At 46.3% G+C, this 576,716-nt stretch overlaps 4 protein-coding genes and 1 pseudogene across 11 annotated transcripts in view; 2 read left to right on the top strand and 3 right to left on the bottom strand.

Annotated features, from left to right (window-relative positions):
- cntn2 (contactin 2) overlaps positions 1–161,103 on the top strand; it is a 234,604-nt gene extending 73,501 nt beyond the window's left edge. For both annotated transcript variants that reach the window (XM_043716479.2, XM_087973467.1), the window contains exons 2-23: positions 15,069–15,219; positions 36,950–37,094; positions 40,990–41,165; positions 46,507–46,602; positions 51,052–51,261; positions 72,657–72,759; positions 88,900–89,081; positions 94,924–95,060; positions 98,042–98,171; positions 98,811–98,961; positions 110,818–110,945; positions 111,111–111,286; positions 114,399–114,519; positions 122,833–122,991; positions 131,523–131,672; positions 134,309–134,379; positions 136,679–136,913; positions 139,523–139,638; positions 142,786–142,972; positions 146,882–146,994; positions 149,479–149,644; positions 155,284–161,103. In XM_043716479.2, coding sequence (XP_043572414.2) covers positions 15,153–15,219; positions 36,950–37,094; positions 40,990–41,165; positions 46,507–46,602; positions 51,052–51,261; positions 72,657–72,759; positions 88,900–89,081; positions 94,924–95,060; positions 98,042–98,171; positions 98,811–98,961; positions 110,818–110,945; positions 111,111–111,286; positions 114,399–114,519; positions 122,833–122,991; positions 131,523–131,672; positions 134,309–134,379; positions 136,679–136,913; positions 139,523–139,638; positions 142,786–142,972; positions 146,882–146,994; positions 149,479–149,644; positions 155,284–155,384 — 3,120 coding nt within the window. In that variant the 5' untranslated portion in view covers positions 15,069–15,152 and the 3' untranslated portion in view covers positions 155,385–161,103. The remainder of the gene's footprint in view (positions 1–15,068; positions 15,220–36,949; positions 37,095–40,989; positions 41,166–46,506; positions 46,603–51,051; positions 51,262–72,656; positions 72,760–88,899; positions 89,082–94,923; positions 95,061–98,041; positions 98,172–98,810; positions 98,962–110,817; positions 110,946–111,110; positions 111,287–114,398; positions 114,520–122,832; positions 122,992–131,522; positions 131,673–134,308; positions 134,380–136,678; positions 136,914–139,522; positions 139,639–142,785; positions 142,973–146,881; positions 146,995–149,478; positions 149,645–155,283) is intronic.
- Positions 161,104–218,458: 57,355 nt separating this feature from the next.
- Positions 218,459–221,487, bottom strand: tmem81 (transmembrane protein 81). Its single transcript, XM_043716226.2, has 2 exons — positions 221,029–221,487; positions 218,459–218,822 (listed from the first exon to the last, which is right to left on the bottom strand). The coding sequence occupies exons 1-2, from the start codon at positions 221,485–221,487 to the stop codon at positions 218,487–218,489; spliced, it is 795 nt and encodes a 264-aa protein (XP_043572161.2). The 3' UTR covers positions 218,459–218,486.
- Positions 221,488–224,619: 3,132 nt separating this feature from the next.
- rbbp5 (retinoblastoma binding protein 5) lies at positions 224,620–281,888 on the bottom strand. 2 transcript variants are annotated; one of them, XM_087973465.1, is made up of 15 exons: positions 281,764–281,888; positions 250,928–250,953; positions 249,680–249,852; positions 246,396–246,536; positions 244,529–244,691; positions 243,525–243,634; positions 240,802–240,921; positions 239,679–239,832; positions 239,347–239,418; positions 238,205–238,322; positions 233,541–233,610; positions 232,101–232,206; positions 230,604–230,727; positions 229,404–229,592; positions 224,620–228,059 (listed from the first exon to the last, which is right to left on the bottom strand). In XM_087973465.1, the coding sequence occupies exons 1-15, from the start codon at positions 281,780–281,782 to the stop codon at positions 228,031–228,033; spliced, it is 1,614 nt and encodes a 537-aa protein (XP_087829591.1). In that variant the 5' UTR covers positions 281,783–281,888; the 3' UTR covers positions 224,620–228,030. The 2 variants fall into 2 exon arrangements, with proteins under 2 accessions (XP_087829591.1, XP_087829592.1); XM_087973466.1 differs by having other exon boundaries at positions 229,515–229,592.
- An 8,021-nt stretch (positions 281,889–289,909) lies between these two features.
- On the top strand, positions 289,910–422,510 carry LOC148145077 (uncharacterized; annotated as a pseudogene). The gene is made up of 15 exons (XR_015750890.1): positions 289,910–290,430; positions 299,732–299,756; positions 303,565–303,690; positions 379,713–379,831; positions 381,605–381,716; positions 392,422–392,469; positions 397,805–397,944; positions 399,362–399,439; positions 400,339–400,393; positions 405,156–405,319; positions 406,884–406,952; positions 411,034–411,088; positions 412,816–412,902; positions 418,110–418,181; positions 419,662–422,510. The product of XR_015750890.1 is annotated as an uncharacterized LOC148145077 (transcript).
- dstyk (dual serine/threonine and tyrosine protein kinase) lies at positions 409,790–545,961 on the bottom strand. 5 transcript variants are annotated; one of them, XM_043716404.2, is made up of 13 exons: positions 545,648–545,961; positions 505,062–505,450; positions 473,930–474,620; positions 459,376–459,614; positions 457,495–457,578; positions 452,816–452,992; positions 450,597–450,726; positions 450,052–450,208; positions 447,273–447,405; positions 445,448–445,561; positions 441,468–441,582; positions 439,613–439,747; positions 409,794–416,828 (listed from the first exon to the last, which is right to left on the bottom strand). In XM_043716404.2, the coding sequence occupies exons 1-13, from the start codon at positions 545,886–545,888 to the stop codon at positions 416,653–416,655; spliced, it is 2,781 nt and encodes a 926-aa protein (XP_043572339.1). In that variant the 5' UTR covers positions 545,889–545,961; the 3' UTR covers positions 409,794–416,652. The 5 variants fall into 5 exon arrangements, with proteins under 5 accessions (XP_087829589.1, XP_043572339.1, XP_043572338.1 ...); XM_043716403.2 differs by lacking the exon at positions 409,794–416,828 and adding an exon at positions 428,244–434,761; XM_043716405.2 differs by lacking the exon at positions 409,794–416,828 and adding an exon at positions 428,244–434,761 and having other exon boundaries at positions 545,717–545,961.
- Positions 545,962–576,716: the final 30,755 nt, after the last annotated feature.

Genomic DNA, 576,716 nt, shown 5'->3' with positions numbered 1-576,716 from the left:
CCCCCTTTACTAACAAATGTGAAGGCTCTAATCATAGAATGGTTACAGTTTAGAAAGGGGCCATTTGGTCTATCGAGTATGTACTGGCTACTTCCCTTTCCCATAGCCTTACACATGTTTTCCTTTCAGAAATCACTTGAGGACCCCCTTCAGCCAATTGGGCAGCAGGAGTGGGGGCAAGAACCAGGTCAGCTCTGCTGACAATGTCCAGCGATGACCGAACCCAACCAGCAGCAGAAAGATGGACAGTGACGTTTTTAAGGTTCATAATGTCAGAAATTTTCATAAAACATGCAAATGCCATGACGGCTGCACACTGACCACCAAATGTCCACCTCCCTCTGGAATTTAAATAGTGTTTTAAAGGGCCAAAAAGAGAAGGAGAGGTCTACAGAAGGAATTGTAGAGCTTGGGGTCCAGGTAGCATCAGTGGGTGGAGTAAACAAGATGGCAGCCGCACAGACAAACAAACAAGGGGGTGACTACAGGTTTACTTGAGTGTTAGAGGAGATGACAGGAATAGTGACAGACACAGCAATAGAAGGACAGAAAGGTGAGAATTTTAAATTGGAGGCATTGCTGGATTGGGAATCAATCTAGATCAGCAAACACAAGTGTGATAGCTAAATGGGACTTATTTCGGGTTTGAATATGGGTAGCTTTGGAATTGATGTTGATTAAGACACAAAAGCCCCAGCGAAAATTTCAGCTGCAGCTTGGAAAAGCATTTTACTATAATTATGCTAACTAACAATTTCACCCAACCTATCTGTCGACTGATCCTGTTCTGTTAGAACTTTGCAATTTTTTTTAGGTGTGGTATAGTGAGGGGGCCTCAGGGACTGAGCTCTCTACCTGCTGTAGAAGGAGACAAAGCCTGGAGCATGGAGCAACATTGCACTGTGTTGACCTTATTACTGTCCCTAGGGTACACGATGCTGACTCACATCTTACCTGCTGAGGAACAATTGTACTTAATCAGGCAGCAAGGGAGCTGTAATCACCTGGCCTCAGCTTTCTATAAGAATTACGCAATGATTCTGAAAACAATACTTCAAGAGCAGATGGTTGGCATATGGAAACAGGGTTTTCTTTAAACTTTTAACAAACGGATTCAGATTCATTTTGAATAAGCAACCCTCTTACTGAATTATGGATCAGCATATGAGTCAAGTCCAGACTTGAGGGGTGGACAATGGCCATCAGCAGACTTTAAATAAGTTTGAGCAGTGTGAAGTCAGTTCCTAACGAGCATAACATCACTTCAAACTCAGTGCTAACTCAGTTCCGAAGAAGCATCATTGGATTCAAAATATCAACTCGGCTTTCCCTCCACAGATGCTGCCAGACCTGGTGAGTTTCTCCAGTAATTTCTGTTTTTGGTTCAAATTTCTGTCATTCACAGTTCTTTGTTTTATACTAACTCAGTGCTACATTGACGCATCTGGAATGAGGCCATAGCTTGCGAGTTGGTATCTGGCTGCTTTAGTTGACATTCTTTGAAGTTAGTGCTGAACATAACACTTAGCCAACGCACAGAGGTCTTCATTGAGTGGAATTTTCTGGTGGAACACATCAGGTGTCCCTCTTTCCCAGAAGGTTGTGGGATTAAATCACACCCCATGTCATTGAGCATTAAATTCCAGGCTGAGGTTTCAGCCGGTAAAAGCTTAGTGCAGGCTGGAAGAACAACACCTCAGTTTTCCCTTGGGAACTCTGCAACCTTCTAGTTCAATAACTTTAGAGCCTATGCACTTTCTCCCATGATCTTATCCGAATGTCCACACACCAGGCCCTGTCATCACAGCTACCACAAACAGCCCATTGTCAGTCATAAACGGCCCCCCCATGAGCACCTATTGGTTCACCCAGGCAGACTTTTGCCCTTCTTTATCTGCCCCATTGTTTTTTTCATCCTCTGCTCTCCATCTCCCCCTGTTGTTTACTCTTTCCCCCACCTGCTCCACCTTTTCTCTCACTTATCTACAAACCATTTCCTAGCTACTATCAATTCTGAAGAAGGATCACTGGACCCAAAATGCTAACGTTGCATTCTCTCCACAGATGCTGCCAGACCTGCTGAGTTCATCCAGCAATTTCTGATTTTATTCGATACAATTCCCTCCGTAATGACATTGTGGGTCTACCTACAGCACATGGACTGCAGTGGTTCAAGAGAGCAGCTCACGCCACCTTCTCAAGGGCAACTAGGGATGGGCAATTAATACCAGCCCAGCCAGCGACACCCACATCCCATAAGTGAATAAAACGAAAATTACCTGGTCATTGTCACATTAGTATTTTCGTAGCTTCCTCTCTGTGTTTTCTAGATGACACATTTGACTACATATCAGAAGGCACCTCATTGGTTAGAAAATACTTCAGGCTGTCCTGAGGTCATGAAATGTGTTAAAAATACAAGTCTTTACTTTACTTGCAAGAGCAAACTACTACAGATGCTGGAATCTGTACTGAAAACACAAATGCTGGAGATCACAGCGGGTCAGACAGCATCCATGGAGAGAGAGCAAGCTAATGTTTCAAAGTCTGGAAGACCCTTTCTCTGACCCGCTGTGATCTCCAGCATTTGCTGTTTTCCTTTGCTTGCATCTGTTTAACCTTTGGGGCCCCAAGTCTTCATTAGTAGCCATGATATTGAGTGAAAGAGTCTGAAACACACAATGGGACTGTTTTACCTTTGACAATCTCCAGTGATATCAGTAATGGGGGTCTATAGCAACACGATGACCAGACAAAGTACTTTCACTGAAGGGGGAGGGCGAGTCAGCTGTGAACTGCTACTGATGTACTAATGACTCTGTTCTACAGAAATAGCCCTGGGCTAGGGGAGTATAAAGCATGGATTTCCCTGTGCTGGCAAACACTCTTTCAATATCCCTTTATTAATGTCTCCATTGAACGCAAGGATACATAGCACCTTTGTCATTTGGAGTTCTCTAATGATGCAATTTATTTCTCAATTGAAAGGGGCATTTAACTTCAATCAAAGTCTACAATGACTTGCTTTTTAAATAATTCCTTTTCCCCCTAGGTTATTACCTCTCAGGATCTGACTTGTTCATTTAACCCATAGATTGTCTCATGTACATCACAGGATTGTTAGAGTACAGAAGGAGGTCACTTGTTTGCAGTGGTTCTCAGAACATTTTGACTTAGTGCCAAACTCCCTCCTGCCTCTTCCCTAGAACTCTTTAAATAATCATCCAATGCTCCCTCGAATGTTTCAGTCGAACCTGCCTCCACCACATTTCCAAAAAAGACAATCCAAACCCAGACTACTTGCTCTGTCAAAATGACTTTTCTCGCCTCATATTTGCTTCTTTTGTAAAACACTTTGAAAATCGTCCCTCTCTGGTTCTCAATCCTTTTATGAGCAGGAACAGTTTCTCCCTGTCCCTCTGCAATACATCCAGGAATGATATCATCCACTTGTAGTTCATGTTCATGACATATGCATCAAAGGAAGGGAATTGTTTGGGGAATGTAATTTGTTTTGAATTGCAGCACTTTTCTGTAATTATATAGAAGCTAATAACGCAGACAGAAGGATTTTCTCTGAGCAATTTTTCTGAAAATGGGGATTTTAGTTTGGGTGGGTGAGAGACCGACTGGGGAGACTGGGCAAGTGAGTGACACTGAGCCAGACAGATACCCATCCATTCCTTCCATTTCCTTCCTCTTCTCATGTACCTTCTCCCCTGCCTCCCACCTCCTCCTGCCAAATCTTACCCAGTCAGCAGGCTGAGGGGAGGGAAAAACCCGGGGAAAAGGTATTTGACTTTAAACCTCCACTTTCACGTGAAGTCTACAAAGACCAGCTCAGAGTACCTCCAAAAGCGGCAAACCAAGATGAGGGCTTTCTAAATCAAGCTCTTTAGTTCAGCCCCAGTCCTGACACCCTTCCCTGGTAACCAGGACTTGTCCTCTATTCTGTCTGTCTGCAGATCTGCTGCTTCACTGAAAAGGTAGAAAATAGTTTTTATTAGTTGGATCAGATGCCTTGCAGTTTTTTAATGTTCACTTTATATTAATTTCTCCTTTTAAAGGATCAAGTTTTGCTTTGGAATTGCTTGATTTTCTGAAATTCTTGTGTACTATTGTGGGGGGGATGTCTCGTGAAAATTTCTCACCAGCCCTTCAAGTGAGAGAAAAATTGACGTGTAACCCACCACTTTGCCAAGTTATATCAGTTAGCAACCCTGGATTGGTGGGATACAAGTACAAGGGATATAATGTTAAAAGCAAGTTACTGATGGATTTGGAATCAATGGAGGTTAGTCAGCACAGAAACGGTGCTCAGAAGAAGACATTGTGGAACAGAACTTTACTTTATGTTTTCTCCCCCTTACTGTTATTGTTCCATTGCCCCTGGAATGTTGCTTAATGTTCCAACTCTGAAAGGTTTTTATAAATTTATACTTAGACATGGACGTTGCTGGCTGGGCCAGTATTTCTTGGCAGTCCCAGTTGCCCTTGAGAAGGTGGGGGTGAGCTGCCTTCTTGAACTGCTGCAGTCCATGTGCTGTAGGTAGACCCACAATGCCATTCGGGAGGGAATTCCAGGATTTTGACCCAGTGACACTGAAGGAATGGTGATATAATTCCAAGTCAGGATGTTAAATGCCTTGGGGGGATGGGGGGGGAACTTGCAGGTGTCCCCATGTATCTGCTGCCCTTATGCTTCTAGATGGAAGTGGTTGTGAGTTTAGAAGGTGATGTCTAAGGATCTTTCTGAATTTCTGCAGTGCACCTTGTACATATAGGTACACATGCTGCTGCTGAGTGTCGGCGTTGGAGGGAGTGGATGTTTGTAGTTGTGGTGCCAACCAAGTGAGCTGCTTTGCTGTCAAGCCTCTTGAGTGTCTACATACTTTTTTAGATTAGATAACAGTGTGGAAACAGGCCCTTCGGCCCAACAAGTCCACACCGACTCGCCGAAGCGCAACCCACCCATACCCTACAGTTACCCCTTACGTAACACTATGGGCAATTTAGCATGGCCAATTCACCTGACCTGCACATCTTTGGACTGTGGGAGGAAACCGGAGCACCCGGAGGAAACCCACGCAGACACGGGGAGAACGTGCAAACTCCACAGAGTCAGTCGCCTGAGGCGGGAATTGAACCCGGGTCTCTGGCGCTGTGAGGCAGCAGTGCTAACCACTGTGCCCACGGTGTTGTTGGAGCTGCCCCCATCCAGGCTCGAACTTGCCCACTTTGAGGTTGAAGTTGATCCAGATTCACTCTGACAAGTTCTGATCCTCCCAACTGGAAAGATTCAACTCGTGAGTTTTAAGTGTCTTCACTCTGATGACCAAGACTCTTTTGCCCGATGCTCCATTCAGTTTTGCAACGTTGGAAGACAGAAAAATGAAGTACAGAGGTCCAAAGCATGCAGGCAAATCCCTAAAAAAAAAGTCTTCTTCCAAACTGCTGGAGCCAGGAATCTCTATTCTCTTTGCACTTGCATTGAAAAGTAAGTCATGTGAAGTTCAATTCAGTGTGGATAACTGAAAAGTATGAGTTCCCAGTGAATTTCATTGTGTCATTATATTACATATTTGTTGCAATTCAGTGTTAAAATTCACATCCTCATCAATGTTCCTCTGGTGAAATCATGATTACATTGAGAAGAATTGAGAAAAACGGAAAGTTTCAAACTAATCTCTCACACACACGCACACACACACACATGCACGCGCGCATATGCACACACACACGCATGTGCACACACACACGCTTGTGTGCACACATACATGCACAATTAAATCCAGCATTGGTTCCCCTCTCAGTGCTTTTTCATTTAAGATAAGAAGTGAAAGACTCAGTAGCTATTCCGATATCACAAATTGCATAAATGACTTCAGGAACAATGGTCTAAATTGCTTGTTAATTGGATTCAAATAGGATTTACTTGTTAATTTAATGAAGTGAGTCTTCAGCATTAACAAAGCCCACACCAAATGTTCTGTTATGAAGGAGCTTGAATAAGGATAATTGCATCATCATATGGACACCCACTGCAGCCTTTCACCGCACTGCAATCATACCCACTGTGCCTACGCACAGGCAACAGCCCCCTGCTGTTAACGGGTACAATATAGCACACAATGCATGGCCTCAAGACTCATGTTGATCAAGAGACACAATCCTGCCACACAGCAATGGAACTGGCTGGCACACATGTTAGCATCATGTGACAGTGCCTGACGCTGTGTGTGAATTCATTGTACATTGAGCAGAAACTCCAAGTGTTTCAGGGTTGGGAGATCCCACTGTGTGGAATATTATGGGGCCCGTCCCGCCAGCTCCCCACTTCCCAGTAGTAATGGCGTTGAGGAAGCACTCCCAGGATCAAGGTCCAGTGGAACCCCAGAGGGAGAGAAGTCAGTTGGGGTACTGGTTGGGGAAGGTTTGGGAGGCGTGATGGAGTGAAGGGGTGGGCTTTAAAGTCCAGGCAGGAAAAAAGACTACAATTTTTAAGGTGGGGGGAGGTGGCACCAGACAAAGGGCACTCTGCAATGACATTAATCCCTCTCCATCCTCTCTTTTTAAAAACTTTAGAAAAGAATTAGGCTGCCTGCTCACACCTGCCCAATCATGCCAAACACATCACGCTGTGGGTAGGAAAAGGGGCAGCACAGTGGCTCAGTGGTTGGCCACTGCAGCACCAGGGACAGGGTTTGATTCCAACCTTGTGGAGTCTGCATATTCTCTCTCTATCTGTGTGGGTTTCCTCCCAAAATCCAAAGATGTGCAGTTCAGGTGAGTTGGTCGTGCTAAATTGCCCATAGTGTTAGGTGCATTAATCAGAAGGAAATGGATTTGGGTGGGTTACTCTTTGGGGGGTCAGTGTGGATTCGTTGGGCCAAATGGCCTGTTTCCATACTATGGGGAATCTAATCTAAAAATAGTGGAGTCAACTGCACTTTTAAAAAGCTCAGTCAACCTGTGTTCATTCTTTGAAAATGACTGGTTCATCAATGGATCCTGTGCAGAGAATCAGAGCATCGTGGAAGCTCCCACAGTGTGGAAGCAGACCATTCATCCCATTGAGTTCACACTGACCCTCTGAAGAACATCCCACCCAGACCCACCCCCTACCCTATCCCTGTAACCTTGCATTTCCTTCTGATTTCCACCAAGCCTGCACATCCCTGGACACCAAAGGAAATTTAGCGTTGCAAATCCACCTAATCTGCACATCTATGGACTGTGGAAGGAAACTGGAGCACCTGGAAGCAACCCATACAGACAAGGGGAGATTGTGCAAACTCAACATTGACAGTCACCCAAAGATGGAATCAAACCTGGGTCCTAGGAACAGTGAGCTGCTATGCAGTTCATTCTTAATTAGATGGGCAATAGATTGTGTCTTTGACAATGATGACCACATCCCATAAAATAATATCAATAAAACTTCCCTCCCAGTCCCTGTTAAAAAAAACTATAGTGTGTTCTACAGAGTTTAAAGGACAAAGGGAGAAAGCAGGAACAGGATATCAAGTTAAATGATCAACTTGTTTCATATTAAATGGTGGAACAGGTTTGAAGGGTCGAATGGCTCTCACTCCTACTCCTATTTTCTGCGTTTCAAAAAAACACAAGAGAAGTCAATAATGTGAGAAGGATAATTCATTCACTCAGCATCCTCATTATTAACCCACCAAGGCATTTAATACTCTTGAAGATTTAATGTGGGAATATAACACCATCTATCTATAAGCAACCTCTTCAGTTCCATTTGAGGGGAGATGTTGGCCGAGTGATATTATAGTTAGATATTAATCCAGAGATCCAGGTAATGCTTCAGGCACTCATGTTCAAATTCTATCATGACAGATGGTGCAATTTGAATTCAAAACAAATCTGGTTCACTTAACGGATGGAAATTTGCCATCCTTACCTGGTCCGGCCTTCATGTGACTCCAGACCCACAACACAGTCGAATCTAAACTGGCCAATTGGTGATGGCCAATAAATGCTGCCTTTACCAGTGACACCCATGTCCTAAGAATGATTTTTTTTAAAAAACTTGCCCATCATTAACAGTATTCCTGCACACTGGAAGACAACAGCAACATTTTCCCACAGTGGCTGAATTTGTGGAAAAGCTGAATCCTCAGAAAATATAGTTGTTTTGTCAAGATACTTTATGCTGGGATGAAGGGCTTTTTTTTGAACTGCAGAGGAACAAATTGCTGCTGCACCAAACAGCATTCACTTAGCAGTTCAGCTTTGACCGAACAAACTGCAAAACACTGAAAGATTGCATCCCGCAAATTGCTACATTTGATTATTTTTACCTGAAAATAATGACCGTTCCAATATATATCATTATCCAGGAGTGTAAATTGCTGGTGATGAAATTTAATGTACACAGCATTGCAAAACAATTCCCAACGGATGTCTCTGGATGAAAGATTCTGCACAGTTGGACACCTCATTTGTGATTTAAATTGACAGCAATAATAAAATAAAAATGATGTGCAGACAAAACATAATAGTGGTCCAATTCAGGGATGTCCAATTTGGGGTCCAAATAATTTCAGACCAGGTATAAAATGACAAAACAAAATCTAAAATAACTCAAATTTTTATTCTCAGAATTCACTTCTTTTTCAAAGGAGCAAAGTGTTTGCTCCAAGGGCAGGTTACAACAAATTAAGCACAGATTCATTGGTGTGGCTATGCAACTCTGCATCATTGATATCTCAAAGGGAAAGATCATATTTCTAAATTTCATTTTACAACACAAATGTATCCATTTGTCTTGTGTGGGGAAAATTTCAGGGGAGTGGGGTTAAAACGGAGAGAACTAGATTCTGTTACCTCTAATATTTTCACAAAGATCAGGTGAGATGGATGTCATAAAACCCCGACCCAGCCCCTGAACGGAGGTCTGCCAGGATGGAAGTTGTAGTGCAGAGACTGGCCGTTCACTCCAGCTGGTCCATGCTGGTCCACCCAAGCATGCACCCCCACTTACTTCACCGAAGGGCAGTATGATGGGCTCAGTGGTTAGTACTGCTGCCTCACAGTGCCAGGGGCCTGGGTTCGATTCCAGCCTCAGGCAACTATATGTGGAGTTTGCACATTCACTCCGTGGCTGTGTGTGTTTGCTCCAATTTCCTCCCACAATCCAAAGATGTGCAGATTAGGTGAATTGGCCGTGCTAAATTGCCCATAGTGTCCAGGGATGTGTAGGTCAGGGATAAATGTAGGGGAATGAGTCTGGGTAGGATACTCTTCAGATGGTAGGTGTGGACTTGTTGGGCCAAAGGGTCTGTTTCCACACTGTAGGGATTCTAAGATTCCAACCCTACATTAAAAGTACAATCTCTCGGTGGAGATGCAAACCAGCCCCAGGGATGTAATTTCTTGAGCTGAGGTGCAGGATGAAGAACGCTAGCCAATGCTTTTCTGGGCTGGAGGCAGTAAAGTTGGCACCAAAAATCAGCTTGTCCCATTTCCTCCTTGTTCAAACGAATACTCACTGCAAGGGAAGAGAGCTGTGAAGACAGATCGGCTCCTGTCTCATTATGAGTGCTGAACGCTGTGTGAACACTTGGCTTTGAAAATTAGGAGGAACGTGGCACTTAAAATTAAGAGGAAAAATGATGGGAATCAGTCAGTTGCCTCTAGAGGATGAGTCAGTGTGAGTGAGTAATGTAAAAACTTTGGTCAGACAAAGAAAAATGTAATATTTATCAACCATGTATAGGCAGTATTGATCTCTTTATATCTATTACTGAAGCAAAGCGCGACTAAATAATATCTCAAATCACATGGGACTAATGTTTAAAAAAGTACAGAGTTTGTAGAATATTAATGTTGCCATAGTGGCTGCCAGTCCTGACCAAGAGTATTCTTAACAGTTAGCTATTGTGTCAGTACACTAACAACTGTGAATTGTATTCTTTGCTCTGTTCTATTACTCTCGTAGTTACCATGTGTTTTGTATGGTACGATCTGCCTGTACCGCATGTAAAACAAAACTTCTCACTGTACCTAGGTACGTGTCATAATAATAAATCGCGTATGGAATGAGATGTCAGCGGAAGTGGTTGAGGAAGTGGTTAACAACATTTAAAAAGCATTTGGACAAATACATGGATAGGAAAGGTTTAGAAGGATATGGGCCAAATGCAGGGAAATGGGGTTAGCACAGATGGACATTTTGGTCGGCATGGACCAGTTTGGGCCAAAGGGCCTCTCTCTCTGTTGTAAGACTCTATGATGCTAATTTTAAAAAAAGGCACATTGATTTAATGCAGCCATTTATCAAAGTTGGATGTGTCTCAGCACCTCAGTGCCCAGGTGCAATGGAAACTGTTTTGTTGACATTGGCTGGTTTCAGCACTGCTCCAGCACAGCAGAAAACCACCTGAGATTGCTCACCTGCCTAGGTGGGATTTTGTCACAAAGTTAACCCTCTCCTGTCTCCAAAGGTAACAGGTTCCCAATGATAATGCCACGTGGAAGCTGCCACATCTGGTGGATCACAGTCAGGCAACATCAACTTGCTGTTATAAATCTGGGGGGTGGGGGGGGGGAGATGGGGAGGCGAACAACATGACACAACCACAAATCTAAAGTAAACGCGCAGGAGGCTGGAAGAGCACAGCAAGCCAGGCAGCATCAGAAGGTGGAGAAGTCAACGTTTCAGATGTAAAGGCAGACTATTCAGGGCTGGTCGTCTGATGAAGGAACAGCACTCCAAAAGCTGGTGATTTCAAATATTCCTATTGGACTATAACCTGGTGTCATGTGACTTGTGACTTTGCCTAAAGTAGTTAAGGCTACAAGTCGTACAAGGAAGAGATACCTTTAGTTTGTTAGGATAGAGTCAAACTCCAATGTTTGCTTGTTTCCTCAATATGCTTCTGTACTGAACCGAACTGTATTTGAGACTATGTATATAGATGCTTTTATGAATAAAATATCTTTTTAAAATAAAGTTAAGGCTGCAAGTCAATTTAAAATATCAGGGATTTATAAGCTGTTAAGAGAGAAGAAGAGCTTCATTCTGAAGAAGGGTCTCTGGAGCTGAAACATTAACTCTTCTTTCTCTCCGCAGATGGTTTTCCAGATAATTTTGTGAATAAGCTGTTATTAGGTAATGGCACAAAGGATTGTAGAGATACAGATAAGATAAGGAACAGTCATGTTCTAACTGAGTGGGCCTGAGGAACTAAATAGCCTTCTCCTTTTCCCATTATGCCTTAATGAAATAAAATAGAATCCAACTACTTCATTGGCGATCAAAATTAATATCAGCCTTAGGAACAATTACGAGGGATGACCCAAAGCTTGATGAAAGAATAGGTTTTGAGGAGTGTCTTAAAGATGAAAAGAAATAAAGTTGGCAGTGTTTAGGGGGGAAATCGTAGAGCTTCGGGTAAGACAAGTGAGTGTTGGGTAAGAGAATTGGTAAGACAAAGCAAGTGGGGGTGCAAAGCAGGGAGAATCAGAGGAAAGCAGAGATTTTCAAGTATTGTGGGGCAAGAGGAGACTACATGGTCACTTTAGAATCAAAAATTCTGAATGGCTAATCCGTGCTACATTTCATTTTTATTAATATATTCTTTCATAGAATGTGGGCATTGCTTGTCCATTTATTGCCCTTTCTTAATTGCTATCATGAAGGTGGTAGTGCTTGTACTTCTGGTTAGCGAGCACTGGTGGATGTTTGCTTCAGCCATGCTTTCTATAGTGAGTCTAAGGGACTGTCTGTTATCAGTAGGATAGACCCCTGGAGAGTCTTAACATGAACATTTGTCATATATGATAAGATGTAGCTTGTTGCATGATCACAAAAACTACAATTAACATTAGACATAGTAATAACTATCAGGAGCCAGTATGTCACACCTATCTCCAACTGGACCTCGTGCAAGGCTATCTGTTTCTCCAACCAAAGGCTGTGTGACATCAGTAGGTGAGTAGCAATAATGGTATTTAAACATTAACTCTTTCAGAACATATCTTATACTGAGGTGGGCAACCTTCATGAACTACAGTGGCGTGTGGTATAGGAACACTTATAGTGCTATTCGGAAGGGAGTTATGAGATTTTGACCCAGCAGCAGTGATGTAACAGTGACATAGCTCCAAGCCAGGATGGTGAGTGGCCTAGAGTGTTCCCGTGTGCCTGATGCTGTTGTCAGTCTTGAAGACAGAGGTTGCGGGTTTTGAAGGTGCTGTCAAGAAGGCTTAGTAAGACGCAGATTCTTTCCTTCATCGTTAGAGTCAAGTGTTGGTTACACAGAGAATATAGGGCAAAGTACATGGACAGTGTGCTTCTGGTGAAAGCACTCGTCCAGCCTCTCACCTATACTTTGCAGGAACATGTTCAATCAGCAGCATGGCAGCATTACAAACTATTACTTGTACAAAGCTTTTTCTAAAGGGTAGGTCTGTTTTTATAATCAAGTTATGCTACCAAAAGAGGAATGAAAGCATTCGGCAGCACTCCAGTAATCTAATATATCCTGTAAGTGCTCTTTCTTTGGATAGCAAGTTAGGCTGGCTCCTTTCCCTACACTTCTACAGGTTTTTCCTCTTGTACACACGGATTGTACACACTCACATACGTATTATCGCAATGATAAATACATCACCTATTGAGACAATTCAGGAATCATCGCCAAATTCTTTCTAATGCACCACACCATTGCTCCATTACAGATTCACTGTCCATGGGAATATGCTTCATTAAGGAAAACCACTGTTCACCCTTCCTAATATTTCAAAATTAGAAGCAGGACAGAATTCACAGACACTGGCAGAACTGATTCAGCAGAACATTAGCAGCTGAAAATCCTAGAAAGAGGTAGACTGCAGTTAATGATTGTTTGAATTGATTTTGGATAACTTGCCCTGATGATATGATGCAAAAGGACAGAATATCTGCTGTGTGTCAGCACAATGCTAGACACAGCAGAAATATTTCCATCATTTGGCACTTCTTACGCAAGAATGTGGCTACCAATTTGATTAGAAATAGCAATCAGACATCAGCAAACCCCAGGAAAATCCAGTGTAACAAAACTTTGTAGATTAGTTCCTCTATAATGCTGTGGTTGCATCCTTGTGTGACCCTGCGCTATATAAAATCACGCAATAAAAACAACATTTGAAGTGTTGGCAATGCAATGCATTATAGCTAACACACTTTTTAAAAGTTCGCACTTTAGAAACAGTTTCCCTTATTCATCAATCACCTTATAGCCAATTCGTCCTGAAGAAATGCATGTCATAGCAGAATGACCTGTATCAAATCAGGACATCAAAATGTTTGGGAACTGCTAAGCAAAAGGTCAAGAATGCACAGTAATAAATCATCCCAGGTCATCGACCGAGGCAAATCCCAACCAGCAATTTGCACTTCGCAATTTCCCACAATATTTGTGTGTCTGGGACTAGAGACGGTTATATTATATTGGTTCAATCTAATGTCAGTTCCACTTTGCTGTAGTAATTATCAGCCTGTTAGTGTTTGCAATTATTACTTCTCTGGAACTGACAGCAGCACGGTGACTCAGTGGTTAACACTGCTGCCTCACAGTGCCAGGGATCCAGGTCAGATTCCAGCCTTGGGTGACTGTTTGTGGGGAATTTGCATGTTCTCTTAGAATCCCTAAGATTCTCTCCGTGTCTGTGTGGGTTTCTCCAGTTCCTACAGTCCAAACTTGTGCAGGCTAGGTGGATTGGCCAAGCTAAATTGCCCCTTAGGGTCAAGGGTTGTGAAAGCTAGGTGGATTAGCAATGGGAAATGCATGGTAACGGGGATGGGGTGAGTCTGGGTAGGTTGCACTTCGGAGGGTCAATGATGGGCTGAATGGCCTACACCTGCACTGTCGGGACTCTATGATTCTATAACCTCTGCAGCCCACATGTACACTTAAATAAGGGAATCCAGAAGTTGCTACCAGTGATTCTCCATTGAACCACAGTTGAAGTCCCACTCTCATAGCCTGTAATTGAGTAGAAATCACTGCACTGATGAAAATTTGTCCTTATAATATTAACCTATTTGCATTGCGGGGCTTGATTAGCTTAGTTGGCTGGACAGCTGCAATGCAGTGTACTGCCGCTGACATGCGTTCAATTCCCATACCAGCTGAGGTTACTCTGAAGGTCTCACCTCACCTGAGACAGGTGACTATCAGGTTAAACTCACCAACAATCATCTTTAATGGAAGTTTGGCACCTTTAGGTAATATTCATTGGAATACCCTTGTAACATATCATCCATTGCTGAATGGGCTGTATCTGTGTCTTTATCAGTACATAATACTCTAATTATTCAAGTGACAACTCACTGGCACGGGAAAAAAATAGATTTATGTTTATGAAATTTCTTCATGATAATAAAAAAGTTTCTAATACATTTTTTCAATGACCTCTGTACAGAATATTTCTGCTTCTACCTTCTTTCCATTGTGCATATCCCAATCATTTGTTTTGTTGTTTGTAAAATTTATTTGAAAGTGAAGAACGATTTGTGAAATTTCCCTCCTGATTTGCTGTCTGTGAGAATTATTAAAAGTGATTGGCTGCTTATCTTGCTTGATGACGTCAATGCTGCTGGATGCCTCGAGATCACAGCTTGCTGCCAAATTTAAGCTGATGTTGGAAAATTGGAATCTTTGTGGGCAGCCTTTTGATAAGGTCAGTGACAAGTATTATCACTTGCTGACCGCAAAACCTCTGGGAATATATTGTATTTTCCCAGCCACCTCCACATGACGTAGTGCTCTCTACACTAAGAAGAGCTTTTTCAAAATTACAAGGGAAAGTATAAAGTTTCATTAGGTTGACCTTTTGTCAGTGGAACAGCTGACAGGTTATGTCTCTGAAACTTTCTTCTTTCTTCACAGATCCTACCAGACTTGCTGAGTATTTCCAGTATTCTGATGTTTTGAATTCAAATTTCCAGCATACGCAGTAATCTTGTTTATGAATGGAAAAGGAGTTGCCTTGACTTTGAAATCTGCAGAGCATAATCTTCTCCATGTGAATTGCTGGGATCTGTTTTGCAGGTGAGAACCAACATTCGAAGGAAATTAGCAGCACGTGCGGAGTAAGGGACTCTCTCACGGTTCTTTCCCACTGGCTCATTGTGCATGGTCTTCAGGATGAGATTATCAGTCAGTGCCGTCTTTGTGCTCTCAGTCATAAGCTGGCTAACAGGTAAGCTCCACTGTCCGTTACTTAAGATCAGGGTCTCCCTTGTGGGCAGTTCATGACAAATGCTGCTGAGAATGGGAATGTTTTTGAGTTCTTGCATGACCTGGAACACAGGAACACGGCACTGGAAGGCCATTCAGTCCCTCAAGCCTATCCCACCATTCAGTTTGATAATATGAACTAGAAGCAGGAATAGGCAATTCAGCCCCTCGAGCCTGCTCTGCACTCAATATGATGTTATCTCAGCCTCAATTTAACTTTCTTCCCACTCTCCATAACCCTTTAACCCATTGCCAATTAAAAATCTGTCTATCTCCTTTTTAAATTTACTGAGTCCCAGTGTACACCGCACTTTGCAGTAGTGAATTCCACAGACTCACAAGCCTTAGAGAGAAGTAATTCCTCCTCATCTGTTTTAAATCTGCCAAGTCTTAGCCTAAAACTATGACCTCTTGTTCTGGATTGCCTGATGTGAGGAAACATCCTTTCTACTTTGTCAATCCCCTTTAGCAGCTTGTATACCTCAATCCTCTCATTCATGTAGACTTCAGAGAATATCTGCTTAAACTGATCAAGCTCACCTCATAAGACAAACCTCTCACCTCTGGAATCAATCTGGTGAATCTCCTCTGAACTGTCTCCAATGCCACTGCATTCCTCAAGTAAGGAAGTGCACACAATACTCCAGGTTTGGTCACGCTAATGTTTTGTACATTTATAGCAACACTTCACTACTTTTATATTCTGTTCCTTTAGCAATAAATGTCAACATTTTATTTGCCTTCATTATAACCTGCTGTTCCTGCATACTAGTTTCCTGTGATTGATGCACAAGGACACAGAATCATGGCTAATATGTACCTCAGCTCCATTTACAACATTTCCCTTACCTTGCAATCCAATCTCTCTGGGCTTTGCTCACTTGGCCCAAGTGTTTTGCTGCAAATTAAGTACTCTAAATGTTGCAATTTTTCACAATAAAACTATTAGTATATTTAAGCAGTTTACATTCTGTAAGTTGCAAGTTAAAATTTTGACAAGACTTGGTGCTGGAAAAAGCACAGCAGGTCGGGTGGTATCAGAGGAGCAGGAGAGTCAATGTTTCAGGCACATACCTTCTTCAGGACTAGTTTTGGCTCCAACTGGTTTGTTGTTGGAACGGTATTTCCAAACACATTCATTTCGCTAATCTATTAAAGAACACAACTTGCACCTGTCCAGCACCTTTTATGATGTAAGAATGTCTGAAGTGCTTTGGAACCAAGGGAGCACTTTCATAGCATGGTCACTCTGTAATGCGAGAAACTTAACAAACAATGCATGCACAGCAAGATTCCACATACATAATGTGATGATGACTGTCTGTTTCAGTGATGTTGGTTGAGGGATGAATACTGCTCGGAACACCAGAGGGAACCCCCCTGCTCTACAGTGAAATACAGCCACTGAACCTTTTGTATGCACTTGAGAGAGAAGTTGGGGCGTTGTTTTCAAACTTACCTTATAAAGCGGTTGCACCGTCCTTCTGCAAAAGCTCTGGGTCACCAGCCTGGATTTTGTGCTCAACTTTCAACAGAAACTCCCCATCTCTTTCTGAGTCAGGTCAAAAGGACAACAACTTACCTGGATTTATTCTAAGCCATTTCCACACTTCAACATTTAACATTTAACTGCACATTTTTAAAAAAAATTGTGGTTGCTACTTCAGCTACCTTCATTATTCTTGCATCATTGCCTTTGTTTCTAAAAAAAAATTAAGTAATTTAAGTTCAATTTAAAATTTGCTAAATCAACTGACTACAAATTCCAATTTGGAAGTGCTGAACTCAGTATTATTCTTTACTTTCATACAAAACTTACTGTCTTCTACTTCTTTATCTTTTAACTGCAGAGTGTTTGGATTTTGCATTCAACAATTATTGTCTAAATGCTCTTTCATCATTGTAGAATTTCCCAACAATTACTTTTGTTTAATTCACTAATATGTTTTTCAAGGTTAAAGTTCGAGGCTTTGCTGTTTTTATTAACTGACTGTGCAACATTACAAATGTCAACTTGTTCCCAAACAACTCTCTCTTGTGTTTTTTTAAACCATTGATGAGATATAGGTCTACGCATACTGCCCATCCTTAATTGCTCTGGAGAAAGTAATGATGGGCTTCCTTCCTGAACTACTGCATTCCACAATGGAGGGACATGCACAATGCTGTTAAGGAGGGAGTTCTAGGATTTTGACCCAGTGGCTCAAAAGGAACGGAGATATATTTACAACTCCGGATATTGAGTTACTTGGAGGAGAAGTTGGAGCTGGTGGTCATAGTGATTGTAACAAGGTCAGCCAGGTGGTCCTCTGTAGTGATTGGAACCAGGTGGATCTTACTGACTGTGAGATCCTTGATTGAGGCTGTTAACCCAAGGCAATCAGGGAGCCCTGGCTGACAGCTAAAACATGTAAGTAAAGGGTGACTGGATGATGGGATACAGGCCTCCGTGAATATTCCAACATCGTAGAATATGTGTTTCCTGACTGGGGCTGTTAATCTGGTCCAGTCAGGGAGTACTGACTGACAGATATAAACAAAAATGTCAGGGATTCAGTTCACTCTGAAAGCTGGTTCTGAGGGAGCTGGATCAGTGTCAAGAACTCTCTGCTTGTTAATAAAGGGTGACTTGGTGACAGGATACTGGCCTCCATGAAATTATTTCAGTGATATTCCCATGTCTTTACTGCTCTTGGCCTTGTAGATGATAGGGGTCATGGGGTTGGAAGGTGTTGTCTAAGGATCCTTATACAGCACCATTCAGATCATAATAGCTTGTTCTGTTCATTACATTCTCCTTATCTCACCTCTGACGCTTTTGCTAAGGATTTTTGTTTTGAGATTGCACTAATGGCTGAGGAAGGCCATTCTGCCCAATGAAATTCATCCAGCCAGAATGACCATCGTAGAATCTCACCTATTCTAATGTCCACCTGATCACTTCATCTAGAAATGGAAGAAGGATAAAAAGACTTAGATTTCTTGAGCAACTTTAATGATTTCAAGATGCCCTCAAGCACTCTGCAACCATGGAAGTGCTTACTTCTAGAATGAAGGATACGTCATATGTGGATCATAAATTCCTGAAAGCAATTGCAACAACAATGGGCGGCACGGTGGCACAGTGGTTAGCACTGCTGCCTCATAGCGCCAGAGACCCGGGTTCAATTCCAGCCTCAGGCGACTGACTGTGTGGAGTTTGCACGTTCTCCCTGTGTCTGCGTGGGTTTCCTCCGGGTGCTCCGGTTTCCTCCCACAATCCAAAGCTGTGCAGGTCAGGTGAATTGGCCATGCTAAATTGCCCGTAGTGTTAGGTAATGGGTAAAATGTAGGGGTATGGGTGGGTTGCGCTTCGGCGGGTCGGTGTGGACTTGTTGGGCTGAAGGGCCTGTTTCCACACTGTAATGTAATCTAATCTAAAAAAAACAATTTACATAGCACCTTAAATGCAAGGAAATGCCCAGAGGCACTTCCACCAGCAGGTTATAAATGAAATATGACACCAAGTCACAGAACAAAATATTAGATCAGCTGACCAAGAGCATGGTAAAAGAGTTAAGTCATAAAAGGTGTACTAAAATAGGAACAGGAGATCGAGAGGGGGAGGATTTTAGGGAGAGAGTGGCAATCGAGAAGTAGTCATCAACAGTGGAATAATTAACATTGAGATTGTACAAGGGGCCAGAATTAGAGAAGTGCAGGTTTCTCAAGGGGGTGTGGGGCTGGAGGAGTTACAGGGATAGGGAGGAGATTAGAAAACAAGGATTAGAATTTTAGAATAAAAATCTTGCTTGACTGGGTGCCAGTATAGGTCAATGAGTACAGGAGTGTAAGGGGAATGAGAATTGCTCCAAGTTAAGAGGTGGGCAGCAGGATTTCGGATGATCACAAGCTTACCCATGGGTCAGCTGAAAGTGCGCTTGGTGACGTAGGCCCAGACATTGCTACATTGGCCCTGATTTCTGAGTTTGACACAGGGTGTGTTCATTACTGAGTCCTCTGCCTATCCATATTAAAGACGATAAGAGGACACTCCAAATCTAAAAGGTCCTTGGTCTAGGTGTGAAGATGTGCTTAGTCTGGCCAAGACTTTGCTTAGCTGAGCAAGGTCCAGCCAGCCTGTGCTACTGTTAACCTCCTTTATAAAGGGACCAAAAGGCACCAAAACATCAAGTTATTTTCTGCTGGCACTTGCTTCTCCCATAATGGCCTGAGTTCATTGTATTCACACGCTGCACCAACAAGAATAGGTACCTATGGAGATACTGAAGTAGTTGATGGCTGGTGGTAATATTGTTGGATTGTTAATCCAGAGCCACAGGTAATGTTAGAATCATGGAGATGTACAGCACGGAAGCAAACTCTTCAGTCCAATCTGTCTGTGCCGACCTGATATTCTACATTGATCTAGTCCCATTTGCCAGAATTTGGCCCATATCCCTCTAAACCCTTCCTATTCATATTCCAACCCAGATGGCTTTTAAATGTTGTAATTCTGGGACCTCAGTTTCGAATCCCACCATCACAGGTGGTGGATTTTGAATTCAATGTATATTAAAAGTCTAATGGTGACCATTGTTGATTGTTAGAAATGCCCACCTGGTTCACTAATGTCTTCTAGGGAACGAATCTGCCATCCTTGTCTGGTCTGGTCTACATGTAACTCCAGACCCACAGCAATGTGGTTGACTCTCAGTTACATTCTGGGAAATTAGAGATAGGTGATAAATGATGGCCATCTTATGCATGAATGTTAGAAAATAGGGAGATTTCACCTGACCCAGATATGACGCAGAAGTGGGAGGAAAGGTCAGGAAGAAGGTTCCCAGGTAACTGATCCCAGCAGTGGTTAAGGTAATGTGACGGATGTCTGAGCAAATCAGCTGTTAACCAAACTAAACCAAACTAACCAAGCTTACCCTCTGGAATGGTACTGCTCTCCAGAATTGTTTCACTATTCTGTTGTTTTCCCAGTCAGTGTTTCGATGATGGCTTCTCCCCATGATTAACACTCTAGCCTTTTCATGGCATCTTAATCTTTTTAAAAATCAGCTTCTGAAGCATTCTGTACACTCTCCAGCAGATGTTTATTGCCAACAACCCTTAATTATCATCTTTACTCTCCTTGACCTCAATCTACATTGTCATAATTACATCAGCCAAGACATTTATATTTATTTTTAGTTACTCACTTGTTTTGTGTTTCTGTAATTTCTGTAAACTCAATGGCCAGTTATTTTAATCTCTTAATCCTTGACCTAGTTTAACCAGGGCTCTTTAATTACAATTGTACCTAAACGCCATGTTCCAAATCCACATTAATGTTCCATATATTAAGGACATTACTCGCCTCTTCTCTCACATTCCATTATTATTCATTTTCTCTCTATGGCATCTTGATCTTCTCTCCCTGCGCAAATGAATTTTTTCTTGAATTCTCTCTTAACATCATAGACCACCTTCCACACCCACTGAATCAAGGATAAAATTTGGAACTGGTTAGGCCACATTCTTGCGGTAGATTAGTCTAGCTGTTCCTGGTCAGTTTGTTCTCCTCCAGCAACTGGCTTTAGCTCTGAAACAACAAGATTTACCTTTAACCCAGAACCTTTTCACAGAATCTCCTGTCTAACCATGATGTCTTTAGCAAAGACACATAAACTTCTACTCAACCACAAAACCTTTTATGTCTTCTCAAGCAAGATTCTGAGAACGACTTCCAGGCATTTGTGCCACTTCAGTCTGAACTCTAAATCTCTTCATGACTTCACCATCTCGGGATCTGTGTCATCTCCTCCAGTGTTTCAACCTGCTAAGCTCTCTGACCTCATTAACCTTTAGCCTCTTGCACATCTTCAGTTTTCATCACTCATCACACCACCATTAGTTTTTGTGCCTTCAGCTGCCTAGGGAAAAAGCTGTGTAATTCTCTCCTTAAACCTCTCTATCTCTCTGCCTCTTTTAAGATACTTATGGAGTCATAGAGTCATACAACACAGAAACACGGCCTTTGGTCCACCTAATCCATGCTGACCATAATCCCAAATTAAACTAGTCCCATCTCCCTGCTCCTGGCCCATATCCCTCCAACTCTTTCCTATGTACTTATCCAAATATCTTTTAAATGATACAATTGTACCCACATCCATCACTTCCTCAGTAAGTTCATTCCACAGACAAACCACGATATATGTAAAAAAATTGCCTCATATCTTTTTAAAATCTTTCTCCTCTCACCTTAAAAGTATGCACCCTAATTTAGAAATCCCACAGACAAACCACGATATATGTAAAAAAATTGCCTCATATCTTTTTAAAATCTTTCTCCTCTCACCTTAAAAGTATGCACCCTAATTTAGAAATCCCCCACCAAAGGAAAAGGACACCTTATCTATACCCCTCATGATTTTCTAAACATCTATGTAACTTTCTACACTCCAGTGAAAAAACTCCCAGCCTATCCAGCCTCTCCTTATAACTCAAACTCTCCATTCCTGGCAACATCCTGTTAAATTTCTTCTGAACCGTCTCCAGCTTAATAATATCCTTCCTATAACAGGGAGACCTCACCAATGTCCTGTTCAACCTCAACATGACAACGCAATTCCTGCATTCACAGGTCTGAGCAATGAAATGAAGTGTGCTAATTGCCTTCTAGACTAACCACCTGGTCTACATGTGACGCAAACATCAAAGAATTATGTACCAGAACCCCTAAGTGCTCACTTCACATGTGAGAGGTATTGGGAAGGGGTGGCACGGTGGCCCAGTGGTTAGCACTGCTGCATCACAGCGCCAGGGACCTGGGTTCAATTCGAGCCTGGGGTGACTGTCTGTGTGGATGTTGCACATTCTCCCTGTGTCTGTGTGGGTTTCCTCCGGGTGCTCCAGTTTCATCCCATAATCCAAAGATGTACAGGTTAGGATGGATTGGCCATGCTAAATTGTCTATAGTGTCCAGGGATATGTAGGTTAGGTGGATTAGCCATGCCAAATGCAGGGTTACAGGGTACGGTGGTAAGTCTGGATGGGTTACCCTTCAGATAGTCGGTGTGGACTTGTTGGGCCAAATGGCCTGTTTCCACACTGTAGGGATTCCATTCTGTCCTAAACTCCTTCTGCCTTCCTTCAGCTCATTGACCCTCCTGATCAAGATCTTTTTGTCATCTTAGATAACCTTCTTTACTGTCCACAACACCACTGCCCCCTATTTTGGTGTCATCAGCAAACTTACTAACCAAGCTTTCTTTATTCTCATCTAAATAGTTTATATAAGTCACAAACAAAAGTTCTTACTTTTTAAAGCCTATCACATTAACACCCTTTTTATATGTTCTTACTTGACTCTGTGCCATTTTTTTTGTCTGATTACAATCCTGTGTAGCACCTTGGGTTGCTCATCTCCAGCAGAGGCGCTATATAACTGGCTGTCATCCAGTAGCCAAGCCATCGATGCTGCTATCGGCTCCCCCATGGTTGTGAAATTATCTGTTTCTGTGGGCAGAACAGAAAAGCAACGTTTTTTAAAGGTGACAGACTGGTAAATATTGCTATTCAGAAAGATGTCGGGGGTTCACCAACAGTGAATCATAAAATGTATTGTGCAACTAAAGCAAGTAATTAGGAAGATTTACTGCGAGGGGCCTGGAGTATCTGAATGGGGAAATCCAGCTGCAAATTTAAAGGCGTTGCATGAAACACATCGTCATCAGAACGCCATAAAAGCACAGCAGGTCAGGCAGCATCCAAGGAGCAGGAGAGTCGACATTTCAGGCATAAGCCCTTCATCAGGAATGTGGGAGGGCCCAAGGGGACTGAGAGATAAATGGGAGGGGAGTGGAACTGCGGGAAAGGGAGCTGGGAAGGCGATAGGTAGAAATTGTCCATCTTCAATAGTACGTCCACTTCTGGTTCGGTTGATGAAGAATATTCCTGACTTGGACGTGATGCATCAAGGACTCACCAGATCGATCCCTAAGGTTAGAAAATTGTTCTATGAGAAGTGATTGAGTAGAAAAGGCTGATATTTTCTGGAGTTTAGAAGAATGAAATGAAATTTCTTTGAAACAATCACCTTTCTTAGAGGGATTGACAGGTTGGATGCTATGAGGCTTTTTCTCCTGCCTGGAGACTATAACTGGGAGGGTGGGAATAGGCCTATGATCAACAGCAAGCCCTGTTGAACTGAACTAAGGATAAAAGTCTCCTCTCAGCGATTTCAGAATCTTTGATATTCTTCACATCAATAAGCTATGAATGGATATTTACATACTTAGGAAAATCAAAGATATACATATTTTCTCAACAACCTGTTCATGGATGTTATGACACACCTCTGAGCAGGTAAGACCTGAACCTAGAACCCTTGGCTCAGAGATAGGGACACTTCCCTTGTACCACAAGAGTGCTAAATCAAGGTTATATGGATAAGTTTGGAAAGGGGAATTGAGGTGCTGATGCAGCAACTGCACAGTCAATTGTAGTTGTGATTAAGAGCAGTTAATATGAATTGAGAAATGGTCAGGGAACAAGCCTCCATGTCACCCTGCCCTGGGTGGGTAGTGTTTGTTCATTTCACGACTTGGTTTACTTTTAACAAAAAATAAAATTTCAGCTGGGATGAGGGCTCCTGTGGGGATAGTGTCCCTGCTCTGATCCAGGAGGCCTGAGTTCAAGTCCCACCTGCTCCAGAGGTGTGTCATAATATCCCTGAACAGGATGATTTGAAAAAATAGAAACCAAAAGAGACAAAAATAGAAATTGCTGGAAGAACTCAGCAGGTCTGGCAGTATCTGTGGAGAGAAATCAGAGTTAACGTTTCGGGTTGAGTAAGTCTTCCTCGGAACCCAACCTGAAATGTTAACTCTGATTTCTCTCCATGGATGCTGCCAGGAAAAAAGGCTAATTGAAGGAAAATGTCACCATTGTAGTGCCCTCTTGTGGTGCAATAGAAGTATCCATACCCCTTGACTAGGAGGCCTGGACTCAATTCCCATCTGTTCTAGAGGTGTACCATAGGATCTCTGAGGAATGAATTAGATTAAGATATCTGGTCAGCATGGACGAGTTGGGTTAGAGTGGTGCTGGAAAAGTACAGCAGGTCAGGCAGCATTCGAGGAGCATGAAAATTGGGATGAAGGACTTTTGCCCGAAACGTTGATTTACCTGCTCCTCGGATGCTGCCTGACATGATGTGCTTTTCCAGCACCACTGTAATCTAGACTCTGATCTCCAGCATCTGCAGTCCTCACTTTCGCCTATGGACGAGTTGGATCGAAGGGTCTGCTTCCATGCTGTAATTCTATATGTCTCTATAACAGGTTGATAAGAAAATACCTCGAGTTGGGATAGGGAAGGGGAAGAGTATCCTCATACTGGGATTGTGAAAAGCCTGTGTGGAAGACAGAATAGTTTGTGTTCCTTCCTTGTTCAGATGGACATTTACCAGATTAACAAAGGTAGAAGATCAGCCTTGATCTTGCAGAATGGTGGAGCAGTTTCTGGGAGCTGTGTGAATCCTCCTATTTCTCATGTTCTTCTGCCAGGAAGGCTGGCAGATACATTTCCTACAAGTGGTGTCTAAGGCGTGCTGCATTTAATCGCCACCATGTTCAGGTGATATCCAATTTGTAGGCCATTACCTCCAATTGTCAGACTCGTACCCATTGCATTTCCCATTACAAGATAGGATTACATCGCACAGGCTACCCAATTTCATCTCAGTGCCTCTACGGTGCCTTCTTCTCTACATTTAGGTTCCCCTTTAAACACATCTCAGCCATTCACCTCATCTACTGTCTAGTGGTGAATTGCACATTCAAAACACTAAGTTTCTCTCAAATTCCCTGCTGGATTAATTAGTGACTGGTTATATTTATCCTGTTAGTATTGAACTCCCCACAAGGGAAACATCTTCTCCACATTTACACCATTAAACTCTTCCATGATTTTAAAATCCTTTCTCACCCTCTCTGTCTTCTCTCTGTTCTAGAGAACCAATCTCTAGCTGTCCTGTCTTTTCTGACAGTACAACAGCACTGCCGTTATGTTACTGCACTAATAATAGCAACATGGACTAATGATTTAGAGAGATGAAATCAAATCACACAATGTCGGCCGGGGAATTTAAATACAATTAATTAAATAACTATGCAGTATAAAGCCAGTCTCTGTAATGGTGACCACGAAACTAGTGGCTCATTGTAAAAATTATTGAGCTTAATTCCTTCGGAAAGAAAATCGGCCATCTTTACCCAGTGATATGTGTCTCCAGACCCACAGCAACATGTTTGGCTCTGAGCTGCCCTCTGAAATGGTCTATTTCCAGAAGACAGCACACCATCACCTTCCTAAGGGCAACGAGCCTTGGAGCACGGACAAAGACTCTCTGGTTCAACCAGTCCAGGCCGACCATGTTCCCAAACTAAACTAGCGCTTGGCCCATATCCCTCCAAACTTTTCTTATTCATGAACTTATCCAAATATCTTTTAAACGTTGTAACTGTACCTACATCTACCATCTTCTCTCGCAGTTCATTCCACACACAAACCGCTCTGTGTAAAAAAGTAGCTCCTCGTGTCCTTTTTAAATCTTTCTCCTCTCACCATACTGCCCCCTACTTGTGAAATCCTCCACCCTGGGGAAAAGGCACTCATCATTCACATTGTCTATGTCCCTCATGATGGTATAAATCTTAGTAAGGTCACCCTTCAACCTCCTAATGGTTTGTCTGACATTTTGGAAAGTCCCAGTCTTTCCAGTCTATTTTTATATCTCAAACCCTTCTTTCCCAGCAACATGCTGGTAAACCTTTTCTGAAACCTCTCCAGTTTAATAATGTCCTTTCTATAACATGGTGACCAGAACTGTACACAATCATCCAGAAGAAGAGGCCTCACCAGTGTCCTGTACAGCCTCAACATGATGTCCTGACTCCCTTACTCAAAGAGTCTGAGCAATGAAGACCAATGTGCTAAACACCTTAACCACCCTGTCTACCTGTAACGCAAATTTCAGAGAATTATGTACCTGATCCCTTCCGTCTCTCTGTTCTACAACAGAAAGATGAGCAATTAGTGCTGGTGTAGCCAGTATTACACAAAATACACAAAGGAAGCATTTACTACCGAAGCTTAGATTTAGTTAGGAGAGGTGGTGGTGACGCTGATGGGATAGTAGCAATGTCACAGAGCTAGTCATGAAATAGGCCCAGACTAATGCTCACGTACCACAAGTTCAAATCCCGTCGCGATATCTACTGGGTCTGGCAGCATGTATGGAGAGAAAATAGAGCTGAAAATATGTTGCTGGAAAAGCGCAGCAGGTCAGGCAGCATCCAAGGAGCAGGAGAATCGATGTTTCGGGCATGAGCCCTTCTTCAGGAATGAGGAGAGTGTGCCAAGCAGGCTAAGCTAAAAGGTAGGGACGAGGGACTTGGGGGAGTGGCGTTGGAAATGCGATAGGTGGAAGGAGGTTAAGGTGAGGGTGATAGGCCGGAGTGGGAGTGGGGGCGGAGAGGTCAGGAAACCGGAGAGAAAATAGAGTTAACATTTCAAATCCATTGACCCTTCTTCTCTCTGGATCATTCGCCCAGGTTTCTATTATTCGTGCATTTCAGAAGAAGAGTCACTGGACTCAGAATGTTAACTCTGCTTTTTCTCCACAGATGCTGCCAGACCTGCTGCGTTTCTCCAGCAATTTCTGTTTTGTTTCTGTTTCAGATCTTCTGCATCTGCAGTTCTGTTTTATTTTATGATATCTAGTGGAATTAAAATACAATTGATGGTAAATCTGGAATATATAGCTAGTATGAGTAATGCTGCCATGAAACTATTATCAATTGGAGTTAAAGTCCATCCGACTCACTGATGTCCTGAAGGGAAAGGAACTTTCAGTCACTACTTGCTCCAGACCCAGTGCCCTCAGAAATGGCCTATTCCTGCTCCTAATCTATATATTTAGATTGGATTAGATTACTTACAGTGTGGAAACAGGCCCTTCGGCCCAACAAGTCCACACCGACCCTCCAAAGAGCAACCCACCCAGACCCATTCCCCTACATTTACCCCTTCACCTAACACTACGGGAAATTTAGCCAGGCAAATTCACCTAACCTGCACATTTTTGGACTGTGGGAGGAAACCAGAGCATCCGGGGGAAACCCACGCAGACACTGGGAGAATATGCAAACTCCACACAGTCAGTCGCCTGAGGCAGGAATTGAACCCGGGTCTCTGGCACTGTGTCTATCTGCAATTATTTTTACTCATAGAGTCATAGAGATGTACAGCATGGAAACAGACTCTTCTAGATTAGAGTGGTGCTGGAAAAGCACAGCAGTTCAGGCAATATTCGAGGAGCAGAAAAATCGACGTTTCAGGCAAAAGCCCTTCTATTCCTGCTGTGCTTTTCCAGCACCACTCTAATCTAGAATCTGGTTTCCAGCATCTGCAGTCCTTGTTTTTACCAAACAGACCCTTCTGTCCAACTTGTCCATTGCCAACCAGATATCCGAAATTAATCTAGTCCCATTTATCAGCATTTGATCCATATCCCTATAAACCTTTGTGCAGTGTTTGGAACCAGGTTGATCACACTGACTATAAGTTTGTTGAGTGGAGTTATTAACCCTGGACTACCATTGATGGAGTACTACATTTCCTTGTTTGAGTAAGTTAACTTCCGCAGTTTTGACTTTGGCTGAAGCAATCAGATCTGCAATACAGGGGAAGCTTGATTATCCGAATACCAATTATCTGAAAATCGGATTATCCAAAGGAGATCTCGAGGTCCCGACAGAAACATTACATCAAAGACGTGTGCCCAACACTGATCGTGTCTTTTGTTTACAGTGATTAAAAGTGCTGCCGAGAATAGTCCTGGACTGACCAACCGACTCCCACAGCTACCTGGACTACACCTCCTCCCATCCTGCCCCCTGTAAAAACGCCATCCCATTCTCCCAATTCCTTCGTCTCCGCCGCATCTGCTCCCAGGAGGACCAGTTCAAAATACGTACAACACAGATGGCCTCCTTCTTCAAGGACCGCAATTTTCCCCCCGACGTGGTCGACGGTGCCCTCCACCGCATCTCCTCCACTTCCCGCTCCTCCGCCCTTGAGCCCCGCCCCTCCAACCGCCACCAGGACAGAACCCCACTGGTCCTCACCTACCACCCCACCAATCTCCATGTACAGCGCATCATCCGCCGTCACTTCCGCCACCTCCAAACAGACCCCAGCACCAAGGATATATTTCCCTCCCCTCCCCTATCAGCTTTCCGTAGAGACCACTCCCTCCGCGACTCCCTTGTCAGATCCACACCCCCCACCGACCCAACCTCCACTCCCGGCACCTTCCCTTGCAACCGCAGGAGGTGCAACACTTGCGCCCACACCTCCCCCCTCACTTCTCTCCAAGGCCCCAAGGGAAACTTCCATATCCGCCACAGATTCACCTGCACCTCCACCCACATCATCTACTGCATCCGCTGCAGCCGGTGTGGCCTCCTCTATATTGGGGAGACAGGCCGCCTACTTGCGGAGCGATTCAGAGAGCACCTCTGGGCCACCCGGACGAACCAACCCAACCACCCTGTAGCACAGCATTTCAACTCCCCCTCCCACTCCACCGAGGATATGCAGGTCATTGGACTCATCCACCGCCAAACCACAACAACGCGACGGTCGGAGGAGGAGCGTCTTATCTTCCGACTGGGAACCCTCCAACCACAGGGGATGAACTTGGACTTCACCAGTTTCTTCATCCCCCCTCCCCCCACCTTGTCTCAGCCGAATCCCTCCAGCCCGGCACCGCCTTCCTGACCTGCAGTCTTCTTCTTGACCTCTCCGCCTCCATCCTACTCCGACCTATCACCCTCACCTTGACCTCTTTCCACCTATCACATTTCCAACGCCCCTCCTCCAAGTCCCTCCTCCCTACCTTTTATCTTCTCCTGCTGAACACTCTCTGCTCATTCCTGAAGAAGGGCCTGTGCCCGAAACGTCGAATCTCCTGTTCCCTGGATGCTGCCTGACCTGCTGTGCTGTTCCAGCAATAAAGTTTCAACTTTGATCTCCAGCATCTGCAGACCTCACTTTCTCCTGGACTGACTGACCTCCTGCCCGCGCTCTCTCTCTTCCCACACTTTCCCTGGAGTTCTACACAGGCGTGAACCCAAAACCCCCCTTCCCCAGATAATCTCTCGAATATTGTCCTGTACAAGGCAGAGGTGGAACAAAAGTTACAGTAAAAGGTTTTGTGTGTGTGTGTGTGTGCGCGCTATTTGGAGACTCACCCCACAAAAGGCAGTAGCAGCAGCAGCAGTCTTGTTGTTAGTGTCCAGTCCGGCTGCCCCGGAGAGGGGCTCGAAGGGGATGGGGGTGGCGTTGGACGGGGTTTGGGGGCAGACGGGGGAGCGGGCGGAACTGCGGTGTTGGGGGCGGGTGGGGTGGTGTTGGACTGGCTTTGGGGGTGGGCAGTGGCGGGCGGTGTTGAACGGGTTTGGGGGCGGACGGGGGAGCAGGCGGAGGGTCGGTGTTGGGGGCTGGTGAGGGGTGGTGTTAGGGACGGGCGAGAGTTCACGCGCGCTGTGCTGCTGCTAGTCTCCTGAACAGGGAGCAGACTTAATAGAAACCTCCAAGCCCTGAAGGAAAGGACTGAATTGATTAACCAAATAATCAATTATCTGAACGAAATAGTGCCCACCCATCTCGTCCAGATAATCGAGGTTCCTCTGTAATTGGCGCACAGCCAGATTAGATAATATTGAATCAGGGTCTTTAGTGTTGAAGATTTCAGTCAGCACCTTAAGTAAAAACAGGGAACACTGAAGAAACTCAGCAAGTCTGGCAGCATCTGTAGAGAAAAACAGACTTAACATTTTAAGTCTGGTATGATTGTTTTTCAGAACTGGGTAAGTTATTTTTGCCTCAAGATTTTGACTCAGTTCTTTCTTCACTAATGCTGGGGAATTCCAGCATTTTCCATTTTCTTTCAGGTTTTTATTTCAATTTCCAGCATCCACTGTATTTTCATTTTTAACACAATCACCCACTGCTTCCTCACTGAGGAACTCTATTTAAAACACTCCTCACAAATGGCAAATGATCATTTAAAAGTGAATCAAAAATGTTTTCAACATGCATGAAGGTTGTAAACTCAGTTGATAATCATTGAGTTTGACCTCACTTGACACCCCGATAGACAGGATTCATGATCACAATGACCTGGAATGCATCGATGTCTTGTTGAACAAGAACATGACTCAGAGATCGTAATGGAAAGATCTATCGTTGGAATTTCTGAAAGCATGATCTTGTACAGACAGAAATGACAGTTGCCATTATCCCAGAGGAACATGGGCTGATTTCTCATTACAGAGAGAGACACAGAGAAACAACTGGTGTTGAATTTAATCTGAGGGTCATCGTCCCTCAGGTGAAGGGTGAGTTTGAAAGGGTCGGGCGTTCATGGTGCCGTCAGCCAGAAAGGGTAGCAATCCCACGTTATTGGCATCCCTGTAGACCGTAAACCAACCTGCCAGACAACTAAGCTAACGAACCCCCTAGTACATACTTCCTTCTGTCTTGTCAAAGGGGGAACTGTAGCAAGATAAAGTTCATAAGCTAACAAATTAGTCTTTTGTAAAATGTAGGACATGAATATACTGAACACAGTTTGAGACGCAATCAATTCCCTGCTGTTAGTGCCATAAAACATAATGAGATACACAGATCTGCCTCTCTTAAGAGTTGATCTCATTTACAAATGAGTTTCTCTCCCTATCACACTCTCCTCCATCTTTCTTTCTTTCTCTCTGTCTCTTTTTATCCCACTGCCTTTCTTTCTCCCATTGCTCCAACTCCGTTGTGTTCTTGCTCCTTCTCTCTTTTTTGCTGTGTCTCATTCATGTCTGAAACCTTAAAGAGTAGGGAAGAAGGAAAACAACTCCTCTTTCCATTCTAACTTTTCCTGACGGTTTTATCAGTTCTCACAGTGCGATTTAATTGAAACTTTTTGGATTTTGATAAGAATTTTTAAAATTTATGGGTTTGTTCTGAGTATCAGAACAAAAGCAGCATTTCATCCCTCCCCTCATTTCAAGGTACACGTTGTTTGATAATAAGAACAATCTTCTTAAATGAAAATCTCTTTGTCTTGGTACAGGAGCTACAACAATGACATTAGTGTTTAGTTAAACCCCCTGCTGTGTATACTGAATGGAAACAAGTCTTGCATTAAAGGTGTACAGTAACATTGAATGAGGTTGATAACTCTCATTGTTTTAAATCTGAGTTCAATGTCCAACATTTTGCTGCTGTTTTAGCTGAACACTCCAGTGAAGTTAACTCTCTGTAGTAACAATGTAGTAACATAAAATGTTGAAGGCACCTTATCTCAATTGACAGAAATCACATTTCCGGGTCTTCAAGTTGCAGATTTGAGTTCTCTCTCACCATTATGTGGTTTGGAGATTCAGGTAGTGCTACACTGTTCTTGTTCTGTTTTAATTCTCAATCTTCATTCATAGGATGCAGGTGCTGTCAGAAGTGTGGTCCCTTAAAATTAAACATTAAACCAAGACCTATTCTGATATTCCAAGTAAATGTTAAGAATTCCTCTGGCATTACTTAACAAAGATATCCCAGTTTAAATTCCACTTTCAACAATTAGCAGTGAAAAATACATTAGCTGGCTATTCATCCTGTTGCCTGGTTTGGGATATAAATGTTGCATAATGGTACACTTATTAATATGTTATTAGTCACTGTTTGTTGACAATGCTTGATTGTACCTGAAGCACTTTGAGGCAGTCCAATGTGATGAATCTCTACAAAAGTACAAATTATATTATTCGATATCAGCTTGCTTTCTTGGCTTGGCTTCGAGCTCATCTGTTAGGTTTTATGCAATGAATAGCAGAGTTCTTAAATCATGGAAATTGCACACAGGGGAAAGCTATTGTCCTTCTCTAACGGTGGCTCTTCAAAAGGAGCTATTTATTCCAAATCACTCTTTTCCACACAGTTTTCCTTTGATACATCACAGGCTGAAGTACTCATGTGGCAATACACAAAAGCATGATTCTCAGCTGTTTGTTTGAGGATTGTCTTAAAAGAAAACAGAGTATGGGAGAAGCAATTGTCGAGCTCAGGTCCAAGGCAACTATCAGCACAGCTACGTATGATGGAGTGATGGAAATCAGGGATGTGCAAGACACCAGAATTGAGGACAGGTTTACAATGAGGTTGAAGTATAGGAAAGTGTAAAGCTACGAGAACATAGAAAATAAGATAGAATTGTGCTGATGATGCATCATACAAGCTATTTGTGACAGAGCTTGGAATAAGATGTCTCCTTTTTCTGGTGATTTGCAGGATGGACCTTTATGTCAAGCAAAAGCCTATAATTACTTCTCCAGCCTATAATATCCAATACCTGGAAGGGCAAGGGAAGTAGCAAAATGGAAACACCATCGCCTCCAAATTCATCTCTAGGTCAAATACCCTTCCCAAATTTGACACATATTATCATTCTTTTATTGTCACCGGGTCAAAATCCTGGAACACCTACCACTAAGGACTACCAAAAGGTGACCTTCTCAAAGACTCGTTACTTCTCACATTGGTAAATCTTGCTAGTGATGCTGACATCCCCAGAATGATTTTTTTAAAAATATGACAACTTATCTTGCAGTTGTGAGTCTAAAGCTGTAAGTTCAAATCCTGCACCTGAACTTAACCTCCGAATCCAGGATGACATTACAGTGCACTACTGAGGGAGTGCTACACTGCCAGAGGTTCTATCTTTCAGTGCGATATTAAACTGAGGCTCCATCTGCCCTCTCAGATAAATGTAACACCATGACACTAACTTCCAATGAGAGAAGGAATTTTCATGGTGTCGTGGACTATATGTGTCCCTTCATTAACATCAGTAACACACATTATCTGGTCAATATCACATTGCTATCTGTGGGAGCTTGCTTTGATTACTGTGGTTACTCCACTATGATAGTGATTGCACCTCATAAAACAAGTACTTAACTGGCGATAAAACACATTGGAAACCCGGTGATTATGAATAACACTATAATTTCAAATCTTTCTTTCTTTATGGTGGATTTCATTCCTGGTAGTTACATGGTCTCCTCTACATCGGGGAGACCAAGCGCCAACTCGCCGAGTGGTTCAGGGAACATCTCTGGTTTGCACGGATCAACCATCCCTACTACCCTGTGACCAACCACATCAACTCCCCCTCCCACTCCCACAAGGACTTGCAAATCCTGGCCTCCTCCACCACCAATTCAAAGCCACCCATTGAATAGAGGAAGAAAGCCTCATCTTCCACCTCAGGACCCTTCAACCAATACTAACCTCAACAGTTTCCAAATCTACCCATCCCTCATTTCATCCCAGATCCAACCCCCCCAACTTGGCACCGCCCTCTTGACCTGTCCTACATGTCCATCTTCTTTCCTATCTCTCCGCTTCCCCACTCCCCACCAACCTATCACAATCACCTCCCACCTGCATCCACCTATTGCCATCCCATCTACTTTTTCCCCCAGCCCTATCCCCATGTCCCTAGTTATTTCTCACCCCCTTTTCTCTCTCCCTCATTCCTGATGATGGGCTGATGCCCGAAACGTCGACTCTCCTACTCCTCGGATGCTGCCTGACCTGCTGTGCTTTATCAGGGCCATGCTTTCCAACTCTGACTCTCCAGCATCTGCAGTCCTCACTTTATCCCAATTAGGTAGAAAAGTCCACTTAATGTTTAATTGGGCAAAGTGTGCTCCCTGTGTGTTTGTAACCCCTCATGTTTTGTCTGCTGTTTGTATTATCTCTGCATGTTCTACAGCATGCTTGTCTCAATAAGACAGTACAATTAATATGACTTTCAGATGTCCTGACATCTTTGGAGCTCAACTAAATAGATTTGCTATGAATATTTCATTGTGGGTAATGTGCCGTGATCAGTTCCTTTAGGCTGTGGCTTGCTCAAGACATTCACCCTATATTTGCTTCCAGTACATCAAACAAACCTAATTTATCTCCCCTACAGATTCAACATTATACGGCAATGGAAGAATCGGTTTATCTTGGATTGTAACTCTTTTCTTGTCCCACTGCAGTCATCAGTCAGGAATCTCAAAAACCTATCGTTTGGGATCTGTGTCATCTTTGATTGCACATAATAATTTGCAGCAGGGGCTCACCTATGCTCGGAGACCATTGGCTTAAGTTCGTATTGGATTCTACTCCTCAAGTGCCAGTGCGTAACCATACTTGTGTAAAGAATATCTATACTATATCTGTACCTCTTATGGGACAGCACGGTGGCTCAGTGGTTAACACTGCTGCCTCACAGTACCAAGGACCTGGGTTCAATTCCAGCCTCGGGTGACTGTGTGCAGTTCACGCGTTCTCTCTGTGTCTGCGTGGGTTGGCTCTGGGTTCCTCCCCGAGATGTGCAGGATAGATGTATTGGCCATGCTAAGTTGTCCATACTTTCCAGGGCTGTGCAGGCTAGGCGGATTGTCAAGGGAAATGCAGGGTTACGAGGAGAGTGGCGTTGGGGACGGATCTGAGTGGGATGCTCCTCAGACGATCTGCACAGACACAATGGGATGAATGGCCTCTATCTGCACTGCAGGGATTCTATTACTCTCTTTCCTATAGCCTGCCCAGGGACACCCTCACGCTCTTCACTTCATTCCTGACAGGAGAAACTCAGCAGGTCTGGCAGCATCTGTGGAGAGAAAACAGAGTCAACATTCTGAGTCTAGTATGGTTCTCCGTTCAAACTCAACTGCAAACTTTGGAATCCCTACAATGTGGAAACAGGCCATTTGGGCCATGGACTGGCAGCATCCGAGGAGCAGGAAAATCAACGTTTTGGGCAAAAGCCCTTCATCAGGAATACAGGCAGGGGGCTTGCAGAGTGGAGAGATAAATGAGAGGAGGGTGGGGGTGGGGGTGGGGGTGGAGAGAAAGTAGCATCGAGTACAATAGGTGAATGGGGTGGGGATGGAGGTGATAGGTCAGAGAGGAGGGTGGGGGAAGGTAGCAAAGTGTACAGTGAGTGAATGGAGGTGGGGATGAAGGTGATAGGTCAGAGAGGAGGGTGGAGTAGATAGGTGGAAAGGAAGATAGGCAGGTAGGACAGGTCATGGGGATGGTGCTGAGCTGGAAGGTTGGAGCTGGGGTGAAGTGGGGGAAGGGGAAATGAGGAAACTGGTAAGAGCTTCAGGGCAGCAGAGATGACCTGGGGGTTGCAGTGAGAGAGAGACTCACTGAGATTCTTGTCGAGAAAGGAGGAGAAATTCAAGGCAGGCATCCTTGCAAGAGAATTCGCAGTAAGGTTAAAATCAACTCGGTAAAAACAAGGACTGCAGATGCTGGAAACCAGAGTGTAGATTAGAGTGGTGCTGGAAAAGCACAGCAGGTCAGGCAGCATCCGAGGAGCAGGAAAATCGATGTTTCAGGCAAAAGCCCTTCATCAGGAATAGAGGCAGGGTGCCTGCAGAGTGGAGAGATAAATGAGAGGGAGGTGGGGGGGGGGGGGAGGGGGGGGGGGGAAATAGCATAGAGTACAGTAGGTGAATGGGGGTGGGGATGAAGGTGATAGGTCAGAGAGGAGGGTGGAGTAGATAGGTGGAAAGGAAGATAGGCAGGTAGGACAGGTCATGGGGACGGTGCTGAGCTGGAAGGTTGCTGCCTTTCCTGCTGTGCTTTTCCAGCACCACTCTAATCTACACTCTGGTTTCCAGCATCTGCAGTCCTTGTTTTTACCGAGTTGATTTTAACCTTACTGCGAATCCTCTTGCAAGGATGCCTGCCTTGAAGTTCTCCTCCTCTCTCGACAAGAATCTCAGTGAGTCTCTCTCTCTCTCACTGCAACCCCCAGGTCATCTCCGCTGCCCTGAAGCTCTTACCAGTTTCCTCATTTCCCCTTCCCCCACCTCACCCCAGCTCCAACCTTCGGAGGAGCAGGAGAATCGATGTTTCGGCCAAAAGCCTATCATCAGGAATGAAGGGCTCTCCCCTTCAGTGTTCCCCCCTAAATTCCATTAAACCTTTGATACCAGATCAGCACAAACCTTGGAGAAATGCATCTGTGATTTCTGTAGTTTTCCCTCGATTCCTGGTCATTCTGTAGACGGAAAATCAATCCATCCTCCATAAATATTTTAGCCTTGTGTTAAATTTCAGAGATGTCAAACTACAGCCTAGTGTTTGCTACAAATGCCAAATAACCAGCATCACCTGGAGACACATTAGCATCAGATAATACAGAGGAAGCCTTTCAGCTCCTTGTGCCTGTGTCAGCTGTTTGACTGATTTGCCTATTCAATCCGACCATCCTAGCTCCCTCCCCAGAGTCCTGCAGGTTTTCCCCTTCCCATATGCGTACAACTGTCTTTCCATGTTTACTATTAGAATCTGTTTCCACGAGCTTCCCAACAGTATATCCCAAATCATAACAATTTGCTGCCTTCACAAAAGCTTCCACTACGCCATGGTCCATTTTCAAGCCACTGTTTTGATGCGGAGATTCATCAAAAGGTTTACCAAAACGTTCCTGCTCCTGGGACAGCAGTGAGCTGTGTCAAAGGAGCTGGAAAGCTACAAACACAATGCCGACAGATTGAGAATTGATGTGTTTTGTTTCCCTGTTACAGACTGGGTTGCTGCTCAAAGCGTGAAAGGGGATTTTGGACCAGTATTTGAAGAGCAGCCAAAAAACACCCTGTACCCTGAAGGTTCAACAGAAGGGAAGGTGACATTGAACTGCCACGTCCGAGCCAACCCACATCCGAAATACAGGTAGTACTCACTCAAGGAGTCGTAGCCCTGAACCAGGGCTGTTTGAGCAGAGCTGTTAGTTTGCAAATAATGTTCTTACCTGTTGAGATTGCTTACATGGGAAATAATTTCATTTATAAGATAGTGTGGTTCCATATTATAGGAACTGGCAGAAGCCATTCAGCCCCTCAAGCCTGTCCCATCAGTGAATGAGTGTTGGCTGATTTACACCTTCAACCCATTGATTTGCCTTGGCTCCATTTCTTTTATACCCTTATCAAGCAAAACAAGTTTTTTATTTAGTTACTCGTGGGGACATGGGCATCATTGGCTTGGCCTGTATTTACTGCCCGTCCCTAACTGCGCTTTGAAATGATCGTGGTGAGCTGCCTTCTTAAACCGCTGCAGTCCACCTGCTGTAGGTAGATCCACAATGATGTTAGGGAAGGAGTTCCATCATTTTGACCCAGTGACAGTGAAAGATCAGTGATTATATTTCCAAGTCATTATGCTGAGTGGCTTGGAAGGGGACTTGCAAGGGATGGTGTTCCTGTGTATCTACTGCCCTTGTCCTTCTGGATGGAAGTGGTCATGGATTTGGAAGATGCAGTCTAAGGATCATTGGTGCATCTATCTTGTAGCTAGTAGCAGCTTGTAGATAGTACACGCTGCTGCTACTGAGCATCAGTGGTGGAGGGATTGAATACAGCAGACATGGTTCCTCTCAAATGGGGGCTGCTTTGTCCTGGATGGTATTGAGCTTCTTGAGTGTTCTTGGAGCTGCACCCATCCAGGCAAGTGGGGAGTATTCCATCACACTCCTGACTTGTACCTTGTAGAGGGTGGAGAGGCTTTGAGGAGTCAGGAGATGAGTTACTTGACGCAGTATTAATTTCCCTACAGTATGGAAACAGGTCCTTCGGCTCAACAAGTCCACACCAACCCTCTGAAGTGTTACCCACCCAGACCATTCCCCTACCCTATGTTTACCCCTAATTAATGCACTTAACACTATGGGCTATTTCGCATGGCCAATTCACCTGACCTGCACATCTTTTGGAATGTGGGAGGAAACTCACGCAGACATGGGAAGAATGTGCAAAGCAAGTTTTGAGAAGATTTGTAACTCTGGTTGAGGTTCTGGATGTAGGTTTGCTCGCTGGGCTGGAAGGTCAGGCATTCCAGACATTCCGTCACCCTACTAGGTAACATCTTCAGTGGGCCTCCAGACAAAGCACTGCTGATAATTCCTGCTTTCTATTTAAATGTTTGGACTTCTTTGGGTTGGTGATGTCATTTTCTGTGGTGGAGTCATTTACTGTACTTTTTCTCAGGGAGTGGTAGATGGGGTCTAACTTGATGTGTTTGTTGATAGAGTTCCGGTTGGAATGCCATGCTTCTAGGAATTCTCGTGTGTCTCTGTTTGGCTTGTCCTAGGATGGATGTGTTGTCCCAGTCGAAGTGGTGTCCTTCGTTATCTATGCAAGAGGGTCATGACCCTCTCCTCCTCTGTCTTATGAACATTTTGCAAGATGTCACCATCTATTTCCCTACAGTCTATACCTTCCATATCCTTTTCCACAGTAAATACTGATGCAAAATATTCATTTAGTGTCTCCCCCATTTTCTGTGGCTCCACACAAAGGCCACCTTGCTGATCTTTGAGCGGCCCTATTCTATCCCTAGTTACCCTTTTGTCCTTAATATATTTGTAAAATCTCTTTGGATTCTCCTCAATTCTATTTGCCAAAGCTATCTCATGTCCCCTTTTTGTCCTCCTGATTTCCCTCTAAAGTATACTCCTACTTCCTTTATACTCTTCTAAGGATTCACTCAATCTATCCTCCAACCTGATTTTGTAAACATTGTGTTTATATAGTGAATCTGGTTGAGTTTCTGGTCATTGTTAATACTGTAGGTTCCAATGATGGTAACGCCATTGAAATGTCAAGGGGTGGTGATTAGGTAGTTTCATTTTAATTGTCATAGTTTAAATTATTACATAATTGTTAACACAACATTTTAGTTCGATGGTACCATAATCTATGAAACTTCCCAAAGTCTTTATAGACTCACAGTTGAGCAAAATTAGACACTCAGCCACAGTGTCAGGGTGTCCAAGTTTAATATCCCCAGTGTGAATGCATATTGCACTCCCATTCGCTCACCTTCATTCTTGGAGCCTGCACTCCCACGTACTGATCATTGCCATTTTACACTCACGTTCACTGATCCTCTGCAAAAACTCTCGGGTTGACTCCTCCAGGCCGACCCTTGCCGGGTAACCAAGCGGTGAATCTGTGGGTGTGGGCACGGTACCATCTGTACCTCACACGGCACTCGCTTCATGACGGTTCAGCGGAAGTGTAGGCGGGCCAAGCGCATATTGACCCAATACAAGTGAACAATTAGTGCCATCACTCAGAATCAGCAGAATGAGGGAGATGTCTGTGGCGTGACGGATTAATCTTGTTATGGGGAAGTCCGTAATGATAGTGGAAAGCAATCCGAACCCCAGGGTCATACTTTGAGGGCACGGTTTTGATTCCCATCATGGCAAATGGTAAAATTCAATTTAATAAAATTTGGAGGTAAAAGCTAGCCGAAAGGCTACATTGTGATCATCTATAAATTGTCAGAAACAACTGTGCCAGGCTATGGTAGGCTGTGAACCAGGTGCAGGATTAGTGTAGTTTGGTGTTTATTGGTTGGTATAGACATGATGGGCCAAAGGGCCTCTCTCAATGCTGTATGACTCTATAAACTGTGTCTGGTTCACTATGCACTTCAAAAAATCTGCCATCCCCACCCAATCTGGCCTACAAGTAACTCCACAGCAATGTGAGTGACTCTGAATTGCCCACTGGGCAATTAAGGGCGGGCAATAAATTCTGGCGGAACCAGCAATGCCAACATCCTGCTTTCGGGATCTCCCTGCAACCATTGGAAGTCCTCCTCCAACACTTTACCTCTCAGTCATGTCCAACATGCCTCCCTGCACGCATCCCGCCCCCACCCGAACTGTCTCACAAACTGTCAACCCTGCCTCCAGCGGAACCTCAGATCCCTGAGTTTGGGACAATCTATTGTCCCTCACTGCGCCCCCCTCCCCACCCATTTCTTCACTGAAGATGGCTCTTTCCTGTGAACTGATGGGAACTCTTCTGTCTAACGAGAGAGCTGTCATCCGACAAGTTAAAGAGGTTGAGTGGAACCATTCTCCCAGCTGAAATTCACCCTGCCGTGCGGGAAGCCCATCCTCCACATAACTCCTAATCCCTTACTCGTCTCCTTCCCATTGTACCTGAGTTCTATGTCCAATCATTCCCTTTCTATAGATTCACTGTCCATTACAACTAGAGAGAATCTTATTGTAACCTCTGCTTGTCTCCATTACAATGGATGTGCACCAACCCAGACCCACCCAAGTACTGGAACATGCTTGATGGGATCTGTGGCTGTATTTACAAAGAGCTTTGCTGGCTTTGCCTGGCCAGCAATACTCTCGCTGCTGCAAAGCTACTGAATGGGCATGAAATGTTTTGGCACCTTTCTGCAGTCAGACGCTATCCATCTGCATTTGTGTCTCTACTTTGCAGAATCTTTGTAAACCGAGATCAATTCCTGACTTACTTTTCTCTGTAAATGTGTTTTATCTCCATCGAGAGCTTTCTGAAATGGAAAGTAATTTCATCCACTAGAATCCTACATAATGGGATGAATTGGAATGCATTTAACCAATTCATATGTGAAATACCACCGTTACATTGGAATAGGTTTAGCTTCATGAAACTCCATGGATAGAGTTCTTTGTAATTTTGTAATAATTGAATAAAATGTATAAGATTTTTTGTAGACTATCTCTTATTCATTGTAACAATAATTCCAGTGATTAAGTTTGATTGTGTCCTGGCAGCTGGAAGGTAAACGGCACCAATATTAACATTGAAAGAGACAGCCGTTACAGTCTGATTGGAGGGAATCTGGTGATCAGTAACCCAACGCGGTCCAAAGACCCTGGATCCTATCAATGTCTGGCAACAAACTCAATTGGGACCGTCATAAGCAGAGAGGCTTTCCTTCGCTTTGGCTGTGAGTTTTTTGGTGTTCGGAAACTTATCACAGGAAGCTCTGTGCCTTCAAGTGTGCGTGCAGGTGTGGGTGTGGGTGTACGTATTGAGGCTGTGTGTGTGTCTGCATGGATGTGTGGGTGTGTATGGCTGTGTGTGTGTCTGCATGGATGTGTGGGTGTGTATGGCTGTGTGTGTGGGGGTGTGTCTTTATGGGACTGTGTATGTGTGTGGGGTGTGTGTATGTGTATGGTGGTTTGTGTATATGTGTGTGGGGGTGTGTCTGTATGTGACTATGTATCTGTGTGTGTATATGTGTGGCTGTGTGTGTCTGCATGGATGTGTATGTGTGTGGGGTGTGTGTGTATGTGACTGTGTATGTGTGTGGGAGGGTTTCTGTATGTGACAGTGCATGTGTGTGAGGTTTGTGTGTATGTGTGTGGGGGTGTGTCTGTATGTGACTGTATATCTATGTGTGTATGTGTGTGGGGGGAGTGTCTGTATGTGACTGTGTATATGTGTGTGGGTGTGTGTATATGTGTGTGTGGGCGTGTGTGTATATGTGTGGGGGCATGTGTGTGTATGTGTGTGGGGGTGTGTATGTATGTGTGGGTGCTATGTGTGTGTCTGCATGGATGTGTGGGTGTGTATGTGTATGTGTGTGTGTCTTTATGTGATTGTGTAAGTGTGTGGGTGTGCGTGTATATGTGACTGAGTATGTCTGTGGGTGGGTGTGTATGTGTGAGGGGAGGCGGCATGTGTGTGTGTGGGAGTGTGTTAATGTGTGCGGGGATGTATGTATGTGTGTGTGTATGTGTGTGTGTGGGGTGTGTATGTGACTGTGTGGGGGGGTTGTGTGTATGTGTGTGGGTGCGTATGTGACTCTGTGTGTGTGTGTGTGGGGGTGTATGTATGTGTGTGTGGGGTGTGTGTGTGACTGCGTGTGTGGGAGTGTGTGTGTATGTGACTGTGTGTAGGAGGTTGTATGTGTGTGGGTGCGTATGTGACTCTGTGTGTGTGTGGGGGGGTGTGTGTGTGGGGGGTGTATGTATGTGTATGTGTGGGGTGGTGTATGTATGTATGTGTGTGTGTGGGGGGTGTATGTATGTGTGTGTGTGGGGGGGGAGTGTATGTATGTATGTGAGTGTGTGTATGTGTGTGTGTGGGGGGGTGTATGTATGTATGTATGTGTGTGTGTGTGGGGGGTATGTATGTGTGTGTGTATATGTGTGTGTGTGTGTGTGGGGGGGTATGTATGTGTGTGTGTATATGTGTGTGTGTGTGTGGGGGGGGTGTATGTATGTATGTATGCATTAACTCCTCAGACAGAAGATGATTCTTCTTCATGTTTTGGATCCACATGACGAGTCGGTTTAACATGGGGGAGCCTGTTGTCCTGTAGCTAACTGACCCCACTGCCTCCCCCCCACCCCATCCCAGTTCCAGTAAACTCTCCTGCTCTGAGTGTCTGCTGTTAGAATACTAGAAAGAATTACAGCGTGATAATCGACCTGGCTAGTCAGGTTATGACAATTTCATGGCCATCAAGTCCTGAGGTGGAATCCAAACTCGAGTTTCTGGCCCAGAGACAGAGAATTGCCACTGGACCACAAAAGCTCCCCGCCTCCTAGTTATAACATATGTGGGTGTAAGAAGCAATAACGAAGACTGCTCTCTGATTAAAACCAAGTGAGCAGCAGGTGAAAATAAGAATCCATACCCTTATGTGGCCCCTGATGATTCCTGGGTTGGACTGTGCTGTTGGCTCAGTTACCATGGTCAAAGTGATAGACAACAGCTTCACAGTCTGTGATTGACTGGCTGGGACACGCTGCTCTCATCTGGATTGTGTGGGATTAGGACAATTCTGCTCAGGGAGTCACACACCCACCCTGGGCCTACAAACCCTTGTAGTTGTTACATGAGTCTGGCAGCCAATAGAAACATAATGGAAGGTTAGATGGTTTATTTTGTCAAAGTGCTTATTTAGTGCTTGTTAAGTATTGGGTTTGCAGTTATAATGATAAGCATACGTTTTTCTCAATTCAGACTACTATGAATGCTGGCTATTCTGGTGGGTCAAAATCCCATTTTCTGCTGAGTCAGAAAGCACTGCTATCAATTGAGACAGTGCTCTCTCAGGGCCAGGTCCTGAGCTAAGACTTCAATTTCTTCTCCATTAACTTCCACAATTTTCCCCATTAACTGATCCTTCAAATATCTACAAGATCCAAATAGGTTCTTAGTAATGATCATAGATAGAAATATTTACTAAATAGCAATATACTTTTTGGAAGCAATTACACAACTCTCCTTGCAAATAGAAAACTAAAATGATTGTAGAATAGGAGACAGGATCTTCGTGCTCTGCCTCATGCTACCCATAACAGTCAGCTGGTGTTCAAGCTGACTTGTGTTTCTGCCATAGAGCTTACAATCTGCTCTCTTGTTCTCTGTTCAACCCCCAACTCACACACACCCCACACCTACACACCCTCACCTGCACACCCTCACATACACCCTCGCACAGACACTCTCACCTACACACTCTCACTTATATACCCTCACACACACACCCTGACACAGACACCCTCACACACACGCTCTCACCTATGCACCCTCACACACACCCTCACACACACACCCTCACACAGACACACTCACACACACACTCTCACCTACACATCCTCACACACACCCTCACACACACACACCCTCACACAGACACCCTCACACACACACCCTCACCTACACACCCTCACACACCCTCACACACACCCTCGCCTACACACCCTCACACACACTCTCACCTACACACCCTCACACACACACACCCTCATCTACACACCCTCATCTACACACCCTCACACACACCCTCACCTACACACCCTCACACACACCCTCACACACACCCTCACACACACCCTCACACACACAGCCTCATGCACACACCCTCACCTAGACACCCTCACCTACACACCCTCACACAGACACCCTCACACGCACATCTTCACCTACACACTCTCACCTACACACCCTCACCTACACACCCTCACACAGACACCCTCACACACACATCTTCACCTACACACTCTCACCTACACACCCTCACACAGACACCCACACACACACATACCCTCACACACACCCTCACAAACACACACTCACAAACACACCCTCACCAACACACCCTCACCTACACACCCGCACACACCCTCACCTACACACCCTCACACACACTCACCCTCACACACACACACTCTTACCTACACATCCTCACCTACACACCCTCACCTACACACTCTCACTTACACACACCCTCACCTACTCCCTCTCTCAGACACACACCCCCTCACCTACACACCCTCACACACACTCACACACACACCTTCACCTACACATCCTCACTTACTCCCTCTCTCAGACACTCACACCCTCAACTACGCACCCTCAGACAAACATACCTTCACCTACACACCCTCATCTATATACCCTCACACACCCTCGTCTACACACACACTCACACACACACACCCTTACCTACACACTCTCACCTACACACCCTCACCTACACAGCTTCACACACACACGCCCTCACCAACACACCCTCACCTACTCCCTCTCTCAGACACACACCCCCTCACCTACACACCCTCACCTACACACCCTCTCTCAGGCAAACACACCCTCACTTACTCCCTCCCTCAGACACTCACACCTTCAACTACGCACCCTCAGACAAACACACCTTCACCTACACACCCTCACACACATACCCTCACCTACAAACCCTTACACACCCTCACCTACACACCCTCACACACATACCCTAACCTACACACCCTTACACACCCTCACCTACACGCCCTCACACACATACCCTAGCCTAAACACCCTTACACGCCCTCACCTACACACCCTCACACACACACCCTCACCTACACTTAGACACACATACCCTCATTTACTTACTCTCAGACAAACACACCCTCACACATACACCCTTACCTTCACACCCTCACCTACTCCCTTGCTCAGATGTGCACACTCTCACCTACTCACCCTCAAGCACACACCTACACCTTTTCCCTCTCTTAGACACACAAGCGTTCACCTACACATCCTCAGACACACACACTCTCACCTACACATCCTCGCACACACCCACACCTACTCCCTCTCTCAGACACACAAGCCCTCACCTACACATCCTCACACACACCCACACCTACTCCCTCTCTCAGACACACAAGCCCTCACCTACACATCCTCACACACACCCACACCTACTCCCTCTCTCAGACACACAAGCGTTCACCTACACATCCTCACACACACCCACACCTACTCCCTCTCTCAGACACACAAGCGTTCACCTACACATCCTCACACACACCCACACCTACTCCCTCTCTCAGACACACAAGCCCTCACCTACACATCCTCACACACACCCACACCTACTCCCTCTCTCAGACACACAAGCGTTCACCTACACATCCTCACACACACCCACACCTACTCCCTCTCTCAGACACACAAGCGTTCACCTACACATCCTCACACACACCCACACCTACTCCCTCTCGTGGGGATGGTATGACCAGGAATCTGAAGTCACTAGGTAAAAACAATGGCTGCAGATGCTGGAAACCAGATTCTGGATTAGAGTGGTGCTGGAAAAGCGCAGCAGGTCAAGCAGCATCCGAGGAGCAGGAAAATCGACGTTTCGGGCAAAAGCCCTTCATCAGGAATAGAGGCAGGGTGCCTGCAGAGTGGAGAGATAAATGATTGGGGGGGGAGTGGGGGTGGGGGAAGGTAGCAAAGAGTACAATGGGTGAATGGGGGTGGGGATGGAGGTGATAGGTCAGAGAGGAGGGTGGAGTGGATAGGTGGAAAGGAAGATAGGCAGATAGACAGGTCATGGGGACAGTGCTGAGCTGGAAGTTTGGAACTGGGGTGAGGTGGGGGAAGGGGAAATGAGGAAACTGTTGAAGTCCACAGTGATTCCCTGGGGTTGGAGTGTTCCGAGGCGGAAGATGAGGCATTCTTCCTCCAGGCGTCGGGTGGGAGAGCAGCAGTGGAGGAGGCCCAGCACCTGCATATCCTTGGCAGAGTGGGAGAGGGAGTCTGAAGTCATTGCCCAGTGACAGACATTTCCATTGGCTTTGGGTGTCCACCCAAGTGGCCGTCAACCAGGAGGGACATGGAGAGCAGGATGAACCATCAAGCTTCATATTGGTCACAGTTGCGTGATAAGATACTGCTGCTGTGATGGCAGTGACATGGTTGAGTTACTTTCTTATCCTCAGCAATCCCTCAGTAAACTATTCCATTAACCCAGATACTTCTCTGATTAACAGATCTTTCACAGTTTTCAACAGAAGAGAGGGAACAGGTGAAGGTGAATGAAGGGACGGGATTGATGCTTCCTTGCAACGCACCCCCCCATTATCCAGGTAAGCACTTTGTTCCTTTGCATTTTCATCGAATGTTCAGCAGATGTGTGTAAGTTAATCAAAACTGGGGAACGTAGGAATACAGCAGTAGGTCGGTCAATCAATCAATCTGTTACACCATTCAATATAATAATGACATCTTCTTCAATGCCCTTCTACCACATTAACACTAAATAGCTTGAAATCTCTGGGATTTCAAAATTTATTAATCACTACTTTAAACATTTTCAGTGACTGAGATCCTTCTGTGGTAGTGAACTCTAAAGGTTACACAACTGCACTGAGTGAAGCTACTTTTCCTCAACTTAGTCCTAAATGATTTTCCCCTTATTTTGAAATTGTGTGCCCTGATTCTGAACATGTGGGTTTGTCGAGGATTTGAACATGCTAATACACCGAATTCCCATAAGTAAGAGATGTGCCTCTAGGTAGTGAAATCCTTACCTCCTCAATGTTCCCTCCGTTCTTCAATCGACAGCCTCTAAGAGAAAGGGCAAGGTTAACTTTGGAGCATCATTCATTACCAGAGGACTACGGCCAACCAAGTATTTTTGAAGTTACTGTGATAATGAAGGAAACACGAGTTGAAGTGTGGTGCTGGAAAAGCACAGCTGGTGAAGCAGCATCAGGAACAGGAAATATGGCAAGCAATTTTTTTATCCAATTGGCCCCTCAATGAACGATAAAATCATTTCCTTAACGATGGCAGGAGAGGAATAAATACCGACAAGGAAACTGAATAGACCTCTCCATTTCTTCATCAAGATAACGTCATAGAATTGTTTACACCTGCTCATGAGGAGAGATTGAGTACGTTGGGCCATATTCATCAGAGTTTAGAAGAATGAAAGGCAACATTATTGAACATATAAGATTCTCAGGGGATCTTAACAGGGTAGATGGAGAAAGATGGTTTCCCCTTGCGGGACAATCTAGAATCAGAGGGCATAATCTCAGAGTAAGGAGTCACCTATGTAAGACAGAAATGAGGAGACTCTTCTTCCAGAGGGTTCTAAGTCTGTAAGGCTGTCAGGGTTGAGTCATTAAGTATAATCAGGTCTGAAAAAGGGTTTTAATCAGTAAGGGATTCAATGGTTATGGGGAAAAGGCAGGAAAGTAGACCGGAGGATGAGCTTACCCTCAAAATGTTGACTCTCCTGCTCCTCGGATGCTGTCTGACTGGCTGTGCTTTTCCAGCACCACCCTCTTCGACTCTGGAGGGTTATCAAAGTCAGAAAGTGTGGCATTGGAAAAGCACAGCAGGTCAGGCAGCATCCAAGGAGCAGGAGAGTCAACATTTCGGCATTCTTGATGAAGGGCTTATGCCTGAAAGGTTGATTCTCCTCCCCTCTCACTTAAATAATGTGCCCCCATCCTAACAAAAAGGCATCTCCCACTAGCCCTATCTATACCTCTCATGATTTTATAAAACTCCTAAGCTCCAGTGAAACAGTCCCAGCCTATCCAGCCTTTAGATTAGATTAGATTAGATTACTTTACAGTGTGGAAACAGGCCCTTCGGCCCAACAAGTCCACACCGCCCCGCCGAAGCGCAAACCACCCATACCCCTACATTTACCCCTTACCTAACACTATGGGCAATTTAGCATGGCCAGTTCACCTGACCCTGCACATCTTTGGATTGTGGGAGGAAACCGGAGCACCCGGAGGAAACCCACGCAGACACGGGGAGAATGTGCAAACTCCACACAGTCAGTCGCCTGAGGCGGGAATTGAACCCGGATCTCTGGCGCTGCGAGGCAGCAGTGCTAACCACTGTGCCACCGTGCCGCCTTTCTTTATCTTCAGGGCTAAAGGGATAAAAGGGGAAGGGGGAAAAGCGGGAACAGGGTACTGGGTTGATTGATCAGCCATGATCGCATTAAATGGTGTAACAGGCTTGAAGGGCCAAAGGGCCTACTCTGGCACCTAATTTCTATGTAAGAAAGGAGAGCCAGCTCATTATGACCTCTCACTTCATTGTCCTTGTAAATTGTTTCCAACACCTCTTTTGCCACTCAGTGGTTCCAGTATATTTCAGTGATCATAGTCTCATCCCTTCCAGTAGCAATTTCATGGTTTCCTTAGTACTAATAGGATTTATTTGTCAGAGACATTTTATATTTTTAACTATTGAATATCCTGCCTTTGTTCTTCCTCATGGAGAATTAAAGGGAGATTTCATTGAGCGGTGTAAAATTAGGAAGGATTTTGAGAGTGGGTTTGAGAAACCGTTTCCATTATTAGGAATGTCACAGAGCCAGACTGGAGAACCATTTTTACACCACCAGTGGCTAGGACCGAGAGAGCACTGCCTGACAGCTGATCGAATAGGAACTTACAACAAAAAGTGAATTAGATAAATATTTGATAAGGATGAGGAATCTAATTGGAGAGCTATGGGAGAAAGATCAGTGCGGTATTTACTTGATACTATTATTGTTGTGTCACCTTTACTGGTAAGGGTAAGGGGAAAGGGAAGGGGAAGGGGAAGGGGAAGGGGAAGGGTAAGGGTAAGGGGAAGGGTAAGGGGAAGGGGAAAGGGAAGGGGAAGGGTAAGGGTAAGGGTAAGGGGAAGGGTAAGGGGAAGGGGAAAGGGAAGGGGAAGGGGAAGGGGAAAGGGAAGGGGAAGGGGAAGGAGAAGAGAAGGGGAAAGGAAGGGGAAGGGGAAGGGGAAATGGAAAGGGAAGGGGAAGGAAAGGGGAAGGGAAGGGAAGGGGAAAGGGAAGGAGAAGGGGGAAGGGGAAAGGGTAAGGGAAGGAGAATGGAAGGGAAAGGGAAGGGGGAAGGGGAAAGGAAAGGGAAGGGGGAAGGGGAAGGGGAAAGGGATGGGGAATGGGAAGGAAAGGGTAAGGGAAAGGGGAAGGTGAAGGGGCAGGGTAAGGGAAGGGGAAGGGGAAGGGGAAAGGGAAAGGGAAGGGAAGGGGAAAGGGAGGGGAAGGGGAAAGGGATGGGAAGAGTAAGGAAAGGGGAAGGGGAAGGGGCAGGGTAAGGGTAAGGGAAAGAGGAAGGGGCAGGGTAAGGGTAAGGGAAAGGGACAGGGTAAAGATAAGGGAAGTGGAAGGGGCAGGGGAAGAGGAAAGGGTAGGGGAAGGGGCAGGGTAAGGGAAGGGGAAGGGTAAGGGAAGGGGAAGGGTAGGGGAAGGGGAAGGGGAAGGGTATTGGGAAGGGAAAGGGGAAGGGGCAGGGTAGGGGAAGGGGAAGGGTATGGGGAAGGGGAAGGATATGGGGAAGGGTAAAGGGAAGGGGAAAGGGAAGGGGAAGGGGAATGGAAGGGGAAGGGGAATGGAAGGGGAATGGAAGGGGAAGGGGAATGGAGGGGGAAGGGGCAGGGTAAGGGAAAGGGGAAGGGGAAGGGGAAGGGGCAGGGTAAGGGAAGGGGAAGGGGCAGGGTAAGGGTAAGGGAAGGGTATGGGGAAGAGCAGGGTAAGGGGAAGGGAAGGGGAAGGGGAAGGGAATGGAAGGATAAGGAAAGGGGAAGGGAAGGGGAAAGGATGGGAAGAATGGGGAAAGTGGAGAGTAAGGAAAGGGGAAGGGGAGGGGGAAAGGGAATGGAAGGGTAAGGGAAAGGGGAAGGGAAGGGGAAAGGGTAGGGGAAGGGAAAGGGTAGGGGAAAGGGAAAGGGTAGAGGAAGGGGAATGGAAGGGTAAGGGGAAGGGGAAAGGGAAGGGAAGGGTGAAGGGAAGGGTAAGGAAAGGGGAAAGGGAAAGGAAGGGTGAAGGAAAGGTGAAGGGAAGGGGAAGCGAAAGAGATGGGAAGGGGAAGTGTATGGGTTATTTGAGATAGCTCATGGCCACCAATTCTCCTTTGCTTTTGCTTTGTCTTAGGAGTAAAAGTGATAAAGATCGAGGATACATTAACGCAGAGTATCTACAGAAGATGCACTGTTCTTAGATAGCACAGAATTGTTATAGTCCAGAAGTTCGCCATTCAGCCCATCATACTGCACTGGTTCTATTGACTCTTGTCAATCTCCTGCTTTTCCCCATATCTCTGCACACCATTTCTATTCAAGTAATCATCAAATCCGGTACTGAGTGCCTCAATTGAAATTGCTTCCACCAAGATAGCTCATCGCATGATAGCAATCAGGACAACTATTTTGGGGTCAGCCATAATTACTCAGACTTTAAGGAGCTGGTACAGATCCATCCACTCCCTCCAAAAGCAAGAATAAATGTCCTTGTCTCCACCCACAGAGCATGTATGGCATTAGTAAAACGGGTGGAGCCAATGTAACATGAAGATCAACCCCTTCAGAGCCATTAGCAGCAGAGAAGGTACCAGTTGGCCATTTCACGCAGCGGTGATTCTCAGGAATTTAACATTTTACTCCAACTCATTTTGATTCAGTGGTTCCTATTCAAATGATTACTCTCTGGTCATCTGCCCAAAATGCTGACAGATGGATTGATTTATCTTTTCTCTTCGTATTTGTTTGCATCACAGCTCCAACATATCGCTGGTTTATCGACGAAATCCCGAACTTCATAACGCCAGATGATCGTCACTTCATCTCGCAAGTGACAGGGAATCTCTACATCGCCAAAGCGAAGACTTCCGATACTGGGATCTACTCCTGCTATCTCACCAGTCACATTGACTATGCCACAACAAGTGTCTTCAGCAAGGCTATTCCCCTGACTGTGCTGTTTGTTGGTCAGTCCCTTTTTATCTTCATTAAAGTTCCCTTATGGAACAGTGGGCACAGGCTGAGGTTCAGATAAGCTGAGTTAAATGTAGAAATACAACCAGGATCATTAGGTAAGGGTAATGAAATAACACCACCATTGGTAACTTGTCACCAATTCCTACAGTGTGGAAGTGGCCACTCAACCCATCGAGTTACACCGTCCCTCCAAAGAGCATTCCACCCAGACCCACCCCCCTACCCATTCTTTGTAACCCTGCATTTCCCATGGCTAGCATACACATCCCTGGGCACTATAGGAAATTAGCATGGCCAATCCACCTAACCTGTACATCTTTGGAGGAAACCAGCACACCCAGAGGAAACCCATGCAGAAAGGGGGGAGAACGTGCAAACTCCACACATTCGCCCGAGGCTGGAATCGAACCCGGGTCACTGACACTGTGAGGCAATACTGCTAACCACTGAGCCACTCTTATTTATGTAATTATCTGCATCCCTTCCAAACATTGTAACTGTGCCCGCATCACCACTTACACAAGAAGTTCATTTCACATGCGAACTACTCCCTGGGTGAAACGTTTGTCCCCCATATCTCTTTTAAATCTCTCTCCTCACACAGACAGTCACCCAAGGCTGGAATCGAACCTGGGACCCTGGTGTGTAGGGAATCTAATCTAATCTAATCTAAACCTGAACATGGGCTTTTTAGTCTTGAAATCCCTCATCCTAGCTCAACCTAGTCTCTGGTATATTTCTGATTTTGGTCACCTCTGCCATTGGTGTCCATGACTCCAACTTCTGATAGGCTCTGGAATTCCTGCTTCACCTCTGTATTTTCCATTCTTCCTTGAGGGCATACCTACAAACCTGCCTCTGTGACCTCTAGTGGGGCAGATTTTGTAGCTTCTCCTGCAGTACTGTGTGCAGTTCTGTTTGGCACATTACAGGAAGGACGGAGTTGCTCTGGAGAGAGTGCAGAGAAGGTTTACTGGAATATTGCCAGGGCTGGAGAACTGTAGCTACGAAGAGAGATTAGAGAGTTTGAGGTCATTTTCCTTGGAATGGAGAAGGCTGAGGGATGAAATGACGGAAGTGTATAACATTGTGAGGGGTGGGGATAGAGTAACCAGGAGGAACCTGTTTCCTTTGGCAGGGAGTTCAAAAACCAGGGGTCATGGGTTCAAGCTAAGAGGCTGAAGAACAAGAGGGGATGTGAGGAAAAACCTTTCTTACACAGTGGGGGGGTGGGGGGGGGGGGCTTAAATTCACTGCCTGAGTTGCTGGTAGAGGCAGGGACCCTAAACTCTTCCAAAAAGTACATGGAACTGCACCTGATGTGCTGAAAGCTGCAGGGCAATGAGGCGTGTGTAGGAAGATGGGATTAGAAAGGGCAGCTGGATCAGCATGGACAATATGGGCCAAATGGCCTCCTTCTGTGCTGTAACATTTCTATGGTTCTATAGATTCAACCTTTGGGTTACAACACCCTGTGGGACAATTCATTACGTTAAAGGTGCTGTATAAATGTGAGTTGTTGTTGTTGGCCATTATGTGCAGTTCTTAAAAGGGATTCAGCAAAACCATCAGCAGAAAGGAACGTGCAAAGCAGTCACTGACTCCAGCGTTGATCAGTGATGTTGCCCAATGAAACAGATGGGAATTCTCAAAAAGAAATCGGACGGTGCACCAATAATACACTCCATCTGTTTCGTTTCTTTGGCCATTTCATTCAAAAACTAAGAGATGGAAGTTCTTTATTTGCAAAGAGCGTTGCGAGATGTATGGGAACAGGGTGGCTTTTACCTCGGGGAGTTTATGACTTGAACACCCCAGTGAAAATCCTAATCTTTGTTAATTATAATCATGGGCTGCAGGACGTGGCTATTCATAAGAAAATCTTCACAACCTGTTCACAAACAAGTGTTCGTCAATGCCCAGCGACAGTTACCACGGTTACAACTGTGGCAGATTCTTTATTCCTCCGCATGCCAGATAGCGATCACAATTACAATAAATTGAAATTTTAAGCAGCATCTGCTCAAACGAAATTAATTATTCACTCATTTTAAAATCAAATATTTTCCAAAGCTGACATGTGCATTTGGTAACATCTGCATTTCTGAATATATTTTAATAGATCATTATCTAAATCTCCCAGATCATTAATTTGTATAATTAAGCAACAAATCTAAATATGTAGCAATGTTTGGTTCTGCAAATGTTATTTGATAGACTGCAAGTGAGATATCAAAATATCTACACAGTTTAGTATTTTCTGAACCTGCAGGCTTTGATGTATTTGACACAGAAATATTGATAAAATCCATGCACCTGCAAATGATTATTACATTTTAAGCACAATTCTACACCTCTTCTGCAATTCTCTCAAACTGCCCATTCTGTGCAGTACAGAGCACTGTGGACTCCAGAGTTGCTCCATGAGAGGGAGGTTTCTTAGTGAGAACGCCAAATCACATAACTGCCCGTGTTTAGCTATTACACACCTCAAATAATGCATGCTACTCAAAAGCAACCAGCAAAGTAATATGATGTATAGCAGTGCACAAATTAAATCAAGAACAAAGACACAGGTAGATGTGACACACTCACTCGGTTCTTTTCATTGAGGCATAGACTATTCTCTAAATGGGGAAAGGCGTCAGAAATCTAAAACAGGACTTGGGAATCCGAGCTCAGGATTCTCTCAGGCTTAACAAGCACTTTTAGTTGGCAGTTAGGAAGGCAAATGCAATGTCAGCATTCATTTCAAGAATACAGGAGCGGGGATGTCCTGCTGAGGCTGTATAAGGCTCAGGTAGATGACGTTTAGAATATTGTGAGCAGTTTTGGGTCCCATATCTAAGGAAGGATGTGTAGGCATTGGTGGGGATCCAGAACAGGTTTACAAGAGTAACCCTGAGGATGAAGGGCTTGTCATATGAGGAGCGCTTGAGGACTCTGGGTCTGTACTCAATCGAGTTTAGAAGGATGAGGGGGGGATCTGATTGAAACTACCAGAATACTGAGAGGCCTGGATAGAGTGGATGTGGAGGAGAGATGAGGAGTGAAGGGATGACTCTTTAGAACTAAGATGAGGAGGGATTTCTTCAGCCAGAAGGAGGTTAATCTGCAGAACTCATTGCCAGAGAGGGCTCTGGAGGCCAAGTCATTCAATGTATTTAAGACACAGATAGATAGGGTTCTTGATTAATGAGGGGATCACGGGTTAAGGGGAGAAGGCAAGAGAATAGGGATTGAACGGTGGAGCAAACCTGGTGGGACGAATGGCCTAGTTCTACCCCTATACCATATGGTCTTGTGGAGTGAGAGTCAGCAGTGAGTTCACCATTGATCCTGGTGAGGTGTCCTCCAACACTCAAGAAGCTCAAAACTATCCAGTCCAAAGCCTGTGTATCTTCAACTCCCAGCTCTGCTGGCATTTGATCTATTGTGGTCATGTCCATTAGTCCTATCTGAGATACTTTGGGTGGAAAATTAGTTTAATTACTGCTACTAAGTGGCATGGTGATTCAGTGGTTAACACTGCTACCTCATAGCATCAGGGACCCAGGTTCAATTCCAGCCTTGAGTGACCGTCTGTGTGGAGTTTGCACGTTCTCCCTGTGTCCGCCAAGGTTTCCTCCCACAGTCCAACAATGTGGGGGCAGATTGGCCACGCTAAGTTGTCCCAAAATGGGGTGGGAGGCCTAATGGAATGCCCTTTAGACAGTCAGTGCAGACATGATGGGCTGAATGGCCTCTTTCAACACTGCAGGGATTTGATGACAGTATGGATGACATTTTCACATGGTTAGAACATGTAAGTCCTTTAACACAGGAAGGCTGACACATTACAGCTGCCACCAGGAAACTCTCCTGCTCTTGTCACCTGCCATTGAATGGAATTATAGACTAATAATCAACTGCTTGGCCTAGCTGGGCCAATATTCTCTTGGGTTTAGAAGAAGGAGAAGAGAATCTAATTGAGGTGGGACTTTGTTCATTGGGGCATGGGGAATTGAGAGATGACTTTATGGAGGTTTATAAAATCCTGAGGGGTATTGATAAGGTGAAAGGCAAGTATCTTTATGCTAGGCTGGGGGATTCAAGCCTTGGGGGCATATTTTTAAGGTGAGAGGAGAAAGATTTAAAAGACATGAGGGGCAACTTTTTTTACACTGAGAGTGGTTCGTGTGTGGAATCAACTTCCAGAGGAAGTGGTGGATGCTGGTAGTTACAACACTTAAAAGACATTTGATAAGGACATGAATAGGAAAGGTTTGGAAGGATATGGGCCAAGTGCAGGCAGGTGGAACTAGTTTAGTTTGGGATTATAGTTGGTGTGGACTGGTTGGAACAAGGGACTTGTTTCCATGCTGTAAGACTCTGTAACTCTATGACTATGACTTTATGAAGTATATAAGATGCTAAAGGGGACTGACATAGAGCAGATATTATCACTTGTGAGGCAATCTAGAACAAGAGGTTATAGTTTTAGGATAAAGGGTGTCAAATTTAAAATAGAATTGAGGAGAAATTACATGAATCTGTGGAATTAGCTGGCCCAGAGTGCAGTGGATGAAGGGTAAATTTAAGGCGGAGATAGACAGATTTTTTAAAATAAATAATGGCTTGAAGGAGAGAGGGCAGGAAATTGATTTTGATTTTATTAAATGGCGGGGCAGGCTCGAAGGGTTGAATAGCCTCTTCCTGCTCCTAGTTATTACGATGTGACACATTTTTCACATCCCTCAGGTCCCTGAGGTGGAACTTGAACCTGGGGCCTCCAGCCTAGCGGAAGGGACATTACAAACCACACATGAGACATCCATACTCTATTGTGGACACCCACATTCAAATGAATTCAATTCAACACAGGAAATTTACAGCAAGGAAGGAGGCACATATAGCCTATTGTGTTTGTGATAGAAACTTTTGTTAGAGTATTTCAAATTAATCCCAGTGCCTCTAACCTCCTCCAAAGTCCCGAAGCATCTTGTGCTCCATATTTACCCAAATGGCTCTTCGAGTATGCAATGCTTCAACCATGCCCTCTAGGTATTCATTTCATGCTTTAACAGTCCTCTGTTAGCTTAGCAAAAGATAGTCACAAGTCCAGTCAGTTTTTAAGATCTAAATAATCCATAAAATCCGCTGTCTGTAACCTACCTTCCCTTACACAAAGCCCTGGGACGTATTTTCAATTATATTTTTAAATCCCTAGCTGGGTTGGATTCTCTTGTAAACCTTTAAGTTGAATGCCAGTCAACACTTCAGAGTGCCTTCTCTTGCAGTCAATGCTTTCACAACATATGAGAAATAATAGAGCTGAAGCATTTTGAAATTCTGGCATACCCGTGGATGACTATCAATTGTAGAGTCAAGCACTGCACATTATCATTAGTGAGACACCATGCTGGAGTTTATGTTCCACATGGGCCTTCAATCCTCCTTCAACATTACACCCGATCTTTTATACTCTGGCCAGAGAAATGGTTGCTGAAGATTCCCTTTAAATAACTAGATAAAATATAATGACAGAAAGACCTCCTATCTTAGGCTATAACTTTCTTTTTAAACATGACTTGGAGGTGCCGGTGTTGGACTGGGGTGGAAAAAGTTAAAAATCACACAGCACCAGGTTATAGTCCAATAGTGTTTATTTGGAAACACTAGCTTTCGAAGTGCTGCTCCTTCATTAGGTGGTTGATGAAGGAGCAGTGCTATAAAAGCTAGTGTTTCCAAATAAAGCTGTTGGAATATAACCTGGTGTTGTGTGATTTTTAACTTTTTCCTTTTAAAAACAGTCATTAAATCACTTCCACACCGTACCCTTTACACTGTGCCCCATCAAGCACTCCATGGCAGAGACAGCAAGGGGTTAGATACCGAGTAAAGCTTTCTCTACATAGTCCCCATCATATAATTCTGGGACAGGGATCGCAAACAGTTAGATACAGTGTAAAGCTTTCTCTACACTGTCCCCATCATACACTTCCAGGACAGCATGGGGTTAAATACAGAGTAAATCTTACCCATCAAACACTTCCAGGATGGGAACTGGACAGGATGAGATACAGAGTAAAGCTTGTTTGGAAGTGCACTTTCTCTTTTCAAAAAAAAAGTTAGAAAAGCTTGCATTTATTTAGCACCTTTCACAGCCATCATTCAGCGCGAAACACTTGCAGCCAGTGACACTTGGAAGGGTAGTCCTGTTAGAAATTGGGAAACACAGCACACAATGTGACCTCGCATCAAGTGATAACGATCAGATAATCTGTGGCTTATCTGCTGCTGATTGAGGGATCAATATAGGCCACAACACCAGAGATAACCCCACTGCTTTTCTTCAAAATAGTGCCTTTGGCTGTTTTACACATGTGCAAACAGCCCCTCAGTTAAATGTCACATCTGAAATACAGCCCCCCGGTGTCTCCTCAGAACTGCAACGGAATGTCAATGTTAACACGGATCTTGAACTGTGTTAAGATTTTCAATTGCCCTCTTCGGCTGTCTCAATTCGAATAATTAAGAAACAAGATGAGTTCTCTTTCCTGCTTCTGCAAATTGGGATTATCCCTTTTGTACTGTGGCTCTCCTCACAGAACTGGTCATAATCCAGTAAGCAGGAATTTAATGAACATCAATTGAATTCTGTAAGTCTTGCTGAGCTGCTTTGCATGGACAATCAAAGTAAAGCTGCTTAATAATACATTAAACTGTTCTCGCTTTTAATCATTAATAATAAATTGAAGTCACCGGTCTCTGGAATGGATATGCTTTTCCCACAGAGATTTTTCCTCAATTTAGTTCTCATATTTTTATTTGTAAATCTGCTATTAGGAGAGGGGGTATGATTGAACTGGGTGTTTAAGCTTAATGTAATTTCCTGTATCTCCTTGTTTACTACATGTATTTGGAAAGGAAAGGTCTGATTAGTCACCATGGCTTTGTGCAATGGCAATCATGGCTCACAAACGTGGTTGAATTTTTTGTAGAAGTAACGAAGAGAACAGGTGAGGGCAGAGTGGTGGACATGATTAGGTTAGATTAGATTAGATTCCCTACAGCGTGGAAATAGGTCCTTCGGCCCAATAAGTTCACACCGACCCTCCGAAGAGTAACCCACCCAGACCCATTTCCCTCTGACTAACGCACCTAACCTATGGGCAATTTAGCATGGCCAATTCACCTGACCTGCACATCTTTGGACTGTGGGAGGAAACCGGAGCACCCGGAGGAAACCCACGCAGACACAGGTAGAATGTGCAAACTCCACACAGACAGTCGCCCAAGGCTGGAATTGAACCTGGACCCTGGTGCTGTGAGCTAACCATTGAGCCACCGTGCCGCCCCATAATCTATACAGACTTCAGTAAGGCGTTCGACAAGGTTCCTCATGGTAGAATGGTTAGCAAATATTATGGATCAGCCAGACCCCCTCGCAACATTTCAGGAAGATAGCCCAGACCCTAACTTTGCTAGTTGTTTTGAGCACGTGTAAGGTGGATTTTCCAGGAGAGAATCAGCTGGTCAAACCACTTAGTTTTAAACAAAATAGAATTTATTTATAAGATGACTGAATTAAACACAAACAACAGAAAACAGAATACCGAATAACTTAACCCATCCGAAAATCCAACAGATCATCCCAACTTTATGATGCTGTTCCGAATGCTAGCAACAATCCCCATAAATGTCCCTTAGCACAAAAGGGAAAATCACACACAGGGTCTTCTAGGTAGAAGTTAGAGAGAGAGAGTACTAGCTACAACTTGCTTCTGGGTCCAGCAGTTTTTCCTCTACTGAAAAAACAGACCAGAGAGAAGCTGAGCTGAGAGAACTGGCCACATCCCTTTCATTGTACAAATGTTTTTAGAGTCACAGAGATATACAGCATGGAAACAGACCCTTCGATCCAACCTGTCCATGCCGACCAGATATCCCAACCCAATCTAGTCCCATCTGCGAGCACCCGGCCCAAATCCCTCCAAACCCTTCCTGTTCATATACCCATCCAAATGCCTCTTAAATGTTGCAATTGTACCAGCCTCCACCACTTCCTCTGGCAGCTCATTCCATACACGTACCACCCTCTGTGTGAAAAAGTTGCCCCTTAGGTCTCTTTTATATCTTTCCCCTCTCACCCTAAACCTATGACCTCTAGTTCTGCACTCCCCGAGCCCAGACTTTGCCTATTTATCCAATCCATGCCCCTTATAATTTTGTAAACCTCTATAAGGTCACCCCTCAGCCTCCGACGCTCCAGGGAAAACAGCCCCAGCCTGTTCAGCCTCTCCCTACAACTCAATTCCTCCAACCCTGGCAACATCCTTGTAAATCTTTTCTGATCCCTTTCAAGTTTCACAACATCTTTCCAATAGGAAGGAGACCAGAATTGCACTCAATATTGTGAGTGGGCGGCACGGTGGCACAGTGGTTAGCACTGCTGCCTCACAGCGCCAGAGACCCGGGTTCAATTCCCACCTCAGGCGACTGACTGTGTGGAGTTTGCACGTTCTCCCCGTGTTTGCGTGAGTTTCCTCCGGGTGCTCCGGTTTCCTCCCACAGTCCAAAGGTGTGCAGGTCAGGTGAATTGGCCATACTAAATTGCCTGTAGTGTTAGGTAAGGGGTAAATGTAGGGGTATGGGTGGGTTGCGCTTCGGCGGTTCGGTGTGGACTTGTTGGGCCAAAGGGCCTGTTTCCACACTGTAATGTAATCTAATGTAATCTAATCTAATTCCAACAGTGGCCTAACTAATGTCCTGTACAGCCGCAACATGACCTCCTAACTCCTGTACTCAATGCTCTGACCAATAAAAGAAAGCATACCAAACACCTTCTTCACTATCTTAACTACCTGCGACTCCACTTTCAAGGAGCTATGAACCTGCACTCCAAGGTCACTTTGTTCAGCAACACTCCCTAAGACCTTACCATTAAGTGTATAAGTCCTGCTAAGATTTGCTTTCCCAAAATGCAGCACCTTGCATTTATCTGAATTAAACTCCATCTGCCCCTTCTCAGCCCATTGGCCCATCTGGTCCAGATCCTGTTGTAATCTGAGGTAACCCTCTTCACTGTCTACTACAACTCCAATTTTGGTGGCATCTACAAATTTACTAACTGTACCTCTTATGTTCGCATCCAAATCATTTATGTAAATGACAAAAAGTAGAGGGCCCAGCACTGATCCTTGTGGCACTCCACTGGTCACAGGCCTCCAGTCTGAAAAACAACCCTCCACCAACACCCTCTGTCTTCTACCTTTGAGCCAGTTCTGTATCCAAATGGCTAGTTCTCCCTGTATTCTCTGAGATCTAACCTTGCTAATCAGTCTCCCATGGGGAACCTTGTTGAGCGCCTTACTGAAGTCCATATAGATCACACCTACTGCTCTGCCTTCATCAATCTTCTTTGTTACTTCTGCAAAAAACTCAATCTAAGGGACATCCTGAATCAGTCCTTGCCTTTCCAAATACATGTACATCCTGTCCCTCAGGATTCCCTCCAACAACTTGCCCACCACCGAGGTCAGGCTCACTGGTCTATAATTCCTTGGCTTGTCTTTACCACCCTTCTTATACAGTGGCACCACGTTTACCAACCTCCAGTCTTCCGGCACCTCACCTGTGACCATCGATGATACAAATATCTCAGCAAGAGGCCCAGCAATCACTTCTCTAGTTTCCCACAGAGTTCTCGGGTGCACCTGATCGGATCCTGGGGATTTATCCACTTTTAGCCATTTCAAGACATCCAGCACTTCCTCCTCTATAATCTGGACATTTTGCAAGATGTCACCATCTATTTCCCTACAGTCTATATCTTCCATATCCTTTTCCACAGTAAATACTGATGCAAAATATTAATTTAGTATCTCCCCCATTTTCTGTGGCTCAACACAAAAGCCACCTTGCTGATCTTTGAGGGGCCCTATTCTCTCCCTAGTTACCCTTTTGTCCTTGATATATTTGTAAAAACCCTTTGGTTCCTCCTTTCTTCTATTTGCCAAAGCTATCTCATGTCTCCGTTTTGCCCTCCTGATTTCCCTCTAAAGTATACTCCTACTTTCTTTATAGTCTTCTAAGGATTCACTCGATCTATCCTGTCTATACCTGACATATGCTTCCTTCTTTTTCTTAACCAAAACCTCAATTTCTTCTGTCACCCAGCATTCCCTATACCTACCAGCCTTCCCTTTCACCCTGACAGGAATGTACTTTCTCTGGATTCTTGTTATCTCATTTCTGATGGCTTCCCATTTTCCAGCCGTCCCTTTACCTGCGAACATCTGCCTCCAATCAGCTTTTGAAAGTTCTTGCCTAATACCGTCAAAATTGGCCTTTCTCCAATTTAGAACTTCAACTTTTAGATCTGGTCTATCCTTTTCCATCACTATTTTAAAACGAATAGAATTATGGTCACTGGTCCCAAAGTGCTTCCCCACTGACACCTCAGTCACCTGCCCTGCCTTATTTCCCAAGAGTAGGTCAAGTTTTGCACCTTCTCTAGTAGGTACATCTACATACTGTTCTTGTACACACTTAAGAAATTCCTCTCCATCTAAACCTTTAACACTATGGCAGTCCCAGTCGATGTTTGGAAAGTTAAAATCCCCTACTATAACTACCCTATTATTCTTACAGATAGCTGAGATCTCCTTACAAGTTTGTTTCCCAATTTCCCTCTGACTATTGGGGGGTCTATAATACAATCCCAATAAGGTGATCATCCCTTTCTTATTTCTTAGTTCCACCCAAATAACTTCCCTGGATGTTTTTCCAGGAATATCCTCCCTCAGCACAGCTGTAATGCTATCCCTTATCAGAAATGCCACTCCTCCTCCTCCCTTGCCTCCCTTTCTATCCTTCCTGTAGCATTTGTATCCTGGAACATTAAGCTGCCAGTCCTGCCCATCCCTGAGCCATGTTTCCGTAATTGCTATGATATCTCAGTCCCGTGTTCCTAACCATGCCCTGAGTTCATCTGCCTTCCCTGTTAGGCCCCTTGCATTGAAATGAATGCAGTTTAATTTATTCAAAGTTTGTGAGAAGATTTGTAGCTCGGGTGCTCGTTGTCGTGGTTCTGTTCGCCGAGCTGGGAATTTGTGTTGCAGACGTTTCGTCCCCTGTCTAGGTGACATCCTCAGTGATTGGGAGCCTCCTGTGAAGCGCTTCTGTGCTGTTTCCTCCGGCATTTATAGTGATTTGTATCTGCCGCTTCCGGTTGTCAGTTCCAGCTGTCCGTTGCAGCGGCACTGTTCACCTCTATCGACAAAACCCTAGCCAGAGAAACAATAGCCAACCTGCTGGACATACAGAACAGACAACAGGACATTGAACCTATCAACAAAGACGGCATACTCAAACTACTGGACCTGTGCCTCACAACACACTTCACATTCAACAACCAAATATATGAATAAATCAATGGCACACTCATGGGCTCACCCATCTCTGGACTCATAGCAGAAGCAGTAATGCAATGATTAGAGCAAACAGTCTTACCGCAAATTCAACCCAAACTCTGGGTCAGATATGTGGATGACACCTTTGTAATCATTAAAAACACAGAAATAGAGAACACACACCTGATCATCAACTCCACACTCATAGGAATCCGATTCACTCGAGAGGAAGAAAAGGATAGCCAACTCCCATTCCTAGACGTGATGGTACAGAGAACACCAAACGGAGAATTCACCACAAAGGTATACAGGAAAGCCACACACACAGACCAAGTCCTGAACTATGAAAGCAATCACCCCAACACACACAAAAGAAGTTGCATCAAGACACTATTCAAAAGGACCACAACACACTGCAGTACACCAGAACTGCAAAAAGAGGAAGAGGAACACCTATACAATGTATCCGCCAAAAACGGATACCCGCGCAATTTCTTCAACAGATGCCTAAGGGAAAGACAACGGAATGAGGACATGCCGCAACCCAAAGGACTAGCCACACTACCATACATCAAGAGTACTTCCAAACTGACAGCCAGACGACTGCGACCACTAGGATTCAAAACAGCACACAAACCAACAGCCACTCTCAGACAACAACTCACCAGAACGAAGGACCCGATACCCAGCATAAGCAAAACCAATGTAGTGTACAAAATCCCATGCAAGGACTGCACAAAACACTACATAGGACAAACAGGAAGACAGCTAACGATCCGCATCCATGAACACCAACTAGCCACGAAACGACACGACCAGCTATCCTTCAGAGTCTCAACCTTTCCCCTTCCAATGTCATTGGTTCCAATGTGAATAATGACCTCCTGCTGGCCCCTCTCCCCTGTGAGAACATTCTGCACCCTCTCTGAGACATCCTTGATCCTGGCACCAGGGAAATAACACACCATTCTACTTTTTCTCTGCTGGCCACAGAAATGTCTGTCTGTATCTCTGACTACAGAATCCCCTAACACAATTGATCTCTTTGAAGCCGACGTACCCCTCGTTGCATTAGAGCCAGTCTCAATACCAGAAACTTGGCTGTTCGTGCTACATTCCACTGAGAATCCATTACCCCGTACATTTTCCAAAACAGCATACCTGTTTGAAATGGGTATATCCACAAAAGACTTCTGCCATTGGTGTCTACCTCTCTTACCTTTCCTGGAGTTAACCCATCTATGTGACTGCATCTGAGACTTTCCCCCTTCCTATAACTGCCATCCATCACATACTGTTGTTGTTGCAAATCTCTTTAACTTGAAAGCCTCTGTCTGAGGCAGTATCTGTCAGCTATTATCAAATTGTCACTAAAAACCTTCAACCTCCAGACTTTTCGGAGGCGCTATCATTTGCAACCTCCCTGAAAAAACAAGGACTGCATAACCTTGTTAAAGGAGCAGCTCCATCCCACAAGGTTAGATCACACGGAATACAGGGAGAACTAGCTATTTGGATACAGAATTGGCTCGAAGGTAGAAGGCAAAGGGTGTTGGTGAAGGGTTGTTTTTCACACTGGAAGTCTGTGACCAGCGGTGTGCCACAAGGATCTGTGCTTGGTCCACCACTTTTCATCATTTCTATAAATAATTTAGATGTTAACAGAAGAATTATGTTTAGTAAGTTTGCAGATGACACCAATATTGAAGGTGTAGTAGACAGCAAAGAAGGTTACCTCAGATTACAACAGGATCTTGAGCAGATGGGCCAGTGGGCCGATGAGTGACAGATGGAGTTTAATTCAGATAAATGTGAGGTACTGCATTTTGGAAAGGCAAATCAGGACAGGACGTATACACTTAATGCAAAGGTCCTGGAAAGTGTTGCTGAACAAAGAGACTTTGGAGTGCAGGTTCATAGTTCCTTGAAAGCGGAGTCATAGGTAGTTAGGATAGTGAAGGTGGCATTTGGTATTCTCTCCTTTATTGGTCAGAGTATTGAGTACAGGAGTTGGGAGTCATGTTGCGGCTGTATAGGACGTTCGTTAGGCCACTATTGGAATACTGCGTGCAATTCCGGTCTCCCTGCTATAGGAAAGATATTGTGAAACTTGAAAGGGTTCAGAAAAGATTTACAAGGATGTTGCCAGGATTAGTGGGTTTGAGCTATAGGGAGAGATTGAATAGGCTGAGGCTGTTTTCCCTGGAGTGTTGGAAGCTGAGGGGTGACCTTATAGAGGTTGATAACATCATGAGGGGCATGGATAGGATAAATAGACAAAGTCTTTTCCCTGGGGTGGGGCGTCCAAAACTAGAGGGCGTAGGTTTAGAGTGAGAGGAGAAAGATATAAAATGGGCTTAAGGGGCAGCTTTTTCACGCAGAGGGTGGTGCATGTATGGAACGAGCTGACAGAGGAAGTGGTGGAGGCTGGTACAATTACAACATTTAAAGATGGGTAAATGGACAGGAAGGCTTTAGATGAATATGGGCCAAATGCTGGCAAATGGGACTAGATTTATTTCGGATATCTGATTGGCAAAGATGAGTTGGATCGAAGGGTCTGTTTCTGTGCTGTACATCTCTATGACTCTATCTCTGTAAGGTAGTTTTCATTCTGTTCCAAAGCTGACACTGCTTCCACCAGCCACAGTACAAGCCAAGAGTGCTATTAAACTCTGTGGAGTTAAGTCTCAGTCATCAAAGACATCCATGCACTGGTGGACACACTAAAACTCAATTCCTGCTCTCAGTCCAGCTCCTCATCACTGCTGTTGAAGTTAGGTGCTTTGAGGTGACCCACAGTCCATTGATTAGGAAAATGGATAAAAACCAGGTTTTCTCAAATCCATCTGCATGTTCTCAATCTACCTACACATTGAGGGTGAAGGAAGTAGCTCACTGCCATATTGTGAAAAGGCAACAATCGAAAATTCTTAAAACACTGGTCTTACCTAAAATTCTACGTCCTAAGAACAAATAAGCATTGAAAAAATATGTTCGTCCTGTAATAATGTTAGTTCCACATTCAGCACTAATTAACATTAAGTTATCAAGTCAGAAAATCATACAACACGGAAACAGACCCTTAGATCCAACCAGTCTATATCAACCATAATCCCAAACTAATCTTGGGAATGGGTCTTGGTGGGTTACTCTTCGAAGGGTCGGTGTGGATTTGTTGGGTCAAATGGCCTGTTTCCATACTGTAGGGGATCTAATCTAAAACAATCTAAACTAATCTAGTTCCACCTGCATGCAATTGGCCCATATCCCTCCAAATATTTCTTCCTCATGTGTTATTCTAAATGTTGTCTAGATGTTGTAACTGTACCTGGAAGTTTATTCCACATTTGAACCACTCTCTGTGTAAAAAAAGTTGCCCCTTATGTCTATTTTAAATCTCTCTCCTCTCAACTTAAAAATATGCCCCCAGTCTTGAAATCCCCCACCCTAGGGAAAAGACACCTGCCATTCATCCTAGCTATACTCCTCATGATTTTATAAACCTCTATAAGCTCACCCCTCAACCTCCCACAGTCCAGTGGAACAAGTCCTTATAACTCAAACCCTCCAGTCCCAACAGCATGCTGGTTAATCTCTTCTGAACCCATTCCAACTTAATAATGTCCTTGCTGTAAAGGGTGACCAGAACTGGACACATTACTCTCGAAGAGGCCAATTGTCTTCAAGGTTACCTAGGCATGCAAAAGTGTCACACTTATGGCTTTTAACCTGAAGCACATTGTTAAAAAAGATAAAAAGATCTGCTCTGTCTTGCAATTAACTGCACTCTAGATGACCCACAAGTTTATGACACTGTTACCCATGTCTAGTGTGGAAAATGTTCCCATTCCAACTTCAACAGGGCAGTATAGTGGCTCAATGGTTTGCACTGCTGCCTCGCAATACCAAGGACCCAGGTTCAATTCCAGGCTTGGTCCACTGTCTGTGTGGAGTTTGCACATTCTCTGGTTTCCTCCCATAGTCCTGAGATGTACAGGTTACAGTGTGCCCATAGTGTCCAGGATGTGCAGGCTAATTGGATTAACCATGGGAAATATGGAGATAGGGTGGGGTTGAGTGGGATGTTCCTTGGAGGATCGGTGCAGACTCAATGGGCCAAATGGCCTCTTTCTGGAGGGGTTCAATGAATTGTCCTCAAATTCCAGAACACCTAGAGTAAAAAAAAAGCTGACAGGTTGCCCCAGTGACTCAACTGGGCTAATGAGAAGGGCAATCCAGCAATCAAGCTGTGATTGCTAATATCAGAATCGTTCTTATCCAGTGTCAGGATTAATCCCCCTCTATTATTTTCATCATTTAATCGATGCCAACGTCAATGGCAAGGACAGCATTCACTAGCCATCCCTCACTGCCTTTTAACTGAGTGGCTTGCTTGGTCTTTTCAGAGGAGGGTTATGAGGCAACGATATTGTTATGGGTCTGGAGTCACGTGTAGGCCAGGTCTGATAATGATGACAGATGTCCTTTTCCAACAGGAATGAAAACCAAATGGATTTTACGGCAAGCAATGGTCACCTCAACTGGAAGTGACTTTTAATTCCAAAGTTTAAAAATTACACAACACCAGGTTATAGTCCAACAGGTTTATTTGGAAGCACTAGCTTTCGGAGCGTCGCTCCTTCATCAGGTGGTTGTGGAGAAAACAATTGTAAGGCACAGAATTTATAGCAAACGTTTACAGTATGATGTAATTGAAATTATACATTGAAAAATACCTTGATTGTTTGTTGAGTCTTTCATCTGTTTGAATACCATGACAGTTACACTACTTTCAGATGTAAATCACAAAACTTTTTTTAAAAGTTACATTCTCAGGTTAACTGTAACAATTGGTGTCAGCCAGATAATATGTTGAAGGTGTTAGCCGCCTGTGTTCCCTGTCTGTGCCATAATGTTTAAACTGATTCTAATCTAAAAAGTGAGTTAACAGAGTCCTACATGGATTCATGCAGTTTGTGAGCAAAGTACAATGTAACTCTGCAAGTACAAATTCATCCCACAAACGTACATGTATATGTGTGCATGTCGGTTTGTGTATGTGTGTGTCTGTCTGTCGGGGGTGGGGGGTTGTGAGTGTGAGAGAGAATGTAAATGTGTGTGTATGTGAGTGTAGAGTGTCTAAGTCTGTGAAAGGGTGCATGTGTGAGTGTGGGAGTGTATGTGTCTGTAGGAGTGTGTGCCTAGATTAGAGTGGTGCTGGAAAAGCACAGCAGTTCAGGCAGCATCTGAGGAGCAGGAAAATTGACGTTTCGGGCAAAAGCCCTTCATCAGGAATACAGGCAGAGTGCCTGAAGGGTGGAGGAATAAATGAGAGGAGGGTGGGGGTGGGGAGAAAGTAGCATAGAGTACAATAGGTGAGTGGGGGAGGGGATGAAGGTGATAGGTCAGGGAGGAGGGTGGAGTGGATAGGTGGAAAAGAAGATAGGCAGGTAGGACAAGTCATGGGGACAGTGCTGAGCTGGAAGTTTGGAACTAGGGTGAGATGGGGGAAGGGGAAATGAGGAAACTGTTGAAGTCCACACTGATGCCCTGGGGTTGAAGTGTTCCGAGGCGGAAGATGAGGCATTCTTCCTCCAGGCGTCTGGTAGTGAGGGAGCGGCGGTGAAGGAGACCCAGGACCTCCATATCCTCGGCAGAGTGGGAGGGGGAGTTGAAATGTTGGGCCACAGGACAGTGTGGTTGATTGGTGCGGGTGTCCCAGAGATGTTCCCTAAAGCGCTCTGCTAGGAGGTGTCCAGCCTCCCCAATGTAGAGGAGACCGCATCGGGAGCAACGGATACAATAAATGATATTGGTGGATGTGCAGGTAAAATTTTGATGGATGTGGAAGGCTCCTTTAGGGCCTTGGATGGAGGTGGTGGAGGAGGTGTGGGCACAGGTTTTACAGTACGGTGGCAGGGGAAGGTGCCAAGACGGGAAGGTGGGTTGTAGGGGGCGTGGACCTGACCAGGTAATCACGGAGGGAACGGTCTTTGCGGAAGGCGGAAAGGGGTGGGGTCCATTTGGAGGTGGCAGAAATGTCGGCGGATGATTTGGTTTATGCGAAGGTTGGTAGGGTGGAAGGTGAGCACCAGGGGTGTTCTGTCCTTGTTACGGTTGGAGGGATGGGGTCTGAGGGCGGAGGTGCGGGATGTGGACGAGATGCGTTGGAGGGCATCTTTAACCATATGGGAAGGGAAATTGCGGTCTCTAAAGAAGGAGGCCATCTGGTGTGTTCTATGGTGGAACTGGTCCTCCTGGGAGCAGATACCGCGGAAGCGGAGGAATTGGGAATACAAGATGGCATTTTTGAAGGAGGTAGGGTGGGAAGAGGTGTAATCCAGGTAGCTGTGGGAGTTGGTGGGTTTGTAAAAAATGTTGGTGTCAAGTCGGTTGTCATTAATGGAGATGGAGAGGTGCAGGAAGGGGAGGGAGATTTCAGAGATGGTCCAGGTAAATTTAAGGTCAGGGTGGAATGTGTGTGTGTGTCTGGGGTGGGGGATTGTGAGTGTCTGTGAGAGAGAGTGTATATGTGTGTTTGAGTGTAAAGTGGTCTAAGTCTGTGAGAGGATGCATGTGTGAGTGTGGGAGTGTGTGTGTGTCTGTAGGAGTGTGTGTGAGTGTCTGTGTGCGTCTGTGTATATGTGTGTCTGAATATATGTGTGTGTGTAGGAGTGCCTGTGTGGGTGTGTGTATAGGAGTGCGTGTGTGTGTGTGTGTAGGGGTATCTGTGTATGTGTATAGGAGTGCCTGTGTGTGTGCGTGTGTGTGTAGGAGTATCTGTGTGTGTGTGTATAGGAGTGCCTGTGTGTGTGTATAGGAGTGCCTGTGTGTGTGTATAGGAGTGCTTGTCTATGTGTGTGTGTGTGTGTGTACGAGTGCCTGTGTGTGTGTGTGTGTGTGTGTAGGAGTATCTGTCTGTGTGTATAGGAGTGCCTGTGTGTGTGTATAGGAGTGCCTGTGTGTGTGTGTGTCTGTATAGGAGTGCCTGTCTTTGTGTGTGTGTAGGAGTGTCCCTGTCTCTGTGTGTGTGTGTATAGGAGTGCCTGTGTGTGTCTGTGTGTGTGTGTGTGTGTGTAGGAGTGCCCCTGTCTGTGTGTGTGTGTGCGTGTATAGGAGTGCCTGTGTGTGTGTGTGTATAGGAGTGCCTGTCTGTGTGTGTGTGTGTGTAGGAGTGCCCCTGTCTGTGTGTGTGTGTGTGTGTGTATAGGAGTGCCTGTGTGTGTGTAGGAGTATCTGTGTGTGTGTGTGTGTGTGTGTATAGGAGTGCCTGTCTGTGTGTGTAGGAGTGCCCCTGTCTGTGTGTGTGTGTGTGTATAGGAGTGCCTGTCTGTGTGTGTGTGTGTGTATAGGAGTGCCTGTCTGTGTGTGCGTATAGGAGTGCCTGTCTGTGTGTGTGTGTGTGTAGGAGTGCCCCTGTCTGTGTGTGTGTGTGTGTGTGTATAGGAGTGCCTGTGTGTGTGTAGGAGTATCTGTGTGTGTGTGTGTGTGTGTGTATAGGAGTGCCTGTCTGTGTGTGTAGGAGTGCCCCTGTCTGTGTGTGTGTGTGTGTGTATAGGAGTGCCTGTGTGTGTGTAGGAGTATCTGTGTGTGTGTGTGTATAGGAGTGCCTGTGTGTGTGTAGGAGTATCTGTGTGTGTGTGTGTATAGGAGTGCCTGTCTGTGTGTGTGTGTGTGTGTGTATAGGAGTGCCTGTCTGTGTGTGTGTATAGGAGTGCCTGTCTGTGTGTGTGTGTGTATAGGAGTGCCTGTGTGTGTGTATAGGAGTGCCTGTGTGTGTGTGTATAGGAGTATCTATGTGTGTGTATAGTGCAATGGTGGTCACCTGTAATGTGACATGAACCAAGGTCCCGGTTGAGGCCCTCCCTATGGGTACCGAACTTAGCTATCGGCCTCTCTCGGCAGACAGGGAACACAGGCGGCTAACACCTTCAACATATTATCTGGCTGACACCAATTGTTACAATTAACCTGAGAATGTAACTTTTAAAAAAAAGTTTTGTGATTTACATCTGAAAGTAGTGAAACTATCATGGTGATTCTAACAGATGAAAGTGTCAACAAACAATCAAGGTGTTTGTCAATGTATAATTTCAGTTACATCACACTGTAAACTTTTGCTATAAATTCTGTGCCTTACAATTGTGTCCTCCACAACCACCTGATGAAGGAGCGTCGCTCCGAAAGCTAGTGCTTCCAATTAAACCTGTTGGACTATAACCTGGTGTTGTGTGATTTTTAACTTTGTACACCACAGTCCAACACCGGCATCTTCAAATCATGACTTTTAATTCCAGATTTGTTAGACATTGAAGCAGAGAAAAAGGAGCAGGAGTAGGCCACTCAGCCCTTCAAGCCTGCTCCAACATTCAATAATAGGGTTTGAAGGATTTGGAGGGATATGGGCCTGGTGCTGGCAGGTGGGACTAGATTGGGTTGGGATATCTGGTCAGCATGGAGGGGTTGGACCGAAGGGTCGGTTTCCATGCTGTACAACTCTATGACTCTATGATCATGGCTGATCAAATCCCATCAGTTGCTGTGGTAGGGTTTGATCCTTTGGTCTATGACCAATTGCTTGGACTTTCTAGATTATCCATACAGTGGATGACCACTGTGTCTCTGTCTCCCTATGTAGAGTCAAAGAGTGATACAACTTCAAAGGAGGCTATTCAGCCCATCATGCCCATGCTACCACTTATAAAGAGCCATCCAGTTAGTTCCACTACCCTCTCGTATCCCCATAATTGTGTAAGTCTCTCCCAATGAACAGTTTGTATTGAAATGCATCAAGCACATGGAGATGAAAGGGTGGACCTTTTCCTGTGACGTCAGGTCTGTCGAAAGGCTAAACAGAGTTTTCAACCTTAGTGCCCGAACCTCCAGGATAGGACTGGCTTACAATGTTTAATTTAAGACTCTCTCACCAGCAATGTCCACACGCATGTGGCTGTGGATGGCACACGGGGCCAACGTAGCAGTGAGGGGGAGACATGCACAAAGACGAGGGGAATTGGAGGTTCAACACTGGGGCAACGGGAAGGAGACTTAAAGGGGTGGCATGAAGTTCATTTCTGTTAATCCTCATTTGTCATTCCATAACAACTTGCATTTATATATTTAATGTAATAAAACGTCCCAAAGCAGTTGACAGGCCTGTTATCGGACCAGTGGTATCACCACATGGAACTTATTCCGGCAGGCAGCCTGAAGATTGGCCAAATAAGGTCATTGATTTGATCATAAATGTGAAGAAGAAGGAAGAGATTTGGGGTAGGAATTTTAGAGTTTGGAATCTCAGGGACCTGACGGCTAGAATGCAGATTTGTGAACAATTTACTAAGGATAAGATACTTGATAAATTGGAGAAGTTGGGGCTGTTCTCCATCATAAGGTAGAGGGGACGTTTGATGGAGGTGTATAATGTCATGACATCACTGGGCAGAGTGAACAGGGAGAAACTGTAGTCTCTGGGGGATGTCTTGGGAATCAGTGACACCTATTCACGATTGACAAAGGAAACAGCAAAGACTGTGTGGAAAGGCATTTTCACAAGCTGCCAATTGACTCGGAGTGTGATCGAGGCAGATTCAATCCTGGGTTTCAAAAGGGAAAGTGATCATTTCTAAGGGGAAAGAAGGGATAGACAGGAGAGTGGGAATAGCTGTTATGGTGAGTTGGCTGAATAACTCCCTTTTGTGCTGTGACTATTCTATGAGGCTACAAATTGCCCAGAGAGACCAGCTCTGATTTTCAGCATGGATGCATAATCCAGCGATTGTAGTTATCTGAATAAGCTTCAGCTTCAGGAGCTAGTCTAAAAGTTTCAGTCAGATGATGGCTTGTAACAGCACTGGATGATGTTGAACTGAGTCAAAAAAACACCACAAGGTTAAAAGGCCTTTGTTCCTTCAATCTCCATCACCGTGTGACAGATCTTCTCCTTCGAGAATCTCTCTAATGTGTTTTTTTGTCTTGTTCTCCAGGTGAAACCAGGATGCATTCTCCTCACATTCGGGTGAAATTCCCCTCTGAAACCTATGCATTGGCTGGACAGTCACTGAACCTGGAGTGCTTTGCCTTTGGAAAGTGAGTGAATCAAATTCCAATGTGTTTCACTCTCAAAATTGAGATTGACTTAGAAGGGGAATTGGGCAATCAGCAGTAAGAACTAGAGTAAGTTATTCATTCTTTCAACTATGTTCTGTCATTCATTAAGGTCATAATTCAACTCCACACACCCATATACAACAACACCCACTTCCCCCACCTCATTGTCTTTGATTATTTCAGGGTGCAAAAATCTACCAAACTCTGAAATTCTGAGTTAAAAATCACACAACACCAGGTTATAGTCCAACAGGTTTAATTGGAAGCACACTAGCTTTCGGAGCGACGCTCCTTCATCAGGTGATAGTGGAGGGCTCGACCGTAACATAGAATTTATAGCAAAAATTTGCAGTGTGATGTAACTGAAATTATACATTGAAAAATTGATTGTCTGTTAAGCCTTTCATCTGTTAGAATACAGTATTAGTTTCACTTCTTTCATGTGTAAATAACAAAACCCTTTTTTTAAAAGTTGCATTCTCAGGTTAGCTGTTAACAATGGTGATAGCTAAACAATATGTTGAAGGTGTTGGCCCCCTGTGTTCTCTGTCTATGACCTGACGTTTAGATTGATTCTAATCTAAAAAGTGAGATAACAGGGTTTTACATAAATGCATGCAGTTTTTGAGCTCAGAGTTCTACATGAATGTATGCAGTTTTTGAGCAAAGTGCAATGTAACTCTGCAAGTACAAATTCACCACACAAAATATATGTGTGCATGTGGGTCTTTGTCTGTCTGTGTGTGTGTGTGTGTGTGTGTGTCTGTCTGGGGTGGGGGTTGTGAGTGTGAGAAAGTGTGTGTGTGTGTGTGTGTAGTGAGTGCAGAGTGTCTTAAGTCTGTGAGGGGGTGCATGTGTGAGTGTGGGAATGTGTGTGTCTATAAGGGTGTGTGTGGGTGTCTGTGTGCGCGTCTGTGTGTACCTGTGTCCGTGTGTATGTGAGAGTGTGTGTGTGTAGGAATATCTGTGTGTGTGTGTAGTGCAATGGTGATCACCTGTAATGTGACATGAACCCAAGGTCCCAGTTGAGGCCCTCCCTATGGGTACCGAACTTAGCTATCAGCCACTGCTCGGCCACTTTCCTCTGCTGCCTGTCCCGAAGTCCACCTTGGAGGATGGTCACCCGAAGATCCGAGGCTGAATGTCCTGGACCACTGAAGTGTTCCCCAACTGGGAGGGAACCCTCCTGTCTGTTGATTGTTGTGCGGTGCCCATTCATCCGTTGCCGTAGCCTTTGCTCGGTCTCTCCAATGTACCATGCCTCCGGGCATCCTTGCCTGCAACGTATAAGATAGACAGTGTTGGCTGAGTCACATGAGTACCTGCCATGTACAAGGTGGGAGGTGTCCCTACACGTAATGGTGGTATCTATGTCCACACTCTGACATGTCTTGCAGCGCCTACCGTGACAGGGTTGTATGGAGTTGTCCTGAGAGCTGGGCAGCTTGCTATGAACAATGATCTGTTTGAGGTTTGGCGGTTGTTTAAAGGCAAGTAGTGGCGGTTTGGGGAAGGTCTTGGTGAGGTGCTCATCCTCATTGATAATGTGTTGCAGGTCATGAAGAACATGGCGTAATTTTTCAGCCCCTGGAAAGTACTGAACAACGAAGGGTACCCTGTCAGTTGCAGCCTGTGTCTGTCTCCTGAGGAGGTCATTAAGGTTCCTTGCTGTGATATGTCGGAACTGGCGGTCGATGAGTTGAGCATCGTACCCCGTTCTTGTGAGGGTATCCCTGAGTACTTCCAGGTGTCTGTCACATTCCTCGTCATCTGAGCAGATCCGGTGTATGCGTAGGGCTTGTCCATAGGGGATGGCTGTTTTAATATGTTTTGGGTGAAAGCTGGAGAAGTGTAGCATTGTGAGGTTGTCTGTGGGTTTGCGGTAGAGTGTGGTGCTGAGGTATCCATCCTTGATGGAGACGCATGTGTCCAAGAATGAGACAGACAATCGAGAGTAGTCCATGGTGAGTTTGATGGTGGGATGAAACTTGTTGATGTCACTGTGTAATTTTATCAGTGATTCCTCGCCATGGGTCCAGAGGAAGAAAATGTCGTCAATGTACCTGGTGTACAATGTTGGTTGGAGATCCTGCATAGAGAAGAAATCTTGTTCGAACATGTGCATAAAAATGTTGGCATATTGGGGAGCAAATTTGGTCTCCATGGCTGTTCTGTGTGTCTGGATGAAGAATTAGTTGTCAAAGGTGAGGACGTTATGATCGAGGATAAAGCGGATGAGTTGTAGGATGGTGTTTGGAGACTGGCAGTTGTTGGTGTTGAGTACTGAGGCTGTTGCCACGATGCCATCCTTGTGGGGGATGCTGGTGTAGAGTGCGGAAACGTCCATTGTGACGAGGAATGTTCCCGGTTCGACTGGTCCGTGGGTGCTGAATTTCTGTAAGAAATCCATAGTGTCGCAACAGAAGCTGGAGATCCCCTGTACAATAGGTTTCACGATGCCTTCCACATGGCCGGAGAGATTCTCACATAGGGTCCCATTGCCCAACACGATGGGACGTCCTGGTGTATTGGCTTTGTGTACCTTTGGAAGGCGGTAGAAGTCGCCTACACGAGAAGTATGTGGGATGAGGGCGCGTAGGGAGCTCTGAAGGATTGGATCCAAAGTTCTGATCAATGTGTTTAATTCTCAGGTGTGTTCTTTGGTCGGATCAGCTGGTAGTTGCCTGTAGTGTTCCTGGTTGTTCAGTTGTCGGTACACTTCCTTGCAGAAATCTGTTCTATTCTGAATGACAATGGCTCCTCCTTTATCTGCTGGTTTGATGACCATGTTGTCATTGGTTTTGAGAGCCTGGATGGCACTGTGTTGTGAATGGGTGATGTTTTGCTCTACCTTGTGGGTATGGCTGATGAATCTGGCATTTATATATTTCCTGACAGTTTGAGCATAGCATCTCCAAATCCTGAAAATACTGAGAATCCATAACTCTTTTGGTAGAGAATCCCAAACATTTCACCATCCTTTAAGTGAGATATTTCTCATTATTTGAGCCCACAATGGCTAGTCTTTTGTCTTCAGACTACAGCCTTGTCTTCTAGATTCCCCAGTCTAGGCAAATTACCCTTCAACAATTTTATATGTTTCAGTGAGTCTTGTTCCTTAACTCTAGGGCAGAAAGGTTTGTTCTAGTCAACCTTAGAGGACAATCCCCTCATCCCAAAAATCAGTCAAGTGAACCTTCTTTGCAATACCTCTGAAGCAAGGTTGCCCTTCGTCAGGCAGGAGACCGGGGCATGTTCAGAATGATTCAACCTTCAGGGCTGTGGATAGAGATTAAGTGGGTTGGGATTTCAAAGAGTTGACCCAGGATAAGGAACTAAATGGCCTCATTCTTTGTTGTAGGTTCCTAGTGGCCTTGATTTTCCAATCAGGATTAGAATCCCTATTTCTGTTCCTCGGCAAACCAATTAATAGATACTTACCTTTAAATGAATTCTCCATCACTGGCCAAGAGTCTTCTGTTCTGAAGCATCCGGGATGGATCCGGGAATCCAGGAATGGAGACCACCAGGAAACCACATAGCCCCTTTTCAGGAATAAGTTCTATACTCTATGATCTGTTCTGTAGCCACTTTGAAATCCACTGAGGAAGGTACACATTTACAATAAGAAAAGGTGGGAAAGGTGAGTAGGGTGGACAGGGAAGTGAAGTGATGATAAAAGTGAGTTAGTTATATTTCAGTTATACAGGGTCATAGTGAAAGCACATCTCGCATACTGCGTGCAGTTTTGGTCTCTTTGTTTAAGGAAGGATGTAAGTGCACTGGAAGAGGAGGTTTCATAGTTCGGTATCTGGAATGAGAGACCGTCTTAAAATAAGAATTTGGGCTGACTTGTTTCCAATCTAAGTTTAGAAGAATGAAGGGTGACTTGATTGAAGTGTACAAGATCCTGAACAGTCTTGGCAAAGTGGTCGTGAAAAGGATGGTTTCTGTTGAGGGTGAGTCTAGAACTGTGGGGCTGTTTAGAAATTAGGGATCACCCTTCCAGGAGAGAAATGAGGAGAATTTCTTCTCTCAGGGGGTTTTTCAACTCTGATGAAGGGCTTTTGCATGAAGCGTTGATTCTCCTGCTCCTTGGTTGCTGCCTGACCTGCTGTGCTTTTCCAGCACCACTCTAATCTTAACTCTGTCTCAGAGGTCAGTGATGGAGGGGTCATGGAATATTTTTAAGACAAAGACTCTGGTTCTAATAAAGAGTCATTGGATTCGAAACATTAACTCTGCTTTCTTCTCACAGAAGCCACCAGACCTGCTGAGTTTCTCAAACAATTTCTGTTTCAGTCAGATAGAATCTTGTTAGGCAGAGGAATCAAGGGTTGTCAGGGTAGATTGTAATGTGGAAACTGACGCACAGACAAATCAGCTATGACCTTATTGAATGGTGGGGCTGAATCGTCCACTTTTTCTGCTAATTCATACATTTATATGTTGACTAATACCCACCATTTACAGAACACAGTGATCAATACATTGACACTTGTTCCATAGCTGGCATTTTCCCAATGGTTTTGCTTTAGATTTTCTTTTCCAAATTTGAATCTTCCTTTACCCCTTGTTGTGAAGTTTGTTGCACTGCAGCCCAGCTTTGGGTGCCACATTTTAGTAAGGATGTGAAGGCTTTGGAGAGAGTATTTTCTTGAATTTGTTCAGCTGTTGCTGGACAGACCAGCACTAATTTCCACTGTCTAATTGTCCAGGAGAAGGTCATGGTGAGATTCCAGCTCAACACAGTGCACACTGTGGGATGGTGAGACACCAGCAAGCCAGGAAGGGATTCTAGTATTTTGACCCAGCGACAGTGAAGAAACAGCAATATAGTTCTAAGTCAGGACAATGTGTAGCCTAGAGGGGAACTTGAAGATTATTTTGTTCCTGTGTATCTACTCTCCTTCCTTTACTAGGTGGCAAAGAGCACGAGTTTCGAAGGTGCTAGATTAGATTAGATTAGATTACCGACAGTATGGAAACACGCACTTCGACCCAACAAGTCCACACTGACCCTCTGAAGAGCAACCCACCCTCACTGACTAATGCACTTGATAATATGGGCAATTTAGCAAGGCCAATTCACCCTGACCTGCACATCTATGGATTGTGGGAGGAAACCGGAGCACCCGAAGGAAACCCACGCAGACACGGGGAGAATGTGCAAACTCCACACAGACAGTCACCTGAGGCTGGAATCAAATCTGGGTCCCTGGTGCTGTGAGGCAGCAGTGCTAACCACTGAGTCCCCGTGCCGCCAAACATCTTATAAATGATGCATGCTTGCTCCACTATGCGCCAATTGTGGAAGGAGTGAATGTGGACTGTGATCAATGGGGTACCACTCCAATGACCTGCCTTATCCTGGGTGGTATCAAGCTTCTTGATCATTATAGAACATAGAACATAGAAGAACACAGCGCAGTACAGGCCCTTTGGCCCTCGATGTTGCACCGATCCAAGCCCACCTAACCTACACTAGCCCACTATCCTCCATATACCTATCCAATGCCTGCTTAAATGCCCATAAAGAGGGAGAGTCCACCACTGCTACTGGCAGGGCATTCCATGAACTCACGACTCGCTGAGTAAAGAACCTATCCCTAACATCTGTCCTATACCTACCACCCCTTAATTTAAAGCTATGCCCCCTCATAATAGCTGACTCCATACGTGGAAAAAGGTTCTCACGGTCAACTCTATCTAAACCCCTAATCATCTTGTGCACCTCTATCAAGTCACCCCTAAACCTTCTTTTCTCCAATGAAAACAACCCCAAGTGCCTCAGCCTTTCCTCATACGATCTTCCTACCATACCAGGCAACATCCTGGTAAACCTCCTCTGCACCCGTTCCAGTGCCTCCACATCCTTCCTATAGTATGGCGACCAAAACTGCACACAATACTCCAGATGCGGCCACACCACAGTCTTATACAACTGCAACATGATTTCAGGGCTCCGGAACTCAATTCCTTTACCAATAAAAGCCAGTACGCCATATGCCTTCTTCACCACACTATTTACCTGGGTGGCAACTTTCAGAGATCTGTGTACATGGACACCAAGATCCCTCTGCTCATCCACACTACCAAGTATCCGACCATTAGCCCAGTACCCCATCTTTTTGTTACTCTTACCAAAGTGAATCACCTCACACTTAGCTACATTGAACTCCATTTGCCACCTTTCTGCCCAGTTCTGCAGCTTATCTATATCCCGCTGTAACCTTCCACATCCTTCCTCACTGTCAACAACTCCTCCGACTTTCGTATCATCCGCAAACTTGCTCACCTAACCTTCTAGCCCCTCCTCCAGGCCATTTATAAAACTGACAAACAGCAATGGTCCCAAAACAGATCCTTGCGGAACACCGCTAGTAACGCCACTCCAAGATGAACCTTTACCATCAACTACTACCCTCTGTCTTCTTCCAGCCAGCCAATTCCTAATCCAAACCTCCAACTCACCCTCAATGCCATACCTCCGTATTTTTTAAAGTAGCCTACCATGGGGAACCTTATCAAACGCCTTACTAAAATCCATATACACCACATCGACCGCTTTCCCCTCGTCCACCTTCTTAGTCACCTTCTCAAAGAATTCAATAAGGTTTGTGAGGCACGACCTGCCCTTCACAAAACCATGCTGACTATCCTTGATCACATTATTCCTATCCAGATGTTCATAAATCCTAACCCTTACAATTCTCTCTCAGACTTTGCCCACAACAGAAGTGAGACTCACCGGCCTATAGTTACTAGGGTTATGCCTACTCCCCTTCTTGAACAAGGGAACCACATTTGCTATCCTCCAGTCTACAGGCACTATTCCTGTAGACAACGAGGACATAAAAATCAAGGTCAATGGCTCTGCAATCTCCTCCCTTGCTTCCCAGAGAATCCTAGGATAAATGCCATCAGGCCCAGGGGACTTATCTATTTTCACCCTTTCCAGAATTTCCAACACCTCTTCCCTACTTACCTCAAAACCATTTATTCTATTTAATTGTGACTCAGTATTCACATCGGCAACAATGTCCTGTTCCTGAGTGAATACTGACGAAAAGTATTCATTCAGTGTCTCCCTGATCTCTTCAGCCTCCACACGCAACTTCCCACTACTATCCTTGGCTGGACCTATTCCTACCCTAGTCATTCTTTTATTCCTGACATACCTATAGGGTTAGGGTTTTAGCCTTAGGGTTTTCCCTGATCCTACCAACTAAGGACCTTTCATGTCCCCTCCTTGCTGCTCTTAGCTCTCTCTTCAGGTCCTTCCTGGCTACCTTATAACTCTCAATCGCCCCAATTGAACCTTCACGCCTCATCTTTACATAGGCCGCCCTCTTCCATTTAACAAGGGATTCCAATTCCTTATTAAACCACGGCTCCCTCACAAGACCCTTTCCATAGAATCATAGAATCCCTACAGTGTGAAAGCAGGCAGTTCAGCCCATCATGTCCACACCGATCCTCCGAAGGCCATCCCACCCATACCCACATTCCTACCCTGTCTTTGTAGCCCTGCATTTCCCATGGTTAACCCACCTAGCCTGCACATCCCTGGACACTATGGGCAATTTAGCATGGCCAATCCACCCTAACCTGTACATCTTGAGACTGTGGGAGAAAACCGGAAACCCCAGTGGAAATGTACATGGACACGGGGACAACATGCAAAGTCCACACAGACAGTCACCCGAGGGTGGAATCCAACCCAGGTCCCTGGTGCTGTAAGGCAGCAGTAAGTCACCGTGCCTTCCTGGAGCTATTTTTGGAGCAGCACTGATCCAGGTAAGTGCGAAATATTCCACCATGCTCCTGAATTTGCCTTGCAGATGGAGGACAGCTTTGGGGGGGTCAGCAGGCAGCTTGCAGAATTCTTAGCCTCTGACCTGCATTTGTAGTCACTGTGTTTGTATGGCTAACCCAGTTCAGTTTCTGGGTCAGAGGTAACCTCAGGATACAGACAAGGTGTATGAGAACTGCTCTAGGAATGTGGAATTGCAATAATAAAGATAGCAAGGTCAAGCCGGAATTAAGAGGAAGTCTGATTGAAAATTCAAAACCATGAGCGATCAGGACAGAATAGAGGTGGTAAAAATGTCCCTACCTGTGAAGGATTGAGAATAAGAGGGCAGAGATTTAAAGGTTTAAAGAAGCAAATGCGACATAAGGAAATACCATTGTCACACAGCAACTGGTTTGGATTTGGAATGTCTTGCTTGAGAGGCAGGCTCAGTTGAGGTATTTAACAGTGGGCCCTGTAATTATTTTGGACAAAACAATGAACAGGGTTACAGGGAGAAGGCAGGCAAATGGCAATTGGTGAGATACTTATTCAGAGAGCATATGCACGATGGGCCAAATAGTCTGCTGCTCAGTAACAATTCTCCAATACGGATAAAACAATTATAAAACATCAGTCAAATGGCTGAACACTATCGTGTTGGGGTAAAGTCTGTGTGTAATGTCAAAGCTTTCTTGATGAAATGGAGTTGAGCTATATACTTTGTTCTAGTGTAGTGGGTGTATTAATATTCATCTGGTTCCAGTCCTGCTTGCTTTGGGAACGATTGACATTCAACACAGTTACTGGAAGAATATTCTGTTCCTCGCTGATAAAAACAAGAAACCTTCTTCAAATCGCCCCTGTCTTTATTGTTCTACTTCTCCCAGTTTCAAATTTAATTTCATTCATTGAATGCCAGCCAGCTGTGAAATGGCATTAGATGTACTAAGAACATCATGCTGAAATCTAGATATAAGGTTCAGATACCTTGGGGGAATACTGTCGAACGTAGTAATTCCAGCATCTAATACAAGCCGTGGGTGAGCTTATATTAACTTTACAGGGTGTCTTAGCTGGAGTGCACTGTTGCCACGGTGATAGTTGTTTGATTTTTTTTAAGAAAAGCTATTGTAATAAATAAAGGCTGTTTGTTTATGGGCATTGGTATGTTTTGAGGAAACACATTGATAAATGTGTTTGTGTAAAATGTCCTGGCGTGTTACTTTTAATGTAATCGGCGTCCATTTAAAATAATCAAGTTAATGGGCAGGGTGACAATAGCATACAAACAACCCTTAATGGGACACATAAAACAATGCATCTCCAGACGCAATTAAGGTCCTGACAGAGTGTAACCATTGGGATCTCTGCTGATCATTTCATAAAGTATGTATGTAAAATTCCTTTGCTGCAGCAAAGGTTAAATAGTAGCTCAGTGGATAGTATGATTACCCCATCAGACACTGACAATTGTCCTCCAGAGATCGAAGTGGAAAACCTAAACCGACATTTTCCTTGCAGTACTGAGAGACTGCAGCCCAGTTGGAGGTGCTGTCCTTCTCAATAAAATCTCAGATAACATTAACAATCCCAAAGTGCTGTTTCGAGCAGAAGCAAGGGACATCTCGCTGGTGTTTCGGGCTGTGTTCGTGCCTCAATCAGTATCAATAAAGTAGAATATCTGGTCATTTGTTGTCTGTGGGAGATTGCTATGCAGTAACATTTCCTATATTAGAGCAGTTTGACAAGTTCTTGTTTAGCTGTAAAGCACTTTGGAACACCCTAAGATTATGAATTGAATTGAATTGAATTTATTGTCATGTGTATCGAGGCACAGTGAAAAGCTTTGTTTTGTGAGCGATGCAGACAGATCACAGAGTTAAATAGCGTAGATAAGTAAATAATAGGTAAACAGCGGCAAAAACAAAAGCACAGGTACAGGTGAACGCTAAGAGTTTTGAGTTAATTCAGTATTCTAACAACAGTGGGGTAGAAACTGTTTCAAAACCAGCTGGTGCATGTGTTCAGGCCTCTGTACCTTCTCCTCGATGGTAGAGGTTGTAGAAAAACATTACTAGGGTGGGATGGATCTTTGAGAATGCTGGCGGCCTTTCCTTGACAGCGGGCCTGGTAGATGGATTCTATAGAAGGGAGGTTGGCATTTGTGATTGTCTGGGCTGAATTCACCACTCTCTGTAAACATCTCAGATCTTGAATGGTACAGTTGCCATACCAGGTAGTGATACAACCAGACAGAATGTTCTCGTTGGCACACCTATAAAAGTTGGCAAGGGTATTCGCCGTCATGCCAAATTTTCTCAGCTGACTGGGGAAGAAAAGATATTGTTAGGCCTTTGTAACCAGTGCATCCACATGAAGAGTCCAAGAAAGCTTGTTGTTGATGACCACTCCCAGGAGCTTGACACTCTCCACTCTCTCTGTGCTGTTAATGTGTAGAGGGACATGAGTAACATTCCGCCAAAAGTCAATAATGAGTTCCTTGGTTTTGCTGGCATTGAGAGCAAGGTTGTTCTCAGTGCACCATTTTCCAGGTCTTCCACCTCCTGTCTGTAGTCAGTTTCATCACCATTTGTGATTTGACTGACTATGGTGGTGTTATCAGCGAACTTGTAAATGGCATTAGTCTGGTATTTGGTGATGCAGTCATGGGTATACAGTGAGTACAGCAGGGGGCTGAATACACACCCCTGGGCGGCTCCAGAGTTGAGTGTTAGTGAGGATGAAATATTGTCCCCAATCTTCACTGATTGTGGCCTTTGGGTCAGGAAACTGAGGATCCAGTTGCAGAGAGTAAGACTTAGTCCAAGATCAGTCTCTTTAGTAATCAGTCTCGAGGGGATAACAGTGTTGAAGGCTGAACTGTAGTCAATGAGTAGGATTCTTACGTAGCTGTTCTTGGTGTCAAGATGTTCTGGGAAGGAGTGAAGGAAGAGGCACAATAGAAATATTGTAAATCTGTGAGATGTGGTGACATAGTGATACTGTCACTGGACTAGTAATCCATAAACCCTGGTTAATGTTCTGGGCACATAGGTTCACATCCTTCCAATAACAGATGATGAAATTTGAATCAATAAAAAGCTAGCCTTATGGTGACCATGTGACAATTGTTGGAACCCATCTGGGTCACTATTGCCCCTTCAGGGAAGGCAATCTGCCATCCTTCCCTGGTCTGGCCTACTTGTGACTCCAGACCCACAGCAATATGTTGACTCTGAAATGCAATTAGGAATGGGATAATAAATGCTGACCCAGCCAGTGACACCCATGTTCTACAAGCAAACTTTTAAAACAGTCTTTCATTTTTGGGCTGGATTCCACAATTTGATTAGGCTGGCATGGAGGAGATGAAAGGTCAGTGAGGCAATCTATAAAGAGGTCTTTCTAATGACATAGAACACAGGGGAACATTTCCTTACTTAACTCCTCCAGAAACCTCCAGCAGATGCGTGGATGTAAATGTTTAAATTTATCACTTTGATCCCATCAACATAGTCCCAATTTGTGACAGGTGCAGTCTGATCACCCCAAAGTAGAGGAAGCTGTTCTACTCTCTCATTAGAAAGAAAGACAACTGAGGGTGGTTTAACCTGAGGGTCACTCCACCTCAGGTGAGGGGAGAGGTTGAGAAGGAGAGTCCTTCATGGTAACCTCAGCTGGTATAAGAATTGAACCCACGCCCTGTAACACAACATAGCCATCCAGTCAAGTGAGCTAACTAACAACCTGCATGAAGCAAGTCTGACCTGCAAGTTGTGTTGGTTTTGAAGATTGAAATATGATTACAGTGAATGCCAAGGATATAGCAACCCCTGGTCTGTAACTGGGGAATGAGGAGAGTTTCTCTGGGTCTTTGCTCCATTTTGAAACTTCTGTCCCTGCAGCCCCAGGTGCAAAGGAATAATGTTTGAACATTCCCATCATGCTTTCTGCATTCCTACCTCCTCATGTCTGGATCTTTCTCTCCCTTACTGTTTATCTCCCCCACCACCACAATCAACTGAACCAAGGGACTCTCAAAATAATCCTGTTTTTCCTCGTTATGCTTGACTCCCACAACCTTCTCTCCCCTACTCAATCAATGTCACTCATCTTATTGGGAGCGGGAATTCCAGAATTACGGTGGGGCCTGCTCAAGGAGGCCTGGCCTCCCCATTGCAAATTCTCCAAGACTGTCCTGGAGACTCTTGACATTTGAGATTAATCTCCAGGACACACCATGAACAATGACCATAAAGACATCATTGGAATATTTAAAGAACGTTTCCATATTTTTTGTTTCTGGTTGTCAGTTGGAAACATGCTAAAGAAGAAAGTTCCAATTTGTTTTTAGTTAATAGGATATGGGCCTCATTGACAAGACCAGCATTTATTGCCCATGCATAATTGCCCAGAACATAGAACATAGAACATAAGAAGTTAAGAGTTAACCCATTATTGTGTGTCTGGAGTTACATGTACAGTCAGTTCTTCAATAACGTGATTATTGCAATCTTGTGCAACTCCGCATTATAGAAAAATCGCGCGTTAGAAACAGCATTTAAAGTGTTGGCGATGTAACCATGTTACACCTACACACATTCCAAAAGTTTGCGCTTAACAGTTGGCATCCCCAATTTGTCAATCACATTACAGTGAATTCGCATTGACAAAACATGCATTATAGAAGAACAACCTATAGACCAGACCAGAGCTGAAAATGTGTTGCTGGAAAAGCGCAGCAGGTCAGGCAGCATCCAGGGAACAGGAGAATCGACGTTTCGGGCATAAGCCCTTCTTCAGGAATCCTGAAGAAGGGCTTATGCCTGAAACGTCGATTCTCCTATTCCCTGGATGCTGCCTGACCTGCTGCGCTTTTCCAGCAACACATTTTCAGCTCTGATCTCCAGCATCTGCAGACCTGACTTTCTCCTATAGACCAGACCAGTTAATTATGGCAGATTTCCTTCCCTAAAGGATGTCAGTGAACCAGATGGGCTTTTGCAACAAGCGACATGGTCACCATTAGGCTAGTTTTTTGTCCCAAGATTTAAGAATTCAAATCTTAACCATCTGCCATTGGGGGATTCAAACCCACCTCACTTTCTGGATTATTAGTCAAGTGACACGACCACTACTTCACCAGCTTGCTCGAAATCAAGTCATGAAGAGTCTTTTCACTTTTTAATTGGTTGTGAATGATGAAATAATCAGACCATTGATATATGGGACAACCAATGACGAGAGTGCAGGCCAGGGCATCAATTCATGAAACCTCAAGGAATCAAGATTTATGGAATTAGGGCATAGAATTGGAGTTGATGTAAAACATCAAATCTGATCTTGTTTGCTGGGAAAGCAGACCAAAGGACTGAATGCTCCCATTTCTTAGGATCTTCCCTTATTACATTGAGCAGAGTTGGCAATCTAATCTGTGTTTTGATGTATGAAGAAAGACTAAATCAGTTGGGACAATACTCACTTGAGTTTAGAAGAATTAGGGAGAATCTCTTAGAAACCTTTAAAATTCTGACAGGACTACGCAGGGTAAACACAGGACGGATGGTTTCAATGACAAGGGAATCCTGCACCAGGGATCACAGTCTAGGGATAGACCATACGGGCTGAGATAAGGAGAAATTTCTTCACCCAGAGAGTGGAATTCTCTGCCACAGGGCATAGTTGAGGCCAAAACATTGAATGCTTTCAAGATAGAATTAGATATAATTCTGAAGACGCAAAGGATCAAAGGAGAGAGGGAGAAAAAAGACAAAGGACACAGAGTTGCATGATCAGCCATGATCATATTGAATGGTAGAACAATGATATTGAAGGGCCGAATGGCCTACTCCTGCTCCTATTTTCTATGTTTCTGCCACACTCCTACCAGAGTCAGAGCAGGACTCTAGCCCTGGGGCAATTCATATCCACTTTGTCTGTAAAAATAATTAGTTTTGATTTTGAAGGTTAGGTGGTGCAGTTCATTGATCAAAGAGATAACAAAATGACTTTACCATCACATTACATCCATTCGCTTGTGAGGCGTATGTAGCTGGAGAGTTTCCCCAGCCCAAAAGTATTCCACTCTCCTACTGCACCCAGGGTTGCATGGGATTTCCACCAGAAACTGACCTAAGGACAGGGGCAGAGAGGGTAGCAATAGGGAGAGGCATTCCCACCCTCCATACCACCACTCCCCCCCAGCCTAAGCACCGATACCTCCAAAATCTGGAATATGTTAGAGAGAGGCGCAGAATGGCTAACACATTTCAAGTATCAGTGAAGATACCAGTACCTGAGTACCAGTCTCAGCAAGTGTGGGAGCCTGCCCAGATTGAACCCACCCACCCCGATTTGGAGTGACACACATCATTGGATTTTGACTTCTAACCAAAGGAACTTGATTGGATCACTATGAATAGGTGCCTGGAAGTTGCCTTCAGAAAGGGTCCAGCATATTACCCATGTCTGGTGAGTGCCATGATGACATTCTTGTCTCCATCTGTCATTTGAACTACAACCAACAACATTACCAGGTATCTCTGTGATGTACTGTACAGTGCTTCTCAGACAGCTGCTCTCACTGCATCCTGAGATCCACACTGAGTGCCACGCATTGCCATATATAGGTACACACTCTCGATCTCTCCATCTGCACTGCCTCATATTGGCTCAGAGATGCCCTGCACCCAGGGCACCTCCAGCTCATTCAATGTTCCAGCAAGAAACCTTTTCTTTTCCTTCAGGCATTCAGGAACATAAATGCAACAACTGTAGAGATACTCACGCCCCTCTGGAACTCCATCCCCTTCCCTCTGAGTCTATCCTCTCTCGTAACCCCACCTCCTGTCATGGATTTACTATCCATTCTGATCTTCCACTCTTGATGCTGAACGTTATGCACTCAACAAAAGGTTCAGTTTTACCCCTTTGTGTCCCTACCTTAATGAATTTCTGGCATGACATGACGTTGAATTTTTCTTCCATCACCTCCAAATCTGTGCCCATTTCTTGAACAAAGAGTCCTCTCCCCATCCCACAGATGCCTTCATCTGCCTCCAACACTCTCTTTCCATCTGGACCCCTCCTTCCGGCCTTTCACCTGTACGCGATCTGTTCTTTGAGAAATATTAACATAACATTGGTTGTCGTAATTTCTCTGCCCCTCCCCCTTGCCCATTCAAACTTATCTCCCTCTGAACTGACTGCACTCTGAACTGCAGATCCAACCCTGGCTCTGTCATCAAGCCTGCGATAAGGATGGTGCTGTTGTTGCCTGAAGGATTGACCTCTACAACACAAAGGTCAAGCTACTGGCTCTCAGACACCTCCTCCCACCTCCCCTCTCAGACCGTGAACCCCATGAGGGTCACTGGACCCCAAACATTAACTCTGCTCTCTCTCCACAGATGATGCCAGACCTGCTGTGTTTCCCCAGCAATTTCTGCTTTTGTTTCACCATCCGGTTGCTTATTTATTTGCCGCTGGTGGGATATTGCTGTGCACAGGTGGGCTGATGTGTTGCCGGCATCACAACGTTGATGACACTTGCGGCTGATTGTGGACACCTGCCTTTGACATCGTTTAACAAGGTCAAAGGTGAAGTCCATCACCACACATACACATACTGCGCAGCTGTTGATTCCGTGACTGCAGTGACCAAGGGTTTTTTTTTCCCCGAAGCTCACGACAAACAAGTTTGCGTAAAAAGAAAGAAAACAAATCCTGGTAATTAGAATCCAATACGAGACCTTGGAAATACATGGAGCAGGCTGAGGGCAAGGCTGAGAAGTGTTGCATTGTCAGGGATGTCATCTTTCAGAATGAGGCATTAAACCAAGGCTCCATCTCCCCTCTCAGCTGCTTATAAAAGGTCCCATGGCACAATTCTGAAAAGGAATGGAAAGTTCTCCCTGGTGCCCTGATTATAAAAGTATCCTCCATTCACCACCAGCGCTGATAATGTGTTGCTGGAAAAGCGCAGCAGGTCAGGCAGCATCCAAGGAGCAGGAGAATCGACGTTTCGAGCATGAGCTCCTGCTCCTTGGATGCTGCCTGACCTGCTGCGCTTTTCCAGCAACACATTATCAGCTCTGATCTACAGCACCTGCAGTCCTCACTTTCCCCTTCATTCACTACCACTCAAGCAGTTGTTCGGTCACTCAGCACATTGTTGGTTGCAGAACTGCTGATAAATTGGTTTCCTTAACAATAACTACTTAATTGATAAAAGTGCTTTGGAACCTTGTCCTGAGGTGGTGGTGCTATATAAGTCAAAGTCCTTCTTTCCTTGAATAATCCCAGCATTTTATATCTTCCAGTCCTGTGCCCACCATCAAATGGAGGAAGCTTGATGGGTCCCTGCCTTCCAAGATCTTGGAATCCATCAACAAGCCCATCCTACATATTCCCGATGTACAGTTTGAAGATGAAGGCGTGTATGAGTGTGAGGCAGAAAATTCAAGAGGAAAAGACTCAACTCAGGGCCGGATCATCATTCACGGTGAGAAGAGAAATCCAGAGTCTCACGTTGCGTTATACAAGAGAATCTCATTTAAGGCACAATTTTAACCCTGTGCTAGTGGAGGGATTTTGAGTGTCCGGGAGACATTCCCATCAGAACATTATCCTACAGTGTCAGAAATGCAACACACTTCAGGATAAAGGTGAATATTTAGAATAAGACATTTTTACTGTGGGCAAGAGTATAATGGGTTGTAGAAACAAAGGGAGATTTAGAGTTGACCGTCATGCTTGCATTGGATGATAGAACAGGCTGAAGGGGCTGAATGTCCTCTTTCTAAGACTAAGCTGTTGTTTTGTGGACTGGTTACAAATATACAATCACACAGCAGCAGAATAAGGCCCCTTATTCAAAACGGTCATGACCAATTTTATTCTGGCCTGAACTCTTCATTCTTGTTGACCTCTGATAACTTTTGTCTCCCTGTATGAAAGTCAGCAAATTGGCAATCTCTTCTTGCCCCATGAATATCAAATCAACCACAGAGGGCCCAACTTTAACTCCCATGCAAAAGCATTGTTTGGTATGGGCTATTAATCATGCAGAGTTATAGTGGGAAGGCTTGGCCAATTTTAAAAGTATATCTTTTGGCTGAATCTTCCCCCTGCCAAATTGATCATTGTTTTGACACATTTTCTCAGTAAAGCGGCTGTTTTCTTTAACCAAGTGTTGTCCATTGCCCTCCTGGATTAACACCAATGAACATGAACGACCTGAACTGAAGGAAATTTATATTTGCCAGGAATTGGTGTTGGAGAGACTGTTAGGTCTGAAGGTTGATAAGTCCCCAGGGCCTGATGGTCTACATCCCAGGGTACTGAAGGAGGTGGCTCGAGAAATCGTGGATGCGTTGGTGATTATTTTCCAGAGTTCGATAGATTCGGGATCAGTTCCTGCGGATTGGAGGGTGGCTAATGTTGTACCACTTTTTAAGAAAGGTGGGAGAGAGAAAGCAGGAAATTATAGACCAGTTAGTCTGACCTCAGTGGTGGGAAAGATGCTGGAGTCTATTATAAAGGATGAAATTATGACACATCTGGATAGTAGTAACAGGATAGGTCAGAGTCAGCATGGATTTATGAAGGGGAAATCATGCTTGACTAATCTTCTGGAATTTTTTGAGGATGTAACTCTGAAGATGGACGAGGGAGATCCAGTAGATGTAGTGTACCTGGACTTTCAGAAAGCTTTTGATAAAGTCCCACATAGGAGGTTAGTGAGCAGAATTAGGGCTGAAACTTTATTGCTGGAACAGCACAGCAGGTCAGGCAGCATCCAGGGAACAGGAGATTCGACATTTCGGGCACAGGCCCTGAAGAAGGCGCATGACATTGGGGGCAAAGTACTAACTTGGATTGAAAGTTGGTTGGCTGATAGGAAACAAAGAGTAGTGATAAACGGCTCCATTTCGGAATGGCAGACAGTGACCAGTGGGGTTCTGCAGGGATCAGTGCTGGGACCACAGCTTTTTACAATATATGTTAATGATATAGAAGATGGTATTAGCAATAACATTAGTAAATTTGCTGATGATACTAAGCTGGGTGGCAGGGTGAAATGTGATGAGGATGTTAGGAGATTACAGGGTGACCTGGACAAGTTAGGTGAGTGGGCAGATGCATGGCAGATGCAGTTTAATGTGGATAAATGTATGGTTATCCACTTTGGTGGCAAGAACAGGAAGGCAGATTACTACCTAAATGGAATCAATTTAGGTAAAGGGGCAGTACAGAGAGATCTGGGTGTTCTTGTACACCAATCAATGAAGGTAAGCATGCAGGTACAGCAGGTAGTGAAGAAGGCTAATAGCATGCTGGCCTTCATAACAAGAGGGATTGAGTATAGAAGCAAAGAGGTTCTTCTGCAGCTGTACAGGGCCCTGGTGAGACCACACCTGGAGTACTGTGTGCAGTTCTGGTCTCCAAATTTGAGGAAAGACATTCTGGCTATTGAGGGAGTGCAGCGTAGGTTCATGAGGTCAATCCTGGAATGGCGGGATTACCTTACACTGAAAGACTGGAGTGACTGGACTTGTATACCCTTGAGTTTAGAAGACTGAGAGGGGATCTGATTGAGACATATAAGATTATTAAAGGATTGGACACTCTGGCAGCAGGAAACATGTTTCCGCTGATGGGTGAATGCCGAACCAGAGGACACAGCTTAAAAATACGGGGTAGACCACTTAGGACAGAGATGAGGAGAAACCTCCTCACCCAGAGAGTGGTGGCTGTGTGGAATGCTCTGCCCCAGAGGGCAGTGGAGGCCCAGTCTCTGAATTCATTTAAGAAAGAGTTGGATAGAGCTCTCAAGGATTGTGGAATCAAGGGTTATGGAGATAAGGCAGGAACAGGATACTGATTAAGGATGATCAGCCATGATCATATTGAATGGTGGTGCAGGCTCGAAGGGCAGAACGGCCTATTCCTATTGTCTATCTATCTATCTATTGTCTATCCTGACACTGCAATCAATTTCTTTATTTACCACTCAGTCAGTTTAACACTGTAGCATCAAGTTGCATCAGGTTACAAACAAAGCTCCCGCAGACTCACTGCTGAGACTTAGGTATGGCCCATACTGGAGAGGTGGCCGGGCTCAGCTGGGTCTGTCCTCCCTCTCTGAGTTCACACTCCTGTTTCTGTGATGGTTGTTCCTGGGTTACACTCCCAATGTCTTCACAGCACTATTTTTGTGTTTTTTCTTGAAAGCTCCAGGAAGTTCAATTCCTGCCCAGGACTTTTGTGACTCTCACATCATCCACTCAAGGGTCAGATAGACAAGACATTGTTTCACTGCTCCCCGTCTTCTGTCTTTAATTCAGTAACTTTGATAAGCACGAAGATGGAGAAGCTATAGAGCAGCCATTATCAACAGATTCCTATTTCATCAGCAGTGTCTAGCTCTACCTTACACAGGAAGCTACAGTCTCTATGAAGTTGACCACTTTTCCCATCATCCCTAGCTGTTAACCATTCTGGCACAGTGTCGGAATTAAGATGCAGCCAAACAGCTACACAAACTTGGCATGTTTTATTTGAGCTGGTGCTGCACTGCTAACATGTTCAGTTAACATGTCTCTGTGTTAAAATAACAACTGGGTTAAGATGGTGCACAGGGGAATGTTAAGCCAAAAGTTGGGAAAGATTAGCTTCTGAAGTCCTAAGTGAGTGTAGCCATGGGGACCCTTTTTGACAATTAAACCGTTGCTAACTTTAATATTATTTCTGTGGGCCTCATATTTAAAGATTACTTCCTACCAGTGACAATGAGAAAATATTGAGCTCAACGATGTTTATTGGGAAGGTGGAATTACAGCAAAATATAATCAGACCAGAGGTTAGTCCCAGTTGGCATTCATTCATGCTCTTAGCTGAAAAGAAATGTATTGCTGAAGATTTTTTTGGGCTCATCAGAACAAATGTAAGAATGCCAAATCACAACAATTAATCCTACAAGAGAAAAACATGCTAATTGGCTAGGAAATCAACTCTGGCAGAAATGTTACCATGGAACCAACAACAGCAAACTATAGGTCCCCTGAACCTCTGAGTAATTCAATGAAGCTCCAAGGTTTAAACATATTCATTCTGAAGAAGGATCACTGAACCCAAAATATTAACTCTACTTTTTCTCCACAGATGCTGCTAGATCTGCTGAGTTTTTCCAAAAAATTTCAGTTTTTGTTTCTGCTTTCTCGCATTTCTTTTTAAATGGTTTGTCCTGTTTGCCGAGAAGCAGGTTCCTACTCATGGATGTACATCGTTTAACAAGTTATTTAGTTCTCTTTTATGTATATTAAGGTAACTCCACTGTTGCCCTGAGTAGACCATTCAGTTCATCAAATTTACTTCCAGTTCATTCAATATGATCATGTTGATTAAAGTCTTCAATGCCTTTTACCCACCTCGTCCCTTGAGGTATGTTTGGCTGTGAGCAGGCAGTAAATAGAGGTCACTCACCTGTCGCAAGAGATCAAGGTGGAACTCAAAAGGAGTCCATTGCTGTATAGTGCTTAGCTAAGATCTGACAGCCTGGGACTTCCTGGCTACAAATGGTTTATGTTTCAAGTAAAACAAAAAAAGGATCTGGATTGGACAGGCTGTAGTGGCACATGTGCCAGTGCTGTCATTTTCTGGCACCTCAACCAGAAAAGAACCACATTCAGCTTCAGTACCCTGTGTACTGTCAGGACCAGCTCTTCTACATGGTCTGAATTATCGATCCCAAAGTTGGCAGCTCTCTGCTTCTGAGGCCTGAAATAAAGCAGGAAATCAATAACGTTGCTGAATTCTGTCAGTCCATATAGTTAACTCCACAATATTGATCACCTCTTAGACATCCAGACAGCCAATCACTTTAACTTAAACTGATCACTGATGCCAATCCACTTTGAGCACTTTTCTCCCTTTTGGCAGTTTCCATCCCAGCTCACTCCCTGTAACTCCTTCCTTCTGTATCTTCCAGTGTACAGTTGTACCATCTCTCTGTTAATCTCCAATCAGTTACCTATGCAATAATGAGGGGGAGATAGTGGTGTTCAGGCAATCACACTGAATTAGTAATCCAGAGGTCAAAGGTTACTGCCTTTGGGACATGCCAGCAGGTAGACACTAAGTATCTGAAATACAAAGTTAGTCTCATTATATGGTGATTATGATGGTGATTGTTGTAAAAATAAAATCTGGCTCACTCATACCCTCAAAAGAAGGAGATATCTCATCCTCACCTGGCCTGTCCTTTCTGTAACTCCAGAAGCACAGCAATGTGGCTGACTCTGAGCTGACCTCTGAAATGGCTCAAACCTGCTCCACCATTGCATAAACACGCATAAGGCCAGATAATGTAGGAGCAGAAGTAGGCCATTCTGCCCATCAAGTGTGCCCTGTCTGGCTGACCTGTTAAGTCTTAACTCCACTTCTCCCCATAACCCTTGATTGTTATACCCCATAAAAAACCCTCCCTCAGCCTTGAATATATCTGATGACCCAGCTTCTGTGGTAAAGACTCCACTGGTTCACAATTCTCAGAGAGAAGAAATTCCTCCTCACCTCTGTCTTAAATGTGTGACCTTTTACTCTGAGATGATGCCTTCTGGTCCTAGACTCTCGAATCTGCATCTACATGAACTCCATCTACATAGTCTCCATCTACATGGACTCCATCTATATTGAGGTAAAAACAATGACTGCAGATGATGGAAACCAGATTCTGGATTAGTGGTGCTGGAAGAGCACAGCAGTTCAGGCAGCATCCAAGGAGCTTCAAAATCGACGATTCTGGCTAAAGCCCTTCATCATCTATATTGACTCCATCGACATGGACTCCATCTACACCTCTCAGAAAGGCAGCCAACATCATCAAAGACCCCTCCCACCCCAGTTACAATCTCTTCCCTCAGGTAGAAGATAAACACACATACCAAAATGTTCAAGAACAGCTTCTTGCTCGCTGTTATTAGACTGCTGAATGAACCTCTCAAACTTCAAACCTAATGTTGTTCTTACTGTTTGTGCACCTTCTTTGTAGCCATAACTTTGTATCCCTTGCTCTGTTTAATCACCCAATGATCTTTGTATGGTATGAGCTGCCTGTACTGGGCGCAAAACAAAACTTTTCACTGTATCTTCTACATGCGACAATAATAAATCAAATCAAAGACAACCTCTCTGCACCTAACCTGTCAAGCCCCTAAGAATCTGATATGTTTCAATAAGGTTGTGGGTGGCTGAGTGATTGGTCGGTGTCTGTGCTCTGCAGTCCTATGGTCGTTTATGTCCCTTCACCCTGTAACTTCCTTTATTTTTGGTCGTTTCTCCAGCACAACCAGAGTGGCTTCAGATTATCAGTGACACAGAGGCTGACGTCGGCGCTGATCTGGATTGGAAATGTGCAGCAGCTGGGAAACCTCGGCCAACGTGCAGGTGGCTGAGAAACGGTCAACTGCTAACCTCGAAGGTGTGAATGAAATACAAGGCAGCATTTTCTTGTGCATGCAAACACTGAGTCTGGAGAATGGCAAATGTGCTGAAAGTTCATGGGAGATAGGGAAGTGAGCTTTGATAGACTGTTTATTCCACTGACTGTTGGGTTTCTTGACAAAATGGTATTTAAATATCTCTTCCTCTGATTCTCATCCCTCCTCACCCTGGAGGGGCTCATCTGGTTGGCAAGGTGGATCAGTGGTCAGTGTTGCTGCCTCACAGCACCAGGGACCTGGGTTAAATTCCAGCCTCGGGCGACTGTCTTTATCAAGGTTGTACCGTCTCCCTGTATCTGCGTGGGTTTCCTCCAGGTGCTCTGGTTTCCTCCCACAGTAAAAAGATGTGCAGATTAGGTGAATTGGCCATACTGAATGATGGGTTACAGGGATGGGATGGGATGGATCTGGGTGGGATGCCCTTCAGACAGTCGGTGCAGACTTGATGGGCTGAATGACCTCTACCTGCACAGCAGGGGCTCTTGACATTTATTAATTCTCAGGATGTGGGATGTAGGTACCACTGGCAAGATTGTTATGTATCGATTATCTGTAGTTGCCCTTGAGAAGGGAATGATGGGGTTTCACATAGGACTGCTACTACCAAGGGGGTGAAGGTGTTAAGTAGGAAATCCACATACCGGGAGCACATAGACAGGGGACTGTAGCCTGTAATGCGATGCTGAACTAATCCACACACCGCCAAGACTTAATATGATTCAGCACACAGCCTGCATCCTGGCTCCCTTGCACGGATTAGATTTGAACCTTTGATCTCATCACACTGTTATAATTCAGCTGATGTTAATAGTAGACCGATCCCAGAGGGAAACTTGGCCTGTTAGATCCCAATACTGCCTTTATTTTAGATCGTGGAGGCCAGTTACTGAACACATTCACAAGAGGTTGCCAATGTACTTTTAACATAAAAGAACAAAGTGTTTATTGAATATGGGAAAAATAGCATGAATGATATTACACTAGACAAAATGGTTGGAAAGACTTCATTACAAATTTCAAATTCTTAATATTCCTTTTATTCCAGTATTATCCTTAGAACAACCTAAATGAAAGATTCACTATTATCTCCAAAATAAAACCTCTCATTCAGGCTGGCACAGTAGCAACCAGTTCCCTTTGGACAAATTTTTGTGCAATCACAAGATGCCATTTTCTTCAGCTGTTATTTATAGTGATTGTAATGAGGTCAGCCAGATGGACCTCATAGAATATGAATTCCATGACTGGGGCGGTTAAGCTGGTCCAATAAGGGAGCCCTGGCTGACAGCTTTCAACAGGGGTGTCAGACGTGTCAGGAACCTGTCCTGAGAGCAGGCTCTGAGGGAGCCAGACCAGTGTAAATAAAGGGTGATGGGATACTGGTCTCTGTAGAGTTATTTCAGTATCTCTCCCTCTGCTACAAACTGAAAAACAAACTCACTATCACTTTAACCTCAAAACAGACATATTCCTAAACTCAATTTCCAGCAATTTTCTCCAGAATTCTTACTCAAGAGTGCAACACTTCAGCCTGTGATTTGGGCCACACACCCATATACAGACTGACTGGCTTTCTGGATTGTTTTGCCTCTCGGTATTACCGGACCCCTGTCATCATACTGCAACGTGATTGTTTTTATCATCTGCCTTCTTTTCAATGCACTGAACTGTTAAACCCCATCTTCACTTCACGGGTGTTAAAACCTCATCAAAATGCACTTAAACAAACTCCAGAGTCCTTGTCACCAAGACCCCAGCTCTCAAATGATACTTTAACACCCCTAACCATGTCTCCCTCTTCTTAACACAAAACAAACATGATGAAATTGAAATTAAAGTTGGCCTCAATGACATAACCTTCCAGGAAGGGTGGCTTCAACAATCGACCTCATATTATCAGTTGGGGGGGACAAAAACTGGGTTGGGCAGTTGTCGGCTGTTCAACCTGGTGACCTTTCTTTGTCTCTGAGCCTTGACCATAATGAATCACCTGCTATTTGACAAGTGTGGGCATCACAGTAGCATTGCAGGTTATCCAATGATTACAAGGATCACTGGGAAATAATGACAGGCAATGAGGGAAAAATGGTGTTGGATGTGAGGAAAGTCATGGAGGATGATGGGTATTATTTCACAGGTCTTTCAAATGGTCATGTTCCCTGCTGTCTGATTCTAAGAGAGACTGATTAAGGAGGCTAGAAGACATGATACAGTATAGAATCATTGAATCCTTACAATGTGGAAACTGGCCATTCAGCACATTGAGCCCCATACTGACCCTCCAAAGGACATCACATCCAAATCCACTTTTACCCTATCCCTGTAACCCTGCACTGCCCATGGCCAATCCACCTTAACCTGTATATATCTGGACTGTGGGAGGAAACCAGAGGAAACTCACACAGAGATGGGGAGAATGTGCAAACTCCACACAGATAGTCACTCATGGGGGGCATCAAACCCAGGTGCCTGGTGCTGTGAGGTAGCAATGCTAACCACTGAGCTACCGTGTTACCCCCTCCAAACTTTCAGACACAACATTGAACCATAATGATCTCTTCCTGTCTAACGGCATGTTTCATGAGTTACTTAAAAGCTATTTTTAAATACTGGATCATAATATTTTATATTGAGTGGTCACTGGGCAATGGTTAATTTGAAGCACGTGTTTGAATTTGGTAGCGGTACCTACACAGATTGGGTATGGGTTGCCTAACTGCCAAGTTGGCACGTTCTAACCTATTCCATGCCAAAGCACTCAGGTAACCCCTAAGGCCTTTCCAAACAAAGTTACCCAGACAGTCATTGGAATTGGGAAACCTGAATTAATTCTCATCTTCTGAAGCTAATGTGGTCAATTGCAAAAGCCCCATTGAGTTGGAAAGAGGAATACTCTTCCTGAATCCATTGTGTTCCCCATTACCTTTGACTCTTAAGGGATTAACTTTGACTCTTTCAGAACCGCATTGTAGTCAACAATTGCGCGTTGCGAATTTTGAAACTCGTTAAGGATGACTCAGGAATGTACCAGTGTGTTGCCGAGAACAAACACGGGACCATTTATGCAAACGCAGAATTGAAGGTTCAAGGTTAGTTGAATATTGCTGGTAATAAAAACCTCTTCATCCCAGGCACTCTGAGCTGAGCTGAGAACTCAACATCATTGCACATGCTCATTGAGTAGAGAGTAGTCATGTTGCAGTCAAGAAAACACTAAAGTCATAGAGTCATACAGCATGGAAACAGACCCTTCGGACAAACGCCAGCCGTGTTTCCAAACTAAACTAGTCCTACCTGCCTGCGCTTGGCCCATATCCCTCCACACATTTCCTATTCATGTACTTGTCCAATGTCTTTTAAATGGTGTAACTGTACCTCCATCCACCAATTTCTCTGGCAGTTTATTCCACACATGAACCACTCCCAAACTCATTACTCCCACTGAATGCACTTCCTAACATTTAACCACCTTTGCATGGGGCATTGCACCTTCGCTTTTACAAGCTTTGCCTCTTACTTGATGCCTGTAAAAGTGCACCCCTTACGTGAGACCTGACCTGATTCCCATTGAGTCCACTGATGCGGCAGTTCCTGGACGGCAGAGTAGAAGCTGTACAATGTGAGAGTGAGCAGCCAGCAGAGTGTGGGAATGATATCTACACTGTTGCTACTGGCTCTGATCTGCTTTGAATTATTCCTTTCAGTAACGTCCCGTCTTACATTCTCAGAATTGGCTCCAGATTTTCAATCGAAGCCAGTGAAGCGGCTAATTCCAGCAGCGAGAGGAGGGGAGGTCCTGATTGAGTGCAAACCCCGTGCAGCACCACAACCGAACATCTTCTGGACAAAAGGGACCGAGATACTTTCCAACAGCACAAGGTCAGTGACGAAAACAATCTCATCAACAAGACATGCTGCAAGGCCACAGGAGTTGGGAAAGATTTCCATTGAGTTGAATTGAAGAGTCGAGATCATGTGCAGACCTTACTAATAGGGCAGAACATAGACACTGTGCAGAACATAGACCCTGTGTAGAACAAAGACCCTGTGCAGAACATCGACACCGTATAGAACATAGACCCTGTTGGACTTTGGCTCAATCTATCAGCTTACTTTCCTCTATGTGTGAGCGAGTCCTGCGTGTTCTTTCAATGAAGCAATAGGAGAAGATATTCGGTCTCAAACTCTTAGTTTATTTTAGCAGTGAGTGGATAAATTATACAGAGCTCTGGGTCTAGGACTTCCCATTCCTAACAAACAGCAAAGTGTGTCAGTTCACGAAGCCCGACCCCTATCCTGCCCCTGAGCCAGTCTTTTATACAGTACAAAACGTCATGCAATCACTGAGGTGGGATTGTCTTCTGATTGGCTGTTGATCTGACTCCATTCTCCGCCTTCTCGCATTCCCGGATGTCTGACCCCATGTGACCTCCTTCTGCCCACAAAACAGTCTCCACGTGACCTCCTCTTGCGCGTGAAACAGTCTCCACACATCCCGTATCTGTACGCACAGGGCGGTAAAACCCTTGCTGTTTATCTCGTTCCCCCGACCGCAACCGTGGCCGCTCCCACCAAGCTATATACCTACAACCCTGTGCAGAACATAGACCCTGTGCAGAACATAGACCCTGTGCAGAACATAGACCCTGTGTAGAACGTCGACCCTGTGCGAAACATAGATTCCGTGTAGAACGTAGACCCCATGCAGAACGTAGACCCCGTGCAGAACGTAGACCATGTGCAGAACGTAGACTATGTGCAGAACGTAGACCCCATGCAGATCATAGACCCAGTGCAGAACGTAGACCATGTGCAGAATGTAGACCCCATGCAGAATGTAGACCCCGTGCAGAATGTAGACCCCGTACAGAACGTAGACCCTGTGCAGAATGTAGACCCCATGCAGAATGTAGACCATGTGCAGAATGTAGACCCCGTGCAGAACGTAGACCATGTGCAGAACGTAGACCCCGTGCAGAACGTAGACCATGTGCAGAATGTAGACCCCATGCAGAATGTAGACCCCGTGCAGAATGTAGACTATGTGCAGAACGTAGACCATGTGCAGAACATAGACCCCGTGCAGAACGTAGACCATGTGCAGAATGTAGACCCCATGCAGAATGTAGACCCCGTGCAGAATGTAGACTATGTGCAGAACGTAGACCATGTGCAGAACATAGACCCCGTGCAGAACGTAGACTATGTGCAGAACGTAGACTATGTGCAGAACGTAGACCCCGTGCAGAATGTAGACCATGTGCAGAACGTAGACCATGTGCAGAAATAGATCCCGTGCAGAACGTAGACCCCATGCAGATCATAGACCCTGTGCAGAACGTAGACTATGTGCAGAACATAGACCATGTGCAGAACGTAGACCATGTGCAGAACATAGACCCTGTGCAGAACGTAGACCCTGTGCAGAGTGTAGACCCCGTGCAGAATGTAGACCTTGTGCAGAATATACACCCTGTGCAGAACGTAGACCCTGTGCAGAGTGTAGACCCTGTGCAGAGTGTAGACCCTGTGCAGAATGTAGACCCTGTGCAGAATGTGGACCCTGTGCAGAGTGTATACCCTGTGCAGAATGTAGACCCTGTGCAGAGTGTGGACCCTGTGCAGAGTGTATACCCTGTGCAGAATGTAGACCCTGTGTAGAATGTAGACCCTGTGCAGAATGTAGACCCTGTGCAGAATGTAGACCCTGTGTAGAATGTAGACCCTGTGCAGAGTGTAGACCCTGTGCAGAATGTAGACCCTGTGCAGAGTGTAGACCCTGTGCAGAATGTAGACCCTGTGCAGAGTGTAGACCCTGTGCAGAATGTAGACCCTGTGCAGAATGTAGACCCTGTGTAGAATGTAGACCCTGTGCAGAGTGTAGACCCTGTGCAGAGTGTGGACCCTGTGCAGAGTGTATACCCTGTGCAGAATGTAGACCCTGTGTAGAATGTAGACCCTGTGCAGAGTGTAGACCCTGTGCAGAGTGTGGACCCTGTGCAGAATGTAGACCCTGTGCAGAATGTAGACCCTGTGTAGAATGTAGACCCTGTGCAGAGTGTAGACCCTGTGCAGAATGTGGACCCTGTGCAGAGTGTATACCCTGTGCAGAATGTAGACCCTGTGCAGAGTGTGGACCCTGTGCAGAGTGTATACCCTGTGCAGAATGTAGACCCTGTGTAGAATGTAGACCCTGTGCAGAGTGTAGACCCTGTGCAGAATGTAGACCCTGTGCAGAATGTAGACCCTGTGTAGAATGTAGACCCTGTGCAGAGTGTAGACCCTGTGCAGAATGTAGACCCTGTGCAGAATGTAGACCCTGTGTAGAATGTAGACCCTGTGCAGAGTGTAGACCCTGTGCAGAGTGTGGACCCTGTGCAGAGTGTGGACCCTGTGCAGAGTGTAGACCCTGTGCAGAATGTAGACCCTGTGCAGAGTGTAGACCCTGTGCAGAGTGTGGACCCTGTGCAGAGTGTGGACCCTGTGCAGAGTGTAGACCCTGTGCAGAATGTAGACCCTGTGCAGAGTGTAGACCCTGTGCAGAGTGTGGACCCTGTGCAGAGTGTAGACCCTGTGCAGAGTGTGGACCCTGTGCAGAGTGTGGACCCTGTGCAGAGTGTAGACCCTGTGCAGAATGTAGACCCTGTGCAGAGTGTAGACCCTGTGCAGAGTGTGGACCCTGTGCAGAGTGTAGACCCTGTGCAGAGTGTAGACCCTGTGCAGAATGTAGACCCTGTGCAGAGTGTAGACCCTGTGCAGAGTGTGGACCCTGTGCAGAATGTAGACCCTGTGCAGAGTGTGGACCCTGTGCAGAGTGTATACCCTGTGCAGAATGTAGACCCTGTGCAGAATGTAGACCCTGTGTAGAATGTAGACCCTGTGCAGAGTGTAGACCCTGTGCAGAATGTAGACCCTGTGCAGAATGTAGACCCTGTGTAGAATGTAGACCCTGTGCAGAGTGTAGACCCTGTGCAGAGTGTGGACCCTGTGCAGAGTGTATACCCTGTGCAGAATGTAGACCCTGTGCAGAGTGTGGACCCCGTGCAGAATGTAGACCCTGTGCAGAATGTAGACCTTGTGCAGAACATAGACCCTGTGCAGAGTGTAGACCCTGTGCAGAGTGTAGACCCTGTGCAGAGTGTGGACCCTGTGCAGAGTGTGGACCCTGTGCAGAGTGTAGACCCTGTGCAGAATGTAGACCCTGTGCAGAGTGTAGACCCTGTGCAGAGTGTGGACCCTGTGCAGAGTGTAGACCCTGTGCAGAGTGTGGACCCTGTGCAGAGTGTAGACCCTGTGCAGAATGTAGACCCTGTGCAGAGTGTAGACCCTGTGCAGAGTGTGGACCCCGTGCAGAATGTAGACCCTGTGCAGAGTGTAGACCCCGTGCAGAGTGTAGACCCTGTGCAGAGTGTAGACCCTGTGCAGAGTGTAGACCCTGTGCAGAGTGTGGACCCCGTGCAGAATGTAGACCCTGTGCAGAGTGTATACCCTGTGCAGAGTGTATACCCTGTGCAGAATGTAGACCCTGTGCAGAGTGTATACCCTGTGCAGAGTGTAGACCCTGTGCAGAGTGTGGACCCTGTGCAGAATGTAGACCCTGTGCAGAGTGTGGACCCTGTGCAGAATGTAGACCCTGTGCAGAGTGTATACCCTGTGCAGAGTGTAGACCCCGTGCAGAGTGTAGACCCTGTGCAGAGTGTAGACCCTGTGCAGAGTGTAGACCCTGTGCAGAGTGTAGACCCTGTGCAGAGTGTGGACCCCGTGCAGAATGTAGACCCTGTGCAGAGTGTATACCCTGTGCAGAGTGTAGACCCTGTGCAGAGTGTAGACCCTGTGCAGAATGTAGACCCTGTGCAGAGTGTAGACCCCGTGCAGAGTGTAGACCCTGTGCAGAGTGTAGACCCTGTGCAGAGTGTAGACCCTGTGCAGAGTGTGGACCCCGTGCAGAATGTAGACCCTGTGCAGAATGTAGACCCTGTGCAGAGTGTGGACCCTGTGCAGAATGTAGACCCTGTGCAGAGTGTGGACCCTGTGCAGAATGTAGACCCTGTGCAGAGTGTATACCCTGTGCAGAGTGTATACCCTGTGCAGAATGTAGACCCTGTGCAGAGTGTGGACCCTGTGCAGAATGTAGACCCTGTGCAGAGTGTGGACCCTGTGCAGAGTGTATACCCTGTGCAGAGTGTAGACCCTGTGCAGAGTGTAGACCCTGTGCAGAATGTAGACCCTGTGCAGAGTGTGGACCCTGTGCAGAGTGTGGACCCTGTGCAGAGTGTGGACCCCGTGCAGAGTGTATACCCTGTGCAGAGTGTGGACCCTGTGGAGAATGTAGACCCTGTGCAGAGTGTAGACCCTGTGCAGAGTGTAGACCCTGTGCAGAGTGTAGACCCTGTGCAGAATGTAGACCCTGTGCAGAGTGTGGACCCTGTGCAGAGTGTAGACCCTGTGCAGAATGTAGACCCTGTGCAGAATGTAGACCCTGTGCAGAATGTAGACCCTGTGCAGAGTGTGGACCCTGTGCAGAGTGTAGACCCTGTGCAGAGTGTAGACCCTGTGCAGAGTGTGGACCCTGTGCAGAATGTAGACCCTGTGCAGAGTGTAGACCCTGTGCAGAGTGTAGACCCTGTGCAGAGTGTGGACCCTGTGCAGAATGTAGACCCTGTGCAGAGTGTAGACCCTGTGCAGAGTGTGGACCCTGTGCAGAATGTAGACCCTGTGCAGAGTGTATACCCTGTGCAGAGTGTAGACCCTGTGCAGAGTGTAGACCCTGTGCAGAATGTAGACCCTGTGCAGAGTGTGGACCCTGTGCAGAGTGTGGACCCTGTGCAGAGTGTGGACCCCGTGCAGAGTGTATACCCTGTGCAGAGTGTGGACCCTGTGGAGAATGTAGACCCTGTGCAGAGTGTAGACCCTGTGCAGAGTGTAGACCCTGTGCAGAGTGTAGACCCTGTGCAGAATGTAGACCCTGTGCAGAGTGTGGACCCTGTGCAGAGTGTAGACCCTGTGCAGAATGTAGACCCTGTGCAGAGTGTGGACCCTGTGCAGAATGTAGACCCTGTGCAGAGTGTGGACCCTGTGCAGAGTGTAGACCCTGTGCAGAGTGTAGACCCTGTGCAGAGTGTAGACCCTGTGCAGAGTGTGGACCCTTTGCAGAGTGTAGACCCTGTGCAGAGTGTAGACCCTGTGCAGAGTGTGGACCCTGTGCAGAGTGTAGACCCTGTGCAGAGTGTGGACCCTGTGCAGAATGTAGACCCTGTGCAGAGTGTGGACCCTGTGCAGAGTGTAGACCCTGTGCAGAGTGTAGACCCTGTGCAGAATGTAGACCCTGTGCAGAATGTAGACCCTGTGCAGAGTGTGGACCCTGTGCAGAGTGTGGACCCTGTGCAGAGTGTAGACCCTGTGCAGAGTGTAGACCCTGTGCAGAGTGTAGACCCTGTGCAGAGTGTGGACCCTGTGCAGAATGTAGACCCTGTGCAGAGTGTGGACCCTGTGCAGAGTGTGGACCCTGTGCAGAATGTAGACCCTGTGCAGAGTGTAGACCCTGTGCAGAGTGTAGACCCTGTGCAGAGTGTGGACCCTGTGCAGAATGTAGACCCTGTGCAGAGTGTGGACCCTGTGCAGAGTGTAGACCCTGTGCAGAGTGTAGACCCTGTGCAGAATGTAGACCCTGTGCAGAGTGTAGACCCTGTGCAGAGTGTAGACCCTGTGCAGAGTGTAGACCCTGTGCAGAGTGTGGACCCTGTGCAGAGTGTGGACCCTGTGCAGAGTGTAGACCCTGTGCAGAGTGTAGACCCTGTGCAGAGTGTGGACCCTGTGCAGAGTGTGGACCCTGTGCAGAATGTAGACCCTGTGCAGAGTGTAGACCCTGTGCAGAGTGTGGACCCTGTGCAGAGTGTGGACCCTGTGCAGAGTGTGGACCCTGTGCAGAGTGTAGACCCTGTGCAGAATGTAGACCCTGTGCAGAGTGTAGACCCTGTGCAGAGTGTAGACCCTGTGCAGAGTGTAGACCCTGTGCAGAGTGTGGACCCTGTGCAGAGTGTGGACCCTGTGCAGAGTGTAGACCCTGTGCAGAGTGTAGACCCTGTGCAGAGTGTAGACCCTGTGCAGAATGTAGACCCTGTGCAGAGTGTAGACCCTGTGCAGAATGTAGACCCTGTGCAGAGTGTAGACCCTGTGCAGAGTGTAGACCCTGTGCAGAGTGTGGACCCTGTGCAGAGTGTGGACCCTGTGGAGAGTGTAGACCCTGTGCAGAGTGTGGACCCTGTGCAGAGTGTGGACCCTGTGGAGAGTGTAGACCCTGTGCAGAGTGTAGACCCTGTGCAGAGTGTATACCCTGTGCAGAGTGTGGACCCTGTGCAGAGTGTGGACCCTGTGCAGAGTGTGGACCCTGTGCAGAGTGTAGACCCTGTGCAGAGTGTGGACCCTGTGCAGAGTGTAGACCCTGTGGAGAACATGGACTCCGTACAAAATCCCATCACAGTTAGAAAGCATTAGAAGAAACCTTTATTTGGCGCGATTGGTCATATAGGGGAGGTGGGGAATGATCTTAGTCTCGTGGAATGCGATAACTAATATTCTCCATGATCTTGACCTCTGTCCTCAGCTTTCACTGGGTATGTCACTGGTTTAAATAAAATTGAGTTTATATTGAAGATTGCAGGTGTTACCAAGTCTGAGCCACAGTGGGTAGTAACCAGTTACATACAGAAAGGCAGAGGCAGATTAAACAAATGGGGGAAAAGTTATGCCAGAGCAATCCATGCTATCCCAGTAGGAGACCATTCAGCCCACCAGGTCTGTGCTGTTCATTTAAACAAGTTACTCACTTAGCTCCCATCCTTTCTCCCTATTGCCTCACAATCTTTCTTTTCCTTTTCTGATTTATTTTTCTGCACATCACGGTTGTTAACAATCTGAAATGCACTGTGCAAGAGCGGTGAAAGCAGATTCAGTGATAACTTTGAATAGTGAACTGGAATTTTGTACCCATGAACTGGAAACATTTGCAGGATTATGGAGAGAGAGCAAGAGGAATACCTTCAAGGAGATGGCACAGTTTTGATGGACCAAATGGCCTTTCTGGTTGTACACTGAGAGGCTTTGAGAAATATTTTCTATTCAAACTGTTGTTAGTGAATGCTGAAGTGGATATAAGATCAAGATGCATGGCACTATGGGTAAAGTATTAGCATGGATAGAGGATTGGTTGACTAACAGGAAGCTAAGAGTGCAGATAAATGAATGCTATTCTGGTTGGCAATCAGTAACTAGTGGTGTGCCTCAGGGATCAGTGTAGGGACCGCAATTATTCACAATTTACACAGATGATTTGGAGTTTGGGACCAAGGGTCCTGTGTGAAAGTTTGCAGATGACACTAAGATGAGTAGCAGAGCAAAGTGTGCAGAGGACTGTGAAACTTTGCAGGGGAACATAGATACTTTTAATGAGTGAGCAAAGGTCTGGCAGATGGAATACAATGTTAATAAATATAAAGTCATTCATTTTGGTCGGAGTAATAGTAAATAAGATTATTATTTGAATGGTAAAAAGTTACAGCAGGCTGCTATGCAGAGGGACCTGGGTATCCTTGTGCATGAATCACAGAGGGTTGGTCTGCAGGTACAACAAATAATTCAGAAGGCAAATGGAATTTTGTCTTTCATTGCTAAAGGGATTGAGTGTAAAAGCATGGAGGTTATATTGCAGCTGCATAGGGTGCTGGTGAGGCCACACCTGGAGTACTGTGGGCAGTAAGGGGGGAGGTGTGGGCGCAAGTTTTGCATTTCTTGCGGTTGCAGGGGAAGGTGCCGGGAGTGGAGGTTGAGTTGGTGGGGGGTGTGGACCTGACGAGGGAGTCACGGAGGGAGTGGTCTTTTCGGAATGCTGATAGAGGAGGGGAGGGAAATATATCCCTGGTGGTGGGGTCCGTTTGGAGGTGGCGGAAATGACGGCGGATGATACGCTGTATATAGAGATTGGTGGGGTGGTAGGTGAGGACTAGTGGGGATCTGTCCTGGTGGCGGTTGGAGGGGCGGAGCTCAAGGGCGGAGGAGTGGGAAGTGGAGGAGATTCGGTGGAGGGCATCGTCGACCATGTCTGGGGGGAAATTGCCGTCTTTGAAGAAGGAGGCCATCTGGGTTGTACGGTATTGGAACTGGTCCTCCTGGGAGCAGATGCGGCGGAGACGAAGGAATTGGGAATATGGGATGGTGTTTTTACAGGGGGCAGGGTGGGAGGAGGTGTAGTCTAGGTAGCTGTGATGCAAAACTTGCGCCCATACCTCCCCCCTTACTTCCCTCCAAGGCCCCAAGGGATACTTCCATATCCGCCACAAATTCACCTGCACCTCCACACACATCATCTATTGCATCCGCTGCACCCGATGTTGCCTCCTCTATATTGGGGAGATAGGCCGGCTACTTGCGGAACGTTTCAGAGAACACCTCTGGGAAACCCAGACCAACCAATCCAACCACCCCGTGGCTCAACACTTCAACTCCCCCTCCCACTTCACCAAGGACATGCAGGTCCTTGGACTCCTCCATCGCGAGACCATGGCAACACGATGGTTGGAGGAAGAGCGCCTCATCTTCAGCCTAGGAACCCTCCAACCATAAGGGATGAACTTTGATTTCTCCAGTTTCCTCATTTCCCCTCCCCCCACCTTGTCTCAGTCAAATCCCTCGAACTCAGCACCGCCTTCCTAACCTGCAATCTTCTTCCTGACCTCTCTGCCCCCACCCCACTCCGGCCTATCACCCTCACCTTGACCTCCTTCCACCTATTGCATTTCCAACGCCCCTCCCCCAAGTCCCTCCTCCCGACCTTTTATCTTAGCCTGCTGGACACACTTTCTTCATTCCTGAAGAAGGGCTTATGCCCGAAACGTCGATTCTCCTGCTCCTTGGATGCTGCCTGACCTGCTGCGCTTTTCCAGCAACACATTTTCAGTACAGAGGAGGTTCACTAGATTGATTCTGGAGTTGAGGCTGCTGGTTTATGAGGAGAGACTGAGTAGATTGGGATTATATTCATTGAAATTTAGAAGAATGAGGGGGGAAGTCTTACAGAAACGTATAAAATTATGAAGGGAATAGATAAGATAGAAGTAGAGAGGATGTTTCCACTGGCAGGTAAAACTAGGACAAGAGGGCATAGCCTCAAAATTAGGGGGAGCAGATTTAGGACTAAATTGAGAAGGAACTTCTTCACCCAGAGGGTTGTGGATCTATGGAATTCCCTGCCCAGTGAAGTAGTTGACACTCCTTCAGTAAACATTTTTAAAGCTAAGATAGTTTTTTTTGAACAATAAAGGAATTAAGGAATTTGGTGAGAGGGCGGGTAAGTGGAGCTGAGTTTACGAAAAGATCAGCCATGATCTTATTGAATGGTGGAGCAGGCTCAGTGGGCTTCGGATGCTGCCTGAATTGCTGTGCTCTTCCAGCACCACTGATCCAGAATCGATGGGCCAGATGGCCTACTCCTGCTCCTAGTACTTCGTTCTTAGTTAGACATGGTCATTGAATCTATGAAAGGGTGTCACTTATTGGGCCTGCTGCTTGGATGCCCTTGATGAGCTGGTGATGAGTCCCTTCCTTGAACTGCAGTGGTCTACATGAATAAATACTTTGGTTCTGTTCCAATGGCGTGTTAGAAGTTTCAGGGACACCATGTCACTATGGGCCTGAAACTGGATAAGGAAAGCCGTGATCTTTCCCCAGAGAGAAGGTCAGGCAGGATTTCATGACAATCTAGTCATTACACAGTCACCATTACCAACACTAGCTTTTAATTGAACATTTGATTGATTGGTTGTGTTTAAATTAACCAACTGAAATGGGAAACGAGCTGACATCAGCAGCTCAGAACACTGGATTACTAATTCAGTAACTGAATCATACTGTGCTGAGGTCGTGGTGCACAGATTTACCGGAGATTAAATCTTCCTAATCTCAAAGAGTTTAAACAATGTTGTGGAACAATTCCATCAAACAAGAAGCCAGAAGGTACACATTCAAGGTCAGAGAGGTTCAAATGTACTTTTTAAATAAACTTAGTGTGAGCTGACAAATTGAAGTGATTTGTCAGAGGGATTGTAGCAGAAAATAGAATGATCAGTCTCCAATGAAGCAGAGGCAGTGAAAAGCAAACAGTGACATGTCTGTCTTTGCAGGGAATGGGAGGGGGATGAGGTTGGGGAAGGTTGTCCTCAGCAGGAATATCTGACTGGCAAGCTTCCCTTTAATGAGTGAGAACTGAGCTGTGGGGGGGTGGAGGGGGGGGTGGGGGTTGGCATGTAAACATGAATCCTAATCTCAAATACACGCCACTGAGGTACAACAACCGAGTCCATGTGGCTAAGGTTGTGTTGGCATTATGGGTTTTCTACAGGAGAGAGGGTGCACTCTGAGAGATTCTGAGTGTGTTACAAGTTGGCGTTGAGTAAAGTAATGGTTCTGAGAGAGTTAATGTTGAAGTTACATTAAGATCCGACCAGTCTGACTATGTCACTTAGCCTAGAGTTGGAAAAGAATCATAGAACCCCTCCAGTGCAGGAAGAGACTATTTGGCCCATCTAGTCTGCACTGATCCTCTGAAGAACATCCCACCCTATACCTGTAACTCCACATTTCCCAAATCCACCTAACCTGCACATCTTTGGAATGTGGGAGGAAACCAGAGCACCGGCAGAAACACACGTAGACATGGGGAGAATGTGCAAACTCCACACAGATAGTTACCTGAAGGTGGGATCAAATCCAGGTTCCTGGCACTGTGAGGTAGCAGTACTAACCACTGAGCCAGCGTGCCACCCAGTCCCTATGGACACTGACATATCATCTCTGACACTTATTAGTCTTCATGATTATACCTCGCCAGTCAACGTGACTTGTGGCTGTTGCTACTGTGCAATAAACCAAGTATCAGATAAGTTGAGAAGTTAAGAAGAACAATGAGGGATCTTATAGAAACTGCTAAAATTCCAACAGACTCGACAGGATGAATGCAGAAACAATGTTCCCAATGACCAGAGAGTCCAGAAGCAGGGGGTCACAGTATAAGGAGTACAGGGTAGGCCATTTATGGGAGAAATGTCTTCACCCAGACTGCAGTGAGCCTGTGGAATTCTCTATCTTCAACTTGTTACACCAACTTGTAGAACATCTCAGACCACATTCTGACAAAATGAAAGCCGTTGAGGACAAAACGTTAAAAGTTTTCAGGAAGAAGTTAGATCCATTTCTTAGACAGAAATTGACCAACGGGTATGGGGAGAAAGCAGGAACAGGGGATTGAGCTGGATAATCAGTCACAATCATGCTGAAAAGCAGAGTAGGTTCAAAGAACTGAATATCTACTCTTGCTTTTACTTTGTATGTTGCAAATGTCTTGGCTTATTAAGACTCAATCGTGGTTTACACAGCTGATTAGATAGACTCCTGAACCCAGCATAGATTTCTACTCACTGCTTGCTTTTTGTTCCTGTTATATTGTCCCACCAGGGGTGATCTAGTTTGTTTATGGATTTAGTTTAAAGAATATAAAGGAAGATTGGTATCAGCTTTCTAGCCTAAACAGAAGTCAGAAGTTGCTCCCGCAACTAGAAAGCTCTATCTTTGGGGTCTCCTTAGCCCATGAGCCACCCAATGATAACTTGACCGAATATCTGGTCCTGAGAGCATTTCTGATTGATAGTTATGCTACTCCCATAAATCTCTATTTTGTTCGAGCAGAACAACAGTATTTGCAAATGGCACCTTGAGAATTCGGAACATAAGCCGAATGGATGAAGGAAAATACACCTGTTTTGCAGAGAATTCCAAGGGAAAAGCAAACAGCACAGGCATCGTGTCAGTCAGAGGTCAGTCGATTTTTTCCAGTCACTAAATGAAACTCCAGAAAACCTCATTTCTCTTTCCGAATGTTTACACACATTCTGGCAATCTCTTCCCTCTCAATCTCCGTTACATCCTTTTTGCATCCTCCTTTCTTGACTCATTTTTCTGTTCCTCCTATATTTTTACAGACGCCACAAAGATTACTCTTGCTCCATCCAACGCTGATATCAACCTTGGTGAAGATGTTGTGTTGCAGTGCCATGCAAGTCACGATCCCACCATGGACCTCACGTTCACCTGGTCAGTCAATGACTCTCCTATAGACTTTGACCTAATGGGGGAGCACTTCCATCGTGTTTCAATGGTGAGTACGCTTTCAAATTCTTTCCTGGCTTCACTCGTCATTGTTAGTACAACTTCCTCCAACTCTGCAGCTGTCCTGGAAGTTTGCTTTCATCTGATTCTGGCATCTTGTCCAAGCCCCATTTTAATCAGCCCCCCAAATGCAGCTTACCTTTAGCTGCCCTGAGGCCCTAAACTCTGGAATTCCCTCCTTAACTCTTTCCATCTCTAGCTCCGCTTCCTGCTTCTTTAAGTCAGAGACAAAAAAAGGAGGCTGGAAGAACACAGCAATCCAGGCAGCATCAGGAGGTGGGGAGATCGACGTTTTGGGTATAACTCTTCTTCTGGACTGGGCTGAATTATAGGAAGGATGTTGAAGCATTGGAAAGGGTGCAGAGTAGATTTACCAGGATGTTGCCTAGTATGGAGGGAAACTCTTATGAGGAAAGGCTGCGGGGCTGGCTGTTTTTGTTAGAGAAAAGAAGGTTAAGAGGTGACTTAATTGACGCATATGGGCGGCATGTGGGCAGCATGTTGGCACAGTGGTTAGCACTGCTGCCTCACAGTGCCAGAGACTCGGGTTCAATTCCCGCCTGTGTGGAGTTTGCACATTCTCCCTGTGACTGCGTGGGTTTCCTCTGGGTGCTCTGGTTTCTTCCCACAGTCCAAAAATGTGCAGGTTAGGTGAACTGGCCATGCTAAATTGCCCATAGTGTTAGGTGAAGGGGTAAATGTAGGTCTGGGTGGGTTGCTAATCCGAGGGTCAGAGTGGACTTGTTGGGCTGAAGGGCCTGTTTCCACACTGTAAGTAATCTAATTATACAAGATGATCAGAGAATTAAATAGGGTGGACAGTGAGAGCCTTTTTCCTCAGATAGTCATGGCTAGCACAAGGGGTCATAGCTTTGAATTGAAGGGTGATACTCGCTAACTTTAAGGGCATTTAATGGTCATTGGATAAACTTATGGATGATAGTAGAATAGTCTAGGATAGATGGGCTTTAGATTGGTTTCACAGGCCGGCGCAACATCGAGGGCATTTTATGTTCTAAGTCAGCCTTTAAAATCTACCTCTGACTGAGCTTTTGATTACTTACTCTAATATCTCTTCATGTTCTTCAATGTCAAGTGATAATTGGCAATGCTCATGTGAAACAACTTGGGATGGTTGCTGCATTAAGAAAGCTACAGGAATCCAGGTTGTTGTTGGTTGCCTGGAAATGAAAGAAATATAATTTCAGCAAAAATATTGTCGCTTTGTGGAAAGCTGGATCCCTAAATATGAATATTTAATGAACATCAGCATTAATGTACATAATGCACAACAGAACAATAAGTAAAATATTTAGAACTTTGCCAATCAATCATTTATTCAGCAACAGAATAATCTAGGTTAGTGCAATGCTTTTCTGTAAAAACACACTTAACATTAATAAGATAGATTTTCAAATATCTAATTGGACTATAGCACTAGATAGCATTATACCTTCAAAAAATGACTCCTGGGGTAGAATTAAAAGTCATATAGAGTCATAGACTTATAGCGATGTACAGCATGGAAACAGACCCTACGGTCCAACCCAGCCATGCCGACCAGATATCCCAACCCAGTCTAGTCCCACCTTCCAGCACCGAGCCCATATCCCTCCAAACCCTTCCTATTCATATACCCATCCAGATGCCTTTTAAATGCTGTAATTGTACCAGCCTCCACCACATCCTCTGGCAGCTCATTCCACACACACACCACCCTCTGTGTGAAAAAGTTGAACCTTAGGTCTCTTTTATATCTTTCCCCTCCCACCGTAAACCTATGCCCTCTAGTTCTGGGCTCCCTGACCCCAGGGAAAAGACTTTGTCTATTTATCCTATCCATGCCTCTCATAATTTTATAAACCTCTATAAGGTCACCTCTTAGCCTCTGACACTTCAGGGAAAACAGCCCCAGCCTGTTCAGTCTCTCCCTATAGCTCAAATCCTCCAACCCTGGCAACATCCTTGTAAATCTTTTCTGAACCCTTTCAAGTTTCATAACATCTTTCGATAGGAAGGAGACCAGAATTGCACACAATATTCCAACCTAACCAATGTCCTGTACAGCCGCAACATGACCTCCCAACTCCTGTACTCAATACTCTGACCAATAAAGGATAGCATACCAAACGCCTTCTTCACTATTCTGTCTACCTGCGACTCCACTTATGGAGAAAGACAAATTGATTTGGAACAGTCAGCATGGATTTGTGAAGGAAATGTCACACAGACTTGCTGGAGTTTTTTTAAGAGATCGCAGTGTAAAGGTAAGAGTGTTGATTTGGTGTACATGGATTTCCAAAAGGCACTTGACACAATGCCAAACAGCAGGCCTGTGAGGAAAGTTATAGCTCATGAGGTAAACTGGACAAAGCAACATACTGAGGGATAGAAAGCAATATTAGATGTGCAAGGGTAAATGGATATTTTCTTGGGCAAGATAAGGGTTTGTAGTGCAGTTCCCTGGGGGCTAGTGCTGGGACCCTTGATCATCCTGATATATGTAAATGATCCAATTCATGGTGTGAGGAGGCCAATTTCAAACCTTGCGGACAAAACTAGACTTGTGGGAATTGCAAACTGCAAGGAGAACAGTGTGAAAGTTCGGAAGTTGAGAAGTTGGTGAATGGCAGATGAAGTTCAATGCAGAGAAGTGTGAGGTGATGCATTTTGGTAGGAAGGACATGCAGAGATAGTATGAAATAAAGGGTATGATTCTAAAGGGTGTGTAGGAGTAGAGAGATCGCGGATATATATGTAAGTGATTAAAGGTGCATGATATTAGGAAGAACTGTTATTAAAATATGCAGTTTTCTAGGCTTCACAAATAGGGGCACAGAGTACAAGAGCAGGGATATATGATGTGGTCACTTTACTGATCAAAGCAATTTGTCGTCTAGACAAGTGCAATGGGAAAGCAGAACCTGGGAGGAACTGGTAACACTAGCTAGAAGGGGCTGTCTTACAATTGTGTGTCTGTCCTTGTCACCTCCAATTGGAGTGACTAGAGGAAACTGGTGTCACTCTTTGAATGATACGGGAGGAGTCACTTGTGCCACTGTCTTATGGATATTGAGGTGTTTCTATCTTTCTACACACAGCGGGAAACAATTGGAGATCTCAAGATAACCAATGTACAGCTGAAACATTCTGGAATATATACATGCACTGCCCAGACAGTGGTGGACAGTGCCTCTGCGTCTGCAATGCTGGTTGTGAGAGGTGAGCTCCCTTACACTGAATTACTACAGTATTTGCAATATACTAACCGGGCTATTCAGCTCCAATTGGTTTATCGAGATTTACATGTTCTCCAAAAGCCTCCTTCCATCTTTTGTCATTTAACCCAATCAGCACACTTCAATTTCTTACTCCCTCGTTCCTTTACTTTGCTTCCTCTGTTTACCTCAACTACTGCCTGGAGTGAAAATGGGAAAATTAGTGCAGATGCTTAAAATTATGAAGGGCTTTGCTAGAGTAATTAACCTGAAACTGTTTCCATTGTAATCAGATTTAACGTCGTTGGCAAGAAGTCCTTTAGGCTGTGCACTGTTGCAGTCAGGAGTGCACTGCCTCAAAGGATGGTGAAGGAGGATTCAAGTTACTAAATGGAATTTGATTGGGACAGAGCTTTGCATGATCCATTGGAAAGAGCAGGGATGTAGACACTTTTTCCAAGAGTCATCGCAGGCATGATGGACCAACTGGCCTCCTGCTGAGGTTAAAAGATTGGGTGATTTATAAAAAAGGAGGGAAAAATGAAGTGTCATAGAGTTATACACCACGGAAACAGATCTTTCAGTCCAACTTATCCGTACTGACCAGATATCCTAAGCTGATCTAATTCTATTTGCCAGCATTTGGTCCATATCCCTCTAAACCCTTCCTATTCATATACCCATCCAGGTGCCTTTTAAATGTTGTAATTGTACCTGCTCCATCAATTCCTCTGACAGCTCATTTCGTATACACACACACCACCTTTTCTGTGAAAGAGTTACCCCTCAGGTCCTTTCCCCTCTCACCTTAAAGGTATTCCCTCTAGTTGTGGATTCCCCTACCCTGGGAAAAAGACCTTGGCTATTCGCTCTCTCCATGCCCTTCATGATTTATAAACCTCTATAAGGTCACCCCTCAGCCTCCGATGCTCCAGGGAAAACAGCCCCAGCCAATTCGGCCTCTCCCTATAGCTCAAACCCTCCAACCCTGGCAACGTCCTTGTAAATCCTTTCTGAACCCTTTCAAGTTTCACAATATTGTTCCCTCAGCAGGGAGACCAGACTTGTACACAGTATTCCAAAAGTGGCCTGACCAATGTCCTGTACAGCTGCAACATGACCTCCCAACTCCTATACTCTGACCAATACAGGCAAGCGCGCCATATGCTTTCTTTACTATCCTGCCTACCTGCAACTCCATTTTCAAAGAACTATGCACCTGCACCCCTAAGTCTTTTTGTTTGACAACACCTTTAATGCCCTACCATTAACTGCAAATCCTACCCTAGTTTGCCTTACCAAAATGCACCGCCTCACGTTTATCTAAATTAAACTCCATCTGCCACTCTTCGGCCCATTGCTGCATCTGATCAAGGGAGTGCAGGGATTAGAAACTGAGCACAGATCAAACCAGTGGGGTGAGTGGATGGTTGTCTGTGACATGAATGGACAGGCTGGCTCTCAGTCTGCTGCTTATTAAAACAGCTCGACATTTAAATCACCGGGGACCTGGGACTTGATTTTCGTTTTTTTTAATTGATATTGGACTGATGTACATGAATCTTTCCAGCCTCCCTTGTTAATTACAGCTCTTTTTGATGCAAAAAATGTCACAGAGTTGTGACATATAATCAGCCGCATGCAGATAAAGGGCTGGTTACTTCCGTGAGAGCTAAACCCTCAAGGTCCAACCAACAGCTGGTGTGACAGATGTTTCCATAAGCTTTCAGGGTCACAAAGGCCCCTTTCATCAAATAATTAAAGGGGAAAGGGAAACCTTGGGAATTGCTTTTCATTCCAATCATTCTCTGAAGCTTTGTTTTATTGAAGAGAACAAGACAAAAACAAGATTTGATTGGGGTCTTTTTTTCTGCAAATGTCAACTGTCTTGCCAGCCTACAGGACTTCACAATGGGTGGGCGGGTTCATTGCCATGGTTACTTTGAGAAGACATGTTCCAATGTTTGTACTGAGGTTACCCTCAGCTCTGCACATGCTCCTGACACTGGGCTGCCAACTCCGCAGGATCATCTGGGAGTCAACAGGATTGAAAGAATAATGTCTTGTGGCACGTACAGTTCAGGAAGGAATCCCAGAATAAATAATCCCAGTATTAATTAAGGAGAGCCGTTACAGATTTGTTAAAGGCACGGTGGCTCAATGGTTAAGGCTGCTGCCTCACAGTGTCAGGGACCCAGTTCACATTCCAGCCTTGGGCCACTGTCTGTGTGGAGTTTGCACATTCTCCCTGTGTCTGCATGGGTTTTCTCTCACAGTCCAAAAATGTACAAGTTAGGTGGATTGGCCATGCTAAATTACCCATTATGTTCGGGATGGGTAGGTTAGGTGCATGGGGAATGCATGTTAAGATTAGAGTGGTGCTGGAAAAGCACAGCAGGTCAGGCAGCATCCGAGGAGCAGGAAAATCAATGTTTCGGGCAAAAGTCCTTCATCAGAAGCTTGGGGAATGTATGGTAATGGTAGGGTGTTAAAAGGAGTGTTATCAAACAAAGAGACTTTGGGGTGCAGATGCGCGGTTCCTTGAAAGTGGATTTGCAGGTAGACAGGGTGGTAAAGAAGGCATTTGGCGCACTTACCTTTATTGGTCACAACATTGAGTATAGGAGTTGGCATAACATGATGCACCTGTACAGAACATTGGTCAGGGTTACAGGGAATATGGTAGGTGTCTGAGTGGGATGTTCTTCAGAGGGTCAGTTTGGACTTATTCGGCTGAATGGCCTGTTTCCACACTTTATAGATTTGGTTTTTTGTTTGCTTAAAGCACGTGGAATGAAAGGGAGCTTGGGTATGGAGTTGGCTGAAGAACAGAAAGTGGAGAGTCGCAGAGACGGTTCTGGACAAGGTTATAATAATATGTTCCCCTGGGGGCGACTGCTTTTCTTGGCTGACATTAATAAACTAAGTAGGCGTGCAGGATACAATTTCACATTCGCTGAGCACACAAAACATGGAAATATTGTGAACTATGAGCAGGGTGATGATAAAATGAAAGAAGACATAAGCAGGCTGGTGAGACACTCTTGCATTATGGTGAGAGGTTAATTTAATGCAGAGAAGTCTGGAGTGTTGCAATTTGTTAGCAAGAATGAGGAGAGGCAATGTAAAGGGTACAATTTTAAAGGTTGCAGGAGCACAGAGAGCTGGGGGTATACCTATTAATGAACCAATGATGTGTCCCATGAGAAAGGGGGTTTAAAAAGCCACTGTCGCCTAAACAAAAGCTTTAAAAGAAATTTAAGTTAAAATGTGATTTTGTAGAAGCCCTATAGTGTGAAAGCAAGCCATTTGGCCCATCAAGTCAACACTGACCCTCTGAAGAGTATTCTACCCAGATACCACCATCCCCCTCGTTTACCCTCCCCCCCCCTCCAATTTCTGTAATCCTGCATTTCCCATGAGGGGGGGGGCAAGTTGGGTAAAGCTTTCAAAAGCAAGGATTTTATAGTGAACCTTTAAAACTCATTGGTTCAGCATCAACTGGAAGATTGTGTCTAACTTTATATACCAAGAACGTTTTAAGACATTAGAGAGGGTGCAGAGGTGATTCACAAGGATGGTTTCAGGGATGAGAAATTTCACTCATGTGGATAGATTGCTAAGACTGATGATGTTCATCTTCGATGATAGAGCAGATTTGATGAGAGATGTTCAAAATCATGAGGGTTTTGGACTGTGTGTATAGGGAAAAAATGTTCCCATAAAATACAGGAGCAGAAATTAGACCATTCAGCCCATCAAGTCTGCTCTGTCATTCCATCATGACTGACGAGTTTCTCAACCCCAATCTCCCGCTTTCTCCCCATAACCCTTGATCCCTTGGTATTCAAGACCCTGTCTCTCTCAGTCTAAAATATACTCAATGACCTGACCTCAACAGCATTCTGTGGCAAAATAAACAAGAGTCAGAGAACAAGCGTTTAAGGTGATTAGCAAAAGAAACAAAAGCGACAAGGAAGAATTTTATTTTTGCAGTGAGTGTTCGGGATCTGGAATATCTGAGAATGTGGTGGGGGTAACTTCAGTCAAGTCCTTCAAATGACCATTGTCTATTGTGAAAGGATTTACAGGGGTTTACAGTAGAAGTTTGGGAATAGACGAGGTGCTGTGGCAGAGAGCCACAATGGATACAATGACCCGAATGAACTTTATGTGCTGTAGCCATTCCAGGAAAAGTTTTAAAAGAATCAATTTAAAAAATTAAATTTTGCTTACATTTTTGAGCTCCTCCGTTTATGAGTGTTAAAACTCTTGGAGCGTAGTTAGAGAGAAAGGCTATTTGACGGATATTCAATCAATCTTCCAATTATGTAGTGGAGAGTGCTTCTGCTCTCCCATTGGCTTATGGGAGGGGGCTGGCTGTGGTGATGCACCTATTGCATGTCCAATGAGCTGGGGCAGTTGGTAACACAGTCAAATCTCCAAACAGATCTAGGAAATCTTGATGCCAATCCAGACCATGCAACTACCCATTGGTAACACAAGAGCATAAGACATCGAAGCAGAAGGAGGCCACTCAGTCCATTGCGTCTGCTCTGCCACTCAGTGAGATCTAATAGTCCTCAACTGTACTTTCCTGCCTTTTCCCCATAACCCATGATTCCCTTACTGATTAAAAATCTACTTCTCTCAGCCTTGAAGAAACTTAATGACCCAGCCTCAACAGCCCTCTGTGGTAAAGAATTCCACAGATTCACTGAGAGAAGAAATTCCTCATCATCTCTATCTTAAGTGGGTCACTCCTCACTCTGAGATTATGCCTTCAGGTCTCCCACGAGGAGAAATAACCTTTCTGCACCTGCTCTGTCAACCCCCTAAAGAATGTTATCTATTTGAATAAGGTCTCCTGTTATTTTCCGAAACTCCAATAAGTACAGTCCCAATTACTCTACCCCTCCTCAGAACAAAATCCCTTTTTACCTGGAGTCAACCAAGTGAACCTTCTCTGGACTGTCTCCAGTGGATAAGGACCCCAAAACTGTTCACAGTGTTCCCACTGTGGTCTGACTTGTATTTTGAATAATATCAGCAAAACTTCTCAACTTTAATAATCCATTTCCTTTGAAATAAAGGTCAACATTCAATGAACCTTCCCTGTTACCCACTTAATGTTATGATTCATGCATGAGGATATCCCCAAATCCCTCTACCAACAGATTTCTGCAGTTGTTCCCCATTTAAATAATATTCAGCTCTTCTGTTCTTCCTGTCAGAATGCGTATCTCCCCATTTCCCCACTTGGACATGGTTCAAGAACAACTAGGGAAGTTTGTTTTTAATGGGATTCAATTAATAATTCTGGAATTGACAGCTAGTCTCAGTGATGGTGACCATTATAACTACTACTAATTGTAAAAATCTGTCACTATTGTCTGTTATAAAAGAAAATCTGCTGTCCTTACCTGGTCTGGCCTACATATAATCCAGACCCACAGGAATGCTGTTAACTCTAAATGCCCTCTGAAATGGCCCTGGCAAGCTATTTGGTTCAAGGGTAAATAAGGATGGGTAACAAATTGGAACATGACATAGAGACATATGAATAAGCAATTCAGCTCTTCAAACTCACACCATAGAACATAGAACAATACAGCGCAGAACACGGCCCTTGGCCCTCGATGTTGCACCGACCTGTGAACTATTAGATTAGATTCCCTACAGTGTGGAAACAGGCCTTTCAGCCCAACAAGTCCACACTGACCCTCCGAAGAGTAACCCACCCAGACCCATTTCCCTCTGACTAATGTACCTAACACTATAGACAATTTAACATGGCCAATTCACCTGAACTGCACATCTTTAGACTGTGGGAGGTAACCGGAGGAAACCCACGCAGACACGGGGAGAATGTGCAAACTCCACACAGTCAGTCACCCGAGGCTGGAATTGAACCTGGGACCCTGGTGCTGTGAGGCAGCAGTGCTAACCACTGAGCCACCATGCCGCCCAACTATTCTCAGCTCGTCCCCCTACACTACCCCAAAATCATCCATGTGCTTATCTAAGAATTGTTTAAATCTCCCTAATGTGGCTGAGTTGACTACATTAGCAGGTAAAGCATTCCACACCACCATTTAACATGCTCCTGGCTGACCTTATCCTGGTCTCAGCTCCACTCTCTTGCCTGCTCTCCATAGCCCTTTATCCTGCTTTTCATTAGAAACATATTTATTTATTTATTGAACCTGTTGATTGATTCTATCTCCACTGCGCTCTGAGTTCCACAGACTCAAAACCCTCTGAGAGAAATAGTTTCTCCTCATCTTAGTTTGGAACCTACCTCCTCTGACTCTACAGATGTAGTTTTTTGAATGCATTCCGAGAATATCGGCATCACTGGCTGGGCCAGCATTTTCTGCCCTTCGCCAATTGCTTGTGGAGCAGTTAAGTGTCCATTATGTTGCAGTGGGTCTGGAGTTGCATGTAGGATGGCAGATTTTCAGCTGGGTTTTCCCAACAATTATTGTAACCATTGGACGCTAACTTCCAGATTTTAATTAAGTCAATTTCCACCAGCTACCATGGTGGAATTTGAACCTGGGAATTACCTGGATCTCTGGATTAATAGACTAGCACTAATATAAATAACTCTATCTCCTCCCCTTAAGTTAGGTTTTTAGAATAAAGAGTTGGTGTTGGTTCCAGACCAGATACAACTCCAGATTTGGTTGTTTCAGCAAAATGCAGTGAAGCTCATGTGTATCCGAGCCCCAGGAAGAAACTATTGCAGTTCCAGTTTGAAGTCCTGAGTGACATAACCCTATAGAGGTGTTAGACTCAGGAGGACTGCTATGAGCACGATATGAGAGGTACTTTGGACAATTTGAGAGGTACGAGGTTTGTTTTATGTGCTATATAAAAATCGTTTGTTTCTTATCGATTTGTAAAGGAGTATTTTGGGATTAATTGGACTTTACTTTCACAGTGTGTTTAAAACCTTTGAACTTGTACTAAACACAGAGGGTTTGGATTGTTCTATTTTATCTTTGTTTATTTTGTAAAAAAAATCTTCAGTTTTGATATTGAAGCAAAATCTATTGCATTGTGTGCTTTTGTTTCAGCAAGAGACCACTTCATTAAAACCAAATGAAGGAAAGTCATGATCTACCAAGCTAGGGCACTGTCTGGGATCTGACTTTTCCATTGATAACGGGTCAGTTGGGGCCAGTTTATAATGATGATGCAATTAAAACAAGCTATCAGAATTCGCAACCTAGTTATACACAAGCATTAAGATAAAAAATAAAGGCTAAAGTAATAACATGATTGCATAATTATGAATATTTCAGTATGCAAATAAATACAGCAGGCTGGAAAATGTGGGTTTCCAAAATTTACAGCATAAAAAGGAAAGGTCTACTTAATGTTGAATTTCGTTTGAAAGCACATAAATCACGTTTCATGAGGGTGAGTTCAAAATAATTGGCAAAAGAATTAGTGGGAAGGTGCAGCAAAATTTTCTGTTAATTTTTCAAGCAAACTAAAAATGTGATGTACTATTCCATTGCATCTTTCATGAAACAAAGAGATTTCAAAAGGGACTAATTTGCACAGTTATGGTACATAAATAGGGATTTGGGACCAAATTAAACAGCTATTTTAACAGATCAACAAACACATTATAAGCCTAATGGCCCATTTTTGTGCTGTAAGATTCTACAAACCTAAGGCTGACAAAAAAAAGAACATTGTAAATGCCAGATACCAAATATTTCACAGAGAAATGATAGGCTCATTGTTTCAGCCTGTTCCTGTGCAATTATACTTATTTCTTCCAACCCCAAAGTTAAATCTTCATTCCCCAACCACATTCTAGAAGATTATATTTTGTCTCTTGCTTGCATCCCAGTGCAGTTGTTCCAAGATATCTAATATCTTTTCCAATTCTAGATATGCTTGCATCAATGATTGTAAATTCTCATGCCTAAGCTCTGAAATGCCCCCCCCCTAAAATTCTCATTTTCATTTCCAAGTCCCTTATCATTCTCTATCCCTATATCCCCCTCCAGCATCACAACCCACCAAGCTCTCTGTGTTCCTCCAAGTTTGGCTTCTTGAGCACCTCCGATTGTAGTCATTCCCACCATTGGCTGCCAATGCATCTAGAAGTCTCCACTCTAAAACTTTCTGCCTATGAGAAATTCCTTAAAACCCACCTCTTTGTCCATATTTTTGGTCACCTAGCTTGATATATGCTGTTGTATCTCAGTGTCAAATTTTGTCTAGTAATTCTCTTGTCAAGAGGCTTTTGGACATTAAAGGCACTATATAAATGCAAGATATTGTTGTTTTCCAGGTCCACCCGGTCCTCCAGGAGGTGTTGTGGTGAAAGAAATTAACGATAGTTCGGTGCTGCTGAGTTGGAGCAGAGGCTATGATAACCACAGTCCAATTGGCAAGTACATAATACAAGCCAGGACATCACTCTCTGATGAATGGAAGACTGTCAGAACAGGTACAGCCAGCACTGTACTAGATATATTTTCCCTGTTTAAAGGCTTTGGGGGTGACGATACTATTTGTATTCATTTTTCAGAGACAAAGGCAAACGCGTTAATGTTTTATTAGTCACATTGTTAAGTTTGTTAATGTCTTTACTTAAGATTAGGAGAGACAGATGATGGTTATTAATTACATCCATAGAGGCAGGGCTGTTGTGGTGCTGTGATAATGTCTCTACCTCTGAACCTGAAGGTCTATCTCTGAAAAGGTTGATTAAAAGGAATCCACATGTAGGGGACAGCAGGGACAGTGGGTATGGGATGAAAGGTGTGAGGTTGAGGAAATCAATATGTTCTAAAAGAAAAGATACATCTCCTGTTTTCAGTCTTGTCCATTGGCTTGAAATCTATTAACCTTGGTTATAGAGGCAAATTCTCAGAAGAAATAAAATGTTACTGAATTTTAATTTTAATTTTAATTCAGGGAAAGGTGCACCCACACTTCCAGCTTTGGCAATCCAAAAAATATGAAGTTAATCATTTTTAGCAATGTTTCACACATGAGACTTTTAAATAGGTATTCGTCATATTATTTAAGGGAACGAAAAATAAAAGTTGTCCATTGACTTGGGAAACCAAGAAAATAAAAAAAAAGTATAGTTAAAAGCACTTTAGCAGCTGCAACACTGTCACTCATAGAAACCATGATGTAGAGGTGCCGTGTTGGACTGGGGTGGACAAAGTCAGAAGTCACATGACACCAGGTTATAGTCCAACAGGTTTATTTGAAACCACAAGCTTTCGGACCGCTGCTCCTTCGTCACTTCACCTCATGAAGGAGCAGTGCTCCAAAAAATTGTGACTTCAAATAAACCTGGTATCGTGTAACTTCTTACCAGTAGAAAAGGATGTCATGGAGAAAAATGTTATGGACTGACCTTGCCATTGTGAAGGAATTGTTGGAAAGAAAAGAGATTGCTAAATAAAACAGATTGAGACAAGCTATCAATTGTCAGATTATTTCACCTAGAAAAGTTCTAACCCGAAGAAATGATTAGATATCTTCAAAGTGGAGCAACTTGGGTTAAAATTAAAAAATGGGATAGTGTGTTATCAGAATACAGATGGTAATTTTGTCTTTAATCACTTTTGTATTATTTTTGCATGTGGAAAAAATTACTTGAAAAGAATTGGGAATACAGGATCTATTAATGATTGGTTGTGTTATACTGTGCAATGTGAAGGATGCATAAAACACATTTTGTTTTAAGTACTCATGAGAAGTCTGAAATTAAAAGTTGGAATTGAAACAAAAGAGGAGAATCTGATCCTTTTGCCTAATCTCTTAGGAGAATCATCTTTTTCAAGTTCTTCAATAACTGCAAAAAGATTACTACAGTTGCTGGAAAAGTATTGAAAACAAAAAATGCTGGAAATCGCAGCAGATCAGGCAGCATCTATGGATTTTATTTTTGTTTTCAGAAGATTAAGTTAGTCTCTTTTTTGTTTTTGATTGTACTTGTGGTGGTTTCATTTCTCATAAAGGGACTGCCAAGTCCACCCTCCACACTGTTGAGACTTCAAGTGCAAATGTGTTATGAATTTTCCCAGTGACTGCACCGTACTGCCAACAACCAGCATGGTTGTGGAGGTGGGGTGGAGAGAGATTACTGAAATCAATCATTTTAAATTCACCACAGCAAGATTTCTAGCTGATCCACACAAAAGACCAAAGCAAAATTTACCAGGAGCAGCTTGTTGGGAAAGTAGACCTTTCTTTTATCTGGAATAATTGGCTGTGGGTGGCAGTGCGGAGGAGGAGAATGCTGTTTGTTTTTTTTTTGTTCTGCTGGTGTTGCATCTCATGAAGATATTGAACTTTCAGATGCAGGAGAATGTTCAAGGATTCCCAGACCTCGGGCGAATGTGTGGGCTGAGGCAGCAAACCCAGCCTACACAGCACTCCCAGATTGCCTTACAGATTCCACACACTGAAGGTTAATCACCAGGCAACTGCTACAACCAAGAACCCAGAGAAAAATTAAAGGGCTTGCAGAATTAAGGGCAGTGAAAGACCCATTTATGTTCTAATTTTGTTTCAACACGTCATTTGATTTGAAAGCTATGGCTCAGTTTGTGCCCACTGAAGCCCCTCTCCAGATACATAATCCAAGGCTGGTTAGAGATAACGTGTAAAGGTATGGGGACAAAGCAAGAAATGAGCACTGGATAATGATGCTCAGTTGAAGCACTGGTGTAGATAGGATGACCTCCTTCTGTACAGTAACACTTCTGCAATAACCTTTTTTTTGTAATGTGTCAATGAGATTGTGGGTGTCATTGGCTGGGCCAGTGTTTATTGTCCACTCATATTTGCCCAAAGAGGCAACCACATTGCTGTGGGTCTGAAGTCAAAAGTAGACCAGACTTCCTTCCACAGAAGAAGTTAATGAATTGATTGGGTTGTACAACAATGGTTATGCATCCATGTTGAATTTGGGCAGCGTTGCAGAGCAGAAAGACCGAGAGATTCAGGTACATAATTCTTTGAAGTTTGCGTCACTGTAGACAGTGTGGTTAAGTAGTCATTTAGCATGCTTGCCTTCTTTGCTCAGACCTTTGAGTAAAGGAGTTGGGATGTCATATTGAGGTTGTACAGGACTTTGGTGAGGCCTCTTCCAGTGGGGATCACTGGTCCAGTGATGTTAGCACTACACCACCACCACCCCAGCAATGAGAGCAGGCCGCAATGTTGGAGTTGTGATTTTTCAGATGACACGTTAAACCAAGACCCCATCTGCCTGCTCAGATATAAAAGATCCCACTGATGCCAGACGAACAGGGGAGTTATCCCCAGTGTCCATTCCAATATTTATCCAGAATTATAAAAATAAATATCCGACCATCCTGAGGGATTTCGGCAGGGTAGATGTTTCCACTAGTCGGACTCTCTTGAACTCTCTTGGGATGTAGTTACAGAATAAGGGATGTTATTTTCAAAGTGAGATGTGAAGGAATTTCATCTCCCAGAGAGTAATGAATATCTGGGACTCTGTACCCTGGAGAGCTGTGGAGGTTAGATCACTGGTAGTATTTAAAAAGGAGGGCGTTAGATTTTTGAACTATCGAGGAGTTGAAGGCTATGAGGAGCTTTCATAGTAGAGGAGTCGAAGCCTGGGACAGATCAGCCATGATCTTATGGAATGGTGGGGTAGGGTGGGCTTGAGGGGATGAAGGACCTAACTTGCTACTATTTCTTATAGTCATCGAATTATAGAGTCAGACAGCATCGAAAGAGACCCTTTGGTCCAATCAGTCCATACCGACCATGTTCCGAAACTAAACCATTCCCCACTGCCTGAACTTGGCCTATATCCCTCCAAACATTTCCTATTTATGAACTTATCCAAATGTCTTTTAAACATTGTAACTGTATCTGCATCCACCTCTTCCTCTGAAAATTCATTGCACACACAAACTACAGTGTCTGCAAAATAGTTGCCTCTCATGTTTTTTTACACCTGTCTCCTCTCACCTTAAAAATATAATGCCCCGTCTTGAAATACCCCACCCTCGGGAAAATACACCTGCCACTCTCTTTATTTATACCCCTCATGATTTTATAAACCTCAATCTCCTATGCTCCAGTGAAAAAAATCCCAGCCTGTTCAACCTCTCCTTATAACTCAATCCCTTCATTCCCAGCAACATCCTAGTAAATATTTTCTCCAGCTTAATAATATTCTTCCTATAACAGGGCGACCAGAACTGGACACAGTACTCTAGAAGAGGTCTCACCAAAGTCCTGTACAACCTCAATATGACATCCCAACTCCTTTACTCAAAAGTCTGAGCAATGAAGGCAAGCATGCTAAATGCCTACTTAACCACACTGTCTATGTGTTCTTATGTTATCATATTGCTGTCTGTGGATTCTTAGTTAGAAACAGATGCTGGAATCCAAAGTAAACAAGCAGGAAGCTGGAAAAACACGGCAAGCCAGGCAGCATCAGGAGGTAGAGAAGTCAATGTTTCGGGCATAACCCTTCCTCAGGACTGGGGGGGTAGGTGTAAGGTCAGCTGCAGATAAAGGGGCGGGTGTGTTGGGGAGGGTTTTGGGTGGGGAGACGGATGAATGGGCGGGATGAACACAGGTAGAGAGTGTAGCCCGGTTGGTCAATGGGAGGAATTAACCTGGTTGGTGGCTGGAAGGAAGGGGTGGTCAGAGGAATGGTACGAGGAGGAGGGGCTGGAAAGGAAATCGGGGGATGGGTTGGAAGGTTAATTGAAATTTGAGAATTCAATCAAGAGTCTTCCGGGCTGCAGGCTGTCCAGGCGGAAGATATGGTGTTGTTCCACCAATTTGCGGTCTGATTCGCTGTGGCAATGGAGGAGGCCAGGGATGGTCAGATCAGAGAGGGAGTGGGAAGGGGAATTGACGTGGGCGGTGACTGGAAGGTCAGGTCAGCCCCTGAGGGCCCAGCTGAGATGCTCAGCGAAATATGCCCATAGTTTACGTTTGGTCTCACCGATATCGAGAAGACCACATTGGGATCACCGGATGCAGTAAGCTAGGTCGGAGGAGTGGCAGCTGAACAGTGGATTCTTGGCTGAGCACAAATTGACTGCAGTGTTTCCCAAATTACAACAGTGATTACTCTTCAAATGTGCTTAATTGGTTGTAAAGCTCTTAGAGACATTCGATGGTTACGAAGAAACATGATATAAATCCCTTTCTTTTATTGATGCAGACATAGGGAAAGGAAAAAGCGTTGTTGGACTCGAAACATTAACTTTGCTTTCTCTCCATTGTTGCTGCCAAACTTGAGTTTCTCCAACAATTCCTGAGAGGGAAGGGAAGTTGTTTTGAGGGCATGTGATGAAACCTCCAGGAATGCACCTACTGAGGTTTGTCAATGCCTCCTGCCCATCAAGTAGTTGAAACACCACACATGTGCCTCCCCATCTTTCCCTGCATTACATTCCTGGCAACTAGAGGCATGGAACTATTAGAAGCGATATGGTTAGGGTTAGGTGGTCATTTGGCCCAACTGGTTTATGCTAACACAAAGACATCCCAATAACCTTTCTAATCCCATCTTCCTGCACACGGCCCATAGCCCTGCAGTGTAAAGCACTTAAGGTGCAGATCCAGGTACTATTTGAAAGAGTTTAGGGTCTCAGCAACTCAGGCAGCAAATTCCAGACACCCACCACCCTCTGTGTAAGAAAGTTTTTCCTCAAGTCTCTCTAATCCTTCTGCCATTCAGTGTGAATCTCTGACCCTTGGTTTTTGAACTCTCTGCCAAGGGAAACAGGTTGCTCTTGTCTACTCTTCTGGAGTAGTGTGTGCAGTTTTGGACACCCTGTTATAGGAAGGATATTAATAAACCAGATTTATTAGGACGTTGCTGGAAATGGAAATTTTAAAAATATATGAGGGACATCTTTTTACACAGACAGTGATTTGTGTGTGGAATGAATTTCCAAAGGAAGTGGTGGATGCAGGTACAGTTACAACATTTAAAAGACATTTAGACAAGTATGTGAATAGGAAATATTTGGAGGAATATGGGCAAAGTGCAGGCAGGTGGGACTAGTTTAGTTTGGGAACATTGTCAGCATGGACTGGTTGGACCAAAAGGTCTATTTTCATCCTGTATGAATCCAAGACCTCAATCGTTTCAACCCTCAGCCTTCTCTGTTCCAAGGAAAATGACCCTGACCTCTCCAATCACTCCTCCTACATACAATTCTCCAGCTCTGGCAACATTCTGGTAAATCATTTCTGCACTCTCTCCAGAGCAGTTCTGACCTTCCTGTGATGTGCTGACCAGAACTGCACACAATACTCCAATTGTGGCCTCACCTTTCTGAACTGACACTTTTTGAGTCGCTGGTTTTTGGCAAATAAGGCCCCCATTTTATTTTTGAAAATCGGAGCCTAACATCAGAATGCGGAACCCTGAATCAATTGGAACTGTCTCTCACTGCAGGCACACAAGGTGTCTCAATGGAACTGGGGCAGGTAGTTAGCAATGTCCAGTAAAATCATTGCCAGCATTCTCAAAGATCCATCCCACCCTGGCATTGCTTTTCTACAACCTCTACTATCAGGGAGAAGGTACAGACGCCTGAGCACACGCACCAGCCGGTTTAAAACAGTTTCTACCTTACTGTTGTTAAAATACTGAATGGACTCACAAACTCTTAACACTCACCTCTACCTGTGTTTTTGTTTTTGCTGCTGTTTACCTAATATTTACTTACCTATGCTACTTAACTCTGATCTGCCTGTATTGCTCGCAAAACAAAGCTTTTCACTGTGTCTCAGTATACACGTGACAATAAATTCAATTCAATTCAAAATACTGCCAATGCTAGAAATGGGAACTTAACACAGAGAATGGCTATCATGAGGGGACATAATTTTAAGGTGATTGGAGGAAGGTTTAGGGGAGATGTCAGAGGTCAGGTCTTTACACAGAGAGTGGTGGGTGCATGGAATTCACTGCCAGCGGTGGTAGTGGAGTCAGAGACATTAGGGACATTTAAGTGACTCTTGGAGAGGCACATGGATGATAGTAAGATGAAGGGTATGTAGGTTATTTTGATTTGAGGGTAGGATAGAAGGTTGGCACAACATCAAGGGCTGAAGGGCCTATACTGTGCTGTACTGTTCTATGTTCTATGTTGTGGAATGCTGAAAGAATGCTGCACGTCTGAAGAAGACCTAGAAAAATTAATTCCATTTCTCAGTCCACAGATGCAGCCAGACCTGCTGGGTTTCTCTAGTGTTCTCTGAGTTTGTTGAAGTAAAATTGAATTGAATTAGCTTTATTCTTACATGTACTCACAGAAGTATAATGAAAAGTTTGCAAGTTGTCACTACAACACCATTTCGGGCACAAAGGTACTGAGTTACAGAAAAATAAGGAAAACAAAGTTAAGAAGTTAAATGTTGCAGTTCACTTTCACACTTTTGCAAATTTGATTATCCACATGATAAATATTGTGCATCTTTCCGCCCACTGCAACTCCAATACTCGTTCAGCTGAAAAAAATGTGCAGTGTGTCTGTGCGGCACAGTACGCAGTCACATATTGTTCGTGGCACAGTTAGCTGTTTTCACCGTTTGTGAAAATCACTGACTGTGATATTCCTAGGGAACACACATCTGCTCACCTCCCCTCTCAACTCCCACCTCCACCTCCCCCCCCCAATCCCCCCACCCACCTCCCCACTCCATTCAAGTTGACATTTCCCTGGCCCCTAGTGCCAAAGACATCCTGGGGTTTTAGCCCCATGAACAAATTGCCCCAAGGAGATAAAATTTGGATGTAAGCGCTGAGAACTGATCACCAAGTGTAGGCATTGCAGCTAAACCCAACCCCACCTCTCTGCTGTCCTGGCCTTCCCACCTACATGCTCTTCAGGAGCATTTGGCCATGAAGGGGAAGGGGGTTCCTGGCAGATGTAGCCCATAGTGGTAGCAGCTTTGACAGGCAACAGAGTGGCTTGCATTTGTGTAGCGCCGTTCACAGCCTCAGAGTATCCCGCAGCCCTTGTCAGTCATTTAAGTGCCTTCTGAAGTGCAGTCAATGTGAAATGCAATGTAGGAAAATGAGCAGTCAAATTGCACACAACAAGGTCCAACAACTAGCAATGCCATGTTTTTTTTTGGTTGGAGGCCGGGGACCCCAGAGAGAATTCCCTTGCTTATCCTCACAATTTTGCAGTAGGATCTCTTACATCCACGTAAGTGGAGAACTGGAGTGTCGATTCAATCAATCATTTGGAAGGTGGCATCTGCAATAGTGTGGTACTCACCCCACGACTGGGTGTGCCAGTCTGGATGCAATGCTCAGCTTTCTGGAGGGGGAGCACATGGCATTCTCGCTCCAAAGCGAGGGGGCTACCCACTGAGCCACAGATGATCCGAACTAGAAGCAGTAACTGGGATCTTGCTCTTCATTAATGGCTCAGAAGACATTTGTTCACCAGTAGATGCAGGTTTTCAGTAAAAACTGAAAGTAACGTGGATGTTGTAAATCAGAAGCAAAAACAGAAATTGCTGGAAAAGCTCAGAAGGTTGGCAACATCTGCGGAGAGAAATCAGAGTTAACATTTCAGATCCCGTGACCCTTCCTCAGAACTGATGGTAGCTAGGAAAGTGTCATTTTTATTGCAGAAGATAGGGTGGGGGGAGGGGGTTAGGGAGTAAATGATAGGTGATTGGGGATAGAGCCCAGAGAGAGAGAATAGTTGGAGAGAGTGGGCAGTGATCTAGCTCGGAGGGTGAACAGGTGTTAATGGGGACTGTTAGTGGCTAACAGTGGGTGGTGTGTAACAGCAGACAATGTGATAACAAGGCTTGGTGTGTGGGGATTGGGGTAAGGATACGGGAGAGCTTGAGCCCTAAAGTTATTGAACTCGATTTTGAGTCCAGAAGGTTGCTGTGTCCCCAAGCTGGAAATGCAGGTTTTGTTCCAATTTGTGCAGTGGCCAATGTCTAACTCTTCCCTTTTGAACTGCACCTGACAAGTTCCGCAACACATCGAGGGCAATGCGGAGACAGCCTGGGTAATCAACCTCACGCCATGGATGGATTATGAATTCCGAGTCATCGCGAAGAACATCCTGGGGACCGGTGACCCCAGCCTGCCCTCACAAACGATACGCACCAGAGAAGCTGGTAAGTAGCCTCGCTTTTGGCACCACCAGCCTCCAGTTGTGACCCCATAATGGCTTTTTACAGAAACTTGATACAAACGCGGAGGACCCCAGCCACCGTTGGCACTCTGCAACAAAGGGTAAAAAAAAAGCTGTAGGTGCTGGGAATTGGAAACTCAGCAGATCAGGTAGCATCAGTGGAGAGAAAGAGAAAGAGAGAGTGCTCTCAGGTGGATTTTCATCTCCGAGGTGGTAGAGGGAGTCAGTAAAGTTCCTGGAGCTTGACGCAGTCACTTTGAGGCAAAGTGTGCTCAAGAATAGAAATGGCAGTGGGCTGCAGTCAGGGCAGCTGAACTGGGAAATCTTTCAGAGACAGGCTCTGGGGTTCACACACACCAGCGTGGGCTGTTTTAAAGGCTTGGTTTGAAGCTGTGGGGCTTCACTTCAATGATAATAATGAAATGAATGTCCCCTAATCCTACCCCTTGAACACACTCACACCCCACCACAAAACCCCACTCTGACCCCGCCATACACATTTGCCCTGTACCAGTCATCTGTGCTCCAGGACATCTCTGTATGAGTTCCTCAGGGTAATGTCCTAAGTCCAGTCATCTTCAGTTGCTTCATCAATGACCCCTCCATCATTACGGTCAGAAGTGGAGATGTTCGCTGATGATTGCACTATGTTCAGCATCATTCCTGAATCCTCAGACATTGAAGCAGTCCATATTCAAATGCAGCAAGATCTGGACAATATCCAGGCTTGGTCTGACAAGTGACAAGTAATATTCATACTACACAAATGCCAGGCTATGACCATCACCACCAAGAGACAATCTAACCACCGCCCCTTGACATTCAGTGGTGTTACCATCACTGAATCCCCCTCTATCAACATCCTGGGAGTTATCATTGATCAGAAACTCAACTGGACTCACCACATAAATGCAGTGGCTGCGAAACTGGTCAGAAGCTGGGAATACTGTGACAAGAAACTCTTCTCCTGACTCCCCACAGCCTGTTCAGCATCTACAAGGCACAAGTCAGCTGCAACCCCAACAACACTCAAGAACTTTGACACCACCCAGGACAAAGCAGCCCTCTTGGTGGTGTTACATCCACAAGCATCCACTCCCTCCACCACCAATGCTAAGTAGCAGCAGAGTATGTACTATCTACAAGATATATGCAGAATTCACCAAAGAATGCTGTCCTTCCATTAGATTAGATTAGATTACTTACAGTGTGGAAACAGGCCCTTCGGCCCAACAAGTCCACACCGCCCCGCCGAAGCGCAACCCACCCATACCCCTACATTTACCCCTTACCTAACACTACGGGCAATTTAGCATGGCCAATTCACCTGACATGCACATCTTTGGACTGTGGGAGGAAACCGGAGCACCCGGAGGAAACCCACGCAGATACGGGGAGAACGTGCAAACTCCACACAGTCAGTCGCCTGAGGCGGGAATTGAACCCAGGTCTCTAGCTCTGTGAGGCAGCAGTGCTAACCACTGTGCCACCGTGCTGCCCACCAAGCCCATGACCACTTCTATCTAGAAGGACAAGGGAGGCAGGTACATGGGAGCACCACCCCCTGCAAGTTCCCCTCCAAGCCACTCACCATCCTGACTTGCAAATATATTGCTGTTCCTTCACTCTTGCTGGGTCAGAATCCTGGGATTCCCTCCCTAAGGGCATTGTGGATCAACCCACTGCAGGTGGACTGCAGCGGTTCAAAGAGGCAGCTCACCCCCACCTTCTTAAGGGGCAACTAGGGATGGACAGTAAATGTTGGCCCAATCAGCAACTCCCACATCCCAAAAATGAATAAATAAAAAAATAATTCATGCCACTTATGCCTCTCTACTCACCTCTTTCATGGCTCTTTTGTCCCCCATACCCAATTATTGCATTTCCATGCCCACTGACTCACTGTACTCTGTATATAACCACTGAATTCTATAGTGAAATAGCTTCAGTAAAAAAATGCCTTAAAAAAGTCATTCATGGTTTCTTGCTATGTTTTAAAAACAGGTCCTTTAACTACAGGGCATTGGAAAGCCAATTATCAAGGACCTTCAAATATCACAGCAGATGCTGCAGGCACTCGAAACTTCAATTTTGTGTAAATAAATGCAGCAGATTTTTTTTGTTAACTGGCATCATTGGGACCAGGCATGTGCTGGTTTATCAAATATTCCAGATAATCAGGAGGTACACATAACCAGAGTAAACCCTGACTAAGACATCAGCATCTTTTAAAACATCTATGTAAGATCATCAACACACCTTCTAACATCAATGAAAAACCACACAGCAAGCAATAAAAATATAGTGCAGCATAAATACTCATAGATCACAGTATTTGAGGTAAACAATATTTGCCAGTAAATCAAGAGTGCCAGTTGTTAAGATGCTGGTTAAAACCAAGTTTGCTGAATTGTGTTAATGGCAGCAGAGAACTAGATCTGTCAAACTAGTAATGTTTTCCTTGGGGCTCAGATGTGCCATTAGTCTAATGGATACCCAACCTCTCAGCCAAGAATACATCATGAGCCAAATGAAGCTGTTGTTTATCTTGATGCTGGATATGGTCTCTTAGACAGCTCCTTGCTTACAGTTAAGTGTATTCCAATTTGTGTTTCCTAGCTCCAACAGTTGCTCCATCAAACATTAGTGGAGGAGGTGGAGATCAGCACGAGGTGACCATGTTGTGGATGGTATGTATTAAAAGGGGTTCACATCTGGAACTGGGAGGATCCCAGGCTCACAGTGGGAAGGCGCTCCAACTGAAAACCACAAGATATAGATTAGAAGCAGAGATTCTAGACAAAAGTAATTCCTTTGTTTTCAACAGTGAAAGGCAAGGCCTTTAATGACTCTTCCTTCTTGCCAACACATCAGGGACAAATATACAAATACAAAAAAAAATCACAAATGAGGCTAAAGGTTGCCTGAATACTTTGCCCCATAGAGCAATGACTTTGTGGTCTTTTTCCTTATTTTATCTCACCTTATCAGCTCGTGATCAGCTTCCACTCCTTTCTATCCATGTACTTATCAACTTCCCGTTATATTAATTATACTCTCATCTCTGCCATTCTCTACGGTAGCAAGTTCCACATTCTAACCTTTGTGTTTATAAAATCATGTTGGATATAGGTAAGGTGAATGACAAGGGTCTTTTCCCTAGGGTAGGGGATTTCAAGACCAGGGGGCATGTCTTTAAGGTGCGAGGGGAAAGATTTTAAAAAGACATAAGGGACAATTTTTCTTTTAAGTGGAGGGTGGTTCATGTGTGGAATAAATTTCTAGGGGAAGTGATGGATGCAAGTACAGTTACAACAGTTAAATGCCATTTAGATAAGTACATGAATAAGAAATGTTTGGAGGGATATGGGCCAAATGCAGGCAGGTGGGAGTAATTCGGTTTGGGATTATGGTCGGCATGGACTGGTTGGACCAAAGGAAATATATCGCTCCAGACTCAATGGGCTGAATGGCCTAATTTCTGCTCCTATGTTGTATGGTCTTATGGAGACAGCGATATATCACAGTGTAACAGTGACATCAGCTATCATGTGCAAGAGATTGTGATGAAAGGATGGAATAGTCTGCACTAGTGGGGGAATGAGAGAGAATAGGATTTTGTCCAATTGTATAAAGAAAAGTGTTTGCAGAAACCTATTGGGGCCAGAGACAAGCCATTATTAGGTAAGGAGAAACTGTTACAGGTCACAAACTATCAGCAATGTCAAGGATAGACAACTCTCCAATGTGCAGAGCTGAACTCAAGCCATGGAATTACCTGAAATGAAAAAAAAGGATTGTGGGAAGGAAAAGGGAATGGGATGAGCTGAACTGCTCTTTGAGAGAACTGGCATGGATTTAGTGGGCTGAAGGACCTAACTGTGCCAATACCATTCTGTGAATCGATTCGGTCACCTCTTCATCTTCTCCTTTCAAAGTTAAAGAGACCCATCTGGTCAGACTCACCTGATCATTATGAAATGCTGAACCTCTAGATTTGGTTTCAGCATTTATGGGATCTGGAAAAGAAAGCTTCAGGCAGTTCCTGGACGCCAGGCCCTTTGGCTGAGAGATGCCTGTAAGTTTGGATATTGGAGGATGCCACGTTCATCCAAAATAAAACAAAGACGTTGGGAATCTGGAACAAAGCAGAAATTTCTGGCCTGGACTGGATCTGAAATGTTAACTCTGTTTCTCTCTCCACAGATGCCGCCAGACCTGCTGAGTTTCTCCAGCAATTTCTGCTCTTGCTTCACCTTCACTTGTGATGTGCCTGTGATTCAAGCACACACTGAAATGCCTATTTGAAAGTCACTGATGGATCACAGACAAATGTTAGAGATGAGGCTAGAATCACTGGCACAAGTAAAGAACAGCTCCTCTGGGCGAAGCAGGGGCCCCATAGAATCATAGAAACCCCCCTCCCCCCAGTATGGTAGCAGGCCATTTAATCCACACCAACCCTCGAAAAAGCACCCCCACTCCATCTCTGCATTTCCCATGGTTAACCCACCTACCCTGCACATAATAGACAATTTAGTTTGGCCAATCCCCCTAACCTGCACACCTTTGAACTGTGCGAGGAAACCCACGCAGATACGGGAAGACTGTGTAAACTCCACACAGACAGTCACCCAAGGCTGGAATTGAACCTGGGTCCCCAGTGCTGTGAGGCAGCAGAGCTAACCATTGAGCCACAGGGCTTCCTCTGGGTGGGGATGAGGGTTTGAAATGCCTCTCTAAACGTTAAAAATCACACAACACCAGGTTATAGTCCAACAGATTTATTTGGTAGTACAAGCTTTCAGAGCGTTGCTCCTTCATAAGGTACAAGGAACAGTGCTCCGAAAGCAAGTATTTCCAAATACACCTGTTGGACTATAATCTGATGTTGTCTGATTTTTAACTTTGTCCACCACAGTCCAACACTGGCATCTAGACATCACTTCTAAATGTTGACTTCCCTATTTAATAATGGATTCATTTCAGCCCGTGCCACGTGAGTACCAGAACGGTGATGGTTTTGGTTACATCATCACATTCCGAAAAGAAGGGACAAAGGACTGGAAAAATGCAAAGGTTCTGGGAGCTGATTCCTCACGATACGTTTACCGGAATGATACAATTGCATCATACAGCCGATTCGAAGTGAAGGTGAAGGCCTTTAACAATAAAGGGCAGGGGCCGTACAGTCAGAGTGCGATTGTCTACTCTGCAGAGGAAGGTAAGCCTGATGATCCCATCCCTCTGAAGTTACCAGCGCTCAAGTCCTGAATTTCAAAACATCATTTACATTTAGACAGGTCAAACACTGGAAGGATGTTCCCAGTGACCAAGGAGTCCACAGTCTCAAGCATACGGGTCGGACTAAGACGAGGAAAAAAGTCTTCACCCAGAGAGTGGGGAGCCTGTAGAATTGTCTGCCACAGAAAGCAGTCACGGCCATAACATTGAGTGTTTTCAAGAAGGCATTAGATATAGTTCTCAGGGCTAAAGGGGTCAAAGGATGTGAGGCAAAAGCAGAAACAGGGGACTGAGTTGGATGATCAGCCATGATCCGACTGAATGGTAGAGAAGGCTTGAGGGGCGGAATGGTCTACTCCTGTTCCTATGTTTTTATCTTTCTTCCCATACAGTTGGACAATTTATTCAGAGAATTACAGCATGTTAGGAGGCAGTTCAGCCCATTATTTCTGGACTGGCTCTTGAAGTGAGCTATCCAATCGGTCCAATTGCATGCTCTTCATTGAGATAGAGATTTCAAAGGCATGGATGAGTTGGAGAGGCTGGAGTTGTTCTCCATTGAGAACAGAATGGTAAAGGAAAATTTGACAGCGAGGGGTCTGAGCACAGTAGGTAAGGAGACTGTATTCCCATTGACAGAGGGGTCAAGACCTATAAGACACTGAATTAAGGTGATTAGCAAAGGTGAAATTGGGTAAAGTATTTTTATTCAGCAAGAGGTTGCAATCTGGAATTCACTGCCTGGGAATATGGTAGAAGCAGATTCCATTTTTTTTCTTTCCAAATTGAATTGAATAAAGTGCAAGAAATGATTACAGGGCTGTGGAGTGAGGGCAAGGGAGCGAGACTAATGGAATTGCTCTTACAGACAGCCAGAATTGTAAGATAGACTGAATGGCCTCCTATTTTGTAATCTTTCAATGATCCTCTCACCATCATTCAACAATTTTCTCCCAATCAGATATTAATCCGATTTCCATTTCAATGAGGCAATTGAGTCTGCTTCCACCAGCCTATCAGGAGTGCAATCCAGGTTATGTGCACCAAATATCAAAATTCTCCACATTTTCCACCTGGACATGATTTAGATTAAACCTGTGGTCCACGGCTTACTGACCTTTCTCTCAGGGGACACCGGTTCTCCTTACTTACTCTGTCAAAACCCTGCAAAGTTTTGAGCATCTTTACAAACTGCCCACTCCTTCTCCCAGCACCACCTTCCCAGCATCTCCAGTCTCTCCAGGTAACTTCCTCGACACCCAGCTTACCTCTACAGGTAACGTCCTACTATCCCCAGGTTACCTCTCCGGGTAACGTCCTACTATCCCCTGGTTACCTCTTCAGGTAACATCCTGCTATCCCCAGGTTATCTCTCCAGGTAACGTCCTACTATCCCCAGCTTACCTCTCCAGGTAACGTCTTACTATCCCCAGGTTATCTCTCCAGGTAACGTCCTACTATCCCCTGGTTACCTCTTCAGGTAACGTCCTACTATCCCCTGGTTACCTCTCCAGGTAACGTCCTACTATCCCCTGGTTACCTCTCCAGGTAACGTCCTGCTATCCCCAGGTTACCTCTCCAGGTAACATCCTGCTATCCCCAGGCTACTTCTCCAGATAACATCGTGCTATCCCCAGGTTATCTCTCCGAGTAACGTCCTGCTATCCCCAGCTTACCTCTCCAGGTAACGTCCTGCTATCCCCAGGTTATCTCTCCGGGTAACGTCCTGCTATCCCCAGGTTACCTCTCCAGGTAACTTCCTGCTATCCCCAGGTTATCTCTCCAAGTAACTTCCTGCTATCCCCAGGCTACTTCTCCAGATAACATCGTGCTATCCCCAGGTTATCTCTCCGAGTAACGTCCTGCTATCCCCAGGTTACCTCTCCAGGTAACGTCTGCTATTCCCAGGTCACCTCTCCAGGTATTGTCCTGCTATCCCCAGGTTACCTCTCCAGGTAATCCCTGATTGTGGGGTCTAGAATTAGGGAACATTGTGTTAGAGTAAAAGAGAGGGAATTTAGGACTGAGATGAGGAAGAACCTCTTTACTAGAAGATGACCAGTCTTCGGAGGAACTGTGGATGTTCAATCATTGAGTAAGTTTAGTGGGAGATTGATAGATTTCTAGTTACTAATTACATCAAGAGATATGGGGATAATGCAGGAATATGGCGTTGAGGTACATGATCAATAATGATTTAGAATGGCAGTGCAAGCTCAAGGGGCTGAATGGCCTACTTTTCTGCTCCCAAATTCCTGATTGTGGTCATCCATTTCTAGCAAATCCCTTGTGCATCCTCTCCAAAGCCTTGTCATTCTTCCTAAAGAGTGGCTTCAAGAATTGGACATGATGGACAATGAATGCTGCTTCAGCATGAGGAATCATAACAGAAGGCAGTAAGACCAAATGGACATCCATTGCCTCACACCACCCTGAACTGTTCGCCAAGAGGGTGAATGCTGGAAATGTAAATCACATAATGCGTCCTGTCCACAGCACGGAGGCCACTCATTGTACAGTCTAATGGTCCACTACTCTTCACATTCATCTCTCAACAAACTACTCACCAATCTTTCTCGCTCCCCTCAGAACCAAGCGTTGCCCCCTCTGAGGTATCAGCCCAAAGCCTGACCTCTTCTGAAATCGAGGTGAGCTGGCGTGCTGTCGAACAGGTCACCATGAATGGTATTCTTCTGGGCTACGAGGTGAGTTGCTGATTGGTCAATCCCTTTTCCCATTGAACTGGGTGTTCTGTATGTGGTCAAATGCGCTTTGTGAAACATGAAGATGTAACTGATCACATGACTCTGTCATAAGGCTCGGGGGGGGATCTGATTGACAGGTATGGGGTTGGGGTGTGGGGGTGGAGGGTGTGGGTGTTGTTGGGGGCAGGGACAGAATTCAAAGTTTGGGAGAAGATTTGTAGCTCGGCTGCTCGTTGTTGTGGTTCTGTTCACCGAGCTGGGAATTTGTGTTGCAGACATTTCGTCCCCTGTCTAGGTGACATCCTCAGTGATTGGGAGCCTTCTGTGAAGCGCTTCTGTGATGTTTCCTCCGGCATTTACAGTGGTTTGAATCTGCCGCTTCCAGTTGTCAGTTCCAGCTGTCCGCTGCAGTGGTCGGTATATTGGGTCCAGGTCGATGTGCTTATTGATTGAATCTGTGGATGAGTGCCATGCCTCTAGGAAGTCCCTGGCTGTTCTCTGTTTGGCTTGTCCTACAATAGTAGGACACTAAACACTACATAGGACAAACAGGAAGACAGCTAACGGTCCGCATCCATGAACACCAACTAGCCACGAAACGACATGACCAGCTATCCTTAGTAGCCACACACTCAGATGACAAGCAACATGAGTTCGACTGGGACAACACTACTATTATAGGACAAGCCAAACAGAGAACAATCAGGGAATTCCTAGAGGCATGGCACTCATCCACAGATTCAATCAATAAGCACATCGACCTGGACCCAATGTACCGACCACTGCAACGGACAGCTGGAACAGACAACCGGAAGCGGCAGATTCAAACCACTATAAATGCCGGAGGAAACATCACAGAAGCGCTTCACAGGAGGCTCCCAAGCACTGAGGATAACTTTTTGAGTTATCTTTTTGATTGATAACTTTTTGAGTATTGATGTAAATAAAGGAGTGTTGTAGTACAAAAGAAGTTGAAGTGTCTCATTTAGTGATTGGAGCCTCAGGGACAACATGTCTGCAGTGACATGCTGCTGCCTGAGATACCCCAGAGTAATATCTCAATGTGCAGGAGGCAGTGTTAGCTGGAAGCAAAAGAAACAGCATTGTACAGGGATGTGGACAAAAAATCCTCCCAGTCACTCTTGACAGTTTCTCACCATGCTTCGGATAAATTCACGTCGCAGGAGCTCAGAGGAATTTCCAAAGCCCGTGATAACGCACTAAATGACAATGCAGTGTGTGATCCCCATGCAAGCTGCCATTCAGGACAGCGACTACAGTCATCTACACACAGGTAAACAAGAGCACGGTGATTCAACAGGAATCCAGGTAGTGCTAATGTGCCTCTGCACACAGATAGGTGACATCACTTTGTTCCTGTTGATAGTATTGTGTTATGCTGTAAAACTCACAGCCAGGCCAAAACAAATCCAGCACCAAGGCAAAGACTGGATCCAACATCAACAGAAACCAATGACTCAGACAGAGCAATTCCCCAGAGAATATAACCGATGACATCAGTCACTATGGCTGTCGGTAGGGTTATTTACATTTTGTAAACAGAGAACTAAGGAATATTGAAAAGCAAGTTTGAAATGCAATTTTTTTCATTATTGTGAAAGAACAACTCCAAATCTGGAAATCAGATGGCCTACTCCTTGGAGAAGGTGGTGGTGAGCTGCCTTCTTGAACTGCTGCAGTCTTTGGGATATAGGGATGCCAAGTGTGCCATTAGAAAGGAATTCCCAGAGGATCACCCAGGTACACTGAAGGAAGGGTAATATATTTCCAAGGTCAGAAGTCGCATGATACCAGATTATAGTCCAACAGGTTTATTTGAAGTCACCCAGCTTTCGAAGCGCTGTCCCTGAGGTCAGGTTCTGTGAAAGCTGGTGATTTCAAATAAACCTATTGGACTATAACCTGGTGTCATGTGACTTCTGACCTTGTCCAACACTGGCACCACCACATCATGATATATTTCCAAGTCAGTGGGTGGCTTGGAGGGAAACTTGCAGTTGATACCATTCCCATTCATCTTGTCTTTCTAGATGGTAGTGGTTGTGGGTTTAGGAAGTGCTTTTGAGTAAGCTATTACAATGCACCTTGTAGCTGGTACAGACTGCCTCCTCTGTGTGACTGTGGTGAAGTAAGTGAATATTGAAGGTTGTGGATGGAATGCCAATCAAGTGGACTGTCTTAATGACACAATTGGAAAGTAGCTCTTATAGTGCAAGGGTAACATCCCTTCCTCTGCTCTAGAATGTCTGGGTTCAAGTCCCATCTCCCCCAGACATATGTCATAACGTTTGAACAGATTGATTAAAAATCAGACCAAAGTTCATTTCCAGCATCTTTGTTTTTTTTAATTCACTCGTGAGTTGTAGGTGTCGCTGGCTGAGCTAGCATTTTCTGGTCATCCCTAATTGACCTTGGTCACAACTGAGTGTCTTTCTCAGTCATTTTAGTGTCAACCACATTTCCGTGGATCTGGAGTCAACTTTGGGCCAGGTCAGGTAAGGGCAGTAGATTCCACCCCTCAATGACATGAGTAAACTGCATTGGTCTTTTTTTTAATGACAATTGATTTTTAATTCCAGGTTTGTTACTGAGTTCAAATTCCACCATCTGCCATGAATCCCAAAATATTCTCAGAATTAAGGGGAGCCCATTTAAGATGCGATGAGGAGGAATTTCTTCTCTCAGAGAGTTGAGTGTCTTTGGAACCCCTTGCCACAGAGAGCTGTGGGGCAGAATCCTTGGGTATATCCAAGGCTGAGATGGACTCAATCAGTTGGGGAATCAAGGGTTTCAGGGAAAGGCAGGAATCTCAGATCAGCCATAATCCAATTGAATGACAGAACAGGCTCAAAGGCTGAATGGTTTACTCCTGTTTCCATTACTTACAGTCTCAAGGTTACCCAGGTCCCTGGGTTACTAGGCTCGTGCCAATACCACTAGACCATTGCCTCCCTTCACTGACCCATTTTACACCATGACGCATAGTCAGAATGACCCTCTGAGACATTAATTCGAAACAATCTGACGCAGTTTACCTAACATTTGTTTTTCACTAAATTACTTTCTTCTAATCTTTGTCAATTTCTTTCTCCCCTGTGGTTTTTTCCATCTTTCTCACATCCAAAGATCAGGTATTGGAGAGACAACGATAAAAAGGCATCGGCTGACCGCAAGAGAACGCCAGGGCTGGAGTTGTCAGCTCGTGTCACGGGTCTGAGGCCCAGCACTCTATACCACGTGGAAGTCAGAGCCTACAATAGCGCTGGGAGTGGTCCTCCCAGTCTCTCTACAACTGTCACCACAAAGAAAGCACGTGAGTACTGACCTGGTGTCCTCATGTTATAACCTGCGGCAGAACAAACCGAACTGAAGGCCAAATCTTGCACTAAACTACTCCTGGATATGAAATAGTCACTAGCAATGGGGAGGACATTCCTTGTGCAGAGGGTGGTTCGAATATGGGAGAAAATATATTGAATTGATTTTTTTATTTGATTTGATTGACTATTGTCACATGCACCTAGGTACAGTGAAAACTTTGTTTTGTGTGCAGTACAGGCAAGTCATACCATACAAAGACCATAGTGTGATAGAACAGAGCGAGGAATTTGAAGTTACAGCTGCAAAGAAGATGCACAACAAACAAGATCAACATTAGACATCCAGAAGTCTATTAACAGCAGGGAAAGAAGCTGGTCTTGAACCAGTTGGTACATGTGTTTAAGCTTCTGTAACTTCTGCCTGTCAGGAGAGGTTGTAAGAAATTATGAGATATTGCTTGACAAAGGACTCAAGCACTGACAAGCAGAAAAGACCACAATCAAATGAACCATGATCTGATTGAATGGCTGAGCAGGCTAGATGGGCCGAATGTCCTGCTGTTCTTATTTATTCAGATCTTATGAAAGTGAAAGGGAGACATAATTCAAGCCTTTGAAAAGTTTTGAAGGTGCAGCTCAAGAATCATAATTCTGAAAACCTCAGCACCAACTAGTTTTTGAATAAAGGATATTTTTGGTTTTCGGATGAACTCACCCCTGTAGGTTTGTTCATGTCCCCTCAGGTCCATTGGTAAAAAGTTTCTGTTGGTCTAAACAAATCTGAAAGTTCAAAGTTTGGGTGAAGATTTGTAGCTCGGGTGCTCATTGTTGTGGTTCTGTTCGCCGAGCTGGAAATTTTTGTTGCAAACGTTTCGTCCCCTGTCTAGGTGACATCCTCAGTGCTTGGGAGCCTCCTGTGAAGCGCTTCTGTTGTGTTTCCTCCGGCATTTATAGTGGCCTGTCCCTGCCGCTTCCGGTTGTCAGTTTCAGCTGTCCGCTGTAGTGGCCGGTATATTGGGTCCAGGTCGATGTGTTTGTTGATGGAGTTTGTGGATGAGTGCCATGCTTCTAGGAGTTCCCTGGCTGTTCTTTGTTTGGCTTGACCTATAATGGTAGTGTTGTCCCAGTCGAATTCATGTTGCTTGTCGTCTGCGTGTGTGGCGACTAAGGAAAGTTCTTTTTCCCAAAGGCCCCAAGTGAACCTGTTGACACACTGAGTCAAAAAATCTTTCCAATTTGGGCCAAGCAAAGTTTATTCCAAAGGGCTCGGTGGCTCAGTGGTTAGCACTGCTGCCTCATAGCACCAGGGTCCCAGGTTTGATTCCAGCCTTGGGTGACTGTCTGTGTGGCATTTGTACATTCTCCCTGTGTCTGCATCGGTTTCCTCGAGCAGGTCAGGTGAATTGGCCATGCAAAATTGCCCACTAGTGTTAGTGTTTGGAGGGAAATGGCTCTTCGGAGGGTTGGTGTGGACTGATTGGGCCGAAGGGCCTGTTTCCACACTGTAAGTAATCTAAACTTGGAGTACCTATAGACTTTTTCTGGTCCGCTTTCAAAAACACCTTTGGTTTTTCAGTTCAGGGGCATGTGGATAAAGGATACACGTATAAATGTGTGATTGGTGAACACAACCTAAACATGACTGAATGCCAAATAAATCTACTACAATGAATATTCATTCAGGGGATGTGGACATCACTGACAACCTGGAGAAGGTAGTGGTGAGCTGCTTTCTTGAACCACAGTGCTCATAGAATCAATCACAATATGGATAAGGGCCATTCAGTCCAACAAGCCCAGACTGACTGTCTGAACAGCATCCCATCCAGACCCACCTTCCTACCCTATTCCTGCATCTCCCATGGCTAATCCACCTAACCGTACACATCCCTGGATAACTCTGGGCAATTTGGCATGACCAATCCACCTAACCTGCACATTTTTGCACTGAGAGAGGAAACTGGAGCACCCAAAGGGGAGAATGTGCAAACTCCAAACAGTCGCCCGAGGTTGGAATTGAACCATGTCCCTGGCGCTGTGAGGCAGCATTGCTAACCACTGAGCCATCATGCTGCCCCAAGCTGTTAGAAAGGGATTTCCAGAATTTTGACCTGGTGATAGTGAAAGAACAGAGATACAATTCCAAGTCAGGATGGTGAGTGGCTCAGAGGGGAACCAACAGGAAATAAGGTTTCCATGTACCTGCTGCCCTTATCATTTTAGATGGCAGAGATCACATGAATGGATGCCGTCTGAGGAGCCTTGGGAAGTTATTGCAGTGCATCTTGTGTCCTGTAGATGCAGTTTGTACTGTGCATAGGTGGTGAAGGGAGTGAAAGTTGAAGGTGGAGGATGGAGTGCGAATTAAATAGCTGTCTTGCCCTGAATGATGTTAAAATTCTGGAGTGTTGTTGGAGCTGCACTCATTCAGGTAAGTGGGGAGCATTCCATTGTAGCAATAAAGTGGATGTTAGAACACGGAAACATGCACTGCCTGCACGCATTCCCCACTCACATACAGGCAGCACCCACATGCATAAAGCTAATAACCTTCAGAAGCAGAGCACTCAAAGCCCCCTAGATAACTTGCATTCTTATAATAGAAGAAAGTCATTCTCAATAACATAAACAGCACAATATACCGTGAAGATTAAACCTCTCAATCCAGAAAGGCATTTTCTTAACAAAAACAAAAATTGCTCAAAAAGCTCAGCAGGTCTGGCAGCATCTGCGGAGAGAAATCAGAGTTAACATTTCGAGTCTGGTGACCCTTCCTCAGGACCAGTACCTTCTCCATGTTTTCAGTCACTGCCAGACCTGCTGTACTTTTCCAGCAATTTCTGTTTTTATTTCTGATTTACAGCATCCATAAATCTTTTTGTTTTAATTAAGCACGTTCTAAAGTCTGACTCTTGCATTTTCACTGTCTTATTTTGTTTTTCACTTCCCAAAACTTTTTCCGCTGACTGTGACTTTGCCAGTTTTCTGGGTAACCACTCATCCCTGTTAAACATAAAAGTTAATGGTTCCCAAGCACCCTCCAGTTGGCCTTCACAAGATCAGCACGTGTGTCCCCCGTGCCTAGATTTGAGGAGGACAGTGCAATTTCTGAGGAGGACAAGGAAGCATTGGATACAAAATGAGTAAAAGGCAGCAATTGACATTTCCCAGTGAAACTCTACACTCGAGGAAAACCCATTTGTTGTCAGCACAGGAAAAGGTTTATTTTCCCCCATGGCTTTGGCCAGCATGTGACCATAGTCCCCACACTTAATGACTAACCTCGTGGTATTCTCTGGATAATAAATCCGACTGTGCCAACACAACCCAAGGACAAAAATATATGTGTATTTATCAAACAACACAAATAGCCAATACATTGGTGTCATGTGACTTCTGACCTTTTTCATCCCAGTCCAACACCGGCACCTCCTCATCAAAATAAAATCCCATCAGAAATCTCCCCCTGTCCCTATGAACGTCATTCACAAATGACTGAGTATTATTAATGGGCTTCATATATAGTGAAACATTTTAACCTCGCCCTGGTATATCTGTGTAATGTTATCATCTATTATCCTGGCTATGGAGATCTGTTCACATGCTGAAGGATGGGGTAGTGTCTATTCTATTTTGCCCTTAGTGTTAGGAATTACTACCTGCAAACAAATACCGAGAGGTTTATGCATAACTTGAGACTCTGGGTATCTCTATATGCAACTCACCTGCTTTTTAAATAAAGTATTAATTGTAGATCATGGCAATGATTTTTAGTCCCCAAAATGTTCACTTCATCTAGTTTGATTATGTGGAATTTCCAAAAGTGGATCTTTTGTGTAAATCTGGTCCAGTTTTACTTTGAAGTCATGAGTTTAATTTTTCGCTCTTCTTGTGTTCCCCAGCTCCAAACCGCCCACCAGGTAAAATCTCCTGGCGATCAGCTGGCTCCTGGGTCAAGATCAAATGGGATCACGTCAAGGCCTTTGAAAATGAATCTGCTGTGGATGGATACAAGGTAGGATTTGGAAAATTCGACGTCAGCTTAGCAGTTCTGTTACTTCTTTTTAATTCTCGGCCGAAGAGCATCTCTGACCCACAGGACCATGGTCTCTATCCATGGTAGGATATTACGCCTGAATCCACCCCATCCAGAATAGATCAGATGAACACTGTGCAGTTAGTGCCTGTTTGATCCACACTGCTCACCCAGCTGACTGAACCAATTGTCCCCCCTCCCAGAGAGTCTGAGTTGCTGTGACAATGTACATTTTACAAACATGTTATAAAACATGTTTGTAAAAATGTTCTTTCTGGCTGACCAGGAATCTCTTCAACTATTAACTGTTTGCTGAAAGAAAACAGAGGGTTGTAGTTGATGGAACATGTTCATCTTGGTATCCAGTTACTAGTGGCATACCACAAGGGTCGGTGTTGGGTCCACTGCTGTTCATCATTTTTATAAATGACCTGGATGAGGGCTTAGAAGGATGGGTTAGTAAATTTGTGGACGACACTAAGGTCGGTGGAGTTGTGGATAGTGACGAAGGATGTAGTAGGTTGCAGAGAGACATAGATAGGATGCAGAGCTGGGCTGAGAGGTGGCAAATGGAGTTTAATGTGGACAAGTGTGAGGTGATACACTTTGGACGGAGTAATCGGAATGCAAAGTACTGGGCTAATGGTCAGATTCTTGGGAGTGCAGATGAGCAGAGAGATCTCGGTGTCCATGTACACAGATCCCTGAAAGTTGCCACCCAGATTGACAGGGTTGTTAAGAAGGCATACAGTGTTTTGGCCTTTATTAATAGAGGGGTTGAGTTCCGGAACCAGGAGGTTATGCTGCAGCTGTACAAAGCTCTGGGACGGCCACACTTGGAGTATTGTGTACAGTTCTGGTCACCGCATTATAAGAAGGATGTGGAAGCTTTGGAAAGGGTGCAGAGGAGATTCACTAGGATGTTGCCTGGTATGGAAGGAATGTCTTACGAGGAAAGGTTGACGGCCTTGAGGCTGTTCTCATTAGAGAGAAGAAGGTTGAGAGCTGACTTAATAGAGACATACAAGATAATCAGAGGATTAGATAGGGTGGACAGGGAGAGCCTTTTTCCAGGTATGGGAACAGCAAACACAAGGGGACCCAACTTTAAAGTGAGGAGAGATAGGTATAAGACAGATGTCAGAGGTAGTTTCTTTACTCAGAGAGTAGTTAGGGTATGGAATGCTTTGCCTGCAACGGTAGTAGATTCGCCAACTTTAAGTGCATTTAAGTCGTCATTGGACAGGCATATGGACGTACATGGAATAGTGTAGGTGGGATGAGCTTCAGATTAGTATGACAGGGCAGCGCAATATCGAGGGCCGAAGGACCTGTACTGCGCTGTAATGTTATATGTTCTATATTACTCCCTCTCTTGGCATAGGGTTGGAAGGCTTTACAAGTTGATACTCAACTTGTTGAGCTACATTGTGAACATATCTTGGTTGGCTATCAGGCCCTGGACTGAGATTTAAAGTGGGGAATACCTGGTTCAAAGGCAGGACCCCTACCCACTGCCACAACAGCACCCCTCTCAGGCCAAAGATTCTGCCCTGTCATAGAGTCATAGAGATGTACAGCACGGAAACAGACCCTTCGGTCCAACTTGTCCATGCCAACCATATGCTAAACTAATCTCATCCCATTCGCCAGCACTTGGCCCATATCCCTCTAAAGTCTTCATATCCACATACCCATCCAGATGCCTTTTAAATGATGTAATTGTACCAGCCTCCACCATTTCCTCTGGCAGCTCATTCCATGCACATACAACCCTCTGTGTGAAAAAGTTGCCCCTTAGGTCTCTTTTATATCTTTCCCCTCTTACCCTAAACCTATGGCCTCTAGTTCTGGGTACTTCCCCCCAACCCCAGGGAAAAACCTTTGTTTATTTATTTATCTATGCCCTTCATGATCTTATAAACTTCTGTAAGGTCACCCTCAGCCTCCATTGCTCCAGGGAAAACAGCCCCAGCCTATTCAGCCTCTTCCTATAGCCGAAACCCTCCAACCCTAGCAACATCATTTTAAATCTTTTCTGAACCCTTTCAAGTTTCACAACATCCTTCTGATAGGAAGGAGACCAAAATTACACATAATTTTCCAAAACTGGCTATGACAGTCTCTCGCAGCGATTCTGGTGGATAAGAAAGATGTCATCACACTATTTGAAGAAAAAGATATTTTTCTCTCTCCTAGTCAATGTGTGTTCTTTGAAAAACACAGACAGACACACACATATATATATATATATATATTATATATGCACACTCACAACACACACAGACAGACAGACACACACACACATATATATACACACACACACACACACCTTAAGAAACAGTTGATCACGTGTAAAATTCTGGAGACAATATTGTGCGATGTGTTCAGAAGGGGTGATGCATACAAGCCTTTCTGTGCAATTTAACAACTATCCTAATAAGAAACTGCTTGTTATTTTAGGTACTGTACAAGGCTGAAGATCAATCAGAAATCAAAATGATAGAAACCAGAAAGAACTCGGTACAAATCCCGTTTACCAATGACATGAGCTACCTGGTGATGATCCGTGCCTCTGGAGAAGGAGGAGATGGTGCAGCTGCAAAGATCCGAATATCGAAGAGCTCAGGTCAGCACGAGTCAGTAACCTCTCTGAGCTTTGACAGAGACTTGAACTGAAAGATGAGGAGATGGTAGCAGAGCCAGTTGGAACAATACAATTTGGAAGCCAGACAGTGAAGCTCTTCCCTCACGGCTATTATTTGTGCTCTTAAAGCCACTTTTTAAAAATTGATGCTTGGAATGTGAGAATCACTGACAGCATTTAATACCCTTCTCTAATTACCCTTGAGCAGGTGCTCGTGAACCACCTATAACTTGATGAGTTCTTAGGTCATTTCAGAGTCAACCACATTGGTGGTAGGCCAGACTGGGTAACCATAGCAGATTTCCTCCCCTGAAGGACAGAAATGGGTTAGACATCTTTTTTTTAAAAATAATAATGCAGTTTTTCATGGTCACCATTACCATGGCAAACACCTTCCCCAAGATTCATGGAGTAGTTGAATTTAAACTCCTCCAACTACCAAGGTGGGATTTGAACCCATGCCCCCACTGCATTCATCCAGGCATCTGATTTACAAATCCAGGACATCACCATTGTCCTACCATCCCCTCTGATTAGAATTACTTTGGTTGTTGTTCAATGATACTAAATCTTCTTCTCTCAGAGGGTAGTGAATCTGTAGACTTCTTTACTGCAGAGAGCTATCAAGGCTGGGTGATTCAGTATATTCAAGGCTGAGAGAGACAGATTTTTAATCATGAAGGGGACAATGGATTAATTGGAAAAGTCTGGAAAGTCGAGTTGAGGATTATCAGATCAGCCATGACCTCATTGATGAGCAGAATGGACTCAATGGGCTGAATGGCCTACTCAGCTCCAACATCTTAGGATCAGCAATTGACCTGAGAAAGCCCAAAGAGATGGGGCTGATCTGGTTCTGGTCCAGTGCTGAGATTCTGCACTAACTGAGATTTCCTCATGAACTAAACCTCCAGCTATGACTGATATCCCTTACAGGCACACGCAGGCTGACCCACTGTCAAGTTGGAACCTTCCCTGTGACCATTTCAGGGAAGGATAAAACCAAGGGAGGGCTTCAATGCATTCTCAAGGGTCACTTCAAAACGCTTTGTCAGAAATCAAGGTCCTCTTTGTCATCAAGAGATTAAAGGCAAAGTTGTCACAGCCCATCAGATCACTCTCCCATTAGAGAGAGACAACTGGTAGTGGTTTAATCTGAGGGCCACAGAAGACAGTCCTTGATGACACCCTCAGCTGGTGCAGAGATTGAAACCATGCTGTTGGCATCACTGGACATTGCAAACCAATGAATAGTGGTCTAGCTAGTTGAACTAAACCAAGCAGCGCCCTCACCACCACCATACACACACACAAACACTCAAGGTATAGATCCACAGACGAAAAACGAGAATGCATTTACAAAACAGTGAGGGTTGTGGATAAGGTAGTTAGGAAGAAACTGTTGTTCCCACCAGGGAACAACAATGTAAGGGATTGACAAAAATAAAGCAATGACAACACAAAGAAAAACATTTTCATGCACTGTGGAGTTAGATTTTGGAGTGCACTGACTGACATTGGGGTGGAAGCAGATTCACTTGTGGGTTTTGAAAAGAGAATTGGAAGATCATCTGAAGACAATGTGCAGGTTTACGAGAAAAAAGGCAAGGAAGTGAGATGAACTGAGATTCTCACAAAGAACTAGCATAGACTCGATGGGCCAATTGGCACCAACCTACGCTATGACCATTCTGAGATTTTGTGGAACTGAGATATTATGATACTGAGCCATGGAAATGCTATGGAGATTTCTCTGGAATTTTGGTAAACTAATGATGAGAGTATTTCTGTAGAGTCTGGTCAAGTTGTTTGTTCTTTGAGTAATTTTTCAGCCTGGGGTTACAGGCATCTGTCAGGTTCCCTCATCCTTTCCCCCCGGGTCTTGCTGATGTGTTTGTCTCTCTGTCTGTCTCATTGATGGACCCCCCGGGAGCACATTACTCTTTGAGGAAATGTGTAATAAGCCCCAGACACGTTGGATCAACATTTCCACGCAACTCTTTGCCAACATGTAGTGCCTGCTGGGGGCCACACATAGCAGCATTATAAACATGGGGGAGCTGATTGCACCCTTGACTCAATTGCTTAGTTTAACCCACTGATGTCAGATAGTTGCAAGAAGCAGGCTAGTTTACAAACTGAGCTGTAGCTGACTTGTGTCAGCAGTTTGTTTGAGCCCTAGTTGTAATCCTCCTGGCTGAGCAGAAACAAAGAGTTCCAAGATGGCGTGGGAGTTCAACCCCTGTCATTCCACTTGCCTTTGCACCAGGTCCTGAGGTTAAATAGATGGGTGGCATGGTGGCTCAATGGTTAGCACTGCTGCCTCACAGCACCAGGGACCTGGGTTCAATTCCATCCTCAGGTGACTGTCTGTGTGGAGTTTGCTCATTCTCCCCATGCCTGCGTAGGTTTCCTCCGGGTGCTCCGGTTTCCTCCCACAATCCAGAGATGTGCAGGTCAGGTGAACTGGCCATCCTAAATTGCCCATGGTTTCAGGGATATGTAAGTTAGGTGCATCATTCAGGGGAAATGTAAGTAATAGGAGAATGGGCTGGGTGGGTTACTGTTTGGCAGCCCAGTGTGGACACCCTGGGCCGAATGGCCTGTTTCCACGCTGTAGGGATTCTATGAGATGGAGGTCACTCACAGGTAGGTAGCAAAGAGTTTTGTTAGATGTGCAGAAAAGGTCCTGATAATGTCAAGAGAGAGCAAGGCGAGAAATGTTTGTTTAGTTGTTGTGGTTCTGTTCGCCGAGCTGGAAATTTTTGTTGCAAACGTTTCGTCCTCTGTCTAGGTGACATCCTCAGTGCTTGGGAGCCTCCTGTGAAGCTTTTGTTTGTGGGCTGTTATAAGTCCTAGTGGTCGCAGAAGTCTGGCTGTCAGTTCTGAAATGCTCCTTATGTATGGTAGTGTGGCTAGTCCTTTGGGTTGCGGCATGTCCTCGTTCCGTTGTCTTTCTCTTAGGCATCTGTTGATGAAATTGCGCGGGTATCCGTTTTTGGCGAATACCTTGTATAGGTGTTCCTCTTCCTCTTTTTGCAGTTCTGGTGTGCTGCAGTGTGTTGTGGCCCTTTTGAATAGTGTCTTGATGCAACTTCGTTTGTGTGTGTTGGGGTGGTTGCTTTCATAGTTCAGGACTTGGTCTGTGTGTGTGGCTTTCCTGTATACCTGACAGCCAGACTACTGCGACCACTAGGACTTATAACAGCACACAAACCAACAGCCACCCTCAGACAACAACTTACCAGAACGAAGGACCCGATACCCAGCATGAGCAAAACTAATGTAGTGTACAAAATCCCATGCAAGGACTGCACAAAACACTATATAGGACAAACAGGAAGACAGCTAACGATCCGCATCCATGAACATCAACTAGCCACGAAACGACACGACCAGCTATCCTTAGTAGCCACACACGCAGACGACAAGCAACATGAATTTGACTGGGACAACACTACCATTATAGGGCAAGCCAAACAAAGAACAGCCAGGGAATTCCTAGAAGCATGGCACTCATCCACAAACTCCATCAACAAACACATCGACCTGGACCCAATATACCGGCCACTACAGCGGACAGCTGAAACTGACAACCGGAAGCGGCAGGGACAGGCCACTATAAATGCCAGAGGAAACACCACAGAAGCGCTTCACAGGAGGCTCCCAAGCACTGAGGATGTCACCTAGACAGGGGACGAAACGTTTGCAACAAAAATTTCCAGCTCGGCGAACAGAACCCCAACAACGAGCACCCGAGCTACAAATCTTCTCCCAAACTTTGAATGTTTGTTTAGTTCAAGACCTGAATGGGACAAGGAGAGGGCGGGAAGAGTGTTGGATTTGTGGGGAATTGGAGAAAAAGGGGTGGGTGACAAGGAGCGATGGTCTCCCCATCAGGCTAGACTCGCCAAGCAGAAAGATTGTATTCGAGGAGGACTGTGTATCATTTAAAGGAAAAATACTGTGATTCTGAAAATCTGAACTAACATAGAGAATGCTGGAGAAACTCAGCAAGTCTGTGGAGAGAGGATCAGGATGAATGCCTTGAGTCTAGTTTACTGTCTTCACTTTTTCCCAGTCCCAGTTTTCCTTACAGGCCAGCAGCTGAGAGTAATTTTTCCCTTGTTTCTCACAAGGAAGTCACCATAACCTGGGATTTCCACTTACCCAATCATTATCTCCCATCCTCTCCCCCCATAGTGCCATTCATCTGGCCTGATCCCTGGCTGCAGTCTCCATTCTATAACATTCCACTCTATCCCACTGGTAAAGAGACTGTATCTGACCAGGTTCAGGTAACCCTTAGTCAAATGTTTCTAGCATTCAGTTTGTTATAGTCACCATCAGTTCAAGATCACAGTTTATCTCTGTGTCAAAGGGATAAGGGCAAAGTCACCACAGTCATACCAGACTATAGGCTGCTGTCTCATTACAAAAAGATGATTGGTAGTGGTTTTACCTGAGGGTCATCATCCCTCGGGCAAGGAGAGAGGTTGAGAAGGAAGTGTCCTTCATGGTAACATTGGCCAAAGCAGGAATTGAGCCCACACTGTGGGTGTCACCGCATTACAAACCAGACTTCCAGCCAACTGAGCTAGAGATAGGGTTGATGGAGCCAAACAAGCTACAGGTTTGACCATCCAATATAAGATCAGATAAGTCTGTAAATTGTCCTTTGCAGGCCGAAAGTTGATACGAAACCTGACATGGGTTAGCAATTTTCACCAATAGCCCCTGTGCACTATTGTAATGATGTCCATAACGCATCGAAAACGAAGGTCAACCACTGGCAGAATGGAGCACACAGCATCTTAACAACATGCCTGGGAACACAGATTGGGAGTAGTCCAAATGAGGGCTTGCATTTCCTGTGTCTCCGTTGTGTGATAACCGAGACTGATTCCCTCAGTACAGATTCATAGAGATCTACAGCACAGAAAGGTACAATTCAGCCCATTGAGTCCATGCTGGTCAAAGGCAATCACTTAACTATTCTCATCCTGTTTTCCAGCAGAGTTTGTATTGAGTTGACTGTTGCAGTGTAGCTGGGACTGATATGGAATGACTGATAGGTTTTGAGTCACAGGGAAATCAATACGTCAGGATGGAACATGGGTGTCTCCTAAAGTAGACATATACACTCTTGCCATGCGCACCTGTATGCCTGCTGTACCATAAGGAATCACCAACAATTATCCAGCACACAACGTAAATTTACCAATCTCTCATCTCCCAACGGGGAACCAAAGAAGCATGATCCAAAAATGGAACTGCAATGCTACAGCATCAAGTCCCTGGTACATATGTGCTTGGAACATACAAAGCCTGAAATTATCCACCACACACCACCACCCCTTTTAGTTGCATAGAAGTTAAGAAGGATAGCCCCAGAACCTGCTACATAACCCCAGTGGTGGTAAGTAAAGAGTTAGCATTGATATGGCCAGTGCTATGGGACAGGGACTGATGTGAACTACCCAAGGTTAACTCTGAGTAAATAGATTTTAATTCAGCAACAAGCAAGCCCTGTGTAATCAATTTCACACCCTGCATGCGAGGTGTGGCAAAGTCTTGCTGGGGCAAGTCTTTTGAATAATAATGTCATTCTTGATCTGCAGGCACCAGCATGATGGTGAACAATTCAGGGGCACAAGTCCTCCACAACATCCTCTTCACTGCCATACTAACACTTACTACCATTGGCTGCCTGGAGCTCTGAATGCGACCATTCACCTGCATCGTTGCTGCACGCCATTTCCCAACGAAGGATGAGTCATCCGACACCAAACTGTTTATAGTATTAAAATGTGACATTTGTCTGACAATTTTAGGTAGAAAATTTCATACATTTGGTGACTGGGGAAAAGTCTTACTAAAGAAATGTGAAAAAAAACTTTTTTTTTGTAAAAAAAAAACAAATGTTTGGAAAGCATCAACGCAATGTTTTCATAATCGAATTGATTTGAAGGTAGTAACCTGGAAGTTAAATTGGACAACAATAGATTGGGCTGTATAGAACAATCTTTCTTTATACTATGCACAGCACTGTACATTTGTATATACAGTACAATGCACAATCCAAGCAAGAGTTCTTGGTTACAGGGTTTCCATGGTCCAAGGAGACTCCATGAGGTACAAGCTACTTCACAGAATGTATTACATTCGTGAAGTTGCAAGTCTCATTTCTTTTTTGGCCATTAAGTCTTCTCGGTTCCTGGCCCCCTACTCCCATTTACTTAGCCAGTGAACCTACTTGATTAATATTTTCTCCACACCCGACCCCATCCAAAATGTTAAATTACAAGGAGAGATTCCAAAAATGAGGGTTGTATCACCTGGAGTTTAAACGATTCGGGTGTGATCTGATCAAGGCTGTCATATTATTAAGGAGAGCCTGTAGGGTAGGTAGAGAAACTGTTTCTGGTAGTTGGGAAAGCCTAGGCCTAGGGGTGGTGGGTGTAGCCTCTAAATTAGAAGCAGATTTTCAGGAATGTAATTAGAAAATGCTTCTTCATGCAAAGGGTGGTAGAGCTTTGGAACTATCGCAAACAGCGGATCAACTGTTAATTTTACAACTGAGGTTGACAAAGTTTTGACATCTAAAGAGTAAGGGGGCAAAAGTGGGTATAGGAAGTTAGGTTGCAGATCTGCCAACATCCTAGCATAGGCCTGAGAGGCTGAATGGCTCCTCAGGTTCCTGTGTCCTATGATCTGAGCCCCAACACAGTTTTCCATTTGAACCTATCGAGTTAGCACTTTTTATTGACATAGTGAATCAGCACCAATGGAAGACTGGTTTGGATGAACTGTGTTTATTGACCTTGATCTTTGAGAAAATGCTGGATATTTCCGTGGGGTAGTCCACACTTTCCTGCTGAGCCCAGAGCCGAGGGCTGTCTGTGGGTCCCAATTGGATGTGGGCAAACCTAATGTTTGTTAGGCAGGGGAGTGTTAACAGCGATGGGAAAAAGACTGTACAGAGAGTTAAAAATCAGCTAGTTGAATGGTGGAGGGACCTTCAGATTCTGTGTCCTTTTCTTACTGTGTGCAGGGATGGTACAGCCAGCTCTGATACTCAAGTTTTGGGAAAATGCAATTGAACAATCACAGAATTGGCAATGTCAATACATCTAACACCTTCAACTCTTCCAGACAGAATCAGAGTCATTCATTCATCAGATTTATTGACTTCAGATTATCTCTTGTCTTTGGACAAGTAGCAACGGGGGAATATTCTGATTGTCAAAGTGGTGTAGAGAAAGTGAGGATGTGTTAGTTTCTAACTGAATACTGGTGGCCTAAATGAAGGGACAAACCCAGCCAGTTTGGATTTTCAGCTCTTGTGGCAAAATAGTAGTGTCCCTACCTCTGACCCAAGAGGTTTTGGTTCAAGTCTCACCAGCTCCAGAGGCATGGTGTAACATCTCAGAACTGGTTAAATAGAAAATATCACTCAGTTTAGGTTTGCCTACATTCAGCTACAAACTAAAGGAAACATAATTTTAGACTAACATCATGATGACAGCATTTTGTACATTTTCAGATCACATTAGACCACTACCTTGACAGCATCTGATGTCCTTTAAAACATCTCAACAGCCCTCAAAATGGAAGGCAGCTTAGCAACCAATCAGGCATTGACCTTCAAGATGTGATGTTTGGCACACAGCCAATCAAATGATGCTGCCAATACTGCAATGAAACAGTGACTGGACTGTGGCCAGCACTGTAGTTTACAGACTGTTGGTGTCTGTCTAGTTCCACGTGTGCAAATGGTTGTCAATTACCACTGGGGAAGGGAGGGAAAGCATTGGAAAGGAAAAGGTTAGGTTATATTGAGATTAGGGGCAAATAGGGTAAGGTGAGATATGATGTAGGAAGGAGAAGAGTGGGATCATGGAACGGGAGGGCAGTGTATTGTTGAGTAGGGAAGAGATTGGTGATTGATCTGTGTGAATGGAAGAACATCATAGTTATGGTAGGTTTAACCTGTAGCAGATGGGAATGGGAGTAGCTCATAGGGGAGATTTGTAGCATCTAGATGGGATTGATTATAGATTTGTACAGGATGAGGTCTTAATTCAAAAGTTTTCCTAATGGAATATGTTTAATTTATTTAATTTAATTATACATTAAATTTGTTTTGGAGGTGCAGGAGCCAAGTGTTTGGGACGATGGCTCAACATTTGAAGGACTTGTGAGTATCAGAATATAGTGCTTCTGTTGTCCTGCTTTGGTAATTGGACTCAGTGCAATACGACCAGAGTCCCCAAGCACCGGGAGTTCAGTGGGTGATGGAGGTGACCCTCAGCAGTTACTGAATGGTCAGTTTTATATGGCTAATTATAATGGAGGAAAGACTGTTTAGTGTGTGATGTTCACAATGACACTGTGTCAGCCTTGTGAATATAAACAGAACTCTCACCATTTAATTGACCTGGATTCAAACGAGCAGCTTTTTTTTTGTTGGGAGGGTGGTGGAATATTCAGGTTGTTAAAGTGAGAGGCATTTCCAGATCACTGGGACTTCCGAGAGAGCCTCAAGTGGCTCCAATCATACCACATCTGTGCATGCAAAGGTTGATGAATTCATAGAAAAACTTGGAGAATTGAAAGGGTTACTCTTCCAGTTTCACTCATTGAGAGCAACAGGGGAAGTTAATGAGGAGTTTTTTGGGAACTATCCTTCAAGTCTCAAACTCCAAGCTTCCTTCAAGTGAAACTGCACACTGGGAGCAGGGTCTCCCACACATTGATCCTTCAGGTTCCTTTGTAACCATCCGGCAACTGGAGGTGCTCCTGCTCCCTAGCCAAGATTTCCTTGACCGTTTAGGGAAGGGTCCTTACTTACCCATTCTGGCCTCTGATTGTCTCAAGGCCCAAATGCGGTTGACACATTGTGGGATGTGAAACAGTCCTACCAAGTCACTCTGTTCGAGGGCAGTTACAGGATGGGCAACAAAGGCTGACATTGTCAGTGATGCACACATCCCAAGACAGAATTTTTAAAAAGCAATCTCTCAATGATAAAACGTGAGCAAGAGAGAGAGACTGACAAGTTTTCAACAACTAAAACAAGGTTAGGATTAAAGGAAAGCGGCTGACCTTTGTGTTCAGAAGAGAGAGAACAGTCGGCACTGAGCTACAGACTGAGAAAGGAAACTGAAAATAGTGGTGGTCTTTTCATTGTTGGATCAGACATGCGAATTGAAGAAACACTCAAAATGCCTCTTTGAGCCAGAAACTGCATGCTATTATCAGACTAGAAATTTAATTCCTGATTCTGTGTTGAGTTGGCCATTCTCGACTGTAGGGTCAGGAAAGGGTGCAACATCAAACTCTAAAGATAGAGATGGAAAAATCAAGATTCACCATTTGGATCAACAGGCATTAATTGTTGGAAATAGAAGGAGCACAGGTTTGAGCTTAGCCTTAATACACTGTGCATTTATGCATCACCACAGGAAGTCTAAACAGACAGAGGGACTCTGCAATGGGGGAGGGTCATGAACACAGGGTAGGAACGTGGACAAAGAGTTTAATCATTCCTCGTGTCCATTAGTAACCACTCTCCACCCACATGCACTTACAATCAGGGCTAAACTTAAAAAATGTGATTGCGCTTTTGTTCGTGGTACTTTGCCAGTGATATTCATGTGTTGGTGTTCGGGGCTAATTCAGTCCTTATAACTGTGCCTCCCAATCACATTGACCAGGAGAGCAAAATGTAAATAATCTACCAGGCACACAATGTACACATTAATTCTATTCCCTGAAGAAATACAAGGGTAGAAATGATGATGCTATTATATGAACACCGAACACATGGAGGGAGGAATTTGATTTGAAATGTTTGTGGTAAGCTGTGACCATTCTTCTTAAAAAGTAAACCTTTGAAGAGCTCTGAAAATCCTGTAGCATCGTTAGGCTTGTCACTTTGAGTAATATCATTGTGATAGTCCACCCGATTAACGAGAAGTCGTCGACGTCTTTCTTGTCAATTGAGTGTTAATATAAAATCAAAGAAACAAAAGAATGTACACATCAGAGTATTTGGTGACTATGCCAATTCATTTTGTAAAAACTACACTTTATGGAGTGCCATATCCTCCTCCAAAACACTGATGCACACATTTCATCCTCTCAACATGTATCCCTACTCAACAAGTCTCTCATTCCTGCCTTATCCCCCAAGAAAACAGTTATGTTCTATGTTGGAATTGGTATAGAAACAACTTCACTGCTTTGGAAGCCTTTAGAGTAAGGGGGCCCTACTCATCATTAAAGTGTTGGGACATCAATTTACTCTATTAATGGTTTTGCTGTGAGAGCAGTGAGGACAGAATCGCTGGAGCTTCTTCAGAGAACAGATAAGGTGAGGTGAAGTCTGCCAAGCCAATCGTAGAATCCTGTGGCAGAGCAAACCTGATGGGCTGAATGGCCTATGTTTGCTGCTCCGTATGCATAGAAAGGAAGTGAAGTTCAGGCAGGTAAATGGAGTCGGGATCCAGGTCAGCAAAGGAATAATTGAATGGGATAAAAGACTCAAGGGAGTCGAATGACCTTTTTGTAACTTATGACCCTTTTCTGCAGCTCTGGCAAACTGGCAGACTAGAGCTGGAGGCTGACTTAATGAGATGAAAGCCAATCACAAAAACTTGAGCTGCCACCATTCACACTCACAAAGAAGATACGCAGTTAATTACCGTTCCAATACCTTTGGGAGTGAGGAACGGGAACTGATGGTAATGTGTAAATAAATTCACTAATCTCAATGAATAAAATTTACTTTCTCTAATTAACGCCTCATGTTAAATGGAAAAACAATTGTACCCACATCTGTGATGCTCACAGGGAGTCCAACACTTCCATAAGAAAACAGAATGTTTCTGTTGAGTTTGAATGAATCATCTTCATATGCTCAGAGTATCAGACACATTAATGTACTATATTGTATTTGATTTATAAATAAAAGCCTGGCCTCCACAACCTCTTCCTAATAAAGTATTACAAAGACTACCAAATGGACTTGAGTGAAATTTAATCTGAAATCAACTCCAAAATTGGGGCTCTATCATCCAACATGCTTGAAACTTTTTCACCTTTGCCCTCAGTTTAATTCCAATACTGACAACACCATATATCTTGTCTGCCAACAACTGTCATATCTATTACACATGCGTCCAGCTACTGCAGTCTTCGGCAGCTCAATTCCTCACTATCCAACTGATCTCCTGCCCCATGATATTACTGCAAGAATGTTCTTCCCACCAAACTCCTTCAAATCCATTGCTCAGTTCAATCTTTTTTCTGTTTTCAGTTAGAGTCACCATTGTCCCATCAGGCTATAAGGATGCTTTCCTATGAGAGAGAGAGAGAGAGATGATCGGCAGTAGTTTAACCTGAGGGTCACTGTGCCTCAAGCGAGGAGAGAGATTGAGAAAAGTCATTCATGGTAACCCGAAGCAATGTGAGAATGGAACCCTAACTGTGGGCGGCACGGTGGCACAGTGGTTAGCACTGCTGCCTCACGGCGCCAGAGACCCGGGTTCAATTCCCGCCTCAGGCGACTGACTGTGTGGAGTTTGCACGTTCTCCCCGTGTCTGCGTGGGTTTCCTCCAGGTGCTCTGGTTTCCTCCCACAGTCCAAAGATGTGCAGGTCAGGTGAATTGGCCATGCTAAATTGCCCCTAGTGTTAGGTAAGGGGTAAATGTAGAGATATGGGTGGGTGGACTTGTTGGGCCGAAGGGCCTGTTTCCACACTGTAAGTAATCTAATCTAATCTAATCTAACTGGTTGGTATCGCTCTACAACAGAACCTGGCTGCCCAGCCAATCGAGCCCCATAGGGTCAGCTTCTCACCAGAGAGCGACGACTGGTGGCGGTTTAACCTGAAGGTCACCACACCCTGGGAGAGGAGAGATGTTGAGAAATAGCATCCTTCACAGTAACCTCAGCCAATATGTCAATTGGACATTAGTTTCTAACCTCCCCGAGGTCCAGGAATATATCCTTGATGTCCAGATCCATGCACTATTTGTCCAAATCTCCTTGTTGGAAACCTTTTGGTCAGGATTCTATTCTGCCATTAGAACATTTTCATCAGTTGTCAAAGCAAAGAACTCTGAATGGCATGTTACTTAACCCTAACCCTTGCCAGACCCCCTCAATGTCTCTGCACCTTTCTGTACAGTTAACCAATTGCCTGTTTCTTCTCCCAGTAGCATGCAAAAGCTTCACTGGTCTGGAGTTACTTGTGTCAGCATAACCAGCATATTTCCTTGGTTGACTTGGCTACTCTCTTCATCCAATCACCCCGGCATCCATCATAATTTCAAGTTGGTGTCCCTTGCAATCATTGTCTGCTGCCATCCCATGGTTTAATGAGCTTCCATACAGAGATCAAGTGGTTATCTGACTTATTACTGGAAAAATGAAAGCTATCTCCAGCAGGATGTCTGCAAATGGACATGATGGTGTCATGACAATGTCACTAATAATGCAGAGACTCAGACCAATGAAAATACACAGGGTATTTGGTGGGTGGGGTGAGTCAATGGGAAGAGTTTGGGGGACAGGCAAATCCACCTCTAAAAGTCTCCAAAACTAGAAAATCCATTTACAGTTGGGCAACCAATCAGAGGAAAGTCTACCTGATAATTAGACCTGAAGGAAATGGTGGTGAGTTGCTCCTCCAATCATGGGCAGGTGCTTTCCCCTGCCTGCTGCTGATAGGTTCATTGCTGTGTCAAATGTCACATGTAAATCTGTGATGTGGAAATGCTGGTGTTGTACTGGGGTGGACATCGTCAGAAGTCACACAACATCAGATTTTATTTATCAGGTGAAAGAGCAGCACTCCAAAAGCTTGTGATTTCAAATAAATCTGTTGGACTATAACCTGGTGTCGTGTGACTTCTGACATTTAAATCTGTAATTGAGATTTGGGATCATAACTGCCTGGTTAATCTGTGGCAGCTTTACCCAGTAGTAAATCTTTTGCTGAGACCTCACTAGTTACAATAACTTGCCGGTGTATTATCTATTCTGAAAAAAAAATATTGCGAGCTTCTGCTTGTTGTTCTGTATCAATATAAATCCCATGGTGTCTGGGGGATTTGATACAGAAGGTTTTCCTTTTGTGACTCAACAGCAAGCTTTAATGAATGGCTGTTAATTATTGAGGATATTGATGAATTAACCTCATTCTGCTTCGCGTGAGTCCAAAGCCCCCATATGTCACAAATAAAAAGCATTGTAAATATGTCGCTGCATCACTTAATAAATGAGTTAGTGTGAAAAGAAGAACAGTCCTTGAAAAAATCTCAAGAAAAAACTCTTCAGATGAAGAACCATTTCAAATGCTCTGTGGACACAGGTTTTTATTGGCTGGTGAAATTTAAAATCAATTAATAAATCTGAAACATGAAGCTGGTCCCAACAATGATATGGTGCCATCACTGATTGTCAAATAAGCTGATTTGGTTCACCAATGCCTTTTAGGGAAGGAAATCTTCTGACTTTGCCTGGTCTGGCCTACATGTGACTCCAGACCCACAAAAACGAGGTTGTGCTTAGTTGTGCTTGGCAATAGTCTGGCAAGCTAATCAGGTTCAAGAGATGACCAACAAATAGTAGCCTATCCAGTGATACCCAGATCTCTTGAAAGAATAAATCAAAATCAGAATCCCTACACTGCAGAAAGAGGCCATTTGACCCACTGAGTCGGCACCAAACCTCCAAAGAGCATCCCAGGCCTGGTCCCCATAACCCATCATTTCCCATGGCTATCCCACCTAGCCTACACATCCCTGGACACTATGGCATGGCCAATCCACCTAACCTGCACATCTTTGGGATGTGGGAGAATACCAGAGCACCCAGGGGAAACCCACACAGACACAGGGAGAACATGCAAATTCCACAGTCACCAAAAGGTGAAATCGAACCTGGGTCCCTAGCACTGTGAGGCAGCAGTGCTAACCACTGAGCTACCATGTACCACATTTAACTACATGGTAGCTCATCTTTCCTTGGGGCAGGTTAGTGATGTGTCATAAATGCTGGTCCTAAACAGCAGCATCCACATCCCACAGGTGAATTTAAAACAACTTGTACTTATATAGCATCAGGAAACTCTCAGTGATGGGAGAGAGGAATAATAAGCTTCGTTCAAAGTGGCAAAGTGGATGCTAAGGCGACAATCAATAATCTTCAGTGGCAATGGGGAAGGTGCAGTTTCAGTGACAAGGGAACTGGGTCCATGGCAATGACTACAGACCACAGCTCTGCCCACCCAATAGGAGAGGTCGGACATTCACAGAAGGTCGTGCAGAAAGTCAGCAGCAGATCAAAAAGCAAAGTACATTTCCTTCTAAAGTGATGCATTACCTTGCATCACAAACTGTAAAAGCAGCAAAATCCAAACCCACTCGGCTTTTAAACATTAGGAAGATCTTCTGACTGATCTGGAGTTTCCATACCTTCAGCTTATCACAGCAACAGATCAGGGATCAAACTTCAGTGGATCAAACAACACAACAAAGGAAGGTTTTCATTTATATATAGGCTTTCACAACCTCATGACATCCAACAGTGGTGCATAGCCAATACTTTGAAGCTTAATCACTAATTTAGGAAGCATGGCAACTAATCTGTGTACAACAGCCTCCCACGTGTGATAATGACCAGCCAATTCATCTTTTTAGTAATGTTGATCGAGAAATAAATATTGATCCCATGTTGCAGGGGAGAAATTCCCCACTCTTCAAAGGACCATCCATGGAACCTTTGAACATGGACCTGAAAGGGTATAAGGGAACTGGGCTTAATGTATGCAAATAGTCAAGGTCATTTCCTCAGGTTAGGGGAGTCCAAAGCTAGAGAGGACAGGTTTAAGGTGAGAGGGGAAAGATTCAAAAGGGACCCAAGGAGCAACTTTTCAAGCAGAGGGTGGTGCGTGTATGGAATGAGCTGCCAGAGGAAGTGGTGGAGGCTGGTACAATTATAGCATCGAAAAGGCATCTGGGTGGGTATATGAATAGGAAGGTTTTAGAGGGATAGAAACCAAATGCTGGCAAATGGGACTAGATTAATTTAGGATATCTGGTTGGCATGGAGAAGTTGGTCTGTTTCTGTGCGGTACATCTCTGTAACTCTATGTAGATTGGATGTTGATTCTAAGAGTGCAGCTTCCTTCAGTACTGTCATTGCTGGAGCATGGTCCGCGACTCTGTCCATCGGTATTCCCACTGTCAGAATTGAGACTCCGTCCGCTCAAAATTCTCCTCATTGACACACATTGCTATGAGAAAGTGAGGACTGCAGAAGCTGGGGATCAGAGCTTAAAAATGTGGTGCTGGAAAAGCGCAGCAGGTCAGGCAGCATCAAAGGAGAAAACAATCGACGTTTCTGAAGAAGGGCTTATGCCCGAAACATCGATTCTCCTTCTCCTTTGATGCTGCCTGACCTGCTGCGCTTTTCCAGCAACACATTTTTACACATTGCTATGGCTCTGCTCAGGATTTAATTTTATTCTGCTCTGGCTGCCCTTGTTTGTTATTTTACCAGCACCCCGGCCACAGCAGAGTCCTCTCCACAAACACACAGGGACACTGCTGAGGTCAGCTCACTGCCATGAAGCAATCCCAAGGAGCAACATCATTTGTTTGTGCCCCAGGCCACCCAATTCACTGAGCTTGAGTGTGGACACACAGACACACTTACAGATCGTAATTCATTCATCCGCAGGTAATTCTTCTCATCACTGTCACTTAGGGAGACTGCAGTCTCTTGTAAATACACCCACTCCCACATGCCACTATCTTCCAGCAGCTTTTTCTGACAGCTAGCTCTTCATCTCTCTCTCTGTTAAATTGGGTATTCATTAGTCAATTGAGCAAATATCAAAGCTAAAGGATAAAATAAAGAGTGGAACAATGCAATAAAAACTGATCACTGGACACGCACTTCAACTCCAATGAAGAAACATAATTTAGAAATGCTTTAGAGTGAAGAATATAGATCTTGCTTTTTGTGCATCTTTTCTGCTGCTGTAATTTTATGTACCTCGCTCTGTTCTGTCACTGTACGTTATGACCTGCCTGTATTGCACACAAAGCCAAACTTTTCACTGTATGTGACAATAATAAATCAAATCAAAATTGAAAACAGAATCAAACAAAATGATTTAAAAAGGAGACTAGACACAAGAACAGGCCATTTGGCCCAACCATACTATTCCATTCTTTATGCTCGACTGGAATCTGTTCCCTCCTCATCTGAATTGATCTATTGCCCTGTCCTGGGTAAACATTCCACTTAAATGCGTTGATGCTATTTGCTTCAACTCCCTGTGGTAGTGCATTCCACATTTTCACCACTCGTCCAGTAAAGGCATTTCTTCTGACTTTCCCATTGGATTTGTTGATGACTGTCTTTTATCGGCAGCCTTTAGTCCCGTTCTTCCCCACCAGAGGGAACATTCTCTCTGTTTCCACTCCATCAAAATCTTTCATCATTTCAGAAGCGTCTATGAGCTCACCCCAGAGCCTTTATTGTTCAAGAGAAAAGAGAAGCATCCTATCAATCCTTTTCTGAAACTTTGACCTAGATATTTGTAGAGTCACAGAGTCATGCAACACAGAAACAAGACCCTTTGGTCCAGCCAGTCCATGCCGATCATAATCACAAACTAAACTAGTTCCACCTGCCTGCTCCTGGCCCATATCCCTCCAAACCTTTCCTACTCATGTACTTATCAAAATGACTTTTAAACGTTCTAACTGCACCTGTATCCACCACTTCCTCTGGAAGTTCAGTCCACACACAAACCTGTGTAAAAATGTTGCCCCTCATGTCTTTTTTAAATCTTTCTCCTCTCACTTCTAAAATATATCCCCGTGTCTTGAAACCTCCCACTTCAGGGAAAAGAGATCTGTCATCACCTTACATCCTACATACGACTAAAGCTTTCAGCCTTAAATAGAATCTTAAGCTTCAGTTGTTCATTGTAACTGATAGCTCTCTTAATCTCTGTCATGTGAACAGTTTTACACTTGTACAATTTCTGAGAAATGCTTGTAACCACAGGAGTTAAAGCCTCAAAAGTTTATACAACTTCACATTGTCAAAGACAATAAAATGCTGATCTTGCCAGTAATCCATTCATTCCACAAGCAAATTTACAAAAAATATTGGGTGAATTGACCTTGCTAAATAGCCCATTGTATTCAGGAGTGTGCTGACTAGGTGGGTTAGTTATGGGAAATGGGTAGGGTGGCATGGTGGTTCAGTGGTTAGCACTGCTGCCTCACAGCACGCGGGTCCCAGGTTCAACTCCAGCCTCGGGTGACTGTCTGTGTTGAGTTTGCACGTTGTGGTTTCCTCCCACAGTCCAAAGATGTGCAGGGCAGGTGAATTGGTCATGCTAAATTGCCCATAGTGTTAAGTGCATTAGTCAGAGGGAAATGGGTCTGGGTGGGTTACTCTCCGGAGGGTCAGTGTGGACGTGTTGGGCCGAATGGCCTGTTTCCACACTGCAGGTAATCTAATCAGAAAAAGGGATTACAGGGATTGGATGGGATTCTCTTCGAGAGTAGATGTGGACTCAATGGGCCAAATGGCCTGCTTCCACACTGTAGGGATCCTATGATGCACTGACTGTAGTACACATGTATATGGGAAGAGCTTCCCAAAACTGTCTGCTTGAGCAGCCAAGACATTTCTCAGACTGCGAATTTTGAAGGAAAATTGAGCAAATGAAGGACTTTAAACATCTATCAAATTTCCTGCAGAGGACTGTATCTGTTTCCTGATAACTGTGAGCTAAATGGGAGCCAGACGAAACACAATGGGGATAGCCTGCTGGGCATAATAAGATTATTGGATTGACAAAGGGCAGAGGAGAGGATTTCCTGAATCACTTCTTTCTACAATCAGCGACAGCTTTGCAATTTACTTTGCAGAGTGCTAAAGCCCACTAGCCCTCAGCGTGGAATAATTTATTCACCAATTGCCTTGAGAAAGCATTAGGCAAAGCAGTCAGCCATGCCAGACCCTACATTTACTCCAGTAAAAGCACTTTAAGAGAAAGCTCAGCTGGGACCAGCCAGCAGGGAGGCTTTCAAACACTCTCAACCTCAACTTTCCCCTCCCCAATCATCCCCTTCAAAATAAATAAACAATGTGCTTCATTAAATAAGCTCAGCAGCTGTCCATTTCAGTCACACCATCCAAGTGACAAGAGGGGCAGAGCAAGCGACATTGCAAATGAGGGCCCAGTTCCCCTCACATCTCTCACTCCAGCTTCAAGGTCTGCTTGAAACCTTCAGTTCTCCAGCCACAGAGCCCCTCACGATGTTGCTGATCTTGCCCTCTTGTGACCAAGTTAAGGTAAGGCCACTTCTCAACTCAAGTAAAACTCTGAGAGGAACGAGAGGAGTTGCCTTCTCATAGCAATTTTTAATCACCTCAGGATGCCCTGAAGATTCCCATTGCTACTGTGGCTTTTGTAGCACTGTCATGACCCAGGAATTGTTGCTGCGAACTTGTGCACAGCAGGATCCCATAAGCAGCAATGTGGCAATGACCAGGTCATTGACCACTTTTCTAGTGATCTTAGTCAAGAGATAATGATTGGCAACAATAGTATACTCGTCAACTTTAAGGGCATTTAAATGGTCATTGGATAGGCATATGGATGATAATGGAATAGTGTAGGTTAGGTGGGCTTTAGATTGGTTTCACAGGTCGGTGCAACATCGAGGGCTGAAGGGCCTATACTGCACTGCAAGGTTCAATGGCCAGAATACCAGGACTTTTACTTATTCATTCACTAGCTCGGCCAGCATTTATTGCCCAGAGGACATTTAAGACTCAACCACATTGCTGTGGGTCTGGAGTCACATGTAGGCCAGACCTGATAAGGATGGCAGTTTCCTTCCCTGAAGGGGATTAATGAACCGGATGGAGTTTTCCTGACAATTGGCAATGGATTCACAGTCATCATTGGACTCGTTATTCCAGATTTTTATTGGATTCATATTCCACCATCTGCCAAAGTAGGATTTGAACCCATAATATTCCTTGGGTCTCTTGATTTACAGTCAAATGGTAATACCATTAGGTCATCACCTCCATCCGTCCTTTGAGTAAACTGTCGTAGAATCTTTTAAGTCCACTCAAGGGGAAAGACAGGGCCTTTGTTTAAGGTCTCATATACCCAAAAGAGGATATTTCTTTTAGTGCTGCTCTTACTAGAATTCTGAGCTCAAGATGGTAGAGTCAGATTTGAACTCACAATCTTCTGATGGTTCAGGCATATAGTTCTTTGAAAGTTTCATCACAGGTAGACAGGGTGGTAAAGAAGGCATTTAGTACACTAGGTTTGGAGGGATAAGGGCCAAGCGCAGGCAGGTTAGTTTGGGAACATGGTTGGCATGGACTGGTTGGACCGAACGGTCTGTTTCCATGCTGTATGACTCTGTAACTCTCTATAACTCAGATGCAGTGTGGGACCCCTGACCACGATTAGCAGAAGAACACTGTGGAAATAGTAGCAGCCATGCCTGATAGTGCCACTTGTACCTCTGCATCAGGACATTTGTCAGGGAAGACTCCTTGGATTTTGTTGGATTTGGGGTTTTAGCTTCAATCTCTACACCGACAGCCCTAAAGCCTGTTCACGCAGAGGGTGGTACGTGTATGGAATGAGCTGCCAGAGGAAGTGGTGGAGGCTGGTACAATTGCATCATTTAAGAGGCATTTGGATGGGTATATGAATAGGAAGGGTTTGGAGGGATATGGGCCAGGTGCTGGCAGGTGGGACTAGATTGGGTTGGGATATCTGGTCGGCATGGACAGGTTGGACTGAAGGGTCTGTTTCCACGCAGTACATCTCTATGACTCTATGACTCCTCATCTTGACCCAATCTGCAAAGAGGAGAAAGTGAGGACTGCAGATGCTGGAGTACCAGAGTTGAAAAATGTGGTGCTGGAAAAACACAGCAGGCCAGGCCACATCCAAGGAGCAGGAGAATCGACGTTTCAGGCATAAGCCCTTCTTCCTGAAGAAGGGCTTATGCCCGAAACGTCGATTCTCCTACTCCTTGGATGCTGCCTGACCTGCTGTGTTTTTCCAGCACCACATTTTTCAACTCCAATCTGCAAAGAGCCATGATTTTCACCCTTTGATGATGAGAAGGTTAACTGGGACAGGGAAGGAGAAAATGACCCTTCCAGAGAACAGGGTATGTAATTCAAGGTGACAGTGTAGGATACTAGGGAGGTGTTGTGGCTCAGTGGTTAGCATTGCTGCCTCACAGCACCAGGGACCTGGGTTAGAGTATGTGTGTGTGTTTTTTTTAGATTTGATTCCTTACAGTGTGGAACAGGCTCTTCGGCCCAACCAGTCCACACCAAACCTCTGAAGAATAACCCACCCAGACCCATTTCCCTCTGACTAATGCACCTATCACTGTGGGCAATTCAGCATGGCCAATTCACCTGACCGGCACATCTTTGGACTGTGGGAGGAAACCAGAGCATCCGGAGGGAATCCACGCAGACACGGGGAGAATGTGCAAACTCCACACGGACCCAAGGCTGGAATTGAACCTGGGACCCTGGTGCTGTATTGAGCCACCGTGGTGTGTGTGTGTGTCTGTTTAATTGGGACAAAGCACTAATTAAATTTAGGATTTACTCATACAGAAGTGATAATGGTAAAATTAAGGGTGGGAGTTCTATTTTGCAAGATTTTTATTCTACTTGCTGTAGAGGTGAGTGCCACATCCTTACACAAGGTACATGGTCTGAAAGCTAGAATCTGTTTCCAAACTGAAGGCTTATTACCTTCTGCCTCCATCCCCTTTGATGGGGTGTTAATCTAATTCGATGAGCTCCTGTTCAGAACACCTCCACCTGCCAGTGTCAATTCCCTGCCCACTCCCATCCCATTCAAAAGATAAGAATAAATGAGGATAAACAATTTCTACTGACAGGACAGTCAGCAGTCAGAGGACACAGATTTAAAGTAATTGGCAAAATCAAGCTGTGAAGTAGGAGAGGAAAGTGTTTAATACTCATCTCCTTACCGTGATCCAAACCGCACTGCCTGAAAATGCAGTGGGAGCAGATTCAATAATAACAGCCAAAGGGAACTGGATGAATACTGAGCGAGGAGAAGACTTTCTTGTTAAGGGGATAGTACAGGGGAGTAGGATGAATTGGAGAGTACAACAAACTAGTTTAAAGATGATGGACTGAATGGCCTCCTGCCATGAATATGGTTTCCTGATTTCATGTCAAATAATTGCCTTCCAGGAGCTGGTGCTCAGTAACCTTTGTCCCAGTAGTTATGGCCTTTTGCAAATCTTAAACATTACTCTCTGGGAGAAAATAAAGTTGAGCAGCTAAGGCAAATCTGAATCATTACTTCAAATTAAGGCAAGGAGACAGGACCAGAGGGATATTAATGGCAATGAATGAGATGTAAATTTAGAACAGATATTTGGAAGATCTATTTAGCTAATTAAAATTGTGATAGATGGTTTAGAAGATCCACCAAGAGGATTGTAGGGAGATTGGTAGTTGGTCTGTCACAAAGCTGCACTCTCTTGGGTTTGTGCAGATTGTTATACCAAAGAGAGATTCTCCAGCAATCCCACCACCTAATCCGACTTCTTTATCCCAATAACATTCTGATAAAACCCAATTTCGTTTTAATGTTGCTCTTGGGATTTAGTAAAAGGAAATAGATTTAAGGTAATTGGCAAATGAGAAACCCAGCAGGGAGATTCACAGTACACTGCACTGATCTGTAATGCACTGTCTGAAAGACCAGTAGAAGCAGAGCCAATACTAATGTTCAAAGGGGAATTAGGTATACATTTGAAAAGGAAATGTTTGTAGGACGATGGAGGGGGATCTCTGGGGACTTGAACAAACATGTAAATTAGAAGTAAGAGCAGTTCACTCAGTCACCTCGATACTGCTGTGCCATTCAATCAGACCAGAGAATCGTGGGCGGCATGGTGGCACAGTGGTTAGCACTGCTGCCTCACAGCGCCAGAGACCTGGGTTCAATTCCCGTCTCAGGCGACTCTCTGTGTAGAGTTTGCACGTTCTCCCTGTGTCTGCGTGGGTTTCCTCCCACAGTCCAAAAATGTGCAGGTTAGGTGAATTGGCCAAGTTAAATTACCCGTAATGTTAGGTGAAGGGGTAAATGTAGGGGAATGGGTCTTGGTGGGTTTCGCTTCGGCGGATCGGTGTGGACTTGTTGGGCCGAAGGGCCTGTTTCAACACTGTAAGTAATCTGATCTAATTGCGCCGTATTCCCGCCTACCCCAATAACCTTTTACCCACCCAAGAATCAAGACGAAAACTTAAGTAGTTTCTGGTGGTGTTGATGATGGCCGGGTTACCAGGACAGAAGTCCCCTTACAACACTTTTGCAAAGAAACATAGTAACTAGGATCAGGAGTAGGTCATTCGGCCCCTATAGCATGCTCCGTCATTCAATAGGATCATGGCTGATCATCGAACTCACTTCCCTGTTCCTGTTTTCTCCCCATACTCTTTGATCCCTTTTGCCCTAAAAACAATATCTACCTAACTAATGTAAGGGCGGCATAGTGGCTCAGTGGTTAGCACTGCTGCCTCACAGCACCAGGGACCGGGTTTGATTCCCACCTCGGGTGTCTGTCTATGTGGAGTCTGCACATTCTCCCCGTGTCTGTATGGGTTTCCACTGGGAGCTCCAGTTTCCTCCCACAATCTAAAGATGTGCAGGCTAGGTGAATTGGCCATGCTAAATTGCCCCATAGTGTTAGGTGTATTAGTTAGAGGTAAATATAAGGTAGGGAATGGGTCTGGGTGAGTTACTCTTTGGAGTGTTGGTGTGGGCTTGGTGGGCTGAAGGGCCTATTTCCATACTGTGGGGAATGCAACTAAATCTAACTCCTTCTTGAAAACATCCAATGTTTTGGTCTCAACTGTTTTCTGTGGCAGAGAATTCCACAAGCTCCCCATTGTCTGGATGAAAACATCTCTCCTCATCTTAGTCCTAACTATCCCCTTCTCTATCCTTAGACTCAGCACTGGGATCCACTGAGTGTGTCTGCGAGGGTAGAAGGGCCACAGTTTAACATTGGTGTGAAAGCATCACTTTCCCTACTACCATAATTTCCAATGGGACTTTGTGCCCACCTGTCTACATTTGGATTAGAGCCCACAACCTTCAGACTCAGAGGTGAAAATAATACAAATTGACAAGTAACAAGAAATATAGGGCTTGAGAGTTGTATTTGGCATCCGAAAGGCAATGCACAAAGGCATTCAACATACTAATTGGTTTGATTAAGAAGGAAAATGCTGTGTTTTCCCTCCTGGTTGTCCTCTCAGCCTAATAAGATTTGGACATTTATGGGTCTGCTCTACATTAGTGAAGTTCAGGCTGATAAATAGCTTCAACCAACCAAACCATTTGTCCAGATCCTGGTTTCAAGTAACAGCAGGGTCTGGCTGTGGCTAATGTCTCCAGGGACTGTGTCAAAATTACATTACCCAACGGCTAATACTCGAAGGACAAAAGCAGCAGGTGGTCTGAGATACTGATCTATTTTCAGCTTCTCGATTGAGACCTTTATTGTTGGCACTGTTTTCTTGGAGTTCATGCATTGTCACAAAACTGTTCTGATGCTGGACGATTGAAACTGAATTTCTAATGTTCATGGGGAACCTCGGTGTATATTAATAGTTTCGGAGGATACTGCAGCGCATATTAATAGTTTTTGAGGGTATCCCTGTGTATGTTAATAGTTTTTGAGGGTAGCCCGGTGTATGTTAATAGTAACAGAGGGTAACCTGGTGTATGTTAATAGTTACAGAGTGTATCCTGGTGTGTGTTAATAGTTACAGAGTGTATCCTGGTGTATGTTAATAGTTACAGAGGGTAACCTGGTGTATGTTAATAGTTACAGAGTGTATCCTGGTGTATGTTAATAGTTACAGAGGATCTCTGGATTCATGTAAATAGTTACAGAGAGTTCCCAGTGTATATTAATATTTGCAGAGGGTCTCTGGGTGGAAGTTAACATTTACAGGCAGTATCCATGTGTGTGGGAATACTGACAGAGAGTTCCTGGTTGTGCATTATCAGATCCCTCGGTGTGTATAAATATATACAGAGGGTTCCTAGGTGCAGAGGGTTTCTGGGTGTATGTTAATATTTGAAAGATCCCCTTCCTCTTCTGACATTTCTTCACTATTAGCCAGCAGCTGGGAGAGACTGCATTTCCCTTGTTCCATTCTTACCTTCCTAATTGTAGCCAAAGAATTACAGCAATCATTTCTCTCCCAATCCCATGGATTTACCCTTGCCTTGCTCTTGTTTCACATCTCATGTGACCTTGTGACATATTTTGAATATGCCTCCGTCTTCATGGATGCACTGACAATGCCTAACTCCTATTGCAGTGGCTCTCTCTCTCTTTTTGTCTCTCTCTCTCGAGCCTGCACTGTTGTTGAATGATCAGTCTGCTTACCCGACATCCAGCACTAGATGAGCTGAAATACTGGAATTTCTCAGTAATTGCCACAAAAGCATTCCCTAGTCTCTGACTCCATCCTGTTCCCTGAGAATGAAGTTTGAACCAGGCTGTTCATCATATTGGTGTCGTATTTGGCATATCTGTATTAATGTAGCACCTTTCATAACTTTGGGGCTTTATGGCTCGAGGTGTAGTGACTGATGTAATCGGGAAAACATGCAACAAGTGCAGAGCTACATCCCCCAAAGGTTTTGGCCCCAGTGACCAGGAAAACCTTTTAGAGAACTGATCTTCTCAGAAATGGTGCCTTGGGATGTTAACAACCACTGGAGAGTGTACACAGGCTCTCAAATAACAGTCTTGACCAAGAGGACAGTGCCTCTGACCGGGCAGTACTGGGGCAATACTAGCACTGAAGTGACAGCCTGCAATATTAGCCCCATGCTGTGGCTTTGGACAATGAACTTACAGCATTCTAACTGAGAGATTGAGTCAGATTGACTGAAGCAAGAAAAGTTAAGGTCTGTCAAGGTCCGTTTCAGTGTTTAAGCACAGATCTGTTATGGTGCAGAAGAAAGCCATTTAGCCCATCTTGTCTGTGCCAGACCTTTGAGCATTTTGACTGAGTGACAAACTGCTGCCTTTGCCCTATAGTCCCACCCCCCAATGTGTTCCAGTGAAGTCTGGATTCCCACAGTCAAATGACCAAAACGTGACTCATTTGGGGTGATCACTGCAGAGTCCAGGAATACTATGCAACAGAGCAGTGCTGACGGAGAAGGCAGTAGGTGTGGGTTTTGAGTGAGATTAAACCTGCTCTGCTTACTGATCACCGTGGAAACAGGGCCTACTGGCCAGAGCAAGCCTCAGTAACCCAAAGCAGGAGCAGAAGGAGGAGCAGGGGCAAGATCAAGTCAGATCACAAAATCGCAGAGTGGTTACGGTGCACAGGGAGGCCATTCAGCCCATTATACCAGCTCGATTACCTAGTACCAATCTCCTACCTTGTCCCCATATCCCTCCACATCACCTCTACCCAAATAATCATAATGATGCGGTCCTAGTGCCTACTCATGGCTGCTGCAGTGGAGGCGAATTTAGGTTCCCGACGGCATCTACGTCCAGCACAGATACATTGAGGTGTCTGCCTTGGCAAGTTCCAGCGAGGACTTATAGTAGCGAGGGTGTGGGTAGAGGTGAGATAGAGCCAAAGAGTGGGAACTTTCATTCCATCAGTAATAAGCTGAAGGTGATTTGTGCCTGGCCACCAGGCCCATGGCCCATAGTGGAGCATTTAATAAGGAGGACTAAGAAGATGAACACTTTTTCTTCACTTCTTTATTCTTCTCCCTTTATATTCTATGTTTTGGTTTACCCTTCTGTTTTTGTAAGTTCAAAATCACACAACATCAGTTTATCATCCAACAGGTTTATTTGGAAGTACAAGATTTTGGAGCGCTGCTCCTTAGAGTCATAGAGATGTACAGCATGGAAACAGACCTTTCAGTACAACCCGTCCATGCCGACCAGATATCCCATCTCAATCTAGTCCCACCTGCCAGCACCCGGCCATATCCCTCCAAACCTTTCCTATTCGTATACTCATCCAAATGCCTCTTAAATGTTGCAATTGTACCAGCCTCCATCACAACCTCTGGCAGCTCATTCCATACACGTACCACCCTCTGTGTGAAAATGTTGCCCTGTAGGTCTCTTTTATATCTTTCCCCTCTCACCCTAAACCTATGCCCTCTAGTTCTGGACTCCCTGACCCCAGGGAAAAGACTTTGCCTATTTATCCTATCCATGCCCCTCATAATTTTGTAAACACCTTTATAAGGTCACCCCTCAGCCTCCGACACTCCAGGGAAAACAGCCCCAGCCTGTTCAGCCTCTCCCTGTTGCTCAAATCCTCCAACCCTGGGCAACATCCTTGTAAATCTTTTCCGAACCCTTTCAAGTTTCACAACATCTTTCCGATAGGAAGGAGACTAGAACTGCACGACATATTCCAACAGTGGCCTAACCAAATGTCGTCAGGTAACTAGCCCTGAGAAGCTAGTGCTTCCAAATAAACCTGTTGGACTATAACCTGATGGTGTGTGGTTTTTTTAACTTTGTCCACCCCAGTTGAACACCTGCACCTCTACATACTGTTTTTTTCAAGATGGCACCGTTGAGTGGAAATACTAGGCAACACTTTTCACTGTATTTTGTAACAAAATACATGTGACAATAAAAAAGCAAATCAAATCAATGCCCCTCTTGAAAGCTTCAGTTGAACCAGCCCCCACCATACTGCCAGGCAGGGCATTTTACTTTAACAACTCAGAGTTTGAAAAAGCCTTTCTCTCACTTCAGCCTTGCTTCTTCTACCCATCAATTTAAATCTGTGCTCTCTCATTCTTGTTCCTTTTATGAGCAGTTTCTCCCTCTCTATGCTACTCAGCTGCTCGGGATTTTGAGAATCTCTATCAAATCACCTTCTTAGCCTTCTTCTCTCCAAGATGAATATTTCCAAATTCTTCAATCTATCCTCATCACTGACGTTTCTCCTGCCTCCCGACCAGATATCCCAACCCAATCTGGTCCCACCTGCCAGCACCCGGCCCATATCCCTCCAAACCCTTCCTGTTCGTATACTCATTCAAATGCCTCTTAAATGTCAATGAGGTCCTATTACCAGGGTAGCTAACAACTACACACTTTCATCTGTCTACATTACACTGGATTGATCAAGAATCTATCCATCTCAGTCTTAACGAAAGTCAGAGGTCGCACGACACCAGGTTATTGTCCAACTGGTTTATCTGAAATCAGTGCTGCTCTGAAAGCTTGTTATTTCAAATACAACTGTCGGACTATAACCTGGTGTCGTGTGACTTCTGACTTTGTCCACCCCAGTCCAACACTGGCGCCTCTACATCAGTCTTAAATATACACAGCTCCCTCTGGTAAGATGCTCTAAAGACTCTCAACCCTCTGAGAGAAGAAATTCCTCCTCATCACAGTGTTAAATTGTCCCAGTCATGGTCAGCAAAATGATTAAGCAGCTTCTATATAATCCATTGAAGAAAGGGAAGAGAAAAACATGATCTACGATTGAAGTGGAAAGCAAAACAGGCTGAAAACCTTACTCAGTGTGCAGGAAGTGAGCTGAATATTAGAAGGTTTAATAACAGAGCTTGCCAGCTATCTACTTGTGCACTGCAGAAGCCTGGTGCATCAGTCAAGGAGAGGTTGTGGAGTTTACTAGAGGACAGTAAGCCAAATTGTTGAACTGGACTCTATAAATCAGTGTGACGCCTTTCTGTAATTGGGATGCACTTTGAGTGGATGGTGCTGATAAGAGGAATGCTATGAAAAGCTGCTAGCTCTGTCACAGCTAGATCCAAGCACATTGAGGGGTCCTGCTGTGGCTGTACGCCGGTGAAGCAATAACAGCTTAGATTGTTCATGCTTATTGCTGAAATACAGATTGGCTAAGGAGGAAAAATTCCTCCCACTCATGGTCTGTTCGCTTATATAATTTTAAAAATGTGCACGAGATCACGGTTCTACCCACTGTTGTATTTGATAAGACACTCAGAGCAAAGTACAGGCAGTAACTGGAATGGAAGATTTGAAGGAGTCGGTGATTATTCACAATGTGATCACAGTGCACCTGTCACACTACCACAGAACCACACAAGGATATGTTCTTGGGTCTCTCCTCTTTGTAGTTTTTATAAATGACTTGGATGAAGAAATCGAAGGGGTGGGTTAGTAAGTTTGCCAATGCCACAATGATCGGTGATGTCGTAGATAGTGTCGAGGACTGTTGTAGGCTACAACAAGACATTGACAGGATGCAGAGCTGGGCTGAGAAGTGGCAGATGGAGTTCAACCTGGATAAATGTGAAGTGATTCATTTTGGAAGGTCAACTTTAAATGCTGAATACAGGGTTAAAGACAGGATTATTAGCGGTGTGGAGGAACAGCGGGATCTTGGGGTCCATGTACATAGATCCCTCAAAGTTGATACCCAAGTTGATGGGGTTATTAACAAGATATACGGTGTTTTAGCTTTCATTGACACAGGTATTGAGTTTAAGAGCCGCAAGGTTTTGCTGCAGCTCTATTAAATCCTGGTTAGACCACATGTGGAATATTGTGTCCAGTTCTTGTTGCCTCATTAGAGGAATGATATAGATACTTTAGAGAGGGTGCAGCTGAGATTTACCAGGATGCTGCTTGGATTGGGGGGCTTGTCTTATAAAGAGAGGTTGAGTGAGCTTGGGCTTTTCACACTGGAGAGAAGAAGGAAGACAGGTGACTTGATAGAGTAGATAGCCAGAGATTTATCCCCAGGGCAGAACAAGGGGTCATAATTTTAAGGTGATTGAAGGAAGGTTTTGAGGAGATGTCAGAAGTAGGTCCTTTATGCAGAGAGTGGTGGGTGAGTGGAATGCACTGCCAGCAGTGGTAGTAGAGACAGCAACATGAGGGAGATTTAAGCGAGTGCTGGACAAATACATGGAAGGCAGTAAGTTGAGGGGTGTCTAGGTTAGGTTGATCTTAGATTAAGATAAATGCTTGGCACAGCATCACGGACCAAAGGGCCTGTACTATGCTGTACTGTTCTATGTTCCATGTTCTAATTGTTCTGGTGCAGAAGGAGGCCATTTGGCCCATCGTGTCTGCAAGGGCTCTCTGAGATAGCATTGTGACTAAGTGTCTTTCCTCTATAACCCCGACTCAAGTAATCATCTCACTGAACCTGCTTCCATCAGGCAGGGCATTCCCATAGCCTAACCACTCACTGGGTGAGACAGCTTTCTGTTACGTCACATTTACTTCTTTTGCAAATTGCTTTCAGTCTGAGCTCTCTTCATTCTCGATCTGCTATGGGGAGGAACAGTTTCTCCCCGGTCTACTCTCTGCAGACCCCTCATGATTTTGAAATCTCCAAACAAATCTCCTCCTAGCTATCTCCTCTCTAAGATAAACAGTCTCAGTGGTTCCAAATGTCCATCATAACTGAGGTGTCATCTTTGGGAATCTCTTCTGCATTCTCTTGAACGTGTCCAAATCTTTCGTTTTTCCACATCTCCCTCTCTCTCACCATTGCTAGCAGCTGGTGCTGGGCTGTGAAGAAGACAGGCAGGAGGCTGGGAGAACACAGCAAGCCAAGCAGCATCAGGAGGTGGAGAGTTCGACATTTCGGGTGTAACCCTTCTTCCTGAGCCTGAGTCAGACCTATTGTACTCTCAGTATCCCATTTGGCCCAGTGCTGAGTCTCCTACCTGATATCCTCTTGCTCACTAGAACCACTTATTTCTTCTTCCTGAATATTACGAGTGTCTCTCAGCACCTCTACTGCCACTACCTCCTGCAGCCTACCCACCTCCCCCCGCCCCACCCCGTCCTGGTGCATTTGTTACTGAAACCCTCAGGGGTATTTTTGGTGCTTGCTGGACAACTCCAGCATTCAGTTGCCAGGCCTTTCACCTTCCATCTCACAGGCGCTGCAGCCCGGTCTGAACTCTCCCTAAGTCCCGCTCACCCATCACTCCTGGAGGTGGCACGGTGTCTCAGTGGTTAGCACTGCTGCCTCGCAGCGCCAGGGACTCGGGTTCGATTCCCACCTCGGGTGACTGTCTGTCTGGAGTTTGCACATTCTCGCTGGATCTGTGTGGGTTTCCTCTGGGTGTCCCGGTTTCCTCCCACAATCTGAAGATGTGTGGGTTAGGTGAATTGGCCATGCTAAATTACCCACAGTGTTTGGCTCATTGGTCAGTGGTAAATATAGGGTAGGGGAATGGGTCTGGATGGGTTACTTTTTGTAGGGTCAGTGTGGACTTGGCGGGCCGAAGGGCCTGTTTCCACACTGTAGGGGATCTAATCTCATCTAATTCTGTGTTGACTGACCCACATTGGTTCCTGTTCCTCTTCAGCCTCAACTTTAAAATTTTCAGACACTAAAACAGAAATTGATGGACAGGTTCAGCAATCAGGGTTAACATCTCGGGTCCAGTGACCCTTTCCCAGAACTGATGATAGCTGGGAAAAGGTTGGTTTTTATGCAGAAGATAAGGTCTGGATAGGGAGGTAAGAAGTAAACAGTGGGTGGGGATAGAGCACAAGGAGAGAGAAGACTTGAAGTATTAGCTTGCTCTCTCTCCACGGATGCTGCCTGACCCATTGGATTTCCAGCATTTTTTGGTTTCGGTCAGTGACGAATACTTGGACAGACAAAGGAGTGAATATAGTGATCAGCCTGCAAGAATGATTAGCTAGGAATGAGGATGATTAGTGGCTAACAATGGGTTGAGTGTAATAGCAGACCATGTGATAACAAGGCTTGGTGTGTGGGATTGGGTTAAGAACACAGGAGAAGCTGCCTCATGCCCTGAAATTGTTGACCTCGATATTGAGTGCAGAGCACTGTCGGGTCCCCAAATGGAAAATGAGGTGCTATTCTTCCAGTTTGTGCTGATCTTCGCTGGAGCACTGCAGCAAGCCTGAGACAGAGATGTTGGCCAGGGAATAGGGTGATGTGTTAAAGTAGCAGGCAATGGGAAGCTTAGGGTCTTTTTTGTGGACAGAGCATAGATGTTCTGCGAAGTGATCACATGATCTATGCTTTGTTTCCTTCAAAGTAGAGGAGACCACATTGTGAGCAGTGAATGCCACAGACTAGATTGAGTGAAGTGCAGGTAAAGTGCAGCTTCAGCTGGAAGGTATGGTTGGGCCCTTGAATACTGAGGAGGGAAGAGGGAAATGGGAAGGTGTTACACCTTTGGTGGTTGGTTTACCCGAAACACTACTTAGACAATGTCTCCCACCCATCCTCTTCCTGTAACCAAAAAAAAAGTTCTGTGTGCCAATTTGATAAGGTTACTCGTTTCTTTTTCAATAGTCTCTTTGGGAATTCAAAACACTGGGACTGGATGTTAGGACAGTTGAATGTTCCTCCTGTAGACTGTGGGAGGCAATGGTCACCAGTAGTGTCCCTGCTGACTGCTTCTATGGGAAATGCACCCAACTCCAGCTCCTCGGATACAGTGTTACAGAACTGGAGCTGGAGCTGACTGAGATTCGGATCATTTGGGAGGCTGAGGGGGTAATTGAGAGGAGTTGCAGGGAGATAGTCACCGCTCAGGTACAGGAAGCAGGTAGATAGGTTACTGTCAGGGGACGGAAAGGGAACAGGCAGACAGTGCAGAGATTCCCTACGGCCATTCTCCTCAATAGCAAGTATACCGTTTTGGATACTGTTGGGGGAGATGACTTACCAGAGGTAAGCAATGGGGTACAGGTCTCTGGCGCAAGGTCTGTCCTTGTTGCTCAGAAGGGAAGGGGGGGAGAAGAGCAGAGCATTAGCCATTGGGGACTCCATAGTTGGGGGGACAGATAGGAGGCTCTGTGGGGACAAGAGAGACTCACGATTGGTGTGTCACGATGAGTCAGATCATGTTTTTGGGATCCTTGAGGTAGAGGGGGACAGCCCCAAGTCGTGTTCCACATAGGCACCAACGACATAGGTAGGAAGAGAAATGGGGATTTAAAGCAGAAATTCAGGGAGCTAGGGTGGAAGCTTAGAGCAAGAACAAACCGAGTTGTTATCTCTGGTTTGTTCCCTGTACCACGTGCTAGTGAGGCGAGGAATAGGGAGAAAGAGCAATTGAACACGTGGCTACAGGATTGGTGCAGGAAGGAGGAATTTGGATACCTGGATAATTGGGGCTCTTTCTGGGGTAGGTGGGGCCTCTACAAACAGGATGGTCTATACCTGAACCAGACAGGTACCAATATTCTGGGGGGGGGGGGGGGGGGGGGGAGGTGAAGATTTGCTAATGTTCTTCGGGAGGGTTTAAACTAATTCAGCAGGGGGATGGGTACCAGAATTGTAGCTCCAGTGTACAGGAGGTTGAGAGTAGTGAGGTCATGAAGAAGGTTTCAAGGTCACAGAATATACCAGCAAGCAGAAAGATGGTTTGCAGTGTGTCTAATTCAATACCAGAAGCATCCAGAATAATGTGGGTGAACTTGCAGCATGGGTTAGTACCTGGGACTTCAACATTGTGGCCATTTTGGAGACATGGATAGAACAGAGACAGGGATGGCTGTTGCAGGTTCTGGGATTTAGATGTTTCAGTAAGAACAGAGAAGATGGTAAAAGAGGGGAATGTGTGGCATTGTTAGTCAAGGACAGTATTAGGACATTTGATGAGGACTCGTCTACTGAGGTGGTATGGGTTGAGGTTAGAAACAGGAGAGGAGAGGTCACCCTGTTGGGAGCGTTTTATAGGCCACTGAATTGTTCCAGAGATGTAGAGAAAATGATTGCAAAGATAATTCTGGATAGGAGCCAGATTAACAGGATAGTTGTTATGGGAGACTTTAAATTTCCTATATTGACTGGAAACACTATAGTTCAGTACTTTAGATGGGTCAGTTTTTGTCCAATGTGTGCAGGAGGGTTTCCTGATACACTATGTAGATAAGCCAACAAGGCGTGAGGTCACATTAGATTTGGTACTGGGCAACGAACCTGGCCAGGTGTTAGATTTGGGGATAGGTGAGCGCTTTGGTGATAGTGACCAAAATTCAGTTATGTTTACTTTAGCGATGGAAAGGGAGAGGTATATACCACAGGGCAAGATTTATAGCTGGGGGAAAGGCATTATGATGCAATTAGGCAAGATTTAGATGCATAGGATGGGGAAGGAAACTACTGGGGATGAGCACAATTAAAATATGGAGCTTGTTTCAAGGAACAGCTACTGCGTGTCCTTGATAAGTATGTACCTGTCAGGCAGGGAGGAACTGGTCGAGTGTGGTCGAGGTTTACTAAAGATGTTGAATCTCTTGTCAAGAGGAAGAAGGAAGCTTGTGTAAAGGTGAGACGTGAAGGCTCAGTTAGGGCACTTGAGCATTACAAGTCAGCCAGGAAAGACCTAAAGAGAGAGCTAAGAGCAGCCAGGAGGGGACATGAGAAGTCTGTGGCAGGTAGGATCATGGAAAACCCTAAAGCTTTCTGCAGGTAAATCAGGAATAATAAAAGAATGACTAGAGGGGGGGTTGGACCCAGGGAGATAATGAGGAAAGAGATCGATCTGAGACAGGCACAGCTGAGAACAGAAGTGAGTCAAACAGTCAGGGCAGGCAGGGACAAGGTAGGACTAATAAATTAAACTGCATTTATTTCAATGCAAGGGGCCTAACAGGGAAGGCAGATGAACTCAGGGCATGGTTAGGAACATGGGACTGGGATATCTTAACAATTACAGAAACATGGCTCAGGGATGGGCACGACTGGCAGCTTAATGTTCCAGGATACAAATGCTACAGGAAGGATAGAAAGGGAGGCAAGAGAGGAGGGGGAGTGGCATTTTTGATAAGGGATAGCATTACAGCTGTGCTGAGGGAGGATATTCCCGGAAATACATCCAGGGAGGTTATTTGGGTGGAACTGAGAAATAAGAAAGGGATGATCACATTATTGGGATTGTATTATAGACCCCCCAATAGTCAGAGGGAAATTGAGAAACAAACTTGTAAGGATATTTCAGCTATCTGTAAGAATAATAGGGTAGTTATGGTAGGGGATTTTAACTTTCCAAACATCGACTGGGACTGCCATAATGTTAAAAGTTTAGATGGAGAGGAATTCCTAAGTGTGTACAAGATAATTTTCTGATTCAGTATGTGGCTATACCTAGGAGAAAGTGAGGACTGCAGATGCTGGAGATCAGAGCTGAAAAATGTGTTGCTGGAAAAGCGCAGCAGGTCAGGCAGCATCCAAGGAGCAGGAGAATCGACGTTTCGGGCATAAGCCCTTCTTCAGGAATGAGGAGGGTGTGCCAAGCAGGCTAAGATAAAAGGTAGGGAGGAGGGACTTGGGGGAGGGGCGTTGGGAATGCGATAGGTGGAAGGAGGTTAAGGTGAGGGTATAGGCTGGAGAGGGGGTGGGGTCGGAGAGGTCAGGAAGAAGATTGCAGGTCAAGAAGGCGGTGCTGAGTCTGAGGGTTGGGACTGAGATAAGGTGGGGAGGTGGGGAAATGAGGAAGCTGGAGAAATCTGCATTCATACCTTGTGGTTGGAGGGTTCCTAGGCGGAAGATGAGGCGCTCTTCCTCCAGGCGTCGTGTTGCCATGGTCTGGCGATGGAGGAGGCCAAGGACCTGCATGTCCTTGGTGGAGTGGGAGGGGCAACCTTTTCACGCAGAGGGTGGTACGTGTATGGAATGAGCTGCCAGAGGATGTGTTGGAGGCTGGTATTTAAGAGGCATTTGGATGGGTATATGAATAGGAAGGGTTTGGAGGGATATGGGCCGGGTGCTGACAGGTGGGACTAGATTGGGTTGGGATATGTGGTCGGCATGGACAGGTTGGACCCAATCGACCTGGACCCAATACACCGACCACTGCAGCGGACAGCTGGAACAGACAACTGGAAGTGGCAGATTCAAACCACTATAAATGCCGGAGGAAAGATCACAGAAGCGCTTCACAGGAGGCTCCCAAGCACTGAGGATGTCACCTAGACAGGGGACGAAACGTCTGCAACACAAATTCCCAGCTCGGCGAACAGAACCACAACAGTAGAGACAACCCTGGAAATTATAGACCAGTGAGGCTTACTTTGGTTGTGGGTAAAATGTTGTAAAGGATTCTAAAAGATAGGATTTATAATAATCTAGAAAGGAATAATTTGATTAGGGATAGTCAACACTGTTTTGTGAAGGGTAGGTCGTGCCTCACAAATCTTATTGAGGTCTTTGAGAAGGTGAACAAACAGGTTGATGAAGGTAAAGTGGTTGATGTAATGTATATGGATTTCAGTAAGGCTTCTGATAAGGTTCCCCATGGTAGGCTATTGCACGAAATACAGAGGCATGGGATTGAGGGTGATTTAGTGGTTTGGATCAGAAATTGGCAAGCTGAAAGAAGACAGAGGGTGGTGTTGATGGGAAATGTTCATCTTGGAGTTCAGTTACTAGTGATGTACCGCAAGGATCTGTTTTGCTTTTGTCAGCTGTTTGTCATTTTTATAAATGACCTGGATGTGGGCATAGAGGGACGGGTTAGTAAATTTGCAGACGACACTAAAGTCATTGGAGTTGTGGACAGTGTGGAAGGATATTGCAGTTTACAGAGGAACATAGATAAGCTGCAGAGCTGGGCTTAGAGTTAGCAAATTGAGGTTAATGTGGGAAAGTGTGAGGCAGTTCACTTTAGAAGGAGTAACAGGAATGCAGAATACTGGGTTATTAGTAAGATTCTTGTTAGTGCGAAAGAGCAAAGAGATCACAGTGTCCATGTGCATAGATGGCAGTAAGCTCCCATTCAGGCTGATAGGATTGTTAAGAAGGCGTACAGTGTTTAGCTTTTATTGATAGAGGTACTGAGTTTCGGAGCAATGAGGTCATGTTGCAGCTGTACAAAACTCTGTGCAGCCGAACTTGGAGTATTGTGTACAGTTCTGGTCACCGCATTATAGAAAGGATGTGGAAGCATTGTAAAGGGTTCAGAGGAGATTTACTAGGATGTTGCCTGGTATGGAGGAAAGGTCCTATGAGGAAAGGCTGATGGATTTGAGGCTGTATTCATTGGAGAGAAGACGGTTAAGAGGTGACTTAATAGAGACATACAAGATGATCAGATGATTAGATAGAGTGGATAGTGAGAGCTTTTTTCTCAGCTGGTGATGGCTAGCATGAGGGGACATAGCTTTAACCTGAGGGGTGATAGATATAGGACAGATATCAGTGGTAGATTCTTTACTCAGAGAGTAGTATAGGCGTGGAATGCCCTGCCTGCAACAGTAGTAGACTCACCAACTTTAAGGGCAGTTAAATGGTCATTGGATAAATATATGGAGGATAATGGAATAGTGTAGGATAGATGGGCTTCAGGTTGGTTTCACAGGTCTGCGCAACATTGAGGGCCGAAGGGCCTGTACTGTGCTGTATTGTTCCATGTTCTATGTTCTTTGGCAGTTGCAGGGGAAGGTGCCATGGGGCTGTGGGGAAAAGGGAGTGAAGGAGGGTATCACGGATGAACGGTCTTTGTGGAAGGCTGATGGGGAGGGGAAGAGAATATGAGTCTAGAGATGGCACCTCACTGGAGATGGTGGCAATGGTGGCTAATAATCCTCTGGATGTGGATGTTGGTGGGTTGATAGGTGAGGATAAGGGGGATCCTATTGCCATTATGAGAGGTAAGGGAGTGAGGGCTGAAGTGCAGGAGATGAATCTTTACTTGGTCTGACTCCAGTCCCATAGCAATGTGGTTGACTCTTAATAGCTGGGTAAGTTAGGAAAGGGCAATAAATGGTGGTCACCTAGCCAGTGAACGGGTAAAACAAAACAGATCACACAGCAATGTGGACATTTTATTGACCTTGAGGTCAATTCAATGGCAAGGAGGCAGCTGCCAATTTGAGGTTGGAAATCACAATCCATGGAAGAATGTAATGTTCAAGAGTCAGCACACAGCCAACAGAAACAGTCTCCCACCATCATTAACGTGTTGGCAGCAGCTCTACATTCAAGTGACAGCAGTCAGGCTGCTGCAGCTATCCTAATTTTGGGAACACTCATAATTCACGCATACATTATAAACAGCATGTTTCATAGAAATGAGAAATAGACGAGTATTTATATATAGAACAGCAGATTCCTTACTAAAGCCCAGGATTAATGCCAAGTCCACACTACAAGCGTGCTCTCTCTCTTTCTCTTTCTCTCTCTCACTCACTCTCTCACTCTCCCTCCATAATGCTTCTCTGTGACTCTTTCTTTTACATGTCTATCACTCTCTCTCATTAATAATCTTGGGCTCCTTCAGTATCTGTCCCTCTGGCTCTGTCACCTCTGTAGACAGGACCTATTGGCACCTCAGTGCCAGGCTGTGTTTTTTTTTTATTCATTTGTGGGACTTGAGTGTCGCTGGCTGAGCCAGTATTGATTGCCCATCCCTAGTTGCCCTTGAGAAGGTGGTGGTGAGCTGCCTTCTTGAATCACTACAGTCCACTTGCTGTGGGTTAACCCACAATGCCGATAGGGAGGGAATTCCAGGAATTTGACCCAATGACTGTGAAGCCCCATTCCCCTTTGTGGCCAATTCCTTTGGAGGATGTTAGTGGCATCTTGAAGTTACCCAGCCCTTTTGTTATTGTAATTTATTTCGAAGTTCACTTCCATTCTTTCCTGGAAGAATTGACATTTTGCAGGTACTCCGTTCTTCATAGGCACCAACCATCCTTCAGCGCATTTCCTCAGGTGCTGACAGCTTGTGCTATTTGACTATGTAGCGCTTCACCAAAGCCTGATTTGGGATCCATTCGGCATATGTGCGGGAACATAGAGGTATGGTTAGTAAGTTTGCAGATGACACCAAAATTGGAGGTGTAGTGGACAGCGAAGAAGGTTATCTTAGATTACAATGGGACCATGATCAGATGGGCCAATGGGCTGAGGAGTGGCAGATAGAGTTTAATTTAGATAAATGTGAGGTGCTGCATTTTGGTACGGCAAATCGGGGCAGGACTTATACAGTTAATAGTAGAGCTCTGAAGAGTATTGCCAAACATGGAGACCTAGGGGTGTAGGTTCATGGTTCCTTGAAAGTGGAGTTGCAGTTAGACAGGGTGGTGAAGAAAGCCTTTGGTATGCTCACCTTCATTGGTCAGAACATTGAGTATAGGAATTGGGATGTCATGTTGAAGCTGTACAGACATTGGTGAGGCCACTTTGACAATACTGCGTACAATTCTGGTCACCATTCTATAGGAAGGATGTTGTTAAACTTGAGAGGGTGCAGAAAAGATTTACAAGGATGCTGCCAGGACTGGAGGGTTTGAACTACCATGAGAGGCTGAATAGTATGGGGCTGTTTTCTCTGGAGCAATGGAAGCTGAGGAGTGATCTTATAGAGGTTTATAAAATCAAGAGGGGCATAGTTGGGGTAAATAGCCAAGGTTTTTTTCCAAAGGTAGGAGAGTTCAAAACTCAAGGGCATAGGTTTAAAGTGAAAGGGGAAAGATTTAAAAAGGATCTGAGGGGTAACGTTTTCACGCAGAGAGTGGTGCGTGTATGGAATGAGCTGCCAGAGGAAGTGGTGGAGGCTGGTATAATTATAACATTTGAAAAGCATCTGGATGGGCCCATGAATAGGAAGGGTTTAGAGGGATATGGGCCAAGTGCTGGCAAGTGGGACTAGATTGGGTTGGGATATCTGGTCAGCATGGACGAGTCAGACCAAAGGGTCTGTTTCCATGCTGTATGACCCCAGTAGGAGTAGCGACATGCTGACCAGGAGGAGGAACACTGACTGATTTTCACAGGCTCAGGGATGTTGAGGCCAATAGCACTGCCTCCTGGCTCCTCCTCCTTCCTGTTTCAAACTGAAGTCACAGAATGTACCAATGAGAGTCAAACATGGAACCATCACAGCTTCTTTGGTTCTGCAAAATTCATTGATCAAATTGGGAAGCATTGTGTTTCCTCTTCTTATCCTAAACCACAATCTTCCATCTTTCTCTCTCTCTGTCTCTCTCTGTCTCTCTCTCTTCCTGTGAGGCACACCATTACCTAGGTTACGACATCTAGATTAGATTACATTACAGTGTGGAAACAGGCCCTTCGGCCCAACGAGTCCACACCGGCCTGCCGAAGCGCAACCCACCCATACCCCTACATTTACCCCTTACCTAACAGTATGGACAATTGAGCATGGCCAATTCACCTGTACTGCACATCTTTGGACTGTGGGAGGAAACCGGAGCACCCGGAGGAAACCCACGCAGACACGGGGAGAACGTGCAAACTCCACACAGTCAGTCGCCTGAGGCGGGAATTGAACCCGGGTCTCCAGCGCTGTGAAGCAGCAGTGCTAACCACTGTGCCACCGTGCCGCCCATTTGAAGAGCATTTCCAAGAGATTTGATTTTTAAAGATATAAAGATGGTTTCTGAAGTTACTATCAGTGGCAGTGAGTTACCAATCCCCACTATCCTCTGGATGAAAATAATTATTCCTCAAGTTTTCTCTGAACCTTCCACCATGTGGGTTCAGCCTCTGCCCCCTGATTATTTACCACTTGGCAAAGGAATTAAGTACTTCCAAACCGCCCTAAATGGGTTCCTCATAATCTGAGACATCTCAAATTAAATTTTCCTTCTGTTTGAAAGAAAAGCCACAGCCTTTCCCATTATTAAATGATTTTATTCCTAATAGTGCCTCTGTATTCTCTCTACAGGGATCACAATCTTCCCGTAAGGCAATGATTAGAACCACAGTATGGCTCAGCATGTGCTAGCACTCCCATAAAGTAACCTGGGCGTTTTTATGCTTTAAAACAACTATATAAATGCAACAGTGAATCCAGGTACAGGAGGTAGTTGTCTGAGGGAGTTATTTATCGCCCCCACAGACTAAATGGAATCTTATTTTAAAAGACAACGCTGGTCCTTTGCTGCCTCTGAGTGGCAGTAGATGTGAACAGCAGATGGGAGCAAAAACTAAATTGCAGGAGAAACTCAGCAGGTCTGGCAGATCTGTGGAGAGAGAAACAGAGTTAACATTATGAGTCCAGTGACCCTTCTTCAGGGCTGGCAGTAACTAGGAAAAGGTGGCATGTATGCTGATGAGTGGGGGATGTGGAAGGAGGGTGGGGTTAAGTGGAGACAGAGCCCAGAGAAAGAGAGATAGGACAAGTAAGTTAGGCAGAAAAGAGGTGGTTTATAGTGAACTAGAGAAGAAGGAAAATTGCTAATGGGGACAATGACCAGGTGAAAAAGAGCTGGCTGTGCTCAAAGCAGCCTATGTGATGACTAGGCCAGGGGTGTGTGGGTGGGTAAAGGACATGGAGACAGGCCTTAAAATGATTGAACTCGATACTGAGTCCTGAAGGCTGCAGATTGGTGTACAGATAGTTCTTCTGTAACGTGATCGTTGTATTCTTGTGCAACCCCGCGTTATAGAAACATCGCGCTTTAGAAACAATGCTTAAAGTGTTGACAATGTAATCGTGTTACAGCCAACACAAAGTTAGCACTTTTGAAAGTGTCCCCAATTCGTCGATAGTAAATTTGAGTTAACGAAACACACGTTATCGCAGAACGGCCTGCAGTCTGAAACAGCGATGGAAACAGAGAGAGAGATGATCAGTCTCTAAGCACTTGCCATGGAATTTGAATTCAATAAAAATATCTGGAATTAATAGCCTAATGATGACCATGAAACTTATGTCAATTGTCAGAAAAGCCCATCTGATTCACTAATGTCCTTTAGGGAAGGAAACAGCCATCCTTACCTGATATGGCCTACATGTGACTTCAGACCCACATCAATGGGGTTGACTCCTAACTACCCACTGGGCAATTAGGGATGGGTAATCAATGTTGCCTCAACACCCTAATTCCGTGAATGGATAATAAAAAGAGTCAGAGTCAGAAAAAAAATTGCTTTATCTTTTGGATATCAATGAAATTATAAAATTGTGAGATATAAAGTTATACATGCTTGGCTTTGACTTTTAAATCTGCACCTTTAGTATAATCATGTCATGACATAGATGATTGCATTTAGCACTGTGGAAGGAAACCATAATTGGGTTTTAAAGATTTATTCAGTGTCACTGACCATAGCACCAGCGGACGCTGTCTGACCTATGATATTAGAAGTCCACAGGTTTTTAAGTATATCCCCAACATGGGCACAATTTTGCTGACACTCCAGTGCAGTACCAAGGGAATGCTGCACTGTCAGAGGTGTTGTCCCTCACATAAGACACTTGAGTTGTCTCAAATGGATGGAGAAGTTCCCCAATCACAATTCTGTGGAAGAACCAGAGAGCTGTCACTGGTTTCCTGGTCAACAATCAATCTTTGATGAACATCACACACAAAAAAAAGTCTGGTCATGCTCGTTGTTTGTGGGAACCTGCTGCCTGCGGTTTGGCTGTGAATCTGCACTACACACTGACTGTGGCCCAGCCAGCACAGAGTCAGTCCTCACCTGAGGAGATTCTAATCCCGTAGTTATAAATTTTTTTAACATACAAATGGTTTTACATCATTAACACATTTAGCGTCACATTTGCTGAATAATAAACTTTTCTCATAGTTGTATTTTGTTTCCCCTAAACTGAGAAGATTCCAAACCTCTTGGTTATTTTTTTTTCTTTATTTCCCCCACACTTATATTTTCCCCAGCACCCATGATGTGTATGTGCGGGTGTGAGACACAGTGAAAGACAACAGGTGTATAAATCTTTCTTCATTTTCCACCACCAGGAAGAAAGGAAACACCCGAGTGGCCAGTGACAAGCAGTGCCCTTCACATCAAAGGGCAATGCTGCGAGATCAAACAGTGAAGGGGCGTGCAGGGACAACAGTGTCTCTATTTCAAAAATACTTCATTGGGTGTCCTGAGTACTGGATGGGTACTATATAAATGCAAGTCATCTATTTCTGGTTGAGTCAATTGGCCTCAGTCCTTCCAAACCTAGGGTCAGATAAATAGCTAAGCTTCCTGCACCTGCTCACTGTCTCAAGTTGATAGCATTTAGTGTTGCCCATCGCTCTCCCGGATTAATGCCAGGGAACAGAATGATTACAGCTTGTAATGTTACTGCAATCGATTTCTTTATTTACCACTCAGTCAGTTTAACACTGTAGCATCAAGTTGCATCAGGTTACAAACAAAGCTGCCTCAGACTCACTGTTGAGACTTAGGTATGGCCCATACTGGTGAGGGAGAGCTGGCCGTGCTCAGCTGGGTCTGCCTCCCTCTCTGAGCTCACACTCCTGCTTCTGTGATGGTTGTTCCTGGGTTACACTGCCCATGTCTCTTCACAACATTATTTTTAATTGTTTCTTTTCTTGAAAGCTCCAGGAAGTTCAATTCCCGCCCAGGACACTTGTGACTCCAAGATCATCCACTCAATGGTCAGATAGACAAGATGCATTTGTTTCATTCATTGACACCCCCCTCCCCCCCCCACCCACTCACCCAAACACACACACACACACACACTCAACCCCCAGCTTCTGTCTTGTATTTGGTAGCTGTGATAACCATGAAGATTGAGCAGTTTTTTTTAAAGGAGCGCTTATCACCAGATTCCTGAATGACCCTGGATCTAATTTTAAGATTACATCCTGTTATTCTACCTTTAACCCCACAACAGGGAACAGTTCCTCACTGTCAAAACTAGTGAAAATGTACCACATTGTGTACAAAGTCAGAAGGCACACAACGCCATGTTATAGTCCAACAGGTTTTATTTGAAATCACAAGCTTTCGGAGCAGGTAATTTCAAATAAACCTGTTAGACTATAAAGTGGTGTGGTGTGGTTTCTGACCTTGCCAACCCTTGTCCAACACCGGCATTTCCACGCCATGCTTAACATTTTAAAACTCTCAGTCAGATTGACCTACCCTTCTCTTATCCTGGGGGTGTTCAGGAGTGCAGAGAGTGGGACATGAGGAGAAATAACCTGACCCTGTTGTAGATTTTATATTGTAGACATAGCTTCTATGTGCATGACAATTTTATTTAAGATATCTTAAAATATCTCTGCAGTCACAAACTGTTTGCACTCATGTTTACAGCTCAGGGGTTCAGCTCCTTCTACAGTCTGTTCACTTGTCTCAGAGAGCACACCCAGGCTTAACCAATTGAATTCTGTCAGCATCAATTGCAATTAGACTCACATAATCAAACACAAAGCGATTGAACATGGACTTTATTCATTGTCTAAGTTTGCCTGTGACAATGCACACTCACTGAGAAAGCTCAAGGGTGACTGGCAATCAAAACTGAGCAATGCTGGCGGAGAAAAACACAATGAATGTTTCTGCTGGACAACCTTTCATCAGAATTCGAACAATGTGAATGATACAAATTTACATCATCGAGTCACAGAGTCATACAGCACAGAAACAGACCCTTCGTCCAACCAGTCCACGCCAAACATTATCCCAAACTAAACTAGTCCCACCTGCCTGCTCCTGGCCCATATCTATCCAAACCTGTCAAATTCATGTACTTATCCAAATGCCTTTTAAACGTTGCAACTCTACCATATCCACTGGTTCCTCAGGACTCCAACGTGAATTACCCTCTGTGTAAAACGTTTGCCCCCTCATGTCTTTTTTAAATCTCTACCCTCTCACCTTAAAAATGTACCCCTTAGTCTTGAAAACCCTAATCCTAGGGAAAAGACAACCGCCATCAACCCTTTCTATACCCACATTATTTTATAAACGTCCATAAGGTTGCCTCTCTACCTCCTACACTCCAGTGAAAAAAGTCCCAGCCTTTCTTTATGACTCAAACTTTCCATACCTGGCAACATCCTGGTAAATCTCTTCTGAACCCTCTCCAACTTGACAATATCCTTCCTATAACAGGGGCGACCACAACTGGACACAGTATTCCAGAAGAGGCCTCACCAATGCCCTGTACAACCTCAACATGACTTCCCGATTCCTACAGGCAGTTCTGCTAAAATGCAAATTAGCTGTAATGTGATTGGGTGAATAGGGAATGCTTTTTCTAAAACACAATCACCTGATGAAGGAGCGTCGCTCAGAAAGCTAGTGTGCTTCCAATTAAACCTGTTGGACTATAACCTGGTGTTGTGTGATTTTTAACTTTGTACACCCCAGTCCAACACCGGCATCTCCGAATCATGAGCTTTAAAGTGTGTGTTAGCTATAATGTAATTATGTTGCCAGAACTTTAAGTGTGTTGTATTGTGCGATTTTTGTATAGCATGGAGCTGCACAAGAACGCAACTATCAAGTAATAGCGGGACTACCTTTATACTCAGAGAACCGAGCAATGAAGGCAAGTGTACCAAATGACTCTTTAACCTATATGTGACGCAAATTTTGAAGAATTATATACCTGAACCCCTAGGTCACGTGAGAGAAAGAGCAGAGTATTCTTGAAGTGGGCGGTGCTGAAAGAGAAAAGGCAGCAAGTTCAATATTAAAACAAAGGCCAAAGAAATCTCTTTCTCACTCAAAGATGCAGAGCATATCCAGCATTTTCTGATTTTAGTTTTGCTCACCATCATCCACAGCTTCTTATCACAGTTCTCAAAGTTGTCCTTGACAAACAATAATCACCTTCAGAAGATGTGGAGAAAACTGTATGAATATGAACAATTTTATCTCAAAGTTGCAATCTGAGTTCCTATTATAAACTCAGTTGATTTTCCCCCAGCCACTCACTGCCCCCTTTCTCAAGTCTGTTCTGTATCTCCAGGATTAATTCATTGTTCACTTCACCATCAATCCATTTGTGACTCACTTTAATGTCGTCAAACCCTATCCAGGGTCTGAACTAACCTAAAAGCCTGGAGTGATTGCATTATAGAGTGCTTCAATCTCCTTATTGAATCACATTTTGTTACTTGTACACTTCCATCTGTGTTTTACATTAACCGCCTCGCTCAATAATAGAATTAGTTGGATTCCCTGCAGATCGTATGAGTCTACATACACTCTCTCTCCTTATCCACACTGTTTGCAACTGAAGTCAACATTATGAACTTACATATGGTCATTCAATAATAACATGGCTGATTGCAATCTCAATTCTACACTGCACCCTTCGATAACAACTCCATTGTTAGTCAAGAATCTATCTACCTCTGCCTCAAAATTATTCAATGAAAGAAGTTTATAAAATAATGAGGGGTATAGACAGAGTTAATGGTCGTTGCCTTTTCCCGAGGGTGGGGGATTTCAAGACTAGGGGGCACATTTTTAAGGTGAAAGGCGAGAGTTAAAAAAGGGATGAGGGGTAATTTTTTTACACAGAGGGTGGTTCGCGTGTGGAAAGAACTTTCTGATCCCTGGAGCATCGGAGGCTCAGGGGTGACCTTCTAGAGCTTTACAAAATTATGAGGGGTATGGATAGGATAAATAGACAAAATCTTTTCCCTGGGGTCGGGGAGTCCAGAACTAGAGGGCATAGGTTTAGGGTGAGAGGGGAAAGATATAAAAGAGACCTAAGGGGCAACTTTTTCATGCAGAGGGTGGTACGTGTATGGAATGAGCTGCGAGAGGAAGTGGTGGAGGTTGATACAATTGCAACATTTAAGAGGCATTTGGATGGGGATATGAATAGGAAGGGTATGGAGTGATATGGGCTGGGTGCTGGCAGATGGGACTAGATTGGGTTGGGATATCTGGTCGGCATGGACGGGTTGGACCAAAGGGTCTGTTTCCGTGCTGTACATCTCTATGACTCTGTGACTCTATTTGAATAATAGGAAATGTTTGGAGGGATATGGGTCAGGAGGAGGCAGGTGAGACTAGCTTAGTTTGGAATTACGGGTGGCATGGATTGGTTGGACCGAAGGGTCTGTTTCGGTGCTGTAAGACTCTATGACTCCGTCTCCACCATACCCTGGAAAAGATTTCCAAAGACTCATCGCCTCCAGAAAAAACATCTCTCCTCAACTCCATCATAAAATGGGACACAACTTATTTTAAGCAGTGTCTTCTATTGGCCCATCGATCACAGTCTTGGATCAACTTTAAGTTTTGTTCCCTTTCTGGTTAAAATCACGCCAAAAGAAAGAAAGAAATCTTCCACCTTCCACATCCTCGGGTCACCCCAAAATTGTTTTGCTTTTTGGCCACAGAAATACTTTTCAAAGTGTGGTCATTATTGTGGTGGAGGAAAGACAGCAGCAAATTAGCACACAACAAGTTCCCAGAAATATCCATGGGATGAATGACCTGAGAATCGTTTTTTTTAGATTAGATTACATTAGATTACATTACAGTGTGGAAACAGGCCCTTCGGCCCAACAAGTCCACACCGTCCCGCTGAAGCGCAACCCACCTATACCCCTACATTTACCCCTTACCTAACACTATGGGCAATTTAGCATGGCCAATTCACCTAACCTGCACATCTTTGGACGGTGGGAGGAAACCGTAGCACCCGGAGAAAACCCACGCAGACACGGGGAGAACGTGCAAACTCCACACAGTCAGTCGCCTGAGGCGGGAATTGAACCCGGGTCTCAGGCGCTGTGAGGCAGCAGTGCTAAACACTGTGCCACTGTGCCGCCCACAATGATATTACAGTGATATTATGTCGGAGGTACCAGACATCACAATAGCCCTCACTTTGAGTACCATGGAATTATTTCACATCAGTCTGAGATGGAGGTGGAATTTCAGGAGAGACAATGTAGCATCGCCTCAGAGCTGCAATTGTAAAAACCCTCCATTGCGGGAGCAGGCCTTTGGGCCCATCGAGTCCGTTTCAACCATCTGTAGTGCATCCCACTCAGAACCCACCCCCCTAATCGATAACCCTGCATTCCCCATGACAAATCCATCTGCACATCCAGGACATTATTGGGTAATTGAACAAGACCAATCCACCCTTTGGATTGTGGGAGGAAACCAGAGCACCCAAAGGAAACCCACCAGACACAGGGAGAATGCAAACTCCATACAGACAGTCACCCGAGGCTGGAATTGAACTGAGGTCCCTGGTACTGAGAGGTGGCAGTGCTAACCAATGAGCCACCATGCCGTCCATTATGACCCACTTAGGTTTTGGTCATTATGATGTTGCTCTTTGTAAGAACTGTAAGAAATTGGCAGTGTGACTGCACTTGGAAAGTATTTCACTTGTAAACTGCTTAGTGACATTGAGAGGTCGTGAATAGTGCTTTATAAATGCAAGCATTTCCTTTTAGTCTTATTCTGAAGCCAAATATTGGGTCCTTAATTTTGCCTCAGTTAATCCAACAATGTATTAATGGTGGTGGTCCATTTACCCTCTCTGAAACGAAGGATGAGCAGCGACATGGGACAGAATGTTTTAAGTCTTTGTTTTAATCTAAAAGGTCAATGGCAAGGAGATTTTAACAGTTGCCCAGGATGGAGTGACAGAGGTATTCCAGCATGAAGGAGACAAGGTCGTTTATTCTCATGCTCCCAAGAAATGTATTCACCAGCCACACCTTAAGGATAGAGGCTGGTACACAGACCGTTCTGAAGGACAGCAACACAAATGTAAAGTACCCAGTCTTTAATTCCAATGGGATCCCAGACAAGTCTGTACTGCACACAGACACAACCCTGTGGGTACTGGTAACACAAAAATAGCAATGAAATTGCTAAAAACAATCAGGGGTTTCAGGGTAACAATCAACACAGAGAGGTTGAGTTAAAATTATTTTAATTTGATTCGACTTGTTTTGATTTATTGTTGTCACATGTACCGAGCTACAGTGAAAAGTTTTGTTTTGTGTGCAGTACAGCCAGATCATGCCATACAAAGGGTAATAGAACAGAGCGAGGAATACAATGTTACGGCTGCAAAGAAGGTGCACAATACGGTCAACATTCTACTTGATATTTGAGAAGTCCATTCAGAAGTCTAACAACAGTGGGGAAGAAGCTGTTCTTGAACCTGTTGGTCAGTAATATTCAGGTCTGGGTGCTTGTAAAATCTCTCCAGTAGATTTAAGAGAAAGCATTGTTAGTAATTTTAACGGACTGAGGTTTGAAAGTGCAGAACAATTGTAGAGAGCTTGCAGAAAGTCGCCCTGTGTCGCGGCCATCTTGAAGCCACGATCCATTAATTCCCTTATAAGAAAGGGAATTCCCTTATAATTCCTTTATAAGAAACTGCAGAAACATGAAAAGCTTGAGAGCTTTGTGAATTGACAATTAGAAATTGAACACAGCTGGGATTGTCCTAGAGCCATAGGTAGAATGGGGAGCAAGCTCACAGATGAGGGTACTGAGGTAGTGTATGACACATCCATGATTATAGGAGCTCCTTTATGTTAATAAACCACCACCAAGTCACTCATGTCACCAATGGGGGGAGGTGACGGCCCAGTGGTATTATCACTGGCCTGTCAATCCAAAGACCCAGGTAATGTGTTGGGGACTTGGGTGCGAATCCTGCTGAGGAAGATGGTGGAATTTGAATTCAGTACAAAATAGTCTGGAATTGAGAGTCTAACGATGACCATGAATCTATTGCTGATTGTCTGGAAAACCCCATCCAGTTCACCAATAGCCTTCAGGGAGGTTTTGGGGAGGGTGATGTTGAGTGTTGACTTGTCAGAGCCATGGAGGTGACATCCAGCATTGGGTCAAAAATGAGATGCCAATGTGTACCTCACTGATGTAATGGTGCCACAGAGTCAAGATGACATGCCATCCTGTAGCAGGATCACTCCAGGCTGTGCTGATGGGCTGGTACTTTGGAGGTTCTCTCCTGTTTCCCCCTGGACAATATCCACCTTGCCCAGTCGAACTGCCGGAAGATGATCACTGCAAACAGATGGCCGTCATGATTGGGAGATGCTGGTGTTGGACTGGGATGGACAAAGTTAAAAATCACACAACACCAGGTTATAGTCCAACAGGTTTATTTGGAAGCACTAGCTTTCAGAGCGCCACTCCTTTATCAGGTGGTTGTCCTGTTGAAGAAGCAGTGCTCCAAAAGCTAGTGCTTCCAATTAAACCTGTTGGACTATAACCTGTGCTGTGTGATTTTTTCTTAACTGCAAACAGAGATCTCCTCACTGCTCCTCAGTTTAGTCCCAATCTATTCTGCGGTGAGTGGGACATATGCATCGCAGTTTGATGTTTTGAGATCCAAGGAGATCTCTCTGTGGGATGTCTTCACCTGTCAACAAGGTGCCTAGGGTCAGTAGGGTTAGAGTTAGAGCTATCGTGGTCAAAGTACTATTTTTTCTGCCTCCACCCAACAGATCCATGTGTGCACATAAAACAGTTCAACTCAAGGATGCCTTTCTCCCCTCAACAGTACCAGCAGCATTTAGATTTTCTTTATTCATTCACAGGATGCAGGTATCGCTGGCTGGACCAGTGTTTAATGTCCATCCCTAATTGCAGTTCCAGAGACAACCACATTGCTGTGGGTCTGGAGTCACATGTGGACCAGACCGGGTTAGGACGGCAGACATTCTTCCCTAAAGTGATCCAGATGTGTTTTTCCCTGACAATGGCTGCATGGTCATCGATATTTATTGGATTCAAATTCCACCGTCTGCCGTGGCAGGATTTGAACCCAGGTCCCCTTCGCCATTACCTGGGTCTCTCAATGAATAATCGAGTGAGGACAGCACTTGACCATCGCCTCCCTCACATGGAATAAAATTGGTGTTTCGCGGAAGTGATATCAGACAGTCATTTGATGGCGATAAACATTAGGATGTACAGGTGAGCAAAAAAACTTGGTCAAAGGTATTAGAGATTTTGTAACAATGGTGAAGAAAGAAGGTGATGAGCTGTGTTGTTATTTATCCTCAATCAGATGTTATTTCCTACAAAGATTACTCCCTGATCATCGCTGCTGCACTCGTGAATGCCCTCCCTGACACCCCACACAGAGCGGAAACTGAAAGCAACCCAATGTCCAAGGTAATTCACAACCCTAGATCATAGCCGTCAAAGGGTTTCCGGACCTTCAGGGGGAGCTGGTAGATGTAAGCCTAATGCTCAGAGCTAAAACAAGTGAAACCTAACACTTAAATTCCTGAGGACAGAGACACCAGGAAGGGAGTTGGGGAAACTTTATAGTAAAGCTGAAAAACAGACACATTTCATCTCACCTTCATCAGAACACAATCACAAGAGTACCAAATCTCAAAGGGCACAACAACTTATACTGCATGAGGAAAGGGAGCTGATTGGTTGACAAATTGATTTTGTTTGGTAGAGACATTGGCATGGAGGATGCATTTGAGAACAGTTAACTCTCTGACAATTAATGTGAAGGGCAAGGCTGGTAGAAGTAGAGAATACTGGATGACTACAGGTAATGAGGTTCTGATCAAGAGAAAGGAGGCATATATCAGTATAGGCAGCTGAAATCAAGTGAACCCCTTGAGGAGTATGGGGATATAGGAGTACACTTAAGAAGGAAATCAGTAGAGCAAAAAGGGGACATGAGATAGCTTTGGTAGATAGGGTAAAGGAGAATCCAAAGCGATTCTACAAATGTATTAAGGGTAAAAGAGTAACACGGGAGAGAATAGTGCTCTTTAAAGATCATCAAGGTTGGCTGGGTCTTTTTTCCCTGGAGCGTAGGAGGCTGAGGGGTGGTCTTATAGAGCTTTATAAAATCATGGATAGGGTGATTTGCTTCTTCATCAGGTGGTTGTGGTTCTCCACAACTACCTGATGAAGAGCAGCACTCCAAAAGCTAGTGCTTCCAAATAAACCTGTTGGACTATAACCTGTTGTTGTGTGATTTTTTTAACTATGGATAAGGTGAATAGCCAATGTTTTTGCCCAGGCTGGGGGAATTCAAATCTAGAGGGCACAGGTTTAAGGTGAGAGGCAAAAGGTTTTAAAAGGGACCTGAGGAGCAATCTTTTCACTCAGAGAGCGGTATGTGCATGGAACGAGCGAACAGAGGAAGTGGTAGAGGCAGGTACAATTACAACATTTAAAAGGCATTTGGGCAGGTACTTGGACAGGACAGGTTTAGAGGGATATGGACCAAGCGTAGGTGAATGAGACTAGTTCAGTTAAGGAAACTGGTCAGCATGGGTGAATCGGGCTGAAGAGCCTGTTTTCAATCTATACGATTCTATGACTCTGAAGCTTTTGTTTAAATTCAGACCAGGCAGGTCAACTCTGATAGGTTGGGGAGCTGCCTTAGGGAATGCACCAACTATCCAGTAATCTTTCCATTAGATGAAAAAAGTGGAATGCAGGGGTCTGCTCTCACAGTTTGTGAAGGACAGGTCCTGGTGTACGTATTTATATAGCTTCTAGCAAGGGTAAGTGTGCCATATTGTGCACCCTACTCAAAATTCTTTCCAGGTTGTTGGAATAATTCTCAGCACAAAGAGGACTGTTCAATAAGGGAGATGAGGAAACATTTTTTTCACAGAAGAGGAAACATGTTTCATCTCGTACCCATCAGGACACAACCACAATTCAATTAAATTTCAAAATTTAATGTTGGACACTCCATTCTGAGTTTTGAAGGCACTGACTGGTTGAGTATGATTAATACTCTGTTCGCCTGCTCAGCTCTCTGTCTGTTGCAAATAACTGAATGGTAATTGATACAATCCACCAGTTGTCACGAAGTCCAGCCTATATCCTGGTATTAACACTAAAATTAAGTATTCACATCACTCACTGGTTTAGTAGAAAGTAACTGTTTTTGACTGGACAGCAGCATTCTGTTCGTGGGAAGAAAAAACATATTTTTAATCGCATTATGTTGTTATGATTTGGAAGGTATTGACTGAAAGGGTGATGGAAAATGGACAGCATTCAGCAAGGAATTGGAGCATTCCATGAGAAACAAAATAAAAAGGTTTCTGGGGAAAGAGAAGGGGGAAAGGGACTAATTGGACAGCCATTTCACAGAGGCATGATGGGCTAAATAGTCCCTTTCAGCGCTTTAGGAGTGAAAAACAAGTGATATTGCCTTACCTGCACCACCCTCTTTTAGATTAGATTAGATTAAATTACTTACAGTGTGGAAACAGGCCCTTCGGCCCAACAAGTCCACACCGACCCTCCGAAGCACAACCCACTCAGACCCATTTCCCTACATTTACCTCTTCAACTCACACTACAGGCAATTTAGCATGGCCAATTCACCTAACCTGCACATCTTTGGACTGTGGGAGGAAACCGGAGCACCCGGAGGAAACCCACGCAGACACGGGGAGAATGTGCAAACTCTTATTATTGGTTTATAGTCTCCCTTTGTATGTAAAGTAAGTTATTGCCAGAACAAAAGACACACACAGCTTTTCAATTTACGTTTCATTCTGTTGATTTAATTTACTTTAAAAAATTCAGCCCAGCTCCTCTTGAAATAATCTTACCAAGCAAGAACAAAAACAGAGACTGCTGGAGAAAATCAGCAGATCTGTGGAGAGAAAGCAGATTTAACATTTCAGGTCCAGTGACCCATCCTCAGAATGGATTGTAGCTGTGAAATGGTGGTATTTATGCTGGTGGATGTAGTTGGGGGGATGGGCGGTTGGGGTGAGGGGCTGGGCAAGGTAAGCAGACAGGTTGAGATGGAGCCCAGAGAGAGGAAAAATAAAGTTAGCAGACAACTACCTGATGAAAGAGCAGCGTTCCGAAAGCTAGTGCTTCCAAACACATCTGTGGACTATAATCTGGTGTTGTGTGATTTTTACCTAGGCAGACAAAGGGATTGTTGATAGTAAGTCAGGGAAGGAGAAAAGTTGATACAGGAGACAGTGAGTGGATGAAAATGAGGCAAGCTGGACTATCAGCATCTCATCTTCCACAATGGGGACCCTGCAGCCTTCAGGACTGAATGCCATTTTAGACCTTGTATACCACCTTCTACGTATTTCACCCACCCCCTTACTCCAAGCCCTATCATCACATTGGCTGCTTTCACCTACTCATGGCCTCCATTAGCAGCTTTTTTCACCCCTGCTTACTACCGAGCAACACTTTGTCTGCCTGACTCCCTCTAGGCTCCATTTCCACCTATCCACTCACACTTTTTCCTCCTCGTCTCCCCACTCACACTTTTTCCTCCTCGTCTCCCCGACATCAGAGTAAACACCATCTTTTCCTCGCTACTATCAGTTCTGAAGAAGTATCACTAGACCTGAAATGTTAACTCTGTTTCTTTCTCCACGGATGTTGCCAGACCTGCTGAGTTTCTCCAACAATTTCTATTTTTGTTTCAGGAGTCCAGCATCTGCAGTTCTTTGTTTTATCTTATTGAGCAAGACCTTCTCAGTCAGCTCAATACAATGGCTATCATAGTGTGATAGAGATGTACAGCACGGAAACAGACTCTTCAGTCCAACCTGTCCATGCGACCAGATATCCCAACCCAATCTAGTTCCATTTGCCAGCACTTGGCCCATATCCCTCGAAACCCTTCCGATTCATATACCCATCCAGATGCTTTTTAAATGTTGCAATTGTACCAGCCTCCACCACTTCCTCTGGCAGCTCATTCCATACACATGCCACCCTCTGCAGGAAAAGGTTCCCCTTGCATCCCCACCCCAGGGAAAAGACTTTGTCTATTTACCTTATCCATGCCCCTCATAATTTTATAAACCTCTATGAGGTCACCCCTCAGCCTCCAGCGCTCCAGGGAAAACAGCCCCAGCCTGTTCAGCCTCTTCCTATAGCTCAAATCCTCCAATCCTGGCAACATCCTTGTAAATCTTTTCTGAACCCTTTCAAGTTTCACAACATCTTTCCAATAGGAAGGAGACTAGAACTGCGCATAATATTCTAAAAGTGGCCTAACCAACGTCCTTATAGCTGCAACATGACCTCTGTGTCCAAATGGTTAGTTCTCACTGTATTCCATGAGATCTAACCAATCTCCCATGGGGAACCATGTCGAATGCCTTACTGAAGTCCATATTGATCACATCTACTGCTCTGTCCTCATCAAACCTCTTTGTTACTTCTTCAAAAAACTCAGTCAAGTTTGTGAGACATGATTTCCCACACACAAAGCCATGTTGACTATCCCGAATCAGTCCTTGCCTTTCCAAATACATGTAAATCCTGTCCCTCAGGATTCCCTCCAACAATTTGCCCACCACTGAGGTCAGGCTCACCGGTCTATTGTTCCCTGGCTTGTCCTTACCACTTTTTAATATATTGGTACAACATTAGCCAACCAACAGTCTTCTGGCACCCACTTGTTACTATTGATGATACAAATATCTCAGTAAGAAGCCCAGCAATCACTTTCCTAGCTTCCCGCAGAGTTCTAGGGCACACCTGATCAAGTCCTGGGGATTTATCCACCTTCTATGTGCTTCAAGACATCCATTTTTCAAGACCATTTTTCAAGATGTCACCTTCTACTTCCTCACATTCTATATCTTCTATGTCCTTCGCCACAGTAAACACTGATGCGAAATACTCACTTAGCATCACCCCTCTCCTGCGGCTCCACACAAAGGCCGCCTTGCTGTTCTTTGAGGGGTCCTATTCTCTCCCTAGTTAACCTTTTGTCCTTAATGTATTTGTAAAATCCCTTTGGATTCTCCTTAACTCTATTTGCCAAACCTATCTCATGTCCCCCTTTTGCCCTCTTGTGGTGTAAAATTATGTCCCAATACATGTGTGAATCATAATGTAACACATGTATTGGGCCAAGCAGTGGAATGTGGTGAAACGGTTAAAAATTATGTCCCAATACATGTGTGAATCTAACCGGAATGGAGGTGTTGCTTAGTCCCGTGTGAATCTTATTACACACCTCCCCGTGTGAATCTTCTTATCTGTATGTAACCAGAATGGAATGTGTTTTTTAGCCTTGCTCTGCTGTTCACATGAATGTTTATATCTGGAAAAGAGTATATCAGCTGGAAAAGTCTCCAGTTTGGAGAGTCTGCTCCGGGGTTACGTTTAACCGCCGAGCGTGGGTTGTTGGCAACCGCTCTACGAGAACTGACGGCTCCCAGTTCCGGTAACATGTAGAGTGAGTATAAGCCAGACCCGTTGAGAAGTATGAGACCTGGTTGTGGCGACGCTACGGGGAATAAAATGCTCATATTCTAGCAGACTCGCCTCTTGGTCGTTTGTTCTGTGTCAGACTACTCTCCTACGAACCTGACCTTGAGAGTTTTTTAAAACACCTCTTAAGTGTACTTCTACTGCCTTTATGCTATTCTAAGGATTCACTAAGGATTCACTCAATCTCTCATATGCTGACATATGCTTCCTTCTTTTTTTTTAACCAAACCCTCTTTTAGTCATCCAGCATTCCCTGCACCTACTAGCCTTTCCTTTCACCCTAACAGGAATATACTGTCTCTGGACTCTTGATATCAATTTGTGAGCGGCATGGTGGCACAGTGGTTAGCACTGCTGCCTCACAGCACCAGAGACCTAGGTTCAATACCTACCTCAGGCGACTCTCCATGTGGAGCTTGCACATTATCCCCTTGTCTGTGTGGGTTTGCTCCAGTTTCCTCCTGCAATCCAAAAATGTGCAGGTTAGGTGAATTGGCCATGTTAAATTGCCTGTAGTGTTTGGCGAATGGGTCGGTGTGGACTTGTTGGGCCGAAGGGCCTGTTTCCACACTGTAAGTAATCTAACCTAATACATTTTCTGTGATAATTAGACAAAAGCTGATCTATGTGAGTTTAGGCTGTATTTTGCATCTATTATTGGGTTGACCAAAACTTCCAGAATTGTCCGGGAATCTCCAAAAATACAAGATTAATCTTCAGCCCACTGGTGTGAGCAAAGGCCAAGAGAAAGACCATTCAATTAATAGTGTGATGCTGTTCTGGTTTACTTGAACACTTTTCAAAAATGGAAAGAGAATGTGTGACTGGTTGGGGTGATCAGAAAGGGGACATAATATCCTGAAATCTCCCAGCAAATCTGCAACTCGGAATGGCAACACTGGTCTAGTGGGATGAGGATTTTAATTTAGTTGACTAAAAAGCCCAATCTCATTCAGTCACTGAATATTGGATGAACAATGAACAGTGACTACCACAAACCATTCTCCCGTAATCAAATACACATTAATTCAAGAGAGGATTAAAAGCACAATATTGCAAAAATTGCTCAAAATCTGAAACAATAACAGAAAATGGTGGTGAAAATGTGTTGCTGGAAAAGTGCAGCAGGTCAGGCAGCATTCAGGGAACAGGAGAATCGACGTTTCGGGCATAAGCCCTTCTTCTTATTCCTGAAGAAGGGCTTATGCCCGAAACGTCGATTCTCCTGTTCCCTGGATACTGCCTGACCTACTGCGCTTTTCCAGCAACACATTTTCAGCTCTGATCTCCAGCATCTGCAGACCTCACTTTCTCTCCACAGAAAATGTGGAGAAAGCAATGGGTCTGGTAGCATCTGTGGAGTCCAAAAAGGCTGTAGGAGTGTCATACTGGTCTTAAAACATTAATCCTGTTTCTCTCTCCACAGATGCTGCCCAGACTTGCTGAGTTTCTCCAGCATGTTATGTTTTTATTTCCAATTGGCTGTTGGCTCTGGAGAAGAGAAGGAGTGGGAGGAGGAGAATGCCACAAAGTCCCTTGAGGCAACTTCATGAAATTTGGGAACATCCAAACTACCGACACTAATCGTCAAAGTTTGTCAATATTTACTTTCTCTCCTAGAGGAAATGGAGGCGTTAAAACTGAAATGTTATCAGGATGTAAGTAGCTGCTACAACACCATCCAAGAAGAGCCAAACATCTCTTGCAACAAAGTAAGTCATTATTTTCAAAACGTTTGATTCAGGAATTCGGCAAACTCTTTCGCGTGTGGGCCTTCCTCCAAGAGTAATCAGAAAGGGAACAGTTTATTTTAATAGGTTCAGCTTTATTTTAATTAGTTTATTTTAATGGCGCTTGAGGATATTCAGGACCAAGAAATGAGGTGTAAGCCTATCTTGCAGCAAACACACCTGGTTCCACAAACACCAGCCAAGAAATCATCAAGAGCATTACTCGCTTCCAATTTCTATGCTTTCTTCTCTTAGTTGTAAAACGTCATGACTCAGTGTGGCTCTCATTGAACAGCGGAAAGCTGAAATCTACATTAAGTCCAAACCCAAATCATAATTTCTGCTTGGTTAGTTTTCAGGTTTTAAGAGGCACAGGGGATGCAGAATTTTGTTCAGTATATAAGACACAAACCTCCAGCTTTGCAATTCTAAAGTAACAGGGTGACCCAGTGAGCTACAGCTGATACCATTGTACCCTTATTGCATTTTGTTTGTTCCATTTTAGATAGATGAAGACAGCAAAACAATGCAAATCACCAAAATGGAGTCATCCAGTCTCCAAGACCAAGAGAGTGGTTTGGGATATTTGGATGTAAGCATGCAAAACAAGGAGGAAACCAATGCAGGAGGAAGCAACTGTATCAGATGGTGGAAACTGGACTGCTGCACAGCTTTGTTGATAAACGATGAGTTCTTTTTCAGAGGTTCAGTGACCTCTGACAAATGTAGCGGCTCTGGTTTCTACAGCATCAGTCAGTATCAGAGATTATAAGAGGTTCCAGAAGGTTCTGGAAAAGAAGTGTCAACCGTGCATGAGCAGAAGCAAATCTGAGTTGGGCGGAGAGGCACCAATAGAGGAAGATACCAAAAGAGGATGGAAATATAATCCCTAAAAATACACTCAATAGAACTCAGGAATGTGAAGGTGATGATGGGTTTAAGAACTGCAGGACAGGTCAACACCCAGAATTGACAGAAAATCCTCCAGTTACAGATTGGGTAAAAAGGCCTTGAGCATGTACAACCAGCAACTATCACTAGTACAGGAAGACATCTACATTTGAAAATGAAGAACTTCCAACAAATCAATACCATTATCTCTCTCAAAGATGTTTCCACCAAAGATCAGCACTCTTTATCTGATCTAGTTTCTGGTGCACTCAATGGGGAGGATCCCCACCCAGTTACTAATGCCCTCATGGGAGGGATTATTGAGGGGAAGAAAGAGGAAAAAGAAACGAGACATGAATCATCTTCAGTCAGAAGGTATAACCATGACAGATTCTCTCCAGGTACTGGAGCCTTCCACATACCACAGCATGCACAACACTACCAAAGCTACCTGAAGAAACCAGCAGTGGAGTGGAATGAGAAACTCTCAGACACTTCAGAAGACATGGGAGAAATGCAAGATTTAATGTTAAGGTTCGAAGATCATGGGACTTGCTACACTACCAGGAAACAGATGAGAGACCAGCTCCTCAAAGACTGAGCAGTGAAGATCAGTGAAGAAAGGAATAGCATGACCACTGACGATGACACTTTGAGTGGCATCAAGTTGGGAAGGTATTGGAACAGGACAGAGGGGAGACAGCACTGGACACTGGCAAAACAGAAGAGACAGAGGAGAGAGGTGATCCTGCAAAGCCAGCTGTAGATTGTGAAGAGAGTGGAGAGCAGAAAAGCACAATCCAATATTTATCGAACTGAGCCAGAGGAAAGTCAGCAGGGAAAAAGGTAAAAAGGCTTTTGACAACTAGGTCACCATTCAGAAACTGTTGACACATGATTCATGATTTGCTGATGGCTGAATAGTCTACAGTCCGTTGCTCTCTGTCACTACTGCACAAAAACATAACAATATAGTTTAAGAGAACAGGTGGAAGGGATAATAAATGGATGCTTGTTATCATTCTTCCACACCTGGCACTAAATCAGTTTTTCAATCCTCACTGAATCATTGTGATGGATGTTTGCTGGCAATTACAGTTCGGTAATTAATGAGGTTAATGCCATCTGTTAATTGTTAGTAAAAATATTGACATGTTCACTTCTTGATTAATGCATACAGTGGTCAACAAATTGAAGGAACTAAAGGCTACATTGGAGAATTCTGAGCTCCCAGAAATTCTTGGCAATTTGCTTCCCTCCAACAGCATGTTACCTTAAGTCTCTGTTATTCTTAACTTGCTGGATTTCCATGTTAACTTTCCCACTAAATTTGCCAGAATAATTTAGAGTTGGTAAGTGAGAGCCTAAGTACCTTTTTTAGTGAAGAGATAATTGTTAAGACATTGCCAATCCAACCCAAAGGCCTTTAATCTCATTTCTGTGCAGAGTAAGTTCTTTGCTGAAAATCAAAAAGGTTACAAATGTTAATTTTGTACATACTTTTCCTTTCTGTCAATGCTATCTGTCAAATAAAGTGTAATGAGGTCACAAATAACTGTGTAGAAATGGAGGCAAGGATGTTACATTTACTGTTGCACTGCAGAGAGGGAGAGAGTGGCATGGGGCAAGTATCACTGGCCTAGTGACCAGGCTAATGTTCTGAGCATATGAGTTTGAATTCCATTGTGGTATTTGGTGGAAAAACTGAAGTCGATACCCAGAATTAAAAATCTTTCCCAATGACAACCATGTAACCACAGTCAGCTGTTGGGGGTAACACCCATTCTGGTTTACTAATGCCCTTAAGGAAAGAAAATCTATCAACCTCACTGACCCACAGTTATGTGGGTGACTCTTAACTGCCCTCGAGGCGATTATGGATAGGCCTAGCCATAATGTCCACAGCCTGTGAATAAAAAATATCATGAGCTGAAATCTGATATACCAGTCTAGGTGAAGCCATATGGAGAGCAGATGTACGCAAGATTGTTAAGGACTGAGTCAGACCGCTCAAAACATTCTTAAGCAGGCAACCCAGTCCATAACTTTGCAATTTGTTTTGGTAAGTGTATAGTGAAAATTGCCCGGATTAAATTAATTAGCTTGACTGCTAGATTTTAAAACAGACAAAAATTTATTCACAAAATTACACAATGAAACACAAAGAACAGAATAAAGGACCCTTACAGAACTTAATCTATCCAACTAGACTTAATTATGCTGTTCTGATTTTACACAAAAGTCCCAATAAGCAACCCCCCTTTAAAACCCAGTATAATTGAAGCACATGCTTGCATGTTGAAGTTGAAGGGCAGAAGAGAGAGAGAGTTTCCACATGCTCCCTGTTGAAGACTCAACTAAAACTGCTCAGCTAGAGAGCTGGCCACTTTCCTTTCATCATACAGGTCACTTCTAAAACATGGCCACTTTGGTCTGAAGTCTCACCTGTATACATATAAACAAAAGGTTTCTCAAAATCCTTTTCATCTCTGTACTAAACCAGACTGATTGAACCTCGGCCCAGTTTATTACCCCTCTGAAAAAATATCAAGGTCAGAGTCTCCTTGAACCAAGGAACAGCTTTTAGGGGGAAAAAAAGGGACTAGCTTTGTGACAAGATGAAGATCCAGGTTTTGGGGTTAAATTATGACCATTTTCAGAAGATGTAAGAACTTTTCTCTCTGTTTTAATCCAATCTTTCTTTCTGTCTTTTTATTTCTCTTTCTGGACCTGATTTGACTCGAGATTACCTGATTTCCCCCTGGGTTCCTCCAGTGTTGTTCTCCATTCTATATCTCCTGTTAAGAAGTTACCTTCTTAAGCTCATTGTCATGTTCCATTACCACCTTCTCAAATTCAACTTCAGAATTCAGGGTGAAGGACAGAGAAAAATCTTTAACTTATGGGCTACATAGCAAGCTGATCCTATCCCACAAGATTTAATCCAAATGGTTATTCATTTTCAAACAATACATTAGCTTATCTTACCAATCTCTGCCACATTAAGTCACATTGGTCAACTATCTAGAACATGACTGAGCAGACAAATGCCCATGTTGGCCTTGTAACTAGTTATAACTGAAATATTCCTGGCACAACTTCTGTCATACTTTGTTGCAAATGTTGTTGCACACTAGACTTATTGCACCTTCTGTAAGTATTCGGTAGGGCACATCTCACAGCTCCATCTGTGATGCAAGTTATGTGTAACACAACCAGACGCAGGCTGGAGTAGTCTGAATTGGTCTATTTTCTGAACGACAAGAATTAAACAGGTAGAGTTCTAATTTCTTCAAGCTTACGGTATAAGAATTCCAACACCTCACATATAGACATAGCAACTCCCCTTCCGCCAACCTACCATAATTCTGCAGAGTTGAATCACCACTTAGGAATCCAAAGCATTACTCTGTGTTCTGGTGGATTAGCTGCGCTAAACTATCCCATCGTGTCCAGGGAAGTGCAGGTTGGTTGGATTGGCCGTGCTAAATTGCCCCGTAGTGTGCAGGGATGCGCAGGTTAGGTGGATTGGCCAGAGTGAATGCAGGGTTACAGGATACTGTAGGAATTCAGTGGTTCCTGTATGGTAACCCAAAATGCTGATCCCTATGCCAGTCAACAGATTTGAATCAGCCAATAGTGATGAGTTATGCAGATTGCAGCATGATTGTTTTAAAACTATATTTATTCTTAGATGCTGTATTTCAGTTCAATTAGAACTACTTCTCACAGTCAACATCACCAAACGCTTCCTGAAAACTCAGGTATAGATTACTACAGTGAATTCTGCCAACTTCAAATCCAACAATGGCATAGTAAAGTTGCCCTTTAGGGCTGTTTCTCCTTTTGAGTTTCTGAGCTACAGGGACTGATCCAATCTTCCCCTGTTAATATCTGAGGAGCAGCATCTCGATCTTAACATTCTCTCATCCTCATTTTCAAATCCCTCCATGGTCTTGCCCGTCCTCTGTTATGGATTAGGCCGGACTCCTTCAAAATATTCCAAGAAGGTAGCCTAGACCCTAACTTTTTCTTATTTTGAAAGCAGATGTGTAGTGGATATTCCAGGTGTGATGCAGCCAGTAAGCAAAATAGAATTTATTTAAACACGACAGCTGGAACACAAACAAAGGAAACCAGAATTTAGAATAACTTAACTATTTGAAAACTCAACCAACTCAATACCACAAATTAACTAAGGAGCTGCTCCAATTCCTACAACATCCCATAAACACACACCTTGGCAAAAGGTATATTCAAACTCAGGTTCTTACAGTAAGGAGAGATTTCAGAGAAAGAAGCCAGTCAAGAATCATCTGCTGAAGCTTGGAACCTTTCTCTGGATTGCAGCGGCTTCTCACTGTTACAACTAAAAGGAAACTAGAAAAACCCTGAACTGGGGGAACTGGCCACTCCTCTGCCATTGTTAAACTAGGCTCCTGCCCAGACATTTCAGCACCTCTGCCTTTATGACCTCTCTTGAAAAATCCCAAGGACAAAATAACCTTTGTTAAAGGGGCAGCATTGTCACACCTCATATGTATAGCTTCCTCCAGATTCACAAACCTCTGAAATCTCAGGGTTCTAGCCTTCTGAGCAATTTTCTTCACCCACCAGAATTGACCATACCTCCAGTTGCTTGACACCTAGCTCTGGAATTTTCTCCATAGTCCTCTTCAGCACTCCGTTAAGATGCTCTCAAACTTCTCTTTCTATAAGAAGCTCCTTAGTACCTGTCTGTTATCCCAAGCTTCTGTCCAGCTGCCTTCACATCACCTAAGCGCTTAGCAGCAGTAATGGTTGCTTCAGCAGCAGAGTGGTAGACCCAGTGTGGAGACTCCTGGAATGGACCGTGTGGGGAAAGCATAGCAAAAGGGAGGAGATCAAGCCCCTATAGAAAGTGCGGCCCAGTGTGGCTAAGCGCTTTTGAAAGACTCAAAAAATGTGGCACTGGAAAAGCACAGCGAGTCAGGCAGCATCTGAGGAGCGGGAGAATAAGCCCTTCATCAGGAATGTGGGTAGGTGGGCTGAGAGATAAATAGGAGTGGTGTGGGGCTGGGGGCAAGGTAGTCTGCAAGGCCATAGGTCAAGGAAGGTGGGGAGGTGATGATGATAGGTCGGAGCAGAGGGTGGTGCAGATATGTGGGAAGGAAGTTGGACAGCTCAAGAGGGCAGTGCTGAGTTGGAAGGTTGGATCTGGGATACGGTGGGGGGAGGAGAGATGAGGAAACTGGTGAAATCGATGTTGATGCCATGTGGTTGGGGGGTCCCAAGGTGGCTAGGGAGGCCCAGACTTGCATGTCCTTTTGGAGTGGGAGGGGGAGTTGAAGTGGTCAGCCACAGGGCAGTGAGGTTGTTTGGTGCGTGTGTCCCAGGGTTGTTCTCTGAAATGTTCCGCAAGTTGGTGTCCTGTTTCCCCACTGTAGAAGGGACCACGTTGAGAGCAACAGACACAGTAGTTGAGGTGTTTGGATGTGCAGGAAAATCTCTGCCGGATGTGGAAGGATCCTCTGGGGCCTTGAATGGAGGTGAGGGGCGAGATGTGGGCGCAGATCTTACACCTCTTGCAGAGGCAGGGGAAGACTGTAATGTTTGACTTTCAGCTTTATTTCTGTATTTTTCTACTTAATACTAAGAATTACTGTATTGTTTAATTTTTAACTGTTCTTTCTTTCTATCTTGCTCTTTTAATTCTGTACCGAGGTATTTGTACCTAAGATGGTGCTTTGTGTAGCGACATTGTACACTTTTCACTGTATCCCTGTACTTTTGTACTTGAGAATGCATGACAATAAGCACCTAAATCTAAATCTAAAATCTAAGTATCAATATCTATTTCATAGCACTCCTGTGAAGCACTTTGAGATGTTTACTGTGTTAAAAGTGCTACATAAACATGGAGTTGTTCTAGTTTCACAATTTTGCCTGAAGGATTTTTTTTCCCTAGTCTGCATTGTACAGCACCTGGAATACACTGGTGGGGATAGGTTCACAGGAGGCATTCGATTGGGTGTTAGATTTTATTTAAATAGAAACAATTTACAAGATTACAGGGAAAGGTAGAAAGGAATGTAGTCATTTTGCTAACTCAGACATGATGGGCTGAATGGTCTCCATCTGCACCAAAGCAAATTTTGTGACAACCAATGAGAACTTCATTGAAGCAACTCTTATGTCGGGGATTATGTATAAACTGGTTCTAAAATCTCATTAGCTTCAAGTTGTGTCTCCACCAAATTCCAGGAAATAGGGGTTGGGCTGGGATGGGGGAGAACAGGGTGTTGGCCTGGAGGCTGGTAGTGGGTGAGGAAGTGGGTGGGGGTCAGGATTGGGGAGGTGGAAGCACTTGCAGTGAAATTTTCCATCATGTTGTGTGCAGTTCAAAAATGAGATAGTGTTTATTTATCCTCTTCATCAACAATGGCACTTAGAGAAAACAGTCACATTATCATTGATTGAAAATGAAAATTTGTCTTTCTTCACTCATAAAAATTTGATTTCCTGACAAAACACTGTGTTTTTCTATCATTGCCAAAGTCGTTCAATAGTTATAGGTGCAATTTCTATCCCAGAATAATACAAAAGTATATGGAAAATATAGTTAAGAGAATTCAGGAAACATAACAATCATTGAATCATTCTTCAATTCCTCTCCCAATAAAATGACACTATTGCTTTTGAACAACTTAATATGAGCAGTAGATGAGGAATGGTGATGCTCACCGTGTGAGGACTACTAGATATAGAAAACACAATGTGGTCTCTTTCTGAGCAGTCATGATTCACTCCTGCTGCTCCCAGGTTAGGAAGAGGACAGTTGTTTAATGATAATCTCTGCTCTGTGCTGATTTCTAACCCTCTCCAAAGCTCTCCTGAATGTGTCCCTTAATCAACTCCGGCATGATAACAAAGGATTGCTGGAAATTCCAACATTTGCATGTTAAACCAAGGTCAGTTTGTGCTTTCAAGTGAGTGTATGGACTAAAATAACTCCCCAGAGGTCGGTATCCTGTTAGCAAGTGGTAGCTCAGTGGTTAGCACTACTGCCTCACAGCGCCAGGAATGCAGGTTTGATTCCAGCCTCAGGTGACAGTCTGTGTGGAGTTTACATGTTCTCTCTGTGTCTGTGTGGGTTTCCTCTGGGTGCTCCAGTTTCCTTCCACAGTCCAAAGGTGTACAGGTTAGGTGGATTGGCTGTCCATGGATGTGCAGGCTAGGTGGGTTAGCCTTGGAAAATACAGGGATAAAGGTGGGATTGGGTGGGACGCTCTCTAGAGGGTCAGTGTTGGCAGAATGGCCTGCTTCCACACTGTGGGGATTCTATGAAGCTAACCTTTGACACATGAAAGAGTTTTTGTCTTTAGTACTGACTGATACAGAGTCTGACACTGGAATGTCAATACGCGTACCCTTTTTATGTCAGCCAGGGCTCCCTGATTGAACCAGATTGACAGCGCCAATCAGGGAACTCATATTCTATGCGGTCCAGCTGGCTGACATCATTATAATCACTACAGTGACACAATTTTAGAGAAGAGCAAGAGTGAGGATCTTAGTTAATATTTGTCCATCAAATAGTGGATCACTGGATCTTTACCATATTGCTTTGTGGGAGGTTACTGCATGCAAAATAGCTGCCAGAGACCTTATTTTACAACAGTGACAACCCTTTTGGTAATGTTTCATTGACTGTTAAGTGCTTTTGGAGAGTCCAAAGTGATGGAATGCAGCATAGAGATGCAAAATTCTTAAGCTATGAGAAGACAATATAGGATTTGCAGCACAGAATCACTTGGTCACTGGTCCACACCAGGCTGAATGCTGCAGCTGAACCTTCTCCCAGCTTCTTCAGTTCATACAATCATCACGTGCTTTAGTGGTTTCCTTCTTCACATGCACTTATCAAGCTTTCCCCTAAAATACATTTGCCAGACCTGGGACTCAGGCACTGCAGGACAGATCCACGCACTTTAACAATGTCCTCAAAGCCTCCCCGAAGAGGTCAAACAGCTTCCGTGGACTTGTGGGAGACCCTTGGCTTGTGACCAACCAGGAATGGCGGAGGTTTGTTTCAGGAAGGCACAGGACTCATAGCGAGATTCCAGCAGGGACATGCGGGGACGAAGCCGAGAATGAGGAGGAATCTCCGACACCTCAGGTACCCGAGACCACAAACAGCATCTGGCCTCCACGTGGCTGAAGCTGCAGGTTACACAGTGGATTTAACTGCAATGGCAGAATCCAAAGTGGAAATACACCACCCTCAATCCTGAAGGATGGCTTAACAAGAAAGGTATCTTGGTTATTCATCGTATTGTAATTGTGTGTTTCAGAGTTGGGCCACTTTACTGGTGAAATAGGTTTTCCTGAAGAACACATTGGATTTATTTGTACAGATAGTTCTCCTACAATGCTGGCGTTGTGCTCCAGCAAAACCTCACTTAATAGAAAATTGCTTCATCAAAGTAATGGGGCATATGGGAAAAGTGGGCTAGGGACAAAACAGCAAAAAAAAAAATCACTCACACGATCGCTCAAAAATCAACCAAAAGCCTAACATAGCCTGAATGGATATTTAAATCATATTTCTTAATGAAACCAAAGTAAATTTAACACATTACATTGAAAAAGTACTGTTAATGCAGGGACAGATGGTCATCATCACCACCTTCCAGGTGCAGTTGTGGTTACAGAAATGAATGGCAGTGGTTGATTGTCTTCTGACTTTCTTGGGGGTTGGCTTAGATTGTGTGATATGCAGGTACAAGAACAAATTAGAATGGCAAATGGTATGTATATGAGTAATGCAGTCTTGCAGGAAATATTCAGGGCTTATACAAGAATCTTCTCTCAGAGGGAGAGCAATAAACATTCATTAGTTTAATTTTTGAGATGAAGTTGCTCAATGTATAGTACTGTACCTCTCACATGCTCCGACAGCACCTGACATTGAAACATGCAGAATAACATGGAGACTTCAGTGTTCACATTGGCACATTTGAAGAACAAAGCGTGCAAAATGATTGCTGCTGGAATCGCGCTATTGCAAATAGAGGTAAGCATTCTTGAAAATACCATTCCCCAAGTCTTCAGCGATGTTATAGCCAAATCGCACTGCCGAAACAAACTTTATACAAGAACTACCTGTAACTACATTATATTTAAGCTTGCTTTGACCTTCTTCATTTTTATCCTATCAAGCCAATCATAATCTTAACGATTTACATTAGAATGTCGCAAAACGCTATTTTATATACTCCTGCTCACTAGTTGCCAACAGTGTGGCAGTGAATACACGTTGGAAGCTGCTCTCTGTGAAGTGCTCAGCATGTCCCATGTTTGGAGTGCAGCATTGTTTAATTTCCTAAATGTATTCTGTTCAAGACTATGACACATTCAGTAAGAACTCTTTCTTTACAGCTTGATCAATACATACATTATTGTCACAGAAGGTCAGAGCTTCTGTTCTCATCCAGCTCCCCTTACTTAGTTGGATGACTCCAATATCATTATTACACCACCATCATGTATGCCTCTGATGTTAATCCCATTACTCTACAGAAGGAACATGATAAATTCATGCTCCTTATCATCTTCAGCAGTGTAACTTTTCCTAACTCCCACGCTCTCTGCAAGGTCCTGCTATGTACTGCTGCTAATTGACTGCCAGTGATAAGACCAGCACAGTACTCGTGGACATGTACCCATTCAGAAATTTCACAAAGGTATTCAATCCATTCCTCAGGAGGTTCAAGAAGAGCATACCACAACCCAATGGACATTCTCCACACCATCCATTCACTTGAAATCAATCTCACTGTATATATCTGATAAGATATGGTCAAAGAGTTTCAAGATAGAAAAGCTAACTAGTTAAAAAAAAGTTATGATTTGGAGGTGCCGGTGTTGGACTGGGTGCACAAAGTTAAAAATCACACAACACCAGGTTATAGTCCAACAGGTTTAGTTGCTGCTCCTTCATCAGGTGGTTGTGGAGTATGGAGTATAGAAAAAAGTTGTACCTATATGGCATTTTACAATAAAGATAAACTCATACAATAATAGTAGACATACAGTTATTTCCTTTTGTAGAGCAATGTAGAATGAGAAGTCTTAGGTTAAGGGCTGGCAGATTTAAAGCAGAGATATGGAGGACTTCCTTCTTAAGGCATTGCCAATCTGTGGAATTCACTAACCCAGAGTGCTGTGGATGCTGGGACATTGAGTAAATTTAAGGAGGAGATAGACAGATTTTTAATTAGTAATGGGTCGAAGGATTATGGAAAGCAGGCAGGAAAGCAAAGTCAAGGCCCAGATGAGATCAGCCATGATTGTATTAAACGGTGGCCTTCTCCTGCTCCTAGTTCTGATATGTTTGCAATGCAGTTGTCGTGTCAGCAAATGCAGCAGCCATTTTACATGAACAATAACCAACAGACAGAATGAGTCAAGTCATTAGTTAATCTAAAGAACAAAATGTGTTTTCTGCATTCATGGGAGAAGGGGGTGTTACTGGCTAGGCAGCATTTATTGCCCATCCCTAATTATCCAGACAATAATTAAGAGTCAACCATATTGCTGGGTAGGAGTCACATGTAGGCCAGAACAGGTAAGGATGGCAGATTTCCTTCCCTAAAAGGACATTGGTGAACCAGACAGGTTTTGCCGATGGTCGGCAATGGATTCATCATCATTAGACTCTTAATTCAGATATGCATTTAATTCAAATTCCACTGACATCCAACGATGGATTTAAACTCAGGTCTCCAGAACATTATCTGGGTCTCTTGGTTAACAGTCTAGCAATAATACCGCAAGGCTATTGCCTCCCTTCCAGTGGTATTGACAGGAGATACAATACTGGGCAGGTCTGGAAAAATACACATTGTTCTTTGAACGTTGCTCCCATGTGCATCAATTAAAGTGAGCAACATGGCACCGAGATGTCCTATTGAGAATTTCACTGTCATCGGAGACTAGGCTTAAAAATAAACTGTTTTTAAATTGTTTCAACTCTGGAAAGGAGCAGAACCACTCCTCATTACCCCACTGTGCACCCGCCTGCTACAGATGTGGCTAAACTGGTATCAATAGAAAATCTAATTTATTCACTGCACATTCAGTAATTTGTCATACACAAAAATATGGCTCCAAGAACAAAAGCACAGGCCCCGCCGATTGCCAAACCGATGGCAATGACACGCACAGCCGTGTTCGCACTTTTAAATAAAGCTTTTACTTTCGCAAAAAATGATTTTGACTTCTTCTTCACCAGATTTCCTTGCAGGATTTCCAATTCCTCCTTTTGCTCAGGTGACAGCACTTCATAATAATTCAGTTGCACCAATTTTTCCGGGATGACCCTCACTCCAATGAGCACACGCTTGACAATTTGCATTGTCTTTGAGTTCTGCACTTGGCACATATACGTCCCAGCATGCTTCTCCTCCACAGCCTTTATTGGCAGAAGGGGAGAGAAGCGAGTAAGTGCCCATGCTGTTAATAATAGCTTTAACAAAGTTTATTCCAAATATAGAAATAACTTTTAAAAAACAACAGTTTGCTATCTTGTACTAAAACAAAAAAAATGGAAAAATGACATGGTAGCTCAGTGGTTAGCACTGCTGCTTCACAGCACCAGAGACCCAAGTTTGATTCCACCCTTGGACGACTGTCTGAATGGAGTTTGCACATTCTCCCAGTGTCTGCATGGATCCCCTCCCGGTGGAGAAAGTGAGGACTGCAGATGCTGGAGATCAGAGCTGAAAATGTGTTGCTGGAAAATCGCAGGTCAGGCAGCATCCAGGGAACAGGAGAATCGACGTTTCGGGCATAAGCCCTTTATCCCCCAGTCCAAAGATGTGCAGGCTACGTAGAATGGTCATGCTAAATTGAGCATAATGCACAATAATTTGCAGGCTATAGGGTTACAGAGTTAGGGTGGGTCTGCATGGAATGCTCTTCGGGGGTTAGTGTGGACTTGATATCTGCTTCCACACTGTAGGGATTCTATGAAAATGTGGAAATCAGGATTGAGGAAATTGTGGCTTGAGCTTTAAGATTAGTTTTGCTGATTATGAAGTCAAATCCAAGGGACAGTTGAATCAAAGATCTGAAAAAAAGAACAGAAATTGCTGGAGAAATTCAGCAGGTCTGGCAATATCTGTTGAGAGAGAAACACACAATGTTTCAAGTCCAGTGTCTTTTTTCAGAACAGGAACCGAAACGTTAACTGTTTCTCTCCACAGATGCTGCCAAACCTGCTAAGTTTCTCCAGCAATTTCTGTTTTTGTCCAAGGAATGCTTGCTGCTAACTTCCTAGAAGTTCTGGGGTCTAGGTTCAATCCGGAGATAATTTTTAGAAGTTACATTTTTGGTCTCAGGATAGGATTTGAGGAACCTCTGCTGCTCAATAAAATATTCTGTCCAGTCAAAATCCAGCAAGTTAAATCACATTCTGGCTTTAAATGGGTGACTCAAAAACCCCCTTTGAGAGGCAACCCTCCTTACTACTGCAAACTCACAGGAATATAAAAATATTTCTGCTCACTAATTACTCTTCACACGAGGCTTCTGTCTCTGTAACAGGTTTCAGCCAAGAACAAGTCTTTTTATTATGTGTCTGAAATGAGTCCAACATAACCACTTTGCCTGAAACATGGGAAATTTGGGAGATGCTGAGTCAACACAGCTGCCTTCTCATTTTCTCTCTTCACCCATCTCATCAAATGCTGTGAGCTGATGACTTAGGGGAGGTTGTGTTGAAATTGGTCTGTGCAAGCACAAAACAGGACGGAGGGATGCCTTTGCTACACAGAGCCTGGTGTGTGTGTGTGTGGGGAATGAACATCCAGAAATGCAGGTACAGTTACATGTTAAAGACATCTGGATCAGTTCATGAATAGGAAATGTTTGGAGGAATATAGGCCAGGAGCAGGCAGGTGGGATTAGTTCAGTTTGGGAATATGGCCGACATGGACTGGTTGGACTGAAGGGTCTGTTTCCATGTTGTATGACTCTATTGCTCAAACCAACATAGGATAATTCTGAAGAAGAATCAAATTAGAACATATCGAAATATTAACTGTTTCTTTGTCCGGAGATGTTGCCAGACCTGCTCAGTTTCTCCAGCACTCTTTTTTTAAATTTAAGCTAAGACAAGAAGTGATTGAGTGATTGTTTTGCATGATCATTAGATCATTAGGCACTGCTGATAAGGCCAACACTGATTGCTCATCCAAAATTGACCTACAGATGATGATGGAAATGCAGTATATTCCATCGTACACGTATCCAAATCTCAACAGAGCAAATTAATACTCAAATAAAAGAACTGGAGATGCTGGAAATCTGAAACAAAAAAAATACCTGGAGAAACTCAGGAGGTGTGGTAGCATCTGTGGAGAGAGAAAAACAGAGTTCATGTTTTGATTCCAGTGACTCTTCAGAAGGGTTCTGAGGAAGGGTCACTGGACTCAAAACATTAACATTTTGCTGGAAAAATTCAGCAGGTCTGGCAATATCTGTGGAGAGAGAAACACACTTAACGTTTCAAGTCCAGTGACTTTTCTTCAGAACAGGAACCGAAACGTTAACTGTTTCTTTCCACAAGTGCTGCCAGATCTGCTGAGTTTCCACAGCAATTTCAAATTAATACTCACTTTTACAATAATCATCCAGGGTGTTTGTGTATCCCTGATTGGAAAGAGTTTGAATAAATATTGATCTGTTGTCACAATTCCCCTCGCAATCTTCCACACGAAGATGAAATCTGATGATCCTAAAGTTTTGATGGTTGCATCCAGGCAGCTGATACTCAAGGTGGCACCTACGGTGGTGGTCTTGGCTATCAGACCACAGTCCTGATTGATCAGGCACAAGGCGTTTGTTAACGTGCAGTTACTTTTCTGCCCCTTTTTGTCCATCTTGCAGTAATACTCGGACCTCCAACCTAGCCCACAGGTTTTGCTGCAGGGGCTCACACTTACCAGCAAGTTCCCAGTAATTGTCACATTCTCCGCATTTGGTGGTAAGGTGTTTAAATCCTCTTGGAAGGTGGCCAGATGAATCAGGAAAGTAAAAGAGAGGACATGGTAGATATCAGCATGAGGGACCAGCATTTCCTGAGGGAGTGGGGAAGAACAAGAGGAAGGGAGGAGAGAGGATTAAGGTTGCAGATGATCCAATTTTAACAAGTCTTTATTACATCAACCACTGGAAACAATGGAGCTCAGGTCACACCATGACAACATTGGTACACTTTTAGATGCGCAAAATAATGGGTGAGAATTTAATGATAAAGTAAGGGTGAGATTGATGGCACATATCATCTTCTCATGTAGAAATCATACAGTAACTTCAGGAGAGGGTAGATGCACAGTTCAGTGTTGGTATCCAAGCTTTGTAATCCTGTTTATACAGCTCCAACCTTTGTAAAAGTGGGACCTCATCTACTGCCTCACCAGTGCATTCTGTAACATGGGGCACAGTTTAAATTCCCCACAGCAATGTTACATTTTGAGTATATCACATCTATAAATTCTTTTAATCATCAGATAAATTTCTTATTGCCAAACAACCATGCTGGCACTGAGAATTAACCATTACAATTTGGGAGTCTAATTCCCACAGGATTTAATTGAAGTTTTCCAAAGTATAACTTATATTTTATTTGCCTCGTTCTCCTACTTAATTCTATATTGTCTCCCTCTTTTCACCTCTTCTGTTTTGACACCACACCCCCCTTTGTTGGTTTTACATTTCTTCTAATTGGTAAAGGGAGTAAGTACTCAGCGACTATCCCTGTTGTTTCCCAGCTGTGTAAGGGCCCTTACTCACTGTACCTGTATCAGACTGCGCTTTCAGTAACTTATAATTTGTTTTTGCATGATATTACATCATAAACACTCAATGATACATCTTCCTAATCGTAAGCACTAATGAATTCACTTCCACAACAAAAGGTTGCACAAAGCCTTTCCTGAGGGATACATTAAAGTTGCTTAATCAGTCAAGGTCCTGGACAATGTAAATATTCATAAAGCAGCAAATTTCTCAGCTTAACTATTGTGTAGCACACTAAATGCGACTACTTAACATCACATGGTAGAGATCACCTCTGCTTCTCATACCTTACCTCAAACCTGGCTCTATTCTCCCACCACCCCTGCTCCCACTGACCAACACTAGCCTCTGGTCTGGCAGCATCTCGATATTAAAATTCTCATGCTTGGTTTCAAATTACTCCATGGCCTTGCTCTTCCTAATTTCTGTAAGCTCCTCCAACCCCCATCTCTCCAACATCTCTGCACTCCCTTCAGAGGTATAACTATTAGCAATGGATTTTGTTTGATTCCAAGCAACTTTGTTATCGCTTCTAATGCACCTTGCCAGATTTATATTCATTGCTTTTCAATCACACCAATAGATGGATTCAAAATTTTGATCTTTAAAGTAACCACAATAACTACTCATAACATTGGATTTTCCAAAACAACACAACTTTCACAATGAAAGACCTTCCCATTTTAATTTGCTCCTTTTTCCCTGACTTCACAGCTAGTAGAAATTGATAGATAATTTAAAGAAGTGCAAATTTTGATCTGGCAAATACAGTACAGCAATGTCTTAGTAACATGAAGACCAGTACAATAAAACTAAGACTCTAAACTTTTAACAAAAACTGATTTGACGTTCTGTTGAGCTGGGAGGTGGTTGGTCAAATGTACAGCAAGGCAATGTCTCAAACATAAATACTGATTAATTTCAAGATGTTCTTCCAGTTACTTTATTACAACAGAGGGACAATGATGCAGTAGTATTAGCGGGGTAGGAGGATTCTGCTGTCTTCACCTGGCTTGGCCTATATACGACTCCAGAACTACAACCCTTGCCCTATCCTTAGCTGCCCTCACAAGCTATTCATTTACAACAAACTGCTAAAAGGTCACAAAAAAAAAGGAATGAAACTGGACAGATCACCTGGCATCAACTCTGCAACTGGAAATGATAACCATCACCCTGCAAACATCTCCTTAACAACATCTAGAGGTTGGTGTCAAAATGGGGAGAGTTGTTTCATAGATTAGTAAAGCAACAGCCTGACAGTGATATAGGTCATTCTGCTATAACGCAACAGTTGTGTTCCTCTGCAACCTCGCGCTATGGGAAATTGCTACATAAATTGCACTGTACAAAATCGTGCTATGGAAAACCCACTATTCCCATTCAGCAGAAAGCTTGCATTATGCGAACAATGTCCACAATTAATCAACTGTCTTATAACCAGTTTGCACTCACGAAACATGCATTATAGAAGAAGGGCTTATGCCCGAAACGTCGATTCTCCTGTTCCTTGGATGCTGCCTGACCTGCTGCGCTTTTCCAGCAACACATTTTCAGCATTATAGAAGAACTACCCATACTCTCAGACCATACCTCACATGGTGTCCCAGACAGCTTCATCGCCATCCCTGCATAAATACTGCCTTCATTCCTGATGAAGGGCTTTTGCCCGAAACATCGATTTTCTTCCTCCTCGGATGCTGCCTGACCTGCTGTGCTTTTCCAGCACCACTCTAATCTTGACTCTAATCTCCAGCGTCTGCAGTACCCACCTCTGCCTATATACTGCCTGTCCATTGTAGGCCTGCAGCAGTATACCAGTGAAGATCAATGCAACCTGAAGCAACAGAACCTGATTTTCCACTTAGACACTTTATAGTCTTCAACACTCAACATTCGAGTTCAACAACTTCACACCATGAACACCCTCCTCTGTTCTGATTAAGGGCCTTCCTCATCTTCAGATACCCACCTGAGCCATGTCTCTTTTCTTTAGTCATTCACAGGATGAGGGCGTCACTGGCTAGGCCTGCATTTATTGGCCACCCCTTAATTGCTCTCCAGAAGATAGTGGTGAGCAGCCATGTTGAACATGCAAATTCCCTTTGTGGTCAGCACACTTACAGTGCTATTAGGGTAGGAAGCTTTAATATTTTGACCCAACCAACAATAAATGCTGCCCTTGGCAGCAACATCAACTAAACAAGAAAACAGCATGTTTTAAAAACTAAGTGAATGTTTGACATGCACATTCCGAAGGTCAAAGCACTCAGTCTCTCAGGCAAGAACAAATGAATTGTCCAGGAGACAGTCTATGAAGACATGCCCAGAAATGAGTGCTCATAATCCAGCCAATGAAGTTACAGATGAGAGTACCCCTTCTAATTAAACAAAAAACACCAACAGAATTAAAACCAGGTTAATGTTTATTATTTACAGAAATTAAGAAAATGTATACACAGTTGCTCAAACCATCCTTGCATTTATGTTCTGTACAACCAAATATTGGGTCATCTCAATACACTTGAGTCATCTGAACATTTCTTGTGTTTGAAATCTGGCCAATTTAAATGCAGTAGAGGATTTAACAAGTATTTGTCCTATCAACATTAAAAAAGTGATCATTGCAAAACAACCGACCCCCAAGTGGAAGAGGTGGTTTAACAATAACAGCTATCTGTTATTAATACGACCAGTCAAACGCGGAAGGAGTTTTTCACCAGCGCCAGCAGGGTCAGATTACAGTGCTCCAGGAGAAGGCAAATTGTCCAACTTCGGAATGGTCGTTTAAGAACAAATGTGAAACTCTCGCTTCCCCTTCTCTGAAGGAGTCATAATTAAACACAACGGACATCCAATAGTCTTCACTGTCCTGGTTTCTTTCCACAAACATCTTATTCTCTTCTCTCCTCATATCATCACCTCATTGTCAAACTCCCTCCTGGGTCAAACAGAAACACCCAGACTCAAAAGAGGGACCATTTAAAACCATAAAAACTGCAAACAAATGGATTGTCACATTGAAAATTGCAAGATATCATTTAATGTATTTACTGCTATGTAGCAGGAAGAACCCAAAGAGCTGTAATCTACTAATCCTTTGCTCTAGACCCATCACCCTCCCCCCCCTCATTAAAGCAGTTTTACAGAAATAAGGGTAGCACAATGATGTGAGAATACTCTAAAAGAGTAGCTGAGACTAACTGCACAGGTGCTAGGGAAGCTAGATAAACACACAAAAGAGAAAACAGTAAAAGATTTTTGAGAAAAGGGTGGAGGGAGGTTTCTGCAAACCATAAACCCCAGTAATGCACCTGCTGGGCCAAATGGGCTCATTTCTGTGTGGCAAATACCACATTATTAATTATATTTGAATTAAAGGGCATGTGTTCAATTGTATCTCTTTTTTACTTTAAAAGAAAAAGTCAATGATGAATAAATTTGATCTATTTGTTCCTTGGCAACGGTAGTCAGTCAATATTGAACAGAGGTTATATCACAGTAGCCACTGGAATTGGAGGACTGAAATTTTGCAGCAGGATTATGAGGACAATGCACTACAGAAATAAAACCACAGTTCATTCCTTGCTCAGCTCAATGTAGATAAGAGAACCTTATCGATTTTAGAAGTATTTATCATGTTACAGAATCCTGTGCCACACAGACAACAATATACTTTTTTTCTGTATCATAATTTGTCAATGGTTCATACTTTCATTCAGAATTTTCTTGGGACTCAGGGACTCAAAGCTGAGGTGTAACATATATGTCACCATGTGCAGTATTTCGCATGTGCAGCTGTAAATACTACTTTTTACAACGAGCCAAGCTGCTCCAATTGACCATCAGTATTACAGAAAGAAAAAAGTGAAACAAGGAAACTTGGGCAGGAGGTGGTGGGGCTGGGGGAGCACTTGTGTAACAGTTAGAAAACATCGAGACACTAGATTGACTGGAAAATAATCATGAAACTTCAAATCAAGGTGTAATTTATCTGCTTGGGTGGGAGCTTTGGATTTTTCCATTTAATGGGCCCTCCCATTGTATGCATGGGGTTAGACTTTGGTATTCATTACCAGGTGATAGACATTTCAGGTGCACAGGGACATTCACATTTTAGGGAGCGTGGGTTTTGATTATGCACATATGGGGTAAAGGTTAGGTGTGCACGTGTCTATGCACATGCGTGCATGTGAGAAGACATCTTTGGATTGTGTGTGTGTGTATAGAGTAGAGAAAAGAAGTTTCTTCCATTGACACAACCGTAACCATTCACTAGCTGACTAAGCCTTCAGAATTCGTCCATAATGTCACTGAATATTAAAACAGGACTTCATTAGTTGTGAAAGTGAACAAATAAGAGTTAGTTAAAACAGTTAATTGATGGAGAGGCTTATTTCAGATAATAAACAAATTAAATTGAAGGTGGCCAACAAAGTTATCCTCTTCACCCTCATCTCCTGGAATCTCTACTTTATGTGAATTGTCTTGCCCTGTCCACATGGGAGCACCAGTAATCATAAACAGATTGAGCACTTCTATTTGAGCACTGACAGCTATTCCAGCTGTAACTCTGACATCGCTCTCCTGACCTGACTGGTCTACAATTTTTAAGATCAGTGAGAGAAGCCCTTCCCAGAACGGGCCTATTTTGGGGACTCATCTATCCGATGCCTCCATAATATCCGATCTCAGTGCTGCTGGACAGGGCTCTGGGGCTGCAGGGGTTGAACTAAGAGGTCGAAAGATTCACTTCAAACCATTCGAGAGATGAATCTCCAAGTTCAGGAACCGATCAGCAGCTGGGCCTGGCAATGACTCCACTGGTTGGTATCCTTTGAGATGCCAGTCCAATTCCCCCCCAGTTGGTGTACTGACTGCCCACTCAAATGCCAGGTCCTCACTTAGACCGGAAGCATAACCAGATAGGAATCTTCTACCAGCCTCCTGCACCAGCAGAAAGCCTGGGGAAATTCAGATCCCTAAGGTTCCTCAACAGGAGAAGGGATAGGGATTTGCGACAGCACAATAATTAGATCCAGCCAGTTGGTACAGATTGTGAAGATGTACAACTGCTGCGTGGAAGTGCTACACTTTGGAAGATCAAGGGAAGGGAAAAGTAAGAAAAAAGCAACTGCCAACCTTCACTTCAATAGAGGCATTAGTTATAGCCCACAACAGGATTATCAGTCCACTTCATAAACAAAGGAATAACAAAAAAGTTAAATCTACAATATTTAGCCATTCACCGCCAGCTAGTTATACAACAAACCAGTACAAAAGATATACAAGCACCCAGATCTCTCAAGATTACCACAAATAGTTTTTCTTTAAAAAGAAAAATACGTGATAGAGAGGGAGGTTGTGTGTCTCTGGAACCGGATTATATGAAACTTTACAGTGCACCTGACATGTCAGTCCTGTGACCTCCCAGGACATGAAAGAGATACCCATCAACAACTACTACAAAAGCAAAACTGGAGGATGATAGTTTTGTTCACCTGCTCAGCCTTGAGTGCTTTGCTTGTTATGGTTCCACATAAATAGTAATATATTCACTGTATGACATGTGAAGACAGAAATTACACATCAGTTTTCCTGGTGAACTGTAAGAGATCTTCAGCTGACTGATGTTTCAACGCCCATAGTTCGAGGAGGGATGAAGGGCCTATCCATCCCAACGGTTCATGAAGGTTCCTTTTCTCTTTGGCCAACAGAGTGGCCGACAGTCATTCTCTTCCCAGGTGCTGCATCACACTAAGAAGTATGAAGGTAGCTCAATAACGTCAATGATGATGAAAAATCATCATCAGCCATGCTTACAGCAGGTCAGAAATAACACCTCCTCCTGAAAACCCAGAGAGAGAGAGAGAGACAGAGAATAAAAATTGAAGTATCTCAAGGTAATGGACAGGAAACATGAAACCAAATTCTCAAGATGTATGTCCCTTTGGCTAATTTCAGCCCCAGCAGGAATGATACAAAAATAAACTGCTGATTTATAATACCAATCTTAACATAACAACGGTTTTCAAACAGGGGTACACAAGGCCTTGATTAGTATAGAGGTGCTGGTGAAACACTCTAGAGAGGGAGCAAGAGGTGAGTGAGCAAATTAACGCATCTCAATCTTGAAAGTGAAACTGTATCAAAAAGGAGGGGACATTACTTTCCAAAGTCTCGCGTTTATTCTTAAATAGCAAATCGACCATTTTCTTCTTTAACATTTTGACCTTGCAGTTCCAAGCAGTAACAGAACAATTCCCTTGGAATGTCCAAAATTCCATCTCCCAGTTCTCATAATCCATAAATCCGACTCCAGTCTTGTGACTCTTTTACACTGTCTTAATATTTCTTGGTGGCCTGAATTGGACACAGCTCTTAAAAGGTGCACTCTAACAGAACATTGTTTGATTTCAGTACGTTTTCCAATACTATGATTGAGCTACATTGTTCAACATTGAACACGCTGCATTGCTTGTTGGTCTCCAAAATTTGGACATGATTAATTGTGTGGCATTTTCACTCATGTTTTGAAACCAAAGATTCCCAGGAGTATGATGATATTTTGAAGGCATTCCCCACAACATGTTTGAAAACCACTGCTATATGCAAATAAGTAAAAAATCCCAATGATTTATAAACAGAAGCACAAAGTATAAAGCAAGCACATTATGCTAAACCTATATAAAACACAAGTTTGGTCTCAGCTGGAGTATTGTACTCAATTCTGAGCACCACAGTTTAGGAAGAACATGAAGACTTTGGAAGCCAAAAGTTACAGACCTATAATAAAACAGCAGGGTAGTGGAATCAATCGGATAGAACTTTCAATAGGCCTGATGGGTAGGGAAATACTTGACACAAATTGCATGGATTCGCCAAGGAAAACTACGTAAGCAAATGGGGGGGGGGGGGAAATGACATTAATAAAAAGCGACATTGTGCAGGTGAAATGAAGTAGGATCGGGAAAGATTTGGAGATCCGTGTGCTCCACACATGGACTAATTAAGCCAAACAGCTTGATTCATTGCTGCAAACACTACACACTGCTATCCACTTAAACAGCAACCCCGCATGCAAAAGCAGGAGCAGAAACTAGAGGGAGCAGAAGGGTGAGGAGGAAGCGGGGGTGGCGGGAGAAAGCACAGGTATCAGGTAAGCTGCAGGAGCTCCCACCGTGGTCCTTACCTGAAGGTGGCTCAGCCACCTCTGCTAGCTCCTTGCCCTTCACTGCTCCTTCCAAAGGCTGACCTCTGTCCCCTTTGAAGGCTTTCGACTTAATGAAATCTTTCTCTTTACCTTTCGTTCCTTTTGGCCGGCCTGCTTGCTTTTTCTTCGACTTGCCATCGCCCTTCACACCCAGCAACGGGTGAACTTCTGCAGGAGAAAATAAACCGGCTGGTTACTGTCGCTGAGCTCAGAAGCAATCGCCTTTTGGACCACAGCTTCTGAGCCAGTGAGACAGAAGACAATTGGAAGGGGAAAAGGGGGATTAAGCATTTCTGCTCCTAAGTTACCCAGTAACTCCTCTTTGCTTTGATAACCTGCGCACAGGTTTAAACATTAACAAGACTGTATGGTCAATAAAGCTTTCTGGTAACAATTTTGGCCTATCCTAATCTTTTATGCATTCTATTTTGTGAACTGATCTCATCCTTTTGCTGCTTCACTTTCCATTTAAATTGAAGCTTTCAACTATCTAATGCGGTCCGAACAACTATAAAAGTTCATTATGATAATACTATATTACATACATATATTTGGGCAGCATAATGGCTCAGTGATTAGCACTGCTGCCTCACAGCGCCAGGGACACAGGGTTTGATTCCAGTCTTGGGCTAAGGTGTGGAGTTTGACATTCTCCCTGTGTCCGTGTGGGTTTCCTCCCATAGCCCAAAGATGTATAGGCTGGGTGGAATAGCCAGAGTAAATATGGGGTTGCAGGACAGTGTCCGGGTGGGATGCTCTTCAGAGTCTTCCGCACAGTAGGGGTTTCTATGATTCTACATTAGATTTGATAAGCTTTTAGCCCTTTATGGGAACAACCGTTCATCTCATCAACTCTCATCCAAGCTACACATTTCCATCCCCTAACACAAAGCAATAGGATTTCAAGCCAAGCTGTGCCCAATGTAAGATTCAGTACAAGTACAGGTCACTCAAACAGCCACAGATCTCCCACAGTATTACTGCTTTCTATGATCTGGACATTAATGAGATATCACCAAGGTAGTACATTTTAACCTCCTCCAGATTCCAATGAAATTCTCTGCCTCCTTTTGAAATGATGTATCCAAATAGGAGGTTGAGGAGCAATTATTAAAGCAAAGAGTTATCAAAACAAAGTGTAAAATACTTGTGATAACTGGTCTAATAAGTAACAAGTACCATCACACGGAACTCCTTGCAGCTCAATAGTCGTCATCTTGGGTTTCTTCTTTGGCGGCTGTGACCCATCAGTGGACGCCTGCCGTTTCTTATCCGGATTGTTCAGGTCATCAGCTCCTGGGTTCTGTCCAAGACATAGAAGCGATTAAAAAAAAAATCTCAAAACAGAGAATAATTTCCCTCACTCTCTGACTAATCTCAACTACAAAGGAAGTGAAGCCCCTCTGTTGAGTGAACACCATACTGCAGCACAAACTCAACACTTGATCAAGCATCACCATCATCCTGATGCTCTGTCATTCAGAGACGAAATATTCCATTGATCCATTTGCTAGTCATAAACTTTGAATGTGTTTTTTCCCTTAATTATGCCACTGCGAGCTGCCTTAAGATATTTTAATACATTCGCATTAAAGGCACTAAATAAAGATTAAAGGGCTCTTGTGGGTGAGTGGTGGTGCCCCTACCTCTGAGCAGAGGCTCAGTTCAAGTCCCACATGCTCCAGAGGTGTACAATAACATCTCTGAACAGGGTAATCAGAATATATGTACAAACAAAACGCTTTAAAGAAAGACCAACTTTTATGCAGCCAATCAAGTAGATTTTGGGAGTTTACTCACTTTTATAAAATGGAAATTGTGGCAGCTAACCCTCACACATCAAGGTCTCACCAACACCAATGTGAAAATAATCAGTTTGTACATGCTAGGTGCTGGTTGAGAGGTGGGTATCGACCTGGGTATTCTGTGGAATGCATCATTCATTTACATCCAGCCGAGGGAATAGGCCAGGCCTGCTTTAACCTTGCACCTGATGTCTGGACTATTGTGGTTTTCGGTGGGGAGGGAATGGGGAGTACATAGGTCAGCAAGATTAATTAGCATGAACCTATAAAATTGACAGAAATTAAAGTTAGATACAAAACTGTTGGAAGAAACAAAACAGTAGGACACTTACACAAAAAAACATATTATTAAACATATCTTCAGCAGTGGCCTGATGGACAAACAGTAGTTTTCAGTTTTGAATCCCTAGTACTGGGATTTCTAGACTGGGAAAAGAGAACAAGACCCATCTAGTTCACCTTCTACCATCCTAGTAGCAGGATTACACGATGACAACAGAGATGCTACCAAGACTCAGACACAAAGTGAGGAAAGCCCAACAGTGGAGAAGTGCTCTGGATTCCACAGATACCTGTTTTTCCAGGTTTGCTGCAATTACATGTCTCAAAGCACTCAGATAGAGAATCCCAAAATATTATCAATCCTAATGCATTGTTAGTAACACTCATTCGCACGAACATATGAGTCAGGGAAAGCTGTAGGCCACTCGGCCCCTCAGGCTTGCACTAAGATTTTGACTGATCTGCTTGTGTTTCAAACTCCCAGCCCCTCCAAATACAAGTGAAGTTAATGTCAAATTAAACTGCTAAATGATCCGTCATGTTACTGCTCATCAGCAACACTGGGTTACAGTGTTATTTGCAATCTCACCTGCACTGCTTCAGGAGGTGGTCCATAGGGATTCTCTTCAGGATCCTCCACTTCTGGAGATATTGGGAGGTAGAGGAGAGCTTTGCAGTCTTCAAACTCTTCATCACTGGGTGAAAACAATGCAAGGCATGAAACCACATACATTACCCCCAACTATTAGCTTCTCTATTCAAAGGATATGAAAGCAGTTCTCTCAAGCTGTACTTCCACAGTACGTGCAGCGAAGACAAATGGTTGGAAAAGAAATGGTCTCTTACAGAGAGCAGAACAGTAATTGACGCTATCGCTTAAGCAATAACCCTGCATTCGAATCTGAGGCCAAGTATTTTAACTGCAGATCAAGACTCCGTAGAAAAGGCTGAAGATAAACATAACATTTTATAAGCTCACTGAATGAGCTTTTTATCGTTCATGGAACGTGGGAGTCACTAGCAAGACAAATATTTGTTCCTCATTCCCAATTGCTCTTGGACTAAGTGGCTCACTCATCTATTGCAGAGGGCAGTTAAGAGTAAGCCGTGCTGCTGTAGGTCTGGAGTCAAACGTAGACCAGACCACATAAGGACAGCAGATTTCCTTCCCTAAAGGCAAGGATCTTTATGATAATTGATGATAGTTGTCATGGTCACTAATCTTCATTCCAGATTTTATTTATTGAATTTAGATTTCACCATCTGCCAAAGTGGGGTTTAAGCCCATGTTCTCAGAGTGTTATCCTGGCTACGTGGATTACTAGTCCAGTGACATGAACATGAAAACATCACTCTTGCTGAGGAAATATTCAACCAGCATCAAAAGTCACCAATCTACACTAAAGTGTCAGGAGACAAGTAGATGATGGAAGACTTGGTACCCAAGCCCAATGCAGCATGCAAGTTCATAACCACCCCAAGCAATATCCCCTGATCATTCTCCCACTCTAGCCCAATGCAGTTAATTCTCTGACTGATACCCAATGACCTGAAATTAAGACTCTTCTGGTCCTATTTTATGAAGTCATGAATTCACATTTTCAAGTGTGGTGCGCAATCACAGGGTGCACCCAAGAATATGAGAACATACCAGCCATTACTGACCACACAGTACATGTGTACTGGAGGAACATTCACTTTACTTGTCTGCTGAAGATTACTGCCCAATGTAAACATCCCAGAGCTCCAAGAAATACAGGAAAGCACCTTCACCACATGGACTGCAGTGGGTTAAAGCAGTGATGGGCAATAAACACCACCATGGCAACGATGGATCATTTAAAGAATGAACCAAAAGAATAATTCCAATCAATATATCGAGACGTAGAGGGCAACAGGAAATTAAAAACCTTGGTTTCTGCAACGTTCCTGACAACAAAATGCAGCACCCCAAAGAAATTCCCTAGCTTGAAATCTAAGTTGATGCATCTCACCAAGAAACAACATATATTCAGTTGTGGTGATCTACCTGCTACAAAAAGCAGCAATAGGATCGACAGATGTGACATCAACCTCTTCATCCTCTGCCGCATCGCCACCTAAAGGATTTTCAAACATAAATTGATCAAAGTTTGATAACAATACAAAGGTGTACACTTTAGTTTACATGTATAAGATGGCTGGGACAACTTCCTAATATGGTAGCACGATGTACCCATGATGGAAGCAACACCCTTCACAGCTAAAACAGTATGATTCAAATAACTATTATAGTCTGAATAAATATTGAGAACTTAAAGTGGTCTTTAGTGAAGTTTATTAAGATTGTAGTTAGTCTTAGAAGAAAGTCAGAAACTGAGACAACCTGATAGAAGGACATAAAATTATGAGAGGTGTGGATAGTTGGACTCTTTCACCCTGTATGGAAATGTCACATTTTAGGGGACATTTAAGGTGAGAGCAGAAAAGTTTAAAGGAAATGTGCAAGGATTTTTTTTTAAACAGAGGGTGGTAGGTGCCTGCAAGGGGAGCTGGTGGAAGCAGATACGTTAGCAAAGTTTAAAGGGCATTCAGACAGATACACGAACAGGTCGGAATAGCAGGACACAGACCACGCGCAGGCAGAAGAGATTTGCTTAGAATGGTATCATGATAGACATAGACATGGTCAGCCAAAAGACTGTTCATATGCTCTGTTCTTAAAAAAACAATTCTCAGAGGAATCCACATTTTTATTGTCATGAAGTTGGTGTGCAAAAATGGTAAAGTTGTAAAATGGGGGAAAGTATTGTGCCATCCCTTTAAAAGCTGGTGTTCTTTTTGGTTCTTAGAGATTTAACAATGAATGTCTGTGGGCAGCAGCTGCAGGTGCTCAAATTGACAAACTGTATTAAAAAGCTGTTCAGTGAGCAGACCCAAACAGCATTTTTGCCAGACAACAGTTTAAATTCAGCCAATTCAATTTAAAAGCTACTGCGAGACTAAGGACCAATTAAATTTAAATCTGACGGTGTTGACAACCTCGAACTACCCCGGTTATAAACAAATTAAATGTCTGCACGGCGTGGGTCATGGCTATTCCTTTGTTTCGGAGGAAGTGGGAGTTGCTAATGTGATAGCCACTTCCGCCCCGAAGGACACCACTCACCTAGACACGGAAACCTCGACTGCTGATGTCACTTCCACCACCAGTGACGTCACCCACCGAGAACCAAACCGAAATGCCACCTGCGTTGCTTGTGACGTCACTGCCGTTCCTGTGGACATAGCTATAAGCTCCACTCCCTACCCCCTCCGTGAGTGTCACTTCCATTGGTGACGTCACTCTGGACCCTATAATCACACCCACTCAAGCAACTGTCTCCGCACCCACCTCCAGCTCCAGCCCCACTCTAGGTCCTAACTCCCATTCCTGCCGTGTGTTCACCATTCCCCCAGACCTCCCCCTCACTAAGGATGAACGTTTAGTCCTCAGTAAAGGCCTCACCTTTATCCCTTTACGCTCCCAGATTCATGAGTTCAACACATGCTGCGACCTTTAACGTTTCTTCTGCTGCTTCCGCCTCTGGGCTTACTTTTACAACCAGGACACCCGCCCATCCACTGAGGACCCCTTCTCCCGACTCCAACACATCCCATTCACCTGGACAGCCCGTACCGGCCTGTTACCTGCCCTCGATCTCTTTATTTCAAACTGTTGCTGTGATATCGACCGCCTCAACCTGTCCAACCCCCTCCTCCCCCCCTCCAACCTCCTGACCTCACAATGCGCAGCCCTCCACTTCCTTCGCTCCAACCCCAACTTCACCATCAAACCAGCGGACAAGGGAAAGGGCAATAGTAGAGTGGCGCACCGACCTCTACACCACTGAAGCCAGGCTCCAACTCCCTCAATACTGTCCTGCCCCCCTTACTTCAGGAACTCCCCACCTACATTTGTGACACCACCCAGGCCCTTCATCTCCTCCAAGATTTACATTTTCCCGATCTCCAACGCCTCATCTTCACCATGGACATCCAGTCCCTGTACACATCAATCCACCACGACGAAGGTCTCCAAGCCCTCCGTTTCTTCCTCTCATGCCGTCCCAACCAGTACCCTTCCACTAACATTCTTATCCGCCTGGCTAAACTGGTCCTCACCCTCAACAACTTCTCCTTCCAATCCTCCCATTTCCTCCAAACCAAAGGGGTAGCCATGGGCACCCGCATGGGACTCAGCTCTGCCTGCCTGTTTGTCAGATACGTGGAACAGTCCATCTTCTGCAGTTACACCGGTATCACTCCCCACCTGATCCTCCACTACATCGATAACTGCATCGGCGCCGCCTCGTGCTCCCACGAGGAGGTTGCACAGTTCACCAACTTTACCAACGCCTTCCACCCTGACCTCAAATTCACTTGGACCATCTCAAACACCTCGCTCCCCTTCCTGGACCTCTCCATCTCTGTCTCCGGCGATCGACTAACCACAGACATCTATTACAAGCCCACCGACTCTCACAGCTACTTAGACTACACCTCCTCCCACCGTACCTCCTGTAAAAACGCCATCTCTTATTCTCAATTGGTCAATTGAGGATGACCAATTCCAGGATGATCAATTCCACCTTAGAAAGCCCCAGATGGTTTCCTACTTCCATGATCACAACTTCCTTCCCATGTGGTTGACAATGCCCTCCAACGAATCTCCTCCACTTCACTCACCACCGCCCTTGAACCCCACTCCTCCCAATACAATAAGGACAGAACCCTCCCCGGTCCTGACCTTCCACTCCACCAACCTTTGCATACATCGCATCATCCTCCGCCACCTTCAAAGACCATCGGTCGGAAATTTACCTGTACCTCTCCCAATGTCATCTACTGCATCCGTTGCACCCGGTGTGGTCTGCTCTACATCTGGGAGACAGGACGCCTTCTTGTGGATTGTTTCATAGAACATCACTGGGGCATCCGCACCCAGAAAACCCACTGCCCCGTGGCTGAACACTTCAACTCCCCCTCCCAATCCATCAAGGACATGCAGGTCCTGGGTCTTCTTCACCACTAAACAGTTCCCACCCGACCCCTGGAGGAGGAGCGCCTCATATCCCACCTTAGGTACCTGCAACCACACAGGATCAAGTTGGATTTCAACAGCTTCCTCATTTCACCTCCCCTCACATTATACCAGTCCCAAGCTGCCAACTCAGCACCAACTTTCAGACCTATCCGTCATACCCCCCTCTGAAATATCACCTACTCCCACCTATCGCTTTCTCAGCTACCTTCTCCCCAACCCCACACCCCTCCCATTGGTCTCTCAGCCTTGGCCCACAAGCCTCAATTCTTCTGCTCCTCGGATGCTGCCTGACCTGCTGTGTTTTCCCAGCACCACACTCTCGAGAAAGTTCAGGAAGACCATTCTGTGTGAACTTTGAGAGACAAGCTTGAATTTATTGTTCTTATTACTTAGAGCTACGTGAGTGGGATCTAAGTTATTGAAACAGCATACCAACAGAATTTAGCTCAGTTAGAGAATATGTATAGTTAGGGAGTAACTGTTCAGCTTGTTAGGAATTCTGTTAATTTGTTCACTGTTAGAGTTGGATAAATAAATTATTACTTGTTAATTGTAAAGTGAGTGAAAGGATTTCATTTCATTTAACTAGTCCTTTATAAGAGATTGGAGGGGTGGGGTGTGGGAAGTATGTAATACTCCTTGTCACATTTCTTTATCAGATTATGAGGTGAGATGCTCCTCTCTGCGTGTTTGTTTTAAACATCAAAGGGGTGGCAATCTCCACGTCATACCACGACAGAGATCACCATGACCAATTGTTGCTTTGAACACTGCTGAATATATTGGCAACACCAGCAGTAGTTGCCTCACACTTTTGAGAAGTCAATGTATGCAATCCTGAAGACTAATGATGGACATCAGATAAATTGGTTGTTCAAACATCAAAATACAGGTGATATAAATCTGAAATAAAAACAGAAAATGCTGCAGAAACTCAGCAAGTCCGGCAAAGTTGAGTTACTGAGCTTGAAAACACAAAACTCCGTTTCTCTCTCCACAGTTGTAGCCAGAACTGCTGAGATGTATTGATCAGTTTACTAAGGAGCCACCAAGGGAACAGGTGCCAAATTGCTACAGTTTCTAGCTGGGTCTGAAGTACAGTCAGTAATACGAAATTAGAACCAATTGTTATCGTGTAAAAGGAAGCCATTTAGCCCATGCACTCTCAGAATGAGTATTATGACTAACTGTCATCTTTCTTCCTTTACCCCATAACCTACAATATTAGAAAGTTACTTGAACAGAAACAATACCCTCCTGATTGCCTTGTTGAACCTGCCTCCATCAGAGTTCTAAACAGTATTTTCACACATACTGTGTGAAAATACTTTTTTCATATATTGCAATTACTTCAAACATGTGCCCGCTCATCAGACTCCTTTTACAAACAGTTACAAATTCTCACTGTTTATTTTGTCCAGACGTCTCATCATTTTGAGAGCTTCTATCAAATGGGCTTCTCCCTTCTGAAGAGGACAGTAACAGCTTCTCTAGTTTATCTTCATTACTGAAGTTTGTCATTCCAGAACCAAGTTTCATAGACCTCTTCCACAACCTCTCTAATGTGTTCACATCTTTCAAGTGGGGTGCCCAGAGAGCTGCACACACACTCCAGTTTTCATTCTTACCAGTCTGTTCAGGCTCGCTCTTATCTTCATCTTCAATATCAAACTCAGATTCTCTCTCTTCGTATTCAACATTCTCGTCTAACTCTTTGAAGTCTGGAGCGAATGCACTCCAGTTTTCCTAAGAGAAATGTAACCACGTTCAGTCAAACAGGCTGCGTTTGGAATTCCAGACATTCAAACCTGAAACAAAATCTCCAAGAGCAAAACATCTACATAGCTGGGGAAAAAAATAGGAGGAAAGTGGAAAATGAAGTATGTGTTTCAGACCTGATCATGCTAGTCTTTTAACTGTAGGACTGATTCACCCCATTTTTTTCATGATTCACTTCCATAAAGCATGGTCCTATTTCCATTCAAACCACTTTCACTGGTCACAGTGCGAGACAGAGATGAAGTCTACAGACCAGAATTAGTTTTCCAGCAGAAACATACTTCAAAGAATCTACCTTCCTCCTAACCACACCACACCTCACCCCTCCATCCTCCTTTTTCAAATTAAACTGTGACCAAGAATACAGGAGCTCTGTATAAGGGGAGGCCTCTCTCAGATTATAGACACTGGCTCAGACATTTCCTTTCTCAGCTGTACAGAGACAGCCAACCAATGGGAAGGCTGTAAAGTTAGAAGTTTACTTAGCTGTAAAAATAATTTTTCACTGCTCACTGGAACAGAATATAACAAGAATCAGAGGTCATGTCATCCCCACTAAAATCTCACATTTCAGTCACTCCATACCGACTGGATTTGGCCAACAGCTGATATTAAACTGCTTTCCAAATTAATTAGCCAAAGAAAGAAAAGTACCACGAGGTGAGCCAACCAGAGCCGTGATAGGACCACACATTAAATATATTTATTCATATTTTAACATATCCGCTCAAAAGATTCACATAGCTGTTTCTTTCACTCCATGCTGGGGTTTTGTAACCATGGGATACGCTTTTATATCTCTTTCCAATGACTGTGCCACAGATAGGAGTGTGTGTCTAGGCACCAAATCTAGAACGATCTAGAATTTAATCTGATACACACTATGCCAGCTTTCAGGAATAGTTACTTTGGTGTGGGCATCTGTCATCTGGCGATTGTTATTCAGATTCAGGAGCCTTGCCTTAGAGACAAAGTCAACCCTGGGACTTACCACTTGGTTCTGAGCCCAAATAGACACGACTCCACTGGATATCGAGGCTATGATCGGTCGGACAGGGTGCCACTAAAGCAGAAATTTTAAAAGAGAAAGAAAGAAAGAAAGTTAATCTTGCGTCTTAAGTATAACAAGGGATTTGGCAGGAAAGTAGAGTTGAGATTGAAGATCAGTAATGATCTACACTGAATGGTGGAGAAAGAGACATGGCTTACTCCTATTTCAGTGACCTTGAAGAAAGCCTAGGGTCACTCAACTAGAATCAGAAAAACTCAGTAAATTAGAGTCTGCCAGTGATTAAAACTAATTAGCCACAAATGGTCACTTACTGCTACATCCAACAACAGCTCTCCTCGGGTGCCATGAAGAATCTTCACCAAGTTTCCGATGCTTTTCTCCCACATGTAGAGCGCGTGCTGCCGTGCTGATCCAGCGCAGATGTACTCCCCGTCACCAGAGAAACAACATTTCTTCCAGGGAGTCCTGAGGTTGAGACAAAGTATTAGGTCATAGATTTAAAAAAAACAACAAAAAAAACAGAAAGAATCATTCATTCCCGGTAAACATGTTAAAGGCAACTCAGCCACGCTCACTGAACAAATGCCTTCTGATTTCCACAAATGAGAAGCTTTAATCCAGTGAATTAAATCAGGATTATCTCTGTGCTTTTCCATAATTAAACATCGGCAAAAGAAATAGCTTTGTAAAGTGGGATATCTGACTATAATTCTTTTCAATAAAAAGCCATTAGTGACAATAAGACCATAAGAAATAGGAGTGGAAGTAAGGCCATTCAGCCCATCGAGTCCACTCCGCCATTCAAACATGGCTGATGGGCATTTCAACGCCACTGACCCGCACTCTCCCCGTATCCCTTATTCAATCATTCTCCCTTTTTTTGGTGAATTCACAATCTATTAAATTAACCATTAACTGGTGATCTGGCACCTTGAGAGATTCCAGTCATTCTCCTCAGCCTCAGCATTGTGACAATGCTCAGGCCAAGAGCAACATAACTACTGATGATCCCGCTAACTGCTATGTCTGTACCACTATTATGACGTTGTTACAGTTTCTAACTAGGTGGTGGTGCAGTGGACATGTTATCCAGAGGTCCAGTTAAGTACCTGCTGAAACTGGTTTAAACCCCACTGTAGCTGCTGGTGAAATTTAAATTCAATTAATAAATTTAGAATTGAAAGCGAGTCTCAGTAATGATGACCATGCAAACACTTGTCAATTGTCATAAAAATCATATCTTTCAGGAAAGGAAATCTGTTGTCACCATCTACTTTAGCCTACATGTGACTTCAGACTTTTAACTGCCCTCTGAAATAGCCAGCAATCTTTCCAAGGATAATTGGGGATGATCAACAAATGCTGGTCTTGCCAAAAGCACATACATTCCAGGAAAACATAATTTTAAAAGTAGTAGTTTATTCAAATACTGACCTGTTCACCAAGTCCTGCAGCTTCTGCATTGGTTCAGGCTCCCCATCTCGCCCACATGTCAAAATCTCCCGACCGTCATACACTCGAATGATTCTGTCTGCTGTGTTTATTAGAAAACAGCTATCGAGACACAGGGAGAATAGTTTAGCGAAGAAGTACCCACTGCCACATTCAGGCAGAGTGAAAGTAAATAGGTGGCGCTTGCTAGCATAGATACAAAATGCAGTGAGATGCATCTAATGATTGTTCGCTGGCAAGGGGTGTTTAAGGTGAAAAAGGTCAAAGATGATGTCTCTCACTTGTTTCATGAGGCTTTAAGTCAGAAGAGAAGAGGAAGTTTTTAAAGCAGCAAACTGAATACTTTGAAAGCTTGAGTAAAGGCTAGATCAGGTTTACTTTCTTTGATAGCCCAAAGAGAAATATAATTTTTAATACTTAAATGCAAAATAAACTTCCTTTTAAAAATTTCTGCATTTTAAAATAAAACAAAACGACCGAACATTTGGAAGTGTGGAGCAAGAACAAGGTTCAAAATAAGCAAGGAATTGGAAAAACTCAACCTTCAAAGAATCATAGGGTCACACAGCATGGAATCAGACCTTTCGGTCCAACTCATCCATGCTAACCCAACAGCCTAAATTAATCTAGTCCCCATTTGCCAGCATTTGGCCCATATCCCTCTAAACCCTCCAAGTTCACATACCCATCCAGATGCCTTTTAAATATTGTAATTGTACCGGCCTCCACCACTTCTTCTGACAGCTCAGTCCATACAAATACCACCCTCTGCCGAATAAAGCCCGGAATATCCAGTCATGAGGTGTGACCAATGAAAGAAAAGCATCCGACCGATGTGTGGGAGAAAGAATCTGTGAGGAGCTGCTTCTCCAAATCATAGATTCTTGTCTCTCCCATGCTCAGTGCTTCAGTTCTCCAATCACAGGTTCCCTCTCTACTGAAGAGAACCCTAAAAATAGAAATGAAGGAGGGAATGACACCACATCAATAATAACGGAGTCAGTGAGGGGAAGAATAGCAACTCTGAATACCAAGTAGTAGTCCGATAGAAAATGTCAATAAGAGCTATTGAAAAAGATATATTTAGACCATTGGGTAAGACAGTGTCTTTGGTGTTTTTGACACTGAAAAATTAACCTACTGTTCAGGTTACTCATCCATCGATTGTTGCACTAAGTGCAAGTCACAATTATTCCCAAATGTTCACATCATGGAAGATTTTCTACCCTCTATCTCAGTGACTGCATTACAATCTGGTCCAAATATGGACTTCAGAGAAAAAGTGAGAGTGACTGTCCTCAAAATGCAGGTAGTAATTAATCAAATGGGGCATCAAGGAGCCCTATCAAAACTGGAGTCTGAGGGAACCGAGGGGAAAGCCCTCTGCTGTTTGGAGTCATTCCAAACACACAGGAAGATATTTGTGGTTGTTGGAGATCAATCACCTCAGATCCTAGACACCTCTGCAGTAGTTCCTCAGAGCAAGTGTTCTCAGCTCAACCAACGTCAGCTGCTTTACCCTCCATCATGAGACCAGAGGTGGGAATATTCGTTGAAGATTGCACAATGTTCAGCACTATTTACCACTCCTCAGATACAGAAGCAGTCTGTATCCAAACGCAGCAAGATTTGGACAACACTCAAGCTTGGGCTGATAAATGGCAAGTAACATTATTGCCACATAACTGCCAGGCAATGACCATCTCCAACAAGAGCAAATTGAACCATCATTCCTTGACATTCAATGGCACTATCATCATGGAATCTCTCACTGTTAACATTCTGGGAGCTTACCATTGGGTCAGAAACTTGAACTTAACAAGCCAAATAAGTATTGTGGCTACAAGTACTGATCACAGGTTAGGCATCTTGCAGAGAGTAACGCATCTCCTGATTCCTCAAAGCCCGTCCACCATTTACAAGGCACAAGTCAGCAGTGTAATAGAATACACTCCACTGGCCTGAAAGAGTCCAACTTGAGAAACTCAGCATCATCTATGACGAGTAGCCTGCCTGAGGAGCAGCATAAGCACCATCTTCAAAATTCACTTCCGCAAAGACCACCTACTCAATAAGAAACAGGGATGGGCAATAATGCAGGCTCCATGTCTCAACAATGAATAAAAAACCAAGTGTACAGGGTGGCTGCATGTGCCAAGCAAAAGATGCACTGAAGCAACTCGCCAATACATCTCAGACAGCATTTTTCAAACCTGTAACATCTAACAACTAGAAGGACAAAAGCAACAAATACATGGGACCCTACCATGTGGATGTATCCCTTCAAACCAAACATTAACCTACTTAAAACTGTGTAGCCCTTCCTGTTGCTTGGTCAATATCATAGAATTCTCCCCTCAGCAGTACTGCAGGTATATCTACCCATGCAGGGCAGTGGTTCAAGAAGGCAAGTCATCACCACCACCTTCTAAAGAGCAATTAGGTGGTGGTGGTCAGGGTGGGATGGGAGAGGGAGTGAGATAGAGTGAGAGTGAGAGTGAGAGTGAGAGTGAGAGTGATAGAGAGAGAGAGAAAAAAAGAGAGAACTAAAGAGAGGAAATAAAAATACAAATCTGAGAACTCTGCAAAGCAACACAAGTGGCGCAATACCCATTCTGATCACTCACTGATTCAGACTCATACCACTGAGTGAAAACAGCTCATTCTAAACTCCCTGAAAAATGTGTGAATCAATAAAAACTCACCTCCCTTTCCTCGCAAATTCGATAGATTTAATCGCGGTGGTGTTACTAGTGCCTGTTGTGACTCTGAATGAAGCTACCAGATCTTGTGAATCAGTCTTTAGAACCAAGATCTGAAAATACAAGGCGCATTTTAACATTATCAACAAAAATAAGAAAAACAAGAATTGAGTAATGTCACAGGGGTCAACACGTGCCCTAAATGGTAGGATCTTAGCTCTCCCTGCCACTGACTATTGATATACAGAAACATTACAAACGTGAGGCATGTTAGCCAATCACAAATCCAAAAAACAGAAAATTCTGTTCAAATGAAAAAACATTTAAACACAAACATCAATGTGTTTCTCTTCAGGAGGAGGAGACACCATGAACGTTAATATCCTCAATAACAATGGAGCAAGTTTATGGGATCAGAAGCTTAGAGCAATAAGTGTCCTGGGTTTGATCTTCACGCAATGCTGATTTAGTCAAAGACACCACTAAGGGGCATTACAGCTCGACTCAGTGTCTGTGGGCCAGGGAAATTAATTGAACAAAAAGCATCCAGGACTTCCAAACCTCACCGTCAGTGTTGGAAAGGCACAAACTTTCTTTCCCTCTCTTCTACTCCTTTCTGTATTGGTTGACAAGCAGTCACTATTCATCCTTTGACTTCACCAAAGCAGGATGATGCTGGGGCAAGTCAATGGAGGACTTCCATCATCTGTGGATCTGTATTCCAGCCACTAGGGGGAGGGTAAAGGCTCAGCAGTGGGAGATTTATCAATCTTTAATGGTCTGAAGAGCAATGTAGATCAATAGATACAGCCAGTTTTGACAAAGCACTGGATCTTTCGGACATTAGCTCCAAAGTGCTTTACCACGTGAGATTGCACAGAAATAGACTGTAAATAAATGAATCAATTAAATAGATTCATGATTCAGAATTGATACATTTGATCTACCAGTGATACAACTAGAAAATTGGAGCAAAGGAACAAAAGAGATTTTCCTGTAATGCTCACCTTTCCCTTGGCATTCCCTGTGTAAATATATTCTCCTCGTCGGTCAAACGATGCCACAACATTAAGATCTGAATCATCATCTACAGGTAGAACCACGTGCTTAGAGTCAGAGAGAGTTAATAACACTGGAGCACATTTCATTGGGCAGACAAGGACCCTGTTCCTGTGGATACAATGCAGGTTCAAATCAGTTACAAATATCCATTTAAGGGCTTGTCCTTCATTAGTAAACTGAACTAACCAATGATCAGAACGGAAAAGCCAAGTAGGTGGTTTCTTTCTCCCACACAGCTTTATTAAGTGCAACATTATATTGTACTTGCATCACTGGTGTAACAGATTGTTATAGAGAAATAGCACTCCAAATGACCAGTTAGCAACTTAGGATCATAACTACCACTCCCACTTTATTGAGCCCGTTACCATTCACTTCTCTTCTCTGGGTCCTCTTGGGGTGCAGTGGCAGTGTCCCGACCCCTGAACTGAGAGGCCCGGGTATAAGTCTCACCTACTTCAGAAGTGGGTAATTACATCCCTGAACAGGCTGATTAGAAAAAACCGTCAGCCCTCCTCTGAGTTCTGTTGTGATGCAGTATTAGTGTCACCACCTCTCAGCAAGAAGGGCTGCGCTCAATTCCCACCTGTCCAGGGGTGTTGCTTAGAAAATATCACATCATCTCTGGACCATCATCTGTTTCTTGTCCCATTGCATCCACATTTCGCCTTTGTCATTTAATAGCTTCCACTCTTCACCTTATCACAGACTTCCCTCTTTGTTCCTTCCTCTACCGCTTTAGCCTAATCTCTGGACTTGGTAGTAAATTGTTGAAGCTTTAACCTCACATTGTTCTGATCAAAGGGCATTCAAATGATACCAGAGTGGTTTCTCTTCACAGATGCTGCCAGACCTGGTGAGTATTTCTAGCATTCACTACATTTACTTCAGACTTCAATTTTTTTTTCATGGAATGAGGGCATCTCAGGCTAGACTAGCATTTATTGCCCATCCCTAATTGCCCAGAAGGCAGTCAGAGTTCACCATATTGCTATGAGCCTGGAGTCATATGTAGGCAAGACCAGGAAAGATGGCAGATTTCCTTTCCTCTACTGGCTATATCGTTGTTATTAAACCCAATTTAGTTAAACTCTAGACTTACAGAGTATTTGCACTACTTTGCTTTTGACCCGCAGCAACTAGAATTTGGATTCTGTGACTCCTGGCAACAAGTTTCCAACGCTGTTGGAGAAGCTGGACAGAGGCTGAGAAGCTCTTTGCGAGGCAGCAGCAGATTCAGAACTGCAATGACTTGGGTTCCTGCTTTATGTCATCCACGAAAGGATAGTGTGCTGCAGAATCAGGAAGCAAACTTCCCTTTCATTTGTGCAAGGGGAAAAAAGAAAGAAACCACTGACTCTGTATAATTTATGTTCCCTGTTAAGATTTTGGATGGCAGATGTTCTGATGCAAATACTAAACATGAGAAGTTAATGAGTGTTAAAATGTCAACAATCTGTACAAACAGAGTAACTCAAAGCCAACAAAGCAGTGCCTGACATTCTAAGTGGATATTTCCCACAACTGCCACCCTATGGATTAACCACACTCATTATTTTACATGCAAAATTAGGGACAGGTATCTCACACCCACCCAAAACTGGGTTGCATTTGCCTAAACCCATGTTACATTTGGAAACATGTCTTTAAAATTCCTAAGCTTTCAAAGTTCAGAGAGGAGCGTAAACAGAAAAGTTAGAAAAATGTTTCATTCAACTTAACTTTCATAGCCCCAAGTGGACTAAAGATTTTAAATTTGCTGCATTCCTGGAAATTTCATTGTAAATCTATGCAAACTCTTGGAACACTTACTGATCTCTGGGATGGAACTGCACTTTGAGAACTGGTGAAGGAAATCGGAACCTCTGGTCACAATCTCCAGACAGAACATCCCACAGCGACACAATGTTATCGGTTGACGCACTGACTAGTTTATGCCCATCGCGACTCCAACTGTAAAACATGAGGAAAATGTGATTATTTTTTTAAAATGCAATCTCCACAGGATGTGAACATCACTCAATACATTTGAGAAAGTGGTGGCAGCTTCTGAAACTGCTGTGTTTGTTGTAGGATAACATAGGGGGCTATAAAGGAGAGAATTTGACTCAGCAACGGTGAACGAGCAACAACATATTTTCAAGTCAAGTTGGTGTAAATTATGTAACATGTTAGAGGTTAGATTACTTACAGTGTGGAAACAGGCCCTTCGGCCCAACAAGTCCACACCGACCCGCCGAAGCACAACCCACCCATACCCCTACATTTACCCCCTTTAACCTAACACTATGGGCAATTTAGCATGGCCAATTCACCTAACCCACACATCTTTGTGACTGTGGGAGGAAACCGGAGCACCCGGAGGAAACCCACGCAGACACGGGGAGAATGTGCAAACTCCACACAGTCAGTCGCCTGAGTCGGGAATTGAACCCGGGTCTCTGGCGCTGTGAGGCAGCAGTACTAACCACTGCGCCACCGTGCAGTGTAAATACATTGATAGTTTTCATAAGGTATGCTTTTTCTTTCTAACTTAATGCATGCCATTGCATCCTCAGCAATTGTAGCCACAACAGGGAATACTGAAACACACAGAAATCAAAATCAACTGTCTGCCAGCTAAAATGAAAAGGTCAAGGCTGTTAGTGTATGAATGAATAGAGCCATATGCAACTCTTCCCAGTAAAAGCGAAAGAAATGGACCCAAAGAGATAAAACATAATGGGTGGCATGACTAAAGGCACATGTGCACCAAATCTGCAGTTAAAAACAAAATCAAGTAAAAATGTTGTGAATAAATATGATTCACCATTACAGACACAAACTCTTGGAATATTTACCAGTTGGAACTGAAATTTAAAACAGAGGAAGGAGAACTGGAACAGTGGTACTGCACTTCCACCTTCTGGGTGAAAGAGAGAAGTGCAGTTACTCTCAAAATAATCTGGGAGTATAAACAGCAGCAACTGAAGAACAAAAATCAGATGAGGGAAAAAGAATGGGGTGGGACGGGGGGGGCTCTTTCAGCATCAACAAAATAGAGAAAAAATTGAAGTCTTTAATCAATTCCAAACTTGTCATGTCAAATAAAATATTTAAGGGTGGTGTGCATATGGAATGAGCTGCCTGAGGAAGTGGTAGAGGTGGGTACGATTACAGCATTTAAAAAATATTTGAACAGGTAAATGAATAGGAAAGGTTTCCAGATAAATGGGCCAAATGCAGGCAAAACAGAACCAGTTCAGTTTAGAAAACCTGGTCAGCTTGAACAAGTTGGGCTGATGGGCCTGTGTCCATGCTGTTTGAACCTATAAAATTTATGATGCACTGCACTATTAAGAAACTGGTATTTGAAAAGAGGAGAGTTTGCATTCAGGACATAGAGGAGGGCACTAAGGAGGCTAGTGATTCTAAGCAACAACCTCATGAATCAGTATTTGAATACCTGCTTCTTTTTGCCTATGTAAAATGACTGATGCAAAAAGCAATTGTAAGCTCCAGCTGGGGCAGAGTACATTAATTTTGGATTGCAGTAGCGCCAGAAAAAGTAATTCAGGCTTTATCGGATGATTTAGATTAGTCATTGAAGTGGGAAAACAAAGACAAATGAAATCTAAACACTGACAAGTTCAGAACATTGTGTTTTATGAAGAATGAATGAGCAAAGACATTGACAAAAGAATTACAATAAAGAAGTTTGAAAGGGACTGATAAAAGACCTATTAGTTCTTATACAAGAAGATTTACAGAAGAACACGCAGTTGTTCGGTGAGCTGGATTGTGTAGTTTGAGTGTGGAGAGCTCAGCATGTTCAGTAATGCATTTGTTAGGCTCCACTTTGAATACATGCAATTCTGACATTTCACACTGGGACAGATGTGTATCAGTAAATGTGCAAAAAACAGAAGAATGTCCTGAATGTAAAAACAGTGATGAGTTTCAAAACAGGCTATTGAAGGTTCCACTTCAAGTCCAGAGGAAGGAACAGACATCTTACAGAATATGGGAAGTATTTAATGATGCAGTTAGGTGATTACGGAATATTAGAGCAAGCCATCCGAATGAAATTATTCAAATGAATTAAAAGTCAACTTAGAACAGGTCTTGAAATAAAATCCTCCCCTATTAGGGGACAAGTGTTTGCAATGATTAGGTTGCTAACTTCAAAGAACCACTGGATGCTTGCTTCTCAAGAGCAGATATATGTAACCAATCTGTTCAGATATGTTATTTCACGCCTCTGGTAGAGTTGGGATTTAAACCCAGATTTAGCGACACCATTATTGTGCCACAAGAAACCTCTATGTTCTTAAGAGTAGATTTGATGGGAGACTGCATCAGGAAGTTTGAGACAGGTAAGAAGACCGGCAATACAACACTGTTAATGAGAAAGATTCAGCTGTAGCTCACTTCTGGTCAGATCTCTGAAACTTTAGCAGCTGAAGGAGAAAACTTAGACTTGCTTTGCATTTCCCAAATTTTCAATTTCTCTTTCAAATTTCCAACATTCCATCTTTCTTTCTGGGCTCACAACCAGTGAACGCTGAGGGGCCACACAGATGTTACAACCATCTGCAAAACACTAAACTCAAGCAGGGTACAATGCTCTGTCATCAATGGCTAGTTACCAGCTTACTGACATGGTATTCTTTCAATCTCAAAGCGTTAATACCTATTTCCACCTCACCAGCAACAGCAGAGACGTACACTATTCCTTGATGAAGCCCAGAGTGGACGATAGTGGGAAAAGCTGACGTTCAGCAGAATCAGAAACCAAAAGTTTCCAAGTTTGGTCCCTAGTTTGTATAAAGTCAAACTGTCTCAGCCAAAGGTACAGGAGCATGAAAACTTCGCTGACAGACCTGTTACTACAGAATGAAAAATGGACTCTTAACCTTGTTGGAACATGTGAACTGAGGCCAGCTGGCCCCTCCCCCACACTCAGGGTTTAGCGGCTACCTGAGAACATAATGGCTAGCATCTGTGTAGCTGTACCTCAGGTGAAGAGGTGAAGAGCTTGCAAAATGTGTTTTGATTTTTAAAGTGTAGACATACAAGTACACATCCACAAACACACATACAGGCTCATCAATTACCATAATGAACAAACTGGATGGATGTGTGCGCTGATGATTTTGGCAATACCCCTCGTCAGGAAGTCCCAAATGACAATGCGACCGTCGTTACACCCCACAGCAAGCAAGGTACCCCACCTGTTAAAGGTACAGGTGAGGGCCATGCTGATACAGTCCAGAGTTCCATCCGCCTCCTGCAAAAATAAACTACGTCACATCCAGAGAAGAACAGGGTTGCATTATAGACAACAATTTGCATTCACATAGCTCCTTTAATACAGTAAATCCATCACAAGGTAATTCAAAAGAGTACTGACAGTAAGCCATTATAATTATTAGGACTGATGAATAATAGCTTAATCAAAGAGTCAGGTTTGAGGAGCACTTTAAAAAGAAAGGGCAGAGGTTAAAGGTATAGTGAGGCAATTTCATAGCTTAAGGCAGCACTTCACAAATCTTGTCCCACTGTGATCCCATTCAAGATTTGAAAATTGAGACACCCCTCAGCAGGAACCAGCAGAGTGGTTTTAGTGGGAGGACTCTGTGAGAACAGAGCCCTGGTACAGAAGCAGTACCACTGTTATAACTCGATTAGAACCCCCAGAGGCCATTGCCACCTCAGAGCTCAGGACCCTGAAATTTCAGCTCATAACCATGCTCAGGATCCTAATCTCCATTTTGGGAAACTCTGGTTTCAGGCTGAGGCAACTAAAAATAAAGCCACTAGCTGAGGTGCAGAGGAAATTGGGGTTGCACATAATCCCAGAATTGGAGGAAAGCAGAGTCCTCAATGGGTTGAAGAATGTTTGACAGTTAGTGAGGTGAAAATGTGTTGCTGGAAAAGGATTCCTGAAGAAGGACTTATGCCCGAAATGTCGATTCTCCTGTTCCTTGGATGCTGCCTGACCTGCTGCGCTTTTCCAGCAACACATTTTCAGCTCTGATCTCCAGCATCTGCAGCCCTCACTTTCTCTGACAGTTAGTGAGGGGTGAGGGGCAAGGTAACAGTGGGATTTAACAAACACAGATCGGAATTATAAAACTGAAACTCTGCCAAATTGGCAGCTAATTTTAGTTAGTGAAATTTTTTTTTTGAGAGCCAAGATACATAGAAAGACACAGAGACTGTTGGTTGGAACGCTAGCCAGGAGAATATTAGAATACTCAAAACCAGACATAACAAAACCAATGATGTGAATTTCAGCAACAGGATCAGGGACAAGCAACTTTACAAATGTGCAGTTCGACACAAAATGTTTTCAAACCTACCTCTGGGTAGTTCTGTCCAAAGGACTCTGTTTAAAAGAAATGGAAACATCAATTTAGACACTAGGTCTTGAGAACGATGTAGCCTCATTGAAGTAAAACAAAGAACTGTGCACGCTAAAGATTCCAAACAAAACCAGAAATTGTTGGAGGGAATCAGCAGATCTGCCAGCATCTGTGGTGACAGAAAGCAGAGGCAATGTTTCAAGTCCACTGACCCTTCCTCAGAACACTGGACTCAAAATGTTAACTCTGTTTCTCCACAGATACTGCCAGACCTGCTGAGTTTCTCCAGGAATTTCTGTCTTAGCTTGCAATCGTACTGAACTGTCTCAATATATACAGCAGATATAAATGTTCATATCTTCATCTTAAAAGGATATTCTTCCACACCACAACACCAACCTAGCAGGACCTACACATTCACCATTTGGCCTACTGTTCTTATATTTGTTCCTGGTTTTCACTATCATTCTGTACAGTCTTTTCTAAGTTTATATACATTTACCTTTCTGAATATCGCTATTGAATTTGCTCCCACCATGCTGTCAAAATTGGACATTGCAAAGCTCCGCAGTCACCATCCACTGTAAGGCCAACAAAAACATTCTCTTCAAGAAAATGAACAGCCTTCCTGCAAACTACGCCATTGAAGGTGACAGTTCAAGACTGTAAACTCCTGCTTTACAAACTTTAAGCACAGATCCTTGTTCTGATCATCTCAAGACAAAATACCTCATGTCCGATTTGATTCACAATGCCACACATTTCCGTTTAACACACAGGTTCAGGGGACTGAGGGAGCAGTATTCAGAGAGTTAGTACAAGCACGATAGGCTGATTAACCTCCTCGTGCTGTGATTCTATGCATTGGATTATGGGGGAGTTCTTTGATCAACTAATTAAGTAATAACAAATATTTAGGAACCAGTAACTCAGCAGCAGTGGGAGAACCCCAGACTAATAGCACCTGCTATTAATCTGAGGAATAATTCAAACATTTCATACATCATTAATTTTTTAAAAAATGTATTCACAGCCTCACAGGACTTGAGCACTACTACTGTGGTTGGTCTTCATTCCCACTTGTCCTTGAGAAGCTGGTGATGAGACACCATTTTGAACTATGACAGGCAAGTAGTATAGATACACCCCAGAACATGTAGGAAAGGAAATCCAGGACTTTGACTCAATGAAGGAATGGCAATACAGGTCTAAAATAGGATAGTTGTAGCTCAGAGAAAAACTTGCAGGTGGTGGTGTTTCCAGGCACCTACTGAGCTGGTTCTTCTAGAATGAGTGAGAATATTGGTTTGACAGCTGCTGACAGAGAAGCCTCAGTAAGTTGCTTCAGAACACCTTGTCAATCATACAGGACACGATGCTGGGTAATGTCAAGCTTTTCAAATGGTACTGTGGCTGCATATTCCACATTTCAACTGCTCCTTGTACCAGGAGGTCTGCTGTCATGGTATATCACACTTGACTATTTTGTGCCATCCTCACACAGTCACTGTAATGCATCTGTAACTGCAATGACATCAAACTAAATCTACATCAATCCCTCTTGCTGCTGCCTTCTCAATCACCATAGCTTTGCAATTCTGATCAAATAGTGACATTTCCTTTCTTGTCGTCATTTTTTAAAGCATTATTTATGCTCTTGCAATTCCAAACACCTTTTCATTTGTCTGTGTATGAATTTTGAACAGACCTCTTAGCGGTGTGAAGAAGTTGTGAAATTTTTATATATATATTTTACAGGTCTCCATTTCTTCCACATGCACTTACTTATTCCCATTTCTGAGTAAAACAGAGAAAGAAAAGAAAGTAGCATCTTATGAGTTTTTTCCTAGTTACAAGCTTGACTTTTCTTAAAATATTCTTCATCTTCGCAAAATTACTTCTAAATATCTCGGTCCTTCTTCCAATTTCTGTATATCTGCCATCCTCTGTTATCATGTGTCCCAAATAGACAAACTTATCTGTTTGCTCCGGTGGGAATCCATTCCTTTCAATCTTCATTCTAACTTCTTCTAATTTATTCATTTTACTTAAGATTTAATTTTCTTTTTTGTGTTCATACTCAATCCATATTCTAAATTACTACATTTAACTTGAACTGTGACATTTTCCCAATTCTGCAAGTAGCATAGTGTTGTGAGCATGCAGCCAGTTTATATTCTTGCCTTCTATCTGTGGCTCTGAGTATTTGTTCTGTGTACAGATTGAGTGTTTGCAAGAATGCACAGCATTGTGACACACCTCTCTTCACCTGAGGCATACTGGAGTGCACTTCATTCAGCCTGATGTTCGCCATTTGGTCACATTACAGGCTCTGAATAAATCTCCCATTTTACTGGCAATGTCATACATTTCAGCAACATGTCTACTAACTTTTGGTGATAAAGACAATTGATAGCATTTTCATAGTCTAAATCTAGACCGTATTTGATCAATCTCTGCTTTGAATGTGCTTTTTATTCTAATATAGTTTTCAAGATAAGCTTATAAAGTGACATTACAAAGTTATAATTCTAAAATGTTACACTCCATTGCTTTGGTGATCTTAAACTTAAATGACAAATATCACTTGGAATGGATCCTGTGTGTGTATTTGATCACAAATTTCTGTTACCGTTTCTAATTCGGTTACTTCAAGGGCTTTTAGTTTAGATGTTCTGTTGTTACTTCTTCTATGTCTGGAGCATTTCCTGGATTGATCAATTTTAAGCCATCTTGATTTTTATGGACTCACTTGCAAAAGTTCTCATTTCCTTTCTATCTGTCAAAGATTTCACCTTCTGGTGTATAATTCTCTTTGTGATTTCTTTACATCTTCAATACTACTTCATATATTGCATTTCTACTCAGCCTGCCGACGCATTCTATATTTTATTTTCAATTTCATCAGACTAGTGTGCTGCTTTCCTTTTCATTTTTATCATCATTGTATCTTATTGGTCGTCCACTCCTTGTCTCCATTTTTCCCCTTTCTTTCTCCATCTTGCAACAGTTTCTTTGCAGTGTGTTGTACGTTCTATTCTGTGGTTTTCCACTTATTCTCTATTTCTTCTTCTATGAGCAATTCTTGCTCAAATGCCTCAATCCTGAAACATTCTTACCCTTTTTAAACACAAGTTCTACACTTTAAAATGCGAATGCTGACCATAAATTGCTGTGGGATAGCTAGAGGTCATGAACAGCGCTCTGACCATCCAGCTTACCCCTGCCAACTCACGTTGCCCCTTTCACCCGCCTCCCCCCCCCCCCCCCCAACACTCAATCTCTCCCATTACCCCTCAAACACCAGTCTCCCCTTATGCGTAAAACAGCCCTCCACTCACCCCCACCCCTCCTGCCAGTTAACCTCTCCCCTCACTCCAATTACTCCCTCAGCTCCCTCCAACCTCATACTTCGCTCCACTTACCCTTTCCTTCCACTCCCCTCCATGAATCCACTTGTCCTTGCAGACACCCGTTCTCTCCCTCTGATTAACCCTCCTCTACCTCCAGTTTACCCCTAACCCTCTCCCCCCTCCCTCATTTACGCCCACTCTCATTCCTCCCTCCCTTGTTTACACCCCCTCTCCCTCTCATTCGCTTCCCTCTCCCTTTCGCCCCCTCTTTCTCTTCTCCATGTCCCTTCCCCTCATTCGCTCCACCTCTCCCTCTCGTCTTCTCCCCCCTCCCCTTCGTTCCCTCCCCCCTCTCCCCCCATTCTCTTCACCTCCCGGTTCCCTCTCCCCCTCGTTCCCCCTCCCCCTCGTTCCCCCTCCCTCTCCCCTCCTCCTCGTTCCCTCTCCCCCTCCCTCACGTTCCCGCTCACTCCCCCTCGTTACTGCTCCCTCTCCCCCTCGTTCCCCCTCCCCCTCATTCCCTCTCCCTTTCTAACCCCTCCCCCCTCGTTCCTTCTAGCCCCCACCTCGTTCCCTCTCCCCCTCGTTCCCCCTCCCCCTCGTTCCCCCTCCCCCTCCCCCTCGTTCCCCCCTCCCTCGTTCCCTCTTTCCCCACCCCCTCGTTCCCTCTGCCCCTCCCCCTCGTTCCGCCTCCCGCTCCCCCTCCCCCTCGTTCCGCCTCCCGCTCCCCCTCCCCCTCGTTCCGCCTCCCGCTCCCCCGCGTTCCGCCTCCCGCTCCCCCTCCCCCGCGTTCCGCCTCCCGCTCCCCCTCCCCCGCGTTCCGCCTCCCGCTCCCCCTCCCCCGCGTTCCGCCTCCCGCTCCCCCTCCCCCGCGTTCCGCCTCCCGCTCCCCCTCCCCCGCGTTCCGCCTCCCGCTCCCCCTCCCCCGCGTTCCGCCTCCCTCTCCCCCTCCCCCTCGTTCCGCCTCCCTCTCCCCCTCCCCCTCGTTCCGCCTCCCTCTCCCCCTCCCCCTCGTTCCGCCTCCCTCTCCCCCTCCCCCTCGTTCCGCCACCCTCTCCCCCTCCCCCTCGTTCCGCCTCCCTCTCCCCCTCCCCCTCGTTCCGCCTCCCTCTCCCCCTCCCCCTCGTTCCGCCTCCCTCTCCCCCTCCCCCTCGTTCCGCCTCCCTCTCCCCCTCCCCCTCGTTCCGCCTCCCTCTCCCCCTCCCCCTCGTTCCGCCTCCCTCTCCCCCTCCCCCTCGTTCCGCCTCCCCTCTCCCCCTCCCCCTCGTTCCGCCTCCCTCTCCCCCTCCCCCTCGTTCCGCCTCCCCTCTCCCCCTCCCCCTCGTTCCGCCTCCCTCTCCCCCTCCCCCTCGTTCCGTCTCCCCCTCCCCCTCGTTCCGTCTCCCCCTCCCCCTCGTTCCGTCTCCCCCTCCCCCTCGTTCCGTCTCCCCCTCCCCCTCCCCCTCGTTCCGTCTCCCTCTCCCCCTCCCCCTCGTTCCGTCTCCCTCTCCCCCTCCCCCTCGTTCCGTCTCCCTCTCCCCCTCCCCCTCGTTCCGTCTCCCTCTCCCCCTCCCCCTCGTTCCGTCTCCCTCTCCCCCTCCCCCTCGTTCCGTCTCCCTCTCCCCCTCCCCCTCGTTCCGTCTCCCTCTCCCCCTCCCCCTCGTTCCGTCTCCCTCTCCCCCTCCCCCTCGTTCCGTCTCCCTCTCCCCCTCCCCCTCGTTCCGTCTCCCTCTCCCCCTCCCCCTCGTTCCGTCTCCCTCTCCCCCTCCCCCTCGTTCCGTCTCCCTCTCCCCCTCCCCCTCGTTCCGTCTCCCTCTCCCCCTCCCCCTCGTTCCGTCTCCCTCTCCCCCTCCCCCTCGTTCCGTCTCCCTCTCCCCCTCCCCCTCGTTCCGTCTCCCTCTCCCCCTCCCCCTCGTTCCGTCTCCCTCTCCCCCTCCCCCTCGTTCCGTCTCCCTCTCCCCCTCCCCCTCGTTCCGTCTCCCTCTCCCCCTCCCCCTCGTTCCGTCTCCCTCTCCCCCTCCCCCTCGTTCCGTCTCCCTCTCCCCCTCCCCCTCGTTCCGTCTCCCTCTCCCCCTCCCCCTCGTTCCGTCTCCCTCTCCCCCTCCCCCTCGTTCCGTCTCCCTCTCCCCCTCCCCCTCGTTCCGTCTCCCTCTCCCCCTCCCCCTCGTTCCGTCTCCCTCTCCCCCTCCCCCTCGTTCCGTCTCACTCTCCCCCACCCCCTCGTTCCGTCTCCCTCTCCCCCTCCCCCTCGTTCCGTCTCCCTCTCCCCCTCCCCCTCGTTCCGTCTCCCTCTCCCCCTCCCCCTCGTTCCGTCTCCCTCTCCCCCTCCCCCTCGTTCCGTCTCCCTCTCCCCCTCCCCCTCGTTCCGTCTCCCTCTCCCCCTCCCCCTCGTTCCGTCTCCCTCTCCCCCTCCCCCTCGTTCCGTCTCCCTCTCCCCCTCCCCCTCGTTCCGTCTCCCTCTCCCCCTCCCCCTCGTTCCGTCTCCCTCTCCCCCTCCCCCTCGTTCCGTCGCCCTCTCCCCCTCCCCCTCGTTCCGTCGCCCTCTCCCCCTCGTTCCGTCGCCCTCTCCCCCTCCCCCTCGTTCCGTCGCCCTCTCCCCCTCCCCCTCGTCCCGTCGCCCTCTCCCCCTCCCCCTCGTCCCGTCGCCCTCTCCCCCTCCCCCTCGTCCCGTCGCCCTCTCCCCCTCCCCCTCGTCCCGTCGCCCTCTCCCCCTCCCCCTCGTCCCGTCGCCCTCTCCCCCTCCCCCTCGTCCCGTCGCCCTCTCCCCCTCCCCCTCGTCCCGTCTCCCTCTCCCCCTCCCCCTCGTCCCGTCGCCCTCTCCCCCTCCCCCTCGTCCCGTCTCCCTCTCCCCCTCCCCCTCGTCCCGTCTCCCTCTCCCCCTCCCCCTCGTCCCGTCTCCCTCTCCCCCTCGTCCGGTCTCCCTCTCCCCCTCCCCCTCGTCCCGTCTCCCTCTCCCCCTCGTCCGGTCTCCCTCTCCCCCTCGTCCCGTCTTCCTCTCCCCCTCCCCCTCGTTCCGTCTCCCTCTCCCGCTCGTTCCGTCTCCCTCTCCCCCTCGTTCCGTCTCCCTCTCCCCCTCGTTCCGTCTCCCTCTCCCCCTCGTTCCGTCTCCCTCTCCCCCTCGTTCCGTCTCCCCTACCCTCCGTTTCCCTCTCCCCCTCCCCCTCGTTCCGTCTCCCTCGCCCCCTCCCCATCGTTCCGTCTCCCCCTCCCCCTCCCGCTGGTTCCGTCTCCCCCTCCCCCTCCCCCTGGTTCCGTCTCCCCCACCTCCTCGTTCCGTCTCCCTCTCCCCCTCCCCCTCGTTCCGTCTCCCTCTCCCCCTCCCCCTCGTTCCGTCTCCCTCTCCCCCTCCCCCTCGTTCCGTCTCCCTCTCCCCCTCCCCCTCGTTCCGTCTCCCTCTCCCCTCCCCGTCGTTCCGTCTCCCTCTCCCCTCCCCCTCGTTCCGTCTCCCTCTCCCCCTCCCCCTCGTCCCGTCTCCCTCTCCCCCTCGTCCGGTCTCCCTCTCCCCCTCCCCCTCGTTCCGTCTCCCTCTCCCTCACCCCCTCGTCCCGTCGCCCTCTCCCCCTCCCCCTCGTTCCGTCGCCCTCTCCCCCTCCCCCTCGTTCCGTCGCCCTCTCCCCCTCCCCCTCGTCCCGTCGCCCTCTCCCCCTCCCCCTCGTCCCGTCTCCCTCTCCCCCTCCCCCTCGTCGCGTCTCCCTCTCCCCCTCCCCCGCGTACCGTCTCCCTCTCCCCCTCCCCCTCGTTCCGTCTCCCTCTCCCCCTCCCCCTCGTTCCGTCTCGCCCTCCCCCTCCCCACCTTCCGGCTCCCCCTCGTTCCGTCTCCCTCTCCCCCTCGTTCCGTCTCCCTCTCCCCCTCCCCCTCGTTCCGTCTTCCTCTCCCCCTCCCCCTCGTTCCGTCTTCCTCTTCCCCTCCCCCTCGTTCCGTCTCCCTCTCCCGCTCGTTCCGTCTCCCTCTCCCCCTCGTTCCGTCTCCCTCTCCCCCTCGTTCCGTCTCCCTCTCCCCCTCGTTCCGTCTCCCTCTCCCCCTCGTTCCGTCTCCCTCTCCCCCTCGTTCCGTCTCCCTCTCCCCCTCGTTCCGTCTCCCCTACCCTCCGTTTCCCTCTCCCCCTCCCCCTCGTTCCGTCTCCCTCGCCCCCTCCCCATCGTTCCGTCTCCCCCTCCCCCTCCCGCTGGTTCCGTCTCCCCCTCCCCCTCCCCCTGGTTCCGTCTCCCCCACCTCCTCGTTCCGTCTCCCTCTCCCCCTCCCCCTCGTTCCGTCTCCCTCTCCCCCTCCCCCTCGTTCCGTCTCCCTCTCCCCCTCCCCCTCGTTCCGTCTCACCCTCCCACTCCCCCTCGTTCCATCTCACTCTCCCCCTCCCCACCTTCCGGCTCCCCTTCGATCCGTCTCCCCCTCCCCCTCGTTCCGTCTCCCTCTCCCCCTCCCCCTCGTTCCGTCTCCCTCTCCCCCTCCCCCTCGTTCCGTCTCCCTCTCCCCCTCCCCCTCGTTCCGTCTCCCTCTCCCCCTCCCCCTCGTTCCGTCTCCCTCTCCCCCTCCCCCTCGTTCCGTCTCCCTCTCCCCCCCCCCCTCGTTCCGTCTCCCTCTCCCCCTCCCCCTCGTTCCGTCTCCCCCTCCCCCTCGTTCCGTCTCCCCCTCCCCCTCGTTCCGTCTCCCCCTCCCCCTCGTTCCGTCTCCCTCTCCCCCTCCCCCTCGTTCCGTCTCCCTCTCCCCCTCCCCCTCGTTCCGTCTCCCTCTCCCCCTCCCCCTCGTTCCGTCTCCCTCTCCCCATCCCCCTCGTTCCGTCTCCCTCTCCCCCTCGTTCCGTCTCCTTCTCCCCCTCCCCCTCGTTCCGTCTCCCTCTCCCCCTCCCCCTCGTTCCGTCTCCCTCTCCCCCTCCCCCTCGTTCCGTCTCCCTCTCCCCCTCCCCCTCGTTCCGTCTCCCTCTCCCCCTCCCCCTCGTTCCGTCTCCCTCTCCCCCTCGTTCCGTCTCCCTCTCCCCCTCGTTCCGTCTCCCCCACCCTCCGTCTCCCTCTCCCCCTCCCCCTCGTTCCGTCTCCCCCTCCCCCTGGTTCCGTCTCCCCCACCTCCTCGTTCCTGGTTCCCTCTCCCCCTCCCCCTCGTTCCTGGTTCCCTCTCCCCCTCCCCCTCGTTCCGTCTCCCTCTCCCCCTCCCCCTCGTTCCGTCTCCCTCTCCCCCTCCCCCTCGTTCCGTCTCCCTCTCCACCTCCCCCTCGTTCCGTCTCCCTCTCCCCCTCCCCCTCGTTCCGTCTCCCTCTCCCCCTCCCCCCGTCTCCCTCTCCCCCTCCCCCCGTCTCCCTCTCCCCCTCCCCCTCCCCCCGTCTCCCTCTCCCCCTCCCCCTCCCCCCGTCTCCCTCTCCCCCTCCCCCTCGTTCCGTCTCCCTCTCCCCCTCCCCCTCGTTCCGTCTCCCTCTCCCCCTCCCCCTCGTTCCGTCTCCCTCTCCCCCTCCCCCTCGTTCCGTCTCCCTCTCCCCCTCCCCCTCGTTCCGTCTCCCTCTCCCCCTCGTTCCGTCTCCCTCTCCCCCTCGTTCCGTCTCCCTCTCCCCCTCGTTCCGTCTCCCTCTCCCTCTCCCCCTCGTTCCGTCTCCCTCTCCCACTCCCCCTCGTTCCGTCTCCCTCTCCCACTCCCCCTCGTTCCGTCTCCCTCTCCCACTCCCCCTCGTTCCGTCTCCCTCTCCCACTCCCCCTCGTTCCGTCTCCCTCTCCCACTCCCCCTCGTTCCGTCTCCCTCTCCCACTCCCCCTCGTTCCGTCTCCCTCTCCCACTCCCCCTCGTTCCGTCTCCCTCTCCCCATCCCCCTCGTTCCGTCTCCCTCTCCCCATCCCCCTCGTTCCGTCTCCCTCTCCCCCTCCCCCTCGTTCCGTCTCCCTCTCCCCCTCCCCCTCGTTCCGAATCACCCTCCCCCTCCCCACCTTCCGGCTCCCCCTCGTTCCGACTCCCCCTCCCCCTCGTTCCGTCTCCCTCCCCCCCTCCCCCTCGTTCCGTCTCCCTCTCCCCCTCCCCTCGTTCCGTCTCCCTCTCCCCCTCGTTCCGTCTCCCTCTCATTCCGTCTCCCTCTCCCCCTCGTTCCGTCTCCCCCACCCTCCGTCTCCCTCTCCCCCTCCCCCTCGTTCCGTCTCCCTCGCCCCCTCCCCCTCGTTCCGTCTCCCCCACCTCCTCGTTCCAGGTTCCGTCTCCCCCACCTCCTCGTTCCGTCTCCCTCTCCCCCTCCCCCTCGTTCCGTCTCCCTCTCCCCCTCCCCCTCGTTCCGTCTCCCTCTCCCACTCCCCCTCGTTCCGTCTCCCTCTCCCACTCCCCCTCGTTCCGTCTCCCTCTCCCCCTCGTTCCGTCTCCCTCTCCCCCTCCCCCTCGTTCCGTCTCCCTCCCCCCCTCCCCCTCGTTCCGTCTCCCTCTCCCCCTCCCCTCGTTCCGTCTCCCTCTCCCCCTCGTTCCGTCTCCCCCACCCTCCGTCTCCCTCTCCCCCTCCCCCTCGTTCCGTCTCCCTCTCCCCCTCCCCCTCGTTCCGTCTCCCTCTCCCCCTCCCCCTCGTTCCGTCTCGCCCTCCCCCTCCCCACCTTCCGGCTCCCCCTCGTTCCGTCTCCCTCTCCCCCTCGTTCCGTCTCCCTCTCCCCCTCCCCCTCGTTCCGTCTTCCTCTCCCCCTCCCCCTCGTTCCGTCTTCCTCTCCCCCTCCCCCTCGTTCCGTCTCCCTCTCCCGCTCGTTCCGTCTCCCTCTCCCCCTCGTTCCGTCTCCCTCTCCCCCTCGTTCCGTCTCCCTCTCCCCCTCGTTCCGTCTCCCTCTCCCCCTCGTTCCGTCTCCCTCTCCCCCTCGTTCCGTCTCCCCTACCCTCCGTTTCCCTCTCCCCCTCCCCCTCGTTCCGTCTCCCTCGCCCCCTCCCCATCGTTCCGTCTCCCCCTCCCCCTCCCGCTGGTTCCGTCTCCCCCTCCCCCTCCCCCTGGTTCCGTCTCCCCCACCTCCTCGTTCCGTCTCCCTCTCCCCCTCCCCCTCGTTCCGTCTCCCTCTCCCCCTCCCCCTCGTTCCGTCTCCCTCTCCCCCTCCCCCTCGTTCCGTCTCCCTCTCCCCCTCCCCCTCGTTCCGTCTCACCCTCCCACTCCCCCTCGTTCCATCTCACCCTCCCCCTCCCCACCTTCCGGCTCCCCTTCGATCCGTCTCCCCCTCCCCCTCGTTCCGTCTCCCTCTCCCCCTCCCCCTCGTTCCGTCTCCCTCTCCCCCTCCCCCTCGTTCCGTCTCCCTCTCCCCCTCCCCCTCGTTCCGTCTCCCCCTCCCCCTCGTTCCGTCTCCCTCTCCCCCTCGTTCCGTCTCCCTCTCCCCCTCCCCCTCGTTCCGTCTCCCTCTCCCCCTCCCCCTCGTTCCGTCTCCCTCTCCCCCTCCCCCTCGTTCCGTCTCCCTCTCCCCATCCCCCTCGTTCCGTCTCCCTCTCCCCCTCGTTCCGTCTCCTTCTCCCCCTCCCCCTCGTTCCGTCTCCCTCTCCCCCTCCCCCTCGTTCCGTCTCCCTCTCCCCCTCCCCCTCGTTCCGTCTCCCTCTCCCCCTCCCCCTCGTTCCGTCTCCCTCTCCCCCTCGTTCCGTCTCCCTCTCCCCCTCGTTCCGTCTCCCTCTCCCCCTCGTTCCGTCTCCCCCACCCTCCGTCTCCCTCTCCCCCTCCCCCTCGTTCCGTCTCCCCCTCCCCCTGGTTCCGTCTCCCCCACCTCCTCGTTCCTGGTTCCCTCTCCCCCTCCCCCTCGTTCCTGGTTCCCTCTCCCCCTCCCCCTCGTTCCGTCTCCCTCTCCCCCTCCCCCTCGTTCCGTCTCCCTCTCCCCCTCCCCCTCGTTCCGTCTCCCTCTCCACCTCCCCCTCGTTCCGTCTCCCTCTCCCCCTCCCCCTCGTTCCGTCTCCCTCTCCCCCTCCCCCCGTCTCCCTCTCCCCCTCCCCCTCCCCCCGTCTCCCTCTCCCCCTCCCCCTCCCCCCGTCTCCCTCTCCCCCTCCCCCTCGTTCCGTCTCCCTCTCCCCCTCCCCCTCGTTCCGTCTCCCTCTCCCCCTCCCCCTCGTTCCGTCTCCCTCTCCCCCTCCCCCTCCCCCTCGTTCCGTCTCCCTCTCCCCCTCCCCCTCGTTCCGTCTCCCTCTCCCCCTCGTTCCGTCTCCCTCTCCCACTCCCCCTCGTTCCGTCTCCCTCTCCCACTCCCCCTCGTTCCGTCTCCCTCTCCCACTCCCCCTCGTTCCGTCTCCCTCTCCCACTCCCCCTCGTTCCGTCTCCCTCTCCCACTCCCCCTCGTTCCGTCTCCCTCTCCCACTCCCCCTCGTTCCGTCTCCCTCTCCCACTCCCCCTCGTTCCGTCTCCCTCTCCCACTCCCCCTCGTTCCGTCTCCCTCTCCCACTCCCCCTCGTTCCGTCTCCCTTTCCCCATCCCCCTCGTTCCGTCTCCCTCTCCCCATCCCCCTCGTTCCGTCTCCCTCTCCCCCTCCCCCTCGTTCCGTCTCCCTCTCCCCCTCCCCCTCGTTCCGTCTCACCCTCCCCCTCCCCACCTTCCGGCTCCCCCTCGTTCCGTCTCCCCCTCCCCCTCGTTCCGTCTCCCTCCCCCCCTCCCCCTCGTTCCGTCTCCCTCTCCCCCTCCCCTCGTTCCGTCTCCCTCTCCCCCTCGTTCCGTCTCCCTCTCATTCCGTCTCCCTCTCCCCCTCGTTCCGTCTCCCCCACCCTCCGTCTCCCTCTCCCCCTCCCCCTCGTTCCGTCTCCCTCGCCCCCTCCCCCTCGTTCCGTCTCCCCCACCTCCTCGTTCCAGGTTCCGTCTCCCCCACCTCCTCGTTCCGTCTCCCTCTCCCCCTCCCCCTCGTTCCGTCTCCCTCTCCCCCTCCCCCTCGTTCCGTCTCCCTCTCCCACTCCCCCTCGTTCCGTCTCCCTCTCCCACTCCCCCTCGTTCCGTCTCCCTCTCCCACTCCCCCTCGTTCCGTCTCCCTCTCCCCCTCCCCCTCGTTCCGTCTCCCTCCCCCCCTCCCCCTCGTTCCGTCTCCCTCTCCCCCTCCCCTCGTTCCGTCTCCCTCTCCCCCTCGTTCCGTCTCCCCCACCCTCCGTCTCCCTCTCCCCCTCCCCCTCGTTCCGTCTCCCTCGCCCCCTCCCCCTCGTTCCGTCTCCCCCACCTCCTCGTTCCAGGTTCCGTCTCCCCCACCTCCTCGTTCCGTCTCCCTCTCCCCCTCCCCCTCGTTCAGTCTCCCTCTCCCCCTCCCCCTCGTTCCGTCTCCCTCTCCCACTCCCCCTCGTTCCGTCTCCCTCTCCCACTCCCCCTCGTTCCGTCTCCCTCTCCCACTCCCCCTCGTTCCGTCTCCCTCTCCCACTCCCCCTCGTTCCGTCTCCCTCTCCCCCTCGTTCCGTCTCCCTCTCCCCCTCCCCCTCGTTCCGTCTCCCTCTCCCCCTCCCCCTCGTTCCGTCTCCCTCTCCCCCTCCCCCTCGTTCCGTCTCCCTCTCCCCCTCCCCCTCGTTCCGTCTCCCTCTCCCCCTCCCCCTCGTTCCGTCTCCCTCTCCCCCTCCCCCTCGTTCCGTCTCCCTCTCCCCCTCCCCCGCGTACCGTCTCCCTCTCCCCCTCCCCCTCGTTCCGTCTCCCTCTCCCCCTCCCCCTCGTTCCGTCTCGCCCTCCCCCTCCCCACCTTCCGGCTCCCCCTCGTTCCGTCTCCCTCTCCCCCTCGTTCCGTCTCCCTCTCCCCCTCCCCCTCGTTCCGTCTTCCTCTCCCCCTCCCCCTCGTTCCGTCTCCCTCTCCCCCTCGTTCCGTCTCCCTCTCCCCCTCGTTCCGTCTCCCTCTCCCCCTCGTTCCGTCTCCCTCTCCCCCTCGTTCCGTCTCCCTCTCCCCCTCGTTCCGTCTCCCTCTCCCCCTCGTTCCGTCTCCCTCTCCCCCTCGTTCCGTCTCCCTCTCCCCCTCGTTCCGTCTCCCTCTCCCCCTCGTTCCGTCTCCCCTACCCTCCGTTTCCCTCTCCCCCTCCCCCTCGTTCCGTCTCCCTCGCCCCCTCCCCATCGTTCCGTCTCCCCCTCCCCCTCCCCCTGGTTCCGTCTCCCCCTCCCCCTCCCCCTGGTTCCGTCTCCCCCACCTCCTCGTTCCGTCTCCCTCTCCCCCTCCCCCTCGTTCCGTCTCCCTCTCCCCCTCCCCCTCGTTCCGTCTCCCTCTCCCCCTCCCCCTCGTTCCGTCTCACCCTCCCACTCCCCCTCGTTCCATCTCACCCTCCCCCTCCCCACCTTCCGGCTCCCCTTCGATCCGTCTCCCCCTCCCCCTCGTTCCGTCTCCCTCTCCCCCTCCCCCTCGTTCCGTCTCCCTCTCCCCCTCCCCCTCGTTCGGTCTCCCTCTCCCCCTCCCCCTCGTTCCGTCTCCCTCTCCCCCTCCCCCTCGTTCCGTCTCCCTCTCCCCCTCCCCCTCGTTCCGTCTCCCTCTCCCCCTCCCCCTCGTTCCGTCTCACCCTCCCCCTCCCCACCTTCCGGCTCCCCCTCGTTCCGTCTCCCCCTCCCCCTCGTTCCGTCTCCCTCCCCCCCCCCCTCGTTCCGTCTCCCTCTCCCCCTCCCCTCGTTCCGTCTCCCTCTCCCCCTCCCCTCGTTCCGTCTCCCTCTCCCCCTCGTTCCGTCTCCCTCTCGTTCCGTCTCCCTCTCCCCCTCGTTCAGTCTCCCCCACCCTCCGTCTCCCTCTCCCCCTCCCCCTCGTTCCGTCTCCCTCGCCCCCTCCCCCTCGTTCCGTCTCCCCCACCTCCTCGTTCCAGGTTCCGTCTCCCCCACCTCCTCGTTCCGTCTCCCTCTCCCCCTCCCCCTCGTTCAGTCTCCCTCTCCCCCTCCCCCTCGTTCCGTCTCCCTCTCCCACTCCCCCTCGTTCCGTCTCCCTCTCCCACTCCCCCTCGTTCCGTCTCCCTCTCCCCCTCGTTCCGTCTCCCTCTCCCCCTCCCCCTCGTTCCGTCTCCCTCCCGCCCTCCCCCTCGTTCCGTCTCCCTCTCCCCCTCCCCTCGTTCCGTCTCCCTCTCCCCCTCGTTCCGTCTCCCACTCGTTCCGTCTCCCTCTCCCCCTCGTTCCGTCTCCCCCACCCTCCGTCTCCCTCTCCCACTCCCCCTCGTTCCGTCTCCCTCTCCCACTCCCCCTCGTTCCGTCTCCCTCTCCCCCTCGTTCCGTCTCCCTCTCCCCCTCCCCCTCGTTCCGTCTCCATCTCCCCCTCCCCCTCGTTCCGTCTCCCTCTCCCCCTCCCCCGCGTACCGTCTCCCTCTCCCCCTCCCCCTCGTTCCATCTCCCTCTCCCCCTCCCCCTCGTTCCGTCTCGCCCTCCCCCTCCCCACCTTCCGGCTCCCCCTCGTTCCGTCTCCCTCTCCCCCTCGTTCCGTCTCCCTCTCCCCCTCCCCCTCGTTCCGTCTTCCTCTCCCCCTCCCCCTCGTTCCGTCTCCCTCTCCCGCTCGTTCCGTCTCCCTCTCCCCCTCGTTCCGTCTCCCTCCCCCCCTCGTTCCGTCTCCCTCTCCCCCTCGTTCCGTCTCCCTCTCCCCCTCGTTCCGTCTCCCGCTCCCCCTCCCCCTCGTTCCGTCTCCCCTACCCTCCGTTTCCCTCTCCCCCTCCCCCTCGTTCCGTCTTCCTCGCCCCCTCCCCATCGTTCCGTCTCCCCCTCCCCCTCCCCCTGGTTCCGTCTCCCCCTCCCCCTCCCCCTGGTTCCGTCTCCCCCACCTCCTCGTTCCGTCTCCCTCTCCCCCTCCCCCTCGTTCCGTCTCCCTCTCCCCCTCCCCCTCGTTCCGTCTCCCTCTCCCCCTCCCCCTCGTTCCGTCTCCCTCTCCCCCTCCCCCTCGTTCCGTCTCCCTCTCCCCCTCCCCCTCGTTCCGTCTCCCTCTCCCCCTCCCCCTCGTTCCGTCTCCCTCTCCCCCTCCCCCTCGTTCCGTCTCCCTCTCCCCTCCCCCTCGTTCCGTCTCACCCTCCACTCCCCCTCATTCCATCTCACCCTCCCCCTCATTCCATCTCACTCTCCCCCTCCCCTCCTTCCGGCTCCCCTTCGATCCGTCTCCCCCTCCCCCTCGTTCCGTCTCCCTCTCCCCCTCCCCCTCGTTCCGTCTCCCTCTCCCCCTCCCCCTCGTTCCGTCTCCCTCTCCCCCTCCCCCTCGTTCCGTCTCCCTCTCCCCCTCGTTCCGTCTCCCTCTCCCCCTCCCCCTCGTTCCGTCTCCCTCTCCCCCTCCCCCTCGTTCCGTCTCCCTCTCCCCCTCGTTCCGTCTCCCTCTCTCCCCATCCCCCTCGTTCCGTCTCCCTCTCCCACTCGTTCCGTCTCCTTCTCCCCCTCCCCCTCGTTCCGTCTCCCTCTCCCCCTCCCCCTCGTTCCGTCTCCCTCTCCCCCTCCCCCCGTCTCCCTCTCCCCCTCGTTCCGTCTCCCTCTCCCCCTCGTTCCGTCTCCCCCACCCTCCGTCTCCCTCTCCCCCTCCCCCTCGTTCCGTCTCCCCCTCCCCTGGTTCCGTCTCCCCCACCTCCTCGTTCCTGGTTCCCTCTCCCCCTCCCCCTCGTTCCTGGTTCCTTCTCCCCCTCCCCTCGTTCCGTCTCCCTCTCCCCTCCCCCTCGTTCCGGCTCCCTCTCCCCCTCCCCCTCGTTCCGTCTCCCTCTCCACCTCCCCTCGTTCCGTCTCCCTCTCCCCCTCCCCCTCGTTCCCGTCTCCCTCTCCCCCTCCCCCCGTCTCCCTCTCCCCCTCCCCCGTCTCCCTCTCCCCCTCCCCCTCCCCCCGTCTCCCTCTCCCCCTCCCCCTCCCCCCGTCTCCCTCTCCCCCTCCCCCTCGTTCCGTCTCCCTCTCCCCCTCCCCCTCGTTCCGTCTCCCTCTCCCCCTCCCCCTCGTTCCGTCTCCCTCTCCCCTCCCCCTCGTTCCGTCTCCCTCTCCCCCTCCCCCTCGTTCCGTCTCCCTCTCCCCCTCCCCCTCGTTCCGTCTCCCTCTCCCCCTCGTTCCGTCTCCCTCTCCCACTCCCCCTCGTTCCGTCTCCCTCTCCCACTCCCCCTCGTTCCGTCTCCCTCTCCCACTCCCCCTCGTTCCGTCTCCCTCTCCCACTCCCCCTCGTTCCGTCTCCCTCTCCCACTCCCCCTCGTTCCGTCTCCCTCTCCCACTCCCCCTCGTTCCGTCTCCCTCTCCCACTACCCCTCGTTCCGTCTCCCTCTCCCCATCCCCCTCGTTCCGTCTCCCTCTCCCCATCCCCCTCGTTCCGTCTCCCTCTCCCCCTCCCCCTCGTTCCGTCTCCCTCTCCCCCTCCCCCTCGTTCCGTCTCACCCTTCCCCTCCCCACCTTCCGGCTCCCCCTCGTTCCGTCTCCCCTCCCCCTCGTTCCGTCTCCCTCCCCCCCTCCCCCTCGTTCCGTCTCCCTCTCCCCCTCGTTCCGTCTCCCTCTCGTTCCGTCTCCCTCTCCCCCTCGTTCCGTCTCCCCCACCCTCCGTCTCCCTCTCCCCCTCCCCCTCGTTCCGTCTCCCTCGCCCCCTCCCCCTCGTTCCGTCTCCCCCACCTCCTCGTTCCAGGTTCCGTCTCCCCCACCTCCTCGTTCCGTCTCCCTCTCCCCCTCCCCCTCGTTCAGTCTCCCTCTCCCCCTCCCCCTCGTTCCGTCTCCCTCTCCCACTCCCCCTCGTTCCGTCTCCCTCTCCCCATCCCCCTCGTTCCGTCTCCCTCTCCCCCTCCCCCTCGTTCCGTCTCCCTCTCCCCCTCCCCTCGTTCCGTCTCCCTCTCCCCCTCCCCTCGTTCCGTCTCCCTCTCCCCCTCCCCCGCGTACCGTCTCCCTCTCACCCTCCCCCTCGTTCCGTCTCCCTCTCCCCCTCCCCCTCGTTCCGTCTCGCCCTCCCCTCCCCACCTTCCGGCTCCCTCTCGTTCCGTCTCCTCTCCCCCTCGTTCCGTCTCCCTCTCCCCCTCCCCCTCGTTCCGTCTTCCTCTCCCCCCTCGTTCCGTCTCCCTCTCCCGCTCGTTCCGTCTCCCTCTCCCCCTCGTTCCGTCTCCCTCTCCCCCTCGTTCCGTCTCCCTCTCCCCCTCGTTCCGTCTCCCCTACCCTCCGTTTCCCTCTCCCCTCCCCCTCGTTCCGTCTCCCTCGCCCCCTCCCCATCGTTCCGTCTCCCCCTCCCCCTCCCCCTGGTTCCGTCTCCCTCTCCCCCTCCCCCTGGTTCCGTCTCCCCCACCTCCTCGATCCGTCTCCCTCTCCCCCTCCCCCTCGTTCCGTCTCCCTCTCCCCCTCCCCCTGGTTCCGTCTCCCCCACCTCCTCGTTCCGTCTCCCTCTCCCCCTCCCCCTCGTTCCGTCTCCCTCTCCCACTCCCCCTCGTTCCATCTCCCTCTCCCCCTCGTTCCGTCTCCCTCTCCCCCTCCCCCTCGTTCCGTCTCCCTCCCGCCCTCCCCCTCGTTCCGTCTCCCTCTCCCCCTCCCCTCGTTCCGTCTCCCTCTCCCCCTCGTTCCGTCTCCCTCTCCCCCTCGTTCCGTCTCCCCCACCCTCCGTCTCCCTCTCCCCCTCCCCCTCGTTCCGTCTCCCTCGCCCCCTCCCCCTCGTTCCGTCTCCCCCACCTCCTCGTTCCAGGTTCCGTCTCCCCCACCTCCTCGTTCCGTCTCCCTCTCCCCCTCCCCCTCGTTCAGTCTCCCTCTCCCCCTCCCCCTCGTTCCGTCTCCCTCTCCCACTCCCCCTCGTTCCGTCTCCCTCTCCCACTCCCCCTCGTTCCGTCTCCCTCTCCCCCTCGTTCCGTCTCCCTCTCCCCCTCCCCCTCGTTCCGTCTCCCTCTCCCCCTCCCCCTCGTTCCGTCTCCCTCTCCCCCTCCCCCTCGTTCCGTCTCCCTCTCCCCCTCCCCCGCGTACCGTCTCCCTCTCCCCCTCCCCCTCGTTCCGTCTCCCTCTCCCCCTCCCCCTCGTTCCGTCTCGCCCTCCCCCTCCCACCTTCCGGCTCCCCCTCGTTCCGTCTCCCTCTCCCCTCGTTCCGTCTCTCCCCCTCCCCCTCGTTCCGTCTTCCTCTCCCCCTCCCCCTCGTTCCGTCTCCCTCTCCCGCTCGTTCCGTCTCCCTCTCCCCCTCGTTCCGTCTCCCTCTCCCCCTCGTTCCGTCTCCCTCTCCCCCTCGTTCCGTCTCCCGCTCCCCCTCCCCCTCGTTCCGTCTCCCCTACCCTCCGTTTCCCTCTCCCCCTCCCCCTCGTTCCGTCTCCCTCGCCCCCTCCCCATCGTTCCGTCTCCCCCTCCCCCTCCCCCTGGTTCCGTCTCCCCCTCCCCCTCCCCCTGGTTCCGTCTCCCCCACCTCCTCGTTCCGTCTCCCTCTCCCCCTCCCCCTCGTTCCGTCTCCCTCTCCCCCTCCCCCTCGTTCCGTCTCCCTCTCCCCCTCCCCCTCGTTCCGTCTCCCTCTCCCCCTCCCCCTCGTTCCGTCTCACCCTCCCCCTCCCCCTCGTTCTGTCTCACCCTCCCACTCCCCCTCATTCCATCTCACCCTCCCCCTCCCCTCCTTCCGGCTCCCCTTCGATCCGTCTCCCCCTCCCCCTCGTTCCGTCTCCCTCTCCCCCTCCCCCTCGTTCCGTCTCCCTCTCCCCCTCCCCCTCGTTCCGTCTCCCTCTCCCCCTCCCCCTCGTTCCGTCTCCCTCTCCCCCTCCCCCTCGTTCCGTCTCCCTCTCCCCCTCCCCCTCGTTCCGTCTCCCTCTCCCCCTCCCCCTCGTTCCGTCTCCCTCTCCCCCTCCCCCTCGTTCCGTCTCCCTCTCCCCCTCCCCCTCGTTCCGTCTCCCTCTCCCCCTCCCCCTCGTTCCGTCTCCCTCTCCCCCTCCCCCTCGTTCCGTCTCCCTCTCTCCCTCCCCCTCGTTCCGTCTCTCTCTCCCCCTCCCCCTCGTTCCGTCTCCCTCTCCCCCTCCCCCTCGTTCCGTCGCCCTCTCCCCTCCCCCTCGTTCCGTCTCCCTCTTCCTCTCCCCCTCCCCCTCGTTCCGTCTCCCCTCTCCCTCTCCCCCACCTCCTCGTTCCTGGTTCCCTCTCCCCCTCCCCCTCGTTCCTGGTTCCCTCTCCCCCTCGTTCCTGGTTCCCTCTCCCCCTCCCCCTCGTTCCGTCTCCCTCTCCCCCTCCCCCTCGTTCCGTCTCCCTCTCCCCCTCCCCCTCGTTCCGTCTCCCTCTCCCCCTCCCCCTCGTTCCGTCTCCCTCTCCCCCTCCCCCTCGTTCCGTCTCTCTCTCCCCCTCCCCCTCGTTCCGTCTCTCTCTCCCCCTCCCCCTCGTTCCGTCTCCCTCTCCCCCTCCCCCTCGTTCCGTCGCCCTCTCCCCCTCCCCCCTCGTTCCGTCTCCCTCTTCCTCTCCCCCTCCCCCTCGTTCCGTCTGCCTCTCCCCCTCCCCCTCGTTCCGTCTCCCTCTCCCCCTCCCCCTCGTTCCGTCTCCCTCTCCCCCTCCCCCTCGTTCCGTCTCCCTCTCCCCCTCCCCCTCGTTCCGTCTCCCTCTCCCCCTCCCCCTCGTTCCGTCTCCCTCTCCCCCTCCCCCTCGTTCTGTCTCCCTCTCCCCCTCGTTCTGTCTCCCTCTCCCCCTCCTTCCGTCTCCCTCTCCCCTCCCCCTCGTTCCGTCTCCCTCTCCCCCTCATTACGTCTCCCTCTCCCCCTCCCCCTCGTTCCGTCTCCCTCTCCCCCTCCCCCTCGTTCCGTCTCCCTCTCCCTCTCCCCCTCCCCCTCGTTCCGTCTCCCTCCCCCCAGCCCCCTCGTCCTGTCTCCCTCTCCCCCTCGTTCCGTCTCCCTCTCCCCCTCCCCCACGTTCCGTCTCCCTCTCCCCCTCCCCCACGTTCCGTCTCCCTCTCCCCCTCCCCCTCGTTCCGTCTCCCTCTCCCCCTCCCCTCGTTCCGTCTCCCTCTCCCCCTCGTTCCGTCTCCCTCTCCCCCTCCCCCACGTTCCGTCTCCCTCTCCCCCTCCCCCTCGTTCCGTCTCCCTCTCACCTCCCCCCTCGTTCCGTCTCCCCCTCCCCCTCGTTCCGTCTCCCTCTCCCCCTCGTTCCGTCTCCCCCTCCCCCTCGTTCCGTCTCCCCCTCGTTCCGTCTCCCCCTCCCCCTCGTTCCGTCTCCCTCCCCCTCCCCCTCGTTCCGTCTCCCTCTCCCCCTCCCCCTCGTTCCGACTCCCTCTCCCCCTCCCCCTCGCTCCGACTCCCTCTCCCCCTCCCCCTCGTTCCGACTCCCTCTCCCCCTCCCCCTCGTTCCGACTCCCTCTCCCCCTCCCCCTCGTTCCGACTCCCTCTCCCCCTCCCCCTCGTTCCGACTCCCTCTCCCCCTCCACCTCGTTCCGACTCCCTCTCCCCCTCGTTCCGACTCCCTCTCCCCCTCGTTCCGTCTCCCTCTCCCCCTCCCCCTCGTTCCGACTCCCTCTCCCCTCCCCCTCGTTCCGACTCCCTCTCCCCCTCGTTCCGACTCCCTCTCCCCCTCACCCTCGTTCCGACTCCCTCACCCCCTCACCCTCGTTCCGTCGATCTCTCCCCCTCCCCCTCGTTCCGTCTCCCTCGCCCCCACCCCATCGTTCCGTCTCCCCCTCCCCCTGGTTCCGTCTCCCCCACCTCCTCGTTCCGTCTCCCTCTCCCCCTCCCCCTCGTTCCGTCTCCCTCGCCCCCTCCCCCTCGTTCCGTCTCCCTCGCCCCCTCCCCCTCGTTCCGTCTCCCTCTCCCCCTCCCCCCTCGTTCCGTCTCCCTCTCCCCCTCCCCCTCGTTCCGTCTCCCGCTCCCCCTCCCCCTCGTTCCGTCTCCCGCTCCCCCTCCCCCTCGTTCCGTCTCCCTCTCCTCTCCCCCTCGTTCCGTCTCCCTCTCCTACTCCCCCTCGTTCCGTCTCCCTCTCCCCCTCCCCCACGTTCCGTCTCCCTCTCCCCCTCGTTCCGTCTCCCTCTCCCCCTCCCCCTCGTTCCGTCTCCCTCTCCCCCTCCCCCTCGTTCCGTCTCCCTCTCCCCCTCGTTCCGTCTCCCTCTCCCCCTCCCCCACGTTCCGTCTCCCTCTCTCCCTCCCCCACGTTCCGTCTCCCTCTCCCCCTCCCCCACGTTCCGTCTCCCTCTCCCCCTCCCCCTCGTTCCGTCTCCTTCTCCCCTCCCCCTCGTTCCGTCTCCCTCTCCCCCTCGTTCCGTCTCCCTCTCCCCCTCCCCCTCGTTCCGTCTCCCTCTCCCCCTCCCCCTCGTTCCGACTCCCTCTCCCCCTCCCCCTCGTTCCGACTCCCTCTCCCCCTCCCCCTCGTTCCGACTCCCTCTCCCCCTCGTTCCGACTCCCTCTCCCCCTCCCCCTCGTTCCGTCTCCCTCGCCCCCTCCCCCTCGTTCCGTCTCCCTCTCCCCCTCCCCCTCGTTCCGTCTCCCTCTCCCCCTCCCCCTCGTTCCGTCTCCCGCTCCCCCTCCCCCTCGTTCCGTCTCCCGCTCCCCCCTCCCCCTCGTTCCGTCTCCCGCTCCCCCTCCCCCTCGTTCCGTCTCCCGCTCCCCCTCCCCCTCGTTCCGTCTCCCTCTCCCCCTCCCCCTCGTTCCGTCTCCCTCTCCCCCTCCCCCACGTTCCGTCTCCCTCTCCCCCTCGTTCCGTCTCCCTCTCCCCCTCCCCCTCGTTCCGTCTCCCTCTCCCCCTCCCCCTCGTTCCGTCTCCCTCTCCCCCTCGTTCCGTCTCCCTCTCCCCCTCCCCACGTTCCGTCTCCCTCTCTCCCTCCCCCACGTTCCGTCTCCCTCTCCCCCTCCCCCACGTTCCGTCTCCCTCTCCCCCTCCCCCTCGTTCCGTCTCCTTCTCCCCTCCCCCTCGTTCCGTTTTCCTCTCCCCCTCGTTCCGTCTCCCTCTCCCCCTCGTTCCGTCTCCCCCACGCTCCGTCTCCCTCTCCCCCTCCCCCTCGTTCCGTCTCCCTCTCCCCCACCCTCCGTTTCCCTCTCCCCCTCCCCCTCCCCCTGGTTCCGTCTCCCCCACCTCCTCGTTCCGTCTCCCTCTCCCCCTCCCCCTCGTTCCGTCTCCCTCGCCCCCTCCCCCTCGTTCCGTCTCCATCGCCCCCTCCCCCTCGTTCCGTCTCCCTCTCCCCCTCCCCCTCGTTCCGTCTCCCGCTCCCCCTCCCCCTCGTTCCGTCTCCCGCTCCCCCTCCCCCTCGTTCCGTCTAGCCCTCCCCCTCCCCACCTTCCGGCTCCCCCTCGTTCCGTCTCCCTCTCCCGCTCGTTCCGTCTCCCTCTCCCCCTCGTTCCGTCTCCCTCTCCCCCACCCTCCGTTTCCCTCTCCCCCTCCCCCTCCCCCTGGTTCCGTCTCCCCCACCTCCTCGTTCCGTCTCCCTCTCCCCCTCCCCCTCGTTCCGTCTCCCTCTCCCCCTCCCCCTCGTTCCGTCTCCCTCTCCCCCTCCCCCTCGTTCCGTCTCCCTCTCCCCCTCCCCCTCGTTCCGTCTCACACTCCCACTCCCCCTCGTTCCGTCTCACCCTCCCACTCCCCCTCGTTCCGGCTCCCCTTCGAACCGTCTCCCCCTCCCCCTCGTTCCGTCTCCCTCTCCCCCCTCCCCCTCGTTCCCCCTCCCTCTCCCCCTCCCCCTCGTTCCGTCTCCCTCACCCCCTCCCCCTCGTTCCGTCTCCCTCTCCCCCTCCCCCTCGTTCCGTCTCCCTCTCCCCCTCCCCCTCGTTCCGTCTCCCTCTCCCCCTCCCCCTCGTTCCGTCTCCCTCTCCCCCTCCCCCTCGTTCCGTCTCCCCTCCCCCTCCCCCTCGTTCCGTCTCCCCCTCCCTCTCCCCCTCCCCCTCTCTCTCTCTTTTCCTCCCCCTCGTTCCGTCTCCCTCTCCCCCTCCCCCTCGTTCCGTCTCCCTCTCCCCCTCCCCCTCGTTCCGTCTCCCTCTCCCTCTCCCCCTCCCCCTCGTTCCGTCTCCCCCTCCCCCTCGTTCCGTCTCCCCCTCCCCCTCCCCCTCGTTCCGACTCCCTCTCCCCCTCCCCCTCGTTCCGACTCCCTCTCCCCCTCCCCCTCGTTCCGACTCCCTCTCCCCCTCCCCCTCGTTCCGACTCCCTCTCCCCCTCCCCCTCGTTCCGACTCCCTCTCCCCCTCGTTCCGTCTCCCTCTCCCCCTCCCCCTCGTTCCGACTCCCTCTCCCCTCCCCCTCGTTCCGACTCCCTCTCCCCCTCACCCTCGTTCCGACTCCCTCACCCCCTCACCCTCGTTCCGTCTCCCTCTCCCCCCTCACCCTCGATCCGTCTCCCTCGCCCCCACCCCATCGTTCCGTCTCCCCCTCCCCCTCCCCCTGGTTCCGTCTCCCCCACCTCCTCGTTCCGTCTCCCTCTCCCCCTCCCCCTCGTTCCGTCTCCCTCGCCCCCTCCCCCTCGTTCCGTCTCCCTCGCCCCCTCCCCCTCGTTCCGTCTCCCTCTCCCCCTCCCCCTCGTTCCGTCTCCCGCTCCCCCTCCCCCTCGTTCCGTCTCCCGCTCCCCCTCCCCCTCGTTCCGTCTCCCTCTCCCTCTCCCCCTCGTTCCGTCTCCCTCTCCCCCTCCCCCTCGTTCCGTCTCCCTCTCCCCCTCCCCCTCGTTCCGTCTCCCTCTCCCCCTCGTTCCGTCTCCCTCTCCCCCTCCCCCTCGTTCCGTCTCCCTCTCCCCCTCCCCCTCGTTCCGTCTCCCCCTCCCCCACCCCTCGTTCCGTCTCTCCCTCCCCCACCCCTCGTTCCGTCTCCCCCTCCCCCACCCCTCGTTCCGTCTCCCCCTCCCCCACCCCTCGTTCCGTCTCCCTCTCCCCCTCCCCCTCGTTCCGTCTCCCTCTCTCCCTCCCCCTCGTTCCGTCTCCCTCGCCCCCACCCCATCGTTCCGTCTCCCTCGCCCCCACCCCATCGTTCCGTCTCCCCCTCCTCCTCCCCCTGGTTCCGTCTCCCCCACCTCCTCGTTCCGTCTCCCTCTCCCCCTCCCCCTCGTTCCGTCTCCCTCTCCCCCTCCCCCTCGTTCCGTCTCCCTCTCCCCCTCCCCCTCGTTCCGCCTCCCTCTCCCCCTCCCCCTCGTTCCGCCTCCCTCTCCCCCTCCCCCTCGTTCCGCCTCCCTCTCCCCCTCCCCCTCGTTCCGCCTCCTTCTCCCCCTCCCCCTCGTTCCGTCTCCCTCTCCCCCTCCCCCTCGTTCCGTCTCCCTCTCCCCCTCCCCCTCGTTCCGTCTCCTTCTCCCCCTCCCCCTCGTTCCGTCTCCCTCTCCCCCTCCCCCTCGTTCCGTCTCCCTCGCCCCCTCCCCCTCGTTCCGTCTCCCTCTCCCCCTCCCCCTCGTTCCGTCTCCCTCTCCCCCTCGTTCCGTCTCCCTCTCCCCATCGTTCCGTCTCCCTCGGCCCCTCCCCCACGTTCCGTCTCCCTCTCCCGCTCCCCCAGGTTCCGTCTCCCTCTCCCCCTCCCCCACGTTCCGTTTCCCCCCCCCCCTCGTTCCGTCTCCCTCTCCCCCTCCCCCACGTTCCGTCTCCCTCTCCCCCTCCCCCACGTTCCGTCTCCCTCTCCCCCTCCCCCTCGTTCCGTCTCCCTCTCCCCCTCCCCCTCGTTCCGTCTCCCTCTCCCCTCCCCCTCGTTCCGTCTCCCTCTCCCCCTCGTTCCGTCTCCCTCTCCCCCTCGTTCCGTCTCCCTCTCCCCCTCCCCCTCGTTCCGACTCCCTCTCCCCCTCCCCCTCGTTCCGACTCCCTCTCCCCTCGTTCCGACTCCCTCTCCCCCTCACCCTCGTTCCGACTCTCTCACCCCCTCACCCTCGTTCCGTTCTCCTCCCCCCCTCCCCTCTCTCCTCCCCCCCTCTCCCTCTCTCCTCCCCCCCTCTCCCTCTCCTCCTCCTCCCCCCTCTCCCCTCCCCCTCTCTCCCCCTCCTCCCCCCCTCTCCCTCCTCCCCCTCTCCTCCCCCCCTCTCCCCTCCCCTCCTCTCCTCTCCCTCCTCCCCCTCCTCTCCTCTCCCTCCTCTCCTCTCCCTCCTCCCCCTCCTCTCCTCTCCCTCCTCCCCCTCCTCTCCCTCTCCTCCCCCCCTCTCCCCTCCCCTCCTCTCCCTCTCCCTCCTCCCCCCCTCTCCCCTCCCCTCCTCTCCCTCTCCCTCCTCTCCCCCTCTCTCCCCCTCCCTCCTCCCCCCTCTCTCCCCCTCCCTCCTCCCCCCCTCTCCCTCTCCCCCCTCCCCCTCTCTCCCCCTCCCCCTCCTCTCCCTCTCTCTCCTCCCCCCCTCTCTCCTCCCCTCCTCTCCCCTCTCTCCCCCTCCCTCCTCCCCCCTCTCCCTCTCCCTCCTCCCCCCCTCTCCCTCTCCCCCCTCCCCCTCTCTCCCCCTCCCCCTCCTCTCCCTCTCTCTCCTCCCCCCCTCTCTCCTCCCCTCCTCTCCCTCTCTCTCCTCCCCCCCCTCTCCCTCTCCTCCCCCTCTCCCTCTCCTCCCCCTCTCTCCCCCTCCCTCCTCCCCCTCTCCCCCCCCTCCTCCCCCTCCTCTCCTCTCCCTCCTCCCCCTCCTCTCCCTCTCCTCCCCCCCTCTCCCCTCCCCTCCTCTCCCTCTCCCTCCTCCCCCCCTCTCCCCTCCCCTCCCTCTCCCTCCTCTCCCCCTCTCTCCCCCTCCCTCCTCCCCCCCTCCCTCTCCCTCCTCTCCCCCTCTCCCTCCTCCCCCCCCTCCCTCTCCCTCCTCTCCCCCTCTCCCTCCTCCCCCCTCTCTCCCCCTCCCTCCTCCCCCCCCTCCCTCTCCCTCCTCTCCCCCCTCTCCCTCCTCCCCCCTCTCTCCCCCTCCCTCCTCCCCCCCTCTCCCTCTCCCCCCTCCCCTCCTCTCCCTCTCCCCCCTCCCCTCCTCTCCCTCTCCCCCCTCCCCCTCTCTCCCCCTCCCCCTCCTCTCCCTCTCCTCCCCCCTCTCCCCTCCTTCTCCTCCCCCCTCTCCCCTCCCCTCCTCTCCTCTCCCTCTCTCTCCTCCCCCCCTCTCTCCTCCCCTCCTCTCCCTCTCTCTCCTCCCCCCCCTCTCCCTCTCCTCCCCCTCTCCCTCTCCTCCCCCTCTCTCCTCCTCCCCTCCTCCTCCCCCCTCTCCCCCCTCCCCTCCTCCCCCCTCCCCTCCTCCCCCCCTCTCCCTCCTCCCCTCTCCCCCCCTCCTCCCCCCTCCCCCCCCTCCTCCCCCCTCCCCCCCCCTCCTCCCCCTCCCCCCCTCTCCCTCCTCCCCTCTCCCCCCCCTCCTCCCCCCCCCCTCCCCTCTCCCCCCCCCTCCTCCCCCCTCTCTCCCCTCTCCCTCCCCCTCCTCTCCCTCTCCCCCTCCCCTCTCCCCCCCCTCCCCCCTCTCTCCCCTCTCCCTCCCCCTCCTCTCCCTCTCCCCTCCCTTCTCTCCCTCTCCCTCCCCCTCCTCTCCCTCTCTCCCCTCCCCTCTCCCTCTCCCTCCTCCCCCTCCCTCCTCCCCCCCTCCCCCTCCCTCCTCTCCTCCCTCTCTCCCTCTCCCTCCCCCCTCTCCCTCTCCCTCTCCCCCCCCTCTCCCTCTCCCTCTCCTCCCCCCCCCCTCTCCCTCTCCCTCTCTCCCTCTCCCTCTCTCCCCCCCCTCTCCCTCTCTCTCCCCCTCTCTCTCCCCCCCCCTCTCCCTCTCTCTCCCCCCCCTCTCCCTCTCCCCCCCTCCCCCCCCTCCTCCCCCCTCCCCCCCTCTCCCTCCTCCCCTCCCCCCCTCTCCCTCCTCCCCTCCCCCCTCCTCCCCCCTCCCCCCCTCCCCCCTCCCCTCTCCCCCCCCTCCTCCCTCCCCTCTCCCCCCCCCCTCCTCCCCCCTCCCTCCTCTCTCCCCTCTCCCTCCCCCTCCTCTCCCTCTCCTCCCCCCTCTCCCCTCCCCTCCTCTCCCTCTCCCTCCCCCTCCTCTCCCTCTCTCCCCTCCCCTCCCTCTCCCTCCTCCCCCTCCCCTCCTCTCCTCTCCCTCTCCCTCTCCCTCTCCCCCCCCTCTCCCTCTCTCCCCCCCCTCCCTCTCTCCCTCTCCCTCTCCCTCTCTCTCCCCCCCCTCTCCCTCTCCCTCTCTCCCCCCCCTCTCCCTCTCCCTCTCTCCCCCCCCCTCCCTCTCTCCCCCCCCTCTCCCTCTCCCCCCCCCTCCCTCTCCCCCCCCCTCCCTCTCCCTCTCCCCCCCCCCTCTCCCTCCCCTCTCCCTCTCCCTCTCCCCCCCCCCCTCTCCCTCTCCCTCCCCCCTCCCTCTCCCTCTCCCCCCCACCCCCTCTCCCTCTCTCCCCCCCCTCTCCCTCTCCCTCTCCCCCCCCTCTCCCTCTCCCTCTCCCCCCCCTCTCCCTCTCCCTCTCCCCCCCCTCTCCCTCTCCCTCTCCCCCCCCCCTCTCCCTCTCCCCCCCCCTCTCCCTCTCTCCCCCCCCCTCTCCCTCTCTCCCCCCCCCCTCTCCCTCTCCCTCTCCCCCCCCCCCTCTCCCTCTCCTCTCCCCCCCCCCTCTCCCTCTCCCTCTCCCCCCCCCCTCTCCCTCTCCCTCTCCCCCCCCCTCTCCCTCTCCCTCTCCCCCCCCCTCTCCTCTCCCCCCCCCCTCTCCCTCTCCCTCTCCCCCCCTCTCCTCTCCCCTCCCCCCCCTCTCCCTCTCCCTCTCCCCCCCCTCTCCCTCTCCCCCCCCCTCTCCCTCCCCCTCTCCCTATCCCTCTCCCCCCCCCTCTCCCTCTCCCCCCCCCCTCTCCCTCTCCCCCCCCCCTCCCACCCCCCTCTCCCTCTCCCCCCCCACCCCCTCTCCCTCTCTCCCCCCCCTCTCCCTCTCCCTCTCCCCCCCCCTCTCCCTCTCCCCCCCCCTCCCTCCCCCCTCTCCCCCCCTTCCCTCCCCCCTCTCCCTCTCCCCCCCACCCCCTCTCCCTCTCCCTCTCCCCCCCCTCTCCTCTCCCTCTCCCCCCCCTCTCCCTCTCCCTCTCCCCCCCCCCTCTCCCTCTCCCTCTCCCCCCCCCCTCCCTCCCCCCTCTCCCTCTCCCCCCCACCCCCTCTCCCTCTCTCCCCCCCCTCTCCCTCTCCCTCTCCCTCCCTCTCCCCCCCCTCCCTCCCCCCTCTCCCTCTCCCTCTCCCCCCCACCCCCTCTCCCTCTCTCCCCCCCTCTCCCTCTCCCCCCCCCTCTCCCTCTCCCTCTCCCCCCCCTCTCCCTCTCCCTCTCCCCCCCCTCTCCCTCTCCCTCTCCCCCCCCCCTCTCCCTCTCCCTCTCCCCCCCCCCTCTCCCTCTCCCCCTCCCTCTCCCTCTCCCTCTCCCCCCCCCTCTCCCTCTCCCTCCCCCCTCTCCCCCCCCCTCTCCCCCCCCCTCTCCCTCTCCCTCTCCCTCTCCCTCTCCCCCTCCCCCTCTCCCCTCCCCCTCTCCCTCTCCCCTCCCCCTCTCCCTCTCCCCTCCCTCTCCCTCTCCCCCCCCTCTCCCTCTCCCTCTCCCCCCCCTCTCCCTCTCCCTCTCCCCCCCCCTCTCCCTCTCCCCCCCCTCTCCCTCTCCCCCCCCCCTCTCCCTCTCCCTCTCCCCCCCCCCTCTCCCTCTCCCCCCCCCTCCCTCTCCCTCTCCCTCTCCCCCCCCCTCTCCCTCTCCCCCTCCCTCTCCCTCTCCCCCCCCCCCCTCTCCCTCTCCCTCTCCCCCCCCTCTCCCTCTCCCCCCCCTCCCTCTCCCTCTCCCCCCCCTCTCCCTCTCCCCCCCCCCTCCCTCTCCCCCTCTCCCTCTCCCTCTCCCCCTCCCTCTCCCCCTCCCTCTCCCCCCCTTCTCCCTCTCCCCCCCCCTCTCCCTCTCCCCCCCCCTCCCTCTCCCCTCCCTCTCCCTCTCCCCCCCCTCCCTCTCCCTCCCCCCCCCCTCCCTCTCCCCCCCCCTCCCTCTCCCTCCCCCCCCCCTCCCTCTCCCCCCCCCCCCTCTCCCCCCCCCCCTCCCTCTCCCCCCCCTCTCCCTCTCCCCCCCCTCTCCCTCTCCCTCTCCCTCTCCCCCCCCCTCCCTCTCCCTCTCCCCCCCCCCTCTCCCCCCCCTCTCCCTCTCCCTCTCCCCCCCCTCTCCCTCTCCCTCTCCCCCCCCCCCCCTCTCCCCCCCCTCTCCCTCTCCCTCTCCCCCCCCCTCTCCCTCTCCCCCCCCCCTCTCCCCCCCCTCTCCCTCTCCCTCTCCCCCCCCTCTCCCTCTCCCTCTCCCCCCCCCCCCTCTCCCCCCCCTCTCCCTCTCCCTCTCCCCCCCCTCTCCCTCTCCCTCTCCCCTCCCCTCTCCCTCTCCCTCTCCCCCTCCCTCTCCCCCCCTCTCCCTCTCCCCCCCCCTCTCCCTCTCCCTCTCCCCCCCCTCTCCCTCTCCCTCTCCCCCCCCCTCTCCCTCTCCCTCTCCCTCTCCCCCCCCTCTCCCTCTCCCTCTCCCCCTCCCCCTCCCTCTCCCCCCCCTCTCCCTCTCCCCCTCCCCCCCCCTCTCCCTCTCCCTCTCCCTCTCCCCCCCCCTCTCCCTCTCCCTCTCCCCCTCCCCCTCCCTCTCCCCCCCCTCTCCCTCTCCCCCTCCCCCCCCCTCTCCCTCTCCCTCTCCCTCTCCCCCTCCCTCTCCCCCCCCCTCTCCCTCTCCCCCTCCCTCTCCCCCCCCTCTCCCTCTCCCTCTCCCTCTCCCCCCCCCCTCTCCCTCTCCCTCTCCCCCCCCCTCTCCCCCTCCCTCTCCCCCCCCCTCTCCCCCCCCCTCCCTCTCCCTCTCCCTCTCCCTCTCCCTCTCCCCCCCCCTCTCCCTCTCCCCCTCCCTCCCCCCCCCCTCTCCCTCTCCCCCACCCCCCTCTCCCCCCCCCCCCACACCCACACCCCCCCCACACCCCCCACCCCCACTCCCCCCCCCTCTCCCACTCCCCCACCCACCCCCCCCCTCTCCCCCACCCCCCCCCACACCCCCACACCCTCTCCCACTCCCCCCCCCACCCCTCCCACACCCCCCCCCCCCCTCACCCTCACCCCCCCCCCCTCTCCCTCACCCCCCCACCCTCACCCTCTCCCCCCCCCCCACTCCCACCCCCCACCCTCCCCCCCCCCTCACCCACCCCCCCTCCCCCCCCACTCCCCCACCCCCTCTCCCCTCCCCCCCTCCCCCCCCCTCCCTCTCCCCCACCCCCCCCCTCCCTCTCCCCCACCCCCCTCTCCCTCACCCCCACCCCCCTCTCCCTCACCCCCCCCTCCCACTCCCCCCCTCTCCCTCTCCCTCTCCCCTCCTCCCCCCCTCTCCCCCCCCTCTCCCTCTCCCCCTCCCTCCCTCTCCTCTCCCCCCCCCTCCCCCCCCCCCTCTCCCCCTCCCTCTCCCCCCCCCCCTCTCCCTCTCCCCTCCCCCTCCCTCTCCCCCCTCTCCCTCTCCCCCCCCTCTCCCTCTCCCCCACCCCCCTCCCTCTCCCCTCCCTCCCCCACCCCCCTCTCCCCCACCCCCCTCTCCCTCTCCCCCACCCCCCTCTCCCTCTCCCTCTCCCCCACCCCCCTCTCCCTCTCCCCCACCCCCCTCTCCTCACCCCCCTCTCCCTCTCCCCCACCCCCCTCTCCCTCTCCCCCACCCCCCTCTCCCTCTCCCCCACCCCCCTCTCCCTCACCCCCCTCTCCCTCTCCCTCTCCCCCACCCCCCTCTCCTCTCCCCCACCCCCCTCTCCCTCCACCACCCCCTCTCCCTCACCCCCCTCTCCCTCTCCCCCACCTCCTCTCTCCCCTCCCCCCCCCCCCCCCCTCCCTCCTCTCCCCTCCCTCTCCCTCTCCTCCCCCCCTCCCCCCCCCCCCCCCCCCCTCCCTCTCTTCTCCCCCTCCCCCAGGCCCAGGTTGTGATGTTTCCCCCTCACCCAGCAGCTCCAGGTTCATCCTCTCCCGCTCTGGTTCCTCCTCCTCCCCCCGGGCTCCGGCTCAAACACCACCAACCGCCACTTTCCTTCACGATCCAGAGCCCCGGGGCGGCCGCCTCCTCCAGGTCCGACGGTCAAACCCCTCCGCCGGTCCCCAGCCGCCGCCCTCCCCCCCGGCGCGGGGAGCACTGTCCGCGGTACAAGGTTCCGGCCTGAACTGCACTCACAAAGTTTAAAATAAACACCAGAAATCCCCTGGAAATCCTCAGCGTCTGTGGAACTGAATCATATCTGTCATATTTTGTTCTGTAATGTTCCTGTGATACACCATGAGATGTTTCACAGTCTAAAGGACCTGGAAGTAGTTGCTGTTCTTGTTTATTTTGTTCATTTCATTGATGTCTTTGTGAAAATGTTTATGGAAGGATTGATAATAAGATCAAAGACATAGGAACATGAATATGGCATTCAACCCATCCAGTCTGTTCCGCTATTCAATCATGGCTAATCTGTTTCTTAACCCTATCTTCTGCCTTCTACCTGTAACCCTTGATCCTCTTACTTATCAAGAACTTATCTATCCATGTCTTAAATACACTTAATGACTTGGCCTCCACAGCCTACAGCTTAACTGCCCTTTGGCTGAAGAAAAATCTTCTCATTTCAATTCTAAAGGGTCATTCCTGGGGGCCTCGTCTCTTCCACTAGTGGAAGCATCTCGTCGTCCACTCTAGTCAGGCCTGTCAGTATTCTGTAAGTTTCAATCAGGTTCCCCCTCATCCTTCTGAACTCCATCGTGTACAGACCCAGAGTCCTCAACCTGTTCATCATATGTCAAGACCTTCACCCCCAGGATCGTTCTCCATAACCTCCGCTGGACCCCTCCAAGGCCAGCACATCGTTCCTTAGATGTGGAGCCCAAAACTGCTCACAATAATCCAAATGCAGTATATGTCTGCTTTAGTATTCTGGCCCTCTCAAAATGACTGCTAATATTGTATTTGCCTTCCTAACTGCCAACTGAACCTATGTAAAGTCAGAGAGATTCCAAAATTGTGCTAGATCTCCAGCCCCTATCTACCCTCACTCCATTTGGGAGTCAGTGAGAGAAATACCCAAGTGGCTGAGAAAGAAAAGGACCTGCATTGAAATAGTGTTCTTAACCACCAACCCTACAAGGTTGAACTGGAGCAACCAGTAATCAATAATCTCCCATCACTGTTGCAGGACAAAGATAAAGGGGACATCGAAAATAGAATTTTGTTTAGAAACAAATATATCTTTGAACAATTCAATTTGCTCGCTGTAAAAATATTTGGCTGACAAATGAAGTATAAAGAATCATTCAACTGGAAAGGTGCAGAAGCCACAGGGTAGTAGACATGGGCGATTTCAACTTCCCAAATATTGGTTGGAAGCTCTTTAGATCAAGTAGATTGGACGGGGCGGTGTTTGTGCAGTGTGTCCAGGAAGCTTTTCTAACTCAGTATATAGATTGTCTGGCCAGAGGGGAGGCCACATTGGATTTGGTACTCGGTAACGAACCAGGACAAGTGATGGGCTTGTTAGTGGGTGAGCATTTTGATGATGGTGACCGCAATTCTGTGACTTTCACCTTGGTTATGGAGAGAGATAGGTGCGTACAACAGGGTGGGTTTTACAATTGGGGGAAGGTTAAGTACGATACTGCAAGATAGGATCTGAGGAGCATAAGTTGGGAGCATAGGCTGTCAGGGAAGGATGTCGTTGAAATGTGGAACTTTTTCAAGGAACAGATACGACGTGTCCTTGATATGTATGTACCTGTCAGGCAGGAAAGAGATGGTCGTGAGAGGGAACCTTGGTTGACGAGGGAGGTTGAATGTCTTGTAAAGAGGAAGAAGGGGGCTCACATAAGGTTGAGGAAACAAGGTTCAGACAGAGCGTTGAATGGATACAGGATAGCCAGGAGGGAGCTGAAGAAAGGGATTAGGAGAGCTAAGAGAGGGCATGAAAAATCTTTGACGGGTAGGATCAAGGATAACCCCAAGGCCTTTTATGCGTATGTGAGAAACATGAGAATGACGAGAATGAGGGTAGGTCCGATCAAGGACAGTAGTGGGAGACTGTGTATTGAGTCGGAAGAGATAGGAGAGGTCTTGAATGAGTACCTTTCTTCAGTATTTACAAATGAGAGGGACCGTATTGTTGAAGAGGAGAGTATGAAACGGACTGGTAAGCTAGAGGAGATACTTGTCAGGAAGGAAGATGTGTTGGGCATTTTGAAAAACGTGAGGATAGACAAGTCCCCCAGGCCTGATGGGATATATCCTAGGATTATGTGGGAAGCAAGAGAGGAAATTGCAGAGCCATTGGCAATGATCTTTTTGTCTTCACTGCCAACGGGGGTGGTACCAGGGGATTGGAGAGTGGCGAATGTTGTGCCCCTGTTCAAAAAAGGGAATAGGGATAACCCCGGGAATTACAGGCCAGTTAGTCTTACTTCGGTGGTAGGCAAAGTAATGGAAAGGGTACTGAGGGATAGGATTTATGAGTATCTGGAAAGACACTGCTTGATTAGGGGCAGCCAGCACGGATTTGTGAAGGGTAGGTCTTGCCTTACAAGTCTTATTGAATTCTTTGAGGAGGTGACCAAGCATGTGGATGAGGGTAGAGCAGTGGATGTAGTGTACATGGATTTTAGTAAGGCTTTTGATAAGGTTCCCCATGGTAGGCTTATGCGGAAAGTCAGGAGGCATGGGATAGTGGGAAATTTGGACAGTTGGATAGAGAACTGGCTAACCAGTCAAAGTCAGAGAGTGGTGGTAGATGGTAAATATTCAGCCAGGAGCCCAGTTACAAGTGGAGTTCCGCAGGGATCAGTTCTGGGTCCTCTGATGTTTGTAATTTTTATTAATGACTTGGGAGAGGGAGTCGAAGGGTGGGTCAGTAAATTTGCAGATGATACGAAGATTGGTGGAGTTGTGGAAAGTGAGGAGGGCTGTTGTCGGCTGCAAAGGGACTTAGATATGATGCAGAGCTGGGCTGAGGAGTGGCAGATGGAGTTCAACCCTGTCAAGTGTGAGGTTGTCCATTTTGGAAGGACAAATAAGAATGCGGAATACAGGGTTAACGGTAGGGTTCTTAGTAAGGTGGAGGAGCAGAGGGATCTTGGGGTCTATGTTCATAGCTCTTTGAAAGTTGCCACTCAGGTGGATAGAGCTTGTAAGAAGGCCTATGGTGTATTAGCGTTCATTAGCAGAGGGATTGAATTCAAGAGTCGTGAGGTGATGTTGCAGCTGTACAGGACCTTGGTAAGGCCACATTTGGAGTACTGTGTGCAGTTCTGGTTGCCTCACTTTCGGAAAGATGTGGAAGCTTTGGAGAGGGTGCAGAGGATATTTACCAGGGTGTTGCCTAGAATGGAGAATAGATCGTACGAGGATAGATTGAGAGTGCTAGGCCTTTTCTCATTGGAATGGCGGAGGATGAGGGGTGACTTGATAGAGGTTTATAAGATGATCAGGGGAATAGATAGAGTAGACAATCAGAGACTTTTTCCCCGGGTACAACAGAGTGTTACAAGGGGACATAAATTTAAGGTGAAGGGTGTAAGGTATAGGGGGGATGTCAGGGGTCGGTTCTTTGCCCAGAGAGTGGTGGGGGCATGGAATGCGCTGCCTGTGGGAGTGGCAGAGTCAGAATCATTGGTGACCTTTAAGCGGCAATTGGATAGGTGCATGGATAGGTGCATAAGCTAGGACAAATGTTCGGCACAACATCATGGGCCGAAGGGCCTGTTCTGTGCTGTATTGTTCTATGTTCTATAGATTATAAGAAATCTTCTGTCTTTTCCTCTGGTGGGCCAATGGGCCGAGGAGTGGCAGATGAGTTTAATTTAGATAAAGGTGAAGTGCTGCATTTTGGAAAGGCAAATCAGGGTAGTACTTATACACTGATTGGTAAGGTCCTGGGGAGTGTTGCTGAACAAAAAGGCCTTGGAGTCCAGGTTCATAGTTCATTGAAAGTGGAGTTGTAAGTAGATAGGATAGTGAAGAAAGCATTTGGTATGCTTTCCTTTCTTGGTCAGTGCATTGAGCATAGGAGTTTGGAGGTCATTTTGCAGCTGTACAGGACATTGATTAGGCTACTTTTGGAATGCTGTGTTCAATTCTGGTCTCTCTCTTTTAGGAAGGTTCTGGAAAGATTTACAAGGATATTGCCAGGGTTGGAGGGTTTGAGCTAAAGGGAAAGGCTGGGGCTGTTTTCCCTGGAGTGTTGGAGGGTGCGAGGTGATGTTATAGAGGTTTATAATATCATGAAGGGCGTATTTAGGGTGAATAGCCAAGGTCCTTTCCCAAGAGTAGTTGAGTTCAAAACTACAGAGCGTACGTTTAAGATCAGAGGGGAAAGATTAAAAAGGCTGAGTTTGTGGCCAGTAGGTGGAGCAATTGTGAACATGTGCAACCTCAAGTCTATGTGGGTTTAAACTCATGTGGGTTAGGAATAAGAAATTAGCTCAGTGAGTATGGTTAAAAGGCAAATTCTTCATCTTTGATGACCCAATTTAATCAAGTCACAGAATGTCTGCAGTGCAAAAAGAGAACATTTGGCCCAATGAGTCTGTACTGATCCTCTAAAGAGCATCTCCCCAGATAATAACCCTGCATTTCCCATAGCTAAATCCAGCTAGCCTATACTTCATGGGCAGGTTAGCATAGCCAATCCCTCTAGCCTGCATATCTTTGGACTGTGAGACAAAGCTAGAGCAACCACCAGAAACCCATCGAGAATGTGCAAACTCCTCACTGATAGTTGCCTGAGGCTGGAATTGAACCTGGGTCCCTGGCACTGTGAGACAGCAGTACTAACCACTGAGCCACCGTACTCCCCTTAATTGTTTTGTGATTGGTTTTGTTCTTGAGCATCTCCTGAAATTTCAAAAGGGGAACCAGATTTTCTCTTAGTCAACAGCCTCAATGTTGTGACAAATTGCACAAGATTCTTTGTCTTTTCAGGACAAAAAAGCCAATTAACTCATCTGGGAGACTTTGTAGCAAGGACCCATTTATAAAGTGTCAGTTCACGAATGTGACTAGCTACTGGATTGAGAATCTCCAATCATTCTGTAGTCGACAACAATGTAATATCATTCCCAAACACCAGATGAATGTAAGAAAATTACTTCCTTCCAACCTTGTGCTTTGGATTCTTGATTCACAGAATTTGTTCCTTTTTTGCTCACATTTTACATCCTCCCTAGAACGTTTTATTACATTGTCTTCTATTTGTAGAAGAACTGCAAAGGTGAGTGACAGACCATAAAGGCAGAGAGCTGCAAAGGGGGGAGAGGGGTTTCAGAGGGAGTAGAGAGAGATGTCAAAGAGGGAGACGTAGTCAGGAAAGGATGCAAAGAGTCTGGAAGAGAAGAGAGGGGCCACAAAGTGTAGAAAACAGGTTTAAACCTTTCAATAAAGGAATTGTCCTTTAACTAGGAACAGGAAAATTGAGGTAATGAATCCCTTGCATATTAATGTGGAGTTTGTCACTTAAAGCTGCAAGAGTTCAGGAGCTACCGTATGGTGAAAAATGCACAGGGTAGAATGTTAAAGAATACTTGCATTTATGTGTTACCACATTTAAAAGCATCATACATATTATGAATTACTTCAGACGTATTAAAGACAAAATGTAATGTTTTAACTGTGACCCCAGAAGTCCACAGAAAACCTGTTTATGATGATAGCTTTATTGTGTATAGAAATGTGATGGTTTTCTTTAAAAGCATTTGTTGCTAAATTATACCTGTTGCCTTGTGCCAGTTTAGGTACTGCAATGTCAAGGAATATATCCTTTCATTGTGTAGTTTGGCTTTAATTTCAATGGGATAGTGACATCATTAGGTGTATTGATTAATTATGGAGTCATAGAGTCGTACAGCACTGAAACAGACCCTTTGGTTCAACTCACCCACACCTACCAGGCATCCCAATCTGGCCTAGTCCCATTTGCCAGCATTTGGCCCATATCCCTCTAAACCCTTCCTATTCCACCCATCAAGATGCCTTTCAAATGTTATAATTGTACCAGGCTCCACCACATCCTCTGGCAGCTCATTCCATAGCCGCACCACTCTCTGCGTGAAAAAGGTACCCCTCAGGTCCTTTTTAAATCTTTCCCTTCTCAGATTAAACCTTTGTCCTCTAGTTTTGGACTCCCATGCTCTGGGGAAAAGACCTCGACTATTCACCTTATCCTAAAGAAGGGTTACACTCGAAATGTTGACTTCTCCACCTCCTGATGCTGCCTGAATTGCTGTGTTCTTCCAGCCTCCTGCTTGTCCACCTCGGATTCCAGCAGTTGTAGTTTTTTTGTGTCCAATTCACTCTATCCATGCCCCTCATGATTTTATAAACCTCTATAAGGTCACCCTTCAGCCTCCGACGCTCCAGGGAAAACAGCCCCAGCCTATTCAGTCTCTCTCTGTAGCTCAAATTGTCCAACCCTGGCAACTCTGAGTGAGTTTAAATCCCCATATATCAACATAGATACAAAAGGTATTGTTACTAAATGACTGCATCAACAAATGAAGGAGTTGGTGAGACCTTGGTACAGAGCCCGCGAAAACCAAGAAATAGCTCCTGCAAGTCAAAATGTAGCTCCTGAAAAATGTCAAGACGAGTGCTTGGAAACAACAATATACTGAGCGCTAATTTCAGCTGATAATTTCCTGTTCACTCTTTTTAATGTTAATCAGTGTAACCCCATGGACTGCACAATTCAAGAACACAGTTCACCACTACCTTCTCAAGGGCATTTAGGTTTAGGGAGTAAATGCTGGCCCAACTAGTGATATCCATATCCTGAGAATTCATTTGAAATAAACACCTCGATTAAAGACATTGAAGAATGTCGCTGATTCGGCCATCAGTTCTGCAGGTTCCTCCTAAAGCATAAGGTCCCTCGTTAGAAGATGTTTGTTGGGATCAGCTGGTGCAGTGGCTGTGTTCAGTTCCTTCACATTTGCAGGTCTTAGGGGAAGATCAGCAAGCGAGAAGAAGGGCATGGACGTGCCATTCAAAGGGCCAGCACAGACACAGTGGGCTGAATGGCCTGCCTCCTTGCAGGACAATACTGAATGCTTCGTCTGTGGGCCAGCTTCTTCTCAAACCAGGATCAGAAAACTGGGACAAAAGCAGAGGTTGCTGGAAGAGCTCAGCAGGTCTGGCAGCACCCGTGGAGAGAAATCAGAGTTAATGTTTCGGATTGAGTGACCCTTCCTCAGAACTGATGGTAGCTGGGAAAAAATTGGGTTTTATGCAGAAGATAGGGTGGGGGAAGGAGGTAAGGAGTAATCGGTAGATGGAGATAGTGCCCAAAGAGAGAGAAGAGTAGTGCACAGACAAAGGAGTGGCTAATGGTCAGCCTAGCTACTAATGGGGATTGTTAGTGACTGATAATGGATCATGCGTAAGAGCTGATTGTGTGATAACAAGAACCAAAAAAGAAATTGCTGGAAAAGCTCAGCAGGTCTGGCCGCACCTGTGGAGAGAAATCAGAGTTAGCGTTTCGGGTCGAGTGACCATTCCATGTGATAATAAGTCCTGGTGTGTGGGGGTTGGGGTGAGGACATGGGAAATTATTTAACTCGATATTGAGTCCAGAAGGCTGTTGAATTCTCAAGTAGAAAATCAGGTGCAGTTCTTCTAGCTTTGCAGAAAGCTGGGTACTGGAGATTTACCTGGAGGTAAACCTCATATTGCTGAAAGTTTTAAATACAGTGATCCTAAACACACAGAGTACTTACTGCTGATGTAGGATGTTACCACGACGATTCATTTTGCATGTTTAACAGCAACACCAAGCAATAAGAAAACCTTAAATAAAAATAGAAATTGCTGGAGAAACTCAGCAGGTCTGACAGCATCTGTGGAGAGAGAAAAACAGAGTTAAAGTTTGGAGTCCAATGTCCAGTCCGGGGTCTGAAGAAGACTCCAAACATTAACAGTCTGTCTCTCTCTACGGATGCTGCCAGATCTGTTGAGTTTCTCCAGCAATTTCCATTTTCATAATTGATTTTGGAGATGAATTGAACACATCAGGTGGTTCCACACATTCCTTTTTTTTAAAAGTCAGAGATTCTCGAGTTTCCGAAAAAGGGTCACTGAACACGAAACATTAACTCGGTTTCTCTCTGCACAGATACTGCCGGACCTGCTGAGTTTCTCCGGCAATTTTTCTGCTCTTTTTTTCTTCAGATTTCAGGATATTATACTCCAATGTCAACATGTGGTGAAAAAATATTGCAAACCCCAGTAACAAAAGTCTTTTGGCAGTCACACGCCTATGAATGGGTGGATTGAAGTTTTTTTTTGTATCTTTTCCAAAACTCTTGGACAAAGTGGGTAAACAGGATTACAGATCAAGTTTCAGTACAGCGCAGGTTACTGTCTCCCTGTGCAACATTACAGACTCCAGATTTTGCTCCTTGTTGATTGTTCCTTGCCCTTGACTGGGCTGCAATTCAGACGAATGGACAGTGGGATTCCTGGTACTATCCCGGGATGGTGTTTCCGTCTGGTGGTTGCATCATTAGCTGCTCTGGGACTTGCAGACAGCAGCAGATATGAAACCCTGGCACTTTCCAATAGGACTGTCGAGAGTTGTACTGAGGACTGTTCACAGAAGGTAAGGTCTGTCCTCTCTTGTGAGACGGGGTGTTGGGGGGGGGGGGTGTTGCTGGGGAATCCCTCTGAATAAATATGTAGGAAATTGCCATACCTTAGTAGCAGATCCAAAAGTTCAGAAATACCCCTCCAGCCAAAGCAAAACAATTAACGATTCCAGCTCACGGGATTCCTCCTTCCTGTTAAAGAAACGTGTTTTCTAAATGTGACGTAGAATCATGTTATTGGCATTGTTAAGACTTTTAGGACCCAAAGGGGGTTAGGCAGAGCAGGTGGAGAGAGAAGCTGTTACAAAAACAGAAGTTCCTGGAAAAGCTCAGCAGGTCTGGCAGCATCTGTGGAGAGAAATCAAAGTTAACATTTTGAGTCCAGTGACCCTTCCTTAGAACTGATGATGGCTAGGAAAATGTTGGTTTTTATGCAGAAGATAGGGTGAGTGGAGGGGGTAAGGAGTAAATGATCAGTGGGGATACAGCCCAAAGGGTTGGGCAGACAAAGGAGTGGATAAAGATCTGGCTAGGAGGGTGAATAGCTGGTAATAGAGACTGTTATGGTGAACATTAGGTCATGTGTAATGGCAGACGATGTAATAGCAAGGCCTAGTGTGTGTGGTGAGAGGGCTAGGACATGGAAGAGTTCAGATCCTGAAATCATTGAACTTGATGTTGAGTCCAGATGGCTCTAGGGTCCCCAAGCAGGAAATCTTCCAGCTAATGCTGAGCTTCACTGGGAGGCTGCAGCAAGCCTGAGACAGAGATATTGGCCAGGGCTTATGCCTGAAACGTCGATTCTCCTGCTCCTCAGATGCTGCCTGACTGGCTGTGCTTTTCCAGCATCACACTCTTCGACTCTGACTCTCCAGCATCTGCAGTCCTCCCTTTCTCCTGCTCTGTAGGAACTTCTTAAGGCTGAAAGACCAGAGGGCACAGGTAACCTCCAAAAGAAGCAAAGATGATGTGAGAAAAATGAAATTTCACTCCATATTGAGTCCAGAAGACCTGCTGAGATTTTGCAGCAACTTCCGTTTTCGTTCCCAATCTCTTCAATCTATCCTCATTGCTGAAGTTTTTCATCTCTGGAAGCATCCTTGAAAATTATCACTTAAACATATAAAATGTGCTGGATTGTGGGGAAAAGGAAGAGAGTGGTATTGAGTAAAAAATGCTCAGACAGCCAGTGCAAACACGATGGACTGAATTGCCTCCGTCATGATTCTGTAATCCCATGAGGGGTTCTGATACTCATTCTGGTTAATCCAGCAGGTCCAGGAGAAGCAATGAGCTGCTCTCTGCAGTTTGAATGCACAATGCAGAACTTCAGAGAGTTAGAAAGTAATATTCTTTACATAATTCAATGAATTTGTTAAAAGTCAAATGAAATAATTTGCCATTGTTGCTTTATCTTGAAGATGTCCCTATGCTTTACGAATGAGAGGGGAAAAGGCTACAATATTCTAAAGGTGGTTAAGCAACTGAGTTAAAAAAAAGTTTCATATTTCAGCAACAACTTTAACTTAAATAGCAATCTTTTCTTCCAAACTCAGAAGAATGACTTCATTACCTGGGATCAGACATATTTAAATATTTAGATTGAGTAGCAGTAAATTCTTTTTAAAAGGATTTATTTGCTTGAAACAAAAATAGAAATTACTGGAGAAGCTAAGCAAGTCTGGCAGCATCTGAGGAAGGATCACTGGACCTGAACCATTAACTCTTGATTTCTCTCCACAGATACTACCAGACCTTTTGAGTTCTTCCAGCAATTTCTGGTTTTGTATCTGATTTCCAGCATCTGCAGTTCTTTCGGTTTTTAATTGATTGAAATATTGGAATGGTTGACAGTGTGTGCTAATCTACAAGATGCGAAGCAGCAACGCAGCCAAACCCCTTCAAAAGTACCTTCCAAATCTGTGAGTTCTACCATCTCGAAGATCGAGGGCAGCAGAGCATCACCAGTTGCAAGATCCCCCCCCCCACTCCCCCACTCCCACCCCCACTCACCATTCTGCCTTGGAAACAGATCATCATTTTTACTTTACTGTGGCTGGTCAAAATCCCAAAACTCCATCCCTAAAACCACTGTCACTGCTCCTGCACCATAAGGATTGCAGTGGCTAAAGAAAGCTGCATTCTCCAGGGAAATAATTGTTGAGACTTTGCCAGTGTCACTTACACCCCAAACATGAATGTTAAAAAAAATTCAGGATTTGGGGATCATTTGGCAGGAGACAGGGATATGAGATTTTAACTGGCACCCCTGAAAATTTCTACATTTTAAAATTAGGACTGCTTGCTTAATTAAATTCTTAAACCATTTTGTCGCCTGCTGGAGACAGGAATCCTGGTCTTGCAAAGAGTGAAAACTTTGGCAAATGTTTTAATTAGTATTTCTGCCTGGCTTTTGAACAAACTGACCACACCCCAATGATGGGAAGCTGTATATTCTGTCCAGTGATCAAAACATCTTGGCAGACATTTGCAGGGGTGTGGATCCATTGTAACTGGGGTGATTCCAAACTCTGACTCACCTACCCTGGGTTACACCACTTACACTACTGAACTGATATGTCCTTTCAAAACTCATTCTTACAAAGTTTGCCTGACAAAGCTGGGGCTAACCTGTGGTCAGATGATTGCTGTGGTCAACGTCAATCCTTTAAATTTTAAAAACCATTTAGAACATAGAACATTACAGTGCAGAAGAGGCCCTTCAGTACTCCATGTTGCACTGACCTGTGGAAACAATCTGAAGCCCATCTATCCTATTATCATCCATATGTTTATCCAATGACCATTTAAATGCCCTTAAAGTTGGCGAGTCTACTACTGTTGCAGGCAGGGTGTTCCATGCCCCTATACTCTCTGAGTAAAGAAACTACCTCTAACATCTGTCCTATGTCTATCACCCCTCAATTTAAAGCTGTGTCCCATTGTGCTAGCTATCACCATCACCATTTGACCCCATAAAAGTCACAGGTTTCAAAATTAATATTTGGAAATCAAAAAGGATATTAGCAACAAGTAGAGGATGGGAAAACTTGGGTTGTTTTCAGTAGACATGGATCAGGGGGTGCTAGTCGGAATTTTTCTCTCAGGGTGGAAGCGTCAAACATTACGGGGCAAACCTTTATGGCGAGTGTGGAAATATTTGAGGGAAATGTGCAAGGTAAGGTTTTTACACAAAGGGTGTCAGGTGCCAGGGGAGGCAGCAAATACATTAGTAAAGTTTAAGAAGTATTTAGACAGAGATATGAAGAGGCAGGGAATGGAGGGATACAGACCATGTGCAGGCAGGTGAGGTTAGTTTACAATAGCATCATGGTCAGCACAGACATTGTGGGCTGAAAGGCCTGTTCCTGTGCTGTACTGTTCTATGTTCGATGATAAAATGATTATCACAAAAATCGCACAGAAGATTAGAATCCTTACAGTGTGGAAACAAGGCCTTTCGGCCCAACAAGTCCACACCAACCCTCTGAAGAGTAACCCACCCTGACCCATTCCCCCTAACTAATACACCTAATTCTACTGGCAATTTAAACATGACCAATTCACCTGACCTGCATATCTTTGGACTGTGGGAGGAAACCCATGCAGACACTGGGAGAATGTGCAAACTCCACACAGACAATTGCCTCAGGCTGGAATTGAACCAGGTCCCTGGATTGTGAGGCAGCAGTGCTAACCACTGAGCCACCATGCCACCCCAAATATATCCTTGAGTTCATCTCATTTGGTTCCAACGTTTTATCAACTTTAAATACAGACATCCTATCCAATGTCTCCTCACTGATTTTAAACCTTTCCAGGGACTGAGTTTACTTGCCAAGGCCCAGGTAGCATCTCTTTCCTCACTAAAGACAGATGCAGAATATCCATTTAACAACTAAACATTTGGCCCATCATGACTGTATTAAACTCCCCAGTTGAAGCATTGCCATCCAACTGAATTGTTTTCAGCAGCTGCAAAGTTGGAAGAAGTTAGCAAGAAGTCCTGTGCACCTGTCAGCAAAAGAGAGTAAAAGATGACAGGTTGACTATTGCTTCCCAAATCATGGCGCTGGACATAACACCAGTAAGTAAGCTTGGGATCTTTTCTCTTGTTCATTCAATGAATGTGCGCATCACTGGCAAGGCCCATGTTCCTCTCTCCCTTTGGGGGATTCATGTGGATCGGTGCCACAGCATGAGACATTTTATAAAAGCTTTTATTGCCAAATATGGGCATCATTGGCTGGGCCTCCATTTATTGTCCATCCTTAGTTGGCCTTGAGAAGGTGATGGTGAGCTGCCTTCTTGAACCGCTGCAGACCATATACTGGGTATACCCGCTGTGCTAAGCGAGGCAGTTCAAGATGGTGATCGGCTTGGAGGGGAACGTGCAGGGCGGGAGGGGGTGTCCTCACATATCTGCAGCCCTTGTCCTACTAGATGGTGGAGGCCACACAGGCTTGTTGAAGGAGTCGAAAGGTGTGGTGCTGAAAAAGTACAGCAGGTCAGGCAGCATCCAAGGAGCAGGAGAATCGACTTTTTGGGCATAAGCCCTTCATCAGGAATGCCACTCACCATCCTGAACTCCCTTGTGCAGCACAATGGGCATTTCCAGTATATGGACTGCAGCGGTTCAAGAAGGCAGCTCACTACCACCTTCTCAGGGTTAGCTAAGGATCGCTAATGGCCGAAACAAACTCCTATGATGGCATTTCCAAGAAAGGCAGTGGATTATCTGGGCATTATCATCATGCTGTTTGTGGGAGCTTGCTACATAGAACATAGAACAATACAGCACAGAACAGGCCCTTCGGCCCACGATGTTGTGCCGAACATTTGTCCTAGCTTAAGCACCCATCCATGTACCTATCCAATTGCCGCTTAAAGGTCATCAATGATTCTGACTCTGCCACTCCCACAGGCAGCGCACTCCATGCCCCCCCCACTCTCTAGGTAAAGAACCTACCCCTGACATCTCCCCTATACCTTCCACCCTTCACCTTAAATTTATGTCCCCTTGTAACACTCTGTTGTACCCGGGGAAAAAGTCTCTGACTGTCTACTCTAACTATTCCCCTGATTATCTTATAAACCTCTATCAAGTCACCCCTCATCCTCCGCCGTTGCAATAAGAAAAGGCCTAGCACTCTCAACCTATCCTCGTACGACCTATTCTCCATTCCAGGCAACATCCTGGTAAATCTCCTCTGCACCCTCTCCAAAGCTTCCACATCTTTCCTAAAGTGAGGCGACCAGAACTGCACACAGTACTCCAAATGTGGCCTAACCAAGGTCCTGTACAGCTGCAACATCACCTCACAACTCTTGAATTCAATCCCTCTGCTAATGAACGCTAATACACCATAGGCCTTCTTACAAGCTCTATCCACCTGAGTGGCAACTTTCAAAGAGCTATGAACATAGACCCCAAGATCCCTCTGCTCCTCCACCTTACTAAGAACCCTACCGTTAACCCTGTATTCCGCATTCTTATTTGTCCTTCCAAAATGGACAACCTCACACTTGACAGGGTTGAACTCCATCTGCCACTCCTCAGCCCAGCTCTGCATCATATCTAAGTCCCTTTGCAGCCGACATCAGCCCTCCTCACTATCCACAACTCCACCAATCTTCATATCATATGCAAATTTACTGACCCACCCTTCGACTCCCTCTTCCAAGTCATTAATAAAAATTACAAACAGCAGAGGACCCAGAACTGATCCCTGCAGAACTCCACTTGTAACTGGGCTCCAGGTTGAATATTTACCATCTACCACCACTCTCTGACTTCGACCGGTTAGCCAGTTCTCTATCCAACTGGCCAAATTTCCCTCTATCCCATGCCTCCTGACTTTTCGCATTAGCCTACCATGGGGAACCTTATCAAAAGGAGAAAGTGAGGTCTGCAGATGCTGGAGATCAAAGTTGAAACTTTATTGCTGGAACAGCACAGCAGGTCAGGCAGCATCCAGGGAACAGGAGATTCGACGTTTCGGGCACAGGCCCTTCTTCAGGATGGGCCTGTGCCCGAAACGTCGAACCTTATCAAAAGCCTTACTAAAATCCATGTACACTACATCCACTGCTCTACCCTCATCCACATGCTTGGTCACCTCCTCAAAGAATTCAATAAGACTTGTAAGGCAAGACCTACCCTTCACAAATCCGTGCTGGCTGCCCCTAATCAAGCAGTGTCTTTCCAGATACTCATAAATCCTATCCCTCAGTACTCTTTCCATTACTTTGCCTACCACCGAAGTAAAACTAACTGGCCTGTAATTCCCAGGGTTATCCCTATTCCCTTTTTTGAACAGGGGCACAACATTCGCCACTCTCCAGTTCCCTGGTACCACCCCTGTTGACAGTAAAGACGAAAAGATCATTGCCAACGGCTCTGCAATTTTCTCTCATGCTTCCCACATAATCCTAGGATATATCCCGTCAGGCCCGGGGGACTTGTCTATCCTCAAGTTTTTCAAAATGCCCAACACATCTTCCTTCCTAACAAGTATCTCCTCTAGCTTACCAGTCCGTTTCATACTCTCCTCTTCAACAATACGGTCCCTCTCATTTGTAAATACTGAAGAAAGATACTCATTCAAGATCTCTCCTATCTCTTCCGACTCAATACACAGTCTCCCACTACCTATCCTCGTTCTCGTCATTCTCACGTTTCTCACATACGCATAAAAGGCCTTGGGGTTAGCCTTGATCCTACCCGCCAAAGATTTTTCATGCCCTCTCTTAGCTCTCGTCATCTCTTTCTTCAGGTCCCTTCTGGCTATCTTGTATCCCTCCACTGCTCTGCCTGAACCCTGTTTCCTCAACCTTATGTGAGCCCCCTTCTTCCTCTTTACAAGACATTCAACCTCCCTCGTCAACCAAGGTTCCCTCTCACGACCATTTCTTTCCTGCCTAACAGGTACATACATATCAAGGACACGTCATATCTGTTCCTTGAAAAAGTTCCACATTTCAACGACATCCTTCCCTGACAGCCTATGCTCCCAACTTATGCTCCTCAGATCCTGTCTTGCAGCATTGTATTTACTCTTCCCCCAGTTGTAAAACCTACCCTGTTGCACGTACCTATCTCTCTCCATAACCAAGGTGAAAGTCACAGAACTGTGGTCACCATCACCAAAATGCTCACCCACTAACAAGCCCATCACTTGTCCCAGTTCGTTACCAAGTACCAAATTCAATATGGCCTCCCCTCTGGTCGGACAATCTATATACTGAGTTAGAAAAGCTTCCTGGACACACTGCACAAACACCACCCCATCCAATCTACTTGGTCTAAAGAGCTTCCAATCAATATTTGGGAAGTTGAAATCGCCCATGACTACTACCCTGTGGCTTCTGCACCTTTCCAAAATTTGTTTCCCAATCTGTTTCTCCACATCTCTGCTGCTATTGGGGGGCCTATAGTAAACACCCAACAAGGTGTCTGCTCCTTTCCTATTTCTGACTTCAGCCCATACTACCTCCAAAGGCAGATCCCCCTCGAACTGCCTTTCTGCAGCCATTATACCATTTCCAATTAGCAACGCCACATGCCCTCCTTTTTTACCACCCTCCCTAATCTTCCTGAAAGATCTGTAACCAGGAACCTCCAACAACCATTCCTGTCTCTCTTCTATTCACGTTTCCATGATGGCCACAACATTGTAGTCCCAAGTACCGATCCACGCCTTAAGTTCATCCACCTTATTTCTGATACTCCTTGCGTTGAAGTATACCCACTTGAACCCATCTCTGTGTCCGCAAGTATTCCCTGTCAGTGCTACCTTCTCCACAGCATCCCTACATTCTTGGACATCCTGAAAAACAGCCTAACCTACTTGCTGGACTACAAGCCTGGATCCCATCCCCCTGCCAAATTAGTTTAAACCTCCCCGAAGAGTGCTAGCAAACCTACCTCCCAGGATATTGGTGCCCTTCTGGTTCAGGTGCAACCCGTCCTGCTTGTACAGGTCCCACCTTCCCCAGAATGCAGTCCAATTGTCCAAATACCTGAAGCCCTCCCTCCTACACCATCCTTGCAGCCACGTGTTCAACTGCACTCTCTCCCTATTCCTTGCCTCACTGTCACGTGGCACCGGCAACAACCCAGAGATGGCGACTCTGTCCGTCCTAGCTTTTAGCTTCCAGCCTAACTCCCTGAGCTCTTGAATGACCTCCCCACCCCTCTTCCTACCTATGTCGTTGGTGCCAACGTGCACCACGACTTCTGGCTGCACACCCTCCCCCTTAAGGATTCTGAAGACACGGTCCGAGACATCTCGGACCCTGGCACCCGGGAGGCAACAAACCAACCTAGAGTCTCGCCCATGTCCACAGAACCGCCTGTCCGTCCCTCTAACTAGAGAGTCTCCTATAACTAGCGCTGTCCTCCTCTCCCCCTTTCCCTTCTGAGCCTCAGAGCCGGACCTCGTGCCAGAGACCCGGTCACTGCAGCTTACCCCTGCTCGGCCGTCCCCCCCAACAGTATCCAAAGCGGTATACTTATTGTTGAGGGGAACGACCACAGGGGATCCCCGCACTGCCTGCTTCCTCCCCTTCCCACCTCTAACTGTTACCCAACTACCTCTGTTCTCTGGCGTAACTATGTCCCTGTAGCTTCTATCTATCACCCTCCAGGCCTCTCGAATAATCCTCAGTTCATCCAACTCCAGCTCCAGTTCCCTAACGCGGTCTGTGAGGAGCAGGATCTGACTGCACTTCCTGCAGATGAAGTCGGCAGGAGCATCGGTGGTCACCCCTACCTCAAACATCCTGCAGGAGGAACATTCCACTGCCTGCGCTGCCATAACTCTGCACTTAGTCTCCAAAACAAGAACACTAAGAAGCTTACCTGTTCAGCCGACTGAGTCCTTTATTTTAGGTTAGAGGAGGAGGGAGGGTGGGAGACACTACACGTTCTTAAATAACAATCACTTACCTTCCCGACCAGCTCATCAGCTGCTGTGTTCCCTCCATTATAGCAGTGTATTTGATTCGTTGGCTATAAAGAACCTTGAGACATCTGTTGGGCAAGAAAGGTGCTATATAAATGCAAGTCTTTTCTATTTGTAAATTCTAAAACACTCAAGGGAAACTAGGCATGTGCAATAAATGCTGAGTCAGCCGGTGACACCCATACCTCTTGAGCAAGTAAACATATTTTGTGCTTTCAACATTGTGTTGCTCAAGTTCCACACCCTAGCCAATAGGTAAAACTGTGACTGATAGATATAGTTTGGAATAAATGGAAAACTGTGAGTTCTAATAGATCTAATGTGCAGTTTGTCCTTTGTGTCTTTACAGAATCTTCCCTGCCGTGTTATTAAAGGTGGGTACTGAGCTTATTTACCCTTTCTTTTCTCGATTAAAATAATATGGAGTTAATCCTTCATTGCTCTGTCACCAAGGAGAACATTGAGCTTGAAGAATACACACCTGCGCACATAAATTCTCATCCACTTCTCATTCTGACTTGGTAGAAAAGCCAGTGAGAGATTTGTCAGCTATTTTACATTACCTCACATTCACACTTCAATTGTAGTGAATAGGGAGAGGTGTAAAAGTAGGTGCCAATCTCCTATTGCCTGTTCTAGTGGGGAACGGGGTTCCACTGTATAGCACTGGCTGCTGCTCCTGTTAATCACCCCAAAAGGAAAGTTAAAAATCACACAACACCAGGGTATAGTCCAACAGGTTTATTTGGAAGCACTAGCTTTTGGAGCACTGCTCCTTTATCAGGAGCTACCACAGTTACCTGATGAAAGGGTGTCGCTCTGAAAGCTAGTGCTTCCAAATAAACCTGTTGGACTATAACCTGGTGTTGTGTGATTTTTTAACTTTGTCCACCCCAGTCCTACACTGACACCTCCTCATCATGGACCCCAAAGGTAGGTAGACCAATTATCCACTTTCCAGAACCTCTTGCTCAGTTAATGCAACATCAAGACGAAAACTGCATCACTTTATTTCTGTGGTCATTTGCCACAATTATCTCCTTTACAACGGTGGCCACATTTCAAATGTGTTTGTTTCAGTGTGGCTTGGGATTTCCTGAAGTGACTGAAAGTAACAGTGAGTGCCAATGTCTATTGGAATCTACAGCCAGATCTGATTCTGTCCTTCCCTAATGCTTTCCAGTGACAGTAATTGACAAATATTCAGGAGCAGGAACTCCCCAGGCAGCTCTGATAGCCAAAGTAACATTCATTTTCTTTCCTTGAAAAATATTTTTTTCCAAGAAATATATTTTATTCATAAATTTGTACAATTACAAGACAAAACATTTCAACTTTAAAGTTACAGGAAGTGCATCAAAATTCAACCTGTCGCCATATAGCATGTTCCACTCTGAGCTGTCTCATTACAATTCTATTAGTCATAATGCTTAAAATGTATATTCCATATCAGGTAACGTACCCTAGAGCAAAACATTTCAAATAGTGCCATAGAAATAAACATTTCTCCACGTACCATATTTTACTCTGAGATGCCTGATTACAGTCTCAATGCTGTTCCTGTTCACATTGTGAATCAGCTGGTTGAGCAGGCAGTGAAAGTTCCTGATGAAGAGCTTATGCTCGAAATGTTGACTCTCATGCTCCTCAGATGCTGCCTGACCGGCTGTGCTTTTGCACCACACGTTTTGACTCCGATCTCAGCATCTGCAGTCCTCTCTCTCTCTCCCAAATGGTATACTGGCCTCTATTGCAAAAGCATTCGAGTACAGGAGCAGGGAAGTCTTATTGCAATTGTACAGGGCCTTGGTGAGACCACAGCCAGAGTATTGTGTGCAGTTTTGATCTCCTTATCTGAGGATAGATGTTCTGATAATGGAGGGAATGCAACAAAGGTTTATCAGATTGATTCCTGGGATGGCAGGACTGAATAATAGAAAAACTTAATCAGTTACAATTATACTCACGGGAGTTTCGAAGAATGAGGAGGGATCTCATAGAAATCAATAAAATTCGAACAGGATGAGACAAAGTAAACACAGGAAAGATGTTCCCAATGGCTGAGGAGTCCAGATCCAAGTGTCATAGCCTAAGGATACAGAGTAGACCATTTAGGACTGAGAAGAGGAGAAATATCTGTGGGGAGCCTGTGGAAGGCTCTGCCACAGAAAGCAATTGAGGCCAAAACATTGAATTCAAGAAGGAGTTAGACTTAGGTCTTGGGGCTCAAGAGGTCAAAGAAAGTGGGAACTGGATACTGGAGAGAAATTGGGAATGGAAGACTAGAGAGAAAGTGGGAACGGGGTACCAGAGAAAATATGGGAATATGGGACTGGAGAGAATGTGGAAGTAGGATACTGGAGAGATATTGGGAATGGAGGACCAGAGAGAAAGTGATAACTGGGCACTGGAGAGAATGTGGGAATATGGGACTGGAGAGAAAGTGGGAATGGGGCACTGAGTTGGCTGGTCAACCATGTTCATGTTGAATGGCAGAGCAGCCTCAAAGGGCCAAATGGCCTACTCCTGTGTCTATTTTGTTTGTTTCAATGTACATTCCACATAAGGCATACACTCCGAGGAATTCCACGGATTCCAGCCCCACAGTGTACTATGGCTGAAAGCCCTTAGAGAACGAACTTGCCCTTGAGGATTGCCCTTAAACATCAACAATTTTCAGGTAGACCAAAAAATTTCTTCCGCCAAGTTGACAGTCCTCTCGGCATAGTTGGAGTATATCAGCAAACTGACCAGAGAGCAGAATGCGTGATCAGAGAAGGTTAATTGATGGCCTTGGTTCTAACTTGAACATCAAGGCTAATATTCCAGTTGAGTTCTGCAGTAGAAATATGAACCAAAGTCCCATCTGCCTGCTCAGGTTGCTGTAAGAGATCCCTGGAGACTATTTTGAAGAAGAACAGGAATGTTATCCCAGGGTTGGACCGAAGGCTCTGTTTCCATGCTGTACATCTCTATGACTCTATGACTCTATGTATCTTGCCCAATAGGTATTGACCAATCAACATCACAACAATAGATAACTGGTCATTAGCTCAGCGTTGTTTGATGAAGTTTGCTGTGGGAATACAAATTGGATGCTACATTTCCTACATTGCACTATATACAAAAGGATTTACTTGACTGTAAAGTGCTTTGAGATGTCCAGCAGTTGTGAAAAATGCAACACAAATGTGAGTCTTTTTTTAACATTTTAAAAATATTCAACAGAAAGGGAAAACAAGCAAAATCAAGCAACTCCTAAGAAATGTGTTTCACCACAAAAGGAGGCGATGGAGTGTCTGGAAAGTGACTTAATTTCTCTCAGATAAATAGAGAACAGTGCTCCTTTAGAAGCTGGAGTACAGAAACCTGGCTGTACAATCAGAGTCTCTGTCCTTTAATGTGACATTAGCCCAAATTTCTGAGTGACATTCATAGCGAAGTAGGAAATAGAAAGAGGCCGTTCATTCTCTTGAGGCTGTTCTGTCATTCACTTACATCATGATTGAACCTTAACTCGGAAAAGCAACTAAGATAATCAAAGACCCCTCTCACCCCAGTTACACTGTCTACCACCCTCTTCCATCGGACAGTAGGTACAGAAGTTTGAATACACATCCGAACAGATTCAAGAGCAGCTTCTCCCCTGCTGTTATCAGATTTTTGAGCAGATCTCTCAAATGTTAACTCTGATCTCTCTGTCTCTCTGAACCATCTCTATGGCTGTAACACTGTATTCTACACTCTGTTTCATTACCCTGATACACTTTGTATGGTATGATGTACCGATACAGCACACAAAGCAACATTTTTCACTGTATCTCGGTACATATAACAAGAATAAATCAATCAATTAATATTACTTATTATCCTGATCCAACCAAAACCCAAGATGCTCAGTTTTGACATTTTTGATCGATTCGTTATCAAACTTCAACAGCCTTTTTGAGGGAGAGAGTTCTTGACCTCGTTACATTTTTGTGTGAAGAGTTGCAATTCTAATCCTGGCTCTAATTTTTAAATTATGCCCCCTTCTAATGTTTGTTTTGAACCTCATAATTCAATCGCACTATAATCTTCTAAACTTTTTGGAATCCAAGCCTAGTCTAGGCAACATGGAGGGTTTACACGTGAGCGAGGATCGACCACTTCTGTCTCACAGTTTTTTCTTTATTTCATCAGGCGACTGTCTGCCCAAGTACCATGATAGTTGGCCTCTCTCACCACCTCGGAACATGGATATACACATCGTTCTGCTGAAGGGGGTGGGGCCAGTGTTAGAGATCAATTTCACCTATTCAGCTGATGGTAAGCCATTTCTCCCCGCCTTGATTCTTTCACGGGACATGCAAAGCCAATATTTGTTGCCCATTCCTGTTTACCTTTGAACCAAATGGATTGTTGGGTTACTTTAGAAGACTATTAAAGGTCAACCACATTACTGTGTTTCTGAAACCAAGGCAGATTCCCTTCCCTCGAGGGCATTAATGATTAATGATTGTAGCCAGGGTGTGACCCCATTACTGAGCTGACCTTTATATTCCAAATGTGGTCATTGAATTTAATACCTTTAATAATTTATGGGTGGCATGGTGGTTAGCACTGCTGCTTCACAGTGCCAGGGACCCAAGTTCGATTCCAGCTTCGGGCAACAGTCTGTGTGGAATTTGCACATTCTCCCTGTGTCTGCGTGGGTTTCCTCTGGGTGCACTGGTTTCCTTCAACAATCCAAAGATGTGCAGGTCAGGTGAATTGGCCATATCAAATTGTCCATAGTGTTCAGGGATGTGTAGGTTAGGTGCATTAGTCATAGAGTCATAGGGTAGGGGGTGGGTTACTCTTCAGAGGGTTGGTGTGGACTTGTTGGGCCAAATGGCCAGTTTCCACACTGTAGAGATTCTATGATTTTATGATCTGTCTGCTTCGCTGGCGGGATTTGAACCTGTACCACCAGCCCATGGTCTGGGTCTTGGGATTACTAACCCTTAATGTTACCACTATGGTACCATCTCCCTCACAATGATACAAAGAAGAAGCTTTTCCAAATGTCACCTACACATCTTTCTACAAACCCAGCGGAACTCCTTGCAATCCAAATATTCACATTAGTTTTCTCCATGTACTCCTGTAGTTACTGTAACGAGGTCAGCCAGGTGGACTTCATAGAATATGAGTTCCCTGTTTGGGGCTGTTAATTTGATCCAATTAGGGAACCCTGGCTGACAGATATAAACAGGAGTGTCAGACATCCTGTTCACTCTGAGAGCTGGCTCTGAAGGAACTGGATCAGTGTCAAGGCTTCTCCACCTGTGAAGAAAGTGTGATTTGGTGTCGGCATATGGCCTCTGTGGAGTTATTTCAACTCCAACCCCCAGCTTTAGGCATGATCCTCTGATACTGTAGGTGCAACGAAATGGGGAAGAAAACACAAGATTGGCACGAGGAAATGATGCTGTTTTGAGGAGCTGGAGAAGGCACAATGAGCTGAATAACCTCCTTTTGCTAAAGAGGACCAAGCTGGTTAATGTTCGTTACTATATTGTGTGTTGTAGAATGTGAAATGTGTGATTTATTTTTTGGTGTAACCTTTCATGTTCTTTTCATTGTGCCTTGCTTGGCTGTGGCCATTATTGGCAGGGACAAAATTTTTTGCTCATTCCAATTGTCCTAAAACAGAGTGCTATGTTAAGCCAATTAGAGTCATAGAGATGTACAGCATGGAAACAGAACCTTTGGTCCAACTTGTCCATTCCAACCGGTTATCATCAGTTAATCTAGTTCCATTCACCAGCATTTGGCCCACATTCCTCTAAACCCATCCAGTTCATGTACCCATCCAGATGCCTTTTAAATGCTGTAATTGTATCAGCCTCCACCACTTCCTCTTGCAGTTCATTCTATACGTGCACTACCCTGTGCATGAAAACATTACCCCTCAGGTCCCTTTTAAATCTTTCCCCTCTCACCTTAAACCTATGCCTTCAGAGTTTGGACTCCCCTACCATGGGAGATTGACTTCTGCCTATCCGTGCCCCACATGATTTTATAAACCTCTATAAGGTTACCCCTCAGCCTCCAAAGTCCCAGGAAAAATAGCTCCAGCCTGTTCAGCTTCTCCCTTATAGCTCAAGCTTTCCAACCCTGCCAGCATCCTTCTAAATCTTTTCTGAACCTTTTCAGGTTTAACACCCTCTTTCCTATAGCCGGGACACCAGAACTGAATGCAGTATGCCAAAAGTGGCCTCACCAATGTCCTGTACAGCCTCGCCATGACGCTATAACTCTTATGTTCAATGCACTGACCAATAACGACAAGCATACCAAACACTTTCTTCATTACCTTATCTACGCTGGAGCTCCACTTTCAAGGAACTATGAACCTGCACCCCAACATTTTTGTGTTTGCCAACACTTCCCAGGACCCTAACATTAAGTAATTTGTCTTACCAAAATGCAACACCTCACATTTATCTAAATTAAATTCTATCTGCCATTCCTCGGCCTATTGACCCACATGATCAAGGTCCCATTATACTCTGAGATAACCACCTCACTATCCACTACACCACCAATCTTGGTGTCATCTGCAAACTTGCTAACTATACCTCCTCTGTTCACATCCAAATCATTTATGTAAATGACAAAAAGCAGTGGACCCAGCACCGATCCTTGTGGCACACCATTGGTCACAGGCCTCCAGTCTGAAAAACAACCCTGCACGACCATCTTCTGTCTCCTATTTTCAATCTAATTTTGTATCAAAATGTCCAGCTCTCCCTGGATTCCATGTGATAAAACGTTGCTAACCACTCTGCCATTTGTTGAGTGTCGAGCTGAAGTCCTTGTACACAACATCCGCTGCTCCACCCTCATCAATCCTCTTCGTTACTTCTTCGAAAAACTCAATCAAATCAGTGAGAGGCGATTCCCCATGAATGAAGCCATGTCAATAATTCCGAATCAGTCCTGGCCTTTCCAAATGCATGAAAACCTATCCCTCAAGCATTTTAATCATTGTTTACTAAACTTTATTTAGTTTGAAAAATTTGCAGAAAACGATTACAAACTGCTCAAATTTGACATTGTATAGAATGTAATGCAATTGATTTTTTTGCAGTAGTCTATGAGTTATTCCACTGAACTTAATTCCAGGTTTTAATTACAATTAATATTTACATTTCATGTCAATATTATTTTTTTCTAGTGCAAAATGTGCTCAGGGATATTATGTGGGTTCCATGGCTCCTGAAAGATGGAAAAAGAACAGAAAAGCAGATGTCTGTGGAGGACGGGGAGGATGAAGTGACAGAGAGTTAGTGGTTCAAAGTCAAGGGGAGTGGTCATGTGACAGGCTACTGGAGGAGATGTGAAAGAGAGAAGGAGGGGATGTAACAGATAGAAGGAGGGATGTGAAAGAGAGAAGGAGGGGATGTGAAAGACTGGAAGGGGTGTGAAAGAGAGAAGGAGGAGATAAGAAAGAGAGACTGAGGGGATGTGAATGAGAGAAGGAGGGGATGTGAAAGAGAGAAGGAGGGGATGTGATAAAGAGAGAAGGAGGGGATGTGAAAGAGAGAAGGAGGGGATGTGAAAGACAGAAGGAGGAGATGTGAAAGACAGAAGGAGGGAATGTGACAGCCAGAAGGAGGAGATGTGAAAGACAGAAGGAGGGGATGTGACAGACAGAAGAAAGAGATGTGACAGAGAGAAGGAGGGGATGTGAAAGAGAGAAGGAGAGGATGTGACAGAGAGAAGGAGGAGATGGGAAAGGGTGAAGGTGGGAATGTGAAAGAGAGGAGGTGGGGATGTGTAAGAGAGAAGGAGAGGATGTGACAGAAAGAAGGAGGCGATGTGAAAGAGAGAAGGAGGGGATGTGAAAGAGAGAAGGAGGGGATGTGAAAGAGAGGAGGGGATGTGAACGAGAGAAGGAGGGGATGTGAACGAGAGAAGGAGGGGATGTGTAAGAGAGAAGGAGGGGATGTGACAGACAGAAGGAGGAGATGTGACAGACAGAAGGAGGGGATGTGAAAGAGAGAAGGAGGAGATGTGAAAGACAGAAGGAGGGGATGTGAACGAGAGATGGAGGGGATGTGACAGACAGAAGGAGGGAATGGGACACACAGAAGGAGGGGATGTGAACGAGAGAAGGAGGGGATGTGAAAGAGAGAAGGAGGGGATGTGAAAGACAGAAGGAGGAGATGTGAAAGACAGAAAGAGGAGATGGGAAAGGGTGAAGGTGGGAATGTGAAAGAGAGGAGGTGGGGATGTGTAAGAGAGAAGGAGGGGACGTGAAAGAGAGAAGGAGGGGATGTGACAGACAGAAGAAGGAGATGTGACAGAGAGAAGGAGGGGATGTGAAAGAGAGAAGGAGCCGATGTGACAGAGAGAAGGAGGAGATGGGAAAGGGTGAAGGTGGGAATTTGAAAGAGAGGAAGTAGGGATGTGTAAGAGAGAAGGAGGGGATGTGACAGAGAGAAGGAGGGGATGTGAAAGAGAGAACGAGCAGATGTGAAAGAGAGAAGGAGGGGGTGTGAAAGAGAGAAGGAGGGAATGTGAAAGAAAGAAGGAGGGGATGTGAAACGAGAGAAGGAGATGATGTGAAAGGGTGAAGGAGGGAGTGTGAAAGACGGATGGAAGAGATGTGAAAGAGAGAAGGAGGGCATGTGACAGACAGAAGGAGGAGATGTGAAAGAGAGAAGGAGGAGATGTGAAAGAGAGAAGGAAGGGATGTGAAAGAGAGAAGGAGGAGATGTGAAAGAGAGGAGGGGATGTGAACGAGAGAAGGAGGGGATGTGAAAGACATAAGGAGGGGATGTCAAAGAGAGTAGGAGGGGATGTGACAGAGAGAGGTAGGGGATGTGAAAGAGAGTAGGAGATGTAAAAGAGGGAAGGAGAGGATGTGAAAGACAGAAGGAGGGGATGTGAAAGAGATAAGTAGGAGATGTGAATGAGAGAAGGAGAGGATGTGAACGAGAGAAGGAGGGGATGTGACAGACAGAAGGAGGGGATGTGAATGAGGGAAGGAGGGGATGTGAAAGACAGAAGGAGGGGATGTGAAAGAGAGAAGGAGAGGATGAGAAAGACAGAAGGAGGGGATGTGAAAGTGAGTAGTAGATGTGAATGAGAGAAGGAGGGGATGTGAATGAGAGAAGGAGGGGATGTGACAGACAGAAGGAGGGGATGTGTAAGAGAGAAGGAGGGGATGTGAATGAGAAAAGGAGACGATGTGAAAGAGAGTAGGAAGGGATGTGAAAGAGAAAAGGAGGGGATGTGAAAGACATAAGGAAGGGATGTCAAAGAGAGTAGGAGGGGATGTGACAGAAAGAAGGAGAGGATGTGAAAGAGAGAAGTAGGAGATGTGAATGAGAGAAGGAGGGGATGTGAATGAGAGAAGGAGGGGATGTGACAGACAGAAGGAGGGGATGTGAAAGACAGAAGGAGGGGATGTGACAGACAGAAGAAGGGGATGTGACAGACAGAAGGAGGGGATGTGAAAGAGAGAAGGAGGCAATGTGAAAGACAGAAGGAGGGGATGTGACAGACAGAAGGAGGGCATGTGAAAGACAGAAGGAGGGGATGTGAAAGACAGAAGGAGGGGATGTGACAGACAGAAGGAGGGGATGTGAAAGAGAGAAGGAGGGAATGTGAAAGACAGAAGGAGGGGATGTGACAGACAGAAGGAGGGGATGTGAAAGACAGAAGGAGGAGATGTGAAAGACAGAAGGAGAGGATGTGAAAGACAGAAGGAGGGGATGTGACAGACAGAAGGAGGGGATGTGAAAGAGAGAAGGAGGGAATGGGAAAGACAGAAGGAGGGGATGTGACAGACAGAAGGAGGGGATGTGAAAGACAGAAGGAGGGGATGTGACAGACAGAAGGAGGGGATGTGAAAGACAGAAGGAGGAGATGTGAAAGAGAGAAGGAGAGGATGAGAAAGACAGAAGGAGGGGTTGTGAACAAGAGAAGGAGGAGATGTGAACGAGAGAAGGAGGGGATGTGAAAGAGAGAAGGAGATGTGACAGACAGAAGTAGGGGATGTGAAAGAGAGAAGGATGGAATGTGAAAGACAGAAGGAGGGGATGTGAAAGAGAGAAGGAGAGGATGTGACAGACAGAAGGAGGAGATGTGACAGACAGAAGGAGGGGATGTGACAGACAGAAGGAGGGAATGTGACATCCAGAAGGAGGAGATGTGAACGAGAGAAGGAGGGCATGTGAAAGAGAGAAGGAGGGGATGTGAAAGACAGAAGGAGGAGATGTGAAAGACGGAAGGAGGGAATGTGACAGCCAGAAGGAGGAGATGTGAACGACAGAAGGAGGGCATGTGACAGACAGAAGAAAGAGATGTGACAGAGAGAAGGAGGGGAAGTGAAAGAGAGAAGGAGGGGATGTGACAGAGAGAAGGAGGAGATGGGAAAGGGTGAAGGTGGGAATGTGAAAGAAAGGAGGTGGGGATGTGTTAGAGAGAAGGAGAGGATGTGACAGAGAGAAGGAGGCGAAGTGAAAGAGAGAAGGAGGGGATGTGACAGACAGAAGATGAAGATGTGACAGAGAGAAGGAGGGGATGTGAAAGAGAGAAGGAGGGAATGTGAAAGACAGAATGAGGGGATGTGACAGACATAAGGAGGGGATGTGACAGACAGAAGGAGGGGATGTGACAGACAGAAGGAGGGAATGTGACAGACAGAAGGAGGGGATGTGAACGAGAGGAGGGGATGTGAAAGAGAGAAGGAGGAGATGTGACAGACAGAAGGAGGGAATGTGAAAGACAGAAGGAGGGGATGTGAAAGAGAGGAGGGGATGTGAACGAGAGAAGGAGGGGATGTGAAAGAGAGAAGGAGGGGATGTGACAGACAGAAGGAGGGGATGTGAAAGAGAGAAGGAGGGGATGTGACAGACAGAAGGAGGGAATGTGAAAGACAGAAGGAGGGGATGTGAAAGAGAGGAGGGGATGTGAAAGAGAGAAGGAGGGAATGTGACAGACAGAAGGAGGGAATGTGAACGAGAGAAGGAGGGGATGTGAAAGAGAGGAGGGGATGTGAAAGAGAGAAGGAGGGGATGTGACAGACAGAAGGAGGGAATGTGAAAGACAGAAGGAGGGGATGTGAAAGAGAGGAGGGGATGTGAAAGAGAGAAGGAGGGGATGTGACAGACAGAAGGAGGAGATGTGACAGACAGAAAGAGGGGATGTGAAAGTGAGAAGGAGGGGATGTGAAAGACAGAAGGAGGGGATGTGACAGACAGAAGGAGGGGATGTGACAGACAGAAGGAGGGAATGTGACAGACAGAAGGAGGGGATGTGAACGAGAGAAAGAGGGGATGTGAAAGAGAGAAGGAGGGGATGTGAAAGACAGAAGGAGGAGATGTGAAACTCAGAAGGAGGAAATGGGAAAGGGTGAAGGTGGGAATGTGAAAGAGAGGAGGTGGGGATGTGTAAGAGAGAAGGAGGGGATGTGAAAGAGAGAAGGAGGGGATGTGACAGACAGAAGGAGGGGATGTGACAGACAGAAGGAGGAGATGGGAAACGGTGAAGGTGGGATTGTGAAAGAGAGGAGGTGGGGATGTGTAAGAGAGGAGGGGATGTGAAAGAGAGAAGGAGGCAATGTGACAGACAAAAGAAGGAGATGTGACAGAGAGGAGGGGATGTGAAAGAGAGAAGGAGCCGATGTGACAGACAGAAGGAGGAGATGGGAAAGGGTGAAGGTGGGAATTTGAAAGAGAGGAGGTAGGGATGTGTAAGAGAGAAGGAGGGGATGTGACAGAGAGAAGGAGGGGATGTGAAAGAGAGAACGAGCAGATGTGAAAGAGAGAAGGAGGGGGTGTGAAAGAGAGAAGGAGGTATTGTGAAAGAAAGAAGGAGGGGTTGTGAAATGAGAGAAGGAGATGATGTGAAAGGGTGAAGGAGGGTGTGTGAAAGACGGACGGAGGAGATGTGAAAGAGAGAAGGAGGGGATGTGAAAGACGGACGGAGGAGATGTGAAAGAGAGAAGGAGGGGATGTGACAGACAGAAGGAGGGCATGTGACAGACAGAAGGAGGAGATGTGAAAGAGGGAAGGAAGAGATGTGAAACAGAGAAGGAGGGGATGTGAAAGACATAAGGAGGGGATTTCAAAGAGAGTAGGAGGGGATGTGAAAGAGAGTAGGCGGAGCTGTGAAAGAGGGAAGGGGAGGATGTGAAAGAGAGAAGGAGGGGATGTGAAAGAGAGAAGTAGGAGATGTGAATGAGAGAAGGAGGGGATGTGACAGACAGAAGGAGGGGATGTGACAGACAGAAGGAGGGGATGTGAAAGACAGAAGGAGGGGATGTGACAGACAGAAGGAGGGGATGTGAAAGAGAGAAGGAGGGAATGTGAAAGACAGAAGGAGGGGATGTGACAGACAGAAGGAGGGGATGTGAAAGACAGAAGGAGGAGATGTGAAAGAGAGAAGGAGAGGATGAGAAAGAGAGAAGGAGAGGATGTGAATGAGAGAAGGAGAGGAAGTGAACGAGAGAAGGAGGAGATGTGAAAGAGAGAAGGAGGGGATATGAAAGACAGAAGGAGCGGATGTGAACGAGAGAAGGAGGGGATGTGAATGAGAGAAGGAGAGGATGTGAACGAGAGAAGGAGGGGATGTGACAGACAGAAGGAGGGGATGTGAATGAGGGAAGGAGGGGATGTGAAAGACAGAAGGAGGGGATGTGAAAGAGAGAAGGAGAGGATGAGAAAGACAGAAGGAGGGGATGTGAAAGTGAGTAGGAGATATGAATGAGAGAAGGAGGGGATGTGAATGAGAGAAGGAGGGGATGTGACAGACAGAAGGAGGGGATGTGTAAGAGAGAAGGAGGGGATGTGAACGAGAAAAGGAGACGATGTGAAAGAGAGTAGGAAGGGATGTGAAAGAGAAAAGGAGGGGATGTGAAAGACATAAGGAAGGGATGTCAAAGAGAGTAGGAGGGGATGTGACAGAAAGAAGGAGAGGATGTGAAAGAGAGAAGTAGGAGATGTGAATGAGAGAAGGAGGGGATGTGAATGAGAGAAGGAGGGGATGTGACAGACACAAGGAGGGGATGTGAAAGACAGAAGGAGGGGATGTGACAGACAGAAGAAGGGGATGTGACAGACAGAAGGAGGGGATGTGAAAGAGAGAAGGAGGGAATGTGAAAGACAGAAGGAGGGGATGTGACAGACAGAAGGAGGGGATGTGAAAGACAGAAGGAGGGGTTGTGAAAGACAGAAGGAGGGGATGTGACAGACAGAAGGAGGGGATGTGAAAGAGAGAAGGAGGGAATGTGAAAGAGAGAAGGAGGGGATGTGAAAGACAGAATGAGGGGATGTGACAGACAGAAGGAGGGGATGTGACAGACAGAAGGAGGGAATGTGAAAGACAGTAGGAGGGGATGTGAAAGAGAGGAGGGGATGTGAAAGAGAGAAGGAGAGGATGTGACAGACAGAAGGAGGGAATGTGACAGACAGAAGGAGGGGATGTGAAAGAGAGGAGGGGATGTGAAAGAGAGAAGGAGGGGATGTGACAGACAGAAGGAGGAGATGTGACAGACAGAAAGAGGGGATGTGAAAGTGAGAAGGAGGGGATGTGAAAGACAGAAGGAGGGGATGTGACAGACAGAAGGAGGGGATGTGACAGACAGAAGGAGGGAATGTGACAGACAGAAGGAGGGGATGTGAACGAGAGAAAGAGGGGATGTGAAAGAGAGAAGGAGGGGATGTGAAAGACAGAAGGAGGAGATGTGAAACTCAGAAGGAGGAAATGGGAAAGGGTGAAGGTGGGAATGTGAAAGAGAGGAGGTGGGGATGTGTAAGAGAGAAGGAGGGGATGTGAAAGAGAGAAGGAGGGGATGTGACAGACAGAAGGAGGGGATGTGACAGACAGAAGGAGGAGATGGGAAACGGTGAAGGTGGGATTGTGAAAGAGAGGAGGTGGGGATGTGTAAGAGAGGAGGGGATGTGAAAGAGAGAAGGAGGCAATGTGACAGACAAAAGAAGGAGATGTGACAGAGAGGAGGGGATGTGAAAGAGAGAAGGAGCCGATGTGACAGACAGAAGGAGGAGATGGGAAAGGGTGAAGGTGGGAATTTGAAAGAGAGGAGGTAGGGATGTGTAAGAGAGAAGGAGGGGATGTGACAGAGAGAAGGAGGGGATGTGAAAGAGAGAACGAGCAGATGTGAAAGAGAGAAGGAGGGGGTGTGAAAGAGAGAAGGAGGTATTGTGAAAGAAAGAAGGAGGGGTTGTGAAATGAGAGAAGGAGATGATGTGAAAGGGTGAAGGAGGGTGTGTGAAAGACGGACGGAGGAGATGTGAAAGAGAGAAGGAGGGGATGTGAAAGACGGACGGAGGAGATGTGAAAGAGAGAAGGAGGGCATGTGACAGACAGAAGGAGGGCATGTGACAGACAGAAGGAGGAGATGTGAAAGAGGGAAGGAAGAGATGTGAAACAGAGAAGGAGGGGATGTGAAAGACATAAGGAGGGGATTTCAAAGAGAGTAGGAGGGGATGTGAAAGAGAGTAGGCGGAGCTGTGAAAGAGGGAAGGGGAGGATGTGAAAGAGAGAAGGAGGGGATGTGAAAGAGAGAAGTAGGAGATGTGAATGAGAGAAGGAGGGGATGTGACAGACAGAAGGAGGGGATGTGACAGACAGAAGGAGGGGATGTGAAAGACAGAAGGAGGGGATGTGACAGACAGAAGGAGGGGATGTGAAAGAGAGAAGGAGGGAATGTGAAAGACAGAAGGAGGGGATGTGACAGACAGAAGGAGGGCATGTGAAAGAGAGAAGGAGGGGATGTGACAGACAGAAGGAGGGGATGTGAAAGACAGAAGGAGGAGATGTGAAAGAGAGAAGGACAGGATGAGAAAGAGAGAAGGAGAGGATGTGAATGAGAGAAGGAGAGGATGTGAACGAGAGAAGGAGGAGATGTGAAAGAGAGAAGGAGGGGATATGAAAGACAGAAGGAGCGGATGTGAACGAGAGAAGGAGGGGATGTGAAAGAGAGAAGGAGATGTGACAGACAGAAGTAGGGGATGTGAAAGAGAGAAGGATGGAATGTGAAAGACAGAAGGAGGGGATGTGACAGACAGAAGGAGGGGATGTGAAAGACAGAAGGAGGGGATGTGAAAGACAGAAGGAGGGGATGTGAAAGAGAGAAGGAGAGGATGTGAATGAGAGAAGGAGAGGATGTGAACGAGAGAAGGAGGGGAGGTGACAGACAGAAGGAGGGGATGTGAAAGAGGGAAGGAGAGGATGTGAAAGACAGAAGGAGGGGATGTGAAAGAGATAAGTAGGAGATGTGAATGAGAGAAGGAGAGGATGTGAACGAGAGAAGGAGGGGATGTGACAGACAGAAGGAGGGGATGTGAATGAGGGAAGGAGGGGATGTGAAAGACAGAAGGAGGGGATGTGAAAGAGAGAAGGAGAGGATGAGAAAGACAGAAGGAGGGGATGTGAAAGTGAGTAGGAGATGTGAATGAGAGAAGGAGGGGATGTGAATGAGAGAAGGAGGGGATGTGACAGACAGAAGGAGGGGATGTGTAAGAGAGAAGGAGGGGATGTGAACGAGAAAAGGAGACGATGTGAAAGAGAGTAGGAAGGGATATGAAAGAGAAAAGGAGGGGATGTGAAAGACATAAGGAGGGGATGTGACAGACAGAAGGAGGGGATGTGAAAGACAGAAGGAGGAGATGTGAAAGAGAGAAGGAGAGGATGAGAAAGACAGAAGGAGGGGATGTGAACAAGAGAAGGAGGAGATGTGAACGAGAGAAGGAGGGGATGTAAAAGAGAGAAGGAGATGTGACAGACAGAAGTAGGGGATGTGAAAGAGAGAAGGATGGAATGTGAAAGACAGAAGGAGGGGATGTGACAGACAGAAGGAGGGGATGTGAAAGACAGAAGGAGGGGATGTGAAAGACAGAAGGAGGGGATGTGAAAGAGAGAAGGAGAGGATGTGACAGACAGAAGGAGGAGATGTGACAGACAGAAGGAGGAGATGTGACAGACAGAAGGAGGGGATGTGACAGACAGAAGGAGGGAATGTGACAGAAGGAGGGAATGTGAACGAGAGGAGGGGATGTGAAAGACAGAAGGAGGGAATGTGAAAGACAGAAGGAGGGGATGGGACAGACAGAAGGAGGGGATGTGACAGACAGAAGGAGGAATGTGACATCCAGAAGGAGGAGATGTGAACGAGAGAAGGAGGGCGTGTGAAAGAGAGAAGGAGGGGATGTGAAAGACAGAAGGAGGAGATGTGAAAGACGGAAGGAGGGAATGTGACAGCCAGAAGGAGGAGATGTGAACGACAGAAGGAGCGCATGTGAACGAGAGAAGGAGGGCATGTGAAAGAGAGAAGGAGGGGATGTGAAAGACAGAAGGAGGAGATGTGAAAGACGGAAGGAGGGAATGTGACAGTCAGAAGGAGGAGATGTGAACGACAGAAGGAAGGCATGTGACAGACAGAAGAAAGAGATGTGACAGAGAGAAGGAGGGGATGTGAAAGAGAGAAGGAGAGGATGTGAAAGACAGAAGGAGGGGATGTGAACGAGAGAAGGAGGGCGTGTGAAAGAGAGAAGGAGGGGATGTGAAAGACAGAAGGAGGAGATGTGAAAGACGGAAGGAGGGAATGTGACAGCCAGAAGGAGGAGATGTGAACGACAGAAGGAGCGCATGTGAACGAGAGAAGGAGGGCATGTGAAAGAGAGAAGGAGGGGATGTGAAAGACAGAAGGAGGAGATGTGAAAGACGGAAGGAGGGAATGTGACAGCCAGAAGGAGGAGATGTGAACGACAGAAGGAGGGCATGTGACAGACAGAAGAAAGAGATGTGACAGAGAGAAGGAGGGGATGTGAAAGAGAGAAGGAGAGAATGTGAAAGACAGAAGGAGGGGATGTGAAAGAGATAAGTAGGAGATGTGAATGAGAGAAGGAGAGGATGTGACAGACAGAAGGAGGGGATGTGAAAGAGGGAAGGAGAGGATGTGAAAGACAGAAGGAGGGGATGTGAAAGAGATAAGTAGGAGATGTGAATGAGAGAAGGAGAGGATGTGAACGAGAGAAGGAGGGGATGTGACAGACAGAAGGAGGGGATGTGAATGAGGGAAGGAGGGGATGTGAAAGACAGAAGGAGGGGATGTGAAAGAGAGAAGGAGAGGATGAGAAAGACAGAAGGAGGGGATGTGAAAGTGAGTAGGAGATGTGAATGAGAGAAGGAGGGGATGTGAATGAGAGAAGGAGGGGATGTGACAGACAGAAGGAGGGGATGTGAAAGTGAGTAGTAGATGTGAATGAGAGAAGGAGGGGATGTGAATGAGAGAAGGAGGGGATGTGACAGACAGAAGGAGGGGATGTGTAAGAGAGAAGGAGGGGATGTGAACGAGAAAAGGAGACGATGTGAAAGTGAGTAGGAAGGGATGTGAAAGAGAAAAGGAGGGGATGTGAAAGACATAAGGAAGGGATGTCAAAGAGAGTAGGAGGGGATGTGACAGAAAGAAGGAGAGGATGTGAAAGAGAGAAGTAGGAGATGTGAATGAGAGAAGGAGGGGATGTGAATGAGAGAAGGAGGGGATGTGACAGACAGATGGAGGGGATGTGAAAGACAGAAGGAGGGAATGTGACAGACAGAAGAAGGGGATGTGACAGACAGAAGGAGGGGATGTGAAAGAGAGAAGGAGGGAATGTGAAAGACAGAAGGAGGGGATGTGAAAGACAGAAGGAGGGGATGTGAAAGACAGAAGGAGGGGATGTGACAGACAGAAGGAGGGGATGTGAAAGAGAGAAGGAGGGAATGTGAAAGACAGAAGGAGGGGATGTGACAGACAGAAGGAGGGGATGTGAAAGACAGAAGGAGGGGATGTGACAGACAGAAGGAGGGGATGTGAAAGACAGAAGGAGGAGATGTGAAAGAGAGAAGGAGAGGATGAGAAAGACAGAAGGAGGGGATGTGAACAAGAGAAGGAGGAGATGTGAATGAGAGAAGGAGGGGATGTGAAAGAGAGAAGGAGATGTGACAGACAGAAGTAGGGGATGTGAAAGAGAGAAGGATGGAATGTGAAAGACAGAAGGAGGGGATGTGACAGACAGAAGGAGGGGATGTGAAAGACAGAAGGAGGGGATGTGAAAGACAGAAGGAGGGGGTGTGAAAGAGAGAAGGAGAGGATGTGACAGACAGAAGGAGGAGATGTGACAGACAGAAGGAGGGGATGTGACAGACAGAAGGAGGGAATGTGACAGAAGGAGGGAATGTGAACGAGAGGAGGGGATGTGAAAGAGAGAAGGAGGGAATGTGAAAGACAGAAGGAGGGGATGGGACAGACAGAAGGAGGGGATGTGACAGACAGAAGGAGGGAATGTGACATCCAGAAGGAGGAGATGTGAACGAGAGAAGGAGGGCGTGTGAAAGAGAGAAGGAGGGGATGTGAAAGACAGAAGGAGGAGATGTGAAAGACGGAAGGAGGGAATGTGACAGCCAGAAGGAGGAGATGTGAACGACAGAAGGAGCGCATGTGAACGAGAGAAGGAGGGCATGTGAAAGAGAGATGGAGGGGATGTGAAAGACAGAAGGAGGAGATGTGAAAGACGGAATGAGGGAATGTGACAGCCAGAAGGAGGAGATGTGAACGACAGAAGGAGGGCATGTGACAGACAGAAGAAAGAGATGTGACAGAGAGAAGGAGGGGATGTGAAAGAGAGAAGGAGGGGATGTGACAGAGAGAAGGAGGAGATGGGAAAGGGTGAAGGTGGGAATGTGAAAGAGAGGAGGTGGGGATGTGTAAGAGAGAAGGAGAGGATGTGACAGAGAGAAGGAGGCGAAGTGAAAGAGAGAAGGAGGGGATGTGACAGACAGAAGATGAAGATGTGACAGAGAGAAGGAAGGGATGTGAAAGAGAGAAGGAGGAGATGGGAAAGGGTGAAGGTGGGAATGTGAAAGAGAGGAGGAGGGAATGTGAAAGACAGAAGGGGGTGATGTGAAAGACGAACGGAGGAGATGTGAAAGAGAGAAGGAGGGGATGTGACAGACAGAAGGAGGGAATGTGACAGACAGAAGGAGGGGATGTGACAGACAGAGGGAGGGAATGTGACAGACAGAAGGAGGGGATATGAACGAGAGGAGGGGCTGTAAAAGAGAGAAGGAGGGAATGTGAAAGACTGAAGGTGGGGATGTGACAGACAGAAGGAGGGGATGTGACAGACAGAAGGAGGGAATGTGACATCCAGAAGGAGGAGATGTGAACGAGAGAAGGAGGGGATGTGAAAGAGAGAAGGAGGGAATGTGAAAGAGAGAAGGGGGTGATGTGAAAGATGGATGGAGGAGATGTGAACGACAGAAGGAAGGCATGTGACAGACAGAAGAAAGAGATGTGACAGAGAGAAGGAGGGGATGTGACAGAGAGAAGGAGGAGATGGGATAGGGTGAAGGTGGGAATGTGAAAGAGAGGAGGAGGGAATATGAAAGACAGAAGGGGGTGATGTGAAAGACGAACGGAGGAGATGTGAAAGAGAGAAGGAGGGGATGTGACAGACAGAAGGAGGGAATGTGACAGACAGAAGGAGGGGATGTGACAGACAGAGGGAGGGAATGTGACAGACAGAAGGAGGGGATATGAACGAGAGGAGGGGCTGTAAAAGAGAGAAGGAGGGAATGTGAAAGACTGAAGGAGGGGATGTGACAGACAGAAGGAGGGGATGTGACAGACAGAAGGAGGGAATGTGACATCCAGAAGGAGGAGATGTGAACGAGAGAAGGAGGGGATGTGAAAGAGAGAAGGAGGGAATGTGACAGACAGAAGGAGGGAATGTGACATCCAGAAGGAGGAGATGTGACAGACAGAAGGAGGGGATGTGACAGACAGAAGGAGGGAATGTGACATCCAGAAGGAGGAGATGTGAACGAGAGAAGGAGGGGATGTGAAAGAGAGAAGGAGGGAATGTGAAAGAGAGAAGGGGGTGATGTGAAAGATGGATGGAGGAGATGTGAAAGAGAGAAGGAGGGAATGTGACATCCAGAAGGAGGAGATGTGAACGAGAGAAGGAGGGCATGTGAAAGAGAGAAGGAGGGGATGTGAAAGACAGAAGGAGGAGATGTGAAAGACGGAATGAGGGAATGTGACAGCCAGAAGGAGGAGATGTGAACGACAGAAGGAGGGCATGTGACAGACAGAAGAAAGAGATGTGACAGAGAGAAGGAGGGGATGTGAAAGAGAGAAGGAGGGGATGTGACAGAGAGAAGGAGGAGATGGGAAAGGGTGAAGGTGGGAATGTGAAAGAGAGGAGGTGGGGATGTGTAAGAGAGAAGGAGAGGATGTGACAGAGAGAAGGAGGCGAAGTGAAAGAGAGAAGGAGGGGATGTGACAGACAGAAGATGAAGATGTGACAGAGAGAAGGAAGGGATGTGAAAGAGAGAAGGAGGAGATGGGAAAGGGTGAAGGTGGGAATGTGAAAGAGAGGAGGAGGGAATGTGAAAGACAGAAGGGGGTGATGTGAAAGACGAACGGAGGAGATGTGAAAGAGAGAAGGAGGGGATGTGACAGACAGAAGGAGGGAATGTGACAGACAGAAGGAGGGGATGTGACAGACAGAGGGAGGGAATGTGACAGACAGAAGGAGGGGATATGAACGAGAGGAGGGGCTGTAAAAGAGAGAAGGAGGGAATGTGAAAGACTGAAGGTGGGGATGTGACAGACAGAAGGAGGGGATGTGACAGACAGAAGGAGGGAATGTGACATCCAGAAGGAGGAGATGTGAACGAGAGAAGGAGGGGATGTGAAAGAGAGAAGGAGGGAATGTGAAAGAGAGAAGGGGGTGATGTGAAAGATGGATGGAGGAGATGTGAACGACAGAAGGAAGGCATGTGACAGACAGAAGAAAGAGATGTGACAGAGAGAAGGAGGGGATGTGACAGAGAGAAGGAGGAGATGGGAAAGGGTGAAGGTGGGAATGTGAAAGAGAGGAGGAGGGAATATGAAAGACAGAAGGGGGTGATGTGAAAGACGAACGGAGGAGATGTGAAAGAGAGAAGGAGGGGATGTGACAGACAGAAGGAGGGAATGTGACAGACAGAAGGAGGGGATGTGACAGACAGAGGGAGGGAATGTGACAGACAGAAGGAGGGGATATGAACGAGAGGAGGGGCTGTAAAAGAGAGGAGGAGGGAATGTTAAAGACTGAAGGAGGGGATGTGACAGACAGAAGGAGGGAATGTGACATCCAGAAGGAGGAGATGTGAACGAGAGAAGGAGGGGATGTGAAAGAGAGAAGGAGGGAATGTGAAAGAGAGAAGGGGGTGATGTGAAAGATGGATGGAGGAGATGTGAAAGAGAGAAGGAGGGCATGTGACAGACAGAAGGAGGAGATGTGAAAGAGAGAAGGAGGTGATGTGAAAGAGAGAAGGAGGGGATGTGTAAGTCAGAATGAGGGGATGTGACAGACAGAAGGAGGGGATGTGACAGACAGAAGGAGGGAATGTGACAGACAGAAGGAGGGGATGTGAACGAGAGGAGGGGATGTGAAAGAGAGAAGGAGGAGATGTGACAGACAGAAGGAGGGAATGTGAAAGACAGAAGGAGGGGATGTGAAAGAGAGAAGGGGATGTGAACGAGAGAAGGAGGGGATGTGAAAGAGAGAAGGAGGGGATGTGACAGACAGAAGGAGGGGATGTGACAGACAGAAGGAGGGGATGTGACAGACAGAAGGAGGGGATGTGAAAGAGAGAAGGAGGGGATGTGAAAGACAGAAGGAGGGGATGTGACAGACAGAAGGAGGGGATGTGACAGACAGAAGGAGGGAATGTGACAGACAGAAGGAGGGAATGTGAACGAGAGAAGGAGGGGATGTGAAAGAGAGAAGGAGGGGATGTGAAAGACAGAATGAGGGGATGTGACAGACAGAAGGAGGGGATGTGACAGACAGAAGGAGGGAATGTGACAGACAGAAGGAGGGGATGTGAACGAGAGGAGGGGATGTGAAAGAGAGAAGGAGGAGATGTGACAGACAGAAATAGGGAATGTGAAAGACAGAAGGAGGGGATGTGAAAGAGAGGAGGGGATGTGAACGAGAGAAGGAGGGGATGAGAAAGAGAGAAGGAGGGGATGTGACAGACAGAAGGAGGAGATGTGACAGACAGAAGGAGTGGATGTGACAGACAGAAGGAGGGGATGTGAAAGAGAGAAGGAGGGGATGTGAAAGACAGAAGGAGGGGATGTGACAGACAGAAGGAGGGCATGTGACAGACAGAAGGAGGGGATGTGACAGACAGAAGGAGGGAATGTGAACGAGAGAAGGAGGGGATGTGAAAGAGAGAAGGAGGGGATGTGAAAGACAGAATGAGGGGATGTGACAGACAGAAGGAGGGGATGTGACAGACAGAAGGAGGGAATGTGAAAGACAGTAGGAGGGGATGTGAAAGAGAGGAGGGGATGTGAAAGAGAGAAGGAGGGGATGTGACAGACAGAAGGAGGGAATGTGAAAGACAGAAGGAGGGGATGTGAAAGAGAGGAGGGGATGTGAAAGAGAGAAGGAGGGGATGTGACAGACAGAAGGAGGAGATGTGACAGACAGAAGGAGGGGATGTGAAAGTGAGAAGAAGGGGATGTGAAAGACAGAAGGAGGGGATGTGACAGACAGAAGGAGGGGATGTGATAGACAGAAGGAGGGAATGTGACAGACAGAAGGAGGGGATGTGAACGAGAGAAAGAGGGGATGTGAAAGAGAGAAGGAGGGGATGTGAAAGACCGAAGGAGGAGATGTGAAACTCAGAAGGAGGAAATGGGAGAGTGTGAAGGTGGGAATGTGAAAGAGAGGAGGTGGGGATGTGTAAGAGAGAAGGAGGGGACGTGAAAGAGAGAAGGAGGGGATGTGACAGACAGAAGGAGGGGATGTGACAGACAGAAGGAGGAGATGGGAAACGGTGAAGGTGGGAATGTGAAAGAGAGGAGGTGGGGATGTGTAAGAGAGGAGGGGATGTGAAAGAGAGAAGGAGGCAATGTGACAGACAAAAGAAGGAGATGTGACAGAGACAAGGAGGGGATGTGAAAGAGAGAAGGAGCCGATGTGACAGAGAGAAGGAGGAGATGGGAAAGGGTGAAGGTGGGAATTTGAAAGAGAGGAGGTAGGGATGTGTAAGAGAGAAGGAGGGGATGTGACAGAGAGAAGGAGGGGATGTGAAAGAGAGAACGAGCAGATGTGAAAGAGAGAAGGAGGGGGTGTTAAAGAGAGAAGGAGGGATTGTGAAAGAAAGAAGGAGGGGTTGTGAAATGAGAGAAGGAGATGATGTGAAAGGGTGAAGGAGGGTGTGTGAAAGACGGACGGAGGAGATGTGAAAGAGGGACGGAGGAGATGTGAAAGAGAGAAGGAGGGGATGTGAAAGACGGACGGAGGAGATGTGAAAGAGCGAAGGAGGGCATGTGACAGACAGAAGGAGGGCATGTGACAGACAGAAGGAGGAGATGTGACAGACAGAAGGAGGGGATGTGAAAGAGAGAAGGAGGGGATGTGAAAGACAGAAGGAGGGTATGTGACAGACAGAAGGAGGGGATGTGACAGACAGAAGGAGGGGATGTGACAGACAGAAGGAGGGGATGTGAAAGAGAGGAGGGGATGTGAAAGAGAGAAGGAAGGGATGTGAAAGACAGAAGGAGGAGATGTGAGAGACAGAAAGAGGGGATGTGAAAGTGAGAAGGAGGGGATGTGAAAGACAGAAGTAGGGGATGTGACAGACAGAAGGAGGGGATGTGATAGACAGAAGGAGGGAATGTGACAGACAGAAGGAGGGGATGTGAACGAGAGAAAGAGGGGATGTGAAAGAGAGAAGGAGGGGATGTGAAAGACAGAAGGAGGAGATGTGAAACTCAGAAGGAGGAAATGGGAAAGTGTGAAGGTGGGAATGTGAAAGAGAGGATGTGAAAGAGAGAAGGAGGGGATGTGAAAGACAGAAGGAGGGGATGTGACAGACAGAAGGAGGGCATGTGACAGACAGAAGGAGGGAATGTGACAGACAGAAGGAGGGGATGTGAACGAGAGGAGGGGATGTGAAAGAGAGAAGGAGGAGATGTGACAGACAGAAGGAGGGAATGTGAAAGACAGAAGGAGGGGATGTGAAAGAGAGGAGGGAATGTGAAAGAGAGAAGGAGGGGATGTGACAGACAGAAGGAGGAGATGTGACAGACAGAAGGAGGGGATATGATAGACAGAAGGAGGGAATGTGACAGACAGAAGGAGGGGATGTGAACGAGAGAAAGAGGGGATGTGAAAGAGAGAAGGAGGGGATGTGAAAGACAGAAGGAGGAGATGTGAAACTCAGAAGGAGGAAATGGGAAAGTGTGAAGGTGGGAATGTGAAAGAGAGGATGTGAAAGAGAGAAGGAGGGGATGTGAAAGACAGAAGGAGGGGATGTGACAGACAGAAGGAGGGCATGTGACAGACAGAAGGAGGGAATGTGACAGACAGAAGGAGGGAATGTGAACGAGAGAAGGAGGGGATGTGAAAGAGAGAAGGAGGGGATGTGAAAGACAGAATGAGGGGATGTGACAGACAGAAGGAGGGGATGTGACAGACAGAAGGAGGTAATGTGACAGACAGAAGGAGGGGATGTGAACGAGAGAAAGAGGGGATGTGAAAGAGAGAAGGAGGGGATGTGAAAGACAGAAGGAGGAGATGTGAAAGAGAGGAGGGGATGTGAACGAGACATGGAGGGGATGTGAAAGAGAGAAGGAGGGGATGTGACAGACAGAAGGAGGAGATGTGACAGACAGAAGGAGGGGATGTGACAGACAGATGGAGGGGATGTGAAAGAGAGAAGGAGGGGATGTGAAAGACAGAAGGAGGGGATGTGACAGACAGAAGGAGGGCATGTGACAGACAGAAGGAGGGAATGTGACAGACAGTAGGAGGGGATGTGAAAGAGAGGAGGGGATGTAAAAGAGAGAAGGAGGGGATGTGACAGACAGAAGGAGGGAATGTGAAAGACAGAAGGAGGGGATGTGAAAGAGAGGAGGGGATGTGAATGAGAGAAGGAGGGGATGTGACAGACAGAAGGAGGAGATGTGACAGACAGAAGGAGGGGATGTGAAAGTGAGAAGGAGGGGATGTGAAAGACAGAAGGAGGGGATGTGACAGACAGAAGGAGGGGATGTGATAGACAGAAGGAGGGAATGTGACAGACAGAAGGAGGGGATGTGAACGAGAGAAAGAGGGGATGTGAAAGACAGAAGGAGGGGATGGGACAGACAGAAGGAGGGGATGTGACAGACAGAAGGAGGGAATGTGACATCCAGAAGGAGGAGATGTGAACGAGAGAAGGAGGGCATGTGAAAGAGAGAAGGAGGGGATGTGAAAGACAGAAGGAGGAGATGTGAAAGACGTAAGGAGGGAATGTGACAGCCAGAAGGAGGAGATGTGAACGACAGAAGGAGGGCATGTGACAGACAGAAGAAAGAGATGTGACAGAGAGAAGGAGGGGATGTGAAAGAGAGAAGGAGGGGATGTGACAGAGAGAAGGAGGAGATGGGAAAGGGTGAAGGTGGGAATGTGAAAGAGATGAGGTGGGGATGTGTAAGAGAGAAGGAGAGGATGTGACAGAGAGAAGGAGGCGAAGTGAAAGAGAGAAGGAGGGGATGTGACAGACAGAAGAAAGAGATGTGACAGAGAGAAGGAGGGGATGTGACAGAGAGAAGGAGGAGATGGGAAAGGGAGAAGGTGGGAATGTGAAAGAGAGGAGGAGGGAATGTGAAAAACAGAAGGGGGTGATGTGAAAGACGAACGGAGGAGATGTGAAAGAGAGAAGGAGGGGATGTGACAGACAGAAGGAGGGAATGTGACAGACAGAAGGAGGGGATGTGACAGACAGAGGGAGGGAATGTGACAGACAGAAGGAGGGGATATGAACGAGAGGAGGGGCTGTAAAAGAGAGAAGGAGGGAATGTGAAAGACAGAAGGAGGGGATGTGACAGACAGAAGGAGGGAATGTGACATCCAGAAGGAGGAGATGTGAACGAGAGAAGGAGGGGATGTGAAAGAGAGAAGGAGGGAATGTGAAAGAGAGAAGGGGGTGATGTGAAAGATGGATGGAGGAGATGTGAAAGAGAGAAGGAGGGCATGTGACAGACAGAAGGAGGAGATGTGAAAGAGAGAAGGAGATGATGTGAAAGAGAGAAGGAGGGGATGTGAAAGACAGAATGAGGGGATGTGACAGACAGAAGGAGGGGATGTGACAGACAGAAGGAGGGAATGTGACAGACAGAAGGAGGGGATGTGAACGAGAGGAGGGGATGTGAAAGAGAGAAGGAGGAGATGTGACAGACAGAAGGAGGGAATGTGAAAGACAGAAGGAGGGGATGTGAAAGAGAGGAGGGGATGTGAACGAGAGAAGGAGGGGATGTGAAAGAGAGAAGGAGGGGATGTGACAGACAGAAGGAGGAGATGTGACAGACAGAAGGAGGGGATGTGACAGACAGAAGGAGGGGATGTGAAAGAGAGAAGGAGGGGATGTGAAAGACAGAAGGAGGGTATGTGACAGACAGAAGGAGGGGATGTGACAGACAGAAGGAGGGAATGTGACAGACAGAAGGAGGGAATGTGAACGAGAGAAGGAGGGGATGTGAAAGAGAGAAGGAGGGGATGTGAAAGACAGAATGAGGGGATGTGACAGACAGAAGGAGGGGATGTGACAGACAGAAGGAGGGAATGTGACAGACAGAAGGAGGGGATGTGAACGAGAGGAGGGGATGTGAAAGAGAGAAGGAGGAGATGTGACAGACAGAAGGAGGGAATGTGAAAGACAGAAGGAGGGGATGTGAAAGAGAGGAAGGGATGTGAACGAGAGAAGGAGGGGATGTGAAAGAGAGAAGGAGGGGATGTGACAGACAGAAGGAGGAGATGTGACAGACAGAAGGAGGGGATGTGACAGACAGAAGGAGGGGATGTGAAAGAGAGAAGGAGGGGATGTGAAAGACAGAAGGAGGGGATGTGACAGACAGAAGGAGGGCATGTGACAGACAGAAGGAGGGAATGTGACAGACAGAAGGAGGGAATGTGAACGAGAGAAGGAGGGGATGTGAAAGAGAGAAGGAGGGGATGTGAAAGACAGAATGAGTGGATGTGACAGACAGAAGGAGGGGATGTGACAGACAGAAGGAGGGAATGTGACAGACAGAAGGAGGGGATGTGAACGAGAGGAGGGGATGTGAAAGAGAGAAGGAGGAGATGTGACAGACAGAAGGAGGGAATGTGAAAGACAGAAGGAGGGGATGTGAAAGAGAGGAGGGGATGTGAAAGAGAGAAGGAGGGGATGTGACAGACAGAAGGAGGAGATGTGACAGACAGAAGGAGGGGATGTGAAAGTGAGAAGGAGTGGATGTGAAAGACAGAAGGAGGGGATGTGACAGACAGAAGGAGGGGATGTGAAAGACAGAAGGAGGGGATGTGACAGACAGAAGGAGGAGATGTGACAGACAGAAGGAGGGAATGTGACAGACAGAAGGAGGGAATGTGAACGAGAGAAGGAGGGGATGTGAAAGAGAGAAGGAGGGGATGTGAAAGACAGAATGAGTGGATGTGACAGACAGAAGGAGGGGATGTGACAGACAGAAGGAGGGAATGTGACAGACAGAAGGAGGGGATGTGAACGAGAGGAGGGGATGTGAAAGAGAGAAGGAGGAGATGTGACAGACAGAAGGAGGGAATGTGAAAGACAGAAGGAGGGGATGTGAAAGAGAGGAGGGGATGTGAAAGAGAGAAGGAGGGGATGTGACAGACAGAAGGAGGAGATGTGACAGACAGAAGGAGGGGATGTGAAAGTGAGAAGGAGTGGATGTGAAAGACAGAAGGAGGGGATGTGACAGACAGAAGGAGGGGATGTGATAGACAGAAGGAGGGAATGTGACAGACAGAAGGAGGGGATGTGAACGAGAGAAAGAGGGGATGTGAAAGAGAGAAGGAGGGGATGTGAAAGACAGAAGGAGGAGATGTGAAACTCAGAAGGAGGAAATGGGAAAGTGTGAAGGTGGGAATTTGAAAGAGCGGAGGTAGGGATGTGTAAGAGAGAAGGAGGGGATGTGACAGAGAGAAGGAGGGGATGTGAAAGAGAGAACGAGCAGATGTGAAAGAGAGAAAGAGGGGGTGTTAAAGAGAGAAGGAGGGATTGTGAAAGAAAGAAGGAGGGGTTGTGAAATGAGAGAAAGAGATGATGTGAAAGGGTGAAGGAGGGTGTGTGAAAGACGGACGGAGGAGATGCGAAAGAGAGAAGGAGGGGATGTGAAAGACGGACGGAGGAGATGTGAAAGAGAGAAGGAGGGCATGTGACAGACAGAAGCAGGGCATGTGACAGACAGAAGGAGGAGATGTGACAGACAGAAGGAGGGGATGTGAAAGAGAGAAGGAGGGGATGTGAAAGACAGAAGGAGGGTATGTGACAGACAGAAGGAGGGGATGTGACAGACAGAAGGAGGGAATGTGACAGACAGAAGGAGGGAATGTGAACGAGAGAAGGAGGGGATGTGAAAGAGAGAAGAAGGGGATGTGACAGACAGAAGGAGGGGATGTGACAGACAGAAGGAGGGAATGTGAAAGACAGTAGGAGGGGATGTGAAAGAGAGGAGGGGATGTGAAAGAGAGAAAGAGGGGATGTGACAGACAGAAGGAGGGAATGTGAAAGACAGAAGGAGGGGATGTGAAAGAGAGGAGGGGATGTGAAAGAGAGAAGGAGGGGATGTGACAGACAGAAGGAGGAGATGTGATAGACAGAAGGAGGGGATGTGAAAGTGCGAAGGAGGGGATGTGAAAGATAGAAGGAGGGGATGTGACAGACAGAAGGAGGGGATGTGACAGACAGAAGGAGGGAATGTGACAGACAGAAGGAGGGGATGTGAACGAGAGAAAGGGGGATGTGAAAGAGAGAAGGAGAGGATGTGAAAGACAGAAGGAGGAGATGTGAAACTCAGAAGGAGGAAATGGGAAAGTGTGAAGGTGGGAATGTGAAAGAGAGGAGGTGGGGATGTGTAAGAGAGAAGGAGGGGACGTGAAAGAGAGAAGGAGGGGATGTGACAGACAGAAGGAGGGGATGTGACAGACAGAAGGAGGAGATGGGAAACGGTGAAGGTGGGAATGTGAAAGAGAGGAGGTGGGGATGTGTAAGAGAGAAGGAGGGGACGTGAAAGAGAGAAGGAGGGGATGTGACAGACAGAAGGAGGGGATGTGACAGACAGAAGAAGGAGATGTGACAGAGACAAGGACGGGATGTGAAAGAGAGAAGGAGCCGATGTGACAGAGAGAAGGAGGAGATGGGAAAGGGTGAAGGTGGGAATTTGAAAGAGAGGAGGTAGGGATGTGTAAGAGAGAAGGAGATGATGTGAAAGGGTGAAGGAGGGGATGTGAAAGAGAGAACGAGCAGATGTGAAAGAGAGAAGGAGGGGGTGTTAAAGAGAGAAGGAGGGATTGTGAAAGAAAGAAGGAGGGGTTGTGAAATGAGAGAAGGAGATGATGTGAAAGGGTGAAGGAGGGTGTGTGAAAGACGGACGGAGGAGATGTGAAAGAGAGAAGGAGGGGATGTGAAAGACGGACGGAGGAGATGTGAAAGAGAGAAGGAGGGCATGTGACAGACAGAAGGAGGGCATGTGACAGACAGAAGGAGGAGATTTGAAAGAGGGAAGGAAGAGATGTGAAAGAGAAAAGGAGGGGATGTGAAAGACATAAGGAGGGGATTTCAAAGAGAGTAGGAGGGGATGTGAAAGAGAGTAGGCGGAGCTGTGAAAGAGGAAAGGGGAGGATGTGAAAGACAGAAGGAGGGGATGTGAAAGAGAGAAGTAGGAGATGTGAATGAGAGAAGGAGGGGATGTGAATGAGAGAAGGAGGGGATGTGACAGACAGAAGGAGGAGATGTGAAAGACAGAAGGAGGGGATGTGACAGACAGAAGGAGGGGATGTGAAAGACAGAAGGAGGAGATGTGAAACAGAGAAGGAGAGGATGAGAAAGACAGAAGGAGGGGATGTGAACAAGAGAAGGAGGAGATGTGAAAGAGAAAAGGAGGGGATATGAAAGACAGAAGGAGCGGATGTGAACGAGAGAAGGAGGGGATGTGAAAGAGAGAAGGATGGAATGTGAAAGACAGAAGGAGGGGATGTGACAGACAGAAGGAGGGGATGTGAAAGACAGAAGGAGGGGATGTGAAAGACAGAAGGAGGGGATGTGAAAGAGAGAAGGAGAGGATGTGACAGACAGAAGGAGGAGATGTGACAGACAGAAGGAGGGGATGTGACAGACAGAAGGAGGGAATGTGACAGAAGGAGGGAATGTGAACGAGAGGAGGGGATGTGAAAGAGAGAAGGAGGGAATGTGAAAGACAGAAGGAGGGGATGGGACAGACAGAAGGAGGGGATGTGACAGACAGAAGGAGGGAATGTGACATCCAGAAGGAGGAGATGTGAACGAGATAAGGAGGGGATGTGAAAGAGAGAAGGAGGGGATGTGAACGAGAGAAGGAGGGGATGTGACAGACAGAAGGAGGGGATGTGAATGAGGGAAGGAGGGGATGTGAAAGACAGAAGGAGGGGATGTGAAAGAGAGAAGGAGAGGATGAGAAAGACAGAAGGAGGGGATGTGAAAGTGAGTAGAAGATGTGAAAGACAGAAGGAGGGAATGTGACAGCCAGAAGGAGGAGATGTGAACGACAGAAGGAGGGCATGTGACAGACAGAAGAAAGAGATGTGACAGAGAGAAGGAGGGGATGTGAAAGAGAGAAGGAGGGGATGTGACAGAGAGAAGGAGGGAATGTGAAACACAGAAGGAGGGCATGTGACAGACAGAATGAGGGGATTTGACAGACAGAAGGAGGGGATGTGACAGACAGAAGGAGGGAATGTGACAGACAGAAGGAGGGGATGTGAACGAGAGGAGGGATGTGAAAGAGAGAAGGAGGAGATGTGAAAGAGAGAAGGAGGAGATGTGACAGACAGAAGGAGGGAATGTGAAAGATAGAAGGAGGGGATGTGAAAGAGAGGAGGGGATGTGAACGAGAGAAGGAGGGGAATTGAAAGAGAGAAGGAGGGGATGTGACAGACAGAAGGAGGAGATGTGACAGACAGAAGGAGGGGATGTGACAGACAGAAGGAGGAGATGTGACAGACAGAAGGAGGGGATGTGACAGACAGAAGGAGGAGATGTGACAGACAGAAGGAGGGGATGTGAAAGTGAGAAGGAGGGAATGTGAAAGACAGAAGGAGGGGATGTGACAGACAGAAGGAGGGGATGTGACAGACAGAAGGAGGGAATGTGACAGACAGAAGGAGGGGATGTGAACGAGAGAAAGAGGGGATGTGACAGACAGAAGGAGGAGATGGGAAACGGTGAAGGTGGGAATGTGAAAGAGAGGAGGTGGGGTTGTGTAAGAGAGAAGGAGGGGACGTGAAAGAGAGAAGGAGGGGATGTGACAGACAGAAGGAGGGGATGTGACAGACAGAAGGAGGAGATGGGAAACGGTGAAGGTGGGAATGTGAAAGAGAGGAGGTGGGGATGTGTAAGAGAGGAGGGGATGTGAAAGAGAGAAGGAGGCAATGTGACAGACAGAAGAAGGAGATGTGACAGAGACAAGGACGGGATGTGAAAGAGAGAAGGAGCCGATGTGACAGACAGAAGGAGGAGATGGGAAAGGGTGAAGGTGGGAATTTGAAAGAGAGGAGGTAGGGATGTGTAAGAGAGAAGGAGGGGATGTGACAGAGAGAAGGAGGGGATGTGAAAGAGAGAACGAGCAGATGTGAAAGAGAGAAGGAGGGGGTGTGAAAGAGAGAAGGAGGGATTGTGAAAGAAAGAAGGAGGGGTTGTGAAACGAGAGAAGGAGATGATGTGAAAGGGTGAAGTAGTGTGTGTGAAAGACGGACGGAGGAGATGTGAAAGAGAGAAGGAGGGGATGTGAAAGACGGACGGAGGAGATGTGAAAGAGAGAAGGAGGGCATGTAACAGACAGAAGGAGTAGATGTGAAAGAGAGAAGGAAGAGATGTGAAAGAGAAAAGGAGGGGATGTGAAAGACATAAGGAGTGGATGTCAAAGACAGTAGGAGGGGATGTGACAGACAGAAGGAGGAGATGTGACAGACAGAAGGAGGGGATGTGACAGACAGAAGGAGGGAATGTGACAGAAGGAGGGAATGTGAACGAGAGGAGGGGATGTGAAAGAGAGAAGGAGGGAATGTGAAAGACAGAAGGAGGGGATGGGACAGACAGAAGGAGGGGATGTGACAGACAGAAGGAGGGAATGTGACATCCAGAAGGAGGAGATGTGAACGAGAGAAGGAGGGCGTGTGAAAGAGAGAAGGAGGGGATGTGAAAGACAGAAGGAGGAGATGTGAAAGACGGAAGGAGGGAATGTGACAGCCAGAAGGAGGAGATGTGAACGACAGAAGGAGCGCATGTGAACGAGAGAAGGAGGGCATGTGAAAGAGAGATGGAGGGGATGTGAAAGACAGAAGGAGGAGATGTGAAAGACGGAATGAGGGAATGTGACAGCCAGAAGGAGGAGATGTGAACGACAGAAGGAGGGCATGTGACAGACAGAAGAAAGAGATGTGACAGAGAGAAGGAGGGGATGTGAAAGAGAGAAGGAGGGGATGTGACAGAGAGAAGGAGGAGATGGGAAAGGGTGAAGGTGGGAATGTGAAAGAGAGGAGGTGGGGATGTGTAAGAGAGAAGGAGAGGATGTGACAGAGAGAAGGAGGCGAAGTGAAAGAGAGAAGGAGGGGATGTGACAGACAGAAGATGAAGATGTGACAGAGAGAAGGAAGGGATGTGAAAGAGAGAAGGAGGAGATGGGAAAGGGTGAAGGTGGGAATGTGAAAGAGAGGAGGAGGGAATGTGAAAGACAGAAGGGGGTGATGTGAAAGACGAACGGAGGAGATGTGAAAGAGAGAAGGAGGGGATGTGACAGACAGAAGGAGGGAATGTGACAGACAGAAGGAGGGGATGTGACAGACAGAGGGAGGGAATGTGACAGACAGAAGGAGGGGATATGAACGAGAGGAGGGGCTGTAAAAGAGAGAAGGAGGGAATGTGAAAGACTGAAGGTGGGGATGTGACAGACAGAAGGAGGGGATGTGACAGACAGAAGGAGGGAATGTGACATCCAGAAGGAGGAGATGTGAACGAGAGAAGGAGGGGATGTGAAAGAGAGAAGGAGGGAATGTGAAAGAGAGAAGGGGGTGATGTGAAAGATGGATGGAGGAGATGTGAACGACAGAAGGAAGGCATGTGACAGACAGAAGAAAGAGATGTGACAGAGAGAAGGAGGGGATGTGACAGAGAGAAGGAGGAGATGGGATAGGGTGAAGGTGGGAATGTGAAAGAGAGGAGGAGGGAATATGAAAGACAGAAGGGGGTGATGTGAAAGACGAACGGAGGAGATGTGAAAGAGAGAAGGAGGGGATGTGACAGACAGAAGGAGGGAATGTGACAGACAGAAGGAGGGGATGTGACAGACAGAGGGAGGGAATGTGACAGACAGAAGGAGGGGATATGAACGAGAGGAGGGGCTGTAAAAGAGAGAAGGAGGGAATGTGAAAGACTGAAGGAGGGGATGTGACAGACAGAAGGAGGGGATGTGACAGACAGAAGGAGGGAATGTGACATCCAGAAGGAGGAGATGTGAACGAGAGAAGGAGGGGATGTGAAAGAGAGAAGGAGGGAATGTGACAGACAGAAGGAGGGAATGTGACATCCAGAAGGAGGAGATGTGACAGACAGAAGGAGGGGATGTGACAGACAGAAGGAGGGAATGTGACATCCAGAAGGAGGAGATGTGAACGAGAGAAGGAGGGGATGTGAAAGAGAGAAGGAGGGAATGTGAAAGAGAGAAGGGGGTGATGTGAAAGATGGATGGAGGAGATGTGAAAGAGAGAAGGAGGGAATGTGACATCCAGAAGGAGGAGATGTGAACGAGAGAAGGAGGGCATGTGAAAGAGAGAAGGAGGGGATGTGAAAGACAGAAGGAGGAGATGTGAAAGACGGAATGAGGGAATGTGACAGCCAGAAGGAGGAGATGTGAACGACAGAAGGAGGGCATGTGACAGACAGAAGAAAGAGATGTGACAGAGAGAAGGAGGGGATGTGAAAGAGAGAAGGAGGGGATGTGACAGAGAGAAGGAGGAGATGGGAAAGGGTGAAGGTGGGAATGTGAAAGAGAGGAGGTGGGGATGTGTAAGAGAGAAGGAGAGGATGTGACAGAGAGAAGGAGGCGAAGTGAAAGAGAGAAGGAGGGGATGTGACAGACAGAAGATGAAGATGTGACAGAGAGAAGGAAGGGATGTGAAAGAGAGAAGGAGGAGATGGGAAAGGGTGAAGGTGGGAATGTGAAAGAGAGGAGGAGGGAATGTGAAAGACAGAAGGGGGTGATGTGAAAGACGAACGGAGGAGATGTGAAAGAGAGAAGGAGGGGATGTGACAGACAGAAGGAGGGAATGTGACAGACAGAAGGAGGGGATGTGACAGACAGAGGGAGGGAATGTGACAGACAGAAGGAGGGGATATGAACGAGAGGAGGGGCTGTAAAAGAGAGAAGGAGGGAATGTGAAAGACTGAAGGTGGGGATGTGACAGACAGAAGGAGGGGATGTGACAGACAGAAGGAGGGAATGTGACATCCAGAAGGAGGAGATGTGAACGAGAGAAGGAGGGGATGTGAAAGAGAGAAGGAGGGAATGTGAAAGAGAGAAGGGGGTGATGTGAAAGATGGATGGAGGAGATGTGAACGACAGAAGGAAGGCATGTGACAGACAGAAGAAAGAGATGTGACAGAGAGAAGGAGGGGATGTGACAGAGAGAAGGAGGAGATGGGATAGGGTGAAGGTGGGAATGTGAAAGAGAGGAGGAGGGAATATGAAAGACAGAAGGGGGTGATGTGAAAGACGAACGGAGGAGATGTGAAAGAGAGAAGGAGGGGATGTGACAGACAGAAGGAGGGAATGTGACAGACAGAAGGAGGGGATGTGACAGACAGAGGGAGGGAATGTGACAGACAGAAGGAGGGGATATGAACGAGAGGAGGGGCTGTAAAAGAGAGAAGGAGGGAATGTGAAAGACTGAAGGAGGGGATGTGACAGACAGAAGGAGGGGATGTGACAGACAGAAGGAGGGAATGTGACATCCAGAAGGAGGAGATGTGAACGAGAGAAGGAGGGGATGTGAAAGAGAGAAGGAGGGAATGTGACAGACAGAAGGAGGGAATGTGACATCCAGAAGGAGGAGATGTGACAGACAGAAGGAGGGGATGTGACAGACAGAAGGAGGGAATGTGACATCCAGAAGGAGGAGATGTGAACGAGAGAAGGAGGGGATGTGAAAGAGAGAAGGAGGGAATGTGAAAGAGAGAAGGGGGTGATGTGAAAGATGGATGGAGGAGATGTGAAAGAGAGAAGGAGGGAATGTGACATCCAGAAGGAGGAGATGTGAACGAGAGAAGGAGGGCATGTGAAAGAGAGAAGGAGGGGATGTGAAAGACAGAAGGAGGAGATGTGAAAGACGGAATGAGGGAATGTGACAGCCAGAAGGAGGAGATGTGAACGACAGAAGGAGGGCATGTGACAGACAGAAGAAAGAGATGTGACAGAGAGAAGGAGGGGATGTGAAAGAGAGAAGGAGGGGATGTGACAGAGAGAAGGAGGAGATGGGAAAGGGTGAAGGTGGGAATGTGAAAGAGAGGAGGTGGGGATGTGTAAGAGAGAAGGAGAGGATGTGACAGAGAGAAGGAGGCGAAGTGAAAGAGAGAAGGAGGGGATGTGACAGACAGAAGATGAAGATGTGACAGAGAGAAGGAAGGGATGTGAAAGAGAGAAGGAGGAGATGGGAAAGGGTGAAGGTGGGAATGTGAAAGAGAGGAGGAGGGAATGTGAAAGACAGAAGGGGGTGATGTGAAAGACGAACGGAGGAGATGTGAAAGAGAGAAGGAGGGGATGTGACAGACAGAAGGAGGGAATGTGACAGACAGAAGGAGGGGATGTGACAGACAGAGGGAGGGAATGTGACAGACAGAAGGAGGGGATATGAACGAGAGGAGGGGCTGTAAAAGAGAGAAGGAGGGAATGTGAAAGACTGAAGGTGGGGATGTGACAGACAGAAGGAGGGGATGTGACAGACAGAAGGAGGGAATGTGACATCCAGAAGGAGGAGATGTGAACGAGAGAAGGAGGGGATGTGAAAGAGAGAAGGAGGGAATGTGAAAGAGAGAAGGGGGTGATGTGAAAGATGGATGGAGGAGATGTGAACGACAGAAGGAAGGCATGTGACAGACAGAAGAAAGAGATGTGACAGAGAGAAGGAGGGGATGTGACAGAGAGAAGGAGGAGATGGGAAAGGGTGAAGGTGGGAATGTGAAAGAGAGGAGGAGGGAATATGAAAGACAGAAGGGGGTGATGTGAAAGACGAACGGAGGAGATGTGAAAGAGAGAAGGAGGGGATGTGACAGACAGAAGGAGGGAATGTGACAGACAGAAGGAGGGGATGTGACAGACAGAGGGAGGGAATGTGACAGACAGAAGGAGGGGATATGAACGAGAGGAGGGGCTGTAAAAGAGAGGAGGAGGGAATGTGAAAGACTGAAGGAGGGGATGTGACAGACAGAAGGAGGGAATGTGACATCCAGAAGGAGGAGATGTGAACGAGAGAAGGAGGGGATGTGAAAGAGAGAAGGAGGGAATGTGAAAGAGAGAAGGGGGTGATGTGAAAGATGGATGGAGGAGATGTGAAAGAGAGAAGGAGGGCATGTGACAGACAGAAGGAGGAGATGTGAAAGAGAGAAGGAGGTGATGTGAAAGAGAGAAGGAGGGGATGTGTAAGTCAGAATGAGGGGATGTGACAGACAGAAGGAGGGGATGTGACAGACAGAAGGAGGGAATGTGACAGACAGAAGGAGGGGATGTGAAAGAGAGAAGGGGATGTGAACGAGAGAAGGAGGGGATGTGAAAGAGAGAAGGAGGGGATGTGACAGACAGAAGGAGGGGATGTGACAGACAGAAGGAGGGGATGTGACAGACAGAAGGAGGGGATGTGAAAGAGAGAAGGAGGGGATGTGAAAGACAGAAGGAGGGGATGTGACAGACAGAAGGAGGGGATGTGACAGACAGAAGGAGGGAATGTGACAGACAGAAGGAGGGAATGTGAACGAGAGAAGGAGGGGATGTGAAAGAGAGAAGGAGGGGATGTGAAAGACAGAATGAGGGGATGTGACAGACAGAAGGAGGGGATGTGACAGACAGAAGGAGGGAATGTGACAGACAGAAGGAGGGGATGTGAACGAGAGGAGGGGATGTGAAAGAGAGAAGGAGGAGATGTGACAGACAGAAATAGGGAATGTGAAAGACAGAAGGAGGGGATGTGAAAGAGAGGAGGGGATGTGAACGAGAGAAGGAGGGGATGAGAAAGAGAGAAGGAGGGGATGTGACAGACAGAAGGAGGAGATGTGACAGACAGAAGGAGTGGATGTGACAGACAGAAGGAGGGGATGTGAAAGAGAGAAGGAGGGGATGTGAAAGACAGAAGGAGGGGATGTGACAGACAGAAGGAGGGCATGTGACAGACAGAAGGAGGGGATGTGACAGACAGAAGGAGGGAATGTGAACGAGAGAAGGAGGGGATGTGAAAGAGAGAAGGAGGGGATGTGAAAGACAGAATGAGGGGATGTGACAGACAGAAGGAGGGGATGTGACAGACAGAAGGAGGGAATGTGAAAGACAGTAGGAGGGGATGTGAAAGAGAGGAGGGGATGTGAAAGAGAGAAGGAGGGGATGTGACAGACAGAAGGAGGGAATCTGAAAGACAGAAGGAGGGGATATGAAAGAGAGGAGGGGATGTGAAAGAGAGAAGGAGGGGATGTGACAGACAGAAGGAGGAGATGTGACAGACAGAAGGAGGGGATGTGAAAGTGAGAAGAAGGGGATGTGAAAGACAGAAGGAGGGGATGTGACAGACAGAAGGAGGGGATGTGATAGACAGAAGGAGGGAATGTGACAGACAGAAGGAGGGGATGTGAACGAGAGAAAGAGGGGATGTGAAAGAGAGAAGGAGGGGATGTGAAAGACCGAAGGAGGAGATGTGAAACTCAGAAGGAGGAAATGGGAGAGTGTGAAGGTGGGAATGTGAAAGAGAGGAGGTGGGGATGTGTAAGAGAGAAGGAGGGGACGTGAAAGAGAGAAGGAGGGGATGTGACAGACAGAAGGAGGGGATGTGACAGACAGAAGGAGGAGATGGGAAACGGTGAAGGTGGGAATGTGAAAGAGAGGAGGTGGGGATGTGTAAGAGAGGAGGGGATGTGAAAGAGAGAAGGAGGCAATGTGACAGACAAAAGAAGGAGATGTGACAGAGACAAGGAGGGGATGTGAAAGAGAGAAGGAGCCGATGTGACAGAGAGAAGGAGGAGATGGGAAAGGGTGAAGGTGGGAATTTGAAAGAGAGGAGGTAGGGATGTGTAAGAGAGAAGGAGGGGATGTGACAGAGAGAAGGAGGGGATGTGAAAGAGAGAACGAGCAGATGTGAAAGAGAGAAGGAGGGGGTGTTAAAGAGAGAAGGAGGGATTGTGAAAGAAAGAAGGAGGGGTTGTGAAATGAGAGAAGGAGATGATGTGAAAGGGTGAAGGAGGGTGTGTGAAAGACGGACGGAGGAGATGTGAAAGAGAGAAGGAGGGGATGTGAAAGACGGACGGAGGAGATGTGAAAGAGCGAAGGAGGGCATGTGACAGACAGAAGGAGGGCATGTGACAGACAGAAGGAGGAGATGTGACAGACAGAAGGAGGGGATGTGAAAGAGAGAAGGAGGGGATGTGAAAGACAGAAGGAGGGTATGTGACAGACAGAAGGAGGGGATGTGACAGACAGAAGGAGGGAATGTGACAGACAGAAGGAGGGGATGTGAAAGAGAGGAGGGGATGTGAAAGAGAGAAGGAAGGGATGTGAAAGACAGAAGGAGGAGATGTGAGAGACAGAAGGAGGGGATGTGAAAGTGAGAAGGAGGGGATGTGAAAGACAGAAGTAGGGGATGTGACAGACAGAAGGAGGGGATGTGATAGACAGAAGGAGGGAATGTGACAGACAGAAGGAGGGGATGTGAACGAGAGAAAGAGGGGATGTGAAAGAGAGAAGGAGGGGATGTGAAAGACAGAAGGAGGAGATGTGAAACTCAGAAGGAGGAAATGGGAAAGTGTGAAGGTGGGAATGTGAAAGAGAGGATGTGAAAGAGAGAAGGAGGGGATGTGAAAGACAGAAGGAGGGGATGTGACAGACAGAAGGAGGGCATGTGACAGACAGAAGGAGGGAATGTGACAGACAGAAGGAGGGGATGTGAACGAGAGGAGGGGATGTGAAAGAGAGAAGGAGGAGATGTGACAGACAGAAGGAGGGAATGTGAAAGACAGAAGGAGGGGATGTGAAAGAGAGGAGGGAATGTGAAAGAGAGAAGGAGGGGATGTGACAGACAGAAGGAGGAGATGTGACAGACAGAAGGAGGGGATGTGAAAGTGAGAAGGAGGGGATGTGAAAGACAGAAGGAGGGGATGTGACAGACAGAAGGAGGGGATATGATAGACAGAAGGAGGGAATGTGACAGACAGAAGGAGGGGATGTGAACGAGAGAAAGAGGGGATGTGAAAGAGAGAAGGAGGGGATGTGAAAGACAGAAGGAGGAGATGTGAAACTCAGAAGGAGGAAATGGGAAAGTGTGAAGGTGGGAATGTGAAAGAGAGGATGTGAAAGAGAGAAGGAGGGGATGTGAAAGACAGAAGGAGGGGATGTGACAGACAGAAGGAGGGCATGTGACAGACAGAAGGAGGGAATGTGACAGACAGAAGGAGGGAATGTGAACGAGAGAAGGAGGGGATGTGAAAGAGAGAAGGAGGGGATGTGAAAGACAGAATGAGGGGATGTGACAGACAGAAGGAGGGGATGTGACAGACAGAAGGAGGTAATGTGACAGACAGAAGGAGGGGATGTGAACGAGAGAAAGAGGGGATGTGAAAGAGAGAAGGAGGGGATGTGAAAGACAGAAGGAGGAGATGTGAAAGAGAGGAGGGGATGTGAACGAGACATGGAGGGGATGTGAAAGAGAGAAGGAGGGGATGTGACAGACAGAAGGAGGAGATGTGACAGACAGAAGGAGGGGATGTGACAGACAGATGGAGGGGATGTGAAAGAGAGAAGGAGGGGATGTGAAAGACAGAAGGAGGGGATGGGACAGACAGAAGGAGGGCATGTGACAGACAGAAGGAGGGAATGTGACAGACAGAAGGAGGGAATGTGAACGAGAGAAGGAGGGGATGTGAAAGAGAGAAGGAGGGGATGTGAAAGACAGAATGAGGGGATGTGACAGACAGAAGGAGGGGATGTGACAGACAGAAGGAGGGAATGTGACAGACAGTAGGAGGGGATGTGAAAGAGAGGAGGGGATGTAAAAGAGAGAAGGAGGGGATGTGACAGACAGAAGGAGGGAATGTGAAAGACAGAAGGAGGGGATGTGAAAGAGAGGAGGGGATGTGAATGAGAGAAGGAGGGGATGTGACTGACAGAAGGAGGAGATGTGACAGACAGAAGGAGGGGATGTGAAAGTGAGAAGGAGGGGATGTGAAAGACAGAAGGAGGGGATGTGACAGACAGAAGGAGGGGATGTGATAGACAGAAGGAGGGAATGTGACAGACAGAAGGAGGGGATGTGAACGAGAGAAAGAGGGGATGTGAAAGACAGAAGGAGGGGATGGGACAGACAGAAGGAGGGGATGTGACAGACAGAAGGAGGGAATGTGACATCCAGAAGGAGGAGATGTGAACGAGAGAAGGAGGGCATGTGAAAGAGAGAAGGAGGGGATGTGAAAGACAGAAGGAGGAGATGTGAAAGACGTAAGGAGGGAATGTGACAGCCAGAAGGAGGAGATGTGAACGACAGAAGGAGGGCATGTGACAGACAGAAGAAAGAGATGTGACAGAGAGAAGGAGGGGATGTGAAAGAGAGAAGGAGGGGATGTGACAGAGAGAAGGAGGAGATGGGAAAGGGTGAAGGTGGGAATGTGAAAGAGATGAGGTGGGGATGTGTAAGAGAGAAGGAGAGGATGTGACAGAGAGAAGGAGGCGAAGTGAAAGAGAGAAGGAGGTGATGTGACAGACAGAAGATGAAGATGTGACAGAGAGAAGGAGGAGATGGGAAAGGGAGAAGGTGGGAATGTGAAAGAGAGGAGGAGGGAATGTGAAAAACAGAAGGGGGTGATGTGAAAGACGAACGGAGGAGATGTGAAAGAGAGAAGGAGGGGATGTGACAGACAGAAGGAGGGAATGTGACAGACAGAAGGAGGGGATGTGACAGACAGAGGGAGGGAATGTGACAGACAGAAGGAGGGGATATGAACGAGAGGAGGGGCTGTAAAAGAGAGAAGGAGGGAATGTGAAAGACAGAAGGAGGGGATGTGACAGACAGAAGGAGGGAATGTGACATCCAGAAGGAGGAGATGTGAACGAGAGAAGGAGGGGATGTGAAAGAGAGAAGGAGGGAATGTGAAAGAGAGAAGGGGGTGATGTGAAAGATGGATGGAGGAGATGTGAAAGAGAGAAGGAGGGCATGTGACAGACAGAAGGAGGAGATGTGAAAGAGAGAAGGAGATGATGTGAAAGAGAGAAGGAGGGGATGTGAAAGACAGAATGAGGGGATGTGACAGACAGAAGGAGGGGATGTGACAGACAGAAGGAGGGAATGTGACAGACAGAAGGAGGGGATGTGAACGAGAGGAGGGGATGTGAAAGAGAGAAGGAGGAGATGTGACAGACAGAAGGAGGGAATGTGAAAGACAGAAGGAGGGGATGTGAAAGAGAGGAGGGGATGTGAACGAGAGAAGGAGGGGATGTGAAAGAGAGAAGGAGGAGATGTGACAGACAGAAGGAGGGAATGTGAAAGACAGAAGGAGGGGATGTGAAAGAGAGGAGGGGATGTGAACGAGAGAAGGAGGGGATGTGAAAGAGAGAAGGAGGGGATGTGACAGACAGAAGGAGGAGATGTGACAGACAGAAGGAGGGGATGTGACAGACAGAAGGAGGGGATGTGAAAGAGAGAAGGAGGGGATGTGAAAGACAGAAGGAGGGTATGTGACAGACAGAAGGAGGGGATGTGACAGACAGAAGGAGGGAATGTGACAGACAGAAGGAGGGAATGTGAACGAGAGAAGGAGGGGATGTGAAAGAGAGAAGGAGGGGATGTGAAAGACAGAATGAGGGGATGTGACAGACAGAAGGAGGGGATGTGACAGACAGAAGGAGGGAATGTGACAGACAGAAGGAGGGGATGTGAACGAGAGGAGGGGATGTGAAAGAGAGAAGGAGGAGATGTGACAGACAGAAGGAGGAGATGTGAAAGACAGAAGGAGGGGATGTGAAAGAGAGGAAGGGATGTGAACGAGAGAAGGAGGGGATGTGAAAGAAAGAAGGAGGGGATGTGACAGACAGAAGGAGGAGATGTGACAGACAGAAGGAGGGCATGTGACAGACAGAAGGAGGGGATGTGAAAGAGAGAAGGAGGGGATGTGAAAGACAGAAGGAGGGGATGTGACAGACAGAAGGAGGGCATGTGACAGACAGAAGGAGGGAATGTGACAGACAGAAGGAGGGAATGTGAACGAGAGAAGGAGGGGATGTGAAAGACAGAAGGAGGGGATGTGACAGACAGAAGGAGGGGATGTGACAGACAGAAGGAGGGAATGTGACAGACAGAAGGAGGGGATGTGAACGAGAGGAGGGGATGTGAAAGAGAGAAGGAGGAGATGTGACAGACAGAAGGAGGGAATGTGAAAGACAGAAGGAGGGGATGTGAAAGAGAGGAGGGGATGTGAAAGAGAGAAGGAGGGGATGTGACAGACAGAAGGAGGAGATGTGACAGACAGAAGGAGGGGATGTGAAAGTGAGAAGGAGTGGATGTGAAAGACAGAAGGAGGGGATGTGACAGACAGAAGGAGGGGATGTGAAAGACAGAAGGAGGGGATGTGACAGACAGAAGGAGGAGATGTGACAGACAGAAGGAGGGAATGTGACAGACAGAAGGAGGGAATGTGAACGAGAGAAGGAGGGGATGTGAAAGAGAGAAGGAGGGGATGTGAAAGACAGAATGAGTGGATGTGACAGACAGAAGGAGGGGATGTGACAGACAGAAGGAGGGAATGTGACAGACAGAAGGAGGGGATGTGAACGAGAGGAGGGGATGTGAAAGAGAGAAGGAGGAGATGTGACAGACAGAAGGAGGGAATGTGAAAGACAGAAGGAGGGGATGTGAAAGAGAGGAGGGGATGTGAAAGAGAGAAGGAGGGGATGTGACAGACAGAAGGAGGAGATGTGACAGACAGAAGGAGGGGATGTGAAAGTGAGAAGGAGTGGATGTGAAAGACAGAAGGAGGGGATGTGACAGACAGAAGGAGGGGATGTGATAGACAGAAGGAGGGAATGTGACAGACAGAAGGAGGGGATGTGAACGAGAGAAAGAGGGGATGTGAAAGAGAGAAGGAGGGGATGTGAAAGACAGAAGGAGGAGATGTGAAACTCAGAAGGAGGAAATGGGAAAGTGTGAAGGTGGGAATTTGAAAGAGCGGAGGTAGGGATGTGTAAGAGAGAAGGAGGGGATGTGACAGAGAGAAGGAGGGGATGTGAAAGAGAGAACGAGCAGATGTGAAAGAGAGAAAGAGGGGGTGTTAAAGAGAGAAGGAGGGATTGTGAAAGAAAGAAGGAGGGGTTGTGAAATGAGAGAAGGAGATGATGTGAAAGGGTGAAGGAGGGTGTGTGAAAGACGGACGGAGGAGATGCGAAAGAGAGAAGGAGGGGATGTGAAAGACGGACGGAGGAGATGTGAAAGAGAGAAGGAGGGCATGTGACAGACAGAAGCAGGGCATGTGACAGACAGAAGGAGGAGATGTGACAGACAGAAGGAGGGGATGTGAAAGAGAGAAGGAGGGGATGTGAAAGACAGAAGGAGGGTATGTGACAGACAGAAGGAGGGGATGTGACAGACAGAAGGAGGGAATGTGACAGACAGAAGGAGGGAATGTGAACGAGAGAAGGAGGGGATGTGAAAGAGAGAAGAAGGGGATGTGACAGACAGAAGGAGGGGATGTGACAGACAGAAGGAGGGAATGTGAAAGACAGTAGGAGGGGATGTGAAAGAGAGGAGGGGATGTGAAAGAGAGAAAGAGGGGATGTGACAGACAGAAGGAGGGAATGTGAAAGACAGAAGGAGGGGATGTGAAAGAGAGGAGGGGATGTGAAAGAGAGAAGGAGGGGATGTGACAGACAGAAGGAGGAGATGTGATAGACAGAAGGAGGGGATGTGAAAGTGCGAAGGAGGGGATGTGAAAGATAGAAGGAGGGGATGTGACAGACAGAAGGAGGGGATGTGACAGACAGAAGGAGGGAATGTGACAGACAGAAGGAGGGGATGTGAACGAGAGAAAGGGGGATGTGAAAGAGAGAAGGAGAGGATGTGAAAGACAGAAGGAGGAGATGTGAAACTCAGAAGGAGGAAATGGGAAAGTGTGAAGGTGGGAATGTGAAAGAGAGGAGGTGGGGATGTGTAAGAGAGAAGGAGGGGACGTGAAAGAGAGAAGGAGGGGATGTGACAGACAGAAGGAGGGGATGTGACAGACAGAAGGAGGAGATGGGAAACGGTGAAGGTGGGAATGTGAAAGAGAGGAGGTGGGGATGTGTAAGAGAGAAGGAGGGGACGTGAAAGAGAGAAGGAGGGGATGTGACAGACAGAAGGAGGGGATGTGACAGACAGAAGAAGGAGATGTGACAGAGACAAGGACGGGATGTGAAAGAGAGAAGGAGCCGATGTGACAGAGAGAAGGAGGAGATGGGAAAGGGTGAAGGTGGGAATTTGAAAGAGAGGAGGTAGGGATGTGTAAGAGAGAAGGAGGGGATGTGACAGAGAGAAGGAGGGGATGTGAAAGAGAGAACGAGCAGATGTGAAAGAGAGAAGGAGGGGGTGTTAAAGAGAGAAGGAGGGATTGTGAAAGAAAGAAGGAGGGGTTGTGAAATGAGAGAAGGAGATGATGTGAAAGGGTGAAGGAGGGTGTGTGAAAGACGGACGGAGGAGATGTGAAAGAGAGAAGGAGGGGATGTGAAAGACGGACGGAGGAGATGTGAAAGAGAGAAGGAGGGCATGTGACAGACAGAAGGAGGGCATGTGACAGACAGAAGGAGGAGATGTGAAAGAGGGAAGGAAGAGATGTGAAAGAGAAAAGGAGGGGATGTGAAAGACATAAGGAGGGGATTTCAAAGAGAGTAGGAGGGGATGTGAAAGAGAGTAGGCGGAGCTGTGAAAGAGGAAAGGGGAGGATGTGAAAGACAGAAGGAGGGGATGTGAAAGAGAGAAGTAGGAGATGTGAATGAGAGAAGGAGGGGATGTGAATGAGAGAAGGAGGGGATGTGACAGACAGAAGGAGGAGATGTGAAAGACAGAAGGAGGGGATGTGACAGACAGAAGGAGGGGATGTGAAAGACAGAAGGAGGAGATGTGAAACAGAGAAGGAGAGGATGAGAAAGACAGAAGGAGGGGATGTGAACAAGAGAAGGAGGAGATGTGAAAGAGAAAAGGAGGGGATATGAAAGACAGAAGGAGCGGATGTGAACGAGAGAAGGAGGGGATGTGAAAGAGAGAAGGATGGAATGTGAAAGACAGAAGGAGGGGATGTGACAGACAGAAGGAGGGGATGTGAAAGACAGAAGGAGGGGATGTGAAAGACAGAAGGAGGGGATGTGAAAGAGAGAAGGAGAGGATGTGACAGACAGAAGGAGGAGATGTGACAGACAGAAGGAGGGGATGTGACAGACAGAAGGAGGGAATGTGACAGAAGGAGGGAATGTGAACGAGAGGAGGGGATGTGAAAGAGAGAAGGAGGGAATGTGAAAGACAGAAGGAGGGGATGGGACAGACAGAAGGAGGGGATGTGACAGACAGAAGGAGGGAATGTGACATCCAGAAGGAGGAGATGTGAACGAGATAAGGAGGGGATGTGAAAGAGAGAAGGAGGGGATGTGAACGAGAGAAGGAGGGGATGTGACAGACAGAAGGAGGGGATGTGAATGAGGGAAGGAGGGGATGTGAAAGACAGAAGGAGGGGATGTGAAAGAGAGAAGGAGAGGATGAGAAAGACAGAAGGAGGGGATGTGAAAGTGAGTAGAAGATGTGAAAGACAGAAGGAGGGAATGTGACAGCCTGAAGGAGGAGATGTGAACGACAGAAGGAGGGCATGTGACAGACAGAAGAAAGAGATGTGACAGAGAGAAGGAGGGGATGTGAAAGAGAGAAGGAGGGGATGTGACAGAGAGAAGGAGGGAATGTGAAACACAGAAGGAGGGCATGTGACAGACAGAATGAGGGGATTTGACAGACAGAAGGAGGGGATGTGACAGACAGAAGGAGGGGATGTGAACGAGAGGAGGGATGTGAAAGAGAGAAGGAGGAGATGTGAAAGAGAGAAGGAGGAGATGTGACAGACAGAAGGAGGGAATGTGAAAGATAGAAGGAGGGGATGTGAAAGAGAGGAGGGGATGTGAACGAGAGAAGGAGGGGAATTGAAAGAGAGAAGGAGGGGATGTGACAGACAGAAGGAGGAGATGTGACAGACAGAAGGAGGGGATGTGACAGACAGAAGGAGGAGATGTGACAGACAGAAGGAGGGGATGTGACAGACAGAAGGAGGAGATGTGACAGACAGAAGGAGGGGATGTGAAAGTGAGAAGGAGGGAATGTGAAAGACAGAAGGAGGGGATGTGACAGACAGAAGGAGGGGATGTGACAGACAGAAGGAGGGAATGTGACAGACAGAAGGAGGGGATGTGAACGAGAGAAAGAGGGGATGTGACAGACAGAAGGAGGAGATGGGAAACGGTGAAGGTGGGAATGTGAAAGAGAGGAGGTGGGGATGTGTAAGAGAGAAGGAGGGGACGTGAAAGAGAGAAGGAGGGGATGTGACAGACAGAAGGAGGGGATGTGACAGACAGAAGGAGGAGATGGGAAACGGTGAAGGTGGGAATGTGAAAGAGAGGAGGTGGGGATGTGTAAGAGAGGAGGGGATGTGAAAGAGAGAAGGAGGCAATGTGACAGACAGAAGAAGGAGATGTGACAGAGACAAGGAGGGGATGTGAAAGAGAGAAGGAGCCGATGTGACAGACAGAAGGAGGAGATGGGAAAGGGTGAAGGTGGGAATTTGAAAGAGAGGAGGTAGGGATGTGTAAGAGAGAAGGAGGGGATGTGACAGAGAGAAGGAGGGGATGTGAAAGAGAGAACGAGCAGATGTGAAAGAGAGAAGGAGGGGGTGTGAAAGAGAGAAGGAGGGATTGTGAAAGAAAGAAGGAGGGGTTGTGAAACGAGAGAAGGAGATGATGTGAAAGGGTGAAGTAGTGTGTGTGAAAGACGGACGGAGGAGATGTGAAAGAGAGAAGGAGGGGATGTGAAAGACGGACGGAGGAGATGTGAAAGAGAGAAGGAGGGCATGTAACAGACAGAAGGAGTGCATGTGACAGACAGAAGGAGGAGATGTGAAAGAGAGAAGGAAGAGATGTGAAAGAGAAAAGGAGGGGATGTGAAAGACATAAGGAGTGGATGTCAAAGACAGTAGGAGGGGATGTGACAGACAGAAGGAGGAGATGTGACAGACAGAAGGAGGGGATGTGACAGACAGAAGGAGGGGATGTGAAAGACGGAAGGAGGGGATGTGAAAGACAAAAGGAGGGGATGTGACAGACAGAAGGAGGGGATGTGACAGACAGAAGGAGGGAATGTGACAGACAGAAGGAGGGAATGTGAACGAGTGAAGGAGGGGATGTGAAAGAGAGAAAGAGGGGATGTGAAAGACAGAATGAGGGGATGTAACAGACAGAAGGAGGGGATGTGACAGACAGAAGGAGGGAATGTGACAGACAGAAGGAGGGGATGTGAACGAGAGAAAGAGGGGATGTGACAGACAGAAGGAGTAGATGGGAAACAGTGAAGGTGGGAATGTGAAAGAGAGGAGGTGGGGATGTGTAAGAGAGAAGGAGGGGACGTGAAAGAGAGAAGGAGGGGATGTGACAGACAGAAGGAGGGGATGTGACAGACAGAAGGAGGAGATGGGAAACGGTGAAGGTGGGAATGTGAAAGAGAGGAGGTGGGGATGTGTAAGAGAGGAGGGGATGTGAAAGAGAGAAGGAGGCAATGTGACAGACAGAAGAAGGAGATGTGACAGAGAGAAGGAGGGGATGTGAAAGAGAGAAGGAGCCGATGTGACAGACAGAAGGAGGAGATGGGAAAGGGTGAAGGTGGGAATTTGAAAGAGAGGAGGTAGGGATGTGTAAGAGAGAAGGAGGGGATGTGACAGAGAGAAGGAGGGGATGTGAAAGAGAGAACGAGCAGATGTGAAAGAGAGAAGGAGGGGGTGTGAAAGAGAGAAGGAGGGATTGTGAAAGAAAGAAGGAGGGGTTGTGAAACGAGAGAAGGAGATGATGTGAAAGGGTGAAGGAGTGTGTGTGAAAGACGGACGGAGGAGATGTGAAAGCGAGAAGGAGGGGATGTGAAAGACGGACGGAGGAGATGTGAAAGAGAGAAGGTGGGCATGTGACAGACAGAAGGAGGGGATGTGACAGACAGAAGGAGGAGATGTGAAAGAGGGAAGGAAGAGATGTGAAACAGAGAAGGAGGGGATGTGAAAGACATAAGGAGGGGATTTCAAAGAGAGTAGGAGGGGATATGACAGACAGAAGGAGGAGATGTGACAGACAGAAGGAGGGGATGTGACAGACAGAAGGAGGGGATGTGAAAGACAGAAGGAGGGGATGTGAAAGACAAAAGGAGGGGATGTGACAGACAGAAGGAGGGGATGTGACAGACAGCAGGATGGAATGTGACAGACAGAAGGAGGGAATGTGAACGAGAGAAGGAGGGGATGTGAAAGAGAGAAAGAGGGGATGTGAAAGACAGAATGAGGGGATGTGACAGACAGAAGGAGGGGATGTGACAGACAGAAGGAGGGAATGTGAAAGACAGAAGGAGGGGATGTGAAAGAGAGGAGGGGATGTGAAAGAGAGAAGGAGGGGATGTGACAGACAGAAGGAGGGAATGTGAAAGACAGAAGGAGGGGATGTGAAAGAGAGGAGGGGATGTGAAAGAGAGAAGGAGGGGATGTGACAGACAGAAGGAGGAGATGTGACAGACAGAAGGAGGGGATGTGAAAGTGAGAAGGAGGGGATGTGAAAGACAGAAGGAGGGGATGTGACAGACAGAAGGAGGGGATGTGACAGACAGAAGGAGGGAATGTGACAGACAGAAGGAGGGGATGTGAACGAGAGAAAGAGGGGATGTGAAAGAGAGAAGGAGGGGATGTGAAAGACAGAAGGAGGAGATGTGAAACTCAGAAGGAGGAAATGGGAAAGGGTGAAGGTGGGAATGTGAAAGAGAGGAGGTGGGGATGTGTAAGAGAGAAGGAGGGGACGTGAAAGAGAGAAGGAGGGGATGTGACAGACAGAAGGAGGGGATGTGACAGACAGAAGGAGGAGATGGGAAACGGTGAAGGTGGGAATGTGAAAGAGAGGAGGTGGGGATGTGTAAGAGAGGAGGGGATGTGAAAGAGAGAAGGAGGGGATGTGACAGACAGAAGGAGGGGATGTGACAGACAGAAGGAGGAGATGGGAAACGGTGAAGGTGGGAATGTGAAAGAGAGGAGGTGGGGATGTGTAAGAGAGAAGGAGGGGATGTGACAGAGAGAAGGAGGGGATGTGAAAGAGAAAACGAGCAGATGTGAAAGAGAGAAGGAGGGGGTGTGAAAGAGAGAAGGAGGGATTGTGAAAGAAAGAAGGAGGGGTTGTGAAACGAGAGAAGATGATGTGAAAGGGTGAAGGAGGGTGTGTGAAAGACGGACGGTGGAGATGTGAAAGAGAGAAGGAGGGGATGTGAAAGACGGACGGAGGAGATGTGAAAGAGAGAAGGAGGGCACGTGACAGACAGAAGGAGGGCATGTGACAGACAGAAGGAGGAGATGTGAAAGTGGGAAGGAAGAGATGTGAAAGAGTGAAGGAGGGGATGTGAAAGAGAGAAGGAGGAGGTGTGAAAGAGAGAAGGAGGGGATGTGAACGAGAGAAGGAGGGGATGTGAAAGACATAAGGAGGGGATGTGAAAGAGATAAGTAGGAGATGTGAATGAGAGAAGGAGGAGATGTGAACGAGAGAAGGAGGGGATGTGACAGACAGAAGAAGGGGATGTGAAAGAGGGAAGGAGGGGATGTGAAAGACAGAAGGAGGGGATGTCAAAGAGAGTAGGAGGGGATGTGACAGAGAGAAGGAGGAGATGTGAAAGAGAGAAGGAGGGGATGTGAAAGACAGAAGGAGGGGATGTGAAAGAGATAAGTAGGAGATGTGAATGAGAGAAGGAGGGGATGTGAAAGAGGGAAGGAGGGGATGTGACAGACAGAAGGAGGAGATGTGAAAGAGAGAAGTAGGAGATGTGAATGAGAGAAGGAGGGGGTGTGAACAAGAGAAGGAGAGGATGTGAAAGAGAGTAGGAAGGGATGTGAAAGAGAGAAGGAGGCAATGTGAAAGAGAGAAGGAGGCAATGTGAAAGAGAGAAGGAGGGGATGTGAAAGACAGAAGGATGGGATTTGACAGACAGAAGGATGGGATTTGACAGACAGAAGGAGGGGATGTGAAAGAGAGAAGGAGGGGATGTGAAAGACAGAAGGAGGGGATGTGAAAGACAGAAGGAGGTGATGTGAAAGAGAGAAGGAGGGGATGTGAAAGACAGAAGGAGGGGATGTGAAAGCGGGAAGGAGGAGATGTGAAAGAGAGAAGGATGAGATGTGAAAGAGAGACGGAGGAGATGTGACAGACAGAAGGAGGGGATGTGACAGACGGACGGAGGAGATGTGAAAGAGAGAAGGAGGGAATGTGAAGGAGAGAAGGAGGGGATGTGAAAGAGAGACGGAGGGGATGTGACAGAGAGAAGGCGGGGATGTGACAGACAGAAGGCGGGGATGTGAACGAGAGAACGAGCAGATGCGAAACAGAGGAGGAGATGTGAAGGAGAGAAGGAGGGGATGTGACAGAGAGATGGAGGGAATGTGACAGACAGAAGGAGGGGATATGAAAGACTGAAGGAGGAGATGTGAAAGAGAGAAGGAGGGGATGTGAAAGAGAGAAGGACGGGATGTGACAGACAGATGGAGGGAATGTGACAGACAGAACTTGCCCAGGGGAGACAAAATGAGATAAAGAATAAAAGTTAAAGCCTCATTTAAAAAACGGATTGAAAACATGGCAGACATATTTGAGATTTCCAGCATACACAATGCTTTAGTTTGGAATGAACATTCTTTTTTTGTTTAAATCCTTCAAAAGGGAATTGCGTTGGTCCCAGAAGTATGAAGTGTTTCAGACAAATCCCCACTCTATCTCCTTATTTCAAAAATCTATTGAACATGTGGACTCAGAAAAGTGACCAATCAGACAGTAAATGGGAAAAAAAACACATTTTTCTTCAAAAATAATCTACTCATGAAATATGTGAAAATATTTTACATAGCAGTTCAAATTTGACATAATGTGAAGTGTAATACAGTTCAATTTTATTCAGTACACCACCTGACACTGAGGGTTGCTCTGAGCATGAATTTAATCCCCAGGTTAGTATGAGTATGAGAGAGGCTCAGTGTGAGCGAGAGTGCACCTCCACCTCCCATGAGGAACTTACCCCTCCCCTGTCCCTGATCTTTTAGATTAGATTTAGATTTAGATTAGATTTTAGCCACACTTTCCATCGAATCCAGCATTCCTCTCACACCCCAATCCCTCACCTTTGTATCATGTACTGACTTAGGTCGATATGAAATCCCCCTCTCTCCCTGTCCAACTTGAGACACAGAAACTCAACTAACAGCTTAAAATCTCTCCAGTATTCGTGTTGCAGAGTGTTTCCATCCCACGTCCAAACTCAAACCATGGTCTGTGACACCAAATCCCACCACCCAACTCTGCTTCCTTTCTACTTCTTCAATTCTGAAGAAGAGCCATTGGACTCAAACCATTAGCTCTGCTTTCTCTCTCCACAGATGCTACCAAACCTGCTGAGTTTCTCCAGCAAATTCTGATTTTCCTAGCCTTATACTTTACTGAGCAATTTCAGAGAGTGGTAGAATTAGAATTTATTGTCGTGTGTACTCAGACACAGGAATACAGGAGTGCGGTAAGAAGTGTACAATGTCACCATTCCCGGTGCCAGATTAGGTACAAAGTAGAAAAATAAGGCAATAAAGTTAAAAGTTCAACACGATAGTTCCTTTTAAAGTGCTCAGCCATGTTCGATCGCCTCTGTACGCAACAGCACTGCAGATTCCACAAGACCTCAAGCTCACTGTCCCCTGCATTCAGTTCACTCCCTCGCTCACCCCCTGCACTCCCTCATGCTCCCCCTCCACTCTCTCACTCTGTACCTTCACTCCCTCGCTATCCCCTCCACTTCCTCACTCTGTCCCTCCATTCCCTCACTCTGTTCCTCCACTCCCTCGCTCACCCCCTGCACTCCCTCATGCTCCCCCTTCACTCTCTCACTCTGTCCCTGCACTCCCTCACTCTCCCCCTGCACTCCCTCGCTCTCCCCCTCCAATCTCTCGCTCTCCCACTCCACTCCCTCCCTCTCCGCTACACTCCCTCGCTCTGTCCCTCCACTCCCTCGCTCTCCACCTCCACTCCCTCGCTCTGTCCCTCCACTCCCTTGCTCTCCCCCTCCATCCCTCGCTCTGTCCCTGCACTCCCTCTCTCTCCCCCTGCACTCCCTCGCTCTCCCTCTGCACTCTCTCGCTCTCGCCGCTGCACTCCCTCACTCTCCCCCTGCACTCCCTCGCTCTCCCTCTGCACTCTCTCGCTCTCGCCGCTGCACTCCCTCAATCTCCCCCTGCACTCCCTCGCTCTCCCCCTTCACTCACTCGCTCTCCCCCTTCACTCTCTCGCTCTCCCCTGCACTCCCTCACTCTGTACCTCCACTCTCACGCTCTCCCTCTGCACTCTGTCGCTCTGTCCCTCCACTCCCTTGCTCTCCCCCTGCACTGCCTCGCTCTCCCCCTTCACTCCCTCGCTCGCCCCCTGCACTCCCTCGCTCTGTCCCTCCACTCCCTCGCTCTCCCCTTGCACTCCCTCGCTCTCCCCCTGCACTCCCTCACTCTCCCCTGCACTCCCTCGCTCTCCCCCTGCACTCCGTCGCTCTCCCCCTTCACTCCCTCGCTCTCCCCCTTCACTCCCTCGCTCTCCCCCTGCACTCCCTCACTGTCCCTCCACTCTCTCGCTCTGTCCCTCCACTCCCTCGCTCTCCTCCTGCACTCCCTCACTCTGTCCCTGCACTCTCACGCTCTACCTCTGCACTCTCTCGCTCTGTCCCTCCACTCCTTCGCTCTCCCCCTTCACTCTCTCGCTCTCCCCCTTCACTCGCTCGCTCTGTCCCTCTGCACTCTCTCGCTCTCCCCCTGCACTCCCTCGCTCTCCCCCTGCACTCCCTCGCTCTGTCCCTCCACTCCCTCGCTCTGTCCCTCCACTCCCTCGCCCTCCCCTCCACTCCCTCGCTCTGTCCCTCCACTCCCTCGCTCTCCCTCTGCACTCCCTCGCTCTCCCCCTGCACTCCCTCGCTCTCCCCATGCACTCTCTCGCTCTGTCCCTCCACTCCCTCGCTCTCCCCCTGCACTCCCTCACTCGGTCCCTCCACTCTCACGCTCTCCCCCTGCACTCCCTCGCTCTGTCCCTCCACTCCCTCGCTCTCCCTCTGCACTCCCTCGCTCTGTCCCTCCACTCTCTCGCTCTGTCCCTCCACTCCCTCGCTCTCCATCTGCACTCCCTCACTCTCCCCTTCCACTCCCTCACTCTCCCCCTTCACTCTCTCGCTCTCCCCCTGCACTCTCTTGCTCTGTCCCTCCACTCCCTCGCTCTCCCCCTGCACTCCCTCGCTCTCCCCCTTCACTCTCTCGCTCTCCCTCTGCACTCCCTCGCTCTCCCCCTGCACTCCCTCGCTCTCCCCCTGCACTCCCTCACTCGGTCCCTCCACTCTCACGCTCTCCCCCTGCACTCCCTCGCTCTCCCCCTTCACTCCCTCGCTCTGTCCCTCCACTCTCTCGCTCTGTCCCTCCACTCCCTCGCTCTCCCCCTGCACTCCCTCGCTCTCCCCCTTCACTCTCTCGCTCTCCCTCTGCACTCCCTCGCTCTCCCCCTGCACTCCCTCGCTCTCCCCCTGCACTCCCTCACTCTGTCCCTCCACTCCCTCGCTCTCCCCCTGCACTCCCTCACTCGGTACCTCTACTCTCACGCTCTCCCCCTGCACTCCCTCACTCTGTCCCTCCACTCCCTCGCTCTCCCCCTGCACTCCCTCGCTCTGTCCCTCCACTCTCTCACTCTGTCCCTCCACTCCCTCGCTCTCCCTCTGCACTCCCTCGCTCTCCCCTGCACTCCCTCGCTCTCCCCCTGCACTCTCTCGCTCTGTCCCTCCACTCCCTCGCTCTCCCCCTGCACTCCCTCACTCTGTCCCTCCACTCCCTCGCTCTCCCCCTGCACTCCCTCACTCTGTCCCTCCACTCTCACGCTCTCCCCCTGCACTCCATCGCTCTGTCCCTCCACTCCCTCGCTCTCCCCCTGCACTCCCTCGCTCTGTCCCTCCACTCTCTCGCTCTGTCCCTCCACTCCCTCGCTCTCCCCTGCACTCCCTCACTCTGTCCCTCCACTCTCACGCTCGCCCCCTGCACTGCCTCGCTCTGTCCCTCCACTCCCTCGCTCTTCCCCTGCACTCCCTTGCTCTGTCCCTACACTCCCTCGCTCTCCCCTGCACTCCCTTGCTCTCCCCCTGCACTCCCTTGCTCTGTCCCTCCACTCTCGCGCTCAGTCCCTCCACTCCCTCGCTCTCCCCCTGCACTCCCTCACTCTGTCCCTCCACTCTCTCGCTCTGTCCCTGCACTCTCTCGCTCTCCCCCTGCACTCCCTCGCTCTCCCCCTGCACTCTCTCGCTCTGTCCCTCCACTCTCTCGCTCTCCCTCTGCACTCTCTCGCTCTTCCCCTGCACTCTCTCGCTCTCCCCCTACACTCCCTCGCGCTCCCCCTCCACTCTCTCGCTCTCCCTCTGCACTCACTCGCTCTCCCCCTGCACTCTCTCGCTCTCCCCCTGCACTCCCTCGCTCTCCCCCTACACTCTCTCACTCACCCCCTGCACTCTCTCGCTCTGTCCCTCCACTCCCTCGCTCTGTCCCTCGACTCCCTCGCTCTCCCCCTGCACTCCCTCGCTCTCCCCCTTCACTCCCTCACTCTCCCCCTGCACTCCCTCATTCTCCCCTTCCACTCCCTCACTCTCCCCCTTCACTCTCTCGCTCTCCCCCTGCACTCTCTTGCTCTGTCCCTCCACTCCCTCGCTCTCCCCCTGCACTCCCTCGCTCTCCCCCTTCACTCTCTCGCTCTCCCTCTGCACTCCCTCGCTCTCCCCCTGCACTCCCTCGCTCTCCCCCTGCACTCCCTCGCTCTGTCCCTCCACTCTCTCGCTCTGTCCCTACACCTCCTCACTCTCCCCCTGCACTCCCTCGCTCTACCCCTTCAGTCTCTCACTCTCCCCCTGCACTCCCTCCCTCTCCCCTTGCACTCCCTCGCTCTCCCCCTGCACTCCCTCACTCTCCCCCTGCACTCCCTCGCTCTCCCTCTACACTCCCTCACTCACCCCCTGCACTCTCTCGCTCTGTCCCTCCACTCCCTCGCTCTGTCCCTCGACTCCCTCGCTCTCCCCCTGCACTCCCTCGCTCTCCCCCTTCACTCCCTCACTCTCCCCTGCACTCCCTCACTCTCCCCTTCCACTCCCTCACTCTCCCCCTTCACTCTCTCGCTCTCCCCCTGCACTCTCTTGCTCTGTCCCTCCACTCCCTCGCTCTCCCCCTGCACTCCCTCGCTCTCCCCCTTCACTCTCTCGCTCTCCCTCTGCACTCCCTCGCTGTCCTCCTGCACTCCCTCGCTCTCCCCCTGCACTCCCTCGCTCTGTCCCTCCACTCTCTCGCTCTGTCCCTCCACCTCCTCACTCTCCCCCTGCACTCCCTCGCTCTACCCCTTCAGTCTCTCACTCTCCCCCTGCACTCCCTCCCTCTCCCCTTGCACTCCCTCGCTCTCCCCCTGCACTCCCTCACTCTCCCCCTGCACTCCCTCGCTCTCCCCCTTCACTCCCACACTCTCCCCCTGCACTCCCTCGCTCTGTCCCTCCACTCTCTCGCTCTCTCCCTCCACTCCCTCGCTCTCCCCTGCACTCCCTCACTCTGTCCCTCCACTCTCACGCTCTCCCTCTGAACTCTCTCGCTCTGTCCCTCCACTCCCTCGCTCTCCCCTTGCACTCCCTCGCTCTCCCCCTGCACTCCCTCGCTCTCCCCCTGCACTCCCTCACTCTGTCCCTGCACTCTCACGCTCTACCTCTACACTCTCTCGCTCTGTCCCTCCACTCCTTCGCTCTCCCCTTCACTCTCTCGCTCTCCCCCTTCACTCCCTCGCTCTGTCCCTCTGCACTCTCTCGCTCTCCCCCCGCACTCCCTCGCTCTCCCCCTGCACTCCCTCGCTCTGTCCCTCCACTCCCTCGCTCTGTCCCTCCACTCCCTCGCCCTCCCCTCCACTCCCTCGCTCTGTCCCTCCACTCCCTCGCTCTCCCTCTCCACTCCCACGCTCTCCCCCTGCACTCCCTCGCTCTCCCCATGCACTCTCTCGCTCTGTCCCTCCACTCCCTCGCTCTCCCCCTGCACTCCCTCACTCTGTCCCTCCACTCCCTCGCTCTCCCCCTGCACTCCCTCACTCGGTCCCTCCACTCTCACGCTCTCCCCCTGCACTCCCTCGCTCTGTCCCTCCACTCCCTCGCTCTCCCCCTGCACTCCCTCGCTCTGTCCCTCCACTCTCTCGCTCTGTCCCTCCACTCCCTCGCTCTCCATCTGCACTCCCTCACTCTCCCCTTCCACTCCCTCACTCTCCCCCTTCACTCTCTCGCTCTCCCCCTGCACTCTCTTGCTCTGTCCCTCCACTCCCTCGCTCTCCCCCTGCACTCCCTCGCTCTCCCCCTTCACTCTCTCCCTCTCCCTCTGCACTCCCTCGCTCTCCCCCTGCACTCACTCGCTCTCCCCCTGCACTCCCTCACTCGGTCCCTCCACTCTCACGCTCTCCCCCTGCACTCCCTCGCTCTCCCCCTGCACTCCCTCGCTCTGTCCCTCCACTCTCTCGCTCTGTCCCTCCACTCCCTCGCTCTCCCCCTGCACTCCCTCGCTCTCCCCCTTCACTCTCTCGCTCTCCCTCTGCACTCCCTCGCTCTCCCCCTGCACTCCCTCGCTCTCCCCCTGCACTCCCTCACTCTGTCCCTCCACTCCCTCGCTCTCCCCTGCACTCCCTCACTCTGTCCCTCCACTCCCTCGCTCTCTCCCTGCACTCCCTCGCTCTGTCCCTCCACTCTCTCGCTCTGTCCCTCCACTCCCTCGCTCTCCCTCTGCACTCCCTCGCTCTCCCCTGCACTCCCTCGCTCTCACCCTGCACTCTCTCGCTCTGTCCCTCCACTCCCTCGCTCTCCCCCTGCACTCCCTCACTCTGTCCCTCCACTCCCTCGCTCTCCCCCTGCACTCCCTCACTCTGTCCCTCCACTCTCACGCTCTCCCCCTGCACTCCCTCGCTCTCCCCCTGCACTCCCTCACTCTGTCCCTCCACTCTCTCGCTCTTCCTCTGCACTCTCTCGCTCTGTCCCTCCACTCTCTCGCTCTGTCCCTCCACTCTCTCACTCTCCCTCTGCACTCCCTCGCTCTCCCCCTGCACTCTCTCGCTCTCCCTCTGCACTCTCTCGCTCTCCCTCTGCACTCCCTCGCTGTCCCCCTGCACTCCCTCGCTCTCCCCCTGCACTCCCTCGCTCTGTCCCTCCACTCTCTCGCTCTGTCCCTCCACCTCCTCACTCTCCCCCTGCACTCCCTCGCTCTACCCCTTCAGTCTCTCACTCTCCCCCTGCACTCCCTCCCTCTCCCCTTGCACTCCCTCGCTCTCCCCCTGCACTCCCTCACTCTCCCCCTGCACTCCCTCGCTCTCCCCCTTCACTCCCACACTCTCCCCCTGCACTCCCTCGCTCTGTCCCTCCACTCTCTCGCTCTCTCCCTCCACTCCCTCGCTCTCCCCTGCACTCCCTCACTCTGTCCCTCCACTCTCACGCTCTCCCTCTGAACTCTCTCGCTCTGTCCCTCCACTCCCTCGCTCTCCCCTTGCACTCCCTCGCTCTCCCCCTGCACTCCCTCGCTCTCCCCCTGCACTCCCTCACTCTGTCCCTGCACTCTCACGCTCTACCTCTGCACTCTCTCGCTCTGTCCCTCCACTCCTTCGCTCTCCCCTTCACTCTCTCGCTCTCCCCCTTCACTCCCTCGCTCTGTCCCTCTGCACTCTCTCGCTCTACCCCCGCACTCCCTCGCTCTCCCCCTGCACTCCCTCGCTCTGTCCCTCCACTCCCTCGCTCTGTCCCTCCACTCCCTCGCCCTCCCCTCCACTCCCTCGCTCTGTCCCTCCACTCCCTCGCTCTCCCTCTCCACTCCCTCGCTCTCCCCCTGCACTCCCTCGCTCTCCCCATGCACTCTCTCGCTCTGTCTCTCCACTCCCTCGCTCTCCCCCTGCACTCCCTCACTCTGTCCCTCCACTCCCTCGCTCTCCCCCTGCACTCCCTCACTCGGTCCCTCCACTCTCACGCTCTCCCCCTGCACTCCCTCGCTCTGTCCCTCCACTCCCTCGCTCTCCCCCTGCACTCCCTCGCTCTGTCCCTCCACTCTCTCGCTCTGTCCCTCCACTCCCTCGCTCTCCATCTGCACTCCCTCACTCTCCCCTTCCACTCCCTCACTCTCCCCCTTCACTCTCTCGCTCTCCCCCTGCACTCTCTTGCTCTGTCCCTCCACTCCCTCGCTCTCCCCCTGCACTCCCTCGCTCTCCCCCTTCACTCTCTCGCTCTCCCTCTGCACTCCCTCGCTCTCCCCCTGCACTCCCTCGCTCTCCCCCTGCACTCCCTCACTCGGTCCCTCCACTCTCACGCTCTCCCCCTGCACTCCCTCGCTCTCCCCCTGCACTCCCTCGCTCTGTCCCTCCACTCTCTCGCTCTGTCCCTCCACTCCCTCGCTCTCCCCCTGCACTCCCTCGCTCTCCCCCTTCACTCTCTTGCTCTCCCTCTGCACTCCCTCGCTCTCCCCCTGCACTCCCTCGCTCTCCCCCTGCACTCCCTCACTCTGTCCCTCCACTCCCTCGCTCTCCCCTGCACTTCCTCACTCTGTCCCTCCACTCCCTCGCTCTCTCCCTGCACTCCCTCGCTCTGTCCCTCCACTCTCTCGCTCTGTCCCTCCACTCCCTCGCTCTCCCTCTGCACTCCCTCGCTCTCCCCTGCACTACCTCGCTCTCACCCTGCACTCTCTCGCTCTGTCCCTCCACTCCCTCGCTCTCCCCCTGCACTCCCTCACTCTGTCCCTCCACTCCCTCGCTCTCCCCCTGCACTCCCTCACTCTGTCCCTCCACTCTCACGCTCTCCCCCTGCACTCCCTCGCTCTCCCCCTGCACTCCCTCACTCTCCCCCTGCATTCCCTCGCTCTGTCCCTCCACTCCCTTGCTCTGTCACTCCACTCCCTTGCTCTCCCCCTGCACTCCCTCGCTCTCCCCCTGCACTCCCTCGCTCTGTCCCTCCACTCTCTCACTCTCCCCCTCCACTCCCGCGCTCTACCCCTGCACTCCCTCGCTCTGTCCCTCCACTCTCTCGCTCTTCCTCTGCACTCTCTCGCTCTGTCCCTCCACTCTCTCGCTCTGTCCCTCCACTCTCTCACTCTCCCTCTGCACTCCCTCGCTCTCCCCCTGCACTCTCTCGCTCTCCCTCTGCACTCTCTCGCTCTCCCCCTGCACTCTCTCGCTCTCCCTCTGCACTCCCTCGCTCTGTCCCTCCACTCTCACGCTCTCCCCTGCACTCCATCGCTCTGTCCCTCCACTCCCTCGCTCTCCCCCTGCACTCCCTCGCTCTGTCCCTCCACTCTCTCGCTCTGTCCCTCCACTCCCTCGCTCTCCCCTGCACTCCCTCACTCTGTCCCTCCACTCTCACGCTCGCCCCCTGCACTGCCTCGCTCTGTCCCTCCACTCCCTCGCTCTACCCCTGCACTCCCTTGCTCTGTCCCTCCACTCCCTCGCTCTCCCCTGCACTCCCTCGCTCTCCCCCTGCACTCCCTTGCTCTGTCCCTCCACTCTCGCGCTCAGTCCCTCCACTCCCTCGCTCTCCCCCTGCACTCCCTCACTCTGTCCCTCCACTCTTACGCTCTCCCTCTGCACTCTCTCGCTCTGTCCCTCCACTCCTTCGCTTTGTCTCTCCACTCCCTCGCTCTGTCCCTCCACTGCCTCGCTCTCCCCCTGCACTCTCTCGCTCTCACTCTGCACTCTCTCGCTCTCCCCCTGCACTCTCTCGCTCTACCCCTGCACTCTCTCGCTCTCCCCCTGCACTCCCTCACTCTGTCCCTCCACTCTCTCGCTCTCCCTCTGCACTCCCTCGCTCTGTCCCTCCACTCTCTCGCTCTCCCTCTGCACTCTCTCGCTCTGTCCCTCCACTCCCTCGCTCTGTCCCTCGACTCCCTCGCTCTCCCCTGCACTCCCTCGCTATCCCCCTTCACTCCCTCACTCTCCCCCTGCACTCCCTCACTCTCCCCTTCCACTCCCTCACTCTCCCCCTTCACTCTCTCGCTCTCCCCCTGCACTCTCTTGCTCTGTTCCTCCACTCCCTCGCTCTCCCCCTGCACTCCCTCGCTCTCCCCTTCACTCTCTCGCTCTCCTTCTGCACTCCCTCGCTCTCCCCCTGCACTCCCTCGCTCTCCCCCTGCACTCCCTCGCTCTGTCCCTCCACTCTCTCGCTCTGTCCCTCCACTCCCTCACTCTCCCCCTGCACTCCCTCGCTCTACCCCTTCAGTCTCTCACTCTCCCCCTGCACTCCCTCCCTCTCCCCTTGCACTCCCTCGCTCTCCCCCTGCACTCCCTCACTCTCCCCCTGCACTCCCTCGCTCTCCCCCTTCACTGCCACACTCTCCCCCTGCACTCCCTCGCTCTCCCCTGCACTCCCTCACTCTGTCCCTCCACTCTCACGCTCTCCCTCTGAACTCTCTCGCTCTGTCCCTCCACTCCCTCGCTCTCCCCTTGCACTCCCTCGCTCTCCCCCTGCACTCCCTCGCTCTCCCCCTGCACTCCCTCGCTCTCCCCCTTCACTCCCTCGCTCTCCCCCTTCACTCCCTCGCTCTTCCCCTGCACTCCCTCACTCTGTCCCTCCACTCTCTCGCTCTGTCCCTCCACTCCCTTGCTCTCCCCCTGCACTCCCTCACTCTGTCCCTGCACTCTCACGCTCTCCCTCTGCACTCTCTCGCTCTGTCCCTCCACTCCTTCGCTCTCCCCCTGCACTCACTCGCTCTCCCCCTTCACTCTCTCGCTCTCCCCCTGCACTCTCTCGCTCTGTCCCTCCACTCCCTCGCTCTCCCTCTCCACTCCCTCGCTCTACCCCTGCATTCTCTCACTCTCTCCCTGCATTCCCTCACTCTGTCCCTCCACTCCCTCGCTCTGTCCCTCCACTCTCTCGCTCTCCCTCTGCACTCCCTCGCTCTCCCTCTGCACTCTCTGCTCTCCCCCTGCACTCCCTCGCTCTGTCCCTCCACTCTCTCGCTCTCCCTCTGCACTCTCTCGCTCTGTCCCTCCACTCTCTCGCTCTGTCCCTGCACTCTCTCGCTCTCCCCCTGCACTCCCTCGCTCTCCCCCTGCACTCTCTTGCTCTGTCCCTCCACTCTCTCGCTCTCCCTCTGCACTCTCTCGCTCTCCCCCTGCACTCTCTCGCTCTCCCCCTACACTCCCTCGCTCTCCCCCTCCACTCTCTCGCTCTCCCTCTGCACTCACTCTCTCTCGCCCTGCACTCTCTCGCTCTCCCCCTGCACTCCCTCGCTCTCCCCCTACACTCCCTCACTCACCCCCTGCACTCTCTCGCTCTCCCCCTGCACTCTCTCGCTCTGTCCCTCCACTCCCTCGCTCTCCCCTGCACTCCCTCACTCTCCCCCTGCATTCCCTCGCTCTGTCCCTCCACTCCCTTGCTCTGTCACTCCACTCCCTTGCTCTCCCCCTGCACTCCCTCGCTCTCCCCCTGCACTCCCTCGCTCTGTCCCTCCACTCTCTCACTCTCCCCCTTCACTCCCGCGCTCTCCCCCTGCACTCCCTCGCTCTGTCCCTCCACACTCTCGCTCTTCCTCTGCACTCTCTCGCTCTGTCCCTCCACTCTCTCGCTCTGTCCCTCCACTCTCTCACTCTCCCTCTGCACTCCCTCGCTCTCCCCCTGCACTCTCTCGCTCTCCCTCTGCACTCTCTCGCTCTCCCCCTGCACTCTCTCGCTCTCCCTCTGCACTCCCTCGCTCTGTCCCTCCACTCCCACGCTCTCCCCCTGCACTCCCTCGCTCTGTCCCTCGACTCCCTCGCTCTCCCCCTGCACTCTCTCGCTCTGTCCCTCGACTACCTCGCTCTCCCCCTGCACTCTCTCGCTCTGTCCCTCGACTCCCTCGCTTTCCCCCTGCACTCTCTCGCTCTCCCCCTTCACTCTCTCGCTCTCCCCCTGCACTCCCTTGCTCTGTCCCTCCACTCCCTTGCTCTGTCCCTCCACTCCCTTGCTCTCCCCCTGCACTCCCTCGCTTTCCCCTGCACTCCCTCGCTCTGTCCCTCCACTCTCTCACTCTCCCCCTCCACTCCCTCGCTCTCCCCCTGCACTCCCTCGCTCTCCCCCTGCACTCACTCGCTCTCCCCCTGCACTCTCTCGCTCTTCCTCTGCACTCTGTCGCTCTCCCCCCGCACTCCCTCGCTCTCCCCCTTCACTCCCTCGCTCTCCCCCTGCACTCACTCACTCTCCCCCTGCACTCCCTCGCTCTGTCCCTTCACTCTCTCGCTATCCCCCTTCACTCCCTCGCTCTCCCCCTGCCCTCCTTCGCTCTCCGCTGCACTCCCGCGCTCTCCCCCTGCACTCCCTCACTCTCCCCCTACACTCCCTCGCTCTCCCCCTTCACTCTCTCGCTCTCCCCCTGCACTCTCTCGCTCTGTCCCTCCACTCCCTCGCTCTCCCCCTGCACTCACTCGCTCTCCCCCTGCACTCTCTCGCTCTCCCCCTTCACTCCCTTGCTATCCCCCTGCACTCCCTCATTCTCCCCCTGCACTCCCTCGCTCTGTCCCTCCACTCTCTCACTCTCCCTCTGCACTCTCTCGCTCTGTCCCTCCACTCTCTCGCTCTGTCCCTCCACTCTCTCACTCTCCCTCTGCACTTCCTCGCTCTCCCCCTGCACTCTCGCACTCTGTCCCTCCACTCTCTCGCTCTCCCCCTGCACTCTCTCGCTCTCCCTCTGCACTCTCTCGCTCTCCCCCTGCACTCTCTCGCTCTCCCTCTGCACTCCCTCGCTCTGTCCCTCCACTCCCTCGCTCTCCCCCTGCACTCTCTCGCTCTCCCCCTTCACTCTCTCGCTCTCCCCCTGCACTTTCGCTCTGTCCCTCCACTCCCTTGCTCTGTCCCTCCACTCCCTTGCTCTCCCCCTGCACTCCCTCGCTCTCCCCTGCACTCCCTCGCTCTCCCCCGGCACTCCCTCGCTCTGTCCCTCCACTCTCTCACTCTCCCCCTCCACTCCTTCGCTCTCCCCCTGCACTCCCTCGCTCTCCCCCTGCACTCTCTCGCTCTCCCTCTGCACTCTGTCGCTCTCCCCCGCACTCCCTCGCTCTCCCCCTGCACTCCCTCGCTCTCCCCTTCACTCCCTCGCTCTCCCCCTGCACTCCCTCACTCTCCCCCTGCACTCCCTCGCTCTGTCCCTTCACTCTCTCGCTCTCCCCATTCACTCTCTCGCTCTCCCCCTTCACTCCCTCGCTCTCCCCCTGTCCTCCCTCGCTCTCCCCCTGCCCTCCCTCGCTCTCCCCTTCACTCTCTCACTCTCCCCCTCCACTCCTTCGCTCTCCCCCTGCACTCCCTCGCTCTCCCCCTGCACTCTCTCGCTCTCCCTCTGCACTCTGTCGCTCTCCCCCGCACTCCCTCGCTCTCCCCCTGCACTCCCTCGCGCTCCCCTTCACTCCCTCGCTCTCCCCCTGCACTCCCTCGCTCTGTCCCTTCACTCTCTCCCTCTGTCCCTTCACTCTCTCGCTCTCCCCATTCACTCTCTCGCTCTCCCCCTTCACTCCCTCGCTCTCCCCCTGCCCTCCCTCGCTCTCCCCCTTCACTCTCTCGCTCTCCCCCTGCACTCCCTCGCTCTGTCCCTTCACTCTCTCGCTCTCCCCATTTACTCTCTCGCTCTCCCCCTTCACTCCCTCGCTCTCCCCCTGCCCTCCCTCGCTCTCCCCCTTCACTCTCTTGCTCTCCCCTTGCACTCCCTCAGTCACCCCTGCACTCCCTCGCTCTCGCCCTTCACTCTCTCGCTCTCCCCCTGCACTCTCTCGCTCTGTCCCTCCACTCCCTCGCTCTCCCCCTGCACTCACTCGCTCTCCCCTGCACTCTCTCGCTCTCCCCCTCCACTCCCTCGCTCTCCCCTTGCACTCACTCGCTCTCCCCCTTCACTCCCTTGCTCTCCCACTGCACTCTCTCGCTCTGTCCCTCCACTCCCTCACTCCCCCCCCTGCACTCCCTCGCTCTTCCCCTGCACTCCCTCACTCTCCCCCTGCATTCCCTCGCTCTGTCCCTCCACTCCCTCGCTCCATCCCTCCACTCCCTTGCTCTGTCACTCCACTCCCTTGCTCTCCCCCTGCACTCCCTCGCTCTGTCCCTCCACTCTCTCACTCGCCACCTCCACTCCCTTGCTATCCCCCTGCACTCCCTCGCTCTGTCCCTCCACTCTCTCGCTCTCCCTCTGCACTCTCTCGCTCTATCCCTCCACTCTCTCGCTCTGTCCCTCCACTCTCTCACTCTCCCTCTGCACTCCCTCGCTCTCCCCCTGCACTCTCTCGCTCTGTCCCTCCACTCTCTCGCTCTCCCCCTGCACTCTCTCGCTCTCCCTCTGCACTCTCTCGCTCTCCCTCTGCACTCCCTCGCTCTGTCCCTCCACTCCCTTGCTCACCCCCTGCACTCCCTCGCTCTCCCCCTGCACTCTCTCGCTCTCCCCCTGCACTCTCTCGCTCTGTCCCTCGACTCCCTCGCTCTCCCCCTGCACTCTCTCGCTCTCCCCCTGCACTCTCTCGCTCTGTCCCTCCAATCTCTCGCTCTGTCCCTCCACTCTCTCGCTCTCCCCCTTCACACCCTTGCACTCCCCCTGCACTCTCTCGCTCTGTCCCTCCACTCCCTTGCTCTGTCCCTCCACTCCCTTGCTCTCCCCCTGCACTCTCTCGCTCACCCCCTGCACTCCCTCGCTCTGTCCCTCCACTCTCTCGCTCTCCCCCTTCACTCCCTTGCTCTCACCCTCCACTCTCTCGCTCTGTCCCTCCACTCTCTCAATCTCCCTCTGCACTCCCTCGCTCTCCCCCTGCACTCCCTCGCTCTGTCCCTCCACTCCCTTGCTCACCCCCTGCACTCCCTCGCTCTCCCCCTGCACTCTCTCGCTCTCCCCCTGCACTCTCTCGCTCTGTCCCTCGACTCCCTCGCTCTCCCCCTGCACTCTCTCGCTCTCCCCCTGCACTCTCTCGCTCTGTCCCTCCAATCTCTCGCTCTGTCCCTCCACTCTCTCGCTCTCCCCCTTCACTCCCTTGCTCTCCCCCTGCACTCTCTCGCTCTGTCCCTCCACTCCCTTGCTCTGTCCCTCCACTCCCTTGCTCTCCCCCTGCACTCTCTCGCTCACCCCCTGCACTCCCTCGCTCTGTCCCTCCACTCTCTCACTCTCCCTCTGCACTCTCTCGCTCTTCCCCTGCACTCCCTCGCTCTCCCCCTTCACTCTCTCGCTCTCCCTCTTCACTCTCTCGCTCTTCCCTTCACTCCCTCGCTCTCCCCCTGCACTCCCTCGCTCTCCCCCTTCACTCTCTCGCTCTCCCTCTTCACTCTCTCACTCTTCCCTTCACTCCCTCGCTCTCCCCCTGCACTCCCTCGCTCTGTCCCTTCACTCTCTCGCTCTCCCCCTGCACTCCCTCGCTCTCCCCCTGCACTCCCTCGCTCTGTCCCTCCACTCCCTCGCTCTCCCTCTGCACTCTCTCGCTCTCCCCCTGCACTCTCTCGCTCTCCCCCTGCACTCCCTCGCTCTGTCCCTCCACTCTCTCACTCTCCCTCTGCACTCTCTCGCTCTCCCCCTGCACTCCCTCACTCTCCCCCTGCACTCCCTTGCTCTGTCCCTCCACTCTCTCACTCTCCCCATGCACTCCCTCGCTCTCCCCATGCACTCCCTCGTTCTGTCCCTCCACTCTCTCGCTCTCCCTCTACACTCTCTCGCTTTCCCCCTGCACTCCCTTGCTCTCCCTCTGCACTCTCTCGCTCTCCCCCTGCACTCCCTCGCTCTGTCCCTCCACTCTCTTGCTCTCCCTCTGCACTCTCTCGCTCTGTCCCTCCACTCTCTCGCTCTGTCCCTCCACTCTCTCAATCTCCCTCTGCACTCCCTCGCTCTCCCCCTGCACTCTCTCGCTCTCCCTCTGCACTCTGTCGCTCTCCCCCGCACTCCCTCGCTCTCCCCCTGCACTCCCTCGCTCTCCCCTTCACTCCCTCGCTCTCCCCCTGCACTCCCTCACTCTCCCCCTGCACTCCCTCGCTCTGTCCCTTCACTCTCTCGCTCTCCCCATTCACTCTCTCGCTCTCCCCCTTCACTCCCTCGCTCTCCCCCTGTCCTCCCTCGCTCTCCCCCTGCCCTCCCTCGCTCTCCCCTTCACTCTCTCACTCTCCCCCTCCACTCCTTCGCTCTCCCCCTGCACTCCCTCGCTCTCCCCCTGCACTCTCTCGCTCTCCCTCTGCACTCTGTCGCTCTCCCCCGCACTCCCTCGCTCTCCCCCTGCACTCCCTCGCTCTCCCCTTCACTCCCTCGCTCTCCCCCTGCACTCCCTCGCTCTGTCCCTTCACTCTCTCCCTCTGTCCCTTCACTCTCTCGCTCTCCCCATTCACTCTCTCGCTCTCCCCCTTCACTCCCTCGCTCTCCCCCTGCCCTCCCTCGCTCTCCCCCTTCACTCTCTCGCTCTCCCCCTGCACTCCCTCGCTCTGTCCCTTCACTCTCTCGCTCTCCCCATTTACTCTCTCGCTCTCCCCCTTCACTCCCTCGCTCTCCCCCTGCCCTCCCTCGCTCTCCCCCTTCACTCTCTTGCTCTCCCCTTGCACTCCCTCAGTCACCCCTGCACTCCCTCGCTCTCGCCCTTCACTCTCTCGCTCTCCCCCTGCACTCTCTCGCTCTGTCCCTCCACTCCCTCGCTCTCCCCCTGCACTCACTCGCTCTCCCCTGCACTCTCTCGCTCTCCCCCTCCACTCCCTCGCTCTCCCCTTGCACTCACTCGCTCTCCCCCTTCACTCCCTTGCTCTCCCACTGCACTCTCTCGCTCTGTCCCTCCACTCCCTCACTCCCCCCCTGCACTCCCTCGCTCTTCCCCTGCACTCCCTCACTCTCCCCCTGCATTCCCTCGCTCTGTCCCTCCACTCCCTCGCTCTATCCCTCCACTCCCTTGCTCTGTCACTCCACTCCCTTGCTCTCCCCCTGCACTCCCTCGCTCTGTCCCTCCACTCTCTCACTCGCCACCTCCACTCCCTTGCTATCCCCCTGCACTCCCTCGCTCTGTCCCTCCACTCTCTCGCTCTCCCTCTGCACTCTCTCGCTCTATCCCTCCACTCTCTCGCTCTGTCCCTCCACTCTCTCACTCTCCCTCTGCACTCCCTCGCTCTCCCCCTGCACTCTCTCGCTCTGTCCCTCCACTCTCTCGCTCTCCCCCTGCACTCTCTCGCTCTCCCTCTGCACTCTCTCGCTCTCCCTCTGCACTCCCTCGCTCTGTCCCTCCACTCCCTTGCTCACCCCCTGCACTCCCTCGCTCTCCCCCTGCACTCTCTCACTCTCCCCCTGCACTCTCTCGCTCTGTCCCTCGACTCCCTCGCTCTCCCCCTACACTCTCTCGCTCTCCCCCTGCACTCTCTCGCTCTGTCCCTCCAATCTCTCGCTCTGTCCCTCCACTCTCTCGCTCTCCCCCTTCACTCCCTTGCTCTCCCCCTGCACTCTCTCGCTCTGTCCCTCCACTCCCTTGCTCTGTCCCTCCACTCCCTTGCTCTCCCCCTGCACTCTCTCGCTCACCCCCTGCACTCCCTCGCTCTGTCCCTCCACTCTCTCGCTCTCCCCCTTCACTCCCTTGCTCTCACCCTCCACTCTCTCGCTCTGTCCCTCCACTCTCTCAATCTCCCTCTGCACTCCCTCGCTCTCCCCCTGCACTCCCTCGCTCTGTCCCTCCACTCCCTTGCTCACCCCCTGCACTCCCTCGCTCTCCCCCTGCACTCTCTCGCTCTCCCCCTGCACTCTCTCGCTCTGTCCCTCGACTCCCTCGCTCTCCCCCTGCACTCTCTCGCTCTCCCCCTGCACTCTCTCGCTCTGTCCCTCCACTCCCTTGCTCTGTCCCTCCACTCCCTTGCTCTCCCCCTGCACTCTCTCGCTCACCCCCTGCACTCCCTCGCTCTGTCCCTCCACTCTCTCACTCTCCCTCTGCACTCTCTCGCTCTTCCCCTGCACTCCCTCGCTCTCCCCCTTCACTCTCTCGCTCTCCCTCTTCACTCTCTCGCTCTTCCCTTCACTCCCTCGCTCTCCCCCTGCACTCCCTCGCTCTCCCCCTTCACTCTCTCGCTCTCCCTCTTCACTCTCTCACTCTTCCCTTCACTCCCTCGCTCTCCCCCTGCACTCCCTCGCTCTGTCCCTTCACTCTCTCGCTCTCCCCCTGCACTCCCTCGCTCTCCCCCTGCACTCCCTCGCTCTGTCCCTCCACTCCCTCGCTCTCCCTCTGCACTCTCTCGCTCTCCCCCTGCACTCTCTCGCTCTCCCCCTGCACTCCCTCGCTCTGTCCCTCCACTCTCTCACTCTCCCTCTGCACTCTCTCGCTCTCCCCCTGCACTCCCTCACTCTCCCCCTGCACTCCCTTGCTCTGTCCCTCCACTCTCTCACTCTCCCCATGCACTCCCTCGCTCTCCCCATGCACTCCCTCGTTCTGTCCCTCCACTCTCTCGCTCTCCCTCTACACTCTCTCGCTCTCCCCCTGCACTCCCTTGCTCTCCCTCTGCACTCTCTCGCTCTCCCCCTGCACTCCCTCGCTCTGTCCCTCCACTCTCTTGCTCTCCCTCTGCACTCTCTCGCTCTGTCCCTCCACTCTCTCGCTCTGTCCCTCCACTCTCTCAATCTCCCTCTGCACTCCCTCGCTCTCCCCCTGCACTCCCTCGCTCTGTCCCTCCACTCCCTTGCTCACCCCCTGCACTCCCTCGCTCTCCCCCTGCACTCTCTCGCTCTCCCCCTGCACTCTCTCGCTCTGTCCCTCCACTCCCTCACTCTCCCCCTGCACTCCCTCGCTCTCCCCTGCACTCCCTCGCTCTCCCCCTGCACTCCCTCGCTCTCCCCCTGCACTCTCTCGCTCTCCCCCTGCACTCCCTCGCTCTCCCCCTGCACTCCCTCGCTCTCCCCCTGCACTCCCTCGCTCTCCCCCTGCACTCTCTCGCTCTGTCCCTCCACTCCCTCGCTCTCCTCCTGCACTCCCTCGCTCTGTCCCTCCACTCTCTCACTCTCCCTCTGCACTCTCTCGCTCTCCCCCTGCGCTCCCTCACTCTCCCCCTGCACTCCCTTGCTCTGTCACTCCACTCTCTCACCCTCCCCCTGCACTCCCTCGCTCTCCCCCTCCACTCCCTCGCTCTCCCCCTGCACTCCCTCACTCTCCCCCTGCACTCCCTCGCTCTCCCCCTTCACTCCCTCGCTCTCCCCCTGCACTCCCTCACTCTCCTCCTTCACTCCTCGCTCTGTCCCTGCACTCCCTCGCTCTCCCCCTTCACTCCCTCGCTCTCCCCCTGCACTCCCTCACTCTCCTCCTTCACTCCTCGCTCTCCCCCTGCACTCCCTCACTCTCCCCCTGCACTCCCTTGCTCTGTCACTCCACTCTCTCACTCTCCCCCTGCACTCCCTCGTTCTCCCCCTCCACTCCCTCGCTCTCCCCCTGCACTCCCTCACTCTCCCCCTGCACTCCCTCACTCTCCTCCTTCACTCCTCGCTCTCCCCCGCACTCCCTCACTCTCCCCCTGCACTGCCTCACTCTGTCCCTCCACTCCCTCGCTCTCTCCCTGCACTCCCTCGCTCTGTCCCTCCACTCTCTCGCTCTGTCCCTCCACTCCCTCGCTCTCCCTCTGCACTCCCTCGCTCTCCCCTGCACTCCCTCGCTCTCACCCTGCACTCTCTCGCTCTGTCCCTCCACTCCCTCGCTCTCCCCCTGCACTCCCTCACTCTGTCCCTCCACTCCCTCGCTCTCCCCCTGCACTCCCTCACTCTGTCCCTCCACTCTCACGCTCTCCCCCTGCACTCCCTCGCTCTCCCCCTGCACTCCCTCACTCTCCCCCTGCATTCCCTCGCTCTGTCCCTCCACTCCCTTGCTCTGTCACTCCACTCCCTTGCTCTCCCCCTGCACTCCCTCGCTCTCCCCCTGCACTCACTCGCTCTGTCCCTCCACTCTCACACTCTCCCCCTCCACTCCCGCGCTCTACCCCTGCACTCCCTCGCTCTGTCCCTCCACTCTCTCGCTCTTCCTCTGCACTCTCTCGCTCTGTCCCTCCACTCTCTCGCTCTGTCCCTCCACTCTCTCACTCTCCCTCTGCACTCCCTCGCTCTCCCCCTGCACTCTCTCGCTCTCCCTCTGCACTCTCTCGCTCTCCCCCTGCACTCTCTCGCTCTCCCTCTGCACTCCCTCGCTCTGTCCCTCCACTCTCACGCTCTCCCCCTGCACTCCATCGCTCTGTCCCTCCACTCACTCGCTCTCCCCCTGCACTCCCTCGCTCTGTCCCTCCACTCTCTCGCTCTGTCCCTCCACTCCCTCGCTCTCCCCTGCACTCCCTCACTCTGTCCCTCCACTCTCACGCTCGCCCCCTGCACTGCCTCGCTCTGTCCCTCCACTCCCTCGCTCTACCCCTGCACTCCCTTGCTCTGTCCCTCCACTCCCTCGCTCTCCCCTGCACTCCCTCGCTCTCCCCCTGCACTCCCTTGCTCTGTCCCTCCACTCTCGCGCTCAGTCCCTCCACTCCCTCGCTCTCCCCCTGCACTCCCTCACTCTGTCCCTCCACTCTTACGCTCTCCCTCTGCACTCTCTCGCTCTGTCCCTCCACTCCTTCGCTTTGTCTCTCCACTCCCTCGCTCTGTCCCTCCACTGCCTCGCTCTCCCCCTGCACTCTCTCGCTCTCACTCTGCACTCTCTCGCTCTCCCCCTGCACTCTCTCGCTCTCCCCCTGCACTCTCTCGCTCTCCCCCTGCACTCCCTCACTCTGTCCCTCCACTCTCTCGCTCTCCCTCTGCACTCTCTCGCTCTGTCCCTCCACTCCCTCGCTCTGTCCCTCGACTCCCTCGCTCTCCCCCTGCACTCCCTCGCTATCCCCCTTCACTCCCTCACTCTCCCCCTGCACTCCCTCACTCTCCCCTTCCACTCCCTCACTCTCCCCCTTCACTCTCTCGCTCTCCCCCTGCACTCTCTTGCTCTGTTCCTCCACTCCCTCGCTCTCCCCCTGCACTCCCTCGCTCTCCCCTTCACTCTCTCGCTCTCCTTCTGCACTCCCTCACTCTCCCCCTGCACTCCCTCGCTCTCCCCCTGCACTCCCTCGCTCTGTCCCTCCACTCTCTCGCTCTGTCCCTCCACTCCCTCACTCTCCCCCTGCACTCCCTCGCTCTACCCCTTCAGTCTCTCACTCTCCCCCTGCACTCCCTCCCTCTCCCCTTGCACTCCCTCGCTCTCCCCCTGCACTCCCTCACTCTCCCCCTGCACTCCCTCGCTCTCCCCCTTCACTGCCACACTCTCCCCCTGCACTCCCTCGCTCTGTCCCTCCACTCTCTCGCTCTCTCCCTCCACTCCCTCGCTCTCCCCTGCACTCCCTCACTCTGTCCCTCCACTCTCACGCTCTCCCTCTGAACTCTCTCGCTCTGTCCCTCCACTCCCTCGCTCTCCCCCTGCACTCCCTCGCTCTGTCCCTCCACTCTCTCGCTCTGTCCCTCCACTCCCTCGCTCTCCCCTGCACTCCCTCACTCTGTCCCTCCACTCTCACGCTCTCTCCCTCCACTCCCTCGCTCTCCCCTGCACTGCCTCGCTCTGTCCCTCCACTCCCTCGCTCTACCCCTGCACTCCCTTGCTCTGTCCCTCCACTCCCTCGCTCTCCCCTGCACTCCCTCGCTCTCCCCCTGCACTCCCTTGCTCTGTCCCTCCACTCTCGCGCTCAGTCCCTCCACTCCCTCGCTCTCCCCCTGCACTCCCTCACTCTGTCCCTCCACTCTTACGCTCTCCCTCTGCACTCTCTCGCTCTGTCCCTCCACTCCTTCGCTTTGTCTCTCCACTCCCTCGCTCTCCCCCTTCACTGCCACACTCTCCCCCTGCACTCCCTCGCTCTGTCCCTCCACTCTCTCGCTCTCTCCCTCCACTCCCTCGCTCTCCCCTGCACTGCCTCGCTCTGTCCCTCCACTCCCTCGCTCTACCCCTGCACTCCCTTGCTCTGTCCCTCCACTCCCTCGCTCTCCCCTGCACTCCCTCGCTCTCCCCCTGCACTCCCTTGCTCTGTCCCTCCACTCTCGCGCTCAGTCCCTCCACTCCCTCGCTCTCCCCCTGCACTCCCTCACTCTGTCCCTCCACTCTTACGCTCTCCCTCTGCACTCTCTCGCTCTGTCCCTCCACTCCTTCGCTTTGTCTCTCCACTCCCTCGCTCTGTCCCTCCACTGCCTCGCTCTCCCCCTGCACTCTCTCGCTCTCACTCTGCACTCTCTCGCTCTCCCCCTGCACTCTCTCGCTCTCCCCCTGCACTCTCTCGCTCTCCCCCTGCACTCCCTCACTCTGTCCCTCCACTCTCTCGCTCTCCCTCTGCACTCTCTCGCTCTGTCCCTCCACTCCCTCGCTCTGTCCCTCGACTCCCTCGCTCTCCCCCTGCACTCCCTCGCTATCCCCCTTCACTCCCTCACTCTCCCCCTGCACTCCCTCACTCTCACCTTCTACTCCCTCACTCTCCCCCTTCACTCTCTCGCTCTCCCCCTGCACTCTCTTGCTCTGTTCCTCCACTCCCTCGCTCTCCCCCTGCACTCCCTCGCTCTCCCCTTCACTCTCTCGCTCTCCTTCTGCACTCCCTCACTCTCCCCCTGCACTCCCTCGCTCTCCCCCTGCACTCCCTCGCTCTGTCCCTCCACTCTCTCGCTCTGTCCCTCCACTCCCTCACTCTCCCCCTGCACTCCCTCGCTCTACCCCTTCAGTCTCTCACTCTCCCCCTGCACTCCCTCCCTCTCCCCTTGCACTCCCTCGCTCTCCCCCTGCACTCCCTCACTCTCCCCCTGCACTCCCTCGCTCTCCCCCTTCACTGCCACACTCTCCCCCTGCACTCCCTCGCTCTGTCCCTCCACTCTCTCGCTCTCTCCCTCCACTCCCTCGCTCTCCCCTGCACTCCCTCACTCTGTCCCTCCACTCTCACGCTCTCCCTCTGAACTCTCTCGCTCTGTCCCTCCACTCCCTCGCTCTCCCCTTGCACTCCCTCGCTCTCCCCTGCACTCCCTCGCTCTCCCCCTGCACTCCCTCGCTCTCCCCCTTCACTCCCTCGCTCTCCCCCTTCACTCCCTCGCTCTTCCCCTGCACTCCCTCACTCTGTCCCTCCACTCTCTCGCTCTGTCCCTCCACTCCCTCGCTCTCCCCCTGCACTCCCTCACTCTGTCCCTGCACTCTCACGCTCTCCCTCTGCACTCTCTCGCTCTGTCCCTCCACTCCTTCGCTCTCCCCCTGCACTCATTCGCTCTCCCCCTTCACTCTCTCGCTCTCCCCCTGCACTCTCTCGCTCTGTCCCTCCACTCCCTCGCTCTCCCTCTCCACTCTCTCGCTCTACCCCTGCATTCCCTCACTCTCTCCCTGCATTCCCTCACTCTGTCCCTCCACTCCCTCGCTCTGTCCCTCCACTCTCTCGCTCTCCCTCTGCACTCCCTCGCTCTCCCTCTGCACTCTCTGCTCTCCCCCTGCACTCCCTCGCTCTGTCCCTCCACTCTCTCGCTCTCCCTCTGCACTCTCTCGCTCTGTCCCTCCACTCTCTCGCTCTGTCCCTGCACTCTCTCGCATTCCCCCTGCACTCCCTCGCTCTCCTGCTCTGTCCCTCCACTCTCTCGCTCTCCCTCTGCACTCTCTCGCTCTCCCCCTGCACTCTCTCGCTCTCCCCCTACACTCCCTCGCTCTCCCCCTCCACTCTCTCGCTCTCCCTCTGCACTCACTCGCTCTCGCCCTGCACTCTCTCGCTCTCCCCCTGCACTCCCTCGCTCTCCCCCTACACTCCCTCACTCATCCCCTGCACTCTCTCGCTCTCCCACTGCACTCTCTCGCTCTGTCCCTCCACTCCCTCGCTCTCCCCCTGCACTCCCTCACTCTCCCCCTGCATTCCCTCGCTCTGTCCCTCCACTCCCTTGCTCTGTCACTCCACTCCCTTGCTCTCCCCCTGCACTCCCTCGCTCTCCCCTGCACTCCCTCGCTCTGTCCCTCCACTCTCTCACTCTCCCCCTCCACTCCCGCGCTCTCCCCCTGCACTCCCTCGCTCTGTCCCTCCACACTCTCGCTCTTCCTCTGCACTCTCTCGCTCTGTCCCTCCACTCTCTCGCTCTGTCCCTCCACTCTCTCACTCTCCCTCTGCACTCCCTCGCTCTCCCCCTGCACTCTCTCGCTCTCCCCCTGCACTCTCTCGCTCTCCCTCTGCACTCCCTCGCTCTGTCCCTCCACTCCCACGCTCTCCCCCTGCACTCCCTCGCTCTCCCCCTGCACTCTTTCGCTCTCCCCCTGCACTCTCTCGCTCTCCCTCTGCACTCCCTCGCTCTCCCCCTGCACTCCCTCGCTCTCCCCCTGCACTCCCTCGCTCTGTCCCTCGACTCCTTCGCTCTCCCCCTGCACTCTCTCGCTCTGTCCCTTGACTACCTCGCTCTCCCCCTGCACTCTCTCGCTCTGTCCCTCGACTCCCTCGCTTTCCCCCTGCACTCTCTCGCTCTCCCCCTTCACTCTCTCGCTCTCCCCCTGCACTCCCTTGCTCTGTCCCTCCACTCCCTTGCTCTGTCCCTCCACTCCCTTGCTCTCCCCCTGCACTCCCTCGCTCTCCCCCTGCACTCCCTCGCTCTGTCCCTCCACTCTCTCACTCTCCCCCTCCACTCCCTCGCTCTCCCCCTGCACTCCCTCGCTCTCCCCCTGCATTCACTCGCTCTCCCCCTGCACTCTCTCGCTCTTCCTCTGCACTCTGTCGCTCTCCCCCTGCACTCCCTCGCTCTCCCCCTTCACTCCCTCGCTCTCCCCCTGCACTCACTCACTCTCCCCCTGCACTCCCTCGCTCTGTCCCTTCACTCTCTCGCTATCCCCCTTCACTCCCTCGCTCTCCCCCTGCCCTCCCTCGCTCTCCGCTGCACTCCCGCGCTCTCCCCCTGCACTCCCTCACTCTCCCCCTACACTCCCTCGCTCTCCCCCTTCACTCTCTCGCTCTCCCCCTGCACTCTCTCGCTCTGTCCCTCCACTCCCTCGCTCTCCCCCTGCACTCACTCGCTCTCCCCCTGCACTCTCTCGCTCTCCCCCTTCACTCCCTTGCTATCCCCCTGCACTCCCTCACTCTCCCCCTGCACTCCCTCGCTCTGTCCCTCCACTCTCTCACTCTCCCTCTGCACTCTCTCGCTCTGTCCCTCCACTCTCTCGCTCTGTCCCTCCACTCTCTCACTCTCCATCTGCACTTCCTCGCTCTCCCCCTGCACTCTCGCACTCTGTCCCTCCACTCTCTCGCTCTCCCCCTGCACTCTCTCGCTCTCCCTCTGCACTCTCTCGCTCTCCCCCTGCACTCTCTCGCTCTCCCTCTGCACTCCCTCGCTCTGTCCCTCCACTCCCTCGCTCTCCCCCTGCACTCTCTCGCTCTCCCCCTTCACACTCTCGCTCTCCCCCTGCACTTTCGCTCTGTCCCTCCACTCCCTTGCTCTGTCCCTCCACTCCCTTGCTCTCCCCCTGCACTCCCTCGCTCTCCCCTGCACTCCCTCGCTCTCCCCCGGCACTCCCTCGCTCTGTCCCTCCACTCTCTCACTCTCCCCCTCCACTCCTTCGCTCTCCCCCTGCACTCCCTCGCTCTCCCCCTGCACTCTCTCGCTCTCCCTCTGCACTCTGTCGCTCTCCCCCGCACTCCCTCGCTCTCCCCCTGCACTCCCTCGCTCTCCCCTTCACTCCCTCGCTCTCCCCCTGCACTCCCTCACTCTCCCCCTGCACTCCCTCGCTCTGTCCCTTCACTCTCTCGCTCTCCCCATTCACTCTCTCGCTCTCCCCCTTCACTCCCTCGCTCTCCCCCTGTCCTCCCTCGCTCTCCCCCTGCCCTCCCTCGCTCTCCCCTTCACTCTCTCACTCTCCCCCTCCACTCCTTCGCTCTCCCCCTGCACTCCCTCGCTCTCCCCCTGCACTCTCTCGCTCTCCCTCTGCACTCTGTCGCTCTCCCCCGCACTCCCTCGCTCTCCCCCTGCACTCCCTCGCTCTCCCCTTCACTCCCTCGCTCTCCCCCTGCACTCCCTCGCTCTGTCCCTTCACTCTCTCGCTCTGTCCCTTCACTCTCTCGCTCTCCCCATTCACTCTCTCGCTCTCCCCCTTCACTCCCTTGCTCTCCCCCTGCCCTCCCTCGCTCTCCCCCTTCACTCTCTCGCTCTCCCCCTGCACTCCCTCGCTCTGTCCCTTCACTCTCTCGCTCTCCCCCTTCACTCTCTCGCTCTCCCTCTTCACTCTCTCACTCTTCCCTTCACTCCCTCGCTCTCCCCCTGCACTCCCTCGCTCTCCCCCTCCACACCCTCGCTCTCCCCCTGCACTCCCTCACTCTCCCCCTGCACTCCCTCGCTCTCCCCCTTCACTCTCTCGCTCTCCCCTGCACTCTCTCGCTCTGTCCCTCCACTCCCTTGCTCTCCCGCTGCACTCCCTCGCTCTCCCCCTGCACTCTCTCGATCTCCCCCTCCACTCCCTCGCTCTCCCCCTGCACTCCCTCGCTCTCACCCTGCACTCCCTCGCTCTCCCCCTTCACTCTCTCGCTCTGTCCCTCCTCTCCCTCGCTCTCGCCCTGCACTCCCTCACTCCGTCCCTCCACTCTCTCACTCTCCCCCTCCACTCTCTCGCTCTCCCCATGCACTCCCTCGTTCTGTCCCTCCACTCTCTCGCTCTCCCTGTGCACTCTCTCGCTCTTCCCCTGCACTCCCTCGCTCTGTCCCTCCACTCTCTTGCTCGCCCTCTGCACTCTCTCGCTCTGTCCCTCCACTCTCTCGCTCTGTCCCTCCACTCTCTCAATCTCTCTCTGCACTCCCTCGCTCTCCCCTGCACTCCCTCGCTCTCCCCCTCGACTCTCTCGCTCTCCCCCTGCACTCTCTCGCTCTCCCCCTGCACTCCCTCGCTCTCCCCCTCCACTCTCTCGCTCTTTCCCTGCACTCTTTCGCTCTCCCCCTGCACTCCCTCACTCTCCCCCTGCACTCCCTCGCTCTGTCCCTCCACTCTCTCACTCTCCCTCTGCACTCTCTCGCTCTGCCCCTGCACTCCCTCGCTCTCCCCCTGCACTCTCTCGCTCTCCCCCTGCACTCTCTCGCTCTCACTCTGCACTCCCTCGCTCTGTCCCTCCACTCCCTCGCTCTGTCCCTCCACTCTCTCGCTCTCCCCTTCACTCCCTCGCTCTCCCCCTGCACTCTCTCGCTCTCCCTCTGCACTCCCTCTAACTCCCCCTGCACTCCCTCGCTCTCCCCCTGCACTCTCTCGCTCTCCCTCTGCACTCTCTCGCTCTCCCGCTGCACTCCCTCGCTCTCCCCCTGCACTCCCTCGCTCTCCCTCTGCACTCCCTCGCTCTCCCCCTGCACTCTCTCGCTCTCCCCCTGCACTCCCTCGCTCTCCCCTGCACTCCCTCGCTCTCCCCCTGCACTCCCTCGCTCTCCCCCTGCACTCCCTCGCTCTCCCCCTGCACTCCCTCGCTCTCCCCTTCACTCTCTCGCTCTCCCCCTGCACTCCCTCGCTCTTCCCCTGCACTCTCTCGCTCTCCCCCTGCACTCCCTCGCTCTCCCCCTGCAATCCCTCGCTCTCCCCCTGCACTCCCTCGCTCTCCCCCTGCACTCCCTCGCTCTCCCCCTGCACTCTCTCGCTCTCCCCCTGCACTCCCTCGCTCTCCCCCTGCACTCTCTCGCTCTCCCCCTGCACTCCCTCGCTCTCCCCCTGCACTCCCTCGCTCTCCCCCTGCACTCCCTCGCTCTCCCCCTGCACTCCCTCGCTCTCCCCCTGCACTCCCTCGCTCTCCCCCTGCACTCCCTCGCTCTCCTCCTGCACTCCCTCGCTCTCCTCCTGCACTCCCTCGCTCTCCCCCTGCACTCCCTCGCTCTCCCCCTGCACTCTCTCGCTCTCCCCCTGCACTCCCTCGCTCTCCCCCTGCACTCCCTCGCTCTCCTCCTGCACTCCCTCGCTCTCCCCCTGCACTCCCTCGCTCTCCCCCTGCAATCCCTCGCTCTCCCCCTGCACTCCCTCGCTCTCCCCCTGCACTCCCTCGCTCTCCCCCTGCACTCTCTCGCTCTCCCCCTGCACTCCCTCGCTCTCCCCCTGCACTCTCTCGCTCTCCCCCTGCACTCCCTCGCTCTCCCCCTGCACTCCCTCGCTCTCCCCCTGCACTCCCTCGCTCTCCTCCTGCACTCCCTCGCTCTCCCCCTGCACTCCCTCGCTCTCCCCCTGCACTCCCTCGCTCTCCCCCTGCACTCCCTCGCTCTCCTCCTGCACTCCCTCGCTCTCCTCCTGCACTCCCTCGCTCTCCCCCTGCACTCCCTCGCTCTCCCCCTGCACTCTCTCGCTCTCCCCCTGCACTCCCTCGCTCTCCCCCTGCACTCCCTCGCTCTCCTCCTGCACTCCCTCGCTCTCCCCCTGCACTCCCTCGCTCTCCTCCTGCACTCTCTCACTGTCTCCTGTATTAGGCTCGCTCTGTCCCACACTCTCACCCAGCCCTGCATTGGCCTCACTCTCCCCGGTGATGCATCACAGTCGACACCCCCTCACCACTGTCGCTGGGAAGAAACTCTGCCTCAGGTGTGCTGGATACCTTGAAACCACAGATCGCTCTCGAGAAGGTAGCTGGGATGCTGAGGTGGGTATGTAAAGGTAGAAGGTAGCTGGGATGCTGAGGTGGGTATGTAAAGGTAGAAGGTAGTTGGGATGCTGAGGTGGGTATGTAAAGGTAGAAGGTAGTTGGGATGCTGAGGTGGGTATGTAAAGGTAGAAGGTAGCTGGGATGCTGAGGTGGGTATGTAAAGGTAGAAGGTAGCTGGGATGCTGAGGTGGGTATGTAAAGGTAGAAGGTAGCTGGGATGCTGAGGTGGGTATGTAAAGGTAGAAGGTAGCTGGGATGCTGAGGTGGGTATGTAAAGGTAGAAGGTAGCTGGGATGCTGAGGTGGGTATGTAGAGGTAGAAGGTAGTTGGGATGCTGAGGTGGGTGTGTAAAGGTAGAAGGTAGCTGGGATGCTGAGGTGGGTATGTAAAGGTAGAAGGTAGTTGGGATGCTGAGGTGGGTATGTAAAGGTAGAAGGTAGCTGGGATGCTGAGGTGGGTATGTAGAGGTAGAAGGTAGTTGGGATGCTGAGGTGGGTGTGTAAAGGTAGAAGGTAGCTGGGATGCTGAGGTGGGTATGTAAAGGTAGAAGGTAGCTGGGATGCTGAGGTGGGTATGTAAAGGTAGAAGGTAGCTGGGATGCTGAGGTGGGTAGCTGGAATGCTGAGGTGGGTAGCTGGGATGCTGAGGTGGGTGTGTAAAGCTCAGTAAACATAACAGGTTACCTTGCTGCCCTCATCATTCAAATAAACTCAGGATCGTATTTTGAACCCCACACCGATTTCCCACAGGAGATCAATGAAGCACAAAACATACAAATAGGCGCAGGGATTCACTCCCTGAGGTTCCTCCAACATTTAGGAAAATCCTGATTGAGTTTCCCCAGATCCTTGACTCACTTATTGCCCAAACTCCAGTCACTGTCACCTTGAACATGCTCAGAGTCTGAACATCTGCAGCTCAGAGTGTAATGATTCACAGCCGTGGGCATGAATGGGGTGTGAGGGAGAGGTGAGGAGGTAAAGGGGCAATTCTTTTCTGTATTGTGTTCGGTCTGAGTGAGGATTGCCAGTGGGAGGGCCCCAAGGAGGCAGGGTGAGGTGACTGGACAGCAGGGAAGGAAATAAAAGAGAAAGGCAAAGAACAATCCTCTCTTGCTGACTTTTAAATTCTTCTCCTTAGCAAATCTAATTTCCATCAATAAGACGGTGATTGCCATTTCTCAAGTGGGCTCAGTGCAGTGTGTAACGTATTGGTACATCAATGGATTCCCAGCACAGACAAACTACAAAGGAGAACTGGTCAGTAGCAATTCCTTTATTCGTTCATTTCTCTGCCTCCTCTTCTCTCCCTGGGAACCTTGGTGTCAGCTGTAGCTCAGTGGGTAGCTATATCATCTCTTAGATTCATAGACACACTCATAGAATCCCTACAGTGTGGAAGTGGGTCATTTGGCCCATTGGGTTCACACCTACCCTCGAAAAGCATCCCACCCAGACCCACCCCCTAAACCTAACCCTAACCCTAACCCTAACCCATCCACCTAACCTACACATCCTTGGACTGTGGGAGGAAACTGGAGAACCCGATGGAAACCCACGCCGGAATGGGAGAATGTCCAAACTCCACACAGAGTCAGCTGCCCAAGGCTGGAATCGAACCCTGTTGTCTGGCACTGTGAGGCAGTAGTGCTAACCACTGAGCCGCCCGGCCACCCCACTTGAGCCAGCTGAGCACATGCGTCCTTCAGATGGGATGTTACCCTGAGGCCCAGCCTGCCATCTCAGGGAACATACAGAGTCCTGTGGCACTCATTGAAGATTGGCAAGGGAGTTCTGTTCATAATTAATCCTTCAAACAGCATCACTGAAAGAGATTTCCAGGATTTGGTCAAATGGCTGTTTGTGGGATCTGGCTATGCAAATGGCTGCCACAGCTGTTACATCAGGACAATCACAACACTCCAACGTTTGTTCATTGGCTGTAAGGCTCTCCTCTGAGATTGTGACGGGCGCTTGCATAAAACCCTTCTTGTCTCTTGTCTGACGTCTTTCATTGCTACTGGAGGCACCATTCAATAGGGGGATGAGATGGGCAACTTAAATAATGATGGGGAGTATGCTTGGCAATGGGAGAATTCAAATGTGTGTCCATCAGGGTCCTTCCAGCTGTCTGGTCTATTCTGAGCAGGAGATGAGAATGTTAGAAATAGGAGAAGGTTTAGGCTATTTGGCCCCTTGATCCTGCTCTGCCATTCAGTGAGACCATTGTGATCCTAAGTTGCCCACACTCTAGTTTCCTGCTTGCCTTCCATAGTCCTTGTATCTCAAGAAACTGCCTTGAATGTATTCAAAGACTCAGCTTCCACATCTCCCTGATGGGGTCCGGAATTCCACAACCTGATGATACTCTAGACATGAAATCCTTCTTATTCTGAAACTGTGCCACCTGGTTCTTGAAGGGGCATTCTTATCTGGTAGGGTCTGGCTGGGATGTCTGAGACCTAATGTAATTAGAGGTCAGGATGCTTAAATATGAATTAATAGATAATCAGACGTCTAAGTATGAGGGACAAGTCATCAGGGTGTTTGGAATTTGTGGTGTGCAATCTAGAAATAAAACTTCGAGTGAAAAGATGTATGCCTGGACACTGTCTAACCAGCATTTTCATTCCTGATATTTAATAAGGGAAGTCATCCCTCCAAATCTTTGAGATTTCAATTGATCGCCTTTCCTTCTTCTGAACTCCAGTGAGTGTAACTGTTCCTCATTAAAAAAAACCCTCCATCAGATTCAAACGATCCATAGAAATTCCAGGGGAAGTCTTCCTCTATTTCTTAAAAAAAAGTTGGACTTGAAATATTAATTTGGTATTTCTCTCCCCAGATGTTACCAGAGCTGTTGAGTTTCTCCAGCACATTCTGTTTTTATTTCCTCCTTGATTTCCTGGTTTACGCAAACCCTTCTGGATCTTTCTAGAGAGGTCCCAAAGATATGGTTCATTGTGTTGATATTTTGTCAAGTTATAACAAACGGGAGGCCGGGCGTGTGATCTGTAATCTTTTCTCTCCCAGTGGAGTCTGACTTATCACAGCTGCCATCGACTGAAACCTGCACAGCTTCTGTCTGTTAATATCTACAGCATCCCACCCACCGAGGCTCTGGTGAAGAACGTCCGCTTACCAGGTGAGAGTCTCAAAACTTAATCTGAACAGTTTTATCAGCAAATATCTTCAGTCCATGAACTGAGCAATGTCAGGTCATCAACTTTGCTGACTGAGGTCAACTTGCATGTGACAAACAATCACATGACAATCGATCATATGACATTAGACCACATGATTCCAACGGTGTGACATCTGATTGTGTCGCTTCATTGCACGACATCTTGTCACATGACATTTCGAGTTGTGAAGTGATGCAGCACAGGAAGAGACCATTCAGCCCATCTTGCCCGCAACTAGTAATGTTTTTGAAGAATGCCACACCCCCTGCCTCCGGCAACCCCAAAAGCCTCAGCTCCACGCAGTATTCACATGTCCACGGGCTGATCCACCTTTAGCCAGTCAGTGATATTGACACAGCACTAATCAATCATTTGATACCTGACACATGGTCACGCTATCACTGAATCTGAGTGTCATGAAAAAGAGACATTTTATCAAAGCTTTTCAACTTGCATCCATCAAGCCAATTCACAAGAAAACCAATAAAGGGGAAAGCCAACATTTACACCAACATTATCGCCTTGAATTGGTATTCTTGCACATTGTCCTGACAAGTCCAAGATGAAAAGCTTCAACTAAATACAGGTGATCTCCGGGCTGAAAACAGGTTCCGTTCTGCAATCCCTTTGTAACTTAATTATACATAAGTTGAGTCACAATGCAGGACAATGGAAAACAACTTTTCATAAGTCCAGGAACTGTCCATTTATCAGTTTCCAGCAATTCTTCAAATTCTAAACACCAAATGAGAATTTATTGTCTTAAGGTTGGATCGAGTGTAGCCTCCAGTTGACCTCACATTGACCTCCAGTTTCACCTGTGCAACCCCCACACATACTGCATGCTTTGGGCTCTGCACTTCTTCCTGTCTGGTTGATACTGTGCCTGAGAGATTAATCTCCCATTCTTGGAGGTTCTGCACACTGTGGGATGATTAGAAAGCCTAACATCACCACTAGCTCTCCCAAAAAGATGTACTTGGTCACAGCAGGGCAATGATCTCTCAGCAATTGCTCAATTGGTTACACTGTCAGGCTCTCCAGGTTCCAGTCCAGGTTTTGAGTGGAAAACCCAAGGCAGCACAGTGTTGAGGGAGCTCTGCACTCTCAGAGGTGCTGTCTTTTAGACGAGAGGTGAAGCCGAGGCCAAGTCTGGGTCTCCTTGCCATTTGGAACTCCTTACAACAGAGAGCTGTGGGGCAGAGTACTTGCGTATATTTAAGGCTGAGATAGATTCTTAATCAGTCGGCGAATCAAGGGTTATGGGGAAAGGGCAGGAAAGTGAATGTGAGGAGTGTTAAATCAGTCATGATTTAAGGCAGGCTCAATGGCCTACTCCTGTTCCTATTTCATATGGTCTTACAATCTTCTGGTCTATCTGTCTGCTCGCAAATATGTAAAGGAATCTATGGCATTGTTTCGAAGAAAAGAAGTGAATCTCTCTCCAGTATCCTGGCCAATATATAAGCCTCAATCGACAAGACAAATACTGCATATATGTTATCATCTCTTTGCTGTTTGTGAGAGTGCTGTACACATTTGACTGCTGCCTTTCCTCCATTACAGCAGAGATTACATTTCAAAAGTAGTTCTTCGGCACTGAAGTACTTTGAGGTGCCCAGAGGTTGAGAAAAGCACTATATAAACGCAGTCCTTTCACCTTTTTTTACTTAAACATTTATGGCTGAACCTCCCTGTCTGCAGTTAGTTTGGAAAGGACAATATTCATATACCTGCTTGCATTAGGCTGCGTTGTTATTCCAAAATTAAACAATTCGAAGAATATGATTGATTGCATTTTAATATAAACACACTGTATTCTTAAAATATCTTTTGGCTTCTCTTGTTTAGACTGCATGCTATTTAAATTCCTGTGGGTTAATTTTATTCTGTTAAAATGTGATACTATATACATTTATGTTTTTGTTTTTCTGTACTATTGTGTTTCTGGTCTGTATCTGGAAATGTTGCATACTATATATATCCAGGAAAGAATGGAAATGTTGGGTTCAGTCCTAAATTAAGTAGACATTTTAATTGCTACTATCATCAGCATGCATGGTTTCGAGCAGACACTGAGTAAACACTTCAACTTAGCAATTAATGGTAAGACAGGTATCACAAGTATTGAAATATTTCTGATCTTATCACAACCTTTCTCACTCCATCAACAAAATGAAATCATTTTATATATAGCATACCAAGAATTAAGATCCCCTCAGAGCCCAGTTACTCTTACGCAGGTCATGGGTGTTCCTGGCTGGGTCAGTATTTATTGCCTAATCCTATTGCCCTTGAGAAGGTGGTGGTGAGCTGCTTTCTTGACCAGCTGCAGTCCATGTGATATTGACAAACCCATAATGCCCTTAGGGAAGGAACTCCAGGATTTTAACCCAGTGACAGTGAAGGAACGTCAATATATTTCCAAGTCAGGACAGTGAGTAGTTTAGAGGGGAACCTGTAGGTGGTGGTGTTCCCATGTATCTGCTGTCCTTGTCGTTCTAGATGGGAGAAGTGACAGGTTGAGAAGGTGCTGTTTAAGGAGGCTTGGTGAGCTGGAGCTCATCATCTTGAAGAGGGTACACCTTGTGAGTGGGTGGCGGAGGGAGTGAAATTAAAGTTAACTTGAAGTAAAGTTACCACAGTCGAAATACCAGTCCATGGATATGGGCCGAGGGCAAGCACAGGTCAGAGTAACAGGGAAAATGCATCTTAATAGACACCAAGTTCCCATGCACGCCAATCTACATTGACTCCTGCGTAGCAAATCCCTTGACCCTCATTTTAGAACCCGTCCAAGGCAACTCTCCCAATCACAGCTGTGTCACCTATAACTATCCAAGATCTCTGTGTTCTACCATCTCAGGTATCTTGTGCATTACCTATTCCTTGGCCTTACTATTAATGGCTCTGTGGGCCTTTAGCTCTGGAAATCCCTCTCCTAAATGTTACTGCCTCTCTATTTTGCTCTCCTCATGTAAGGCGGACTTTAAAACTTCCTTCTATTGATCAATCTTTGCGTCACCTGTCCTAATAACTATTTCTTTGATTTGCGGTCAACTACCCACAATTACTGACATTTGAGCGAAGCGTTAAATTGGAAGCCCATTTGATGGTCTCACTGCCTACACCCCTCTCTGCGTTGACATAATGCTTTAAGAGGTATTCCAAAGTACTTCACGGGTGCATCACACAAAATTGAAATCAAGTCACATCAGGGAGTATTAGAATTGGTGTCCAAATGTAGATGAGAAAGATAGGTTTTAATTAAGAAAGAAAGAGGGATGGTGAGTTTATTTTCTGAGGAATGAGCATTGGTCATTTCCAGAGCTGAGCTCCAAGTCCGCTGAAAATATGACCAGTAAATGGTGAAACAATTAAAACTGAAGGTAGCAAATCAGCCAAGGGAAGTGGGCATAGGACAGGAAAGTGGAGTTGAAATAGAAGATCATCTACAATCTGAGAGAATTTCAGATCAGATTCAAGCAACCATTTCATGTTTTATTCACCCATGGTATTAGAGAGTCACTGCTAAGGCTGGCATTTACAAAAGAACATAAGAACTACATAGCCCTTCGAACCTGCTCCGCCATTCAATAAAATCAGGGCTGATCTTATGGACTCAGCTCCACTTACCCACCCTCTCACAGTAACCCTTAATTCTTTTATTGTTCAAAAAATGTCTATCTTAGTTTTTAAAATGTTTACTGAAGTCGCATCAATTATTTCACTGGGCAGGGAATTCCATAGATCCACAACCCTCTGGGTGAAGATGTTCCTCCTCAACTCAGTCCTAAATCTGCTCCCCCTAATTTGGAGGCTATGCCCCCTTGTCGTCAGTGGAAACATCCTCTCTACTTCTATCTTATCTATTCCCTTCATCATTTTATACGTTTCTGTAAGACTCCCCCCTCATTCTTCTAAATTCCAATGAATATAATCCCAATCTACTCAGTCTCTCCTCAAAAGCTAACCCCCTCAACTCCAGAATCAATCTAGTGAACCTCCTCTGTACCCCCCCCCAGTGCCAGTACATCCTTTCTCAAGTAAGGAGACCAAAACTGCCCACAGTACTCCAGGTGTGGCCTCACCAGCACCCTATGCAGCTGCAACATAACCTCCCTGCTTTTACACACAATCCCTTTAGCAATGAAGGACAAAATTCCATTTGCCTTCTGAATTATTTGTTGTACCTGCAGACCAACCCTCTGTGATTCATGCACAAGGATACCCAGGTCCCTCTGCATAGCAGCCTGCTGTAACTTTTTACCATTCAAATAATAATCTTATTTACTATTACTCCGACCAAAATGAATGACTTTATATTTATTAACATTGTATTCCATCTGCCAGACCTTTGCTCACTCATTAAAAGTATCTATGTTCCCCTGCAAAGTTTCACAGTCCTCTGCACACTTTGCTCTGCTACTCATCTTAGTGTCATCTGCAAACTTTCACACAGGACCCTTGGTCCCAAACTCCTAATCATCTGTGTATATTGTGAATAATTGCGGTCCCTACACTGATCCCTGAGGCACACCACTAGTTACTGATTGACAACCAGAATAGCATTCATTTATCTGCACTCTTTGCTTCCTGTTAGACAACCAATCCTCTATCCATGCTAATACTTTACCCATAATGCCATGCATCCTTATCTTATTCAGCAGCCTCTTTGTGGCACCTTGTCGAAGGCCTTTTGGAAATCTAGGTACACCATATCCTCGGGGTCCCAGTTGCCAACCTTGCTCATAATGTCTTCATAGAATTTGAAAAGATTAGTTAAGCATGACCTGCCCTTCATGAACCCATGCTGTGTCTGCCCAATGGGACAATTCCTATCTAGATTCCTTGCTATTTTTTCCTTGATAATAGACTCAAGTATCATCCCCACAGCAGAGGTTATGCTAATTGGTTGATAATTCCCCATCTTTTGTCTACCTCCCTTTTTAAACAGTGGCATCACATTTGCTGTTTTCCAATCTACTGGAACTGCCCTAGATTCCAGTGAAATTTGGAAAATTACCACAAGTGCACTTGCTATTTCTCCTGCTATCTTGTTTAATACCCAGGGATGTATTCCAGCAGAGCCAGGAGACTTGTCTATCCTTAGCTCCATTAGCTTGCCCATAAGTGTTCAAAGTTTGTGCGAAGATTTGTAGCTCGGGTGCTCGTTGTTGTGGTTCTGTTCGCCGAGCTGGAAGTTTTTGTTGCAAACTTTTCGTCCCCTGGCTAGGCGACATCATCAGTGCTTGGGAGCCTCCTGCGAAGCGCTTCTTTGATGTTTCCTCCGGTGTTTATAGTGGTCTGTCCCTGCCGCTTCCGGTTGTCAGTTTCAGCTGTCCGCTGTAGTGGTTGGTATATTGGGTCCAGGTCGATGTGTTTGTTGATGGAGTTTGTGGATGAATGCCATGCCTCTAGGAATTCCCTGGCTGTTCTCTGTCTGGCTTGCCCTATGATAGTAGTGTTGCCCTGTCGAATTCATGTTGCTTGTTGTCTGCGTGTGTGGCTACTAAGGATAGCTGGTCGTGTCGTTTCGTGGCTAGTTGATGTTCATGTATGCGGATTGTTAGCTGTCTTCCTGTTTGTCCTATATAGTGTTTAGTGCAGTCCTTGCATGGTATTTTGTACACTACATTAGTTTTGCTCATGTTGGGTATCGGGTCCTTCGTTCTGGTGAGTTGTTGTCTGAGCGTGGCTGTTGGTTTGTGTGCCGTTATGAGTCCTAGGGGTCGCAGTAGTCTGGCAGTCAGTTCCGAGATGCTCCTGATGTATGGTAGTGTGGCTAGTCCTTTTGGTTGTGGTATGTCCTCGTTCCATGGTCTTTCTCTTGGCCTAATTATAGTGTTGCCAACTCCAGCTGGCCAGATTCCAGAAGGTGTTATCACATGACCTTCTCCCTTCAACTGCCCATCCCCCAGCATCCTGCTAATTCTCCTTTCTGCGCCCACACCCCCCGCCCCCCCCACACACCCCTTCCCAAACATGCCAATCACCACCAAAGCCCATCCTTCCATGGATGGCCTTGTGTTGACAAATTGGATAAGGTGCCAGAAGGCCGCTGGTGGAGAAACAGAAAGCTTCTTCAGGGCTGTGTGAGTGAGAGGTCCTGCACCATTTAATCAGTAAGAAACCCTCCCTGACACAGATTATAGTTTATTATTTTCTGAGTTCCTGCAGGGCATGGAACATTTTGCTCAGTTTCACAGCAATAAACTGGTTTGTCCTGCAGCAAATCTAAAACAAGTTTGACTGATTGTTATACCACAACAAATAAAGCAGAAACATATTATTTCAGTGGAAGAACCTGCATTTATATAGTATCTTGCACATCCTACAAGCGCTTCAAAGCCAAAGAAATATTTATGTTGCAATTTAACCACAATTCAAAACCAATATCAGCAAACATGATAAGTCATGTTTTAGTGATATTGCCAGAAGATAAATATTATTCAGAGTATGAGGGAGACCTGTCTGACGCTCCATTAATTTAATAGTAGTGCATTGCACACAAATTAGGAGGAAGTGAGAGTGGTAAGCATGATATAAAAACGATTCAGGGTGATTTACACAAGCTGTATGACTAGGCAAGGACATGGCAGATGAAGTATAACATGGATAAAAGTTAAAATCTCACATCACCAGGTTATAGTCCAACAGGTTTATTTGAAAGTACTAGCTTTCGGAGCTCTGCTCCTTCATCAGGTAGCTAGTGGGACAGAATCATAGGACACAGAATTTATAGTAAGAGATCAAAAATGTCATACAACTGATGCAATGTATTAGACAAACCTAGATAGCTGTTAAATCTTAAATCTCTTAGAATGGGGATGCAGGTTTTGATTGATGAATATGTAAATCCCAGGATTTCTTTCTGGCCACAACCCCGAGATAGCTTGAAGTTTTATCAATGTAATTCTGTGTCCCATGTACCTGCACTACTAGCTACCTGATGAAGCAGCTCTGAAAGCTTGTATTTTCAATTAAACCTGTTGGACTATAACCAGGTGTTGAGTGCTTTTTAACTTTGTCCACCCCACTCCAACACCAGCACCTACAATAGTGAGATTGTCCACTTTGGTACAAAAAAAAAATGGCAGAATCTTATTTAAATGGTAATAAATTGGGAAGGGTTGATGTACAGGGGGACCTAGGTGTACACTGGTCACTGAAAGGCAGTGAGGAGGTGCAGCAAGTAATTAGGAAAGGAAATGACATTTTGGTCTTAATTGCAAGAGAGTTTAATACAGGAGCAAGGAAGTCTCACTGCAGTGAAGAAGTTTTCCTCCTCTCTCTACAAAAATCTCAGGGAGCCCCTCTCCCACTGCAACTCCCAGGTCATTTCCTCTGCCCTGAAGCTCTTTAACCATGTCCTGAAACTCTATGCTACTTTCTCCCCACCCTCACCCTCCTCTAGCTTATCTCTCCACCCTTCAGGCTCTCTGCCTTTATTCCTGATGAAGAGCTTTTGCCCGAAACGTCGATTTTACTGCTCCTCGGATGCTGCCTGAACTGCTGTGCTCTTCCAGCACCACTAATCCAGAACAGGGTCTTGGTAGACCACCCCTGAAGAATTATGTTTGTTTATCATTCCTTACCTAAGAAAAGAGATAATTACCATTAGAGGGAGTGCAGCAAAGACTCACCAGACTTTTTTAGTAGAATCCCTAAAGTGTGGAAACAGGCCCTTTGGCCCAAGTCCACACTGACCCTCCGAAGAGTATCCCCAAAGCCATTTTTCTACATTTACTGCTGGCTAATGTGCCTAACCTACATTTCCCTCAACACTATGGCAATTTAGCATGTCCAATTCACCTAACCTGCTCATCTTTGGACTTTGGGAGGAAACTGGAGCACCTGAAGGAAACCCACACAGAGACATGGGGAGAATGTGCAAACTCCCCACACCTGGGACTGGAATCGAACCCGGGTCCCTGGCGCTATGACGCAGCAGTGCTAACCACTGAGCTACCGTGCTACCCACCACCCAACCAACTTCTTCCTCAGAAAATGTTTTGCAATATGAGGAGTAATTGGATCAACTACAATTATCTTCCAGAAAAGGCAGTGAAAATCCAGTCACTGAATATATTTAAGAAACCTATAGTTAGATAGATTCCGACAGGCCAAAGATGTCAAAGAGTATGTACGCTGTTGAGATGCAGGATCAGCCATGACCATGTTGGAATGCACTTGATGGACCAAATGACTTTCTCCTGCTCCTGTTTGCCCACCGAAGCTTTAACATGCCACCTCCCAACCAGAGAGCGTTTCCTGCAACTTTCCCTCTCGTTGTTCTTGCCGTTACATGGACTTCCCAAGGTCTGTGTATGGAAGTTTCCAGAAGCAGTGCCAGTCAGTAGATGTGAAATTTCCCAGCAGCCGCACAGTTTAGAGGAAATGTCGCTGCCTGGGCTTTATGCTTAAGTGCTTGATACGCCCTTAAACCCACAATCTTCATCTCAGAGGTGACAATATTACTCATTGAACCACGTCCAGGAGGAGGCCAATCGGCCCCTTGAACCAATTCTGTCATTCAATGCCATCAAGTCTGATTTGTGACACTAACACCATCCACCCACCTTAGCCCAAGTCCCTTTACTCCTTTGGTTAACAGAAATCTATCAATCTCCGGTTTAAAAATAACAATTAATTTTTCAGCAAGTGCTGTTTGCTGAAACGAGAGCCAATCTTTGTGTGCAGAACTGTTTCCTAATTTTACTCCCGAAAGACCTCGCTCTAAGTTTTGACTATGTCCCCTAGTCCTAAACTCCAAAACCAGCAAAAATATTTCCTGTCTATTGAAGGCAAAACATTGAATGTTTTCAAGAAGGAGTCAGGTATCGTTCTTGGGGCTAAAGGGATCAAAGAGTCTGGGGAGAAAGCAGGAACAGGGAACTGGGTTAGATGAACAGCCATGAACCTATTAAATGGAGAAGCAGGCTTGAAGGGCTGAACGGTCTACTGCTCCTACTTTTTTGTTTCTATATTTCTCTTTACCCAGTCAGTTCCTCTTAGTAACATTTGAACAAATTGTTCCTTAATCCTGTAAACCCTGAGGAATGTGTCACTAGCTTGTGTAATCTGTGCTTGCAATTTTACCCAGGCAGGCCAGAAAATGTAACTACTCACGGAGTCACTCAGCACAGAAATACACCCTCTGATCCAACTCGTCCATGCTGACCAGATATCCCAATCTGACCTAGTCACATTTACCAGCATTTGGCCCATATCCCTCTAAACCCTTCCTCTCCATATACCTCCAGATGCCTTTTAAATGTTGTCATTGTACCAGCCTCCATCACTTCCTCTGGCAACTCATTCCGTACCACCCTCTGCGTGAAATAAAATGCCCCTCAGGGCCCTTTGAAATCTTTCCCCTCTCACCTTAAACCTATGCCCATCAGTTTTGGACTCACTCACCTTTGGTAAAAAACCTTGTCTATTCACCCTATTCATGTCGCATATGATTTTATTAACCTCTACATGGTCACCCCTAAGCCTCCAACTCTCCAGGGACAAAAACCCCAGCCTATTTAGCCTCTTCCTATAGCCCAATCTCCCCAGTCCTGGCAACATGCTTGTAAATCTTTTCTCAAGTTTAACAACATCATTCCTGTAGAAGGGCAACCAGAATTGTACACAGTAATTCTAAACGTGGCCCCACCAATGTCCCGTACAGTCGTAATGTGAGGCCCCAACTCCTAAGCTCAATGTTCTGACAAATGAAAGCAAGAATGTCAAACTCCTTTTTACCGCCCTGTCTACCTGCAACTCCAGATTTTTCTAAAAGTACAGTTCCCAGAACTGAGCACGTACATCACGATATGGTCTAACCAGGGCTCTGTAGATGTTATGTTAATGCATAATCAGCCACAATTGATACTTCAAGCTGAGTCCTATCCAATGGATTTATGTAATCGTGCTGATTACATTGAAAGCTGTAACTGGAACAATTTCTCACTCCATCCAGGGAAGTTACATTTCCAGCTAGGTGGGATATGAGGAGAGGTCGCAGAATCAGGAATCTTTACTTTGTGAGAGTTGAGGATGGAACTTGATCTCATTGAAGTGTGAAAGGATACAGACAAGATCAACCTGAGGTAATGTTTCTGAGATCTCCCAGTTAGCCGACCTAACGCTGGAGATCGTGAATGAGGTGCCTGGTGTCAACAATTAATGCAATTGTAGATTCTATAACACGAAGCAGCAGCAGGACACGGCGGGGTGGGGGAGGTGGGGAGGTGTGAGAGAGGGTGAAGTTTGCCCTCAAAATTCATGAGTTTAAAGAAAGAAAGAAGGCTTCCCATTCAGGGCCCAGTAAGAGTTTGAGGCGGAATTTGGTTTCTGTGGGATCCTTTGCCTTTTTAACTGTCCTTTCATTTCTCGTATGTGAGTGAATTTTCAGTTCTCTCTGCAGGCATGTTTCAGGGTCTGGCTACTAACCTCGAGGGAATTTAAGGGAGTCAGTGAGGGAAGATGGAAGTGGAGAAATGCGAGGTGTGTGGGACAGCGTGAAGGCATACATGAATTTCCCTACAACAAAGCACTTCACATAGAAGCCTTAAAGAAACCATCTGTTTGTAAATAAATCGCAATTGTTATGAACCTTAAATTTCGGAATTATCTGCAATTTTCAAGTGACGCTATTCCTCTCATTTTCAGATTGTAACAATCCAGTGATGAAACGTTACGCTAAAGACTACTGTCCAGGTAGGATGGAAGCTGACATGTTTATTGTGTGGGATATATGGTCCCTCCTCAGTGAAGGACTTGACCACATGTGACTGAGTCCTGCTCACTGCTGCTGTCAGGTCTTCACGTTGTATAAAAGATACCTGAAGCACTGATTAAAACAAAATCTCACAACGATGAGACTGGAATGAGACATACTCATTCAAAAAGATTGAACAGACTAGGGGTCTGTTTGAGTCTTAAAATGCTCCTCCAAAACAACATTCTACAAAAACAAGCTTTTGATTGTCTGACCTAATGTCTCCCTCCCTGTGTGACTCAGTATCATATGTTGCTTTCTAATGCTTCTGTGAAACACCTTGAGAAGCTTCAATATGTTAGCAGTGCTGCATGGATGTTAGTTCTTGTTGTCATCTTTAAGCTTATGAAAGGGCTTTGACCGAGCGAAGATGTTTCCGCTTGTAGTTGCTTGGTAACACAGACCCTAAGTATTACTGAAGAAAAAGATGCTTTTGAGGCTTATCGACTTGCACTGATCAGGACAGAATTTGAAGAAAACCAAATCTAGAAGGGAACAACAATTTATACCACATGAGAAGAGGTTGCTGACTGGTTGGCAAGTGAACTTTGGTAGATGTATTGTCATGGAGAATGCATGGGGAAAAGTTATTGCCAGCTCCTGTTTAAATTTAAACGAGTTGGCTCTGATTAGTCAAGACATGGTGAATACACCAGTGAATGGCTGTCCCCTCAGCTTTTGTTTTATTGAAAAGGTACAGTGTGGGGACATGTTCTTTCTGTTTGTAACGTTCAGAGACCTGCGAGTGGATATGTCCAGCTTCTGACACATGTAAATGAGTCCCACTAATAATCTTACATTGATTAAATTTGGTTGTGAAGAAGTTTCACTGGAATTGAAACATTAACTCTGTTTCTCCCTCCAAAGATCTGCTGAGTTTCTCTAGCAATTCCTATTTTTGTATCTTATGTTGTTTGGTCGTGTCATAATTAGCACAATCAGGATTGTTTCACAGAATCACAGAACCCCTACAGTGTGTAAGGAGGCCATTCGTCCCATCAAGGTCACGCCAACCCTCCGAAGATCATCCCACCCAGACTCAACCCCCGACCCAATCCCTGTAATCATGCATTTCCTGTGGCTAATCTACCTAGCCTGCACATCCCTGGACACGACAGAGCAATTTAGCATGGCCAATCTACCTAACCTGTACATCTTTCGGAATTGTGTTTGGCAAATGGTGTCCAATCATGTGATCACATCTAATGTTGAACACTACATTCTTTGTTTTGCAAACCAGGGCAGGTTGAATATGGTCAAATGTGTATGTCATGAACTGCTGAAGGGACATTCTGTTTGATGCAATATACCAGGTACAAGACAAATGGGCACCATACTTAGCATCACACCAGCACTGAAATACATATACCATGTGACTGATTTGCATGCAAAGCTGACATCATATTGACATGAGGGCATCATCTAGCTAATGGAAATTATCACTGGTTTTGTTATTGCATTGTCACAGAGTGAAATGGCTAGTTCCGTATATTGCTAAAAATTTTACTAAATCCCTATAGCGTATAAGCAGCCAATCAAGTCCACCACTGACCCTCTGAAGAGCATCCCACCCAGGTCTACCCTCTCCCTGTAACCCTGCATTTCCCATGCCTAATCCACCTCGCTTTCACATTCCTGGACAGTATGGTCAATTTAGCAAGGCCAATCCACTTAACCTGCACATCTCTGGACTATGGGAGGAAACCGGAGCACCCGGGGGAAACCCACACAGAAATGAGGAGAATGTGCAAACTCCACGCAGACTGTCGCCCTAGGGTGGAATCAAACCCAGGTCCCTAGCGCTGTGAGGCAGCAGTGCTAACCACTGAGCCACACATTTTGGGGCACCTTGTCATTCAGGTAATCTGAGGTTTATTGGACATTTTTCCATGCCAAAAATAACAGGGCTATTCATGGATTTACATGACGTAGAGCAAATGATGATCTGATCAGAAAAGCCTTTATCTCAAGCTCTTTCACCATTAAGCTGAATCAGAGTCTATATGCTTCCTAATCAGTACTCTCTTCCCAAGCAGTACAAGTTATTGTTATCTTTGAAATTGAGTTCTCGCAATTCTGTCCTGATTATTGTAAGGCAAAATGCCTCAACAGTGATTCCATTTGTGATGGAGTCCAAACACTGGCTCATAAATATTATAGAGTCATAGAGTCATAGAGATGTACAGCATGGAAAAAGACCCTTCGGTCCAACCTGTCCATAATCACCAGATATCCCAACCCAATCTGGTCCCACCTGCCAGCACCCGGCCCATATCCCTCCAAACCCTTTCTGTTCGTATACTTATCCAAATGCCTCTTAAAAGTTGCAATTGTACCAGCCTCCACCACTTCCTCTGGCCGCTCATTCCATATATATACCACCCTCTGTGTGAAAACGTTGCCCCGTAGGTCTCTTTTATATCTTTCCCGTCTCACCCTAAACCTATGTCATTAGACAGTTACTTCAGGAGAAACATCTTAAACCAGAAAGTGGAGAATTTGGAACTCACTACCACAGAGAGTTTATGAAGTGAATCGTATAAATACATTGAAAGAGAAGCTGGATAAAGAGGGAGAAAGGAACACAACGATATATTGATCAGGTCAAGAGAGATGGGAAATAGTGAGGACTGCACATGTTGGAGAGTCAGAATCGATAAAGTGTGGTGCTGGAAAAAGTACAGCAGGTTTGGCAGCATCTGAGGAGCAAGAGAGTTGAGCCCCCAGTCCTGATGAAGAGTCCTACCCAGAATGTCGACTCTCCTGCTGCTCGGATGCTGCCTGACCTGCTGTACTTTGTCCAGTGCCAAACTTTATTGACTAAAGAGAGATGGGAGCAGGTTGTGTGTAGCATTAACATTAAGTGGCCTCTTTCTGTGCTGAACGTTCAATGTAATCCAATAGAATAATTCTCAAACTATTTGAGTTAAGTACTGCAGCTCATGAAATCATCAGAAGATGGAGACTCTGTCACTGTATGTCTGCCAGTCTTTTGTAATAGAGTCATAAAGTCATAGAGACGTACAACAGTTTGGTCCAACTCATCTATGCCGATCAGCTATCCTAACCTAATCTAATCCCATTTTCCAGCACTTGGCCCATATCCCTCTGAACCCTTCCTATTCACATACCCATGCAGATGCCTTTTAAATGCTATAATTGTACCAGCCTCCACCACTTGCTCTGGCAGCTCATTCCATACATGTACCACCCTCTGTGTGAAAAGGTCCCCCTTTGGTCCCTTTTATATCTTTCCCCTCTCACCCTAAACCCTCTAGTTCTGGACTCCCACACTCCAGGGAAAAAAAACCTTGTCTGTTTATCCTATCCATGCCCGTCATGATTTTATGAACCTGTGTAAGGTCACCCCTCAGGCTCCCATGCTCCAGGGAAAACAGCCCCAGCCTGTTCAGCCTCTCACCACAGCTCAAATCCTCCAACCCTGGCAACATCCTTGCAAATCTTTACTGGACTCTTTCAATGTCACAACATCTTTCCGATAGGAAGGAGACCAGAATTGCACACAATATTCCATAAGTGGCCTAACCAATGTCCTGTACAGCCGCAACATGACCTCCCAACTCCTACACTCAATGCTCTGATCAATAAAGGAAAGCATACCAAACGCCTTCTTCACTATCCTATCTACCTGCGACTCTAATTTCAAGGAACTATGAACCTGCACTCCAAGGTCTCTTCGTTTAGCAACACTCCTTAGGACCTTACCATTAAGTATGTAAGTCCTGCTAAGATTTGCTTTCCCAAAATGCGGCATCTCGCATTTATCTAAATTAAACTCCATCTGCCACTTCTCAGCCCATTGGCCCATCTGGTCAAGATCCTGTTGTAATCTGAGGTAACCCTCTTCGCTGTCAGCGACATCTCCAATTTTGGTGTCATCTGCAAACTTACTAACTGTACCTCTTATGTTCACATCTTATGTTCTCCCTGTATTCCATGAGACCTAACCTTGCCAACCAGTCTCCCATGAGGAACTTTGTTGAATGCCCACTGCTTTGCCCTCATCAATCCTCTTTGAGCTCTTTCTGTTTACATCCCCAGATACATTGTGACCTCCTGCCAGTGGAGGGAGATTTTGTGGCCTGTCCTATTTCAGGTCCCAAAATAAAAACAAACATAAAATTAAAATGTGATGAATGTTAAATTGCTAGCCTTCCATTTACAGCTGCAAGAGTCAGTCACAGTTATTCATCTGCATTATGTATTTCAATGCAACCTCCAGCTTACGTTCTCTCCTTCTTAATAACTTCACTTACTGAGGGGGCAGAGGTGCGCAGCTCTTTTTTATTTTATCTTAATAAGTGAGAGGTATAATTTGAGATGTATAAAATTAGGAGGAGCATAGATGGGGAAAACAGGAATGAACTCTTCTCTTTGACAGAGGGATGAATGTAGAGGGGGCATAGATTTAGAACAAGGGACAGGGGAGGGTGTGAAGAAAGATCCTTTTACCCGGAAGGTGGTGGGAATCTGGAACTCACTGCCTGTAAGGGAGGTAGAGGCAGAAACCGTCATAACATTGATGTAGCACTTGTGATGCCAAAACATACAAGGCCAAGTGCTGCAAAGTGGGATTCAAATAGTTGGGTGCTTGACTGGTACAGACTCAATTGGCTGAAGGGCCTTTTGCTGTTGACCTCTATGATCAACATACATCAAATTAACCAATCACCCAATTACAAAAGCCAGCCCTTAAATATATGTTCCAGTGAGCCACATGTTGTCTGTTATTTCTGAAGCATATGTTGGTTTGTTGGCGTTCTCATGTTAGAGTGGTGGTGTCCCTATCTCTGAGCCAGGAGGCCCTGCTTCAAGTCCCACCTGCTGCTGAAGTGTTTTATAATATTACTGAACAGTTTGATTCAAAATATCACACTGGTTCATTTTGAAAGGGACCGTCATTTACAATACTGTGAATTAACTATTCCCTACCTCGTGATTTGGTACATGATTTAGGTACGTGGACACAGAATTGAGTTCACATAGACATTTTGATGGGGCTGCTGTGAGAGGCTGTTTCCTCTGGCTAAGGGTCAAGAATCATGGGATACAGTCTCTAACCTTTTGTGTCTTTCCTTAAGACCATGACTGATTTTCTACATCAATGGCATTATTCCCATATTGCCTTACTATCAGTGAGGGACGTTTCGTATGTAGTCATACTTTGGGATAGGCGGGTAAGATGGACTGAAGGTCATAGCCTGCTGGAAACTGTTGATGTGTGATTGTGTAATTTCAATTCTTGCTCTCCAGAGATCACTGTCCAATGTATTCTGAACAACAGTGACTTCACGGTGACCTACAGCAGCTCCCATCCTAACCTTGAGTACTTAGTTTATCTCTGTATCTGGAAGAGTCAATACTGCAGCACTGAAGAGGCTCAGAATCTTGCGGTAAATATGCAGTCATCCTGATCAAGAGCCAACACCTTCCTTGGATAACAAATTGAGAGTGGAAATCTCCAGAAATAAACATTTAAACAACAAGGAGTGGAATCTGCAGTTCAGAATTGGAACCCATTCTTAATTTGTTATCCATTGAACTGCGGTGTATATTTGAACTGCGGTGTATATTTGAACTGTGGTGTGTATTTGAACTGTGGTGTATATTTGAACTGTGATGTATATTTGAACTGCGGTGTACATTTGAACTGCGGTGTATATTTGAACTGCGGTGTATTATTACTGGACGGGTCAGATCCCAGACAGAAATCTGTATCACTAAACAAACCATGTAATGCTGCATATTTGGTTGTAACAATAAGACAGAAGTTTATTTTACAAAAGAAATGAAGATGAAATAGAATAAACATCAACTATTTACACATTCTTGGGGTCTAGATTAGAGTGGTGCTGGAAAAGCACAGCAGTTCAGGCAGCATCCGAGGAGCAGTAAAATCGACGTTTCGGGCAAAAGCCCTTCATTGCTGATGAAGGTCTTTTGCCCGAAACGTCGATTTTCCTGCTCCTCGGATGCTGCCTGAACTGCTGTGCATTTCCAGCACCACTCTAATCTAGACTCTGGTTTCCAGCATCTGCAGTCATTGTTTTTACCTTATTTACACATTCCATAAGTTTACAGATTTTGAAACACGTGGTACCATAGTAATCCCAAAACATTCCTTTACAAATCTCTTTGCACAAGACCCAAAAAACCCTTTGTCCAGTTCTCACAGCAGAGAAGAGTCCCTATCTGTTGCATCTCTGTACGTTTAATTTAACTGGAACTTCAACTCCCATCTACAAAACTTGATAGCTTCTTCATGGACTTTACATATGCCTGAGCATAATGTTCTCAGCTTTAAATAACCTCTTCAGGGTTTTATCCAAACACTCTTAGTGGGTTTGTTTTATTATCCTTCATTGTCTAAAGTAATCTCTTTTCTACTTTCTCCCTTTTTTGTGAGTGATGCTTTATGTATCTGTGCTCATCTATAGACTTATGCTGAACTACCCTAAAATTGTTTTATTGTTTAAAAAATTATTTTCAAGCTCTGTGTGTTTCTCTTAAGCTTAAAAAAAATCAAAACTTTCTAACAGAAATCCTGATGCAGAACTGTTTGCCTTTTTTTATGCAAACTCTCCTGATGTGCCCCTCCTGTTTTGAAAGCTACTCCCTCAAGCTGTTCAAAAGAATCACCATGGCTACAGAAATATCCACAAATTGTCCCGGCACACAGGAACATTTAAAGTTCAAAAAAATCCAAATTAAAAATATATTATATTAAGTGTAAAAATTAACCCTCGTATACTTGGCACTATTCTAACTTGTCAGGCAAAGTGATGGGTATGTTCTGTTTTTGAATTACAGCCACCCATGGATGCATTTGGGAAAACCAACAGCATCAGATTCAAGAATGTCCCAGTGATCCCATGTCTCTGTGTCCGGGTAAGCTGACTTTTTAACTGCGGCGGTCCATGTGGTGTAGGTAGATCCAAAATCCAGGATTTTGACCCAGTGACAGTGAAGGAACGGTGATACATTTCTAAGTCAGGGTGGTGTGTGACTTGCAGATAAACAGACAGATAGATTTTTCAATCAATAAGGGGATAAGAGTTCTGGAGAAAATAAAGGAAGGTAGAGTTGAGGAAAATCAGATGGTAGAGCAGACTTAATGGGTGGAATGGCTTACTCTACTCCTATGTCTTATGGTGGAAGATGGTAGTGTTCTTAGACTTCTACTGCCCTTGTCCTTCAAGGTGTTAAAGGTTTGGAAAGTGCTGCAGGGCATATTTTAGATAGTACACACTACTGCTACTGAACGTCAGTGATGAAGGGTGTGGATGTTTGCAGATGTGGTGCTGATCAAAAAGACTGCTTTGTCCTGGATGGTGTCGAGCTTCTTGAGTGTCGTTGGAGCTGCATCCATCCAGGCAAGGGGGGAGTATCCATCACACTCCTGACCTGTGCCTTGTAGATGGTGGACAGGCTTTGGGGAGTCAGGAGGTGAGTTACTCACCACAGTGTTCTAAGTCTGTGGCCTGTTGGCTGTTGCAAAAGTAAAAATGCTGTAAGTGTGTTGTAGGATAAGCAACATCTATGGAGAGAAACAGTGAGGCATCTCTCTTTGACAGCGCTTTCATTGTTTATCCTTGTACCACTGTGAAGTGGCTTGAGCCTTTTATTCCACGTGAAAGGCATAGAACGAGTCCAAAGTTTTGGTGGTCTAAACAACAAAGGCAAATTGACGATTTTGCATATGTTGATCTCACCCATCCCTTTGGAAATTACATCATCTTTAAAGAGATTTTGCTGTAAATACCATCTCTGTTCTCCTTTCATCACAGGTAGCCACAAAAAGCCACAGTCTGTACCACGAGCAAATGGAGTGTCCATTCAAAGGTATGTCAGAGGGTAGAAGAAATGCTGAATGACCATAGTGCTGTCTTAACTTGATACTCAGGGTTATGACACAACATTGTCGATGTTTAAAATGAGGTGCTGGAGAGAAATTCACACACTTCCAATTTTCCTTTAGGATTTCTCAAATTGTTTCTGAATTTCTAACTTGCATTCCATCCATAAATGATTTCCATTCCCGTAGCCTCAGAGGGAGAGATATTATAATTTCAAGCTCAGTTCCAGGAATCTGAGCAACATCAATGGGACTGACACATCTGAAGGAGTTCTGCATTCCCAGCAGGTGCTGCCTTTACAATGAGACATTTAAACAAGGATCTGTCCCTCCTCTCTGTTGTGCATTTAAACAAATCACTATTTCAGACAAGAGGGGAGAGTCTTGCCTGAAATGTATCCCTCAAACAAAAGAGTTAAGAAGCAAATTATATCGTCATTATTTCATTGCTCTTGGTGATCACCGTGTACAAATACAGTTTCCCTCTTTCCAATATCACAGCAGTGACAACTCTTCACAAAGCTTCAATGTTGTATAGTGTTTTGGAATGTCTCATCTGAGAGACTGTGCAACACTCCCACAGCGCTGACCCTCTGAAAGTGTAACACTCCCACAGTACTGACCCTCTGAGAGTGTTGCACTCCCTCAGTACTGACCCTCTGACAATGCAGCACTCCCTCAGTACTGACCTTCTGACAGTGCAGCACTCCCTCAGTACTGACCCTCTGACAGTGCAGCACTCCCACAGTGCTGGCTCTCCAACAGTGCAGCAATCCCACAGTAGTGACCTGCTGACAGTGCAACACTCCCTCAGTACTGACCCGATGACAGTGCAGCACTCCCACAGTGCTGGCTCTCCGACATTGCAGCAATCCCACAGTAGTGACCCGCTGACAGTGCAGCATTCCCTCAGTACTGACCCGCTGACAGTGCAACACTCCCTCAGTACTGACCCGATGACAGTGCAGCACTCACTCAGAACTGACCCTCCAACAGTGCAGCACTCCCTCAGTACTGACCCGCTGACAGTGCAACACTCCCTCAGTACTGACCCGATGACAGTGCAGCACTCACTCAGAACTGACCCTCCGACAGTGCAGCACTCCCTCAGTACTGACCCGCTGACAGTGCAACACTCCCTCAGTACTGACCCGATGACAGTGCAGCACTCACTCAGAACTGACCCTCCCACAGTGCAGCACTCCCTCAGTACTGACCCTCTGACAGTGTGGCGTTCCCTCAGTACTGACCCTCAGACAGTGCAGCACTTCCACAGTACTGACTCTCAGACAGTGCAGCACTCCCACAATACTGACCCTCGGACAGTGTACCACTCCCTCAGCACTGACCCTTTGAGAATACAACACTCCCCCAGTATTGACCCTCTAGCTGTGCAGCACTCCAGCAGTACTGGCCTTCTGACAGTGTAGCACTCCCTCAATGCTGACTGTCTGACAGACCACCCATTTAACTCTCTCTGCTATAAGGGAAACATTTGCAGATTCTCCAATCTCTCCACGTAACTGAAGCTCCTCATCCCTGGGATCCTTCTAACAAATCTTTCATGCACACTTTGCAAGACTTTGATCTTCTTCGATGCCCACAGTGAAACATAATATTCCAGCCGACATATCAAGGTTCATCATAACATCACACAACATGTGGAGGCAGATTCCGTCAGAGGTTTATAAAGAGAGCTGGTTATATATTTGAAAATGATGAAGTTAGCGAGCTACAGAGATAGGGCTGGAGAATGGGACCAGCTGGGTAGGTCTTTCCAGAGCTGGTACAGATATAATGGGCCAAATGGCCTTCTTCAATACTGTAAAAATTTATAATTCGATTATGTGGCTGTACAAAATCTGACATAACATTTTTCCATTGGTGCCCTTGCCTTGATAAAGTCAAGAAACCTGCTTCCCTTTTTTATTTAAAACTGTCTTAACACATAAAATTTTATGAACACATCCCTCAGAGGCCCACTATTCCTGCAGTCCCATTTAAAACTGCATCCTTATGTTGGGGGTGGGGGGAGGATGAGAGCAGTGAGCTATTTGCAGAGTGGGGATGGTGAGGGTGATGTGTTGGGAGTTGGGAGTATGGGAATAGAGTGCCAGTGCTCTAGTGGAACTGTCACTGGAGTATGAATGCAGCGACCCAGGTAATGTCCGAGGGATCCTGGTTCGAATCCTACCATGGGGCAGATGGTGGAATTTGAATTCAATAAAAAAAATCTGAGATTAAGAGCTTAATGATGACCATTGCCAACTGTCAGGAAAAGCCCATCTCGCTCACTAATATCCTTCAAGGAAGGAAATCTGTCATCTTTACCTGGTCTGGCCTACATGTGACTTCAGACCCACAGCAATGTGGTTGATTCTCAGCTGTCCTCTGGTCAATTAGGGATAGGCAATAGATACTTGCATGACCAGCAACATGCACTTCCCGTCAATGAATATATATATATATATATATATATGGACCCTTCTCTGGTCCATGGGAATACCCCCTCAGCCTCAATATTGAGCACCCCAACACAAAGTCTGCCACCCATGGGTGCTCCCACCCACCCTGTTCCTCAAAGGAACCTTCACCACCCTGCCCTGAGAACCCCTTCTCCATTCCAACCTTACCTAACACTCACCTGGTCCAGACTCCAGGACATAGCCTCTGGTTACAGTCATAGTCCCAATGACTCCAGCTTCTGGAACTGCTGGGCCTATAGAGCCACTAACTATACACATTGGCAAGCAGTTGGTGGGGGAATCCAGAACTAAGGGGTATAGGTTTAGGGTGAGAGGGGAAACAATTAAAAGGGACCTAATGGACAACGTTTTCCCGCAGAAGGTGGTGCATGTATGGAATGGGCTGCCAGAGGAAGTGGTGGAGGCAACTTGATGGGTATATGAATAGGAAGAGTTTAGAGGAATATGGGCCCAATGCTGGAAAATGGGACTAGATTAGGTTAGGTTACCTGGTCAGCATAGACACGTTAGACCGAAGGGTCTGCTTCCATGCTGTACATCTCTATGACTCTATGATTTACTGGCTCCTAAGCGAGGGCAGAATTCCTGCCTCCAGACATTTGACATTGCTCAGAGGATTAAATAGCTGTGGGACAGCCAATACTAGTGAGAACGCTTTCTCCACAAAATCTTCAAGTGGGACAGGAAATCTCACCATCTGAAAAAAATCCCAGCCACAGTCTCCTTCCAAAATGCACCACATCACATTTCTCTGCGTTAATGTTCATCTGCTAGGTGTCTGCTCAATGCACCAATTTACCAACATTCTCCTGAATTCTGGTACAGTTTATACCTTTTACAAGTTTCATGTCAACGTTGAAGTTATGGTGCATTTATGCAAGCTCAGGCCTTGTATACTAGGAAAGAGCAGTGGTCCTAATACTAAGGTAAAAACAATGACTGCAGATGCTGATGAAGGGCTTTTGCCCGAAACGTCGATTTCGCTGCTCCTTGGATGCTGCCTGAACTGCTGTGCTCTTCCAGCACCACTAATCCAGGTCCTAACACTAACCCTTGGGGACATTCAGAATACTTTCCTCTGTGTGAAAAGCAATCATTCACCCTTAGTCTCTTTATTCTGTTTCTTCCCTAAGTTGTTTTACCCATTGTTCATTCCCATGGCCTTATTGTCAAGTCAAGTCTAGATATTTTCCTAATCAACCTGCACAGAGATATTATTGTACACTCCTAGAGAAGGTAGGACTTGAACTCTGGGCCTCTGGGCTTAGAGGTATTAAACACCACCAACTTGAAGTCATCCACCCTGAGAAATGACCTCCTGGGGCACATTGTCTGCGGTTTTGTAGTGGTAAGTTTTTTGTGCAGTACTCACTGTTTGAAATTCAGGAAACACAGTATCCGTCTCACTGCCTTCATCAACCGTCTCAGTTATTTCATCAAAGAACTCAAATCAGGTTCCACATGATTTGCCTCTAACAGATCCACCCTGGCTGTCGTTCATGAAAATTGATTTTGTCTAAAGATTCCCCACCCACAACACTAAGTCCTTTCCATTGTTTTATGTCCTGGGTTTGTACACCCCCACCCCCAAACCACTGCTCTGTTCCTCAACTCCACTCAGGTAGCTTCTCTCTTTGTACACTCAAGCACATTTGTCAGGGCTGCAATAGTGTCTGTAGTCAGGACTGCCACCAGTCTCATTCCTTGCAACCTTTTCTGTTTTTCCAGTATGGAAGGATATGCCAGGCTTCTGTTATTGCCTGTTAAATCCCATGGGGCGACATGTTTCTGTGCTTTATTTTCCATGATCTGTATTTTATGCACATTAAATTTTCATGCAGACAGTAGCATGGTTGTAATGACTAACAGATGGTCCAGCTAACACTCTATGAAGATGTATTCAAATCCAAGCAGTTCGTGATTTTGGAATCTTAGGTCAAGATTTGAAAGTGAGTCTCACTGATGGTGACCATTGGTAAATTATTATTGTTTGTTATAAAAACCCATCTGATGCTAATTAGGGAAGGACATTTGCCTGGTCTGACCAACATGTGACTCCAGTCGATAAGTTGCATGGTTGACTCTTAACTGACCTCTGAATTGGCAAGTCACACAGTTCAAGAAGCAACTCTGGGCGGGACTCGGGTGCTGGTTTTTCTGGCCACAGTTAATCACATGAAAGGTTAAAGACAAATCTCTCCAACCCCACCTTAGTCTGCCTTATGTTTCTCCCCTGCCTGGTCTCTCCTCTTACTGAATGCAGAGAGTCATCAACTGACAATCAAGTTGGAATCAACTGCATCAGCTCTCCAGTTGCAACCCAGTGGCTTTCCAGCAACCTGCACCATCAGGATCAAAGCGATGTTCTTCTACAGAGAAGACAGCACAAGGTGGCTCACAAACATGTCAGCAGTTCAGGAACTGTTGGTGAGTTCCATTTTGAAGCTTCTTAGCCAACTGAAGGCAACAAAGCCAATTATGGCAATGATAATCGCAATGTTTCTCTAAGATTTTGTCAATAATGAGCAATATTCCAGGTAGAGCCCACTAGGAACAGGCAATTCTGGATTTGGTGATGTGTAATGAGGCGGCTTGGTTAGGGAGCTTAAGGTGAGGAATCCCCTAGAGACCAATATATGATAGAATTCATCTGCATCAGTTTTCACAGTGAAATAAACCTGTAAGATACCAGAATATCAAGAGGGTCAGGGCAGAGGTGAGTGTTGTAGCCATTACTAAGGAGGAGATGGTGGGGTGCTGAAAGGTACGAGGGTTGATAGATCACTCTGGACCAGATGGACTACACTTCAGAGTTCTGAAGGAGGTAGCTGAGGAGATTGTAGAAGCATTGGTGGTGAACTTTCAGGAACAGTGGAGTCAGGAAAGGTCCTATAGGACTGGAAAATGACTAATGTAACACTCCTGTTTAAGAAGGGAGGGAGTCAGAGGACAGGAAGCTATAGGCTAGTTAGCCTGACTTTGGTCCCATTAGTAAGAATTTAGAGTTCATTATGAGGAGGAGATTGTGGAATACCTGGAAGTGGGGAGGCTGTGAAAAGACTTGGATGGGATGGGAGAGCGGGCAAAGAAGGGTAACTGGAATACAATGTGGGAAAGTCTTAGATTAAACACTTTGGTAAGAAGAATAGAGGCAAAGACTATTTTCTAAATGGAGAAAGGGACTTGGGAGTCCTCGTTCAGGATTCTCTTAAAGTTAACAAGCTGGTTTATTTGGCAGCTATGAAGACAGAAGCAATGTGAGCATTAATTTCAGGAGGGCTAGAATTTAAAAGCAGAAATGCACTGCTGAGGCTGTTTAAGGCTCTGGTGAGACTGCATTTGGAATATTTTGAGCAGTTTTGGCTTCCGTATCTAAGGAAGGATGTGCTGGCCTTGGAAGGAGCCCAAAGAATGTTTACAAGAATGGTCCTGGGGACAAAGGGCTTGTTCTATGAGGAGTGGTTGAGGTCTCTAGGTCTGTGCTTGACTGGGTTTAGAAGGATAAATGGAAATCTGATTGAAACTTACAGAATACTGAGAGGCCAGGATAGAGTGGACATGGAGAAGATGTTTCCACCAGGCGGAGAGACTAGGACGCAAGGCCACAGCCTAAAAGTGAATGAACAACCTTTTTCGAACTGAAATGAGGAGGAATTTCTTCAGAGGGTAGTGAATCTTGGAAACTCAGTGCCACGGAGGGTTTTGGAGGCCGAGTCATTGAGTATATTTAAGACAGAGATAGATAGGTTCGTGACTGGTAAGGGGATCAAGTATTAGGGGGTGAATGGAGTGAGAAACACATCAGCCATGATCAAATGGTGGAGCAAACTCGATGGGCCAAATGGCCTAATTCTACTCCTATAGCTTATGGCCTACTGTGACTCTGGTGACTTTGCATGTCAAGAAATCACAAGAAAGAACAAGGTCAAGACCCTTTTTTTGAATAACTGTTTTCATTACCCATTAATTTGTATCTTTGCCCAACTTGTAGGTCTCTGAATCGAAGATACATGAATTCAGCATCAAACCATCTCTGCAGGACAAGGTGTTGTGTGTGAAGGTCAGTCTGTCTTCCTCCTGTTGATTTTGGTCAGTGTTAATCCCTTACTGTGATTGTGGGGTGAGGTGGGCTGTTACAGTCCATTCACTGAGTCCAAGTTGCCATGGTAACTTTTACAGACATGTTGTACTCTGGAGCTATAGATAGTGATGGTACAGGTACCAATGTTCTTCTGTCACCTGCTTGGCCAGGTGCACTAAACCATCAATGGTTGATTCTTCCTTCATGCTTTCGTTATTTATTGTGTTTTTCCCTATTTTTCTGCCAGTTTCCTTCCAGTGTCTCCTAACAGTATTGACTCCTTGCTGACACATGACACAAAAGCAGCCGTTTTCTGTGTGAGATTTCCAATAGTGGTCATGAGAAGATTAGCATCCCAAAGGATGTTGTCTCAGCTATTCCTCACCCGATGCCCACACAATGTGCACTTCCAAGCAAGATTTAATACTTTATCATGTGCCAACATACCCTGAATATGTTTGCAGCACACAAACAGGACACTTAGCTCAATACATCCAGGCTTGAGCTGACTAGAGTCATAGAGATGTATAGCACGGAAACAGACCCTTCGGCCCAACTCGTCCATGCCGACCAGATATCCCAACGCAATCTAGTCCCACTTGCCAGCACCCAGTCCATATCCTTCCAACACTTCCTATTCATATCCCCATCCAGGTGCCTTTTAAATGTTGCAATTGTACCAGCTTCCACCACTTCCTCTGGCAGTCTATTCCACAAATGCACCACCCTCTGCATGAAAATGTTGTCCCTTCGGTCTCTTTTATATCTTTTCCCTCTCACCTTAAACCAATGCCCTGTAGTCTGGGCTCCCCCACCCCAGGGAAGAGACTTTGTCTATTTATCCTATCCATGTCTCTCATGATTTTATAAACTTCTATAAGCTCATTCCTGAGCATCCGACACTCCAGGGAAAACAGCCTATTCAACCTCTCCCTATAGCTCAAGTCCACCAACCCTGGCAACATCCTTGTAAATCTTTTCTGAACCCTTTCAAGCTTCACAACATCCTTATGATAGGAAGGAGACCAGAATTACATTCAATATTCCAAAAGTGGCCTAACCAATGTCCTGTATAGCCTCAATATGACCTCCCAACTCCTGTACTCAATACTCTGACCAATAAAGGAAAGCATTCCAAACACCACCTTCACTATCACATCCACCTGCGACTCTACTTTCAAGGAGCTATGAACCTGCACTCCAAGGTCTCTTTGTTCAACAGCACTCCCTACGACTTTACCATTTAGTGTATAGGTCCTGCCCTGATTTGCCTTTCCAAAATGCAGCACCTTGCATTTATCTAAATTAAACTCCATCTGCCTCTCCTCAGCCCATTGGCCCATCTGATCAAGATCCATTGTAATCTGAGGTAACCTTCTTCGCTGTCCACTGCACCTCCAATTTTTGGTGGCAAACTTACTAGTGGCTAGTAACATTGTACCTCTCAAATGCCAGGCAATGACCATCTCCAGTAAGAGACAATCTAACCATTACCTCTTGACATTCAATGATGTTATCATCACAGAATCCCCCACAATCAACATCCTGGGGTTACCATTGATCAGAAACCCAACTGGACTCACCACATAAACACAGTGGCTACAAGAGCAGGTAAGAGATTAGGAATACGACGGTGAGTAACCCACCTCCTGACCCCCCAAAACCTGTTCATCTATCTACAAGGCACAAGTCAGCACTTGCCTGGATAGATGTGGCTCCAAAAATATTCAAGAAGCTTGAAACCTTTCAGGACAAAGCAGCCCACAAATCCACAAACATCCACTCTCTCTACCACCCCATGCTCAGTAGCAGTAGTGTGTGCTATCTACAACTTTAGATTAGATTAGATTACATTACATTACAGTGTGGAAACAGGCCTTTCGGCCCAACAAGTCCACACCGACCCGCCGAAGCGAAACCCACCCATACCCCTACATTTACCCCTTACCTAACAGTACGGGCAATTTAGCATGGCCAATTCACCTGACCTGCACATCTTTGTGACTGTGGGAGGAAACCGGAGCACCCGGAGGAAACCCACGCAGACACGGGGAGAATGTGCAAACTCCACACAGTCAGTCACCTGAAGCGGGAATTGAACCTGGGGCTCTGGCGCTGTGAGGCAGCAGTGCTAACCACTGCGCCACCCATGTCCTGCAGAAATTCACCAAAGGTCTTTAGACAGCACCTTCCAAATCCATGAACACTTCCATGTGGAAGGACAAGAACAGCAGATACATGGGAACACCACACTCTGTAAGGTCCCCTCTTGACTTGGAAATATATTGCCATTCCTTCATTGTTGCTGGGTCAAATCCCAGAATTCCCTTCCTAAGGACGTGTGGGTCAATCTACAACACATGGGCTGCAGCGATTCAAGAAGACAGCTTACCACCACCTTACCAACAGAAGGGCAATGAATATTGGCCCAGCCAGTGATATCCATGTCCCATAAGAGAATTTAAACAAGTTCATGCTGAAGTTTATGCTCTATCCTCATCTACGTATCCATTCAATACATCCAGTGACCTGATTGACATGAACAAAGTTTGAGGGACATAGGTCGGGTTCATAGGGAGAAACCTTGCTCCTTTGTGGAGGGGCTAATGCCCAAAAGATTTAAACAAAAGAATAGGAAGTTAAGAGTGGATTTAAGAATAAATTTCTCTGAGCCAGAGGATGGTGGGTATCTGGAATTCTGCCTAAAAGTGGGGTAGAGGCAGGAGCCATCGCCACATTATCAGGTAATGTCCTGTTCTCTGAACTGGAAACTCTGGGTTCGAATCCCACTCTGGGACTTGGTGGTCAAGGAAAGTGTGTTCATAATGCAGGCAAACACAGTGAACATTGGCCTGCAAATCCTTACTGAGGGATAGATTCCTGGTCAACCATGCAATGGGATTATAACGGTGCCTCTTCTATCACTATCCATAGCCCAGGCTACAACATGCAGGTAAAATTGTTGCCACAGTGACTCAGTTTCCTTGTGTAAGATATAGTATTCAAGGGCCATGATAATCAAATATAGGCAGTCAATTATTTGCAAGTAATTTTAAAACAGTTTATTAAGAAGCAGCCATTTAGATATGTTACTTTAGCTAAATGAAAGAAAATGTATTCAATCTGAGACAGAGTGTTTCATTTAAACCAGAGGGTGAACAGACAGTTGGCAGAGTGTGTTGATAGTATTAAGAATTCAGCTGCTCTATCTGTTGCCCTTGGACATCGGCGTAGCTGTAGCTTGAAGGGCACTGTCTAAGAAATGGCTTGATCAGTCTGTGAGACAGTTATAGTAATTCAGGCAATAGCTTCAAGATGTTGGTAAGGAGCAATGTTTCTTCAAAGGTAATCTATGTCAGCACACTGATTGCAATATCTACTTCCGATTCGGGGAGTCATTGCCCTGCTCAGGCCCTGGAGGGCTGCATATCCAATAAGAAAACAAGAGGGATTGCTGGTTATGAGGACTTTTCAGGCTCAACAGGGTGCTGTTTGCTGTTCTTGGTGTCTTGGTAAAATTCCTTTCTATCGAGACTGTAGTGGTTTTGAGACAATGAGTGACTTTCAGATAGATCTTACGACCCAGCCATGTTGCTGGAGTAAGGTGGAGGCCAGGTCAAGTAAGAAAGGCTGGGGTCTGCTTCCCTAAAGGAAGGGCATTAGTTGAACCAGATGGGTATATATGAGAATTAACATTGGCTCCATGTTCATGATTAAGTTTGCAAATTGCACACCTAACATGGTGGGATTTGAATCCAGATTCCCAAGTCATTACCTGGGTGTTTGGATTACTATCCAGTGACAATACCACTATACCACCACCAGCCCTTTGACAGCATTTATTCATGGTGCAATTCCTTGAGGAGCAGTTTGGTCTAAATGGCTGGTGTTGGTCAAATTGGTACCAACAGCATGAGGTTCAATATCCATTCCAAACAGGGCTGGGTCATTTCTACCTCCTTGTCCTGTCCATGCTGGAGGTTGGGCCACTCTAGGTCTAACCTTCCCTGAGTGAGAGAACTCTGGGTCAAGCACATTCACGTGACTTTTTTTTTTGCAGGTCTGGTCTGATGACATCTATCCGCTGCCTGAAAAAATCTACTGTACGCAGCCAAGTAGGAAAATGTTTCTAGATAAAGCAATTTGTATGAAATGTAACAACTTCTCATCTTCATTCATTGGTTTAAATGTATATGTTAAAACACTAAATAGGCCTCATATACTTAACTCAGCTGCTGTTTTTCTGTTAGCGAGAAGTGTTTGTTGATGATACTCTGTCTTTTCCCGTCTTTCAGTTAGATGCTCTGTGTGTCGAGTTTCCATTGTTCAGGGTTGTCCAGGTGTCAGGTCAGGGGAAATTGGTGGGAAAGAGCAGAAGGAGCTTTAGGAATATGAGAGCTGCAAGATGGGAAAAACAAGTGTCCATTTAATTCACCTTCTTCTATCCTAGTAGTCTAGAGTGGACATTTATCAAGGTTTACAGTAGATAGTCTGCCTTATAGTCCAGAGTGTGGGGCTGGAAAAGCACAGCAGGTCAGGCAGCATCCGAGGAGCAGGAAAATCGACATTTCAGGCAAAAGTCCTTCATCAGGAACTGCAGTCCTCCAGCATCTGCAATCCTCACTTTCGCCTGGTTTGTAGTCCATCTGGCCATTATCTGGTACAGGATTTCTTTATATCTATCATCTTGCTTTAGTGTAGTACCTGCAGGGACCTATGCTTGTTCCCTGCCCTGCAGCATCCTCAGAGACACACAGAAAAACAGAAATCGGTTTTCAGATCATTTTTTGCACCCCACAGTGTGTCTGATTTGCTTGCAAGTTGGTCTTTTCCATCTCAAACCAAGGTGAATTGCCATATTTGATTAACTTGAGTATCTCACCTACACAAGCGATGATGTCACCTCCCTGCACCATATTGGCCAAGGTATTGCCATGGAGACAGGGGAGTTACAGCCCTCCCTTGCAAAATTCAAAACAAAATGGCTGCTGTTAGCTGTGAATCCACTTGTGGACAGCAGATGTTCAACAAGTCTAAGTGCATTAACAACCAACTTGAAGGTAGTTGGTTGAGCTTGAAGTTTGGCTCCCCTGATGGGAGTGGCATGCATTCATGATCAAGGAGTAATTGTTTGCAGACAAATGGAATATGTTCAAGCCTCATGTGTTCCTGAATACACAGGGGAGCTTTCCTATATAGAAAGTCCCTATGCTTTCACCATGGCAATGCCTCAGCTAATAATGGTTGACTTTCCAACCAAAAGACACCTTTACCTCCTGAAGGTAACTTACTCTGATCCTCTGAAATGTGGTATTCCTGCATTTTACCCCAAAGTGTGTAAGATGGAAAGCTTCAGCAACATGCTTCTCATGTGAGCAACATTAGGGAGCAATTTAACTGAGAGCTTTAAGATGATTGAAAGAATTGATTGGATAAATAAACAGAAATTATTTCCTCTAGAGGGGTGGATTCTAGAACCAGAGACTGGAACTAAGATTTAAGCCAAGCCATTGCTGTCTGATGTCAAGGAGCATTCCTTTGCATAAGATTGGGAGTTGGGGGGAGGTTGGTGATAGAAATCTGGAGGATTCCAGGTAAAAATTATCAAAGGGCGGCGGGGAGGGGGGGGGGGGGGGGGGGTTGGGGGTATGCAGCCAGGTAAATGGAGCTAAGATAGCTCAGCTATGATCTAATTAACTGACATAATAGACTTTGGAATGACCTTGCTTTTCTCGTCCATCCTTTCCAAAGATCTGTCGATGTGAGGGGACCGGCAGCACATTTCGATTTAAGAAAAATAGTCCAATCCAACTTTAGATATAACTATCTTTCCATCTTTCAGAGAGAACTCTATCCCGCTGGCTTGCTGCCATCTCACTGATAAGTCTCATCCTCTGTCCATTGGCTGCAATGATCTTCTACAAGAAATGTAAGTGATGTTTGTGATATTGTCGGTGTGTTTAGGATTCCCACTGCAATCAATAACAACTGAACTTGGTAGGAAAGTACGCCAAACTACTCCAGAAATGGCTGGGGAAAATACTAACATTAAGGGCACAATGATCACAAAATAATTCAATTTAATCAAATAGATCATCTAAAACAGAGGTTTGTTTTAAATTCGTGGGACATAGGCTTCGCTGGCCGGACACAGCATTTATTGCCTGTCCTTAGTTGCCCCTTGAGAAGATGTTGGTGAGCTGCTTTTTTAAACCGTTGCAGTCCACATGATGTAGGTTGACCCACAACGCCCTTAGGGAGGGAATTCCAAGATTTTGACCCAGTGGTACTGAAGAAACTGCGATATATTTCCAAGTCAGGATGGGGAGTGGCTTGAAGTGGAACTTGCAGGGGGTGGTGTTCCACGTATCTGCTGTCCCTGTCCTTCTACATGAAAGTGGTTGTGGGTTTTGAAGGTGCTGTCTGAGGATCTTTGGTGAATCCAAAGGATCTGTGTTAGTTGATACAAAGCTCAATGTTAAGTGTCATTGCAGTGCTCTCTCAGCATTGCACAAATTGTTAAAGGAAAGTCTTGTATTTATATAGCACCATAGTCATCAAACTCCCCAAAATGCTTTCCAGCTGAGTTATATCTTATTGAAACATCTAAGATCCTGAGGGTACCACAGTGATTTGGTGACAGAGGAAAAAATAATTCAGTTGTGTGTAAGAGTAGTATGGTGATGAAACGTCTGAAAATGAACCTTCCAGCTCAGCTAGCAAACCTACATCCAAAACCTGAACCTGAGCTACAAATCTTCTCAAAACTTGATAAAGGGGTCATTTTCTGGTTGACATGTGGCCAGTGGTATACCACAAGACCTTAGGGTTTGACCTTTTTACAACCGATAGAAATGATTTGGATGAAGGTCTCATTTCTAAACTTGATGATACAAAGATAGTTATGAAAGTAAGTTGTGAAGAGCACTTAAACAGGCTACGACAGGGTATGGTTAATGAGCGAGTAAAGATCTGGCAAATGGAACAAAATTAGGTAAGTGAGAAATTGGAGCAAAAAGTAATAAAGAAGCATTTTATTTAAATGGTGAGAGATTACAGAGTTCTGAAATGCAGAGTGATCTCTGTGCACTCATGTATGAATAGCAAAGGATTAGTATGCAAGTACAAAAAATAATTAGAAACCTAATGAAATGTTATCACTTACTGCAAGGGGAACTGAATGCAGAAAAAGAGACGTTATGCTTCAGTTACACAGGGAATGCAATGATGAGACATCTCAAACACTTTGCCTATTATTGATCTCCTTACTTAAGGAAAATGGAAATGCATTATAAGTAGTTCAGAGATGGTTTCTTTGATTAATCTTTAAAATGGACAGGTTTCTTATGAGGAAAGGATGGACCAAGTCTCGGCTCATATCCACTGGAGGTTAAATCAATAAGAGGTGACTTGATTGAAACCTAGAAGATCCTGAGGGATTTCGACAGGCTCCAGTCATGAGAGAATTTACAACTAGGAGTTATCCATTTAGGACACGGATGAGAAGATTTTGTTTTCTCAATGGGTTGAGAGTCCTTGAAACCCTCTCCCTCAAAAGCTGCAGAAACAGAGTCTTTTAATACCTTTAAGGCAGAGATAAATTCATTAAAAGTTAGGAGCTATGGGTTGGGAATGTGGAGTAGAGGTTACCATCAGATCAGACATGAACCTATTGAATGGCAGAGCAGGTATGAGAGGCTGAATATCCTACTCATGTTTCTCACTTGTATGTTTATATGGCAAGTACAGAGGAGCCCAATTTAAGATTATGTAAGCTTGCTTTTACACTGGAGATGAAGAGATCTATTTTTTGTCTTTGAGGCTTGTTAGTCAGTTAAAGTAATGGAGACTGTATATGTCTTAATTTGTACCAAATTCTATTCACCTTTCTCCTCATTGACCTCATTGGTTCCCGATTAAGAAATGCTTCAATTTTAAGATTCTCATCAACCCCTCTATGGCTTCAGCCCTTTCTATCTCTAATCCTCCTTTAAACTCCTGCCACAACCTTCCCAACACTCCACCAATGCTGTCTCTTCACTATCTCTGATTATAGTTGCCCCAGCAGGGGCAGCCATACCTTCAGCTGCCTGGGCCCTAAGCTACCGAACCCGCTCCCTAAAGCTCTGCTTCTTTTCCTCCCTTTAAGATGCTCTTTAAAACATCGCTCTTTGGTGAAGCATTTGGTCACGCGTACAAGTCTCTTTATGTGGCTCCATGCCGCATTTTAAATTGGTGATGTTCCTCTGAACATCCATGGCGTTTGATTATGTCAAAGGTGCTATAAATACAAATTTCTGTGTCACTCCACAGCATGTCAGCTGCTTGGAATTTTCCAGATAAGAGGAGGAGTTGGGTGTGTAATCTTAGTGCATTGTTAACAATAGGATTTATTCATTTCCATTCAACTGTGAGCAGGGGTATCATGCTTCCTTAAACACTTATTGACTCATATTTGTTTGGCTGTTTTTCGTATACAGAGTACATGGAGATTCAGTGAAGTGGAAAGTACCAGTTAGTGAGCTAGCTGGTCAGTGCAGTTACTGACATACACCGTGGGTGTTCTCTCCTTTTTTTTGTAGCGTGTGAAACTTGTGATTGTCATGTCCATTGGGTGTGGTAGGATGATGTGGAAAGGTTTGCGTGCAGATACAGCAAGCAGAAAAGCAAGTGGCATATTGGTGGATATTGCAAAGGCATTGGAGTAGAGGAATTAACAAGTCTTGCTACAGTTTTCACAGGGCTGTAGTGAAACCACACATGGAACATGGTGTGCAGTCTTTGGTCTCGGAGTGTAAGGAAGAATATCTCTGCATTGGAGCTTGTGCAACAAATGGTCACTAAATTGCTTCCTGGCATGTGTGGGGTTGTTCTATAATGAGGGAGAGAGTGAATTGGGGCCTATATACTCTGGAATTAAGAATGAGAGGTGTTGTCAATGAAACATACAAGGTTTTGCAAGATCTTGACAGAGTAAACATTGAGAGCTTATCTCCCTGATCGAGAAATCTAAAACAGATGGGCATAGTCTCAGGATAAGGACCAGACCCAGTTTAAAAAGTTCACTCATGGGACAAGGGCATTGCTGGGTGGACCAGCATTCATTGCCCATCTCTTGTTGCCCCCTTAAGAAGGTGCTGGTGAACTGTCTTTTGAACCACTGCAGTCTATGTGCTGTAGGTAGACCCAGAATGACCTTAGGGAGGGATTTCCAGATTTTGACCCAGCAACAGTGAAGGAATGACAATATATTTCCAAGTCAGAATGGTGAGTGACCTGGGGGCAATCTTGGAGACGATGATAATCTATTTTCCTTGACCTTCTAGATGATAGAGATTATAGAACTGAAAGGGACTGCCTAAGGATCTTAAGTGAATTTAGGACTGAGATGAGGTGAAATTCCTTCAGTCTGAAATTCCATACCTCCTGAGCTGTGGATGCTGCATGGTCAAATATACGGATGGGTGGGATTGACAGATTCTTAGTCTCTCAAGGAATGAGTGGAAAAGTGGAATTGAAGCCTGAAATCAGCTGTGATCACATTGAATAGTGGAGCAGGTTCGATGGGCCAAATAGTCTACTTCTGTTCCTAGCTCCAGTATTGTTTTCTGAATTAGAAAGTTTGGGATTCAAGTTCAGGATCTCCCTACAGTTGTGCAGAAAACTTCAGTTTGGTTTTTCAAGAGCAGTTCTGAGGGAATAGTATACTTTTACAGCTGATATCCAGAGACCCTGTTTTCCGACTCAGGGGATATCGAAAGGCATCAGGGCTTTCCCCAAACAGGTAAAATGAAAACACTGGGGGTGTTGGAGGTCTGAAGCAAACACCAAACATGCTGGAGAAACTGGCAGCATCTGTGAAGAGAGAAAGAAAGTTAATGTTTCAAGTCTGATATGATTCTTCTGCAGAACTCAGTTACAAAACATTAGCGTTAATTGGAGAGGAACAGGGAGTTCTCCTCGTTGTTTTGCTCAATATTTGTCACCTCAACCAACATTAGCAAGACAATGTCATCATTGCTGATTGTGAGACAGGGTGGTGTGAAAATTGGAAGCTTTGTTTCCTATGTTACAGGACTCCTAGAAAGGACTCTGTTTCTCTGTAAGATGCTTTGAGACATCCTCAATTTGTAGATTAAGAATCTAATTGTGACCATGAATCCATTGTTGATTGTTGGAAAAACTCATTCTGGTTCACCAATGTCCTTTAGGCAAGAAAACTGCTGTCCTTACCTGGTCTGGCCGACATGTGATCCCAGACCCAAAGCGATGTGGTTGATTCATAACTGCTCTCTGGGCAATTAGCGATGGGCAAGAAATGCTACCCCAGTGCTGCCCTCATCCCGTGAAGGAATAAAGAAAAAATAAAATGGAACTTTTCTGTTACAGAGCAGTGATGACCCTCATTTTCAGCTGCTAAGAGGTGCTGCTGCAGCTCAGGCTGAATGAGGGAGAATCGCCTTTGATCAGTTTCGAATCCCTTCCACTTGGGAGTGTGGAGTTTCTGTATGCATAGAATCTGAAGGGAGCTAGGTTGCATACACTTGCTGCCGTAGAAAAACAACAGGGATCCCATGCTCATCAGAGTGTCACCCCATAAGACACAGGGCTCATCACCACCTTCTGAAGGGCAATTAGGGATGGGCAGTAAATGCTGCTTTCACCAGTGATGGCCATGTCCCAGCAATAAAGGAAGAAACCTGGATAGACTTACGGGAAAATGGAAAATGCAGTAAATACCCAACTCCTGTTGACATAAAGTCATTGATCTTAAATGTTACCTTTCAAATGTCCACTCTGTCTGTCTCAACAGATGCTGCCTGATCCTACATGATGAGCATTTCCAGCATTTTCTGTATTTATTTCCAACATCTGCTGTTCTTTGCCTTTGAAGTTAGAATTCTATGGAAGGGGCTGAGAGCTAAACTCCATGAGATCTACTGGGTGCAATCAGCTGAGTCTCAAAACAGCTTTCCTGTTGCCCTTTTCTCTTGCTAGTGAGCCACAGGGAAGCAATGCTGCACTGATTCAAACTCTGTCAATAGGCAATGAATTATTGGCATCTCACCATTGTAGCCTGTAATCGTCTCTCTCTCTTTTTCTGGTGTCACAGTGACTTCTTTTTTCAATCAACAGATAGGAAAAAATATCAGCTTTATCAGAAACGTCAGGATGAAAACGAGCAGCTGAAAGTGCTGATGGCCCCAGGTAATAACATGCAGTGATCTTCTGGAGTAACTTCTTCAATGTCTCCATTTTCCTTTGAACGTGGAGGTGGTTATTCAACTCCCTGAGCTTGTTCTGTAATTCAGTTTGACTGTGACCAATCTGCAATCTCACTCCATTGATCCAACGTAATTTCACTTCAGTGGAAACCCTTATTGAAATCTACCAATCTCACCCTAGCGAGCTTTCAGAAACCTGTTGTTTGGTGCTGACTTCACACTGGGATGACACAAATGATGGATGCTGTTGGAAGTGGGGGAAGAGGACAAGTTCTTGGAGCAAGGGGATGGAGTAAGGGTCCAGCGTGGGTACATCTGCGCTGTCCAATATACCTTCCACCCCAGTGTCTTTGATGGGTCTTTCATCTCGTTCAACCAGGGGTTCCCCTTCAGCATGGTCTAATGAGCCCTCTAACATCCCTCTCCCACTTTCTGCACTTCTGTTCTAACCGGTCCCTTTGCTCCCATAACCACCTCAGATTTCTTTGCTCAGGAGTCTCATCTGCTTCATGCTTTTCAACAGTATCTTCATTGTCAGATAAATATTCAATAGGAAACCCTGTCTATAATGCTAGACTGCAGTTAAGTCTGGAACGCTAAACTCAATGATGGGAATCAAACCTAAAAAGTTATACACATCTCTATCCATGTCAGAACCCATGTTTCCAAAGGATAATAACGATAATTTATTGTGAACGTCCACCAGAGCATACTGCCACACTTGTTGAGCTTTCTGTTTTTATTTCTGAGCTGTAGGCTACTGCTTTTAAGTTTCCTATCCAAAAGGGGCAGCACTGAACCAGTTAGGGCTTTTTAAATAAATGACAAGCCGACAGATTCACAGTCACATTTACTGATTCCAGCACTTTTATTTCCGATGTTAAATATTAAATTCCAGTTCTCACACTGCCAGGGTGGGATTTGACCTACCATTCTCTCTTGCGTTAGCCTAATACCAGGACAGGTCATTCTGCTATAACATGGCAGTTCTGTTCCTGTGCAACCTCCAGCTGTAGAAAATTGCGCTGTTGAAGATCACCAATAGGAAATTGCTATACCCAGTCAGTAGAAAGCTTGCATTGTCCAAACATCGTCTACAATTTGTCAATCATGTTATAGACAATTTGCACTGATGAAACACGCGTTATGGCAGAACGACCTGTAATGTAACTACCACAACCTGTGTAACAATATAAACTAGTAACAAAATCAGAAACTCAGCAGGTCTGGCAGTGTCAAGAGAGAGAGAGAGAGAGAGTTAACGTTTCAGAACCAGTGACCCTTATTCAGAACTGGAAGGTGACTGGACCTGAAACATTACCTCTGCTTTCTCTCTCCACAGATGCTGCCAGACCTGCTGTGTTTCTCCAGCAATTTCTGATTTTGATTCCGATTTGCAGCAATCACAGTTCTGGCCGGTTTATTTTTGTTGAACATAAAATTGGCATGATTTTCTTTGACAGTCAAGTTGCTGCTGCTTTGCTCCTGGGATCACAAGTATTTCCAGGGAGTGATTGAAGCCTTTGCCTGGTACCTTCAGCAGGACTGCAAGTGTGAAGTGATCCTGGAGCTCTGGGAGAGGAGACAGCTCGCCAAGACAGGCGCAATGGTTTGGCTGTCGGAGAAACTGGCAACAGCGGATAAAGTCACCATCGTCTGGTCGAAGGGAGCGGAGCTGAAATGGAAATCCAAGTCCTTGCTTGAGGAGGACAAGCCTTATTTTGTGGAATTTGAATTTGGTGACTTATTCACCCCTGCCTTGGTCAGTGTCGCAGACCAGAGCCCGAGGGGGTTAACTGAGAAGTTCTCTGTTGTTTACTTTGAGAGGATCAGCGCTGGGGTCAAAGTGCCCGAGATCTTCAGGAAAAAGCAGATTTACAAACTGATGGCTGACTTGCAAAAATTCCAGCACACGCTCACGTACACCAGAGGGTCTGACTGGACAGACAGCAAAGCTAGGCAGAAGCTGATTGACAGTATTGAGGCATTCGCCACGTATCAGCGACTCTCCCCTTCCTGGTTTGAGGACTGGCATCGCAGAGAGGGTGACAATCATGTCTCCTTCTCTTCATCTGCATTCCCAGAAAATATATTCTCCACATCGGACAAAACGGTGATGCAAGAGAGCAACCCCTCACCGCATCTGATCAGCACAATCCAGGGTCAGAGCCCTGCATGGGAAATAACGTGATGGACAAAGACAAACTATCACTTCTGCCCAGCACTGCCCGTGTATCCAGTTTGGTTTATGATACAGGTTGCAGTATTCCTTAGCAGTCCTTGGCGTTGTCCTCTGGGTATTACTGTTAATAGACGCTGCCTCCTGCAAGCAGTGCATCAGAGTGAAGACTACAACCAACTGGAGATGGAGAGCTGGGACCACAGTCTGCTGACAGGGTAACTGCGTAAGGGCTTTGTCTGCGCACAGTTCACAATGTCCTGTTCCAATAAGATCCTGCGTTAGTCCAACATAAACATGTCACAGAGCATCCTCTGCTGCAGGGAGGACGACGACCCCGGCCCTGGTCTAGGCCAGGCACAATGGGCACCTTTCGAGCTGCATGATCACACTATAAGTACCTCCGGTGGCTTTCCATATTGAGTCAAAGTTATACAGCACAGAAACAGACCCTTCGGTCCAACTTGTCTATGCCAACCAGATATCCCAACCTAAACTAGTCGCACTTGCCAGCACCTTGCCCATATCCCTCCAAACTCTTCCTAAAAACATACAGCATTTAAGAGACATCTGAATGGGTATTTGTACCAGCATCCACCACTTCCTCTGGCAGCTCTTTCTGCACACGCACCACCCTCTGCATGAAAAAGGTGCCCCTTGGGTCTCTTTTATATCTTTCCCCTCTCACCCTAAACCTATGACTGCTAGTTCTGGACTCCCCCACCCCAGGGAAAAGACTTCGTCTGTTTATCCTATCCATGCCCCTCATGATTTTATAAGCCTCTAAGATCACTCCTCAGCTGCCAATGCTCCAGGGAAGACAGCCCCAGCCTGTTCAGTTTCTCCCTATAGCTTAATTCCTCCAACCCTGGCAACATTCTTGTAAATCTTTTCTGAACGCTTTCAAGTTTCGTAACATCTTTCTGATATGACGGAGACCAGAATTGCACACAATATTCCGACAGTGGCCTAACCAATGTCCTGTCCAGCTGTAACATGACCTCCCAATTCCTGTCCTCAATATTCTGATGAATAAAAGAAAGCATACCAAACTCCTCATTCACTATCCGATCTACCTGCGACTCTACTTTCAAGGAGCTATGAATCTGCACTCTGAGGTCTCGTTGTTTAGCAACACGCCCTAGGACCTTACCATTCAATGTACAAGTCCTACTCTGATTTGCTTTCCCAAAATGCAGCACCTTGCAATTATCTAAATTAAACTCCATCTGCCGCCCCTCGGCCCATCTGATCAAGATTCACGCAATTCCTTTTGACCATGTTTTTGTTTGTGGTGTCTTGGGTATATGGATCATAATTTTAAAATCCCAGGCTCTCCTTTGTCATTCTAGGTTGTCCTCATCTCGTCAAGACTAAACTTTGATTTATGGGTTGTGAAATCGATTGGAGCTGAATTTTGAATCTTGTAACATAATTGAACAGTGTCTCATGTTAACAAACTGAAAAGCTCTGATTAATATCGTGTGACCCACACAGTCACATAAACTTGCAGTATTAAAGACCTGGCTAATGTTTATCATTATAAACCCTAACTGTCCTCCCTAACAGCATTGTGGGTTTATCTACAGTACATGGACTACAGGGATTTAAGAAGGCAGCACACCACCACCTTCTCAAGGACAACTAGGGATGGGCAATAAATATTGACCCAGCCAGCGATGCCGCTGCCCCATGAGTGAATACTAAAAAAAACATTGATTTTGTGCTTCTAGATTGAATGTTTATCAATGTTCAGATAGGGTTCAGTGCTGAAGTAGTGTCACATCAGACTCAATATGTTAACTTTGTTTCCTCTTCACTAATGTTGCCAGATCTGAGTTTCTCCAGCAATTTCTGTTTTTAAGATCTCCAGCAGCTACAGTTCTTTCCTTAATTAAACGATAGGGTTTGTTTGGTTAATATATATTTAAAAAATCATAGGATATGAATCATTTGTCCTGAGGCATGAAGAAGACTGTACTTTTAAGAATAAAACTTCACATTAAACTGCATTTTTTTTGCATAAAAGAGTTGCTTTTGTGAGGGGTAGAAGTCCCAGATTAATGGAACACCACTTTAAAGCAATGAAGCACCATTCCAGAGTTCAGTTCTGAGGAAGGGGCACTGGACAAGAAACATTAACTGTTTCGCTCTCCACAGATACTGCCAGACCTGCTAAGATTCTCCAGAAATTTGACTTTTGTTTGTTTCAGATCTCTAGGACCTATGATTCCGTGACTCTATCTGCAATTGTTTTGTCACATTTAAGATGGTGGTGTGAGCCATCCGTGCCTAGGTGGGATTGTGGATGATGGGAATCTCGGTTGCACCAGCATGCCTCTGTAAACGAGTGACATCTCTATAGCATAAGGTGATGGTGTCTTTACCTGACTGTACTCAGATGGGACAGATCCAAAGGAGCCCTGTGCATTCATGGACAACCAGGTGATGATGTTGAGTTTGTTCAATAACTCAGTCCAGTGCTCTCCGCAGAAATAACAAAGAATGCCTTTATTTTCCCCAGTTACTGGCAAAGGTATTTCTCCAATGACTAATACCACAGACAAGAATATTCTCCTAATTAGTGTGACCTTACTCTCACTATGCTGGGCACGCTCTGGTGTATGACTGTTCCATGACTGAGAGTGGTGTTAGAAAAACACAGCCGGTCAGGCAGCAGAGGAGTAGGAGAGTCAATGTTTTGAGCATTTCTCCTCTTCCCTGTGACTATGTGGGCAGCACCATCTTTAAGACTGGGAACCATTGCTTAATTATATGGCAGTGACATCACGCTGCCATATTCTGTTTCTGTGCATGCACAGCTGGTGGCACTGTCCATAAATGCTGCCCTAGCAACATAGCAGCATTGCAGGCAGGAAGCTGGTGTCTCACTGTGGCACTCTGTTAACACAGAGTCAGAGACTGTGGGTTCAAGCTTTGCTCAAGAAATATAATCTAGGCTGATAATCCAGTGCCCTACTGGCAAAGTGCTGCACTGTTGGAGGATCCGTCTGTCTTCTCAGGTGGGCTGTTAAAAGAAAATCCCACAGCACAGCAGGACCGTTCATGCACACATCCTCAGATATAACCGAGGATTGTACTCAAAACATTGATTTTCCCACCTCCTGATGCTGGCTGGCTTGTTGTGTTCTTCCAGCTTCCGGTTTGTCTCTTTCGGATTCCAGCATCTGCATTTTGTTTTTGTCTCTTGCCCAGATCCTGGATATTTCTCTTGTTATTTTATTCCTCAGCCACCACAATACTAACAATGACTATTCTTCAAAAAAAGGACTTGCTTGGCTGTAAACCAGGGATAACATGAGACTTTGAGAAATAGCTATATAATTGCAGAGGTTTATTCTTTCATTCACCTCAGGTCTTCTTGGTCTTAGTCACATATTCAATCAGTGGATGAACTCAAACCTCAAAATGCTTCTTGAATCTTCATTTCCTCTTGCCAGAGCCATGTGCTCAGTCCTCAAGTTAATAGGTTTAGCTTTTGTTTTCTTTTTGTGTAATAAGCTCACGTTCTTTCCTTAAAGACCATAATTGCAGCTCCACGGGAGTACCTCCCATGACTAACCAGCACTGTAACAAACTGGATTATCCAGTAATACCAGCAGCTGAAACCATGACAAGTGCCATTTCTCACCTTGGAGTAGGGGAGTTTTGGCTTTAGTCCTAGTTAGTATTTATTTCTCAATCTTAGAGCATCGAACATTACAGTGCAGCACAGTCCCTTTGGCCCCCAGATGTTGTGCCGACCAAACAATGCCATTATCTTGTGTGCAACCTACATTACAATAGTGACTGCACTTTAAAAGCATTTCAGCATAGGAAAACCTGAATGTGAAGTTTCTTTCTAGAGTACCTTCACACTGAACCAGCACACTTGCAGAAATAACACAAACATTCTGTTCTGATGGTAAAGTGGTAAACCCCTACTTCTGAGCCCAGGTTCAAATCCCACCTCCAGGGGTACATCCACATCAGAGAGGGTGTGATTCAAAATATCTATTTTCATTGTGCAGCCTCACAGCACCATCGTGTGGTAAAGTTGAGAGAAACAGGAACACCAAGACCAATTGGATTAATTTTAAAGAAAGTATATTACCAGCACAATCCCCAGTTTACTAATCTTGACTATGACAACAGCCCAGTTATCAGAGTGAACATCCAAAGACAGCAAAATTAGAGATTGACAGCTTGAAGATGCAAGACATGTAGTAAGTGTATAACATGCAGAGGCTCACGACAGGATAATTTCAAAAAACACTTTTTAATGATACATGGGCTTCAGTGGTAAGACCAGTCAAGCACATTGCTATTGGCCAAACCAGGTAAGGACAATAGATACACTTTCCTAAATGACATGAATGAACAAGACAGGTTCCTGTGACAATGATAGTTTCAGTTTCTTGACTGATCCCACCAGTAAACACTTGTCAGATGGTTCACATGTAATTCTACTTGCTTATTCATGAAATTGAGTGTTTTTCTTAAAGCTTTCTATGCTGGATTGTAAATTCTTTGCCTGTTTGGATCAATTTTAATGTTGTGGTTAAGTGTTTAAAATGCTAATTACGTATTTACTGAAGAGGAGGGGATGGCCTCATGGTGTTATCACTAAACTGTTAACCTAAAGTAGTCAAGCAGGAGACTGGGAGAACACATCAAGCTATGCAGCATCAATCCAGAGACCCAGCTAATCACCTGGGAACTGGGTTTCAATACTGTCACAGCAGATGGCAGAAATTGAATTCAGTGTAAATGCTAGTCTAGTCAGTGATGCCCTCAGCCCATGAATAAATTTTTTAAAAATTCAGATAAACCGAGCACTGAACAGCATATAATCTGGCTAAATTGAATGTGTAGTTACAAACTAAATTACACAAACCATTTTATTCCTTTTCCATAAGTTTACAAATCCAGCAGTATTTTAAAAACAAACTATTCCTCATCCATTTCATAGTCAAGTGGCATTTTGATGTATATCAACCATGGTGCTATGGAATCCTCAGTTGAGGAAGATGATGGATATTGCGAAAGCCCCCCCCCGCCCCTTGTTGAAATTGGTATAATCAGAACAGATGCAAAAGGAGCCAGAAGATTGGGAAAATGGAATAGAGTGCAAGAAGTAGGGTCTGAGGATGTTTAGTCAAGGTAACAGTGGGTTTGTCATGGATATCGGTGGCCAGCCTACCCCAGAAATGGAAACAGATGTTGGAGGAAGGGAAGGGACGAGTCAGAGATGTACTTGAAGGGGGAGAGTGGGGTGGAAATTGGAAATTAAATTGATACACTTTTCCAATTCCAGACAAGAGAGGGAAGCAGCACAGATGATGTCATCGATATGCTGGAGTGTGTGGTGGATGGGGGTTCCACATGTCCCACCAAGAGATAGGTATAACTGGGGCTCATGGCCACCCTCTGACCTAAAGAAAGAGAGGAGTCGAAGGAAGAGAAGTTAAGAGTGAGGATGAACTCAGCCAGGTGGAGGATGGTGGTGACAGATGGGGACAATTCAGGCTATTCTCTCCCACCACCCTCCTCCAAGAAGCAGCAGCGAGCCATGAGACCATCCTGATGAGAGATAGACCATTCCCTCAGAGACCCTGATCCACTCCCAACACTGTACCCACCATCCTACTGCACACACCCCCACCTCCCACTGGCACTGCCCAAATTTACATCCTTACCTGTCCAGGAGGTAGTTGCCTGTATCAGAGGTGGTGGTAAATGTGGGGAATGCATGCAGTTATCCCTCTAGCATTCAGAGGAAAGGTATTGAAACAAGTGCATCATGGGCACCCCAGCATTGTGTGAATAAAGGAAATAGCCAGGAACTATTTTCATAGCTGAATGTGGACTTTCCAACTGAGGAGAAAGTGGGATCAACTGAATCCTGCACATTAGTAAGGGAGGTATTGCCATTATCGCCCCTTCACTCATGGGAATGGCATCAATCATAGTGGCAGCAGATTCGCGACCATTGAGCCAGACCAGTAGAGGGACAGATGCTGCTTGCAGTCATGGATGCCCACTCCAACATATGGAGTTATACAATGGAGATCACCTGGTTGACAATTAGCCAGGCTTAGAGATCTGTTCAAACCTTGAAGCAGGCTTTCAAGATCTCACAAGGACAGAGAGGCAACAAGTTCCCAGCATGCACTGGTACACCACGAGACAACCCAGCGTTCACCACCACTCCTAATGTTCAGCTGCTAGCCAAGAACCAAATCCAGATCTGACTTACTGCAAGCTGGAAGAGACCAGAGGAGATGGTACAGGGAAATCAAAAAGGACAGACGGCCAGAAGATCAGAATATGCTCTAAGAGGAGCATACATGTCTGGGGAAAAATGGATCCTAGCACTGGTGACGGCTCCAACAGAGCCATTGTCTTATACAGTACATTCAGGGGATTAACTCGTCTGGAGGAGACCTGCTGACAGGCTGGTCACCACATCTCACCAACAGGGGGAGGGGACTATCCTTCAGAATAGTAAGGGTGTTGACTGAGCCATTTGTCATCCAAGGCAGGGCTGACCACACCCAGAGAGGAGAGATAGCAACAGTGTCACAGAGCAACAGCCAGAGTGGGACACATCTGCAGAACAACAGGAGTTTCCAGAAGGCCACACTAGGAAAGGCTCCTGAGATGACAGGATGGTCTTCGAGGAACTGCCATTCTCAAGCGACTAATCATGTTGATGCAGTCTACAGCCAGATCATCGAAAGAGGAGGAAGTGGTCACTCCTCCATGGTTAGCATGCTTTTCTAAGTGTTCCTGACTCTGCACATGTTGGTTACAATGCCTGTATAATCTTGATAACTGAGCTTTAAAACAAAGGGAGGGGTATTATGTACAGTTGGAGTGTTGCTCCTTTAAGAGCTGGCCATGTGACTCAAAGGGGCAGAACTCTAGCAGCAGCTGTGGAATTGGGAGCATGGTCAATAAAGTGTTCCTGTCAGAGTTACCATTTGTCTACCTGGTTCCAAAGGAAGCACCAAAAGTCCAATTCAGTTTCTGCTCAATAATAACCCCCAGGATATTGACTGTAGGGAATTCAGTGATGGGTAATGGCATTGATGGTTAGATTCTCTGCTGTTAAAGATGGTCATTGTGTTACTCGAATACCAGGTAAAGTCACCATATTGTTGCTTTATGAAAGTGCAGATGGACAAATCGTTGGTAATGGGACACGCACATACATATTGACAATAACAGGAAATAGTATCAGAGCGCAAATGAGAAGATCAATTTCTGCTGAGGGGCTCTGCAATCTAGTGACGGAAATGGTGGTGGACAATCAGGAGGCTGGAAGAACACAGCAAGGCAGGCAACATCAGTAGGTGGAGAAGTTGACGTTTCAGGTGTAACCCTTCGTCAGGGCTGGGGTTGGGTGTGGGGGAGCTGCAGATAAAGGGGGAGGCGGGGGCAGGGTGGTGATATGGGGAGAGGTGAAGACAGGCAGAGGGTACTACCTGGTTGGTCAATGGGAGGAGTGAATCTGGTAGGTGGCTGGGAGGAGTGGAAGGAGGGGGAGGGGCTGGGAAGTAAGGTTATTTGCCTCCCTCAGATGTGCACGAAATGGTGATGGAAGGAGATACTCTAGAAACTTTCAAAAGCAAATTGGATAAACAATGAAAGGGAAAATGTCCAGCGCTATGGGTAAAGAGTTTTCTTGCAGAGTCAAGACAGTGCTAACTTTTAGTGCTGTAACATTCCAAGTTAGAATCAAATGACTTGATTTGTCCCATGTGAATGGGACGTACCTTCTCACCTACCTTCTTCCAGGCCATTCAATGTGGAAGAGCGAATGTAAACAGAAAAGCAACTTGAGATATTAAGTTTAAGGAGTTGGTTAATGTTCATCTTTATTATAGCACCTTGTATTTTGTATATTTTTTCAGTTTTCTTGATTTAAAACAGGATTTTACAGCACAGGCATTTTAACAACCAGGTAATTTTTTTTTAAAAACACTTTATCTTAACTTTACTCAATGGCTTAACTGGAGAAAGATTACAAGGAATACACAATGGTAAAATATTAAGAATGCATCCAACCAGTTGTTTTTCAACACAGAAGAGTCCAAGCAGATTTAGTATTTTAAAAATCTCCATTATGATGCCAAGTCTTGTCACCATTTACATTAAAACAAAACAAACCTGTATCAGAATGTCCCAACAAAAAAGTAAACATAATTGTTCTATGCAGGATTGTGCTAATGAATTGTGCAGTTGACCAATAAGATCTTCCCCAAAGGATTCACCCTTATTATGACATACGGAGTTGTTGTTTCATCCTCCAGTCCCCTCGTTGAGAAGGGCTGGTGGAGGGAATTCAAATCCAAGTAGACACAAAACACCCTTCTTGGTAGTAGTATTCTTTCTCCAGGGTTTAACTAAGGCAGCAAGGTTCAGCAAGTGCTATATTGGGTAATTGGAAAACAATTAGCAGACCACCACCTGGGAATTTAGGGCATCCTGACTGACGTCTAAGGCAATACTGGATAGAAGGGGAGAATTAAGATTTAAAAAAACAATACTAGTCTGCTGAAAACATTACTGCCCTTTCCTGTAAGAACAGCACCGTGCAGGTATTAGCAGAACATTGTCCTGTTCACCTAGCTTGAGGCCTAACAAAAGCCCTTCCTGTTATTGTTATCAGAATCTGCTGCACTGAGAGTGGCCTGAGTAACAGCTACCGCTACAGGGACCTCCTTTAAGTATTATTTGGCTATTGCAACCTCAATATATTGGCCTCCCTCTCATGATTCTGTCATTGACACATATTGTTTACAACTGAACTAAAGTTGAGAACATTTGACAATTAACCCAACAACCAAAACACCAAAAGGCCCTCAAAACAATTAACAATAATCCAAAAGACAATTTCTCTCCCAAAAACAAACGTAAATTAATATGGAATTGGACTAAAATACAGGCCATAAATGTAAAAAATTACAAGGGACAAGGAATAAGCTTTCTAGATTAATTGCTATTACAAAATTAGAAGTAAAGTGCAGTGATTTAGTCAATTATACAATACAGTTTTGATTAAAAGATTAATGAACCTTTATCGATATTTCTCATGTACATTATACAAACACAGTTTAACATGTCAAGGGGCAAAAATCTTAAGAAACCATATTTAATTTACAGTTGTTTGGATCTGGATGTGTCACATGAATTGAAACCATGTGCACAAGTGTTTATTCAGCCTGGGCGATGAATGAGAAATCGAGTGGCTGGTTTTATCTCAGAAACACACTCATTGGTCAACTTCTATGGCATACGGATATCGTGAAATGTCACCAAATCAAGAAATGAGAAAGGATTTGGAAAACCTGATAAGTGAAGTGAGAGAAAAGAGAAGGTGCAAGGTTGTGTGCAATGTTAAATATAGAGTATACATCTTAGAAGTTTTTAAACACTGTTTTAATATGGAGTGGAAGTGCCTTAAAAAGGAAATAAAACCAAAAATGGTTTAGGTAACACTGCAAATAGATAGGAACATCTCACTTAGAGTTGCTTTACGTGGGCAGTTTTCCGCCCCTCACCCCATCTAGCCTGCAATTTGAACGCAAGGAAAGAAAGTCAGACTCCTTTCGATAGGTGGGAATTTACAAAACAAGGTGTAATTGGTGTTACCCTGCAAAAGGAGTCAAACGTGTGCAGGAGGACATACCTTTTTAAAACTGCAGCAGCCAGAGGCCTACTGGTTTTCCCATAGTGTTTCAAAAGGTAAAACTGGACGGAGCTGAGCTCACCTCACCTCCTCTGCGATTCAACGCTCTACAACAGGTTTCAGCTCGATGCAGGAACCAAGTAACCATGCTGGTTGGGGGGGGGGGGGGGGGGGGGGTGGAAAGAGGGGGGCTGGGTATTCCCAGTGCAGCTGTCAGTCCAAGTGCTTTCTTTTAAAAATTAAATATACAAGCCTCTATCTGCAGCTGAAGTCTCTGTCTGCAGCTGAAGTGCGATAAAAGGGAGACATGCCTGTCACCATATTTTTGCAACCCATTTTATACAAAGCTCTTGGCTTCTTCCTAGAAATACTGACCCGTTCTCAGACAGCTTTTCTAAATGGGATGAGAGGTGTTAAGAACATCTTACAGGTCACTGTGTGACTGAGGAGAGATTTACTTAAGTTTCAATTTAAAATTGTTGTACTGGGACCACTGTGTTAGAATAATCAAGATTCAGTGATCTGAATTAGTGTTATTACAATCTATTTATATCTTCAATAGTTTACCTTTGAATCCTGCATGTTGGACTACCAATAAAAGAAATAAAAGGGAAATAAAAGGGAACTACCTAATTTGATTTGCTAAGAAACCTTGTTGTGCTTTTTTTTTAAATATATAAAAACAGGCAGCTACTTGTTACTGGTGGGATAATCAGCTTGCCTCCTACACCTAGATAGCTACCTGCATTTAACCTTCATCATTGCAGTGACTTGACAAACTGTTACCCGACCATTTCTCCCCCCAGGCGTTCAGACATGAATCAGTTACAAATTGTATGTGGCACTTCTTTGGACTCTCCAGTTCAACCATCCAAGACTTACATTTCAATCCCTTCACTCAGAAGCTCAGTGTTTAAACCAACCAACTCCCTGCCAAGAAACTTAACACAAATCCAGCCATATCAAGGGCCAGGATTACCTTTTAGATGAAAAAAATTTACACAGCAGACTCCTGTTTTTCCCTGGAACGGGTGTCTGTGTGGGGGAGGCTGGTGCAGAGAATAGATTTGTTTACTCAAATACATGCACTATTGAGAATCCCTCACAGCAGGTGGATCTGAAAACTTGACAAACAAGTTGCACATTAAAAGACGATGTGCAAGTTAACTGGCGAAAGGTTCACTGCTTTCAGGTTATAACCATTTACTTTTAAGATGGGGCTGGTTTGAAAACCAAACAAATCTTATTCAGACAGAACAGATCAAATACCACTGTTGCTGTTAGTAGTCTCTGGGGTAGGGGTGGTTGGTTGTGGTGGTACAGGGCCTCAGGGAAGAAAGTTCAGAGAATCACAACCCAAATTTAGGTAAGATTAAGACAACACAAATGAAACCAACTTTAGGTTGTGTGAACAGACAGACTCTCCCAGTTGGGTCTCTGTTTTGATGGATTAAACGTTTTCTGCAAGGTGAAGTTAAATACTTGGCTACTTGCAAGTGCTCACAGTATAGCAGCTCCTTCCTCTTCACTTTTTAAAAACAAATTCAAAATTATATGCATTCCCATCCCTTCTGTCCAATTTGTTTACTACATTCATTAGAACTAAATGGGGTAAGGAGCATTCGTCCAAGTGAAGTCTTTCAAAATGCTGTGATTTCTCCAAAGACATATTGCAGATTGATGCTTCTGTCACTTGTGCTGTAAAATTTGGAAACAGGAAAAAAGTTGGCTGAAAACAACAACTGATTGGTAATTGATCTCGGCACAGATCAGCAAATAGATGATACCATGTTAGGATCCATCACTCCACCTACATTCTCACAGTAACGCAAATTAGGCATTAAAAGTTTCAAAGTTAGAATTATTGGGTCAACTACACATCAATGATGCTATTTGCCTTTTGATCTCCTCCCAATTTAATAAATTATTTTTCTACTGCACTGTTCAGAAGATTTTTAAATGATAATATATGATGCTTTTGTTCCAAAAGCAATACTGGTTAAAACAATCTAGGGAAAGAACAAAAGGCTCATTGGTAATGAGAGGTACCTTTCTCACATATCCCAGGTGAAGCTGTCCTTATGGTACACTTACATCTGAAAAATTCCACCTACCTCATAATTCTCACTTGAGAAACCTTAACTATATTCCATATTATCACTATTTCATGTTACAGGTTTGGACATTACAGGTCTCAAGATGTTAAGGCCAGTCATCTCCTATATTAAAACATCTTGCCAAATTGTTTCTGTACTAAATGTGTCGCTCTTTAGACAAGCTGACCTGCAGATTGGGGCCTTCATTCTTTCATTTAAACCAATAGCTGACACTCAAGAACCATTCCCTCAAACAGAACTAAACACTGTCTCAGACAGCGAACGAAAGACCAACAATTCAATAACTGTATTCTGCACCAAAAGCATAAAACTAAAATATTCAAAATACCAAATAAGTTGTTCCAAGAGTCTGTTCTAATGCAACTAGAATGATTTTTTTTTGTAATAACGTTAGTGTTACATCACTTTCAAGTAGACTGTAGAAGGATGGAGTGTCGAATCTAGCAAGCTCAGTTCAGAAAAAAACTTGGCTAGATGTGCTGGTGTCAAAGTGCAAATTTACAGATTGTGTTTTAAGGAAGTACTTGATCCATTGGTGGTAATTTCCTGTCACTTAGACCTTATTCATTGGCTCTTTTGGCACAAACTCAGATTTAACATAACTAATGTTAAGACCCACACAATGTATCATTTTTTCATAATACACAGATAAAGGCATTCTGCCATCTTTCATTAATACAAAAAAGGAAACATTGAAGAACCAAACTTCATAAAGATAATAGATTTCCACTGGGCAAATCTCAACACAGCCCCTTTATGTTGAGGGGGGGCTAAATACACTGAAGTAAACAAAGTTCTACACAAGTTGAAAAATAACAAATACACATGCATAAAAAAACAGTAGATGAGAACACAAAATAATCACCAAACAGGGTGAAAATAGGTTTGGCCAGAAATAAAAGCCAGAAGATGGAGAATCTTGAATCCAAATACCAATTTTTCATGAAAATAGAATGGAGTGTCAAACAAGGCTGCTTATTCACCATCTCTTTTGTAAGATCCCTTACCATAACTCACTTATCACTTAGCAACAATACAAAATTCGCTTATAACCAATGTGCTCTTATAACCTGGCAACCATTTCAGAATAGCCAAAATCTGATAAATAATTTAAAAATGGAGCCATGAGTAATGGAAGGTACAATAGTGTTAAATGTTGGGAAGGGTCTTCAATCCAGAGGCATTCAAATGCTTTAATTTCATGGCTAGAGAGAAAGATCAAGATTGTCATAACCTCCCTCCTTCTCGGTCAGGTATGACATCTACTTTAGGATTAGAAGTTGAAAGGCCCATTGGATGACAAATATGTGGGTGGTAGCTGAATATAATCATTGACACGTTGCTAGAAGGATTAAAAGTAAAAATTTGAATTGCTTTCACCTTTCAGGCATCAATGCTTTCCTTGCAGCCCCAGTTCCAAGGTTTTAATCAACTAAATGATTATGTGCAGTAGTGATATTGTTCTTTGATATTTTGTTAAAGATTATAATGCAAAAGATCCCAGTGAGCGGTTTTAGGGCAATTAAAATAAAGAGAGGTAGCAACAATTCTTGTGTAAAACAACACTGAGCACAAGCAATGTCTAGAAACTACTGACCAATACCTTCAAGAGAGATTCTGGGAGAGGGACAGGCTGGTGCAGAGAAGTAACCATGTCCATTTTCCAGCTCCAATCCATTCACACAGCAGTAAACTCAAGGAAACTGTGAAACGCTGCATAATTTCCCAACAGCTGTGAGCTCCAAAGATACAAGAAAAAACATAAAAATAGTGCAAAGTGGCACTATTTGTGGACAGAGAAAGGAGGACAAGTGCTAGTAGTGCATAAACATATACTACCATGCTTAGTATTGGAAGCTGTTGACAGAAAATGAATGGTGCATGGTGCTAATTTTTGACCAAAATGTTACTGTTCCTTTACACCTTCTTCCCTGGCAAAAGAACATTTATCCACTAGCTGCAATCCATGCAGTCTTCCATGGATCAGAATGGAATGCAGAGAACAAGAGAAGACAGGTAATAAGAAAACCGTTACATTCCTATGTATATACACCTTTTAAATGGTATTCTGTGCTAACTTGGGGGAACCATAAGCAAGGTTTGCTCAAAAATACTGTCTGGCAAAAAAAAAGCTAATGAGTTCCTTGCATTATTCCCAACAAGCTGTCCTATTGCAACCCCCTACAAGTCCAAGACATTGGATAAAAAATCTCAAGTTTTGCTCTCTTGCTGCATAGCAGAAGGTAAACAGTAATGCTGAACTAGTGTTAATACTTATACTGCGCTCAATGCAAACAACCCTGCCTCAATAAACTGAGTTCGTCTTTTGCTTTCTTCTCCCCACTGTGGGGAGTTCCTGTAAATCCACGCGGTTTTCCCCCAATCTCATCACATTTAGCCATCTTTGCACAGTGTCCCGGAGTGACTTTTGCAGAGTCTGTCCATGATGCTTTGCAGGATGGGCTGAACAATTCCTAGCAAGGGCCTCTGGGACGGGTCACCATTCCAACATGCCTCCATCAGCTGCCAACATTCCTCGTCAAACGTAGGGAGCCGTTCTGGCCGTGCACCTAGAACCAAAGATTCAAGTTACACTACATGAAGGGGCCCATTCAGCTTAACTCACCTGCACTAACACTTGGTAAATGGTAGCCAATTAGTCCTGCAATTGCTCGAACATTTCCCAATTGTGGGTGCACCTATACCAAATGAATCACAGTGGATCAAGACAACTGCTCGTCACCACCTTTGAGGGCAATAAATGCAGGCTCAGTGATGCTCACAAACCATAAGCAAGTGAATAAAACAAACTGCAACTCATTTTGACTGGGTGCCCTGCCAGCAAAAATGTCGCAGCTGAAAAGATATAACCAGAGCAGAAGAGGGAGGAAGGAATAAATCAAAATTAATAAAAGAATGCAGACCGATAGTACTAGGGCATAAAATGATACATATAGGAATGTGGCTTCACAACATCTATGCCCAATGTCTTGGCTTGTGGCATTGGTTCTGAACACTGATGCTTTCTTAAGTAGATGCAATTAAAAGGTCATTCATCCATAAGGATGTGGGAGATGTTTTCATCACTGTTTATAGTGTTCTTGCAAAGGATTGGCAGGGTTTCAGTACACTCTAATGGCTCAGTGTATATATGCTTTGTCTTCTCATGAAGCATAGATTACTGTTAGCATGTGTAGAATATAGAGGTTAAAGCGAGTGCTTCTCTTAAAAAAAAATTCTGTAATCGTATTGGGATTGCAATAAAGTTTACCCAAGTACTTCTGTTAGTCTGTAATATGACCATGTGAAAGGCCAAGATCTTCAGTTATTGCAATTGCTATCTGTGCACTCCAGTATTTAAAAAGACAGCTGCAAACCAGAGCAAAAACATGGTGGCTCCACTCACTGTGCTGAATTACACTTGTGGAGGGCAATCTCAGATTATTCAAAGCAGAGAAAATCAAACTCCTTCGCAAACTTTATGCTGTAGAAGTTCACTAGGCATTTTTGCAAGGTTTGTGAAGCTCAGGTTGAGGTTTAGGGTGTAGGTTTGCTCACTGAGCTGTAGGTTTAATATCCAGACGTTTCATTACCTGGCTCGGTAACATCAGTGGCGACCTCCAAGTGAAGCGAAGCTGTCGTCTCCTGCTTTCTATTTATATCTTTCTCCTGGATGGGGTTCCTGGGATTTGTGGTGATGTCATTTTCTGTTCGTTTACTGGAGGGGTTGATAGATGGCATCTAGATCTATGTGTTTGTTTATGGCGTTGTGGTTGGAGTGCCAGGCCTCTAGGAATTCTCTGGCATGTCTTTGCTTAGCCTTTCCCAGTACAGATGTGTTGTCCCAGTCGAAATGGTGGTTTGTTTTCATCTGTGTGTAGGGCAACGAGGGAGAGAGGGTCGTGTCTTTTTGTGGCTAGCTGGTGTTCGTGTATCCTGGTGGCTAACTTTCTTCCTGTTTGTCCTACGTAGTGGGGGTTGTACCATCCACGGATAAAACCAACATCATCTACAAAATTCCATGCAAGGACTGCCACAAACACTACTGGTGTAGGACAAACAGGAAGAAAGTTAGCCACCAGGATACACTAACACCAGCTTGCCACAAATAGACATGACCCTCTCTCCCTCGTTGCCCTACACACAGATGAAAACAAACCACCATTTCGACTGGGACAACACATCTGTACTGGGACAGGCTAAGCAAAGACATGCCAGAGAATTCCTAGAGGCCTGGCACTCCAACCACAACACCATAAACAAACACACAGATCTAGATGCCATCTATCAACCCCTCCAGTAAACGAACAGGAAATGACATCACCACAAACCCCAGGAACCCCATCCAGGAGAAAGATATAAATAGAAAGCAGGCGACAACAGCTTCGCTTCACTTGGAGGTCGCCACTGATGTTACCGAGCCAGGTAATGAACGTCAGGATAGCAAACCTACACCATAAACACTAGGCATTTCCCCACAGCCTATTGAGAGACCTCAAACCTTCAATCTAACAATTAGAGATAGAAGTACAGATAAAAATCTGTTATCAGTGACTTCACTGATACTGGCAGAATAAATCCAATGCTCAGGGAAGATAAAAATATGAAAGAAAACTCAATTCCACGTTTATTTCAAACACTGTGGTGGAAGTCAAGATAAAATTATTAGAAGTCAGCAGAGGAGCACTCAAATCTCTATCATGGTGGGCATGAATTCACAATTAGGTAATAATGACTGCAGATGCTGGAAACCACATTCTGGATTAGAGGTGCTGGAGAAGCACAGCAGTTCAGGCAGCATCCGAAAAACAGGAAAATCGACATTTTGGGCAAAAGCCCTTCATCAGGAATACAGCCAGAGTGCCTGAAGGGTGGAGAGAAGCTGGAGGAGGGTGGGGGTGGGAAGAAAATAGCAGAGTACAACATGTGAGTGGGGGAGGGGATGAAGGTGATAGGTAAGGGTGGAGTGGATAGGTGGAAAAGAAGATAGGCAGGTAGGACAAGTCCTGGGGACAGTGCTGAGCTGGAAGTTTGGAACTGGGATGAGGTGGGGGAAGGGGAAATGAGGAAACTGTTGAAGTCCATATTGATGCCCTGGGGTTGAAGTGTTCTGAGGCGAAAGATGAGGCATTCTTCCTCCATGCGTCGAGTGGTGAGGGAGTGGAAGTGAAGGAGGCCCAGGACCTCCATGTTGTTGGCAGAGTGGGAGGGGGAGTTGAAATGTTGGGCCACAGGGTGGTGTGGTTGATTGGTGCGGGTGTCCCAGAGATGTTCCCTAAAGTGCTCTACGAGGAGGCGTCCAGTCTCCCCAATGTAGAGAAGACCACATCGGGAGCAATGGATACAATAAACGATATTGGTGGATGTGCAGGTAAAACTTTGATGGATGTGGAAGGCTCCTTTAGGGCCTTGGATGGAAGCGAGGGAGGAGGTGTGGGCGCAGGTTTTGCAATTCCTGCAGTGGCAGGGGAAGGTGCCAGGACGGGAGGGTGGGTTGTTGCGGGGCGTGGACCTGACCAGGCAAATCGCTGAGGGAACGGTCTTTGCGGAAGGCGGAAAGGGGTGGGGAGGGAAATATATCCCTGGTGGTGGGGTCCGTTTGGAGGTGGCCTGACCTTAAATTTACTTGGACCATCACTGACACCTCCCTCCCCTTCCTGGACCTCTCCACCTCCATTAATGACGACCGACTTGACACTGACATTTTTTACAAACCCACTGACTCCCACAGCTACTTGGATTACACCTCTTCCCACCCTATCTCCTGCAAAAATGCCATACTGTATTCCCAATTCCTCCACCGTATCTGCTCCCAGGAGGACCAGTTCCACCACAGTACACACCAGATGGCATCCTTCTTTAGAGACCGCAATTTCCCTTCCCACGTGGTTAAAGATGCCCTCCAATGCATTGTCCACATCCTGCACCTCCGCCCTCAGACCTCATCCCCTCCAACTGTAACAAGGACAGAACACCCCTGGTGCTCACCTTCCACCCCACCAACCTTCGCAATAAACCAAATCATCCGCCAACATTTCCGCCACATCCAAACGGATCCCACCATCAGGGATATATTTCCCTCCCCATCCCTTTCCGCCTTCCGCAAAGACCGTTCCCTCTGACTACCTGGTCAGGTCCACCCCCCCCCCCCCCCCCCCCCCCCCCCCAACAACCCACCCTCCCGTCCTGGCACCTTCCCCTGCCACCGCAGGAATTGTGAAACCTGCGCCCACACCTCCTCCCTCACCTCTAATCCAAGGCCCTAAAGGAGCCTTCCACATCCAAAGTTTTACTTGCACATCCACCAATATCATTTATTGTATCCGTTGCTCCCGATGCAGTCTCCTCTACATTGGGGAGACCGGACACCTCCTAGCAGAGCACTTAGGGAACATCTCCAGGACACCCGCACCAATCAACCACACCGCCCTGTGGCCCAACATTTCAACTCCCCCTCCCACTCTGCCGAGGACATGGAGGTCCTGGGTCTCCTTCACCGCCGCTCCCTCACCACCAGACGCCTGGAGGAAGAACGCCTCATCTTCCACCTCGGAACACTTCAACCCCAGGGCATCAATGTGGACTTCAACAGCTTCCTCATTTCCCCTTCCCCCACCTCATCCCAGTTCCAAACTTCCAGCTCAGCACTGTCCCCAGAACTTGTCCGACCTGCCTACCTTCTTTTCCACCTATCCACTCCACCCTCCCCCCGACCGATCACCTTCATCCCCTCCCCCACTCACCTATCGTACACTATGCTACTTTCTCCCCACCCCCACCCTCCTCTCATTTATCTCTCCACCCTTCAGGCATTCTGGCTGTATTCCTGATGAAGGGCTTTTGCCCGAAACATCGATTTTACTGCTCCTCAGATGCTGCCTGAACTGCTGTGCCTTTCCAGCACCTCTAATCCAGAATGAATTCACAATTATCAGGCAGAATAAATGAAATCATGATATGGGGGAATAGTTGACCCAGTCTGACTTCCTGGCAATTTTGACCTCCTTACAGGTCTAGGAACACAAAATTACTGCAAAGATAGGCAAAGTCATTCTCTAAATTCCCACATGACAAATCCCTTTCCTTGACATTTTATTCAGTGGAATTGTGATTAAGGACATGGATCAAATATTGCTTTTGTGTAATTGCCAATTTTCTCCAACCCACCATAATGCCTAGACTCCAATCTCTGGAATTCTCGTCTTAAATCTCTGCATTGCTCTCTTCCTTGAAGACCCCCCTTCAAATTTACTTCCAACAAATTTTTGGTTGCCTGTTCACAGTTCATGTCAATTTTTGCTGAGTTATTTTCCCCATAAAGTCCATTAGCAAATTGAGGAAAGTTTAAGAATCAATTTACGTGCAAACTTGTTGAAACAATCCCCAGCTTCATTCATTGAGAGAAGTATAACAACAAATACCTTTCTTCACATTGTTCCACAGCTGATCTTTGCTTGAACATTTTTCAAACGCCTCTGGGAGTTTAATTGTGCCAGTGCACAGATACCAGAAAAGGATTCCAAATGCATACACGTCCACAGAATTATCATACTTGCCTAAAGGATCATAGGGGGTTGGAAATGGTGAAAAAGAATAGAAAAACAGTATAAGCAACTAAACTTTCAACGTTTGAGAATAAGTCACGTAAGTGCTTTGTGGAGGAATTATAATTCAGCCATAGATTCAATTCGACGTGTAATACCAGTCGACTCTTCCTTATCCTCCCTCCACACACTGATCCTTAAACACAGTCAGCGATTTGTAACACCACGAAAAAAAGCCTCTGATTTCTCCTGACTACTTCCCAATGGGTAGTAATTAGAGGTAAAAACAATGACTGCAGATGCTGGAAACCAGAGTCTAGATTAGAGTGGTGCTGGAAAAGCACAGCAGGTCAGGCAGCATCCAAGGAGCAGGAAAATCGACGTTTCCGGCAAAAGCGCTTCATCAGGAATACAGTGTATTCCTGATGAAGGGCTTTTGTCCGAAATGTCGATTTTCCTGCTCCTTGGATGCTGCCTGAACTGCTGTGCTTTTCCAACACCACTCTAATCTAGACTCTGGTAATCAGAGTGCTAACAGCAGGGTCAATATGGACCGTCTTGGACCTTTGCTTCATAACAAAGAGATTGTAAAGAGGAGGATATCAAGAAAGTAAAGGCATGTAACTGGGAGTTGAAGACCAAGAGTGATCTAAATGAAAGGCAGAAAGTGGTGGAGGGGCAGAATAGTAGCCTCCTGTTCTTTCAGGTAGGTCAACATCAACAAAAGTGACTGTGACAATGTGGATCCCTTGGTGCCAAAATTCATTCAAGTTACACTCAAATAGCTATGTGCAAGATGGTAACTTTGGACACATGCACATGTCTGAAAGCAGCTCTGTCTGGTCTAGAATTGAACTGATGGCTAAATGTCAAAGGCAATACCTGTTCAACTTGCTGTTGTCACACGGCCACTGGAGATTCAGCATGACATTGCTTGAAACGTAATTTGATATTTTCAGTGCCTCAGTGTTGTTTACAGTACAAACAATAGTGCAAGGTTAACAGAGTTTAAATAAAGGATGTCAAAATTAGAACCCCAATCAAAACTGAAGTTGAATTGCAGCTTTACCAGAACAGTCAGTTCCATGCTGTCAAGAGTAGGCTAAAACATGGATCAGAAGTCTGACTGCTCAAGAAAAAACACTAGTTAGGAGCCACTGCATACCTTCCCTGATCTTTCAAAGAAACTTAAATTTCAATGCCTTTAAGGGCAAGATCCAAAAGAACAGCAAAGGGAAAAAAGAACAACAGCTTCAATACCAATGCAGTAAAAGGCAGAAATAATCCTTAAAATTAATCGGCACCAGAAGAGGCTTGGGGCATTTTATTACATCGGAAGGTGCTATATAAAAAGCAGGTCTTGGTATTACACATACATGTCTCAAAACCATGTGCTGGCTGCTCTTTAGTATCTACCTCATGAAAGACTTTTTTTTCTTTATGTGTAGGATTTTCAGTCAAGAGAGGGAATCAGACAATGATAAATTTGCTCACCCACCATTGATATACACTGGATAATGGTTGAGATGGAAACACCATTTTAACTTTCTCAGCTGTGAGATAAAGACCTCGAACAGCCAGTTTTGTGGAGCTATTGCAACAGTGCTGAAGCTACAAACCTTAAAGCAGGTACTAACCAATGAGCTAGCTAGCACATCCTACACTGCTTTCCTAACTCCATTAGCTTAGCGAAGCCATCTGGAAATCTCATTCAAGCAATCAAATAACATACCTGAAAACAACTCAGGTGCCATGTGTATAGGGGTCCCCACAATGCTCCCAGACATCATAGCTTCGGGTTTGCAGAATCCCAGGTCAGTGATTTTGGCTCGATTCTGCTTGTCCAACTATGGATCACAAAATAAGACGTGCAAAAAAATTTGAAATGCAAACCCTCCATTATTTGAGAAAAAGGAAGAGGAAGGAAGGATCACTGGACCTGAAACATGAACTCTGATTTCTCTGCACAGATTTTGCCAGGCCTGCCGAGCTTTATGAGTAATTTCTGTTTTGGTTTCCAAAACCTCAGAGGAGATTCAGTTTACTTTAGTAAAAACTGCTTGTGATGTGGTGCTTACCATATTGTCCAGGAACTGTATTCAAACAGCAAGAGGGAGCTGATGGAATATTCAAAGACAACAACTTTTCCTCAACACTGAAAGACAAACAGCTGACTACTCAGATTCATGGGACCTTACTGGCTAAGCGCACCCCCAATAGTGCTTTCACAAACAGCATTTTGGTTAATTTCACTCATTGGTTAACCTCTATGCGGTTGCATTCTGAGATAATCAATAAAAAAAACAAAATATCAGTGCTGAAAGAATTTGCCTTGATGAAGACAATGTACAACAGACTCGATGGGCCAAATGTCGTATTTCTACTGTAACAGTCTAGAATTATGGAATATTCTATGTCAGGTGGGGGACTGGTGAAAGAACTTCAAGACAATGTCTCTTCCATTGCCTGTACACAGCATTCCTGCTGCAGAAATGGGGGTAAACAGGGTGGACACTGAGGAAATTCACACCCCATTTCATTCTTATAAAATTGAATATTCTGCTTTTTGGCTATTCACCTTGCCCCCAGAGAATAGTGGTTGCACCTCGAAAATCATTTATTCATTACAAAGTGCTTTGAAGGACCCTAACAACAAAAAAAGATAGACTTGCAATTACGTGGCTCCTTTCCTGACTTCGGTAGCCAGCACGGTCTGTTGTATTGATCTTTTATTTCTGCAATGCTGGACATTTATTTCTCTATTGTCTAAGACTGTGAAATTAAAAGTGTGCCAAGGCACTTTGGTCTCAGAGTTGGTGCTGTAATTGGTGATGTATAAACTTTTCACTATACCCATTCAGTGACAATAAAGGCTAGTCTTTTCTATTCAGCCAAGGATTTACTTCTAAAACAGCCACTGTTCAGCACATCCTGTCTGTGCTCTTTCAGGAGAAAAAATAGTGAATTACACATCTCCTTCTCCATATCCATTCCCTCAAGTATCTATTTAATTCACATTTGAAGGCTACTATGGAATATTTACCTACCGTGCCATCAGGCAGTCAACTCCAAATTCTAACCATTCCTTGCATTAGAGGAAAAAAATCTTTTCCCTCATGTCCTACCTGATCCTTTTGCCAATCATAACCAGCCACTAATACTCTGCTCATTCTAAACAATTCATGTTGAGCATGTCTGTTTAGACTTCTCCATTCCAAAGAAAACACATTTTACTCTAAGTCCTAGAACTGTTTCAATAAATTTATTTCGTTACTTCAAAACTACACCATCTTCATAAACAGCAATGCCTAGAATTAGAGAACACGCAGACTGTGGCCCAACTACTAATAGTATTGCATGGATTTAGCAGAAAACCTGGCTTTTGTCAACGTTTACTTTATTTATAAAACTCAGAACATCATTACACTAAAATTACGGATTATTTTTGTCATGATAAAAAGGTACAGTGTGGGTTGACTAATTCGCAAAATAAAACAATGAAACGTATTTCAAGGGTTGCATATCTCGTCTTCAATGAAAGAATAAGATCAAAATAAAAAAAGTAGTGTGAATGCTGGAGATCGGGAACAAAAACAAACTGCTGGAAGAGATCAGCAGAGCTGGCAGCATCCATGGGCAGAAAAACTGTTAATGTTTCAAGTCCAACGTGACTTCTTTAGAATTGACGAGGGCTGGAAAATGATCGTTCTTATGCTGCTGATGAAGGAGGAACAAATGGAACAGATCGTGCCCAGAAAAAAGGGAAAATGAAATTACTTTTTTGTTATATAAGCTTGACATACAAAGAAATTAAGAATGCAAGGTTTGAATTGTCAGTTAAACACATATAACCTCTCTTCCAATGAAGATAAATATTGAAGAACCAGCTTAAAATATATTATAAAGAAAGGTTGAGGCAAAGTGGCTTGATCAGTTTGACTTCAAAACCTGGATCATAGCAGACTGATATTGTGATAACAAATATCAAGTTCGTTCAAAGATGGGCGTTTCCTCCCTTTTACATAATTGTGAAAACTAGTTACCACTAACATTGTTCAAAATGAGAGAAGCAGATAGACAGTTTATGCCCAAATCAATTTCAAAATCTAAACAAAATACCATGACTAACAAACCCGGTATCATATCATTAACTAGCAATCTTGTAGCTTCCCTGACCTCAAAATCGCGTCTTCTGAGAAATCTGTTTCGCAAAACTAAACCAAATAAATAAAACAGCACCTTTTGGGCCCTATAAAAATAATTCATTGTATTCAAATGTGTAATTAGCTCACAACACCCGTTTGCCTTATTACCTGAACTCCTAGGTATTTTGCATTTGATTAAACAATTAAATACAACATTAAGTACCATGGACCTACATGATCTGATACACAGGTTAAGTATCGGAATCATTTCAAAGAAGTGGCAACACACACACCTAATTTCATTGGATTCAAAACAAGCAATTCTGGTTAAAAACAAAAAAAAAGACTGCAGCTATATTCACTATACAGCACTGTTCTGTAAATAAAGTCTCCAGAGGGTGAAACTAAACTATGCCTCTTAAATCAGCTGAAATATTGTAAGAACAAAGATAGACAGAAGCACAATTCACAAATCTGCCTTGGTAACAAAGCAGGTAGATGTTAAAGTTGTTTAATATTTTACAAATTCAGATAAATAAAACACCTTGCCATTTCAGATGCCGAAAAGATAAAGTTAAGGCTTTGTGGCAACAGCTTATCATGTTCACAGCTCGATCACAGACTGCATTAGCAGGAATTTCATAAGTATAAAAGCTAATAGGCCTAGATTTGATCACTAACCTTGAAACGGAGTAATCATAGCTGGACAACAGCATGTCCAACTATGAAATTGGCTCAACTCAAAAAAGGTGCAAAGTTATTAGGCCATTAAATGAGTTGTGAAGTACAGGCTAAACTTAGTCAGTCTAAATTATTTTTCAGAAAAGCCAAAAGAATATTTCACATCATTAACCCAGCACATGAAGATTAGTAGAGCAATATATTATTGCCCTCAGAGCAGGACATATTGGAGCATGCTCAAAATCTAACTGACAGAATATAATAACTAAGGAGAAAATGGTTTCACTGACAGTTATGATTTAATCAGTTTCAAAGTTAGTGATAACCAGAGGTAACAGACTCAAAGAAAAAGATTAGAAAAATCCAGGGGATGAGGGGCATCAGAATTATTTCATGCACACGATTGTGGTGTGGAAGTGTGCTGACAAAAATGACAAATTAAATACTGACTTTCAAAAGGGAATCAAATATACACTTGAAAAGACGACATTTTCAAAACTCAGGGTAATGCAAGGAAGTGGTCTCCTAAGAGTGGACAGTTCTTCCAATACGAATGGCATGGACACAATGGGCTGAATAGCCTCCATCTATATAAAAGTAATTCTATGGACATTAAACTTTACTAGAATTGGAATCAATCCTCAGGACACTAAAAAGCTTTCTGCAGCAAGTTACCGCATTCAGTAGCGGTGGAAAGCAGATATTCTAGTCTATTAGATCAGCCTCACTACCCTGCTTCAGCTCAAGACTGAACATTGTTGAGAGATGAACAAGTTTGAAGGAAGAAGTTTAAATCGTCTCCAACAAAGTGACCCATTCTATGTCCAATAGCCAGGTAAAAAGCAGCACAAACCTATCGTATATTGTTGGAACCTCAAGATCTTACCAAGACATTTTTTAATTTGATGTCTCGATGCACAAGGCCTTGGCGATGGAGGAATCGGATACCTTCCACGACATCAAGAGCAATCTGCAAACGTACTTCAAGCTTCAGACCAACCTAGAGATTAGAAGTAGTTTTTAAATTTAGATTAAGACCTTTGTCAATGTGTTTCAGGTAGCCATTGCAATGCCATAGTTTAAAAGTCAACAACTGAACTTGTTAACTGCAATAAACACTCATGGAACCAAGAAATAAACACATCAATTTAGGTCTTATTTAGCTTCCCTTGAGGGAAAAAAGAAGAACCAAAAATGACATGACCCACCTTAAGAAACCAAGAACTATAAATAGAGAAATGGGACATACCACCAGCACATCACTCGAGATGTTCACTGATGATGTTAGCTAGTCATGTGACAAAATGTCAGAAAACTAACCTTCCAGCTCACCGAGCTAACTAACTTAATCAACTGGAACAAAAAGGTCCTTTTCTTTTTAGGAAGACTTAAGTTAGTTTATCTTGGAGATTATAAAGCAACATGAGTGAGTGTGTGAACAAATGCAAGATCCAAATCGAGGCTTTTGTGTCTATTCAGAAGAGATTAAAACCTAAGAAATCTGAAATAGAGTCAGAGATGTACAGCACAGAAACAGACCCTTCGGTCCAACTCATCCATGCCAACCAGAATATCCTAACTTAATCTAGTCCCACTTGCCAGCACTTGGCCCATATCCCTCTAAACCCTTCCTATTCATATACCCATCAAGATGCCTTTCAAATATTGTAATTGTATCAGTATCCACCACTTCCTCTGGCAGCTCATTCCAAACATGCACCATCCTCTGCGTGAAAAAGTTGCCCCTTAGGTCTCTTTTATATCTTTCCCCTCTCACCATAAATCTATGCCCTCTTGTTCTAGACTCCCCCACCCCAGTGAACGCCTTTGTCGTCTATTTATCCTATCCATGCCCTTCATGATTTTATAAACCTCTGAGGTCACCCCTCAGCCTCCGACACTCTAAGAAAAACAGCCCCAGCCTGTTCAGCCTCTCTGTAGCTCAAACCCTACAAACCCGGTAACATCCTTGTAAATGTTTTCCGAGCCCTTTCAAGTTTCACAACATCTTTCCAATAGAAAGGAGACCAGAATTGCATGCAAAAGCGGCCAAACCAATATCCTGGACAGCTGCAACATGACCTCCCAACTCCTATACTCAACACTCTGACCAGAAGGAAAACATACCAAACACCTTCTTCACTATCCTACCGACATGCAACTCTACGATCGCATGGGTGTGCAACCACACCTTAAGATAATGGGTAAAGAGCACTGGGGTAAGTTCTCTTAGGATGACTAACCTACAAGCTACTTTTCCTGTAAAAATGTGCTCAACAACCAGTTGACCAAGGATTAAAAAGTTAATGCAGCAAAGCAGCAAGCTCATAACTGGACGGAAAAAAAAAATAATTCCAGGGCAAGGAATTGGAGACTTGGGATGAAAACAATGGGTTGGATTTTCCAAAGGTGACCAAGTCACACAGACTGCCATTTCTTTTAAAAGTGGGGAGCCCCGCATTTCTCAGAGGACTTCCCACTCAGGGCCTCCACAGGTATGCAGCCATACCCCATTCTGACTGTCACTCCATTGTGCAGATCTGTCAGAGGGTGCAGTCTATCGAGGGATATGAAGCAAAGTCTGGAAAATAAATTTGGGGTGCAGGCCATTCAGAGCTTAATTGAACTAAGTTGGCACAGTTAAATGTCGTGCTCCTAGACTGAGCTAGAGTCCACACATGGAACAGTCAGCTAGCTTCCTGTTTGCCCACCTTCAGTCCAGCATAGAGGTCTCGGTGCAACCTCTCCATGATCAACAGTACAGCAATGCTGGATCCACCTCCATAACTGTAGTCTATTACTGACCCATGAAGATCAACCAGTCGCTCATGTCTGGGTAAAGATCTATTAGAGGGGGGAAAGTAAAACATTAGTTTCTAATTTTAGAAATGCACTGATGAAATTTGTCTGTTCCCAGATTTGGCTGAATTTTCAACGACAGCCAATATAGGCTTCTTGTCTTCTACTCACCTGGATTAGGAACAGTAGTTTAATACACACATTATTATCATTTTATGTGGAGTTTGCATATTGTCTCCATTTCTGCATAGGTTTCCTCCTGGTGCACCATTTCCTTCCACAGTCCAAAGCTGTGCAGATAAGGTGGATTGGCAACGCTAAACTGCCCACACAGTGTCCAGGAAGATGCAGGCTAGGTCCATTAGCCATGGAGAAATGTTGGGCGAGGGAGACAGGGTAGGGGTTGTATCTGGGTGGGATGCTCTTCAGTGGGATGGTGTGGACTGGATGGACTGAATGGCCTACTTCTCTGTCAGGGTTCTATGATCTATTTTGATAAACCAGAGGTAGCTGCTAGCATGAATTTCAAACCTGAGGATGTTTGATCTGATGCGAATAGTTCCTTTAAAATTAAATTGTTCCAAATTGCCACATCTGTGATTTCCGAGTCATGATCGGCCAGCCAACCACATCCAGTCCCTCCAAATCTCGAACTTCCTTCTTACCACTACCCTTTTATGAACTATGGCAACATTTTTCATGTATTTACTGAACTTTCAACAAATTTACACTGGAATAGTTCTCTTTAAAACAAAGATCCATTGCGCCAGGACTGGAAGAGAATAACTATCAGCTTCGTTGAGTAGGTGACCAAACAGGTGGATGAAGGTAAAGCGGTGTGTATGGATTTCAGTAAAGCGTTTAATAAGGTTCCCCCACAGTATGCTATTGCACAATTTAGGGAGGCATGGGATTGAGGGGGAGTTAGTGGTTTGGATCAGAATTTGGCGAGCTGAAAGACAACAGAGGGTGGTGGTTGATGGGAAATTTCATCCTGGAGTTCAGTTACTTGTGGTGTACTGTAAGGATCTGTTTTGGAGCCACTGTTGTTTGTCATTTTTATAATTGACCTGGATGAAGGCATAGGAGGATGGGTTAGTAAATTTACGGATGGCTCCAAGGTCGGTAAGAGTTGTGGATAGTGCCGAAGGATGTTGCAGGGTACAGAGGGACATGAATAAGCTGCAGAGCTGGGCTGAAAGGTAGCAAATGTAGTTTAATGTGGAAAAGTGAGAGGTGATTCACTTTGGAAGGACTAACAGGAATGAAGTGTACTGGGCTGATGGTAGATTCTTGGTAGTGTAGATGAGCAGAGAGATCTGTGTCCATGTATGTAGATCCTTGAAAGTTGCCACTCAGGTTGAAAGGGTTGGTAAGAAGGTATAAGGTGTTAGCTTTTATTGGTAGAGGGATTGAGTTTCAGAGCCATGAGGTCATGCATCAGCTGAACAAGGCACTAGTAAGGCCACAGTTCTAGTCACTGCATTATGGGAAGGATGTGGAAGCTTTGCCAAGGGTTCAGAGGAGATTTACTCGGATGTTGCCTGGTATAGAGGGAAGGTTTTAGGAGGAAAGGCTGAGGGACCTGAGGCTGTTTCCGTTGAAGACGTGATGATTAGAGGTGACTTAATTGAAACATAAGATAATCAGAGGGTTAGATAGGGTGGACAGCGAGAGCCTTTTTCCTCTGATGACTAGCACGAGGGGTCACAGCATTAAATTGAGGGGCGATAGATATAGGATAGATGTCAGAGGTAGTTTCTTTACTCAGTAGTAAGGGAGTGGAACAGCCTGCCTGCAACAGTAGTAGACTCATCAACTTTCAGGGCATTTAAATGGTCATTGGATATACATATGGATGAAAATGGAATGGTGTAGGTTAGATGGGCATCAGATTGGTTTTACACATCGGTGCAACATGGAGGGCAGAAGGGCCTTACTGCACTGTAATGTTCTATGTTCAGAGTGTGGTGCTGGTAAAGCACAGCAGGTCAGGCAGCATCCGAGGAGCAGGAGAGTCACTTCTGATGAAGGGCTTTTGCCTGAAACATCAACTCTCCTGCTCCTCAGATGCTGCCTGCTCCGCTGTACTTTTTCAGTGCTACACTCTCTAATCTCCAGCATCTGCAGTCCTCATTTTCGCCTGTTTTATGGTCTATGTTCAGTGTCAGAATATGCTGAATTTAAAACTGGAGTTGCAACACCAAAACTCCTAGAAAACAAAATGTAGCAGGACAAGTCATGACCTGTCTGAAACTCTAGACTAGGAGTCAAATTGCAATCTTCTGATCAACATGGAATTTAGAATAAAGCAGTAGGTAACTACATGGATGACCGTAACACCCTCAGAAATAGGAACAGGAATGGGCAGCTATCATGCTTGCTCCAGTCAACAGGATCACAGCTGTTCGGACAGGTCTCATTTATACTTTACTATGTTTTCCATGTAATCTTTGATTCCCCTACTGACCAAAAAAATTCTCTCAGACTTAAATACACACAAGGACTCTGCCTCGACAGCTTCTGTGGCAAGAGTTCCAAAGACACTCAACGCTCAGAAGAAATTCCTCCTTATCTCAGTCTTAAAATGGTTATCCTTCATACTGAGTGTATGACCAGACAAGGTCCTCTGAATAAGATCGCAGACTTAGGCATCACACACCAGGATGCAAAACTCTGAAAGGAACCCACCTAGTGTAGTGGAATTCAAGTGCCAGGTCATTCCAATGCTTGTCATCTGGAGGCACGACAGACTTCAGTGCACAGGGCGAGTGACCGGCCCAGCTGTCGCACAGGTACACAACTCCATACTGGCCACGGCCCAGCTCGCGGCCTAATTTAGGTTTACCTGTGTAAGAGATAAACACCATTACAGCACTGTATTCAGTGTGGACACAGCACCAAAGGAAGGATTAATTGGCCTTTTAGCACAGATTCAATTGAAGATATCAGGGCTAAAAGGATTAAATTATGGCTGCTTGCATAAACTAGGCCTATATTTCTTCAAGTGTCAAAATGAAGATTGATGAATTTTTAAGGGAGTGGGGGAGAGAAAAGGAGAAGATGGAGTCAACATAACATTCATCCATGATTTAACAGAATAAGCTCAAAGGGTTGAATGGCCTACCTTGACCATTTTGAAGTAGGTGCATTAGATCAAGCACATGTTCATTGCGAGTAAATGCGTTAAACAAGTCAACCCCAAAAGCGAAAGGAGTGTAAACAAATAACCTTACCATGCAACAGCAAATCCCGGAGGGAACGACTTTCCAGTGAAAGGCGGGCCAGGCGTGGTGCATGGTCTTTGCGTACTTTCAACCAAAGATCTTCCGTTTTCTCAAGCCTTCCCGAAAGTCCTGTTTCAAGCTGTGGAGAACAAAAGTTAAATCACACAAGGAATTGAAGGGGAAGCTGATGTATTTGAAGTGATATTAGATAATAATTAGTGAGGAAACTAATAGAATGTGTTAGTGGGAGCATAAGCATAAACATGATATAAGCAGCAATAGGTCATTCGATCCCCTCAAGCCTGCTCCACCATTCAATATGATCATGGCTGATCATAAAGCTCAATATCCTCGTCCTTACCTTGACTCCCCCATGTCCCTTCATCCCTTTAGCTGCAAGAACTATAATGGTTTCCTTCTTGAAAGCACAACGTTTTCACCATAATGTTTTAAACAAAGAAGGGTAAAGAGCATTGCACACAGATGTTCATATGAAGCACAAATACAAGCATGAACTAACAGGGCTGAATAGCCTGCTGCTGTTCTGTGCAACACACTTCAGTGGCTCCTTAGGTTATCGACTTTTGCTTTTTAACCACTTAAAGAAATGGAACAAGAATGTTTACCTTTAACCTTAAGAGTTGAAGGAGAGGGAAAGAGTTTGTGCAACCAGTCCAACAGTGTTTCACACAGTTAATGACTGGAGTACAAGGATTTAGCACAGCATTTTACATGCAGCAAGATCCACAAGAAGCAATGAACTGAAGACTGTGGTGAAACACCTGGTTGAAGCGAAAGCATCGGTCAGTGGATTCAGCATCCTGTACATGAAAATTGCTCGCCAATTAAACATTGAAAAAGTTGAAGTTACTGTTGCTCCCTAAGTTGATTGCTTAACTACCAAGTCCACCCACTCTCCAAGAAAAGTACACCAATTCACAGCACTGGTGCCACATTCGCCTGTGACATGAACTCCTAGTCTTATTGTTACTATCACAGAGGGCTTATTTTGACCCTCAACCTTGCAAGATTTTATGTCTCAGCTCATTGGAAGCTGAGATTTTCATTTGTCTTTGTCAGCCCTGGAACTGACTTCTCCAATGCAATTCTGGTTGGGCCCCAGCATTCTCCACTTAAGGGCATTCATAACTTGTATGCCTGTGTCTCATCTTGCAATTAGTCCAGCTCCCCTAACACCCATGTATTTAGTGACTGTTTCCTGATCAAGCAACACATTTATTGCCAAACTCACCCAAGTTTTCAAGTTCATTGATGGTCTTGTCCCTCGAAAACTCTAATCTACTCTTGCTCCTCAACTGAGGTATTAATGGTCCTGTAATTTCAGTCTCCTCAGTATTTAAACAGCTCAGCCATTGACAGCTGTGCAGCATCCAAGCTCTAGAATTTCTGCTCTCCATACACTCACCTCATTTTAACTTATTTTAAAGCACGAACTAAAATCTTTTCAAATAAACATTTAGTCACCTGTCCCAATATCTCATGTGGCTCAGTCATATTTTGCTTTAAAATGTGTTCCTATGCAGGACACTTTACTGTTGAAAGCAGCGCACACATAAGCAGTTGCTGTAAAGAAAAGCAGATTAACACCTTCAATACCTCAATACCACCAGATGTTTGTAATAACTTGAAGTACAGGTAACAACAGTCAATTTAAGCTCAGTAAGTTTCACAAACAGCTGTGCAATGGTGACAAATACCTTTACAAAATGAAATTGGTTGAAAATAAATATTGCTGAAAATGTGTTGCTGGAAAAGCGCAGCAGGTCAGGCAGCATCCAAGGAGCAGGAGAAATGACGTTTCGGGCATAAGCCCTTCTTCAGGAATGAAAATAAATATTGGCCAAGATGAAAGCAGAAGCTCTATTGAAATCATGCCTTTAAATCTTATGTCCAGAGAAGATGCAGTTTAACTATTTATTTCAAAAGGGTGACAAATGCAACACGAAACAAGTGCCACACTGTCAGCAAGAATCTGTGTCCAAGTCTCTGAGATGAAACAAAAGCCAACAAACTTCTGATTCAGATAAAGTCAAACATGTCATAAGAGCTTAAACAAGAGATTCCTCTCTGAGTGTGGAGTGATATTGGCTTTGGATTAAAACCCTGATTGTGAAGCGAATAGGGACTGATAGGCATGTCTCAAGTACAACTGTCATGGAACAAGTGTTGTGCAAGTACTTGAAGAGATTATGTCAACAAGAACAAACCTGTCGCAGAGAGGCAGCAAATGCTTCGTGTGAACTGTTGAGCCGGGTCCGGAACTGACTACATATGCTCTTGGCAAGTTTAGATGCACAGAGACTCTCTATGGCATCCTGTGCAATTTTCCTTTTCCACTCAATGGTAACAGATGGGGGATGTACCCAAGGCATCCTATGAATAATCTGTAGGGAAAGATACAAAATAAATCAATTTCATGACTTTCTTACAAAGAATCTCAAGTTTCAGGACAGAATAACCAGCATGTCAAGAATATTTACAAACATTGTCCAGCTTCACTTGGTCCCATTTTCTCCCTGCCAGGTGCTAACTCTCACTGCAATGCAACTCCATGGTCTCGAGCAGCCCTCAATACATCACCCAGGTTGCAGTCATCACAGATGTGCTTACCAACTGCCAAACTATTTAATTGTGGAGGAGTGTGATGTGGACATTCACATATACACTTCCAACATGGGACACTGGACTGCATTCAGGATTGAGAATCTTAAATGGTTTTCCTCCTAACTCCCTATGACTAAATTAGAATCAATTAAGGCAAATGTATTAGGTGAACTTGCTAATCCCTATCTGGCACCTAAAAACTCAGTGGCATAGACCTCTCCCAGTGTACAGGACATGCATCCGCTAGGTTATTAGTCAAGCACTACCTGATGAATTGACCAAATGCAGATGGACCGCAATGCAACTAAAATTATACTGAATTGCAATGATACACCAAACATCATAAAACAAACTGTACATTCACAATTAGACTCGCGACATTTACTTTGCAATTACTGAAATATTCTGTGTCCAAAAATCCCCACCACCCATTTGTTTGATGGGTCAGGACATGACCTCTTCCCAATCTTCAACAAACATTATACATCAGAGCGACAAGCTCCCAGCTTGTAGATTTTCTTGGACCATGAACAGAGGCCTTAAGTTGACATCAATGCAGCAGAAACCAATTCCATAGAAATTCTCAGGGTAAATCTGCATTACATTTCTTAGCACAAACTAATCTCTAACACATCCAAACTACAGAAATAAAGAGCACACTTTTGCAAACTTAACAAGTGATCCTGGGATGTCTCTTGAAACCCATTCATTTAGGACAGTAATGCTTGCGTGCCAACCAAAGGACAAAATACAGCAAAATATTTAGTATACACACCCTGAAAAAGGGTTCTCCTAATAGATAAATATCGGATATTGACTTAAAAACGGACCTGCTGATTGCTTTCTAGTCAGGTGCTGTGTCCATGGGGTGGAGAAAAAAACACACAAATTTTATGAAAATGTCCTACAGATGATTGGAGGGATGACTGTGGATTTGATTCAACATCATCTATATTACTTGAAACTGTGAATCTCTTTTTTATTAATTTTATTGATTTTTCTCCAAAAAAAACAATTGACAGCTGATCAAGGTGCAATCACAAGCAATAAACAAAAGGTCAACAAAACCCGACCAACCTTCCCATGGCATATACCACCCCCAAAATACAAGGGAAAAAAAGTGACACAAACAACCCTAATGCATGTAAACATATACAAAGCACAAAACAATTAACTTTTAAGTTGTGCAAAAGTATGCATGTCTAACTTTTGGTCACAATTCCAGAGTAAGCTTTATGTTGTTTAGATACAAAATGGAAGAGATTGGATTGATTTTTTTTGGAAGAAATGACCGAGAAGATAAATGAGGTCAGAGCTTAGACACTGGATACATGGACTTGAACAAGGCCTTTGATAAGGTTCTGCATGGTAGACTGGTTAGTAAGGTTAGATCACATGGGATCAAGGGAGAGCTAGCCAACTGGATACAAAATTGGTTTGACAGTCGGAGACAAAATGGTATTGGAGGCCTGTGACCAGCAGTGTGCCGTAAGGATTGGTGCTGGGTCCATTGTTTAATATCAAACAATTTGGACGTGAATAGAAGCACAATTAGTAATTTTGTGGCCAACACAAACTTGGCATATAGCAGAAGGTTACTTAAGATTGTAATAGGATCTTGATCAACTAGGCCAATAGTTTGAAGAATGGAAGACAGGGCTTAATTTAGTTAAATATGCGGTGTTGCATTTTGGTAAGACAAACCAAGGCAGGACTTACAGGGTTCATGGTAGGGCCCTGGGGAATGTTATTGAACAAAGAGCCCCAGTCGTGCAGATGCACAGTTCCTCGAAAGCGGAGTCACAGGTAGACAGGGTGGTGAAGGCCATGTTTGGCATGCTTGCTTTCATCAGACACAGCACTGTTGGAATGTCACATTATCGCTGTGCATGACCTTGGTAAGGCTACATTGAGTACTGCACATAATTTTGGTTGCCCTGTTCTCATAAGAATGTTATTAAACTGGAAAGGTTACAGAAAAGATTTACCGGAATGTTGCCAGGACTGGAGGCCTTAAGTTATGACAAGACGTCGGATAGGCTGGCACATTTTCCTCTGTAGCATAGGAGGTTGAGGGGCGATATTCTAGAGATTTTTAAAAATCAGGAGGGGTATAGATAAGGTAATATAGATGATGTTGAATCCCTAAGATAGGGAAGTTCAAAACTAGAGGGTATATTTTCAAGGTGAGAGGTGAAGAAAATTGAAAGGGACATGTGTTAACTTCTTCACAGAGGGTGGTTCATATGTGGAATGAATTGCAGAGAAAGTGGCAGATGCAGGTAGTTACAATATATAAAAGACATTTGGACACAATGAATAGCAAAGGATTAGAAGGATATGGGCCAAACATGGGCAAATTGGACAGGGTCAGTTTAAGATCTCTGGCTGGCATTGACAAGTTGGATGAAGGATCTGTTTCTGTGCTGTACAACTCAATGACAAACCTTATAAAGCAGCACATGATTTCTCCATTCACCATGTCAGGGATCCAGAGTACGACAAGCCAAGGATTTGTGCTAATTTTTCATCAAACAGCTTATTCTCAGTTGCAACATTACCTAATACTAGATATGATATTTCAGATGGGATATCACATGCCTTGGAAAGTGTGAAAGAGATTTACTACAAATGATACCCATGGTGAGAGGTTTTAGTTTATGTGGACACAACAGAAGCTTGGATTTTCTCCTTACAAAAAGGGGGGAAAAAAATGTTACTAGTTCAAAAAAGTTGACAAATGAAACATATTGGTTCTTACTATTTTGGCTACTAGAAGCAAAGGTTTGATCAAGCATAGTCACCATGGCTTTTCAGACAGAGGTCATGCTTAACAAATGTGGGTGGAATTTTGAGAGGAAACGGTGGCAAAGCAGCTAATGTAGTTCATATACATTACAACAGGCCTTTTGACAAGGTCCAACATGGGAAACGGATAAAGGTACAAGTTCATGGGATGCAGGCTAACTTGACAAGATGGATCCATAACTACCTTTATGATAGGAGAGACAGAGACGGCAGATCAAAAGCTTGTGCAATTGGAGCCTGATGTGCAGTAGTATACCACAACGATCAGTGCTGGAGGATTGTACTGGAGGATATGCAGATGTTGCCTGGGATGGAGTGTCCGAGTTCCAATGAGAGGCTGGACAAGATCAGGTTGTTTCCTTTGGAGCAGGGAAGGTTGACGAGGGACCTTATAGAAGGTGATTATAAAAAGGGGCACGGACAGTGTGAATAGACAAAACCTGTTCCCCTTATACAATGGGCAGCTAAAATATGAGGTGGTTGAGAGAGTATGAGGGCAAAGTCTTTTCACCCAGAGGGTATTGGGTCTGGAATGCACTACCCGGGAATCTTCTCAACTCTTGAAAAAGTTCTTGGATGAGTACTTGAACTGTTATAGCATTCAAGGCTGTAGGCCTACTGAGGGAAAGCGGGACTAGTGTCGGTAATAATATATATATTTGGGGGGTAGTAATATATTTTAATTGGTAGAGACTGAGCCAAAGGGCCTCTGCTGCAATGTATGATCCTATGATAAAGAATTCTGTGGTGTGAGATAAAAATTTAAGTAATAGGCAAAAGAAGCCCAGGTGCCATGAGAAAGGTCTTCTAAAACAACAATTATCACAATCTGGAATGCACTGGTTGTAAAGGTTGTGCAAAAAGATTGAAAAGTAGCTTTTGAAAAAAATTGGATAAATACTTGCGGAGATAAAATTGCAACCACAGGCAAGCTGAGCCCAGTGGCCGTCTTCTGGAGGGGATGCTAAAATCACTGGATAACTTCTATTTTGAGAGCACCAATTCATGCTCAGGAACCATTGCCAAGTCTTCTTGTATCTCCAAGTGGTCATTATTCAAGGCCCAGACAGTATGTGGCAATACTCTTTGATGACAGGGTTTCACAACTCTGACTGCCACCATGTTCACCACAGATAACTGGATGTGAAACAACATAGGTGCTGTGGCAGATTGAACAGCAATTAAACAAAAAGGGAGGCAAGAGACTATATGCACATACATTGCTACACAAGATCAGTTCCTAGAATGCAACCTCGCACATTGCAATGAATGCACCTACTGCAGCATCAAGACATCACATTTTGCTCTTTAAAAATTTGTTTCTATCAGTGTACATAAGAAAAAAGATGAGCCTTTTGACATACCTGACAAGGATGATGTCTAACAATTTGGATATTTCACACTGTTATGATGGAACTTTGAATACCTTCCAACACCTACTCAGCAGTGCCTCAAATTACAATAGTATTTTTACCTGCTTGATTTGTTCCCAAAGCAGTCGGGACACTGTTGATCCCGAATGGAATGTGACCTCAACATGATACGCAGCATTTAAAATCTAAGAAAAAAAAACATGAATATTTTCTAAGAAACTGAAAATGTACGGTTGCTAGTTTCAATTGAAAGCACAAACATCACATTGCGAACAGGGATACAGCAAGATTAGCTGGTGCTGGAAAAGCAAGGTCAGGCAACATTCAAGGAGCACAAAAATCAACGTTCTGGATGAAGGGCTTATGACCGAAACGTCGATTCACCTGCTCCTTGAGTGCTGCCTGACCGGTTGTGCTTTTCTAGTACCACACTCTCAACTGACCTACAGCATCTACAGTCCTCACTTTCTCCTAGCACGATTAGCTGACTAGGTTTGAAAAAGGGGGCATTGCATTCATGGCTGACAAAGCTCTAATTTGAGTTGTGTCATGTCTGGGTCCACTCTGGACTATCTTGAGTAGTAGGAGGCAAGCTCGATGAACCTCTATGTAGGTTTGCTCACTGAGCAGGAAGGTTTGTTTGCAGACATTCATCACCAGACTAGGTAATATCAGTGAGCCTCTGGTGAAGCACTGGCATTATATCCTACTTTGTGTGTGTCTTGGTCTGTTAAAAGGGTGGGTGGTATCATTTCCGGTTCTTTTTCTAAGAGCATGGTAGATGGGGTGCAAATTGATGTGTTTATCGATGGGATTCCGATGAGAATGACAGGCCTCTGGGAATCCTCAAGTGTGTCTCTGTTTAGCTTATCCTAGGATGGATGTGTTGTCCTAAAGTGATGCCCTTCATCTGTAAGTAAGGATAGTGATAGTGGGTCACGCCTTTTGGTGACTAGTTGGTGTTCACGTATCATGGTGGCTACTTGTCTGCCTGTTTGTCTGATGTAGTCCGGTTACAGTCCTTGCATGGTATTTTGTAAATGACATTAGTTTTGTTGTTTTTTTATATTGGATCCTTTCTGTTCAGTAGTCGCTGTTTAAATGTGTTAGTAGGTTTGTCAGCTACCAGGACGCCAAAGGGTCTGAGTATTCTAGAAGTCATTTCAGAGATGTCATTGATGTAAGGTAATGTGGCTAGAGTTTGAGCATCCTGTGTCGGGTTGTTTGGGTTTGTTGTTGAGAAATTGGCGGACTGTGTTTATTGGGGACCCATTCTTCTTGAATACGCTGTAAAGGTGTTTTGCATCTGCTGTTCATAGTTCCTGGGTGCTGCAGTGTGTTATGGCTCGTTGAAATAATGTCCTGATGCAGCTCGGTTTGTGGGTGTTGGGATGAATGCTTCTGTAGTTAAATATATGCTGTGTGCGTTCTTTTCTTGAAGGTGCTGGTTTGAAGTTCTCCATTCAGTGTTTGCTCTACTGTGACATCTAGGAATGGGAGTCTGTAGCCATTCGCCTCCACTTTTGTGGATTTTATGCCCGCAAGGATATTGTTGACTGTGTTGTAGGTTTCCTTGAATTTGCTCTGATTAGTGATGACAAAGGTGTCAGCCACATAGCGGACTCAAAGTTTGGGTTGGACAGTTGGGAGACTGCTTGCGTATTTTTACCTATCAATTTCTATGATCCAGAAAGTTTAATTTTGCTGAAGTTGATGGTAGCTGCTTCCTGCTATTGGCATCTGCCAAACCATGACAGTGTCTGTCTGTCTGTGTAACACCCATTAAACTACTCAGCGTTATCCAGATCGTAACTCACCACTCAATAATTCCCATCTCCCCTCATGTTCTTGTGCCACAGTTGCTCAATGAATCAAAACATTTTTTTTACAGCGAGCTTTCAGACTTATCAACAGTGAACCCTCCAGGGCTGTGCTGAGAATTCCATGCATTCAACCCACAAACTAACCCGCACCTGACATACCTGTTTCAGGTGATTGCTGGTGGCATTGTTCATGGCAGAATCCTGGTTGGATTTTTCCAAGCTCTTGAGACAGCGTTCAAGGGTCCCAACAAAACTTTCTCGAAGGTAGTCTACAGAACTGATAAGTTTATTGGCAACAGCCTGATTTAACCGAGAAATAATCAACTCTTGAATCTGTTTGATGCAGCACTTAATGTCCTTATTGCCAACAGTCTCACCATTCTCAGAGATGATTATGTCTGGGGACGTAGGAAGGAAAAGATATAGTAAAAGGTAATTGGCATGAGCCTTGTTCCGCAACATTCAAATCACACATTTTGAGAACATAACAGTTTATTTTGATGCTATCAATTCTATAGTGCATTGATCATAGAACCAGACATTGCAAGGTCTCAACTAATCCACACATGCTCATCATATTATGCAACCTCCTTCAACAAAGTTGAGAAAGCAGAGAGAACATCAAGCAAAGCAAATGTTCAATGACTAAATTTAAAGTCATTAGTGGAACACAGGAGGTTGGACACTGGTTGTTCTCAAAAGAGAAACGGGATTTCAAATGTTCGCTGCTTTCTCTCCACAGATGCTGCCACAGCTCGGTTGCTCCAGCAATTTCTATTCTTGTTTCAGTTCTCCAGCATTCACAGCCGTTTTATTGTCAAGTCTGAAATATGGTTGGTTGTACAATACATTAACATATTGTAGTGGAATCTTCAAAGTAACATGTTGGAATCCTAGTGTCACATGTTAGATTTCAAATTTCTACTTTATCCCTGGAGAAGAATCCAACTGAACAGTTAAACTCCAAAGCTTACATTCAGCAAATTTAGTGATGACAATAATGAAAAGTACTGACCCTGAAGGTGGTCAGTTTTTAGTGGGTGGCACAGGAATAGAAGGGGTCATTCAGTCTTAAACTTACTCCATCATTGAAATATGTCCCTGGTAGATCTGCATCTTAAATAGCCTAAATGGGTGGATGGAGTTATCAAATGAACAGAACAGTACAAAGAACAGGATCAAGCCTTTTGGTTCACTAAGACTGTACTAACACAATGCCTTTCTAAATTAAGGACCTTCTGCCTCTACACAGCCTGTATCCCTCCATTCCTTGCCTATTCATTGTTCTGTCAAGAAGCAATTTAGAAACGTGGATTAAGAGTTCAACTCATTTAAGTAAATTGGCTTAACTCTAACGTATGCCATTGCGTAGGTCAAATAGACAGTTCTGATCAAAGATTCTTAACCAAATTATTAATCGATCTTGACTAAGACTGGTGCACAATGATACCAGTTTGTTAAATGATATTAGAACATAGAACATAAAACAATACAGCACAGAACAGGCCCTTCGGCCCACGATGTTGTACCGAACATTTGTCCTAGCTTAAGCACCCATCCATGTACCTATCCAATTGCCGCTTAAAGGTCACCGAAGATTCTGACTCTACCACTCCCACAGCCAGCGCATTCCATGCCCCCACCACTCATTCTTTCCTTTAGCTCGACAGCAGAACCAAGGGACACATCTTTACAACAAAGATGGAAGAAAAATCATGTTCATTCAAAGGACAATTTGTGACCGGGGGCGGGCGGGGCTCTGAATATCAGCCGCTCAGCATCTTCAAAGGAGAAATTGTGCACTGAGTCCAAAGGTCAAGGTGCGGCTATGAGCATCCAGACAAACATCCCATATCAGTGCACAAATGCAGAGGCACAATTACAGCACTTTATCCTCCTGGGTAAAAGCACAGCCCTGATGGTAAGTGCGATCCACACTCACTGCCATGCAAGCACTGTATATGGCTGTGTATGACTGTCTGCAGAAATACAGTGCTGAAAATGCGTTGCTGCAAAAGCGCAGCAAGTCAGGCAGCATCCACGGAGCAGGAGAATCGACGTTTCGGGCATGAGCCCTTCTTCAGGAAAGGCTCATGCCCGAAACGTCGATTCTCCTGCTCCTTGGATGCTGCCTGACCTGCTGCGCTTTTCCAGCAACACAGTTTCAGCTCTGATCTCCAGCATCTGCAGTCCTCACTTTCCCCTTGCAGAAATACAGTGGGTGGTTTATGACCTATACTAAACATGTTCTGACAGTTCAGCTACATTACTGCAATTTAGAAGCTTGCTTGTCAAGTGACACAATGTTTTTCACAATGAAATCAATAGACCCTGACTTGGCAAACGGTGTCATGCTCATCCTCCATTTGGTTCAATTCCTTCTTTATGCACACAATTTGTCTGATGATTTAAATACCCATCAGCCACAATTATCTTTGAGGGAGTGGCCTACCTTTTCTAAACTTGGCGATAACTAACAGAAACAAAAACATTTTTTCAAATTATCAAGAAATACTCACTAATACTTAAATAGATAGAATTTTTTAAGTGACTGCCTTGATTACAATGTGGAGGTGCCAGTGATGGACTGGGGTGGACACATCAGAAGTCTCAACACCAGGTTACAGTCCAACACATTTATTTGAAATCACAAGCTTTCGGAGTCTGACCTAGCCTTGATTATCACAGACTAGAAACCACCCTATCTGGATTAGTCCAGTGGTGAATCTGCAGAAGTCCAAAAGTCACTTCTGGCTGGATGGTAGGAGAGAGAAATAATATCGCTTGCCAAGTAAAGACGACTCATGGCATCTGGCTAGTTGGAAGCAACAGATCCCCTTTTGCTAATAAAAGCCTAGAATTATATAGTCCATGGGGCCATCATTACTGTACTAGCTCCTGAAACAGCAACTCAGTCTCTGTAACCCTCCAAAATTCACCCACTTAAATATATATCCAGCTCTCTTGAAGCCTCATATGGAATCTGCCTCCACCACACACTCAGGCAGGGAATTCCAAATCCTAAGAACTCTGACTAAAGTTACTCAACTCACTCAGAGCCCTCTTGCTGACAATCTTGAAATTGTGACCCCCAATCACTGATATACCAACAAGCAGAAATGCAAGATCCTACTTTACGCTGTCAAAATTGTTAGTCATTTTGAGCACCTCGATAAGGTCACCTTTTCTTCATCTCTGCACCAAACAGAGTAAGCCCAATTTCTCCAATTTTCCCTTGTATCTAAAATCCCTCATGACTTGTATTGCTTCAGTAAATTTCCTTTGAATTCTCCCTAGGCCTTTAACATACTTACTTAAATAAGGTGCCTAGAATTGAACACAACACTAATACTGCTCTGACCAATGATTTGGAGAGGTGCATCATTATATCTTTACTTTTAATCTCAACACCTCTATTTATAAAGCCAAATATCATTTAAGCCTCCTTAACCGTTTCAACTTGCCTGGTCACCTTCAGAGAATCGTACACGCGAACCCAGAGGTCCTTCCGCTCCGGTACACCTCTCAAAATTGTACCATTGAGCCTGTATTGTCTGTATTTATTCACTATTAGTATCATCCACAAATTTAGAGATTCTGCGCTCAACACCAATCTACAAATTGTAGATATCAATGCAGAAAAAGCAAGGGTCTAAACACTCATGCTAGGGGAACACCACGCTCAACTTATTTCCAACCTGAGAAATGCCTATCTATACATAACCTCTGTTTCTTATCTTTTAGCCAATTTCTAATTCTTTCAGCCAAGGACCCATCAATCCCAAACATTTCTAATTTGCTAATCAACCTGTCATGGGTCACATTTCAAACACACAAAATCCCAATATATATCAACAGTACCTGCTTCATCTCAAAGAACTCAAATAAATTCAGTCATGACCTGCCCTAGACAAAGCCATCTTGTCTGTCTGGTATTAATTCATAAACCAATATAAACTGAAAAGATACAACTTTAGAGCCTCCAGTTTTCCCCAGTGATCAGGTCCTCCAGCCCCCTGGGAATAATCCTGTGTTCAGGGGCCTGGTAAATCTCTGTAAAAGGGCTGTGCAATTTGCTCCCTTAAACCATCTCAGCATTCTAGGATGCATCCCATCCAAGCCTTGTGACTTTGTACCTGTAGTGCTGCCAACCTTTTTAGCATCTTTTATCTATATTGCTCAGTTATTCAACATCAAACTTGACCATTGTCACCATTTTGTAACTTGGGTAAAAGCAGAAGCAATGTACTCGCTCAGTGCCTTTGCTGTTTCCTTCGATTCGGACAGCAGCTGAGCCTACTTGTTCCTTATGGGCCCGACACCATCCTTCACTCCTCTTATTAGTAAAAGATTCTTCAAATATATTACTGTTTGTTTTAATGCAACCTGCCATCCTTTACTCACGCTTCCCTTTAGCCTTCACTATCCCAGCATTATCGAGATACTCTTCCTGATTTCTATCATTATTCCAGTATATGTCATACATTCCCTTATTTTCTCATCAATATCCTTAGCCATTCAGGAAACACTTTTTGGAGACCCATAATTTATTTGACATGCTCAGTACCTAGCTTGCACCCTGATAATCTCTTTTGAAAGTCTCCCATTTTCATCTGCTGTTTTATCCATCAAAATGCAGATCCAATAAACACTCTCCACTTGAACTCTTCAATCCCCAAAAATCTGTCCTTCTCCAGTCTGGAACGTTAATCACAGACTGATTTTTTTAAATTCCTCTCCAATTTAACACTGAACCATATTATATTTTATGATGGCTATTCCCCAAATGACCCCCACTCTGACACTCTATTTGGCCTGCCTCATTTCCTAAGACCAGATCCAGTACAACTCCCTTTCTATCCTTCTCCATAAGGTTCTCCTGCATACATTGCAGGAACTTTTACCCTTCCACGCCACACACACTGGTGCCTCCCCACCCCGGGATAACTGAAATCGCCAAATATCACAAAGCAATTGGTCCTGCAGATTCCCATCTGCCTACAAATGCTCTCTTCTGCTTCCTGCCTACTATTTGGTAGTGAATAATACATACCCAACGAGGACATTGCTCCCTTCCTATTTCTCATGTCCAATCACAGATTCTAATTTAGAAACTGCTAATATGAACAGGGGTTAAAAACACAAATTTGGGACTATGGTAAAAAACCTTTGCATTACATAATGAGTCCAATATAATTGGTCATCTGACAACCAGATGATGGTGCTGGCTTAAAACAATGATTAAAATTAAACTCTTAATTCCACAGAGTTTGATATTTCTGAGGTGAAAAAGTATTATCTGGAGTGATGGGGAAAGGCTTGACCATACCAAAAATAGTTAGGGTCTGGAATGTACTTGAACCAGAGATGGAGGTAGGTTCAATCAAGGCAGAGGATTACAATTATTTGAAAAGAATGTGCTGGTGTTATTGGGAAAAGGCAGCAAAATCTATTAAACAAAATGCTCATTTGGAGGTCTGGCTATGATTGGGTCAACAGTCTCCTTCAGTAATAAAGGTGTCGAAACCACTTTGAGGTTCTTGTCTGGAGGCAGATAATACGGAGTTAATACCTCAAGTGATATTATTTGTATATCAGGGAGCCCATTAGCACACTGATGTTTTTTTTCATTGTCTGGGAAAAGAAACAAAGCATAGCTGGAATCAGAAATTTGGAGTGTTCTCATATAGCACAACAGTTCCTACCAGGAACAACAACAGTTGGCAGTTCTTCAGCTAATTTCACGACTCAAAGACCGTCAAAGTCAATTGAGTATTTTTGTTATGCAGTCACCGTTGTACTGTGGGAAACACAGCAAGTCCCCAAAAACAATGAGATCATTATTCAATACCTTGCTGACATGAGTTACTGTAATTCCAAAATACCAGAACAAAATACTCTTTCATGGATCTCTCTTTTAAAAAACAAGTGATAATGATCTAAGGATAAGTATTGGTCAGGGCACCAGGTGAATTTGTTGGATGCAGATAAAACCTGTGGACAACCAAAGCAACACCTTCTATTGTTCAGCCACCGTCAGAGCGCATAGGTGCTTACACTTCCCTGGTCAAGCACTGCAGACAATTCAGGCCTGTTCGAGAAGTAATGCTAACAGCTAAGGCAGCTCTTTTGGTTTCTGTGGCAAAATGAACAAGACCTGCAGCCAGCACAAGGCACAGGGCTGGCATATTCCCAAGATGCTGGGCCTAGGCAACTTTGTCAGCCACATGCCTAATCAATGCACCTTGCTGATTGCTCAACCAAAAAACAAATGTGAAATCGCTCAGGAAGGATTGTAGGTTCAGGGAAGCTTTATTATTCAAAGTTATTGAAAGTCCTATTTTTGACCAAATTAGGTTGGTGACATTCAGCAAAATAAAAAATCATTAGCTTCTAACCCAAGTTAGAATGTGCAAAGTCATTTGAAACATTAAACAATTTCATGAGCCTCTGCCAAAACACTGAGCAACTGCAGCGTGATAAACACCAAGCTTCTGCATGTTAAACTATCTATTCTATTGCTTCAGGATTGCAACATTTTATGAGCAGATATCCAGCAGGCCAATGTTCCTTCTTGGCAAAAGTGAGGACTGCAGATGCTGGAAATCAGTCTCCTCACCCATAGTTTGAAGGGAATCAACTGGTAACGTCTCATCTGAAGGCTATCACTTTTACCTGTGAACTGCAGTGAACTTGTTACTGAAGGGATTCATTGAACAAAATCCTTCAAATGTTTCAACATTTAAAATTATTACATGCCCTTTCTCCACTACTTTTAAGACCCTCCTTTAATGTGAACTTTTATACAAGGACTTAGCAACCTACCCTCATTTTTGTGGTTCAGTGTCAAATTTAAAGTATCTGTAGATATATTATGTTCAAAGCATTATATAGTTCTGCCAGAGGAAGTGGCGGAGGGTGGTACAATTGCAACATTTAAGAGGCATCAAGACGGGTATATGAATAGGAAGGGTTTAGAGGGATATGGGCCAAGTGCTGGCAAATGGGACTAGATTAGGTCGGGCTATCTAGGTGGCACAGACAAGTTGGACCGAAGGGTCTGTTTCCATGCTGTACATCTCTATGATGATATGAAGACAAACTGTTGTTAATTCTTGCAGCTCCAGTAATTTTAGAGCTCATGCAATGATGACTTTAACCACAAGGTGGCAATCTGTCCATACATTGGAGTGAAATCTCGATACAGGAACATTGGAAAAATATTGCGCACTATTGTTCTAACTTGTTATTTGCTCCAAAGTCTAATGTAAAGACTTTAGCATCCATTTGTTCACTACTGAAACAATTAGAATGGATTCCAATTTATTTGCAAGTTTCAGCACTGCCATATCACAAACACTGAGGATAAGGGTCCATTAATCCTTTTTAATGATATCTCAGAAAAATTATTGATTGGACACGAGGTTTGAAAACTCCCAATTTTTTTTTGGTTCTAAAGGAGTTTCTCAATACTTTTTCAATAATTGCATATTCTCCAGAGTGGATTCAATTAACCTGTTGCAATGAGTTTATGTAATCTTACATTGCCAAAGCACTGAGGTCACTTCCATTTCACATACTTGGCCCCTTTCAGACAATTAAATGCAAACTGAGTCAGTGGTACACTGCTATGGAGAGACACCCACAGTACTGTTCGAGTAGCATTTTGACTCAGCAGTCATCAAATATTGATGCTGTTCCAAATCAGGATGTCGCGCATCTTGGAGGGGATCTTGTACATGATGGTTCGCACATAGCTGATGCCCTTGGTAGAATTTCCGCTATGCATCTTGTAAACAGTACATACTGCTGCTACGCAGAGTCATTAATGGAGGGAATGAATGTTCAAGGCAATTGATGTGGTGCCAATCAAATGGGCTGCTTTTTTCTGGATGGTGACAAGCTTCCTCAGTCTTGTTAGAGGTTTGTTGGAGATGCATTCCATTATACTCCTGACTTATGCCCTGTGAATGGTAGACAGGCTCTGGGAAGTCAGGTGGTCAGTTACTTGCTGCAGAAGTAACTTCTAACTTCTGACTTGCTCTTGTCATCACAGCTTTATACAATTGGCCCAATTTAATTGCTGGTCAATGCTAACTCCCCAAATATTAATTGGGTGGGATCCAGTGATGGTAATGCCACTGAACTGATGGTTTCTATTTGCATGAAGTCCCATGATAAAAATCCCCTCAAACCACAATGTCCACATAGTCCAATGTTTGCCAGATTGCCCTAAATATAAATGTTCCCAACCACGTCCATTTGCAGAAAGACCTGGATGATGTCTAGGTTTGAGCTGATAAATGGCAAGTAATATTTGTACAACAGAACGGCAGGCATGAACGATCTGTAAGGAGAAAATCCAGCCATTGCCCCTTGAATTTTCTGCTGGACTTTCTCCTTACAGATCGTTCATTTTTATAAATGACTTGGAGGAGGGGTTAGAAGGTTGGGTGAGCAAGTTTGCGGATGATACGAAAGTCGGAGGAGTTGTAGACAGTGAGGAAGGATGTGGCAGGTTACAGCGGGATATAGATAAGCTGCAGAACTGGGCAGAAAGGTGGCAAATGGAGTTCAATGTAGCTAAGTGTGAGGTGATTCACTTTGGCAAGAGTAATAAAAAGATGGGGTACTGGGCTAACGGTCGGATACTTGGTAGTGTGGATGAGCAGAGGGATCTTGGTGTCCATGTACACAAATCTTTGAAAGTTGCCACCCAGGTAAATAGTGCGGTGAAGGCGGCATATGGCGTACTGGCTTTTATTGGTAGAGGAATTGAGTTCCGGAGTACTGAGGTCATGTTGCAGTTGTATAAGACTCTGGTGCGGCCGCATCTGGAGTATTGTGTGCAGTTTTGGTCGCTATACTATAGGAAGGATGTGGAGGCACACCAGGATGTTGCCTGGTATGGTAGAAAGATCGTATGAGGAAAGGCTGAGGCACTTGGGGTTGTTTTCATTGGAGAAAAGAAGGTTTAGGGGTGACTTGATAGAGGTGTATAAGATGATTAGGGGGTTAGATAGGGTCGACAGTGAGAATCTTTTTCCACGTATGGAGTCAGCTATTACAAGGGGGCATAGCTTTAAATTAAGGGGGGGTAGGTATAGGACAGATGTTAGGGGTAGGTTCTTTACTCAGCGAGTCATGAGTTCATAGAATGCCCTGCCAATAGCAGTGGTGGACTCTCCCTCATTATGGGCATTTAAGCGGGCATTGGATAGGCATATGGAGGATAGTGGGCTAGTGTAGGTTAGGTGGGCTTGGATCGGCGCAACATCGAGGGCCGAAGGGCCTGTACTGCGCTGTATTCTTCTATGTTCTATGCGGACATTGTGGTTTGAGGGGATTTTTATCATGGGACTTCTTGGAAATTGAAACCAACAGTTCAATGTGCTGTAGGTCACCTGCTATTTTGACTCAAAAAACAGGTATCCCCTCTAATTACTGGGAAAGCCAAGCTTAACATAACTGGAGACCTCTATGCTAATTGTTGCCTAGCAACCCTCTGATCTTAGAATTCTGTTCTACAGACCTTGCATCAGTGTATGCACTGAAGGTGCAGCCTCTCTCCCAAAATCCTGTTTCTTAAAATGTCATCTCTGGGCGCTTGATTGAAATATTCACATTTGGAAACACAATCCACCTGGTAAAACCTGAAGTAGTGGACTGTGACTAAATCACTACAATTTGCTCGCAAGTTAATTGGATTCAGAATTTGGTATTTATTAATTCACGGCTGTTAGCAATTAAGCTTCATAGTCAAGGTGATCACGGAGTGGTTTTGTCACTGAACTACTAATCCAGAGTCCCAGTCGAATGCAATGGACACAGGGATTCAAATCTGGTTAGGGAGGCTGATGGAATTTTAAACTATTCACAACATAAGAGTTGAAACTTGTCTTAGTAAAGTATGGATACCGAACTGGCTCAATGGTAGAAGACAGAGGGTGGTGGTGGACGGTTGCTTTTCAGTCTGGAGGCCTGTGACCAGCGGAATGCCACAAGGATCGGTGCTGGCTCAACTACTTTGTCATTTATGTAAATGATTTGGATATGAACATTAGATTTGTGGTTAGTAAGTTGGCAGATTATACCAAAATTAGAGGTGTATTGGATAGCAAAAGTGGTTACGTTAGATTACAATGGGACCTTGATCAGATGGGCTAACAGGCTGAGGAGTGGCAGGTGGAGTTTAAATTAGATACATGCGAGGTGCTGCATTTTGGAAAAGCAAATCAAAGCAGGACTTTATACACTTAAATGGTAAGGTCCTGGGGAGTGTTGCTGAACAAAGACCTTGGTATGCAGGTTCATAGTTCCTTGAAAGTACAGTCTCAGATAGAAAGGATAGTGAAGGGGGCTTTTGGTGTGCTTTCCTTTCTTGGTCAAAGCATTGAGTACAGGAGTTGGGAGGTCATGTGGTGGCTAAACAGGACATGGGTTAGGCCACTGTTGGAATATACTGCAATTCTGGTCTCCTTCCTATCAGAAAGATGTTGTGAAACTTAAAAGGTTAAGAAGGGTGTTGCCAGGGTTGCTGGGTTTGAGCTTTAGGGAGATGCTGAATAGGCTGGTGTTATTTTCCCTGAGCGTTGGAGGCTGAGGGGTGACCTTATAGAGGTTTATAAAATCATGAGGGGCATGGAGAGGATAAATAGACAAGGTATTTTCCCTCTGGTGGGGGAGTCTAGAACTAGAGGACATAGGTTTACGGTGAGAGGGCAAAGGTATGAAAGAGACCTAAGGGGCAACTTTTTCACACAGAGGGTGGTGCGTGTATGGAATGAGCTGCCAGAGGAAGGAGGCTGGTACAATTAAATCATTTAAAAGGCATCTGGATGGGTATTGAATAGGAAGGGTTTGGAGGGATATGAGCCAAGTGCTGGCAAATGGGGCTAGTTTAGGTTAGGATATCTGGTTGGCATGGACGAGTTGGACCGAAGGGTCTGTTTCTGTGCTGTACATGTCTATGACTCTAATATGGGTGGCTTTGTGATGTAGTGCAACAAAGCTTCTGGCAGACAAATAGTAGACGTAGAGTTCACAATTCTGAGAGGCCTGCTTCCAACTCCATCTTTACGTGGCCCTCTTCTGGTACAGTGGTAGTATTCCTACCCCTGCACCAGGGGGCTCAGGTTCAAGTCCCACATGCTCCAGAGGTGCACAATAACATCTAACAGGTTGATTGGAAAAATAGTCTACTCTAAATTTAAAAAAACACAGGAAACATAAGACATGAGAAAGCATTCCAAAGAGGTGTAGGTTAAATTTGCTAAATTGCTGTGTAGTGTCCAGGATGTGCGAGCTATGGGAAATGTGGGGTTATGGATTAGGGTGGGAGGTGGGATGCTCAGAGGGTTGGTGCACATTCAAAAAAGGGGTGAAAGGCTTCTTTCTGCACTATAGGAGAGATGTTTAAGGGGTTAATTTTCTCTGCTGACCTGGAAGAAATTGGATGCCCCATGAGTAGAGTGGTAGGTCTGTCTTACAGGTAGAATGTCAGGAATTTACATTCCCATCCTTCACCCTTCAGAAGAATTTGCATGGCCATTTCCTAGTTATTCAGAGATAATTTACATCATCCCCTATTCAGAATCAACGAAAACATTGCAGTTAAAATTCTGACCACACCCTATAGTTACAAAAAAAAATACAATTTACAACAGATCTGGCCATTAAGGGATGATTTACATTACATTGTTTCTGGAGATGATCAGGTGACTAAATGGTGTGTCTTGAGTAGGGGAATGGCTAGGGGCTGTCTTGTGGGCATTACTGACTGTAATGTGAAACTCTTATACTGTATAAAAGGAAGGACTGTTTGTTTGTTCACAGTATCTTCCTTAACATGCCCTGCAAGTATTGCAAAGAGTGTTAAGTGATCCTCCAGAAAACTTGTACTTGCTGAAATAAATTGTGGTCGGTGTTTTGCAGTTGCACCAAGTGCATAAGAATCTCAAGAAAAAGAACCTAATGTAGGGATTCTATTCTTTCCTTCTACACCATTGGCCCACAGTGATTTTTATTCCCTGCTGCCTTTTTTCCAAATGTCTTCTTTGCAAAGATTGATTTGTTTTTTTTATTGTGGGGGTAAGCAGGATGAAGGTGATAGATATGATCTGACAATAAAACTTTGATGTTGAGCAGTTTGCCACTTACTTTCAGAATATCTTGTGTATACTAAATGGATTATTTTGAGGTAATAAAGGAAGCCTGGTAGATACTGCTTTTAGTTTTGGTGATAGCACTGAAGACAAGCAATTGCTCATTTCTCGGACTGAACATATTTACCCCAAATGAGGAGTGTGGTGGTGAAGTGAGCCTTAAATGACAGGACATCCTTCCAGTCACAGACACAACATCCTCACTTCTGATGTTATGATGGAGGGAAGGTTAGTGATGAAAGAGCTGAAGATGGTTGGGACTAGGACTCTATCCTGAGGGACTCCTGCAGTGATATCCTGGAGCCAAGGTGATTGTTGCAGCTCAAATCACAGACATCGTTTGTACTAAGTATGATTCCAACCAGCTCAAAGATTTTCCATTCCCCACTTACCCATGGCTCCTTGATACCACATTGTCAAAGGCAGTCCAGTTGAACCAGGATTAATCCCAGACTTTGTGGTAGAGTGTCATTCCAGTCCATTGGGTTACAGATTGTAATCAAATATGATTCTGCCACTGATGAGCCACAACATCACAGATGTCCAATCTTAATTTGCTAGAGCTGTTCTAAATTTATTCCATTCAGCACAATGGTAGTACCATATGAAAAGATGGACGGCATCTTGGAAGTGAAGACAGGGTGTTACATCCATAGTGACTGTGCAATCATTCCTACTGGTAATATCACAATAAATGCATCTGCCAGAGATTTGAGAAGACAATGCAGATGTTCCCACAGTACGATTCAAACTCAAAATTTATTCTGGTGCCTTGCCTCATATTATGCCTCAACCAAACACAAACAGCTCAAAAGCCATTTACTTCATTACTATTAATGGGAGATTGAAAATTCAGCTGGTTTGCAGATAGCAATGAGATTTATTTGCTTTAAAGCACGAACATCCTAAGACTTAGAAAGACAAGATTCTGAAGCAGCTGGAGAAAGGAAACAATTCACTTTTGTCACCAAAACGGTTAGGCTTCAAGGGGAGTCTTCAGTCATAAAAACATAAGCAAAAATGATACACACTTAGAGCAGTGTTTTACTGCAATACTCTCGCACCCTGAAGAATGTGTCTCTGAAAATCTCTGACCAGTTTTCCACACTCTGCCATTCCTTCTCTCAAGAGAAGATGTCATTCCTTGAACTATTCAACACCACTTCCTGAACACTTTGCAGGACTCTTGCCTCATCTGACCAATCTATCCTTCCTTAGGCTACACTTTCATTGCTTTGTACTGTACGCTGCCATGAAAACTCGTTTATAGCAACAGGAGGCAGTAACAAGAGCAAAGTACGAAGTTAAAGATCTATACTGTCATCATTACTGTCTCTTGGTCGTGGTGGGATGAGGAGACTGATTTTTAGTTAATTGTATTCTTACACACGATAACCGAACCGTGAGTTATATCTACACAGAATCACCTGGAACAAAAAAAAAAATCAACTTTATAGAGAGAAGCCAACACTGGCAACACCCAGCCTTCAAAGAATGTTCAATAGTCAGTGTCTATAATAGCAGCAGGAAAGATCTCACATGGAATTATTTGTTGGACAGTTAAGTCAAACACCACGACATAGATCATAAGAAATAAGAGTAGGCCATTTGGACCCTTGAATCTGCCTCTGCCAAATAGCCAGGTCATGGCAATTGTGGTATAAACTTCAGTTACCTGCCAACCATCAAGCACTTTTTTGGCATGCTTTCAGATAGTACAGTTTGTTTATATGCTAAATAGCCCATGTCAAATTACAGTACAACTGCTCCAAAGAGCTCTTGTAGTGCAATGGCAGTGTCTCCATCACTGGATTAGGAGGCCCAGGTTCAATCCCACCTGCTCCAGGTGGGTAATAACATCTCTAGCAGGTTAATTGATAACATATCAATGAATCTGATGTGTTATTTGGCCGGTATAGAATCAAACAGGACAGGTGTGCCACTGTACCTCAAATGGAACTGTTTGAAGTGAATTACCCATTCCGACTCAGACAGGAACAATCCCTTAACCAAGCCATTACCCCCTTCCTTACCAAGGACAGACTGTTGAGAATTTACATTGCAATCGATAATTCCTACCTTCCCAAACAAAGTGGCCACCATTGGGGAAAAGAACATGCAACATTAAATAATAACCTCCATTTTATCACAAAGAAAGCACACTGGAAAACAGTTTCTGTTCAATGACAAAAATGACCTCTCGCTGGCTTCTGAAAACCATGGCACAGCTATCATCTTTTCTGCAGAGTGCTCCTTTAAGTTAATTTTTCATTATTGTAACAATACCATTTGCTTTTGTCTCCAACTGTTACAAGCTCCTGACTTCTCATAGTAAGACTACTCCTACTCGTGACCACCCTAATCCAATCCTACCTTACCTTCCTAACTCCTGGAATAAGCCAGTAGCAGCAGGAATCAAAGCCCCAAATATGCTAATTTTTATTATAAATTTGATGTGCCCTGCTGCCCAAATGGACAGAAGTGCAATGATAAAAGTTAGCTTCCTGCTACATTTAAACCACAGTAGAATAACAACACTATAACCTCACCTTTGAACTGCAAGTTTGCGGCCTCTTCTAAGAGCTCCTCTTTCATGCTGCTGAGTGTGTCAACGATCATGTCTCTCATTTCCTCCTGTTTCCTGTTAGCTATGTTCATCAGTGACTGGAATAACTCATTCTCTTTGTCCCTTGTGTACTCCAGTCTCTTGGGAGTGATCTGCAAGTCTCTCTGCATGTCGAAGGCCTGGTTGATGAAAATGTCCAAACAGCGACAGTGAACACCGTTGAGCACAGTTGCTGCATCCACAAGGTGCATCTGTACCACTTGCTTAGCAAAGACACCAAGCTGCCGAAACTTCTCAAAGTGTTCCACCAACATGCTTTGAGCTTTGCTGCTGTTGAATTGCCCACCCATGCTGGGACTCAGGAAGTCCAACTTGGCTAGCTGACGGTAAAGATAGCTCTTTTCCTTTTCAGACTTGGAGTTTTTCACCAGTATGTCCTTGTCTGGACCAGAGGGAGAGTCTGGGTGGAAAACGTTCAGGAGCTTTGGTACCTTTATGAAGAAAGCAGGCAAGGAATGTTCCCTCATCTCCTGCAGTTCACTTTCTTCTGAATCAGTCAAACGGTCCTCACTGATGGCATAGACAATAATTGGAAGGGAATGTCGCCAACACTCATCAAGCTTGCCCACCTCAGCTCCAATTTCATGGCATGGAAGGACAAGAATATCCATTTCCTGGAACAGATCGAGAATGGTTAGAAACAAAAGCAAGCCCATGCTGTGACTCCTTGCTAATCTCACCTCAATCAAGAGATCGTTATCTCAAACCTGCTCTAGTGACTAGAGAACACACAAATCAAATCAGATAGCTTTGAACAGCTTTCAGGGAAGCCATGCCAGAGATATTGTCTTTTGAATATTGAACAAAGAGCTTAATCTCACCATGCTGGATGCTGGATCTCCCATGGCACTACTCAAAGACAAGTGGCAATGTTTTTCATTTGTCCTGACCAAATTGGACCCACACAACCCAAGAAAAGGATCTGGTCGTTATTATATATTGCTTGTAAGAGCATGGTGTGTATACAAGTGGCTCTCATTTCTTACTGTGCATCCTGTAAATCAGATATCCATAGTAAAGAAAAGTTTGGAAAAATATCAGTTTGTTTTTATTTTCCTTTTCAGGAACAGTATTGTTCTGGCATCTATCAAATGCTTACTAAGCATGTTTATGCAAGTCTTGGCTTGGAAGCACTGAGAACATGTTGCCAGGATTCGGCATGGCTAATAGAAAGCTAGGGGCAGGTACAACCAATAGAGGAGGAATTAGAAGAAAGTGCATATTGTAACGGAGCAGACAGTGGGGTCTAAAACAGGGACACAAGTTTTGCACGGCTAACAACCCAAGATGGCATCTGGGGATTGATGAAGTGAAGGTAATGAGTACAGGGTACAGCTATGGAGAACAGCAGTCTCATTGATCAACATGGAATGGACAAAACTTTGGTTCGTCAGGCAGGCAGTTGAAGAGTTTGATACCAAGACCAGATCAACCCATTACTGAACAAACGACTGTTTATGGCATGAGGCTGTGCTACATGACTGCTGCCTTTGCATACACAACATATAGCTAACTATTGCACTGCATGTTCAGTGCTTTGGGACTGGAGATGCTACGTAAATGCAGCGCTTCTGACAGCCTCACCCATGACTCAATTTCCACCTTTCCCCATGTCAAGATTAAAGTAGAGAATCTGCATTAATACAGCAGCTGCAGAATACAATTAAAACTTCCATAGACCATGCACAGAAGCAGAGCAAGTCAAAAATTAAATGAAAAAGCCTAAAATAAGACATGGTGAAGAAATACTCTACTACCCATCACAGCCTAAAAAAATCATCAGAATATGTCAAAAGGAACAACTGAAACAATTTTACAAAAAAGTTCTGTATCCCAAGCAGAAGAGAGTATTTTATCTCACTCAGTAATATTTAGGAGCCACAGGAAGCAAATTCAAGAGTAATCTCAATTTAGGATTAACCACTGGGTCTCTCATTCTTTGCTGTTATTCCACTGATTATGCATAAGATTTTGACCTGATGTGGGGTGTAGCATGGGAGCATGAGCAGACATCTTTACTATGGTAGGACAATTATTCAATGCAAGAGCAAATTACTGCAGATGCTGGAATCTAATGAAAACAAAACACTGGAAATCACAGCTCTGATGAACAGTCATCTAGTTTTGAGAAGTTAGCTTGCTCTCTTGGCATGGATGCTGCCTGAAACACCGATTTCCAGTATTGTGTATTCCACCATTCAATGTACGTGGTTCAGATTGGATTTCGCAAATTTGGTCGTGCCACTTGGTGAAATGAGGAAACAGCTGCCTATTGTTAGTTATTTTGAGCATCACGTTTGCAATGTACTGTGGCACGAATGAGCAGGGAGAACCCACAAAAGGGGAACAAAGAATTAGGATCTCAGAAGCTCTGATTTCTCGACACCCAACTTTCTCCTTCACTCACGACAGCTCAGACTCTTGCTTGACTTGAAATATCTTCTGGCCAAAAACAGTATTCTTCCCATAATGGACAGAGAACTCAAGTGCCAACTGGGTGACTGTGGCTTGCTGAGTGGATATATTTAAAACCTACTGACAGAATGTCAAAGCCACTGGCAAAGGAGGTGATGGCATAGTGGTAATGTAATCCAGAGCCACATGTTGATGTTCTGAGGACATGGCTGAAAATGTGTTGCTGGAAAAGCGCAGCAGGTCAGGCAGCATCCAAGGAGCAGGAGAATTGACGTTTCGGGCACGAGCCCTTCAGGAATGAGGACATGGGTTTTGAATCCCACAGGAGATGGCAAAATGTGAATTCAACAAAAATTTTGAATACATGAGCTAGCCTATGGCAAAAATGTAACAGTCAATAAACATAAAAGCCTTCCTCGTTCAAGATTTGGAGATGCCAGTGTTGGACTGGGGTGTACAAAGTTAAAAATCACACAACACCAGGTTATAGTCCAACAGGTTTAATTGTAAGCACTAGCTTTCAGAGCGGTGCTCCTTCATCAGGTGATTGTGGAGGGCTCGATCGTAACAGAATTTATAGCAAAAATTTGCAGTGTGATGTAACTGAAATTATACATTGAAAGATTGATTGTCTGTTAAGCCTTTCATCTGTTAGAATACAGTGATAGTTTCACTTCTTTCATGTGTAAATCACAAAACCCTTTTTTTTTAAAAAGTTGCATTCTCGGGTTAGCTGTTAACAATGGTGATAGCTAGACAATATGATGAAGGTGTTAGCCCCCTGTGTTCTCTGTCTATGACCTGATGTTTAGATTGATTCTAATCTAAGAAGAGAGATAACAAATTCATGCAGTTTTTGAGCAAAGTGCAATGTAACTCTGCAAGTACAAATTCACCCCACAAAATATATGCGTGCATGTGAGTCTTTGTCTCTGTGTATATGTGTGCGCGTTGTGGTGGGGGCGAGAACGCATCTGTGTGTGTAGTGCAATGGTGATCACCTGTAATGTGACATGAACCCAAGGTCCCGGTTGAGGCCCTCCCTATGGGTGCCGAACTTAGCTATCAGCCTCTGCTCGGCCACTTTCCTCTGCTGCCTGTCCCGAAGTCCACCTTGGAGGATGGTCACCCGAAGGTCGGAGGCTGAATGTCCTGAAGTGGTCCACACACACACACACACACACACACACAGTGGTGAATTTTTTTGGTACTTTCAGAGTTACATTGCACATTGCTCTAAAACCACATACATTCATGTAGAACTCTGAGCTCAAAAACTGCATGAATTTATGTAAAACTGTTATCTCACTTTTTAGATTGGAATCAATCTAAACATCAGGTCATAGAGAACACAGGGGGCTAACACCTTCAACATATTGTCTAGCTATCACCATTGTTAACAGCTAACCCGAGAATGCAACTTTTTAAAAAAAGGTTTTGTGATTTACACATGAAAGAAGTAAACTATCACTGTATTCTAACAGATGAAAGGCTTAACAGACAATCAATTTTTCAATGTATAATTTCAGTTATATCACACAGCAAATTTTTGCTATAAATTCTGTGTTACAATCAAGCCCTCCACAACCACGTGATGAAGGATCGCCACTCCGAAAGCTAGTGTGCTTCCAATTAAACCTGTTGGACTATAATCTGGTTGTTGTGAGATTTTTAACTTCCCAGTTCAATGTCTTTTGGGGAAAGAAATCTGCTATTCTTGCCTGGTCTGGCCGACATGGAACTATAGGCCCAATGCCACGTGGTGGACTCTTAACTGCCTTCAAAATAATTAGCAATCAATGATAAATGCTGGCCAAGCTAACAATGTCCAAATGGTAGAAACAAATAATCAACAAGGCCAGCATTTGTCAGTGCTTAAGAAGGGTGGATTATGGTAAGAAATGATCTGATCAGGGTTGATGTTTATACGCAAAAATGGATGCGTCCAAGCTTGATCCTGAAGCTGATCAGTGAATTAAATGCCTCAGGCACTATTAATGGGGTTGATGACAAAGCCAATCTTCAATTGTGTGGAATGGTTGGAAGCACTATGCCATGCTGACCAATAAAGATAGACTTGTGGTAGATAGTCGTAAAAACCTCCCTGCCCATTTCTCAACTAGGTTATCGTGGAAACAGAGCCCTTTTGACTCTCCACTTCAGAAGTAAATTTGGATGCACGATAGAGCCCATTAACACTTTTGAGGAAGCTCCTCAGTGTGGCTGCTGACCAGAGTCAGCCTTCCTTTGTTTAATCTTTAAGCAAAAACTGTCATTAGGTAACAGAAATACTCTCCATGACATTGCCTCCATCAAAGGATACTTGCCAATGTATCAGCACTTTTATGTATAGAAATTTTGCTTTGCTCTTGAGCTTTTTAAAATTGCCCTGATGAGTGCAAGATGAAAAGCTTCAACATAAATCTTTTTTTTCAGCAATACTCCAGTTCTGTACTCCAGAACAATTCTAAGCTAGAATTCCTTACTTGTTCGGCATCTATTCTTTTTAACACATTAGTATCAACTGTATCACCATCATTGGTCATCAGTTACACATTAGACAAAATTATTCCAGAGTTAACCGGAACTTAAAAAGATTTCACACTTGTTTCTGCTTGGTATTTCAAGTGTTTCTTTGTTGATCCCGGATTAAGGGCTTTTGTCCGAAATGTTGATTTTCCTGCTCCTCAGATGCTGCCTGACCTGCTATGCTTGTCCAGCACCACTCTAATCTTGATTGCGATCTCCAGCATCTGCAGTCCTCACTTTTGCCTAAACCTCAGGTGACCATATCTTGAAGCTTGTGAAGTGTGGTGACAAGTCAATGTGGCTCTCTCTGATCTATGTTTGCTCCTCTCTGTATTCAAAGTACTGTGGACTCCCAATGTCTTGAGAGAGAGAAAAATTTTAAATGCCTCCACTATTGCCTGGTGAACTTTCAGTTACCAAGCCAAGTTCAGAAATCTTCCCATTAAACTTCTCTACTTCTTTCTCCATGACATTCCTTCTTCGTGGACTGAATGTTTGGTTACCTCAGTGTCAAAATTTTATTAGATAATGTTGCTGAACAGTAACTTACCAAATTTCATGACATGTGATTGTTCTATTAAAAACTTACATTGATAAACATTATGCACAAATCACTGCACTGCAAACCTCTCACTGCAGTTTAAACTCGAATAAACAAAGCAATGGTGACAAAGTATTTTTGCTCTAGCAAGAGAAAACATTGTGCTACTGGAGACCATAATCACAAAGGACTCTAGTAAAAATCCTGAAACTGTAACCACCAAACTGTAATCAAAGGAAAAACTCTCATTTGAAAAGATTGCTCTCAAGAGACTAAGTTTTTTTCCAGGACGGAATATATTTAAGAAACCCACATCAATTGAAGAAAACATTGAAAAGGTAATGAAATTTAAATCTTCCAGGGATTGCTTCAGATGGTGGTTAAGATGATGGGGAAATTAGTATAAAAAGTTTTAAACTGAATTATTTTATTTAGGCCAATTAATACTTGAACTATATACTGGAAAACAGAAAAAGTTTACATTGTGCAGAATTTTCATCTGGGATGATTTGTGCACAAAAGGAACGATTTTCAACAGGGAGAATCTCTGTTCCTGGATTTCAACAACTCCAAGACAATTGTTAACTTAATTTCTTCCATTCAAATCTCAACAGGTTTGTTTGAATAATTATAAAATGGCAACGATTTTGTAGAAACATTACTGAAATAATTCTCTGAACCATGATGTCTTTGACAAGATTGAGTCTCGACTGCACAAACACTTGTGCTGCAGGAGTTAGTACCTTGCTGGGCGAATAATGCTGAGCAGCCCAAATAAGCAGAAACAAATCATACAATGAACATTAAGTACACCTCTTGATCACATTTCAATTGTTATACAGTTTGTTTTTCTGGAGCAGACCTTCCCACACCTGTTTCAATCACAGTAATTAAACATTTAGTGACTGTTGTAAAGCAAATTCCAAAAAAACACTGCTGTTATGACCAAGTACTAAGTTTCAGGTATTGATGGAAGGATTAACTATTACGAGATCAGAACTTATTTCTTGGTTACCTTTGAGTAACAAATTGCTGTTTTATATCTTGCATGCCGTCAGTGTAATGTCTTTTTTGAAAGACGACATGTCAGGCAGCACTAGGCACTCACGACCACACTGAGCCTCAAGAATGGGGTGTCACGTTTCATTGCACGACCTTCTGACTGAGACATAACTCCTGATGTACAGTAGACTATGTTTTGTACAACCTACATATGCCATAGTGCAAGCGTAATTAGTTACAAAATTACCTGATTCATTCCCCAAACTCAACCAATTTGAATATAAATTTCTCCAAAACCTTTCATCCTCAGTGTCAGCCTAAATGACAAGCTTAAATCTACTGAATGGGACTTGGCATTAAACCTCTGCGCTCACATGAGAATGCTACCACTGAGCAAGTCAGTTATGGAACCAGGGACCCCAATATTTGGTATATGTCAATGCCATACCATGAGACATTTACATATTTACCAGTGTTCCTCTGTGGATGCAACACAGCCAACTGCAGCAGCACAACATCCTCACTGCAATACCAATACTCCGATTTCCCACAACACAATTTAACAATGTGAGAAACGTCATTCATCTAGACATGCTACACAATCCATCTGTCATAAGACGAGATTCCCTACAGCATGGAAACAGGCCATTTGGCCCAACAGGTCCACACCGATCCTCCGAAGAGTAATCCATTTCCTTCTGACTAATGCACCTAACACTATGGGCAATACAGCATGGCCAATCCACCTGACCTGGACTTTTTGGATTATGGGAGGAAACCGGAGCACACTGAGGAAACCCACGCAGACACGGGGATAATGTGCCAACTCCACACAGTGTCACCCAAGGTTGAAATCAAACCTGGGTCCTGGCTCTGAGGCTGCAGTGCTAATCACTGAGCCACTGTAACTTCACCTCAGATCCAAATTGCTGACTCACTTGCAAACTCTTTCCATCTACTTTTAATAGAAGTTAAAAGTAAATAAATATTCTTGCAGGAGTAATGGTAATTATGTAAAAACACTCATTAAATTGTAGCCAATTTTCACTGGACATGCACATTTAGAATTTCCAAGCTGTCTATTTATGCAACTTCACAGTCAGAGGTGAGACACACTATCAGATCAAACCGAATTTAAACTCAGGTCTCTGGAGTGAAAGGTGAATGTTTAACTACATACCACAAGATAATTTCAGTGTAGAGCGGGCAAAGACTTTTCCTGCATGCTAATTTCAGAGTTTGAAACTATAAATTAGGCAAAAATGAATATGATGTAGAAGGGACAACAGCAAACATGAAAACTAGGCCCTAAATGTCAATTAGTGAAATTGAAGTTCTTGCAGGCCTCACCAACATATGTCAAGTTACTAACTCAAATATTAAACAAAATGCACAATATGTTGCAGTTCTCAACTGCTGGCGATGAAATGTTCAGACTGCTTATGACGCCTGCCAGGGCTGAAATTAAAATCATGCTGCAAAAAAGAAAATTGAAGAATCCAAAAAATTAATTTAAAAAGAACTATTAAAAGCTTAGCTAATTTGCACATGGCTTTTCCTGTTAAACATCAACAGTAATGAATGACTCCAGTCTAATCCGTGCCCACAATAGAGTCAGTCTCCGGCATCCCCAAGATACTACAGAGCAAGCCTGAAATGGAACTCAAGCAGCCAGGACTACATAAGAACTGAATTCTTCAAAGCTGAAGGAGTAACCCAAGCAACTGATGAATTGGAACACGAGGCTTGGTTTAGTTAGTTAAGGAGGAACCAGTTCATCTATTCAGGGCAGGATGGTCTACAGTCTAAAGCTAGTGGAACCCTGATTGGAATTTCAGTTGGAGCACTGGACGTTTCCAGTCCTGCTCAATTTAAAAGGGCGGGGCGGGGGGGGGGGGGGCACGGCATGGGAGCATGAGCAAGAATTTATCTCCTGGGACTCATGCTCACTTCCCATTTACTTACTTATGGAAGATGGCACAAATACAAAAAAAAAGAGAGATTCTGTTGAATTGTGCCATCCCTCTTTATAGACAAGCAACCCCCGGACCTCAGGCCAGGTGAGCACATGAACTGCCATCTGGGTGAACAATCAAGGAATCACCTGTATCCAGGTTTTGAGCACAACAGAGAGTTCACTCTTTCATAAAATCACAAGACAAATAGATCTGCAAAAGCGTCACTAGAACATCTTTGCTGAAGTATGTTCCGTCTCACTCCAAAAACACAGACAAGGATTTTCATCAGTCCCGCACCAACATATAGTCCATTTCAAATAGTGATCATTCCATGTGAAAACAGAAGTCCAATCCCTGTCCGGTAAAAAGTTACTTTGACTCCTCAAAACGTGTATCCTTTTCATACTCCCACTATTTACTCAATATTTTAGATTTACCTCTTCTATTTGTGACACTCCTGGTTATCTTTGACCATCACTGTCCATCTGCATAACTATGCAATCAGGACCTTATAACTGCATGATTCACACCTATTGTGTACAAGACATGTCCAATTTGATAACTGCAATTTAGAAAATGGACAGCTGCAGATCCACACTCCTGGAATCAGTAAGGTTTTGTACTTTCAGCTAGTCTAGCATCAGTTTCCACAATGTTGCTCTCAGTATCATTGAAAACTGAGTTCAGTGGGAGTCAGAGCCCTGTCGAGGGCCGACAGGTGTTTGCAGGCCCAGTTTCTGTGAGGAGAACTGCCAAAAAATCAACTTTTTACGGAACAGGGATTGGACTTCTGTTTTCACATGGAATGATCACTATTTGAAATGGACTATACGTTGGCGCGGGACTGATGAAAATCCTTGTCTGTGTTTTTGGAGTGAGGCTGCTTGGCAGAACTCCGGAGGTACCTGTCTAGAGAAGGAGTTTGCACAGAGAAAAACATGGATGCCGACCAACAGAGCAAGCCTCCAGAGGAAGATATAAAGAGAAGATTCGACTGCTGGCTGGTTTTGAAATTTGAATTTTTCAGGAAATCTGAAATCGGGAGTTTAGCGGACTAGAATTCTGGAAGGGAAGTAAAAGATTGGTTACAGGAAGGAGTTGTAAACAGTTTTTCATTAATTATTTCTTAAAGTATAACAGAAAGTAAAAATTATGAACTTTATCCTAAATATGAATAAGAGAATGACTAGAGTAAGATTATCAAAGATAGCAGTGGGAGGTGGTGCGTGGAACCGGAGGACATAGAAGAAGCACTTCATGAATAATTTCCGCCAGTATTCACATTGGAAGAGGGCAATGTTATTGAGAATACAGAGATACAAGCTACTAGATTAGATGGGACTGCAGTTGACAAAGAGGTGGTTTTAGCAAATTTGGAAGATCTGAAAATAGCAAAGACCCTGGGCTGGATGGGATTTATCCTTGGATTCTCTGGGAAGCCAGGGGGGAGATTGCAGAGCCTTTGGTTTTGATCTTTATGTCATCATTGTCGACAGGAGTAGTGCCAGGAGACTGAAGGATAGCAAACGTCGTTCCCTTGTTTAACAACGGTAGTCGGGACAACCCTGGTATTTACAGGCCAGTGAGCCTTACTTCGGTTGCGGGTAAGTGTTGGAAAGGGTTATAAGAGATAGGATTTATCATCTGGAAAGGAATAATTTGTTAGGGATAGTCAACACGATTTTGTTCAGGGTAGGTCATGCCTCACTAACCTTATTGAGTTCTTTGAGATGGTGACAAAACAGGTGGATGAAGGTAAAGCGGTTGATGTGGTGTAACTGGATTTCAGTAAGGTATTTGATAAGGTTCTACACAGTAGGCTATTGCACAAAATACGGAGTTTCGGGGTTGAAGGTGACTTAGCAGTTTGGATCAGAAATTGGCTAGCTCAAAGACGACAAGAGGGTGGTGGTTGATGGGAAAATGTTCATTCTGGAGCTCAGTTACCAGTGGTGTGCCGCAAGGATCTGTTTTGGGGCCATTACTGTTTGTCATTTTTATAAATGATCTGAAGCTGGGTATAGAAGGATGGGTTAGTAAATTTGCAGATGACACTAAGGCAGGCAGAGTTGTGGATAGTGCTGAAGGATGTTGGAGGTTACAGAGGGACATAGACAAGATGCAGAGCTGGGCTGAGAAGTGGCAAATGGAGTTTAATGCGGTAAAGTGTGAGGCAGTTTACTTCAGAAGTGACAGGAATGCAGAGTACTGGGCTAATAGTAAAATTCTTGGCAGTGTAGATGAAGAGAGAGATGTGTCCAGGAGCATGAATCCCTAAAAGTTGCCACCTAGGTTGATAGGATTGTTAAAAATGGATATGGTGTGTTGGCATTTATTGATAGGGGAGTGAGTTTTGGAGCCAGAGGGCATGCTTCAGCTATACAAGACACTGGTAAGGCTGCACCTGGACAATTGCGTACAGTTCTGGTCACCACTTTATAGGAAGGACATGGAAGCTTTGGAAAGGGTTCAGAGGCGATTTACTAGGATGTTGCCTGGTTTAGAAGGAAGGTCTTACAAGGAAAGGCTGAGAGAACTGAGGCTGTTTTCGTTGGAGAGAAGGTTGAGAGGTGACTTAATGGCGACATAAGATCATCAGAGGGTTAGATTGCATGGACAGGGAGAGCCTTTTCCCTCAGATGGTGAAGGCTAGCAAGAGGGGACATAGCTTTAAATTGAGGGTGACAGATTTAGGAGAGATATTAGGGGTAGTATCTTTACTCAGTAGTCGAGGTGTGGAATGGCCTGCCTGCAACAGTAATAGACACGCCAATGTTAAGGGCATTTAAATGGGCATTGAACATATGTATGGATAATAATGGAACGGTGTAGGTTAGATGAGCAGACTAATTTCGCAGGTCAGCGCAACATCCATGGCCGAAGGGCCCTGACTGCACTGTAATGTTCTATGTTCTTTCGTTCCTGGCCTTGAATTTTCAGATTACTGCATGGGATAAATCTTCTGTGTTGCTGGTTTAAATTCAGCAGGAGGGTTTACCCAATGTTGTAACACATATGACACACTACCTCCAAGGTTAACAGTCTTGGGTCCACTCCATGCTGACATTTCCACGTGTTTTTAGTGTTCCTTCAAAACACAGATCTTCACAGATACATACTATGGATCAGCCTTTTGGCATTTTAATCTGCATTGTCCCTACTGCTCGAAATGTCTGCTTTATTTCTGAGAACCTCACCTGAGGGAAAGGGATAGTCTTGGGGTATTATTGCTAGACGATTAATCCAGAGACCCAGCTAATGCTCTGGGTTTCTGGGCTCAAACCCTGCCATGGCAGAAGGTGGAACTTGAATTCCGTAAAATATTTGAAATTAGGAGCCTAATCATTACTACACAACCCCCGTCAATTATCAGAAAAAAATCTATCTGGTTCATTAATGCTCTTTAGTGAAGGAGATTTGCTGCTCTCACAGCAGTGTGGTTGATACTGAATTGGTCAAGCAAGCTACTCTATTGCAATAATCACTAAAAAATCTAAATGATCACCTGGCATCTTCAATGATAACTGCAAACACAGGGCTGTCATCCTTACTAGTGGCTACTGCCAAAATTACAGTAGCTCTTTCACAGATTATTCTCGCAACAGCACGACAGTCATATTCCCAGAATAATACCTTTCAGACAGTGACTCAGACAGCACCTCACTGTGCCTGGATGGATCTGCCCCACCGGCAAGCCAGGCTCAGCAGTGATGGCAGCATTGTGGTATACCATCAAGAGGAAGTTGCTCTTGGAGGTCTTAACATTATGTCCAGAGTCAAAGTAATCTCAAGGCACCAGGTTAAACCTGGGCAAGGAAACCACCTGATTACCCATGTACCGTACTCCCTTGGCTGATGATTCCTAAATATATACAAGGATTTCCATCTGTCCCTTTCCAACATGAAGTCCATTTAAAGTATTGACCATTCCATGATCCTGTCCCAAACATGACCTTGACTACTTGAAACATGTATCCTTTTCTTACTCTCATTAGTTAAGATGGCAAGGCCACAGAACATATTCCGGCGAGGAGATTTCAACATCTGCCACCAAGAGTGGCCTGACAGTATCACGATTGATCAAGCTGATCAGGTCCTAAAGAACATAGTGGTTAGATCGAGTCTGGGGCAGATCGTGAGGGAACACAGAAGTAAAAAGATACTTACCTCATCCCTTCCATTCTGCCTGCCACAGATGCATCTGTACAGATAGTATCTGTAAGAGTGACCACTGTAGAGGCTGTGGAGGCAAAGTTTCACCTCCACCTAAACAAAGAATACTTTACATAATTTTGTCTAGCACTATATTAAACTGATCGACTTGAAACAGATCGAGGACCTCAAGACTGGGCATCCATGAGTTATCATGAACCATCAGAAGCAGCAGAATCAAGCCCAACCCATTTGTCGCTGCTTCAATCGCCTTCCTGCCACCTGAAGGTCAAAGTGAGGATGCTCATTGAAACTTGCACAATGTTAAATAGCACTTACAACTCCTCAGATACTAACGAAGTCGATGCATAAATGCTGCAAGACCCTAATAACATTCAGGTTTGGGCTGAAAAGTGACAATAACATAGATGGCTGGACAGGAGGAGGGTCAGTGCATACTCATTTGCAGGGATTCTGTGATTCTCTTCAATGGACTGGACTTGCCAAATAATTATAGTGGTTACAAAGAGTAGGTCAAAGGCTAGGAATCCTGCAGTGGATAACTCTCATCCTGACTCCCAAAAGCCTGGCCAACATCTACAAGGCAGAAGTCACAAATGTGATGGAATATTCCCCACTTGCCTGGATGGGGGCACTCAAGAAGCTCGACACCATGCAGGACAAAGCAGCCTCTTTGATTGGCACTACATGTACAAGCATAAATAAAAGCAAAAAAAGTTGAAAACTCTGGAAATCAGAGACAAAAACAGAATTTGCTGGAGAAACTCAGATCTGGCAACATCTGCAGACAGAAAGCAGAGTTAACACACAAGCATCTACTCCTTAGATCACTGAAACTCAGTAGTACCAGTGTGTAGCATCTACAAGATGCACTGCAGAAATTCACCAAAGCTCCTGAAGACAACACCTTCCAAACCCATGAACACTACCATCCAGCAGTACAAGGGCAACAGATATATGGGAACACCAACACCTCTTAAGTTCCCCTCCAAGTCACTCACCACCCTGAACTGCCAATGTACTGCTGTGCTTTCCCTGTCAATGGGTCAAAATGCTGTGAAACCCCTCCCTAACATTGTGGGTCCATGAGCAATCATAAGCTGCTGCAGTTCAAGTTGGCAGCTAACCCCCACCTTTAAGGGAATGAGACTTCGGCATAAACACAGATAACTATCAATGGCTACATGCCATAAATGGGTCAAAAAAGTTATGTTATTTAAATGTGATATGCCTACTACCTAGCTGAGAGTTGCATTTTCAACTCTTTTGGTTTGACAGTGAGTGTCTAAAGACTTGAAGTTCTGGTTTTCATTATTGGTTATTTCATCATTGCATAGAATATCTGTTTATTTGAAATCTATTGTACTTTACACTCAGCAAATGAACCGCACCGGTCAGTCATCGATTTACTTAAACATGTAAAAACTGCAAGAAACAGATGCTGTAAGTCAACAACAAAAATATAAATTTTTTTCAAAAAGCTCAGCAGGTCTGGCAGACTGTGGAGAGAAATCAGTTACCATTTCAGGTTGAGTGACCCTTCCTCAGATTCACTGATTTCTCAGATGCTGTCAGATCTATTGAGCTTTTCTAGCAATTTCTGTTTTTGTTACTCCAACATATGCTTCAATTAAGACAGATGCTGCTTCTCCAATTCCACTGTTCTCTTAAATCTGGCATAAGCAAATTTAATACAGCATTAATTGGAGTCTTGGTCACATATGGAGCTTTAAAATAGCACCAACTTCAAGGGTATCCAGCTTGGGCTTTTCATTCCACCCTGCCCTTCTCCTTGAAGGACTGTTTGCTACTGAGCACCATTCAACTGGTTCCTAATCTACTGTCAATATTCATATAAACAAAATCTTTTCGGGAGTCGAGACACACCATGTCAAAAGACGTTCGCTCACAGCTTGGTTTTCCTCTCCAAACCAATAGTAGCGATTGAAAGGCTGTTCTTTGGCAGGTGCTTAATTTAGATAGAATGGAGCAAAATCAAATCAATGCACCCTGGTCTCTCATCCCTCTTTTCGAAGATGGATACTACATCGGTCTGTTTCAGATCAACTCATGTGCTTCATAATGTTAAAAATCACAACACCAGGTTATAGTCCAACAGGTTTAATTGGAAGCACACTAGCTTTCGGAGCGACACTCCTTCATCAGGTGATTGTGGAGAGCTCGATCGTAACACAGAATTTCGAGGAAAAATTTGCAGTGTGATGTAACTGAAATTATACATTGAAAAATTGATTGTCTGTTAAGCCTTTCATCTGTTAGAATACAGTGATAGTTACACTTCTTTCCCACGCGTAATAGTGGTATCTGTCAGATTGTGTACATAGATACCACTATTACACGTGGGAACACCTCCCACCGTGTACATGGCAGGTAGTCATGTGTCACAGCCAACATTGTCTATCTTATACGTTGCAGGCAGGGATGCCCGGAGGCACGGTACATTGGGGAAACCGAGCAAAGGCTACGACAACGGATGAATGGGCAACGCACAACAATCAACAGACAGGAGGGTTCCCTCCCAGTTGGGGAACATTTCAGTGGTCCAGGACATTCAGGCTCGGACCTTCGGGTGACCATCCTCCAAGGTGGACTTCGGGACAGGCAGCAGAGGAAAGTGGCCGAGCAGAGGCTGATAGCTAAATTCGGTACCCATAGGGAGGGCCTCAACCGGGGCCTTGGGTTCATGTCACATTACAGGTGATCACCATTGCAACACACACACACACATTGCAACACACACACACACACACACACACACACAGTGGTGAATTTTTTTGGTACTTTCAGAGTTACATTGCACATTGCTCTAAAACCACATACATTCATGTAGAACTCTGAGCTCAAAAACTGCATGAATTTATGTAAAACTGTTATCTCACTTTTTAGATTGGAATCAATCTAAACATCAGGTCATAGAGAACACAGGGGGCTAACACCTTCAACATATTGTCTAGCTATCACCATTGTTAACAGCTAACCAGAGAATGCAACTTTTTAAAAAAAAAGGTTTTGTGATTTACACATGAAAGAAGTGAAACTATCACTGTATTCTAACAGATGAAAGGCTTAACAGACAATCAATCTTTCAATGTATAATTTCAGTTACATCACACTGCAAATTTTTGCTATAAATTCTGTTACGATCGAGCCCTCCACAATCACCTGATGAAGGAGCGTCACTCCGAAAGCTAGTGCTTCCAATTAAACCTGTTGGACTATAACCTGGTGTTGTGTGATTTTTAACTTTGTACACCCCAGTCCAACACCGGCATCTCCGAATCGTGCTTCATAATGTTATTGATCTTTTCTAAATCTCCATTCCAACTGCTCTTTTCCAGTATCTATCCGTAACAATTTGTCTGAGATTGAAGTGCTTCTCTACAGCCCTTTTAATCTGCCCACTATAAACATATTATCTATTCTGGCAGGCCATTCTAATTTGGGAAGAGTGTTGCTCATTGCTCCATCTGAATACTCACAGGGAAGACATCATTCAGAGTAACCCATCTGGTGTCTCAGATTTACATCTGATTAGATTTAACTTGCATATTTTTCAATTATCAGCCCGACTATGGGACTAACATGGATGACCTCTCTCTAAATTAGATGAGCTTCTGGCTTTGAAGTTTTCTGTCTGAATATCTGCAATTACCCTTGCTTATTTCAATATTTTCATACAAATCACTGAACCCTTGACAATAAGTTGCTGAGTCAGCAGGCTACAAAGAAACTGAACAAATGGTCGTGATCTTAGTTTTTCAAGAGTAATTGATTTAAACAGTAGCACACTGACAAAGAAATGTAAACAAATCCACCCAAAATGTGCTATTTCTCCAAATACCCACTGCCAGCCATTATAAATAGTACATTTGGGTAGATTTATTTGAAATCTTAGAAGGGTGTGCAGAATTTACAACAACTTTCGAAAAGTGCTTTTTAAAATGGAGACTCAAATATCCAACAATGAAGTTGCACAGACAGTCAGTTTTTGTGACAAGATCTAGTTTCTCGTCCCTCATTTTATACAATAGCATAAAGATGCCAGGAGCTAGAGCAGAATTGAAGCAGAAGGACTGAGATCTGTTTGACAGGAAAAAGACAGCAACAAAAAAAAAGTGTTTTAGGAAACAAAGGTTCAACAAATAAGGCATCAATCATGACAGAGGCCAGAAAACACAATTAGCACAATGATTTCCATCAAAGGTTAGAAACTGACCAGAAATGTGCAGTAATGTAGTTTTTTTTAAAAACAAACTAAGGTCTCAGGATGTTTCACAGGATTGTGTTCAGCAACTAGACAGGTGACAAAAGGTTTGGACAAAGGTTGATGATGAATCGTCTGAAAAAGGGTGAGGTGCAAAGGCTTTATGAGTTAAGTTCACAATTCAGGGGATACAATGGGTAAAAGAACAGGAGAAAGTCAAAGATGCAGAGTTACTAGTAAATTCAGATTTATGGGAGAACACAGCATTGCAATAGTTCGGTGTTAAAAAGCAAAAGAACAAAATGCATGCGTTTTGGCAACAAATATTTGTGAATTGGAAGTAGGCAGTGCATGTGATGGAGAGATGCTCAGCATAGCCAAATAGGTGATTATAAACAGTCCAAGTTAGCCTGAGGCACTGGTTAGGAGTCAATAACAGAATATGGGACGAGTCCATAACATTGCAGTGAATGAATGGTAACTAAGAGTTTCAACCTATTCCAGACTAGAAAACAAACCAGCAAACTGGCAACTGAGGAAGTGGAGGACTTAAGAGAAGGGGTACAGCTGAGTTTCACCCAGTTTACCAGGTTGTAGCTGTTAGAGAAAAATGGGAGGCTCAGGCATGAACACTAACTTGGTCAGGACTTCAGCAACCAATTCAACTGACATGTTGTTCTCTTCTGTTCCTGCTTACCTGATAAGCAAATCAAGAGATTGAGAAAACTCTACTTGAAGTTTCTCTCAACCAGATCAACTAAACCCAGATCATAACTTTCCTGATGAAAAACGAAATATGCTTCCAGTTCCCGATAATATCTACCCCTCAATTCATGCTTAAGACAGAATATCTGATCATAAATGATTTGGATGTGAGCATAAGAGGTACAGTTAGTAAGTTTGCAGATGACACCAAAATTGGAGGTGTAGTGGACAGTGAAGAGGGTTACCTCAGATTACAACAGGATCTTGATCAGATGGGCCAATAGGCTGAGAAGTGGCAGATGGAGTTTAATCCAGATAAATGCGAGGTGCTGCATTTTGGGAAAGCAAATCTTAGCAGGACTTGTACACTTGAATAGTAAGGTCCTAGGGAGTGTTGCTGAACAAAGAGACCTTGGAGTGCAGGTTCATAGCTCCTTGAAAGTGGAGTCGCAGGTATATAGGATAGTGAAGGTGGTGTTTGGTATGCTTTCCTTTATTGGTCTGAGTAGAGTACAGGAAGTGGGAGGTCATGTTGCGGCTGTCCAGGACATTGGTTAGGCCACTGTTGGAATATTGCATGCAATTCTGGTCTCCTTCCTATCGGAAAGATGTTGTGAAACTTGAAAGGGTTCAGAAAAGACTTACAAAGGTTGTTGCCAGGGTAGGAGGATTTGAGCTATAGGGAGAGGTTGAACAGGCTAGGGCTGTTTTCCCTGGAGTGTCAGAGGCTGAGGGGTGACCTTAAAGAAGTTTATAAAATCATGAGAGGCCTGGTTGGACAAATAGACAAAGTCTTTTCCCTGGCTGGGGGAGTCCAGAACTAGAGGACATAGGCTTAGGGTGAGAGGGGAAGATGTAAGAGACCTAAGGGGCAACTTTTTCCACACACAGGGTAGTGCATGTATGGAATGAGCTGCCAGAGGAAGGGGTAGAGGCTAGTACAATTGCAACATTATATAACATCCAGATGCCTTTTTAAATAGGAAGAGTTGGGAGGGATAAGGGCAGTGTGCTGGCAGGTGGGACTAGATTGGTTTGGGATATCAAGTTGGCATGGACAAGTTGGACCGAAGGGTCTGTTTCTGTGCTGTACATCTCTATGACACTCTCATTCAGTCCTGTCATGTTACTATGGTCAGGCCAGCTACCACATTTCAAACATTATTTCTGCAACACAGTTAGTGTATTCACTTGACTGTGAATGAAAAATCTCCAAGCTATGAAAGTTGAGAGTGTATAAATTCTTGTTCGAATCGAACTATATCTTCTGCACCTTGTGAAATCATGACAAAGAAAGAACTGTATATAGAACCCCACAATAGCAGTAAAACACTAAAGGTTTATGGTGCCTCAAGGGTGATAAGGAATCCAAAAGCAGAAAGGCTGCGAAACAATTGGAATTGATTGAGAGCCAGAAATGGCATCAATAGCAATCCCGGACTGCACATCTTCCAGCAGAATGTTTCAAACTAATGAGAAGCTTGTTGAGGAATTCAGGTTTCTAGAAATAGCTGAAGAATGTCATTCATCACTGAGATGGCAATTGGCAGCAAAACAGCTGGCAGTCTCATGTCCTCAATCAGTATGGTCTACCCCAATATTTTTGGGAGCAAAGCTTTAAGTAAATTTTGTTACTGGACATTGTATAATGCACAAGAACATTCAGGTGAAAAGTCAATAAAGTACATGCTTGGGCCTCAAAACATCCTGAGAAGCCAGACAATTACTTCCAGAGGCAATTTAAAAAGTGTCAACTCTCCACTGTGGTGGAGAAATAAGAATGATAACTTCTGCAGGATGAAGTCTGCAACAATGGTGTTAAGATCCAGGTTAAAACTGCCAAGCTCTTTCCATCTGCCGTCTATAAACAGCCAGGTTTGTTTTTCTGTTTAATACACATCTGTTCTCCTGAAGACACTTGCATTCTTGTGAAAATAGTACCTAACACCACACTAGCCAACTGTGAAATTTAAAGAAATGAGCTATGAAAGTCAGGTTTCATTCTGGAATCTTCCCAATGTTAACTGGGAAGGTGAATGTTTTTAAAAAACACATTGCAGCTCCCTTTGAAGCACAGCAGCACCAACCTGAAAAACTGGACCTGCTTGCGACCAACCCCTGGTAAGTGGTGACAACTTGCTCACATTTTCGTGCCAAGGCAGAACAGGAGCAAAGAAGCAGCAAATTCTGCACTCCGGATCCCACTAACCTGTGGGACATTGTGCCCCACGTGCCCAACGATCTGAAATGAGAGAATTGGCCTGTTCAATTATATTCATCCATTACACAAACTCACCAAGTAGACATCACCCTAGAATAGGTGATAGCCACAACAAGGATTGCTGTCACCAAACATTGAACCATCTCTTCGTATGCAGGTAATGAATTGAAGGTATGGCCCTGACATACTCTACCATTGTCAAAGTACATTAGTGCAGAGTTGATGCAGCAAAGATCTTTTGCATCTATTCTCCACTAACTTTTCAGCATCTCTGCTCTTCCAGACTTTCATCCACCATACATTGACAATGTCTCACTTGATAAACACTTGTAGTCACCTCCAGACTATTTTCCCTCCTTCACATAAGTGGCGCAGAATATTTTAAATACATCTGTGTTAAAACATATCTATATGCATCAGCAGGGTCACAATGAACTTAGATTCACAGTTTGCAACTCAAAACATCACAGCATTTCAGAACTTGAATCTTCCCAATACTCTGCAATATTTGCTTCAGTTAATGCAGCACTTTCTGTGAAAGCTCAGTCCAAAAAACTAACAGCCATGTAACAAATTACTTCCATTTGGCAACACTGTACTGGTGGAGGAAGAAGCATTAAACATCACTAAGAGTTATACAGCACCATTCACAGAGCAAGCATCCCAACATCATGAGCAAAGAGCAGACAATGTGGCTGATGACACGGCTTAAGAGAGGAAATGCAAAAATGTTTGTCCAAGTGTGAAGGGCCAAGGATATAAAATTAGTAAGAACATTCGTCTGCAAATGCACTAGGGTGTGGGCAAGGTGAAGAAACAATACAGCTCGAAATGTCAGGAGGTGGAGGGACAAGTGTTTGAAGCAAACAAAAGTTGGAGCTTGCAAAGAATCTAGAGACTGGTGAGCTAAGTATTTCGAACATGGCTGAACCTTTTGGCAGGTATAAAACAGATCAGACAGAATATATAAAGAAAAACAAACCAAGCATGAAACTCATGAATTCATTCATTTCAACTGGTGAACCAGCAGAGAGAAAGTAACTGATGTCAGAAACAGAGGTGGGGAACTGGGAAGACAGAAAGAAACAAATTTTGTCTTTGACTACATTCCCAACTGATAACTGGGACGGAGGGTGGGTACACTGCCTTAAATTGAAAGCCAAGCGATTTAGCACAAAGTTAGAAAACACTTCACGTCAAATCATTTTATGCAAATAAATTACTTCAAATCAGATTCTGATAAATTTCTGTCACCTCGCAGCATCAGCAGATAAGTAGCTGTGGTAGGTGGACGGAGCTTGGTTACAAATGAGCAGAGATCCAATTGATTGGCAAACAAGCTCAAGAGGCTGAATGGTCTGCTCCTTGGATCAAATTCTGGAAGTTAAATCAAGCAACCTTTGTGACAAAGGTGTATGGACAAAAAATTAACTTAGTTAAATTAAATATGTTGGCAAATCTCGAGACCATACAATGTGACGAGCAGAAGGAGGCCTTGCAGTCATTGTATCTGCTCTGCCATTCAATGAGATCATGGCTGATGTGATCATGCTCAAGTCCATTTTCTTACCTTTTTACTCACAACCATTCTCTTTACTGATTAAAAATCTGTTCATCACAGCCCAGCTTCAGCAACCCTATACACTAAAGAGTTCCACAGTTTCACGACCCTGAAAAAAAATTCTCATCTGTCTTAAATGGTGATCCCTTGCTGAGATTAGACTCACTTGCCTGTGACTCTCCTGCAAGAGACAACAACCTGTCAAGCATCTCCTTTGTCAAACCCTCCTAAAACAAAAATCTGTTTCAAAAAAGTCACGTCTCATTCAACCAACTCTACTTCTTATTAGAAAATCCCTCCATACCCAGGATTAACAGTGAACTTCCTCTGGATGCAAGTGCATCTTTGCTTGGATCAGGAGCTAATCAAAACTGGATAGTATTCCAACTGTACACAAACAAATTCCTTGTAAAGTTAGAGCAAAACCTCCCTCTTTTCATTCTTTGAAATAAAGGTCAATATTTCATTTGTTTTCCCTCATAGGTATTTATCCAATGTTTTTTCAATCCAACAGTTAGTCTCCACCACGCTTGCAAGGAGTGCATTCCAGATTCTCACCAACCAAATATCAAAGTTCTACGTCATTGTTGATTTCAGATTCATATCGCGCAGAAAAGACCCTTTGGCCCATCAAGTCCACACTGGTAGGACTATTGCTTTGGGTGCACTAATTCTAGCTTCTTGCACTTCTACCCTGTTCCTGGAGGTTATGATATTTGAAGTGCTTATCCAAATTTTTTTCAAGGTTGTAAAGTTTCCAGTCTTCACTACAGTGCATTCCAAATTCCTACCACCCACAGTGAAAGTTTTTCTCCAAAACCCTATGAATCACCTGCCCCTTACTCTAAAACCATGCCCTCTCGCAATTGATCGATCAACCAAGGGTTATAGCTGCTCCCTATACATACCTCTCAAATCTTACATACCTCAAATCATGTTTCCCCTCCTCTCTAGCTTTCTCTGTTCTAGAGCAATCCAAGCCCATCTAGACTCCTCTTAAAGCTCAATTTCTCCATCCCAGGCAACATCTTGGTGAAGCACCTCTCCATCCCCTCTCGTGCTGTCACATCCTTTCTGTAATGAGGTGACCAGAACTGTACAGTACTCCAGCTGTGGCCTCTTATTCCCCAAACCTCCAACATTACCTCCCTCATTCTGACTCTATACAGTGACTGATTAAAGCAAAGTGTCCCACATGACTTAACTATCCTATTCACACGCTCTGCCAACTTCAGGAATCTGTGAATAATTATCCCAAGATCCCTCTGAACTACCCAAATATCCTATTTATTAAATGCATTCAAATTTTGTTTCTTCTTGATAAGTACGAGATGATGCACTTCACAAGATTAAATAACATCTGCCACTTGTCTGACCATCTGATCAAACCATTTTTGCTATTAACCACTCTACCAATCTTGGTGACATCTGCAAATTTGCTTAATACTACCCCCATATTTTCATCAATATTATTTATGAATATGACAACCAATAAAAGTCTCATACTAATCCTTGTGGTACACTGCTGGACACTTGACTCCGGTCACCCACGTGCACACAAACAAACAAAGTCTTCTACCACTACCCTGTGTACCCTATTACTAAGCCAGTTTCTGATCCATCTCACCAAGTTTCCCTCAATTCCATGTGCTTTAACTTCAGTCTTCTATGTGGGACTTGTCAAAAGCTTGGTTAAAATCCATATCAACTACACCAACAGAACTTCCTTCATCCACACACTATCACCTGGTCAAAAAACTCGAACAGATTCGTTACCCCTGACTTCCCTCTGACATAGCCATGCTGGCTATCCCTAATTAACCCAGGCCTTTCCAAGTGGCTATTAATGTACTTGAAACAATTCTGAAGGGGTAGTTGCCCTAACACTGATAAGAGACTCACTGGTCTGTAATTTTCTGGCTCATCTCTACTACCCCTCTTGAAAAAAAATCGAACTACATTAGCCATCCTCGAGCTCTTTCCCCTTGGCCAGAGAGGAATTAAAAATTAATGCCAGAGTCCCTGCAATTTCTTTCCTCTCTTTTCACAGCAGCCTAGGGTGCAATTCATGTGGACCAGGGGACGACTTATGCTTTAAGCCTGACAGAGCCTCCAATGCCTACCCATTTCGTATGGCAAACTGCACAAGTTCTTCACAGGCCCTTGCCCTGAATTCTATACTTCCGGTCTCCTTTTCAGAGTGAAGACCAAAGGGAAGCATTCATTTAATACCCTTCCAATATCCTGCAGCTTCACACATTTCCCCCTTGGTCTCTGAAGGGCCACATACTTTATGAATACATTCAAGGGAAGCGGTTCACAAGGAAAAGTATCTTAGGATTCTCCTTAATCCGGTTGGCAAGTCACTTTGCATGCCCCCTTTTTGCTCTAAATACATTAAGTTCCTTACATTCCTCTACGGCTGTAATAGAATTGCTCCCTTTGGACTTGCTGCAAGCTGTATTCTAACTTACTTAGTCCTGCATTGTCCTGGACAGCAAGGATTCTCCGAACTTCTTACACCTAGGTTTCCCTCCAAAGGATTAATGTTGGACCAGTACACACTCTAGCTTCTTTTTGAATTTCATTCATACCAGAGTTATCCTGCAGTTCTCCAACCTCTGCCCAATAGAACTAGTTTTTGCTTTCTGCATCTCATTACTTTGACCCACTATACCAAATCTCCAATCAATGTTGGACAAGGAGACAACATTCTCCCAGATGCTTTGTCTGTCTTATTTTCACTTGCCTCATCAACTTTGATATTTCGCCTGGCTCACATTAATGATCTGTCATTGACACTTTATCCTTGGCTGCATTTTCAAACTCAGCCTCTTGAACCACCATTCATTCTCAATAAAAATTATACTTATGGGCTGCATAAAGAATATTGGCACTTTATTAACCCAGTTTCTGCATATACACTTTGGAAGACCAGCTAGAGACACAAGAACATTCAGTATGGAAAACAATGATTCTCTCAATGTTGTGGGAGAACTCCAGATACTGCGCAGTGTTTTACATCAACCTGACAACACAACAGGTCCTGAAATGTTCAATGTTTCAGTAGGTGCCAAAACTAATCATTGAGCACCAACAACCTTGCTGCAATAAAGCCAGACATAAGAAAAACAGGTTCAAAAGAAAAAACAAATCTGATTCAACACTTGCTAACAACCTTATGAAACTTTCACTAACTGACAAACATGTTGATGCTTTTTCAGAGGGCTGGGTGATGGGGAAGAGACCATCAGTTGGTGTAGTCAGTCAATAGACAGGCACTAATATGTCCCTCATTTTAAGTTCACAGCCATTGACAGTTATTTAATTCTGACCATGGTTATTGTTTTTGAACAAGTAAATAGATGCCTACTCTAAAACACAGCAGTTTGGTTTTAGTTTTGCACACAACACTTAAAAATTTCCAATAACTACATAAACATTGAGATGTTCAGAGTGGGCTTTTACTGTGTGTTTTAACAAGTTCAGGTTCAGGAACGAAAACAACACAAAACAGAGTTTTGGCTGAAGTCACTTGGCCTTTTCCAAGGGAATTTCACACCAAGTCAGCAGGACTACCTTATGAACAATTAAAGGATTGGAAACATTCTATTTGTGCTGCAATTGGAAGAGAACATGATTTACCCTCTACAAGGATAGTTACTTCAAAACAACAGTCTTTCTGAGAAGTACTCATGGTGCAAAGTTTCATTGGTACCTTGCACTTACCAGGTTTGCAGAGATCAATAATTTCATATCACAATACAGTTGGCCAGTTGTATTTTTTTTGGAAAAACTGATGATTTAAACGTTAATTTCTAACCCCCTCCAACAGATGACCCCTGTGTCCACTGTATATTCATTCTAATAGATCTCAGAGCAAAGTTCCCTTATGGGTCACACACCATTTCCTCGCAAAGTTCAGACACCGATGCCCTGCCTGTGCAAAGTTGGTTGCCCTTAGTCAAGGGACAGCAGTCGGTTCACTATAAAAGTGAACCGACGATGGGAGTGCTCATGGCGAGGTAAATGACAGCAAAAATCTGTTTGCAAGGCGTCTTACAAAATGAGCAGCATGCTGGAGCTCTGTGGGCATGTTTGATGGTTCACAAAGTTCAGCCTGACAGCCTGTACGGAGTGAGGCAGAGCGCGAGGGTGGGTGAAAGAATTTGAACAACCTGATCTCAATGTTATTTGGCACAACGGTTCCAAAAATACACCACCTGCGTTGAACACATGAACAAACAGCACACTAATTGGCACAACTACATGAAGAATGACATAATGCTGCTCATAGCTACCAAAGCAGCACTTTCAATGGAAGCAAAAAAAAGGTGGCTGGAGGTGATCAGAGAAGAAAAAAGAAAACTTGTGTGTTGTTACACTTGTGTACAGTAATGCACCCACTATACATATCTTGCCAATTTCTTTAGGACCTAGAATAGGTAGACAATTATTATTTTTTTAAAACTATGATTAATTCATTTATCTGAAGTTAGTGGCAAATCTCAGGTTGAATCACAACCAAAAATCACCAAGCTCTTACAGTGCAGGTGCTGGACATTTGGCTCATTGTCCCAACACCCACTCTTCAAATCTCTTGCTTTTTTGCCTTAACCTTGTTAAATAATCATCCTATATCCTCTTGAATGCCTCAACTCAACCGGTTTCCACTGCTCTTCCAAGCACTACTTCCATACCCCAACTGCTTGGTGAGAATTTATTTTGCACATCATTTCAAAACTATTCCACTTTGTTCTTATTCCTTGTACAAATGAGATCAGCGTCATGCCATCTACTCTTGAATCCACTCAACTTTGAGAACCCCTCAGATCTCCCAGTAGACTAGCCCCAACTTATTCAATATAACCTCCTAACTAAAGATCATCATCCCTGGAACCATTCTTGGAAACATCTCCTGTATTTATCCAATGCATTCACATCCTTTCTACAACATGGCACCCAGAACGGTGCAGAATATTACAGCCGAGCCCCAACAAGTAGATAAATTCAGCATGACTTTTGTCCTTCCTATCCGTACTAGGAGAGCCAATAATACTGCCCATTTTATTTAAGGCTCTCTATACTTCCATGATTCATGCACAAACATCCAGGTCCTTCTCCTCATGCATCCCCCTTTTTATATTGTAATTCATTGCTCATCCAGCTGACATGCATCACCTCTCACTTCTGTATTTGTGTCTGCATTCATGTCAAACGTTGAGGGGCCAAGACACTGTAGACAGGAATGAACTTCTCCCCTTGGTGGAAGGAACAATAAACAGAGGGGCACAGATTAAAAGGTAAGGGAGAGAAGGTTCAGAGGAGATACAAACTAAACTCTTTCACCCAGAGGTTGGTGGGAATCTGAAACACGCTATCTGTAAGGGTGGTAGATGCAGAAACCCTCAACACACTTCACTGGTATTTAGTTTATACCTAAGCAGCACAAGTGTACAAGGTTATGGGCCAAGGATAAGAAAACAAGATTAGAATATTTAAGTAGTTATTTTGGATCAGTGCAAACTCAATGGGCCAAAGGGTTTTGTGTGCTGTAGACCTCAGTCGACAACTGTGTGAACCTCATCTGCCACTTATCCGCCTACTCCATCAACTTGTCTCTGCTCAGATTTTCACTCTGTCCTCATCTCAGTTGACAATGCTCAGTATTGTATAATCTTAAACTGTTCCTACACATCAAGACCTAGTTTAATATACATCAGAAAAAAGCAAGAATCCTATACAATTCCATGGGGAAACTGCACAACCACCTTCCTCTTGCCCCAAAACTCCTTTGATCATCATGCTATCATTCAGGCAATTTTGTACCTAAATCACTACCTGATCCATTAACTCCTCTCGGTCTTCTAATCTGTTATGTGGCACTATATTATACATTCTGGAAACTCATGTACATCCCATTGATGGCTTTAAATGTCATTAGGACTCTATCACCTCTTCAAAAATATCCCACTTCATTAGTTAAAATATGATTTTCCCTTTAGAAAGTCACAGCACCACTAATTTCCAAAATGGGTTCAATTTCAAAACAATTAAAGGCTTGGATAATGGTGGAACTGATCCTAGTGTTTCAGCTACTCCAACTATATATTTATCAGCACTGTGGATATACATGCATCACATAAATGCCAAACATTCATGAAGGTGACTCACCATAACCTCAAAGGCAATTAGGGATGGGGAATAAATGTTATCCTCGCAAGAGATGAACACATGCCACAAACAAATAAAATACACACATTTTCTAAAAGTGTTTTTCCTGCCACACGTGTTCACCCAAAACATGTTCCTGTTAACTCTCAACACATGCTGAATAATTATCAGAATTTAAAAAGGATAGCATGGCAAATGAAATAACTAGAGAATATTTGTTGAGCAAGTCATGAGCTAAGTTGTTTGCTGATAGGTTTGTGGAAGCAAATTCAAAATTTAAATGGAGAACTGGATAAATTTTAAGCGGGACATGCAGAGTCAGAGTGTCCAGGGAAACTATAAAAATCAAACCGCACACATTTTATTAGCTTACTTCACTAGGCTTACACTGTGCTGATCTGTTCAGTGCTTAAAAAAGTCACTGAGCAACAATGTTTTTACTAGGAAATGTTTTAAAATCGGCTTGAGAGAGAAAAGCTTCTGTTAATTATGAAAAGAACACCTAAAATATGATGCAACTTTCACATGGAGCTGATGCACAGCACGATGAGTGAACATAGAAGAGAAGGAAAACAATTTTGAAGTTATAAAATGGCACCTAAAACGATTCTTGCTCTATTAATGCTGATTAATGTTAGCTATATTTTGAATTCGACTGCAGCTGCACAAAGATAGAAGATGCACAAATACTTCCACAATTTCAGGGACTAAATCCTTGAATTCTGATCCTAACAGCATTGACACCCTAAGGATTGATGCAGTTCAAGAACCATCACCTTGTCTATGACAATTTATCTGGCACCGCCTTGGATTTACAATGGAAATAGACATGGAAGCTGGAGAGGTTGGGGAAATAAACATTGATATCTGAAAACAGTTCACATTACAGAAGAGGTGGTGCTGGAGGTCTTAAAAAGTGTTAGAAGTCAGTCTCAGGGATCTGATCAAGTGCATCCTAGGGTATTGTGGGAAGCTAGGGAAGAAATTGAGGTTGCTAGCAGAATTGTGCCCGCCATCTGCAGCCATGGGCACAAATATCCCAAGTTTTCATGACGGAATAGCCCTGCGCATCAGTGCAAAAGCTAAGGTTGAAGCTCTCAACGCAATCTTCAGCGAGAAACGTCAATCCATCTCACCATCCTCCAGTGGTCCCCAGCATGACAGATACCAGTCTCGCATCCAATTTGATTCACTCAACATGATATCAAGAAACTGCAAAGTTAGCAGGGACTGACAACATTCCAGCAAAAGTACTGAAGGCTTGTACTCCAGAACTTGCTGCTCCTCTAACTAAGCCCTTTAGTGTAGTTAAAACACTGGCATCTACTTGACAAAGTGGAAAATTGCACAGGTTTGTCCTGTACATTTAAAAAAAAAAAGGACAAATCCAAACCAACCAGTTACCACCCCAGAGTCTTACATGCTTCAATCAGATCACCTCTCATTGTTAAACTCCACTGAGAATAGGCCCATCATCTTATGCAATGAAAGTTGAGCAAAGTGAATCACTTTAGCGGGAATAACAGAAGACTACACAAAATGAAGGGTTTCAATTCTGGAAGGGATGCAGGAGCAAAGGGACTGGGACATCTGTTTGCAAAAATCATTGAAGGTAGCAGGAAAAGGTCGCGAGCACAGTGAATGAAACGTATGGAACCCCAGGCTCTCTCAATACAGTATAGAGTACAAAAAACAAGGAAATTACATTAAGCTTGGAAAAAGTATTAGTTTATCATCAGCTGGAGTAATGCATCCAAGTCTTGGGCACCATATTTTAGGAAAGTTCTGGAAGTACCGAAGGCGGAAAGGAAAGGATTCATGAAAATGATTCTAGGGATGAGGTTATTCAGTGGTGAGCAAAGATGGTAAAGGTTGAGATTTAACCTTTCCTTCTACAAGGGAAGCAGAGGAGATCAGAAAGGTATTTGAAATTATAAGGCTTCTGGATGGACTAAGGATGGGGAAAAATCTGTGGCAATTAATAGACCAATCAAAAACCAGCAGGAACAGATTGAAGGTAATTGTCAAAAGCAGCAATGCAAACATTCATGCAGTGAACAGCAGTTTGCATCCAAAACACATTACCAAGAACGTTGTGGAGGCGATCATCTAAGGTTTGAAAAAGGGAATTGAAGCATTTTCTCAGAAAGATGTGGGGGGAGAGGCAAGAAAATAATAGACAGGAGCATTAACTGCCTGTGTTTCAGGTTGAATGGCTTCCTGCACTGTCTGCATTCTATATATAGAGCTTTAAAAACCCGATGCACTTTAAAAGCTGCAGGACACTCATGGCTCAGTCACCCAAACCTCTTCATTATATTGAACCTCTGTCCAAACCCAAACTACTCATTACACTAAAGGTCAAAGAAGCCATCGAGTTGCACAAAAGCTGCTACAAAAATGATAATCCACAGACTGCAGCAGTTCAAGGTCAGAACTCACCATTCCAATCAAGGTTAATTTGAAATGGGCATTAAATGTCAGTGTTAATTTTGAATTCTTAAAGTGGGAACCATTATTGTCAGTCATCTTGTCAGGGCACTTGTTTCATCTCTCAATGCTGCATGCAGAAGTCATTTCATCCTGGACCCAAGATATGTTTTTAGGTTTCTTTCAGTTTAAAAGTTGGATTTTCTCAAAGCATTTTCTGGGTAAGAAAGGGCCAAAGATTTCAAATGTAAATATATTCTTCCTTTCCATGTGTTCCTAACATCATTTGAAATCAGCTACCAATGAAAAGGTGCCAAACTGTGCAATCATGTTCTCTCTGCAACTCAAAAAAGTGGTCAATAAAGTCATTGCAGAGTTAATCTAACTTGGACTTGATGTGAGAATAGCTCTGCTGGCTGACATCCATCTTCTTCAGGTTACAAGATGAGAATTTTAAGAATAAAGAGCAACGGGAACAATGATAGATCCTGGAATAGTTGAATTGGGTACAGAAACAGAATGGTCTTCTATTCTGCACTCTTCAGGGCAGAAGTGACTCAGTGAAAAGATTCACATACATGCAGGAACAGAGCATAAAAATGAACTCTTCACACCAACCCCTTCATTCAACCAAACGTTTGATGTCAAGTCCTCCTTTCCAATCCATCTTCATAATTGCTTTCATTTCTCTACAGTTCAAAGATCTATTCACTTTAAAGGTGTTCCTAATGAAATATCCATTCCCCTTTGTCTAAAATAAAGAAATTTATCCTCAAAGGACTCTGGATGAATCAGCCTCTTGTCACAAGACTAGTCCTCAAAACTCCTAACTGAAAAGCCAGGAAAAACAAACATCCATTCTGCCAAACCTCCTCAACACTATGCTCAATAAGATCACCTCTCAGTCTTCTAAACACCAGAGAGTAAATTCCCAAACCCAGATGATCAGTACAAAAGCGCATTGCGGATGTTGGAAAGCTGAGGTACATTGCTCAAAATACTCTGCAGCTCAAGCAGCAATTTATTTCTAACACTGCAGGCTGGTGATCTTTCTACAGAACTAGGAATGAAGACGACAATAGAAATAAAAAGATCTCACAACATCTTAAAAATTACATTACCTGCAACAACGGATGATGCAATGTTACCTCCAGATGTGCTGCACGATGTGCGGGATCCTGACTATCATCTTGGATTTCCAGGTCCTCCTCAGGAATTGTTTCCCATTTGCCCTGGTGTGCTGCCAGGTGATGAACCAACACATATTGACCAGGCAAGGCCAGGCTAATACTGGTCCTCTTTCCATGGGTAAACTTCAACCGTCTCCTTTTACATTTCTTCTCATTGCTGCTCCTGATGACTGGCAAGAGTTTTTCACCCAAGAGACTGTTTAGTACATGACACTTGGCCCCACAGTTCTGACCCAGGATCATAATACATGGAAAAGAGCCCACTGTTGCCTGCAGGTACTCCTCTTCATGCCGTGGGAATGATATGCAGCTCAAAGAACCTTTAAAAAAAAGAGAAAGTGGCAACATTACAAACATCCTGGGTGTTACGATGAAATAGAAAATGAACTGGACCAGTCATTTAAATAGCATGGTTAGAACAATTGGACAGACACTGGATTTTCTACAAAACAAAATTCACCAATTCCCCAAAGTCACCGTCCACAAGGCTCAAGTCAGAAATGTGATCAAATATTCTCTATTTAATTACATGAATGCAGACTCAACAAAACCCAAAGCAGCAAGACCGTATCAGAACCCCGAGAGTCAGGGAAGAGGCTATTTCGTCCATCAAGTCTGCACCAACCAACCCGAAGAGCACCCCACCCTACCCTGTAACCCTGTCAATACCATGATTAATCAACCAAATGGGCATATCTTTGGACTGTGGGAGGAAACCAGAGCACCCAGAGGAAAAACACAGACACAGGGAGAATGTGCAAACTCCACACAGATTGTTGCCCAAGGGTGGGTTTGAACCCAGATCCCTGGCACAGAAGCAGCAGTGCTAATCACTGAGCCTCAAGACTGCCCAACCTAGCAGGACAAAGCAACCCATTCACTACATCCACCATCTACAACATGGATTTATTTATGCTTGTCATATGCACCAGGATATAGTGAAAAGTATTGTACTGCATGCTGACCACACAAATCATACCTTACAAAAGTACATCAGGGTACTAGAACAGATGCACTGCAGCAACTCTGCAAGGCTACTTCAACATCTTCCAAACCTTCAATATTAAGTAGTTTGAAGAACAAGGGTAGCAAATACATGGCAACACCAGCACTTAATTCCCCAAGTCACAAACCATCCTCAAATCTGAATTCTAACAGTCATTCTTTTATTGTGACTCGGTCAAAATCCAGAATCTCTCTCCTCAAAATAAAGCAGTCTATCTATCCCATGTGCAAGACTTCAAAAGACAATTCATCACGAGCTGCTCAAGGGTAATGAGGCACACATATCAAGTGGTGGCAGCTTAACCAGTGACAGCCATATTCCATAACTGATCAAAATAAACTGGCAAATTTCCCAGGATGCTGTTCATAAATAAGTCTCAAATGAATAATGCTGAAAAGACAACTGCAGATCCGGAAATCTGAAAAAGAAAATTATTGGAAAATCTCAGGTCTCACAGCATCTGCGGAGAGAAATCAGACTTAATGTTTTGGATCCAGCAACCCTTCTTCAGAACTGATGGCAGGGAAGAAAATAGGGTTAATCAAGAGGATAGGGTGTCATATTGACGATTCATTTGATGCTTGGTGAGTTTCAGATTTTCAGTTGATGGGCTCCAGTTGCCTTTGACCATGGACATACAATCCCTTCACACGTCCATTCCCATCAAGATGATCTCAAGGATCTCCAATTCTTCTGAGAATATGCCTGAATGAACCACAAACCAACGCTTGACTCTGCCTGGCTGAATTCATCCTCGCCCTGAGCAAATTCTTTTAACCCATCTCACTTTCTGCAGGTCAAAGGGGTTGTCATGAGTACCCACACTGACCCCAGTTATACTTGTTTCTTTGTGGGGTACATGGAACATTCCTTGTTCCAGTCCTACTTTGGATCCCAACCACAAATATTTCTCAAGTTTCTCGATGGCATCATCAGTGCTGCTTCCCTCTTGTCTGGAATTGGAAAAGTTTATTAATTTTGCTTCTAATTTCCACCCCGCTGTCACCTTCACCTGGTCCATCTGACATCTCCCTTCCTTGACATCTGTTTCCATTTCTGGGGATATTGGTGGTCAAGCTATCCATGACAAACCCACAAACTTCCACAGTTACCTTGGCTGCACATCCTCACCCACCATCCTCAAAAGGACACCATCCCATGCTTCCAGTTCCTCCAGCAAGTCTGTTCTGATGATGCCAACTTCAGCAAAGGGGTCTTCAAATGCCCTCAGCTGCATCCAACCCATCACCCACACTTCAACCCTCCCAACAGCAATAAGAGTCTCTCTTGTCTTCATCTACAACCCCACCATCATCCACATTCAGACAAATCCCCTCCCATTCCCTTCACTTTTCAGCCTTCTGCAAGGACCATTCCCTCCAGGACACACTGATCCACTGTTCCTTCACTTCCAATACATTCCCATGGCATTTTCCCCTGAAATGCCAGACATTCTAACATCTGCACATTTCATTCCTCTCTCCTTACGATCCAAGGGCCAAACACACCTTCCGTATGAATCAGCACTTCACCTGCACTTCATACAATCTTGTCTACTGTATTTGCTGTTCACAATGTGGTCTCCTCTAGTTGGGAAAGTTAAAAGGTAGACTGGATGACTGCTTCTCAGAGCACCTCCGTTCTATCCACAGAAATGACTGAGGTTCCAGTTTCCTGCCACTTCAACACCACCCCTTCCCCTCACCAACATCTCTCTTCCTCAAGTTAGCTGCAGTGCTCAAGTATAGCTGAACCAAACCTGGAAGAGCAGCACCTTATTTTCTGCCTGAGAACTCTGCAGCCTTCTATACCCAAAATCAACAATGAGGGGTGGAGCACCTTGCGCCATGCTTTCCGTCACACTCACATACTAGTCCTCATCTTCACATGGATTGCTACCACACAATCCATTGTCAACTACTAATAGTCCGCAGTAACAGCTACTCATTCTCCTAAGCTGGTCTTTATCCACTCCTTTGCCTGTCCAACTGTCATTTTCTTTCTCTCTCTGAGCTCCATCTCCACCTATCGGTAATTTCCCCTCCCCCATCTCCCTTTCCTATGCAAAAACCCTCCTTTTACTAGCTGTTAGTTCTGAAGAACACAGTCACTGGACCTTAAATGTTAATGCTGATTTCTATCCATTTATGTTGATGTTTTCCAGCAATTTCCATTAATGCAGCAAAGACTTGGTTACTCCAGTCATCTAATGGCTCTGATAAAGGATGGTTGTGGGTATATCCTCCACACACTGGACAGCTCATTCAGCCACTTCAGAAAAAGCAATTAAGAATCTAACTGGAATCACCTAAATCCAGACTAAAGAAAGAGAGCAGGTTCCCTCCCAAACATGACATTGCAACAAAGTGTCTTTAATAGTGTCAGACAATGCACTCTGAAAATGACAAGACAATTACATAACAAAATATTGTTGAGCTAAATAATGAAAAAGGAATCAGTTTAGATATCATGACTCTGATGTTCAGTTGTTGGCGAGTTTATGAATTGAAAATATCAACTTTTGTTACAGAAATTTATCAGGTAGGAGTCATGCTGAATCTGATATCTAATGAATGCAAACTGCGACTAATTCATTTTACTAAACCAACTTTCAAATTATAGATACGAAAGAAACTGAAAGTTGACAAGATATTTTCCTTCATTTGCACTGACCTGAGAAACTTAGAAGGGGGGTGTCAAGATAGAGCACATGGTCCACTTGACCAACTGAACACTAGCTTAAAAATGAATTCAAATGAATGGGATTATTTGTGGTCTGGCTTTCTGAAATCACCTTACTCACTCTTTTATGAATTGTGTAAGTTGCAGACGAAAATTTACAATTGCATTTGTATTGATGACCAGAACCTCAGTGCCATGTTCACTCCATGCAATTTGTGTTGGCTGTTTCAAACAAGAATTCAGTTATTACCATGTCCTGTTTTTGATGTCTGCCCCCATAATAATTTTTCTTCCTTCCAGATGATTTATCACCACCCTTTTTGGGAATGATGATTCAATTTGCAGCCATCACCCATCAGGCAGGGCAGTAACTTGTGCATTTTATTTCTTCATTCACTTGTTCAGACACATGGATCTTTTACTGAAACTCCAGAACAGATTAATTTGTACCTGAGCCTGTTAGTTAAAAGCTTGGGATGCTTAATTCATACATGCAGCAACTGAAGCAGCCCCAGTCACAGCACTGACACTAATTGCATCAAGCTCCAAACTAATTGAAAAGAAAAACAAAATCTTCAGGTTGGTCCTGGTGCACAACACTATTGCATAACCCAAAGCTTAGCTTAAAATTGATAGCACAACAAACTAAAATAGCAAACCAGTATCTTTTTCCATATTCGCCCAAGTACCAGCTTGGATGAATTGGCCATATTCTAACCAAAAGAGAAAGTGCTGGAAAATCACAGCAGATCTGGCAGCATCTGTAAGGACAGAAAACAGCTGACGTTTTGAGTCTAACTGACCCTTTGTCAAAGCTGGCCACATTCTAAATTATGCCTCAATGTTACAACTTCAAACTTGTTGACTTGTCAATACATTAACAGTGCTACATTGCTGGACTTGCCATTTTGCAAGCTGAAAGAAAACCCAGATCCTTCCATTAAACAATGTCATAAGTCATGCGACAACAGGTTTACTCAAAATTATATTGCTTTTGTCCAGAATAACAATGATGATGTCTAATTAAAGTCCAGATTACTTGTTCAACTAGTGTTGCACCTAAATCAAAATGTGCTGGACAGCCCCAGGAATTTTAGCGCCATCTGTAGAGTAAAAACTTTAACGTTTCAAATGCAGTCATCCTTTGGCAGAACTGCATCGTGAGTTAGATTAATAGATGGAAACAATACTCACAACGAGCAAGAGAAAAATAGGACACAGATAAAAGGATTATTGATAGTAAGCTGGTGAAGTAGTAAAGCTGAATAGTTGACAACAACTATGAATAATTGAAAGCGAGTTGGTTGTACTGTTAATGAGTATTTTTGTGTTTCATCTGTGCAAAAGATGGCAATGTGACTTCAGATAAGCCCTACACTGATTTGACAGACATTGTTAGTGCAGGAAACCATGGAGCTCTCTGAAAGGTTATCTGGTGACAATGTCATCGTGTGTGAAATTGACATTTCGATCTCATTAGATTCAATGCATGCCTTCATTCGATCGCCGCTAAAGTTGATGCAAACTAAAGACAAATTTAAGGTTTGGAGCTGTCGCTTAGCTGAGTCATTGACATGCTTTGAAGTCACTTCTGCATTTAGAAAAACCAATCAGTTTCGTTTTCGTGCAGAATAGCCTGGCATACACAAGATATTTGTTTACAACAGATGCTTCTGATCAGTTAAGGTAATGCAGAAAAATTAATCTATGACTCAATGGTTGCCATCTCTCAATGTCACATAATTAATCACCGAGGTGTGCTGATAAAATTGCCGGGGGGTTAAGGCAGCTAGTGTGCTTGCCACATGGTCATTGAAAAAGTGAAGTGTTGCTGGTGGTGAGGATTGTTGTTGGTTGGGACACTGGGTCAACTCTTTCTTTAGAATTTGAGGATTTTTAACTCCCTATTTGATGGAAGCCACGTAATGGAGGTGCCGGTGTTGGACTGGGGTGGACAAGATCAGATGTCACAACACCAGGTTATAGTCCCAAAGGTTTATTTGAAATGCACAAAAACTTGCTGACAACTGAACAAATTCCTCACATGAATAACATTTTCTTATTACTTTTGCAGACAATTCCAGATACCCATTTTATAACAAGAAAGAAAGTGGGCACATAGTTACAAGTCAAGCACATACACATTTGCCCAGAAACAACAGCAAGATACTGCAAATGATGAAATATGAAATAGAAACAGAAAATGCTGGTCCAGTTAAAACAATTTCTGGCAGCGACAAATAGAACTTATGTTTGAAGCCAAATGTGACATGTTTTTTGAAGTAGAAATCATATGGGACTCAATGCTAACTCAGTTTGTCTCTACAAATGCTGTTGGACCTACTAAATTTCTCTAAAGCTTGCTCAGAAACAGGCATGATTTTCACTGCATCTAGACAACGCCAACTGTTGTAATTTAACTGGGGGCCTGGGTGGTCCACATCGTGAAATACAGTGAGACTAAATGAATTCTAAAACTGTAGATGTGAATAATTGAAAGTGGGTTGATTGTGCTGTTATGTGTATTTTTGTGTTTCATCTGTGCAAAAGAGGGCAATGTGACTTCAGATAAGCTTTACACTGATTTGACAGACATTGCTAGTGCAGGAAACCATAGAGCTCTCTGTAAGGTAGTCTGATAAAAACTGCAGATTCATGGACTTAAACTCAGGTGTGTAAGTCCTAATAAAAAAAAAGGCTTCACATGCTGTTTCTGAATTAATCATAAATTCAATACAGGATATATTTCTTAGATACGTCAATGTGGACACTAATTTAACAGAAAGAAATTACAAAACTCAGATCAGCACAAACACATGAAATCATCGCACTCATGTAGAGTGCAAACTATTTTTTCATATTCTCCAAACAAAGTTAGTAGGAGAAAGTGAGGACTGCAGATGCTGGAGGTCAGAATCAGAGTGTGGCACTGAGAAAGCACAGCTGGTCAGACAGCATCCGAGGAGCAGGTGAATCTATCTTTCGGGCATAAGCTGTTCATCAGGAAACTTATGCCTGAAACGTCCATTCTCCTGCTCCTCGGATGCTGCCTGATTGCGTATTTCCAACACCATAATCTTCGAAACAAAGTTGGTAGTACAATACCTTTCACCTCCAAACAAAAAAGTACAATTTTTGTTTGAACTCTTATACCGAAATGCCAAAGCTAGCTCATTTTATGGTCTTCAACCCCTGCAAACTATTCATTACTTTCCATGGGAAACCATTCCAAAATATACATACCATCCAATAACAAAGATTCACAACTTCAATCTTAGTTGGTTCACAGCTCCTTCAAAGTGGAGGTGCTGGTGGATAGGACAGTGAACAGGTTTGGTATGCTTTCCTTCATTGGTCAGTGCACATAGTACAAGAATAGGAGGTCATATTGTGGTTGTTCATGACATAGGACTCCAAATACTGGGTGGCCTACCCAGTGTGCAATTCTATTCTCCCTGCTGTTGGAAGGCTTCAGAAAAAATTTACAAGGATGATGTCACGTTGCAGGGTTTGAGCTACAGGGAGAGGCGGAGTATGATTAGATTCCCTAGTGTGGAAACAGGCCCTTCAGCCCAACAAGTTCAAACCGACCCTCTGAATAGTAACCCACCCAGACCCATTTCCCTCTGACTAATACACCTAACATTATGGGCAATTTAGAATGGCTAATTCACCTGGCCTGCACATCTTTGGACTGTGGAAGGAAACCGGAGCAAACCCACACAGACAGTTGCCCAGGGCTGGAATTGAACCCGGGTCCCTGGTGCTATGAGGCTGTAGTGCTAACTACTGAGCCATCGTGCCGCCCAGAGTATGCTGAAGCGATTTTCCCCAGAGGCTCAGGGGTGACTTTACGGAGGTTTACAAAATCCTGAGGGGCATGGATAGGACAAATAGACAAGGGCTTTTCCCTGGGTGGAGGAGTCCAGAACTCCAGGGCATAGGTTTACGTGAGGGGGAAAGAGTTATGAGGGACTTAAAGGGCAACTTTTTCCACAGAGGATGGTGCATTTATGGAATGAGCTGAAGAAGGAAGTGGTGGAGCTGTTGTGACAATTGCGACATTTAAAAGGCATCTGGATGGGTATATCAAGAGGAAGGGCTTGGAGGGATATGGGCCAAATGCTGGTAAATAGGACTAAGATTAATTTAGAATATCTGGTCAGCATGGACAAGTTGGACCAAAGGGTCTGTTTCTGTGCCATATATCTCCGACTATTTACTTTTGTCTCATGAATCATTGAATCCCTAGTGTGGAAGTAGATCATTTGGCCCATCGAGTCCACAGCGACCCTTTGAACAGCATTCCACCCAGCCCCAACCCCTACCCTTTCCTTTTAACCCTGCATTGACCATAGCCAATCCATCTAACCTGCATATCTTTAGGCTATAGGAGGAAACCCACACAACCATGGGAAGAATAGGCAACTGCCTGTGTGGATTGTACACAAGGGTGGAATCGAACCCAGGTCCCTGGCACTGTGGGGCAGCCAGTGTTAACCACTGAGCCACTCCATGACAGTTCAATGATCTTTCACCAGACAATTTATTCCAAAAACACTGGAGCCAAACTGATTTCCCTGTCCAGCCCTCCCATGTAGTTCACCAGAAGGGCTAAGTTGCTTTTGACCCAATCCCGGGATCATACAACTCAGTACATGAAATGCACAAGACTGAAGGAATGTTCTTTTTACCTCCACAACATATATACCAGGAGGCTTTCAATGTTATTGCATGGACAAGTACCAGATGCACAGAGGTGATTTCTAGGAAAAATTACAAGTGCACCAAAATATAATGGAGTTAAATTCACATACAGTAACCATAACATGACAGAATTCACCCTTCAGTTTCAGAGGGAGAAACAAGATTCAGATGCAAAGGCATAACAATGAAGTAACGCTAACTACAAAGATAAGGGAGGAGCTGGCCAGAGATAACTGGAAGGGGAGCCCAGCAGTGGAGCAGCAACAGCAGGGGTTTCTGGGGGCAATTCAGGAGGCACAGCAGAAATTCACTCCAAGGGTGGAAATATACTAAAGGGAGAATGAGGCAAATAAGGCTGACAAGGAAAGCCAGGGACAGCATAAAAGCAAAAGAAAAAGCAAACCATGTGACAAAGATTAGTGGGAAACCAGAGGTTTGGGAAGCCTTTAAAAACCAGAGGAAAACTGAAAAAGCAATAAAGAGGGGAGACGATGAGATACAAGAGTAAGCTAACTAGCAATAAAAAGATTCTAAGAGAGATTTTTGTCATGATACCTAAAAGTTGAGAAAAGCATGAATAGACATTGGACTACTGGGAAAAAAAGAGGCTAAGTCAGAGTAATGGAGAGCGATGAAATGGCAGAGAAAATGAATAAGTACTTCTCATCAGTTTTCACAGGGGAAGACACCAACAGAATGTCAGAACTCCATGGGAGTCGGGACAGAGGTGTGTATGCAATGGACATCAGTAAGGAGAAGGTTCTGGGGAAGCTGAAAGATTGACGGTGGATAAATCACCCAGACCAGATGGAGTACACCTCAGAGTTCTGAAGGAAATATAAAGAGATTGCAGAGGCATTGGTGGTTACCTTTCAGCAATCAGTGGAGGCAGGGTGGGTGTCAGAGCAATGGAAAATGGCTATTGCAACACCATCTTAAAAGGGAGGCAGAAGACAGCAAGCTGTAAGCCATGCTTATAGTCATTTGCTACTACTACCTCTACTATTATCATCCAGCCCCTTCCATTCAGAAATACTTTCAGAGCCAATCCCAATCAGGTTCGCTTGGGTGATCATACCAGATATTGAAGCATATCACACCTACATGGTCTTGGGGAATCACGGAGTCAGGAAATAGTCTGCATAACAATTCCCCAGGATTAGGGCATGTACATTATCTCAGAGAATCATCTCATCCTACTGTTGTAACTGGGGTAACATATGGTTATTGGGGGAAGTAGCCAGAGTATATGTGAGCATTATCAACAGATCTGTATAAAGGGGATGTGTTTTCTTGGTTCAGGGCCTCATTTTGACTTTACTTCGCACGACCAGCAGAGAGTGTCAGAGAGGTCACTTAGGTTCTATAAGCTTTAATAACCTTTAACTGTTTGCAGACGTTGGTGGATGCAAATTGCATCTCGTGTGAAAAGAACCTAACAGTGACATGGTGCTGCACATGAGGCTGCTAAATAAGTGTCCATGAGCTTAGGGGCAAGGTACTGGCATAGATATGGTTTGGCTGACTGGCATAGGCACAGAGTAGGGATATAGGGGTCTGTTTCAGGATGGCAGCTGGCAAAACTATTGGACTTCCACAGGTGGGCAGTGTTGACAACAACTATTCATGTTATACATTCATGATCAGGACAAAGGAAGAAAGGGCATTGCTGCGAAGTCTGCAGATGACAAAAAAATAGGTGGAAGGGCAAGTAGTGCTAAAGCAGCAGATAAGCTGCAGAAGGTCTGGAAAGGCTCAGTGGACAAAGTAGTAGCAAATGAAATACAATGTGACAAAGTGGGAGTTTGTGCACTCTGATAGAACAAATAGGAGGTTCAAACTAATTTCCAAACAGGGAAAGGCTCAAGAAATCAGAAGCACAAAAGGGAGCCCTCAAAGTTCTCTTAAGGTGAACATGCAGGTTCAGTTGGCAGTTAGCAAGGCAAATGCAATGTTCATATTCGATTTGAGAGGTTAGAATACAACAGCAGATTGGCTGCTGAGGCTGTATAAGGCTCCAGTCAGACCGCATTTGGATCACAGAGCAGTTCTGGGTTCCATATCTAAACAAAGGATATGCTGGCCTTGGAGGTGACCCAGAGAAGGTTTACAATAATGATCCCTGTGACGAAGGACTGGTCATATGAGGAGTAGTCATTTACTCTAGGTCTGTATTCAATGGAGTTTAGAAGGACGAGTGGGGATCTGATTGAGACTTCTAGATTACTGACAGGCCTGGATAAAGTGGATGTGGAGATGTTTCCACTAATGGGAGAGACTAGATCCCAATGGCTCAGAAGGCATGCCCCTTGAGAACCAAGATGAGGAGGAATTTAGTCAGCCACAAAGCAGTGGATCTCTGGAACTCTTCACTTCAGAGACCAAGACACTGAGTACACTTAAGATAGAAATGGATAGGTTCTTGATGACTAATGGGAACAAGGGCTATGGGGAGAAGACAGGAGAATTGGGTTGAGAAAAAAAAAAAATCAGCCAAGATCTAATGGTGGAGCAGCCTCAACGGGCCGAGCTCTGCTCCCCTCTCATGGTCAGACTTGTGCATGCAACATTTCGTGCCTCAGATTAAAAACTACCCCAGGTTATACAGGGCAATGGCCTGCCCATCCACTACACTGAGTAATATATACCAGATATGTCCATCTGTCTTATCATACAGCAGTTGTGTACAATTTACCAAATACCCACTTGCCCTACTTTTTTCCCATTGAGACCCTTCCTTCCCCTAAAAGAATAGGCTGTGACTAGCAAGTAACTGTTCAGATACCAAAGACTTCCCTTGATCCTGTTCAAACAGGATTTTACATGGGTTAGCATAATCAATTTGAGAAAAGTGACATACACACACACAAAGCAAAAAAAAATTAGCAAGATCCATGGTCAAATCTTCCTGCTGCAAGCCAGAAAGGGCAGTAGCAAATGTGACGAACTGCTAAGATTAAAGCTTTGGTCAGTTCTGTTTTTAGTCCATCTGGAATAACTCCATAGTGTACGCCTTAAAAAAAAACTCAGTCAGCATGCTCCTCAGTGGGCTAAATAACTCACTCGCTACTGAAAAGGCAAAGCAATTTGCTTAAAATCACCACTATCCTTCTCCCAGTAAGTCTGCACCAAGATATTCCTGCACCTTTCAGCTGGTATTCATCCATCAATGTAACACTATCGATCCATGTACCCTCCCTATTGGAATTCAATGAGATTCAAACCAACACTGCAATTAACTTCAGGAATTATTAGAACTAGAAATAAAAATAGAAGCTGAAGGATAAAGCTAAGAATAGTCAAAATGTCCACTTTGCAAGAGAGGAATGCAAAGGGAAAAACAGACTAGCAAGTTTTCCCATTTCTGATGAGAGTTAGTGATGCACTCTGGAAGTGTAGACGGATACACAGATCCGAGCAAAAGCCAGGACCAAATTGAGTAGTGACAGTGCCACAAAGTAGCCTATCAGTCATGGCTTAATTGTTAGCACACTCCCTTCTGAGTCAGAAGGCTCAAAGTTCCACTCCAGGGTTTGAACACAAACATTAAGGCAGATACTGTTGTGCAGTTGAATTGCAACTGAAAAGTCATGCTATGTTGATTCATCACTCGTGTTTTATGTATTTGAGTATAGCCTATATAGTTTTAGGAATTAAATTAAACTATTCAACACATGATAGATTCCAACTTATTTCCATTGTATCAATTAATCTCCAAAGGTTGGGAGCAACTTTGACTTGAAGTTAACAGCTAGAAAGACAAGATGACAAACATTTAGCCTAGGAGCTAGTGGCATGACATTTGCAATGCTCACGGACAGGAGTAATCCTGAGAGATGCTTTTAGACAGCTAAGTAAGGATACAAGCATTCAGCAAATCCTTTACATTTGTAAACCCTCGTTACTTAAGCAGATCAGAAGAAATTGGTAATGGGGGACAATTAATCCTTAAATTGGTTTGGAAATAGCTTACAGCAGATTACATTACTAAAAATGTCAATGGAGTCCGGGGAGACAGATCAAGGGGGTGCTCTCCAAGTACTTTTGGTGTGAGATTTTAGTTGCTATTTGATCTGTGTGGCTTTCTGCTCAGAGAATACAGCTGAAAGAAGTTACAGATAGACAGTGCAGCACTGTAAGCTGAGTAAAAAGAACAGCATTTACTTCAAAGCAAGAGGCTTGATAGGCAAGGCAGATGACTACAGGGCACGGCTAGGAATATTGGACTGAAATATCACAGCTATTACAGAAACATGGTTCAGATGGGACAGGGAACAGACAGACGTTTCTGCAGCCAGCAGCAAAAACAAACATCAGAAAGTTGCATTGCCTCCCTAGTGCCAGGGTCAAGGATGTATCAGAGAGGGTGCTCAATGTTCTCAAAAGGAGAGAGGGACCAGCAGGAGGTCATTGTACACATTGGTACCAACAACATTGGAAGATAAAAAGATGAAGATTCTAAAAGGAGAATATAGACCAGATCTAACAGCTGAAGTTCTAAATTGGAAGAAGGCTAATTTTGACAGTAATCGGCAAGAACTTTCAAAAGCTGATTGGGTGCAGATGTTAGAGGGTAAAGAGACAGCTAGAAAATGGGAAGCCTTCAAAAGTGAGATAATGAGAGTCCAGATACAATGTATTCCTGTCAGGGTGAAATGAAAGGCTGGTAGGTGTCAGGAATGCTGGATGACTGGAGAAATTGAGGGTTTGGTTAAGAAGAAGGAAGCAAATGTCAGGTATAGACAGGATAGATCAAGTGAATCCTTAGAAAAGTATAAAGAAAGTAGGAGTATACTTAAGGAAATCAGAAGGGCAAAAAGGGGACATGACATAGCTTTGGCAAATAGGGTTAAGGAGAATCCAAAGGGTTTTTACAAAATATATTTAGGACAAAGCGGTAACAAGGGAGTGAATAAGGCCCCTCAAAAATCAGCAAGGCAGCCTTTGTGTGGAGCCACAGGAGATGGGGAAGATATTAAACAAGTATTTTGCATCTGTGTTTACTGTGGAGAAGGACATGGAAGATGTAGAATATGGGGAAAAAGATGGTGACATCTTGAAAAACGTCCGTATTACTGAGGAGGAAATGCTGGATGTCCTGAAATGCATAAAGGTGGATAAATCCCCAGAACCTGATCAGGTGTACCCTAGAACTCTGTGGGAAGCTAGAAGAGAGATTGCTGGGCTTCTTGCTGAGATATTTGTATCATCGATACTCACAGGTGAGGTGCTGGAAAACTGGAGGTTGGCGAACGTGGTGCTATTGTTAAGTAAGGTAGTAAGGACAAGCCAGGGAACCATAGACCAGTGAGCTTGATGTCAGTGTTGGGCAAGTTTTTGGAGGGAACCAGAGGGACAGGACGTACATGTATTTGGAAAGACAAGGACAGATTATGGATAGTCAACATGGCTTTGTGCATGGAAAAGCATGGCACATGAACTCGATTGAGTTGTTTGGAGAAGTAACAAAGAGGATCGACGAGGACAGAGCAGTAGATGTGATCGATATGGACTTCAGTAAGGCATTCGACAAGGTTCCCCACGGGAGACTGGTTAGCAAGGTTAGATCTCATGGAATACAGGGAGAACTAGCCATTTGGATACAAAACTGGCTCAAAAGGGTAGAAGACAGAGGGTGGTGGTGAAGGGTTGTTTTTCAGACTGGAGCCTTGTGATCAGAGGAGTGCCACAAGGATTGGTGTTGGGTCCTCTACTTTTTCTCATTTACATAAATGATCTGGAACGTACGAGGTATAGTTAATAAGTTTGCAGATGATACCAAAATTGGAGGTGTAGTGGACAGCAAAGAAGGTTACCTCAGATTACAACAGGATCCTGATCAGATGGGCCAATGGGCTGAGAAGTGGCAGATGGGGTTTAATCCAGCTAAATGCGAGGCGCTGCATTTTGGGAAAGCAAATCTTAGCAGGACTTATGCACTTAATGGTAAGGTCCTAGGGAGTGTCTGAACAAAGACACCTTGGAGTGCAGGTTCATCGCTCCTTGAAAGTGGAGTCGCAGGTAGATAGGATAGTGAAGGCGGCGTTTGGTATGCTTTCCTTTATTGGCCAGAGTATTCAGTGTAGGAGTTGGGAGGTCATGTTGCGGCTCTACAGGACATTGGTTAGACCACTTTTGGAATATTGTATGTAATTCTGGTCTCCTTCCTATTGGAATGATGATGTGAAACCTGAAAGGGTTTAGAAAAGATTTACATGGATGTTGCCAGGGTTGGAGGATTTGAGCTACAGGGAAAGGCTGAATAGGTCACCCAAGAGGTTTATAAAATCATGTGGGGCATGGATAGGGTAAAATAGGCAAAGTCTTTTCCCTGGGGTGGGGGTGTCCAGAGCTGGAAGGTATAGTTTAGGGTAAGAGGGGAAAGGTATAAGAGGGACCTAAGGGGCAACTTTTGGCACAAAGGGTGGCACATGGAATCAGCTGCCAGAAGACATGGTGGAGGCTGGTACAATGACAACATTTAAAAGGCATCTGGATGGGTATATGAATAGGAAGGGTTTTGAGGGATATAGGTCAAGTGCTGGCAAATGGGACTAGATTAGGTTGGAATGTGTGGTCGGCATGGACGAGTTGGACTGAACGGTGTGTTTCCATGCTGTACATTTCTATGACTCTATAACTAGCAGCTTAATGTACAGGTACAGATGCTATAGGAAGGATAGAAAGGGAGACATTAGTGGAGGGGGAGCACTGCTTCTGCTTAGGGAGAACACGACAGCTGTATTTCAGAAGGATATACCTGGGAGATCATCCATTAAGTTATATCGGTGGAACTGAAAAATAAGAAAGCGATGACCACGTTGATGTCCCTATTATGGTGCCCCCAATACGCAACAGTAAATTGCTCAGCAAATATGAAGGCACTATCAGACATCAACAACAATATGGCTGTAACAGTAGGTGATTTTAACTTTCCAGTCACAGAGCATGGAAATAGAACCTTCAGTACAACTCGTACCCACCAACCATGTTCCCAAATTAAACTGGTCCCACTTGATGCATTTGGCCCATATACCTCCAAATCTTTTCCTATTTACACACTTGATCAAATGTCTTTTAAATATTGTAACTTCACCACCACTTATTCTGGCAGTTCACTCTGCACACAAACCGGGGGGGGAAAAAAAAAGAAATCGCCTTTCATGTCCTTGTTATATCTCTCCTCTCATCTTAAAAACATGCACCATTTCAAACTATCCCAGCCTACGGAAAAGACACACCCGCAACTGACCTTATCTACACACCACATGATTTAATAAAAAAAAACTTAGTAAGGTCACACCTCAACCTCCTACCGAACTGAGAAAAGTCCCAGTCTAAACCCTCCATTCCCAGCAACATACTAGTAAATCTTGCCAATTTAATATCCTTCCTATTGTGTTAAGGGCTTGGATGGGGATGTATTTGTTAAGTTTGGACAAGAAAACTTTCTTATTCAATATGTGAATGCACCCATGAAAGGAGGACCAATATTTGACCTCTGTTGGGAAATAAGGTAGGGCAAGAGGTGCCAGTGGGGGAACACTGGGGCCAGTACCATAATTCTATTAGTTTAAAAATAGTGATGGAAAAGGATAGACCGAATTTAAAAGTTTACATTCTAAAGTGGAATAAAGCCAATTTTGACTGTATTAGGCAGAATATTTGGAAGCTGATTGGGGGAGGCTACTCGCAGGTAAAGGGACATTCGGGAAATGGGAGGCCTTTAATAATGAGATAACGAGGGTTCAGAAACAGTACATTCCTGTTAGTGTGAAGGGCAAGGCTAGGAGGCATAGGGACTGCTGAATGACGAGAGAAACTGAAGCTGTGGCAAGAAAAAGGAGACATGTCAGAGATAGACAGCTGGGATTGAGTAAATCTCTACAGGAATATAAAAAGGGAAGTAGCAGTACAGTTAATAGGGAAATCATGAGTGCAAAAAGGGGATATGAGATAGCTTTGACAAAGAGACAAGGAGAATCCAAAGAGATTATCCAAACACATTCAGGGCAAGAGAGTAACTAGGGAGAGAACAGATCCAATTAAAGATCAACATGACCATTTGTGTGTGGAACCACAAGAAATGGGTAAGATATTTTGCTCAGTATTTAGTATGGAGAAGGACTTATTATAGGGTCTCCTTCCTGTAGGAAGGATGTGAGAAACTTGAAAGGGCTCAGAAAGAATTTACAAGAACATTAGGCAAAAGTGAGGACTGCAGATGCTGGAGATCAGAATCTAGATTAGAGTGGTGCTAGAAAAGCAGAGCAGAACAGGCAGCATCCAAAGAGCAGGAAAATCAACATTTTGAGCAAAAGCCCTTCATCAGGAATGGGCTTTTGCCCGAAACATTGATTTTCCTGCTCCTCGGATGCTGCCTGTCCAGCGCTGCTTTTCCAGCAACCACACTAATCTAGATTCTGAACTCCAGCATCTGCAGTCCTCACTTTACAAAGGACATTGCCAGGGTTGGAGGGTTTGAGCTATTGGGAGAGGCCGAATCGGCCGGGGCTATTTTCCCTCGAGTGTCAGAGGCTGACCTTATAAAAACCTATAAAATCATGAGCAGCATGGATAGGGTGTATAGGCAAGGTCTTTTTCCCCAGGGTACAGGAGTCCAGAACTGGATTGGTTTGGGTGACAGGGAAAGCAGTGGCGGTGGAATGCGCTGCCAGAGGTGGTGGTGGAGGCTGGTACAATTTAAAAGGCATTTAAAATAACATTTAAAAGGCATCTGGATGGGTATATGAATCAGAAAGGTTTAGAGGGATATGGGCCAAGTGCTGGCAAATGGGACTAGATTAATTTAGAATATCTGGTTGGCATAGACGAGTTGGATTGAACAGTGTTTCCATCCTGTACATCTCTATGACTCCAAGACTTCAAAGCCAGGGAATTTAGTGAAATAGTCATGTCTTGAAAAGAGCTCATAATACCAAAGGGGAGGTGCTGGAGGTCTTAAAATGCATAAAAGGTAGATAAACCCCTGGGACCAGATCAGATGTTTCCAAGAACATTGTGGAAGCAAGGAAAGGGATTGCTGGCCCCTTGCTGATACATTTGTATCTTTGATAGTCACGGGTAAAGTGGCCGAAGAATGGAGATTGACTAACGTGGTGCTGTTATGTAACAAATGAAATGCCAGGGAAGTATAGACCAGTAAGCCTTAAGTCAGTGGTGGTTAAGTTGTTGGAGAGGTTTCAGAGGGAAATAATTTACATGGATTTGGAAAGGTAAGGCCTGATTAGGGACAGTCAATACGGCTGTGTGGGGGGGGAAATAGTGTCTCATTACCTGTTTGAGTTTTCAAGAGTTGACAAAGAAGATTTATGAAGACAGAGCAATAGACATTATCTTTACAGACTTCAACAAAACGTTTACAAGGTTACGTTTGGTAGACGGGTTAGTAAGTTCAGATCACATGGGATCCAGGGAAGCTAGCCAATTGGATACAAAATTGACTTGAAGATAGGAGACAGAGGGTTGTGGTGGAAGGCTGTTTTTCAGACTGGAGACCTATGACTGGTGGTGTGCCACAAGGATCAGTGCTGGGTCCACTGCTTTTTGTCATTTATATAAAAATGATTTGGATATGAATATATAAGGAATGGTTTGCACATTATATTAAAGTAGGTGGTGCAGTGCACAATGAAGAAGATTATCTCAGAGTGCAATGGGACTTTGATCAGATGGACCTAACAATGTCAGAGAGTTTAATTTAGATAAATGTGAGGTAGGGGAAAACCAGGGCAGGGTTTATACACTTAATGGTACAGACCCAGGGAGCTTTCCCAACAAAGAATCCTTGGAGTGCAGGTGCACAGATTCTTCAAAATGGAGTCACAGGCAGACAGGGTGGAGAAGGTAGCTTTTGACACACTTGCCTACAATGGTCAGAACATTGAGTACAGCATCTGGGCATCATGTTGTGGCTGCACAGGACATAGGTGAGGCTACTTTTGGAACACTGTTCAATTCTTGTGTCACCCTTCTATTGGAAGGCGGTTACTAAAATTAAGATAGCTCAGAAAAGAATTCTAAGGACTTTGCCAGGACTGGAGGGTTTGTGCTCTCCAGCGATGCTGAATAGGTTGGAGTATTTTTACCTTGGAGTGGAGGTTGAGGGGTGACCTTATAGAGGACCATAAAATCATGAGGGGCATGGATAGGTTGACTAGCCAAGGTCTTTTTCCAAGAGGGTGGAGCTTTAAGTTGAGAGGGAAAGGATTTAAAAGGGACCTGAGGGATAACATTTTCATGCAGAGTGTGGTGCATGTATGGAATGGGCTGCCAGAGGAAGTGGTAGAGGCTGGTTCAATTACTACATTGAAAAAGGCATTTGGATAGGTGAATGAATAGCAAGGTTTTAGATGGATATTGGCCAAATGCTGGCGGGTGGGACGAGATCAAAATTGGGGTGTCTGGTCAGCATACATGAATTGGACCAAAGGTTCATTTCCATGCTGTATGACTTGAAGATTCTATAATAGCTTCAAAGTACTTAAAAATAATGAGAACAAGAGACTGAAGCATTCACAGACACTCAGTGGCAAATGGAAATTTTACTTGAGAAAAACAAGCAGTGAAGGAGAATTCTCTAGAAGATCATGCTATATTTACGACTGCTGTAGAATTAACTTGGAGAAGCTTGATGCATCCGAGAAAAGAAATTCATGAAATTCTTTATTTGCAACAGATGGCAAACACAGTCCTCATGCCTGTTTGGATAGATGAAAAAGACCAGACTACCACTTTTAAAAAAGAGGAATTATGCTTGTTACCTTTGTTAATAGTTAACATTAATGATTACCAAAACAGATGATTTCATCACTTATCACATCACTATTGCAGTGTACTGTGCACAGATCGCTACTGCATTTCTCACCTTCCAGCATTCACTGCAATTCAGTAGAAGTACTTAACTGACTGCAAAATAAGTGCTTTTCATCATGACTAATCTTAAAATCATTTTCTTTTACTCTCAACTCAACCAAATGATGGAAACAAGGGATGGGAAAGGTACTGTTAAAATATTACTGTTAAGAATCAACCTAAGTTACAAAAACCAGCAAAGCTGATGAAGTGGAAAAAACAGAGCACTTATACAGGACCTTATAAGATAACTAAATGACAATTGTCAGATCATAAGTAATACAAATGTTTTACCTCTTTAAAATCAACAGTACTATGTTCATGAAGTGTTAGTACAAAATTACAATGGCTAGTTCAAATATAATTAACTCATCCTTGCTACAGAAAGACACATTACAATTTAAGATTCATGGTTACATGACCACAAATTCAACTTACTTACATACTTGAAAATGACCTGAAAACCCCAGTTATTCATTCACCTCAGTTTCAAGAGATTGACTATGATCAACACAGATTTGAACCTCTGCTCAAAAATTCACACAACCCACATTATAACTTGAGCTTCTCCAAATATTAATTTCTGCATCCAACAGAAAAACTTGCTTCTGATGAAGCAAGCCTTTGAGAGCAAAATACAAGGGTTGAGCATGCCCTGATCAGACAATAAACATCTTTATCAGGCTGTTGAATTACGCACAACATGCCCTGGGCATGTAAGCATACACAGTCAGCAGTTACCTTTCTTATAGGCTAATGGGCCAAACATGTTCTCAACTAAATGAGTTCCATGAAGTTGAAATATACCAGTTACAACCACAGTTTAATGCTTCACTAAAAAGTAAAAACCTTGCTCAACTATGGCGAAGTGCCTTGAACTTCCCTTCTCTGTCGAATTAAATTGCTAGCCCCAAAACAGGAAGAACCAAAACAAAAAAAAGTGGGGGGCGGCGGCACAGGAAGCTGATTAAAGTCTTGCTGAAGAAGGAAGGGAACACAGGTATAGCCTGACTTTTCTTGGTATCATGTTACTTAGGCAAGTGATTTCACTTCCTGTTCATTCAAGATCAAAAAAAACTTCACACAAACATTTACGTAACACTTCTGGTTATGATTTGTAGATTGAGCTGAATTTTACAACAGCAAGGATTGCAGAATATCCTCAACATCTCAGGACACCACACACACACTGAGATGGATAGCAATTTACTTTTCCATGTTCACAATCTCTCAACCCCACCTTCCTTTTCACTGTTCATTTGAAATCATGGGGAGTCCAACTTTTACACTCTGCTATTGTTGGTGTTGCAGTGAGGATTTCTTCCATATTTGATCAGTTCAGGAGACAGACCATTGCTTGCCCTGTTCATACAAACCATAGATCCCCTTGTGTAAAGTGCAGTACCATTTTACACGAACAAAAAAGTTCAGTGCAAAGCCCTAAGACTTTTGACCATTCAAAAATAAATGGTAAGCTGAAACAAAAAGTCTGAACCAATTTGGCCTCAAAAGTTCATTTTCCTTCTTTCTGGAATGGAATATTGTGTGCAATTCTAGTCTCCCTCCTATTGGAAGGATGTTGTGAAACTTGAAAGGGCTCACAAGAGGCTTACAAGGATGTTACCAGGGTTGGAAGGTTTGAGCCATAGGGAGAGGCTGAACAGGCTGGGGCTGTTTTCCTGGAGTGTCAGAGGCTGAGGGGAGACCTTATAGAGGTTTTTAAAATCATGAAGCATGAATAGGACAAATAGAGCAAATAAAGTCTGTTCCCTGGAGTGGGGGAGTCCAGAACTAGAGGGCATAGAGGTTTAGGGTGAGGAGAGAGATCTAAAAGGGACCTAAGGGACAACATTTTCACACAGAGGCTGGTGCGTGTAAGGAATGAGCTGCCAGAGGAAGTAGCGAAGGCTGGTACAATTACAATATTTAAAAGGCATCTGGATGGAGATACGAATAGGAAGGGTTTGGAAAGATATGGGCCAAAAGCTGGCAAATGGAACTGGATTAGATTAGGATCTCTGGGCAGCATGGACAAATTGGACCAACGGGTCTGTTTCCGTCCTCCACATCTCTACGACTCTACAGATAACTTCTCAGCACAGTCAATTTAAACCATGTTAATGGCATTGAAGAACTAGCTTGCTACTTAAAGATGCCCTGAAAATGACAAGTTTGAAAATTCAGTAGAATTAACCACCCACTTCTGTTTCTGCACTGTGCATCAAGTCAATTTAGATCAAATCCCTAACACACTTCCAACACTCACTCTCCCAAAACACAGTTCCACTGCCCGTCCAAAAGAACCTTCAACTTCCGGTTTCCCTCCGCCATTTCAAATGTAGTTGCATGCCACCTTTGTCTTCAACATTCTTTCCAAAATACATACAGACTGAAACCTGTTCCTCAGTGCTTGAATGAAAAAACACATTCCTGTTTAAAAGTGAAGAGGTTTTCATAACGCAGTTTAGAAAAATTATTTCTAGAGGCAAGGTCAGTCTCTGATTCAATAGTCAAAAGTAAATTGAATGAACATATCAAATTTAAAAATGCAGAGCTGAGCAAAGACAACAAGGCAGTGAGACTAACTGGAAATTTCTACCACCAAGAGTCAGCAAACCAAATGGCCCTTGTTTCTCTTATGAAGCCTGAATTTATAGTTGAACAAAGGATAATGTTCCACATATCACAGAACACGAAGCTATATCCACAGTACAAGTCAGTCAGAAGGCATCAGACATCTCGCTTATACAACATGTCAAAGCAGCAAAATAAGCATGCTTGCACTTTGCACTGGTGCATTAACTCTGGGCAGCCACAAAATAAAATTTTAGGGATTCCTGACAACTTTAAAAAAGTCAAAAAGAGAAGTAACTGGGAAGGCGATAGGTAAATGCAGGTAGGGTGATGGTGATAGGTCAGAGGGGAGAATGAAGTGGATAGGTGTGAAGAAAGATGGACAAAAGAGCAGTGCCAAGTTGGATGGTTGGAGCTGGGATGAAGCAGGGGGAGGGGAGATTAGGAAACTGTTGAAAAATCAACATCGATGCAGTGCAGTTGAAGGGTCTTCAGGTGGAAGAAGAGGTGTGCTTCCTCCAGTTGTCAGTTAAATTGGATTTGGCAATGGAAGCGGCCCAGGACTCATGCCCTTGGCGGAGTGGGAGGGGGAGTTGAAGTGTTCAGCCACAAGGCGTTGGGGTTGTTTGATGAGTGTGTTCACTGAAATGTGGGAACCCTGGAAACTTAATATTTTTGGTTGAAGTTGCTGCACAGAATTGGTGTAAGGTACTGGGTAAAAAAAAGGTGCAAGGTTCTGAAGAGCTTCAGAAGTCCTGTAAAATTAGTTTTTGCTTTAGGTTTCATCCGAGTCAATAAAACTAATTTCTTTTAATGTACAACAGATCATCATCATTAGTGGTTCCATTCCTCAAGCACATAAGTGGGAAAATTCAAATTTCAGACACCAAAACAAGGTGTCACTGCTGCAATTCAATTGACCTCAAACAGTCAGTTGTTAAATTGTCACATCAATACCAGGACAGGGGATGCCCTAATGACCATGTCACTGGACTAGTCACCCAGAACTCCAGATGAAGTTCAAATCCTACTGTGGCATGTTTATCAGGAATTCAAAATACAAAGTCTCGAATAAAAGCAAGTGCAATGATGACCATGTAGCCACTGTCAATTGCCATAAAAACTAAATTTGTCCTTTTGGGAAAGAAATCTGCCATTCTCACCTGATCTAACTCAAGTTTGACTCCAGACCCTTAACACCAACATGGCGGATTCTGTCATTAAGGATGGGCAGCAAGTACTAGCCTGATGTGCAATTTTTTTCAGGTGTCACAAATTTCCCATTTAGATGGTTTAACTTGTTTTCCCTTCAGTAAATCCTTTTGATGGAACTCAACTTGATTTCCAGCCTCACTAAGTCTTTTGGTTGTATATGGAGTCCCAGACTTTTTTTTAGTATGGTACATCAACTCCACATGGCCTAGCTTGATATTTTAAATTCCGTCATGAGGCATGAACATCATTGGGTAACAACGATTAGCATTGCTAACTCTTAACTGTCCGAGAAGTGACAAAGTGCCACCACCTCAGATCACTACATTGGAGAGGCTAACAAATTCAATTTGCCAAGCTGTGGCATGAGTCAACTGCAGTGATGGCCATCTGGAGCTCAGAATTCCCAGTCGAAGGACAGAATTTCCTTCCTTTAACAGGAACCTGGTGAACCAGAAGAGGAGTTTTTATGGCAATCCAGGATTTCTATAATGACTATTAGGGAGACAAATTTCTTATTCCAGATTTTCATAACTGAATTTAAATTGACTGGATTATGGTCATAAATTTGACCTTCAACTTTCCACTGCCCATGACTTTGGAGTACTAGCCTGGCAATGTAACGTCTGTGCTAACATGGCCATGTAGTCCCATAGGCTTAGTGTTGGGTTTAAGGTCTTGGTCAATAAACAACCATTCTCAACAGCCAGGAAAAGGATTTTTGCCTTGCAGACATTTAGCCTCAGGCCGTCCTCAATGAATGAGCCAGTCTGGAGTTCAGTCTTGGGGCGCATCTGTAATTCTTGTCTGCACACTGCAACTCCATCACGGGTTGGGGTGATCTTGGTTTTGACCCCAGTTTGCACATAATGTGTGGTGCATTGGTTGAAGTTCAAAATTGTCACGCAGCAGACAGATGATTGTCAAAAACTTTTACAGGCAACCAAACCGGAGGCAGATGCTCCATAATTCATGGTTCACTGAGCCAAAGGTCATGATAAGTGGCCACCTTCAACCACAGGTGTTGTTGCTGCCCTCTCATCTTGGACTTGCCTTGCTGTGAAGATCATTACCCACTGTGCCGTTGATGGACAGAATATGCATGACAACTTGGGCAATGCCTCTTCAGTCACCAGGAGGCAGCAACTAAGGAGGATTTTTGCAATGATCTTACTTGTGGCAAAACAGAGGAGAGCCCTCTGTCGTCACAACATTTGGTCTAACTCCTTCTCTGTAGTCAGAGTTACAACATCTGAGATCCCCTAGCATGGGCTCCTCCTTGCACAAGTCCAGAGTGCTTCACCATTATTTTAGCTTACAATTAAACCTACTGCTGACCTTATAGGTTGAAATGGTCAACTGTCAGCTGAGAACCAATGTCAGGTTGGGTAGTACTGCAATGGTGGGGCTGACAAGTCGAAGGTAGTCATGTCAAAGATGAATCATTGACCTGCTTTGTTTCCTTTTGGGTTTTGTGCTGTTTTCAGTTCTGCAATACCTTGTGCTTGTCATTTACTCACTCCTGGATCTTGTCACTCTTAAATCTGTCTTGATATTTCCTGGTAGAGACACTTACAGTTCCCTTACAGTTCTCTTTATAACAGCATTAAGGGGAGAACAACCACAGAGGACATGCATGCTCTTGTTTGTGGAGTTTGAGAAACTCATTCTTTGCTGGGTATTCTTTTCTGCAGAAGTGTTTTTGCTGCCACTCCTGATGGATAGATGTTAGATTAGGCTACAGAAGATCAGCACAGCATTGATGCAAACACCTTGGCAGTTTCTTGCTCAGATGATGTAAATGTCTGGAGCAAGGGTGTTGTCATGAGGTGTTGAATGAAGTAAGGTGCTCATGACAACAAGGTCATATAAGACATTGGGTTATGAGAAAAACTCATTGTTTCTTTCCCCCCGCACCTTACAGATCGCACCTTCAGAAACATTTAGGACATTCCCAATTCCAGCTGTGAAGTCAACGAGTAGTGTTAACTAATATCCCTTCAGAACAAAGGATAGCAACTGATCTAACCAGGTTGTAGTCCTTCATATGGACTTCAGTAAGGCATTCGACAAGGTTCCCCGTGGGAAACTGATTAGCAAGGTTAGATCTCATGGAATACAGGGAAAACTAGCCATTTGGATACAGAACTGGCTCAAAGGTAGAAGACAGAGGGTGGTGATGGAGGGTTGTTTTTCAGACTGGAGGCCTGTGACCAGTGGAGTGCCACAAAGATCGGTGCTGTGTCCTCTACTTTTTGTCATTTACATAAATGATTTGGATGCGAGCATAAGAGGTACAGTTAGTAAGTTTGCAGATGACACCAAAATTGGAGGTATAGTGGACAGCGAAGAGGGTTACCTCAGATTACAACAGGATCTGGACCAGATGGGCCAATGGGCTGAGAAGTGGCAGATGGAGTTTAATTCAGATAAATGAGAAGTGCTGCATTTTGGGAAAGCAAATCTTAGCAGGATTTATACACTTAATGGCAAGGTCCTAAGGGGTGTTGCTGAACAAAGACACCTTGGAGTGCAGGTTCATAGCTCCTCGAAAGTGGAGTTGCAGGGAGATAGGATAGTGAAGGTGGCGTTTGGTATGCTTTCCTTTATTGGTCAGAGTATTGAGTACAGGAATTGGGAGGTCATGTTGCGGCTGTATAGGACATTGGTTAGGCCACTGTTGGAATATTGCGTGCAATTCTGGTCTCCTTCCTATTGGAAAGATGTTGTGAAATTTGAAAGGGTTCAGAAAAGATTTAAGGATGTTGCCAGGGATGGAGGATTTGAGCTATAGGGAGTGGCTGTTTTCCGTGGAGCGTCGGAGGATGAGGGATGACCTTATAGAGGTATACAAAATTATGAGGGGAATGGATAGGGTAAATAGACAAAGTCTTTTCCCTGGGGTCAGGGAGTCCAGAACTAGAGGGCATAGGTTGAGGGTGAGAGGGGAAAGATATAAAAGAGACGTAAGGGGCAACTTTTTCACACAGAGGGTGGTATGTGTATGGAATGAGCTGCCAGAGGATGTAGTGGAGGCTGGTACAATTGCAACATTTAAGAGGCATTTGGATGGGGATATGAATAAGAAGGGTTTGGAGTGATATGGGCAGGGTGCTGGCAGGTGGGACTAGATTGGGTTGGGATATCTGGTCAGCGTGGACATGTTAGATCGAAAGGTCTGTTTCCATGCTGTACATCTCTATGACTCTATAACATTGGACTAAATCAAAGAGTCTGTACATATTCCTTTATTTCTCTGAGATGGTCAACTAGTTGATGAACCTGAACAGAGTCGCCTTTTGGCTCTGACCCTGAATAAGGCATAACAGCTTCTATGTCACAATATAATTCTCACAAACCCAAACACAGCTTCAGATATTGCTATGAGAGCATCACAGTAGAGCTCAGAACTGATGCCTCCCATGTACCGCGCTGAACGAGCAGCAACAGGCAATTTACCTATCTTCTCATTCCCAGTGGCCTAGATAAACTAATTTCAAAAAGCACATCATACTCAAAATAAATGTTAACAGAGCACCAGGCTATGAATCAAGCCAAAAAGCCCTTTTTATGACATTCTTCCTGTGTCATACAGACTTAGCAACAGATAGTGAGCTCAGTGGATTGTTCCTTGTCTGGGAAATGCAATAAGCTTACAATTAAATAGGAAATACTCACAAATGCTTAATCTATCAGATTTGGGAACTGCACAGCACTAACTTCTAATTTGACACCGGCCAGTTCCGCAATCATGGTGGAGAAGATGGGAAAATGTTCTTCTCGTTCAAGTCCAATCACTGTTCGAAAGAACGATGCTCATGTTCAAAAAGTCAAATAATCTATCCCTGCTCCTGTTTATGTTTTTACAAAATTAAATAATTTTCAAGAAAAACAGAGATTCATCTATCACAAAATTTCTGAAATGCACTATTCTTGCAATACCAGTTCAAGATTTACAGCTTGAGAAATGGACATGGAGTACAAAACCTTCACATCATTTTTGTGCATCTCTCAAGTCACAGACCTGAAGCTGAACAGCAAGTCATTTGATCTGTTGGGCTTTCCTCCATCATTCAACTCCACTTTAGACTTCTTCTGCATTGCTACTGAACCAGTTCCTCTATGAAATCTCAACATCTATCTCTTGAGCCATGCACAATTATCACTTCTCTCAATATTGCTTGGCACCTGTTTCATATCTTAAGCAACCTGTAGCATGTCCTATGTCAAACTAATACCAAGTGAAAACAAAAAACCCAGTTGCCAACATCTTGTACAGTTTGTCAAGTATGTGAAGTTTCCAAATGCTGGTTACAATGCATCGAGAGAGATGGAATGACAGTTGTGTCCTATAAGATACACTACAGAAATTTACCAAGACACCTTTGACAGCACCTCTCAAACACACGACGAGATTGACGAGTGTAGCAGATACACAGGCATGCCATCACCTGCAAGTACCTCTCAAAATCATTCACCTTCCTGACTTAGTAATATATCCCTGTTCTTTCACTGTCACCTGGTCAAATCCTGGAAATCCCTCCCTAACATGGTTCTGCATGGGTGTCGACATGAGATTAGATAAGATTCCCTACATTGTGGAAACAGGCCCTTCAGCCCAACAAGTCCACAGTGACCTTCCAAAGATGAAACCCACCCAGACCCATTTTCCTCTGACTAAAGCACCTAACACTATGGGCAATTCAGCATGGCCATTTCACCTGACCCGCACATCTTTGGACTGTGGGAGCAAACCGCAGACACGGGGAGAATGTGCAAACTCCACACAGACAGTCGCCAGAGGCTGGGATTGAACCTGGGTTCCTGGTGCTGTGAGGCAACAGTGCTAGCCATTGAGCCACCATACTGCCCCCAGCGTTTCAAGGAGGCAGTTCAACGCAAACTTCAACAGCACAGGAGACGGGCAATAAATGCTGCCCAGCTGGTGATGAGCACATTCCACAAATGCAAATAGTTCATATACATACATCAAAGCTTAAGACTTCACAATGTTAAAGCTAAACACAACTGGTTCCTGATCTAACACAGACACACAATGATGCTTATCACTAACTTTTCATCAGAAAAACATTAAACCGAAGAGAAAAAAATGTACACCACACTCTTCAAAGTAAAAAAGAAAGTCACAAGGCGTTGTCTGGCTCAGTGCTCACACTTAGCTTGGAGTCAGAATCTGAAACTTCATTCCAGAAGTTCAACAAGTTCGGACAATTCTGGGCAGTACTGAACTCGGTTGCATATCAAGTATAGAATCATAAAATCTCTACAATATAGAAGGAGGCCATTTGGTCCATCAAGTCCACATGAACCCTCCATGGAGCTTCCCACCAAGAACTACCCCACCACCCAATTCCCTGTAACCTTGCATTTACCACAGCTAATCGATCTCATCTATTCATCTCTGCACGCTGCAGACAAATTTATCATGGCCAATCCACCTAACCTGCACATCTTTTGGACTGTTGGAGGAAACCCATTCAGACACAGGGACAGCATGCAAAAACCACAGATGGTCACCCAAGCATGGAATCGAACACTGATCCCCAACACTGTAGGGCAGTGCTAACCACTGAGGGCATGATATGGACAAGAAGCAGACAGATGGGATTAGTTTAGTTTGGGATTATGTTTGGCATGGACCAGTTGGACTGAAGAGCCTTTCTGTACTGTATGACTCATGTCCAGTCAAACTACATACTGCTCTCTCAACATTAGATCACTCAAAATAGATGAACAGATAGATTGTGGTGGGTGATAATGATAAAAACTAACCAACTTACAGGAATAATGGCATTACTTGATATCAATTATCCATCCACTGATCATGTTGTATCTGGGCTACATTAATACCAATTCTAACTAATGAAGGACAGTTAACACCTGACAAAAAGACTTGCACGAGTATCATAATTCAACAGCTTAAGTGAAGGTGGTGGGACAAATTTGAAAATAAATTAAAAATAATTAACAATGCTCTTGAGATATAACAAAGTGTTTGCAAAACCAAAGTCTCCAACATTACTGACTACTAACTGGGTGGTAAAACAATTGGACGAAAGTGGGTACTGCAGCTGCTGGAGATTAGAGTCAAATTTAGTGTGGTGCTGGAAAAGCACAGCAGGTCAGGCAGCATCCAAGGAGCAGGAAAATTGGCGATTCGGACAAAAGCCCTCCAACAGCAATGAGGCTGGCAAACTCGAGGAGTGGAGAGATAAATGGGAGGGGGGAGGGAGAAGGCAGCTGAGAGTGCAATAGGTGGATGGAGGTGGGGTAAAAGTGATAGGTCGGAGAGGAGGGTGGAGCTTATAGGTGGGAAGGAAGATTCACAGGTGAGACAGGTCATGAGGACAGTGCTGAGCTGGAAGGCTGGAACTGGGGTAAGGTGGGGAGAGGGGTAATGAGGAACTCGTGAAATCCCTATTGATGCCATGGGGTTGAAGGGTTCTGATGCAGAAGATGAGCCGTTCTTCCTCCAGGCATCAGGTGGTAAGGGAGTGGCAGTGAAGGCAGCCCAGGACCTGCATGTCCTTTGCAGAGTGGGAGGGGGTGTTGAAACATTCGGCCATGGGGCAGTGGGGTTGATTGGTGCGGGTGTCCCAGAGGTAAAGCAATTGGGACTACTGACTTACATGAAATATAAGCATGTCAGAGCCATCAAACTGCATTAATATTTGTGAAGACATGGTTGCAGACCTGACAAACTTGTGCTTGACAGAATTGCCATGTTAAAATGAGAATTAACTTGCCGAGAGTTCTTTGTGGTTAAAACACTACAAGCAAATTAAGTGAGGACAGATACTTGGTTTAAGATCTTAACAACCCAAACCAGAAATAACAGCTGGGGGATAACAACAAATCCCCACAGCCTTCAGGGAAGAATCTTGAGGGTTGAGCCACACATTACAAAACATACTGAAGCATGAGTGATTATGACTGCGCCAAAAGTAGCTTTATCAAATACTATCACTTAAAGCATAGATGCAAATGATGGAGAAGTTACTTCAATAACTAGGGGTTACAACTTCAAGATAGTCCACCTGGAGAGCTAGGAGTGAGATGAGGAGAAACTTCTTCAATCAATGGATATGATTTGATGGCGTTGCCTGGGAGAGTGGTTGAGGCAGATTCCATTCAAGGTTTCAAGAGACTGCTGGATATATATTTAGATTAGATTACTTACAGTGTGGAAACTGGCCCTTCGGCCCAACAAGTCCACACCGACCCTCCGAAGAGCAACCCACCCAATCCCATTCCCCTACATTTACCCCTTCACCTAACACTACGGGCAATTTAGCATGGCCAATTCACCTAACCTGCACATTTTTGGACTGCGGGAAGAAACCAGAGCACCCGGAGGGAACCCACGCAGACATAGGGAGAATGTGCAAACTCCACCTGAGGCAGGAATTGAATCCGGGTCTCTGGCACTGTGAGGCAGCAGTGCTAACCACTGTGCCACCGTGCTGCCCATAAGTCAAAATGATGAATTTAGAGGGTTAAGGCAATGGGGGTGGAGAATGGGACAAGCTTGGTCAATCTTTCAGGCACCAGAAAAGATACAATGGGTTCATTAGCTTCCTTCTATACTGTATAATTTTAGGATTCTTCAACTCAAGAATTTCACAGTTATGCTTGCTGCATGTGACCAGCTATAGCATAAGGAAGTGTAACCTTAATAACAAGAACATATATTTACTTTTTTAGCGCAATGTTACAAGGTGCTTCATGAGGGTATTGTTACATAAAATCCAACACCATACCAAACAAGGTGGTAACTAAACAGGAGGAATCGGAGAGCTTGATTTTAAAGATTTTAAAGGACAAGGCAGGTAGATTGGCATACAGAACTGAAGAGCTTTGGACCTTGGCAATTGGAAGAATACTGTTTCAGCTGGAGAAATGACAAGGTAGAGGTTGTGCAAGAGACTAATAAAGGAGAAGCACAGATCTTGAAGAGGTGTTATCTGGCAGTTGGATATAGAGGTTTGAGATAATGGAGTGATTTATAAAGATGATGTTAAATCAGCGCCAATGTAAGTCAGGAAGCTTCAGGTGCCAGGTGAACAGGATGTGTTGCATCACAGATGCTATCTGAATATTGGGCAAAGATCAGAATCTGACTATGAAATTGAAAATGACAAACTCTGGAGTGTTCATGGAGTAAATTATTTGTGCTGTGGTAGTTGATAGGAGAAAGTGAGGACTGCAGATGCTGGAGATCAGAACTTAAAAATGTGTTGCTGGAAAAGCGCAGCAGGTCAGGCAGCATCAAAGGAACAGGAGAATCGATGTTTCGGGCATAAGTTTCCTGAAGAAGGGCTTATGCCCGAAACGTCGATTCTCCTGTTCCTTTGATGCTGCCTGACCTGCTACGCTTTTCCAACAACACATTTTTAAGCTGTGGTGGTTTATGACAAGTTTGGTAAACTTTGAAGACTATGAATTTGTTTTTGGTTCAGGTTAATAAAAGGGTTAATCTTAGCTTTAAAAACCCAAAGATTGAGGGTTTTAGCTGATTGAGGACACCTAACAAACGTCAGAAGCAAATACGGTTTCTCTTCTTGAAGAGAACCAAACAGTTCAGGGAAAGTACAGTTATCTCAGTGGTCAAGTTAGTTTGCACAACTTCCAGACCAAGGCTGCTTGGTTATTCGAAAATGAGAAAATCTAAATTCTTAATTCACAAAGTATTCACAGGGAAGAACCAAGGAGAATCAATTCAGTTAAACTGGGAAATTTGACCGAGGGGTTATTTCCAGACATTGGAGTCTCTAACTTTATGTTAGAAAAAAAGATGAGATTTGACTTGGTTTCAATTTAAGATTTTTCTTGTGTACTATACCTAGATAGTTTGGTTAGCTTTCTTTGTTACCACTTGGTGTACTAAACTTGTACTCTGCTGTTCAAGAAAATCTGTTTGGAGACTATTTTTCTGTAAATGACCACATGTTAGCTAAAATTAAAATCTATCAAGCCAAGTTTCATTCTGGGATCTGACTTGCCCAGTAATACCATTAGTTGGGATTGTGACATGTACAAAGGTTTCACAAAATCTTATGATAAATCTATCCAAATTTGAATCAAGCAATTACTTTTATGCAAAGTGAAAAAATTGAACTATAATATTGGTCAATTATTGGAGATTAGGCATCAAGATCAACTTTCAGAATGTGGTCCAATAATTAGGATTGTTCCTTTTGACAAAAATAAAAAAAATGCAAGTTTAATCCTAATATTGACACAAAGGAAGAAGACAAAGTGATGAGAAGAAGCTTTTTTTTTTAAAAAAAAAAGAAATGCACTGTTATGGTCTGGAATGCACTGTCCAAGAATTTGGTGGAGGGAAATTTAACCTAGGCTCTCAAAAGAGGGGGATAGGTAGTTATTTGAAAAGTAACAAGCTACAGAACAATCTCGGTTATCGAAACAATTATCTGAGTTTCGTATTATTTGAACAAGATCAAGGTCCCATAAATGTTTCCTTGGTTTACCATCAGATCAGTTATCTGAACAAAATACACCCCACCCGTCTCATTCGGATCACCAAGGTTGTTCTGTACTTGGCTATGGAGAGAAGGTTAAAGAGTGATGCCAAGCAAATTAATCCAATCTGGGGAGCTTTTACAGACATGATAACCAAATAGCCTCTTTCTGCTTTGTAACAATTACATGATTGTGATTTCCACTGCTTTTGTTCCTCTTCCAAAGTAACTCAAGAAAGTACAACTGAGACTAAGTTGTAGTACTTGGCCAACTCTGCAGATTGAATAAATCTGCAACAATGCTGGAAACCAATGTAGTCCAGTGAAGTTTATGCAAACTGTCACCCTGAAATTCATCTCTGTGGAATTTAGTATTCAAAAACAAACCATCAAGAGGAATGATCTTCTCCATTACAGCACTGAAACACTAATTTAGTTACAAAAAGATATTGAAGACCAAAGAGGAAACAAAAAAAGGAGTGAAAGATGAATTTGGGACAATAGAATGAAGAGGAAGACAGTTAAATAGGGATAGCAGAATGTCAGAAGAACTCCATGTAGAAGGACAAGTATGGGCAGCAAAGCATAATCACATCATAGTATGCTCACTCAGACAGCAAATTATTAATCATTAATCCATATCACAGGATGGACAGATTAAAACAGAGTACCAGAGAAGAGATTAACAAGGTCATTGCCAGGAACGGAGAATTTTAGCTTTGGGAAAAGACTGAACAAATTAGAGTCATTTTGGTTTTTAGCAAATGAGATCCATAGGGGGTTTAACTGGTACATGAGGTACGTTGAGTAAAGACTTAGGGCATTGATTATCAGGTTCCATCAACTTCAAGTAATGGATGTAAGGATTATGGTTGAGGTTATGTTCACAACCGGACTGAATAGCGTGGATCCCTCACTTACTGTAAAAGGGTTGATAGAGATGGAGACCCTCATGGCATTTAAAAAAGGTATTTCCAAGTGGTACTTCACCTTCAATATACTACAGACCAAGAGCGGTCAAGTAGTGTCAGGCTGAATTGCTTTCCTTGAACCAAAACAGACATAGTGGGCCTTAGGTTCTTCAGCTGTGGTTTATATTTCTCGGATTCCCCAATGTTTGAGCACGTTAGGACATCTGAAGTATCAAAGCTGCAGCTCTCAATATACAATTCCAATATCCAGCTGTTTGATTTCCAAAGATTAGCTTCTCTAACAGTTGCCATGTTACACAATTCAGCTACAGGTTTCATGCTTAACAAATGGTTGCAAACACAGAATTTACAAAAAGAAGTGTTACATCAACATCACTAAGAGGGCAGGGGGGTGGAGCATCAGGAATTCAATTTATATGGAACTGGCCTACAAACTGTCAACCACGGCTCAGGGAAGACAGCCAGGAAAACATGAGGGGGCTATGGGTTCAATAATAACACTCCAGTGAAGTACGAGGGAATACTGACCATCAGGTGAAGCTTTAAAAACTAAGGGCTCATCTCTCCTCCAAAATAATTGTCATTTCACATAAAACAAAGGGTGCAGTCCTCAGTGTCTTGGCCAAAATGGATTCCCCATTTAAGATCACAAACAGATTACCTGGTCACAACTGCTTTGCTGAATGGGAATTTGCTGAGTGAGCACAAGTTTTCTGTGTTTCCTATGTGGCAACAGTAACTGCAATTCAAAAGTACTTCATGGGTTATGAAGCATTTTGAGAAACCCAGCAGTTGCGAAATACTCTACATAAAGTGCTACTTTTCCATTATTCAGGAACAATTTAAAGCTTAAGCAATGAATTTGTTACAATATCGGAAGATGACAACAAACCAAACATTTCAGAGTACTCTAGGCAAAAGAGAGAATTGCAGATGCTGGCGATTAGAGCGGAGTGTGGGGTGCTGGAAAAGCACAGCAGGTCAGGCAGCATCCGAGGAGCAGGAAAATTGACGTTTCGGGCAAAAGCCCTTCTTCAGGAATTGGAGGGTTTTTACCCAAAACGGCGACTCGTCTGCTCCTTGGGTGCTGCCCGACCTGCTGTGCTTTTCCAGCACCACACTTGACTCATTTCAGAGTACTCTGGCAGGCATGACTGATTATTGACAATGAGAGTTTAGATTTCTTGAACTGCAAAGAACATGAAAATTGCAACAAACTCAACCACACATCCCCTGGAGTCTGCTCTGCCGTATACACAATCACACTGAACATCTGCCTTAATTCCACTATGTCACCCACATCCCACAATCCCTCAATTCAGAAGAATCTCACTGACCGGTACTCTGATCATTTTAGTAAAGCGAAAATTCACAGTTCTGCTCTTTCAAAATGAACTGAATTTCAGATCAAGGAAATTTCTTGCATCAAAAAAAAAACATATTCACGGGCAATTAAATCTTACCCACCCGAAAAATGTTGTCCCTGTTGGTAGGTCTGAAACATGGGAGACCAAGAACACACAGCAAGATCCCACTGACAGCAATTTGTTTTCAAGCACTGGAAGAAAGGGAAATATTGTCTGGAACTTGTCATCTGATCCTTAGATACTGGGATCTTTGGATATCCAATCAAGGGTACAGACAGAAAAGATTTACAAGGATGTTGCCAGGATTGGAAGATCTGAGCTTTCGGGAGAGGCTGAACAGGCTGGGGCTGTTTTCCCTGGAGCATTGGAGGCTGAGGGGTGACCTTATAAAGGTGTTTACAAAACTATGAGGGGCATGGATAGGATAAAAAGACAGTCTTTTCCCTGGGGTCGGGGAGTCCAGAACTAGAGGGCAGAGGTTTAGGGTGAGAGGGGAAAGATATAAAAGAGACCGAAGGGGCAACGTTTTCACACAGAGGGTGGTACATGTATGGAATGCGCTGCCAGAGGATGTGGTGGAGGCTGGTACAATTGCAACATTTAAGAGGCATTCGGATGGGGATATGAATAGGAAGGGTTTGGAGGGATATGGGCCGGGTGCTGGCAGGTGGGACTAGATTGGGTTGGGATATCTGGTCGGCATGCCGACAGGTTGGACCGAAAGGTCTGTTTCCATGTTGTACATCTCGATGACAGGGCCTTACTTCAAGGTCTTGTTCAAAAGGTGACACTGTCTCAGTAACTTGCTGGGGATGTTGCACTTTTGTGGACTGCATAGTCAATTCTCAAATGGAACTTGAATGGCCAACCTTCCAATTAAGAAAGTACAAGTAACTGAACCACAACTGCATTAAAATAGGAAGGTACAGCCAGATTTCCATCTGTTATCTTGTCAGCCAATAGTTCACACAAACAGAAGAATTACAAGTCAGACATTTGGGTCATTCAAGCTTGCTTCACCATTCTATGGCTGATTTGACTGTCCCCTAAACTCCATTTTCTGGTTTGCCAACCCTTCCACCCACAATCCTTACCTCCCTTGCCAACTTATATTTAAAAAAAAATCTAACTCTGCCTTGAATATATTCAATGGTCCAGCCACAAGTGTTTGCAGCACCAGATTGAGTGCCCACTCAACTCCAGTGAAAAACTTTCATTTCAAAAGTTAGCATGCTCCACCAAAGCACATGGTCACCAAGTTATTAAAATCTTGTGTCCAGCTAAGCTGATGCTGCGATAATTAAAAGAGAACTGAAGTTTTCCTTCACTAACGTGATCTTTCACAACTCTCTGCAACTGAATTTAGTGTTTGTAGCCTTCACATACTCCAAGTTTGAATGGATTTTCTTAATTTTGGAAATATTTTGAAAGGGATACCAAAATAACTTCATGCTGATTTTTCCATTTTGGTGGCATTTGTTTCCTAACATAAATTTTATGATATTTGTTGTGATCCATCAGAATCCGAGCCTTGCAGAGCCTCCCCTTTGTGGAGAAAGCCACTAATTCACTTACACGGCCTCTCACAATTCTGCATGAACTCCAAGGTGGTTTACTGGGTTGGTAACTTGCATGATTGGGTTGTTTTAGGAGAATAAAGTTGGAGAGGCTGGACTCGTATCCAATGAACTTCAGAAAAATGGAGGGATGACTTGATTGAAATGTATGATAACCTGAATGATCTTGAACAGATGAATATAGGAAAGATGTCTCCTCTGGGGTGGCACGGTGGCTCAGTGGTTAGCGCTGCTGCATCACAGTGACAAGGACCCAGGTTTGATTCCAGCCTTGGGGGACTTTCTCCCCGTGTCTGCATGGGTTCCCTCCGGGTGCTCCGGGTTCTTCCCACAGTCCAAAGACGTGCGGGTCAGGTGAATTGGCCATGCTAAATTGCCCATAGTTTAGGTGCATTAGTCAGAGGCAAATATAGGATGGCGGAATGGATCTGGGTGGGTTATTCTTCGGAGGGTCGGTGTGGACTGGTTGGGCCAAAGGCCCTGTTTCCATACTGTAGGGAATCGAATATAATCTTGTGGAGAAGTCCAGACTTCGAGGCACAGTTTTAAAATTAGACATCAACCTTTAAGGCAGATGAAGAGAATGGTTTTGCTTCAGAATCCACAGACTCAAACTCTCTGCCAAAGGCAGTGAGGGCAGGATCATTTGATGTTTTTAAGGCAACGAGATTCTTGTTTGGTCAGAGAATCTAACGTTTTCATGGGTAAGTGGGAAGGTAGAAATCAAAACACAAACAGATCATTGGAGCATGATCGGGGGGGGGGGGGGGGGGGGGAAGCATATTTCTGCTTCTATCTTGTACGTTTGTGTGATTATTCCAATTCATGCAGGAAGTGAAGAAAAAGGCAGGTCATCCTGTGGTAGAACATTTCAGAATCCCTCCCCACTAAAAATCAAACCTTGTTCAAACATGGGTTACACAACTTCCATTGCCCATTCCTCTCTCAATTTCCACAGATTATTTTTCTATGTGAGGGTTTGGAGAGTCACCCAATATGCTGCCAGCAACATAGCAAATAGAGCAAGCAGTTCTTTGGAGCAAAGAGATGATAAAGCCGGCTTTGACCATGTACTGGAGGATCCGAATAATTCCAATAAATTTGCATCTTCTGTAACCATTTTCTCAGCTCTTGTTGAGACACTCCTGAGCTGCCTGTTTCAATTTTTTGTGCGGGGTGGTTTGGTGGTGAGGAGATGGAGGTTGACTCATTCTGCCACATCTCAACCTGAACAACAGTAGAATCCATTATGCAACAGAAAGTGATAAATGTCTTCGCCATGTCTGCTTTTTCCCTTTATCTCGAGGGGTGAGATAAAGCTTGGTTAAAAATGTCAAGCTGTTTTATTCTACAGTGAATATGCACAGACAGCAAAGATTCTGACCATATTCAATTACTATGAAGGATATTTGGATCTCCATTTAACAACATACATGCCCCTATTCAGCCGCCTTTTTGGCACTAATTGCAGCTTCTGTTGCAACAGACAGAGTGTATTGTGTTTAAGCATCTGACCTTATACTTAATTACTGACTATTCAGCCAAGGAGATCAAATACCTTCTCACAATGGATAAGACATTTATCGATTATTAAGACAAGTAACCAAATTGCTTGTTTACTGTATGACTAAACATCAAGACAAACATGTTATAATTCAACATCCAATCATTTCAAAGCCCTTTTTGTTCTTCTGGCCTTTTTTTCTAAATAGAGTAATACTCCCAAATCGTTTCCAGTCAAATTCTGAAACATGACTCAGCTCCTAATTTATCCACTTTCAGAAAGCTGGCACCTCAAAACCAGTTGTACTTAAAAAGCATAACATTAAACACAGAAAACCAAGGGGGACACGATGGCACAGTGGTTAGCACTGCTGCCTCACAGTGCCAGAGACCAGGGTTCAATTCCCACCTCAGGCAACTGTCTGTATGGAGTTTGCACATTTCCCGCCCCCCCCGTGTCTGCGTGGGTTTCCTCCAGGTGCTCCAGTTTCCTCCTACAGTCCAAAAATGTGCAGGTTAGATGATTTGGCCATGCTAAATTGCCCGTGTTAGGTGAAGGGGTAAATGTAGGGAAATGGGTCTAGATGGGTTGCTCTTCAAAGGGTCGGTGTGGACTTGTTGGGCCAAAGGGCCTGTTTCCACACTAAGTAATCGAAGTAAAATCTAAATATCCTAAGTGTTAAAAGTTAAACATATTTAACTAATTGACTTGCACAAGGTCAGTGACCTGAATCAATGAAAACTGATTTCCAAACTTGAATTCACATTTACCATTGCGTGTGGATAATTCTAAAGCCAATAACTTGGAACATATGACGTGCAGAAATCAAATGTTATTTCTGCTCTGACAACTTACAAAACACACAGTGGATAGATCTTGCTACTTTGAATTAGAGCACAGTTGCAAAATGTTGCACTCGAGGGGAAGCTCGAGAGCAAGAAGGAAGGAAAGAACAGAAAGATGTGTTTATGAAAGTAAATAAAAAAGGTGGAAAACATGGAGGAAACACTGGGATAGCCAAGTTAGGCTTTCTGCTGCATTTTCATTGAGAAAAGAAAACTTAGATTCCAATTCCTGAATCATGGTATTACTTTGATACCAACTTGTATATTGTTTCTTTCACAGGCAAGTTTTTTTTTAAATGCATTGAGGGGTCTGAAGTCTTTCCTGTTCCAACCAATACCTGAAATTAATCTCACCTTGCATTAAGTGACACACCCACACCTTGTTCTGTTACTTTCCTTTGCAGTGCTGCTGGTTTACAAACAATATTAAGCCTTGCACTGTGAGCATCACATTTTGGTCCTTAACAAAAATGTGAATGCAATCTAGGAGGCAACAGCCTGAGGGTATTGGTGCTGAACTGTTAATCCAGGGACCCAGTAGTGTTCTAGAGACTCGGGTTGAAATCCAGCCACAGTAGATGGGGAAACTTTAATTCAGAAAAGAACTCTGGAGCCAACAGTCTAATGATGACCACAAACCCATTGGCAATTGCTGGAAAAGCTGATGTCCTTTACAGAAGGAAACTGCTATCCTTACCTGGTCTAGCCAACATGTGACTCCAGACCCACAGCAACATGCTGACTCAACTGCCCTCTGGGCAATTAAGGATGGACAATAAATGCTGGGCTAGCTCGTGATGCCCTTATCCCATGAATGAATAAAAACAAACCTCTCTTATTTGCTTGGCCCAAGATCAAACACAAGGTCTTAATCTTCCAAACTAAATAAATTTAGTGTGCATGCTTTAAAAAATATTTCTCTAAGGCGAGATTTTGCACTCAAACAAGACCCCAGCCTTCCTCAACATTTTGCCACAAATTTCAGTACAATCCTACTTCCTCATGGACAAGTATTTTCATTTTGAAAAAAATCACATCTTGAGCTCGTTCAACAAATCTTCAGATCTATCCAGAGACTAATCAACACATCGAGCAGGGTGGGTCCTACATGCAATGTTTGGAAGATATGCCCCAGTTCTGGTTAGAGATTTACACCTTCTCTCCAAAGTTGCATTAGCCAAGGATCCTCACCATCCCCCAACACCAGCCCTCCCTCTTCCCAGCCCTCGATATAACTCTTCCCTCCAATCCTCACATACCCAGCCACAGTCCCCAGTCACCTGAGACCCCTATAACTCCATCCCCAGTCACCTTCTCCCACAGTCCTCCATCCACATCAGCCCCACCCCCTCCAAAACCCACAAAATCCTAAAGGTCAATCAACAGATCCCTAGTACTCACAGTCCCTTATTACCCCACCCACGATCCCAGGTCATCACTCCCCACAGTTCCAAGTCACCGTCATCCCAAATCACATTCTCCTGCCCCGCAGACCCTGAACGTCCCCCAAGCCTCAGGTCACCATCCTTCCAGGATCCTACCGTCAGGTCAGTATCAGCCTACCCTCACTGCCCCGAAAAACTCCCTATCCTCTGTTTAAGCACCCCCCCCCAATCCCATCCCATCCCATCCCATGCTAAGGTCCCCAGTCTCAGGTCTCCATCCCATGGTCCCTAACACCCATCCAGCCAGTCCAGCCTTACCTCTACCTCCCTCTCCCAGGCCCGGCTCACCTTCCAGCAGTGTAGGCTGGCTGTCAGCCTCTCCAGGCCCGGCCTCTCCCTCTCCCAGGCCCTGCTCACCTTCCTGGGACCCGGGGCTGCTGCCGTGCGAGTGCCTCAGCTCTCGGAAGTATTTCTTGGTCTCCCTCAGGTTCTGCCTCAGATACGAGGCGTGTTTGCTGCAGCTGCCCAGCGACCGCAGCAGCTCCCTGGCCGCCGGAGACAGGGAACGCCCGCCACCTGCAGCCTCCATGCCACGGCGAAGGCCGTGAGCTGGGCCCGGCTGCAGGGACACGGACACCGACCTCAGCTCCGGGGACAGGGACCGCCGCCGCTGTTTTCCCTCAGTGAACAACACCCGCCCGGAGAGTCCTGGGTAATGTAGTCCCGGGAATCTTGGGTAATGAAGTCCCAAAACCGCGAGCACCATGTATTCCTGATTAACCCTGGGTAATGTAGTCCCAGGAATCTTGGGTAATGTAGTCCCAGAGCCACCAGCACCATTTATTCCTGATGAACCCTGGGTAATGTAGTCTCGGGAATCTTGGGTAATGTAGTCCCAAAGCCAACAGGACCCATGTAAATTTCTTGGTGAACCCTGGGTAATGTAGTTCCGGGAATCTTGGGTAATGTAGTCCCAAAGCCGCCAGCACTATGTATTCCCGAAGAACCCTGGGTAATGTAGTCTCGGGAATCTTGGGTAATGTAGTCCCAAAGCCAACAGGACCCATGTATATTCCTTGGTGAACCCTGGGTAATATAGTCCCGGGAATCTTGGGTAATGTAGTCCCAAAGCCAACAGGACCCATGTATATTCCTTGGTAAACCCTGGGTAATGTAGTCCCGGGAATCTTGGGTAATGTAGTCCGAGCGCAATATTTACTATGTGTTCCCGATGAACCCTGGGTACTGTAGTTCCTGCAATCCTGGATCATGTCGTTTTAAGATTAGAGTGGTGCTGGAAAAGCACAGCAGGTCAGGTTGCATCCGTGGAGCAGGAAAATTTGCTACCTTCCCCCACCCTCCTCTCTGACTTATCAGGTCCATCCCCACCCCCACGCACCTATTGTACTCTATGCTATTTTCTCCCCACCCCCCTCTCATTTATCTCTCCACTCTGCAGGCACCCTGTCTCTATTCCTGATGAAGGGCTTTTGTCCGAAACGTCGATTTTCCTGCTACTGGGATGCTGCCTGACCTGCTGTGCTTTTCCAGCACCACTCTAATCTAGACTCTGGTTTCCAGCATCTGCAGTCCTTGTTTTTACCTAATGTAGTCTCAAGCCGCCTGCTGTAAGTATTCCTATTGAACCTTTATTAATGCCATCCCAAAGCTGCCTATTCTATGTGTTCTTGATTATCTCTGGCTAATGTAGTTCCCAATGATCCCTGAGGATCCAATGAAGACTTGTTTGAAGATTCTGGGTCAATACTTAATTAAGTTTAAAATGTTGAGGGGGATTGAATTGAAATTTACAGAATACTGAATGGCCTGGACAGAGTGGATGTTGGGAAGATTTTTCATTGGCAGGAGCGACTAGGATCTGAGGGCACAGAGTAGAAGGAAGATCTTTTAGAAAGGAAATAAGGAGAAACATCTTCAGCCAGAGAGTGCTGAATCTGTGGCATTAACTGTTAGAGAAGGCTGTGGAGACCAGGTCATTTGAGTTTATTTTGGACAGAGATAATAGATTCTTGATCAAGGGCTTATGCCCAAACTGTCGACTCTGCTGCTCCTTAGATGCTGCCTGACTGATGTGCTTTTCCAGCACCACACTTTTCGACACTGATATCCAGCATTTGCAGTCTTAACTTTCTTCATAGATAGACTCTTGGTTGTCAAGGATTATGGACAGAAAGCAGGCAAATAAGGTTGAGAAACTTATCAGCCATGATTAAACGGTGAGGTAGACGGCAGGAGGCTGGAAGAACACAGCAAGCCAGGCAGCATTAGGATGTGGAGAAGTCAAAGTTTCGGGTGTAACCCTTCTTCAGCTCCTGATGCGGCCTGGCTTGCTGTGTTCTTCCAGCCTCCTGCCTGTCTACTTTGGATTCTAGCATCTGCAGTTATTTTTTGTCTCTAATCATGATTGAATAGTGGAGCAGATTAGATGGGACGAATAGTCTAATTTCAGCTCCTGTGTCTTATGGTTAATGTGCCACCAGGGAGTCTGGGTAATCCCATGGCCATGTTGGATAAGGCTATCCCTTAGGAGAAAGTGAGGACTGCAGATGCTGGAGATCAGAGCTTAAAAATGTGTTGCTGGAAAAGCGCAGCAGGTCAGGCAGCATCAAAGGAACATGAGAATCGACGTTTCGGGCAAAAGTCCTTCTTCAGGAAGGCTGTCCCTTGAGTGATGTAGTTTCAGGGATTCTGGGTAATGTAGTTTCAAAGCCACTGTTTGGGACTGTCGCAATGATCCCTGGGTAATGTAATTCCAGGTATCCTGTAAGGTCCCAATGAGTGCTGGGTAATGTAGTCCCAGCAGTGATGAGTAATTCTGTGAGACAAAAATAGGAATTGCTGGAGCAACTCAGCAGGTATTGCAGCATCTGTGCAGAGAAAGCAGAATTAACATTTCGAGTCCAGTGACCATTCTTCAGAAGACTTCAGTTCTAAACAAGAGTCATATTTCAGCAGGAGCAAATTACTGCAGATGCTGGAATCCATATTGAAAACAAATATGCTGCACATCACAGGGGATCAGACAGCTCTAATGAAGAGTCTTCTCGATTCAAAACATTAGCTTGCTCTCATACTTCAACATCCACAGTTCTTGGTTTATTAGACTGGGTAATATGTTGCCACTATCCTGAGCAATCTGGTCCTTTGTTTCACTCTTCATGAGACTAAGGCATGGCTGAGAAGCCTTTCCCTGGTTGCCCCTTGAGAAGTTGATGTTGAGCCACCTTCTTGCTCATCTGATAGAGGAGCACCCACTGTGCTAGTAGGTTCAAGGTTTTAGGAGTTTGACACTGAAGGAGCTGCAATATAATTCCAATTAAATCAGGATGGAGTATGATTGGATGAATGGGAATGTATGAGTGGTGGTGTTCCCATACATTTGCTCCGAATGTTTATTAATATCACAGATGTCAGGGGATTAGAATATACAGTTGAATGTACCTTAGAGTTGTGAAAGTTTAGTTTAATCACAGACAATTGCCAAACAGAGTAATGGAATGGGTTGATGGACATTTAAAGTGGGAACCAGAAACAATGCTCTGTCCTAATACTTAATTGACATGAATTTCAGCTCTTCCAGTACTCTGAAGTCCTGTTGGCAATTCAAGAAAGATGGTAATGAGATAGAGGCTGAGTTTCATCACCTTTATAAGAAAGATAAAGTTGTACATTTGGATGATGAGAGCATTGTGCTGCATTTTCATGAGGACTAGGAGGATTGACAAGAAAACAACATTCAGAAGAAATAATGTAAGACATGTATCAGAATTAAGCTATTGCAATTCACAATCTATCTATAATTAGACTGGAACTGTATGAAAGCAGTCTACTCAGCTAGACAACATTAGGCAATCATCAGAAAGCACTCTTACCTCTGACCTTAAGTTGGAGGGAAGATCATTGATGAAGCAGTTGAATATCATTGGGCCTCAGAGACTATACTGAGGAACTGCAGCAGTCATGTTCAGGGCTGAGATATCAGCTGACAGTACTCACTGCAATATTCCTTTGTGCCAGTTGTGACAATAGAGAGCAGAGAGGTTTTTCCTGATTCTCAATGACTTCAGTTTTACTCAGCCTCTGAGATGACACACTTCACCAATGCCATCAAGGTTGATCAATCTTACTGCACTTTTAAAATTGATCTTTTTGTCCATGTATGGACTCAGGCTGCAATTAGGAATGCCAAGCCATCTTGACCAGAACCTAATATGGGCAGTGGTGAACAAATTACGAGTGAGGTTCCGCATGGTAGATTGGTTAGTAAGGTTAGATCACATAGGATCCTGGTGGACCTAGCCAGTCGGATGTAAAATTGGCTTGAGTTATTTATTTGTTATTTATTGTCACATATATCTAGAAAAATATAGTGAAAAGTGATTTGTCGCCACAATCCAGCACCATTTTGAGTTACAAAAAGAATAAAATGAAATTATATTATAAATAGAGTTCATCTGCTGAAAAGGGGATCTTCAAATACAGCTCCAGGGCTTCTACAAGGTCTCCTCAAAGTCCCCCAGGCCTCAAGGAGTCCCCACTCTGGGGAGAGTATGAACAAAAGTCCATATTTCAGGCAATGTCTCCACAACGACGACACCTGCTGCAGCTGCTGAGTCCCCACTCCAGGCCCCATGGATTGCCACACACAACAACCTAAGTCCACCCTCCAGGTCTCTGATGCCAGGAATCCCAGCTTCAGGCAATGCCACCTCTGCACCCAAAGACCCGCTCACACCGCTTCTGCAGCCACATGACATCAGAAGATAAAGCAAAGAAAAAAGAGAAAGAAAAAGACAAAAAAAAAGAAAGATGCAGCAAGCCTGGAGTGGACTGGGTCAGGAGCCCAAACATTGCATATTGTGTCAGCATTGCCACCTTGTTGAAGTTAGGAGGCTTTTCAGAACTGTGGGCCTGTGACCAGCGGTGTGCCATAGGGATCAGTGCTGGAGCCGCTGCTTATCATCATTTATGTAAATGATTTGGATCTGAATATAGGAGGCACGGTTAGGAAATTTGCAGATGACACGAAAACAGGTGGTGTAGTGGATAGTGAAGAGGATTATCTCAGAGGACAATGGGACCTTCATCAGATGAGCCAATGGGCAGAAGATTGCCAGATATGCCACATATACTCATGTCAGAGTCAAATTTTTAAGACTTCTTTTTAAGGCTAAATTTATGGAGTCAACTATAACACATATAATACGTTTGAGGGGCTGAAATTCATGCTACAGTCCAAAATACCATATCATTAGCAGAAGCCCAACTGGTCACTAAACAAATAAAGGGAAAAGAAATAATTACCGGATAAAGACAATAGAAATAAAAATGAATTAGTAAGCTTAAAATCACAATTACACAGTACATCTTAAATATGTCAAATACAAAAATTCATTAAAATCATGCTGTTCAACATTTTCACCACTAAATAAAGCTGCATAATCATCAGGATGAGTGATATTGTTACATGGATCCAATTCGTAGTAAGAAGTAGCACATCATCTGCTTCTTCTTCTTCATCTATGTCATCCCACAGCTAACCATCCTCTGCACTGTCCAATGAATTCAAAATTGCACATTTCTTGAATAATTTGAAAATAGTGTCAGCTTCCATTTCTTTCCAAGAATCAATGATCCGTTCACAGATCACTGGCAGTGATAGAGCCTGCATACTGTCTCCTCTCATCGATGTTTTTTTCTCCATCACACATCCAGTTATTCCACCTCATTCTCATCATGTCTTTAAATAGCTTATTCATACCAACATCTATTGGTTGCAAAAGATTTGTAAGTCCATGGGAATTACAGCTACATTGGTGTGATGTGATTGGATGTTAGCAATAACATTCAAAGTCTGTGAGAAGATTTGTAGCTCGGGTGCTTGTTGTGGTTCTATTCGCCGAGCTGGGAATTTGTGTTGCAGACGTTTCGTCCCCTGTCTAGGTGACATCCTCAGTGCTTGGGAGCCTCCCGTGAAGCGCTTCTGTGATCTTTCCTCCGGCATTTGTAGTGGTTTGAATCTGCCGCTTCCGGTTGTCAGTTCCAGCTGTCCGCTGCAGTGGTCGGTATATTGGGTCCAGGTCAATGTGTTTATTGATTGAATCTGTGGATGAGTGCCATGCCTCTAGGAATTCCCTGGCTGTTCTCTGTTTGGCTTGTCATATAATAGTAGTGTTGTCCCAGTCGAATTCATGTTGCTTGTCATCTGCGTATGTGGCTACTAAGGATATGACAAGCAACATGAATTCGACTGGGACAACACTACCATTATAGGACAAGCCAAACAGAGAACAGCCAGGGAATTCCTAGAGGCATGGCACTCATCCACAGATTCAATCAATAAGCACATCGACCTGGACCCAATATACCGACCACTGCAGCGGACAGCTGGAACTGACAACCGGAAGCGGCAGATTCAAACCACTACAAATGCCGGAGGAAAGATCACAGAAGCGCTTCACGGGAGGCTCCCAAGCACTGAGGATGTCACCTAGACAGGGGACGAAACATCTGCAACACAAATTCCCAGCTCGGCGAACAGAACCACAATAGCACCAACATTCTTCACTAGATGTGATCAACAGACGAGCAAACTCTTTTCCTTGTGTAGTCCACCAGGTCATAAATTCCAAACTTCCTTTATCCATTTTCTACATCCATCTTCATCCATCCAGCTTTGTGGATGCATATGGATGACAATTCCTTCTGGAAATTTCTCCTTTGGCAGAGCTTTTCTCTTAAAAACTGCCATTGGTTTTAACTTAGTGCCAGCAGCCATACATGAGAGAACTAAAGTAAACCTACTTTTCTTATGGCTCGTGGGATCTTCACCAATACTGTTTTTTCTCCTTTTTGGCATTTTGAGAGTATTCGGTATTTCTTCTATGTTTTCAATGCATGATATCTTGTAACCTTCCTTCTGCAGGTTTCTGATGACAAACTGGTGAAACTGTAAAATCTTCTCATGCAGCAGGCAACTTTTGTGCAATCTTAGTTCTCTGCTGAAGCACTCAGTCATGCCTTCTCATGAACCTTGTGCCCTATTCAGCACTTGCCTTAAAATCTGAAATTCCATCCTTTGATTTTGTTTTCATGCATGGATTCAGATGGCTTCACAATTAACACATTTTCCATTTTGATGATTTTCAAGTACCCACTCAGCAAGTTTTTCTTGAATTGTGGCCACTTGCTAGGTTTACTTCTGTTGGCACACTTTCATTTTAGCCTTATCTGAAGTTGGTTCAATATCTTTCTCCAGTCTCTCACAAATTTCTCTGAAACACAAATTTCTCTTGCTGCAACACAGTTGTCTTCTCTGCGACTTCATTAACTTTCGGTTTAAACTCTACTGTATATTGTTTGTTTTTTCTGGAGGGTGTTTTTACACAAAATGATGAAGAAATTTCAAAACCTCAACTTGGCATATGACAGTATTCCATGATGTTGGTTGTCACCTGACATGATCCGTCTTAAACTTTTGCGCCAAATTGGTGTGAATTGTACATCAAATCACATAATAGCACAAAAAACCCAATTCATTTCCTAATCATAACATTTATGTACAGGAGAATACCTTGACTTGCAAATGTTGATCTGTTATCTGTGAAAAACTAGGGTTGACTTTTACATGAGATATATGGAAAAATTCCAGATCTTCTGGCCAAAAATAGGGGTCAACATTTTCATGAGATCACCCATTACTTGAGTATATTCGGGGGGGTTGTTTAAGTTAGATAAATGTAAGACATTGCATTTTAATAAGGATGAAGTTAAACAATCACACAACACCAGGTATAGTTCTACAGGTTTATTTGTAAGTACATTTTTTAATTTATAGTCCAACAGGTTTATTTGGAAGTACAAGCTTTTGTCAGGTAGCTAGTGGGGCAGGATCATAGGAACAGAATTTATAGTAAAACATCAAAATGCCATACACCTGTTCTGAAGCATTTATTAAACCTAGATTGCTGTTAAGTCCTTAATCACTTAGAATGGGGATGCAGGTTTCAAGTGATTAATGTATAAATCCCAGAACTTCTTTCCAGTCACAGTCCCAAGATAACTTAAGGTTTTATTTTAAAAGCTGACATCTCAGCTCAGACAATGCATTAAAGGTGTGAGGTAAGAGTCTGTCTGTATCCCAACCTTGAGTCAGACTGGTTCTATTTCCAAAATAGGAATTTATAAAATGCTACATGGATTGCCTGCCTCCAGATGGTGTGCTTTTTGAACAAAGTGGAGTGCATCTGCAACACAAATCTGCATATTGAAATTCACCCCATAGACTTATATGTGTGCATGAGTGTACGTGTGTGTGTGCAAGTGTGACAGAGTATATGCATGTGAGAGGGTGTGTGTGTCTGAGAGAGTGTGTGTATGAGAGAGGGTCTGTGTGAGTGCGTGAGTGTGATCATGTGTAAGAGTGTGTGTGTATGTCTGCTTGTGTGTGTGTGTGTGGGAGTGTATAGTGTAGTGAGATCACCTGTAATGTAACATGAACCCAAGCTCCCAGTTAAGGCCACCCTCATGAGTACCAAACTTGGCTATCAGCCTCTGATTGGCAACTTTGCATGTCGTGTATCCCGAAGTCCACCTTGGAGGACAGTCACTCGAAGATCCAAGGCCGAACGTCCTTGACCACTGAAGTGTTCTCTGACTGGGAGGGAATATCCCTGTCTGGCGACTGTTGCATGGGGTCCATCCATCTGTTGTCGTAGCGTCCGCTTGGTCTCATCAATATACCATGCCTCGGAACATCCTTGCCTGCAGCGTATGAGGTAGACAACATTGGCCGAATCACACGAGTATCTGCCACGCTCGTGGTGGGTGGTGTCCCCACATCTAATGTCGACACTCTAATATGTCTTGCTGTGTTTGCCATGACAGGGTTGTATGGTGTTGTGGTCAATGTTGTCCTGAAGGTTGGGCAGTTTGCTGTGAACAGTGGTCTATTTAAAGTTTGGTGGTTGTTTAAAGGTGAAAATTAAAGGTGTAGGGAAGATCTTGACAAGGTGCTTATCCTCATCAATAATGTGTTGCAGGCTGTGTAGAACATGGCGTAGTTTCTCCGCTCCTGGGAAGCACTGGATGACAATCAGTACTTTATCAGTCGTATCCCGTATCTGTCTCCTGAGGACGTCATTATAGTTTCTCACTGTGGCATGTTGGAACTAGTGATCGATGAGGCAAGGCAAACCAGGGTAGGGCTTGTACAGTTAAAATACAATAGACAATAGGTGCAGGATTAGGCCATTCAGCCCTTCGAGCCAGCACCACCATTCATTATGATAATGGCTGATCATCCACAATCAGTTTCCTGTTTTTGCCTTACCCCATAACCCTTGATTCCACTATCTTTAAGAGCTCTATCCATCTTTCTTGAAAGTATCCAGAGGCTTGGCCTCCACTGCCTTCTGGGGCAGAGCATTCCATATATCCACCACTCTCTGGGTGAAGAAGTTTCTCCTCAACTCTGTTCTAAATGGCCTACCCCTTATTTTTACACTGTGTCCTCTGGTTCTGGACTCACCAATCAGCAGCAACATGCTTCTTGCCTCCAGAGTGTCCAATCCTTTAATAATCTTATACGTCTCAATCAGATCCCCTCTCATCCTTCTAAACTCAAGTGTAAACAAGCCCAGTTGCTCCAAATTAATGGTAGGGACCTAGGGAGTGTTGCCAAATGAAGAGGCTCAGGAGTGCAGGTGCATAGTTCCTTGAAAGTGGAGTTGCAGGTAGACAGGGTGGTAAAGAAACAACAGCAAATTGCCGGAAATGTTTGGCAGGTCTGGTAGCATCTGTGGAGAGAAATCAGAGTTAACGTTTCAGGTCCAGTGATCCTTCTTCAGAACTGATATGATGAAGAACGCATTTGGCCTTCATTGGTCAGAACACTGAATATAGGAGTTGGGACATCACGTTATGGCTTTACAGGACATTGATAAGCCCACTTTTGGAATATTGCATTCAGTTGTAGTTGTCCTTCTATAGGAAGGATGTTGTTAAACTTGAGTGAGTGCAAATGTTGCCAGGACTGGAGGGTCTGAATTATAAAGAGTGACTGAATAGTCTGAGGCATTTTGTCTGGAGATTCAGATGCTGAAGAGTGACCTTACGGAGGGTCACTCATGAAGGGCATGGATAGAGTGAATGGCCAAGATCTTTTTCCTCAGGTGTGGGAGTCCAAAACTAGAGGGCATAGGTTTAAGGTGAGAGGGGAAAGATTTAAAAAGGGCAACTTTTGCACACAGGTAGTGCCTTACCATTGTGCAGCTGTCTTACAGGCTCCTGTATCTCTTGCACTGTCAAGGAAATATTCAAAGGGTCACATGCTCTGGGATCGCACCTGGAAGGTTTAGGTCCATAAAGAAGGATTCCATCTTCGCCAACCAGTCCTCACAGTCCTCTAACCGATACAGCTTGGAGTAAAATTTCCTAAAAGCCATATTAATCTTTTTGGAGTCACAGAGGAACAGAGGAAGTGGTGGAAGCACATACAATTACAACATTTAAAATATGTGAATAGGCCATATGTGATTAAAGTTACAGCGAAGCACAGGTCTCCAAGCTGTTCTGAATTTTGTGCTGACTCAAACAGCAAAGAGAGAGATCTCTTTTGCAAAACAAAGTTATTTGAGTATGGGGATAGGCCAGGGAAATACCAGGCTTATTAGGCGAGGAAAAAGAGCACCCCCCCCCCTCCCCTTTATACACACACACCTATCAGATGTATCAGACAGGGCACTGGAACTCTTACTTGTGACTCCAAAAAGATTAATATGGCTTTTAGGAAATTTTACTCCAAGCTGTATCGGTTAGAGGACTGTGAGGACTGGTTGGCGAAGATGGAATCCTTCTTTATGAACCTAAACCTTCCAGGTGCGATCCCAGAGCATGTGACCCTTTGAATATTTCCTTGACAGTGCAAGAGATACAGGAGCTTGTAAGACAGCTGCACAATGGTAAGGCACTCGGCCCAGGTGGCCTTCTGAGTGAGTTTTATAAGGAATTTATGAATATATTGGCCGTGCCAATGCTGGACATGTACAATTATTCATACAGTCAGGGCTGCCTCCCACACTCTCTGAGAGAAGCTAATACTTCTCTCATTCTCAAGAAAGGGAAGGCCCTAGAGGTCTGTGCTTCATATCGGCCCATTTCGCTGCGAAACTCGGATTTTAAAATTTTATCTAAGACACTCACATTGAGATTGGAGAAGGTGTTGCTCTTTATTGTAAAGGGGGACCAGACAGGTTTTATTAAGGGCTGTAGGTCCTCTAATAGTGTTAGAAGAGTACTGAGTATAGTCCAGGTGTGCCAGCAGTGGTCAATTCCGAGCTTGGTGGTCTCCCTTGAAGCAGAGAAGGCATTTGACCGGGTGGAGTGGCCGTATCTTTTTTAATGTTCTAGAGCAGTTTGGTTTCGGTGGGGTATTTACCAAATGGGTGGAAGTGTTATATAGTGATCCTATGGTAGCAGTTCTTACTAATTAGTATTGGTAGAGGCAGCCAACACAGTTGTCCCTTATCACCACTGTTGTTCACGCTGGTGATTGAGCCATTGGTGGAGGCCATTCGGAAGGAAGCCAATATGGTTGCAGCAGAGGTGGGATTGGGGTGCATAAGATCACCCTTGTGCCCTTGTTCAAGAAGGGCAGTAGAGATGACTCAGGTAATTACAGACCAGTGAGCCTTACTTCTGATGTAGGAAAGGATTATAAGAGATAAGACTTATAATCATCGAGCAAGCAACAATTGGATTTCAGATAGTCAACATGGTTTCGTCAAGGGCAGGTCGTGTCTCACAAACCTCATTGAGTTTTTTGAGAAGGTGACCAAGCATGTAGATGAGGGGAGGGCAGTTGACGTGGTATACATGGACTTCAGGAAAGCCTTTGATAAGGTTTCACATGGTAGGCTGTTGGAGAAAATGCAGAGGCATGGAATTGAGGGTGATTTAACAGTTTGGATTAGAAACTGTCTTTCTGAAGGAAGGCAGCAGATGGTAGTTGATGGAAAATATTCAGCCTGGAGTCCGGTTACTAGTGGTGTGCCACAAGGATCTGTTTTGGGAACACTGCTGTTTGTCATTTTTATAAATGACTTAGACGCAGGCATAGGTGGATGGATTAGTAAATTTGCAGACGACACTAAAGTCGTTGGAGTAGTGGAAGAATGTTACAGGTTGCAGGGGGACTTGGATAAACTGCAGAATTGGGCTGAGGGGTGGCAAATGGAGTTCAGTGCAGCTAAATGTGAGGTGATGCACTTTGGGAAGAATAACAGGAAGGCAGAATACTGGGTCAGTGGAAAGATTCTTGGTAGTGCGGATGCACAGAGTCCATGTGCATAGATCCCTGAAAGTTGCCACCCAGGTGGATAGTGCTGTTAAGAAGGCATACAGTGCGTTAGGTTTCATTCGTAGAGAGATTGAGTTCCGGAGCCACAATATCATGCTGCGAGTATACAAAACGCTGGTGCAGCCATACTTGGAATATTGTGTACAGTTCTGGTCCCCATATTTCGGGAAGGATGTGGAAGCATTGGAAAAGGTGCAGAGGAGATTTACCAGGATGTTGCCTGGTCTAGAGGGAAGGTCTTATGAGGAAAGGCTGAGAGACTTGAACCTGTTCTCATTGGCAAGAAGAGGGCTAAGAGGGGATTTGATAGAGACATACAAGATGATCAGAGGATTAGAGAGGGTAGACAGTGAAAGTCTTTTCCCTAGGATGATGACGTCAGCTTGTACGAGGGGGCAAAACTACAAATTGATAGATTTAACACAGATGTCAGAGGCAGGTTCTTTACACAGAGAGTGGTAAGGGTATGGAATGTCCTCCCTGATAATGTAGTCAACTCAGCCACATTAGGGAGATTTAAATAATCCTGAGATTGTTGATGATGATTTTGGGATAGTGTAGGGGGACGAGCTAAGAATAGTTCATAGGTCGGCGCAACATCGAGGGCCGAAGGGCCTGTTCCGCGCTGTATTGTTCTATCATACCCTACACAGATGATGTTCTCCTTTTCCTATCAAACCCGACAGTGTCTTTGCCTCATTTAATACAATATATCAGCTTATTTGGCTCTTTCTCAGGATATAAGATTAATTTTATGACATCAGAGGCCGTGTCTGTAGGGGGTCTTGGGGGAATACCCGATCTTGAGGGTGAAATCCGATTCCCTTTCAGGTGGTCACAGAGAGGTTTTCTGTACCTTGGCATTCTCATTACTCCCGCCTGTGACCAATTGTATAAGGCTAACTTTGTGCATTTGCTCGATAAGGCAGGATCTTCAGCATTGGGAGGTTCTTCCAATATCTTGGTTAGGCTGAATAGCTCTTATTAAAATGAATGTGCTTCCTTGCTTATTATATCCCATGCAAGTGCTTCCTCTGATGATGCCGAGACAAACATTACGGAGACTCAAAAGTTGGCTCGGTTCTTTTATTTGGCGTCACTGACAGCCTCTTATTAAGCTTACCAAATTGCAGCTTCCCCAGGGAAGTGAGGGGTTACTCAGAGGTATTAAATAAGCTCCTTGCTATCCTTTGTGTGAATGATTGGACATGTGAGGACCTGACGTCAAAATGGCTGGATATCGAGGCCTGTTAATCTGTTACTCATGGATAAGATGAGAATAGTCACAAAGTATTGGCGGAACCCAATTGTCATTAATACAGTTAAAGCATGGAGAGCGATGTGGCAAAGCAAAGGTAGTTTATCGAAAACTTCTTTTCTCATTCCTATAGTAGGAATGTCAAGATTTTGGCCAGGGTTGGAGGGTTGGACTCTGGTTTTAAGTTACGGGCATCCTGGGGAATGTCTTGTCTGGGAGATTTACTTGAGCAGGGAGGTTATGACGTCCTTTGATCAGATGAGTTCCAAGTATGAATTGCCCAGCAGGGACTTCTTTCGTTACTTTCAGGTCAGGGACTTTATTCAGAAGAAGACGACACTTCTGATTGATCCTTATAGTCTAACATAGAGAGGAGAGTATTTCAGACTATAGGTACTCTCCCAGTTAGCATCCTTTACCATTTACTGAAAGGTGGTGCCTCGAAAGATATTTCGTGGCTCCACGGGGTCTGGGAGCAAGAGTTGGGAGTGGAGATTTCATCAGAGATTTGGGAGGACATTTGGAAGAACATGAGAAGGATCTCGATTTGCAATAGAATGCTTGCCATGCAGCTGAAGGTCCTTCACAGAGTTCGTCTGGCCCCACAGCGGCTTGCGAAATTCAAAAAAGGAGCCTCTCCATTGTGCCCCAAATGCAAAATAGGTATTGGCACTCTTACCCATCATTTATGGTCATGCCACAAGCTTTGCAATTTTTGGGGCACTACAGCAAGTGTCATGGGCATCTCCTGGAGACTGAGGTCAAGGTAGATCCGGTGTCTCTTCTCCTGGGCCTGCCCAATTTGCCTTCCTTCAAAGAGCATAGGAAAAAGCTGTTTAATATTCTTACATATTGTGCGAGGAAGAACATTTTGATGAGTTTGGCCTCGGAAAGTCCTCCGGGCCTGCCGGGATGGCGTAGATTAGTTATGGAACACATGCCCCTGGACTTCCTTACTAGTATGGTGCACCAGAAAACAGAACTTTTCTACAAGATGTGGTGGAGAAAGTGAGGGCTGCAGATGCTGGAGATTAGAGCTGAAAATGTGTTGCTGGAAAAGCGCAGCAGGTCAGGCAGCATCCAAGGAACAGGAGAATCAGGAAGATGTGGTGGTCCTTTCTGAACCACCTCAAAGCAGGTTTGTCTGCCAAACTTACTTGGGCTTTTGTTTAGTCTCGAGGCGTGGGTCTGATGAGCTGGGTGTCCTGAGAGGAAGAATCCTGAATAAATACGGGTATGCTAACTGATGCTCCTGGTGATGGGGAGCTTTGGTGGAGTTGCACTGACTTGTGTAATTTAAGTTATTATGTACAATTATTTATTGAATTGTAGTATGGGTAGCTTTTTTTATTATTATTTGTTTTGTAGAGCAGTAGTGAGTTTATTGTAATTGTTGTTATACACTCAGATTGTTATACTTTTTTGTAATTTTATAATTTTGTAAAGAATACAAATATTTTTCCAAAAAAAAACAAAAAAAAAGACATTTGGGTAAGTACATGAATAAGAAGTGTTTGGAGGGATATGGGCCAAGTGCAGGCAGGCGGGACTAGTTGAGTTTGGGATTATGATTGGCATGCCCTGCTGGACCAAAGGGTCTTTTTCCATTCTGTATGACTTTGAGTTTGTGGCAGCAGCGAGTTGCCAGTGAAGGTAAATTATAGCTTATTAAACACCATAACTTTCATCAATAATATTTAGTTTCCTATCTTACCAAACATGCTGAACAAGCAAGACATTGAAAAATATAGACATGAAAATCACAGCAAGTACCTCGTGACTTCAGCTCATTGCTGATTCATTAGTGTTGTCATTTTGCTCAGCGTGAAACAGCACCTCAGCACATGGTCCATGGTCTCCAGCCACACACAACTTGCGTTCACAGAAATTGGAATCCAACATTTACCAAGCCCTCAGTATCATCATGGCACCTAACCAAACCACTTGTAGGCCACTTAGGAAGCACAACTTGCAATGCATGGTGCATCGATAACAAGCACTGAAGGCTACAGCAAGGTTACCTCACATACAGGGACAGGCACCCAGATTCGGGCTGCATGCTTGCTCTTTTCTCTTACTTACTTAGCTAACTGGCATGCACAGAGGCACTCAGTCTTAACACCAGCCTAATTTCCTTACTGATCAGTAGTCTTCAATTAAAGGGGTGGAAATATTGCTACACTGTGGCCTGTTAACTATGGTGCAGGCACCAGGGATGCTGGTGTTTTGGCAGATATCCAGGAATATTGCATTGCTCAGCAAATGACACATGGTAAGATAGGCCATAGAGGTAAAGTAAGTTGTTAATGAGGTGCATTTGGTAAAATACTCTGAGATCTTTCTGGGCTCACAGCGAGAATTCCAATGTAATAGGAGTCACTCGGCCTCTTGAGCCTGCTCCAGTATTCAATAACATCATGACTGATCTGATTTACTTCACATTCCTGCTTGCTCTGTCCTTGTTTTTAAAAATCTATCAACCTCTGTTTTAAAAATATTCAAAAATATTTATTGGCTTTTGTGGAAGAGCTTATCCAAGACTCATGGTGCTCAGTGAAAAATATTTCTCCTTATCTTGCTTTCAAGTAGGTAAACACTTACTTTTAAACCGTGATCTGTAGGTCCAGGTTCAGTGATGGGCAACCTGATGATTTCTTCTATCCACAGATGTTTTTTGAACTGCTGTACGTTTTTAGCATTTTCAGCTTCTATCTCTTCATGATCCCAGGAATCATTTGGTTAATCTACATTGCACATTATCTAATGTGCAATGTTTTTTTCAGATTATGTGCTTCCTGCTGTGCCATTACAAGAGACGACAGCCAACCTCTCTGCTCTCAGCTGTCAGTAACATGAATAATCAACCCTATCATCAACGCACTGAGCGTATTTTGGACTGCTTTGTATTTCCCATGTGCTCTATTCAGATTTCTGCATACGCAGCATTTTCTTTCTTTTTCTCTGAGAAGAGACCCATTCTTGGTCTTTAGTACCTTTTGCTTTTGCTGTTTCAGGTTTCCCCATCCCAAACACCACACTTAAACTAAATACTTATATCTATGTTATTTATTGTTTAAGCATTGACAAAGATATTTTGTGGCAACTCGTGTTTTGTGAGAGATGCAGCATGTGTGTAAAATAAACTTAGCTTGACTTTTTTTTTACAGCCATTCTGCATCATAGAGTCAGAGTCATAGAGATCATGTTCTTATTAATACAAAATGCATGTTTAATACACGAACAGCCTCCAACAGTATTTCATGGTAGTGTTACCAAATTTATTGCTGAGCCACTCAGGGAGTTATTAGGGAAGATGACCAAAAGCTTAATTAAAAACATAGGTGTTAATAAGCATCTGACGAAGAGAGAAAGCAAACTCCAGAGTTTATGGCTGAGACAGCTAAAGGCACAACCGCTGATGATTTTGGAACAGTACAGCATGGGAACCAGCCCCTTGGCCCATCATGTCTGTGCAGACCATAATGCAACTCTAAGCTAATCTTATCTGCCTGCACATGGTCTGGATCCCTCTATTATCTGTCTAATCATGTGTCTGTGTAAACACCTCTTAAATTTTGCGAATATATCTGCTTCTTCCATTTCCTCTGGCAGTGCATTCCAGGCACCTACCATCCTTGGTGTCAAAAAACTTGCCTCACAGATCTTTTTTAAACTTTCTCCTTCTCATCTTAAACTTATGCTCCTGAGTATTTGACATTTCCACCCTGGGATTCACCCTGACGATTCACCCTGTCTATGCATCTCATAATTTTATTTTCTTGTATCAGATTGCCCCGTCAGCCTCTGGTGATCTAGCAAAAAAAAATTCTAAGTTTGTCCAACTTCTCCTTACAGATAATACTCTCCAATCCACACAACATCCTAGTCACGGTCTTCTGCACCCTCATCTAAGCCTCCATATCCTTTATAGTGTGCAATTCTGGTTGCTACACAATACTCCAAAACTGGCCGAAGTCTTATCAAGTTATAACATGGCTTGCCAACTTTTATACTCAATGTCTTGACTGATGAAGGCAAGCATACCATACATCTTATTTACCATTCTAGCCACATGTGTTGCCACTTTCATGGAGCAATGGACTTGGACTCCAAGATCCTTTTGTATGTCAATGTTCCTAATGGTCCTGCCATTTACTGTATATTTGGCTTTTACATTTGACCTCCCAAAATGCATAATCTCATACTTGTCTGGATTAAACTTCATATGCCATTTCTCCTCCCAACTTTCCAACTGATCTAGAACATAGAACATAGAACAATACAGCACAGAACAGGCCCTTCGGCCCACGATGTTGTGCCGAACATTTGTCCTAGCTTAAGCACCCATCCATGTACCTATCCAATTGCCGCTTAAAGGTCACCAAAGATTCTGACTATACCACTCCCACAGGCAGCGCATTCCATGCCCCCACCACTCTCTGGGTAAAGAACCCACCCCTGACATCTCCCCTATACCTTCCACCCTTCACCTTAAATTTATGTCCCCTTGTAACACTCTGTTGTACCCGGGTAAAAAGTTTCTGACTGTCCATTCTATCTATTCCTCTGATCATCTTATAAACCTCTATCAAGTCACCCCTCATCCTTCGCCATTCCAACGAGAAAAGGCCTAGCACTCTCAACCTATCCTCGTACGACCTATTCCCCATTCCAGGCAACATCCTGGTAAATCTTCTCTGCACCCTCTCCAAAGCTTCCACATCTTTCCTAAATTGAGGCGACCAGAACTGCACACAGTACTCCAAATGTGGCCTAACCAAAGTCCTGTACAGTTGCAACATCACTTCACGACTCTTGAATTCAATCCCTCTGCTATGTCTTTTGATAACCTTCCTCGCCATCCACAACGCCACCATTTTTCTCGTCATCTGCAAACTTACAAATCAGACCATCTAAATTTTCATGTGAATCATTTTTTAATATTACATACAACAGTGGTCCCAGCACCACTTGCAGAACACCACCAGTCACTGACCCTCGTCAAAAGACACCCCTTCACAATCACCTCTGTCATCTATGACTAAGCCAATTTCATATCCAACTTGCAAATTCACCATGCGACTTAATTTTCTTGACCAGCCTACCATAAGGGACCTTGTCAAATGCTTTAGTAAATCCATCCAGACAACATCCACTGCCCTACCCTCATTAATCATTTTTGTCACTTCCTCAAAAAACTCAAATTAAGTTTGAGACAAGACATCCCATGCATAAAACCATGATGATAATCTCTAATAAGTCCATTCTTCACCAAATGTGAGTAAATCTTCTCCCTAAGAATCTTCTCCAATAATTTCCCTCTGACTGACGCAAGGCTTACCAGCATATCATTTCCTCGATTATCCCCGTGAATTTCAAAAGCAAATGTTCAGCAACGGCTATTCTCCAGACTTCTGGAATCTCACCTGTGGTTAAAGGGGATACAAAGACCTCTGTCAAGGCCCTAGCAATCTCCTCCCTTGTCTTCTTCAGCTTCTTGGGATAGATTAATCATGCCCTGCCCCTCACAGAGGTAAGAGACCACTGGGATGATGGATGCATGGAACTTGCTGCAGGTTAAAATATAGCCACCATGATTTTCTTATTACTTGATTAATCACTTATAGCAATATTAAAATATTCAAAACTCTCATCTTCAGAAATTTTGACTCGGATTCAAAAATTGCTTCCCTCTGATCTCGGCATGATTGGTCATGTAAGTCTCAATTCTAACCAAAAACCTTGCTGTTCCTTTCCCATTCATTTTAATAATCATGATTCAAGAATACTCAAAAAAAACTTCTAAGAAAACTATTTTTTGCAATTTATTGCAGCAGTTTTCAGGAGATTAACCGTTAATTGCTGGAGATTCCACGACAATGTTGCAGGACCGGTAAACCTTACCTGATCTCCAGGTTTCAACATTTTGCACCTCTTCCAATTTTCTTTCCTCTTTCTGTGGTACAGTGGATAGAACCCCAGCCTCTGAATTAAAAGTGCTGGGTATGAGTCTCACATCAGGACTTGACAGTTAAGGGAGGTGCGTTCATAGTGTGACCAAACAGGTTGAGTATTAATACATAAATCTTTCAATCACATGTACCACAGCTGGTAAGAATGGGATAGTTTACCTGTCAGTTAGAACCAGGTGTAGCTGCCGACACAAGTTAAAAACAATTCTACTCAAAAGCTCTTGTCACTGGCTGTATGCAATGGCAAGTGTCCTCCTTGCCTTGAGGGACAGCGTGAGAGAGAGACTTCCCTGGTTATCTGTTTCCTTGATGACATAATGCTTCTATTTACTACTTAACTCATGTGAACATTTTTATCCTTCCTTCTGGGTCAGTCTGATTTCTTCATCTGTTTGCAAAAATGTTTGCTTACTTCTTATTTCCCAGTTCTGAAGAGGGATTTGAAGAAAAACATTATCTTTTCTCTACAAATAGATAATGACTGACCTCCTGTATGTTTCCAAGAATTTTCTGTTGTGTTTCATTTCCATCATTTGCAGGACCTGTTTTTAATTTTGCTTTTGCATTTTTAAGAAATAAAGACTTAAATTTAGAGGTGAAAATTATGGGACAGCACAGCATTTGCCATCATTACTCCATTCAAATGTACTGTAACTTTGGGAGCCTGTGGGTGCAAATTAAAATGGAAATCCAAAGGTTGCTGAGAGTATTTCTACACTGCTCCATGGTGATCACAATTGACGTTCCTCCAGAATGCAAACCTTAAAATGATTTGATAATTTACAAGATTTTCTGCTCTTATGCTATTAGTTTGGTGTAAATGAAATGAGAAGAAGTTAAACCTTACATGAGGTGTTACTGAGTTTTTAAAACACATATCAAGTTCATAATTCCTGTGAAACAGAAATACTAACCACTGTATGGATCTGTTCAGAATGAGATGTAATGTGTGATATACATATATTTCTAAATACTTATTTTAACCTTGGATTTCTAGATTTTGAATGAGTAAACTGTGGGTGTTCGGTGTGTCTGAAATTAAAATAACTTCTAAGAATTTCTGTAGCCATGGCGATTTCTTTTGAAAGTGTTTGAGGACTATCTTTTGGATTTGTGTGCAGTACTAATGGATTGTTTGTCTTCCTTAGGTTGTTTTTGACCCAATGTAGTAAGCAAGGGACCTTAAGTTTGGTTTGAGACTTCTAAAACATATTTTAAGCCTAAGGGAAATACCCACAACTTCCAGAAGGAGCATTTTGGTTTCAGTTTTTACTTTGGATTTTGATCAGTCCTACAAAGTTTTGGAATAGGATGGCTATGTAGACTTGTGCTCCTGAGAAGGAAGTGATATATAGTGATCCAGATTATCTTAGAGTGAAGTGTAAGTATTAGTGTTCGTCCTAGACCAGAAATGGAAACCTTGAAGAGGTTACTTTCGGCTAAGTACATTTATGCAGGTGTATAACAGCTTCAGGAAGATCCCACCTGCAGTTCCTGTCTAAAAGTTGAAGTCAAAGTGACTTAATCTTATTTATGTGTTAGATACAGGGAATCAAGTTTGAGAGTTGTGTGGGTGGTGTTTTGGATCCTGTTCCAGGGGTGTGTTTCAGGTGTTATACAGAAGTAATTTGATTGTTTTGAATTGGTGAAGAAGTGCTTTGAGATTAATGGGATTATTATTTTACTATACATTTTTTTAAAAACTGTGAATTTGTTTTAAAAGTTGATGGTTGGTTCATTCAACTTTGTCTTCATTTATTTTGTTAAGAAACTCTTTTATTGTAAAAACAAAATCTGTAGTGTTGTGTGCTTACGTTGAGGGAGAGAGACCACTTTGTTATGACTAATTTGTTTATCATTCAAGTAATTTATTTTGCTACCTGAAGACATGAATTTTAAAAAAGTTAAAGGTTCAGAATTTTAAATTTATGAGCTTGCAGTCTGTCAGAATACCTCAATGTGATTGGCTGCATACCTTCCTCACTGATACATGGTTGACAATCCCCTTGACTTGGTCCAAGATTTGATCAGGAATGGAGAAATGCATGCCACTGAGATTGTTAGATCTCTCTGGGCAGATTTCTTCGAGGACAGCAGCAACTGGCTGCAAAGCAAGGAAAACTGTTCAGTAAAACTCATTCTCAAGCATTGTGTGTAAAGAGTGCACATAAAAAAATGCTGTAGAGGCTTGTCTGACATTAATACGGCCAAATCCTAACATGACTCATCGAACAAACAGGAATTCACGGTGTCTTGTAGTGTTGCTGCTTTTGCTTTTTGCTTTGAGAACTTGATTTTGCATGACCAAATCATTGAGAAACTTTGACAAAGTAAATAAAGAGCCACTGTTTCTATGGCAGGAGAGCCATCAGTAACCCAAACAAAGCAGAGGGTGAAGAGGACAATATTTTATCTGTGTAGCAAGTTATAGAACATAGAACAACACAGCACAGAACAGACCCTTCAGCCCATGATGTTGTGCCGACCATTGATCCACATGTAAGGTAAACCTAATGTACGAACCCTCAAATTTCTGTGACCATATGCATGTCCAGCAGTCTCTTAAATATCCCCAATGACCTCGCTTCCACAATTGCTGCTGGCAACACATTCCATGCTCTCACAAATCTCTGTGTAAAGAACCCGCTTCTGAGATCCCCTCTATACTTTCCGCCAATCAGCTTAAAATTATGACCCCTCGTGTTAACAATTTCTACCCTGGGAAAAGGTCTCTGGCTATCAACTCAATCTCTGCCCCTCATTATCTTGTACACCTCAATTAGGTCCCCTCTCTTTCTTCTTTTTTCCAGTGAAAAAAGTCCGAGCTCAGTCAACCTCTCTTCGTAAGATAAGCCCTCCAGTCCAGACAGCATCCTGGTAAACCTCCTCTGAACCCTCTCCAAAGCATCCACATCTTTCCAATTATAGGGCGACCAGAACTGGACGCAGTATTCCAAGTGCGGTCTAACCAAAGTTTTATAGAGCTGCAACAAGATCTCACGGCTCTTAAACTCAATCCCCCTGTTTATGAAAGCCAAAACACCATATGCTTTCTTAACAACCCTGTCCACTTGGGTGGCCATTTTAAGGGATCTATGTACCTGCACACCAAGATCCCTCTGTTCCTCCAAACTGCCAAGAATCCTGTCTTTAATCCTGCACTCAACTTTCAAGTTGGACCTTCCAAAATGCATCACTTCGCATTTATCCAGGTAGAACTCCATCTGCCACCTCTCAGCCCATCTCTGCATCCTGTCAATGTCACGCTGCAGCCTACAACAGTCCTCTATACTGTCAACGACACCTCCAACCTTTGTGTCGCCTGCAAACTTGCTAACCCATCCTTCAATCTCCTCATCCAAGTCATTAATAAAAATTACAAAGAGTAGAGGCCCAAGGACAGAGCCCTGTGGAACACCACTCACCACTGACTTCCAGGCAGAATACTTTCCTTCCACTACCACTTGCTGTCTTCTGTCGACCAGCCAATTCTGTATCCAGACCTAAATTTCCCTGTATCTCATTCCTCCTGACCTTCTGAACGAGCCTACCATGGGGAACCTTATTAAATGCCTTGCTGAAGTCCATATACACCACATCCACCGCTCGACCCTCATCAACTTGTCTAGTAACATTCTCAAAGAACTCAATAAGATTTGTGAGGCATGACCTGTCCCTCACAAAGCTGTGCTGACTGTATTTAATCAATCCATGCTCTTCCAAATGGTCATAAATCCTATCCCTCAGAATCCTTTCTAACACCTTGTAGATGACAGACGTGAGACTGACTGGTCTGTAATTGCCGAGGATTTCCCTATTTCCTTTCTTGAAGAGAGGAATTACATTTGCCTCCCTCCAGTCCTCAGGTACGACTCTGGTGGAGAGCGAGGTTACAAAGATCTTTGCAAGTGGTGAAGCAATCATATTTCTCGCTTCCCAAAGCAGCCGAGGACAAATCTGGTCTGGCCCTGGCGACTTATCAATCTTAATGTTTGTCAAAATTTTCAGCACATCAGCTTCCTCAATCTCTATCCATTCCATGCTTACCTGCTCCTCACTGGTTTCATTCACTACAAGGTTCTTTTCTTTAGTCAAGACAGAAGCAAAAAACTCATTTAGGGCTTCCCTTACCTCCTCAGACTCTATACACAAGTTCCCTATGCATCCTGATCCACCCTACTCTTTCTTTGATCATTCTCTTATTCCTCACATAAGTGTAAAATGCCTTTGGATTCTCCCTAATCCTTCCTGCCAAGCCTTTTTCGTGCCCCCTCCTGGCTCTCCTCAGACCATTTTTGAGCTCCTTCCTCGCCTGCCTGTAATCCTCTAGAAGCTCCTCCGCTCTCGTCATCCAAGGTTCCTTTATCTTACCCCTTCTTGCCTGTCTCAGAGGAACACATTTATGCATCACTCGCAACAACTGTTCCTTAAACAGTTTCCACATGTCTATTGTGCCCTTTCCATGGAACAATTGCTCCCAGTCCATGCTTCCCAACTCACGTCTGATAGCGTCATAGTTTCCTTTTCCCCAATTAAATATCCTCCCATTGTGCCTGCTTCTCTCCTTCTCCATAGCAATGTAGAATGTGAGGCAGTTATAGTCACCAAAATGCTCTCCCACAGCAAGATCTGACACCTAGCCCGGCTCATTGCCAAGCACCAAATCCAAAATGGCCTCTCCCCTCGTTGGCCTGTCAAAGTACTGAGTTAGGAAACCCTCCTGAACATACCTTACAAAAACAGCTCCTTCCAAACCATCTGCTCGAAGGAGGTTCCAATCAATATTGGGAAAGTTAAAGTCACCCATTACAACAACCGTATTACATGCATACTTTTCCAAAATCTGCCGCCCTACGCTTTCTTCAATCTCCCTGCTGCTATTGGGGGGGCCTGTAGTAAACCCCTAATGAGGTGACTGCTCCCTTACTGTTCCTAATTTCCACCCATACTGACTCGGTAGGCAGACCCTCCTCGACAATGGTAACTTCTGTAGCTGTGATACCCTCTCTGATTAGCAGTGCTATACCCCATCCTCTCCCCCTCCCCCCCCATTCTTTTTAAATGTTCTAAACCCTGGAACATCCAGCAACCATTCCTGCCCCTGAGAAACTCACGTCTCTGTTATGGCCACAACATCATAGCACCAGGTGCTGATCCATGCTCTGAGCTCATCACTTTTATTCCTGATACTCCTTGCATTAAAACAAACACACTTTAACCGATGCCTTGGTTCTTTCCCAGGAAATTCCTTCCCACTGGCTGTGCTACCTCTTATGATAAGAAATGCATGTCCAAAAGCTCTGGTGGAAAAAGATTGCAACATCCAGGAGGGAATGAATAAATACACATTGCCTCTCTGATCTGAATGCTTGGGCCCAAATCATTTTTGCAGTTTGTAAGTTTCTGGATTATAAAGAATCTTTGAATGCCTGTTCTAAGGAACTCCAGCAGCCACATCCTGGGCTGAGGCATCAGCTTTCAGAGCTTACAGCAACATTCTTTTGTGCTAGTTGTGTCAATGGCCAGTGGTGAGCTTTTCCCTGATTCTCATTTACTTCTGTATTACTCAGCCTCCTTGACACACTTCACCAATGCTGTCATGGGTGATTAATCTCACCGCACCTTCAAAATTGATGTCTTTTGTTCATGTTTAGACTAAGTCTGCAATTAGGACTGCAGCCAAGTCATCTTGACAGTACTTAAAATGAGCATAGGTGAACAAATTACTAGTGAATAAGTGTCATGCCTAAACTAATGTCTAACAAGTGTGTGAACTTGAAAGCACAGTGAGGTTAAGTACTGTATTTACTTGAAGCATAAAACAGTTATAAAATACTGGAAAGCTGTAATACAATTTGTGTTACTTATCCAAATTTTGTATCTTCCATGTTTCAACTGTCATACCACTGTATTAAAATGATGCTAAAAGTTGTTTCAATGACTCAAACAAATTTCCAGATAGCTGAATTTTGCCAAACAATAGATTTCCAAACTGGAAAGGTAACTGTGTCCTCAAAAGGAAACAAAATTCAGGACTGTGGGAAGGAGAATGGGATTAACTGAATGGACACAGGGAGAAACTTGAAGACCAGGAATGCACAGGTTTAAAGCTGCTTGCAAAAGCAGCAAATGCAAGGTGAGAACAATTTTTCACACTGCGAGTGGTCTGGGTTTGGAGTGCTCTGCCTAGAATCATGTGAAGGTGGGTTCAAATGAGTTGCTAAATAGGGCATTATTTAAATTTGAAACTAACTGTAACAGGTCTTTACCAACCCTGCTGTGTCCGGGGGGTTAGCAAAGGCATACAGCCACTTTGGCAACTGGAGGTTAGAGTGAGTTGGTGGGTGGGCACGCCATGTTTGCTCCCCCAAGACTGGTGGTGGTTCAGGAACCTGGCTGGGCAGCTGGCAATGGGGAAGATGGCAAAGGATTGTGACGAGGCCACTGCCACAGCTGTGCCGAAAAGTGCAGCAAGAATTCAAATCTGCGGGCTTTTGCCCGAAACATCGATTTTTCTGCTCCTCAGATACTGCCTGACCTGCTGTGCTTTTCTAGCACTACTCTAATCTTGACTCTAATCTCCAGCATTTGCAGTACCAACTTTCGCCTGCTCTGAACTAAAACCAGGTATACAGAGAAATAGTGGTTAGGTCTAATAACAAGCCACTAGGCGGGCCTCTCCCAGTTACATGTGCCATCTTGACTCGATCTTTAAACCATTATTGCAGGAGCTCAAGCGAGTGAGTGGCCTGAAGCCAAGCCCCGGCCTCAGCCTGGATACCCCTCCGACACTCAGATGGTGCTGGTCTTCAATGTGGTAGTGATAGGGAATGTTTGATTGACAATGAGTGTTTGATAGCTTCCCATCCTACAGCACAGCCTAGTCATCGCTGATTTTCCCTGTCATTTGGACAAGATCTTGCTTCACTGAGACCATGTGGTGGTAGCTATGTGATGATCACACAGTGTTATAAGAATCCACACACAGGCATCTTCCAACCCAGCACCACCCCTCCATCCACCCAAATGAATTTTGGCACCTGGACATCATCACCCTTACAGTGAACTCCAACAATAACAGACCCGAACAGCACATTGTTGTTAAAGACTGGGAACTCCGGCTACTACATTAACATTGCTGGCCTGAGTGAGGCACGACTCGCAGAAGGAGAAAGGCAGCTAAAACAACAAGGCTGTGCTTGCACTGGAAGGGCAAACCAGAAGAAGAATTCTGTTTCTACAGCTTGGCTTCACTATAAGAAAAAGCTGGTTGGACATCTTAACAAAGTCCCCCTGCAGTGTAAGTGAGTACCTTCTGACCATAAAGCTCACCCTGGCCAAGAAGCAGTACATCAGTCGTCATTGCCTATGCCCCGAACCTAGATGCAACAAAGTAAACAAATGAAACATTCTACACCAGCCTCAACCAATTTCTGTCCTGCATCCCCAAGGGAGACAAGTTGACTTTCCTTGGCAACTTCAATGCCAATAGGGAGGGATACAAATTTATGCAAAGATGTGTTTGGCAAGGAAGGCAGAGGGGAAACCAAACTCCAATTGATTCTCCTCTGGACAAAATGGATCCACCACAGAGCTATAAGTGGAAACTGGCTTGAGGCTGGGCTGCATAATCACACTAACAGTCTTCTCTAACTTTCTCAACACAACATTTCACCTTCTCCACCAACCCCCCACCCCCCTTCCCCACTCCATGAAGCTGCCTTCTGGAGTGGAGTTAACCTACAGGACAAGAGGGAAACAATTCACCTTTGTCACCTCCAGGCAGAATTAAGACCACCTCAACTCTGTCATCGAGCTGCAGAATGCAGGTGTGGCGGGTGTGTGCACAATCAGACGTCAAACTTCAAACCATCACTGACGTATTTACTGAGGTGTAGAGTGAATGCATCTCATATAAAACATCCAGAAAACAAAGGTTCTTCATCAGCCCTGACAATCCTGCCTCATGAACACAGTCCTTGACAATCAAAATCCACAGCTGGACAACATGGATCATTTCTCATACCTCAGGAGTTTTTTCAGGAGACAAGGTAGTTGGAGGAGAGTATTGGTGTGATAATGCAGCCCTGCCTGACCCCAGTTTGCACTCATATTGCATTTGTGGTGGATCCTCTCAGTGCGAGCAGACATTGACGACGAAATCCAACATCAATTCCAAGATGCTGAAAATGTGTTGCTGGAAAAGTGCAGCAGGTCAGGCAGCATCCAAGGAACAGGAGAATCGACGTTTCGGGCATAAGCCCTTCTTCAGGAATGAGGAAAGTGTGTCCAGCAGGCTAAGATAAAAGGTAGGGAGCAGGGACTTGGGGGAGGGGCGTTGGAAATGCGATAGGTGGAAGGAGGTCAAGGTGAGGGTGATAGGCTGGAGTGGGGTGGGGGCGGAGAGGTCAGGAAGAAGATTGCAGGTTAGGAAGGCGGTGCCGAGTTCGAGGGATTTGACTGAGACAAGGTGGGGGGAGGGGAAATGAGGAAACTGGAGAAATCGGAATTCATCCCTTGTGATTGGAGGGTTCCGAGGTGGAAGATGAGGTGCTCTTCTTCCAACCGTCGTGTTGCTATGGTCTGGCGATGGAGGAGTCCAAGGACCTGCATTTCCTTGGTGGAGTGGGAGGGGGAGTTGAAGTGTTGAGCCACGGGGTGGTTGGGTTGGTTGGTCCGGGTGTCCCAGAGGTGTTCTCTGAAACGTTCCGCAAGTAGGCCTTGGTCCTTGGACTCCTCCATTGCCAGACCATAGCAACACGACGGTTGGAGGAAGAGCGCCTCATCTTCCGCCTAGGAACCCTCCAACCACAAGGGATGAACTCAGATTTCTATAGTTTCCTCATTTCCCCTCCCACCACCTTGTCTCAGTCAAATCCCTCGAACTCGGCACCGCCTTTCTAACCTGCAATCTTCTTCCTGACCTCTCCGTCGCCACCCCACCCTGGCCTATCACCCTCACCTTGACCTCCTTCCACCTATCGCATTTCCAACGCCCCTCCCCCAAGTCCCTCCTCCCTACCTTTTATCTTAACCTGCTGGACACACTTTCCTCATTCCTGAAGAAGGGCTTATGCCCAAAACGTCGATTCTCCTATTCCTTGGATGCTACCTGACCTGCTGCGCTTTTCCAGCAACACATTTTCAGCTCTGATCTCCAGCATCTGCAGTCCTCACTTTCTCCTCAATTCCAAGATGACATTGTATAGTTCATTTCTCAGAGGAACAGTGTTCGAAGTGCAAAACTTCAACTTCAGCATGAAGCTCACGTCTACGGAACAACTGTAGTCCCCATCCTGCTGTATACATCCGAAACATGAACCATATACAACAGATACCTCATATCGCTGGAGAGTTATCAACAGTGCCACCTTTGCAAAATCCAGCAAGTTGACCAACAGGATAGATGTACCAATGTGAGCCAATATCCCTAATATTGAGGCACTAGTCACACAGGACTAATTGTGATTGGTGGGCCACATTGTCCACGTGCCTGACACAAGACTCCCTCAACAAGTGCTCTACTCTGTGCTCTGAAATGATCACAAGGAGGGCAGAAGAAACATTAAAAGGACACCCTGGAAGCTTCCCTAAACAAATGCATCAACCCCAATGACATCTGCCCTCAAGCCCCACCACTTGCCTTGGAATGCACAATCTGGAGAAGCATCAGCAAAAGCACCAACCACTGTGAACATCACTGAATGAAGCACATGGAGTCCAAGCACAAGAAGCAGAACGAGAGACCAGAATCCAGAGCATCCCACCGCTCATCTCAAACACCATCTGCCCTACCTGTGACAGTCTGCAGTTCCAGAACTGAACTATCCAACCACCATGAAATCTGCCCACATCCGGAGTGGAAGCAAGTCATCATCAACCTAAAGGAACTGCCAAAGAATAAGGAGGTGGAGGCAAGTTCAATTGAATGTATTAAATGAGACATTGGGTGATTATTTGAATTAGAAACAAAATTAAGGTTTTGGGGAAGAGGCAGAAATTTTAGAACCAAGTCAAAGCATTTAGAGAGGTGGAAAAGAAAAGATGGGTCGAAAGGCATCCTTTGGCTTCATGTCAATTCTGTGATTGCTGTCTCAAAGGGCTCAAGCACACATGAAGGGCCAAATATCTCTCTTCTAGTTCACAGAATTTTTGGATGATTCTGTACAAAAGTCATTGATTAACGGAATTGTGGAATGAGAAACACCAAAATACTGGTAAGACTTCATGAACCCCATGTAATTAAAATTGGATTGAACTTACTCAGTCCTCCAGAGGCACAAGCTCTGAAAATGACACTTCAGCTCATTTTCAGAAAGAGAAGAAGGAAAATAATCTTTCGACCGAACAAAACACTAGCTCTGAGGATTTGATTTCAATGTGTAATTACCAAGGAAATGAAACTGCAATAAATTATTAAACACCCCTGCTCAGTTTTTTTATTGCTGAGTTTTAAAAACTCAATAAATCAGATTAAAAATTGATCAACAATTCAAGAAGCCACAGAGAAAGTCATGTCCCATGTCAGATGTTCTTTGGCACTGTAACCCAGCTTTAGAAACTACCATTAAAATATCCCATTGAAGTCGAAACGATCATATTTTTATGGCACTACCACTTGTATTTCTATAACGTTCAACTAAGGCTTTTAAAAAGAATGTACTCAAGCAAAATTGAGATTAGGTACGATAGGGTTAGTTTCGCTACAAAAATCAAACATCAGAAGGGGAGACCAAAAGCTCCATTAAGGGCAGCTATTAATTGGCTTTTCAAAAGTTTTACATTTTTCAAAAGTAGTGAAATGTAGTGAAGATATAAACTGTGTGGAAATAGATGGTGACATCTTGCAAAATGTCCATATTACAAAGAAGGAAGTGCTGGATGTCTTGAAACAGGTAAAGGTAGATAAATCCCCAGGACCTGATCAGGTGTACCCTAGAACTCTGTGGGAAGCTAGGGAAGTGATTGCTGGGCCTCTTGCTGAGATATTTGAATCATTGATAGTCACAGGTGAGGTGCCGGAAGAATGGAGGTTGGCTAACGTGGTGCCACTGTTTAAGAAGGGTGGTAAGGACAAGCCAAGGAATTATACACCAGTGAGCCTGACGTCAGTGGTGGGCAAGTTATTGGTGGGAATCCTGAGGGACAGGATGTACATGTATTTGGAAAGGCAAGGACTGATTAGGGATAGTCAACAGGGCTTTGCGCATGGGAAATCATGTCTCATAAACTTGATTGAGTTTTTTGAAGAAGTAACAAAGAGGATCGTTGAGGGCAGAGCGGTAGATGTGAGCTATATGGACTTCAGTAAGGCGATCGACAAGGTTCCCCATGGGAGACTGATTAGCAAGGTTAGATCTCACGGAATACAGGGAGAACTAGCCATTTGGATACAGAACTGGCTCAAAGGTAGAAGACAGAGAGTGGTGGTGGAGGGTTGTTTTTCAAACTGGAGGCCTATGACCAGTGGAGTGCCACAAGGATTGGTGCTGGGTCCTCTACTTTTTGTCATTTACATAAATGATTTGGATGCGAGCATAAGAGGTACAGTTAGTAAGTTTGCAGATGACACCAAAATTGGAGGTATCGTGGACAACAAAGAGGGTTACCTCAGATTATACCAGGATCTTGACCAGATGGGCCAATGGGCTGAGAAGTGGCAGATGGAGTTTAATTCAGATAAATGCAAGGTGCTGCATTTTGGGAAAGCAATCTTAGCAGGACTTATACACCTAATGGTAAGGTCCTAAGAAGTGTAGCTGAACAAAGAGATCTTGCAGTGCAGGTTCATAGCTCCTTGAAAGTGGA

Source organism: Chiloscyllium plagiosum, unplaced genomic scaffold (assembly GCF_037043375.1).
Source record: "Chiloscyllium plagiosum isolate Xiang-an unplaced genomic scaffold, Cpla_swu_hap1 HiC_scaffold_26, whole genome shotgun sequence".
NCBI classification, from domain to species: Eukaryota; Metazoa; Chordata; class Chondrichthyes; order Orectolobiformes; family Hemiscylliidae; genus Chiloscyllium; species Chiloscyllium plagiosum.
Note: the sequence above shows the minus strand (reverse complement) of the source record. Positions and strands in the feature narration are given on the sequence as shown.

Bases quoted from the DNA above. Each gene is read 5' to 3' on its own strand.
- dstyk (XM_043716404.2), bottom strand. From the start codon at position 545,888: ATGGAGGCTGCAGGTGGCGGGCGTTCCCTGTCTCCGGCGGCCAGGGAG. The intron at 457,579-459,375 runs GTATGTCAGGTG...TTTTTTTCTTAG, and splicing joins CCAGCAATCACCTGAAACAG to ATTTTAAATGCTGCGTATCA. The intron at 445,562-447,272 runs GTGGGCAAACAG...TCTAATCTCTAG, and splicing joins ACCTCTATGCTGGACTGAAG to GTTGGTCTGAAGCTTGAAGT.
- tmem81 (XM_043716226.2), bottom strand. From the start codon at position 221,487: ATGCTGGTCCCTCATGCTGATATCTACCATGTCCTCTCTTTTACTTTC. The intron at 218,823-221,028 runs GTGAGTATTAAT...CTGCCAATAAAG, and splicing joins CCTGGATGATTATTGTAAAA to GCTGTGGAGGAGAAGCATGC.
- rbbp5 (XM_087973465.1), bottom strand. The intron at 239,833-240,801 runs GTCAGTATTTGA...TCTCAACCTCAG, and splicing joins CTGCAGGACTTGGTGAACAG to GACTCCCTGGAAGAAATGTT. The intron at 232,207-233,540 runs GTAGATCACCAC...GTTTTCACCCAG, and splicing joins ATTGCTGCTTTTTGTAGCAG to TGATGAAGAGTTTGAAGACT.